General features: G+C 42.6%; 6 protein-coding genes, 1 long non-coding RNA gene and 1 pseudogene across 17 annotated transcripts; 4 read left to right on the plus strand and 4 right to left on the minus strand.

The window, feature by feature from the left end:
• Positions 1 to 1,072: 1,072 nt before the first annotated feature.
• Positions 1,073 to 35,999, plus strand: synpo2lb (synaptopodin 2-like b). Its single transcript, XM_041176459.1, has 4 exons — positions 1,073 to 1,476; positions 19,978 to 20,129; positions 20,787 to 21,661; positions 28,678 to 35,999. The coding sequence occupies exons 1-4, from the start codon at positions 1,372 to 1,374 to the stop codon at positions 31,521 to 31,523; spliced, it is 3,978 nt and encodes a 1,325-aa protein (XP_041032393.1). The 5' UTR covers positions 1,073 to 1,371; the 3' UTR covers positions 31,524 to 35,999.
• On the minus strand, positions 26,017 to 26,773 carry LOC121270892. The gene is made up of 3 exons (XR_005941630.1): positions 26,735 to 26,773; positions 26,577 to 26,698; positions 26,017 to 26,393 (listed from the first exon to the last, which is right to left on the minus strand). It is a non-coding gene; the product is annotated as an uncharacterized LOC121270892 (long non-coding RNA).
• Positions 36,000 to 36,996: 997 nt separating the features above from the next.
• LOC121270875 (myozenin-1-like) lies at positions 36,997 to 85,025 on the plus strand. 3 transcript variants are annotated; one of them, XM_041176434.1, is made up of 7 exons: positions 36,997 to 37,119; positions 55,529 to 55,632; positions 56,671 to 56,840; positions 69,618 to 69,870; positions 72,097 to 72,144; positions 73,028 to 73,211; positions 84,432 to 85,025. In XM_041176434.1, exons 2-7 carry the CDS (start codon positions 55,557 to 55,559, stop codon positions 84,661 to 84,663), a joined length of 963 nt encoding a protein of 320 aa, XP_041032368.1. In that variant the 5' UTR covers positions 36,997 to 37,119; positions 55,529 to 55,556; the 3' UTR covers positions 84,664 to 85,025. The 3 variants fall into 3 exon arrangements, with proteins under 3 accessions (XP_041032368.1, XP_041032367.1, XP_041032369.1); XM_041176433.1 differs by lacking the exon at positions 36,997 to 37,119 and adding an exon at positions 54,827 to 54,998; XM_041176435.1 differs by lacking the exons at positions 36,997 to 37,119; positions 72,097 to 72,144 and adding an exon at positions 54,827 to 54,998.
• A 28,840-nt stretch (positions 85,026 to 113,865) lies between these two features.
• usp54a (ubiquitin specific peptidase 54a) lies at positions 113,866 to 257,096 on the plus strand. 9 transcript variants are annotated; one of them, XM_041176210.1, is made up of 23 exons: positions 113,869 to 114,011; positions 158,845 to 159,831; positions 169,273 to 169,365; positions 195,175 to 195,309; positions 198,102 to 198,215; positions 201,204 to 201,286; positions 205,718 to 205,823; positions 211,805 to 211,951; positions 218,079 to 218,228; positions 219,016 to 219,181; positions 221,841 to 222,011; positions 225,131 to 225,286; positions 225,427 to 226,117; positions 226,866 to 226,999; positions 240,512 to 240,685; positions 242,209 to 242,328; positions 243,202 to 243,367; positions 244,056 to 245,587; positions 248,821 to 248,954; positions 250,948 to 251,091; positions 251,298 to 251,487; positions 254,384 to 254,682; positions 256,642 to 257,096. In XM_041176210.1, the coding sequence occupies exons 2-23, from the start codon at positions 159,688 to 159,690 to the stop codon at positions 256,708 to 256,710; spliced, it is 5,118 nt and encodes a 1,705-aa protein (XP_041032144.1). In that variant the 5' UTR covers positions 113,869 to 114,011; positions 158,845 to 159,687; the 3' UTR covers positions 256,711 to 257,096. The 9 variants fall into 9 exon arrangements, with proteins under 9 accessions (XP_041032145.1, XP_041032146.1, XP_041032144.1 ...); XM_041176203.1 differs by having other exon boundaries at positions 254,384 to 257,096; XM_041176208.1 differs by having other exon boundaries at positions 251,409 to 251,487; positions 254,384 to 257,096.
• A 9,247-nt stretch (positions 257,097 to 266,343) lies between these two features.
• LOC121270793 lies at positions 266,344 to 291,331 on the minus strand (annotated as a pseudogene).
• Positions 291,332 to 306,783: 15,452 nt separating this feature from the next.
• On the plus strand, positions 306,784 to 307,416 carry LOC121270794 (neurogenin-1-like). Its single transcript, XM_041176234.1, has one exon. The coding sequence runs from the start codon at positions 306,784 to 306,786 to the stop codon at positions 307,414 to 307,416; it is 633 nt and encodes a 210-aa protein (XP_041032168.1).
• Positions 307,417 to 379,659: 72,243 nt separating this feature from the next.
• On the minus strand, positions 379,660 to 386,732 carry LOC121270864 (protein FAM241B-like). The gene is made up of 2 exons (XM_041176408.1): positions 386,406 to 386,732; positions 379,660 to 384,821 (listed from the first exon to the last, which is right to left on the minus strand). Exons 1-2 carry the CDS (start codon positions 386,502 to 386,504, stop codon positions 384,579 to 384,581), a joined length of 342 nt encoding a protein of 113 aa, XP_041032342.1. The 5' UTR covers positions 386,505 to 386,732; the 3' UTR covers positions 379,660 to 384,578.
• Positions 386,733 to 405,993: 19,261 nt separating this feature from the next.
• Positions 405,994 to 455,071, minus strand: LOC121270795 (cGMP-dependent protein kinase 2). Its single transcript, XM_041176235.1, has 19 exons — positions 454,620 to 455,071; positions 451,636 to 451,802; positions 448,283 to 448,396; positions 445,567 to 445,672; positions 441,616 to 441,679; positions 439,924 to 440,001; positions 438,929 to 439,023; positions 436,405 to 436,473; positions 434,043 to 434,145; positions 433,911 to 433,915; positions 431,542 to 431,683; positions 430,790 to 430,926; positions 425,310 to 425,399; positions 422,628 to 422,769; positions 420,547 to 420,710; positions 415,426 to 415,548; positions 413,725 to 413,787; positions 412,032 to 412,098; positions 405,994 to 406,300 (listed from the first exon to the last, which is right to left on the minus strand). Exons 1-19 carry the CDS (start codon positions 455,069 to 455,071, stop codon positions 406,205 to 406,207), a joined length of 2,277 nt encoding a protein of 758 aa, XP_041032169.1. The 3' UTR covers positions 405,994 to 406,204.
• Positions 455,072 to 465,263: the final 10,192 nt, after the last annotated feature.

A 465,263-nucleotide genomic window follows, 5' to 3' on the forward strand; every position in this document is an offset into this window, starting at 1 on the left:
GTTGTTGCCGGATGGGGACTCAGTGGAATCTGGCAAAGACACACGTGGATAGTGTGAAAAGACCAACAACAACAAAAAATGTCTCTGTGAACATCACAATCATTTGCAATCTTTCTGTACAATTTTATGTTTTCCTGGGATGTGGCTTTGCTGGCAATACCAGCATTCATTTTCCCTATCCTAATTTCTCTGAGAAGGTGGTGGTGGGCCTTGTTGAGCCACTGCAGTCTGTGGTGAAGGAGCTCTCAGAATAGTGTTAGGCAGGGAATGGTTCAGCAATGATGAAGGACCAGTTATTTACAAATATGTCATGATGCTTGTCGAGCAACAAAATTATGGTTCCCATGATACTGCTGCTCTTGTCCTTCTGGCTGGTAGTGTTTGAGGAGAGTGGGTGCTGAAGGATGCTCTCCTTTATGAACTGTGTTAAATTTCTCTTCTGAGCAGTAAAACTACATGACTAATTATATTTACAACTGGAGGCATTTAAATAGTTCACATAAAAGATGGTGTGGGATTTCAACATTGAACACTAGATTCACACCTAATGTTTTAGCGGTGTTGGCTGTGATTCAGTTGGTATCACACTCCCACCTCTGATGCAGAAGGTCAAAAGACTTGAGCACAAAAATCCCAGGCTGACACGTCAGTGTCAATACTGAGGGAGTGCTGCACTGTCAGAGGTGCCTTTTTTTTTTAGATTCCTGTAGAATCAAAAATGTTTTCCATAAATGTTGTGCAGCAGTAATTTGCATGCAGTAGGTTGCATAATGAATGCGTTTCTGAGGATTGTTATTGCTCTTGGCAGTGAGGGCATGTAGGATCTGCTCGAAATACATGATAAAAGCCAATTTCTGTAGCAAATCAAAATAAAAACTTTGCCTGGATCAGTCAGCAATTGGCATTGTTCCTTCATAAATCAACAACTCAACATTCTGAAATAAAAATTCAGCTCAGACAGAGAACTGGGCACCTTGTCTCTATTGATGTCACACTCCAGACATGTGCCTTTGGAAATGAGGTTATTATTCTTGGTCCTGACATTACAGACACGGCCCTCAGTAGAGTTCTTGTGAACGTTCTTCTAAGCCTGGGGCACTCATTCGCAGTTACCTTTCAGATTTTTCCACAGCGTTGCTGAGATTGACGCAACATGTGTTAAACCTGGCTTTCGACCAAGACTGGATTGAGCCCCTCATGTTAGCTCCAGCGTTGCTGCACAGGGAGAAGAGACTGTAGCCGAGCGCCTTTCACTTTCCTCCCAGAGTCAGGAAGCAGCCAGCGCGCACCGTGATGTGAATGATAGCGAGGGTCAGGGCGATGGAGAGCTCTCAGGGACCCCCCGTTTGCTGAAAGGCAGCAGGAGAGGCGATGGGGACCATTGAAGAGGCGCTCGTCACCCTCGCTGGTGGAGCGCCTTGGGGCTTCAGGCTTCAGGGAGGATCCCAGCAACGCAAACCGCTCCAAGTCGCCAAGGTAGGAGAACCCGACCAAAGAGAGATCCCCAGAAACCCTCGGAAAGAGATCCCTCAGAGAGAGAGAGAGAGAGAGGCCGACCAGTGACCCCAAACACTCCCAGAAAGAGACCCAGAGAGACCACCCAAACCTGAGAGACCCCAATCAGAGGGAGAGAGACCCCGAGAGACTCCCAGAAAGAGAACCCCAAAGAAAGAGAGACCCACAAGGTGGGACTCTCCTGGGGAAAATTAACGGCGGAGTCAATGTCTCGCCCTGACTGCTCTAATGTCCAGGTGTAAATTTGTCCCATTCACTGTACGTGTCCCAGTCTGAGGAGGAATTAGTCCAGGTCTTGTTCAAATGATTTAAAGTTCCCCCAACTTGATCTCAAGCTACCAGGGGTAAAAATTGGCAAGTCGAACTTTGGAAATTTGTAGATAAAGTAAGTTTAACTGTGAAGAGCCTTGAGTGCAAACAGCAGGGTTTATAAGAGTAGAATAGCCTTAAGAGTAGGACAGTCTCAGGATTTCACAAACACCAGATCGTTTTACATTGCTGGTGATATCTACCACCCAAACAGATTAGTCTCCAAACTGTTCCCTTCCATTTCAAGCTGGGGTTTTTAACCCTTATTGTGCATGACTATAGGCTGAGGGCAACTGAGTGCATTAAATTCTTTTGGATAAATTTCAATCAAAACTTTTCTAAATCTCTTGCACTGATCATGTTTCTGGGATTAATGGAGGAATGTTCACATACCTGATGAGGGGGAGTAGATGGTGTGGATGTGAGTCAATGTCAGATTGAATCAACCTACTCAGACATAGAGTTAATCTGTCCTTGCAGTCAGAGCTGGAGATCACAAAGTTCCAAAATACAGAGTATAACAGGGCAAAGGATTAGTGGCTGGAGGCCGGTGGGAGGTGGGGAGGGGGGCAGGCATGGGGGGATTGAAATTTGCTATCAATTCTTTTCTAAATTGGTTGACCATTCGGGAGCAATGGTAAAAAAATGTTTTAATTGCTCCCAAATTCCTACATTACAAAGTTGTTGGCATCCTTCCAACTGCAAAAGATGATGGACAGCACATTATAAGAGCGACAACACTTCAAAATGCACTTCATTGGCTGTAAATCACTTTTAAGACACACTGAGGCTGCAAAAGGCACTATAGAAATGCAAGTCCTTTCTTTATGATGCAACAGGTCCAACAGTCTTCAGTTGGCCTACTGAACCTGCAGAAGTACTGTTAAGTGGAGTGATCCAATTGGACTCCAAGTAATTATTATTGTTGGAAACCTTTGTAGCTTGGTGATCGCTTGGCTTCTGTCTCTCGGGTTAGGCCAAGTTAACTCAAGGTCAGAAAAACAAATAAAATGGTTGACAAGCAAAGTCATTCCATGTGACAAAAGAAAGTCCATTTCCTCACTGCATGAAGTATTATTTTAGGTTTTGCCAAGAAAAATAATTGTTAGGACGATTAATCGTTAGCATTTAGATGTAAACGTAGATACTCAGACCCCAGCTGGTAAATCCCAAATCATCTCTGATTCCATTATTCAGATTGGTATCTGCTTTAATACCCAGACAAACACACATTCATTCACATAGCCAGCACAGGCACAATGGACTGATTGATCTCTTTCTGTGCTGTATCATTCTATGATTCTAAATGATTGGGTTAATTGTCCTCATGGCTTTCTTCTTCCTGAGAATTGTAATCAATGGTAAAATAGTTTGCTGCGTTGCACCAGCATTTGAAACTGAGCTGAAACTGAGGGATTGAAGAGAATTCACTGAAATAAAATGGAGATTGTGACAAGGATTGTGAGGTGACAATTTATGCGCAGAAACACTTTCAGATCTGCAAGGTAAACTGTGCTCCTCTCCGCAGATGCTGCCAGACCATGCGGAGTTTTTCCAGGTATTTTTGTTTTTGCAAGGTAAACTGTCTTGGTTACTGATACCCTGGCAGATTGTGGAAATGGCTGACAAATTTGTAACACATTTGTGAAAATAATTTCAGTTCTGTGCTAATTTTGTTGTATTTTTTAAATAAGGATCTCTTGACCAATTCTGTTTGATTGCCAAGGGCTCACTAAATGTCATAATGTCAACTTAAAGTCAAAAAAAGATAAACATTTGCATTTAAAAAGCACCTTTCATAACATCTATGGAAAGACAGTGGCATAATGGTAATGTCAGTGGACCAGAAACCCAGGCTCTGGGAATACAAGTTCAAATTCTGCCATGGTAGTGGTAGAAAAAAATCTGCAATTGAAAGCTAGCCTTAGTAATAATGCCCATGAAACCATCATCAGTTGTTGTAAAAACTCATCTGGTTCCCTGATGCCCTTGAGGGAAGGAAATCTGTTGTCTTTACCTGGTCTGGCCTACATGTGACTCCAGCAGTCTGGTCAATTAGGAATGGGTGACAAATGCTAGCTTTGTAGTGACACCCACATCCCATGAAAGAATAAACATAAAACTGGATATCCCAAAGCACTTCACAGCCAGTGAAGCACTGTAGTGTAGTCTCTGTTGTAATGCAGGAAACACAGCAGCCAATTTACACATAGCAAGCTCTAAGAATAGCAGCGTGAAAATGGCCAGATCATCTGTCTTTGTGGTGTTGGTTGAGGGATAAATATTGGCCAGGACTACTGAGTTATAGTAAGTACTGACAAAATTGCAATATCAATAGCAGAAACTGTCACCTTGGGCAACATTTCCCCCATCGGTGGGGGGGGGTGGGGGGGGAGTGCAGGAGCAGGCGCGGGCAGGCAGGCTTCCAATCGGTTCCCCCCGGTTGGGGGTGCGCCACCATTTTACGTGGGCGGGCCAATTAAAGCCCGCCTAGCGTGATGTCCGCCAGGAAGCGCTATGCGCTCCCTGTGCAGGTGGGAGATCCCCTTAGCCAGGAGTGCGCTCTTTTGCACATGCACACTGTCACATCAGTTGGGACACGTCCATAACTTTTATTTTAAAATATTGTGAGATTTTTAAATCCTCATGAAACTTCATCCTGCCCGTGGATGAGGTTTTCATGCTTTTTCAGAAGCCCGCCAGGGCTCCCGGCCTGTCCACCAACCTCAAGGTTGGACAGTCAGGTCCATTGATGACTTCAACTGCTTGTCAATGGCCTTAATAGGCCATTGACAGGTCAGCGGGCGCATAGCCGACTCGGGTATGCACCCGCCGAACTGAAAGTCTGAATGCCGTGAGTGCCGCAAAGTGCCATGACATTGGGACTCACACCTGACATCAACCCGCATCATTTTATGCCCGGCTCCCACTCGCCGACTGGAAGGTACAGCCCCTTGTCTCATGGTTAGCTACAAGGAGCAGAGCAACATTGTCTTTGAGTTAGAATGGGATTGGGATTGAGAGGAAAGCTCATCTTTTTTGAAGAGAGCTAAAAGTAGCAGAGAGGGCTCAACAGGGAAGGTGGCGGGGTGGTGGGGGGGTGGGAGGGGAAGTGAGGGAAGGGGCAGGGATCAGGAGAGCATTTTCAGAGAAAACAGGTGAAAAAATTCTCAGCAGGATTAGTGATATTGCTGTGGGATTGCAGCAATCTTTGGCCTTGATGTATGGTTAGGGTTAGGAATAAAAATAGCTGGAACCAAAACTAATTGAAGTTGCAACTCTACCTCTTACAGAGCACATTTGAGAGTGGTGTGTGATAGATTAAATAGGCCTATTGTATCAATGGAAACATTTCACGCTATTTATCTAATTTATCATTTATCTCCCCTCTTTTCAAAAGTTGTTGATGCTTTACAAAAGCTGTGGTCTTGTCTTGGGGATAGAGTTAAGGCAACTTAGTTCTGTCGAAGGGTCATGGGGACTCGAAACGTCAACTGTTTTCTTCTCCGCCGATGCTGCCAGACCTGCTGAGTTTTTCCAGGTAATTCTGTTTTTGTTTTGGATTTCCAGCATCCGCAGTTTTTTGTTTTTATCTAAGGCAACTTAGTACTTGGCTTAGGCAACAGAACAATGGAAATTGTAGCCTTTGCTTAGAGTTAGTTTAAGAAATTCAGAAATAGAGGCTTGGTTTGGGATATGGGTTAGGAAAAACAGAAATTCTAACCTTATTTTGTTTAAAACTAGGACCAGTGGAGATGGTTTCCCTGTTAAATGGTTCAGGAAGCAGTGGTCTTGTTTTGCCAATGAGTTTATGCTCAGTGAAATGTGCAGACTTGTCGATTGATGTGATACTAGAATATGTCATGAAAACATGAGTCCTTTGGTGGAACATGGGAACATAAGAAGTAGGAGCAGGCATAGACCATATGGCCCATCGAGCCTTCTCCGCCATTCAGTATGATCATGGCTGATCTACTGCCTCAATCCCATTTCCCTGCTCACTCTCCATGCCCCTTGATTCTGAGTGATCAAAAATCTGTCTACCTGACCAGAATCTATATATCTGGCAAATGTTATAAAGCAAACTCTGAATTAAGTTGAAATAATTGGTGTGAGGCATGGGGGTTAGTTTTCAATTCTACTTTTCCTAGGAAATACATGAATTAAAGGACATTTTGCAAAGTGCCTTAGATATAAAATCTGTGAAATCATCATCAGTGTATTTGTGTATCAGCTGTCAGCTCCAGATTCGTGCTCCTGTTACTTGGCAGTGCTGAATATTTTGAAGGTTACTTTGTCGACATCTGTCCTTGCTGTCATGTTGAGTGGAATGTTTGAGTTCAGCAGAGGATTACAGTAGGAAATGTTGGTATTCCGAGGGATCTGGGCATCTTGTTATGAATTACAGAAAGTTAATAAGTAGGTACAGCAAGCAATTAGGAAAGCAAATGGTATATTAATCTTTATTACAAAGGGATTGGAGTACAAGACTAAGGAATTCTTATTGCACTTGTGTAGGACCATGGTGAGACCACACCTGGAGTAGTGTCTACAGTTTTGGTTTCACAAGAACACAAGAAATAGGAGCAGGTGTAGACCATAAGGCCCGTAGAGCCTGCTGTACCATTCAATATGATCATGGCTGATCTTGAACTTCAACTCCACTTTCCTGCCCACCCTCCATATCCCTTAATTCCCTGCGGGACCAAAAATCTGTTTATCTCAGCCTTACCCATATGCAATGTTGGAGCAACCACAACCCTCTGGATTAGAGAATTCCAAAGATTCACAACCATTTGAATGAGCTAACTTCTCCTCATCTCAGTCCTAAATGATTCGGCCCCTTAGCCTGAGATTGTGATCCCGTGTTTTAGATTCCCCAACCAGCGGAAACATTCTCTTAGCATCCACCCTATCAACTTTGTAGGTTTCAATGAAATTGCCTCTCCTTCTAAACTCCAGAGAATATAAACCCAATTTACTTAGCCTTCATAATACGACAACCACCTCATCCCAGGGACCAATCTAGTGAACCTTCGCTGTACCGCCCCCAATGCAAAAAATCCTTCCTTAAATGTGGAGACGAAAACTGCACACAGTACTCCAGATGTGGTCTCACCAAAACCCTGTCTCCTTACCTAAGGAAGGATATACTTGCTTGCAAGAGAGTGCAATGTAGGTTCACTTGACATATTCCTGCATTAAGGAGATTGTCCTATGAAGAAAGATTGAGTATATATTCCCTCAAGTTTAGAAGAATGAGAGGTGATCTCATTGAAACATAACATTCTTAAGAGGCTTTATAGGGTAGATGCTGAGAGGATGTTTTGCATGTCTAGTGCTTGGGTCACATTCTCAGAATAAGGGGTCAACCATTAAGGACTGGGGTGAGGAGAAATTTCTTCATTCAATGTAGTGTGAACCTTTTGAATTGTCTACTGCAGAGAGGTATGGATGCTCAGTTATTGAGTGAATTCAAGACAGAGCCTGACAGACTTTTGGACACTAAAGGAGTCAAAGGATATTGAGATAGGGAGGGAACGTGAGTTGAGGCAAACAGTCAGCCATGGTGTTATTGAATCACAGAGCAGATTCCTAGAACTGAATGTTCTACTCCTGCTCCTATTTGTTATGTTCTTATTTTCTTATGTTCAAACCGCCTGAGCACCTAGCATCACTTTGCTGGGTTCAGTAAGGGGCCATATTGTAGCTTGTTTGAAATGCCAGTGAAGATTATATTACTGATTTCCTTTTGGGACCTCAGTGAAGGTCCCTGGGAATGCGCCAATATTTTCAGAAGGTCCTACACACAAAAGAAGATTTGAAAACCGTTGTCCTTACTAATTGATTTCACAGAGAGGTTAAAGTTAGCTGGTGTGGGGAATAGAAAACTTCAGAACTTTGCACAGGTTGGGAATAAGGCACATTGTTGGAACAGAGTACATCTCTGCAAATAAACTTGAAATCTCTGACCTGATGTTGGCTTAGAGTGTTAGAAAGGTGGGGTGGGAAAATTCCCCCAGTCACTAAGACAATGAATAGCTGAGAAATACCAAGTAGGAAAGCTCCAGGCAATCCTGTGTGTGGGCTGTGCTAACTGATCTCAGCAGGACTGGCATTCTTGGGGTCTCAGTACTACGGAGTCCGCAAGGGCAAAAAACTACTTGCAAATTTTGTGTAAAGTCACAGAAAGAATACATTGAAGATGATTTTTTCTGAGGACTGCTGTTTTATTACTTTCCAAAATATTAGAAATTATTTCCTGTTTTACATATAAAATATTGCCCCTGTAGTTACTTACAAAGATTTACTTCCCACTGTGTGATCATATTGGATTGAAGGGGGACATGTGTTATATATTTTGTCGGGAGGTCACTTTCACTTAACCCATGGAGAGAAAATCACCCCTTCTTCTGCTGTATGTTCTACAAAGAATTTGGATTTGAGGCACCTAGTTCTGGTCATGGGGAAGGTGAAGGGCTGTTTGGACACTGCATGCTAACACAACTGTGTGTTTGGCACTTGGTCTGTGGTGATGCCAGGTGGCTTAGATAATAGTGTTCTTCAATATGTGGAGGACACAGGCTCAAGTGTATTGCTAACACATCATTGCAGTATTCGAAGAATTGTTCTTTGCATGAGAAGCTGTGACAAAAGTGGCATAGGATTTGCTGTAACGAGATAACACAGACATGAAGTCTTTACCAGAAAACTCTCTCAGTATCTAGCATTCTTTTAAGAGGTCTGCATTGTGTTTCCTGATTAAATATCTTAAGCTAGTGATACACATTTCATGAAATAATATAGGATAGAAGGCGGCTCTATGATTCAAAAGAGCAGCAGTTTCTCCAGTTCATCTTTGTAACTAAAGTCTCTCATTTTTGGGATCATCTTCATTATTTCATTAAAATGTTTTACTTATATTATTAAAGTGGGACTGATAGTCCAATGATACTGACTGTACAAATCTACCTGATTCTTAACTTAGAGTTTAACCTCGTTTCTAACAAAGCTCCCAAACTGTTCAGGAATTGGAACTAAAAAGCAAACAGAACAAACCGTGGGGCCAGTTTCCACCTTCCCTGCCAGGAGGCGATCTGATCACCCACTCATTGCGCAATCCGTTTGATTCTCAACCAATTGATATCAATAGGATTGCACTAGGGTGGGTTCTATAAAGGGCAGTCAATTCACTCCACCAGGTGTTACCCAGGTTGGGAAGGTGAAAGTTATTCTTTGTGTGCAACCTAGATCCACAAAATAACACCTGTTCAAATCACCATTATAGCTTCATATAACCAGAACTATATTTAGTTAAACTGGAAGGACTCTGAACACAAGCTCATGACATATGGCACTAACTCAGTCCTAAACGTGCTCTCACGCATTAACTATGCAATGAGTCATTCAGCTCTGGGTTTAGTTAGTGTCAGGTATGGGAACGGTACTGAGAGTTCTATAGTTGGACTAAAAAAAGCTTCAGACATCATTCAAGGACCACACGCCACAAACTGATTATTTTACAGAACTCTCTATGTTACCCCGAATCCTAAATTGTAATTCAGATGTTTGTTTAGTTTCTTATTTAATCAGCAAACATGATGAAAAATCTGATATGGGTAAGGATCCCATGTTGTAAATATATTTTCTTTAATAAACACAAATCCACTTTTTTCTTTGTTGGAAATAAATCAATTTCATCAGTGCCGTTTGGCTATATTACAGTTCTTATGTCCCAAAGTAAATGTGGAAACACAGATTGCCTCAGGATCCAGATAATCCCTTTTCACTGTGAAACCACACAAACTGGATTTCACAAAATGCATTGAAAGACTTGTGTTATCGGCAAAGGGTTGGCCCTGTAGTTACACTGAGACACTGAGATACTGACCAGAAGGGAACAAGTACTCCAAATCTCTGCAATTTCTTCCACCTGCTCGATCCAGATGAGTTACTGGAGGAGTTGGGGAAAGACTTCTGGGGAAGACGTCTTATACAACCCAAGTCCAGTTGCTGATAGTCCAGTCAAAGATGGGTGGGAATACTCACATCTAGATGTTGGATAGCTTACTTTCTGTTGGAGAAAGGAACAGAAAGGAAATGAATAAAAGGGCAATGTTCTGGTATTCATAAATTAATGCTTTTTTTTACATGTAATTACCAGCATTCGTAAGATTCCACTCAATTACAAAAACCCTAAATTCTTGAAATCCTGTTAAATGTAGGGGAAATGTTTCCAATAATGTCACCACATCAGGAATTTCAGGAATGTTACCAATTGAAAATCTGAGAAAATGGAAAAAGCAATAAGTTCTTTACACGCTGAATAAAAACTCCAGACTTCACATGTGAAGACTGATTCAGAGTTGCCAGTGCAGGTGAACTGAAGCTGATAAATAATTAAGAGCTTTAATTAACGTAGATGCTGTGATTAAGTGTGATGTGATTGAAGGGATCAGTTTTTAGTAAAGTTATAGCTATACAAACATAATCCTATGAAAACGAAGTTGAGAAAGAAATCCTGAGGCCCCTAAAGGCTGCCTCATCCACTCAATGGTGGAAACTCAAGTACCATTCATTCATGTTTTAACAGTACTATCTACTGGAAGAGGTGAGAAAGAGTCATTCCCCTGTCAATTATTTCCCCTTGCACATCCCCACCCACCCACCCCCCTCCCCACCCAATTTACCCCTTTCTCCTCATTTCCTGAAAGAGTTAACTCTTGCTATGATATGGATGTTTGTGTCGTCAGCCCTCTGGTAGTTTGTCTAAAGGGTAATATTAAATGTGTGTGTTTAGACAAAGAGCATTAACAAAATGCTTGAAAATTAAGACCATCTTTGTCAAGCCTGATCTTATGTGCACCCATCATCTGCACTTACGCTCCTTACAGCAAAGTCACCAGATAGTAACTAGAAGCGGCTGATACTGAGGGTAATTGTTGCCCCATTGCTCTCTCAGCACAGACAAAGGGTTTAACCAGAGACTGTTTTGTTTTGTATGCTGTTGTTACATATTTTACAATACCTTTATTCATTCACTAACATTGGAGCCAATTAAATCTTTCCTTTAAGGATGGTGGGAACACAATAGCTCATTTCCTTGGGAGTTAACTACACATGCTCCTTGAAGCAGAGATGTTGTATTATGATGTAAGGAAGGAAGAAATAACTTGCGTTTGTACAGTGCCTTTCACAACTTCAGAGCGTCGCAAAGTGCTTCACAGGCAATGAGGCACGATTGTAGTGACAGGGCAGCCAATGTGCACACAGCAAGCTCCAACAAACAGCAATGTGGTAAATAACCGGAGGATCTGTCTTAGTGGTGCTGGCTGAGGGGTAAGCATTGGCCAGGATACTGAGGAGAGGTGAAACTGCGAACACTGATCCAAGGCTGACAGTTGGACACAAGGCAGTTATGAGTTCAGTTTATGATTTACTTAAATGAAAGCAACGCAGGTCTCTTCAAAAAATATATGAATAATCACCAAGAAGTGAGAGTTGTGGTGTGAGGGAATAATTATAACTGAAGGAATGTGATAAAGTGAAAAGTTTGAAAGACTGACATTGGTGGATATGGGTTGGATCAAGTGATGTGTTACCTCAGTGCCCAATGCAGCAACAGCTGAAACCACAAGGTACCAGGAGGTGATCTTGTCCTAGTATCTCCTGAGTCAAAGATCCAGCAAGATCATAAAAGAAGGGCTAAAACCAGAGAGGAGGGGCAGAATCAGAACAAAGGCAAATCAATCTGCTTCTATGGATATTATTGGCCGAGGAACAGCAATGAGTCAGTACTCAGAGTAGGTAGTCCACCTGTTCTCTGGGCTTTGGAATAATGGACAGGGAGACAAAGGACAAATTAGTTAAAAAAAAATCTCTTGATTGAAAGAACATATTCCATTCTTCTACCTCATTAGGTTGTGAAGCTAATTGAAATCAGTTTACATTTCATACTGAGTCTGACCATATCCTGGATTTGAACTGGAAGGGATGATTTTAAAAGGCAGAGAAGACTCCTAGAACCAAAGGATAAACCAACTTGGGTTGGTCTTGTTCACCCTCTGGCAAATAGAGGAGCATTAGCAGAGACTAAGAGCTGGGACCTCTGGATCACTTTTTCAGCCTCCTTTCTCCCCCACTAGGTACCTGTCTCCTTGTTCCACTACCACCCCCCTCCCTTGTGTCCCCATCCCCTCCCCTTCCCCTTTCCTCTCCATCCTTTTCCTCTCCTTCCCTCCCCGATTTCTTCTCCTTCCCCGCTCAGATCCCTCCCTAAGTAACTCAGTTAGTCGAAAGGATTACTGTTTTTCTGATCTGTGACAAAAACACCTAGCCCTCTAGGCTCCTCTTCCAAAGGCAATGTTTCCATGAAAACAAAGCCGATCTTTCTCTTTTTCAAGCTGATTTGTTGGGGTTTTCTAAGTAAGATCCTGAACCTACTTTGCAGTAATGTGGATTGCTTCCTCCCCACTCCATGTACTATTTTTGGACGGTGAGAAGTTGGTTGCACTGGAAGAGTTTTATTTTTACCTGTGGCTTAATATACCATAGCACATGTACATCCACATCCTTCATATATAGACTGGAGGGAGAGGGGGAGGGCAGGAGAATCGGGGAAAGAGTGGCAATGAGTATAGAGTCACATAACTACAATACCAGACGATGCTAATATGGGATGGAAGGGTTAGAGCAGGTGCAATCCAGACTACAAGCGCTTTTTAAGTGCAATCCTTAGCTATGTTGATTATCAGCAAAGTCCAGCATAATTTTGATTAATTCAATCATCAGGTCACATTGAGACACCGTGAGGTTGATTGAACAGGAGGGTGGGACACAGGGTGGGAGAGAAAGACCCAAGGAGAGAACCTTTTAGTTAAACTAATGTTGCAGTACTGTTGATCTCATCAGTTGTGGCTTGGTGCGCAGCACTCTTACCTCAAAGTCAGAAGTTGTGGATTCAAATCCCACTCCAGAACCTTAAGCACAAAAATCCAGCCTGACACTGCAATGCAGCACTGAGGGAGTGCTGCACTGTCAGTGGTGCCATCATTCCAATGAGATGATAAACTGCCTGCCTTCTCACCAATGGATGCAGAAGGTCCAGCAGTGTTGAAGAAGAGTAGGAGAATCAATATTTATCCTTCAACTAATACCTATAAAATAGATCATCTGATCATTATCACATTGCTGTTTGTGGGAGCTTGCTGTGTGCAAATTGTTTGCTACATTTCCTACATTATAGCCGTGAATAAACTTCAAAACCACTTCATTGGCATTCTGAGACAATGAAAAGTGTCACATCAATGTTAGCCTGTCTTTCTATACACAATGAGCTCTGACTAGAATCTTAACCTAGGTTTACTTAGGTTTCTTGATCAAGTGTTGTTTGAGCTGTTGTGTCTTTCCAGTTCTGCTTTTATTTGGGATTATATTTAATGTGGCGGGATGCGGGGGGTCGGGGGCGGGGGGGGTGTCGGGGGCGCAGAGTGCAGTTGGTTCAGATAGCTAACATATGGCTTAGAATAATGCCAACAGCATGGGTTCAATTCCTGCTCTGGCTGAGGTAGACTTAGGCTCTGCCTCCTAACCCCACTGAGAGTAGAAGGCAATGACAAACCTCCACTGACAAAAACTGCCAAGGAAAACAGCTCAGGATGAAGCATCAGCAGACACTGAGCCAAAGACCTGCCTTTGGGCACAGCATTCATGGAAAGGAATATTTATGTGTTAAGTTTAGCTTACGCACAATAAATGGCAGTGTACAGCAATTGGAAGTGACTTTATTTTCAAGAGTACTTCTAATGTTCAAAGATTTTGTGAAACTTTGAGCTGATAAGTATGAATTGTTGCCTGGAAATTTGCTATTTTAATGGAGACATAAACCACTTAGATTAATAATTTGTGAGTTAACACCACAGAGTGTGAAATAAAAACAGAAAGTTCTGGAAGAACTCAGCAGTTCTTGAAGCATTTGTGGAGAGAGAATCAGAGTTAACATTTCAAATCCAATATGACTCTTCATCGGATACCATACCTGCTGAGTTCTTCCAGGACTTTCTGCTTTTATTTCAGACCTCCAGCATCCACAGTATTTTGCTTTTATTATCACAACATCTGATGTTGCCAGTTGGATATGCAATGATGTGGAACTTTAGAGAGACTGTGAGTGAATCAATCTCAGGATTAAGGAGATGTTTTTACTTAATTAATTCGGGGTGATTTATTGCTTATCCCTAGTTGGTCTCAAGAAAGTGGCTTCTTCTGCAGCCCATGTCATGCAGGTGCTGTTAGGGAGGGAGTTCCAGGATTTTGACCCAGCAACAATGAAGAAACAGTGATATATTTCCAAGTCAGGATGGGGTGTGACATGGAGGGGTACTTGAAACGTTGGTGTTCCCATGTGCTTCCTGTCCTGGTCCTATGACATGACAGAGGACAATGGCTAGGGGACACTTTAAAGTCCATGCTCCAATCACAGAAGACAAAGCTCTTACCTAGAGCTGAGAATAAAGCAAAAACTGAGGGCCCAAACTTAGAGCAGAGTAATTGCCAAATTAAACTTTGGCTCAGTTAGCTTTTGACTTCTGAATGGATGATAAAGTTGCAATTTCTGCTGTTCTGCTAAAAAGGAGTTTTGACTTTGACGCTACAACTACTGGGCAATTATCGGTCCTATTCCAAACACCAGTAAGACCTGTGAGTAATCCTGCTGTTAACTTTATAAATGTTTTCCTTTGCTGAAGGGGCTGATTCTGCCTCAGGCTGGTGCTATGGCAGCCAATTACCCTTTAGTATTTCACCCATACATTGTTTTTGTTTGAGTCTAGGCACTGAATTTTGGAAACTTAATCACCCACAGGACAGGTCATAGAATGGCCAAATCCTTTCCTGACCCAGTGCCTGCACTCCACAGGCAGGGAGATCACATGAACAATGGTTCTTTCACATCAAGGGCCCGAGACAAGTTATCTCCCCACTAATAAATATTTAAATTAAGGTAAAGAGGAATGGAAGAAAATAGATCAGCAAACAGAAATATCAAACAGAAAGAAAAAATATCACAACAGTGATGTAAGCCGGTAGAAAGCGTATGTGACTTAACACCAGTGCTAAATGTTCCATGTGTGAGAGTAACTGTGTTTCGGTGCTCACTAGGGAAGGGTGTACATACATTCCAGATAAGTTAATGCCTTAAATAAAGTGCGTGCAGGGAGATAATGCAGGTTAAGTGACAGACATGCGTAGTGCCTGGGATGTGTGGACTGAATGGAATGGCACCTGTCACTGAGCCACAGGCTGGTTTTGGCCACAGAGGGATTTGCCTTCAGCTCTCAATCCAGGCAAGCAGCAGTGCAGAATTGCAGAGACATGCGCTCATCTGTCAGTGGCCCTTGTGCTGTACAATTTTTAACTGCATTGATCATTTCACTGTTCAGCTGAACAAACATAACAGACACAACTACCTTTAGATTTCACATCCTGTGCCCAAGGGTTTCACATTTATTTCACTGTTTCTTAGAGAAATGATTAAATGCAGCACCTTGATTCTGAGACATGAGGCAATTTGTTGAAAGAAATCAGGTTCTGACTCTTCCTACCTGCTGCTTCTATGTGCTGCTTCTTTCTCAATTTGTCTAATTGTCAGGCAGTCACTCTGACTGACAAACAAAGGCTTAACACGTCACTTAGTTATTGGAAAATAACTTGATTTGTGCAAATGATTGTAAGGTAGCAAATGAAACTTGTGACTCCAAATGACTCCAGACCCACAGTAATGTGGTTGGCTCTTCACTGCCCTCTGAAGATGGGCAATCAGTTGTACCAAACCACTACAGAAAAGTTGAAAAGGAATAAAAGTGGACAGACCACCTGGAATAGACAACAGCCTGATATAGTCATCCTCACGGAACCATACCTTACAGATAATGTCCCAGACACAACCATCACCATCCCTGGGAATGTCCTGTCCCACCAGCTGGACAGATGCAGCAGAGGTATAGTGCTATACAGTCAGCTGGGAGTTGCCCTGGGAATCCTCAACATTGACTCTGCACCCCCATGAAGTCTCAAGGCATCTGGTCAAACATGGGCAAGGGAACCTCCTGCTGATTGCCACATACCACGTCCCCCCACCCCACCCCCTCAACTTATGAATCAGTATGCTTCCACATTGAACACCACTTGGAAGAAGCACTGAGGGTGACAAGGACATAGAATGTATTCTGATTGGGGGACTTCAATGTCCATCACCAAGAATGTCTCGGTAGCACACTACTGTCTAACCTGGCCAAGTCCTGAAGGACATAACTGTCACACTAGGCCTTAGGCAGGTTGTGAGAGAACCAACAAGAGGGAAAAACTTACTTCACCTTGTCCGCACTAATCTACCTGTTGCAGATGCAGCTGTCCATGACAGTACAGGTAGGAGTGACCACCGCAAAGTCCTTGTGTAGACCAAGTTCCATCTTCACACTGAGGCTACCATATTTCGTGTTGTGTAGTGGGATAAAGTGGGATAAATTCAGAATAGATCAAACAGCTCAAAACTGGACATCTACGAGGCACTGTGGGCCATCAACAGCAGCAGAATTGTATTCAGCGACAATCTGTAACCTCATGGCCAGGTATATCCCCCACTCTATCATTACCATCAAGCAAGGGGATCAACCCTGGTTCAATGAAGAGAAAAGGAGACCGTGCTAGTATCAGGAACCAGTCATACCCAAAAATGAGGTGTCAACCTGCTGAAGCTACCACATAGGACTGCTTGCATACCAAACAGCATAAGAAGCTTGCGATAGACAGAGCTAAGCAAACCCACAACCAATGAACCAGATCAAAGCTCTACAGTCCTGCCACATCCAGTTGTTAATGGTGGTGGACAATTAAACAATTAACAGGAGAAGGAGGCTCCACAAATATCCCCAGCCTCAATGATGGGGGAGCCCCACACATCAATGCAGGAGAGAAGATTGAAGCATTTGCAGTTATCTTCGGCCAGAAGCACTGAAAGGATCATCCACCTCAGCCTCCTCCTGAGGTCCTCAGTATCACAGATGCCAGTCTTCAACGTGATATCAAGAAACAGCTGAAGGCACTGGATACTGCAAAGGTTATGGGCCCTGACCTACATTCCGGCAATAGTACTGAAGTCTTGTTCTCCAGAACTTGCCGCGCCCCTAGCCAAGCTGTTCCAGTACAGCTACAACACTGGCATCAACCTAACAATGTGGAAGATTGTCCAGGTATGTCCTGTCCATAAAATTCAGGACAAATTCAATCTGGCCTATTACAGCCCCATCAGTCTACTTGCGATCATTAGCAAAGGTGTCATCAACAATGCTATCAAGTGGTCGGATAGTCTAATGGACCAAGTATCTGACTTGAGTACATCATGTGATGTTATCAGAAGACTGCAGGTTCGAGTCTTGCTGCGTAAGGGACCTCAGCATACTCCCTTTTGTTGTGGGCTTCCTTTTCCTGAAAAGGCAATTTTTGCACTGGGGAGGTGGTGGTGGGGGCTCCCTCTACCTTGTGTAGGGGGAGACCAGGTCTTGGTTTCCTCTGTTCCGCCTCCCTCACAAATTCCTAAAAAGTTAGCTTTTGTGAAGTGAGTGTTGAGACCGGACTTTTTCTTGGAATTGCTGCACCTGCAGCAGCAAAATAAAAAATACGGTGCTATCAAGTGGCATTTACACAGCAACAGTCTGCTCACTAATGCTAAGTTTCGATTCCACCATGGCCACGCGGCTCTTTACGTCAATATAGCCTTGGGCCAAACATGAACATAAGAGCTGAACTCAAGGGGTGATGTGTGAGTGACTGGCTGCCCTGGACATCAAGGCAGCATTTGACCGAGTGTGCCATTAAGCTACCCTAGCAAAGCTGGAGTCAGTAGGAATCAGGGGGAAAACTGTCCACTGGTTGGAGTCATAACTAACACACAGGAAGATGCTTGTGGCTGTAGGAAGCCAATCATCTCAGTCCCAGGACATCACTGCAGGAGTTCCTCGGGTTAGTGTCCTGGGCCCAACCATCTACAGCTGCTTCATCTGTGACCTTCCCTCCATTATAAGGTCAGAAGTGGAGATGTTTGCTGATGATTGCACAATATTTGGTACTATTTGCAGTTCCTTAGATACTGAAACAGTCCATATCCATATGCAGCAAGATCTGGCAACATTGAGGTTTGAGCCTATTAAGTGGCAAGTAATATTCATGCTGCACAAGTGCCAGACAATGCCCATGTCCAACAAGAGCAAATCTGACCATTTCCCCTTGACATTCAATGATTTTCCCATCACTGAATTCCCCACTATCAACACCCTAGGGATTACCATTGACCAGAAACTAAACTGGACAAGCCATTTAAATATTATGCCTGTAAAAGCAGGTCAGAGACGGGGAATTCTATAGGGATTAACTCACCTCCTTGCTCCCAAAGCTTGTTCGCTAGCTACAAGACAAATCAGGAGCATGACACCCTACTTGCCTGGTTCTGTGCAGCTCCAACAACACATAAGAAGCTCTGCACCATCCAGGACAAAACAGTCTGCTTGATCGGTACTCCATCCACCAACCTAAACATTCGCTCCCTCCACCACTGACACACAGTGTCATCTTCAAGACGCGTTGCAGCCACTCACCAAGGCTCCCTCCACAGCATCTTCCAAATCCATGACCTCTACCACCCAGAGGACAAGGGCAGCAGACACATGGGAACACCACCACCTGCAAGCTCCCCTTTAAGCCACACACCATAATGACTTGGAAATTTATCACAATTCCTTCACTGTCACTGGATCAAAATCCTGGAACTCCCTTCCTACCATATAGACTGCAGTGATTCAAGAAGGCAGCTCACCACCACTTTCTCAAGGGCAATTAGGGATGGACAACAAATGCTTCATGGCCTTGCCGTGAATGAATAAAAAAGCAAGTGGAATTGTTCTGTCAGTAACACAGGGATTCATCACTTATCGTGATAGTTGTGTTCCTGGAAAGTGTGAACTTAAGTGAAACAATGCTTTGTGAATCAGATTTGCCCATTACAACCAATGTAAAAAGTGGAGTTAGGTTCTTTTGGACATTTTTATAACTCAAAAAAGAAATAAGAAATAATATTAGGCTGTTGTCAGTTTGGGTGAGCTTTATTGTTGGACTCGCTACCTGTGAATTTATCCCTGTCAGATCCTCATTCTGCTTTGGGGAAAATTAATTTTCCTTACTTCCAGACTGAATAAATAATCAGAGTAGAATGAGTTATTCACAGATGCTAACTCATTACTTAAATACTGTGCTTTTATATCTCTGACCATTGAATTCAATAAAAGAGAGAGGCTGATTTCATCAAGACAATTAAATTCTCCTTGTCTTGGCCATTTTTGGGATACCTCCTCAGTACGGACATCCCAGAGATCGGAAGTTATGGGCCAATGTGAAAGTTCCTGGAAATTCAATTTGTGCTATATGTAATTTGCGTTTGGTTTGGCAGATTTAGGATGAATTTTTTAAATGATTCGTTCATGTGATGTGGGCGTCGCTGGCTAGGCCAGCATTTACTGCCCATCCCTAATTACCCTTGAGAAGGTGAGCTGCCTTCTTGAGCTGCTGCAGTCCCTGTGGTGTAAGTACACCCTCAGTGCTGTTAGGGAGGGAATTCCAGGATTTTGACCCAGCGACAGTGAAGGAACGGCGATATATTTCCAAGTCAGGATGGTGAGTGACTTGGAGGGGAACTTCCAGGTGATGGTGTTCCAGCTGCCCTTGTCCTTCTAGATGGTAGTGGTCATGGGTTTGGAAGTTGCTGATTAAGGGGCCTTAGTGAATTCCTGCGGTGCATTTTGTAGTTGGTACACACTGCTACTACTGTGCTTTGGTAATGGAGGTAGTGAATGTTTGTGGCTGGGGTGCCAATCATTTGCACAGCTTTCTGGAAACTCCAGCTCACTGCATCTAGGTGGATTGTTATTTCATTTCATTTCTACAAGCAAATCTTCAGCAGCCTTTTCTAGAACGCACAAGCTGTTGATTCACTCAATCTATGTGCAGGATTCAAATAAAAGTATATCAATGAATCTAAGGCACCATTGTGTTTCCAGGTATTTGGGACTTAATTTATTTGCTGGGCCTTTTGTCCTGTTACCTCAGGTCCGGAAGCGTGGAAAAGCTTGTAGAGCTGGACTACGTGAAAATGATGCTCTGTTAACCATCAACGGGAAATCTTGCGATGGAATATCGCATGCGGATGCCATGAACATCATTGACTCTTCGAGTGGAACTCTGCACATCTGGGTCAAAAGGTACCAGATAGGAACTCTATTGCATAAACTTGCTTTGAAATCCCGTGTGTTTAGACAGTCCAGGCTGATCGAATTAAGATCTTTAAAGTGATAAAGGAATTCAATGGGCTAGGTACAGGGAAACGGTTTCATCTAGTGAATCAATCCAGAACAAGTTCAATGCCTCCTGGCTATGGAGGTGAAAGATCAGCCGCAGGCCCCTCTCTCGGTCTGTTCCTGCCTCTGGCTGGACAGTGTATTCGTGCAGGTGCTGCAGTGAAGGCGGGCAGGAACTGTGATGCCTCGATGGTTGATCATCCTGAATGCCCACCCTCATTGAGCAAGCCCCGCAAACCGAAGGTGGCCATTTGGTTGACGTGTGACTTATCTCTGGAAATATATTCTGTCCCTTTGGAACAGGGTGAAGGTATGTCTCTCCCAACCCCTTTCCCAATCCTATGTTCTCAGTGGGGGGTAGAGAGGCAGAACATGGTCAATGCGGGTTGGTTATGTGACATTAAACCCCACCCCCACCACCCCACCACCCCCACAATGCCTGCTGAACATGCAGCCTGTGAGGTTGCAGGTTGCAGTGATCCTATGGGAAATGGTCCATCTTGAGGTCAATTGTGTCCAGTTGCCATGTTTCTGATGCCAGTAACTTGAATCTGCTTCTAGAGTTTCCAGCAGCCCAGCACCCAGCAGCTTTCACTCGGAGCCCAGCCGACAGGTCAGCTCCCCCTCCGCCCGGAGCCAGGAATCCTCAAAAGGCACTGCCCGCGTCCCCCAGCCTCGCACTGTGGGCCAGAACCCAGACAGCCGGGGGCAGAGGGGCAGCTACACGTCCCCCCCAGACAGCGAGGCTTATTACGGAGAGACCGACAGCGACGCCGACTATCCCGCCGGAGAGAAGCAGCGCCGGCAGCGGAGGAAATGCCCCGGTGCCGCACCCCGCCCGAACCTCAGCAACTCTTTCCCCAGCTCGGCTGACGAAGCTTCCGAACTGAGCGAGCACGACAGCGCCCCCGAGCCCCCCCGAGCCGAGCGCCCGCTGAGCCCCCCCGGAGCCTCCAGCCGACCGGATCCCCGAGCTCGCCGACCCCACCCGCTGGATCAGCCCAGCCTCCTCCCGGGGGCGGCCCCCAAGAGCAGAGGGATGATGTTCCAGCCCCGGAGAGTGGAAGCCAACATCAACCTCAACATCTGGAAGCCGAGGGCGGAGGTGGCTTTCTACCCCAACCTCAAGCCCGCGGAGAACCCCAGTGCCAGCCCCAGCGCCACTGATAACCCCAACCCCACCTGCCCCATCACCTGGTCCGCCCAACGCAGCACCGAGGACACCGCCAACCGACAGGGCATCCCGGGCACATCAGAGGCTGACAGTGGATTCCAGGAGGTACCTGCCTTTGCTGCCTCCCCAGAACAGAAACTGCTGCCGACTCGCAATCAACCCAGCCTGCGGGAGACACAACTGGTGCCCATGGTGGGGCCTGTGAGCAACCCAGTGGCTGAAATCCTGACCACCACTTACAAGGAGAAGGCCAAACAAGCCAGTAAGTATCATTTACCCTCGAACAGAACCCGAAATGATTTTAAAAACCCAAGTCTGGGTCTGATACTCTGGGCTGTCTTGTGCGCAACTATTTAGGGACGGTGAGATCATGTGGATTTAAAGAATGTGAGTTCAATTCTCAGAAATGCCTGTCAGTTGCTATTTGTTATGTGATAGTCAGAGGAATCTCATTGTCAGATTTGACAAGACTTTAAACCCAGTTGTTTAAATACAGCAACTGTGATAACTCCACAGGCAGTTGACTATTTTTGGGTATGTAATCCTTTAAAGCTGGTTGAGTAAAGCAAAGTTCTAATTTCCTGCTTCAAAACTAAACAATACTAAACTTTGAGAAGGGTAATGCATGTGAAGAACCAAGCACATTTAGGTTTAATTAAAATTATGTGATGTACCTTTAACACTTCCCAACGAGGTGTACAGGAAGTGAGCAGGGGAGCTTAGGAGGCAGATTTGGCTTCAAGAAGTGGGGAGAGAGAGATAGCAAGGTGAAATGCTTTGAGAGGACATTTCCATGGACTTCAATGAGTGAAGGCCCCACAAATGTTAGATTGGAACAAGGGAATGGCCAGAGTCAGCTGATCAAAGGGCACAAACTGAAATTAAGGCTGGAGGACTTTGCGGTTAGAGTCGGGCAAGGCTGAGGAGAGATTTACAGATAAGGCAGAGGGTTTTGTCTAACCCTAGTGAACTGCTGACGGTGATATTCTATTTAAACATTCAGTATTTAAAATTAAACATGCCATAAACCCCATATAAAGAAAAGAGTTGTTTGTTTATATTGGTTATTGCTATACTTTGCAGCCATGTTTCCATCATTCCCATCAGAGGTCAATTTATAGATCGGAACATTTTTGAGATTTGGACTCTTTACTAAACTCTGGTGGGAAAAGTATTTCGGTCAATGTCATTTCTGTCTGAGACCTTGCCACATCTCACTGTTTCATACTAGTATTAATCATTGCAAAGTTTATTTTTAAATAAGGTGCTTGTTTAAATAAATCTACTGAAGGCCGGGTGAATACAGACAGGTGCCATAACCCATCACACAACCATTTGGTATGTAGTTGGATAAAAATAGTCAAACTGACAGAAGTTGTTTCATCCATCCCATTGTCTGATTAGACAAGGGGCGTGAAAGACATTAGAGAGAGAGTGACAGCAGTAAAAATTTGGTCCCACTCCAGCCTCTGACAGACTCCAGTCTCTGTGTGGAACTGAAAGGCACTGATTAGTAGTCCAAGGATTTGCAAAATGCAGAGATTTCAAACTCAGGAATCAGAAAAGAATACCAACAAACATCACATTTATGCAGGTAATTGCATTAGTGTACATATACGTTTAAAATAATTGCTTTATTTCTGACAGAAATCCTACAACGAACTGATGTATTGTGTATTTAACTAGAATTTATGCAACTGAAATTGATACCACATCCATAAATCCAGGAGAAGATCAAAGATCAGAATTTCAATGTAATTTAACTTAATATGTTTCAAATAGAGATGTGAAAAATTCAGTTTATTCTTGCAGGAACTTGACAGCAAGAAGATACACTGGAATTTTTTGTAAATCATTTATAATCACATAAAAATGATAGGCAGGTTGTTTAAATAGTGTTAATCAGGCTGTAAGATGTTTGCTTTCAGATCAGTTATGTAGGAAACATATATTAAAATAAGTCTGCAAATATTCACTGTGTGTATGGATAATAATCCTTCATACAACACGGTTAGTGTGGAAGTATGGGCACTTTCCACATGAAAATTAATTACCTATACAAAATCTCGAATATGTGTTATTTTAAATTCTTTTGGTGCAGTTTTCTCAGTGAGAATGCAAATAAAAGGAATTTAATTTCATTTTTATTTTCTGCCCCAGGATATGTTATTAATGCAGAATACCAGAGTTAGTGATATTTTCAATAATATGGGTCACCCAGTCTTGTACAATGGTAGTGAAAGGCAGAGAATTCCTACAATAGCTTGGTTTGTGAGATGATTATTATTATCTTGGCATTGTTATAAATGAGTCTTTGATTTGACTACACTCAGGACAAAATAAACCTTCCACGTAAACACTTGTCTTTTTCAGTGCCAGAAGAGAGCAGGCTTCCATCAAAGATAAATTTTACAAGTGGCCTCTGTCTAAACATTTCAACAATGCTGGTGAATTAGATAGGGAGCCTCTATTGCTCACTTGCTATTCCTTGTGGCTTTTATATCAATGTTTTAGGAAGATCAAAACAGGGATTGCTCACAAAATGAAACAAGAAAATCATAAAACGGGGGAGTGAAGATTATTGGGATTAAGAGTTCCTGTATTTTCCATATCACTTCAATGATAAGGCTGCATGAACCTGTACAGAAGGGTTTTAATATCTTTGTGCTCTTCCACACATTAGTAATTAATCAAATACAATGGTTGGTCCCAAATACATCAGCACCTAACTAAACAATAGGTTGTGCAATTCATTGAGGTTGTTATGTTCCCCTTTCTCAGACAGAAAAGCAAAACTACCTCTTAATAAATCAGAGGAAAGGCAGGTGCAACATTTTAAAGTATCTAATCAGAAATTTCAGCAGTATTCTTGGGATAGGTGTGAGTAGCTGCTGGCTGGGCTACTAATGAATGATTTTACCTTGATCAGTTTAGAAGATTAATTGGTTACTTTTTAAAATGAAAAATATCGGTCATAATTTTTACAATTCAATTTATAACCGGCATTGTTGCAAAAAATCTATATAAATATACAGTGACTACACGATCAGGTCATAGGCTGGGAATTCTGTGGCTCGTAGCTCATCCCCTGACTTCCCAAAGCCTCTCCGTCACTTACAAGACAGGAGTGTGATGAAATATTCTCCACTTGCTTGGATAAGTGTAGTTCCAACAATACTCTAAAAGTTTGACCCCATCCAGGACAAAGCAGCCCAATTGATTGGCACCCCATCCACCACCTTAAACATTCACTCCCTTCACCACCAGCACACAGTGGCAGCTGTGTGCACCGTATACTAGATGCACTCCAGCAACTCATTATGCCTCCTTCAACAGCACCTCCAAAATCAGCAATCTCTACTACCTAGAAAGACAAGGGCAGCAGGTGCATGGAAACAGCACCACCTGTAAATTCCCCTCCAAATCACTCACCATCCTGACTTGGAAATATATTGCTGTTCCTTCACTGTCACTGGGTCAAAATCCTGGAACTCCCTTCCTAACAGCATTGCAAAAATATCCAGACCACATGCACTGTAGTGGCTCAAGAAGGTGGCTTACCAAGGGTAACTAGGGAGGGGCAATAAATGCCAGCCTTGCCAGCAAACTTTACATCCCAAGAATGAACATTAAAAAAAACTAGCCAATCGCTCGCTGCATTTCACTTAGGAAGTCATGATTAAGTGAAGTTCTTATGCAAAAACAGAATTACCTGGAAAAACTCAGCAGGTCTGGCAGCATCGGCGGAGAAGAAAAGAGTTGACGTTTCGAGTCCTCATGACCCTTCTTCGACAGAAGGGTCATGAGGACTCGAAACGTCAACTCTTTTCTTCTCCGCCAATGCTGCCAGACCTGCTGAGTTTTTCCAGGTAATTCTGTTTTTGTTTTGGATTTCCAGCATCCGCAGTTTTTTTGTTTTTATCTCGAAGTTCTTATGCTACAGGATTAGAGGGCAGGGAATAATTTGCTCACAAGTAATTCATCCCCATTTTAAAGTCAAACACTCTGACCTTTCATAGTTCATTATGAATTGCTCTGTCCATATCTCTATGGGACACTTGTCCTGATGTAATTACACCCTCCTGCTAATGGTGGCTGAGCAGCACCTCTGCTGGGGGAGTGTCAAATTGCAGCCCAACAAAGTTCATATCAGCAGGTTCCATTCTAAACGGGGATATTGGAATTGTATTTGGAGAAATTCACATGCAGCCCATGCAGATGACAGATTTTGAATATAGTGTATGTACTTATAAAAAGTTCTGCCTCTGCCAGCCTTTCATCAGACTCCAGTTCCCGCACTTAAAAATGTCACAGATGCAATATAAAAATAAAGAGCTAATTTCATAATGGGTTCCTCAGACAGAAATACATATCCAGTTACAGTTGGTCAGTATTTAACCCCCAAGCGGTAGATTTGCCTGCTTACATCACTTCACCAATATGGTACTTGTTGCTTTAAAGAGATAGACCAGGTAAAACACTGGATCTGAGCTCCACAGTTTGGGTAGAGAGGTGGGATCTCCAAATATCATCCTGGCCAGTTCCCCACCCCTACCCAACCCTTTGTAACTGAGAGACTCGAGGAGCAATCTCTCTTTTAGTTTTTGCGTTGTCCACTCAAGCCACTCTACTGCAGTCAGCTAATGGAGCAGAGATCACAGATCAAAGGATTGACCTGGTCTGTCTCACCTGTATCACACAATGTATGTCTCACCTGTATCACACAAAGGATTGACCTGGTCTGTCTCACCTGTATCACACAATGTATGTCTCACCTGTATCACACAAAGGATTGACCTGGTCTGTCTCACCTGTATCACACAATGTATGTCTCACCTGTATCACACAAAGGATTGACCTGGTCTGTCTCACCTGTATCACACAATGTATGTCTCACCTGTATCACACAAAGGATTGACCTGGTCTGTCTCACCTGTATCACACAATGTATGTCTCACCTGTATCACACAAAGGATTGACCTGGTCTGTCTCACCTGTATCACACAATGTATTGACCTGGTCTGTCTCACCTGTATCACACAATGTATGTCTCACCTGTATCACACAAAGGATTGACCTGGTCTGTCTCACCTGTATCACACAATGTATGTCTCACCTGTATCACACAATGTATGTCTCACCTGTATCACACAAAGGATTGACCTGGTCTGTCTCACCTGTATCACACAATGTATGTCTCACCTGTATCACACAAAGGATTGACCTGGTCTGTCTCACCTGTATCACACAATGTATGTCTCACCTGTATCACACAAAGGATTGACCTGGTCTGTCTCACCTGTATCACACAAAGGATTGACCTGGTCTGTCTCACCTGTATCACACAATGTATGTCTCACCTGTATCACACAAAGGATTGACCTGGTCTGTCTCACCTGTATCACACAATGTATGTCTCACCTGTATCACACAATGTATGTCTCACCTGTATCACACAAAGGATTGACCTGGTCTGTCTCACCTGTATCACACAATGTATGTCTCACCTGTATCACACAAAAGATTGACCTGGTCTGTCTCACCTGTATCACACAATGTATTTCCTCAGGCAGATATGAGTAGGGCTGTTCTCATTAGAAAAGAGAAAGTTGAGAAGAGATCTAATAGAGGTGCTCAAAGTCATGAGGGGGCTGCAGATTGGATAACCTGCAGATTGGAAAACCTGTTCCCATTGTTGGGAGGGTCGAAAGCCAGAGGACATCAATTTAAGGCGATTGGCAAAAGAACCAAGGCGACAAGGTGAAAAAGTGGTGAGGATCTGGAATGCACTGTCCGAGAGTGTGATGGAGGTAGACTCAATTGTGGCTTTCAAAATTGAATTGGATCATTATCTGAAGAAAAAAATACAGGGCCACGGGGAACAGGAAGGGGTGTAGAACTAGCTGAGTTGCTCTTACAGAGAGCTGGCAGAGATACGATGGGCCCAATGGCCTCCTTCTCTGCTGTAACCAATCTATGATAAACTATGTTGCTTTGCCATTCACAGTCTATGAAGGGGGTTATCCTTTCTCTTGCAAGTATTGTTCTAAATAACTGGATAGTGAAGCAAAGATGATTTTGGAAGTGGATTCAGTTAATTGAGAGACATTTACATTTTGTATAAGCATGCCAGAACTTTGAATAATTTATCTTTTTTATGCTGAATGCAGGATGAAGGTTCAGACTGATGGAGAATGAGATTCCTCCTTTGTGTGCACTGCCAGTTATAATACACACCTGGTTCAGCTAAGATGGAACTTGGTGTTAGTAGTAACCACCATCAGCTCCTGCAATATCAACCCAGCTGCAGAAGAATGCTCCCATCAAGGGTCTACTGTCTCTAGCCATCAGGACATCCCAAAGCATTATACAGACAACTTCTGAAGTATAGTCGGTGTTATACTGTAGGAAGCACTGCAGCCAATTTGTGCACAGCAAGCTCCCATAAATATCAATGAGTTAGTGCCTAGATAATCTGTAGTACTAAAGCTGGTTGATCGATAAATGTTGATCAGGACACCAGGGAGATCTATCCAGCTATTCTTTGAATCAGTGTCATGTGATCTTTTGCATCCACCTTAGAGAGCAAACAGGTCCTCAGTTTAACATTTCATCTGAAAGACGGTATATCTGACAGTGCAGTTCTCTGCTGTATTCTCAGCCAAGGATTTTTGTTTTCAAAATCTCTGGAATGGGACTTGAACCCACAACCTTCAGAGTCAGAGATCAGTGTGTTAGGGCTGAACTCCATGCCAGTGTTGGTGCTTGACACCAGTATCAAAGGAGCCTCAGTTCTCTTTTGAGCTTTGATTTGTTTTCCCTCTTGTGTTAATTCTCCAAAGGCAAAAGCTTATTTCAATCTTCTGTATTCCTTTCATCATAATTCTGGAAAGAGCCTGCCCAACACAAGTGGAAAACAGCATTAGATCACAGCTTCCTGTATAAAATAAATTTGATTAATCCAGCCCTTTCTGGGCAGATGATTTCCATATCATTTTCCAGTTCTCACAATAACCTGTGAACTAAGAAACATTTTTCACTGAGTGAAGCAAAATATCAGCAGTGACTTTGGGATTTGCAGTTGTTTTGAACAAGGCAGGATAAGGAAAATTCATCAATTAGCTAGGGATTTCTTTGTTTAACTTTCAACCTAGAATGTCGAATTCTCTTGTGTTTAAGGTAATGTTTGTACTTCCAGAAGGTGTGCCCATTTATTCTTCCCTGATTTGTTTGAACAAGCAATAATTTGTGACAATCCTTTGTGTTCGGACTTTACAGAGCTCCATCGCAGTGAGAGCGTGCAGGAGAAGCAAGTGAAGGAAGCCAGAACAAAATGCAAGACCATTGCATCCCTCCTCACCTCAGCACCCAATCCTCACTCAAAGGGAGTTCTTATGTTTAAGAAACGCCGTCAAAGAGCAAAGAAATATACTCTCGTTAGCTATGGAAGTGTAGATGAGGAAAAGCAGAATATCGACGAGGATGGAGAATTGCTGCCAACCAGTGAGTCTGAATTTGATGAAGAGGTATTTTCTGACGCAAAAAGCTTAACAAATCAGTCAACAGGATCAGATTGGGATGGTTCTTACCTGGACATTGAAAAGTCCAAAACTGAGCCCCAGGGTTTAACTGAAACCAAGGGGAAAGGGGTAATGCTATTTGAACATCAGAGACAACGAGCAGGGGAGTATATGGTGGAGGAGTCTCCTGTTCAGAGACAACACAATCTGCAAACGAAACCAAAGTCAGAGGCTGAAGTGATGAACTCCAAGTTGATGAATGGAGATGGTACCTGCCCTAGAAATTCCAATATATACGATGGGTCTCCTGTCTCTAATACTTTAAACAGCTATGCAGAAATGAACCTGTCCTCAAGGGTGCATGCAGACCCCAGTTTACAGGCGATGAGACCTAGTGAACAGCATCATTCACAACACTTTGTACAAGGTCCCTCCTTACTGTCTGGTGTGACAAACAGGACTGCAAAACCATTTATTCCAGGGTTTCAGCAAAATCAGGTGACTCCAGTGTACTCCATCTCTGCTCCAGTTTTATTCAGGAAAACTACAGCTCCTGCAATGTCTTGCAAACAAGATATTGGGAGAAACAAACATGCAATGCCTTTCACACCTCCATCAGAGGTAGTCTGTACGCCAACTGTGAATCCTATGACTCAGCCTGTGACAACAAAGAAAGCTGAAGCACCAAAGAGAATGGGGATTCCTTATTCATCAGCACCCACAGTAATGACACCACCTCCACCTGCAGTGATGTCACCACCTCCACCTGCAGTGATGTCACCACCTCCAACCACAGTGATGTCATCTCCACCTGCAGTGATGTCACCTCCTCCACCCGCAGTGATGTCACCACCCCCACCCGCAGCAATGTCACCTCCTCCGCCCGCAGTAATGTCACCACCTCCACCCGCAGTGATGTCACCTCCTCTGCCCAAAGTGATGTCACCTCCTCCACCCAAAGTGATGTCGCCTCCTCCACCCAAAGTGATGTCGCCTCCTCCGCCTGCAGTGATGTCGCCTCCTCCGCCTGCAGTGATGTCGCCTCCTCCACCTGCAGTGATGTCACCGCCACCTGCTGTGATGTCACCGCCACCTGCTGTGATGTCACCGCTGCCTGCTATGATGTCACCGCTGCCTGCAGTGGTGTCACCACCACCCACAGTGATTCCACCATCATCCACTGTGATGTCGCCACCGCCTGCAGTGATGTCACCACCCAGAGCAGCAACATGTTCACTGCCTCTGGTGAATCCTTATTCACCGCCTTTGGCTCCAGTCACCAGCACTGCTAAATTCCATATTTTTCCAGCATTGCCCCCACAAAAAGAGGCTGAGCCCACTGCTGCTAATCGTGCAAACACTCAGGCTCCCTCTATTGGTAGCACCTCATCAACAGCTTGGTCAGCTAATCAGCAGTCAGAGAACTTAGCTACGAGAGAACAAAGAATTTCAATCCCAGCCTCTAAAACGGGCATCTTGCAGGAAGCTCGCAGAAGGAGCACAAGGAAGCCAATGTTTACTAAGACAGAACAGGTCAAAACTTCACCAAACCCTGAGCTTCTTTCTTTGGTACAAAACTTGGATGAAAAGAAGCCGGATCATTTAGGGGCTGGATTTGAGTCAGGCCCTGAAGAAGACTTTTTGAGTCTTGGTGCTGAAGCCTCAAATTTTATGCAATCCCAGGCACGCAGGCAAAAGGTCCCCCCTCCTGTTGCACCAAAACCTTCCTTAAAGTCCCAGTCAATTGGCAATGATTCTCCTCTTGTGAATGGAAACACTACATCAGGGACACTCCAACTGAAAGGGAAGGGGGCTGAACTCTTCGCTAGAAGGCAAAGCCGTATGGATAAGTTTATTGTGGAATCGGTACCTATGTATACCTCACAGGCAAGAGGACCATCTCCCACTCCTTCACTTCCCTCTACATGGAAATATTCTCCTAATATTAGGGCTCCACCTCCAATTGGTTACAACCCCATGTATTCCCCATCATACCCACCAGCAGCTAGCAGATCGCAAGGAGTGACGTCAGCCACTAAGACCGAAAGAAAGTGGAAACCAGCAGGGAACCAAAAGGTGGGAATACAAGCCATTGATTTCATGAGGCACCAGCCATATCAATTAAACCCAGCCATGTTCAGCTTTGATGAATCCAACTTGGGGACACAGAACTTACCAAGAAGTGCTCCATCTAGGCAACTTGGCCAACAATCCTTCATCTCGACAAAACATGTCCCTGTGAAGACAAGAGCCTGTGAAATTCGACGTTTTTCAACCCCATTACCTACTGTGACTCCCACTGTCATTGCCCCAAGGTCAGCTACGACTCTTGCTGAGCCAGTGTGGATGTCTGCACCTCCTTCCCCACCACCAGCACTGGTCAAAATATCCACTGTCAATTTGCCAGCTCCTCAAACTACCAAGCAAAACAGGAAGGCACTAGAAGGAAGCCAGGAAGTAACCTCTGAACCAACAGCGCTTCATTTCTCATCGAAGGAAGGTATTCAAATGCAAAAGAAAACATCACATCACGTCCCCAGACCAAAATTCTCAGCTGTAAGAGGTGGAATGAATCCTCACACGTGGAGACCTGGGTCATTCTAGGAATAAAATATGTTTACAGTCACCTTGATTCTTAGTGGACAGTTGAAGATTCTCCGACATAGAGAGGACTTTGTACCTTAAAAGTGAAGAAAGAACTTGTATTCATGTGGTGCTATTCAGGACCTTAGGATGCCCCAAAATGCCTTACAGCCAGTGAAGTACTTCTTGAATTGTAATCACTGTTGTCATAGAAGAAACACTGCAACCAATTTGCACACAGCAAGCTCCCACAAACAACAATGGAATAAATGGTGTTGGTTGAGGGATAAATCTTGGCCAGGACATTGGGTCAGTTCCCCTGCTCCTTCTTTGATGTTGGGATGTTTTACTCAAGAAGGCTTTGGTTTCATGCCTCATCTGAAAGACAGCATCTCCAGTGCATCAGCCTGGAGTCAGTGCTCAAGTCTCCTGAAGTGAGACTTGAATCCACAACCTTCTGAGTTAGATGCAAGAGTGCTCTGCACCGAGGCACAACTGATACTAATAAAATGCAGTAGTAAATTTGAGCACTTTATTCATAAACATGAAGTCATACGAAGAGTTTATTCATTTGCTGCTAGTCATGGAGAAATACAGCTTGTAACATTTACACTTTTTTTTTGCATGACGTGGAGCATCATGCTTCTCTTTTTAAAATACATTGGAATGAGTTGATGTCATGTTGAGGCCTCCCAATGCATTGTAATTATTTACTAGAATCTTCCATAGGTTTCTGATTAATAAAAATTTGACAACTAAAGTTGAATAGAATTAGGAGGTCACTGTTTAAAAATAAGGGGTCACCCATTTAGGAGGATGGGGAGAAACATTTTCTCTCAGAGGGTGGTGAATTTCTTCCTCAAAGGTGGTAGAAGCAGAGTCTTTGAGCATTTTTAAGGCAGAGCTAGATAGCTTCCTGATAAGCAAGGGGATGAAAGATTATCAGGGCAGTTGGGAAAGTGGAGTTCAGTTTGCAATCAGATCAGCCATGATCTTATTGAATGGCAGAACAGGCTCGAGGGGCCAAGTGGCCTGCACCTGCTCCTAACTTGTATGTTAGAATTGAACCTGACACAAACAGTGACATCATCCTTCCCATAATATCTTATTGGTAGAACAGGAAATACATCCTCCTGCTTTGTTATTGGCTGGATTGCTACCTAACACAACAGTGTTGCTTTCCCTTTGGAAGGTCCTGTTTAAAGACACATTCAATCCATTATTCTATTGTGTGATATGTATTAAATAAGTTTTAAATGTTAAAACTGAACTCAAATACAAAACTGCCAAAGAAATGCAAAATGACTTCAAGACTTTTGGAGGAATTCTTGAATTTGAATTGTTCATGACAGCTGTCCCCAAGTTTCAACTCACATTAAAATGTTCCAATCTATGAGTTATAAATGATCATACTAATAATTCTAGGCATCCAGCATTAGCATTGGAATGTTAATATTGTCATGTAGCTTGCTGCAGTGGTGACAATGATTTGGTGAAAAATAATCGTAATCTCTTGGAGACTCAAAACAAAATGAGGATAAAATAGTGACAAGTTGGTATCTGGAAGCAGTGGGATTCTGCTTCCTTGGGGTAGGTACATCTGTCGTGACGCAAAAAGATCCATTATTCCAAGCACTAACTATAGCTCAGCTGATTGTCCACTTAGTCTCCTGTTTCTAATGTCTAATCTTTCACTTGAGTAGCCAAAGTGGGAAAAAAGTGACTGCATTGACAATGATTTACTATCATTCTTTATGAGCAGAATTAGATATGTATTTATTAATTGTGCTAATGATGTTTAGTGCTGACTACTGCATTTTTTTAACACATGCGCGGGATGCCCGTTGTGGGTATCTCTTGATGCTGTCGCATTGGAGCCACGACCACCATTGGACCCTTGGCCATCTGAGGCAGATCTAACATGGAGCTGGTTAACAGTGCAATGCATTTCAAATGTAAACTCCACCATGTCAAAGGACAGAAGTCACTTCAGTGCATAAAGTGTTTTGAGGCATTTCAGTGGGAAAAATGCTAGATTAATACAAGTGTGTTATTTATTAAAACAAAATGATTTGTCCTGAATTATCTTCAGGAGTGGCCTTAGTTTTGTTCAAATACTAAAAATCAACTGCAGATCTTCTTAGAAGATAATGAACTCGCTCTTAAAAACTTTTGCTTTCTGAGAAGTTGGAAATACAGTAGAGTGCAATATGAACCATTGTAGAATGAGTGACAAAAACTGATGATTGTGTACTTTCTATGTTCCTGGTTAACAATTAAGATGAACAAGGTATATGTGGATACAATGAGAGGCAATTAGTAGCAATGGACAGAAATGTTGGGATTGACTGGAAATGTCAGGAAGATTGGATCAGATGAGACTTGGTTTCTGTATGTGGTGAAGGAAGCAGAGTAAATGAAGCTAGGGGTGACCTCAATGATCTGTGCTGGTTTAAGATATAACGTCTAAAGTTGCAAGGGTAGATAATTTGCAATATTTTCTTCACAATATAGTTATGACCTATTGACCAACACTGAGCTCCTGGACAATTATTTAAATTCAGTAGTGAAAATCTTTATTTTTATTTGAAGTGTTACGACTGGGATGGGAGGAGTGCACAGTTTATCTAGCCCCACTACTCCACAGGTTGTACCATTAGTGTAAATGTTTAATTCACTTACCAAAATGGCCAATTGTTTACCTTCACTACTGTTAGACCCAGAATAAAACAGATTTTAACCAGGCTTCTTTCAATAAACTCAGGATGATTGTTTTATTGTAGAACAAAATTTTTTTTTTAAAACATGTTGCAAGAACTGGTTAAAACACAATTTATAATCTGGAAATGTAACTACCTATCCCTTTTAAAATTCCCTAGTGCGCGCATGCACGCACTCACACACACACACACACACAGAAACAAAGGACAAACAATAAGGGTCTCTGCAGAGATGGGCAGCTGAAAAAAAAAATAATAAAAGGATAAAGTTCACAGGGGTTTAATGCTGTAATTCTGGTGCTCCCTTATGTAACGACGGGTCACTGGTCCCAGTAGATGTTTGGAGGTTTTCACCAATGGAGCTTCAGGTTAGAGGAAAATAGAGCTGGATCAATCCTTCTCGTCTCAGCCTCTTGGGTTTACAAATACATTCAAGTTCCGCTGGGATGAGGATTCCTAACTGGAATCCAATAACCACACTGTATTTCAGGCAAGGCAAGGAGAGCATGAGCTGGGCAGCTTTCCCCTTCTCAGCTCATTCCCAAATGAGTTCAAAAAACCAAGTTCAAAACATAACTCATCTCTGTCAGGTGATTTCCAGGAAATCACTAAGGCCTTTGCCTTTAGAACAATTCTCTTTTCCATCAATTAAAGTGATTGCAGTTCAAATAGCTCTCCTCCACAATTGCCATGCTGGTCATTTAGCTGATGTCATGTGATTCCTTGGAAAAGGCATGCTTGCTCCGCCCAAGATGAACTTTTGACTTTTTTTTTAAAAAAATTCAGGTCAGCTCCCAAGTGTCCAAATAATGCAATACCCTTCCAAATAATGAAAGAAAATATCATTCTTGTAGATATGGTTCAAACGGAAGTTTCACACAAAACTCCCAAGTGCCTAAAAATTAATGTTTCCTAAGTATTAGTGTATCTGTTTTAGCAAAATATTTAGGTTTTTGAAGTCAAAATGACTTTTAAAATTGATCCAAACTGAAGAGTTTGTATTTATTTTGGTGTGTAAAGCTACTACAATTTGTAAACCCTAAATGTCATAATTTTCACCCGTCCATCACTACGATCCTGTATTTGGGTTTGAACAAACTGCGCTCAAGATATTAACATGGTTTTTATTTGCGCTGCTCGTCCACTTTGCCCATTAATCTGTGCGTAAAACCCTCAAAAATACATAAGCAGTAACACTTTTACCAAACTATCAAGTAATCCTAATTCAAGAGTAAAATACTTTGGATTCTGGAAATCGGAAATAAAAGCATAAAATGCTGCAAAATTTCAGCAGGTCAGGCAGCATCAGAGGGAGACAGAGTTAATCTTCAGGTTGATATTGTATCCCTGAAACAGACTTTGAAGTGAAGGTTCTGATGAATGCCTGTTGACGAAAAACATTAAGTCAGTTTCTTTCTCCACAGATGCTGACTGTTTCCAGCGTTTTCTGTTTTTAATATGCAGGAATTACCGGGTAAAAGCCCCTTCGCAGCCAGCAAGAATAGTGTTATTCTGGGAGAACCTTTAGAATCACAGATTGCCAATGAAAGGGATGATGTGCTTACTGCTCTTCATAGGCTCTAGGGCACATCAGACCAGTGTGGGTACAATAAACAAAGCAATGTGGCTTTGCACTTTACTGATAGGTGATAGATGTGCATTGTTTCTAATAGATGTAGCATTATTTTTTTTTGCAAACTATATGCGATTATATGAGTTTTAATGTTTAAACTGTGGTATGTATGCTGATGTAAAATAATAAAATGTGATTAATTGATACAAGTTGTGGGCTGTTCGGAGAGTGAAATGTGATCAGATACATAAAGGGACATAACTGTGTCCCTGGGATAGACTAAGAGATGGGAGTTAATGGGAGTCACTTGGCTCCTGTTGAAGGAGCAGGATTGATGCCTGTTGAGGGGTCATGTCTTATTGAAACATTGGTCCACAATTTTGTTCTGTACCACACACACTATTCTCCCCTGTAGCAGGATTGCCAACCCTCCAGGATTGGCCTGGAATCTCTGTGAATCGAAGATTAACCCCCAGGACACTGCTGCAAGCATTTCCTGAGAGAAAAATCTCATCAGGACATTAAAATATAGCGTGTTTGTTTCCTTTTCTTTGAGCAGTTTTGTTTATTAGTATGAAAGATGAAGGGGGAAAAGCAATTTAACCCAGCAGGGAATTGGGAGGCAGGAGGTCAGTCAATGAAACCGCCAGGAATAAATCCAACCAGAGTTGGCGACCCAATCCAATAGCTTTTCTTTAAGTCAGGTTGCTTTATTCATTCATGGGATCTGGATGTCACTGGCAAGGCCAGAATTTATTGCCCATTCCTAGTTACCCTGAGAAGGTGGTAATGGCCTTCTTAATCCACTTTAACAGTTTGATACAATTCAGTAGTTTGCCTAGATCATTTCAGTGGGCAATGTTAGTGCAGGACTGGAATCACATATAGGCCATTAATGAACCAGTTAGGTTTTAAAACCATCTGATTTCTTCATGGTCCCTTTAACACAGATTATATTTGTTATTCTCTAATATTTTTCCACGGAATTAAAATTCTGAATCTGTCCTGGTGGGATTTGAATTCATGTTCCCTGGATTGCAAGTCCAGTATCATAACCAATATATTACTGCATCATCAATCAGGCAAGGTTGCAATGGAGGTCCCTCACGTTATGGATGGAGTCTGGATGCAGCAGCTTGCAGCTTTTAATGATCTGTTCTGCCTTTTCTTAGTCATTACTGCCAGTTATGAGGTGACCAAGAGCCCTGGTATTGGTTCTCTGAACAGCTGCCTCTGAGAAGGGAGGAAGACTGGAGGGAGAATTGACATGTACCACTCCATATCTCTGAGCAACTGGCACCATTCCTTTTGGCCTGCGAGCAAGGTAAAGGCAGAAATAAAAGTCACTAAGACGGGGCAGAATAAAAAATAGGAGCAATTATGGAGGGGACTGAAATCTATTGACAAAGAACACAAAGCTTATCAACTGGGCAGATGTAATGAATGCTGTCATTGATTGCAGGCTTATCACTGAGTTGGTTGAGCAGGAATTCTGACCCTCGGCAGCCTGAGCTGTAAGTGCCAATGGAAATGGCTTTCCTCAGTTGGCAGAGACACTGCACCATGTGACACAGCACCATGTGACACTGTACCGTGTGACACAGCACTGTGTGACACAGCACTGTGTGACACAGCACTGTGTGACACAGCACCATGTGACACTGTACCGTGTGACACAGCACAACGTGACAGTGTACCATGAGACACTGCACCGTGTGACACTGCACCATGTGACACTGCACCATGTGACACTGCACCATGTGAGACTGCACCGTGTGACACTGCATCGTGTGACACAGCACCGTGTGACACAGCACTGTGTGACACTGCACCATGTGACACAGCACAACGTGACATTGTACCATGAGACACTGTACCATGAGACACTGTACCGTGAGACACTGCACCATGTGACACTGCACCATGTGAGACTGCACCATGTGACACTGCATCGTGTGACACTGCATCGTGTGACACAGCACAACGTGACATTGTACCATGAGACACTGTACCGTGAGACACTGCACCGTGTGACACTGCACCATGTGAGACTGCACCATGTGAGACTGCACCATGTGAGACTGCACCATGTGACACTGCATCGTGTGACACTGCATCGTGTGACACAACACCGTGTGACACTGCACCGTGTGACACTGCACCGTGTGACACTGCGCCGTGTGACACTGCACCATGTGACACTGCACCATGTGACACTGCACCATGTGACACTGTACCATGAGACACTGCACCATGTGACACAGCACCATGTGACACTGTACCGTGAGACACTGCACCATGTGACACAGCACCATGTGACACTGTACCATGAGACACTGCACCATGTGACACAGCACCATGTGACACTGTACCGTGAGACACTGCACCATGTGACACAGCACCATGTGACACAGCACCATGTGACACTACCGTGAGACACTGCACCATGTGACACTGTACTGTGTGACACTGCACCGTGTGACACTGTACCGTGTGACACTGTACCGTGAGACACTGCACCGTGTGACACAGCACCATGTGACACAGCACCATGTGACACAGCACCACGTGACACTGTACCGTGAGACACTGCACCATGTGTCACAGCACCATGTGACACAGCACCATGTGACACTGTACCGTGAGACACTGCACCATGTGACACAGCACCATGTGACACAGCACCATGTGACACTGTACCGTGAGACACTGCACCATGTGACACAGCACCATGTGACACAGCACCATGTGACACTGTACCGTGTGACACAGCACCATGTGACACAGCACCATGTGACACTACCGTGAGACACTGCACCATGTGACACAGCACCATGTGACACTGTACCGTGAGACACTGCACCATGTGACACAGCACCATGTGACACAGCACCATGTGACACTGTACCGTGAGACACTGCACCATGTGACACTGTACCGTGAGACACTGCACCATGTGACACAGCACCATGTGACACTGTACCGTGTGACACAGCACCATGTGACACTGTACCGTGAGACACTGTACCGTGAGACACTGCACCATGTGACACAGCACCATGTGACACAGCACCATGTGACACTGTACCGTGAGACACTGCACCATGTGACACTGCACCATGTGACACAGCACCATGTGACACTGTACCGTGAGACACTGCACCATGTGACACTGTACCGTGAGACACTGTACCGTGTGACACTGTACCGTGAGACACTGCACCATGTGACACAGCACCATGTGACACTGTACCGTGTGACACAGCACCATGTGACACTGTACCGTGAGACACTGCACCATGTGACACAGCACCATGTGACACAGCACCATGTGACACAGCACCATGTGACACTGCACCATGTGACACTGTACCGTGAGACACTGCACCATGTGATACAGCACCATGTGACACAGCACAACGTGACATTGTACCATGTGACACTGCACCATGTGACACAGCACAACGTGACACAGCACAACGTGACATTGTACCATGAGACACTGCACCATGTGACACTGCACCATGTGACACAGCACAACGTGACATTGTACCATGAGACACTGTACCGTGAGACACTGCACCATGTGACACTGCACCATGTGACACAGCACAACGTGACATTGTACCATGAGACACTGTACCGTGAGACACTGCACCATGTGACACAGCACAACGTGACATTGTACCATGAGACACTGCACCATGTGACACAGCACCATGTGACACTGTACCGTGTGACACAGCACCATGTGACACTGTACCGTGAGACACTGCACCATGTGACACAGCACCATGTGACACAGCACCGTGTGACACAGCACCATGTGACACAGCACCATGTGACACTGTACCGTGAGACACTGCACCATGTGACACTGCACCATGTGACACAGCACCATGTGACACTGTACCGTGAGACACTGCACCATGTGACACTGTACCGTGAGACACTGCACCATATGACACAGCACCATGTGACACTGTACCGTGAGACACTGCACCATGTGACACAGCACCATGTGACACAGCACCATGTGACACTGTACCGTGAGACACTGCACCATGTGACACTGTACCGTGAGACACTGCACCATGTGACACTGCACCATGTGACACAGCACCATGTGACACAGCACCATGTGACACTGTACCGTGTGACACAGCACCATGTGACACTGTACCGTGAGACACTGCACCATGTGACACTGTACCGTGAGACACTGCACCATGTGACACTGCACCATGTGACACAGCACCATGTGACACTGCACCATGTGACACTGTACCGTGAGACACTGTACCGTGTGACACTGTACCGTGAGACACAGCACCATGTGACACAGCACCATGTGACACTGTACCGTGTGACACAGCACCATGTGACACTGTACTGTGAGACACTGCACCATGTGACACAGCACAACGTGACATTGTACCATGTGACACTGCACCATGTGACACAGCACAACGTGACACAGCACAACGTGACATTGTACCATGAGACACTGCACCATGTGACACTGCACCATGTGACACAGCACAACGTGACATTGTACCATGAGACACTGTACCGTGAGACACTGCACCATGTGACACAGCACAACGTGACATTGTACCATGAGACATGGCACCATGTGACACAGCACCATGTGACACTGTACCGTGTGACACAGCACCATGTGACACTGTACCGTGAGACACTGCACCATGTGACACAGCAACATGTGACACAGCACCATGTGACACTGTACCGTGGGACACTGCACCATGTGACACTGCACCATGTGACACAGCACCATGTGACAGCACCATGTGACACTGTACCGTGAGACACTGCACCATGTGACACAGCACTGTGGCACAACAGAGTGTGACACAGCACAACGTGACATTGTACCATGAGACACTGTACCGTGAGACATTACACCGTGAGACAGCTTCGTGACACAAGAGTATGACACAGCACAGTGTGATACTGTACCATGAGACCCAGATTCGTGAGACAGCATAGTACGACACTGTACCGTGTGCCACAACATTGGGACACAACACCGTGTGACAATGCATCATGACACATCATATGACACTGTAGCATGTGACACTGCACCATGTGACAGAGCGCCATGTGACACTGCACCATGAGAAAGAGCGCCGTGTGATGCTGCACCATATGACATGCACTATGTGAAAGAAAACTGAGTGAAACTACGCCATGTGACATTGCACCTTGCACCATGTGATACTGCATTGTGTGAAGAGCATTGTGTGACAGTGCACCATGTGAAATGCACCATGTGACAGAGTGATGTGTGACAGTGCACCATTAACACAGCACCATCTGAAAAAGCACCATGTGACACTGCGCATTGTGACTCTGCGCCATGTGACACTGCGCCATGCACCATGTGATACTGCATTGTGTGGAACAGCATTATATGACAGTGCGCCGTGTGACAGTGCGCTGTGTGATTCAACGTGAAAGAGCGCCGTGTGACACTGCACCATCCAAAAGACCGACATATGGCACTGCGCCATGTGCCATTGCACCATGAAACATTGTGCCATGTGACATGCATCATCTGACATGCACCATGTGACAGGGCAGTGTGTGACAGTGCATCATGAGAGACTGCACCATGTGACAGTGCACCATGAGAGACTGCACCATCTGAAATAGCTCCATGCGACACTGCACCATGTGACAGAGAGGCGTGTGACCGAACGCCACGAGACCCTGCGCCATGGGAACGAGCGCCACATGACCCTGCACCATGTGAATGAGCGCCATGTGACACTGCGCCACGGGAACGAGCACCATGTGACCCTGCGCCATGGGAACAAGAGCCATGTGACCCTGCGCCATGGGAACGAGCGCCTCGTAACACTGCACCATGGGAACGAGCGCCACGTGACCCTGCGCCATGGGAACGAGCGCCATGTGACCCTGCGCCATGGGAACGAGTGCCACGTGACCCTGCACCATGGGAACGAGCATCATGCAACACTGCACAATGTGACACTGCGCCACATAACAGAGCGCCGTGTGAGAGAATGCCATGTGATACTGCAGCATGTGTCACTGCAGCATGTGACAGAGTGCCATGTGACACTGCATCATGTGACACCACCATCTGACACTGCACCGTGTGACACTGCATTGTGTGGAAGAGCATTGTGTGGAAGAGCATTGTGTGACAGTGCACCTTGTGCCAATGTACCATGAGATGCTGCCCCATGTGATAGTGTGCCATGTGACAGTGTGCCATGAGAAAGAGCACCACGAGAAAGAGTGACATGTAACACTGCACCATGAGAAAGAATGCCGTGTGACACTGCAGCATGTAACAGAGCAGAGTGTGACAGAGCACAGTGTGACAATGCGACATGTGACACTGCACCATGTTACAATACACCATGTGACAGTGTGACATTTGACACTGCATCATCCAACACTGCACCGTGTGAATGAGCGCCCTGTGACAATGCACCATGTGACAGAGTGACGTGTGACACTGCACCATGTAACACAGTACGATCTGAAAAAGCACCATGTGACACTGCACCATGAGAAAGAATGCTGTGTGACACTGCAGCATGTAACAGAGCAGAATGTGACAGAGCACAGTGTGACACTCCAGCATGTGAAAATGCCACATGTGACAGTGGGAGATGTGACAGTGAGAGATGTGACACTGCGAGATGTGACACTGCAGCATGTGACACTGCAGCATGTGACAATGCGACATGTGACAATGCGACATGTGACAGTGACATGTGATAGAGTGACATGTGACAGAGTGACATGTGTAAGTGCACCATGTGACAGTGCGACATTTGACACTGCATAACGTGACACTGCACTGTGTGAAAGAGCGCCATGTGATACTGCAACATGTGACAGTGCATCATTTGACTCCGCACCACTGACAGTGCACCATATGAAAGAGCGCAGTGTGACGCTGCACCATGTGACAGTGCGACACTTAACACTGCATAATGTGACACAGCATCATGAGAAAAAGCGCCATGTGATACTGCACCATGTGACAATGCAACATGTGATAATGCGACATGTGAGAGTGCGCCATTTGACACTGCATAACGTGACACTGCATCATGTGAAAGAGCGCCATGTGATAATGCATCGTTCGACACTGCACCATGTGAAAGAGCACCATGTGCCGCTGCACCATGTGACACTGCACCATGTGAAAGAGCACCATGTGACACTGCACCATGTGACAATGCGACATATGAAAGGGCATCACGTGGTGGAGCGCCATCTGACACTGCACCATGTGACAGAACGCCATGTGAAAGAGCGCCATGTGATACTGCAACATTCAACACTGCACCATGTGAAAGCGCACCATGTGCCGCTGCACCATGAGACACTACACCATGTGACAGTGCAACACTTAACACTGCATAATGTGACACATCATCATGAGAAAAAGCGCCATGTGATACTGCACCATGTGACAATGCAACATGTGATAATGCGACATTTGACAATGCATAATGTGACACTGCATCGTATGAAAGAGCACCATGTGATAATGCATCGTTCGACACTGCACCATGTGAAAGAGCACCATATGACACTGCGCCATGTGACAATGTGACATGTGAAAGAGCACCATGTGACAGAGCGCCATTCGACAGTGCACCATGTGACAGAACGCCATGATACAGAGCGCCATGTGACAGATCACCATTCGACAGTGCATCATTTGACTCCGCACCATTTGGCAGTGCACCATGTGACACTGCACCATTGACAGTGCACCCTGTGACAATGCACCATGTGACAATGCACGTGACAGAGCACTCTGACATTGCACCATGTTAAAGAGCACTGTGTGACACTGCACGTGACACTGCACTATGTGAAAGACTACTGTGTGACATTGCACCATGTTACAGTACAGTATGTGACAGTGTGACATTCGACACTGCATCATCCAACACTGCGAAAGAGCACCATGTGGCACACAACCATCTGAAAAAACACCATGTAACACTGCACCATGTGACACTGCACCGTGCACCATGTGATACTGCATTGTGTGATAGTGCACCGTGCGACAGAGCGCCGTGTGAAAGAGCGCCGTGTGAAAGAGCGCCGCGTGAAAGAGCGCCGCGTGAAAGAGCGCCGTGTGAAAGAGCGCCGCGTGAAAGAGCGCCGTATAAAAGAGTGCCATGTGACACTGCATCATGTGATTCAACGTGAAAGAGCATCGAGTAACACTGCACCATTTGAAAGACCGAAGTGTGGCACTGCGCCATGTGCCATTGCACCATGGAACACTGCGCCATGTGACACTGCACCATGCGACATGTGACAGAGCGCCGTGTGATACTGCACCATGTGACAGAGCGCCATGTGAAAGAGTGCCATGTGAAAAAGCGTCACGTGATACTGCAACATTCAACACTGCACCATGTGAAAGCGCACCATGTGCCACTGCACCATGAGACACTACACCATGTGACAGTGCGACACTTAACACTGCATAATGTGACACAGCATTGTGAGAAAAAGCGCCATGTGATACTGCACCATGTGACAATGCAACATGTGATAATGTGACATGTGAGAGTGCGCCATTTGACACTGCATAACGTGACACTGCATAATGTGACACTGCATCGTGTGAAAGAGCGCTATGTGATAATGCATTGTTCGACACTGCACCATGTGAAAGAGCACCATGTGACACTGCACCATGTGAAAGAGCACCATCTGACACTGCACCATGTGACAATGCGACATGTGAAACAGCATCACGTGGTGGAGCGCCATCTGACACTGCACCATGTGACAGAACGCCATATGACAGAGCGCCATGTGATACTGCAACATTCAACACTGCACCATGTGAAAGCACACCATGTGCTGCTGCACCATGAGACACTGCCCTACGTGACAGTGAGCCACGAGAAAGAGCGCCACGAGAAAGAGCGATGTGTGACACTGCACCATGTGACAGAGCAGAGTGTGACAGAGCACAGTGTAACACTGCAGCATGTGACACTCCAGCATGTGACAATGCGACATGTATCAGAGTGACATATGAAAGTGCACCATGTGACAGTGCGACATTTGACACTGTACCATGTGAAAGAGAACCATGTGACACTGCAACATGTGACAGAGCACTCTGTGACACAACACCATATGAAAGAGCACCGTGTGACAGAGCACCATGTGAAATAGTGCTGTGTGACACTGCACCATTTAACACTGTGCCATGCACCATGTGATACTGCATTATGTGATAGTGCACTGTGTAAAAGAGCACCGTGTAAAAGAGTGCCGTGTAAAAGAGCGCCGTGTGGCACTGCATCATGTGATTCAACGTGAAAAAGCGTCGAGTAACACTGCACTGTTCAAAAGACTGAAGTGTGGCACTGCGCCATGTGCCATTGCACCATGTAACACTGCACCATGTGACATGCATCATCTGACATGCACCATGTGACAGGGCAGTGTGTGACAGTGCACCATGAGAGACTGCACCATGTGACACTGCACCATGCGACATGTGAAAGAGCGACGTGTGACATTGTGCCATGTGACACTGCACCATGCGACACTGCACCTTGCGACATGTGAAAGAGTGACATGTGACACTGCACCATGTTACACTGCACCATGTGACCTGTGAAAGAGTGACATGTGACACTGTGCCATGTAACACTACGCCATGCGACATGTGAAAGAGCGATGTGTGACACTGTGCCATGTGACACTGCGCCATGTGACACTGCACCATGCGACATGTGAAAGAGCGATGTGTGACACTGTGCCATGTGACACTGGGCCATGTGACATGTGAAAGAGTGACGTGTGACACTGCGCCATGTTACACTGCACCATGTGACCTGTGAAAGAGTGACATGTGACACTGTGCCATGTAACACTGCGCCATGCGACATGTGAAAGAGCGATGTGTGACACTGTGCCATGTGACACTGCGCCATGTGACACTACACCATGCAACATGTGAAAGAGCGATGTGTGACACTGTGCCATGTGACACTGGGCCATGTGACATGTGAAAGAGTGACGTGTGACACTGCGCCATGTTACACTGCACCATGTGACACTGCACCATGTGACATGTGACACTGCGCCATGTTACACTGCACCATGTGACACTGCACCATGTGACATGTGAAAGAGCGATGTGTGACACTGTGCCATGTGACACTGCGCCATGTGACACTGCACCATGCGACATGTGAAAGAGCAATGTGTGACACTGTGCCATGTGACACTGGGCCATGTGACATGTGAAAGAGTGACGTGTGACACTGCGCCATGTTACACTGCACCATGTGACACTGCACCATGTGACATGTGACACTGCGCCATGTTACACTGCACCATGTGACACTGCACCATGTGACATGTGAAAGAGTGACGTGTGACACTGTGCCATGTTACACTGCACCAGCTGCCACCGCACCATGTGACACTGTGCCATGTGACACTGAGCCATGTGACACTGCGCCATGTGACAATGCGACATGTGACAATGCGACATGTGAGAGAGCGCCATGTGAGAGAGCGCCATGTGAGAGAGCGCCTTGTGACACTGAGCCATGTAACGCTGCATAATGTGACTGCATCATGTGAAATTGCACCATGTGATAATGCAACATTCGACACTGCACCATGTGAAAGAGCAGCATTGACTGCACCATGTAAAAGAGGGCAGTGTGGCGCTGCATGTGATACTGCATTGTGTGGAAGAGCGCCTTGTGACACTGCACCATGTGACAGAGTGACGTGTGACAGTGCACCACGTAACACAGCACCATCTGAAAAAGTGCCATGAGACACTGCACCATGCGACATGTGAAAGAGCGACATGTGACACTGCACCATGTGACATGTGAAAGAGCGACATGTGACACTGCACCATCTGAAAAAGTGCCATGTGACACTGTGCCATGTGACACTGTGCCATGTGACACTGTGCCGTGCACCATGTGATACTGCATTGTGTGACAGTGCACTGTGTAAAAGAGCGCTGTGTAAAAGAGCGCCGTCGGAACAACCAAAGTGTGGCACTGCGTCATGTGCCATAGCACCATGAAACACTGCGCAATGTGGCATGCATCATCTCACATACACCATGTGACAGGGTAGTGTGTGACAGTGCAACATAAGAGACTGCACCATTTGAGAGTGCAGCATCTGATAGAGCGCCATGTGACACTGCACCATGTGACACTGCACCATGTGAAAGTGTACTGTGTGACATTGCACCATGTTACAATACACCATGTGACAGTGTGATATTTGACACTGCATCATCCGACACTGCACCGTGTGAAAGAGCACCATGTGGCACTGCACCATTTCACACTGCACCATGTGACAGAGTGACGTGTGACAGTGCACCATGTGACTGCGCCATGCAGCATGTGATACTGCATTGTGTGACAGTGCACCATGTAACACAGCACCATCTGAAAAAGCGCCATGTGACACTGTGCCGAGCGACACTGCGCCGTGCACCATGTGATACTACATTGTGTCACAGTACACCCAAGTAAACGAGCACCGTGTTACAGTGCACTGTGTAAAAGAGCGCCGTGTAAAAGAGTGCCGTGTGATTCAACATGAAAGAATGCCATGTAACACTGCACCGTTCGAAAGATCGAAGTTTGGCACTGATCCATGTGCCATTGCACCACGAAACACTGCACCATGTGACATGCATCATCTGACATGCACCATGTGACAGGGCAGTGTGTGACAGTGCACCATAAGAGACTGCACCATTTGAGAGTGCACCATCTGAAAGAGCGCCATATGACACTGCACCATGTGACACTGCACCATGCGACATGTGAAAGAGCGACATGTGACACTGCACTATGTGACACTGAGACATGTGACAGTGCAACATTTGACACTGCATAATGTGATACTGCATCATGTGAAAGAGCACCATGTGATACTGCAACATTCGACACTGCACCATGTGACAGTGCATCATTTGACTCCGCACCATTTGGTAATGCACCATGTGAAAGAGCGCCATGTGATGCGCACCATGTGACAGAGCACCAGCTGACACTGCACCATGTGACACTGCACCATTGACAGTGCACCATGTGAAAGAGAGTAGTGTGACAATGCACCATGTGACACTACACCATGTGACAGTGTAACATTTAACACTGCATAATGTGACACTGCATCATGTGAAAGAACACCATGTGACACTGCACCATGTGACATTGCGCCATGTGAGAGAGCGCCATGTGAGACTGCATGTGGCACTGCATCGTGTGAAAGAGCGCCATGTGATATTGCACCATGTGAAAGAGTGCCGTGTGACACTGAACCATGTGACACTGCACCATTGACACTGCACCATGTGAAAGAGCGCCGTGTGATACTGCAACATTCGACACTGCACCATATGATGCTGCACCATGTGAAAGAGCGCCATGTGACATTGCACCATGTGAAAGAGCACCATGTGAAAGAGCGCCATGTGATGCTGCAACATTCGACACTGCACCATGTGAAAGAGTGCCATGTGATACTGCACCATGTGACAGAGTGCCATGTGACACTGTACCATTTGAAAGTGTACTGTGTGACATTGCACCATGTGATACTGCACCAAGTGACAGAGCGCCATGTGACACTGTACCATTTGAAAGAGCACCATGTGACACTGCACCATGTGACACTGCACCATGTGAAAGTGTACTGTGTGACATTGCACCATGTTACAATACACCATGTGACAGTGTGACATTCGACACTGCATCATCCAACACTGCACCATGTGAAAAAGCGCCATGTGGCACTGCACCATTTCACACTGCACCATGTGAATGAGCGCCCTGTGATACTGCACCATGTGACAGAGTGACGTATAACAGTGCACCATGTGACACTGCACCATCTGACAGTGCACCATATGAAATAGCGCCAGTTAGCACTGCACCATGTGACACTGCACCATGTGAAAGACAGCGATGTGACATTGCATCTTGTGACTCTGTGACATGTGATACTGCACCACATGATGCCACATCATGTGACATTACACCTTGTGACACCTGTGGCTGTGTGCTGTGTGACACTGAGCTGCGTGACAGTGTGCCATGTGACAGTGCACAGCAGGTGATTCATGTGGTTGCTCTGTGATCAGTCCCATGTGAGCAGTGGCTATTGTGAAGAAGTGAAAAGCAACATGTCGACGTAACTGGGAAGATCACAGGCCACAACTGGTGCATGACGGCAGATAATGCTGGAGTGGATGTGGAATCAGAATAATTTTATTCTTCATAACGATACAATTAGCACATCCTAGATTGATGTCCAATGGGGAGGCACATGTTTGCTGGGTGTGGCTGCTCCTTCTTTCCACGGGTAGATGGGGCTCTTTAGCCTTGGTAATAGCCCACCTGAGACTAAACAGACTGTAGACAAAATCATGAAGTAGGCACTAGGAAAGCACCTCAGTTCCTCTCTCATCTACGTGGCTCAAGAACATTGAATTTATTGCCAATCGTGACTGCATCAGCGTTCCGACAGTGCTATCCAATTGGTCCCATTCCCTCTGTCCTTTCTTCATAGCTCGTGCCATTTAGAAGTTTCTCCTTATTTACTCCACCAAAACTCTCATAATTTTGAACACCTCCATTAAATCTCCCCTAACTTTCTCTGCTCTAAGGAGAATTATTTCAGCTTCTCTGGTCACTCTATATAACTGAAGTCCCTCCTCTCTGGTTAGCATTCTAGTAAATCTCCTTCACACACTCTCTAAGGCCTTGAAATACTTCCTAAGGTGTGGTGCCTAGAATTCAACATCATAACTAAGCTGAGATCCTGCCCTAGAACACAATAGACAGATGGAAGGACAACAACATCAAGGGGTATGGGGAGAGAGAGGGAGTGGACGTATGGCATTGAGATAGAGGATCAGCCATGATCATATTGAATGGTGCTGTAGGCCCAAAGGGCCGAATGACCTCCTCCTGCTCCTATTTTCTATGTTTCTGTAACAAACCCTAGCAATACAAATGGATCCAGGCAGAGGCACCTTGTATGTTCTCCTGGGTTTACGTGTAACATGAGAGGATATTCCATGTCATTGCTCATGGTAAATTGGAGAATACAATAATCCATAAACCAGCTGAACCTAGTCTTGTATACGCAAATGTACTACTGCAACAAGATAGATATCAGGAATGGGAACACAACTGCCCACCACCCCGAGTCCTCCCAATTCTCAATCCTAGGAACTGTGAACCTAATTGTAGTGCACTGTCTGCATGCCCCCTCCAATTTAAAAGTCAAATAACTTGACATGGAGATTCACAAGTAGCCAGTGGCTTCTTGCTTGCAATTGTGCATTTGATCATACCTTTGGAAATTTAAAAGAGCTTCACAGAACTGTGATACAGAAAATATTACTTGGGCTGAATTCATGTCTGTAATGTGGTCACCCTGAGAATATAGGAATTGTTCTAAAAACTTCATAGACTCTTTAAAAGCAGGAATGATACTTGACAATTTGTTCATCATGCATCCAGTCTATTTAATCAATTCAAATGCCTTCTTTTAAAAATTAAGGTGAGCTGTAAAATATATGCTCTTTTTAAATATTCGCTCATGGGATGTGCGCGTTGCTGGCTAGGCCAACATTTATTGTTCATCCCTTGAGAAGGTGGTGGTGAGCTGCCTTTTTGAGCTGCTGCAGTCCATGTGGTGTAGGAACACACACAGTGCTGTTCAGGAGGGAGTTCCAGGATTTTGACTCAGCGACAGTGAAGGAGCGGTGGATATTTCCAAGTCAGGATGAAGTATGGATCGGAGGGGGACTTGCAGGTAATGGTGTTCCCATGCATTGCTGCCCTTGTGCTTTTAGGTGGTAGAGGTTGTGGATTTGGAAGGTGCTGCTGAAGGAGCTTTGGTGTGTTGCTGCAGTGCATCTTAGAAATGGTACACACTGCTGCAACTGTGCGCGGTGGTGAAGGGAGTGAATGTTGAAGTGGAGGCTGGGGTGCCAATCAAACTGGCTGCTTTGTCCTGGATGGTGTCGAGCTCATTCAGTGTTGTTAGAGCTGCACTTATCCGGGCAAGTGAAGAGTATTCCATCACATTCCTGACTTGTGCCTTGTTGATGGTGAACAGACTTTAGAGAGTCAGGAGGTGAGTTATACACCACAGAATTCCCAGCCTCTGACCTGCTCTTGTAGCTATAGTAATTAATTGGCTGGTCCAGTTAGGTGTATGGTCAATTATAATCTTAAGGATGTTGACAGTAAAGGATTCAGCAATGGTAATGCCTTTGAATGTCAAGGGGAAATGGTCAGATTTTCTCTTATTGGAGATGGTCATTGCCTGGCACTTGTGTGGCACAGAAGTTACTTGCCGCTAAATCAGTCCAAGCCTGGATATTGTCCAGATCTTGCTGCATATGGACATGGACTGCTTCAGTATCTGAGGAGTCGCAAATGGTGCTGAACATTGTGCAATCATCAGTGAACATCCCCACTTCTGACCTTATGATGGAAGGAAGGTCATTGATGAAACAGCTGAAGATGGTTGGGCCTAGGACACTACCCTGAAGAACTGCATAATGTCATGGAACTGAGATGATTGACCTCCAACAACTACAACCATCTTCCTTTGTGCTAGGTATGACTCCAACCAGCGGAGAGTTTTCCCTGATTCCCATTGACTCCAGTTTTGCTAGGGCTCCTTGATGCCACACTCGGTCAAATGCTGCCTTGATATCAAGGGCAGTCACTCTCACCTCACCTCTTGAATTCAGCTCTTTCATCCATGTTTGGAACAAAGTTGTAATGAGGTCAGGAGCTGAGTGGCCCTGGCAGAACCCAAATTGAGCTTCAGTGAGCCGGTTATTGCTGAGTAAGTATCACTTGATGGCACTGTCGATGATCCCTTCCATCACAATTGGTCATGAGAGACTGATGGAGCAGTAATTGGACAGATTGGATTTGTCCTGCTTTTTGTGGACAAGGCAATTTGCTACAGTGCCGGGTGGATGTCGGTGGTTGTAGCTGTCCTGGAACAGCTTGGGCACACCCCTAACCAAGCTGTTCCAGTGCTATGGTGTTGAATACATAGAGCGAGAGGGACCTGCTTAAAAATGATGGGGAGAGGGGAGAGGGGAGAGGGGAGAGGGGAGTGGGGGGAGGGGGCTGGGGACATTCAGTAAGAGCTTTCAAAAGGGAATTGGATAAATACTTAGGGCAAAAGTTTTCATAAGAATGTAAGAAATAGGAGGATTAGGGCAACCAGCCCCTTGAGCCCGTTCTGCCATTCAATAAGATCATGGCTGACCTGATCGTGGCCTCTCCTCCACTTTACCTCCTGTCTCCATAACCTTGACTCGCCTATAGATCAAGAATCTGTCTCACTCAGCCTTGAATATATTCAATGACCCAGCTTCCATGATCTCTCTGGAAGAGAATTCCAAATCTTAACAATCCTTTGCGGAGAGAGCAAGGGAGCGGAACTGATTAGATACCTCCTTCAAAGTGCTAGCATGAGCATGATGGGCTGAAAGGCCTCGTTTCATGCTGTATCATTCTATAAGGACAGGCGTATCATAGCGTTAAAGTGGTTAGCGGTTGCTCAGTTGAAGATGTGCGCAACTGCTGGGCTCTTTTAAGATCACAAAATTTAAAATTATGGACAACCATCTCTGAAACTTACTACAGACTCATCATTCAGACCTCAACTCCAGCCAGATTGATGGGCTGAAGGCTTGCTGTTAGCATCTCCTCCGCAGAGTAATTTGCAAAACACATTATGGATTTGTATTTTTTTTCATTCTCCTTATTCTATTATCTCTTCTGTAACTTATAAAACAATGGAAGTTGATTTGTTCTGAATACAGTAACTGACAGTGGGCTATAATTGCTCTGGTAATGTACTTGCAAAGGTTTTGTTATAACAGTGCCATTAACCTGTATTTTTTAAACCAGAAAAGGGACAGCTTTAAAGAGGAACTGGATCAGTAGCTGTAGAGGAGAATTCAAAGCTGCAGAGAAATTAATAACACTGCTTGATAGTTTCAGAAAGGTAGAAGGAGGAATTTACTGAGAATGAAATTCTGCCTGATTTACAGCTGTCCAATTTGCAACCCGTCCAACTTAAACCTTATCTGTTTTACACCCTGTCCGATTGCATTTTCCATTGAAAGTCAATGAGCTGCTAATACACAATCACCTGTTTTGTGTTCACAACAACAGCTACATTCCATTTATATAGTGACTTTAACTTAGGAAGGAGTATAATCAGACAAAAATTGAGTTGAAAGAGTGCAAAAATTTTGGAGGGCTGTAGGACTAGAGGAGATTACAGAGATAGAGAGGCGGAAGAGTAAGGAAAGATTTCTAAACAAGGTTGAGAATTTTAAAGATCGAGGCACTGCCTGAAGAATAACCAATATAAGTCAGTATGCACAAGGGTGATGGATGAATGGGACTCAATGAATTAGAATATGGGTAACAGAGCTTTGGATTAGCTAAAGTTTATGCAGGTGGAAGATTGGGCCAGAAGAGCATTGGAATATTGAAAACAAAAACAGAATTACCTGGAAAAACTCAGCAGGTCCGGCAGCATCGGCGGAGAAGAAAAGAGTCGACGTTTCGCGCCGATGCTGCCGGACCTGCTGAGTTTTTCCAGGTAATTCTGTTTTTGTTTTGGATTTCCAGCATCCGCAGTTTTTTTGTTTTTTTTTCTCTGAGCATTGGAATATTGAAGTTGGGAGGTACCAACATTAAGGATAAGGGTTTCAGCATTAGATGAGCTGAGACAAGGATAGAGCGGGTGATGTTATGGAGGTGAAAGTAACTCGTCTTTGTGAGAAATGGGATTATGAAATCAAAAGCTTAGCTCAGGGTCAAATAGGACACAAGGTGCTTTTCAGCCAGAGACAGAAACCAGGGAGGGAATGGAGTTCACAGAGGGAGCCCATGTTTAATTGGAGGATATCTTGTCTTATCTATGACTAGCTCTCGGACAAGCTCACTGGCAACACAGAGACAGTGGAGGGATCTAGCGAGGTGGTGGGTAGAGCTGGGTGTCAGCATTGTACATAAGTAACCCAATGTTATATCTTTCAATGATGTTGCTGAGGGGCAACTTATAAAGGAGGAGGGCAAGGATAGGGGCACTCGAGAGCTAATGGTGTGAGGTGAGAATAGAAACCATTGCTGCAGTTTCTGTTCAGGATAAACTTCACCCCTTAGTGTTTCTTAATGAAAGAGCACGAGAGTGAAGTCTTTGAGGGAATCCTTGCAAACTGGAGGGAGGGGACTGACAAGTTTAATGGTTAGACTTTCTTAAATTCTTGTTAAGCAGTACGAGTTATCAGAAAAGTTAAACCAGTCTCTCACATCATGCCAGCACAGGGTTGCAGAATCACACCTGTAGTTTGGATTGTGATTGTGGCCTTCGAAACTCAGCAGTGAGAAGTGCCAAATTGTTCACTGCTAACATAATAGAGTCTGGTGCCATCTCACTTCACATCCATACCACCCACTTGCACCAGGAGTTACTAAACATCAACCAACATCAGGAACCCTGTCTGACTTAACCCTTCCCTGAACTGGAGACATTTAGGCCAATTCCAGTAGCTCAGTCACCATTCTGGGTAGGACCTATTAACTAGCACTGGCCACGGATCAAATCCGAAACTTCCTGGCTCCAATGATCAGTGCCAACATACATGAACCAGCAGACAAAAGACTTTGTTTTGTAAATTGAATAGAAACTGAGATGAATCTCAGAATTCTGTGAGGATGATTGACTACAATTTGGTGTGATGTGATTCTGTGAAAGTTACAGTTCTTCACTAAACTTCACAGCTTCTTTCCATTTCTCCAAGAGCAGGATGTCTTTACCTTGCCATCTGAAGATTGCTTACATACATGGTTTTATCTTGTCTCACTGCTATCTGAGCTCCCTGGTTCAATACTATATATATCTCAATGATGCACATTGCATTTGGAATCAAATTCACTGCACTTTGCATCAGCACTTAGTGCTGTGCAGACACAAGTCCCACTTCGTCCTTTCTTCACAAAACTTCATTTTAGCTAATGTAAACTTTGATTTGGCAAATTTTGATCTGAGACTGCAACCAGCAACCAGATATTCCAACAAGATTTTCATTAAAAGGTAAGTTATTGTAAACAACTAAATGTCTAAAGCATCAGCAAAGTTTACGGTTGCTTTTAGAAGCAATGCATACAACCTGACTGTGACTGTCTCTCCGGACATATGTAATAACAAGCACTGGATCTCAAATTCAGAACTTTGTATTGTTTTCCCATTATTGGGGAACTGTAAGCGATGTTTGCTCTAGCAGAAGGCAATCAGAGTTTTGGAATGATGTTTCTGTTGCAAGTAGGAATAAGAATGAAGTATTTATTTGTTTCTTTCTATCTTATTTCATAATGCTGTTTAAAATGTCTGCAAGATGACAATTAAGATTATAACATACCCTATTCTGTTATGTTGTGTTGTATCTGTGCCTTATAGCGAATAATGTTGTAGTAGTTATAGGAATTAAACTGCATTGAACCTAACCAGTTCATTTGATTGCCTTTTCCAGGTTCACTAGTGTATAAAAGTTAGAAACCTTCCCCGGTTCATGTAATATTCACAATGTCACAATCAATGTGTGCTTTTTCTTACTCGTCGTTCAGCAAGAAGAAAGGACTGATCCCAGTAACCATGCCACTAGCTGGAACCCCTGCACCTACCAAGAAGAAAAGAACATCCAGAATAATTACAAAAACAATTAAGGATGGTAGGTCCTGCATTTATAATGTCCCACTCACAGCTACAAATACAGCTTTCCCTATAAAGGTAATGGCCTCTTCCAGATAAACTGAAGTAGTTACTCGGATTACACTGTCATTTAGCTTGGTGGATATATTTATTTGCTACTACTTTATAACAAAGTCAGGTATGAAATGGGGACCCTTTCTGAAAATGTTAATAGTGTTTAGCAATCCTACCTTGGCTGCTTTGTTCTATTTGAGACAACAATTATGACTACAAGTCTATACACCCCATTTATACAATACCTCTATAATGCTATCAGTTTTGTAAGCAATCATTGATTAATTTACTTGTTATAAAGGCAAAATAGTGAGAGACTCTGATTGATTGAATTATTTCTGTGCATTTCCTTCGTCTCCAGTAATTTTATGAAATTTATGTAGACATGGTTGTGCCTTCTCAGATGACAGGAGTGCACTTTAATTTGGAGAGCTGGTGACAGTGAATACTAACAGCTGAAGATGTGTGTGATTGATTTATTGACTGCAGTTAGCAGTGTCTCTAATACTTGTAACACTCACTCTTAGCTCCAGCCATAAAAAAGTGATAGATACGGTTGAGACTAAGTCCAATAAAGACACAGGGCCAAGGTTGTGTTCCATTACCCTGCCCCACAACCCTTAAACGGTTTCATGTTTATTTTGTATCACAGTATCTTTACAGTGCAGAAGGAGGCCATTCGGCCCATCGAGTCTGCACTGGCTCTCTGAAAGAGCATTCCACCTAGTCCCACTCCTCTGCCTTATCCCTGTAATGTTGCACATTCTCTTTTTTCAGATAGCAATCCAATTCCCTTTGAATACCTCAATCGAACCTGCCTCCACCACCCTTTCAGGAAGTTTGTTCCAGACTCCAACCACCCTCTGGGTGAAAAAATTTTTCCTCACGTCACATTTACTCCTTTTGCCAATTATTTTGAATCTGTGCCCTCTAGTTCTTGATGTTTTGTTGAGTGGGAACAGTTTTTCACTATTTACCATTTGTTCACTATTCTCTGCAACAGCCGGAACCGAGATTAACTTTGGGAAGAAAATCAGCATCCCAAGGGATGTTATGCTGGAGGAACTGTCACTGTTGAAGAATAAAGGATCCCTGATGTTTAAAGAGAGGCAACGCAGGGTCGAAAGATTCATCTATGAGTCCAATCCTGATGTCTTTAACCCAGATTCAATGGTATGCATTTCCACCTTAAAAGGTGTAATCCAACTTATATTCAGTACTGATAAATTTAGACCCATTTTCAGATATTTATCATCTGTTTCAGAACAGAGCAAATTAAAATTTCTCCTTTTCATCCTGAACTGCATCATAATGGCTGCAAATTGAAGGTCCTATCACACCACCAATCACATCAGCTCCATGATCTCAAGAAAAAAAATCATTGATACATCGATACATATTCAGATGTGGAGGGATAACAGCCTATCACCTCACCTCCACCTTTGATAAGCTGGTCCCCAACAAAACCTTTACCATCTCTTAGAACAGTCATTGCCTATGGCAAGTGCCCCATCTTCACTCCCTTGAGTCCAAGGAGTACAAACTTCAATGCATCTCATGCACACCTAGTTTAGCCATTCATCTCCAGATCTAGCTTAACCATATCAAGCACTGTTGGACCTCAACTTCCTCGGCCAAAACTGATTATTACTCACAGATCATCTGGGAGGGAGGAAGAAAGCACTGGTCTCTTTCCACTGCCACCATTCAGATTGTCCTCAAATTCCTGATCCTCACTCTTCCAACTTCACCACCCACAAGCTTGTGGATTTCATGGACTTCTTTATCAGAAAGATAGATACCATCCACTCAGTTGTTTCTGCTGCTTTCTCCATATTCTCCTTGTTCGCCTAGTGGATTCTCACTCCAGGGTTCTTACCTCCAGCCCCAGGCCTGAGTCATGATCTCTCTCACTCGTTTCTATCCCATTTTATCTCATGCCATCCATGAGACCCATCTTCTGATCTCCTGACCACATTCCCAATAAAGTGCTGACTACACGAATTCCCTTCTAAGACTCCATGCTAGATGTTGACGGAATGGTTCCACATCCCTCTCAAAACTTCCCACCTCACAAAATACATTTGCAACCCCTGTCTTCCTGACTACAAACCCAGCTCCAGCCTCTCTTTCCTCTTCAAAGTCCTTGAATATACGTTTGTGTCCTAAATCTGCACCATTTCTTTTGCCACTCCTTGTTTGAATCTCTCCAATCAGGTCTCTGTTCTTCCCACAGCATGGAGATGACCAAGCTAAAGATATGGATGACATTCTTTATGACCTAGGCTGTGGTACATTATCCCTCCTTGACATCTCTGCATCTCTGACATTTTAACCACATCCTCCTCCAAAGCCTCTAAACCATTGTCCATCTCACTGTGACTACCCTCACTTATTATTCCTATTAATTACCTATTGTAACCAAAGCGTCTCCAATAATGGCTTCTTTTTCTGAACCTGCACTCTCATCTCTGAAGTCCCTCAGCATTCATTCTTTCCATTCTACAGTTCTTCATCTGCATGCTATAACTTGGCAATGTTATATCAGGAGACATGGGATCACTTCCAAGCTCTACATCTCCACCACCTCTCTTGATTATCCACTGCCACTGTGTTATCAGACTGTTTACCCAACATACCGTATTGGATGAGCTCAAGTTTTTTCCAACTATGCCAAATAAGACCAAAATAATTGTCCTTGGCTCCTGCCATTAACTCTATACCCTCGCCACTGATTCCATTTCCCTCCCTGGCCATTGTCTCAAGCTGAATCAAGCATTTTGCAGTCTTGGCATCCTATTCAATCCCAAAACAGTTAAAGGAAAATCCAGGAAATTTATCTTGCAGTAAGGATTGAGAGAGTGTGATTATACTCAACAAAAGGTCAGTTGAAGTTTGAAATATGGAAATAGGTACGTAAGTTGGGAATTAAAGGCTATAAAGCTAGATTTCCCAGCTATGACTGTCGTGATGATAACATACATTACAATGCTGCTTATTCTAGAGCGATGGTTTGAATTATGCATTTAAATCAAATTCCTGCACAAAATATTAAAGTGAAGTATTTTGGTAGTTAATTATAAAATTGGACAATTTTTGAATCTATGTTCAAAACCTATGCTCTGTACTTTTGTCCAGTTTTGTTTTACAGAAGTAGTAAGACATTGAATTGTTCCAAGCTGAACTACTCTTAAACCCCTTCAAATTATTCCTAGCATCCAAGCAAAAAAAATGTATTTTTGTTCAATTAAATTCAAATTTTCCCAGTCAGGTTTACATTCAGACTGATTTGCATTGCAAATAATGAAGGCATCAAAATAAAATGAACAGGAAGTCAATATTTATGTAAATACCCCATCCATACAGAGGATTTTTGTCGCAGTGTGTGGTTTGTAATTTGCTAATATGTTAAAATTCGCTTTAGGAAGCTTAATAAAACACTTGAAAATTAGATGCTAATTATTTGGTGTCACATGATGATGTTACCAAGTGTCTATTATGCTATCTGTCTGCTTTATCCCGTTCAAATGTCACACATCAGATAGGAACTGTCTTTTGATTTTATTAAGCTTCTTGGGTGGAGGGTAACAAAAAATCAAAAATGACAAGGCACAAGAAGGAGAAATAGTAGAAATTGGAATAGGGTAGGAAAGGATAATTGATACAAAATAGTGGACCAAACATTGAGAATCTAGAACTAGGAGTCATGGTTTAAAAATAAGGGGTCACTCATTTCAGAGAGAGATGAGGAGAAATTTTTTCTCGCAGAGGGTCGGGAGGCTTTGGAACTTTCTTCCTCAAAAGGCAGCGGAAGCAGGATCTTTGAACATTTTTAAGGCAAAGGCAGATAGATTCTTGATTAACAAGGGGGTGAAAGGTTATCGGGGGTGGGGATTGGGGGTGGGGGAGGCGACAATCAGATCAACCATGATCTTATTGAATGGCAGAGCAGCCTTGAAGGGCTGAATGGCCTACTCTTGCTGCTAGGTCATTTGTATAAAGGTGTCTTCACAGTGTAGGACAGCGTTTATAAAAATCAACAGGCAGCAGCATATTGGGTTATAGAAAGAGTCCCAAGGCAGATAGGGGCTGAAATCGGTCCTTAGCAACAACACAAAGCAAGCTCATAATGAATTGGCTTCCTGAATTATGTTGCATACAATTTTCAATGAAAGTGTGTCCTGAATTCTCTAATGTTTAAGACATGGGGCAGTAAGTTAAGCTGTAGTCACTGTTTTCACAACATTTAAAAGACTGGAAGAGGATTCAGAAAACAGCAAAGTTGATTCCAAACTTGAGGTGATTTGGCTGTCATTTAAACGAAGTCTGTTCCCGTCTGAAGAAAAATAGATTAAAAGCTGGGGAGCAGTGAGCAATTTGAAAAAAAGGTAGAGAATCCAAAACCAGGATAAGAGAATGAGCTGAGTGTGAAAACAGCTGGGAGCTAATGCAGCTTAAACACTTTTCACACCTAAAGGTGTTAACGAACAGAACAAACTGTAACCAGGAGCAATCAGTGCGGACTGAAACATTCCAAATACCCTGTAGAGTTAAGATAGAGTCCGGATATAGTGCAGAGTGGAAGGATATAGATCTGGTTAGGAGAGAGATTAGAAATGAACCATCCACATTCTGTACATGCATCTAATTGATTGACGCCTTTAACAGCCTTTCTTTGTTTTGTTCTTATTTTCTCAAAGTTCTGTGTCTTTGAAATGGGACCGTGGGTACAGATGCTTAACTCATTGATCTCAAATGCCTTTGCTGTTTAGGGAGTGATGTTAGCACATTTAAAATAAATGAACCTCCCTCCCTTAGGGGGGTGGGGAAGAATTGTGGACCAATTTCAAGCCCAGAAAAGGAACAAAACCAAAAATGTTAATTCAGTGAAAAGGAAAAAGAGAGCCTGGGGTGTGAAAAATAAATTAAAAAGTAAACAGGGAGCAGAAACACACACACACACACAAAAAAATCGACAATATCGAATTTGTTTGCAACAGAAATAAAGCAGACCCAGTTAAGCTGTGATTCCTCTATAATTGGCAGATCCAAGGATGACGGTGAGCTCCTTGAGTGCTGGAGCTGGGTCAGTTTTATCCAGTTAAATCAAATTGGTTTATGGTCACTAGAGTAGCTGTAAATATTTGTGCTTCTATGTACCTTCAACCTGCAGCAAAGGCCAAATTCAGTTATGGCTCCCTTAGGAAGTATTATTAAAACTACACTGCATATGGTTTAGCAATATATTAGAATTTGATGTTAAACAAGTTTTAAGATTAAAATATAGTACTTGGAATGAAACAAAACCTACTCAAGAATGCTCATGTCCTTCAGTCCTCTTGTCACTTTTGCCGATATCCTAGTTCCTGTGCAATGGATGACAGGGTTGAGTGCAGATTCCAACCTAACTCCCAGCCTAGAAAGCTGGCTGCTGAGAAAACTCCACCAGGGGTAAAGAGGGATTAAATTGATTAAAAAATAAATGGCACATAAAGAAGTCTGAATTAAAATTCCACAGAAAGGGCCCATTACTTTTATAATACACTGGCTTGTTTCTTATGCCTCACCTGTCAAACAGGTCACTCACTGCCACTGCCTGTTCAGGTAATGCTGATGACCCTTTGGCAGTATGTATGAAAGAACACCACATTCTCCTGGTGTCCTGGCCAACTTTCCTCATCTAACCAAGGCTGTAAAAAGAACGGGTTAGCTAGCCAATCATCTCATGTTTGTTCATGTGAAGGCCAACAGTCACTGCAAGTACTATCCAACAGTAATACATTGAAACTATTCTGGTAGAGACACAATTAGACTCATTAAAAATACCAATCCTTCAGCTGAAAAGTCAACAAAGAAAACTTTGGAAGAAAAAGTTTTAAATAAACAAACATACATTCCATACTGTTCTGAAAGGTCAAAGGTTGTAGTTGGGCTCACAGGTCACAAAGCTGATTGTCTCGGATGTATGAAATACTGAACAACATGTCATTTTATGTAACGTCGTACTTTTAGGTGCGCTTGTGTCGGCCACTACCCTCCTCTGAAATTAATGTCCTGCTGTGTTAAATTAGTTCCCTTAAAATGGGTTTATTCCAAATGATCATGTAATTAGCCATTAGTGTTTCCAATTTTCTTCTCATCAGGTTCTACTGTGCAGTGTGATCCTTTCTAATAAGAACAACTGAAACTCATTAAATTAGAACCATTAAACCACATTTCCTGATACTTTTGAACCTGCCCCAAATGAATGTTCTGAGTTTAGTACATAAATCATTGTCTATCCTGAGCACAAGAGAAACACAACTTGAAGGAAAAGACCTGCTTTCTCAACACGAAAGATAAAAACCACTTTCAGCTGAGGTGTTACCCATAGGATATGATTGTGACAAGGATTGTGAGACGCAAGAGGACTTGGATAAGTTGGCAGAATTGGCAGATAGGTGACATGTAAGCAATGTCAAAAAAACAGTAAAATACTACATTTTGGAAGAAAGGAAATATATCTTTAATATTAAAATGGAGTAGTGCAAAAGAGATAGTGTACAGCCAATCAGATCATTAAAAGTGGTAGCATAAGAAGACTTGGTCATAAAAAAGGGAATGGAATCATTTGTTTAGTATACAGAGACATTGAATACAAAAGGGGGAAGGCAATGGTGAACTTGTACAAGACATGAGCTTGACTGCGGTTGGAGTCCAGTTTTGGGCACCAGATTACAGGGAGGGTAGAAAAGCAATGGTTGCATGAGAATGTTGGCAGGATTGAAGCGGTTGCAATTAGGCTCTCATAAAGTGTTCATACTTTTGTCTCTAGGGCTGGAAATGTTGGGAGATTGATAGGGTGAATAGTTGAGAATTTTTCTACTGGTCAGAGGCTTGATAACAAGGAGACAAAAATTCAAGATAATCACAAAAAGAATTAAAAATAATTTATTTACACAAAGGATGGTATCATGTAGAATTCTCTCCCCAAACAGTTGTTGAAGCAGAGTCTATACATTCATTGAAAAGGGCATTGGATAGTTGTTTTAAAAGATACAGGGCTTGAGTGGGAGAGTGGGATTAGACTGGTTAGGATATTAATGTGTATGGGGAGTGAGTGGGAGAGTGGATTAGACTGGATAAAGTTCAGGCGAAAGGAGATTTAGAAATCCAAAGATAAAAGATGAGGCAATAGAAAAGTATATCAATGTGGGTAAAGACAAGCTGAGTGGGACAGGAAGGGACAGAGAATTTAATGGTAATAGTGCATCAGAGAGTAAGTTCCATGCAGGGAAGAGTAGTAAAAAAAATAAAATTGAAGTCACTTTATTTGAATGCACGGAGCATCTGTAATGAGATAGATGAACTGGTGGGGTAAGTAGAGATAAATAGTTTAGATCTAATCGTCATTACAGAGATATGATCCCAAGGTGACACAACAGAACATTTTGAAAAGACAGGCAGAATGGAAAAAGGAGGAGGGATAGCCCTGATAATAAAGGATGACAAAAGGGCATTAGTGAGAAAGGAACTTGGCTCAGAAAATCAGGAAGTAGAATCAGTGTGGCTGGAGATTAAGAATATCAAGGATCAGGAAACATTAGCGGGAGTAGCTTATTGGCCCCCTAACAGTAGTTATACTGTTGGACACAGCATTAAATAAGAAGGAGTGTGTAACAAAGGGAATGTAATAGTTGTGGGGGACTTTAATCTTCATTTAGATGAGACCAATCAAATTGGCAAAAGTGGACCAGAAGATGGGTTTGTAAAATGCTTTCGTGACCACTTCTCGAAGCAATATGTTGTGGAACCTACCAGGGATAAAACTATTTTAGGTCTAGTATGATGCAATGAGACAGGGATAATTATTAATATCATAGTAAAAAGTTCCACTGGAACATAGTGATCATAATACAATTGAATTCCACATTAAGTTTGAAAAAGACGTACTCCAAACACAAACATCTTAAACTTAAACAAAGCCAATTACATAGGTATGAGAGGAGAGCTGGCTAATGTTGATGGGGTAAATTGACTAAATGGTATGGTGGTAAATAAGCATTGGGAAAAGAATTAAAGAAACAATTCAAAATGTTCAATAAAAATAAATTCCATTGAAGAACCAAAACTCAGTGAGGAAGATCTATCCATGGCATACTATGCCATGGTATTAGATTTTTAAAAAAAAGGCTTATAATGTTGCAAAAAATAGCAGTAAGTCTGAGGATTGGGAATGTTTCAGAAGCCAGTAAAGGGTCACGAAAAAGTTGATAAAAAGGGGAAAAAAATTAGAGTAAACTAGCCAGGAATAAAAAAAAAAAGATTGTAAAAGCTTTTCTAAGCATAGAAAAAGGAATAAAGTAGCTAAAGTAAACTTTGGTCCCTTAGAAGCCGAAACGGGATAAAGCTTCATGGCGAATGATGAAATGGCAGAGATATTGAACAAATATTGTGTGTCTGTCTTCACAGAAGAAGACACAAGTTACATTCTAGGAATAGAGGGTAATCTAGCAGCTAATAAGAGTGGGGAAATAAAGTAATTAATATTAGCAGAGAAAAAGTACTGGAGAAAAGCAAGGGGCTAAAATCTGACAAATTTCCAGGAGCTGATGATCTACATCCTAGGGTTTTAAAAGAGACAGCTGCAGAGCCCAAAATTTCCTAGATTCTTGAATGGTCCTATTTCATTGGAAGTTAGCAAATGTAACATTGCTATTCAAGAAAGAAAGGAGAGAGAGAAAACAGGGAAATATAGGCCAGTTAGCCTAACACCAGTCAGACACTAGGGATAAAGGCGGCAGTTTCAAGTTGGTAGACTGTGACCAGTGGCATGCTGTAAGGATCGGTGCTGTAGCCTCAGCTACCTACAATCTATATTGATGACTTGGATGAAGAGACACAGTAATGTATCCAAATTTGATGACAGTACAGAGCTAGATGGGAATGCAAGCTGTGAGGAGGGCACAAAGAGGCTGCAAAGAGATATTGATTGGTTAAGTGTGTGGGCAACTAGGTGGTAGATGGAATATCATATGGGGAAGTGGGAGTTTGTTCACTCTAGGCATAAGAATAGAAAAGCAGAATATTTTTTTAAAATGTAGAAACTTATAACTGTTGATGCTCAGGGAGACTTGGATGTACTCTTACAAGAAGCACAATAAATTTGCATGCAATTACAGCAAGCAATAAGGAAAGCAAATGGCATGTTGGTCTTTATTGAAATGGGATTGGAGCCCAAGAATAAAAAAGTCTCACTACAATTGTATGGGGCTTTGGTGAGATCACACGTGATGGCAGATGGAATTTTGGTTTCCCATATTTAAGGAAGGATATCCTTGCATTGGAGGCTGCACAGCGAAGATTCACTAGATTGGTCCCTGGGCTGAGAGGGTTTTCCTATGATGAAAGGCTGAGTAAATTGGGTATACATTTTCTGGACTTTAGAAAAATGAGAGGTGATCTCATTGAAACATTAAAGATTATGAAGGGACTTGACTGGGTAGATACTGAGAGCTTGTGCCCCCTGGCTGGGAGGTCTAGAACAAGGAGGCAAAGTTTCAGGATGAGGGGCCAATCATTTAAGACTGAGATGAGGAGAAATTTCTTCACCTAAAGGGTTGTGAACCTTAATATATTTAAGTCAGGGAGACAGAGTTTTGGTCTCTCAGGGAATCAAGGGATATGGCAAATGGGAGGGAAGGTGGAGTTTGAGTCCAAGATCAACCAATATGGTGCTGAATGGCGGAACACACTCGATGGACCATATGGTCTTCTCCTGCTTCTATTTCTTATGTTCTTATGTAATGGGTAAGGGGAGTGAGCATGAGAGTGGGATTCGGCTAGGTGTGATATTAAATGTTATGTGGAGTGAGCAGGAAAGTGGGATTAGACTGGATGCCTTGTGAGATAAAGTCTTTTGATCTGATAGGCCAAATGGCCTGTTACTTGTTTAACACTTTAAGCATCTATGTAAATTTGACAGTTGAGAGGCAGAGGACACCAGATACAAGAGAGGGGCAAGAGGACAGTGATGGAGCAATGACATTGGGTTGGTTAGGATAAATGATGCTTGTATGTGAGACCATTCCTGGACAGGTGAAGGAGTAAGAAAACAACCAGATTTTACTTAGACAGTCAGGTAGCTGGAAAGCTAAACAGGAGAAGCGAGCAAGCTAGAAGGAGGACTAAGAGGAAAGACTGAGACAAGGAGGTGCTTGAAGCATTTTAAAAGGGTATATGTATTCCGCTCAGAATGTTTCCTGCTTTTTCCTTAATACTTCACCTGCTAATTTCTATGTAACAAACTCCAGCTGGAGTTTAGAAATTGTCACACGCTTTAATTAGACTGCCAAAGTGCTTGATTTTAATAAAAGCAGCTACCTTTTACCTCTACTCACCATCCAAGGCCCCAAACGCTCCTCCCAGGTGAAACAGTGATTTATGTGTGCTTCTTTCAATCTAGCCTATTGTATTTGCTGATCACAATTTCATCTCCTCTCCACTGGGGGAGACCAAATGCAGATTGGGTGACTGCTTTGCAGAACTCCTCTGTTCAGTTTGCAAGCATGATCCCCAGCTTCCGGTGGCCGGTCATTTTAATTCTCCACCTTGATCTCACGCTGACAACTCTGCCATTGGCCTGCTGCACTGCTCCAGTGAAGCTCAACATAAGCCTGAGCTTAAGCATTTTACAACTTTCCGGACTCAACACCGAGTTCGACAATTTCAGACCATTAACTCTGTTGCCCATTTCATTTTCCTGTCTTTGCATATTTTGTTTTTTCTCTTAGTTTTGCTTTTAGTCAGCAGCACACTGTAACATAAGGGTATGCAGCATTGCAAGGGTTAGTGTGGGACTGGAGAACAGTATCGCCCACAGTATGATGTAGACAATCACGTGATGTAGATGAATATAATGCACAGTATGATGTAGAGAGTCACATGAATTGAATCACAGATGCCAGTCTTCAGCCAATTTAATTCATTCCACATGATATCAAGAAATGGCTGAAGGCACTGGATAGTGAAAAGGCAATGGGCCCTGACAATATTCCGGCAATTGGACTGAAGATTTGTGCTCCAGAACTTGCCACGCCCCTAGCCAAGCTGTTCCAGTACAGCTACAACACTGGCATCAACCCGGCTATGTGGAAATTTGCCCAGGTACATCCTGTACACAGAAAGCAGCACAAATCCAAACTGACCAATTACCGCCCCATCAGTCTACTCTCGATCATCAGTAAGGTAATTAAAGAGGTCATCAACAGATCTTTTTGAAAATGTCGACATATTACCCAAACTCCAACAACAGGTGGCAGTGCTGAGCCATCTGGCTCCAATTGGAGGTAGAGTAGCAGGCCGTTCCAAGCTGCAAGCACATAAAAAAGCCATGAGTAGCTCGATTACAGAACTGAAACAGGTTGAGACTTCACCGGAGACAGACCTGGCCAAAAGAGAAGGACAAGAACAAAGCTATGCTGCAGCTGGAGAATGAAAAGGCAGAAATAAGATCCGGAAATGTAAATTCGACACTGAAAATCAAGAAACTCCAAGGAAAAACATTGGATGCTTCAAACTCACTGAGAGCCATTGAGTTGTTTAAAAATGACATGGCTGAAATGAAAATCAAGAACCTAGAATGTCAAGGAAAAGTTGAACAGTTGCAAGAGAAAGTAGTAGTTCTTACAAGGGAGTGTGAAGGGTCTCAGAAACAATCAGCTGAAGTGCAAATCCGGAAGGTGAGCTTCAAGCAAAGCACAGAGGAATTAGGTTCTACTAAGGGAAAACTGCTCACTGCAGAGAGCCAACTTTCACAAACAAAAGATGAGTTTGCTAATGAAAAACATAAACTGATGAAAACACTGGCAGGTCACTCACAGGAAGTAGAACACTTGAAAGAGGCGTTGAAATACTTCAATGATAACCTTGTAGAACAACTTCAATGAAGTTAGGTCTTCACTTAGAACTCGATGAATTTCAAGTATCAGAAGTCTTGGTTAAATATCATGAAAAATGCCTGGAACAGGAGAATGATTTGCTAATGAATCAGGACAGTTGGTTGAATGCAGAATTATCAACCAAAACTGATGAAATTCTTGAACTTTGGTCCAATGTGAAGAACATGAAAAATGAGATGTACAGTATGGAAGATCAAATCCAGACTTTAAAAGCAGAAAAGGAAAATTCTAAAAAAACAGGTTGAGGATCTAATGAGTGAACTGGAAAACTCTAAGGAGCAGTCAGTGACCATGGAAGATAGACTCTGAAAGAAACTGAATTCCCAGGTGGAGTTGTTAAGCTTGATTAAGAGTTTTGCAGATAACTCCGAAACAAAGACAAGTAAGCTCACCAGAGTAGGGGCTGAGTGAAAAGATAATAAACTTGAAAAATATATGGAAAATAAAAGTAAACAAATAATTGGATGAAATTGGGAAACAGGTGGAATTGAAGATTCCATTTTTGAAATACCTGGGCAGAACATGGCGGACCTATGGAAAAAAGTCTACTCTATGAATCAGTGGAGTCAACATTCCCTCCAGAAGGAATGGGACAAACACATGAAGTCCAAAAAAAAGCAGATGGGATGTCGATAAGGGAAGATTTAACCCCAAGGAGCTCAAAAAGTGAATCAGATGGAGACAACAAGGTACCTGAAAGAAAATACTATGATTTCAACTCTGAACCAAGAAAATCTGCCCAAAGCAGCTGAACCTACCACCCCTCCAAATGTGATCAGAATGACATCTGGAAGAATTGACAAGACTCCAGACCATCTGAATTGATAAAGTTAGGGACTTTGGCGAGGGGGGCATAGGGAAGAAGAGGTATCACAAAAAGATTGTGTTGTAAATACATCTGGGCAAAAAACTAGGGGGAGGTGTAGTATAAGGGTGTTCGGCAGAGCAAGGGTTAATGTGGGTCTGCAGAACAGTACCGCCCACATTATGATGTGGACTGATAGTGGACTGAGTACAGTAGAGTCTGGCAGAAGCCAGCAAGGAGACAATACCTAGTTAAGGCTATACCAAGGAGATGTATATAGTTATGAGTTTTTAATAATCACTTAATGATCAACCACACAAGCCTCCAGACCTTTTTGTGAGCCACAGAACAAACCTTTACAACACATACCTACTCTAGGTACATTTTTTGGTTTTTTTTTACCCCATCACCATTCCCTTTGGCCCTGTAAGACCAACACTTGTGTCATTCAATTTCTCCTGTCTTCCACCCTATCTGCCTTTTGTCCTTGTCCCACCCATCACTTGCTCAAAACCTATTACATCTCTGTTCTGATGAAAGGTCAGCAGCTGGACAGTAGTAACTGTTTCTCTCTCCACAGATGCTGCCTGACCTGCTGAGTATTTCCAGCATTTTCTGATTATATTTTATATTTTCAGCATCCAGAGTATTCTGCTTTTTGCTTGATTTTAATATTTTGTTTGGGGATTTTGTTGAAATGAAGGAAGACACTATATAATACCATCGCCCTGGCAATTGACAGTATTATTATGCTTTATAAACTATTCCATAGATTCTGTTCGTCCTCCAATTTTGGGCTTGGCAGCTCTCCATCTCTTTAATTCCAATCCCTGCCCTTTTTCCATGCTTTGGTTACCTACCCATTCTACCCCTATATCCCATAATACTTTCAATTCCAGAGTAAGTACCTTCATTTAAACATCACAACTGATTTTGCATCTACTGACTTCTATGGATGTTGACAACTTTTAACACATCCACATATCAAATCATTATTAAACCTTCCACAGCTTGGACTGAAGTCCTCATGAAAAACTGGTGACTTTACAGAAGCTTTAAACTGAAGGGTTTGAAACAAACTCATCTAACAATTGAAATTCAATGAATCAATCAGAATCATAATGAACAACATCTCCTTACTCTTGACCGAGTGAACACATAACTTTAACATGTTTTATGTTCTTTTTCCTAATCTTTATTTCCTAGGATAACTACCAGAAGTTTCTACCTGGTTCTGGTGTTGTGCTGAAGACTGGGGCAGATGGCATCCAAGTGATTGGACAAATGGGATCTGGAGTCAGAAGTGGGTACAGTCGCTTTGGAACACATTCGAAGGGCACAGCACCGGCACCATATCCCAAACATCAGCACCATGCTGCAGCCTCTGGGATCACCGGAAAACGTGGGAGTGGTCAAGCAGCTGGAGGGACTGGAGGCCTTGAGGGTAGCGGTGATCATGGTAAATATGTGAACAAGGTTAACCCTTTGCATACACCACAGACTTAGCGTAACTTCCTTGCCTTGTCCTGTTGATAATGTTGGTCAATCTGATGCAGGAAAGCTGTTGCAGTCTCTGAATGCGGTGCTGTTTACTTAGGTAAACTCTGCCTTTCCAAGAGAAAATACTTAAGGAATTAAAATGCAGATTGTGAATCCTATCTTGGGCCTCAACATGGATTCATGCAAGGCACGGGAATAGAGAATCAACAACCAAAGTAAACTCATCCTTGGGCCTTTTTGAATGTACTGTTGGCACCATCTCAGATGCTCTGATGCAGCTCACTTCCCAGAAGGGAAAAACAGTTCAGACCAATACTTTTCTTTCTCAATTTTATTGGTGTTCCATATTAAGGTGTACCAGACCAGTTTGGACCTGTCTTCTTATTTCCCAGTTATTACGGTTTTTTCCTTCAGGGCTGTCATGGCCTTAGCAATTTCACTTCTCCCCAAGTCCTAGAAGTTAGTCTGGGTGGGGGAGGAGAGAAGATTGGCAGTAATGGTCATTGTGAATTTGTGGAGCCCGGAGAAGCATTCCTTAAGCTGTGAAAGCTTAAGGAATCCTGGAATCAAATCCTTGAACGCTTATTGGAATTTGTGCGTTGCAAGCCTTGAACAGGACAAAGCAATTTAGGAGTGAACATTGAAATGAAGTCTGCGATCAGTTCAGGCAGCTACTAGGGCTGCCTAAAACATAAAGGCCCCAACCAATTTAGTAGCAACCTGAACTCTTGTGCAGATAAGGCACTAAATTGGTTATCACTGTGCTTGATTTAGGCCCATTAAATAGGTGCAACACTTGTAACCCTTCTTTGTGTAAATTTGGATCTAAACAAGGGGATATTTGTGAAAAATACTTTCACTTATCTAGTACCTTTCAGGGCTTCAGGACTTTACAGTCACTGAAGTACTTTTGCTGAAACAATGTAGTGGTTAGATTGGACAGGTTCATTTTTTTTTCCAGAACTGCATCATATTTATGACAGGATTTTTCTACAGTTTGTTATTGGCAAAGGACTTGAGGAAAAATGAAGAAATTCCAAGGTTCCAAAAACTGATGTCAAACAGCAAGAAGCTTTTTTAAAAATTCATTCTTGTGATGTGGGTGTTGCTAGCAAGGAAATATTTATCGCCCACCTCCAGCTAACTTGAGAAGGTGGGCCTTCTCCTTGAAGTTTCCACAGGATCTTGAGCCAGACACATGAGAATGTTTCTCATTTTGTCTTGTGTTTGGCAATTACCTTCAATATCCCAGAGACAGGGAGAGAAAAATCAGCCCAGGATTCTGACTGTGTGTGGCCATGATTAGGCTCAGATGTGAGGCATCTGACAGTCGGTTAGCCTCATTGGCTAGGCTGACACTTGGAATAATGGCTCTTCATCTGTGTTATGACCAGTGCAGTTGGTAAAGCTGAGTTATTTAAAAATCCCAGAGGGAAACTTTAAACAGTGGTCATAATCTATAGTTTTAAGTGTTATGTTTGAGATGCAATTCTAAATTCAGGAATCAGATCCCCAATTCTCGAGGTTTTACATTAAACGAAATGAAACATTTTATTAACTTACACAGGTTAAAATATATATACACATGGCTTCAAATTACTACTATCATAACTTCTAACAATTTCCCAAACTAATCTCCATTAAGGCAACAGCAACCCATAGACTTAACCAAACACCAAGCAAAGCATTTTCACCCTACGAATTCAAAATTAGGTTCTTTTCACTTTGGTTCCTGTGGAGACAGATGTTTACAGCTGCCTTTTGATCTCACATTGCCTCTGCCCTGCACACACAACACTGCTAAAGTTGTACCGACCACCACCCACTGAATGTAAATTCTCATTGTATCACCAACCTCTGAACTAAACCTCTCTAACAATAAAACCCCTTTCATAGTACCAATTTTATTAGTAATATAAACATATTGCTTGGTATTTGCTAGCTAGGTGTCAGTTTTTAAATCCACTTCTTGAATGCTCTATTCAAAAAATGCAAATACATCTCTCACATATCAAAACTAGTACACTATCTCTCTTACATATCAAAGCACCCAGACTAGCTGGTTTTAATCCACTTAAGACACACCCACAGACTAAACCTCTATTTTAAAAGAAAAATCTTTTCCAAAGTTTTATATACATTAATAGCTTCATGACAATGTATAACTGTTGCAATTGCACCTCAGGACAGAGGAACATCATCAGAGAGGAACAAAAGAAGAGAAAACGGAAAAGTACAACTCCCATTTGATTACAGCTCTTCTACAATGTTCTATGATTTAAGAGCAATGGAATAAAACTAAGTACACAGTTTCAATTTAAAGAATTGTCTTTCCATCACTGACCAATGTGCAAGAACAGCAGGAAGTGAATGAGGTGCAACAAACAATAGGTGAAAAAAGAGACGAAGCTACATTTGAGATGGGGAACTCAAATAAAGATTGGCAATAATATGAAAAATAAAGGTTCCCAGAGGCACTGGTCCATAAATCATAGAATCAGAGCAAGTTTACAGCACAAAAAGAGGCCACTTGGCCGGTCATGTCTGCACCGGCTGAAAAATGAGTCATCCAGCCTAATCCTACTTTCTAGCATTTGGTCTGTAGCCCTGCAGGTTACGGCACTTGAGGTGCGTATTGAAACGCCTTTTAAAGGAGTTGAGGGTTTCTGCCTCTACTACCCTTTCAGGCAGCGAGTTCCAGGCCCCCACAATCCTCCAGGTGAAAATCTTTCTCCTCGTCTCCCATCTAATCTTTCTATCCATACCTTTAAATCTATGCCCCCTGGTCACTGACTTCTCTGCTGAAGCTAGATGACCGTCCCTATCGACTCTATCCAGGTCCCTCACAATTTTGTGCATCTCAATCAAATCTCCCCTCAGCCTCCTCTGTTCCAAGGAGAACAACCTTTCCTCATAGCTGCAATTTTCCAGTCCTGGTAGCAGCCTTGTAAATGTACAGAGAGGTAAATGTGATTGCACTGTGTATCTGTGCAATCGATAATGTTAACCCTCTGTCACTGTTGTGTGTTCAGAACTATAATGCAAAAATATTTTCACGTTAACACCCATGACCGTTCAGCCCCTCACCTTTGGTTTTGCTATTTCCTTGTTTGCAGGTGGAGCTGATGGTGGAAAGGAAGCTGGAGGAACAGGGAAAAAACACATTACGATATTGAAAACCTATGTGTCACCCTGGGAACAGGCCATGGGCAATGATCCTGAACTGAAGGCGACCATGAGTTTACACATGGCATCTCCATCTGTTCCATCCAAGCAACGTTCTTATAAATCTTTCAATAGGTGAGATTTCTATCGCCAAGATGGCAGAATGAGCCAGTTTCCTCCTTCCCTCCCCAGTCCCCGCCCACAAAAATGAATTATCTGCTGGTTGGATCACCCGCAGGTTATACGGAATGGAAACTGGGTACATCGGGCAAGTGACCCACTCCGCTGGAGCAGTGATCCAGTCCGCTGGGAGCGAAGCTGAAAATGGCGCCCCCTGCATGACAATTCCACACAAACAAATGACGCAATTTGATAAAGTCCCACATCTGTGATTTTAGTGTATTGCTGACCCATGTTCAAGTGCTAGCCAGGCCCACGGAAACTGGGAGCAATCCGTGATTTCTCAGGTAATTGTTGGAAACTTGGAAAAATCTGTCCTGTCAAGTTTAGATGAAACCCTCGTAATAACGTTTAACCACATTCAAATCTTCTAACCGGTTCCTGAGAAGCACAAGTGAAAGGAGCATCACAGGCACTCAGTGAAGTTCATATTGCTGGATCTGAAGTTTGACTTTTCCATACCAGGGAAACAATCCAAGCAATCTGCAGTTCACTGGAGTAGGTCAGTAAATAGGTGACATGAGGCAAATTGAATTAGCTACCTCAAGACTGTTTCTGAATGGTTTATAGGCAATGTTTCCTCCAAGCTACACGGTAACCCTAAATTTCCCACACAGACCTGGCACAAGTTGGCCTATTTACTGCACATGCTGCAATGAAACATATTACCCACGCATTCTACCCCATCCCGCTAAAAAAAAAATCAAGATTATGTTGTTCACAGGACTTCTAAAAAATAATTACGAATTTAAAATAAATATAAAAACGGAAGCATTTTTCTCTCTTGGAGTCTGGGTTGGAATCCCTTGCATCTTCCTGAGTGTGGTCCAGGCTCCTGAAGGGAGTTACTTAAGGAAATGAAGGAATTTCTTCCAGATTAGTTTGTTATCTGGGGTGCAGAATGGGGAAAGAAATGAATCAAAAATGACATAGGGTGGGATTGTCCCAAATTTGCCCCCAGTGTGGTAGCAGGTGGGGAAAACCACACGACGGCTTTTCACGCTGTATTGTCCCTAACCCGCCGTATTATTTATGCATTCCCGGGAAAAATGCCGTTTCCATGGTGGGCAGGCTCTCATTCGCCCGCCACGCCATCATCTCACCGCTTCAGTACGCCCGGGCGCTATATTTAAAGTCTAGCCGCGCGCACACATCTCAGTGCTTCCAGCCCACAACTGCTACAAAGAAGACATGGCCCTGAAAGGCAAAAAGACTGCAGCCCCCTGTTTCAGTGACACGTCCCTTGAACACCTTTTGGACACAGTGGAGGCTCATCGCGAAATCCTCTATCCGCTCTCTGGCCTCAGGATGGGCAGCGACATGACCAAACAGGCTTGGGAGGTGGTGGCAGCAGTGGTCAGCACCAACGTCCTGCAAAAGAGGCCAGCTACCCAGTGCCGCTAGAGGGTGAATGATCTCCCCTGTTGCGCCAGGGTAAGTCACTTTTCTCATCACTCTCAACTCACACACTCACAAACCCATCACACATCCACAGCACCCTCACTCACTGCCAGTTCAAGGGACATCACCATTCACTCTCTCACACACACCTTCACTGTCCTCATCCCATCCCTGGGACCAGTCACCACCCACACATGCCAGGCATCCTTATCATCTGAAACAGAAATAAAAATAGCTGGAAAATCTCAGCAGGTCTGACAGCATCTGCGGAGAGGAATACAGTTAACATTTCGAGTCTGTATGATGAAGAGTCATACAGACTCGAAACGTTAACTGTATTCCTCTCCGCAGATGCTGTCAGACCTGCTGAGTTTTTCCAGCTATTTTTATTTTTGTTTCAGATTTCCAGCATCCGCGGTATTTTGCTTTTATACTTATCATCTGGCCTGGCAGGCATCCTGCTTACACTCTCTCCATCTCTATCCATGCAGGACAAGCTGGCACACAACAAGAGGGAGAGGTCACAGACCGGTGGAGAAATGCCTGAAATAAAGGTCCTCACAGTCTTTGAAAACAGCCATCCAGCTGGCCGACGAGGATCTAGAACATTCCTGTGCTGAAGGTGAGATCGGCGGTGCTCTACCAAGTGAGGATCCAGCAGTGCAACATCCATCAGACAATCATACTGTGAGTGATCTGTCCTCTTTCACAGGCCACTGCCATTGCTTCTGCAGGCACCTCTGAGAAACAGCCGACTGATTCCATGACCCAGGGCCTCCAATCAAGCCCCAAAGAAACCTCTAAAGAGGAATCTGAAGTCCTGTCACAGCACTCACCCACACCTCCTTGGGACCTCGCTTAGAATAGCCTCGGGATCACAATCTGGTGAGCACATCACACTGTCTGATCCACAGCAGGCAGAGGCAGGGACTTACCAGGTGTCTGGCACTCGGAGGACTGCTGGAAGCCAGACATTTGCTGAGTCCAAGCCAGATGACGAGCCTCTGGCCTCAGTCATGTCACAGTTGCTGGAGCTGCAAAGGGATAGCGCCAGCATGCCAATACACCGAGATCAACACTGGTAGGATGGTGGTTGCCATGGAGACCTTGGTCCAGAATGTCGCTCCTGCACTGCTGCGTGGGCTCAACTCCATTGCTGATGCCATAGTTGGTCTCCAACTGTGTGTTGCCAGGGGGTTGTGGGGCAGCTTGATCTCACTCCAGCTACCCCTCCTCCTCAAGGACTCAGCCTGGGCCCCTTGGGCACCCATAGGGAGGATGAGCAGCAGGTGGCTCCCCGAGGCCATCCATCCAGGTGACTCCAGGAGCGTTCGGCCCATCCGAATCCCCTCTTCCTGTAATCTCAGCAGCTCCAGCTCCACAGGCCGAGGAGGGGGCCATTGCCTCGCAGCAGGACCCCAAAAGCAGGCTGGTGCCCTCCAGAGGATGCCCACCAAGGTCATCACTGACAGTCAGCAGGCTGCCTCCACCTCCAATGTGGATGTCTGGGGAGCACCAAGAATAGCAGCAGGGTTAGGAAGGTTAAGAAGGTGTTGTTGCGCAGCCTGAGCATGGGTATTAATCAGTTGTACAGGCCATTTACTATTGTCAATAAACTCCCAAGAATGTCCCCCTGCCTATGGCTCCTTGTTCCGATGAGTAGTGTTCGTGTCACTCAGATGTGAAACCTTTCTGTGCAAGATAAAGGCAGGCGTCTCAGTCCAGGCCTCTTCCCTGTACTTTGTGCAGCCTTCAGACCAAAGTGATGGTCCAGCCTCACACTCCCTGGACACATTACTGATGCCTGCACCTTAAAGAGTGCTCTCAGCACCTATAAGATGGGGCTGGCCCCCATCTCTTCAGTATCTCTGACCAGGGACACTGTGCTCCTGAAGGCGACAGGTGCTGAAGGCTGACAGAGGATCAGATGCTTCTAAAGCTTCATGGCTGCGTCTCTATGATATGACCCTGATCACAGAGCACAAGTGAGCTGCCCTCGGCCAGATAGGAGTCAGATAATCAAAGAGGCTGTGTGAAGAGCTATGGAGCATCCTCACTGCATGTTGTCATCATCCTCCTGAAATTGAGCGATTATTAGGGTCTCCACTGTGCCTCCATGACAGGAGCATTCTCACAAAGGGTATTGGCGCTGCCATAAGCCAGAGTGGGGTCAAATGTTCACAGGTGCAACGTGAGGATCTATGGGGTCTCCACACTGCATGTCATCATCATCCTCCACAAATCTAGCAGCTATGAGGGTCCCCACGTGTGTTCCTGCCTCGTCTAGCCAGTGTGTGGGCCTCATTCCAGTCGTCGCCACCTTGGAGGATCTCCTCACCCTCACCCTTGTCAGCATACTCCTCGTCCGAGGAGACCTCCAGCTCCTCCTCAGCCAGCTCCTGCCCCAGTTGCAGCGCCAGGTTGTAAAGGGCACAGCAGACAACGATGATGCATGACACCCTCTGCGGACTGTATTGCAGGGCTCCACAAGACCGATCCAGGCACTGGAACCTCATTTTCAGCATCCCAATGGTCTGCTCCACCAAGCTGCGAGTTGCTGCATGAGCCTCATTATAGCGTCGCTCTGCTGCAGTCTGAGGCCATCACACAGATATCATCAGCCACATCCTCTGTGGGTAGCCCTTGTGCCCAAGGAGCCAACCCTGCAGCTTCTGTGGACCCTGGAAGATGTCAGGGATCTGTGGCCGACAGAGAGTGTAGGAGTCATGCACACTCCCTGGAAACCGTGAGCAGGCCTGCAGGATGCGTTTGTGGTGGTCACATACTAGTTGCACATTCAGCGAATGGAATCCCTTGTGGTTGATGTAGTTGGCCGCGTGTTGTGCTGGAGACCTGAGCACCCTGCACCTGTGGGAAACTGAGATCTGGGTAAATCCAATCGCTCTTGCATCCTGGCTGTCACGGGTGAAATGCACAAAGTTGTGTGCCCCCACAAAGGTGGCATCCGTGACTTCATGGATGCATTTGTGGGTGGAGGCTTGTGGTATCCCACAGAGTGCACCTGTGGAGTCCTGAAAGGAGCCACTGGTATAGAAATTGAGTGCTGTTGTCACTTTCACATCCACTGGCAGTGGATGCCCTCCCTGTCCCCATGGCGCCAAATCCTGCAGGAACTGGCAGATGTGACTGGCCAGTTCCCTAGACATAGGCAGTCTTTGGTGACACTGGTTCTTAGTCATCTGCAGGAAAGAATGGCGGCATCTATAGACCTGGATGTTGCTAAGCGCCGATCAGCCCTGAGGATGCTGCTCCTCCCTCTGCGCAGCCATACACTTCAGTCGCTCTCTCCTCTGTCGTCTTCACTCTCTGTATGCCATGGGGCATACAGCTAGGTCACCAGGCTCCATAATCCTGATGTACTCCTCCTGTGGGATGAAAGAAAGAAGCACATGGGTTAGCATGAGTGTACTAAGAACCTGTCCTGGTTAATGCGAAGGCTCCTTAAAGCATCATGGAGAGTGCCGGCCACCACTTGGATGGCCAGAGGTTAGTGCACTGCTTGGCTGCCTGAAACCCCACCCACGTCTGTCCCACTCCACCTGACCGATTGGTGGCACCTTTGTCCATTGCACTGCACGCTGTACTCTCAGCTCAGGTGTAGGCATTCTCCTAACCTGTGCTGCAAGACAGCGCTGTTGGTTTAAACCAGGGGGGACACTGGTCCAAACTGGGCTGATGACATTGCGAGGGGCTGTGAGCATCCCCACCAGTGATTGCTCCATGGCCCAGCTTTAGCAAGGAGATTGTACAATGTGTCTAGTCATCCAACTGTTCAGCAGTCCACTAAAACGCTCATTGGTTTGCATCCCTGTGCTCGAGGGATGAAAAGCTCTGGAACACCTGGTGGCATTTTGATGCCTCTGCGTTGCTTGAGTGGGCAGGGAAGCTAGAGGCCCGACTCCAGTCATATCAATGGCTGCGCCTGAACAGTCTCAGCTGCAGAGGAACGATCACTTTACATAAGGTGTCCCTAATGTGTGGCCGCTTCCGTCGCCCACTCTACCCCCCACCCCAAATGCTTGTGCACTACATTCAACTGCAGGGCAGCCCTTGCCCACCCACCAATGCACCTCAAGCTTGAAGTCCAACAAGCGACCCTGGTGAGCACTGCGCAACGTTACTGTGTACCCACCTCCGAGTTCCCCTCAAATTGCAGCCCACCAAGTCCGTGTCTTTTATAAGCTGTTGTGAAACACATCAGTGTGCTTTCCTGCCAACGTGGGCGGACGATCTAGCGCCGGGGTGGTGGTTGGGGGGGCGGGGGGGCGGGGATGGTGGTGGGGGGCGGGGGGATGATTCTGGTGGGCAGGCTTAATAATAACATGCAGATGTATTACAATGAGGTTCCTGACATCTGATGGTGGGAAACGTGGCCCACCATTGGTGGGCTGAGCTGACGATCGCAAACTGGTTTCACGCCATCGTGAAACCAATCACGCCATATTGTCCGCTCACGCCTGACGCCGGCAGGCACAGAAAATACTGGCCATAGTCTCACTCACCCCCACTTGAACAATGCATAATGGAGGTCTTCACCTTCAAAGGGAGGACAATGAGCAAACCAAAGTGGTATAAGCATTGATAAGAGAAATCCCACAAAAAACTTTGATCATTTTTCCACAGAGAGTGATGAAGTGACAGAGAGGATTTATGAAGGTAAAGCAGGAGATGTTTTGTATAAATGGACTTTCAAAAGGCATTTGATAATAGTACCTCATAACAGTTTCTTTGAAAAAAGAACTACGCAGCACTAAAGGGACAGTGGTAACTTGCGTATGAAGTTGGCTAAGAGATAGGATACCAAGGGTAGTCTTAATGGCGGTTGTCTTAATTGGAGAGAAGGATGCATGGTCCTCTGAGTTTGGTATCAGGACAATTGATTTTCTTATTATATATAAATAAACTGGATTTGGGTACAGGGAGTAGAATTACCACATTTGCAGATGATACAAAATTTGCCAATGTTGTGAATAATAAGCAGGGTAGTAATAGACATGAGGTGACAGACTGGTGAAATGAGCAAATACATGACCAACATATTTTAATGCAGATAAGTGTGAAGTGATGTACTTTGGGAAGAACAACATGAATAGACAGCAAAATCTAAATGGTTTTGAGAGAAGTGGGTGCAGCAGTGAAGGAACAGAGGGACCTGCCGGTACATATTCACATATCTTTGAAGGTGGCAGGGCAAGCTGACAAGGCAGTTAAAAAAGCATATGGGATACTTGACTTTGTAAATCGGGGCATTGGATACAAAAACAGAAAGTCGTGTTCAATGTTACAAATCTCTGGCTAGACCTCAGCTGGATGGATTATGTGCACAATTCTGGGCACCACACCTTAGGAAGGATGTCAAGGCCCTGGACAGGTTATGAAGGAGGTTTATCAGAATGATATCAGGCATGAGTGACTTCAGTTAATTGGAGAGATTGGAGAAGCTGAGATAGCTTTATCTGTTCTGAGGAAAACAAAGGGGGAAAACCTAATAGAGGAATTTAATATTATAAGGAGTTTTGATAGACTAAGTAAAGAGAAACCATTTCCTCTGACAGGTAAAAGTCCTCCAAGTAAAATTGACTAAAACATATAAATTGGCGGGAATATTCCATGAGATAGAAACATTCCTAATAAAAGACTTTTGAATCTTTGCCTTTCTCATCAAATATTAGATCAAGAAAAGAGAGCAGGAAGGCCCAGACTGATGCTGACAGCCAATGTAAAATTCAAAATGATACGTAGTCCCTCCCTATTGGACTGGTAATCCAGAGACCCAAGGTAATGCTCTGGGGACCTGGGTTCAAATCCCACCACAGTTGATGGTGGAATTTGAATTCAATATATATCTGGAATTAAAAATCTAATGATGACCGTGAAGCCATTGCCGATTATCGTAAAAACCCATCTGGTTCACTTATGTCCTTTAAGGAAGGAAATCTGCTGCCCTTACCCAGTCTGGCCTACATGTGGCTTCAGACCCACAGCAATGTGGCTGACTCTTAAAAATGCCCTCTGAACAAGGCAATAAGGGATAGGCAATAAATGCTGGTCTAGCATGTGAGCCCCACATCCCACGATTAAATAAAAAAGAACACTCCCAGGCTTCATTGCTCTGGCTCACTGAAACAGCTGTAGAATAAAGAAAATCATAGCGATGGAAAATAACCATAGGTTTTAAATAAACAAACACAAGAATGCACATTCATAGTGTGATCTGCCCTTGGAGATGTGCATTCATTTAGAATTTAGCACAACACAATCATCTTGTACTTGGTTTCCTCCATTGGTAAACGTTGGTGAAATCGATAATCAGTGCATTTTTCTCAATCGCTAAGTCAGCTGTGAGAAATATTGTAGAGGAAAGCTTGGAAACCCTTTTTTTATTCATTCATGGATGTGGGCATTGTTGGCTGGGCCAGCATTTATTGTCCATCCCTAGTTGCCCTTGAGAAGGTGGTGATGAGCTGCCTTCTTGAACCGCTGCAGTTCATGTGGCAAAGGAACACCCACAGTGCTATTAGGAAGGGAGTTCCAGGATTTTGTCAGGATGGTGTGTGACTTGGAGGGGAACTTACAGTTGGTGGTGTTCCCATGTGTTTGCTGCCCTTGCCCTTCTAGCTGGTATTGGTTGTGCGTTTGGAGGGTACTGTCTAAGGCGCCTTGGCGAGTTCCCACAGCGTATCTTGTGGATGTTACACACTGCTGTCATTGTGCGTCGGTAGTGGAGGGGGTGAATGTTTGTAGATGGAGTGCCAATCAAGCAGGCTGCTTTGTCCTGGATGGTGCCAAGCTTCTTGAGTGTTGTGGGAGCTGCATTCATCCAGGCAAGTGGAAAGTATTCCATCAAACTACTGACTTGTGCCTTATAGATGATGGACAGGTTTTGGGGAACCAGGAAGCGAGTTACTTGCCACAGGATTTCTACCCTCTGACCTGCTCTTGTAGCCACAGTAATTATATGGTGGGTCTAGTTCAGTTTCTGGTCAATGGTAAGCCCCCAGGATGTTGATAGTGGGTGATTCAGCGATGGTAATGCCATTGAATGTCAAGGGGCAATGGTTAGATTCTCTCTTGTTGGAGATGCTCATTGCCTGTGGCACAAATATTTCTGGCCACTTGTCAGCCCAAGCCTGGATATTGTCCAGGTCTTACTGTATTTGGACATGGACTGCTCAGTACCTGAGGATTTGCAAATGGTGCTGAGCATTGTGCAATCATCAATGAACATCCCCTATTCTGACCTTATGATGAAAGGAAGGTCATACAAACATATGAACTAGGAGCAGTAGTTGGTCACTTGGCCCTTCAAACCTGCTCCACTGTTCAATAAGATCATGGATGATCTGATGTAACCTCCCTCTTACCCCGATAACCTTTCACCATCTTGTTAATCAAGAATCTATCTACCTCTGCCTTAAAAATATTCAAAGACCCTGTTTCCACTGCCTTTTGAGGAAGAGAGTTCCAAAGACTCATGACCTTCTAAGAGAAAAAACTTCCCCTCATCTCTGTCTTAAATGAGCAATCCCTTATTTTTAAACTGTGACGCCTAGTTCTAGATTCTCCCACAAGAGGAAACATCCTCTCCACATCCACCCTCTCAAGACCCCTCAAGATCTAAAAGGCTTCAATCAAGTCACCATTGATGAAGCAGCTAAAGGTGGTTGGGCCTAGGACAGCAACCTGAGGAACTTCTGCACTCGATGCCCTGGGACTGAGATGACAGACCTCCAACAACCACAACCATCTTCCTTTGTGCTAGGTATGACTCCAACCATTGGAGAGTTTTTCCCCTGATTCCCATTGATTCCAGTTTTGTTTGGGCTCCATGGTGCCACACTTGGTCGAATGCTGCCTTGATGTCAAGAGCAGCCACTCTCACCTCACCTCTCAACTTGTGATCCATAAAGCCATAAGCCTTTTACGGGCCATAAGCCTGTTGTAGGGCATGAGCTCTTTCCGCTATTTGTGCATAAGTATACAAAGCACTTCCTTTTACAGGGGATGAGTTACAGGTATATTGCCCTGGTGACTGCATCCTTGTTTGTTTTCATTGAGAAACAAAGGTGCAGGTCCAATTAAAATAGAAAATTTTGGAAAAACTCAGCAGGTCTGGCAGCATTTGTGGAGAGAAACAGAGTTAACATTTTGAGTCTGTATGACTCTTCTGAAGAAGAGAAATGTCCTACTAATTCTGCACTAGTTCTGAAGCCCTTCTGAAGAGGAGTCGTACAGACTCAAAACATTAACGGTGTTGCTCTCTCCACAGATACTGCCAGACCTGCTGAGTTTTTCCAGCATTTTCTATTTTTATTTCAGATTTCTAGCATTCACAGTATTTTGCTTTCGTCACGCAGCACCAATTGTTGAGGCATAACATCCCATTCACTGAGCCAAGCAAAAGCTTAAGCAATGAACCGTAATCTATGCTGAATAAGTGTAACCATTTCGGATTTGTGACTCCTGCTGAGCATTTGGGCTTATTGAATGTTAATTGAGAAGAGGTTTGGACTCCATTCCAACTTGCTCCATATTTATTGTCAAGCTCCACACATAAGTTATCGTCACTTAGGAAAAGTACCAGGCAGTAAGTAATGCCTCGGGGGAAGTCTACATTTTCAGGAGAAAAAATGTGGAATAAATGAAAAGGAAGAGTTCAATCGAGGGTCAAATCATCAAACAAGCTGATGGTTTCCCTCTCTTCCAATCCCCTTTCAAAATATAATATGTGTGTATGTGTTTGTGTGGCTGGAGAAAGGGGAAGAATTGTTAGAAAAGCCCTTCTAAACACAAGGTGTCACTGATAGAATCAAGAAGAGTCCATTTTGCGTGGTTTGCTAATGTTTACTGGCAATCAGAAAATGCTTATGTCACAACTTTTGTTGTTTACCAGTTATCAAACAGCTGCCCGAGGTACCCAGTCCACAGCAGCTGCTCTGTTATAGACAGGCTGACTAGCAACCCGTCTGGCCATTTGACTGGAAGGTATTTTGTGATTCAAGTGAGCGCAGGCTGAATGACCAGTGTTGGCATTACGTTTTCCAAAAATCTTTTAAAAATAATAGTGTCAAAAAGGGCCTGTTTTACATATAACTGCCCAAAAGACGGTGAGAGTTTGAACAGTACACTTCCCAAAGTTTCTGGTAAGTGTATGTGACCTGATTAGCTTTCTTAAATTAGACTGTTGCTCTGTGACTTGATACAGCCATGTCACTAGATATCTCAGCTTAGTTCTGAATTCTCTGCCGACATTCTTCCAGCCAAATCTGCCTTACTTAAAGAACTGCAGTCACCCTGGAGAAGAAAACACTTTCAAATAAATCTGAGCTGCATTTCAGATTAAACAAAAAAAAACCTTCACAAATGACAGCATCTTGAGAAATCTTGGGCATCATGTAAATATTTAATATCCATTACCATTATTAAAATATAGCTGTTTTCAATAACAGCTGTGCTCTACATCACGGCATTAGAAGCCTATAGCACTGAAACTGGCCATTCTGCCCAATTGATCCATACAAGCCCTTCCCCACAACCCTCTTCATTTAACCCTATCAGCATTTGTAATCATTAATTATTTCTTCATTGATTGTCCTTGAATAAATTCAATGGCAGAGTTGCTTATTTGCTTTACACATCAACGGGAGGCTGGCAGCATACTTCCAAACAGGGTGAAAGGCTGGTAGTGCCCTTCTAAAGCATTGTTCCAGTATTATAATTTAAAATTGAACCTGCGTTTAAAATCCTTTTCAGAACTGCCATGCCATATGGAGGGTTTGAAAAAGCAGCCAAACTGATGACATTTCAGCTCCCGGAATTTGATACAGCTCCTCCAGAACCTGAGCCTGTGGTCGTATTCCACCAAGGTATCAGCTGCCGGCCAAACTTTAACAGGACCCCTCTGGGCTGGACTCCAATGAGCACAGATTCTTTGGTTAATCTTGGAATAGATCTTGAGCTCAACGCTGAAACTGATGACTTGTAGGAGGTTTGGACGAGCGGCTTAAAGTCATTTGATTTGAGCACTCGTTTGGCCTTAGCTCAGGAGCACTTTGAAAACATTGTATTAGGAGTGACATTTGGCTAGAATCATCAGTGTATCAAGATGTAGTCTTTAAAAGCTGATGGCTTCTCAAAACCTCTTGCCTCATCCATTACTGATACATTCTGTTCCTTTACTCAAATACAGATCTAGAACAAGTTTCAGGTTCCTGTGACAGTTTACATGGTTGAAGTAAGAGTAAACAAAGCAATACATGATAGAGATACATTTTTGGCTTGGATGTCTCTAAGATAGTAATGTTATCAGGCAACTATTTTCTAAACAAAATAAAAATTTAACAAAAATGTTGACTGTATGGAATTCTTTGTATGTGAAACATGGCCATGAATCTTGTAAATCATTGTTCACAAATTTGTACTTGATGTACCAAATCCAGTCAGTCACACAGGAAGTAGTTGTCCCAGTTTAACACCAACAACAGAAACCTTTATCTATATAGCGCTTTTACTGCATCCCAGGTTATTAAACAGGAGTGTTATTAAATAAAATTTGATACCCAGCCACATGGGGAGATATTAAGGTAGACGACCAAACATTTGGTCAAAGAGGTTGGTTTTAAGGAGCATCTTAAAGGAGGAAAACAAGGTAGAGAGGTGGGGAAGGAGGAAATTGCATAACTTGTGGCCTTGACAGCTAAAGGCATGGCTGCCAATGGTACAGCGATTTAAAATTAGGGATGTTCTGGAGGCCAGAATTGGAGGAGGGCAGATATCTCAGAGGATTATGAGACTGGAAGAAGTTAGAGATAGGGAGGGGCAAGGCCATGGAGTGATTTGAAAGCAAGGATGAGAATTTTAAAATCAAGGCATTACTTAACCAGGACCAATATAGATTAGTGAGCATGAGTGATGGGCAAATGGACTTGGTGCCAGTGAGGACATGGGCAGCAGAGTTTTGGATAACCTCAAGTTTTCGAAGTGTAGAAAATGGGAGGTTGGCCAGGAGTGCGTTGGAATAATCAAGTCTCAAAGTAACAAAGACGTGGATGAGGATTTCAGTATCAGAGGAGCTGAAGCAAGGGAGGAATTGGGTAATGTTCAGGAGGCATAAATAGGCAGTCTTATTGTGTATTGTGCAGCTGTGCCATATAGTGAAATGCTAGATTGGTGCAGGCCATTGGAATATTAATCAATATTTTATTGATTAGTCTTAGGTTTGGCTATGGTGACTCCATTTTATCCACATGCACTATTTTAACAGAACATCCCTCACAGACACACAATACGGGTGAATGTACTTTGTGTGCATACTTACTGAACAAACATCTACTCCACTCAGTAACCAAGAAGGCAAAGTACTCAAAGCTCAGTAAAACAAAGGCACACTCTGCATACTTGTGCAAATGTGAATATTGAGATCACAGATCCAACAAAGATGGCTCTAACTCATTTTATGCTCATCAGAAGTGTCAGAAATGCAATTAGCCACATGGTTGCTCAGTGGCAGCACTCTAGTCTCTTGTCCCGGAGTCAGTGGTTACAGGTTTAAGCCTTGTTCCTGAATTTGAGAGCATAACCTCACATGAGGCTTCAGTGCAGCTCAGAGGGAGTGCCGAGTTGTCTGAGACTCCACCTTTCAAATGAGGTGTTAAATTGAGTTCCTGTCTGCCTGTTCAGGTATAAGATCCAATGGTTCTTTTTTAAATCAAATACAAGAGTTCTACTGTTATCTATTCATCTCTCAATCAACACCATCAAAACAGACAGGGGTGGGGGGTGGAATTGCTCTTGAGCGATTGGACAAATTACTCTCCCAGTTTACACCCAACCTATCACTGTTGCTCAAGATCAATTTCCCCTTCGATGGCTTCAGCACAGAGGGATAAAAGGGAATATGGGAGAGAAACATGGATGAAGGAAAACCCAAATGTCACAGATAAAGCGATGTGACTGGGGCCTGTCACACTCCATGTGCTTCCAACAAATATATTTGTTTGTCAACCACTGTAATAAAAAAAGCTACTCTGAAGGACAAATGTAATGTTTTACAGCAAGTTGTTGAGTGAAGAATAATCTTCAGAAGGAGAATGGAAAAAGGAGTAAAAGTAACTAATGGGGAATGGCTGTGTATTGAGAAAGCACAACTAGTATTGTGAATCTCTCAAACAAATCAGTTTCCTTTGTGGTTTGTTTCAATACCATGTTACCCCAATGATTTAGCACCTTATCGATTTCATTAAGAACCTCGGGTGAAGGACCCGGTCTCAATGCACAGGACATTCTCAAACTTGAGCTCAGTGATAGATGGGTTATAAATGAGATCGAGGGAACAGTTAGGGAAAAGGGAACACTAAAAGGGGCTCGAGAAACCATGGTAGACATTGAGACATTCACATATGATGTCTCTGAAAGGTGCTCCTGACAAACTTGATGTAGTTCAATGGTACATAAATGATGATAAAAGCCTCAGTAAATTGGCCATACATTCTCTGGAACTTGGAAGAATGAGAGGTGATCTCACTGAAACCTACAAGATTCTGAGGGGGTTTGATAGGGTGGACGCTGAAAGATTGTTTCCACTGATCGGGGAATCTAAAACACGGGGTCACAGTCTCAGGATAAGGTGCTGATCATTTAGGACTGAGATGAGGAGAAGTTACTTTACTCAAAGGGTGGTGAGTGTTTGAAATTCTCTACCCCAGAGGGTTGTGGGTGCTCCATTGTTGAATACATTTAAGACTGGGATAAACAGATTTTTGGTCTCTCAGGGAATCAAGGGATATGGGGAGTGGGCAGGAAAATGGAGTTGAAGCCCAAAGTATGACTGTGATCGTATTGAATGGTAGAGCAGGCTCGACGAGTTGTACAGTCTACTCCTGCTCCTATTTCTTGTGTTCTTATAAATGGGGGACTTGGGTTCAAATACTGACCTTCAGTCCTCCGTGATTCAAGACAACCTGATACATAGAAGTTCTTAAAGAAACACATTTCACTTTTATTTCGTATTTGTACATTCTGTTTTCTTAAACTCAAGCATAAATTGTTCCCAAGAATGTGCTTTGACCAATAGTATGAAACTTACATTGTGTCCAAGGAATTTGCTAAGATACTTCACCACAGACATTGTTGAACACAGAATGGTTGGGCCTTATTCTTTTATTACACTGGCAGTTAGGAGCTGCAGCAAATATGCCCTCTTTGCCATGCAAAAATCAAAATGGGCACTGCCTGTCCTCTGACTCTGCCTTGACAGTAATTAAAACAGTTTCAGCGAGCCTAATGCTGAGTTTAACGGCTTTGTATTGGCACACAGTGGAGTAACTTGCCTTTCAGGTGAAGTTGTAAAATTGTGAACATTGAATCAACCCCTGTTACACACCCCACCCATTAGACACCCCGTTTCACACCACCCATTGTACAACCTGTCTGTTACATGCCCCCATTACGTACCACCCATTATACACTCCATGTGTTACATTCCCTGCTTGACATCCCACCCATTACACATCCTGATTTTTCTTTTCATTGAATTTGGAAGTATCCTTCAGCATATGATATGATGCAGCACAACATCACTGAATGCATGTAAAATAGTTCATGAGTAAAATCTGACCTGACATTAAAAACAAAATAGCGAATGAGGCACTTTAAGCTCAGGGTTCCCTTGTGTTCATCATGTTATTACTTCTGACTGTTTACAACATTGTTTGGACTACACTGCAACAGCTCTGGTTGGGAATGTGCAAGAAAATACCAGCTGTTTCTTCAAATTTTATTCCTATGATTCAGAAAAAAAACATGGTAACTTCCAATTGTAATGTAGCTGTGTTGAGGACAGTGAATATAATCCAAGACTCCATTAATTAGAAGGAGTTACAAGTCATTAGAAAGAATATTAAACACAATTCATTTGCAACAGTAGCTGCAGTTGTTGCTTTCTTTCAACACAGATAGTGTAATACTACAGTATTAAGTTCTGGTTTAATATCCATAGGTAGTTAATTGTTAGGATCAGGATAACAGATTGGTAACACAGCAACAATTATTCTTGAAATTGAAAGGAAAAAATCTCTTAATGAAAGAAAGATTTGCATTTATATAGCACATTTTATTAACCCAGGAGATCCAAAAGTGCTTTACAACCAGTGAAGTAATTTTTCAAGTGCCAACATTGTTGCCTTGTGGAAAACACACAGCCAATTTGCACACAGCAGCATGGCACAAACAGCAAAGAGATAATGACCAAATAATCTGTTTTAGTGATGTTGATTGAGGGATAAACATTGGCCTGACAATGGGGAGAACGTTTCTTTGAAATATCACCATGTGATCTTTTATGTCTATCTGAAAGGATAGACAGAGCCTTAGTGTAACTTCTCATCCAAAAGAGAACACTTCTGACAGTGCAGCATTCTCTCAGTACTGCATTGGAAGTACCAACATAGATTATATGCTAAGGATTTTGAAGTGAGACTTGTACCTACAATCCTGTGACACAGAGGTGAGGGTGCTACACTTGAGCCATGCCTGATAGAACATGATCAGATGGTTCCAGATTCAATTTCTAGTCTGTGCCTAGTTTGCTGACTTTAGCTGGAGAGGATGTATCATTCCCACTGTAAGTTCCTCGGGCTCAAGAAGGGGAAATCAGCCAGGATTCCCTCTTCTGATCAAAGGTGAAGAGGTGCCCATATTAAGTGAGTATGGGAGCAGGCTACAATGCAATTTTTTTTCTTTATTCTTCCATGGGATGCGGGCATTGCTGGCAAGGCCAGACTTTGTTGCCCATCCCCAATTGCCCTTGAACTGAGTGGCTTGCTAGATCATTTCAGAGGGCAGTTAAGAGTCAACTGCAATTCTGTGGGTCTGGAGTCACAGGTAGGCCAGACTGGGTAATTCCTCTCCATCAACAAATAATCTCACTGTCTAGAATCAAACAAAAAGTTACGGTGAATGACCATTTTCTAGACCGGAGGGATGAATACAATGGTGTTGGCCAAGGTTCAGTACCAGGGTCCTGCTGTTTTTGTTATACAGTAATGACTTGTACTTGGGGGTACAGGGCATAATTTTGAAATTTGCATATGTTATGAAACTTTGAAGTGTAGCAAACATGGGAACAATGAAGAAGATAGGGGAGGTGGTGGTCTAGTGGTATTGCCACTGGACTGGTAATTCAGAGACTCAGGGTAACGATCTGCGGACCAGGGTTCAAATCCCACCACAACAGATGGTGGAATTTGAATTCAATAAATATCTGGAATTAAAAGTTTAATGATGACCATGAAACCTTTCTTGATTGTCATAAAAACCCATCTGATTCACTAATGCCCTTTCGGGAAGGAAATCTGCCATCCAGACCCACTACAATCTGGCTGACTCTTAAAAATGTCCTCTGAACAAGGGCAATTAGGGATGGGCAATAAATGCTGGCATGGTCAGCAATGCCCACGTTCCACGAACGAATAAAAAAAAATGGATTTCAAGAGGATATATTCAGGCTGGTGGAATGGGGGAACTGACAGCAGATGAAATTCAACACAGGAAAATGCGAGGTTCAACAGATGAATGAGAAGAGGCAATACAAGTTAAATGGTACAAGAACAGAAAGATCTTGTGTACAAATCTTTGAAGTGGGCAGACACATTCATAAAAATGTTAATCAAGTATATATACTTTATACTTTATCACACTATGAGCGGAATTGTATCCAACAAAAGTCAGCATCCTTAGCCCGGGGTGGGAAAGATCTGATCATACTGCTATATAAACATTACTCGGACTGATTCACCCAGCACAGCAATACATAACATTTTTCAGCACAGGAACAGGCCATTTTTTCCATGCTGGTGCTTATTCTTCACTCCTCTTGTCACTCTTCATCTTACCCAATCAACATACCCTTCTATTCTTTCCTCTCTACTGTGTTTATCTAATTTCTCCTTATTCACATCTGTTCTATTCATCTCAAGCACTCTTTGTGGTAGTGAGTTCCACATTCTTGCCACTCTCTGCTTAAAAATCATCTCTTGAATTCTTTATTGGATTGATGAGTGGCTTTCTTATGTTTTTGGCTCCTAGTTCTGGTTTCCCTCACAAGTGGAAATATTTTCCCTACATCTACCCTACTGTACCCCTTCATAATTATAAAGACCATTCCTCAGCCTTCTCTTTTCTAGAGGAAAGGATCCTAGCTTGTTCAATCTTTCCTGCTGGGTATAACATCTCAGTTCTGGTCTCAATTTTATGGATTTGTTTGCACCTTCTCCAGTGTCTCTATTTCCTATGTATAATATGGAGAACCATGCACAGGACTCGAAGAGCAGTCCAATGAAGTTTATCACATTTCTCTGCTTTTTAATTTTATCAACTTGGAAATGAATCAAGTGCAGCACACTGTAGCGATGTCCTTATAGGATTCTGTCAAATCAGCAGAGTGGATAAAGCCACTCAAATTTCAAATTAAACTAATTTTAATGAGCACACAAATCTAGGCTGACAATCCAGTGCAGTATTGAGGGAACAATGCACTGTTGGACCTGCTGTCTTTCAGATGACATGGTAAACTGAGGCTCCATCTGTCTGCTCAGGTGGATCTAAAAGATCACCTGAGGCATCTTTTGCTTTATCTGGAGGTTGAAAATGAACCATGTTTGTAGGGACACGATGTACAAACCTCTAGATAAAGGGGGGAAAAAACATGCCCAACATCACCCCCATCCTGATGGCCACCTTTGTGTGCGGCTGCATCAAGCTGTGCATAGACCCTTGGTACGCAAACACCAAGTGTCACCAGGATTCCCTCTTCTGATCAAAGGTGAAGAGGTGCCCATATTAAGTGAGTATGGGAGCAGGCTACAATGCAATTTTTTTCTTTATTCTTCCATGGGATGCGGGCATCGCTGGCAAGGCCCATCCCCAATTGCCCTTGAACTGAGTGGCTTGCTAGATCATTTCAGAGGGCAGTTAAGAGTCAACCACTTTCTATGGTAGCGGATTTCACAGGCTCACCCCTCTCTGGGTGAAGAAATTTCTCCTCATCTCAGTCCTAAATGATCTACCCCATATCCTCAGACTGTGACCCCTCTGGATTTCTCCACCATTGGGAACATCCTTCCTGCATCTACCCTGTCTAGTCCTGTTAGAATTTTATAGGTTTCAATGAGATCCCCCCTCATTCTTCTGAACTCCAGCGAATATAATCCTAACCGAATCAACCTCTCCTCATATGTCAGTCCTGCCATCCCAGGAATCAGTCTGGTAAACCTTCCCTGCATTCTCTCTATAGCAAGAACATCCTTCCTCAGATAAGGAGACCAAAACTCAATACATTTTGACGTAGCTACAAGCTATCCTTTGGAATGATGGGATGAGAGTTTGAACTTGCATCTTTCAGTCGGACCAGCAGGGGGAGCACTAGGCAGTTAGCTGGGCTTTGTCCCTCACTGGGAACAAGTTGGGTTACAGAGTGACCTGAGGTAAAGCGACAATGGGCAGAATTTTCCGTGCCCGCTGGCGTCGGGAATGTTCGGCGGCATGAGTGGACAATACGGCAGGAAGGCCCAAAATCGGTTTCACAACGTTGCAAAACCAGTTTGCGATTATCTGCTCAGCCTGTCGATGGCTGGGCCGCGTTTCCCACCATTGGACGGTGGGAACCTCATTGTGATACATCTGCATATCATTATAAGGCCAGCCCACAGAATCATCCCCCCCCTCCCCCCCGCCAACCCCACCCCACCCCGCGCCCCACCCCGCTGGATCGTCCGCCCCCATCGGCGGGAAAACACCTCTTGACAAGTGCGAGGTGCCGAAGTCGAGACTTATCGCCAGGGCCTTGCTCACATCGCGGACGTCCGAGGAGCAGAAGACGCTGGAGCCCGGCAGCAATGGCACTCGGGAGGTACGTCCACGGCATACTGGGTGGATTCTCATGGTCATGGCTCTGCTGTTGGAAAGTCACCATTGAGGGTCTGCTCACAACGTTTGGTGGTCAAGGGGATGGAAAGAAAGCTGTGTCTGGGAGAGGAAGATGTACCGGGGGTGGGGGGGTGGGGGGAAGGTCTAGGATCAACTGGGAGAGGAAGATGTTGGGGGGTTGGGATTAAAGTTGAGGGCGGGAGAAACAAAGGTGTTGGGGGGAGGTTGGGAGTAGATTTGGGGGAGGAGGGGTATGGGATAGAAAACAGCAACTCGGGGGGTGCGTGTAAGACGGGATGGAAAGAGTGTGGAGGCGGGGAGGAGTGCTGAGAGGGGAAGGAGTCCAGGGGGAGGAAGGAGTGCGGAGAGGGGAGCGAGCAAGGGTAGAGGAAGTAGTAAGGGCGGAGGTTGGATCGGGAAGGGGTAAGGAGTAAGGCTGGAGGAAAGAGTTGGGGGAAGGACTAAGCGGGGAGGAGTCCGCGGGCAGGGCGAGGACTATAAGGAGGGGGAATTCCGGTGGGGGAGGGGGGGGCGGGGGTGGTGGTGGTGGTGCATGGGTTCCAAGGCGGGGATGGTGTCCAGAGGGGCGTTGATGTCCAGGTGAACGTGCAAGGGAGGTCTCTGAGTCCATGACTACCTCCTGCCTCCTGGGGAGCGAACTGAGAGTGGGCATGGTATGAAGGAATGGTGGGAATGACCGAGGGCAAAGTGAGGCAGTAGAGTGGGAGGGCAACGGTAGCAGTAGAAGGGATGGCGAGGGTGGTTGGTGGGGACTTGGAGGCAGACACAGACCCTGGGGGTGGAAAGGAGGAGGTCGGGGAGGTTAAAGTGGATGGAAGTTGGATTTTCAGGAAGGATGGGAATGTGCTCATTCACCTGGACATCCCAAAGGAAAAGGGTTGTGGCTGGTAGGTCATGGAGAGGAGTGGAAGCTGATAGTGGGGAGCGGAGATCAACAGTGATGGGAGAAAGGAAATGGGTGACTGGGGGCCTTCTGCCAACTGTCCAGGGTAAGTTAGAAGGCCAAATTCAAAGATTCTTCATCTGACTTGGATCTCACAGATGCCTCTTCCCCAGCACTCCTCTGAGTGCCAAGGAGCTCAGCTGAACCTGCCTCCTCCTGCTGTGGACACGTGTCCATGCTGTGACCACCAGATTGTGAACCTGAGCCTGCTCTAGATCTAGGTCCCACCAAGACGTGTATCTCTGCACTGGTGGAGGGTGTGGGTAAGCACTGTGACAGCTCTTCCAGGCTGCTTACTTCCAGCTCTTCAATGGAGGTGGTGTCCTCTTGGCTGGAGGTGAGGACCTGGATGGAGCTGAGGGACTGGCTGGCTGAGGGTGTCGGTCACTTGGCAGAGCTCCCTGTGAACCAGAGTAGAGATAATTAGTGCCTGGCAGCAGAGTCAAAAGCAGGAGAGAGAGCACTCACAGTTGCGTTGAGAGATGGATGATGTGGTGCAGGATCCTCATCAGGATATTCGCCACCGACCTCACCGTCACCTCAGGCATGGTCCACATCCTCACCAGTCAGCGCGATTGCATGCTCCTCAGAGTGAGTGAGGGGCCTAGTGTGGACCATTCCACTCCCAGTTTGGGACTTCTTGCTGTTGATGTGAGCAGGCTTCTCCTACATGGAAACAGATGGACCTGAACTGTAGTGGCACTGGGTGGCTGTCCTCTTTTGAAGGGCATTGGCAATGTCTACCGCTGCCACCACCTCCCTTACTGGATTGGTGATGCTTCTGCCCACCCTGCGGCCAGGGCAGGGGTAGAGGACATCACGGTGGGTAGAGGACATGATGGTGGGTCGCCACGGCATCCAAAGGCACTTGGGGGCTGCAATCTTTTTGCCTTTTGGGGCCATCCTGTCTCTTGTGCAGCAGCCCTGGTTGGAAGCACTGAGAGGTGTGCGCATGGCTGCACTTTAAATATGGCGCCTGGTGTGATGAAGCGGTGAGGTGATGGTGTCGCGGGCGAATGACAGCCCATCCGGCATGGAAACAGCGTGTTTCCTGGGAATGCATAATTAATGTGGCAGGTTTGTGACAATACAGCATGAGAAGCCACCATTGTGGCCAGTGGGTAAAATATCGTTTTCCCCGCCCGTTACTGCACTTAGTGCAAATTTGGGACAATTCCACTTTTACAAAAAATACAAATAAATTGATAAGCTGCCTGCATTGGATTTGCAATCTGTTCCTGTGGATGGTTTAGGTCTGAATTCTCAGGGCACTGAAGCTAGCTGTTGTAGTGTCATTTGTCTGAATCTATTTACTAGGACATGCTCAGGATCTACATATGAGCAGGAGAAGGACTCTCTGCCCCTTGAGCCTATTCTGCCATTCAATAAGATAACGACTGATCTGATTTTAATCTCAACTTCACATTCTTGCCTACCCCCAATAACCTTTCACCCTCTTCCAAGAGCTGCAGGGTGATCTCGCCAATATTTCTCCAGAAACCAACATTATTAAAAACAGATTGACAGGCCATTCATTTTGTTGCTGCTGGTAGGACCTTGCTGTGTGCATACTAGCTATCACATTCGCCCACACGAATCCAATGACTGCATTTCAAAAGTAGCTCTTTGAATGTGGAGTATTTTTAGTGATCCTGTAATAATGTACAATATTAATTCTTTATAGATTCTGTCTTGTAATACATTTCTACCTATACTCTGCATAAGATATATCTTAAAATCTGTGGCAGTGGTTTTATACTAACACTGGTTCTCTTTATGTTCACTGGCAGTATCAGTACAAACTCAGTGGTTGCTTCACTGCGTGTAATTACCGTGAAAATATTCACCCTGAAATGTTAATGTAACAATGAGTGACAGGTTATTAAAAAGATTTGTTGATTACTGAGTAAAATGATAATATATATTTTACATAGAATAATGGATGTCTGGGACTGATTGCAAGGAATGATCTTACTGAAAGCTCATGCCATAAATCATGAAGACTAATGATTGTTCAGTAACACAAGCTCAGTGACAAATCAGATGGAGGATTTAAACTATGACTTTGTAGGTTGTGTTACATGATATTAAAATTTCATCAGCTTAATACCATTTTCTTTTATTTCTCCAGTTGGTGACAGCCATTGAGAACCAGGCCGACATCGCCACTCAAGGAATAATAATAATTGCTGCAAATTTATTTAGGGATAGTCAGTTCTTTGTTTACTGAAGTAGGACACAGTAATTGGCATACTGAAATTAAGTATTCAATGTATTGAAGGCTGTCCTGTCCTATCCTGCTTGTAGCTACTCCTACCAGGGCATGACTTTCCATGACTGACTATGGGGCTTGTAGAGGTTCCAAGCTCTTTACAGATGACTGGCCACTTGCCTTCCTAAGTGCCATGACAGTGCCCCGGAAGTATCACACACTTTGCTGATCTCCACCTTCTGAACCATTGTCTTGCTAACTTGTTAGTGTCTCCTGACTCGTCCACGATTCCCAGTCTTAATGCACCTAGTGGGGTGATGTCCCCACCCTACACTACACCAGCTGAAGCTGATGGGTCCCTCATTTAGTTTTACACAACTATTGAGTTGAGATCCTGGTGTACAGCTGTGGGTGTGCGCAGTTAGCTGCTTGGGAGTCATATGTGAGAGTTGGAGAGTTGTGGGACACCAGGTTCCCCTACCCGCACCCCTTTTGACATGCAGCTTGGGTGTGTGTGGCTTGGCAGGGGATCAAGGGTACTAGCCTTCACAAAAATCTCCCATATACCATAATGAAAGCTGCAAAATAGCTAATTAACGGATATATGTATGAACAAATACAACTGTAAACTCTGGAAATCCACAATAAAAGCAGAAAATGCTGGATAGGCATAGTACAGAAAGAGAAAGGTAAGGTTAATCCAATCCTGCTTGGGGGAAGGAAGCCCAGGGCCCAAGATTCCCTTGTGGGGCCAGAGGAACACTCCTGTTCCTCCTGCCTTAGAAGGAAACTCTCTCCTGGTCTTGCTGCTTCTTTCCATCACTATGACACTGGCAATAGTGTACAACATGGACGCCAAGATAAAATAGCATTGTAGCCTGACCATTGGGTTTCAGTGAGGACCCTCTCTGGGTGGTCAGCACCCATCTGTTAAAATGGCCACAACCAGAGGCCAGTGAGGACCAGGTGTAGGGCAACTGCAAGCAATTTAACCCTCTGCATGTGAAATGGGAGGGGTGTTAAAATTGGGACATCAATTTTTGTAGTCTTGGTGGGAAACAAGTCTACCTTTGAAGCAGAATAATACACAGTGCATTGCATGATGTAACCCTCCTGTGGTCATACAACAGCAAATCATCTAACTTACCCTCAAAGTTTTCACGGGTGATTTATATCGAATTACATAAGGAGGCCATTCAGCCCAGCTGGCCTATACCAATGTTTGATGATGGATTCTCCCATCACTTTGACGGATGAGCGTTCAGCAAAGAAGTGAATTGTTCACTGTCTAGGCTGTGTCGTCTCATTTGTAATGTTAAACCAAATCTTGATTTGCAGATACTACTTATGAAGCCACTATTGGAGAGGTGATGAAGGCACTGGCTATGCAGCATGCTCCCTTGTCTTGCAGGGGCTTGACTCTGTTCTCCTCCAACTTTTAGATTGCTAGATGACAGAAACTTCACCATTTGGATCTGTCCAGGGTTGTTTTTTCCCCCCCTCGTGTTGTGGGGTCTAACTTACAGGCTCTGAGATTGGCTTTCAGAATATTTTTGTGCCTACATTTGGGATGTCATGTGTTGTGTGTTCCTGTGCTCAGCTCTCTGTAGAATACAGTCTTTGGTATGTGGGAATCCTCCAGGTGAACCAAACGGTTGACCCAGTGGAGCTGAGCTCTGATCAGCATCCTTTCTGGACCAGATACGCAGCACCTTGCAAGAACTTTGGTGATGGGGATTTTGTCCTGCACTTTGATGTTGCAGTCAGGTCTTAAGCAGCGAAGGTGGAATGCATCTAATTGCTTAATGTGACACTGGTAGGCTGTCAATGCCTCACAACCGTAGAGAAATGATGTGAGAATCATTGCCCGGTAGGCTTTGAGCTTTATTTTCAGCTTCAATCTATGTTCTCTCCAAAACCTGTGCATGAGCCTGCTGAATGCTGAGTTTGATTTTGCCAGGCGATGGGTGACTTCACCAACCATGGTGTTATTGGAGAGGATACTCCCAAGATAGTAGAACTTCTGAACTGAATTGAGTGCTTATTATTGCTTGCGACTATGGGGTCTTGGAGTTTGTGGCCAGAAGCGGGTTGGTACATGAATAATCCTTGCAAGATTTTTTCTTGCTGTGGAGAGAAGTGAAACATTATGATGGTTGCAACAGATGGACTTTTTTCCCATCCATTTGTGTAGATGAGTTATGGAAGCATCCTTGTAATCCTGGGGCACAATGCCCAGGTTCCAGATTAAGCAAAAGAGCTGACTGAGTTTCCTAATCATGTGAGCTCCTCCTGTTATGATATGGCAGGTGACAATTGCTGAGCTGACCAAATCCCATTCTGTCTTCTCTCTCTCCTGCCTTTCTGCTTTCTCCCTTTGAAATGCTCATTCTCTTTCCTTTTCTTTTGCCTCTAATTCACGTTTTTTCATTTCCAAAGGAATCTTAGCAATTCAAGTGACTCACCTTTTGGAGAATATGACCCCTCTCATATCCCTTCCAATTTCATATGCTGTGCTATCACTTCAATTATGTTTGCTTTCCTCGCTAATTACCATCTGGCAGGTGATAATTGCTGGGCTGACCAAATCCCAAAGGGAAACTTGGCCAAGTTATCACAACAATTTGCAATTTGTATTTTTGTTACAAGAAGATATATGATGAAGTCAGAAGTCGAGTCCACTACCACTTTTGGAGATTTTAAATATGAAATTAAAATATTTATTATAGAAGAAAGAAAACTTAAAACATACAAGGTCACAGTTACACAGTTAAATTTAGTCTTACAACATTTCCCAAGAGATTTCTACTTAGCTAGACTCCCAAATTAAAAACACCTTTTTCAGGCAACAGTCCAAATAGATTCTTAATCTATGAAACATCCAGTAATATTACCACAAGGCATCCACTGTTGTTATAAGGGAGGTATTTCACAGGGCTTCTCTCTCCCTTTTACTCGACAATTGAAATCCATGGTTAAAACAAAACCTTGCTTTCTAGAACAATCTTCAAGATCTCACATGGCCACTCGTCATACAGCTTTCAATCTTTCCTTAAATATATTTCTCCCCTTTTATTCTTTAAATCCACTGTTTCAAACTTTGTTTGAAATTCAAAGTCTTCCAAATATAAGAGCTTTCACATTTCCATCTTGTCTTTGCCTTTAGGCCAGTAAAACATGATATCTCCACTGCTTGGTTACCTATGAACTCCTGCATGGTGCAATCATTTTCCTCACAACTTTCTATTTCCCCTTTGAAATTCAAGCAACCTCTCAACTTAGCTCGTCCATTTCCATTTCAAAATGCCTGCTTTTACACCTAATTCCTTTGATGATTTAAACCTCGCAGTTTGACGGTCTTCAGTTGAATTAGTCATACAAAACACAAACACAGCCCCCACAAACCTGCTTCAGAATCCCACAGTCGTTTCAGAAAAAAATTATATTTCCTTTATACTCCATACTTGAATACTTCAGGTGGAATGCAATTGGCTCTCGGGGACTTACCCAAATATACTCAATATACAGATTGTTCAGCAAATCAAACCGATTAACATCAGACTACCAAGCCCTGTGCCGATGCAAATGTTTATCTTCCACATACGCCTCCTCTCAATCCTCTTAATTTCACCCTGTCAACATATCCTTCTATTTATTTCTTCTTCATGCTTATCTAACTTTTCTTCATATACATCTATACTGGTCATTTCAACTAATCCCTGTGGTAGCGAGTTCCACATTCTAACTACTCTCTGGATAAAGAAGTTTCTTTTGAATGTACGGATGTTATGCACAAAAGCAGATGGAGTGTGACATCCTCCACAGTTGGATAGCCTGATGGCATTCACTATCTGGATTCTTCCGTGAACAATGGAAACTTTGGTGATGAACCAGGTGCCTAACAAGGAGTCAGGCACTATTATATTTAAACAGATATATTTAAAACTTAAAAGATTTCCTAAAATGGTGTTGCCTTCAGAGCTGCAGTACTGGGGGAATCACAACATAATTTTGCATTAGATGACCTGTGACAGCGACCAGATGCAATATGCTTGCAACTTCACCACTTGTGGTCTGCTTGCTATTGAAATGTGGGCTATGACCGGGACCCAGATAACTTCCTGTATTTCTGATTACATCCTAGAAATCACAGAACTGTTTGTTTCATTGCAAAACCTCACTTGCAACAAATGCAGACAGAGACACAGAATATGGTTTGTGACAGTGCCAAGTTCGATATAAACACAGGCCAGCATGTTGGTAAGATCAAGCTGAGTCACCAGAACTTCACTGATGTTTAATTGCTTACCAACACAGTTAAGGTTGGATTTTCCATTAGAGCTTTGCCAGATCATTATTAATAAATGCCAAATGACAGTGATGTGATTCAGTGCCAGAAGTTTCGTTGGTATTGTTGAACATAAATGTAACTATTTATTTTCTCCCCTGGACTCTGCTACCTTTCCGAGTCTTTGCTTTGCAGGATTGAATGCTGATCAGGTTGGAATTGGAGAAGAATTAAAAATTGCAGCAGACATCATACAGACACAATAATTATACATAGTAGGGGGAATTTGAAAAGTATAATTCCTAAAATTGCTGTTTGCCACATCAGTTTAAGAAAGTTAACACCTTTGCAAAAATTGCAGACACAGAAATTTCATGAGTAAATATGAAACTTTGCACTTTAATATTGTCAGCAGTACTTTCTGGGCTATAATCTTTACCACAGCATCAGATGAATCCTATCGTAAACTTTGTGTTGCAATATCCTACATTACTCAGTGATTGATTTATTAAAAACATATTATTAAAAAAAATTCCAAACAGCAAGCCTTGCAACCACCAAGAAATAAAATCATAAGAAATAGGATCAAGAGTCCACCCATTAAACCTGCTCCACATTTCAATAGGATCTGATCTGATTGTGGCCTTAAAGGCACTTTCCTGCCTTTACCCCTTAAACCTTGACTCCCTTGTCGATAAAAAATCTATAACTCAGGAATGAATATATCAAACAACAGAATTATGTCCTTATGTTCTTACATCTGGATGTCTGTTTTTCCAGCTGCTCTTCTGAGGAACATTCCCCCTTCAATTCAGTTCATCAACAGGTCAACAGCTCCTTTATCTACTCGGGTTTCACTGTTCATTTGCTTCAGCTTTTAATATACAATTTGTATGCTAGACAACATAACCATAGGCTGCTGGTGGAGGAATCTGTGGCAAATGTCACTGTTTTGGCTATTTTTGTTGAGGAGTGATTTGTGTTAAAAGGTATGGATTGTGTGACATTTGAATTACAAAATTATGAATTTGGGTTGTGTAAAATGTAATTCTTTCTTTTGGTGGCAGAGGGTAGCTTGTTACTATGGTGAACATCCACCTGGCAAAAGAAGAAGCAGAAGCCAGTCTGTCTTCAACATACGCTTACTCAGAAAACTCAGTGTAAGTGCAGACTTCTTTTCCTTTCCACGTAACAACCCCATATAGCTGGAAACTGGTTCATATTTATGTGCCTAACCTTTCCCCAATATGTATCAGCTGCTGTAAATCACAACTAGAGCATTTGCAACATTAGCATAGCCCCTTATACCATTCAGAGAATGTAAGAGTAGTTTATATCATCTTTAAATAAAGCAGGGTTCTCCAATAGATCCCTAGTTTCATACATTAAATATCAAAATGCAAGTTTCCATCTCCCAGATCCCTTAGTGTATAGACCCAACATCTGGCATTGTACAAAGCAGAAGAATAGTTGATTTGATCCCCAGACTGTGTTGTTTGCTGATCTCATTTGGGGTGTAACAATTAAAAATGGCGTGTAATAATTGGCTGCAGTCCCTTTGGCCTAGGGAATGGGAAAAATCAAATAGGTTTGAGCTTAATAATGATCAGATAGCCCTCTCTGAACAGTTCATGTATCGGGATGAGAAATAATTTGGTTCATGCGTAGTTGCCTCCATCATCAACATGCACTCTCTTCCTGTACATGAAGAAAGGTAAATTGGGTGAGTTACTGGAGGATTGATGGTCACCAAAGAATTGGACACCCGTAGGAGTCAATATTTGTTGGAGTTTTATACAATGAGGGCATGCAAATCAGGGCAAATGCCTCTTTGCAAACCCTTGCTGGAAACTTGTACGCCTGGAGTTTTGCTCGTGATTACGGATTCTGTGTCTGGTCCCTAAAGGGCTCAATAGAGGCCCAAAAAATTGTAAGTTTTTCCCTTACTTCTCTACGTGTGGGGCCAGGAGAAGCAAGAGTGCCCTTCCCCGCTTCTGTTATTCCCCTACTCCAGCACAGGGCATATCTGGCAGCTGCTAGTGAGGTAAGGAGACCCAATCTGTGTCCATGATGACCAACCAGCAGACTCTGAAGAGACAATTCCCACAGCTCACTTCAGTCATTAAAATCAGACCTAAGGCCCAATTCATGGACAAGGCTTTGGCCTCTAGCTTCTGCACTGTGAGCACTCAGTAAGCTGTGTACACGCTTAGGGCCTTTGCCCAGGAATCGGAGGAGACCAAGTTCTATCTCAATTCAATGGAAATGCATTGTGGTTTGGAGCTGTTTTTTCTCAGCTGCCTTCAGCAACAAGAAAAAAAAACATGTTTGTTTAACCGACCAAACAGCTGGCTGGGGTTGGTACTTGCTTTTTTGCATGGCAAATGGCCTAGTTATAGGCAGAAATACCTGAGATACTGTGGAAGCTAACTTTCGCCTGTACCTAATGCAGCAGGAGAAACTTCTTCATCCAGGCACAATTCAAAATCCCTGGTCAAGGTGCTCTTGGGTATAAATTATAAGATGCCCAATTGTGGGATAATGCAAGAATTCCACAAATGATCATGACCTGATAAAATGTAAGATAACTTTGCCATTTTCTTGTTCAATTGAATTAGATTTTGTCATTGTATGGGACTTGTGGCAATCTGCAGATTCAATTATCTTACGCTATTTGAATTCTTATTTAATTTGATTTTCAGTAATGTTAGTTTATGGATCGTGGTGCTCTTGAGTCTTCCCGCAATGTTTCCTTTTTTAGGTATTAGGATTCTGCCTTTTTAGTGGCTGTTCATTGATTCCTGAAAAAAAAAATGCCGTTCAATCCCTTCAATGCTGTTATGTTTCTAATTATTGCCCTCTTATTATCCTCTATTAAGACTCCTGTTTTTCCATTGATTTTATCCGATTTAAGCGTAATTCTCTTGGCTTCCCAGAAATCATGCACTTCCTTTTCCTGCCCTGCATTTACATTATGAGTTAGTTATGATAATTTGTCATTACAAACTTACACATTAAGAGAAAGCACTCAGAATGAACTGATCGCTTTGTGTAAAATCAACCATAAGACGTAGGAGCAGAAGTAGACCATTCGGCCCTTCAAGTCTGCTCTACCATTCAATGAGATCATGGCTGATCTGATAATGCTCAACTCCACTGTCCTGCCTTTTCTCCCTAACCCTTGATCCCTTTACTGATTAAAAATCTGTCTATCTCAGCCTTGAATATACTTAATGACCCAGCCTCTACAGCCCCCTGTGGTAAAGAATTCCACAGATTCTCTACCCTCTAAGAGAACAAATTCCTCCTCATTTCTGTCTTAAATGGGTGGCCCCTTACTCTGAGATTATGCCCTCTGGTCCTAGACTCTCCCACAAGGGGAAATAACCTCTCAGCAACTGCCCTGTCAAGTCCCCTAAGAATCTTATATGTTTCAATAAGGTCACCTCTCATTCTTTTAAACTCCAATGAGTACAGGCCCAATCTACTCAACCTCTCGTCATAAGAAAATCCCTCCATTCCCAGGATTATCCTTGTGAACCCTTTCTGGACTGCCAACAATGCCAATATATCTTTGCTTAGATAAGGGGACCAAAACTGTTCACAGAATTCTAGGTGTGGTCTAACACTATAGTGCCTTGTATAGTTTTAACGAGACTTCCCTATTTTTATACTCCATTCCCTTTGAAATAAAGATCAACATTCCATTTACTTTCCCTATTGCCTGCTGAATTTGTATGCTAGCTTTTAGTGATACATGCACGAGGACCCCCAAATCCCTCTGTGCTGCAGCTTTCTGAAGTCTTTCTCCATTTAAATAATATTCAGCTCTTCTATTCTTCTTGCCAAAGTGCATAACCTCACATTTTCCCACATTGTATTCCATCTGCCAAGTTTTTGCCCACTCACTTAACCTGCCTACATCCCTCTATAGACTCTGTGTCATCATCACCACTTGCCTTCCCATCTGACTTCCACTAGGCTTTTGATTTTTATTTAATTTTTAAAAAAAGTACAATTTTAAAAAGATGTCAACAAACCCTTAAAATTATAGGTAATTATTTTAAAAGTAAAAACCCAAAAATGCTGTGTTGTTGTATTATAGATAGTGATGTTCTTTGTTAATTTTTAATTTAACCCCCAGTTAAGTAAACTGGGTATATGCTTCTTTTTAAAATATTTGGATTTCCCTCTTTCCATATCATCCCACTTTACTTTGTACATTCTATTGCTGCAATAGATCTGGCTGGAGTGAATATTTCTTCATCAAAACAATGGTACAGAGTCAGATTTATTATCCTTTGTGGTGACATTTCAAATTTTGTGCAATAAACATACAGTTTTGCAATTTTCCTTCTCATGTTTCTCAGGCTCTTCAGGCTGTGTGGAAGTGCAGTAAGGAATAGGTATGTGGTTAGCAGGTGTGGAGTATGCAGAGAGGGTGTGTCACATAAGTATAGTCATTAAATAATTAAATATCATATGACAACATTGATTGCTCAAGCAGACTTGTCAGCAGTATGTCAGCCAGTGGAATCTTATGTCAGCTATGACTCAGAGTATAGCGCTCTTGCCTGAGTCAGAAGGTTGAGACTTATATCACAAGCTATTACTCCAGTACATAATCTAGACTGAAACTGCCAGTACAAGACTGCACTGTTGAAGGTGCCATCTTTTAAATGAGTTATTAAACCGAGGCCGTGTCTGTCTTCTTTAGCGGACATAGAAGATCCCATGGCCTTTATTTATCCCTCAACCAACATATAAAAAAAAATTATCTGGTCATAATCATATTGCTGATTGTAGGATCTCACTCTCCACAAACTGAGTGTTGCATTTTCCACAATACAACAGTAACAGCAATTCAAAAAATCACCATTGGCTGTAAAATGCTTTGGGATGTTCTGAGGTTTTGAAAAGCATTATATAAATGCAAGTCTTTCTTATATTTTTGTGTCTTCCGCTGACCATGTTTACAGTACAATAATCCATTGTGGTAACTCAACTAAGAACAGACCAGGCAACAACATGGTCAGAGGTCATTCATTTCTGTAACTGGAGTGTCAGACCTAGGACCTTCTGGATCTATATCTACGCAAAGTGATTCATTTATTTACTGAAACATTAAGGCAACTTGAGTTTTGTTTAAGCAGTAACTTGTTATCTGCCAATATCGCACCTTGTCAGTTTGCTCCACAGATATGTTGATAATTGTGTGAATGCAGACAACTGCCTATAACTCCAACTGATGAAAAGCTGCCATAACTCATAACTGGATTAATTGGTTTAAACACAAATGTAAAAGAGCAACTGCAACATAATGAGGATCTGTTTAATGTTGAATTTTATTGAAAAATGGAGGACAGTGACGAACAGAATTAGGGCCAGTTTTGCATTCTTAAAAAGCAAAACTACTTAAGCGTTTCAATAACAGGGCTGGGAATAAACATCAAGCACTGAATACAAATTTGTTATCTTACCACAAGAACTTATATTTATATTAGTGCCTTTAACATATTAAAATATTTCACAAGAGCACAATCAGACATAATTTGACTGATAATCCAATCATTAAAGTAAATCACCATGTATAATGTCCCTCACCTTTGGCAGATATTTGATTTAGGATTATCTGCAGTGTTTAAGAGGTGTAGAACATTATTGGGAAATGGTCGGAATGACATTTGGAAATGAAGAATCAAGAATTTGCATTGTGCAGGAAGACATTTCAAAGTGTTTTACATTATAAGATTACAAACCCAACTACATTTCTGGAATTTAATTGTTCAAGTCAAAATGAATTGGATTTTTGAAGCATAAGGCATGGAGGCCACTTTTAAATAGAAAATAAGATTTGTATTTATATAGCACCTTTCATGGCCTTCAGAATGCCTCAAAGTGCTTTAGAGCCAATGAAGTACTTTTGCAGTGCGGTGTTGTAATCAAGGAAACGTGGCAGCCAATTTGCTCGCAGAAAGTTCCCACAAACAGCAATAACGATCAAATAACCACTTTTTGATGTTATCCGAGGGACAAATATTGGTCAGGTCACCCAAGATAACTCGTGCTCTTCTTCAAAATAGTGTAATGGGATCTTTTACATCAACCTGGGGGATCAGATGGGTTCTCGGCTTAATGTCTCATCCAAAAGACAGAACCTTCCGCAGTGTGGCACCTCCTCAGAGCCTGGGAATTCTATGGTGGGTGACTCATCTTCTGTCTCCCCAAAGTTTGCCCACCATCTATAAGGCACAAGTGTGGAATGTGGTGGAATACTGCCCACTTGCCTGGATGTGTGCAGCTCCAAAAACACTCAAGACGTTCAATGGTATCCTGGATGAAACAGTCCGCTCGTTTGGAATCCCATCCACCACTTTCAACATCCATTCCCTCCACCACACAATGGCAGCAGTGTGTATGATAGAAAGAGATGCACTGCAGTAACTTGCCAAGCCTCCCTCAGCAGCACTTTCCAAATCCGTGACCTCTACCACCTAGAAGGGCAAGGGCAGGAGGCACATGATATCATCACCACCTGCAAGTTCCCCTCCAAGCAACACACCATTCTGAGTTGGAATTATAATCGCCATTCCTTCACTGTTGCTGAATCAAAATTCTGGAACTCCTTTCCTGATAGCATGTGGGTATACCTACATCAGATTGACTGCAGCGGTTCAAGAAAGTGGCTCACCACCAACTTCTCAAGGGCAATTACAGATGGGCAACAAATATTGGCCTTGTCAGTTGATGCCCACATTCCATGAAAGAATAAAAAACGTAGAACTCAGGAGTGTCAGCTGAGATTTTGGTGCTCAAGTTTCTGCACTAAGACTTGAACTCAAAACCTTCTGACTCAGAGACAAGAGTTTTACCCACTGTACCACAGCTGATGTTTAAAAGGTCTGAGTATTGTTAATGTTAAGAGAAACCTACTCTCCTGTTCGGTAAATGTGTGCAGATGCAGTGCACTTACCGAGCTCCCAGTGCAAACCATGCTTGCCTCATGCTGTGCCCAAGCAAAACACCCCAACCAAACTCAACCCAAAGCACTACTGACCTCAACCCAACGGAACATGCTCCATCCTACCCAACCTCATAAAACTCAAACCAATTCCACCCAAACAAACTCACCCCCACCAGCCCCACACATTCCCAAACAACCCAACATACCCATCTACCCAACCCAACACACCTCACCCCCAACCAAAAACACCCTCACCTAAACCAACTTACCTCATTTTACCCAAACAAATGCAACACACCACAATATAAAGGCACAATACTGTGGATGCTGGACATCTGAAACAAAAACAAAAAATGCTGGAAATACTCAGCAGGTCAGACAGCACCTGTGGAGAGAAAGACAGAGTTAACATTTCGAGTCCGTATGACTCTTCTTCAGAGCACTTCTTCAAAACACCCCATACTCGCCAGCCCGATCTAATCCAATCCAGTCCACCAACACAATCCAGTCCTTATCAACACAATACATGCCCAGCCAACCCAACACACCCCCATTCAACCCAACCCAACCAAATGAACCCAGTACAACAAATCCCCACCCAACATATCCCATCCTTCCCAACTCACCTCCACCCAACTCCATGCTGTACCAAACCCAATACATCACACCGCCACCCAACTCCATCCTGTACCCAAACCAATGCAGCACATCCTCACCCAACTCCATCCTTTACCCAACCCAATGCAGCACATCCCAACCCAACTCCAATCTGTACCCAACCCAATACACCACACCCCCACCCAACTCTATACTGTACCCAAAACAATGCACCAAAACCCCATCCAACTATATCCTCTACCCAACCCAATGCACCTAACCCCCACCCAACTCTATCCTGTACCCAACACAATGCACCACACCCCAACCCAACTCTATGCTCTACCCAACCCAATGCAGCACATCCCAAACCAACTCCAATCTGTACCAAACTTAATGCACCATGTCCCCACCCAACTTCATCTTGTACCCAGTCCAATGCACCAAACCCCACACCCAACTCCATCCTGTACCCAACCCAATGCACCACACCCCCACCCAACTCCATCCTGTACCCAATCCAATGCACCACACCCCACCCAACTCGCAGACACTTCCTCCTACCTCTCCCTGGACCATGACCCCACCACTGAACATCAAGCCATTGTTTCCAGGACTGTCACTGACCTCATCTCCTCTGGGGATCTTCCTCCCACAGCTTCCAACCTGATGGTCGCCCAACTTCGGACGGCCCGCTTCTATCTCCTACCCAAAATCCACAAACAGAACTGCCCCGGTAGACCGATCGTCTCAGCTTGCTCCTGCCCCACAGAACTCATTTCTCGTTATCTTGACTCCCTTCTCTCTCCCCTTGTCCAGTCCCTTCCCACCTACATCCGTGATTCCTCTGACACCTTACGTCACATCAACAATTTCCAGTTCCCTGGCCCCAACCGCTTCCTCTTCACCATGGACGTCCAATCCCTCTACACCTCCATCTCCCACAAGGATGGTCTGAGGGCCCTTAGCTTCTTCCTCGAACAGAGGCCCGAACAATCCCCATCCACCACTACTCTCCTCCGTCTGGCTGAACTTTGTTCTCACACTGAACAATTTCTCCTTCAACTCCTCTCACTTCCTCCAAATAAAAGGTGTGGCTATGGGTACCCGCATGGGCCCCAGCTATGCCTGTCTCTTTATGGGGTATGTGGAACATTCCTTGTTGCAGTCCTACTCCGGCCCCCTTCCACAACTCTTTCTCTGGTACATCGATGATTACTTCGGTGCTGCTTCATGCTCTCGTTGGGACTTGGAAAAATTTATTAATTTTGCTTCCAATCTCCACCCCTCCATCATTTTCACGTGGTCCATCTCTGACACTTCCCTTCCCTTCCTTGACCTCTCTGTCTCAATCTCTGGTGATAGACTGTCCACCAATATCCATTACAAACCCACCGACTCCCGCAGCTACCTTGACTACAGCTCCTCACACCCCGCTTCCTGTATGGACTCCATCCCATTCTCTCAGTTCCTTCGCCTCCGTAGCATCTGGTCCGATGATGCTACCTTCAAAAACAGTTCCTCTGACATGTCCTCCTTCTTCCTTAACTGAGGTTTTCCACCCACAGTCGTTGAGAGGGCCCTCAACTGTGTCCGGCCCATCTCCAGCGCATCCGCCCTCACGCCTTCTCCTCCCTCCCAGAAACATGATAGGGTCCCCCTTGTCCTCACTTATCACCCCACCAGCCTCCGCATTCAAAGGATCATCCTCCGCCATTTCCGCCAACACCAGCATGATGCCACCACCAAACACATCTTCCCTTCACCCCCCTTATCGGCATTCTGTAGGGATCGCTCCCTCCAGGACACCCTGGTCCACTCCTCCATCACCCCCTACTCCTCAACCCCCTCCTATGGCACCACCCCATGCCCACGCAAAAGATACAACACCTGCCCCTTCACTTCCTCTCTCCTCACCGTCCAAGGGCCCAAACACTCCTTTCAAGTGAAGCAGCATTTCACTTGCATTTCCCCCAACTTAGTCTACTGCATTCGTTGCTCCCAATGTGGTCTCCTCTACATCGGAGACACCAAACGTAAACTGGGCGACCGCTTTGCAGAACACCTGCGGTCTGTCCGCAAGAATGACCCAAACCTCCCTGTCGCTTGCCATTTCAACACTCCACCCTGCTCTCTTGCCCACATGTCTGTCCTTGGCTTGCTGCATTGTTCCAGTGAAGCCCAACGCAAACTGGAGGAACAACACCTCGTCTTCTGACTAGGCACTTTACAGCCTTCCGGACTGAATATTGAATTCAACAACTTTAGGTCTTGAGCTCCCTCCTCCATCCCCACCCCCTTTCTGTTTCCCCCTTCCTTTTGTTATTTTTCCAATAAATTATATAGATTTTTCTTTTCCCACCTATTTCCATTATTTTTAAATATTTTTAAATCTTTTATGCTCTCCCCACCCCCACTGGAACTATACCTTGAGTGCCCTACCATCCATTCTTAATTAGCACATTCGTTTAGATAATATCACCAACTTTAACACCTATGTGTTCTTTTGTTGTGTTGTTTGTGACATCTTTTGATGATCTGCTTCTATCACTGCTTGTTTATCCCTACAACCACACCAAACCCCTCCACTTCTCTCTCTCTCTCTCTCTCTCTCTCCCCACCTCTCCCCGCCACACACACACACCTTAAACCAGCTTATATTTCAACTCTTTCTTGGACTCGAACTCAAGTTCTGTTGAAGGATCATGAGGACTCGAAACGTCAACTCTTTTCTTCTCCGCCGATGCTGCCAGACCTGCTGAGTTTTTGTTTTGGATTTCCAGCATCCGCAGTTTTTTTGTTTTTATCCCACCCAACTCCATCCTGTATCCAATCCTATGTGCCACACCCCCACCCAACTCCATTCTGTACCCAACCCAATGCATCACACGCCCACCCAACTCCATCCTGTACCCGACCCAATGCATCACACCCCCACCCAACTCCATCCTGTACCCAACCCAATGCATCACACCCCCACCCAACTCCATCCTGTACCCAACCCAATGCGTCACACCCCCACCCAACTCCATCCTGTACCCAGTCCAATGCACCACACCCTCACCCAACTCCATCCTGTACCCAACCATTTGCGCCACACCCCCATCCAACTCCATCTTGTACTCAGTCCAATGCCCCACATCCCCACCCAACTCCACCCTGTACCCAATCCAATGCACCACACCCCCACCCAATTCCATCCTGTACCCAGCCCAATGCACCACACCCCCACCCAACCCCATCCTTTACCCAACCCAATGCACCACACCCCACCCAACTCCATCTGGTACCCAACCCAATGCACCACACCCTCACCCAACTCCACCCTGTACCCGGTCCAAAGGACCACACCCCAACCCATCTCTACCCTGTACCCAGCCCAATGCGCCACATACCCACCCAACTCCATCCTGTACCCGGTCCAAAGGACCACACCCCCACCCATCTCTACTCTGTACCCAACCCAATGCACCACACCCCCACCCAACTCCATCCTGTACCCAGCACAATGTGCCACACCCCCACCCAACTCCATCCTGTACCCAGCCTAATGCATCACACCCCCACCCAATTCCATCCTGTACCCAACCCAATGCACCACACCCCCACCCAATTCCATCCTGTACCCAACCCAATGCACCACACCCCCACTCAATTCCATCCTGTACCCAACCCAATGCACCACACCCCCACCCAATTCCATCCTGTACCCACCCAATGCACCACACCCCCACCCAATTCCATCCTGTACCCAACCTAATGCACAACACCCTCACCCAACTCCACCCTGTACCCAACCCTTTGCGCCACACCCCCATCCAACTCCATCGTACCCAGTCCATGCCCCACATCCCCACCCAACTCCACCCTGTGCCCAATCCAATGCACGACACCCCACCCAACTCCATCCTGTACCCAACCCAATGCACCACACCCCCACCCAATTCCATCCTGTACCCAATCCAATGCACCACACCCCACCCAACTCCATCCTGTACCCAACCCAATGCACCACACCCCCACCCAATTCCATCCTGTACCCAACCCAATGCACCACACCCTCACCCAACTCCACCCTGTACCCGGTCCAAAGGACCACACCCCCACCCATCTCTACCCTGTACCCAGCCCAATGTGCCACATACCCACCCAACTCCACCCTGTACCCAACCCAATGCACCACACCCCCACCCAATTCCATCCTGTACCCAGCCCAATGCACCACACCACAACCCAACACCATCCTGTACCCAGCACAATGCGCCATACCCCCACCCAACTCCATCCTGTACCCAACCCTATGTGCCACACCCCCACCCAACTCCATCCTGTACCCAGTCCAATGCGCCACATCCCCACCCAACTCCACCCTGTACCCAAGCCTATGTGCCACATCCCCACCCAACTCCATCCTGTACCCAGCCTAATGCATCACACCCCCACCCAATTCCATCCTGTACCCAACCCAATGCACCACACCCCCACCCAATTCCATCCTGTACCCAACCCAATGCACAACATCCTCACCCAACTCCACCCTGTACCCAACCCAATGCACCACACCCTCACCCAACTCCATCTTGTACGCAACCCTTTGCGCCACACCCCATCCAACTCCATCTTGTACCCAGTCCATGCCCCACATCCCCACCCAACTCCACCCTGTACCCAATGCAATGCACCACACCCCGACCAAATTCCATCCTGTACCCAACCCAATGCACCACACCCCCACTCAATTCCATCCTGTACCCAACCCAATGCACCACACCCCCACCCAATTCCATCCTGTACCCACCCAATGCACCACAACCCCACCCAATTCCATCCTGTACCCAACCTAATGCACAACACCCTCACCCAACTCCACCCTGTACCCAACCCTTTGCGCCACACCCCCATCCAACTCCATCGTACCCAGTCCATGCCCCACATCCCCACCCAACTCCACCCTGTACCCAATCCAATGCACGACACCCCACCCAACTCCATCCTGTACCCAACCCAATGCACCACACCCCCAACCAATTCCATCCTGTACCCAACCCAATGCACAACACCCTCACCCAACTCCACCCTGTACCCAACCCTTTGCGCCACATCCCCACCCAACTCCATCTTGTACCCAGTCCATGCCCCACACCCCCACCCAATTCCATCCTGTACCCAACCCAATTCACAACACCGCCACCCAACTCCATCCTGTACCCAGCTCAATGCACCACACCCCCACCCAACTCCACCCTGTACCCAATCCAATGCACCACACCCCCACCCAACTCCACCCTGTACCCAACCCAATGCACCACACCCCCACCCAACTCCACCCTGTACCCAATCCAATGCACCACACCCCACCCAACTCCATCCTGTATCCAACCCAATGCACCACACCCCCACCCAATTCCATCCTGTACCCAACCCAATGCACAACATCCTCACCCAACTCCACCCTGTACCCAACCCTTTGCGCCACATCCCCATCCAACTCCATCTTGTACCGTCCATGCCCCACACCTCCACCCAATTCCATCCTGTACCCAACCCAATTCACAACACCGCCACCCAACTCCACCCTGTACCCAACCCTTTGCGCCACATCCCCATCCAACTCCATCTTGTACCCAGTCCATGCCCCACACCTCTACCCAATTCCATCCTGTACCCAACCCAATTCACAACACCGCCACCCAACTCTACCCTGTACCCAGCCCTTTGCGCCACACCCCCACCCAACTCCATCCTGTACCCAGTCCAATGCGCCACAGCCCACCCAATTCCATCCTGTACCCAACCCAATGCACCACACCCCCACCCAATTCCATCCTGTACCCAGTCCAATGCACCACACCCACACCCAATTCCATCCTGTACCCAGTCCAATGCACCACACCCCCACCCAATTCCATCCTGTACCCAGTCCAATGCACCACACCCCCATCCAATTCCATCCTGTACCCAGTCCAATGCACCATCCCCCACCCAATTCCATCCTGTACCCAGTCCAATGCACCATCCCCCACCCAATTCCATCCTGTACCCAGTCCAATGGGCCACACCCCCACCCAATTCCATCCAACCCAAATCTCCTCACCTCTCGCGAGAAGTTTGTGGCTCCTGGTTCGAGCTCTCGCGATGTTTGGCGACGGCCAGAGCTGGAGAGGCAGCTACAGAGAGAGAGAGAGATTGAGGGTGAGGGAGTGAGAGTGGGAGGGAAACCGGGCTTCGGCAAGAAGAGGGGGACAGGATCCAGCAGCGGGCGCGAGAGATAAGGGGATAGAGATTGAGGGAGCGAGAGGAGGTGGAGGAGGAGGAGTTGGAGGAGACCGGGGGCCAGAGCGCGGACGGAGGGAGAGTGACCGGTGGGGACGGAGCCCGGCCATGAGGTAAGGGACAACATTTCAGTTCATGTTGGAATCTTTCTTCTGAACTGAACCGCCCCCCCCACCCCCACCCACCCCCCCCCCCCCCCCCGCTCGAAGAGCGGGAACCGAGTGACCGTTAACGGCCGCAGCGCGCGAGCCGCTGACCCCTGACCCCGGGGTCCGGGTACCAGAAGACCCCGGTGTTGGCAATCTTTCGTCCTCCTTGCGGAGTTTTTAATCGGCCTCCGCGTTACACATCTTCAGCGGCCGCACATGATAAATAGAAATGATGCATGTACATCATTCTCTGCTTCACGTCCACGTTGTCAGAACTGCTGGAAATTCAGCCACCTCCTTCCTTCCAGCCCAAACTCATTCATTTGTGCAACAAATATCGATCCTGGCCAAGATCTTCAGAGGCCCGAATACACTAACGCAGGTCTTATCAGTTGGACTCGCTCTCCACAAGTGACACCCTCAGCTGGGCTACTTTTTGATTTATGGTGGTGATTTATTATTGGCATGCAGCATTTTGGGTCTGTTCTTGTTTGGGAGGGAGGTGTCCACCCAGTTGGTTGAAATGCTAGTTTTCGCCTAACTTATTTCATAATTACATATGTTTTTAAGGGGGACATTTGTGCATTTGATGCCTTCAACTTTGTGCTTTCAAATTTGGATAGAGGCAACCAGCGAATTGACGTTTTAGGTAAACCTCCCTGACCTGACCACAATGCTCAGATTTGTGAGCTTTATTGTTCTGTTTACATCTTCCCCTCTCCCACCCCCCTTCAGAATTTTGAAGGGGACGATTTCCTCTGAGAACCATGCTCCACTCCTTAACCACTTCCAACACCCATTCCTCTCCCCGTGGCATCTTCCTTTGCATGTATAGGAGATCCAACACCTGTGCTTTTACCTCCTCTACCTTCCAGAATCCAAACACCACTCAGGTGAAACATCAATTTACTTATGCTTATTTCAATTTAGTATATTGCTTTAGCGGCTCATGATGTAGTTTCCCCTACATGGGGAGACCAAACACAGGTTGGAGATTTGTGAGCTGCTTTACGGAATTCCTCTATTCAGCGTGACACTGAGCTTCTGTTCACCAATTTTTTTAGTTCTTCGCTCCACTCCCACTCTCACCTCCCTGTCCCCAATCTTCTTCATTGTTCCGATGAAGCTCAGTGTCAGTTGGAGGTACAGAAACTCGTTTCTCGCTTAGGCGCTTTACAGCTTTTCAGACCCAACATTGAGTTCAATAATTTTAGATGATAACCTTTGCCTTCATTTTTTTTCAGACAGCAGTTGTTGGTAGTGATTCTGCTATATCCATTTATATCTTGTCAGGGCCCATCTTTTGTTTCTTCACTTGACCTATTACTGCCTTTTTTTGTTTGGCCCATCATCTGTTTTGTTATTTAATCTCCCCTACAATCTAACCTATCACACATCTTCCATTTTGTTCTCGCCTCTCCCCACCTCCATACTGACTTAAAATCCCTCCAGTTCTGACAAAATGTTCCCTCTGCATCTTTTGTCTTTTCATAATTCTGGCACCTGTAGAATTTTGTTTTTGTTATTTGTAAGTCTGCCAATTCCTTTTAAAAACAACCTATTAACATTATCTATTAAGTTTTGGTTCATGTTTTAATCTACCAGTGACTACTCCACAGTATGGGTTAACGGTCATCAGAGGCTCCAGAAACTGATGTAACGTTTGGGTGTACTGGGCATGGAATCTAAAATTGCTGACATTCTCCACATTCATATTGTTGAATGAAATGGAAATCTGATGGTATTGAAGACCAATCTCCTGTTGTACTACACTCAGGGAGTGAAGATCAGAAGTAGCCTTAATGTGAAATTAAGTTAGTCAGGGAATAATTGAACCAGGGTTGTATATATGTAATTCAGCTCACTCTGCAGTTGCATGTTTTGCCCTTATTTTTATAACGCTTTGAGTTTATATTTATAGTTGAATATCAAATCTTTGGGCAATTTAGGAAGCAGAGAAGTGGATTGGAGCATTGTTTCTTGAAAAGCAGGCTGAGGAGCTCGGGGCTTGCAAAACTGAAACATTACAGTGCCACCAAGTTAGCACAAAAATGTGATGATGGGAATTGTACATAAAATAAGACTTTTTGAGTGTAACGTGGATTATATACCCTGTTGGGGGTCAGGCCTCTTAGAGTTGAACTTCTATGTACTGATCCTTAGTACCACAGTGTTCTCATTTATTTCAGTGCTGAAGTCCAAGTTCTGAACTCAGCTGGTAGCCAGTGCTCCCACATTTTGGGCTGTTATGGAGTTCTGAAAATGATCACAGGTGCCTTCTGATTGTCCACTCATTCCTTAATGCATTGATATGTTCCTTAGTGCATTAATACATCAGGTAGACTTGCAAATATTTGTTGAAATAACTTGCTATGTCAGTTTTTTGGCACTATTTTCTTATGACAGATGTCGCACACTTTGGATTGTTAATTATATATAGTTGACAGCATGTTTAAAGGATTTTCAGTGGCTGTGATGCTTAAATAAATCAAATGTTTGTTAGCTAGTTAAACTTATTGTGACAGTAATGCTATTTTTCTTAGATATTGCTGCTTTATGATTTCTGAAGATCTTTATATTTTTGAGTTTTATTTTAAAAGCATTGTTATGTGGTTAATATTTGATATTCTGCATGCTAAACTAAGATTCCAACAAAAAAGTAACTGGTTGTTTCTAAATTTCTGAAAAGCAGAGGTCATACAAACAGTATTGAAATTTAGCACCAGTTTACTTGTTTCCTCTTGTGCTGTTGGTTAGCCAGGAATTGAGAGAACTTGCTAATGCTTGCAGTGCCATGGGTTCTGTAAACCTCTTCTGGCCAATCGTAATGCCTGACCCAGGGTAGAATATTGCTGCTGGTCATACTTGTCAAGGCTAAAAATTGGTGCTGAAAAAATAAGTGTTGAATTTTTTGCTCTAAGTTTATAATTTTCCCCCTGAAATTGCAAGCCAGGTGCCATTGGCATAACTGCAACTAATATTAGCTGTAGGTTGGTCGGGTTGGTACTGTAACCAAATCGTATTTTTATTCCTTGTCACTTTATCTAACTAGTTTTAAGAATTGTGTTCCTTATCACAAAAATTACATCCTAGGCTGTCAGTAGGTGATTTTCTAGTTTTTCATTGGAACATGAAAGCAGGACAGGGAGGAAAGAATAAACGTGACAAAGTAAACTGAAGGCTGTATTCAATTGTACAGATCAAAGGGCTTATCCTAGTATAAAGATTCAAAAAATAAATGCTTTTTTGTCTTTTTCTAATAAATCAGATTAGTTCATAATTTTAAATAATGAAAAAAAACAAATTGCAAGCATTTACTACTTGTATTTATTTAATACCTTATCATGTTGAACTATTTCAAACTGTTCATCATGAATTTTGAAGTGCAGACTTTATGTAGACTGGTAGAATTAACACAAGTGATGGGTGGAGGTGGCAGGAAATACAGCTGCTCATTTAACAAAAATAGGAGGTGTTGCAAAAGATGCTTTTATTCAATTTATGACTGTGTCACCAAATGTGAACTTGAACAGTAAGGTTTCTTTGCCAGTCTGTAGCTTATATTTGTAGAGCATTATTAACTCCAAGGGTTAGTTGCAGTGAGTTGCTGTTCTGTGGAATCTTTAAAAGTTAACAATTAAATTCAGCACTGAGCTGAACATGGATTCAGTGTAAATGGTAGCTTTTTATTGAAATTGCATTTAAGGTAAAATACAGAAACTGACAGGTTTATTTACAATATGTATACTTGTATATAAACTGACCCATCTATAGATTGATCCCCTTGCACACAAAAATACATAAGGATGATGATTATAAAAATCCTATCCACCACACTTGTCCATTCGTGTTGAATGCTGTCCACAAATTTGTTTCCATTACATTCCTTCTCATTTTAACCAGTAGGTTCTGAATAGTTGGATTTGGGTGATCTTTGGATTGGAGAGAATATGGAACTTAGCGAGGTGTTGACTAGGACAGCAAGGTTATGAATCAGTGGTAAAGGTTGAGTTTGTGATGATTGGCAAAGTTGATAACTTCACTTTTTGCAATTGTTAACTGGAGGAAATTGCTGCTCATTCCTCTACTTCTGCAGGAGAGAGACATTGGAGGGATCTAGGGAGGGAGTGCTTCCAAATTTCTGCTCATCTTTTCTGTAACTCCATGTTTGAATCTCTCCAGTTAGGTTCCTGCTGCAGCACTGAAACATCACTGATTAAAGTCAGATTTGACACTTCTTCTCTGGTCAACCATACCATCCTTCTCCAATACCTCACCTCTGTGACCAGCTTGAAGGGACTGCTCTTGCAAGGTTCTACTGTTATCTACCCAGTTATAGCTGAGTTCTCCACAAATGGTTTCCAAACCCACCCTCCCCATATTAACTCTAGAATTTCCCATGAACTACCCTAGGCTTTCACCTTTTCCACATCCCCAAGCAACATCATCTGCAGATTGTCTTGTCAGCTGTGAATAGGTCATACCTGAGTTCGAGGAAAGAATGTTGTGGCCAATGCCAGTTTGGCGATATGGCCAATGATGCGAACGAATGCCTGATAACCCAATTTAGGATAGTTGGGACAATGAATCAATGGAATTCAATGTGAATAATGTTTGTACCATTCCTTATTGATCCTTTTTAACTGTAAGCCCCAGCCTGCATCCTCTACATATCCTTAATCCCTTGCCAATTGTTGTCAGGTATGTTTCTACCCTTGTTATGAGAAGCATTTCTCTGCATAAGATGTTCTATATAAATCCATATTTTATGCAGTGCTTATGTTGGAATCACTTCCTGAACCATTTCCGATTATTGTGCTTCAGTGGTGTTGCAGAGAAGATGAACAGCGAATTGGAAGTACCACCTCTCTCAACCACTCCGCTGCCCCTCAGCTGCAAGAGTGGATGAATGAGCTGCAATTTTCTCGTCAAAAATTGCAAAGAACAAAGCCTTGGCCCTCGCCACAAACAATGTGCCTTCGGATGCAGCTCCAATTGCTATTGAAAAGTGCGTTAGTACTGTCTAACAGCTGCAACACATGGTTGTTTGTGTGCAATACATGGCTAAAGGTTGTTTGAAGGATTTTATGGTGAGAACATTAATGTTGAATAAGAAGATTTTTAGGGTTACATCATGTAAAATTTGCTCTGAAAAGAGCAGTTGTTACCTTTAAAAGAGTTCCTTAGAAGAATTGGTAAGCCCAAAATGTCAAGACCTATTAGTTCTTCCAAGGAACCTTTTTAAGGCAACAATTGCTCTTTTCAGAGCAAATTTTATATGGCATTACCATAAAATCATCATACTCAACACGTGGCTTTTTTCCTGGGCTGCATATTTTCCATAATGCCCAGAGTAGATCACCATAGGCTACCTTGTGCCTTATTAGCCTCTAGGATAGGAATGAGTACCAATCGCCAAAAATATGTGTCTGGCGAGCTGCTTTCTATGTTTGCAGGCAAAATGTGAAACTTTGGTGTTGCACGCTGCTTTTGGTAGCACGGCACCACCTTGTTTAAATCACAGTTACATTGCTGATTTACTTCTAACAGTATCTCTGCAATCAACATCAAAATATGCTACTAATGGACTCCAAACAAAGCATAAACATGCCCAAAATGTTGAATAAAAGGTGGCACTTGACTGAGTTAATTCAACACTTCTGTTTGTTCCAGTGTTTGTTGAACTTGTCTGGAACAAATTGTTGTATTGGTATGAATACTAAATTAAGGCCTGATTGTTGTGTCAAAAGATTTGCTCAACTTTTGCGTATCTTTAGTTTATTTCTTGCAGTGCACAAGTGTCTCTTGGCTGAACACACCATAATGAGCCATTTAGTTAAATTCATCAGAACAATTCAAAGATAATTAAATTATTTGTATGCTAGAAAATATTCCCAGAAACACTTGAAAGCATATCATGGTGTAAAGCAACTGTTGTGTAATAGAATGATACTTTGGGTGACTGGTTAGTATTTAGCAATTCCTCTGTGCAGAAGAAATAGTGAAATATTGCACAAAAAAGTTTCCGTGAAAAGATCTTGCAACTCAACGTTTGGTGCTCCACAATTGGACAAGGTGGTTTTTAAAATTCTGCAGGGTGAAAGTAACATATTTCATATAAATTAAATGTCCAATCTATGTGCAATTATTTTAAATTGGAGTGGATTTTTTAGTACAATAGGTTTTATCTTAGTTTACAATTCATCAAGGCTATCAAGCAATATCTTGTTCAGTTTTGTTATCTTAATACTTTATTTGGTGAATGAGACGTAGAATCTTTAGTTGACTTAGTGCCCAATGTGTACAACCGTTGATGAATGAACAAAATATTTACCTACAACAGTTGAATGCAAATCAGAGGATGCCATTAGCAAACCATACGCTACTTTGATCAGCCCACATCTGTGCTGTGTCCAGTTTTGGCACTAAGAAACAATGGACATATTCAAGTGTAGGATTTAGTGCATAGTAGAACCTGAACGTTGATCTCTAATGTTAGGGAATATCAATAACAGGCTTTTGGAGTGCATGTCTCTGCCATGATGTATTAACTCAATGATATTACAATTACGCAGCTCTTCCTTGAAGTTTGATGTTCTGTAACTACAAAGCTGCAAGAAGGAATCTTTTTATTTAAGAGCTTCCATCTCATTGAGGAGGCTTCAGGCCAATCCACATCCAACAATCTGCAGTGAAAACCCTGCTCACATTTTGAGACAAAAGATGACAGTGAGCCAAAGAAGGCGAGGAAGAGGAAGGTTTTCGGGAGCACTTTAAGGAGGAAAATGATGCATAAAGGTTTAGGGAATGAATTCCAGAGCTTACCCTGTAGACGATTGAAGGCATGGCACCGCTTGTGGGGTGGTAGGAATGGTGGATACAGAAGAGGCCAAAGTTAAAGGAACACAATTCTCAGTGGATTGTAGAGCTCTGGGAGGTTACAGAGATAAGGAGGGGGCAAGACCATGGATGGATTTGCTCATGATTTTTTAAAATACATTTATGGGATGCGGGCGTCGATGGCTAGGCCAGCATTTATTGCTCATCCCTAATTGCCTTTGAGAAGGCGGTGGTGAGCTGCCTTCTTGAACTTCTCTGCAGTCCATGTGGCGTAGGTACACCTGCAGTGCTCTTAGGGAGGGAGTTCCAGGATTTTGACCCAGTGACAGTGAAAGAATAGTGATATATTTTCAAGTCAGGACGGTGAGGGACTTGGAGGGGAACTTGTGGGTGATGGTGTTCCCATGTGTCTGCTGCTCTTGTCCTTCTAGATGGTAGTGGTCATGGGTTTGGAAGCTGCTGCCTATGGGGCCTTGGTGAGTTTCTACAATGCATCTTGTAGATGGTACACATGATTGTTTTAAAATTGAAGCGTCATAAAGGAACAGGAGTATGCTGTTCAGCCCTTAGGCTTGTTCATCCATTGAATAAGATCATGTCTGATCTGTACCTCAGTTCCATTTGCCTACCGTTGCTCCCTGTACCTTGACAGGAATCTGTTGTGAAAGATTAGGTTTCTCAGCTTGAAAACGAGGTGTCTGAGCGGTGACCTTATATTTATATAGAAGATAGAAAATGGACTAGAAAAGGTTAATTTGGGATACTAAAAATAAAATTTGTAGTGTGGGTCCAGGGACATGAGTTCAAGCTAGAAGATAATTGTAAGATTGATATCGGGAGGTTCATCTTGCAAAAATATTTATGTGAACAATAGTACTTGGGTGGATTTTGTTGAATTGTTCTAACATGAGTAAAAATGTCTATGTGTAGGTCATGCATACCCATTGCATACCATACACAACATGTAAATGATTAGATTCCTTGTTTCCATCTTTCATTTCCATGTTTACCCTTGTTCTGCTTCTTTCAAGTGAACAGAGTTCAGATAACTTGCAGCATTGAGGTGACTGATTTTAGAATTTTTAAGTTGCTTTTTGCAGTTGTTAAATTGATAAATAAGTTTGAAAAAGATTTGGGTCCATGATTACCACCTAGTGAGTTCCTGATAATGTTTATGCTGGTAGTGGTGGTAGATAGCCCAGCAAAAGGAAAATCAGAAGGCAAGTTAATCAATCTTCAAAAACGTCCGTTCTTTGCCTGCCAGTTTTCTGTCTCTTCTTTGCTGAAGTGTGAGACTCCTTGCAGAGGGTTTTTCCTTTGGTACCGAAACCAAGTAATGATGGCTCAAATAAAGGACCTGTTGGTAGTATGTGACAGACTATTTGACTACAAAGGCATCATATTTGAGTCAGATCCTGTTCTTGCCTGATATGCATCTATTATCCCAGTGATGGCGTTTTTCTTTCTGAGGTGCTGACTTAAATTGTAGCCATATTGACTGAGCGCAGTTTTTATATCAGGGATTAAGCCCTGCCCCTTCTGCTTTGTATGGTTCCGATAGTCACTGGCTAAATTTCCTGATGCATTTTGGGAACCATTTTACTTCATACAGCTTTTAAATAGTGCATGAACTACGATAGGATATGCCTTCTCAGTGAGAATTGTTGAAATTGTAAGTAAATTCTTCTACAGATGTGTGAAATTGATTGTACAAAAATGAAAAATGTTCAGTGACAAACAAAAACAAATTATCTTGGAATTATTCATTTCTGTCAGCATTTGATAAGAATGAAGATTTCTGTGTTTTGGATGTTGGCCCTTTGACAGCTGCCGACAGCCATTTTCCGGTAAATTCTGTTTTTTTGATTTGCAGTATTTTTGTTATTATTAGATTCAGTGGATGTAGCTCGGTTTTTGTGGCCAATTTTTCTTCCTCTTTTCACTGAGGTTCTTGCTTACAGTTGCTCAAGTCATTATTTATTGTTGACAGTGAATGGTGGTAGACATCACATATCTTGCACAGTGAACAAGGGCTGGGAGCCTTTTTGCTGGCAATCTTACTGCTAGAATAAGTTAGATAGACAGATCAAGATTAGAACCTCCCTGGGGAGACGGTGGCATGTGGTAATGTCACTGGGCTAGAAATCTAGGGGCCCGGGCTAATGTGGTGGGGCAAAGTATTTAAATCCCATCACGGCAAGTGGTGGAATTTAAATTCAATTAATAAATCTGGAATATAAAGCTAGTCTCAATAATGGTGACATTGACAGCTATCACCGGTTGTTGGAAAAACCTATCTGGTTCACTAATGTTCTTTAGGGAATAAAATATGCCATTCTTATCTGGCCTACATTTGACTTCAGACCCACAGGCAATGTAGTTGACTCTTAACTGCCCTCTGAAATAAACCAGCAAGCCACCCAATTCACAGGCAATTAGGGATGGGCAACAAATGCTGGCCTTGTCAGCAATGCCCATATCCCATGAAAGAATAAAGAAACCTGGGACCCCTCTGGTCTGTATGGGTCAGCTGAGAAATTCGAGGGGAAAAATTATTTCCCCCTCCTGTTTTTGAACTGCAGTTTGACTATTTGGTAAATGATAGCTGAGCTTTGCTATATCAACATTTGAGTCAACATTTCTGCAAGTATTATGCTGACCTCTTGATTTGCTAAAGATTGCTTCTGTTCCAAAATGACATTGTTAAAAGGCAACCCTGAAAAATTTTTCAATCACAATAATTGACGCTACAACCAGTAGAGAACTGGTGGTCTTTCATTACACATCTTACAATATTTTTGATTCGTTGATTTAAACAAGATTAGAAAGAATTTAGCACATTAAACTTGGTAAGGCTGGGAGATGCAGCATTTTACTCAACGACTAGCTATATGAAAATATTTTTTCAGCAACTAAAGCCAGTATTAGCACATGGCATGTGGCAAGCTCAATTTCTAGCATTAGCTATTTGTGTTTGTTAAATACACTTATCAATTTTTCTTTTCCAGTATAAACTATTATGTTCCAATTATCTTGTGCAAATTTGAGTGAAATCCAAAATCTGGTTTCTTTTAATATTTATAAATAATTCATTGCAATTTTTTTGAGCATCAGGAAAACAACGAGTAGGCATCTGTCAAAATGAGCCCTTTAACTGTAAAAGTATGTTTTATTGCATGTAGCTTTCAGGATATAATTAAAAAAAAATCTCTTTTAGTTTTGCATGAAGGGCAATTCAGAAAATGCAGTCAGGCTTCACGTATTTGTTTATTGTGCATATCTAAGTAAAATTGTTTTGTAAATAGCTATCTGCAATTGAACTGAAATGAATGCCCTTGCGCAGCTCCAAATTGAGAGCCAAATATAATTTGTGTATTGGATTCTTGGTGGACAACTGTCTCAAATCTGAACATGTGTTTGTTTTTGGCCAGCATTTTTTTCAATGAACCGAAGTTATGCATACTTTGAATAGGAATTGTTAAATCATAACAAGGAGGCAAAACTCAAGAACCTAGAGGTCTAGAAAGTTTTCAGAGATACAATGGCATGAAGCTGCAGTCTCCTTTCTTCTTTCAATACGCCTATCCCTACTCTCCTATCATTGACAGTCATCTGCCACATCGCTGTTACTTTCAACAATATTTACAGTATACAGTATATATGTCGTGAGCAGCGGTTGAAAGAATAGAGTATCTGCCTTTTGTAAACGGTGAAATTGGTTTGAGTGATGCATGTGAAAGAAGTGAAATCAGTCCTGCTGTTGTGCTGGCACAACTTGTGTTATGACCAGTGGTTTCTGTGGATTCCAAGCAAGGATTTTTAAAGTGGCATGACTGCAAAAGTTAATTTTTAAAATACACTTTTAAACATATCCAGGTATATGCAGCCACTTAAAACAAATTGTGAGCCATATATCAAAATCATTAGGTTAACCATGCTTTTGGACAACACAGGCTACAAATTTTGTTTGTGCCTGCCCCACCTGTATACAAAGGAATGTATGTGGCGCCTCTGAATAGAAAGTTATTTGAGCAACTGATATCATCTCCAATTTGCTGAGCTACCTTGTGTTTGGTGATGGCAGGTATGGTGCACGAAAAACTGCTCTGGAAGCCTTCTGATATTAGTGTCTCTTCAGGTGTTTGAGTGATTGTGACATGTGCATTGGGTACGCTGAAGGCTAGTGGTGTAATCTAAATGGATCAGGCTGGAATTTATTCATAAGGAATGGGTGAATTATACCAGATTACAGAGGGCCCAGGGATAAGCAATTTTCATTTGTTGCACTAACTTTCTTTGGGCTTTGGACTCGGTACTTCATTGCTAGCCTCTATTTCTCACACTGTCTTTCAAATTATAACTTTCCTAGAACTTTGCCACGTGTAACATACCCCATTCATCTGTCACCATGACCTTGCTGGCATTGGCTCTCACTGCCTCTCTGTCTTATTAAATTCAAAATCCTCATTCCTATCTTTGAATCACCCCATGGTCTTCTTCCATTTCTGCACTTTATCCTACCTCTTTAGCTTATTGTACATTCTACCACTATTAATGGATGAGCTTTTAATTCCCTGGGTCTGACTACGGAATTTTTTCCCTAACCACCCGCTCCCTCAAAAAATTTCTCTCACTCTATCTCCAATCAAACATTTGATCAATTGTCCTGATATTTCATTTTCTGACTTTGGGTCTGTTTTCCTTGTGCCTTTCATTAGATGATGAAGGGGAATTGTTGGAAGAAAGTTGACTGATTGACAATGTCCAACGCTGCAGAAAGGTTGAGGAGAGAAAGGAAGGAGGGAGCACCACAGTTGCATTAACAGGATTTTGTTGGTGAATTAGGTTAGGGCCTTTTGGTGTTGTTGGGGTGTTGAAACTTAATTTGAGGGATTCAAACATGGGAGTTGGGTGAGTGATGGGCTCAGATCTGGAAATCAATGCTACATCCATAGACTTCCAAGAGAAAAGGGAGTTTGGAGATGGATAGAGGGGAGATGGGAGGTGGACAGAATCTGAGGAGAAGGAACAATTTACAATGCTAGCTAGTATGGGGACCAAGAAAGGAACTTGGTGGTCAGGAGTTTAGTGGGAATGGCATTGAGGGAATAGGAGAGTCCTCATGAGCTGAGCTTGTAGTGGATATGGGGTAAACGTTGGGAGGAGGTGAAAGAAACTAGATAAAGATAATGGTTCACGGCTAGTATGCGTGCACTAAAGGTTTGCCTTAGTGGGGAAAGGATGAGCGGCAGAACCAGCTGAAAGGATGGTCTAGACCTGGTGATGAAGAAATTTATGTTCATCTGGTGTTGGAGTGAGTGTAGGGAGCTGAGGGTGAGGCAATAGTAGGCGATAGGTAGTCGAGAAAAATGAGTCACAGGTTATCTTTGCTTTCCAGGATGATCCTAGGGTAGTTGGTAGATTTGGCTGAGGAGAGCAAGGCCTGGTAGAACTTGACATGATTGAGACAGATCTGGCAATAGATGATGAAGCTGGTACACAGATATGCTGCAGTTACTGTCATTGGACTTGAAAATGGCCAACCCAAAGAATCAACCTGAATGGTCGTCATGTTGCTGGAGGGTGAAGGCATCCAAGGTAAGGTAGTGATTGACTGAATCTATAGCTGCAGAGATAGCATGGTGACCGAAGGGCCAAAGTCTGGACAGTTGAAAAGTGTTAAGTTGTTTTTATTCATCCATGCGATGTGAACTTCACTGGCTGGGCCAGCATTTATTGCCCATCCCTAGTTGCCCTTGAGAAGGTGATAGTGAGCTGCTTTCTTGAACCGCTGTAGTCCATGTGATGTATGTACACCCACAGTGCTGTTAGGAAAGGAGTTCCAGGATTTGACCCAGTGACAGTGAGGGAACGGCAATATAGTTCCAAGTCAGGATGGTGAGTGACTTGGAGGGGAACATCCAGGTGGTGGTGTTCCTGTCTGTCTGCTGCCCTTCTACTCAAAGGTTTTTTTTTAGAGCTGATGCAGAAGGAAATTGGTTGAAATAGGGTAAGGGATTTAGGAAGAAAAATGTGAGAAAATGGTTGAAGTTGGCTTTGGGTGATTGAGACTGGAGATGATGGTGATGCTGAGGCAGTGACTGTGATTATGGAAAACACTGAAGGTGTTTTTACGTTTGCATTTGTGCTGGATCCAATTCCAGAATGGTGAGATATGTTCTGTTCTTTCCCTTGCTTTTGGACTTGGTCTGTCTAAGCATGCTACACCCCACTTTTCTGCAGAAGCCCATGGAGAACAAATGCAGAATTCTGGACCTGCATTTTAGTTGAACCCAAGTTACTTGACCTTAAAATGGAGGCCAGCCAAAGAAAGGAGAGAATTGTCTAAAGTTGACTATGTCCTCTGGCGCCAAATCACCTGAAGTAATGTGATTCTAAGGGGTTTGGAGAACTGTTGATATTTATAGAGTTTTAACCTGAAACACTGCTTCTTACATATCTTTCCAAAGGCAGAATAATTAAGTATACCCCCTGAACAAAATGATGGTCACAGTCAACAAATTGAAGACCATTTTACATGGGAGTTGTTTTTAAAAAGCAAACGTCTAGAAGAGTAGAAATGAAAGCTGGCACAAGAGAAACCCCTTCTCCAGAATAAATGGAGCATAAAACAAAATTAATTTAGCGTGGAAACTGATGCACAGTATGAGGAAATAATTAAATGCAATAGGCATACTGAGAGGTGCAGCTGGTTTGTATAAATGGTGTTTAGGTAAGCAGCTTCCCAGTACAAGTAGGCTGTCTTCAGTAGACATTTTGTGCTGCACATTTGGAGGTGGTTAGAAAGCTGTTGCTTCTGTTGGTTGTATCAACTTGTATTGCTTTGAATTGTGCAGATAGATGTTGGTTCTAGCATTAGTAAGTGAACATTCTTGGTGTCAACTGTAAAGATTTTGCTAAAAGAATGGGCTAGATTTAATTGTAAATGCAACTCATATAATGGCAGGGGAAATTGAGTACATAAAGTACTCTGATGAGAAGAAACACTTTTGTTAATTGTACATTGTATATTGTACTGGCGTGGTAATGTTCTGTGGTGGTACTTCCTGTGTGGTGTGTGAAACGGACGCCCTGGTTTTGTGGTCTTTGCTTCGCTTTTTTTGTCTTTGCGGAATGATGTATTTCAACCACCTACTAGATAGGTTTCCTTCCTTTCTTATGTATTTAGGCCAGAGATCTAAATCATTGATTATGTCACAGTTTTGAGTTTTTATTGAATAGGCTTTTCTCTCAATTGTTTAACTGTGGTTTACTTAAGCTCTCTTTCTTTCCTATAATCCAGAGGCTGTATTTTTTCTTTTCATCCTGTGTATAATCTGGCCTATGTGATCTCTACTTGATTAATAATTACACCACTTTCAGTAATCTGGTTATTGGATTTAAACAGTTGTGTACCATACTACATATCTGATTCCAGACAGATGAAATGAAGTACAGGTCAGACTTTATAACCCAAAGAGGCTAATAAATTTATTTATAACAATGGAAATATAAAGTTTAGAAGTTCAGCAAATACAATATTTCTTAAAATAAAAGCAGAAAATGCTGGAAATGCTCTGGTCAGGCAGCATCTGTGGATAGAAAAACATAGTTTATGTTTTAGATTGATGACCCCCGATGAAAAAATACTGCATCTGCAGTGTTTTGCTTTTTTGTTATAATACCTATTAACGCGTAAAAGCAGGTTGGCCAGCTACCTTTTTTAAGATCAGAAGATTGATTTTGGAAGAAATATGAAAACCTCTGTTGTCAGTCCAAATTGTGGATAAATTCTTTATTAAGTTACAATTTGAAATATTTACTGGGTTTTTAGAGATGCCTGTGAGAATTAAGGAAAGCTGGCAGAGATTTATTAAATACAAGGAACGTTTGGCAAAAAGTTATTTTTTGAGGAACTGGGTGTATAGCTAAAGACATGAAATAGGAGCAGAAGTAGGCCATTCGGCCCCTCGAGCCTGTCCTGCCATTCAATAAGATCATGATTGATCTGATTTTAACCTCAGCTCCACATTCCTGCCTACTCCCCAATAACCTTAACCCCCTTGCTTATCAAGAATCTGTCTATCTCTGCCGTAAAAATATTTAGTGACCCCTGCTTCCACAGGAAGGAAGTCATATGTGGATTTTTAGCTTATGTGAAGAGACGAGAGAAGATGGCGTTGTCCTCCTTGGAGCTGAGCAGAATAAGGGGAGATTCAATGGAGGTATTCAAAAATCAAGCGTTTTGATACAGTAATAACTAAACAATGGGCTGCCTTTTAAGAAGAGATTGTTCAAGTACAGTTAAGGTATATTCCATTTCCAAATCCAGAGCTCCCTGGATGACAAAACAGATACAGATCAGAAAAAGTGTGCTAATCACAGATGTCAGATGGATAATATAATTAAGAACCAGGCCAAAAATAGAAGGTTTAGAGGGAATTTGAGAGAGCAAGTAAGAAAAGATGAGAGAGAGAGTATGGGAAACGATTGGCAGCTAACATAAAAGGGAATCGGGGACATAGCTGAGGTATTAAATGGATACTCTGCATCTGTCTTTACCAAGAAGAGGATTCTGCCCTGGTCATGGTAAAAGAGGAGTTAGGTCAGAAACTTGAAGGGTTTAAAATTGTTGAGGAGGAGGAGTTGGATAGGCTGTATGTACTTAAAATTGATAAGGCCCCAAGACTGGATGAGATGCTTCCATGGATACTAAAGGAAGTGAGAGTGGAAATTGCAGAGGCACTGGCCATAATTTTCCTTCCTTGGGCTCGCGGATGGTGCCAGGAAACTGGAGAATTGCAAATGTTGCACCATTATTCAAAAAAGGATGTAAAAATAAGCCCATCAACTACAGGCCAGTTTAATCTCAGTGGTGGGGAAGCTTTCAGAAGTGATAGTTTGGAACAAAATTAATAGTCACTTGGGGTAAAGTGGGTTAATTAAGGAACCCCAGCATTGATTTGTTAAGGGCAAATTGTGTTTAACTAAATTATTTGAGCTTTTTTGAGGTTGATGAGGGCAGTGACGTTGAGGTTGATGAGGGCAGTGACATTGACGTGGCATATATGGACTTCCAAAAGGCATTTGCTGAACTTGCGCACAACGGACTTGTGAGCAAAGTTATAGGTCCTGGAATAAAAGGGACAGTACCAACATGGATACAAAATTGGCTGAGTGACAGGAAGCAAAGATTAGTGATGAATGGTTGTTTTTTGGACTGGAGGAAGGTTTATGGTAGAGTTCCCAGGGATTTCTGTTAGGACCCCTGTTTTTCCTGATATATATTAATGACCTAGACCTTGGTGTAAAGGGCATAGTTTAAAAATTTGTGGATGATACAAAACTTGGAAGCAATTGTGAACCATGAGGAGGATTGTGTAGAACTTCAAAAGAGCATAGGTTGGTGGAATGGTGGACAAGTGGCAGATGAAATTAAAGCAGAGACATTTGAAATGATTCATTTTGGTAGAAGTAGCACAGAGAGACAAAATAAAATAAAGGGAACAGATCTAAAGGGGGTGCAGGAGCAGAGGGCCCTGGGTGTATATGCGCATAATTCATTGAAGGCGGCTTAACAAGTTGAGAGAGTGGTTAATAAAGCATACAACATCCTGAGTTTTATCAGTAGGGTTAGGGTTAGTGTCCATAGTTTGCAAAAACAAGGAAGTTATTTTAAGCCTGTATTTAAAAACCCATCTGTTTAAAAACCCATCTGGTTCACTAATGTGCTTTAGGGAAGGAAATCTGCTGTCCTTACTTGGTCTGGCCTACATGTGACTCCAGACTCACAGCAATGTAGTTGACTGTTAAATGCCTTCTGAACAAGGGCAATTAGGGATGGGCAATAAATGCTGGCCTAGTCAACGATGCCCACATTCCACGAACAAATAACAGAAAAACTGGCTCGGCCTCAACTGGAGTATTGTGTCCAATTCTTTAGGAAGGATGCGAAGGCATTAGAAAGTCTGCAAAAAAGATTCAAGTGAATGGTTCCAGGGATGAGGAACTTCAGTTGCATAGAAAGATTGGTGAAGTTGGCACTGTTTTTGAATAGGAGAAGATTGAGAGGAGATTTGATAGAAGTATTCAAAATCATGAGGGACTGGACAGAGTAGATGGGGAGAAACCGTTCCCATTGGTAGATTTAAGGTAATTAGCAAAAGAAACAATGGCGACATGAGGAAAAATTTATTTACTCAGCAAGTGGTAAGGATCTGGAATAGACTGCTGAGTGTGTGGTGGAGGCAGGGTCAATTAAGGCTTTCAAAAGGGGAATTGGATCATTATCTGAAGAGGAAAAGTTTGCATGTCTTTGGGGAAGGCACAGACATAATTGGTGGAATGGCCTCCTCCTGTGCTGGCTGTATCGTTCTATGAAATGGGTTTTATCTTCTCAAACCTTTGATACTGGCTTATCGTAGTCCAGTGTCATATATTAATAGATCTTGCATCAAACTCAAATACACTTAAAATTCTGAAGGGTTATGGAGTGTTCTCCATGATGATATATATTATAGTTCTTCAGTCCTTCAGAAGTACAGTGAAAATATTCTCTGAAATCTTATTAAAGACCTTAGGCTACTTGTGTATTTCTACATTGACTTCTGCTTGGAAGACTTAATAAAACTTAATGATTTTGAAGGTTGTTCTGCATCGTTGCCTCTCTAGCAGTAACAAAAATAGATCTGGGCTTCTGTATGTGTTAAATCACAATAACAAATGAAGTTAAAAATCTATACTACTAAATGATTCACAATGTTAGTAGAGCCAGTAATACGGTATAACAAACCAGGAACTCAGAGATCAACAGCAATAACTGAATGAAAGACTAAAGAACACAGCATAAAGTTACATGGTTCAAAGTAAATGCCCGCTTATTTGTTGTTCCTTTGTACATTTAAATTACTGACTCGTTTGCAAGAAATTACATCAATATAAATATCCTTTCCTCAGAGGCCAGTTTATGTGGATTGGAGTATAGAGGAACTAGAGAGAGAGCTACTTGGAAACATTTAGGTTTTTACTGAATTTAAAGACGTTTAAAATCTGGTATTCTTGTACTAATTCCCATCACTTTTTTAACAGACTTCAAATTGACATGGAATTTCTCGCTATCTTTGCGCTTTGCCATTCTTTAGTAAGTTAGTTAGTAAGAATTCTGGAAAGGTTAAAGCAATAGAAATGGAAAGCTGCCAATTGTGATGAACGTGTTTTATTGAGACTTCATTCTGAATTTGACAAATGAGTGATATTAAAATATCAAGATGCCATCTATAGTTTTGAATTTATTTGTCCTTGTGATGCATCGTTGGCTACACCAGCATTTATTGCCCATCCTTTAAGAGTCAACCACATTGGTGTGGGTCTGGAGTCACATGTAGACCAGACCAGGTAAGGACAGCAGAATTCCTTCCCTAAAGGACATTAGTGAACAAGATGGGTTTTTACAACAATCGGCAATGGTTTCATGGTCATCACTAGACTTTTAATTCCAGACTTTTTTATTCAATTCAAATTCTACCACTTGCCCCCAGAACATTGCCCTGGTCTCTGGATTACCAATCCAGTGACAATATCATGACACCACCACCTCCCCTGGTAGAAGCTTAGATCTATCTATGATGAGACACTGTGGTTGATCTCGTTGAGAAGGTATTTAATTTTGTGAATTGGTTATTGATTGATTTCGTAGCTGGGAATGCCATAGCAAGGTACACCCCATGCTATAGACACAAGCTCATTTTAGGACTATTTCAGTCTTTTGCTGTTTGTAGATTGTATTGCAGCTCAAGAGATGTTACCTCCTTGCAACTCAGAATGCCAGCTTTCTTGGATTGATATAGTTGTTCCTTCTCCCAGCTGATTGGGCATTTACAAAGCTTAACTTTGTGTGGAAGTGTGTATAGTTTTGGATGAGGGTAGATTGTTATCTGTTTCTACTCTGCACTCCAGGATGTCAGAATAATTGAATCCTTGAATAAGGTTTTGAAATTACAGACAAAATCAGACTCAGGTTCCAGTATGTGGAAGATGCTGGTGAAAAAGTAAGATTGCCACCATAGCACTTATCATATATGCAGTCTTAGCATGCCAGAGTCTCATATAGTCATACTGCTCAATTTCTCTGAGTTAGTATACTTTAGTGCATTGCTGCAAATACACAATTTTCCTTCTCCTGGAAAAGACAATATCAATGGCGTGGCAACTTAATAAAACAAATGTCACTGACTTTTCTTCTACCTGTTGTCAACCTGGTAGAGTAGAGGTTATTTCAATTAAATTGTAACCCTATAAGGGAGCTCATCTAACCTCAGCAAAAACAAAAACAGAATTACCTGGAAAAACTCAGCAGGTCTGGCAGCATCAGCGGAGAAGAAAAGAGTTGACGTTTCAAGTCCTCATGACCCTTCGACAGAACTTGAGTTCGAGACTCTTCTGTCGAAGGGTCACGAGGACTCGAAACGTCAACTCTTTTCTTCTCCGCCGATGCTGCCAGACCTGCTGAGTTTTTCCAGGTAATTCTGTTTTTGTTTTTGTTTTTGTTTTGGATTTCCAGCATCCGCAGTTTTTTTGTTTTCATCTAACCTCAGACTGTTTCTCATTATGATTAGTTCAATGCATTTTTGTGCATGCTTCAAGAAATTCTTAAGCATGGAAAAATTCCCTTTCTGTCTATTGCATTCATTGTTTGCTAAAGCTATAATGCAATCAGTTTTGCTTGTTTCATCAATCATATTGCTATGTTCATGAAGATTGCATTTTTGAAACTGTTGTAAATATGTAGCATAAATGTACTTGTTTAAATTTGAATCCCTGAGGTGTCTCTGTTTTTGTCTAAGGCACACAGCTGATCTTACAGTATGGTCATGATGGTATCAATCAAATTCTTAAACATTGAGCTGTCTTCAGCCCATGCATCAAAATATTTTTGAGTAGAAAATGTGAATTAAATCAGCACAATAAATTACTGGTAATGAGACACTATTGAAATTTTGGAAAATGATTTTTGGTTGTGGATCTATTAATTGTGCTCTTCTGTTCGACTGTGATTCATTTTTTCTTTAAAAATAAATTGCCTTTTTGCAGTAGCTCATAGATGTGAAGGGCTGGATCCCCAAGGCTGTTGCTGTCACTGCTGGTTTATACTTAGGCCTTCTGGGTTTAGAATATTTTTGCTGATTTTGTTTTTCAGCTTAGACATTTTGGAAATCATTCTGATTAGGTTTTTGAAGAAAGTATCAAAAAAGCAAAATAGGACTGAATGTTTTATTTTTACTCACCTCCCTCACCTGTGCATTCAGTTGAAACAGACTTCAGTTGGGCTGTTAATGATCCTATGCACTGATGTTTCTCTGTTACTTTAGACAAAACTTATAAACTGTTTTAGAAATGTAGCAAAATTTTTGTCAAAATTAAAGTAATGCAGATTATGAAATTAATGTAACAAATACATTTTTTAGTTTCTTTCTAGTGCTCAAACTTGATTTCAAAGTTTATTGGTTCAGGATGCGGATAAGAGGAGGGGGTTTTGGTGATTGAATTTTATCAATTTTACTCCAAAGCAGATCAGCCTATTTGAGAGAGGCTACATAACACAATCCAGTCAACGTAGCTTTTCCTATTTTCGCTTACCCTTGTGAAGTATTAATAAAATTATGTAACTGAATGGCCTTCATCTGCACCTTTATGACTCTGTGAAGCACGTTGACAGCCCTTGGAGCTGAAACTTTTGGCTGTTTTTATGTTGTGTAAGATGTGTGTTAATGATCCTGGTTCTTGGAGGTGCAGTTTTTATGCAGCTGGTTATAATCCAGCTATATCAAGGTCCTTTTCATATTCACCTTAAACTTGATACTTAAAACAATTCTGTATGCCACTGTGTCTTTACACATTAACAGCAAATTTTTAGATGCAGAAAAACACTGAAACCAGCACTGAAGAAGTCCTTGCAGTTGCTGACTCTAGATTTAGAAAAACAAAAAATTTGAAAGTGGCATATATCTGCTGGGAGGTGGTACATATGGTGACCAGGAAGGTCTACTCATTCTAACTGCTCTTTTTTTAGCCAAGCGCCAACAGGTTTACTTTTTCTGGCTTCAGCTGCTGGCTCTATAGACATGAGTAACTATGCTGCTGGGCTGCTCAGACACAGGCTTGCAATCACAGTTAAAATTACAATTGGACAGCAAAGCAGTATTCCAGTATGATTTAAGTATGTCTTAGCTTTCTGATTTTCAAATTCAGTTTTCAGAGATTGTCAGTCAGGTCTCTCTAGTAACATCATCTGAAGAATCCCATGATTATTTTAGAGGCAGAAATTATTATAGTAGTTTAGCCTAAGGAAGCAGTTGATAATTAAGAGTAATTGATTATTTAGTTACATAACTTGGTTTACCTACTGCATCTCTTTACACATGTGATTAACATAGCGTTGTGACTTGATCCACAAAGATGTGTTTACTCCGTGATTTTTTTATTGGAACAGAGACTGGCTTGAAGATTTTACAAGAACTTTCCCAGAACTTTAAAAATAGAAAACAAGGAATGCAGCAGATTTCATCAGTGGCCATGTAACCTGAGTTTATCAAAAGCATGCAACTAAAATCAATGCTCCATTCAATAGAGTGAGTTAAGGTGTACTGTAATCAGTTGTCAGCCTATATTAAGCACTTACATCCTGGAGTGGAGTTTGATCAAATCAGAGTGCTAACATTGAGTTAGAATGGTGCAGTTAAATTAATGGATTACTCAGTATGGTGTGTGTAATAAGCATCAGTTAGTAAAACTGTGGATCATCATTAGCAGGTTGCCTTCCGGGAACAATCTAAGTTATATTGTCAGTCATTGGTGTGAGTATCATTGTACATCGATAGTGTAAGGTCCAAGTTTGGAAATATTTAATAGATTTCATCCCATCATATCCAAGTTTCTCACTATCTTGACTCACAGCAGTGAAATCGTGATGAGTTAAACTTGGATGACACGAAATTGTGGTTATGTCGAAGTTTTTTTTTCGCTCATGGGATTTGGGTGTCACTGGCTAGGCCAGCATTTGTTGCCCATACGCAATTACCCTTTAGAAGGTGGTGGTGAGCTGCCTTCTTGAGCCGCTGCAGTCCATGTGATATAGGCACACCTATAGTGTTGTTAGGGAAGAAGTTCCAGGATTTTAACCCAGTGACAGTGAAGGAACGATGAAATGATGATATAGTTCCAAGTCAGGATGGTGGGTGACTTGTTCCCACCAGACGATTAGCAAATCCCAGAGAACATTGCCCGGATGAGTTGAAATTCTGCACTGTAACTTCGGATTAGCCAAACTTTTCTAAGTTTGTCATATGACCATACCAACCAATTAGAGCTGAGTTAGACAACGAGTGCAAAATCCTGGAACACTGGGCAAGCCATCATTTGACATCGAGATCTCCCTGTGAAAGGACGTGTGATGCCTGTGAGAACGGCTAAAGCTGTGAGATAGTTAAAAGTGCTGTCAATTGGAGAGAAGGTGAAGTTGATCCAGCAAGTGGAAAACCTAGCGGAAAGTGGACATTGCAAAGGAGTGGAAGATTTCACCCCTGAGTTTGTCTACCATTATGAAACACAAGCCGAATATCTTGGAACAGTTTGATAAGCAGGCATTCTCTCCAGCAAGAAGAGGATGAGAACAGCTGCCAAACCTGAAGAAGCTCTGTTAATGTGGTTCAAGGCAGCTGGAGCAGAATACATTCCCATCTCTGGACCAATTGTGTGGGAAAGGGGAGTCACCATGGCAAAGAATTTGGGACACTTGGTGTTCACTTGCATTGACAGATGGCTGCACTGATTCAAGGCAAGGTATGACATTGCCTTCCATGCAGTAAGCGGTGAGGGTGCAACAGTTACGGCAGCATTACTAATATCTTGGGGGTTACTGTTGACTAGAGACTGAACTGAACTAGCCATATAAAAACTGTGGCTACAAGAATAGTCAAAGGCTGGGAATCCTGCAGTGAGTAACTCACCTCCTGACTCCTAAAAGCCTGTCTTCTATCTACAAGGCAAAAGTCAAGAGTGTGATGGGATGCCCTCCACTTGCTCGGATGAGCGCAGCTTGACACCATCCAGGATAAAGCAGCCCGCTTGATTGGCACACCATTCACAAACATTCACTCCCTCCACCACCGACACACAGTAGCAGGAGTGTGTACCATCTACAGAATGCACTGTAGGAACTCACCAAGCCCCCTCAGATAGCACCTTCCAAACATACGACCACTGCCATCTAGCAGGACAAGGGCAGCAGACACATGGGAACACCACCACCTGGAGGTTCCCCTCCAAGTCACTCACCACCCTGACTTGGAAATATATTGCCGTTACTTCACTGTTGCTGGTCAAAATCCTGGAATTCTCTCCCTAACAGCATTGTGGGTGCACTTACATGACATGGACTGTAGCTTACCACTCCCTTCTCGAGGGAAATTGGGGATTAGCGATAAAGATTGGCCTTGGCAGCGACTCCCATGCATCAACAAAATATCAGATGATTGGCTCCAAAATGGTCTTGCCCATGTCTTGAATGAGTATGCACCACGAGGCGCTTTTAATGCGGATGAAACCATAGTGTTTTACCTTCTTTTGCCAGATCATTCTTTGACATTTAAAAGTGAAACATTTAATGGTGGAAAGTGGAGCAAGGGACACATCACTGCCATGATCTGCACCAACATGACCGCACCAAAAAGCTGCTGTTTCATGCGATAGGAATGTCTGAGAAGCCATGTTGCTTCACGTCTGATGAATGCCTACCCGCTCGCCTGCCTGTTTCCCAAGCTGATAATGCAAAGGCTTTGGATATATGCCGGGATTTTGCACCTAGCGCAAAAACACCAAAAACATGTTTGACTGCAGAAATGACATGGTGGATTGCATCGTGCACATCCAAAGAAACTACGCTAAGCAGAAAAAGACAATAGAGTCTCTCTGGAGCTAACTTGACATTTTGCAATGCAAAGCTCGGCAGCAAGGTCAGGCCATCATAAAGCGTGCACAGATTGAATAAAGACTTCTGCATACATTTACTGCTTGACTATATTTTCATTTGGCATTTGAATCTGTTGTTTTTGACATAGACTGTGTTTGTAGGCATATTGTGTTACATAGAGGTGTGTTCTTGTGGCAATGGGTCCTCCCTGGCTATCACAAAGCTCTGTCCACTTAACACAAATTTGTGGGTGTATCCCTGGGATTTGACTCATCGGGATTTTACTGCATTTCCTTACTCCTTCATTGTTACTTTATAATAAAAAGAATCATACAGCATAGAAGGAGGCCATTTGGCACATTATGTCTGTGGTAGCTCTTTGAAAGAATTGTCCAATTAGACCCACATTCCTGCTCTTTCCCTGTAGACTTGCAGATGTTTCTGTTTCAAGTTATGTATCTTTTGAATATTACTATTGAATCTGCTTTCACTGCACTTTCCCTTTTAGTCACTGAAATTCATAAGAGCTAGGAAGTAATTGTTTTGTGAATATATATTCCGTGGTGCTACATTTCAATGCTGCATTGGGTCATGTGCCAAGTAACAATGTATCAGTTTACCTACCACATGGAGAGCAATAAGAAAAATACATGATGAAACTCCAGCATTTTGAGTCTGAAATGTGATTATTTCTAATTTATGGGAATCAGAAGACATAACATTATAAATCCACAGACCCTTAAAGGTTGGATGCAGGTTGATAAGATGGTTAAGAAGGGGAGGCGATGGTGTAGAGGCATTGTCATTGGACTGCTGGAGGGAGTGAATCCAGAGAACCCGGGTTCGAATCCTGCCATGGCTGATGGTGGAATTTGAATTTAATAAAAATCTGGAATTGATATTCTAATGATGTAAAAAACCCATGTGACTACATACGTGACAGCAATGTGGGTGGGCAATAAATGTTGGCCTAGCCAACAATTAAAAAAAGATGCTTTTTTCTAGAACTGCACATAACACTATTTAGACCACAGCTGGAGACACGCAGTAAATACAAATCATGGAGATTTACATGGATGTTGCCCAGGACAGGTAAATTTTAGCTATGTAACAGTTTCTCCCTATCTATGTTTTCCTTGGAACAGGTGGCAGAAGGGTGACTTGGTATATAAAATTGATCTAGATAGGGACCTAGATAGAGTTGATAGGAAGAACTTATTTCGCTTACAGAGTCACAGAATTGGTACAGCACAAGAGCAGTCCATTTGGCCCATCGTGCTGACACCCACCCCTCCGAATGAGTTCCATTCTCCCACCTCCTCCCCATAACCCTGCACATTCTTTCTTTTCAGATAACCGTCTAATTCCCTTTTGAATGCTTCAGTTGAACCTGCCTCCATCACACACTCAGGCAGAGCATTACAGACCCTAAACACTCGCTGTGTGCAAGTTTTTCCTGCTATCACTATTGCTCGTTTTACTAATTACTTTAAACCTATGCCCTCTCATTCTTGATCCTTTCACAAGTGGAAACAGTTTCTACCTATCTACTCTGTCCAGACCCCTTAGCAGAGAGGTCAATAACCAAGAGTCATTGATTTAATGTAAGCTGGAAGGATTAGAGGGGAGATGAGGAAACATTTTTTCACACAGAAGGTTGTAGGGACTTGGAACTCACTGTCCGAAAGGGTGGAAGAGGCAGAAATTCTTGTCACATTTGAAAGGTACTTGGATGTCTGCTTAGAGAATTAACTCATAGGGCTATGGACCATGTGCAGGAAGATGGGATTAGGCTGGATAGTTCTTTGTCGGCTGGTGCTGACATGATGGACTGAATGGCCTCTTTCTGTGTTGTGAATTTTCTATGAATCTATTTTGATTCTACCAAGCAAACTTTTAACCTGCAGGTGCAAATGAGCAAAATGGTGCATATTTTCAAATTAACTTGGAATTAAAAGAATTGTCTGCAGATCTAAAAGGTCTCCACTTAAACCAAATATTTCTTTTGAAGGAATAACGTTTTAGGAGCCTTGAAATGTATCAGACCGATGCATTCCAAGATCATATTCCAGGTGCTGAGAATATTCCTGCTTGTGCTGAAAACTGTACTGCCAAGATTGTAATGCAAACTAGAAGTTGAGTGGGAAGTGGTGATCATTTAAAAAAGGGAGCCTGGGTCTGTTTATAGGCTCTGGCAACAGTTTATAGTAAAACAAGGTGATGAAATCTAGCAGAACTGAGTTTTTCTGATTAATTTGTTTCCATGTAGTACCACCATCTGCCATCTGTTATAGTCAGCAAACTGAAATGGGATTTTCCCATTTTTATATGGGCACAATGTACAACAATAAAGCACTGGTAACTGAGAAAGCAGTGGTTTCTGTGGGCAATGCTCTTCAAGGGTGCAATCCAATTTAAGATTTGGATGACTTCACAACTTGAAATTACAATAGCTGTTATTTTCAAAATAGAGATGAATCACGTTTATTTAGGTCTTGTGGTCCACTGATCTATTTATAATGTTCCATCTTAGCTCTTTGCTTTCATATCTTTTGCAGCTATGGCGATTTAAACACCCTCAATGGGATGTCATCATATGACAGAGAATGAGGGCAAAGATTATTTTGACTGTTTCAGGGATGTTTAATGTTTTTCCCTATTCTAGCACTGTATGAAAAATCACTGGAAATTTACGATTTTGTTTGGAGACACTACAGTTGATCATGTTGCTGTGTTCCCTATATAATTGAAAATGGTCAACTCGGGTCTCCTGAAAAACAGTTAATGCATGTCCACTGGTTCCATATTTTCCCTGCTTGTGAACTTGTAGTAAATTGGTAACTTTGGCAGACAGGTTTACTTTTCACTTTGGACCTTGAGATTTGTTCTGTTAACGTTCTTAGGGTCAATTTGACACAATCTAATTGACGTGGAGTGTTGCTACTGTGTTACCTCTTTAATTTATATGCCAGTCTAACAAGTGCATGCTAGTGCACCAGGGAGATTTAATTTTCTTTGCTGGAGACACCCCTGTTGTGACCTTTGTTGTGATCCTTTTGTTAAGGATCGCTGAATCTGTGTTAGTTGCTGCCAAGTTTTTTGCTGTGGAATCATACCCACTGAGAATTATATTTAAATTGGCCAAGCTTACTGCGGATGTTTAACTCTTGGAGACCTTTCATCATATCTATTTAAAAATTACTTCCTACTGAGTTATCCATGTCCATTTTATGTCTATATTGAGCTGCCCATGTCCATTTTATCTAAGATCAAAGCAAAATACTGCGGATGCTGAAAATCTGAAACAAAAATAAAAATAGCTGGAAAAACTCAGCAGGTCTGACAGCATCTGCGGAGAGAAATGCAGTTAATGTTTCGAGTCCGTATGACTCTTCATCACAACTGAGGAAATATAGAAATATCGAAATATATATCATTTCTATATTTCCTCAGTTCTGATGAAGAGTCATATGGACCCGAAACATTAACTGTATTCCTCTCTGCAGATGCTCTCAGACCTGCTGAGATTTTCCAGCTATTTTTATTTTTGTTCCATTTTATCTAACACTGTCTGAGGTGGCTTCAAATTACTTGAATATTAAGCAAACGATGGGCTGGAAAATTTCTCCATGTAATTTGAGTGACTAATCTTTTTGGTATTTAATTCTGGTGGTTTCAGCCTTCAGTAACAAATGAAGCAAATATGCTATTTGTTTAGGTTGGTTTGTCATTGTCTCTGCGTGCCTTTTGAAATGAGAGAAATCCTTTCTTGCACAACTGGTTAATTGCTGTTGTTTTTTGCCCTTGGGCTATAGGCTGGGCAGGCAAGGCTAGCATTTACTGCCTGCCCCTATTTGCCCTGTAGGCCGTGGTGGGCACTTACATTTTATTGATTTGATACAACTGAGCGGACAGTTAAGAGTCATTCATGTTAGTGGGCGGGTCTGGAATCACATATAGGCCTGACGAGGAGATGGCAGATTTCCTCCCTTAAAAGATATGTGAACCATTTGTGTTCTTGCCAGCAAACAATCCAGGAGCTTCATGGTCACTTTTACTGAACAGCTTTAAGCTGAATTCAAATTCCCAAAATTGTCATGGTGCAATTTGAACTAATATTCTCTGGATTATTGGCCTAGAATTCTGGAATACTGGCCTTGCAATATAACAGCTACGCTGTTTCAACCCCCTACGAGAGTCCTTATTTGTGTTTTTTGGACCAGTTTGTTTTCCAAGTATTTTTTTCATCCTCTGAGACTTGTATCATTAATTTCAGCTGTTAAAGTGGAGAGGCCAGGGTTACGTTAGCCAAGGAATTCACACTGAGTTCACTTTACATTGTGGTTAGTCTGTTCTATCTGGTGAATAATACCACCCAAAAATTAATATCTGAAATATTTAGCATGTTCTAGCAAATACCCACAGTAAAGAAACAAAAATAGGAAAAACGTTCCAAATAGATTTCATGACCAACATTATCCCTGTCTGCTGCACAGCTGAAATGGAGAATATGCAGGAATGAAAAGTTACCAGTACGAGGAGCTTATTCAGTGTGTTCTCCTGAACTAAAATTTTCCTTTGTTTTGGGGACATTTGCTGCAACAAATTATGTTAAATTTGTTCTTCTTCAACAATCTATATTGCATATGTTGATAATTGCAAATGTTTAGGTTTTGTTAAATGATCATGAGTTGTAGCATTGAGTAGGACACAGCAATTTTTAATTACACGAGGAAACTTTATACTGAATGTTCAGAAAAGGACTATGTATAATAATATATATGTATAATAAACAGCCACATTTATAGTAATCAAAATTTTTGACTGAAAATAACTAAGTGGAAATTTGTGGGAGTACCACTGCTGTTCCATGAAACATTTAATAGTGTCAGAGTTGCACATTTTTGTGTTAATTGCAGTCCAGCTTCTTAGGTTGTCCCTTGGGGTCGAAGAAGACTTGCTTCCAAACTAAAAATGAGTTCTCAGGTGACTGAAGAGTCCAATGCGTAACTTACAGCCTCTGTCACAAGTGAGGCAGACGATGATAGGGGAAACAGGTAGTGTCTGGGTTGCCACACGCTCCTTTTGTTGTCAACGCTTGGCTTCAGCTAGCCCTTGCCGATGGGACTTGAGGTGTTCAACCCCTTCCCGGATGCTTTCCCTCCACTTCAGGTGGTCTTGGGCCAGGGATTCCCAGATGTTGGTGGGTATGTTGCACTTTTTCAAGGAGACTTTGAGGGTGTCCTTGAAGCGTTTCCTCTGCCCTCCTGGGGCTTGCCGTGTCAAAGCTCTGAGTAGAGTGCTTGTTTTGGGAGTCTCGTGTCAAGCATGCGGATGATATGGCCCACCCAATGGAGCTGGTCAAGCGTGGTCAATGCTTTGATGCTGGGGATTTGGTCTGAGTGAAAGCACTGACGTTGGTGCACATATTCTGCGATGGATTTGCAGGATTTTGTGGAGGCAACGCTGGTGGTACTTCTCCAGAGCTTTGAAGCGCCTGTTGTACCCTGTTTACGTCTCTGAGCCATAGAAGAGGGCGGGTATCACTACTACTCTGTAGACCATGAGATTGGTGCCTGGTTTGAGGTCCTGGTCTTCAAACACTCTCTTCCTCAGGCAACCGAAGGCTGCATTGGCACACTGAAGGTGGTGTTGAACCTCGTTGTCGATGTCTGCCCTTGTTGATAGTAGGCTTCCAAGGTATGGAAAGTGGTCCACATTGCCCAAGGCCACGTCGTGGATTTTGTTAACTGTGGGGGTGGGGGGGTAGGCAGTGGGGCAGTGCGGTGTGGAGAGGGCAGGTTGGTAGAGGACCTTTGCCTTACGGATGTTTGGTGTAAAGTCCATTCTCTTGTATGCCTCAATGAAGGTGTTGACAATGGCTTGGAGCTCGGCCTCCGAGTTTGCACAGACGCAAGCATCGTCTGCAAACTGTAGTTCAATGAGAGATGATGGGACGACCTTGGATCTGGTCTGCAGGCGGTGGAGGTTGAACAGGTTCCTGCTTGTTCTGTAGTTTAGATCCACAGCAGCGGGAAGCTTGCTGAGGGTGAGATGGAACATTGCAGCAAGGAAGATTGAGAAGAGCATCAATGCGATGTCACAGCCTTGCTTGACCCTGGTCCAAATGCGGATTGGGTCTGCGATGGATCCCTTGGTCAGAATCACGGCTTGCATGTCATCGTGCAGCAGATGGAGAATGGTGACACATTTTTGGGGGTAGCTGAAATGGAGGAGGATGCTCCATGCTTCTTTACGGTTGACAGTGTCGAAGGCTTTTGTAAGATCAAAGAAGGCCATGTACAAGTGTTGGTGTTTTCCCTGCACTTCCCTTGCAGTTGCCACATGGTGAAGATCATGTCCGTTATGCCCCTTAGTGGGCGGAATCTGCTCTTCAGGCGCAGGGAGAAGGCAATTGAGGAGGTTTCTTGCAATGACCTTTCCTGCGGCCGACAGCAGGGAGATTCCTCTATAGTTACTGCAGCCAGACTTGTCACCTTTCTTGAAGATAGTCACGATTACGGAATCTCTGTAATCTCCTGGCATGCTCTTCTCCTTCCAGATGAGCGAGGTGAGGCCATGTATTCGTAACAGTAGCGCTCCTCCATCTACTACTGAAGCCTTGTTGCTCTTTAGCTGTCAAATGGCCTTTTCTATCGTGTGCCGGATTGGGTTGTGCTGAGATGGTGGCGGGTAGCATTCTACGGGATGGAGTCAATGACACTCGCGTTGAAGACAAAGTCTCTGTTAGGAAGATCTTCGAAGTGCTTCTTCACTGACTCCCTCTCTGTCCTTAATGAGTACCTCTTTGCTCTTGGTCAGCAGTGGATCGGGACCTTGGGTCCAGAATCACCAAGGTCTCAACCAATCTGTAGCTATAATCAGTTATTAGGTTTGGATGTTATTGCATGTTACTACTCAAAAGATGAATAAATTGAGTGGATTTTATTATTTTTTATTCTTTGGTTGTTGATTGTGGCAGAAATGTTGTATGATTTACTTTCTGTCTTTCATTAGCCTCAAACTCTTGAACTATGTTAGTGCTTTTTTAAAATAAATATCTTTATCCCACCCCTGTGTCCTCTGAGCTTTGTGCTGTTTATCTGATGTTTGAGCGGTTCTATCTGGATAGCCTTTAGTTGCTGTTATTTAATTCTTTGAGAGGTGCTGCATGATTTGTGTCAGGCACAAGTCCCTTCTGTAATTATGTGCTGTGGCTTTGTAGGTTTGTTTCTATGGGAACTATGAGTGTTATGCAGCAACATAGTCATTTGGTAGAAATTGCCGTTTGTGTATTCCCTCAGTATTGATATAAACAGTCCAACAATGCAATTCGGTGTTCTGGGTTTTTATTTTATAACTATTTGGCTAAAAAGGCTTGAACTGGAGCTATGTATTACTAATGGATTGGGAAAAATTATTTCTTATAATAATTTGGATTGGGCAGATTGGAGTTGTGGAGAAATGCATTTAAGCCATTGTTTTTTTTCTTATGTACCATTAATATTTATAGTAAAGTACCATACAAACTTGAATACACTGCAGTTGAGCAGCTGCTGTTACATTGGGAGAGCTTTAAAGCTAACTTTCAGATAAATATATTTCATTTTTCTCCTTTCTTCTCGGTGTTGTATTTAGTTTGAAGTGCTTAAAGCTGGTGCTTTCTGTCTCAGGATAAGTGGCTTGTAGCATTTTTTTTGTTCTGTAATTCCAGATTGGCTAGCACTTCTCCAATTAAATGGCTAACATTATTTGCATTATCTAAGAATAAAATTTGTGGTTGAACTGAGAACATAATTTAATTCATTAATGGAATGGGAACATGAGCTTTATTGTGTGAGTCTGTTTAATTCTAGAAAATATATACATTGCCCAAATTTGCACTAAACTTTAATTAAAAATGTAGCTTATTTTACTAAATTGCTTTAAAAAATGGCTTATTGTATTAAATCATTACCTTCCATCAGGTCGTATGTATGCACCAATGAGATGGGTGAAATCTAGGACTAGTGATGAATAATTACTCATCAGGGATTTGTCCAGATTGCTTATTTGATTGTTTTAGCTCTTCAGATATTAAGCTGATGGACTAAAATCATCAGTGTAATAATAAATTGTACTTATCAGAAATATTAATGCAGCACCTGCTAATGCTTTAAATAGCAGTCATTTCCCCAGAGAGAAAAAGATAAATCCCTGTTCAAATATTGAAAAGTAGAACAACTCCCTTGATGGCTGCTGTTAAGACTGAACTGTAAAGTTGTAGATTTGGCTCTTGGTTTCTGCTGAGTTCAGTTTGGCTGGCACTTTGGTTTGTTACAATGGGCCCGGCAATCTTGAGAGGTGCAAATCAGCCAAAATTCCTGAACAATTATTGTTGTTTAGTTAATGCTGAAATAATCAGTCTTTTTTGTAGGCATTAGGTGAGATCAGTTTGGGATTCTATCATGATGCCATGCCCACAATGGAGTATCCAGTTATCATTCTACTGTACAGCACCATGCATGAAGGTACCTGACAGCAACTGACAGTTGTGACCAGCATGAGTCTGTGCCACTGGGGGAAAATACAAAGTAAGACAAGATATGGTTTGTATTGCTTTAGCATAGTGTTAATTGTGGTCCACTTACACAAGAATGAAACTCGGCTGCAACAACATGCAGTGCTGTAATCATAGAATGTGTTAGCAAAGAGGGAGGCTATTCAGCTATTGTGTCTGTGATGGCAGCTTGAAAGAGCTATCCAATTAGTCCCCATCCCTGCTCTCCCTGCATATCCCTGCAAATTTAACTCCTAAGTATTTATCCAATTCCCTTTACTGTAGGGATAAATCACATCCATTATACACACTGCAAGGGAGACAGTTGTGTAATGTTAATGTCAATAGCTCAGTAATTCAGAGATCCAGGTTTATGCTCTGGGGGCATGGATTCAAATCCCACCACAACAGCTGGTGGAATTTAAATTCAATTAATAAATTTGGAATTGAAAGCTAGTCTTAGTAACGGTGACAATTATCATTGATTGTTGTAAAAATGCATCCTGAAGGAAATCTATTGTCCTTACCTGATCTGGCCTACATGTGACTTCAGACTCTCAGCAATGTGGTTGACTCTTAACTGCCCTCTGAAATGGCCAAGCAAGCTACTCAGTTCAAGGGAAATGAGGAATGGGCAACAAATGTTGGCCTTGCTAGCAACGCCCACATCCCATGAAAGAATTTAAAAAAGGTCCTACAAACCACATTGAGATAAATGACCAGAGAATCTCTGTCCTTAATGTAGTTGTATTTATTGAGGGATAAACAAACAGGTGCTTTGGCTTCATTTTTGGAATTTGCTCTGTAAATCCCTTTCCGTCTCCCTTTCCTCCCTTTCTGAGATTTCTTTAAGAATATGCATTTGTTTGAGCAAGTTTTCAGTCAACTTTGATTATGTCTGTCATGTATTTTTGAACACTCCTTACATTGAAGGTGCTATGTAAATGCAAGTTGTCATCCAGTACACACATTCAGTGAGATAGTAACACTTGTATTTGTTTCTTAGGTTAGAAATTAATATATCGCTGGAGATTTGATAGAGGTGTTCAAACTGGAGTTTAGAAGAGTAAGAGGTGATTTGATTGAAAAATAGAAGACCCTGAGGGGTCTTGACAGGGTAGATGTAGAGAGGATGTTTTCTCTTGTTGGGAGAATCTAGAACTAGGGGTCACTGTTTATACCCATTTAAAACGGAAATGAGGTGAAATTTTTTCTCCTTGGAGGGTCGCGAGTCTTTGGAACTCTTCCTCAAAAGGCGGTGGAAGCAGAGTCCTTGAATATTTTAAGGCAGATGTGGAGAGTGGATAGGGAGAAACTGTTGCTATTGACGGAAGCGTCAAGAACCAGAGGACACCAATTTAATGTAAATGGCAAAAGAACCAAAGGTGACATGAGGAAGAACTTTTTTTTAACACAGTAATTGGTTAGGATCTGGAATTCACTGCTTGAGAGTGTAGTGGAGGCAGATTCAAACGTGAGTTTCAAAAGGGAATCAGATCAGCATACGAAAAGTGAAAAATTGCAGATCTACAGGGAAAATACAGGAGAGTGGGACCAGTTGAGTTGCTCTCGTAGAGAGCATTCACAGGCGTGACTGACCGAATGGCCTCCTTCGGCGCTGTGACCAAGCTAAGATTCTATGATTCTAAATCCAGCTCACCAATTGATAAATTGTGAAGTGGTACTGAGTATTACTTGGCACAAAAGAATTGGCTCGCACTTCTGGTCTGGTTTTTGTTGAGTTAATTTCAGTTGGGGCACTGAAATTGGCTTTGAAGAAATCAGGCTCAAGAGGCAAACACAGCCAATGTTCCGCTCCTGATCCATACCAATGATCTCAACTGGAAGAAAATAATGACCTTGCATTTCTGTAATATTTTATTATGTCTTAAACTTAAGTTTGAACTTAGTAAACTACAATTAGATTCCAATCTGACACATGGGAGTGCAGCTTAAATATATGGGCTCCTGTATTTAGTTTTGCAGACTGTGCAGCTTAGCTGAACTCGTAAACAAGCCGCACCTTTCAGCTTTGCCATTTTGTGCGTGTACAAACTAGCTGTGACAATTTGGGCAGTGCACAATTCTGAAGCACTATGTCAGGGAAATTTATCTCATTATGCCACAGTTGGAAATCATTACGTATGTTTGTTGCCCATAGGAAGACTAGCAGTGCTCAGAAGACCTAGTTAAAAAGAGGTACTCTTGTCTGCCAGTCTTTAAATAAATTCAAATATCCTGTTTGGTTTTCGGATGTCAGTATCTATGTGTTGGTCAAAAATGAATTAATTTGAAGTGCAGTTAAGTGGGCAAATGCTGTAAGCATTATACAAACAGCAAGATCCCATAAATGTGTTTTGGTGAATGACCAGTGAATCTGTTTTTCATGGTTGAGAGAGAAATGCTGGCAAAGACAATAGAACAATTCCCTGTTCTGCTTCAGATAGTGTTTTGGAATCTTTAATTGACAGCCAAATGATCAGACCAGGCAAGCAGTTTGAATAGAAGGTGGGAACAAGACTGGCAATTTTTTACTAATCAGTGTCCAAACTTAAGACATTGTCTAAACCTTGCAAGCTCAATTTTACATCAAATATTTGAGGTCATATCTTATCATCTCTATAAAACTGTAGAAGTGTAGGAATGACTGCAAATCATACTTTCTGAACCATTGGTTGGAATTATTATGGAAAAGGAACAAACTTGCATTTGTAGAATGCCTTATCACCCTTAGGGGAACATATGAGCCTGGATTTTATGCTTCCCTGCTGGCGGGTTTGAAGGCAAAACCCAGAGAGTACTATGCCTGCCCTTGGGCCTTGAAGCCTTAAGTGGGCAATTAATGACCACTTGAGGGCCCTTTCCCACCATATGGATATTTTACCCACCGCAGGGGGCAGGGGGCAGGGGGGGAGGCCCACACTTTGTGAGAAGCCCGGCAGTTTTTGCAGCAGGGGGCTGGCATCAGGCAAGGTGGGGCAGGGTGGCATGGGGCATCCTTCTCAGGCCCCAGCACCCATTGGAGTTCCTCCCTTAGGTGAGGAGGCAAGAGTGGGGACCACAGCACCCTGTTAAATCCAGCCCATATAGTGGATTACTTTGAAAGATAGCTACTGTTAGCATTTAGAAGCTGTTTCTGACAATGTTTTGACAGAGGAATATGGTCCAAATCCTAATCCAGGCTGGGGATTGCTCTCTTGGATTTTTTCAAAGACTGTTTTGTGTTCTGATTTTGAAACATGCACGTGCTTTATCTGCTTTTGTAGCCGGTCTGAAAACCAGCAAAACAGACTCATAGAATGAATTTTGAGGGTTAGTTAACTGTCACAGGTTTTGATAGCACCCCAACACAAATTTGGTAGTATAACACTCTGAATGAAAATTGATTTAATTGAAGTGTCATAGTGATTTCATCTTGGCAAAGAATTCAGTACAACAATGACTGGCACAGAAAGTTCAGAGCACTTGGACAGTACTAGCTTTAGGTCATTCTTGTTAGTTAAGCAATGACAGGAGAACTGCCTCATTACTAATATTTAAAACTTCAGCCAGCCTTCAGACAAGGAGGAAGATCTACAGAGCTTTAATTTACTTAAGTATTGAATTGTGAGCAGAGTGATGTAACTAGGAAAACAAAAACAAAATTACCTGGAAAAACTCAGCAGGTCTGGCAGCACCGGCAGAGAAGAAAAGAGTTGACGTTTCAAGTCCTCATGACCCTTCGACAGAACTTGAGTTTGAGTCCAAGAACGAGTTGAAATATAAGCTGGTTTAAGGTGTGTGTGTGTGTGTGTGTGTGTGTGTGTGTGTGTGTGTGTGTGTGTGTGTGTGTGTGTGTGTGTGTGTGTGTGTGGTGGGTGCGCGTGAGAGAGAGAGAGAGAAGTGGAGGGGGTTGGTGTGGTTGTAGGGACAAACAAGCAGTGATAGAAGCAGATCATCAAACGATGTCACAAACAACACAACAAAAGGACACATAGGTGTTAAATTGGTGATATTATCTGAACTAATGTGCTAATTAAGGATGGATGGTAGGGCACTCAAGGTATAGCTCTAGTGGGGGTGGGGAGAGCATAAAAGATTTTAAAATATTTAAAAATAATGGAAATAGGTGGTAAAAGAAAAATCTATATAATTTATTGGAAAAAAACAAAAGGAAGGGGGGAACAGAAAGGGGGTGGGGATGGAGGAGGCAGCTCAAGACCTAAAGTTGTTGAATTCAATACTCGAACAGAGGCCCGAACAATCCCCATCCACCACTACTCTCCTCCGTCTGGCTGAACTTGTTCTCACACTGAACAATTTCTCCTTCAATTTCTCTCACTTCCTCCAAATAAAAGGTGTGGCTATGGGTACCCGCATGGGCGCCAGCTATACCTGTCTCTTTATGGGATATGTGGAACATTCCTTGTTCCAGTCCTACTCCAGTCCCCTTCCACAACTCTTTCTCCGGTACATCGATGATTACTTCGGTGCTGCTTCATGCTCTCGTCGGGACTTGGAAAAATTTATTAATTTTGCTTCCAGTCTCCAACCCTCCATCATTTTCATGTGGTCTATCTCTGACACTTCCCTTCCCCTCCTTGACCTCTCTGTTTCAATCTGTGGTGATAGACTGTCCACCAATATCCATTACAAACCCACCGACTCCCACAGCTACCTTGACTACAGCTCCTCACACCCCACTTCCTGTAAGGACTCCATCCCATTCTCTCAGTTCCTTCGCCTCCGTCGCATCTGTTCCGATGATGCTACCTTCAAACACAGTTCTTCTGACATGTCCTCCTTCTTCCTTAACCGAGGTTTTCCACCCACGGTCGTTGACAGGGCCCTCAACTGTGTCCGGCCCATCTCCCGTGCATCCGCCCTCACGCCTTCTCCTCCCTCCCAGAAACATGATAGGGTCCCCCTTGTCCTCACTTATCACCCCACCAGCCTCCACATTCAAAGGATCATCCTCCGCCATTTCCAACACCAGCATGATGCCACCACCAAACACATCTTCCCTTCACCCCCCCTATCGGCATTCCGTAGGGATCGCTCCCTCCAGGACACCCTGGTCCACTCCTCCATCACCCCCTTCTCCTCATCCCCCTCCTATGGCACCACCCCATGCCCACGCAAAAGATGCAACACTTGCCCCTTCACTTCCTCTCTCCTCACCGTCCAAGGGCCCAAACACTCCTTTCAAGTGAAGCAGCGTTTCACTTGCATTTCCCCCAACTTAGTCTACTGCATTCGTTGCGCCCAATGTGGTCTCCTCTACATTGGAGAGACCAAACGTAAACTGAGCGACCGCTTTGCAGAACACCTGCGGTCTGTCCGCAAGAATGACCCAAACCTCCCTGTCGATTGCAATTTTAACACTCCACCCTGCTCTCTTGCCCACATGTCTGTCCTTGGCTTGCTGCATTGTTCCAGTGAAGCCCAATGCAAACTGGAGGAACAACACCTCATCTTCCGACTAGGCACTTTACAGCCTTCCGGACTGAATATTGAATTCAACAACTTTAGGTCTTGAGCTGCCTCCTCCATCCCCACCCCCTTTCTGTTTCCCCCTTCCTTTTGTTTTTTTTTCCAATAAATTATATAGATTTTTCTTTTCCCACCTATTTCCATTATTTTAAAATATTTTTAAATCTTTTATGCTCTCCCCACCCCCACTAGAACTATACCTTGAGTGCCCTACCATCCATTCTTAATTAGCACATTCGTTTAGATAATATCACCAATTTAACGCCTATGTGTCCTTTTGTTGTGTTGTTTGTGACATCGTTTGATGATCTGCTTCTATCACTGCTTGTTTGTCCCTACAACCACACCAACCCCCTCCACTTCTCTCTCTCTCCCCCCCCCCCACACACACACACACACACACACACACACACACACACACACCCCTTAAACCAGCTTATATTTCAACTCTTTCTTGGACTCGAACTCAAGTTCTGTCGAAGGGTCATGAGGACTCGAAACGTCAACTCTTTTCTTCTCCGCCGATGCTGCCAGACCTGCTGAGTTTTCCCAGGTAATTCTGTTTTTGTTTTGAATTTCCAGCATCTGCAGTTTTTTTGTTTTTATATCTGTGATGTAACTAGGTGCTGCTTACTAACTGCACTGTACAGCTGGTACCTGAAACGTGACTACAACATTAATTCTATAACCTCTGAGACTGCAATGCTCGATTGTATTTCTATCACTTCTAGAATGATAAAGCACAGAAGGAAGCCACTCAGCCCATCATGCCAGTGCCAGCTCTTTGAAGAATTCAGCAAACCACTTTACCTGCAGTTAATTGGAAGCTTGAGTATACGCATTTTGACCTCCATATGCTGTATTAAACATTAACAATTGAAAATGGCTTTTGAAATTGTGGTTGTGTCTATCTCTGTAGAACGTGCATGGTGTGTGCAACTTGCTGCTCGCGGTGCAACTTGCTGCTCAAGTTGCAAAGAGCTTTGGTTTGCTAGCTAATTTCACTGCAGCTGTACAGGATATTGTGCTTCCAGAACTTCAAATCATCACCTTTTCACTACACTGGTGCACAATTTTTAATCTTACAAATTAATTCTGTAACTAATTTTTTGAAACGAAATAAGCAAACCAGTACATTTGGGGGTCTTGGGTAATTGATTTTTATTTGAACCTTTGTTTTTAACACTGGTGTTTCTCTCTATTTGTTAGTTAATCTTATGTGGCATAGCTCACAGGTTAAAAAGGAGTTCTGCCTGAAATAGCTCCTCATCCTTCACTGCTTTGGGAATAATTTGCAGGATAGTTGTGGAGATAAGTATCTTGTTTAATACTGTACTGAGATGGGTAAGTTAGAGTACTGGAAATATGAATTTTTACAAGTTACATGGTTCTTTCTCCGACTTTCTTCATGTTTAAATTTATTTGTAATTGAGTTCCTGTCTGCTCTACCTGTCAATGTGATTGAGAGGAGTCAATAAGAATGAGAAAACAGATAGGTTAAGCCTACATTGTGCAGGCACTTGTTAAATATGTAGAGAGAAAGCAAAGTGAAGATCCAAGGCCCATGTGTGAGATGGTTACAAGGTTGATTGTGAAGAGTAAAAGGGAGAACTTGATGAATCAGAAAATAACAATTAATGATGCCATGCTTGAAGCAAAGAATTACATTTTTGAACTTCAGCCAAAGAGAACCAAGAACTGTTGGTTCTCTTTGTCTTGACATTCCTGGAATGGAAGGGCACTACGCATTGTGTTCGCTGTGTTGTGAAGCACCTTCACCACAGACTGCAGCAGTTCAATAAGAAAACTCACCACTACTTTCTCAAGGGATACTAGGGATGGCTTGTGAAGCGAAGTTGAAATAAGGTCAATTTTAAAATCTAAAGCATAAACAAAAAAGATGTTGCTTTTTATTATTGTATGTGAAACTAAACTTTTTTCTCACAACTTTCTGATGGGAATTTTCATCCTGTTTGGTAATACAGTTTATCCCAATTAATTGCTTTCATGTCTGTGCAGAAGCAGTTAAAACAGAACTGGCCTTAAAGCTACTAAACCAAGTTTCAAAGGAGTCATTTCAGCTATTGAGATCATTTGAGGAGAAGGAGGTAGATACCTACTTTCAAGGCATTTGTAAGAAATTGAGGTTAAGAGGTTGAACAATGTGAAATTGTCAATTAGATATACAGTATCACAATATAACATGCACTTATGACCTGATTAATGGTCAGGACTTCGTGGTCTTTCACTGTTGTAGGGTGTTGGATACCATTCGATAGGTCTTGAAGTCATCTTCAAAGTCTTAAGTAGGTTCAATGTATTTATTTATTAACTACAAGAACTATGTACATAAATACAATAAAGGGTTCAAGGTAGGAGCTGTCTCCATGCTTGCTTGTGCACACAGCTCTGTCCAACAATAAACTGACTCTGAGGCGTGGGTCATATCTTCTCTTACATCACTGTGTGAGTGGTATGATACTCAGTCCCACGTTAACCTTATATGTGTCAGACCCTTATATTACCACCCCCCCCCCAGTCTTTATTCAATATATTTCAAGTTATTCTACTTAACCCCATTTATTTATATCGTTATTACTACCCCATCTCCCTCCTTCAAGTCTGAGTGCATAGGTTCAGGTGGTCTGGAGGCCTTTTAACCCATTCATGTCTCGTTTGCACTGCTGTTGGAGGAGTGATAGACTCTGTGGTTGCATGTAAACTCTGTTGATTTGGAGGTTGCTCTGGTTTCTTTTTATTTTATTTTTCCAAATTCTTTGGTATTGAACCGCTCTGTGTCGATTTGGCCATTGTGGTGATAGATGGTTGTTCCATCCCTTTTCTTGTGGGGTGAACGGACATCGTGCTTGTCTCCATGTCATTTTTTTCTCCTCCCCTTTTGTCCTGTGAGTTGTCGCAATGTCCTCTGATGGAAGATAGCCTTTCCTGTTATGAGGATGTGGTTTTTTTAGTAAGCTCACCATTGTGTTTGGCTACAGGGTGTGTTGTCAACAATGGATGGCTGCTACTTGGTTCCAGCATCGTCTGTGGCACTGTCATACTGGTAGTTGCAGTGTTTGCTCTGTGGTCACAGTGTTGACCTCATCAACAGTTATCGAAGCCGGAGGTTGAGGCTCTTTTGGTTGTTGGTTGCTGTCTTGTCTGTCCTCCACTGGAGAAGTCATGGTAACCATCAGAGTGGTTGGCTGGTCTGACCAATGAGGGCTTTCCAGCACCTGTAACGAAAATGGACAAAACCTGCTCTGCAAAGAAAGAAGATAGTTCAGAGCTGAAGTCCCAGTCAGGATACCCTTGTTTTAGCTCTCAGGAACCTGCAGTTCTGTATAATTTACTACAATGGTTGTCTTGACATCTTCTGCTGTTTTGAAGAGATTCAGGGCTACACAGGCATCTCTACTCGAGAGAGAAAGACAGGTTACGGATGGTGTACATCAGCTTGAAGATTTGTTTGCCGCCATAGCTTTGTGGTTCCAGAATCATGCGTATGACCAGAAGTCAGATTCCGCGGACCCATAGAGTGGGGTGTCTGTTGTTCGAAGCCAGAAGTCTCTCAGCCACAGTTCTTTGTCTGAAAGGACCGTAACACTGGCTCCCATGTCCAATTCAAAGTTTGTGAATTGGCCATTAACTGCAATGTCTGCATTCCAATACGAAAATCCTGGATGTTTAATCTCAGCCAAGAAGCATGGCTCTGTGTCCTCTTGGCATGCAGTCTGCACCTCAGAAATCATCTTTGGGTCCTAAGTGCATTTAGATGTTTTGGTTTTGCACAGTTTGCTGACGTGTCGAACTCTGTTACATTGAAAGCATTGAGCTGAAATTGCAGGACATTGATCTCACCTGTTGGGGTGCTTTGCTCCACAGCGCTGGCACAGCATTCTACTGGTCGGTTAGGGTATTGCTTCCCTTGGCCTGGAGTGTCCCTGTTTCTATGCTATTAACTAACGCGACTGTGGGGTTTCCTTTGTACCATGGTTTAATTTTTTCCTCTGAATGCACAGTTCAGACGAACAATCTGGATAGCTTTCTGGAGGGTTAGGTCTTTCTTTGCTTGCAGCGTGTCTGAGAGTGTGTCGCCCGCTACTCCTACAATTATTCTATCCCTGATAAGTTCCGTTTTTAGGTCTCCGTATTCGCAGCCTTCAGCCATCCTGTGCAGATCATTGATGAATGAGTTGACAGGTTCTCCTGGCTTCTGGACACACTTACTAAATTTAGCCATTCCGAGGATTTTGTTGCTTCTTAGATTAAAATAACCATCGAATGATTTTAGAGCTTCAAATTTAACAGATGATTTGTTGATTCCTTGTCTAGCAAAAATGTTGTCTGTTATCAGGCCTATCGGATAAAGCAGTATGTTGACTTGTTCAGCTTCTGCCATTTTATCCAGACCTGAAGCAATCATGTATCTGAGGAATCTTTTTCTCCAAAGTCCCCAGTTATGTGATTGATCTGGACATTGTATAAGTCCAAATTGATTTGGGAGAGTGGATTTCCTGATCCATGGTTAAAAAATTTTAAAGTTTAGGTTCAGCTTTAAGAAGTTACTGAAATTCAAGATGGTGCTGCCATTCGTTTGAAGACAAAGGATTTACCCACGCTTGCCAAATTTGGCGGATTCCTGCTGTAATGGTACTCTCAATCAGCCTTGAAAAATTTTAAACAATGGCTGCTTTGATCGACTAGATGCAGACTTCTCTGTTTCAACGCTGTGCTTTAGGGTTGCAAAAGCATTGAATCCTGGCCTTTAGTCTCGATTCTTCCAAATTAATGAATTAATCTTTTTTTCCCTTCTTGGAATAAGCTTGGGCATGTTCAAGTGCCAACTCAGGAACCCGGCTGGCCACTGTGCTCTCAGGAACAGGCTGCTCTGACTTTTAAAAGACTGAAAACTTTTTAAAACTAGTTCTGAAGAAGAACTTGATTTTTTAGTGAGGTCCTTTGACTCTGCAATCCGTAGCTATTCAGACTTGAATGCGACCTCTGGAGTCCTCAGTTGCATAGTGGAGTCTTTTTTTCTTCTGCCCACTGCTTTCAGTTTTGCTATGGAGCTTCTCTTAGGCGACCTCTCTCTGTGTCTTCACTTCAGGTGCTTCAGGCAGGTCAAAATGCTGCTCTTTTAATTTTTCAGCTTTTGAATTTCTGCTTCAGCTTCTCTGATGTTCTGGGTTTTTTCAAGAGCTGCCATCATGTTGTAGGGTGCTGGATGGCATTCAGTAGGTTTTAATTAAGTTTTCACAGTCTATAGTAGGTTAACTGTATTTAGCCATTAACTGCAAGAACTACATTCATTTATTTATACAGTAAAGTGTTCAAGCTAGGAACTGTCTCTATGTTGCTTGTGCACATGGCTCTATCCAACACTAAACTGACCCCTAGGTATGGGTCATGTGTTTTCCTACATCGCTGTGTGGGCAGTACTGTAATCAGCTCTACATTAACCCTATGTGTGCTAGGGCTTTATACTATAATCATCACTGCAACAAAGACAGGTACATAGTAAAATTATTCATTTTAAAATCATTATGCTTGTGTTAGTGAAAAATGGAGAGCAGATTGAGTAAAGTTTTTATCCGTGTGCTGGGGTGTGTTCCTATGATATATGATCTGAGGGGAGAGTTGTTTTTAACTTAAATTCGGTTACATTGCCAATGACAGCCTTCAGGCTGAAAATACTATACAATTTTCACAACAGTAATCAAAGATTTTGTGTTGCCAACGTCAGTGAAAAATAAACCATAAGATACAGTCTGATCTTAATTCGTAGTTACAACATTCAAATTATATGATGTCAATTTTTAAGCACTAAATTTTCACTTTGCTATGTTATTTACATTGCCTAATTCAAATTAATAAATATGTCAGCACAACAAAGACCAAATTTATCAGGAGCAGGCTATTTAGGATTAGCATGCCTGTCTTTTTTTGAAAATAAAACTTATTAGTTAAAACACTGTTTATTTCATCTTGTTTTAACTAGTTCAGAAACTTGAGGGCAGGAGGCTGGGAGAAGTTGAGTGTAAGGAAGCTGATTTGACATACATGGTGAAAATGCCGCAGTTGCTGCAATATGGAGATTAACAACTATCCTTGTTGAGTAGTCTCCTATTGTTGGGTTCTGGTTCTTTGCAGTTGACTCTGTGTATCATCAGTGCTCATACATGCTTAAGTTCACAATTTTTTTGCCTTTGTATTTAGGTAGAGTCCTCTTGCGTCTGCAAATTTCATCTGGTGTTGCTAAGTATCTTCAGTGCTTTGTGCAAGCTTCACAGGCGTATGTTCATATTCACAGTATAACTGGTGTAGTCAAATATTATTACTGATGAAAAACAAAAACAGAATTACCTGGAAAAACTCAGCAGGTCTGGCAGCATCGGCGGAGAAGAAAAGAGTTGAAGTTTCGAGTCCTCATGACCCTTCGACAGAACTGTCGAAGGGTCATGAGGACTCGAAACGTCAACTCTTTTCTTCTCCGCCGATGCTGCCAGACCTGCTGAGTTTTTCCAGGTAATTCTGTTTTTGTTTTGGATTTCCAGCATCCGCAGTTTTTTTGTTTTTATTATTACTGATGACCTCATTGTGGTGTGACTTGCTGTCTGTTGGCTGGTGTTTGAGTCATCTGTATTTAAAGCATCAATTGTTTGCAGTGGAGGCTGATATGCTTTAAGGAAGTGTGAGCAATATACTGCTTTATCTTTCAATAGATAGATGAATTGCTGTTGTCTCTAAGAAATTCAGTGAGTATTATTTAAATGGTTTTTATGTTTTGTGATGGTGTTATATACTTCATGGAAACTAGAGCTTAATGCTAATGGATGTATGCAGTGTGATCGTATATTTATTATAGGCATTGCAGGATCTGTACACACTGCTGAAGTTGAAGTAATTCACATTTTACAGGCACTGAGCTATGAACATAAATAAAGAACAATCTAATTTTTTTTTCTTTCTGTTTACAGATTTTTGTCAAATGAATAGCAGCTGATACAAGCAGTTTAGCAGATGAGCAGATTCCACTGGATAAGAGAGAATCTGGTCAGAGTATGCTGACATGGCCCATATAAAGCTTCAAATACTTGATTAATGATCTAGAAAGGATTAAGATACACTGTGGAGCTTGTGGCTACAGGTTCAAAACAATGAGTTCATAGCCATCTTATCAAGGAAGTTTAATCAAAGGCGAGCCAGAATGTTTGGCAGAACACTGAACAAATAAGGAATGCGTGACGCAACACTTGACTAAGTGCTTTGGCAGAAGCTGACGTGTTTGTGTTTTTAAAAGATCTTCGTGTTGGTACTGGCTTTACAATATTTGAAGAACCCTTGCTGAAAACTGAGTTCTCTATAATTATGACTCCCTTTTAGCTTTCAATTATTGCCAAGTGATGGGAATATCTACTTAAAGAGTGCGAACAAAGAAATTCCGCTTCTGGTATTGTGAAAGCTGAATTCCTATTCAGTGAGTCCACAATACTGTGGTTGGATTCAGGACTTAAGCAACTGCTCGTACAATGCTGCACAGAGAGTTGTGACAAATTACTCCCAAATGGATTGAAGTTGTGTGAGACACTGTTTTAAAACTTCGCTGTAACAAAAGGAAGCATTGGCTTGGATATCGGTTGTGAACTGTAGTTTCGTAATGGAATTTCGAGGAGTGACCACTCAACGTCTGCTCCCTGCTGTGATTTTTAACGGCCACTTGGGGGACTGCCAGAACAACATTAAGTTTGTCGTTTGTGAACTAATGTGAGATTTTCTGCTATAAAACACTTAAAACCAGAGTTTAACAAACTTCGGCCAAGATGTCCTGGAGGAAAGGTTATTTCACACCGAACAATAACCTTCAGGGTATGTTTATGCCACGCAGCACAACTTCTATTGCAGCAAGCAAGGGACTGATGAATGAGCCTGGGCAGAATAGCTGTTTTCTCAACAGTGCATTGCAGGTGAGTAACTCTTTGATGCATGGTACTGCAGAATATATATATACACCAGAGTTATAAGTTTAGCTATCTGGCTTTATTTTTAACAAGGATACATTAATAAACTTGTAGAATAGGCATGTAGAATTGCAACATAGATAAGTATGAGGTATTTTATTTTGCTTAGAAAAATAAGGGACTTGCATATTGAGAAAACAAGAATCTCAATAGGGTGGAGGAGCAGTGGAATCTTGAAGTACAAATACGTAAATCACAAAGCTGCACACAAAGCTATAAAGCCCTAACAAAAGCAAACCAAGCACTTGGACTTATTTTTGGTGGGGTAGAAATGAAAATTAGAGAAGTTATGCTAAATTTTGATGAATGATATGGAGGTCTGAGTTCGCATCCCTCCATGGCAACTGGGTAATTTAAATTCCGTTAATAAATAAATCTGAAGTAAGAAACTAGTATCAGTAATTATGACCATGAAACTACTGGATTGTTGTTAAAAAGCCATTTGATTCATTAATATCCTTTAGGGGACAAAATCTGGCTGCCCTTACCCTGGCCTATATGTGACTCCAGAGTCCCAGCAATATTGTTGATTCTTAGCTACCCCCTGAAGTGGCCTAGCAAGCCACCCAGCTAAGGACAGCTAGGGATGGGCAATAACTGCTGGCCTTGCCAGTGATGCCCACATCCCTTGAATGAAGAAATAAAAAAAACTTGGAACTTGGTTAGACCACACTTGGAGGTCTGTGCAAGGTTCTGGTTGCCACCTTATGAAAAGGATGTAGAGACATTCAAGGATGCAAAAAAGACTTATAAAGATGATACCAGAACCACAAGGTTATATCTATCATGAAAGGATGAACAGGCTGGGGTTCTTTTCTCTTGAAAAGAGGGAATTGAGGGATGACCGAACACAGGTCATCAAAATTGTGAAAGCGTTTGATAGAGTAGACACAGAGCAGTGTGTGTTTCCACTTTTGGGAAAGAACAGAACTAAAGACCATCCATGTAAATAGTCACCAAGAAATAAAATGGGCAATTTAGAAGAAACATCTTTCCTCAAAGCGAAATGTGGAACTTGCCACCATACTGAGTGTTTGAGGTGAATATTGAAGATGCATTTACGGGGAAACTAGATAGGCCTTTAAGGAAGAAGGGAACAGAGAGCTGTGCTGATGAGAGTTAGATGAAGAAGGATGTTCAAATGGCGCATGAACACTGACCTGGATGGTTAGGCCGAATGGCCTTTTCCTGTGATGTATATTCCATGTAATTCTGTGATACTTTAAGAGAATAGTTATTTCATCCCCCACGTAACTGCCTGTAACTTCAAAAAAATCAAGGGCAGCTCCTATGAACCCACTATTGTATTCTTTATCTCACTGTGTTGTTATTCTAATAAATTCTGATTTACGTCAATGAATGCTTGATTAATTGAAGGTTTAATATTTAACTTGAAGTTTTGCCTAAATGCCTTGCAAAGATACTAAAAGATAGAAAAACTTACCATTGCTGCAGATTTATAGATACCAACAGAATTTGTATCACTATATTTTCAACAGTAACCTATTCAAGATTAAGGTTGGTGTGAATCCTACTTGCTAGTTGAAATTAATTTAGCCTCAGACATCCTAGGCTGATAGGGGGCAAACAAACTGTCCCAGGATTCTTTCAATGATGTTCTTGTGCCATTGACAAGCTTCCAGTTTTCTCCTCAGTTGTTATGGGGAACATGTTTACTGCTTGCTCATAGTCTGGGATAAGAGCTCCTCTGAGTAACTGCAGGTGTCATAGAGCTGTGTTTGTACACAGATGAAACATTGGCACAGCTAAGATTCCAAGCTGCGCACTCGAAATGCCAAATTCTTTAACTCTGAAAGCTACAAAGGCTGAAAGTAAGCTCTTTATTTTTCTAGGCTACATTTCAGCCATTTTGCTAACATAACATGCAAGGTGAAATAATGGACCATTTTGTGTGTTCTGTTTGGGATCCATGGTTCTCTGGCATGCCCCTCATCTTCCTGATGCCAATGGCTCAGCTATTAACTAGATAATCTAGCTAAAGCATAAGGGGAATGTTGCAATCTCTTCAGGGTTATTTATATTGTGGTATTGCTGCAGTGTATGCAGAAAGTTCTGGCGTACATATGTCAGGCAATAACACTGGAAGAAATATGCGAGTTCTTTTTGAAACTAGAGAAGGTAGTGAGGCAATGAATGCTGTTCGTTAAAGAGAGCAACCAAAAAGAACTATGGGGACATGGAGTAGATGAAGCAAAAGGCTGCTTATTTAAAAACCTCATCAAAAAGTTCAAGTTATATTCACTAGGCTGATAGCAGGGCAAGAGGATATTATGATTTTTAAAAATTTGTTCGTGGGGTGTGAGCATCACTAGCTAGGCCAGCATTTATTGCCCATCCCTAATTGCTCTTGAGAAGGTGGTGTTGAGCTGCCTCCTTGAACCACTGCAGTCCATGTGGTGTAGGTACACCCACAGTGCTGTTAGGGAGAGAGTTCCAGGATTTTGACCCAGCAACAGTGAAGGAACTGTGATATATTTCCAAGTCAGGATGGTGAGTGGCTTGGAGGGGAACTTCCAGGTGGTGGTGTTCCCATGTGTCTGCTGCCTGTGTCCTTCTAGATGGTAGTGGTCATGGGTTTGGAAGGTGCTGTCTAAGGAGGCTTGGTCAGTTCCTGCAGTGCATCTTGTAGATGGTACACATTGCTGCTACTGTGCGTTGGTGGTGGAGAGAGTGAATGTTTGTGGATGGGGAGTATTCCATCACACTCCTGTCTTGTGCCTTGTAGATGGTGCACATTGCTGCTACTGTGCGTTGGTGGTGGAGGGAGTGAATGTTTGTGGATGGGGAGTATTCCATCACACTCCTGTCTTGTGCCTTGTAGATGGTGCACAGGCTTTGGGAAGTCAGGAAGTGAGTTACTCACTGCAGATTCCTAACCTGTGATCTGATCTTGCAGTCATAGTATTCATATGGCTCGTGCAGTTCAGTTTTGGGTCAATTAGCAACTTGAGAAAACAAGGTTTAGTTCCTAAAGCTAATAAGGTTAAGTGGACTTAAAATTGAAGTGTTAAATTATGAATGGTAAGTTGTTAGCAAGAGTTCATAAGATTAATGTTTTTACTGAAGTCTGGTGAAATTTCTTTCATTAGACTCTGGGATACAATACCTCAAGTAGTTGTTGAAGTTGGTTCAGTCATTGCTTTAAAGAGGGAGTTTGATAAACACTTGAAGCAGAAAAATAGTGAAGGGGAAGTGGGGTCTTGTTGATAAGAGCTTTAAAGTGAAGTGAGCAATGGTGCAGACAATATTGGCAAAAATGCTTTCCTTCCGTGCTTTGCTTTCCTTATGATTTACTGTTTATGGCCATGTTTTCATTGATTGGTGCCTCTTTTTTCTCTGTTTCGCACCTTGGCACTATTGCTTTAAAGTTACAATGTAAATGCACATTAGTGGTTAATGTTTAAATAATGCAATGTGACTTGGGAAAGGATCTTGTATGAGATGGTGTCTGGGCATCCACAGTTCTGGTCTTACTGGACAATGACAGGTGCTGATTTGGGAGGCAGTGATGCCTTGGCAACTTGCTGCAGTGCATCCTGGACATAGTACATCCGGCAGCCCATACATCAGTGGTGGATGTTTCACCTAGCTGCTGAGATATTGATCAGGCAAACTATTCTGACCTGGATGCTGTTGAGCTTTTTGAGTGAGGTTGCAGTTGCAACTATCCAGGCAAATGGAGGGTATTCCGTTGTTTCCTGACTCTTCCTGATATGTTGTGGAGAGACTCTAGGGAATCTGGAGATGAGCCACTGGCAGAATACCCAGCATCTTACCTGCTCGAGTCAAGGCATTTAAATACTCATCTGAAATACTCTGCTTTCTCGTTATTCTAAAATTAATCAATAAAAATAACCCATAAAAGCTATCTTGTATTTTTAATTGCAAAGACAGATTTTTCAAAATGTGTTTTAAAAGGATAGCATTGTTTATTTATAAAAATGCAAAGATTTCATTCTCACTGCTTCTGTTAAAGTGCAAGGTATAATATTTCTAGTGATCTGACTGAATTGTTTTGGTAATGAAATTCAACACTCCAAGTGTACAAGTCTGCCTTGGATTGTTTCAAGCAGCACGTCCCTTCGGCTGTTTGCAACAGGCAGAGTACTGACTGTACTCAATCAGCCTGTGCTTGCAAAACACAGAAAATGTGTGGAACATTAGATGTGATTCCATGAATGGATAGTACTTGCTGAACAATCCTGAGTATGCTAAGAATTATACTAACAACTAATTTAGGGTTCTCAGTCAGGCTCACAATATGTCTCACTTATGTTTGTTGGAACCTACATATATTCATATGCTGGGCCCTGTGCTTTGGAAACAGAAAGAACATGTCCAGGCATTGTGGCTTTTTCAGTTCAACAAAAATTTGGGGAACATCTGTTCCCTGGTGCGTTCCCCATGGCAACACCTTGAGCAATCAGTCAAAATCACAGTGCAGAAGAGGCCCTTAGGTCCATCGAGTCTGCACTGACATGTGAGAAACACCTGACCTACTTACCTAATCCCATTTACTAGCACTTGGCCCATAGCCTTGAATGTTATGACGTGCTAAGTGCTCATCCAGGTACTTTTTAAAGGATGTGAGACAACCTGCCCCCACCACCCTCCCAGGCAGTGCATTCCAGACCGTCACCACCCTCTGGGTAAAAAAGTTTTTCCTCTCATCCCCCCCTAAACCTCCTGCCCCTCACCTTGAACTTATGCCCCCTTGTGACTGACCCTTCAAATAAGGGGAACAGCTGTTCCCTATCTATCCTGTCCATGCCCCTCATAATCTTGTACACTTCGATCAGGTCGCTCCTTAGTCTTCTCTGCTCCAACGAAAACAACCCAAGTCTATCCAACCTCTCTTCATAACTTAAGTGTTTCATCCCAGCCAACATCTTGGTGAATCTCCTCTGCACCCCCTCCAGTACAATCACATCCTTCCTATAATGTGGCAACCAGAACTGCACAGAGTACTCCAGCTGTGGCCTCACCAAGGTTCTAAACAACTTCAACATGATCTCCCTACTTTTGTAATCTATTCCTTGGTTGATAAAGGCAAGTGTCCAATATGCCTTTTTCACCACCCCACTAACATGCTCCTCCGCCTTCAGAGATCTATGGACACACGCCAACGTCCCTTTGTTCCTCAGAACTTCCTCGTGTCATGCTGTTCATTAAATACTTACTTGTCAAATTACTCCTTTCAGAGTGTATCACTTCACACTTTTCAGGGTTAAATTCCATCTGCCACTTGTCTGCCCATTTGACCATCCCGTCTATATCGTCCTGCAGCCCAAACCACTCAACCTCACTGTTAGCCACCCGGCCAATCTTTGTGTTATCTGCAAACTTACTAATCCTACCTCCCATATAGTCATCTATGTTGTTTATATAAATGACGAATAATAGGGGACCCAGCACAGATCCCTGTGGTACGCTACTGGACACTGGCTTCCAGTCACTAAAGCATCCTTCTGTCATCACCCTCTGCCTCCTACAACTAAACCAATTTTGAATCCACCTCATCAAATTACCCTATATCCCATGTGCATTTGCCTTCTTTATAAGTCTCCCATGTGGGACCTTGTCAAAGGCTTCGCTGAAATCCATATAAACTACATCAACTGCACTACCTTCATCGACACACTTGGTCACCTCTTTAAAACAATTCAATCAAATTTGTTCGGCATGGCCTCCCTCTGACAAAGCCATGCTGACTATCCCTGATCAAACCTTGTGGAGATAGAAACTCTCCTTCAGAACTTTCTCCAATTGTTTCCCTACCACTGATGTGAGACTCACTGGCCTGTAGTTCCCTGGCTTATCTCTACAACCCTTCTTAAATAGTAGAACCACATTAGCTGTTCTCCAGTCCTCTGGCACATCCCCCATGGCCAGAGAGGAATTAGAAATTTGGGTCAGAGCCCCTGCAATCTCCTCCCTTGCCTCCCTCAGCAGTCTGGGACACAAATCACCTGGACCTGGAGATGTGTCTACTTTTTAGCCTGCCAACACCTCCAATACCTTGTCACTCCCTATATAAATTTGCTTAAGAACCTCGCAGTCTCTCTCCCCGGGTTTGAAACCTTGATCCTCGTTCTCTTGGGTGAAGATGGATGTGAAGTATTCATTCAACGCTCTAGCGATATCCTCTGGCTCCACCCATAGATTGCCCCCTTGGTCCTTTATGGGCCCTACTCTTACTCTGGTTATCCCCTTCCCATTGATATACTTATAGAATATCTAGTGATTTTCCCTACTTTTACAAGCCAAAGCTTTCTCATATCCCCTCTTTGCTCTCCCAATTGCTTTCTTAAGCTCCACCCTGCACTTTCTGTACTCCACTAATGCCTCTGCTGATTTGCTTCCCTTGTACCTGCTAAAAGCCTCTCTTTTCCTTCTCATCGTAACCTGAATATCTCTGGTCATCCATGGTTACCTGGGCATGTTACTCTTACCTATCACCCTGGAGGGGACACACCCTAGAGTCGACTAGCCTTTTTTTGAGTTTAAGCAAAAGATAACTGTACCCTGGCGCATTCTCCTTGGCAATGCATTGACCAAATAAAGTCCACTTTCCAACCAATCAGCAATCTTTTTCTCATGCAGTATAAATTTTTGTTCCCTTTGAAATTTGGTATTCTTGCATCTGATGAGTGCACAACGAAAAGCTTCAATAGCATGTCTCTTTTTTCGGAAATCCATTTATGCGCTGAACAGAGCAGCCAAACTGAAATAAATATCAAATGTGAGAGGAACCTTTTCTCTCCCTCATTTTCTCCTTTTCCCCGCTTTCATTTAAATGTACTGGATGTTTAACAACTGATTCACTCATGTCAGCGTTGCTGCTATTGTAACATGTTTTACACAAGGTAGATTCAAACATTTGTGGATTTCACTAAAGGGTATTGGTAAGCAAATCAGATTTTCTATTTGTAACTGACAAGATTCTAAAACTCAGTGGCATGTTGTAAAATTTAAGAGCAAAAATGACATTTTATGTCAAACTGTTTTAGACAAGTAAAAACAGAATTACCTGGAAAAACTCAGCAGGTCTGGCAGCATTGGTGGAGAAGAAAAGAGTTGACGTTTCGAGTCCTCATGACCCTTCCACAGAACTGCTGCCAGACCTGCTGAGTTTTTCCAGGTAATTCTGTTTTTGTTTTGGATTTCCAGCATCCGCAGTTTTTTGTTTTTATCTCTTTGTTTTAGACAAGTGTTTAAGGAGGTGATTGGAAATTAGGGATGAGCTTGCTGGACCTAATAACCTTTACCTGTTCCTGATGTTTCCTGTTTTTCTTAGCTTGAATGCAAGAACTTTAAGGTTAATGAAAATTAACTGCCCCCTTGGCAGTTAATGTAGGAACAGCTAGTCTGTGAACAGTCTAACTTTCCTTTTTTTCCTAACTAGACGAGAGTTATGAACATACGTACAAGCATACGAACTAGGAGCAGGAGTAGGCCATCTGGCCCTTTGAACCTGCTCCGCCAGTCAGTAAGATCACGGCTGATCTCATTGTGGCCTCAACTCCACTTTCCTCCCTATCCCCTATACCCTTTGACTCTCTTGTTAATCAAGAATCAATCTAATTCAGTCTTCACCACTCTCTGGGGAAGAGAATTCCACAGACTCATGACCCTCTGAGAGAAAAGAGTTCCCCTTATCTCTGTCTTAAATGGAAGACCCCTTATTTTGAACTCTGTCCCGTAGTTCTAGCCTGTCCCACAATGTGAAACATCCTTTCAGCATCTACCCTGTCAAGTCCTCTCAGGATCTTGTACGTTTCAATGGATACATGCCCACTCTGTCCAGCATTTCCTTAAAGGATGACACCCTCCTTCCAGGAATCAGTTGACTGAACCTTCTCTTAACTGCTTCTAATGCAATCATGTCTTAACTAAGGAGACCAAAACTGTACGCAGTACTTTAGATGTGGTCTCACCAATACCCTTTAAAATTGTAGCAAAATATCCTGACTTGTGTATCCCCTTGCAGTGAACAACAGCATTCCTTTTGCCTTCCTAGTCAGTTGCTGTATCTGCATACTGACTTGTGATTCATGTACCCAGACACCTAGACCTCTCTGTACCTCAGAATTCTGCAATCTCTCTCCATTTAGATAATATGTTTTTTTTTAATTCAGTTGTCAAGTCCTTGTTTATGAGTCACTAAAAGCTAACATGCATTCTTTTTTATTCATTCATGGGATGTGTGTGTTGCTGGCTATGCCAGCATTTATTGGCCATCCCTGTTTGCCCTTGAGAAGGTGGTGGTGAATTGCCTTCTTGAACCGCTGCAACATTCAGTTAGGAAAGCAAATGGAATGCTGACCTTCATTACAAGGGGATTTGAGTACAGGAGTAAAGATGTTTTGCTGAAATTGTATAGAGTCTGGGTGAGGCCGCACCTGGAGTATTGTGTACGGTTTTGGTCTCCTTATCTAAGGAAGGATATATTTGCCATGGAGGGAGTGCAATGGAGGTTCACCAGACTAATCCCTGGGATGGTGGGATTGTTTTATGAAGAGAAATTGAGGAAACTGGGCCTGTATTCAGTCGAGTTTTGAAGAATGAGAGGTAATCTCATTGAAACTTACAAAATTCTTACAGGGCCTGACAGGGTGGCTGGTGACTCTAGAACCAGGGGGGACAGTCTCAGGAGAAGGGGCAGGCCATTTAAGACTGCTTTGGGGAAGAATTCTCTACTTCAGGGGTGGTGAATTGTTGGAATTCTCTACCCCGGAGAGCTGTGGAAGCTTGATCATTGAGCATGTTCAAGACAGAAATCATAGATTTCTGGAGACCAGTGAAATCAAGGAATATAGGGTTCGTGCGGGAAAGTGGCATTGAGATAGACGACCAGCCATGATCTAACTGAATGGCAGAGCAGGCTCAATGGACTGAATGGACAACTCCTGTTCCTGTGTTCACATTTTCCCTATTTTATTCTATCTGCCATATTTTTGCCCACTCATTTAACTTATCCAAATCCCTTTGCAGACTCCTTTTGTCTTCATAACTTATTTTCCTACCTATCTGTATCATCAGTAAATTTAGCAACCTTGAGGCACTCAATTCTTCAGTGAGACTAAATTTGTAGATTAGATCCTGTTCCCAGGTAGGGATAAGAAAATGTTCCTTTCTCATTTAGTTTCTATTTAAACTGTTGGTATACAGCGAGAAATCCTGGGGTCGTAGTTCAGGAAATATATTTCGTTTAAAAATGAACTCCTTTCTCATACTTAGCTTTTCTTTTTAATTACAGGTACTGAGCAGTTTATATTTTCTGTAAAGTTAAATAGTGAAAATTTCATTATTGATTAAATCATGGAAGACTTTAAGTAACTTGTTTCCATAAACCTTTCTCCAAAGGTCCTTTGGCACCTTGATATTTTTCGAAGGAGTTTCAGACAGTTGATCACTCACAAGTGTATGGGGGATTCCTGCATCTTCTGTGCTCTCAAGGTAGGAGCATTTTATTATGTTCTCTTTATTGTAACCTAAACTTTGTTTTGTAATCTTAATTTAAAACTCTGAATTCTTACTATTTGACTTGAAGAAGATGGTGTAGAATTCTTAGAATTTTAATGATGCCATCTTGGTAACATCTAACAACCATATTGCTGAACAGGTTTCTATAGACTTTAGAATAATTGAGGGTAAACTTGCATACAAGATTTTGCAGTAGTTGGTTATCACTCTACAATTGCTCAAGAGTTTGTACAGTAAGATAATGTAGAATAAAATAACGTTTTGTAACTTAATGTTATATTTCAGTTTATATTGCCTTGAAGTTGATGGTATTGAGTATAATTTAATGGTAACCATAACTCTTCAGAGTAAATCTGTTTGAGTTAATCTGTAAATATTCAGGGTGGAACTCTGAAACGAACAATCATTGCGTCTTTGTCCCATATTTTTGAGGTTGCTGAAATATATTTAAACCTTAAAATTGAAATCTCTTTCATTCAACCAAGGAATTTATTTTTCAAATCTAAAAAGGTCTTTAAAATACTTATGTAGTTTTCAGAATATGGGAAGGAGAACTGGACTGCTGCCTTAACCACTACGTGTTTGCTGTCAGTTTCATTATCTATGCCCATAATTGACATGAGCATTACTATCTTCAGCAAAGTCTTCTGCAACTTATTTCCAACATTATTTCCATGCATAACAAATTACTCTTAAAATCATGAAACGGTTCCATAACTTAAAAAAAAACTTGTTGCAAATAAAGTGCAGTCACTATAAATGCTGATTTGTTTTGCTTTGCTAACTAGTTTAATAGAATTGTTGTCAGGTCCACACATGTCCACCCTGGTTGCTTGCACATTGAGCTTGTGCAAAAAAAATTTAGATTTACCATACCATGCCATTCCATCAGTTGGTAAAGATTTTAGTTAAAGGGCAAAACATTGCCAGTGATATTACTTGTATTTCAGTAAACTACTGTTGACAATTTTCCAAGATCTTGGATTCTCTTAACTAAAACCACCTACAGAGTGCATTGAAGATCAGAACACTAAACCCACAACCTTGGAGAAATTCTGTTTGAAAAGAAATTCTTGGGTAATGAACCAGCTATACACATGGACAAAGTGACTGAGACCTGGAATAATAAACTAGTCAGGCATCAAAGTAATGCTTCAATAAACTTTAAACTTGGAGAAACTTGAGATAAGCACTCCATGAGACCAGTCAAGCCTCACTGCCCATCAGGGGATTAATTCTTGAATCTCAAAAAAGTAATTAAGTAGCATTGGCGATTGGTATGAATTTGCCTGTTGAATTTTATTGCATCCGGTCAAAGCTTAAGATCATAATATCCTGAAGTAATTACACATCAGTAATGCAATGAAGGCCAGAGAAGTCATTAAAGGACTGCGCAGTTACATGTAAATACTGCAGATTTTATTTAAGGTTATTGCAGAGAGTTAGTGACTTACAGATACAGATGCGAGAAGGAAAGTTAACATACACAAAGCAGGTATTGCACACTTGTAGTTCCTACAATCACTTGAATTTTCTCTCTAAACCACTTTGTGCCTTTATTTCTCTCTCTCTTTTAAAAATCCCAAATTCCATTTCTTCAACCGATCTCTCGGGTTCCTTTGTAACTTCTACATTTAGACCCTACATCTCTTCTTTTGAAGTGCCTCGAGACTTTTTTCTGTACCTGATGCAATCTATTAGTAGCTTGAGTTAATAGGGTATAGCTCAAAGTGCAGCAATCATTTCTGTAATTTTCAACAATAGAAAATTTTGTCATGCACGTGTATTATCCTTGTTCTTTTTCATCACTCAGCATATTTGGATCCAACAAAGACACATTTGAATATTTTCAGAATAACAAGAGACAAACTGTGGAAGATCAGAGAACATTAGGTGTCCATGAACACAAATCACTAAAAGGCAGTGTACAGGGACATAAAGGCAAAGGGAGGGTTAGTGTTTATCTCCGAGGGTGGGACCACCAAAAGGAGAAAGTTATTCTTCAGTTCTGCAGAGATTTTTTCAGGCCTCAACTGGAGTATTGTGTTCAGTTTTGGGCACCATGGCTCAGGAAGGATACATTGGCCCTGAAGGAGGTACAGTGAAGGTTTACTAGAATGATACTAGAGCTTAAAAGGTAAATTGTGAGCACAGGTTGCGTAAATGTGGCTTTCATTCCCTTGAGATTAAATGATTGAGGGACATTGTAATTGAGGTTGATGAAAGGATTTGGTGGAATAGATGTAGAGATCATATTTCTTCTGGTGTGGACAGCAAGCTCAGAACAACAAGGGGGCACAATCTTAAGATTAATGTTAGGCCATTGAGAAGTGAAATCAAGAAATGCTTTTTTACATCAAAGGTAGGGGAAATGTGGAATTCTGTCTCCCCCAAAAAGCTGTGAATTCTTGTTCAATTAAAATGTTCGAAGCAGACATCCATAGATTTTGTTAGATATAGGTATCAAGGACTATGGATCAAAGACGGGAAATGAGGTTGAGGTGCAGAAGTGTCATGATCCAACTAGATGTAGGAAACAGCTCCAAGGGCTTTTCCTTTGTCCCAATGATGACCTGCTTGATGACTTAGTTGAGTGAAAATATATTTTCATGGGTGGTTAGGGTGAATTTCTTCAGTCAGAATCTTTACTTAATACCCTGTGTGAAGTAAAACATTATCTAATAGCCAGGGGGATGGGGGAGGGATGGGGGAGGGAGTGGGAAGAGATGAAAGTAATACTTCAGAGAGTCACTTTTTTTAACTACCAAAAAATAGTTACTGCCTATGCCGCACGAGAATTCAGAGTGTATCTGCAAGAATAATGAAGTCTTTTTTTTCTGCATTATAAATGGCTTGCCTTTAATGATTAATGTTTTAGATGCCCCTCATCGTATTTTTCCATATTGCTGCCATTAGAATTGTCTGCAGGAATGACTCAAGCACTTGTCTGTTATAAATGGTGTCTCATTAATGATTTGTAGTACAAATTGTGTTATATAGCGAGTAGGATCCCAGGTCTTAATTTCGAATTTGAAAGGTGACTGACATGAATAAGCCGCACTGAGGTATGGTGACCTCAGTTGTTATTGATTCGTGCGGTGTTGTGCTCCAGTTAATCCTAGATCACCAGTTATTTATTGATGGTTTTTATAATCTGTTTATATATGGCAACAGAAACGAATGCTTTTTTTTTCCAAATTTGTGCGCACTGCAGTTATGTCAGCCCTTTAAGTGATTAAATAAATTTATTTTGCTGTTGATCATCTGAGATTAGTAATCCTGAGTACATTGATTCTGTCAGGAGACCAAATTCAAGAACCTCTAATCTTAATCATTTATCTATGGCCAGATTTGAGCACAGGCCTTCCCCAATTAGAGGATAAATGTGCTGCTTGGCTCAGTGGCAGCACTCTTGCCTGAGTCAGGCCCTTGCCAATGATGGCAATGAGCATTTATATTCAAGTATAGAAGGAACCACAATTGAACCTGATTCTGTCCTCATCTGACATCAACAACTTTGAAGCAGGAATCAATGTAAAACATTCATGAATGGAAACTCAGGCTATTTGAGTTGTTTTAATTCATGCCTCTATACCAGGAATGTTGAGATCAAGCGGAGCAAATAAGAACTTGCACCTGTACTGCCCTTTTCTTATCCTCAGACTGTTCCTTAGTACTTCACAGCAAATCGAGTACTAATGAGATTTAATCGCTATTTAAGATGGCCAGGTGTAGTCACCTGTCAATGCAGAAAGATCCCACAAACAATGTATTCGGAATTGAAGAATAGCCATGTGGGCGATGTAATGGAGAGCCTCTCTATTCTTCGAACTATAATCCTGAAAGAGTTGGTGCCATTGGAAGAGCAGGGTAAAATAGGCAACATAACTTCGGCTGAGCAAATGTTAATATTGAAATTGACTCTTTGGTCAAAGCTTATTGTTCTGTGTATTAGTTCAGTGTATTTGATAAATGTTGAGTGTATGATAATGTGCAGTCTAAGGCAATTCATTGCTTCTTTTTGTGAGTTAACCTTGTAATGGGCGTGGCATTTGCATTAGATTGCCTGTAAGTGAATTTAAGAAATTTGAATATGCCCTGACTTTGATGTGAAGCCATGCAGATCGTGCATGTCTCTTCCTATATGTTTCCAAATATTCCAACAAACAAAGCATTGAGGCGTTTCCAAAAAAGAGACAATTGACAAAAACAAACATTCAGGATGCTTGTTTTGCATTCACTAAATGCTTTGGTAGCAGAGTGGTTACTTTACTGCACTAACAATCCAAAGGACAAGATTAAAGATCTAAAGACATGAGTTTGAACCCCATCACTGCAGCTGGGAAATTTTAATTCAGTTAATTAAAAACATCTAGAATAAAAAACTAGTCTCAATATTGATGGCTGTGAAACTGCTGGATTGTTATAAAAACCCATAAGACCATAAGAAATGGGACTAGGAGTTTACCATTCGGCCTCTTGAGCCACTCCACCATTCAACAAGATCATGGCTAATCTGATAGTGACCTCAACTCCACTTTCCAGCCTGCCCCCCCAAAAATCTTTGGCTCCCTTGGAGATCAAAAACCTATCTAACTCAGCCTTGAGTAGAATCAACGACCCCAGCCTCCACTCTTCTTTGGGGTAGAGAACTTGAAAGATGAAAGACCCTCTGAGAGAAGAAATTCCTCCTCATCTCTGCCTTAAAAGTGAGACCCTTTATTTTTTAAACTGTGTCCCGAGTTCTAGATTCCCCCACAAGGGGAAACATCCTCTCAGCATCCACCCTGTCAAGGCTCCTCAGAATCTTAGGCTTGACTAAAATCACCATTCATTCTTCTAAATTCCAATGAGCATAGACCCAACTGCTCAACATTACCTCAGAATCCAACCCTTTCATCCCAGGAATCAACCTAGTGAACATTCTTTGAATTGCCTCCAGTGCAAGTATATTTCTCTTTCAGTAAAGAGACCAAAATTTACACAGGACTCTAGGTGTGGCCTCACCAACACTGGTTGTAGCAAGACTTCACTATTTTCATACTCTATCCCACTTGCAGTGAAGGCCCAAATTCCATTTGCCTTCTTAATCACTTGCTGTACTTGCATGCTAACTTTTTGTGATTCATGTACAGGGACACCCAAATCCCTCTGTACCACAGCATTCACTAGTCTCTCTCCATATAAATAATCCTTTGCTTTTCTTACTACCAAAATGGACAACCTCACATTTCTCCACATCTTATTCCATCTGTCAAATTTTTGCCCACTCACTTAACCTATCTGTATCCTTTTGCAGACTCTTTGTGTCCTCACAACTTGTTTTCCTATCTATCTGTACTATCAGCAAATTTGGCAACAGTACATTCTATCCCTTCACCCACGTCGTTAATATACATCGTAAATAGTTGAGATGCCAGCGCTGAAACCTGTGGCACCCCACTAGTTGTTATAGTTTGCCAACCTGAGAATGAACCTATTATCCTGACTCCATGTTTCCTGTTAGTTAGCCAATCCTCTGCCCATGCTAAAATGTCACCCCAACATCATGAGTTCTTATCTTCTGCAGTAGCTTTTATGTGGCACCTTGTTGAATGCCTTTTAGAAATCCAAATATACTACATCTACTGGTTCTCCTTTATCCACCCTGCTTATTACAGACTTAAAAAACTAATGAATTTGTCAAACATGGTTTCCTTTTCACAAAAGCATGTTGACTCTGCCTGATTGTATTATGATTTTCTCAATGGCCTGCTGCTGCTTCCTTAATAATGGATTCCAGCATTTTCCCAATGACAGATGTTAGGCTAACTGGCCAGTAGTTTCCTGCTTTCAGTCTCCCTCCTTTCTTAAATTATTACTTTACATTTGCAGTTTTCCAGTCCACTGGGGCTTTTTCAGAATGTAGGAAATATTGGAAGATTACAACCAATGCATCTACTATCTGTGCAGCTACTACTTTTAAAACCCCTAGGTTGCAGGCCATCAGGTCCAGAGGACTTTTCAATCTTTGGTCCCATTAGCTTTCTTAGTACTTTCCCCCCCTCCCTTTTGTTCCTGGATTTTCTACTATACTTGATGCTTTTAGTATCTTCTATCATAAGGATTGATTCAAACATTTGCTCAGTGTCTCTGCTATTTCCCTGTTTTGTGTTATTATTTCCCCAGTCTCACTCTCTAAGGGATCCATCTGGCTCACTAATATCTTTTAGGGGAAGGAATTTGCTGTCCTTATCTGGTCTGGCCAATGTGTGACTTCAGGCCCACAATAAGGTTGTTGCCCTCTGAACTGACTTAGCAAGCTGTTCAGTTGTACAAAATTGTTACAAAATACTGTAGTAAGAGTAAAATCAAATGGACCACCTGGCATTGATCTAGGCTATAGATTTAGATGGGACAAAGGCACACACAGCCCAGTCAACCCTATAACGTGCTCTTCACTAAAACCTGGGTGTATTGTGCCAAAATTGGGAGTGCTGTCCCAGAGACAAGTCACATAACAGCCTGACAAAGCCTTACCCACAGAATCATGTCCCTAAACCAGCGTCCCAGATTCCTCTATCACATCCCTAGGTATGATCAAAGGTGGCAGCAAAGTGGGAGGGAGTGGCCCTGAGAGTCCTCAGCATTGATTCCAGACTTGATGATGTCTCTTGGCAATGGGTCAAACATGGGCAAGGAAATCTCCTGCTGACTTACCACTGTCCCATTTAGAGACACCGCTTAGAAGAAGCACCGAGAACAGCAAGGCATAGAATGCATTCTGGGTAGGGAACTTCAGTGTCTATCACCAAGTGACTTGCTAGCATTACTATTGCTCAAGCTGGCTGAGTCCTATAGGACACATCTGCCAGACTGGAACTGCAACAGTTGGTGAGAATAACCAGTGTGAGGGAATAACCTACTTGACCTCACCTTCTCAGTCTATCTGTCACAGATGCATCTGTCCATAAGAGTATTGGTAGGAATGATCACTATACAGTCCTGTGGAGACAAAATTCCATCTTCACAATGTGGAAACCCTCCATTGTATTGTGATACAGTACCAGTGTGTGAAATGGGATGGATTCAGAACATGTCCAGCAGCTCAAAACTGGGCATCCATGAGACCCTGTGAGCCATGAGCAGCAGCAGAATTGTATTTCAGCACAATCTACTCAGCAAATCACTCACTCTCCCATCAAGTCTGGCAACCAATGAGGAGTGCAGGAGCAGCATATCTAAAAATGAGATACCAACCTGGTGAAGCTACAACATGCAACTACATTGATGCTAAGCAGCAGAAGCAGTATGTTATAGACAGAGCTAAGCAATCCCACAATAACAAATCAAATCAAAACTCTGTAGTTCTGCCCCATATCGTTGTTACTGGTTTTGGACAATTTAACAATTAACAGGAGGAAGTTCCATGAGCATCTTCATCTCAGTGATGTGTTAGGAAATAGTTTAAGTAAGTTATGTGTGTATTTGGGTGTATTAGGAATGAGGTTTGACTTATATTTCTGTATTTGTGTGTTAAGAAAAGGAGAATTTGAGTTTTAGTTTCACTGCATTGTAATGAGATTTTGTGACTCTTGAAGGGGAGGTAAAACAAACAAGGTAGAGAAAAACTGTGCTGTTGACTAGCAACGGGAGGCCCCACAGAGACAGAAAAGTAGTCCAGTTCAGTTTGAGGGCAGTTGGTCAGTGTGTACTCAAGGTTAAAAGCTGTTGCCAGCAGAAGCAGCATAAGAGCAGGACAGATAGCAAGTCCCAAAGTAAAGTTGGAAGCAGTGGCCAGCAGAAGCAGGATAGGGGAGGGAACTGCAGAGCAAGCTGGTTTCTGCAAAGAACAGAAGAAGAAAGTCCCCTAAACCGGTGAGTGAAACCCTGGTGCCCCAAGAGGACAGCTAAGTCAAAGTATAAAGACAGGTACCTAGAGAAGGTCCAGTTGTGTGAAGTTAAGAGTGAGGAACAGAGGATCCAAGCTTAAAAGGAGAAAAGCTGCAGGGTGCAGATTTAAAGCAATAAAAGCTTGGGAGAAGCCAGAAGATCCAAAGGGGCAGCCGAAGGTCTGTAACTCTTCTCTATGGGCATGTGAAGCAGTGGTGTTCTGTTGGCAGAGTGAGTGAGTGCATGGAAGAAAGCTTGAATGCATGTGGTGATCTAGGGGAGAGGAACATCGGAAGGAGAGTTCGAAACCCTGGAGATGGACCCTTGTGGAAGGCATCTGGGAGAAAGCATTGTTCGGGAGAAGATTCCAGAGCGAGTTCTTTGGGAGTGGAGGTTGGAAACCCTCATATAAACGACTGAGTTCATTGAGGCTAGTAAGCTCACAGTGTGACAAGTGTCTGGGGGATGTTGATGAGAAATCCATGGCATCTGTTGCTTGGTTTCAGAGTGTGGTGTGTCTGACCACAGGTTGCTTATTTGTTTACATGGACTGTGTACTTACTGTGAATGTTCTCGTATAAGATAGCTTTTGTAACTTGTGTTATTCTTACAAATCTGTATATATCTATAAAGGTATAGTTGTGGGTAAAGGAATAATGTAATATAGTTCATCTTTTCCTGTTTAATAAATGTTTTATTCTTTTGTTAAAAGTTCATCAGCTGACTCCTGTGACTCTGTTCAGTAGCCACACTCCACATATCTAAACAAAAAATAAAAGTTAGGATCTATCAAGCTGGGTTCCACCCTGAGATCTGGCATGTCAAGTAGCAACAACAGCTGGGATCATAACAGATGGTAGACACCAGCTAGGTGAGTGCAGAAGACAAGGCTGAAGCATTTGCAACCATCTTCAGCCACAAATGCAGATTTCAGGATCCATCTTGGCCTCCTCCTAAGGTCCCCCGCATCACAGAAGTGTCTCCAACCAATTCGATTCACTCCATGTGATAACAAGGAAAAGGCGAGCTCAGTGGATGCAACAAATGCAATGGGCCCCCGACAAAATCCCAACTGTAGTGCTGAAGGCTTGTGCTCAAAATTTAGACACATCCCCAGCCGAGCTGTTTGGTACAGCTGCAACATTCGTATCTACCTGAAAAAGTGGGAAATTATCCAGGTTTATCCTGTAAATTCCTGCAGATTAATAGATGGTCAACTAGATGCAGTGTCCATATTGGTGAATTCTAGTGAGGCAGTGTAATGTTATAAAAGCAAAATACTGTGGATGCTGAAAATCTGAAATAAAAACAGAAAATGCTTGAAAAATTCAGCAGGTCTGATGGCACCTTTGGAGAGAGAAACAGAATTAATGTTTTGAGTCCATATGACTCTTCCTCAGAGCTGGGTTAGGGTTACACTCTGAAGAAGTCATATGGACTTGAAATTTTAACACTGCTTCTCTCTCCACAGATCTGTCAGACCTGCTGAGTTTTTCTAGCATTTTCTGTCTTTATTTTAGTGCAATGTTATACCCTTTAACTGCATTTTATATTGTTTAATTTAGCTGGTGTCAATCTGAGAGTCCAGTTCACAGAATTACAGATTTGTTACTGCACAGAAGGAGGCCATCTGCCCCATTGTGTCGGCACCGACTCTCTCCATTAGTGCCCTTCTCATGCCTGTTTCCCTTAATCCTGCACATTTTTTCCTTTTCAGATAGCAGTCTAGTTCCCTTATGACTGCTTTGATTGAATTTCTTCCAATTTCAAATTCAGTTGTAACATTAGACATGGTTGTGTTCGGGTAAGAGTAATTTTGCACTGGGCTTCCCATTGACTGTTGTTAGCGAATCCACAAGTGTATTACATTGTTGACCATCTGTTGTAAAACCATTGTGTTCAGAACTGACCTCATTAAATCCATTATAAAAGCACCTGTAAATGTGTGATCTGGCATTCATGGACCTAGTTCCCAAAATCTTAATGGCTGGCATTTGAGTTAGTGATGTTACGTAGATAATTTAAACTAGATTATCATACAACTCAGTACCAATTTAGGTTCTTAGATGTAGTTACAGAGCTGTCATTGAGATATCAACTCAATTAAACCAAATATCTCTTGGATGCTAATTAGTCTCCACTTTCTTTAAAAACATGCTCTTGGTTTTTAAAATGATTTTCATGCATGTTTTTAAGAAGTTATCAGAACTTTCATCAAAAATTTCGGAAATTAACATCAGGTCAATCGGTATCTATAAACTCTGACATTTTGGTTATGTAGTTTATCAGAATGTTTTTCATGATGGGTATTAATTGACTCGTGCTTCTGACATTTACTGTTTTAAATCCATATTTCCATTGTTTTCTCTGCATTTTGTGACAAATGGTAGTAGACTGCCATAGTTGATGGCCACTTGTTTTGCAAATTCAGCTTTTTTTGCTCACCAGTTAAATCTCTGAGACCAATATGCAACATTTCCTCTCCAGTTTATCTTCTCCTGTATTTACTATCACTGCTGACCTGGCAGATTAAACAAAGTGAGAAAAACACTGACCTTGGTACAATGAAATTCTGAGGCAAAAATTACTGGATACTGATGGAAGGATTAGCAGGGAATGAACCAAGGCAAGATTTAAGAGGTAGGTTTTGAGGAGATATGGATAAATAAGTAATAAAGAGAGGGAAGGTACAAAGGATGTTAGAACTTTAAAAGGAGGGAGAACATGTACAGCAACTTAAGGCTCAAGGGCATTGCAGAGGTTGAGGTGGAGATCCCAGGAGAAATCTTTTGACGAGGATAGCGTTTTGATATGGGAACATTGGAGTAAGAAAACCAGTGTATGTTGGTGAGAGTCAGGGTAATGAGGGAGTGTGACTTCATACTGCTGTTGGAGACTCTGCACATCTGAAAAAGGCGTTGCACCACATCAAACCAACGAAAACTGAATTCGACCCTCAGTGGAGAGGATTGTTTGTTGGACGACAGCAACCTGAGTAGTGCCACTATGTTAGTGAAGAAGTCTTTGGAGACATCTAAATCATGAAACATGCTCATGAAATTTTTATGTTGATTCTGTAGAGCCCAGTCAACAATTAAATGAGACTGTCATTACAGAGTTAGGATCTGCCATCAATACCGCTGATGTAGTTGGTTGCACAGTGTTACAGTCTTAATGGAAATTTGTTCTTTACGTGAGTTGATCATTCCTGCCATTCTAAAAATGCATGATCCAGTAGGAAATGTTTTTCAAAAATTCAAACCCAGTTTAAGTTTGTGCCCGTTACATGTACTCAGAGAATTAATTGGGCGCATTGCACTGTGTGCCATTTAATCCTTTCACTGAGTTTGTTGTGAACAGCGATACGTGTGTTGTTTTTGTATTTGAAGAAATTTCAAAATGCATCTCAAGCTTGTGCTAAAGCTATGAAATGCTTTTTATGCAATGTATTTGACTAAGCTAACCTGAATGTATAAAAACTCCACTTTAAGCTGCCATTAAGTTAGAGGAGCTTTAATCGGTTATAGACAAACATTGATGAACTGATGCATTCTAGTGACATGAAGGTGGGGAGGTAATATAGCCAACTTTTTCCTTAGCTATTGCCAAGTTTGTGCTACCAGGAAGTTATTTGCAGATGACTGCGTGGTTTACGTATCAGGGAAAGCTCAAGATCGTATCAGTTCACTGCAAGATGATGCTCTGGAATTGCAAAAATAGCAGGACCAATGGGAGATGGCATTAAATACAAAAAATGCTACACCATGTGCATCACCAACAAAAAGGATCCACTGACAGCTTTAGGTTCTGTTATCAAATTCTCCAACAGGTAGATACACAACCATACCTGGGAGTTCATCTTAAAAACATTCAACCGATTACATCCAAAGCAAATGGGGTTCTTGGATATATGAGGAGGAATCTTTGGTGTTGCAGCAAAAATATCAGAGTTATAGCTTAACAAACATTTGTTTGTCCAATCCTGTAGTATGCAATATAAAAGCAAAATACTGCACTTGCTGTAGATCTGAAATAAAAACAGAAAGTGCTGGAAAAACTCCATAGGTCTGACAGCATCTGAAGAGTCATATTGGACTCAAAACGTTAATTCTGTTTCTATCTCTAATGCTGTTGCACCTGCTGAGTTTTTCCAGAACTTCCTGTTTTTATTCCTGGAGTATGCAAGTTGTGTGTGGGTTCTTTATTTGGTGAGATATATAAATAAGATTGAAGTGATCCAAAGTTGTGCAGCATGATTCTGCACGAATCAGTATGGGAAATGCACCAGTGTCACATCCCTGATCCAAGATTTGGAATGGGAATCACTACAGCAAAGGAGGGGCACAAATAGACTGACCATGTTCTATAAAATATGGACCGGAAAGGTGGGAATTGACGGAAACAAATACCTGGTGCCCTCTGGCAGTGACGGAACACAAACCAGCCATCCACACAAGCTACAAAGACCATTTGTTTCTAAGTCAGAGTATCTCGATCTTTCTTCCCAAAGACATTCCCACAATGGAACAAGCTGCCAAAGGAAATACAGTGCCATCACTTGAAATCTTCAAGACCCATCTTTAGATTATTTCCATTTATAAGTTCTCATTATCAAGTCTACTTTTTCAGCAATTCATGCCTGGTTTAGATAGTGCTACCAATGTAAATGTTGGCAAAATATGGATATTAGTCTGATGGCAACATATTTAAAGCAGAAGCAATAGTGGCAAAACTGTTGTTTCATAACTATACAGGACTTGATTTCCTAAAAAAATTGACTATTTATTTGGAAATGTTACCAAACCTTGTTCTGTTGACTGCTGAACCAGAATGTGGAAATTCAAGACAAAACAAACTTAACACTTTTTCATCTTGTTTGAAAACGTATCCAAAGTGGTTTGGCACACCAGACCATTATTTCAATCCAGTTGCTGGCATGCAGACCTTGCTGTTAATCTCCTGTGTTGGAGACCAGCTATGTGTAATAAGCAGCGTACTGCTGTTTCTTGTAACTTGCATCCCACGGTGAATAGCTGGACATTGAAGTTCACATGCAAAATTTTTCTCACCAGCATCTGAATGCTGGCTAAATTCTGTAAAAGCAGATTTTTTTTTAAGCTTCCAAGTTGCAAATTACCGTACAGGAGGCGAGAAGCCTCAATGGATAAGGTTGCCTCTCTGAAGTGGGCCTGCATTGCTTGCTCTAGTGCACTTCATACTCAAATGACATGATTTGTGCCTATTGAACACTTTAATACAGCTGCATTTGTGAACTCAGAGGCATATGGTTAATTTATACTGTGTGTGAGAGATTGTTTCTATTCTTTCATGGGATGCGGCTGTTGCTGGCTAGGCCAGCATTTATTGCCTATCCTTAATTGACCTTATAGGTATAGTTCCAAGTCAGGATGGTGTGTGGCTTGGAAGGGAATTTGCAGTTGGTGGTGTTCCTTTGCATCTGCTGCCCTTGTCCTTCTAGGTGGTAGAGGTCACAAGCTTGGAAGGTGCTCTTGAAGGAGCCCTGGTGAATTGCTGCACTGCATCTTGTAGATTTAAACACTGGCCACTGTGTGTCGGCGGTGGAGGGAATTGAATGTTGAAGATGGATGGAGTTCCAAACAAGTAGGCTGCTTTGTCCATGTATATGTGTAAACATACATTATAATTTTGTTAGTTTATGAATACAACTATTTAGGAATTTGTACAACCCTTATCATTTTAATTTTTAATTTCAGTATGTAATCTTTGTGGCCTCTTGGTTGACACCCTGTGGACAATTGTAAGGTGTTTTTTTTACTGAACTGTTTCTGTTCCCAAAAGATGCTGAATTTCTTCAAGTAGCAAATAGGAAATGTTATTTAGCGTTTTTCTACATGTACTTTGCTTTGACAAATTTTCAGCTTTCTGTACCTATCATCTTATGCAGCTCCATTTGCCCTTTACTGGCTCCAACAAGTTTTGGGTGCAGTCAAGTCCAATTACCTTTATAAGTCGTAAAACTGTGCAGAGCTCTGGGCTTAATGCTTTGAAGTAAAATTAACTGTTGAATTATCATTTTCAATTTAAATTTTTGTGGAGAATACAATCAAGGTGACTGCCCTGCAGCCAATGTGTCAGCCTCAAGCTGTATGAATTGCAATTCTGCAGAACCATAAATTATATTCATTGGCTGAGATTTTCCCAACTGATTGTAGTGGATTTCTTCTACTTGTCACACATGCCAATCTTATAGGAATAGAACCTGAAATTTCGACTGGTTTAATGGAAATTTTCACATTCATGCCAACTTGTTCGATTAAGAGATGAAGGATTGTTGCCGTGAATAGAATAAGCTTTGTGTTTCTTACTAATGATTCTGCTGATGTTGACAGAAAATACTTGGACATAAGATGCAGCATTGGCAAGGTAACCACTCCACAAAGAATTCCACCCAGAAAAATTCATGACTGTCTACAAAGTCAAGGTCACCCTTACAAACCTTCAATCCACCAACATTTTCATGTTCATCTCAGCTGTTGCCCATAAATAAATTACCAGTACATTCATTTCAGCTGTTGCTTCACTTATTCAACAGTGTTATACTTAAGTGGAGATTCTCCCTCCGACTTGAATCTTGGCTTCTGGTTACCAATTTGAAATCTGGCCTCCCTGTATCTATCCTGCTGGACTGTATCAGATTTTTAAATTGATATTAGACACTTGGACTAAATTTGGAAGGGCAAGTTGCCATTTAAACATCAGCGCTGTTAGAGTGCAGTAGAGCAAATTGAAGTAACGCCTGATAGGAATGGACCAGTATAATTATGGTGCTGCTGCTGCGTTCAAGGTATGGATATAAGTGTAAACTACTGCTGTGGTTCCCCTGCCTTCACTCACTTTTAACTCTAAACTGAGACACAGATATATTCTCATGTACAATCAGCGGGGAAGTTTTGCAACAGCTGTACAGGGCGTTAGTGTGAGCACATGTGGAGTACTTGGTAAGATCAGGCTGATCTGACTGTGGCCTCAACTCTACTTTCCTGTCCGCCCCCTATACCCTTTGACTCCTTTGTCAATCAAGAATCTATCTTCCACAGCCTTAAGAATATTGAATGACCCTGCCTCCACAGAATAACAACCTTCAGGGATTTTTTTCAATATCTCTATCTTAAATGGGCGACCCCTCATTTTTTAAGCTGTGCCCCCTAGTTTTGGTTTCCTTACTTAAGGATATTAATGCATGAGAAGCAGTGCAGAGAAGATTCACTCAATTAATTCCTGTGATGAAGGTGTTGTCTTATGAGGAAAGGTTGGGCCTTTATCCATTGGACTTCAAAAGAATGAGAGGTGATCTTGAAACATAAGATCCTGAGGAAACTTGACAGTGGATGCTGAAAGGATATTTTCCCTTGTGGGAGAGACTAGAACTAGGGGGCACAGTTTAAAAATAAGATTAAAAAAAAAGTTCTCTGAGGGTTCCAATCCTGTGGAATTCTGTTCCCCCAGAGAACAGTGGCTGCAGGGTCATGTTTAAGGCTGAGGTAGATAATTCTTGATTGACAAGGGAGTCAAAGGGTATAGAGGGTGGACAGAAAAGTAAAATTGAGACCACAATCAGATCAGCCATGATCTTACCAAATGGTAGAGCAAGCTCAAGAGGCTGAATGGCCTACTCCTGTTTCTACTTCATATGTTCATAAAACACAAATACTTTATGGCAAATTAGCACCAGATTATTGGCTGTTCCCTTGCTGGTGTTTTTTTTCTTGAAGCTGATTCCTATATTTGTCACTATTGCTGGTGACTTGCAAAGATTGTGATTTTTTCCCACTAGCTAATGTGTGGTGTGTACGGAAAGACTGAAATCGTTCTCAGTCCCCCTTCCCCCAGTAAAGAGAAGATATCACCTTGATACCCTTCTGAGTATTGACTTGTTTGAAGGAAGAACTTACATTTAGGTACTAACTTGCAGATCTTGAAATCACTCACAGTTAATCATTTATTTTCGAGGTGCAATCACTGATTTTCAGGAAATGTACCAGGCGTGGGGTTTTTTTTTTGCATTAATCTTAACAGGCAGACTGGATCTTAGTTTAACATTTCATCTGAAATACGGGATCTCTGCCATGCGCTCAGTACCGCACTGGAGTATCAATCTTGAATCCGCAACTTAGTAACTGAGAAGAATGTGCCAACAGGCTGGGTGATTTAATTGTCAACTGCATAAGTGATTAGAAAAGCACAGTTACTATCTTAAAAATATTGCTTGTATCTCCAAGCTAGTCTTGTCTTAACTGATAGCTTAAATCTGGCTTATAAGTTGTTAATTTTATGCCATAAGCTTTAGAAAACAATTTTGGGTGGTTCTCTGCTCAACTAATTGACCTAATGTTCAGATAAACAGAGCAGAATTAGGAGGTCACTATCCAAAGGATCTCAGCAGAGCAGTGGTTAGAGCATTATAACTAGTCTTGAGAGAAGTAGACTTGAGTGCCTGTCCTGAATTGGTCTCCACTAACCATTCCCAGAAGAGTGATTAAAAGGAACTTGGGAAGCTATAATACCTCTGGCGGTTATAATTGCTTTGGTAAGGTACCAGAGGATGCCTGACAGCTGGAGAACATAATCCAGCAAGGAATCAACCCCTTAAGAGCGAATGGGAGAGGGAAATTTGACGAGAGATTATGAAAGAATTTTTTTTTTAAGTGAGCTACTTTCAGAATTTTATCTTGAGTCAGTTGTAGCAAGATCACAGAATTATTGAAATACTAAAGCTCTGTGCAATAATTATACAGCATATGTAAGCTGTAAACTGCTGGGAATATATTGATGTTTATTTCACACATTATCTGTTGCATTGCATGCTAAAATATTTTTGATTTTCACATGTATTGATCATCAGAAACATGTATGTATGACAAATGTTAGAAAAGTGAATATGTACTTTTATATTTCTTTTTTAATTATTTGTTCATGGGTATCGCTGGCTAGGTAAGCATTTATTGCTCATCCCGAATTGCCCTTGAGGTGGTGGTGAGCTGCCTTCTTGAACTGCTGCAGTCCATGTGCTGTAGGTACACCCACACAGTCCAGAATTTTGACTCAGCGACAGTGAAGGAATGGTGATATAGTTTCAAGTCAAGGTAATGTGTGGCTTGTTAGGGAACTTGCAGGTGGTAATGTTCCCATGCAGCTGTTGCCTTTGCCCTTCTAGGTGGGTTTGGAAGGAGCTCTTGAAGGAGCCTTGTTGAGTTGCTGCAGTGCATCTTGTTGATGGTACACACTGTGAACTGGTGGTGGAGGGAATGAATGTTGAAGGTGGTGGATGGGGTGCCAATCAAGTGGACTGCTTTGTCCTGAATGGTGTTGAGATTCTTGTGTGTTGTTGGATCTGTACTCATTCAGGCAAATAGAGGGTATTCCATCGCACTCCTGATTTATGCCTTGTAGATAGTTGACGGGCTTTGGGGAGTCAGGAGGTGAGTTACTTGCTGCAAAATTCCCAGCCTCTGACCTGCTCTTTTTGCCACAGTATTTATATGGTTGGCCCAGTTCAGTTTCTGGTCAATGGTAACCGCCAGGATGTTAATACTGGGAGATTCAGCAATGGTAATGCCATTGAATGTCATGGGGCGATGGTTAGATTCTCTCTTGTTGGAGTTGGTCATTGCCTGGCACTTGTGTGGCACGAATGTTACTTGCCCTTATCAGCCCAAGCCTGGATATTGTCCAGGTCTTGCTGCATTTGGACATGGACTGCTTCAGCATCAAGAGGGGCGAATGGTACTGAACATTGTGTGATCATGGATGATCATCAGCGAACATCCCCTCTTCTGACCTTATGTTGGAGGGCAAATCATTGATGAAAAGGTGAAGATGGTTGGACCAAGAACAGTACATTGAGGAACTTCTGCAGTGATGTCCTGGGACTGAAATGACTGACCTCGACCACAACCACCTTTCTTTGTGCTGGGCATGATTCCAACCAGAGGAGAGTTTTCCCCCTGATTCCCATTGACTCCAGTTTTGCTGGGGCTCCATGATCCCACACTCAGTCAAGTGCTGCCTTGATGTCAAGAGCAGTCACTCTCACTCTCAGAAGCTTTATAATGTGCTTTTTCTGAGGCTAATGCATTGGTTGCAGTAAACCCAAATACTCATCAATCACGCATTGTTTCATGATGTAATTATGCAGAAGTCCAGTTTTAATCACTTGACCATGTGTGTACATTCCGATTATTGTGCTTAATTCAAGTTGTCTAATGGAGTGTTTGAATATCATTTCAATGTCATGCTTTCCTTAGTTTAAAGATACCTAGAATCGAACAAAGAAAAGAAAAAATATATTCTTCGGCTGTCACTCTCCCCTTCCCCACAATAGGCATGAAATGATTAACTGACAAAACCCTGGGATTAAAATAGTTAAATTTATTGCTGTACATTGTGAACTCAGGCACAGTACTAATGACTATATGAACTATATTCTTCACCCAACCTCCCTTGACAGCACCCTGCCTCGCAGCACCAGTTGATTTCCCCACCCTTGTAGTTAGTGTTTATAAAGAGTTCTCATTCTTGCTCTATTTAGTCATGGCTAATATTTTCACTGAAATATCAGGAAAAGGGACAAGCTTTGTCTTTCAATTAGAGGATGTTTATGAAAGGTGTTGGGAGATCTGTATTTAGCAAGCCCTGTATTCTCTTTTTCTCAGAAGTGCACAAGCCCAAAAATAGCTCTTATGCTGTTGGTGGATTTCAGTACTGTAGATTGAGCTGTTTATCCAAGGCACAGGGCCATTTATTTCCAAGACGTAAGTTATTGCTATTGTGCTTTGTCTTGGCAACAAAATGGCTAGGCTTTTAACCTTTAACTCAACAGTATGGTGGACTTTCACATGATAAGATGATAATTTGTATAATTTGAGTTACTGTTAGATTTGCACACAAGCTTCCCTACAAACAGCAGTGATGATAGATTTTTTTTATTCATTCATGGGATGTGGTCATTTTTGGCTAGGATAGCACTTATTGCCCATCCCTAGTTGCCTTTGAGAAGTTGGTGGTGAGCTGCCTTCTTGAACTGCTGCAGTCTGTGTAGGTAGTTGAGATGAGATAAATGGCCAGATCATCTGTTTCAGATGTTGGGTGAGAGATAAATGTGCACACCTCTGTACTGCACTGAAATGTCAGCCTAGATTCTGTGTTGAAGTGGGTCTTGAACCCACAACGTTCGGACCCAAAGGCAAGACTGCTACCCATTGAGCCGTGGCCGGCACGCATGGCAGTTGTTAACTTCGACAATGAATTTCACAGAAAGTTATTGAAAACGACAGCATTTTTAAGCCTTGTTTATGCGTCATCAGTGAAGGTAACGTCATTGCTGGTTGGGAGATTGAGGAGGAGCAGGGATTTCTTCTTTTTGTAATGTGATTTTTCAGCGTGCAATGCAATCCCCCCAAGTTCCTTGGGAAGATTAGAATCCATAGAAAGTTTAATGGACATGAATGTACTTTGTAGTCTTACCAGAAAGATATTGAAGTTAAAAGGGTTAAATTGTGAGAACAAGTTTGATAGATGAGGCTTGTATTCCCTTGAATATTGAAGATTAAGGAGTGATCTAATTGAGGTGTTAAAGATGATTAAAGGATTTGATAGGCTGGGTAGAGGGAAATTGTTTTGTCTGGTAAAGAAGTCCAGAATAAGGAGGCATAACCTTAACATTAGAGGGCTTATGTCAGAAAGCACTTCTTCACAGACACAACAGTGGAAATATGGAACTTTCTCCCCCCAAAAAAGCCGTTGAGACTGGGTTTAATTGAAAATTTAAAAATTGCGATTGATAGATTTTTGTCGGGCAAAAGTATTGAGGGTTACAGAACCAAGTTGGGTAGATGGAATTGAGGTAAAGATGAGCCATAATCTAATTGAATGATTGATCAGGCTGGAGGGGTTCAATGGCCTACTCATTTGCTTTTGAATAATTAATGTGTTTGTGTGCTATTCCTTGCCCACTATTTTAGAGGAGGTATTATCCCATTGAAAATAGGTTAGGTTCTATGTTAAATTAGTGGGCAGAGGACTATCACAAGTGTATTGAGCATTTGCCTGCTGGAATTAATATTAATGTCTAGGTTACAAATCATTTTTATTCGGACCATTCAAGTGGGAAAATTTATACATTCTGAAAACAATTGGTTGTTGCTATTTTTAAAGTAAAAGCTTTTGAACCATTTTATGAGTTGCTTACAGATATTAAAAACTTAGCAGCAAATGATGACTCCATGTGCTAAGACTGCTAATTATTTTTCTTGAAGAAATTGTGAACTTTCTTTGAATTTAAAAACTGAGATTCATCCTGAGTTTTGTTAACTCCATTTTACAGAAAGTGAAATTACTTAGCACATAGCAAACAGAACCAAGCATGGAACTTTATATTAATCACAGTTGAAACCTTTACTTCAAATCTGGTTTTTTTTAATATATCTATTTACTCATGAGATGTGGGCACCACTTGCAAGACCAACATTTATTCCTAAATGCCCTTGAAAAGGAGGTGATGAGCTACTTCCTTGGACCGCTGTAGACTGCATGTGTGGATACACCCCCAGATAGGTAATTCCAGGATTTTCACCTAGTTACTTGCGACTTATCGGCTTAAGCCTGAATGTTGTCCAGGTCTTGCTGCATATGAGCACGGACTGCTTTGTTATCTGAAGAATCGCAAATGAAGCTGAACACATTGCAATCATCAGCGAACCATTCCATTTCTGGCCTTATAAGGAAGGGAATGTCATTGATGAAGCTAAGGTGGTTGGGCTTAGGACACTGCCCTAAGGAACCCTTGCAAGGGCATTTTGGAGCTGAGGCAATTGATCTCCAACAGCTGTATTCATCTTCCTTTGTGATAGGTATGACTCCAACCAGTGAGAGTTTTCCTCTTGATTCCTATTGATTCAGCTTTACTAGGTCTCTTTGATACCACACTCTGTCAAATGCTGCCTTGATGTCAAGGGCAGTCAGTCACTCTGTCTCACCACATCTCTGGGCTTCTGCACTTTCTCCATATTCGAATAAAAGTTGTAATGACATCTGGAGATGAGTAACCTTGATAGAACCAAAACCAACCACGTTGTTGGGGCCCAGAGCTTTAGCTGTATCCTCTGCACTCAGTTGTTTCTTCATATCACATGCTTCAAATTGGATTGGCTGTAGACTACCATATGTGATAGTGGACACATCAGGAGCAAGCCAAGATAGATCATCCATTCAGTACTTCTGACTGAAGATGGTTGTGAAGGTTTCAGCATTGTCTTTTGCACTCACTCACTGGGCTGTGCCATTGTTTAAGATGGGGGCATTCAAGGAACCTCTTCTTACTATGAGATGTTTAATTGCCCACCACCATTCATGGCTGGATAAGACAGGACTATAGAACTTGGACCTGATCCATTGGTTGTGAGATCACATAACTCTGTCTATAGCTGCTGCTTCCTCTGTATAGCATGTTTGTAGTCCTGGTGTAGTTTCACCAGTTTGGCATCTCATTTTTAGGTATGACTGGTGCTGCTTCTGGCATGCTCCCTTGCACTCCTCATTGTACTCGAACACAATCTGTAACCTCATGGCCCAGCATATCCCCCACCCTACTGTTACCATCAAGCCAGGGGATCAACCCGGGTTCAATGAAGAGCGCAGGAGGGCGTGCCAGGAACAGCACCAGATCCCAAAACCAATGGATCAGATCTAAGCTCTGCAGTCCTGCCACATCCAGTTGTGCATGGTGGTGGACAATTAAACAACTCACTGGAGGAAGAGGCTCCACAAATATCCCTATCCTCAATGATGGATGAGCCCAGCACATCAGTGCAAAAATAAGGCTGAAGCACTTGCTACAATCTTCAGTCAGAAGTGCTGAGTGGATGATCCATCTTGGCCTCCTCCAGATGTCCCCAAAATCACAGATGCCAGTCTTCAGCCAATTCAATTCACTCCACGTGATCAAGAAATGGCTGAATGTACTGGATAGTGCAAAGGCTATGGGTGTCATGAAAATATAATAATTTTCATAATATTGTGAGTTATGTAAAGGTAAGTTAATAGTGGGGTTTGGATTAGTTTCTCTGTATGGATGTGTGTGGGGGGATTTAATTGAATTGGAGGCAGCTGGTTTGGAGCTTTTGAGTTATCAAAAAGGAAGCTAGGTTTAAAATGCTAAATACATAAACTTGGCTGACATTTTAGCGTGTGAGGAACATTTGCATTTTTAGATAAATTAGGTTAGTTTGAATTTCAAAGAGATGGTAAGCTCTTACACCTAGCTGTAAGAGGCTAAGCCAAACAGTGTGTTTATTTTTCCCAAAGGTTACTGATAATATGAATGCTATGAAAGTGCATATTAAGAGAAAAGTAAAGTTGCAAAGACATATTGGAACAACGGAAGTACATTACAAAGGGAGAAACGTCCAAAAAGGAAATGAGGTTACATGTAAGGGAGAAGGCATTCTAAGATCTAACAAGTGTGAAAAGCCTCCAGCCTTTATGTATCAAGTTGCTGTCTACAGGAACCAAAGCTAAGAAAACTCACTCTGGACATCACTGTCCAGGTATTGTGTGCTTTACCTGGGTCTGTTGAAGTGTATTCATTTTGCTGTTGCCTTAACGGAGGTGTAACTAGGATTCAGGTTAATTAGGGGATTTATGAGTTATTATGGTAGTAATTTGTAGACCTATGTATGTGCTTAAAATCTTTTCTTTTATTAGTAATTAATTTAGCTTTGCAAAAAATCTCTCAGCCTTGGTGGACTTATTACTACTGAATTCAAGGTACACATCTTGAAATGCAATACAAATTACAAAACAATTATGGCAGCTGTTTCAAGTTTCCCTCTGGGATTTGAGCAGCTCGGCATTTACCATCCGCTGTGCCATAACAATGGGCCCTGACAATATTCCGGCAATAGTACTGAAGATTTGTTCTCCAGAACTTGCCCTGCCCCTAGCCAAGCTGTTCCAGTACAGCTACAGCACTGGCATCTATCTGGCTATGTGGAAAATTGCCCAGATATGTCCTGGACACAAAAAGCAGGACAAACCCAACCGGGTCAATTACCGCCCCATCAGTCTACTCACGATCATCAGTAAAGTATTGGAAAGGGTCATCAAAAGTGCTATCAAGTGGCACTTGCTTGGCAATAACCTGCTCACTGAAGCCCAGTTTGTGTTCCGCCAGGGGCACTCAGCTCCTGACCTCATTACAGCTTTGGGTCAAACATGGACAAAAGAGCTGAACTCCCAAGGCGAGATGAGAGTGACTGCCCTTGACATCAAGGCCACGTTTGACTGAGTGTGGCATCAAGGAGCCCTAGCAATACTGGAGTCAATGGAAATCGGGAGGAAAATTCTCCACTGGTTGGAGTCATACCTAGCACAAAGGAAGATGGCTGTGGTTGTTGGAGGTCACTTGTCTCATATCCAGGACATCACTGCAGGAATTCCTCAGGGTACTGTCCTCAGCCCAGCCACCTTCAGGTGCTTCATCAATGACCTTCCTTCTTCCATCATAAGGTCAGAAATGGGGATGTTCGCTGAGATTGCACAATGTTCAGCACCATTCACGACTCAGATACTGAAGCAGTCCATGTCCAAATGCAGCAAGACCTGGACAATATTCAGGCTTGGGCTGACAAGTAACATTTGCGCCACACAAGTGCCAGGCAATGACCATTCCAACAAGAGAGGATCTAACTATTGCCCCTTGACATTCAAAGGCATTGCCATCACTGAATCCCCCACTATCAACATCCTGGGGGTTACCATTGACCAGAAATTGAATTGGACTAGCCATATAAATACTGTGGCTACAAAAGCAGGTCAGAGGCTAGGAATGCTGCAATGAGTAACTCACGACCTGACTCCTCAAAGCTTGTCCATCATCTACAGGAGTGTGATGGAATACTCCCCACTTGCCTGGATGAGTGCAGCTCCAACAACACTCAAGAAGCTTGACATCATCCAGGACAAAGCAGCCCACTTGATTGGCACCCTGTCCACAAACATTCACTCCCTTCACCACCGACGCACAGTAGCAGCAGTGTGTACCATCTACAAGATACACTTCAGGAATTCACCAAGGCTCCTTCAGCAGCACCTTCTAAACCCACGACCACTACCATCTGGACGGACAAGGGCAGCAGGTAGATGGGAACACTGCCACCTGGAAGTTTCCCTCCCAGTCACTCACCATCCTGACTTGGAAATCCATTGCTGTTCCTTCACTGTCGCTGGGTCAAAATCCACAAAATCCTTTCCTAACAGCAGTATGGGTGCACATACATGACATGGACTGCAGTGGTTCAAGAAGGCAGCTTACCACCACCTTCTCAAGGGCAACTAGGGATGGGCAATAAATGCTGGTCCAGCCAGCGAAGCCCACATCTTGTGAATGAAAAATAAAGGACTAGAGTTGGTCCCCTACCTTGATGTTACTGATAGAATGAAAGCTTTGCTGGACCATGAGGTTGGAGTTTCTTGTGAAATACAATTCTGCTGTTGCTGAGGACCCACAGAACCTCATGGGTGCCTGGAAGATGGTGTCCTTATTGTTTATTTAGTAACAGTGAAATGCAACAGTTTGATTCCAGAATTTTTATTTTTAAATTTAAAAATTGTAACACAAGTGCATGAGCTTAGGCAATTTAGTTACAGACAATAATATACTGGACAAAAACAAAAATAAAAATACCTGGAAAAACTCAGCAGGTCTGACAGCATCTGCGGAGAGGAATACGGTTAACGTTTCAAGTCCGTATGACTCTTCAAAAGAACTAAGGAAAAATAGAAGAGAGGTGAAATATAAGTTGGTTTAAGGGGGGGTGGGACAGGTAGAGCTGTCCCACCCAAACCAGCTTATATTTCACCTCTCTTCTATTTTTCCTTAGTTCTTTTGAAGAGTCATACGGACTTGAAACGTTAACCGTATTCCTCTCCGCAGATGCTGTCAGACCTGCTGAGTTTTTCCAGATATTTTTATTTTTGTTTTTGTTTTGGATTTCCAGCATCCGCAGATTTTTGCTTTTAATATTATACTGGATCTGTTTTTCTGAACTTTGATTACTTATAAGGATATGAACCAAAAATTCTAAGGGTCTTCTCAGTGGATGCCGTGTTGTGAAAGAATCAGCTCGTAACGCTGCTGCAGTCCTTTAGAGCATTGTTTGGTTTAAAGATATCATCAAATCAGATATAGAGCTTTTGTTTTGAGGCTTGAGTCCTGTTTTGGTTGTTTGCCTGCCACACTGACTTGGCTGTAAATGTATAAATATCCAAACAACTACATCTTGCATTTACATAGCATCTTGAACTTTTTTTTATAAAACTGGTCCCAAGGCCCTCTCAGAGGCATAAGCAAACTAAAATAAATGCTGACTAAATTTAAACTTTTTAAAATGTTATTTTCAATTTACTGTTACTTTGGTTATTTTAAGAATGGAGTTTGTACATAGAAAAATACTATTCTGAAATAACCAACATGGTGTTAATTCGAAGGGAAAGGAAATCTGAATTTAAACCAAAAAATGTGGCAAACACTCAGCACATTTGGATGCCTCTGTGGAGAGGCCAGGACTTCATATTTTGTTATATGTCTGTTTTGGTTTGATGAAGGATCTATACCCTCCATTCATTATCTATTTGTGGAGCCAGCATTTTCTGTTTCTGGTTTAAAGAAAACATTTGCAAATCGCCCTTATTTGTATGAAAGAGCACTTGTCTCAGGAAAATTCCAACTGATCTTTCTTCTTTAAGAAAGAGAGCTCTTTCGAAAAAAATAACTAATGTCCCTAAATGCCCTGCTCCACTAGCCTTTCATGTTGCCAGAAAGCTTTTGGAAATAGATTTTGGAATACACCAACTATAACTTATTTCTTGTAGGGAATCTTCACTCAGTTCCAGTACAGCAAAGAAAAGGTGTTGCCATCTGATGCCTTGCGTAGTGCTCTTGCCAAAACTTTTCAAGATGAACAGCGCTTCCAGATGGGGATCATGGATGATGCAGCAGAATGTTTTGTAAGTAAAATGACAACTACCTGAGTTCACTTTTTGATTGATAGATAATACACTCCACAATGGAGGAGCTGCCCCATTTTTGGAATGCTTATACCATGGAAAAGTGCATTCCATAGGTGAGGAAAAGAGCTCTGATGATTTAAAAAAAAAATAGCTGTTAAAAGTACTCAAAGCAGGTGAGAAAAAAGAAACCCTAAATATTATTTACAATTAGGAATTCCACCCTCTCTAAAATTTTGCTTGGCAGTCACCAGGAGTTACACTGATGCTAAGCAGCAAGACTGGCTTTAAAGAGCTCCACAAATGCTCCTTGTCCTTTATTTGTAGAACCAAACACTGATTTGGCTCCTTGTTTATAAATTTGTTTAAGAAGGGAACTTTGACCATTTTCCCCCTTTCAGTTGATGCTGTAACTTGCTATATTGTCCTTGCTTAGCTATAAGAGTCACCGACAGCTGAGATTTATCAATAAAATATTGTATAAACTTGGAGATCTTAATGTTTCTTCACAGTGTTGCCAATATCTAGTTCATGGTTTATATTTTAGAGGTAATTTTTAGTTTTAGGGATTAAAATTTAACTGGAGAAAATGGAATAAATCCAATAAAGGCAAGCTTGAAGTTTGTTACCCTTAAAAGGTTGGGACCATGGTGACTTAAGAGGTTAACAGCGAGGAAGATAAGATCATAAAACAGCAGGTGGGGTTACTTAGCTGGGGAGCTGGAGACATGATGTCTGCAATGTTAGCAGTAATGGCAGTCCAGAGAGATGTTTGATTTGGGATTTAGACCAAAATTAGTTTAAAAGCTTTCAGTAAACCTTGAAAGATTGTAAAACCCATTTACATCATCAGGTCAAAGAGGAAATTGTTAATGAGGGCTAATTTGGTTTGAGGACATCCCAGAGCAGGCTATGTTGTCATGGAGATGGGTGGAGCTCAGGAAGGTTCTTTGGTTTCAATTTACTTGGGTGTCTGGCTGAGAGTTAGTTACAGTTTGGACCTAGTGGTTTGCAGCTCACTGAGAGAAGATAGCCAATGTAAATGGCAGTTAGATAAACCTGCACTGTAAGTAGAGTAAAAAACTAACTTTGTTATCCACTTGTGGAATTGCCTAGTTTGAAACTAGTGATAGAATCCACAGAGTCTTGTGCCAAGGAAAGCAACAGGCAGATTAGCTTGGAAGTATTGGGAAAGTAACCTGAGCAAGAGACTGAGGCATCCATAGTCAAGAGGTGGTAACTTAAAGTTTTATCTCCGAGAATTTTACCTCTGGAGCCGAGGATAATTCTCCACATGACTGTGGCATACTTGTGGGTGGCCCCTACAGAAATGAATAACTTTAAGATTGATGTGCCTTATAAGAAAATTCTTGGGGTAAATAAGTAAATGAGAGTGCATATCATACATGGTTAGAAAACATATTGTTAAGTTAATAATGCTTGTTTTGTTTATTTTTTTAATGTATAATAAACTTTGTTTTGTTGAAGAAAAAAAGTGAAACCTTGTGGCATTATTCTATCGGCTAAAACAAGGTGTTCAGATTTCTTTTTAAATGTTAACGGTCCCTAACCAAATCGTAATGAAATCTTTTCCTCCTCCTTTTTCACTTGGCCCATAAGTGAAACATTATTACACCACAACAGAGAGCATCATTGGAAGTCCATCTATACCTATAGCAACAACAGCCATGGCACCTTTTTCAGTTGCTGTATCCTATTACAATAGGATGCTACTTAAGATTAAACTCTGGTCTATCAGCATTCTTCAGGATGGATGATAACTTGATTTACTTTTTGATAGTGTTGGGCGTTTTAGTCAAAGTGGAGGATATATAGGAATATAATTAAACTTGAACCAAACCTGACTTGGTATAGGCCCACCAAAAGAATAACTATTGTTGCCCCAGTTACTTGCATTGCAAGTAACTTTGATTTAAATATTTAACAAATTACTGTTAGCTTTTTAATCATTGTCATTTTGGTACAGTCATATTTAGCAAAGTAACTTCAAATTCAATCAAAAGTAATGGGTAGCATTTCAAAGTCATGTTTCTTTTCTGCATTACTGATTCTTTCCCATTATCTGCTCAGGCAGATTTCCTTATCTGGACTGCCTTAGATTGAAGCAGTTAAAGAAGCCAAGTCAACATACATAAATTATGGATTTTGGTTTCAAAACGATAGGACATTTTGTTGAACAATTTATTGCTTCATTTAAAAACTACAAGATGTTGGGCATTAATTTTTACACACACTTAATTCTGCATTAAAGCTATGTACTAAAATTAAAAGATGCATGCTCACTGGGTCTGACTAGAATGTTTGTCGTTGCAGAGTGAGAGCTACATCACTCTTGTGATGTGGGGTTAAAGTACCATATTTTGAACTCTGGCATGTATTTGACAACACAGCACATCTTAGTGCAGCTTCTGGGTTTTTTTCCCGGAGTTATGAGTTCTACTTTAGACCATCAGAGTGATTGTTGAGAATATTGATTCACTCAGCAAGACTCACCAGGCCCACCTCTAATATGTTAATATAAGTACTGAGATAACATACCCATCAATGGTGTCCATTGCTCATTATTTACTGCATTTAGCCACACCCGTTTAACTTATTTAACAACACCGATATAGCCCATAATAAAGTAAAAACCTACGATTAAGACATTACTCTTGCTTTGAGACATTGCTATTGATAGTTAATGTGCTGAGATTCAATATTGAATGAATCATTTTCAGTTATGGGAAAGCTCCCAATACTGCATATGACTGTGTTTATATTCTTCACAGGAAAATATCCTCATGCGAATACACTTTCACATCGCAGATGAAACGAAAGAAGACATATGCACAGCTAAACACTGCATTCCTCACCAGAAATTTGCGATGACTTTATTTGAACAGGTAGGAGATGTTTACATTCCCGGCAATAAGGATTGATTTAAAAACCATCTTCTACAAGAATTTAAATTTGTACTTTTTAGAAAATTTAAGTCTATCTCAGATACGTTTTAAGCTGAAGTCTGAGGTTTATCCCTTTTTTCTTGACAACTTTTTCCAAAAGAAATATTAGCTATCCATGAATGTTCAACATATTGCAATGATGTAAAATGGTTGCTTGTGAAAAATGTTAGTTGATAATCTTGTTGCTTTTTTGAAAATAGTCTAAATGTGTTACTCTTTTTAGCATTATGGTAATGTAACAGGTGTTATATTTTTGAAATGGAAGTCAGATCTTTTGAGTGCTGCTGCAATATTATTTTTGCTATGTGTAGTGCAAAAAAATGAATGAAGCAAGAACAGTTAAATTAAGAAGACAGCCAAATGAAGATATTCAGACAGTTTGATCAGTTAATTTTAGAATGATGTTCTCAACCTGGAAAAAGTCTTTGGCTCCATGTGCTTTGGGGAAAGAAGAATTTCCAGAGCCTGCCGGCATCATGAAGTTCGAATGTCTATGTGGACTTAGGAGCAGGAGTAGGCCATTCAGCCCTTTGTGACATGACACATATGTCACATATTCCTAAATCATGCACAGCTTGCAACTTGGGATACTTGTTTGTGCAGTTTTTTTTTGTCATGCTTATTACTTTTTAGGAACAGAGGCAGATAATTGGGCCCCTCGAACTTGTTCTGCCGTTTAATTAGGCTATGGCTGACCTTTATCTAAACTCTATTTATCCACTTATCCATTTTCAGTACCCTTACCTAACAAATTTATCTCTCCGTTTTGAACTTTTGAATTGACCTACCCTCAACAGCTCACTTAAGGGACAGTGTTCCAGATTTCCACCATCCTGCATGTGAAGAAGTGCTTCCTGATGTCGCCCCTGAATGACCTAGCTCTAATTTTGAGATTATGCCCTCCCCCCACCCCCTAATGCCTCAATGGTCTATTACCGTCTATTCAGGGAAGCAAGGGATGGATAATAATTGCCTGTCTTGCCAACAATGCCCATGTCCAGAATGAATAATTTAAGATAAAATGTACTTTACCTTAATGTAAATGCCGAGAGTCAGAACTTTGCTTCATGGAACATTTACAATTTTAACTGTTGGGGAGTGTTTTCCTGAGCAGGACAATATTGCTGATGCCTGGTGTTATGATGTGGCATATGATGTGCACCAGGTGGACCAAATCCACAATGGGAACTTGGTCGCCTTATCACAACGGTTGTGCAATTTGTACTTATTACCAGAAAATGTGTTCACTGAATTCAGAATTAATAAGCCCACCAAGACTTATAGAGATTTTAAAAATTAATTTAAAATATTTATTCACAAAGTAAAAGATTTCAAGCACATACATAAGACTACAATTACTTACAACTATAATAACTCCCAAAGTTCCTAATTAACCTGACCCCCAGTTACACCCTGTTTAAGGCAATGGTCCAAAATAGATTTTAGATTTAAAACAGAACCAGTAAGTTAATACAATACCCACTTGACAGTGGAATTCCAAATGGCTTTCCCCGACTTCAGTTTTGTTATATAGCAGACTTATGCACACATGGCTGGAGGCTTCATTAAGGCTATTTCACACACTCCTGTTAAATCTTACATGGCCTTTTTTCCACAAAGTCTTTCATTCTCCTTTATATATGTTTCTGTCTTTTTAATATGTAAATTCTATTGTTCCATATGTCTTTGAAACTGTACCTTCCTCAAATATAAAAACTTTCATGTTGCCAATATTGTCAGTAACCTTTGGGGAAAAATAAACACATTCCGTAGCCATGCTTGTCTGGCTAGTTGTAGCTAAGATCCCTTTGAAATCCAAATATCCCTTCATTTATCTAAAAATGCAAATTCCCTTCACAGTTTACATGCTAAGCCAGTATCCATGTTTATTCATTAACATGTCAAGCACCTAGCTTCTTTTGATGATTTCAAGCTTGCAGCTTACTTGACTACAAATGTAATTAAATCACACGGACAGACCCAACTATACTTATCCCCATAAACTTACTTCACAATAAATCAGAAAAATATTATGAAAATTATTATACCTTCATCACACTGGCTGGAAATCTGTTGATGGGACACAGTAATCTATGGCTGACATCTGGCAGACAAGCCTGAATTAAAGGACAGGGCTTTAATATTTTCCAGTTAACCTTGCACCAAATCGTGATGATAGTTATAAAAGCAGTGAAGAGCAGGTTTAAAAAAACGTTGATTGTTAATGATGTATAGTTAAGTCCGATGTCAAACCAAGCCTTTCCATTACCAAGCTGGGCCGTGACATTGGGACTGAGAAACTTGAGCCGATATTTCTTTTAGAATTGATAGTCATAACCAAGCACCCTGAGATTAAGTAACGTAACGGAAATCACCAAGCTAAGTCAACATTCAAATCACAATTAATGTATTATGTATGTGTGGCATTCAAAAATCTTTACTGCTCATCCTTCCTCCAACCATAATTACTGAAGGTAGGCACAGGATAGAGCAGGACAATCAATAAAAAGGTCCCGTGTAGGACATCTTATTCAAAAGTGCTAAATTGTAAAACTCTACCTCTTGTACCGGATGTTGACAGGATTTCCAACAAGCTTTGCAGTTGGACTCCATGATCCTCTGATCCTCATTAGGAACTCCGCAATATAAGTTGATTTTCTTGACCATATATCATATTTGTGTGTTTGTGGAATCTATTAAGTATAAAATTAAATTGGAAGCTTTCTCTTTTGTTTGGCATTGGATGTCATTGTCTCCATCAACAGCTAACCAGTTTTTAAAATCCTGTTAATAATATCCAATATTCAGCAAGGACATTCTGCTTTAATGACTCCCATAGTGATGTGTGAAAGCTGAACAGATAGCTTGGAAACTTAGTAGTAAGTTTGTTCTTTTTGATGGACTGTGCAGAACAATTCTTTCTTGCAGTGCGTTTGTACCAGCTGTGGCGCAACATCTGACCCACTGCCTTTTATCCAAATGGTGAACTACATTTCGACAACTGCATTGTGGTAAGCTGTTGCTAAAAATAATTTTACTGAACTTGAGCTTTACATAGCAACTTTCTCATACAAGAAGATTCTAAAAGAACTGTAATGATGTGAAAAAGGCAAAAGCTTGCTGAGCAGTGTGCAGCATTCCTGGTTGACATATTGAGAAATTTTACAATTTCAAACACTGAAACTACGAACATTGACTTCAAACAGATTTATGTATGGCTGTAGAAATTGAAGGGTTTCAGATATAGTGTAGTCTGGTCAAACTTTTAATGTACAAGACTATACTAGACAAATTATAGTGAATGTTTTAAGCGCTGTAGTTGCTAGAGGATGCTTCTTGCAGATGAAGAAACATCTTATCTAATAATAAATGTTGCAGTATTTCTGCTATGTTCTGGCAGGCTGCCTCAAGAATCTGAATAGAGAGCATCTTTGAAGTGCTGAAAAACGTACTCTCATAAAATCTTGAATTACTCAATGTTGTGTAGCATCTTGCACTTTACTCTCGGTGCATAATTAAAATAATGTTGTGCACTAAAGATTTCCTCCACCAATGGAGGAAATAGAGAATAGAGCACATCTTCCTTGAACAGTATGTCCATTTGCCTGCAGAGGAAGAAACAATGCTAGATCTTGTTATGAGTAACAAATAACTCGGGTAGATATGAGTCATATGTGGATAAACAGCTCAGGTGACCACAATATGATGAGTTTATGGTCCAGCAAGCAAGGAAAAGAGTTAAAGTAGGAGCACATGCACCGATTAGAATATGACAGATTTGAGAAAGTTGAGCTTGTTGAGATGTGGTGGAAGGAGAACTTGGCAAGAAGGATGATCAACATGGGATATTAGAAAAAGGAGATAGCAAGCAATCAGATTAAAGATGAACCATTTTATTTAAAAATAGGACGACAACTTTTAGGGTATCTTGAACAAATAATGATGAATGAAACATAAAATTGACGGGCATGTAATATAGGTATGATTAAAAATAAGAGAAAAAAGGGGATTGCAAAGTCAATAAACTTGGCAAGAAGGTAGTACGAGGAAAGAATCTCATATTAAAAGATTGGTAAAATATTCTACAAATAGAGTTGTTAACTGTGATGTGGAACCATTGAGAAGAAGGAAAATGAACTAGTAGAGGATCGTTAATCTTTGAGATCCTTTATCCCAAAGAGCAGGGGAGACCGCATCATTGAATATATTCAAGGCTGAGTTAGACAGATTTTTGCTTTACAAAGGAATCAAAGGTTATGGGGGCAGACAAGAAAGTTGAGGTCACAATCAGATCAGCCAAGGTCTTACTGAATGACGGAGCAGGCTCGTGGTGCTGAATTGCCAACTCCTGCTCCCATTTCTTATGTTGTACAAATGGTCATTGGCCATGATTGTGCAATATTTACAGAAGAAAAGCATTTGAGGGAGGATCCCACCCTGATTTTGATTTAAGAGGGAAGTAAGAGACATTATAATAAATAACAGAAAACTAAGGGAGGACGGAGTCCTGGAACCTGATGGGATAAATCAAGAATCCTGAGAGAAATGAGGGGGGTTAATAGCAGGGTTCTAGAAATTACATTTTAGGATTCAATTGAGAGCAGGTATGTGCCAGAAGACATGAACAGCTTTTGTTAAAGGAAGAAAGAGGGTAGTGAGTGTCAGAGGTTTAGAGGGAGAATTCCAGAGCTTTAGGGCCTTGACAGCTGAAGGCATAGCCACCGGTGATGGACTGATTTAAATTGGAAGTTTGCAGGAGGCCAGAATTGGAGGAGCCCAGAGATCTCAGAGGGTTGTAGAGTTGGACATTACAGAAATATGGATGGGTGAGGCCATGGAGGTATTTGAAAACAAGAATGAAAAATTTAAATTGAGGCAAAGCATAACCAAAAGGAAGTGTAACCAGCAAGGACAGGGATGATTGGTGAACTGGACTTGGTTCGAGTTAGAGCATGGGCAGCAGAGTTTTGAATCACCTCAAGTTTACAGCGACTGGAAGACTGGAAAACTACCAATGGAATTACTATTCACGATAGGAGACAGCTAACCTGTTGTAGGGATGAAATCTTTAGAGATGAAGTTACAAAGTATTTAGGTGAAAAGAAATTATTTAGAAGGAACCAACATGGATCTCCGAAAGGAAGATTACGTTTTACAAGCCTGCTCAAATTCTTTGAGGAAGATATGGTGGATGTGGGAAATTTAATGGCAGTTGATGACACTGACCTCAGGCAATTGGGGGAGGTTAAGAGGAGAGGAATTTTGTGATGAGTAGCAAATTGGATTTCAAAAAATGACTAGAGGTGAGGAAACGGGCGAATCAAAGTTAAGAATAGCAAGTGTGTAGTGAGCAGAATACTGTTTTGGGACCCCTTCTGTTCACTGTTTAAATCAATGATCTAGATTTAGGGCAGTGAGTGCTGTCCAAATTTGCACGACATCAAAATAGGCATAATTAATCATTCTGAGAACCAAAGGAAGCTGAAAAGAGATATTGGGCTGAATTTTGCCGTCGGCGAGCAGGGGTCGGGGCCATTGACAGGATAATTAAAACAATTAAAGGACCTGCCCGTCCAACCTTAAGGTTGGCGGGCAAGATAGGAGCCCTGGCGGTCTTCTGAGAAAACATGAAACCTCATCCACCGGCGGGATGAGGTTTCATGTAGGGTTTAAAAAACTTTAATAAAGTTTTAGTGAAATTTATTAACATGTCCCATCTCATGTGACATTGTCACATGAGGGGGACATGTTAAGGATTTTTTTATTTTTCTATTTTTAATATTTGAACAACTTTCAGCGATCTCCCTGAGGCAGCACTTAGCCTCAGGGAGATGTGTGCATGCGTGAGAGTGCAATCTTGCATTTGGGGAACCCCCCGCCCTCACAGGAAGTGCATGGTGCTTAATTGGCCCACACACTTAAAATGGTAGCAGGTATCAGCTCCCCACCCGCTGGAGATTGGATCGGGCCCACCCGCCTGGTAGGCAGAAAATTCTGCCCATTGAAAAGATGGTGGAAAAAGCAATAAGTACATACGGAACTTAGTGTCAGAAACTGTGAGAATGGTACATGTTGATATAAAACAACATCTAATTGGAACAGGGAAGGATGGATGATATGGAATAGTGGAGGAGTTTTTGGATTCAGGTTGACTAGAAATTAAAAATACCATCTCACGTGGATAAAGTCATTTTAAGGTAGAGGCTAATGGTAAATATTGAATACACAAGACAAAATGTAATGAACATTTATATAAAACTTAGACCACCATTTTGAGTACTGTCTGCCAATTTGGATGCCACATCACAGGAAGGATGTCAAAGCAATAGAGAGCGTACTGTGCAATTACACTAGGGTGCTGCCTTGATGTCAGCAAATACATATATAAAGAAAGACTTGCAAAATTGGGGCTGATTTTGTTCAGGCAGAGCTTACAGGGTGATTGAATATGCTTAAAATTATGAAATTATAGTACAAAATAGATAGAAACAGACTATTTCCAAAACTTGAGGGATCTAAAATGAGAAGGCATAGATTTGGATTAAATATAAGACATTTAAGACAGAGAACAGGGTAACCATACTACTTTACACAAGAATCATGAAGCTGTGATTGAAACGGAGCATTCTCGCATTGAAAGATAAATTAGATGGGTGATTGAAGGGGTATGAGAAAAAGACAGGCACATAGGATTTTACCAAGGAAACTGAGAGATTACAGAACTCCTTCTGACGGAAATGGTTCTGAGAGAGAAGGGATGAGGTTATGTTTTGCAGTTTGTGAGCTGCCTTGAAATAGAACAACATACAATTTGGGTAAGTCTGACGACAAGCCTTCATTGTAGGCTTTCTCTCATACGTTGTTATTCTGCAAAAAATAGCCTTGTAAGAATGTTTAATTCATAGGTTACTGAGAACTGCAACTGTAGGTCAGTACTACATTATAAAGGCATTTTTAACATTGAGTTTTTCTTCAGTGTAAGTATTGTTTACAGTAGCCATTGGGGTAAAGAAATGTTCAGGGATAAGTGCTTCAAATCAACAGCTTTCTAGAGAGATGCAAAGGGTGACCGACCTGCATTTTGAACCAAAATGTAACATTTAAATGGTGCACAATGTGCGAACCTAAAGGGAGAAAAATGTTAATGTTTCCTAAGAAAGTTTTCAAACATTGTGTTAGATACCTTGGGATAATATGGCAGTCTAACTTAATTATGATCAAGATGGGTTGTGCATAATTATCTTGCATAGGAAATTATTTAGGCGCTTAATTAAATTTGAATAACATAGCAAAGTCTTGGACATGACCAAGCAGCAATCTTTTTAATTCGGGAGAAATAGTGATAAACTTGTCAGTGTCTCTGTTGTGGATGCCCTACAGAGTGGGGGCTTTGTTGGTTTTCATGGGAACCAATTCCTTTCTGTTTTGTCCCTTTTGTGTAGTAATCAAGCAATACGTATGATGGAAAGACGTGAGAAACCGACACCTGACATGTTTGGGGAGCTTCTGCAGAATGCAAGCACGATGGGTGATCTTAGGAACTGTCCAGTATGTGTCTATTCACTCCTATTTCTCATTATCTGTGATCATTTAAATACAAAGGAATCACTGCTGGTGAATGTAACTCTTTTGAGTACAAACATGTTTCCATCTGTTTCAGATGAAGTTACATTGTTTTATGCCATTGTGAGATTTGAACTCTTGATCTTGGGGTTACAAACCCAGTACCATAACCACTTGGCTATTTAGGCCAATCCTCTGCTGGTGAATGTAATGTTACAAAGTCTCCTGTCAGGTACAGCTATGTAACTCTTTCGAGTACAAGCCCGTTTCCATCTGTTTCAGATGAAGTTATATTGTTTCATAGCTTGCCATTGTGAGATTTGAACTCTTGATCTTGGGGTTACAAACCCAGTACCATAACCACTTGGCTATTTAGGCCAAGCCTCTGCTGGTGAATGTATTTGCCTTATACTTAATGGGATGAAGATAATCTAATAATGCAGTTAATTTACAGAACTACTTTTATGCAAAGTAATTCTCCAATGCATTGATGTTTGTCATGTTGTGGGTTGTAGTTTAAATAGTACCATGACAACTGCACAGGTGCTCGTTTGCTTGTATACAATTGTTTGAAAGTCGCCACTTGATATTTGGCTGCTCAGTCCTAACCCATTGGTTGGGGAAGATTTGCACAGGGCAGTGATCAGGATACTGCATTCCTAGCCTGGGAATATCCAAGCAGCAGCTCTTCAGTGCGTACAAACTGCTAGCAGATTAGCTGGTGACACGTAAGTTTAGTGTTCACTTGCAAGTTGTAATGAAAAGGTACAAGAAGAAAAGCTGGTTTTAAAGTTAAAACAAATAGGACAGAATTGCACAGAAAATAAAAATGTCAGTATATTAGTATTTTGTGATGCAATTTAATCATTTTCAAGAGACTTATTTTCTAAATCACTTGCCTCCATGGTGGTATCTTTGTATCATTAATGTGCCACGATGAAACCAGTTCAGAGCCCACGTATTGACTTGTTGGTATTCATTTGTGCTGAAAATGCCCAACTCCATGGTAATTTTTACATCCTTTGGAAGATGCTCTGAGAATGTAAGTGGAATCTCAATGACTACAGTTCATTGTTGAATATGAGAAGTTCAATAGCTGTAAGCAGTTTCTGTCTCCTGACTGGACTACAAAATAACAGTGGTAATGAAATAAATGTGACCAACTCTTAATCTTATTCAGATCATTGAAGTGATTTCATGATATAAGCACAGTTCAAGCATTTGTAATTAAACTGTTATGTGCTTTGTCCATTTGTAATGTATTGTCTTTGCATAAATATCCTAATTTATATCAGCTAAGCCATGTAACTTTACTTAAGACAAAAATGTATTCACTGTTTATTTTAGAAAGGTATAAAATGTAATGTCTTATTTCTTAATAACTTTCCAAGCCATTTTTAAACATGTACTTGAAAGTGTTGCTTCAAATTTTATGCATCTTGATTTCTTTCCTTTCTCTTGTCCTTAATCTCTGTACCTTTAACCAACACCCCCCTGCCCCACCCCACAAAAAAGATTAAATGTCCAAATGAGTCTAGGATGAATTTGATGCCACTTACGTTTACAGGCATATAGTATGAGTCCATTGCTTTAGCTTCATCTTGTTGCCCTACTGTTTTAATGTACATGAAAGTCTTAAATAAAGATCAATAAGGGGTCTGCTCCTATGTTGTGTCAAATATAAGGACGCAATTGGTTTCACTCAGCTTGATTTGAGTTTCAGTGCTGCCTTATATAATTGCTGTTCTCCTTAGCAACAAGCCTGTGTGCTGAAGCAATAAAGCTGAGAAGCAGTGTCTTTTCATTGATCATGGCTGAAGATTTCTCCAATCACCTCTGGCATTAATTGTAAAATTGTATTTTTATGACTATTAACAATTGTGTTTATGATATAGTTCGCATTTTTGAGGTTTCCTGTGCTCATTTCACTTCTAGATTGATATAAATTGACGGGTGCTGATTAGTAGAAACCTGTATATTCTGTCTGTTAATCCTGAGTGTCTGCTACAGACATTTCATTTTATGGGGGTTGGGAAGGATAGGAAAGGCAGCAACTGGTCTTATGAACAGCAGTGTACATCAGCTTCAAGAATACTTTCAGGTAAAATTGCTGAAAACATGTGGCCATTTCAACTCTTGCTGCATTAATTTGAGATGTTAATATTCGTTGACTAGAACTCTCGGCGTTAAATTAGTTAAATGTTATCTACTAGAGAATGGGATTCCAAAAAAGGGTGAATATATGCATCAAATTGCCCAAATGGAAGGTGAACCTTGAACTTAATGTTCAGAATGTATTGCACTGGTACTGAGCTGCTTATTGCTACTGACTGGTAATCGATCTTTGACAGTAGTTAATTAGAAACTGGTAAGACTCTCTATTCAAAGATGTGACAACTGTATCCGTTGCCTTTTGAACATACTTGTGGTACAATCTCAATGAGTAAGGTCTTTTATTGATCACTGCAACCAGCTCAGTAGAAACTGCATTGTCCAGTTTTTCATAGCTTTATAATGAAAATTACAAATTATTGTGCATATGTTTTGCAATAGATTTATTATGTAAGTGAAATAGAATGACATAATTGGGACTTAGAAACTATTGAATGAACAATGTTTTGGACTTGCACAAAACTTGAATTACTGCCAAACAGAACCTCTGTGAGACTGCCCAGTTAATTTTGTGATCTTATTTTATTAGTCCAGCATGGTATGAGGTGGAGATAGCAAAGCATATTTACAAATAAATAACTTCTATCATACAGTCTGCCCATTTCAACATGTAGTCAGCATAATTTACTTTTCATCTTTGCAGTTAAGTAAGTTTTTCAATTATTCTATTAAATCTGAGAAAAGTGGTAGAATGTACTATTTTAATCACACACAAAGCTTTCATAATACTAATCTTTTAGTAACTTAAGTCACTGCAGACTTTTTTTTAAGTTAATTAAAATTTGTAATCAGCTTGATTCTTGTTCAACCTCCACAAACAGGTGAAAACCCCATCACCAATGGGGGCTCTGAATGAGGATTAGTAGTCATTTTGGCTGGCTGACCTGTTTCCGCCTCCTTCCTTACACTGGACACTAAGCCCTGTTACAACATTCAGTTGACTTGGCTGAGGCTGAAAGTTGAACCTAGTGCTTTCCTGGTCTTTGCGTTCACTGAGCAGTTCAGGAGCTTCAGCTTTTATACTGCCTCTTCAGTGGCCCACTAAAGGGAAGAGAATTTATTTATAATATATGCTGCAGTGTTTTAATATTGTGTCACTACAGTAATTTTTTAAGTTGACCTAAACTAATCCTGATGAGAGTGCAGAGTAATTTGTTCTCATCTTCCCCCATCCTACCTCTTCATTGTCATCTCTTCTTTCTCTCCCTTTGTTTTGGGAGGCAACTGGTTTCCACCAGGTTCCTCATTAGATGAATGAAATTGGGAACTTACCACAGTACTGGAGTGAACCTGCAGATGACCATGTTGACACAGCATGCTTGGGGGTAGTAGGCTATACTGTTGTACAATAAAAGCTTCCTTCTGCGTACAGAATTGTAATGCAACAATGGGTGATCTTCAAGGAGGTGATGTTTCAAATACACGCTAGGTATGTTTCAACAAGGGTGAAAGGTAGGAGAACCAAAATCAGGGGTTATTGGATGATGAGGGAGATAGGGAATATGATGAAAGAAAAAAGAGGGTATGATGCCTTCAGGTGAATTCTTCAAGCGAGAAGCAGACCAAGTACAATAAGTTGAGAAAGGAAGTGAAGAGGAAAATAAGACTGGCAAAGAGAGAATATGAGAACGCAACAGCAGTTAATGTAAAAGGGAACTCAAAAATCTTCTGCTGGTATGTAAATAGTAAGCAGGTGGTGAGGTGGGGTCTATTAGGGACACAGAAGGTGCATTATGCTTGGAGTTGCAGGGCAAGGCTTGAAAACATGATGAGTACTTTGTATCAGTGTTTACTAAGGAAGAGGATGCTGACAAAATATTGGTAGAAGCAGAGATGGTAGAGGTAATGGATTGGGTTGAAAATTGTTAGGCAGGTTGGACTGGAAAGGCTGCCTATACTTAAGAGTGGATAAGTCACCTGGTCCATATGGCTTGCATCCCAGGTTGAGTAGGGTGTAGATAGCAGAAAAACTTTTTCGTAAACTTCTAATCTTCCCTAGATAAGGGTAGGTGCCAGAGGATTGGAGAGTGACATCCTTATTCAACAAACAGGGTAAGGACATTCCTAGTAACTACAGGTCTGGTTAATTTAACATCAGTGGTGGGTAAGGTTTTAGAAGCATTAATCAGAGAAAAAAAATCACCAGGCCCTTGGAAAATTTTTAATTAATTAAGGATTACCAGCACAATGTAAAACGCAGATTTTTAATTTTTTGATGAAGTCAGAGAGAAGGATGATGAATGGACTGCAATGGTTGTTGTCTATATGGATTTTAAGAAAACGTTTGACAAAATGCAACATAAAAGACTGACTAACAATATTGGAGCTCATGGAATGGGAGAGTCAGTGTCAGCTTGGATAAAAAATTGACTTCAGGACAGAAAACAGTGAGAAGTGCTAAATGGTTGGTTTTCTGACTGATGGATATTAGAAGTGTTCACCAAGTATCAGTGCTGGGACTGCTTTTTTTAATGTATGAATGACTTGGATATTGGAATACAGAGTAAAATTTCAAAACTTACCAAACTTTGAGGTGCACCAAAGAGTAAGAGTGATAGCATTTCCAAAAGGCATCCGATAAAGTGCCATTCAAAAGATGCAAGATAAGGGCTCATAGAGTTGGGAGTAATATAATAGCAAAGATAGAGGATTAGTTAACAGACAGGAAGCAGAGGGTTGGCATAAATGGAGTATTTTCATGTTTGCAGGCAGTGAATGGAGTGTTGCAAGGATCAGTGCTGGGGCTCCAGCTATTTACAATCTCTATTAATGACTTAGATGAAGAGACAGAGAGTAATGTATCTAAGTTTGCTGATGGTGCAAAGCTAGGTGGAAAGGTAAGCTGTGGGGAGGATACAGAGAGGTTGCAAAGCGATATAAACAGTGAGTGAGTGGCAAACATGATGGCAGATGGATTATAATGTTGGGAAGTTAAGTTATTCACTTTGGTTGTAAGAATAAAGCAGAATATTTTTATAAAGGTGATAAACTTGTAAGAGTTGATATTCAAAGAGAGGGATTTGGGGGTTTCGTGTGTCTAGATCTTTGAAGATGGCAGAACAAATTGCGAGAGTAAATAACAAAGCATATAGGATCTTGAGCTTCAGAGATAAAGGTATTGAGTACAAAAGCAAGGCAGTTTTCCAGAGCCTTAATAAAGCTCTGGGTAGGCCACGATTAGAGTATTGCATCCAGTTCTGGTCACCACACTTTAAGGAAGGATGATGCCTGAGAAGGAGATTTGCCAGAATAGTTCCAGGAATGAGGGATTTTAATTACAACTTTAGATTTACTGATTTTAGTTCTTCTTGAAACGTAGGAGTTTGAGGGAGATTTGTTAGAGGTTTGCAAGATTATCACAAGTTTAGATAAGGGAAACAAAGAAAAGCTGTTCCCATTAGCTGATGATACAGGAACTAAGAGACACTGTTTTAAGATTTTGGGAAAGATATTAAGGGGGGGATGTGAAAAAGAACTTTTTTATTTACAGAGTGATAATGGCGTGTTGCCTTCAAGGGTGGTGGAAGTGGAGACAATTAATGATTTCAATAGGAATTTGAATGGGCACTTGAGGGAAATAAAGTTGCAGAACTGCAGGGATAGAGTGGGGAAATGAGACTGACTGGAATGCTGTACAGAGAGCTGGGTTTGACTGAATGAGCCAAATGGCCGCCTCCTGTAAGTTCTGACTCTAGGACTTCAGTGAGCATTGAATAAACTCAGTGCTGCTCTTGTTTGTTTTGGTTTTATGGAGCTGAATATATATATTTTTTTAACTTTGATTTCCTTTACAGAGCAACTGTGGTGAGAAGATCAGAATCCGCAAAGTGTTGATGAACTCCCCCGAGATAATCACTATTGGTCTGGTCTGGGACTCCGATCATTCTGATCTTGCTGAAGATGTCATCCATAGCTTAGGAACATGCCTCAAACTAGGAGATGTAAGTTGGTTATTAGTGTTTATTATCGGACAATAAGGAAACAACATCGAGTACTTTGTATCAATTTTTACAAAATACCAGTAATAACAAGGAACTGAAAGCTAAGTCAAGCAGAGGAACTTTGAAATAAAAACAGAAAATTCTGGAAAAACTCAGCAGGTCTGGCAGCATCTATGGAGAGAGAAACAGAGTTAATGTTTCGGGTCTGTACGACTCCTTTTCAAAGCTAAAGAGAAGTAGAAATGTGATGAATTTTATACTGTTTTAGAGACAGTGGAGCGGTTAGAGCAAAATAGGTCAGGGAGGTGGGAGCTCAGGAGAGATTGACAAAGATGTCATGGACACAAGACAAAGGGAGTGTTAATAGTCATGTTAAAGACTAATAAAGGTGCTGATAGTGGCATAAAGGTAGGATAGCAGAATGTGTTAATAGCAGAACAAGGGCCATTGCTCTGTGAAAGCACAACATAAAAATGTGACAGATGGCCCTGTGGTGGCAAGGGTGAGAGGGTGTGTTGGGGGTGAAAGTATTTTTTAAAAAAAGAATTTGAAAAATGAATAAATAAAATTTTAAAAATTGGATTGAAAGGTAGGTAAAGATGGAGGAGAGAGTTCATAGTCTGAAGTTGTTCAACTCAATGTTAAGTCCTGAAGGCTGTAAAGTGCCTAACCGGGAGATGAGGTGCTGTTCTTCCAGTTTGAGTTGGGCTTCACTGGAACGTTGCAACAGGCCAAGGATGGACATGCGGGCATTAGTGCAAGATGGTGTATTGAAATGGCAAGCGACAGGAAGGTCTGGGTCATGCTTGCAGACTGAACAAATGTGTTCTGCAAAGCGATCACCCAGTCTGCATTCAGTCTCCTCAGTGTAGAGGAGACCGCATGGTGAGCACTAAATACAGTAGACCAAATTGAAGGAAGTGCAAGTGAAGGATAAATTTTTCCAGGCCCAAGCAAGAGCATGAAGTGGCACTGATGCACAGAAAAAGAGTTGTGGGAGGGGGCCTGTGTAGCACTGGAATAAAGAATGTTCCACATACCCCACAAAAAGACAGGCATAACTGGGGCCCATGCGGTTACCCATAGCCACACCTTTTATTTGGAGGAAGTGAGTCAAGTTAAAGGAGAAATTGTTCAGTGAGGGTACAAGTTCAGACAGGTGGAGGAGAGCAGTGGTGGATGGGGAATTGTTTGGGCCTCTGTTCAAGGAAGAAATGGAGAGCCCTTAGACCGACCTGGTGGGGGATGGAGGTGTGGAGAGACTGGACATCCATAGTGAAGAGGAGGCAGTTAGGGCCAGCAATCCGGAAATTATTGATGTGACGTAGGGCATCAGGGAAATTGCTAATGTATGTGGGAAGAGACTGGAGAAGGGGAGAGGGAGTCAAGATAGGAAGAAATGAGTTCTGTGGGGCAAGAACAAGCTGACATGATAGATTTACCAGCACAGTGCTTTTTGTGGATTTTGGGAAGGAGGTAGAAGCGGGCTGTCTGGGGTTGGCAGACTGAGTTTGGAAGCTGTGGAGGGAAGTTCTCCAGAGTGACAGCCCTGGAAACAATGATTTAATCTTTGGTGACAGGGCCATGGTCCAAGGGGAGGTAGGAAGAAGTGTCTGAGAATTGGTGCTCAGCCTCTGCAAGCTAGAGGTCAGTACGCCAGACAACAACAGCACCACCCTTGTCAGCAGGTTTGATGATAAAGTCAGGATTGGACCTGAGAGAACAGAGTGCAGCAAATTCAGAAGGAGACAGATTGGAGTCAGTAAGAGGAGCAGAGAAATTAAAACGGCTGATGTCACACCGACAGTCCTCAGTGAAAAGATCGAGAGTGGGTAAGAGGCCAGTTGGCAGGGTCCAGGTAGAGGGAGAATGCTGGAGGCGGGTGAATGGATCCGTTGAACTGGGGGAGAACTCCTGCCCACAGAAGTGAGCACGGAGACTAAGGTGACAGAAGAAGAGTTCAGCATCATGCCCAGCCCAAATTCATACCTTGACTACAGCTCCTCACACCCTGCTTCCTATAAGAACTCCATCCCATTCTCCCAGTTCCTCCGCCTCTGTCGCATCTGTTCCGATGATGCTGCCTTCCAAAACAGTGTTTCTGACACATCTTCCTTTTCCTTAATCAAGAGCATCCCCACCAACTGTGGTTGACAGGGCCCTCGACCATGTCCGACCCACCTCCCACACCTTTGCCCCTCACCCCTTCCACTCCCTCCCAGAACCATGATAGGGTCCCTCTTGTCCTCACTTTTCACCCCACCAGCCTCCACATCCAAAGAATCACCCTCTGCTATTTTCACCAATATCAACATGGTGCCACCACCAAACACACCCTCCTCTCACCCCCCACTCTGCCCCCACCCCCACCTCTCAAACATTATAAAATCCATCACATTTCTACCACTCTTTAGCTCGGAGGAAGTCATGCAGATCCGAAGCATTAACTCTGTTTCTCTCTCCACAGATGCTGCCAGACCTGCTGAATTTTTCTAGCATTTCCTGTTTTCCAGCATCCACAATATTTTGTTTTTATTTTAGAGGAACTTAGAAGGTTTATTTGAAGCAAAGAAGTGGTAAAGAGAAAATAATGGGACTGAAGATAGGCAAATCTTCAGCATTATTTTCATTCCAGAGAACCTAAAAAAAATATTGGCAAGTGAATTTTAGATGCGTTTGCCATAATTTTCCAAAGGTCTCTAGATTCAAGAATTGTGCCTCTGGATTGGAAAGTTGTAAATGGCACTGTTGTATTTAAGAAGAGCAGGAGTCAGAACACAAATTGTGAACCCATCAGTTTAACATCAGCTGTAGGAAGGCTGCTGGAAATTATCGGAGACAGAGCACCTGGATAAGTTTGAAGTGATCAAAGAGAATCAACATGGAGTTATGATGGGCATGCGATGTCTGACTAAATTTGTTGAATTTCTTGAGGCTAGTAGCAAGGCGGATAGTAGTGTGTCTTTAGTGGTTGTCTATATGGCGTTTCAGAAAACATTTGGTAAGGTCCTACACAAAAGATTGTTAGCAAAAATGAAAGCGCAAAGAATTGGAGACAATCTTATTACATAGGCTGACAGCTGGTTCAGAGGTAGAGGAGACTTAGATTTGGGAAAAGAAGCAATGTTCTCTGATTGGTGGGATGTGACAAGTGGTGATGCTTGGGAATCTACTGGGGCCTCAGCTTTACATCGTATATGTTAATGACTTGGATGGAGAAGTAGGAAATTGTATATCTAGGTTAAGGGGCATAATAAGCTGCTTAAATGGGAGCATGAAGTTACAAAGGGACAGACACTAAGTTGAATGAACAACATTGTATTAGATGGAGTTCAGAGTGGAGAAATGTGAGGTAATCCAATTTGAACTTGAGAGAGACAAATTGGAATATTTTCCTAATGATGGAACTAGGAGCAGTGGAAAAACAAAGAGATTGGGTAAGGAATCATAATAAGCTAATGCACAGGCACACAAAGTAATCAGATGAGGAAGACAGATTTCATAAACTTGGCTTGTATTTCCATGAGTTTAAAAGATTTAGGTGTGATCTAATTGAAATCTTTAAAATTATGAGAAAGGTATTTGATTGGGTAGCTAGAGAGAGGCCATTTCCCACTGGTGGGAAAATCCAGAACCAAGGGACACAATCTTATATTAGAACTAGGCATTTCAGGCGTGAAATCCAGAAATCATACAAGGGGTAGTGGAAATCTGGAACTTTTCCCTTAAAAGGCTGTGGATGCCTGGTCAACTGAAGTTTTGAACAGTAAGATCAATAGATTTTTATTTGGTCATTGTATCAGGGGATAGGGATTAAACACAAGCAAATGGAGTTGAACCAGGATCTAATGGAATAGCAGAATAGGATTAAAAAGAGTTAAGTGCTGGAAAAACTCAGGCCTGACAGCATATGTGGAGGGAGAAACAGAGTTCACGTTTCAAGACCAATGTGACTCATCATTGGAACTGGGTTTGAGTTCTGATGAAGAGTCATATTGACTCGAAACGTGAACTTTGTTTCTCTTTCCACAGATGCTGCCAGACCTGCTGAGTTTTTCCAGCACTTTCTATTTTATTTCAGATCTCCAGCATCTGCAGTATTTTGCTTTTATTGTAGCAGAACAGGCTTGATAGGCTGAATGACCATTTCTTGTTCCTATGCTTTATTGTGTTTGCTAGCCGGAGCCACACTAATGACTCTTTGTCCATTTTTCATTTTTTAGTTGAATATTTGTTTTGTAGACATTTAAGCTTCATAAAGGTTAAAACTTGCCAAATAATTTCTAGATAGTAAGAAATCTGTTAACAATTGCATTCATTTAAATTTCAATGGCAAGTCTGTTGTCCACGTGACCCATTGTAGTAATCTTGATTTTAATGCAGTTTATTTAGTTTGCTTTAGTACTGCTTCTTTTGTCACTCATTTCAAACGCAGGTCAATTGCTTTAAGTTGGTTTGTAGAGAATTACCCTTTGTAAAACTTATTACCCTGGTTAAACCTAATAGAATTAGTAGAGTATTGGGAGTTAATAAAGATGTAAAGCTAACGTGTGTTCTTGGTTTAAGCAAGAGGTTTTATTTTGGCGTATACACAATGTGTTTATGATGGAAATTGGCTTTGAAATTACTGACCACAGCATACTTAATATTTTGTACATTTTTTTTGTATCTTAGAGCAGATTTTGACAACAGAAGGCTACAGGCTAATTTCTTTGAAGCTTTCATCATTGATGTAAATAATGAATTAATTTGCTACTTCAACCATTTGGCAGCGTTCACTGCATCACTTCAGTAAAACATTGTATACTGATGCAGCTCTTAAATTCTGCTTTAGGTGCTACTGTGGGTTAAAAATACAGTTATTATGCAAATATCTGCCTATGAATTTTATTTGTGCATTGGTATCGATTTTGTGAAAGAAAAGCTTGTTTCCAATATTGAGCCAGATTTCAATTCTGTGTTTGGAAAATGATATTAACTGTTTGCTGGTTACCAGAGCAGCACATAAGCTTACAGGTTTTTTTTTAAAATGCCGTTGTACCTAATGAAAATATTTGACACATTGAACAGGTATTTAGATGTGAAGCTTGAAGAAAGTCTTGGAATATCCATTAATTGCATTGCACTTTTATCTAAGTGGTAGCAGTACAGTCTGGAGTGCAGAAGTAAAATCAGTGAGGAACTGACTGAATAACTCAGTGGTCACAGCTTTGTTATGGTAACTGTTTGTTCCTTTTCAGTAGTTGTCTTGTCAATTTGAGTCTATTTTCCACATTCCACAGTTGATTATCGTGTTATTTCAGTGCTGTGGAAACAGCAAAAAACCGAAACTCTTCCTGAATTTCAAATGAATCATAGTTGTATAGTTCTGGGCCCTGAAAGACCTTTGTACTATTGCATTCAGATTAGAAACTGAAATCACTTTGCACCAGCTCTACAATTGTAGTGTAAGTGTAGGCTTAGTCCATTATCTAGAACCTTCATCAATTGTATTGAGGTTTTACTTTGGTGGACCAACATTCAATAGGCACCATTGAGGGAAAATATCTTGGGAAACATAATAGATATTAACAGAAAAGCTGATTATTGTTTAATGGAGTCGCTACTTTCATATTTTGAGACCATCACAATTCACTCTTGGCCAATCTTCAGTGAGACCGAAAGAGTATACCAAAGAATGCAGAAACCTAGTATTAGCCACAGAACTTGTATATGTTTCTCTCAGACCTCTTTTTCCCAGTCCTATGCATATTCTTTTACAATAACCTTTTTAATGAACAGTGACCTGTAAACCCCATTGGGTATCTTGCAGAACGTTTAGGAGCCTTGCTGCCTGCAACATAGTGTGATTTCCAACAAGGTCACACAATCAGCAAATGCAGCATTCTGTGCTCTGAAACAGAAAGATTGACTTGCATATAATACTGGCTAATTGTTTGATTCCAGATAATTTAATCAGTGTATTTGTTGTTGAGACAATGAAAGACTTGCCATTTTATTTTCTGAAAGGCTAGAATAATTAAAGCAAGGATTGATGTAGATATCTCTCTCCATTGTAGACTAAGGCTGCTTTAGATATAGCCCACAATTTCATCTAGTTCCTATGGATATCCTTTGTATTTTACAGCTGTTCTATCGGGTGACAGATGACAAAGCTAAACACACAGAGCTCTATTTGGTAGGGATGGTGTGTTACTATGGTAAACACTATTCCACCTTCTTTTTCCAAACAAAAATTCGCAAATGGATGTATTTTGATGATGCCCATGTGAAAGAGGTAGGCGTTCTTTACCTAAAATGCTGCAGTTTTGCATTGATGTATTTTAGTTTGAGTTATGATATTACTAGCCTTTAAGTGGCTGATTGCTTAAAGGTAGGGGATAACTGCAGCACATGAATAACTGTGATGGCCTTGTCTTTAGCTGTCTTATGCTTAGCTCATGTCTTTGCTTCCTCTGTATATGGTTTAGCATGGTGTTTAAACTGTAAATTTTGACAGTCATGTCTGAATGAATGCTGCTGGGAGGCAGCCACCCACAAATCTGCTTCCCAGCCCCCTCTCCTCCACCCGAACCTTGAAGCTGCTACTCAGTGAAGGAGTGCACAGATTTTAAGTGTCGAACGGTCAGAACAGTTTCCCCTTTCAATAATTCCACCTAAATGCAGCAATGTTTAATTCAGAACAGCTTCACTGATGGAGGGAATGTTGAGTAAGCTATGTTAACTAAATATATTTGTGTCAATGCAGCCTTTCTTATGGTATTGAATTGCCAGCTGCTTAAAAAAGAGTGTTGCTCCCTTTTACTAAAAAACATCTGAGCCCAAATGAATGCATTGTTTGCTACTGTTGCAAGGAGTAAATCGCTCCAGCTTCCTTACCACGCACACATACAAATAAGTTAACACATAACAAGTCTAAGTACAATTTAAGTTTTATGAAGGCCAAGTTTTTAGATGTTTCTGAATTATGAATGCCAGTTTAACAAAAATTGAAACTGTTTCAGTGTGGATAAGGCAATACAGTAACAACTCTAGTATTGCAATTCTTCATATTTTCAATTTAGATTGGACCCAAGTGGAAGGACGTAGTGACCAGATGCATTAAGAGCCACTATCAGCCGTTACTCCTTTTGTATGCAGATCCGAGAGGCACTCCTGTGACTGTACAGGATCTGCCCCTACCAGATTCCCATCAGTACAGCAGAACCTGTTATGACAGTGAAGATTCAGGTAATTACGACTTATTATTTTAAAGGCTTTAAAGAGGATGCAGGTAGGGTTTACAAGAATGGTTTCTGGGATGAGAGACTTCAGTTACATGGATAGGTTGGAGAAGTTGGGGCTCTTCTCCTTGGAGAAGAGAATATTGAGAGATTTGATTAAAAGTATTCAAAATTATCAAAGATATTGATAGAGTAATTAGAGAGAAATGGTTCTCATTGACACAAGGGGTGGGGGGGCGGGGGCGGGGGTGGGCATCGTTTTAAAGTGATTGGAAAAAGAGCCAAAGACATGAGAGAACTTTTTCATGCAGCGAGTGGTTAGGATCTGGAATGCACTGCCTGAAAGGATAGTGGAGGCTGGTGCAATCTTGGCTTTCTAAAGGGAATTGGATAAACAACTGAAGGAGGAAAATTTCCAGGGCTGTGGGGTAAAAACAGGGCAGTGCGACTAGCTAAACTGCTGCTGCAGAGATCCAGCACATAGCTGACAGGCCAAATGGCCTCCTTTTGTGCTGTAACATTTCTGTTTATATGATTATTCCTGAGTAATTAAAATCTCTCCAGTTGCATTTGGCTCAAGTGGCCAGATGGAGGAATGGGTCTGTAGGAGTGCCTTATTTCCAAGTTCTGCTCTAAACCACTCACCATCCCATCTTGGAAGTAAATTGCTGCTCCTTCAGCATCACTGGATCAAAATCCTGGAACTCCCTACCTAACAACACTGTGTGTGTACCTATACCACATGGACTGCAACAGCTTAAGAAGTTGGCTCATCACCACCTTCTCAAGGGAAAGTAGGGATGGGCAATAAGAGCTCTCCTTGCCATCAATGACCATAATTCTGTGAACTAATTCTTAATAACTGAAGTATGAATATGGCTTTTGTGTTGTGAAAATGGTCAGTTTTCCCAAATGTTCACCAGTTCCCTGTAGAGACTTCATATTTGCTGTTCGGAAAATTTGACTTTGCTGGTGAGAATGAGAGCAGTCTTTCCCTTTGTAGAGATGTCCCAGACTTTCTCATGCCTTTTTTGAAGGTTGTTCAGAGTGCTATCAATGGAGTCATGGAAGCAAATCATCACCTAGTTTGTGGGTCATAAAATAGAAAGAGTTAGATGATGCCCACAAAAAAACCCACTGAAAAATAACATTAGAAATGCAAAATTGGTAAATGCCAATGTTACTGCGATGCATGATTTTAATTCACAATCTGTACTGTGGTCACAGATTTCAGCTAGCGCTTCAGTTTGCCTTTGGTTAGGCTGTGATCCAGTAAAAAGGCAGTACACAAGAGAGCATTGGCTAATGGCAGAATTGGGCTCGATAACAGCACTAACTGTCCAGGCTGCAATAAGAATAGGGGACTGGTTTAGAAGTGACACATTCCTAGGCACCAGAGGGCAGCTGGTGCCTGTGGAATTGCACTCAAGAGTTGGCCTTTTGGGATTGAAGGGTAGAAAGGGGTGAGAATATGGCAGAGGAGAGAGTTGTTAGTTGCTTGCTGTATTTCTGTTCATTAGTTTCTCTGCATTTGCAATCACGGTCCAGAATATATTCACAATCAAAGCACACAAACCTTTCATTGCAGTTCTTTGTGATATTTATTTTCCATCTTCGGGCCCTGACAATGAGATTCGCTTATTAAGGTTAATATCCTTTAGATATGTTGTAAACTGAAGTTTGGGGAAAGTTTGTATCAAGTGTTTACTTGATAAGCACAAAACTTGGTTTCCTGTTTTTCTTAAATTGACTGATAAAGATGACCACGTAGAAATTATGGCCTGAATTTTCGGCTTGGCAAGCAGGGCAGGGCCTGCTTGCCGAGGTGTAATATGATGCGCAATAACATCAGGCTGGCATCCCGACATCACCACACGTCATTTAGATTGTCAGTTGTCAAAGGCCTGCTAAGGCCGTTTAAAAATCAATTAAAGTAATAAACTGGGCTGCCCGTCTAACCTTAAGGTTGCCGGGGAGGCGAAGGGCCCAGGTGGACTTTGCATTTTTCATGGAACCTCAACCATGGGCAGGATGAGGTTTCATGAAGGCCTTATAAATTAAATAAAGTTTTCCATTAATTTTCATTGACATGTCCCAGCTCATGTGATGCTGTCACATGAGAGGTCATGTCCTAAAATTTTTTGTTTCTTTATTTAAATTTTTGAAACTTAAACCAATTTCCCTGAGGCACCTCTGCACTCTTTCATGCGCATATGCCTGAAAGTGCACAGGCCCCGACTCAGGGAACTCCCTCCCGCCCGCACAGAGAAAGCTTAGTGCTTCCGGGCACGCGTCATGCTGGGCAGGCCTTGATTAGCCCACCCATGTAAAATGACGGCACGGACCCGATTGGTTTGCGCCCACCCCCGCACAACCGCTCCAACTGGGGGGGGGGGTGGGAAATTCTCTCCTATGTTTTTGAAGCTTTTCCCCTGAAAGTTGCTGAGTTTGAAAGGCTTCTGTGTAGATTAAGACTTGATTAATTGGTGACTGACTGTTGTAAATGACAATGCTTCTATTTCCCCTGCTGGATTTCACTCCCTAGAAAGTGTTTACCAAAACTGATGAGCAGCGAAGCCAGTGTAGATGGCAGGTATACCTGGAATTAGTGACGTGCTCTGGGTAGTCTTTACTGACTCATGTTTTTATGGCTTGTCATTTTGCAGGAAGAGAACCATCTATATCAAGTGACAGCAGGACAGATTCTTCTAATGAGAGCTACCATTACAAACACAGTCATCATGAGTCTACGGTCAGCCATTTCTCCTCTGACTCGCAGGGTACAGTGATTTATAACATGGAGAATGATACAGCCTCTCAAAGCAGCAGGGACACAGGTACTATAAATGCAGAACTGATGTGTAGCCCTAAGAATCGAAAATCAATCTCTGGTAGTACAGACCCTGGCAAAACTGATTAAATTAAGATAATAAAGGATTGTAATTTTAGAAAAGTAAATTTTACAGTGAATGCCACAAATTGAAGTGTAATAAAAACTAAAAAAGAAATTGATTCCATTCTTATAAATTTTCGACCCAAGGCATGAGTTTTTAAGAATGTTTTTTTTAAACCCTTTGAAAATATAGTTGATATTTTGTGAGCTCATGTCCTGTTGAAGGAATTAAATCTTGTATTTTCCTACTTTTTAAACTTGTGATGTATGGGTTCAGATAAATCAGCTAATGCAGTCTTTTAATGTCTTGTAGCATGGAATAGGCATGTTCTTTCATCTAATACATTAATCTGCCACCTTGAATTAAAATTGTCGAATGACCCAAAATAATCTGCATAAAGCCTGGAGAACTTCTAGGATATCAGTAAGCTGGTCACTTTAACAAGTAATTACCATATCAGTTATCCGTTCTGCAATCAGTTGTATTTCACTTGTAGGTTTTGATGCTGCTTAAGTGGGTCACTGCTTGCTGTGTTATGGAGACTAGTGATTGATCAGCCAGCTTGGCAAGTCAAAGGGGCTGGGAATGATAAACTTGTTGTTGGGAAGTGGAATTTTTCTGACGAGACTGCAGTAACCCAGCCAGTTCACTTCTCTGATTGGGTGGTCATGGCTGGACAAACAATCGAAAAATTGCCAGTGCTTTGTTTTGGTAAGCTGCATGGCTTTAGATGAAGTTCAGCAGTGTCTCTGCACACACTTGTGGTCCCTAAATTCTGACTTTTGCCTAAGCTGTCTGCAGTTAGTAAATCCGGTGTGTGTCTCTTAAAACAGCTACTTGCGTTTATACAACCTCTCAACGAAAAAAACATTGAATGCATTCTGAGGTATAATCATAAAAAAAGGATGCCGAGCCAAAGAAATAATTGTTAGGTAGAGGCTTAGAAGAGGAACCCTGGAGGTGGAAGGAGTTGCCTTTGTTGATGAGCATATTGGTCCTGAGGCTCTGTTTGGAGTTGAATAGGACAATGAGATTATGAAAATCTAGTTCAACTGCAGAGGCAGGTGCAAACAATAGTGTAGGTGTAGAACTTGTGATAAATGCTGAAGACGATTGTAAGACCAGCCTCACCAAAAATTGAAGGAAATTGTGACTGATCTAGATATTGGACAAGCAGTCTGACAGCAAAGACCATAGAGAGGTTCACAGAAGTAATGGAAAGGTAGAAATAGGTATCACCAGCACATGTAGAAACTGAACTTACGTCTGCAGTTTTTGTCACCTACGACCATATGTAGCTGAGGAAAAGGAGGAAATGAAGGATGAACTAATGGGACTCTGGGGAGAGGGACACAGATTGCAGAAAGAGAAACTGTTGCTGGATATATCCTGGCCACTGTCATGTAAGATTGGAACCAAATGAGGGCAATTCTACTGAGCTGGACAACAGGCACGAGGCTTTAGAGGAGGAAAGTGTAGTGAACACATGTTAGCAGAAAGGCTACAGAACAGTAAGGCAGAATAATGCATATCTGTGACATTGGTTAGCACTTTTTTGGTACCGTGGTAGAGGTGAGAACCTGATTGAAGGGATTCAGACAGGGACTTGCAGTGGACATGGGCACAAATTGGGAGATATGTGTGGATTTCTCTGTAGTTTGTGTTGGACACTTTAGACTATGATGATGGATTTCATTGAATGTTAACCAAATGGCTGACTAACCTTTGAAAAATTAAAGTTCTGCTGACGTTCATATAATTTTACTTTAAGGGCCCTTTTTTACCAAGGAAGAAATTGCCCATACGTTGGCATTCAGTGCAAATGAAACATGATGTGTAGAAGAGGACATAAGGACTCTGCAAAGGGATATAGATAGGTTAAATGAGTAGACAAAAAATTTTGCAGATGAAGTACAATGTGGGAAAACATGAACTTGTCCACTTTGACAGAATAGAAGAATAGAAAAGCAGCATACTATTTAAATGGAGAGTGTTTGCGGAACTCTCTGGACAGAGGGACTTGGGCCTCCTGGTATATGAATCACAAAAAGTTAATATGCTAGTACTGCAAGTGATTAGGAAGGCAACTGGAATGTTGTTGTTTATTGCAAAAGGAATGGAATATAGAAGCAGCAAAGTTTTGGTACAATTGTACAGGGCATTGGAGTACTGTGTACAGTTTTGGCTTCTTTATTTAAGAAAGGATAAAATTTCATTTGGAGCAGTGCTGAGATGGTTCACTCGGCTGATAACTGGAATGAAGTGGTTGTCTGAAGGGGAACGGTTGGACCTGTATCCTTTGGAGTTTAGAAGAATGAGAGGTCAATAATGATCTTATTGAAACATATAAGATCCTGAGGGGACTTGATAGTGTGGATGTGGAAAAGATGTTTTCCCCTTATAAGAGAGACTAGAACTAGGAGACACAGTCTAAAAATAAGAGCTCTCCCGTTTAAGGCAGAGATGAGGCGAATTTTTTTCGTTGGGGTCATTAGCCTGTGGAATTCTGTGTGCAGGCTGGGTCATAAGGCTGACTGACAAGGGCGTCAAAAGCATATAGGGAGTAGACAGGAAAGTAGACGCCACAATTAGACCATCCATATCTTATCAAATGGTGCAGTGGGCTCAAGAGGCCGAATGGCCTACTGCTGCTCCAAATTCATATGCTCGTATGACTTGGGATATTTGGAATAGATGATAAAGATAGGAAATTGAGGTTAGAATGATTTTCTTTTCAAAGCCCAGCAGAGCTTTTGAAATGGTTTATATCTGTGGATGCTCTCATGCTGTCAAAACTAAAGTTCTTGGTAGTGAGGGAAGCTCAGTGCATTTGAGATATGAGATCATTAACTATAGTGTAATTACAGTCAAAGACACAGCATTGTTTGATAATGCAAGAGCGTTGCTATCATGCATCACAGGTAATGTTATCACTGTCATCATTAATAGCATTGTATCAGTCAGTGATTTGGAGGCATGGAATCTATTGAGTTGTCCCTGCCATATTCTTTTCTTTTTAAAAATTATTCATTTTATCTTGAGAAATTGATATTTTGTCTCAGGACATCATACAGACAGTGAATCTAATCACCGACCTCCTTTCAAAAAAGGGATTTCTGTGGATAGAAGACGGAGTTCTAGCCGACCCAGGCACCCTGATAATCGAGGGAAGCCAGGGAAATCAGATGAAGTTCCGTCCTGTGGTTATCACAGTGAAGGTGAGGAAAAGAATCAATCTAGAAACCCTACAGTGAAAGTGGCATGAATTGAAAGTGTAGGGTGGTGGGTGTCTGTCAATAGTTGGGTGCTGTTCTTGTGCACGTTTTAGCCTTTGTGTTTTTCATGTCTGAAATTGTAGGTGAAACATTAAAAGAGAAACAAGCCCCAAGAACTGGACCAAAACCTGCTACTAGTAGATTAAAGGACTTCAGAGAAACCATGAGCAATATTATTCATAATCGACCTTCACATAACCAAGACCAGAGTAATAACAAATCATTTCAAGCAAAGATGACTGAACCTGTAGACAATGACAACTTCCGAATGTCAGGCGGACAGTTACGAGACTGGGAAATAGAAAGCACCAGCAGTGAATCCAAATCAAGTTCATCGAGCAGGTCAAAGACTTACTTGTGGAAACCCAAACGGGAGGTTCTCAATATTGACAGTATTTTCACAAAAGAGAAAAGGAGGGTTGCATGTTATACACAGATGAATGCAACGCCCGAGGATGACACTAAAGATTGTAACCACAATAAGACTGAAAATTCAGTAGGATTTGGAGGTACCCCTTTGACACTGGACAGTACAAAGAATGAAGGAAAAGGCGTACCCTTGAATAATGACAGGTACGAGAAGGCTGGGTATCCTGGTAAATGTATGCAACAAACAGGGACCCACACTTTGGGAGAAAATGAATGCTTTATTCAGAGAATGGAGTCTGGCTATGAGAGCAGTGAGCGCAACAGCAACAGTCCAGTAAGTTTGGATACTTCGGTTACTGATGGGATTCCAGGTGGATTGCACAACCCTAATGCTAATCCATTCAGGTAAATCAGTCATTTGATTATTTGGCATTTGTTACTTGCTTTTGGAGTAGGAGGTTGTAAGTTTCATTTTGCTTTATATTGTTTGTTAAAAACATAAACTTTCAAGAATTGCCTCTGTACAAAACTTCTTGCCACTTTCAAAATTTTTGGTGCGTATATTTTTTCCAATATTAATATTTTTGAGGGAGAGTGTAAATAAAATTCATCAAGTTTGACCAAGTGTACAGCCTAATGTCAGATACATTTAATGTGGTCTGTATATTCAGCAGTAGCAAAAAGAATGGCAATAGTGCCATGGGATTCTTGTACTAACAGCCATTGTTTCTTTGACCGGCAGTTGAGATTGAAGTACAATTTACTTTTTGCTTTCTGTAGTAAATAAATATATTGGCAAAACCAATTAATTTTGTTGAGTAACATGCATGTGTGTGAGCGTATATGGTACAAACTATTTAATACATTTAATATCATAAATTATAAGCATTGCTCTATGACGACTAGATGTGCAAACTAAATAAATGATAGGGCACAACACGGATTATCATAAAAAATACTACCTTGTCTTTAAGTTTGTGATCCACCCTCCAATGCAAAGTTACGCCTCTGTCTGCCTGTAGTCTCAGTTTATTTTCTTTTCCATTCGACCTGTGGTAATTGCTATAACTTGCCAGTCTAAGTTGGTACTTCTGTGCAATACAGTAAATGTCGATTTTTCTGAGGCACAATGTGTGTACTGCTCTATTTAAAGGGAAGTGAATGCCAAGAAACCCATCAGTTCTGGTCCTTCATGGAAAACTGTTCCCAAGTCCAAGAGTAGCAGTGCCTTACAACAGGAATCGTCTGCAGCCTCTAAGAGCTGGGTGAATTTGCAGCAGAGTTTCAGTAAGAAAACCTTTTATATCCTAATACTGAAAGTTTCTTTATGATGAAGGTAAATTGTATTGATAGTGTACTATGTCTCACTTGCATATGCCGTCATAACAAAATGACTTGCAGCTTTTTCATCTTCCCCTATTTAAAATTTTCCTGAAGTTTTTTGCCAAATGTTTGTTTTAAAAAAATTATTTCAGTATCATTTTGAAAATGCATGCAACAAGATGTTGAAACTGTTCCTGGTTACCTTGGTGAAGTAACTGTTGCAGGCGTGTTTATTTTCAAAGTTTAAAAAGAAAGATATGTATTCCCGGAGTCCTAGTGTGGACTGATTGACTTAGTACAACTGATAAGCAGTAACTCTGAGAAAACATGCCAGTTGTGAAAATCCTTCCATTTCATCACTTCCAGCAATTAGTAATTTGTATTATTTTTATCCCTTCTTTAAAAATAGTGCAATTTTCCTTTTGAATTGACATCGACCTGAGTTGTATTCTAAGAATTGAGACTGTGCGAAGTCCATTATAATAATGAAGTGACTTGTACAGATTGGTCAGTGCGAGGTAAATGTATCTCGATCATCCACAGCAGGTGACCTTCGAGCACGTGGGATACCTGTTCATCAGGAATTGGATTGAGTTGACCCAAACTCATTTAATTTAGTATCAACAGGGAGAAGAAGGCTCTAAGTTGATATTAACTATCGTTCTAGTGCTGAAGGTGCAACAGTCTGATGCTCTGTCATCACTAACCTTTTATTTAGCAAATACTTTTGTGACTTACTCTGATATTTGCAGCTGTAAGTGATTTTGACACAATTTTTTGTAACAGTCTTAACAGTAGATTTACTAAAGCTGTACATCATACTTATGACCATTAACTGCTAGGGGCACCCCCATGGATTGAGTTAGTAAGCATCTCATGCTTTACATAGAATATCCAGCGCATACTATTCGACCCAACCAGTCAGTACTGTTGTTTATGCTCCACTCAAGCCTCCACCTATCCTCCTTCATCCAAGTATCAGCATAACCCTTTTCCCTCATGTTTATCTAGCTTCCCCTGAAATGGGTCTATACTATTCATCTCAACTACTCCATGTCCTCACCACTCTCTGGGCAAAGAAGCTTCTTTTGAATTCCCTGTTTGATTTCTTGGCAACTATGGCAATTGATAATGAGGTCTTTAAGGCTTGCACACTTTGAGCTGCTAAAATTCCTCTTGTGGCACAGCAGCTACACCTGATTTTGTTTTTACCCTAAGATAAAAGCAAAATACTGCAGATGCTGGAAATTTGAAACAAAAACAAAAATAGCTGGAAAAACTCAGAACTGATGAAGAGTCATACGGACTCGAAGCGTCTGTCAGAGATTGATCACATCGAGGCATCACAGAAACCCCATTTATTACTTGTGCACAAGGGAGAACAATACAGCGAGAGTTATTGTACCATCTCAAAGCAGAATACACAAACACTTGCTTAAAAGCATTTTACAACCAATCAGTAAATTTTGCACATCTCAATCCACTTATTTGCATATGTTAACTGACCAATCCATGTTTTAGTTAATTTCCATTCCTACACCGCAGGTGCAGTTGTTTATAATTTGGCTATCACAACTTTGATTACATTCGGCCTGAGAGAGAGAGACATGGAATGTCTCAGGGCTCATCCTACAGTAGTCAGACAAGATGGTCTTGTTCTTCAAGTTTGCAGTGTTTTTCTCTTAGGCCTAAGCATTTAATTCAATTTCTCCATTAATCCTTTCAATACTGAGTGTGCTCCCTATAGTTGTCTCAGCCACCACATTTCCCCCCTTTTGTCCTAAAAGGACAATCCACCACCCTTAGCCAAGTTCTATGTATCCTAGCCGCCGGGCTTCATCCTCAGAGGGGTCTTGATCCCTGAGGAGAGGGAGGGAATAGATAGCTGGCTTGAATCAGCAAAGTAGGCACAGGAACCCAATGGCAACTCACCCACCCGAGTACTACCCTTGGTATAATTTCTCCTGATGCATAGCCAGGCCGGGCCCTTAACGACCACAAAGGTGGGCTCCCATCTCCAAATGGTCGTTCGATGAAAGAGGGCCCCTGTATTAAGTAGGGACCATGTAGAATCTGAGGGGAAAGCCAAAAAATGCATCTCTGAGGAAGAGGGGTTAACAGGAAAATGAGTACAAATTCAACATTTAATCCAATTAACTTGCGAGGCTATGGCCTGCATTCGTTGAACCACAGAATTGGTAGTCCATCCCTCTGCAAGGACCACGCAGGACAGGATCAAAATCAGAGTCAGCACTCTGATGGCTCAGGTAAAGTTCTTGCACAAGTACTTCCGTCCGAGGGCAGCGTCCGCTTGACGTGCGATGCGTGGATCCACAAGGGTCGTCCTTCAACTTTCACGGCCATGTGGGTGGTGAGCAGGACTTGGAAAGCCCTTCCCATCCAGGTTCCAAACAGTTCTTTCTCCTGAAGGTCGTTACCAAGACTAGGTCCCCAGGCTGGTATTGATGGCATTCTTCAATGGTGGGCTTTTTCTGAGCTTCTGCTACCTGTATATGCAAGCTCTTGAGAGAATTAGTGAGTGCTATACAGTATGTAATCATTCCCTCATCCATAGCTTGGATGTCCATTTCCCTAGCAGACAAAGGTGGGGGCCACTGGGAGGCGCATATGACGTCCCATTACAACTTCATAAGGAGAGGGAGGTGGTACGGTTAGGGTGAGAGCGCATAGTCATGAGCGCCAAGGATAGAGCTTCAGGCCATTTCAAACTGGTTTCTTCACATAATTTAGCTAGTTTGTTTTTCAGAATACCCTTTTTGTCTTTCCACAGCCCCAGTAGACTTAGGGTGGAATGGGCAGGAAAGGTGAGGGTTGCATTGTAAGGCCTTCAACAGTTCCTTTATCACTTTAGCGGTAAAATGAGGCCCATTATCACTCGATAAAATCTCTGGTATCCCAAATCTGGGTATGTATTCACGCAACAACAATTTTACAACAACAACAGCATCATTTCGTCGGGTGGGATTTGCCTCTACCCATTGCGAGAACATACATACTAGAACTAAAACATAATTATATCCCATACATTTAGGCATTTGTATAAAGTCCATTTGTAGGTGTACAAATGGGCCCCATGGCTGGGGTCCCATACCAGCAGTCACTGGGCTTCTTGCCTGGGTTATGTCATTGACATAAGTATTACTAATACAATGCCTATTAGCATATTACTATTCACTATACATTCAACATTCATTCTATATACATGTGTTAAACCTCTGAGCTGGCAACCGGTCAAGTGATGATTCTTGTCCATAGTTGCTGCATACATCATTTCTGCTCGCTTCATCTGAAATATCTTTCCCTATTTCAATTAATGTATTGATAGTCCCCACATGACTTTCGAGCACGGTAGCCAGGCTTTGGATTAACCAGTGATGTCCCTATGTTGAATATCGTAGCGGCATCATTTATCAGGCTGCGCTTAACACGGTTCCCTCCCAAGCCTGATCACATCTCGCCATTGAACTGAAATGTTTCAGTCATCAATTGGTGCATCAGAGCCGTATAGAGTGCTTGGGTATGGGTTGAGCACCACTGGGGCAGGATGACACTGGATACATTCACGACTATGGGTACCAGCTCATGGTGTACATTGTCATACAAAACTTCTGATTAACCAGTACCAAACCATTCGTCGGTCCTGGATGCATAGTCAGACAAGATGGGTCAGTTGGTGTGGTTTGAGGGTCTTCAATTATCTCTACTCGGACTGTGAAAGTAGAGATGGGAGGTGGTTGGGTAGTGGCGGACCTCCCATGCCTGATCTGAAGCAAACCCTTACTACAATTTTGAAAGCACTTGTTCTCCTACTGTTACCTTTATCATTCCCCGTTGCATGTCGCATTCGGCACTGTTCATGCTGTACCAAGTTCCTCCTGCGGTGCGGGATGAGCAGTGATGATCCCCGACCTTGTTGCCAGTACTGATACGCCCATGACCAGGATCGTAGGTCTGTGGAGACATTAACATTGGCTCTCGTTCTCATATCTACAAGTGCGCATGTATCACCTGTCATAATTACCTCATATGGTCCATGCCTGTTCGCTCTGAGCTCACCTTGACCATCACCTTATTCCCCACTTGGGGGGGTCCGTTGTTGCTTTTTGGATTTGCCTGTTTCCATATCCTGAATCATCTGTCAATCTCTAACTTCCTCTCTCAACTCATGTAATTGCCTACTTAATTTCCTTACATTGTCCTGTATTTTTCCTTTCAGTGGCCCTACACCTCCTACTATAATGCCTTCAGGTAATTGCATGGCCTTTCCTGTTATTGTTTCAAATGGAGTGAACCCGGTGGTCCTGCTTGGGGTAGCCCATGGCACACTAGAATGCTGGGCAATACTGTGGCCCAGTTGTTGCCTGTCTCCTGAATTGCTTAGGCTATAGATGTTTTTTAAAGTTCAGATCATCCTTTCCACCGTCCCTGGACTCTGGGGGTGGTAAGGAATATGGAATCTCTGTTTAATCTCCAAAAGATTACACACTTTTTTAATGACTCTCCCTGTGAAATGAGTTCCCTGTTCTGAATCCATCTGGATAGGCACCCCCACTCCTTCCAGTTTACTCTCTCCAGCTGCTGTCTCATGTCAGACCTCAATTCCTTAAACAACTTTACAATGCACCATTTTATCCTATCTTTCAATGGCTCAGTATCTTCACTTCCGGTGATGGTTCTCTCTGGGAACCGCTTAACTCTGCCTGTCATCAAGGTGTTAATCCTGTGGTCTTACTTTTTGTAGCTCACAGGCACATTGATATAATCAGTAATACATCTATTTAGCCTTTTTCCAGCTTTCCCTTTACCTGTATCCATCATGTGGTAAGTTGTTGTTAAGTATTATTTCTCCTTACATTTCAATTCCTGAACTACAGATTCCACATAGAGGTAAAACTAAGTTTTTTTTTGACCATGATCATCTTGATTCTCTTGAAGTCAGTTTCTCTATTGTCTTGATTGTTTAAAATGTTTCCTTACTGTTTAGGCAGTTCCAATGCCTCAGTTGATGGCCAAATTATCAAATTCATTTCCCTTAAAACAGTTTGTACATTATGTCCTCTTTCCCTAACTCTTTCTCCTACTTTCCTCTCACCAGTTTACACATGCAACAGCTACCATCTTATCTTGTTCATATTGTCTGGAGAGACTTTACAGTCCAATAAAGTATTCTCATAACAATTTTAAAACAGAAATCAAGCATTGACATATTTTGCTTCCTTATCTTCTTCTCAAACAACATCGTATTGTCCCACTAAATTATGTCTGACTTTTTTTTTTGCATTATCCCAGATTCATTAACTCGGCCAAAAAATAGATTTCTGCCAAACTTTGTCCAGATCTTGAGCTTAACTTCACATTTTGGGAACAGACTTACAAACACAAAAGCTTGCAGCATTTGAATTAGTGCCAATTGTTGTCAAAAAGCCTTTTAAAATTAAAATTCCCTTTTGAGAACTTTATCAAGAACCAAAACTAAAATTTTTAAACTTTGTAAGAACTGTAATTTACACTATCAAAATTAAAACAACCTCTTTTTCACCTGTAACGATTTGTATCCAAGTTATAATTTCCGTAGGTTTATCGACACATTCTTTATCTTAGCATCCTTGTTATTCAAAGTAACCTGTTAAATTACACTGCACTTTACATCTCAAGATTGTCCCAAATTCAAATTCCAGTGCTTTTGGAAAGCGGATTTCCTTTAATATTTAACTTATCTCTTCATAAGAAACCCATTTTTACCCATTGGAACCACCTAGACCTTGTGTTTATGTCTTTTGGTTTTCCTAGAATCTTTCTGAATTTCAAGTAATTTTTTTTCCTCAGAATTTTAGAATACAAACTCGAATGTATTAATCCCAATAAGTTTGGAAGCTGATGATGAGGATTATTCCCTACTAGTCTGCAAGGGGGTGGTAACCCATTCTACTCTCTCTCTCTCTCTGAACTTACTGCACTCCATTCTCTCGGGTCCAACCCTGACATTGTCATCAAACCCGCTGACAAGGGTGGTGCTGTTGTTGTCTGGCGCACTGACCTCTACCTCGCGGAGGCTGAGCGTCAACTCGCAGACACTTTCTCCTATCTCTCCCTGGACCATGACCCCGCCACTGAACATCAAGCATTGTTTTCAGGACTGTCACTGACCTCATCTCCTCTGGGGATCTTCCTCCCACAGTTTCCAACCTGATAGTCGCCCAACCTCGGACGGCCCGCTCCTACCTCCTACCCAAAATCCACAAACAGAACTGTCCCGGTAGACCGATCGTGTCAGCTTGCTCCTGCCCCACAGAACTCATTTCTCATTATCTTGACTCCCTTCTCTCTCCCCTTGTCCAGTCCCTTCCCACTTACATCCATGATTCCTCTGATACCTTATGTCACATCAATTTCCAGTTCCCTGGCCCCAACCACTTCCTCTTCACCATGGACGTCCAATCCCTCTACACCTCCATCCCCCACCAGGATGGTCTGAGGGCCCTTAGCTTCTTCCTCGAACAGAGGCCCAAACAATCCCTATCCACCACTACTCTCCTCCGTCTGGCTGAACTAGTTCTCACACTGAACAATTTCTCCTTCAACTCCTCTCACTTCCTCCAAATAAAAGATGTGGCTATGGGTACCCGCATGGGCCCCAGCTATGCCTGTCTCTTTATGGGGTGTGTGGAACATTCCTTGTTCTAGACCTACTCCGGCCCCCTTCCACAACTCTTTCTCCGGTACATCGATGATTACTCCAGTGCTGCTTCATGCTCTCGTTGGGACTTGGAAAAATTTATTAATTTTGCTTCCAATCTCCACCCCTCCATCATTTTCACGTGGTCCATCTCTGACACTTCCCTTCCCTTCCTTGACCTCTCTGTCTCAATCTCTGGTGATAGACTGTCCACCAATATCCAATATCCATTACAAGCCTACCGACTCCCACAGCGACCTTGACTACAGCTCCTCACAGCCCGCTTCCTGTAAGGACTCCATCCCATTCTCTCAGTTCCTTTGCCTCCGTCGCATCTGTTCCGATGATGCTACCTTCAAAAACAGTTCCTCTGACATGTCCTCCTTCTTCCTTAACCGAGGTTTTCCACCCACGGCGGTTGACAGGGCCCTCAACCGTGTCCAGCCCATCTCCCGCGCATCCGCCCTCACGCCTTCTCCTCCCTCCCAGGAACATGATAGGGTCCCCCTTGTCCTCACTTATCACCCCACCAGCCTCCACATTCAAAGGATCATCCTCCGCCATTTCCGCCAACTCCAGCATGATGCCACCACCAAACATATCTTCCCTTCACCCCCCCGTCGGCATTCCGTAGGGGTCGTTCCCTCCAGGACACCCTGGTCCACTCCTCCATCACCCCCTACTCCTCAACCCCCACCTATGGCACCACCCCATGTCCACACAAAAGATGCAACACCTGCCCCTTCACTTCCTCTCTCCTTACCGTCCAAGGGCCCAAACACTCCTTTCAAGTGAAGCAGCATTTCACTTGCATTTCCCCCAACTTAGTCTAATGTATTCGTTGCTCCCAATGTGGTCTCCTCTACATTGGAGAGACCAAACGTAAACTGGGCGACCGCTTTGCAGAACATCTGCGGTCTGTCCGCAAGAATGACCCAAACCTCCCTGTCGCTTGCCATTTCAACACTCCACCCTGCTCTCTTGCCCACATGTCTGTCCGTGGCTTGCTGCATTGTTCCAGTGAAGCCCAATGCAAACTGGAGGAACAACACCTCATCTTCCGACTAGGCACTTTACAGCCTTCCAGACTGAATATTGAGTTCAACAACTTTAGGTCCTGAACTCCCTCCTCCATCCCCACCCCCTTTCTGTTTCTTCCCCCTTCCTTTTGTTTTTTTTTCCAATAAATTATATAGATTTTTCTTTTCCCACCTATTTCCATTATTTTAAAATATTTTTAAATCTTTTATGCTCCCCCCACCCCCGCTAGAGCTATACCTTGAGTGCCCTACCATCCATTCTTAATTAGCACATTCGTTTAGATATGTATCACCAACTTTAACACCTATGTGTTCTTTTGTTCTGTTGTCTGTGACATTGTTTGATGATCTGCTTCTATCACTGATTGCTTGTTCCTACAACCACCCCCCCCCTCCACTTCCTACCCCCCCCCTCCACTTCCTACCTCCCCCTCCACTTCCTCCCCCCCCCTCCACTTCCTCCCCCCCACCCCTCCACTTCCTCCTCTCCTCTCCCCCCCACACACACACACACACACACACACACACACACACACACACACACACACACACACACACACACACACACACACACACACACACACACACACACACACACACACACACACACACACACACATAAAAACTTAAACCAGCTTATATTTCACCCCTTCCTTGGATTCACCTAGTTCTGTTGAAGGGTCATGAGGACTCGAAACGACAACTCTTCTCCGCCGATGCTGCCAGACCTGCTGAGTTTTTCCAGGTAATTCTGTATTTGTGTTGGGGTGGTACAAGGGTTGGTTCATCTCAAACAAAGGCAAGCCCTGTTTTATCTTTACACTACCTTCAAATTACGATTTTTGCCAGAAATCTCAACTCAAACCTTATACTCAAAACTTTGGAATATTTGAATAAACTTTTCCTTTAATTTCATATGGGGCTTTCAATTCCAAAGTGCTCAACTACACACACAAAAGACAATTCAGGGAAGAAAACACATCAAAGCTCACATACAAATGCTTAATTGCACACAAACAAACACATGGATAAAGGTATGTATCAATACTCCTATACTATTGAACTTAACTCTAAATGAAGCTTTGAGTAGCAGTGATGGAATAAAGGGATCTTGAAGGCTCCATCTATAGGGACCTTCAAACTGACAAAAGCTCACATTTTCTCTGCTGCTGCTTGTCAATTGCTCATTAACCCCGTAGGGGTACCCTTTCTCTCTCTCTCTCTCTCTCTCTAGTACAAACAGCTCTTGTAACTTAGATCAATTCACTTTTTAAGTTACAGAAAATTCAGTAGCGGACTATCTAACTCCCTTAAGACATATTATAAGCGCTCAATTCTGTCCCGATTAAAAGTTCCAGCTGGTGGGAAGCTCTCTCCTTTACCTTGAGTCCATTTAACCCAATCAGAAACATATTGGACAATTTCAAGACTGTAAAGGACATACATACTACTTTTTCAACTCCAGGGGACTCGAACCCTTGGGAATACTACTACTACTTACATCATATTACTAGCCAAATTAATCTCCCAAATATTTAAATAGATGACTTACCCTGAGAGTCAGCCACAGGCAGGCAAAGGCAGATCGCAGGTCAACAAACCCCAGAAGCCCAAATGGGGCTGCTGCGGACTGAGGAGTCCTTGAACCACGAGGTCCTAACGCTGGCGCTCCGTGTCTCAGCAGACATTTCGGTGGAACCTCCAGATACTGTCGGAGATTAATCACACCAAGGCATCACAGAAACCCCATTTATTACTTGTGCACAAGGGAGAACAATACAGCGAGAGTTATTGTACCATCTCAAAGCAGAATACACAAACACTTGCTTAAAAGCATTTTACAACCAATCAGTAAATTTTGCACATCTCAATCCACTTAATTGCCAATGTTAACTGACCAATCCATGTTTTAGTTAATTTTCATTCCTACACCGCAGGTGCAGTTGTTTATAATTTGGCTATCACAACTTTGATTACATTTGGCCCAAGAGAGAGAGACATGGAATGTCTCAGGGCTCATCCTACAGTAGTCAGACAAGATGGTCTTGTTCTTCAAGTTTGCAGTGTTTTTCTCTTAGGCCTAAGCATTTAATTCAATTTCTCCATTAACCCTTTCAATACTGAGTGTGCTCCCTATAGTTGTCTCGGCCACCACACGTCGGCTGTGATCCTCTTCGTGGATGCTGTCGGACCTGCTGAGTTTTTCCAGCTATTTTTGTTTTTGTTTTGTTTTTACCCTGCTCCAGCCTCAAAATGTTTTACAAGAATCCCATTGTTTATCTTCTAGTTCATTGTGTTACAGATTTATTTTTTTTAAAAACCAACAATTCCACAGAAACACAAATTCTCAGCTTTGACTGGGATGTCTTGAATGCCAGGAAGTTGCTTGCCTAATAACATGGTCAGCTGGAGGTGCCATGAGTGATGTGAATACGAGACGATGCCAGAGCTGAGCATTTTAGTTAAGCAGCTAACAGTTCACGACATGTCTACAAGAATCGACAACCAGATGGTTTTCAGTTTGGAATACATCATGGTGAAAACCTTTGAGCCAGTCACCCACAGTGAAACAGAGCCAACTGCTTTCTGTGGTCCAATTTTATGTGCATGAGCTTAATCATCCTGTTGTCAGGAAGTTCACCACTTGTTTTGGCCCTGACTCTCATTTTTAACTTTAAATTAATTGCCAGATTAGCAGAAAAGATATTTAAGATCAGCTGAACAATCAGCGTAGGATGGCTGCTGCAGTGTAGCATGGTCCTCCTCTAACTGCTCCACTCAATACTGTTTCTGCCTCTTATGCACACAAGCAGGATAGGAGAAATATTTTTCAACTTTCTGGGAAATACGCATCTTATCTTCCACTTGTCCCCTTGTATCAGCTGGAGTGCAGCTCCCCAACATTTTTGCTTGAATTTATTCCCTCAGGTACTGACATTTAGACTTGGCTATATTAATTCTGATTCCAATTTTATTATTTAAAAAGAATATATTTTTAAAAATTCTATACTTATATGCAAGATGAGCTATAGCCACGTCTGTTACAGTTAATCCCCCTGATACATCACAGCTGTCCCCAAAGCATAAGTATCTGATGACATGCCTACTTTGCTAAGTCACCTAATGTTACCCAGTCTACTGGATGGTGCTAGTTGGAGTTTAATTTGTCTTTTACTTCAGTTGTGTTTGCCATCCAGTTACCTATAGATGCAAAACTAATGGAAAATGAGTAATTCATATCAAAGGCACGTGCACCACCTAGTGGTGGAGAATTGCTACAGCAAGTGCCTCTTCCTCATTCTGCCCACACTTCTTCCACTGAGCATCATAGAGGAACAAAGCAGCAATTATGTCTTAGTGAAAGCCAGCCAGACAAGGGCTGAGATGAGGCAGTTGGTGCTATGTAAGACTGGTATTTGATCTTGGACTCAGGAACATCAGTGGCTAGAATGTTGCAAGCTGTCCGGTGTAGTTCCTTCCATCAGAATGAAAGAGGATTTGGCTGATGGGCAAACTTTGTGACTTGGCACAACAGCTGCTCAAAAACACCAGCTCAAAGTTGGATATGAGAAAGATACACTTGTGCATTCAGGCTCTAGTGCCTATCATGGTTGGTTTGCAGAGAGAGATACAAGTGCTCAGGAGGAGGTTTGGGGTCATTTGAGTATGGTGGTGGGTGCCTGCTCATCAGACATTTGAACTGACCCTCTAAATAACCCATACCTAAGATTTCTTGACATCTTGATGTACCCAAAGGCACTGAACTTTCCAAGAAATCAATTCCTTTGTGCTGCTTTTTGGTAATCTTTTCTCAATCCAATTTTTACATTCCCTGCATTGTTAATGAGAACCCTGGGAGGAAATTACAGAAGGTTAGAAGTGGTTTTATATTGATGGCTGCTAGGAATGTCCTTTTGCAAAGCTGTTAATGGGAGGAGAATTCAGGCCAGTGTCTGGTGTGGTCTGCAGCAACTATCTTGACTTGTTTAAGTGAAATAAAATAAACTAATATTACACTTTGACACAAATCATACCTCAACTAAATAGAAATGGTGTGCAAAATTTGTTTTTTTTTCTTAACAGTAATTTCCTCCCCATCATTGCATCTTCCCTGCCAAATATTTGTTAAATTGGCCTAAGCCAGATGATGAAGTATGCAATAAGACACAGACCTTTGCCTTGTTAGTAGGTTTATTCACAATGCAGTATGACAGATCTCTGCCTCTTAACTATTAACCCCGTGTCCCAGCTGACTCTCCTTATATATGCTCTGTCCTTAAGCAAACAATGCCCGTCACCTGTCTATCTTTAACAACGTAATCAACCAACCGTTAACAATATTTTCATTGAAAACCTAATGATTTCCTCCCAGATCTGCACTGGTGTTCATTTCAATAAAGCTGAAAGTTGTTAGGATGCTGCTGTGCTGCTTTAGAAAATATCCTAACTGAATATCTTATCCTGAGAGAGACTCTGCCCCCGTGTTAAGGGGATGATGACTTTAGGTCTGAGGTGAGGAGAAATTTCTTCACTCAAAGGGTTGTTCATCTTTAGAACTCTATACTCAAGAGGGCTGTGGATACTCCATCATTGAATGCATTTAAGGCTGAGATAGACAGATCTTTGGCGTCTCGGGGAATCGAGGCATATGAGGAACAGGCACAAGAGTGGAGGTGAAGCCGAAGATCAGCCATAATCATAATGAATGGCGGAGCAGACTCAATGGGCCATATAGTTACTCCTGCTCTTATTTCTTATGTTCTTATTCAGAACAGATGCCCAAGATATTGCCAGATATACTCAGCAGCTGAAAGCACCCTGCTGTGTAGCAATGATGGCTGACTTTCATGGTTATTTACACTAAGGTCCAAGAACTGTTGTGATTTGGGAAAATAGTCTTACATCAAATGAAAACCAGACTCAATGTTGTTGGAAAGTGGTGTGGAGCTGGAAAGTTATGCTTCTTTCCATGTTTGTGTCATAGCCTTTGAATGAAGAAATTTGTACAAAACTTCAACAGCACAGTTATTAATTTTGTTGATAGATGAATGGATTTTGACTTGACTGAATTTGTTAAATAATGCTTGGAATATGTTGCACTGTCTTCAGACTAAAAATAAAAGTATCATGCTAAATTGGCTGGGATGAGCTCACTGTATGTTGAGGTTCTGTTTCATACTGTGTTGATACTTTGGGAAGCTTCCATGTCCCTGAATGGTAGAATTATTGGGCAATGGTGTCTGGTGGTTAATAGTTTTCCTGAAAGAGCAATGCAGCAGCTGCCTCTGACAAATGGTCAATACAATTGATGAGGAAAGAAGTCAGTGCCTCCCCCAGCACTTCACACTGGAACCTAGCATCATGCCTATAGATGGGCCACATAAATCAGTGACATGCTGCTGTCTGCAGAATGAACAAAGGATTTTGAAAGGATTACAGTATTTCCTTAGTGTGTTCAGCTGTTGTTTTAAACAACTAAAATCATCTTTAATTTTGCTAGGATGTTCATGTTAGTGTAAATAAATTGGACGAGCCTCACGAAGTCCACATTCTGATTTTGTGTTTACAAGTTAAAAACTGCTGAGCTGCAACATTCAGAAATTAGTTGAAATAAATTAAATCCATGTTTTTTTCCCCCCACTAACCAGTTACTGAGAGGTACTATATTTGAACAAAAAATGTATGCAAAAACAAATTTGTATGGTGTTATTGGCCAATTGTTAAATCTGCTTCATAAAGATGAAAACTACAGTCAACCCATGCGAAGCGAGTTGGATGAACTAGAAGAGGAGATTAAAAGGAGAACTAAAGAAGAGGAACTGAGAAGAAAGAAACTGCGAGAAAAGGAAGCAACAATGGTTTTCAACCCACACCCAAGCAAATTCATGGACCTGGATGAGCTACAGAATCAGGGTGAGTGTTTGCCCACTGCCTGTTCCCGACCAATAGTGAAACATTTGTTTCAGGCCCACATTAAAGGAAACTCATTAAAGGCACTTGTGTTTCATTGCTAGGGTTCTAATAAACTCTGAGACCAACAAGCTACTGTCATTGTTTTCAATTTTGTACTGCCCACGTGCCTCCACTTCTCTGTTGGAGGGCTTCTGACCTGGCTGTCGAGTCCCGTGACATTGGAGTTTACTTGTTTCATTTTAGAGAGTGCCATTGATGCGGAGAGTGTTGTGTTCTTGCCGTTGTTGGCACCATCAATATGCAAGTTCCTGTTATGTTGCTGAGTATTCTTGTGTTCATAGAATCATTGAATGGAGGCCTTTCAGCCTGTTGTGTCTGTGCCAGCTCTGCAAGAGCAGCTCAGCTAGTTCCACTCGTCCACCCTTTCTCTTCAGGTGCTTATCTTTCAAAAGGTGAAAATAACAGCCTGAAAATGCTACTCTTTTTTTAAAAAGTCTCTCAATAAATGCTTGTTATTCTTAATTGCCATGAAAACACTGAAAGATTTCATACACAACTTTTAGCAATGTATTATACAAAATTTTTGTTTTGAAAGAATTTGTTGCTGAAAAAAGAGACTTGTCTAAGTTTTTCATCTTACACTCATCAGGACACTTGCAAGACTACCAATATAAGGGGGAAAACAACAATTTACACTGTATGTGAAGAGAGTGCTGATTGGTTAGCAAGTGGTGTTGCTGAAACGGACAGTGTATGTTCTTTCTGTTTGCAAAGAACAGGGTCCTGTGTGTTAATATATGTAGCTTCCAGTACACGCAGATGTGCCACATTGCAGCCCAACTGACAATCTTAAATTGGTTGTCAGCGTAATTCTTAGCACATTGAGGATTATTTAGCAAATGTCGTCCAAACACGGAATCACATCTAATGTTGAACGCTGTGTCTTGAGTTTTGCAAGCACGGACTGGTTGGATACAATCTGTACCCTGCCTGTTGAGAACAGTGAATGGGACGTGCGGTTTGATATGAACCACCACTCTTTGGGACGTACCTAGCATCATACTGGCACTGAACTTCATATACCACATTACTCATTTGTGTGTTAAGTGGGGTGTTTTTTTGGCAAAATGACAGCCATTCTTCGTTGACTCATTCCTCAGGGCAATGCCTTAACCAATCAGGGTCAAGCTGCCTGCTTTAAATTTCAAACAATGCTTGGCAGTTAACCATCTGTCACCATCTGTGGTGCATTCTCCATGGCAAAGCCACTTGCCAACCAATCAACACTCTTCACATACACTATAAATTGTTGTTTTCCCTCTTATATTGGTATTCTTGCGGGTGTCATGATGAGTGTAAGATGAAAAGCTTAGACATGCCTCTTTTATCAGCAATATTCAAGTTCTGTACTACCAAAGAATTTGTTCTTGTGTAATAAAATTCTGCCACCGCGATGTGTCCATAATACCAAGAAATGTTCTTTATTCAAATGCATGTAAAAAAATTTGGTGTTGCTTCTGCAGGGAAGACTGACAAGTTTGAGAGGTCATTGCAGGAGGTAGATTCTCTATTAGAACAGTCTTTCCGTCTTGAGCAAAAGGATGACTTGGCTGCAGCGCTCAATCTCTGCAATGAAGCTGTGTGTAAGTAAGCCTAACTGCCTCTGCTGCTTGCAGACTAAATGCTGTTCTAACCAGTTGTGATATTTTACCCACTAAAACCTGTTCTTTATTTGGCTATAAACTGAAGCAAAACTTGCCAGTTATCCACTACTTCTTTGTATGCATGCCTTGTTCCTGCTCAGAAATCCTTCAGACATCAAAAATTACCTTGAAATTATTTCATAGAATATTTTTTTATGCAGAATTTAAAAATACAATTAACAAATATCTAGGTTTTCGAATTTGAAATAATATTTTAACCAAAGGTTCTCGCCGTTTTTAATTTCAAAATTTAGTTATCTCTATTCCAAAATGCCCTTTCTAAAGGAAGCCTTTTCAAAAATGGGCTTTATTTTAATTTCTCATTTGGTTTTAGCCAACTTCGTATAAAAGCTGCAGTTTTCTTAGATTCATTCTTGTAAATACAATTTAACTGGCAATTTTAAAACTGATACTGCTAGTTTTTGCTTGAGTATGCAGATTGTCAGTGCAATAAATTGGATAAATGTGAATTGCTTTTTGCTCAATATTTCTTTCATGCCTTTGAGCACCCTAAGCTATTGAGGGCCAGCATAGTGATGATGCCACTCATTCACTTTACTTTGACATTTGCTTAACTGTGTGGCTATGCATATTCTTCATAGGATATGTGATTCAATAAGCACTTGATGTGACATTAGATAAGCCTCTGTGTGCAGAACACCTTTATGTAATTAAAGCTATATCACGTTGCTGTTACAAATCACTGCTTAACATTTCATCAGAACATTTTGTGATTTTCTCATACTTCTGTTTTACAACTGCATGTTGTTTGGGTCTGCGTGTGCATTTTTTTTCTGCTGTTTTGCATTTTAGCTAAACTAAGACTTGCTATGCATGAAGGCAGTGCCATCACACACAGCAAAGCCCTTGCTGATAAGAAGCTCCATGTTTGCATGAAGAAGGTTCGAAGTCTGCAGGAGCGCATGCAACAATCCATCCACTCCCCTCCACTGGGGAACCCCGTGACTGAATGCAAAAGGTAGTATCTTAGGATCAAGAGGGACAAGATGTCAGATAGAAGCCAGATAAGCATTGATATTGCAAATAATGCCTTGAAAATAAGACTTATTATTTTATAGAAAGTGAACTTGATGTTGGGCGAAATATTCAGTAACTGTACAAATTATATATTTAATATAGTGCCTTATTTAAAAGAAATACACAAAGCTGCTATGAAATACTGTGTCACTTGTACTGAATTAAATTCGACTGTTCTTTGGGGTTAAACTTGTAATGGAACATATATTATTATTAGCTATGGTTCATTAAATTTGAGTGACTAAGGCAGAAGACTGTGTGATGTTGGCAACTCTTTTCGAGATTCATTTTAATTTCTAGTCCCATGAGAACAACATTTGCAGGAGATATTTAGAAATATACATGCTGATTCTACTGCAAATAAGTTGTACAGGATCTTATTTTCTCATGAATCCTAACTATTGATTCGTAGCTTTTCCACCTTGCCCCACAACAATTCCTTAAATGGGACAGTAAGTAGAATTCAATACCATTTGAAATAAGTAACAAAATGCTGATGTGAGATTTTAAATGTAGTGTTCAATTAAAGCTCGTATTTATTGATAGGAACATGTAGTATGTATTTGGCTCTGGCATTGAATATTTTCCAGTGTTCAACTTCAGAAATAACACAGTTGTTTTTATTTCAGTGTGCAGGCTAGCCAGGTCCAAGTACTGTTAACATCAGAGAGAGTAATGGAACCCATTAGTGAACCAGATCACAGGCCCAAATCTTCCCCAGTCCTATCAGCCTCCCATCACCAACTTGCCCAACATGCATCCAGGTTATACGATCCTCATTCGGAGTCGCATGGCAAAGCTTCCGCTTCATTGGCTTCTGAACTGAAACAAAACCAATCTGCCAGATATACCACTGAGCTTCCATCTCCCCACAATTCGAATTGGGTTCCAGCTTTTCTCACCGGGGAGAAGATGGAGGAGAAATGTGTAGCTGGTGCAATGCCCAAACATCAGATGAAGAATATTGATGAACCAGTGGAAGAAAAGGAAGAATTGGACTGTTCAACACTCAACCATAAACTGACAATGAGCAAACATGGCTCCATGCCACTGCTTACAGCTGAATACAGAGACGTGAATCTGATGTTTCCATCACCATCTTCCCACATGCAGGTGTTAACTCAAAAGGATGAAATAGATATCTATTCAAACAGCAGCCCTTATTCTGTAACCTGCAATCCTGTATATTGCAATTCAAGACAGTTTAACACAACTGATACCAAAATCTTTCCATGTACAACTTTGTCTTCCACAAGCTTGAACTGGTCTGCTGAACAATCTTCTACTTATCAATCACATAAAAGTGATTTTAATTTGGATTTCAATTCAGCAGTATTTGATGGCTCCCGTTCACCCAAGTCCAAGACAGCAGTTGATAGGGTTAATGTAAAGTCAATGGCAGCACAGTTTCAAAGGCTAAATGTTAAGTTGGGCCAGAGAAATCATGAAGGTAATTATAGAAGTGATTGTTCAAATTTTCCACCAAAGACATTTGATCAAGAAATATCCCAGCTACCTCTGACTTTGCATCAAGAGTTGGGGTCTCTCCAAGGCAAGGATCAGTTGGCCAGTGCAAAATGGTCTTCTGACGGCTTGTATTCTCCCCAGGTTTCAGATAGACTTTTAGACTGTAAAGCTGAGGTGCCTGTTACTCCATCTACGTCTGCTTATAGAGCAAACACTGATGCTGCTTCAAGAGATATAAACACTCACTCCAGAGGATCAGGTTTTCCACCTGATGCTAAGGCAGATGAGATATATGGACAGCGATGCCAAAATGCTGTTAAATCGTTTTTCAGGGAAACCAGTTATAACACCTCTGAACCAGAGAGACAGCAAAATGAGTTTTCCACTAGTACTGCTTCTGTGCCTGTAGACAGATGGATTGGTGGTGATAGAGAACATTACATGTCACAACCAGATTACAAAAGCACTGAACAGCATCACCTACATGGTAATCTCCATAGTCAAGAAAATAACACACAGACTCATGGAAAACAACAAGTGCAACCATTTAAGAGTACAAATCAGGATATGGAGCTGGAGTTTTCAGAGCTGGAATCCCTGTATCAAGCAAGTTTGCAGGTTTCCGAGAATACCAGATATTCACCAGCCAGACTGTTGGCTGAGAATGCCACCAGACAAAGCAGCGCTAAACCAGGTGAGAGGACTCAACAGGATAAGCAAACAACAGACACTTGCCAAAAAAATTGGAAGTGATCAAAATTTGAGTTTATCTTTTATGGTGTTCAGTAGTTAATAATAAATTGCTTGGTTGTTGAATATTTTGTTTAAGCCATGAGATTTAGTTGGAACTAGCAGAGTTTGTTGAGAGGAGCACTTCAGCTTGACAGTGCAAGGAAGGTCAATTACCATGATAGATTAAAGTGTCATCACTAAGACATCTTGAGTTAATGATCATATCAACTCAACTTGGCATCCTTGAGCTGTCTAGCTCATTAATTTCAAGCCATTTGTGGACTATGCAAATTAAAACAGACTAAACTACAAAAGATCTATTAATCTCCATGTACAGTTTGATAACAAAGTTCCCTTCCCTGACCTGACATTGGTTGACATTGTAAATGGGTCCCGCCCATCATGTAACATACCCTTTCTCTTTCAAACCTGCTGTCATCACCTTTAAAAAAAAAACACATTTTTCCTTGCAAAGTACCACCTCATTTGCAACCTTCTTTTCCTCTCTCACGTTCTTGAAAATGCTGTCACCTTCTAAATCCATAACCATCGTTCATACCAGTCCCTGTTTGAAACTCTGCAGTCAGGCTTCTGCCTTTGCCGTAGCATCAAAATGTCCCTAAACAAAGTCACAAATGCCAGCGTTTATGACTCTAACACAGTGAATTATCCGTCTTCGTTCCTATCTTCTCCACAATCTCTGAAACTGTCAATCACCTCATCCTCCTCTATTGCCTCTCCTCCACTCTCTAGTTTGACAGAGCTGCCTTCATTTGGCTTCACTCTTATCGGTTGATCATTGCTAGGAAATTTTGTAACAGTGGCTCCCAACATTATCCCAAGAGTCCCTAATAGATCCATCCTTGACATCCTGCTCTTCATCATCTACATGTTATCCCTTGGTGACATCATCCACAGACATAGGCTTACTTTCCACATGATGATCACACCCTGGTCTTTGATAGAATAACCATATTTTTAAATTGTTTTCCCCTTCTACTTTGCTTATTACCTGCCACATTCTTTGGTACCTGGGGCCAGGTGTCATCATGGTTATGGATTTGGAAGGTACCAATGTCATAAATCCTTGCCATTGATCAAAAATCAATGCATGTTTACGTGCTTGGAAAGATATTAATGCAGTTTTGGTAAGAGGGTTTGAAATGAATGTCTCCTTCATTGAAATAGTTGAGTAAAACAATTTCTAAGCTAAATTTCCACAGCTTAATAAATATGGCTTGTGCCCTGGATGTATAAAGAAGTGTCTGTCACAGCTCCAGGTCATTCCTCAGGTTGGTACACATTTTGACCTTATTTGCCATGTGTTACTGAAGGTGCAAAGAAGGAAACCAAGGAGCACGTCTCTGATGTTACTGGTGGGCTTGGGCAGCTTGTTCGTAGCATGCAGGCTTTTGAAGAATGCAGCACTAATCATCAGCTGGTTGGGTATCAAAACAACAGAGTTCTGCAGACAGCAGACATTCCATTATATATGCCAACTTGTCCCTTCTTTCTGAGTTTCAGCTTCCTTCTATCTGGATTTTTTGAAGGTTAGTTAGGAAACCTTGGTGTTAGTTACTTCAGAGACAGCAAAGAATGAGGAAGGTACATACATCTCATTGGTTGAGTTATATTAGTCAGAATTGTTATAAAAGGTTCTTTAAATTAAGGGTGGTCTTCCTTATGGAAAGAATCCATCTTTACAATCCCATGGTGAATTTTAAATGTGATGTTAAATCTTTATCTCAGACAATTAGTTTGAAAATAAATGTGGTAAACTGCAATATTACAGAGAGCAGATTGGAGTGTACAATTGGCTGCAATGGTCTGATTCCCTCTGAAAAATTCTTCTGTTGGGAAGCTGAAAATGGTACAAACTAGATTGACTGGTAGCTTTACAAAGTGAAGTCATGCATTCCTCCATCAGACATTATGTCGCCAGACTAAATGTGGAGGCAGAATTTGAACTGTACATTCAGATTACCTACAACATGATGGAAGGATGTAATGTTTTTGCCAGTAGCCTGCTCATGATGAGTTGTAGATCCAGTAAATTAGGGCTTAGTTCAGTTGGAACAGCAGTTTTAAAACTTTATTTGTTGGAGAATCCCATAAATATTAACATGCTCCAAGGAATCTATTGTCTTAAGTCCCAAAAGACACTTTCCTGTGGAAAAGCCATGGTATAGTTGCAGGGAACTTCTTAATCAAAATACGGCAACAGAGCGTGATCTGTTGATGATTCACAAAATTGTTACACAGGGTATGCCTGATCTCAGATGGACACATAGCTGATTGCCACACAGATCCCATTTTGAAAGTAGTGCAACATTTGTTGATTTTAAGGCTCTGGACCAGGCTTGCCCAACCTTTCTGCATGAGGGACCACATTTCAAACTTTTTCTCAATTAGGGGTTGTAGTGGTGGGTGTGTGATTGTCAGTGTGCACGTTTTGAAGACTGGGCCTTCAATGCTGATTCTCCTTTTCTTGTCTGAAACCATGGGGGTAAGGGGTCACCATCATTGTATTCATTGATGAGCATTATGGGTAGTTAATGGTGACAATTTCCAGTCCTGCTGTAGAAATGTGGTTTATCTCAATTGCTCCTCCTGTAATTCATAAGTAAGAAAGAGCAAGTGAGGTGGGCTCTGTCGGAAAGGGTTAGGGAAAGTATAATAAAGTTTCCAGTATATACTCCCTTCCACTCCCCACAGACAGGTAGCCACATCTGATTGGACGAGCAGCTCTACAACACCTTTCAAATCTACTTAGCTGTTCTACCTTGTATCTTGGACAATGCTTAGTGAGTTGCATGCAAAGGCATGACAGGCCAGAATTTGGCCCGCAGCTTGCCTGTTGGACAAGCCTGCTCTGGACTGTACTGAAGAACAAGACCACCAGTGCACCATTGTGATCAGATATAGCCAGGCACCAAACAGAAATTTCCAAAACCTTTTCTAAAAACTGTATAATGAATTTTTACTGAGGTTTACATAGAATTACTAGGGCCCTGATGAACCTTTTGCTTCTCAGGAAATCTTTAGGAATTCCATAATTCAGGAATAAAGAATAATAGACAAGTGCCACCCTTTGAAGACTGGGCTAATTAAAGACAGCTAACCTGATTAATAACTAGCTATTTATTGAGCTCTTTTAATGTGTTAATGTCTCCCTGATTTTTGTACCTCCTCTAGTTTCTGCACATACAGTTACAAGAAAACACTCCTCTTTGCCCGGAAGAGGTCGATCAAAGACTCCAACTGCAGAGATTGAGCGCAGTGCTTATGCAGCGTTACCCTATGGAGTACCTATACCAGTCAGTAGCAAGGTACTGAAAACTTAGTAGGAAAAATACTCACTGTCCGTTTTCTTTACAAATTTTATTCAGAAGTAAATAGAAATTGTCTTTCCTACCCTTATTCATAATAAAGTATGAAATTGCTTATCGTGGACTAATTTACATTGAATTGACAGTTTCTCTCAGGCTATCAGGTGGTTTGGAGTTTGGAAACACCATCATGGTGAATTGGGGGAAGGGGTACACTCCCAAATTGAAGTTAAAGCTAAAGGCAAGATCTGTGGAGTCCATTTAATTCACAGTAGTCCACCATTAACAATTTTTTAAAAAACCTTGTTTTTAAATAAAAGTTTGAGTTTCCTCAATGTTGCTGATGAGGAAGAACCATTATTCTCCCCAACCACAGAGTCACTGCATTATTTCAGTGGGTGTGTTGACTTAGCAACAACATGGAAGCAGCTGGAACTACCTAACCATTGGGAAAGCTATGGTTAGCTCTTGCTCGACTGGGCAATACAAACAGCGTTTTAATGGGCGGTCTCCTTATCACGCACCTGCAGAAATGAAGCACTGCATCAGCATGAAGAATCTATCTAAAGGCTGCTGAAGAACCAGTTATAACTATTGACTAGGTGAATCAAGGTTAAGAGCTTGCTATTCTATTGCATTATATGCCACCAGGGTTTACATTGAGTCCCTTGTGGAGTTTCACTTCGGCTCAGAGCTGTACTTGGAACAGGAATGAGTGACACGTAGCAAATAATGCATGAAAACAAATGATAACTTCGTTAAAGAGAAAGGAAGAAAGACAACTTTATTGTGGCATAAATGGTAACCCGAAATTGGTCAGTTGAAGACAGTGCCTCAAAGTGGTAAAACAATCCCAAATTGGACAGTTCCTTAAAATGTTACAATTCCCCTTGGTTCTTACATCACTAAGTCAACGAAGAACCTTGCAAGGGATGGACTCTTTGGCCAGTCACTCCCATCAATGCCCCTTCCTCTGTAGCCTTCGGTGGTTGACTATTCCACTCCTGCTGCAGCCCTAAATGCTGGATGCTGTGCCCCTTTAAGCTCAATTTCTGGCTCCATTCTACTCTTGCAAGGCTTCCCTCAAGACTCTCTTAAAACATAAGTCTGACAATCATGAGTCCTTATCAAATTCCCCTCAGGCACTGCAAGGTTTGCAGATTTTGCAATATTCAGGCTGATTACACATCTCTTTGATGGTGTTTCTCACCTGCCATCAATCAAGTTATACTGTCCATCAATCAAACTCCATAGTTGACTACCCCATGTGCAAGGTTATCCACTGCCCTGGCTTGGAGATCAAGGACCATCGAATGCAAGAAGAATTGATTCCTGTTAAACAAATAGAAAGCAACTTTTATTTTGGCATTTCTAGCACAAAAAGGAAAAACAGTAGTTTGGACAAAACAGCAGGTGTGAACATGGCCTGATCAGTATAACAACAAAGCCTTGGGGAAAAAATAAGTCCACAGTTAATAATATCACTACTGATTACTATTGATTAATTATTTAACTTAAAGTACAATCACACTTAATTTGTAGACCTTGATTTAAAAACTAACTTTTAAATTCAATACAGGCTTAAACAGGTTCTCTTAAAATCAAGAGCAGAACAGCAATAAAATGCAAAAATATAAAATTGCAGAAAGTAACGATTGCAGGCCTCAGGCCTACAACATGCATAAAGCAATCAAATTAGTTAATACATGATCCAGCTGTAATTCAAACTTTTCCCAAGATGTAACCTTTTGAACTGTTCTCCAATTGTCCACGATTTGGATGCTTCCTTTCAATGTAAGTTCTGCCATATTTAGTGAAGTTTACTGTTAAATTCATTTTTGACCAATATAAATGACAGAATTTCTTTAGCTTTTGTTGGATTTATTCTTAGCTCCTGAATTTGAAAGGGCATATATTTTGCTTTGCTGTATAACTTCCACTCCTGGCTATTAGTGTTAAATCGATCTCATTTATTTTTATCCTCTAACCTTAGATGATGCAATTCAATGAATTTGGTCCAAGAGAAAATGAGGAAAATGATGATTACAGTGCAGAGAATTTCCGTCGTATTGCTCGCAGCCTGAGTGGAACCATTCTTGCTAACAGAGATAATCCTGTGGGTACTTCTCACAGTGTTGTAAGTAAACTTCCTACAGCAATTTTGGACCTGTAAATGCGAGAACATGTTTTGTGCGCGAGTGTTAGCATCTTAATGAACCCTTAGTGAGTTGCATGACATTGTAGAAGAGGTTTAGGGGAATAAATTTGAGGCAATTTTTTTTTTTCTTTCTGTCATTACGGAAAGTCTCTGCATATAACAGTCATGTCCATTTATGTTGCAAGGAAACAACAGGAAAACACGCGGAGCCTCAGAAAAGATCGGTCAGTTCCTCTTCCTTGCCCACATTCCAAGCTCCCTCCCATGATCCTCATGTGTTAACCTCTTTCCCTCAGCACCACCCCAACCTATCACAGCACCTTTCGTCTGATCCATTGTGGCCAAACAAGGCTGGTGAGGCAAACAGAGCATCAGGTAATCTTGGCTTCTCTACTTGTATCTCCTTTTGTGTGCACTTATCCATAGTGTGTAAGGTTGCAGGACTGTCTTTCCTTGTCTGGCTATTTCCCTTCCATGTTGTATTGTTATCTGAGCTGCTCTTCAAACATGAAATTAGCAACATGGTAATGAAGTTGCTGGCAGAATGACTTTGCAAGGTGATTGTATTTTACAATGTAAGACTGTTTTGTTGTTTACTGGCAATAAGTGCTCCGGATAACATTGATTCCACCAAGCACCAAGGCTTTATAATTATAATATCCATATTCAGCAAATGGCAGTAATTTGAAAAACATTAATACACTATAATTTCTGATAGATTCATGGCATTTGCAGTTTTTATACTAGAGTAATACTAGAAGAGACCTGCAAAATATTTGTAGTGAAGTTAGTGTCTTTATTGTAAAAGTACTTCTTAAAATCCCCATCCCCATTCTACGTCATCCCATCCTTTTCAATCATCTCCATCCCATCCTTTCATCCTTCTCAATCACCCTCATCACATCTTCCATCTCACCTCTTCTTTCTATGCTGTCCTTCTCCCCCATTCCGCATCTCCTATGCCTTCCCCTTCCCCCCTTACTGTCCCCACTCCCATATCACCTACCACTCCTCCTGTCCCTACACCCACCAATCCCTTCAGCCAGGGTAGCTTTGTTGTCGTGTTACCCATACTTTCAGCTGTTCTTTTTCTCCACTAACACCCTTTGCCCCGCCGCCTTCAGCAACTGTTGGCAGCTGTATATGACACACGCTCTAGTCGATACATCAGAGCATCCAAACCTCAAAGCAGCAATCGCTAACTAAAATTCACAGAAAAGTAAGGCTCTTTTTTGAGTGGATGAACAGACCCAGCTTCGAGCTCCGTTCCTCACATTTTCTGATCTCAGCTTCCATTTGTCGGAAGAAGTTGAAATGTCTCCCGTTTTTCAGGGCTGTAAAACGTTATAATATTTAGCCAGTGTCATCCCACATGTACAAAATTTCCCTGAATCAACATTCAATCAATCAAAATAGTTCGGACAAACAAAAACTGCGTATAGATATAAAATTATTGAATAACCGAGAACAAAAGATCACAGGTTTGCAATGTGTTAAATCTGATGCATTGTAACTGGATGTAATGTTATAGAATACAGGGGTTGATTAGAATTGTTTGTCTACTTGAAAAGGAATTGGAGTACAAGAATAAGTAAGTCTTGCTACAGTAATGCAGGGCTTTGGTGAGACCACACCTGGAGTAGTGTGTGCAGTTTTGGTCTCCGTGTTTAAGGAAGGATGCACTTGCTTTAGAGGCAGTGTAATGAAGATTCACAGGATTGGTCCCTGGGATGAGAGGGTTGTCCTATGATGAGAGGCTCAGTAAATTGGATCCATATTCTTTTCAGTCTAGAAGAATGAGAGGTGATCTCATTAAAACATACCAGATTTCGAAGGGACCTGACAGACTAGACACTGGAAGATTATTTCTACTGGCTGGGGAATCTAAAACATGGGCATGGCCTCAAAATAAGGGGCTGATTGTTTAGGACTGAGAAGAGGAGAAATTACTTCACTCCAATGGTTGTGAATCTTTGGAATTCTCTACCCCAGAGAATACATTTAAGGCTGATAATAACAGAATTTTGGTCTTTCAGGGATATGGTGAATGGGAGGGAAAATGGAATTGAAAACCAAGATAAGCCATGATCATATTGAATGGCGGAGCAGGCTAGACAGGCAGTTTAGTCTACTCCTCCTCCTATCTCTTGTGTTCTTTTGTACTCTGAAATTGCTACCACTGGGATCTTATAAAACAATTTTTAAAATACTTTAAAAAGGATGTCGAGGCTATATAGACAGAGATTCACTAAGATGGGGCCAGCGATGAGAAACTTTAAATATGGGTTAAGATGAAAGAAACTAGGGCTCCCTTCACTACAACAGAGAAACTGAGGAGATCTAATTAAGTTGCTCAATGTTATGAGAGTGAATGAATAGAGAAAAATATTTCCAGTGTTCAGTGAGCCGATATATAATTAAAAGATCAAGGTGGGGCGGTGGGCTTAGGAGAAGTGTTTTTAAATACAGGTTTGTCAGAACATGAAATGCTGCACTTGAAACACTGGTGGAAACAGGATTAATCATGATTTGTCAAATGGAAGTGAATGAATGTTTGAAAATGATAAATTTGAAAGGATACAGAGAAAGGGCGAGATACTGTAGCTAAGTGGGCAGCTCTTTCTGAGAACCAGTGTTGGTGTAATAGTCCAAAAAGTCTCCTTCAATGCTGAAGATGAGTAATGAATGTTGTTGATCTGCAGGGCCATTGATGTCATTTAAAAGGCAATTTGTGAAAGTGAAGGACTTGAACAGTGTCTTGTTTTTAATTGGTTTAACATCTGCAAATAATATAAACGCAGGCAAAATGTTGTGCTCATATCTAAGACAGTAACAGACACCTAACACTACAGTAACAGGCAGCTCTGTACTGAAGACTTTAAGCCAGATTCAGCAAGAAACTGGTGGTAAAATCTCTGATAAGATGCATAAAAAGACAATGATTTGCACTAATTCAGAGAAACAACTTGTGGAGAAAATGGTGTCTTGATAAAAATATGTTTCATGACTTGAAAATAAATGTATGTGTACAAAATGCAGACTACGGTTGGAATTTCTGTGAGGATTCTTATGTTCTGCCTGAACTTTGGCAGAAGATCATTTGGGTCAGTCATTTCTCCAAGCTTTCTACCAAAATTACAGTGGATGACTAGGAATCTATATGAAAGTTCTTGTTCTGGATTTTTGAATGTATAGTTAATGCAGTTTTGTCCCTAATCAAAATTCCCAGTAATTTTACGAGCTAAACTTCCTCTATTTTTTGTGAAAGCAGACAAGAACATCGAAAAATTTCTGGCTGTGTTTGACCGGGGTGAAGCTCTCAACCATGAGAACTACCAGAGTGTTGCAGTAAATTATGGAACACTGCCACGCTTTCAGAAGAGTTGGGCCAAAGGACAGAGACCCATCAGAAAAGACCAGATGCATGTTGAGAATAAGAATGCATTCAAGCAGAGATTGACTCACAGCAACCAAACTGTTCTGCCAGACAAAAGAAAAGTTGAGCAACTTTGCAGAGATCCATCCAGCATAACAGGGTTGAGCAGGCTCCCGCACCAGACTAGGACTGAGGTACGCAATAGTTATGGTCACTCTGACCATTTTGCTGTGCATCACAGACCTGTGCATGGCGCTGGTCAAAACATTTTTCCAAAAAACAACGTGGCAAATACCTTAAATCTTCAAAAATCCCCTTACAAGTCTTCACACTCCAACACTCCAGGTCCAGTCCGTCTTGACGTTCCTCCAGATGAGGATTGGCGGAAGACAATTTATACTCATCCTCAGCCTAGTGAGAGGAAGTATTTGGTCCCTCATTCTAGTTCAAGGACCAGCGGTACTGGTGTATATATCAGGCGGCCAATGACCGAACAGACCTCTCCACAGTCAGGCACCAGGCGGCGTCAGTGTGCTCTATGCCAGCAGGTGTTTATCGATGCAACCATGGTCTATTGCAAGAACTGTACTGCATACATGGCACGGTTTAAGCCACAACACTGACCCCTTTGTGATCAAGGTCAGCCAAAACCAATGATCGTCTCAGAAGCATTTATCTTAAAGTAGGCTCATGCTTATACTAAACACTGGTACTGCCACTAACCTGAGGTTAACACTGTAACACTGATCACTTAGTAACTGTGATGTTGAAAATTAAAAGTGTTCATTTATGGGTTAGTATAAATGAAAAATGATGATGGCTAAAGATTGAATGTATTTAAATTATAAAACCTGACATTTCTTTTCAGTTATTAGTTAGGAATTGTGTTTAAAGTTCTGATGCTGGATGTAATAACTGCACTGCTCTCCTGTGGATATGCAGAATTGATTTTTGCTGTATCACAGTCCTAGCAACACTATTACTTTGGATCTTTACACTGATATAAAATGTGCAGTGTTCTGCACTGCAGTACAATGATCTGAATACCACTTGTGGTTTACATGTCAAGTTGCAACAGGTATTTTCGGATGTAATTGTAGTGAAGACAATTTAATAATCCATTTAACTCATTCCATTTCTATCAAGTTAAATGTTATGTATGAGAATAAATACCAGCAGGCCACTCTAACATTGTATTTTAATCAATACCTCAAATTCTGTTTAAAACTCGATGGTTCCAACATCTCAAAAGTTGTTAAAGGTGACCTTAAACTTATGCAGCAGGATCCCAGCTTATGTTCCACTGAAATTGCTCTCTCTGCTATTTTAGTAAAGGCATTCACCATTTAATATAATCAAGTTCCACTAAAAGAGTGGGGAGAGGAATTGCATAGATCCATTAAGCTTCTGTAAGTCGTGTTTTGGCTGTTCTGCCGCTGAACCCTATTAATTATTTCAATGAAGTGGAGTGTCTGCATGGGAAATTATTGTTAGCTTCACCTGCAGCAACTTTGTTTTGTCAGTTCTTGGGCTGAAAGGAGTTTAAAGATGAACAATACACAAAATAATTCACCTTACAGTGTAGGTTTAATTCAATTGTAGTTCTAATTTGGTTGCAGCCTGAGGTAGTGCTTGTACTTATCATCTGTGAACAAATTGTTTTTTCTATATCACACATGAAGGAGCTAAAATGTATCTGTTATGACTGCCCACATGAAAGACACCTTGATAGTGTGTTCACTGTCCCATATATATGTATATAATTGAAATTCTACTTGATTGTAGGTCTGATGTGAGAGACAGCACATAGGTACTGTTTCACTGAGGGCCACCAGAGATGAGAAGCTGCTGTAAAAAATAAAATGAAGGATGCAGGTTAAAATTTAATGACTGAAGAAGTACGTGTGTACCTGGTCACTGGGCATGAGTGCGGTGGTGTGAGAAATTGGGAAAAATTAGTTTTGATGTATGAAAATTGGATAGTTGGAAGGATGTTACAAGGCAGCAAGACAGTCATATTTAGAGGACTTCATCCATCAGAGTAAAGCTCCAGTTGCGGGCCCACATGAGCTCTGACTCTGATTGCCTTTAATTTCCTTCTACTCATCTGTTATTTTTATAATGTGTATGATTCTGATTTTTATTTGTGGCAGCCTGTAAAGTTCGTAGTGACTTGCCAGTATCCAGAACTGCTGAAGATCCATGTGAAATGTCACCAGTAAATGCTGTTGTAATGTCTGCAGATTCATGATGTTGATCATGCCGCTGGTGAACGGGTATTGAGAGGTACTTTCCTGCAGTGAGTACCGGGCCATTCACACCCTTGTGTATATCCTATAAGAACTCCCAATGATAAGTTATAGGTGTACAGATGTGGGATTAAGAGATTTTATTGTAGAAAACTGTTTACAGATTTTTACTGTAATTTCATACTTGTCTGCTTAGTAAAAGCTTGATATTCTTGCTAATGTATTACTGTTAAAATGTGTACAGCTTTTACAGCCAATGAAATGTGAATTCGAAAATTTCTGTACCTATTGGTATTTAATTGCAGTGCTAGAAAATGCGACTCATATTTTTGCAATAAAGTATCCAAATGTGCTAATAATTGGGCCTGTCGTTGTTTTAAGCCTGATGATGAGTAAAAGGTTTAAGATGAAAACATCTCTTTTTTTTCTTCACTCAGTAAATTGAGACAATGGGAATTGCTACAATAGTTTGTTCCTTCGCTATCTGAGGAGGTTTATTTGCTGAGTAACTGAACCACACAGATGATAAAGTAAAGAAAGGTCTTGCATTTGTAAAGCACCCTTCATGTCATCCAAAGGTTCTTCACAGCTAATTAATTACTTTTGATGTTAGGCACTGCTGTTCTGCAGGGCAACATGACGACCAATTTTCTCAGCAAGGTTCCACAAACAGTATAAGTGTAAATGTCAAGTTAATTTCTTCTTGATGGTGTTGATTGAGGTCTGATTTTATTGAGTGTATTTAAGACCGAGATAGATAGGTTCTTGATTGGTATGGGGATCAAAGGTTACGGGGAGAAGGCAGGAGAATGGGGTTGAGAAACTTATCAGCCATGATTGAATGGCGGAGCAGACTCAATGGGCCGAATGGCCTAATTTCTGCTCCTATGTCTTATGGTCTTAGAACTCTCCTGTTCTTTGTTTAGTGTGATGGGATGTTTTCTAAGTATTTAGAGCACTAGACACTGCCTTGGTTCAAATCTTCGCTGAAAGAAAGCATGTCTGACAAGGCAATGCTCCGTCTGTTTTATATTGAAATATCAGCCTAGATTATTTGGAAAGCCAAAGGATTGGTCCTTAATGATACAAGGGCTAAAATCTGAATCAGAACTCAAGAGGAAAAATTGATAAAGGTTACAAATTAGCACATTATAATAATCAAAGTAAATTTTACCTATAATCAATTTCCATAGTCAGTTCTATGCATTTTTAAATCATTTGCACAGCCAGTTGAGATAAATTTACTTTTGTTATATTCTTAAAAAAAAACATAAATGTGAGTAGCACAATGCAGTGCTCCTCTTTTCTTTCAATGCTTGAGCTGCAGGTCAGAGTTCTAAAATTGCTCACCACAGTTGTAGTCAGAATACTCCAGTGTGTTGGGTGGGGTGATTTGGAACGCAAGTGTCCTCCTAATAACTAATCTGCAAGAAGTTTTAGGGAGACTGGTAATTGAACCATATACTGTTGGATCCAGGTGATTAGGAAGAAATGTACAAAAAATTCCAATATGTGCTTGAGCAGAAAAACCACATTAGCACTTGAACTTGTGTTTAGTTGATTGATATTTGGCACAACTTCCTCTCTTCCCCACCCCAGCCCCCTTTGGGAGGCAATGGCATACTGTAGCAACCATTAGGGCAATGAAAGTGGCACATAACTAATAAAGAGTTTAATGACTTGCTATCTACCTTTATGATCTGTGTTTACTGGGCTATCAAAATTGTAAATGCCAATGGACCATTTTTCCACAAACTTTGACCTCATAAACTGCATTTAATATCTGTTTATAAATAAGACACTGAGGAAAAGTAAAGCCGTAGGTGGAATGAGCAGCCACACGATGTTTTAAGATGTCAGCTGAGATTCAGTGGTAATACTTACCTCAGAGTTAAAAAGTTCCACCACAAAGACTGGCTGACACATTAATGCTGCACTGACGGAGATGCCACCTTTCAGATGAGACTGAGGCCCTGTCTGCTCCCTCAGGTGGATGTAAAAGATCCCATGGCACTATTTTTGAAGAAGAGCAGGAGAGTACTCCACACTGTCATGGTCAGCATTCATCCCTCAACCAATACCACTAAAACAAATTAAAACAGTCTCTTTGCTGTTTGTGAGACTTTACTGTGTCAGTCTGTTTCCCTACATTACAATTGTGATGACAATAGGACATCGAGCACAAGAGCAAGGAGGTTATGTTGAACTTGTGTAAGACACTAATTCAGCTTCAGCTGGAGTATTGTGTCCAGTTCTGGGCACCACACTTTAGGAAAGATGTGAAAGAATTGGAGTGTGTGGGAAAGAATCATGAGAACGGTTCCAGGAATGAGGAACTTCAGTTAGAGAAGCAGGGACTGTTTTCCTTGGAGAAGAGAAGAGAGGACATTTGACAGAAGTATTCAAAATCATGAGGGGTCCGGACAGAGTAAATAGGGAGAAACTGCTTCCACTCGTGAAAGGATCAAGAATGAGAGGGCACAGATTTAAAGTAATTGGCAAAAGAAGTAAAGGCGACAAGAGGAGAAACTTTTTCACGCAGCAAGTGGTTGGGGGTATGGAATGCACTGCCTGAGAGTGTGGTGGAGGCAGGTTCAATTGAGGCATTCAAAAGGGAATTAGATTGTTATCTGAAAAGAAAGAATATGCAGGATAATGGGGGAGAAGATAAGGAAATGGCACTAGGCAAATTGCTCATTCCGAGAACCACTGCAGACATTTTTATTCATTCATGAGGTGTGGGCCTTGCTGACTAGGCCCACATTTGTTGCCCGTCCCTAATTGTCCTTGAGAAGGTGGTGGTGAGCTGCCTTCTTGAACCGCTGCAAGCCCATGTGCTGTAGGTACACCCACAGCGCTATCAGGGAGGGAGTTCCAGGATTTTGACTGAGCGACAGTGAAGGAATGGGGCATGTTTCCAAGTCAGGATGACTTGGAGGGGAACTTGAAGGTGGTGGTGTTCCCATGTGTCTGCTACCCTTGTCCTTCTAGATGGTAGTGGTTGTGGGTTTGGATTGTGCTGTCTAAGGGGCCTTGGTGAATTCCTGCAGTGCATCTTGTAGATAGTACACACTGCTGCCACTGTGCGTCGGTGGTGGAGGGAGTGAATGTTTGTGGATGGAGTGCCATTCAGCAGGCTGCTTTGTTCTAGATGGTGTCAAGCTTCTTGAGTGTTGTTGGAGCTGCACATCCAGGCAAGTGGGGAGTATCCTTCACACTCCTGACCTGTGCCTTGTAGATGGTGGACAGGCTTTGGGGAGTCAGGAGGTGAGTTACTTGCTGCAGGATTCCTAGCTTCTAATCTGCTCTTATAGCTACAGTATTTGTATGACTAGTCCAGTTCAGTTTTCTGGTCAATGGTAACATCCAGGATGTTGATAGTGGGGGATTCAGCAATGGGGATGCCATTGAATGTCAAGGGTGATGGTTAGATTCTCTCTTGTTGGAAATGGTCATTGCCTGGCACTTGTGTGGCACAAACATTATTTGCCACTTGTCAGCCCAAGTCTGGATATAGTCCAGGTCTTGCTGCATTTGGACATGGACTGCTTCAGTATTTGAGGAGTCAAAAATGGTGCTGAACATTGTGCAATCATCAGCGAACATCCCCACTTCTGACCTCATGATGGAAGGAAGGCCGTTGATGAAGCAGCTGAAGATGGTTGGACCTGGGACATTACCCTGAGGAACTCCTGCAGTAATGGGCTGAATGGCCTTCTTTGTGCTATAACAATCCTGTGATAACCCAGTGCTTCGACTATGCATCCTCAAGTCGACTCTGGTTCTTTTGCCAATTATCATAAATCTATGGCTCTGGATACCAGTGAAAACAGTTCCTCCTATTTCCTTTAATCAAAAGCCCTCCTAATTTTGAATCCTGCTGTTAAATCTCTCCTTAATTGCTTCTACTCCAAGGAGTCTGTCCACATGAATGAAGACCTCCATGCCTGGTATCATATTGGTAAATTACGTCCTCTCCAGTGGCTTGTTATCCTTCTGAATGTGTGACACCCAGAATTGGACACAATATTCCAATTAAGGTTTAAGCAGTGATTTGTAATGGTTTATTTAATTTTCTTGCTTTTATTCTCTGCGCCCCTATAAGTGCAAGTGAAGGAAGTACAGCATGTTCGTCATACTGAAGTTTGGTTAGTTTGGGCCCAGAGTGTACTCCAGACCAAGAAAAGGAGCAGCATAGTGGAGATTGTGGAGATACCTTTGAAGTGGTGAAGAGAGTGGGATTGTAATGGATAATTGTACGGAGGCATCTTGCAAATGTAAAGTAATTCATCAGTTTCCATGGAAAATTTGTTGCTTAATATTTGAGTAGCTGCTTCGTTGCTACTTTCATTACCTCAGGGAGAGTAATATACCATGGTTCGGATCACTGTTCCATTCCCTTACCACAGTCTTTTCCAAGATTTTATATGGCCTGATTAGTTTAAGGAAATCAAATGTACATTGTGTAATGTTAATAAATTAAATAGAATCTGCCAGTAATGTGAAGCAAGATTTTGTTCAAATATATCATTAATTTCTCATGCTGATCTTGTACAGTTTAATGCAGGCAAAATTGAACCTGGTAATTTTGTAGCTTATTGTATCTTAAAATTATTAGCTTTAAATTCTATGCAGGGTTTATCTATTGTAAATAGAAATTTCAATTTTACTTTTATTCCGGAGCTTTCCAAATACAACAAGGCTCCTGTTCATTTATGAAATTTGCTTGCAGAAAAGTAAATGATCTTTTTTTCCCTTACCTCTCCTCTTCCCCAATCCTATGCTGTGTCTGAGCTTCACCCTGGAATATGGCATTAGTTCTGGTCATAAGAAGCAATCTCTCACTATTGGTTCCAGCATTTTCTTTATCAGAATCACCTTGTCAATTCCATTTTCAATTTCAACTCCTGTTCAGTAAAGTTGAGGCTGAGCAAAGCATTGGATGCTGGTCCGACTCAGCCATGTGTCCTAAGAATATCAGTGGGTGCTAACACTGTAACAGAATATTTGCCTTGTACAAGAGTCAGCTCAAACTTTCCAAAGAATGATCGATATGTTGGTGAGAATGTGGATTTCTATCTAGGATTTGCTACATCCTGATGAAGTTCAACTTCATAAACTACACAGTTTTACATTAACCACATTGGGTGAGTAGACGTACGCTGCCCAATTCATTTTCAAGAAGTTCTCAATTTGTTCTTAAATCCTCCACTGCTGTGCATCTTATCACTAAAGAGTCAAGATTTCCTTCAAAGCTACAGATCCCTTGAGACATTTCTTTCGTCAGGGTTCCCCTCCGCCTGCTCCCTCATAAGGTTTTCTATTTAAAGAATGTTTTAACTGGCTCTGACCTTCATCTCCCATATCCTCATATGGGTCAGCCAAGTCAGGCATTAGATTTGGCATTGATGTCTTGAGCTGAACTCTCAGCAGGCAGTAGAATCTGTGAACTGCCCTCCCCATGACTTTGGACTTTGAATGTTGACAGATTTTGATCAGTGCAGTTATTTAGGGATCTATTTGTTGGCCATCATTCCACACTGTGGAAATGAACATCCAGCCCTTAGCAGGTTTCCTGAAATGGATATTTTTTTAAAAGTCCCTCTACTGAGGATCATATAAATGTCAGTGAACTTTTCAAGCATCCTGCATGGGCACGATGGGCTGAATGGTAATTCCATGGTGCATGATTTTATGGGGAGTTATATTTTACAAAATAACCTCTTTGTATTACAGTAAAAAGTGACATGACAAATTTAATCGTCATTTGAGATAGCCTTTTGTTTCATAATTTTTTGTTTCAGAAACATTGATCAGCTTACTGTGGGAGAAACACCCTCTTCACAATAGGAACTCAGTACGAATTGAGAACAATAACATAACCATAAAGAAAAGATACTCTTATATAGAAATATATGTACGGGCACATGATCACACACTCATAGGAAATGACTTTATTTAGGATGTAAAATTCAAATGTCCTAATTTTACATACAGTTCATTGAAACAACATTCAATTACAGTACCAGCTGTTGGTTGGATGATTCCCTATACAGATCGATGGAAATAAAGTTTAAAAATGTCAGTGTCAACAGTCTCTTATGTAGACTTCTTAATGAACATTCACTCCAGTGCAGCCACTGGAAACTGCAAGAGGATAACGTTTTAGAAAAAAAGTATGTAGACTGTTTCTAATCAGCATTTCTCAGCTTGGAAAAACAGGAAGAATACACTATGATTGTCACTTCTTTCCACCTGTGACTGGGTGTAATTTATTAGGTCAGCATCTGCAACACTGATCAAGGTGATTGAATCAGTCAAACTTCTTGTGGGAACTACTGACTGGTGTTTAGGAATGTGCATTGTCATTTTATCTGTATTTCAGTGAAATGAAACCACTAGCCTTGCCAATAAAATACAAAGTACTTACTGTTTTTTATCATCAGTCACTGGTTTGTCATGACAGAATAACTGAAATTTTGTCTTGGGAGTTTTGACAATTACATTGTACAATTATTGGTTCCTTTGAGAAAAATGAAGGTCACTGTTATACGGTTTGCCATAATCCTTACTTTGTGTAAGAATGGTTGATTTTCAATTGATCATCTAAATTGTAAGCTGGTCTAATTTTAAAAACAGGCATGGGTGTGTGTGCTTGTTGATGGGACCCTTCTCCCACTTTACATTCTCTGTCACAGCAGCAACATTTTTTCTTCGTTTTTTTGCTTAATACTCAAGTTTCAGTGAATCTTACTCCCTTGTTGCTTTGAAGAATTTCAAGACTGTGGAACTTCATACCTTCCTCGGTATTCCCTTCATCTCACCTATCACAGGCTTTTATAACCCAAGGCCACTGTCATCCACACTTGTTCATTTATTTTCTAGTGACTCCTATTCTCCTCCGTTTCACCGTCATTTATCTGATCTTTACCTAAGTTTTCCAATTTAAAACTATTTAATAGAAGAAATAGAAACAGCAATCATCTTTGGGGAGAGAAACAAAGTTAAGGTTCCTGGCTGTTCTATCGCCAGAACATATTGTTTGCCTTCAGCCAAATATTTAAGATCATAAAACTTCTGTGAGATTGAAATTAAAACCAATAGAGCCAGTCACCAACTTGAAACTTTTAACAGTTTCTCTCTGCACTCTTGCTGCCTGATTTGCTGAGTATTTCCAGCATTTTCTGGTTTCATTTTAGGTTTCCAGCAGCCGCAGTATCTTGCTTTTGTAATCATGAGGAGATATCTTTCGTTGTGTCAGATGGACGGCAGCCAAATCAAATGCTGCAAATCCTTGGATCAGTAGCATTATACTGCACAATAAATGTCACTGGTACCTATAATGGGCTGAACTTCTGAGAGATGTTCTCAAATATGCTTGAATTTATTACATACTGCCATCAGTTCAAGAGTAAACTGAACTAGTGCATGCTTCTGTCTAGTTCTCCCTTCATCTATTTTACTGTGGGATAAATAATTAGCTTCCTACCTGAACAATGAAAAATGTATGGATGAACAACCCAGGAATCAAGCAAACCCTTTTCACCGTGGCAAATTGTAAAGTTGAATTTAATAAATCTGGCCATTTGTGGCGACAGAAGATGGCAATCAGAAAAACAAAGACTTGCATTTATATAGCACTTTTCATGATATTCGGACATCTCAAAGCGTTTTACAGCCAATGAAGTGCCTTTTGAGGTGTGGTCATTGTTGTAATGGAGGAAATGCAACAAACAATATGCAGACAGCAAACTCCCACAAACAGCAATGTGATAATGATCAGATTATCCGTTTTTATGATGTTGATTGGGGGATATATATTAGCCAGGACACCAGGGAGAACTGCCCTGGTGTTCTTTGAAACAATGTCATGGGTTCTTTTGCATCCGCCTAAGCAGGCAGTTGGGGCCTCGGTTTAACATCTCAACCGAAAGATGGCAGCATGTCAGCCTTGATTTCTGTGCTCAATTGTTGGACCTGGAACTTTGTGACTCAGGCAAGAAAGCTACCTATTGAGCCACGATGACCTGAGCGTCAAAAGCCCTAACTAATTCACTAGTGTACTTAAGGGAAGAGATCCACTAATTGACCAAGTCTGCCCTAAATGTGACTGGAATATCACACACTTTAGTTGACTCGTAATCTCCTCTGAAGTGACCCATTAGTCTACTGCCTTGTGAAAGATATCACAGTAAAGAGGTTCACCATTATCTCCTCAGGACAATAATAAAGGTGGTGCCAGGCAGTGGCATAGTGGTATTGACTGGTATTCTAGAGATCCAGGGTAATGTTCTGGGGACTTGGGTTCAAATCCCACCATGGCAGATGGTGAAATTTGAATTCAATAAAAATCTGGAATTAAAGGTCTAATGATGACCGTGAAACGATTGTTGTAAAAACCCATCTGGTTCACTAATGTCCTTTGGGGAAGGAAATCTGATGTCCTTAACTGGTCTGGCCTACATGTGACTCCAAACCCACAGCAATGTGATTGACTCTTAAATGCTCTGTGAATTTCTCTGAACGAGGGTCTAGCCAGTAACAGTCACATCCCAGGAGCGAATTTAAAAAAAATTCCAAGAATGAATATTAAAAAAGAAGTGTTATTGTGAATAGGTCCAATTCCTATCTGTGCCCAAACCATTTCTGCATAATGTCGCTGTAATACAGCAAGTGCTGGACCTACTTAGAAGCAGTACGAGCTGATTAGTATTGGGTTACACAATGGCTGTTGGCAAAGGAAGCAGTTCTGCATGTAGAGATTTGTGATGCTACCCAAATTGTTAATATTCAGGAAGGTTAATGAGATAAATTAGCTTTTTAACATTGGAAGTCACCTGCCTTGCACTAGTTTGGGGTAGACCTAGTAGGGTGGGAAGCCAAGGCAGTGTGAGATAGCCTGCATTGCTACAAGATAGAATTGGCTTAATACAAAACAAAAACAGAATTACCTGGAAAAACTCAGCAGGTCTGGCAGCATCGGCGGAGAAGAAAAGAGTTGACGTTTCGAGTCCTCATGACCCTTTGACAGAACTTGAGTTCGAGTCCAAGAAAGAGTTGAAATATAAGCTGGTTTAAGGTGTGTGGGGGGCACGGAGAGAGAGAGAAGTGGAGGGGGTTGGTGTGGTTGTAGGGACAAACAAGCAGTGATAGAAGCAGATCATCAAAAGATGTCACCAACAACAGATGCTGCCAGACCTGCTGAGTTTTTCCAGGTAATTCTGTTTTTGTTTTGGATTTCCAGCATCCACAGTTTTTTTGTTTTTATCTTTGGCTTAATACAATATTGCTTTTGTTACACTGCCAATTTTGTATTGGCTGTGTGGCCACTATATCAAATTCAGGCAAAGTGTGTGCAATTCCCCCCATTCTCTGAAATCATCCTTATCTATAAAGGACAGCAACTTGTCAGGCAAAATTCAGTAGCTGTTAGTATTTGCATTGAAGTCAGTTTCAAAGGTGTCAGTTAGACAGAGGAGTGGGAACTGAACTTTCGTTAACCCCTAAATTACTTCTTAAATTGATAAGTTGCTGATAATGCGTTTCCTCAGAATAATGAGAGTCCAAAGTACGCCAGGTATACAGCTAAGTAAACTTAACGATCTTCTACTTCCACTTGTTAATCCTTACAAGTTGTATGAAAGCCAGGAACAAGGATATTGTTGTCATACACAGAAGTGTAACTTCATTTTGCCGGAAACCCCAGGTGTTGAAATCAATACCTTGCTCAATCATATATATCTCTCCAGGCACCCTGCAAAATACAGAATATGGATCATGGCAGAGGGAATGAAATACTTCAATCAGATATTAGTCTTCCTTGTAAGATGCAAATGTTTTAAAAATGAACATAACAGTAAATATCACCAATATTTAACACTCAAGTGTCCCCCTCCGAACATATTTTTTCATTTGAATTTTAAGATTATCTCTTGCACTGGATTAAATCCTCAGTAACTATCGATTTTATTCGTAATTTTATGCACCTAATAAGATGAAATCCCTTGATTCCATCTCTGGGGAATATAACCTAAGCCCCTCTCTCAACCAAAGTGCCTTTTATTCATCTCAGCTAAAAGATGCATCATGAATAGTGCAGGACCACATTACAGTGTCAGCCTAGATTTTGTGAAAGATTGTATGAAAGATGTGTATGTAGTTTGAAAGGATAATAACAAGGGCAGATGGCTAGTGGAATTGATCTTGGCTGTTGGTGGGAGTATGACAGAAAGACTTGGCCATGTTGCAATGGGAGAAACCAGCAGGTCTCCCATAAATTAAATCTTCAATCCGGACGGAACGTGTCTTGGTAAGTCATACCATTAAAGTTTAGAGTACAAGGAAGCTGAATATTTGTAATATTTAAATAATGTAACAGAAAAGAGTAGACGCTAACGTTGTCGTCTTCCCCCAATTAAAAACCGAAAGAAAACTTGATGTATTTCAATATTGTAACAGAAGAGAGTTTGAGATGATATCAATCAGTGTTATCTGATAAAAATTGAAGATTTACCACAAATGTAGCTATGGCAATAAGGTTTTAGCCACTTTGTAGTAAAGAAAAAACCCTTAAGCACACGTGGAATTAGGTCAGTAAATGTCATCTTGTGTGCATTTACTTAAACATCTCATGCCATTCAAAAACCAAAGAAGTAAACCACTCATGCTTTTCACCTCACCATTTTACCAACCAACATACAAAGGTTAAAGTTCATGTGAATATGATTATCGAAATCACGTTCTGAACAATAGTGCGCATTGCTAGTTTTTTTGCTCATCAGAAATGCAGTTGGCCACATCTGGATTCTTAATTAGCCACATATGGCTATTGGTTAGCATATTGGATAACACAGTGATTAATTGTTTTAAAATTTAAAAACATTGGCCTGGATTTCCCGGCCCCATCATGGCGGGACCTGTTGCGGGAGATTTGGTGGGCCAGCCAAAAGTCCATTGACTTTCAATGGGACCAGACAATCCCACCCGTTGAGTCAGTGTTTAAGAAATGCACTCACTTTGTTGAATTCATAAAAAACATTTGTCCCTTTAGTTCGTTGATTGTCAATGCCTGTGGAAAGATTGGGAAAAATGGAATATTAATGTTTATACAACCAATGTTGTTTTGATACCTGAAGATAATTTGTTTAAGACTTCAAATGTAAAGCTTTATGGCCTTTTCTAAAGTATGTGAAGTATTTTAGTGGCTGAGCTGGGCTGGGCTTAATGCGATGCCTTATTACTTATATCTCATCTTCCTTAATCGATATTGTAAGAGAGTAGACACTAACGTCTTTTTTTACTCCCCCCAATTAAAAACCCAAAGGAGAAAACTTGATGTTGTATCTCAATGCCATCTGCATCTATGTTACTCTTACCTTCAAGTTGCAGACTCGTAGATGATGCTTCACCATAGGTTTTTAATCAACAGTAAATGTAATAGCAAATATCTACTTGTTACCATTTTGTCCTCCCAATTGCTCCATGTTTTTTCTGTCTCTGCTGAGATCTCCAATTCCTAACTCATTTTATGCCTTGCCCCCCCCCCAGCCCAAGCACAAACCCCATCAACAGGCTCTTTAATTTTCTCCCACAATTTGCTCTCCTGCCTTTCCAAGATTCCCCTAGTTCTCCTGCTTTGGCTCACAACCCACCACCCATACCAACTTCCTGCATGTCTTCAGCCTTTAAACAAACATCCCCATCTGCTGCCCTTTTTCTGACCTTAAGCCCACAGAGCTTTTGCCAACTCATTCAGGATAGCTTTACAGAAACGTTTATCATCTGTTTGGAGCCCTCCCAAAGTGGCACCACTGGGATTGAAAACTTGCTGTGTAAAATCAAGGGAGCAATGTACCATTTTCCCACATGCTGGTTCCGTGTTTCCAGTAAACCATGCTGCCGCCCAGTGTAATGTTTTTATAAAATCTACATCCAAGTGCCCATTCATGCCTATTCTAAAGTTATTTTTTTAAAGTTCATCTTTCATTCAGCCCATAACGGAATATACAGATCCACTTCAGCCAGGAGAGCCACTGCAACACTGTTTAAGTTCACCAGAAATCCTCCAAAGACCTGCAGATACAAGTGAAACATTCTTCAGAGCTTCCAAATGGGTAACTGAAACCATGAGATGGTGTGGTGAAATGGACCAAAAACAGGCTCTTACCATCATGAAGACGTAGGGGATGACAATCAGGGCATTGGCTGCTGCAAAGGTGTTGACACTTGCACTCACTAGAAAGGCCAAACTCATTGCAGACAAACTGGTGACGCTGAGTCAAGCAGAACAAGAAAAAAGATGCGGCATCTTGTTTCAACCCTGCATTGAAAACATTGCACTCAAAAGTTGAATATGCATTGCATAATATTTGTGATGAACTACTGTCTAGTCATTCATTCATTTACCGACTTCGTTGCCCTGTGTGCAAAATGGTCACCACATGCCTACAGACAGTGACCACACTTCAAAAGGTTTTACTTGGTTGCAAAAGGCTTTGGGATATCCTAACTTGAGATAAGCTGCTATATAAATGCACTTCTTTTTTCTTAACCCATGGCATCCCAGTAATGGCCTCTTATGATCTCAATCTTTTGATTGAGATGAGATGATGGTATAGTGGTAATGTCATTGGATTAGTAATCCTGAGACCCAGGCTAATGCTCTGGGGACATGGGTTCAAATCCCACCATGGCAGTTGGTTGAATTTAAATTCAATAAATCTGGAATATAAAGCTAGTCTCAGTAATGGTGACTGTGAAACTATCATCAACATCATATGAAAAACTCATCAGGTTCTCTAATGTCGATTAAGGAAGGAAATCTGCCATCCTTAACTGGCCTGGCCTACATGTGATTCCAGATTCACAGCAATTTGGTTGATTCTTAACCGCGTTCAGTTCCAGGGCAATCAGGGAAGGGCAACAAATGCTGGCCTTGCCAGTGACGCCAACATCCCACGAAAGAGTAAAGATTAGAAAACTCCATTGAGTTTGCCCCTGGGTATTCATTATTGAATAAATAAGGCTTCAAAATATTCCAGAATTATCTATAATTCAACTGATAATTCGTATATATTCATAAAAGTAAAGAATCAATCTAATTGGTTTCATACTTATTATGTGGTCACTTTTGCCTGCCTACTGGTTAAATTAGACACTTGTGTACTTATTAATCATAACTTATTTTGATGACAGGTGAAAGGCACTTACCCATCATAAAATGGGCAACAGCTGCAAAGGTAAAAATGGATCTGATACGATTAGGTATCACATCTGCCAGGATCTTTTACAGGAAGTAAGCTGATGTTCGATAATAGCCACTCGCCTTTTCATGTCTGGTGAAAGAATTAGAATTAAAAACTTCTACATCACCAATCTCTCAGATTGCGAGGAATAATATGGTGGGAATTGAAAGTTAAAATAATTAACAGAACATACATTTTCAAACTGGGGCCCTTGAGTGCCCTCGTTCCCTCAGACTCACTGAACATTGTTTCTGCATTGATATAAATAAACCTCTCGAGTGCTTTCACAGTTTTCCCCTTGTTATGACCCCATCTGGTGTTACTATTGGACGTCAAATCCCAGAGTGAAACCTGGCTTGATAGATCCTAACTTTTATTTTGTTTAGAAGCAATGGAGGTAAATTACTGAACAAATTCACAGGGGCCTGCTGATGAACCTTTAACAAGAAGAATAAAACATATTAAACAAGAAAAATGAACTATCCAGACAAGGGTTGAAAAGACCTCAGTAAAAACACAAGAAAATTATTCAAATATTCACAATTCCTTCATCCCAACTATATCTTTACAGATACATACAAATTTGGAAAGATAAAACAAATCCATATCTGGCTTATACTCTAATACTCGGGGTAACTATGCAGTACATGTGAATCAACTGGTGAGCTGTGGACAGACACACCACGCTCCAAAGTAACCAACAGAGGCGACCAAAGCAGATTCTATGGATTTCTCAACAACCCACCCAGACGCTTGTTGCACTATGAGCTAACTGTTCTCACTGAAACTGTCTTTCTCACAAGGGTTTCCAATCTACACTTTTGAAGAACTCGCCTTGGAATTCCCTCCATTGTTCCCACTCAAGACGGTTTCAACCAAAGTCCCACCTCCAGGGTTTCAATCTTGCCTTCTAATATTCCTTTCCTCTGGATCTTTGCGTATACTCAAGTTTCACCTTCCAAGCACAATTTCAGATCTTCCACCGTGCCAAGCAGAACAGCACGGAGTCACCAACCTTCGGCTGCCCTCTCAGATTTTTAGGCTTCCCTCGAGCCCGTTTTGCTTCAAGTCTGCTTCCCGAAGCTCTCCTTTAATTCAAAGCCTATTGCTCTGCTCCTTTTTCTCAACTTTACTTAACAGAATCTGTTTCTGATCTCTGTCTTTGTCCCTTACCTGGGATCTTCTTCTGGGACTTGTTTCTGCCCCGCTCCCTGGTTTAGGATCATCTTTGATTGGGAACTTTTCCCTGTCTCCCCGCAACCCCCCCCCCCCCCCCACCCCCCCGCCGTGTCCTGCTCCCTGGGACACTGGCTCTTGAATGGTTCTCCTCTTCAAGTCACCTGACCTCCAGTTTCACTTTTTCCTTTCTGCGCATGTGCAGGAAGCCTGAGGCCCACTGGGAACTGTAGTTCCCAAACTCCGAGCTCCTGATTTAGATAAGTATTTTTTTCCTAACAGTCTGGATACCCAACATTGTGGGCAATTTTAACTCAATCCGCCTGGCAGGAATTTGACTTCGATGAAAAGTGAAATTGGGTAAAGTGTAAGCAGAACAATCTAGTGATGGTACTACAACCACCCCACGCTGGGAAATAATGTGTTACTTGTTATTGTGAAGCAGTTCACCTATTAGTGTACTTTCAGACTCAGTTTGGTTTTGGCGCTGGTTTGTTTTTTAAGTAGCCACAGAACCATGCTGTAAGAATCAGGAAATGCAATTCCCCATTTTAATACACTTTTTAAAAAAAATACTCAGGAACAAAATACTTAGCTGCATACAAGAAAAGTGTTTTTTCTTGTATGAAGAGTTCCACAGCAGAAAGGTTGCCAAAAACCTGATTGATTATCACCAAGAAGAATGCGCCGATTCTGAAATTGAAAAATATACACTTGAGACTTAAGAGTAAATAACTATTAGATAGAAAAGCTACTGGAAGTGTAGACTCCAAGTACAATACATCACATCAATCCTACAAACTATTGCAGGAATAATGGATACCAAATGCCCATCCACATCCTTCTTTCCTCTGACCCCATCCCTTCTTCCAATCTGACCCTTTGCCATTTTCCACTATTCTCTGCTACCTTCCCCTCTCTGATCCTGAATGGTCTGTCTTTAGTCAAGGCCTCATCTTCATTCCCTTACAGCCCCCACCTCAATGAATTTTGACATGTCTTCACCCTGCGTCCCAGCATCACCCCCTCCACCTTTGAGCAGGAGTCTACCCCTTGCATGACAGACTCCTTCTCCCAACTCCAATATTCTTTCTCTGCTTTTCCTTCAGATTCCCAGCAGCAGGAGTACTTTGCTTTTGCACTGTCACAGATCACAGCTCTACACCTGCAGGCTAATCTGAGCTTGGTTGTGCTTGTGTGATTGGGACAGATTGCAAGTGGAGGCAGATGCAGGGAATGTTTCAGTGGCTGAGACACTTTGGGGTCTGACAACCCACTCACAAGTACGACTAATAGTACCTTTTGAGCAAGCCATACCCACCTCCGTAATGACATTGTTTTGCACTTGCAATCCACCATCCTAGAGTCAGAGTTATGCATTACAGAAGAAGGCCATTTGGCCTACTGAGCCTATGCCAACCCTCAGCTATCTACTGAGCTTATGATCTCCACTTTCCTAGGAGGAAACGCAGAGAAGTGAGCAGTCAATTCCCTAAAGACAAAGGTAAATCATATATAGGGTCACCCTCATCTAAAACTGAGTGGGTGTGTAGACGAAGCCACTAACTGATGCTCTGGGACATTTGACCTTTTGAGTTTTATTTATATCAAGTATGTAAACTGAACAGAAGCAAACAGGGAAATACAATACCAAAATTTTTCGCATTCCGAAATCCCATAATTCATATTGTTGAATGAAATACATGTAATAATTTGTGGATTCAGCTGTTCCTGTATATCTACCTGTTCTGCAAAACTTCTGGCATTGTGTATGATATTTGATAATATATAAGTCCATTCAATATACCAAAAAATATCATAATGGACACGAGCCACTGAAGTCTGGGGGCTTCTGCAGAAATTCTTTATGGTTCGACCACACATGATATACAGCTGAAAGTACAAGAATAAATGATAAATGCTTCAGCTAAGCTCAACGAGGGAACATACAAATGATCCCACCTGTCACAACTTGTTAGTTTGCATTTAATATTCTCTTAGGTTCAGTACATTTGTTACTCCCATAAGTGGCCCACTTGGTCCTTACTACCTGGATGACACCTTTTGTTTTGCCCAATGTCTTGTTTAGTGATAGAACAACCCAACCCAAGGAGAGCCCTTACTGAACTATGTCAGGTAAATTTTTTCATGCATTTGACTGAGAAACATTCTCTAAAGATCACTGGTTTATTTTACATAAAATATATGAATGAACAGTACAGAATTTTCACATTGACAACAATTAATTTCTATGCTCCTTGCTTATGAGGAACATAAAAACACAACTTACTCTACTGTTGAATGTTGGCTCACTTCTTAACTCTAGCTCACTGACTTCAGATTTCAAAACATATTAGACATTTCTTAATGAAAGGGCATAGCTCACCTTCTGTACCTCAGAACAATAGAGAATGAGAGATGAAAACTTCTCTCACCAGGGTGGGCAGTCTTCCACTATCAAGATGTGAACAGGAGGCTCCTAGATATAAATTTGGCCCAGCACTTGGCTGTATATAATATTTATAGCACAGAAACAGCTTGTTCAGAAGAGCTGGTCCTTATGATTCACACACTCTGCCCACCTTAATTCATCTGACCCCTATCAACATATCCTTCTATTCCTTTCACTCTCATGTGTTTGTCCAGCTTTCCCTTCAATGCGTCTATACTAGTCATCTCAACCATTCCCTGTAGTAAAGTTCCACATTCTAACCACTCTCATGATAATGAAGTTCCTCCAGAATTCCAAATTAGATTTATCCCAATATCATATTTCTGACCCCTTGTTCTGGTCTAATCTTCTCTCAGTGGCATGATTGTACGTAACAATTCTCCCATTAAATAACTGCCACTTACATAGAACAGCCTTTTATAACACCAGGCTGTTCCTGCACTTCACAGGGGATTAAATACTTTTTGAAATGTAGTCTTGTTGTAACTGTTGAGATTAACTTCAGATTCTAGCCTATTGTCGAGATAAAAATGCTGTATGCAGCCTTGGGAATTAACCGACTTTAGGCTGAATCCAGAAACATTATAACATAAAATATTCAGTTCGAGCGACACAGATATAATTAAATGCTTCACAATATGTTTATTATTCATCGTCATCGGCTCTCCCTCAATTTGAGGATGACGTCAACTCAGGGTTGCGAGTTTCTGCCAAGGGTCTTCATGTGACTGAGGCGGCAGATTCTCAACCCACAGACCTTTGGGTACTTGGGGCAGGCTGTCCCATGGGGTAGTGGGATCCGATGTGCAGGATTTGCTCCCTTTTCTTTCCTCCTCTGCTGCCGCTCTCCCTCATCATTAAGACGTTGTGACTCAAAGCCTGATGCAGATTGATGAACAAGTGGCGGCCACCCTGATTGATCGGTAGAAAGCGCCTCCCGGTCGCCAAGGTCAATGCCACAGCATTTCAAGGAGAGCTTCAGAATGTCTTTGAATCATTTTGCCCTCCCCTGGAATGCTGGCCATTTAAGAGTTAAGAAAACAGGACCTGGCAGGACTGTACTTTTCAGCAGACATTGTCCAGTCCGTCAAAGTTGATTTTGCAGGAGTTATTGCCTGAATGCTTGTGGAGGTGGCTTTAAGAAGGATACCAGTGTTTATTCAACTTTGAATAAAAATCCAAGAAAAATCTCAAAAACAACATTAGGATCTCTTCATTAAATTCATCAACCTGATCAAAGCATTTGACGCTAAGAGAAAAGCAAAATACTGCAGACGCTGGAAATTTGAAACAAAATTACCCCTAAGGGTCATACAGACTTGAAACTTTAACTCTGTTTCTCCCTCCACAGATGCTGCTAGGCCTGCTGAGTTTTTCCAGCATTTTCTGTTTTTGTTAAAGCATTTGACACAGTGAATTGTGAAGCTCTGTGGATTGTGCTACAAAGATTTGGATGTCTGAGAAACTTCATCACAATCCTGCAACTGCTTCATGATGATATGACTGCAACAATCTTGAGTGGGTGACCTGAAACAGACGGCTTCAAAATCTGGTGTGAAGAAAGGCTGTGTGATACCCTCCATACTATTTACAATCTACCTGACATTGGCTGTTCATCTCATCAAAGCCAGCTGCCCTCTGGTGTCGGTGTTAAATGCAGTCTAAATGGAAAACTCTTAATTCTCAGTCACCTCCGTGCCAAAACTAAACTGACCACCATGGACACACATGATCTATAGTTTGCGAATAACTATGGCGTCATTGCCCACTCTGCACCAGATTTACAAGCCACTCTCAATTTCTTTAATTCAGCAAACAAGAAATGTGGCTTGTCCTTGAATATTGCCAATCCAAAACTCATGTATCAACACACACCCGGTCAGCCAAACATTCAACCCCTCATATTATGTTGAAGGAAAGACTCTGGAATATGTTGAGCACTTCCCATACCTTGACCGCCACCTCTCTCAAAAGACCACCATTGATGAGGAGATCCAACACCAGATCAGCTACGCCAGCTCAGTCTTCTCTTCAAGGAATGCCTACCTTGAAGAAGTATTGCTCTTCTCTCCATTAGGATTTTTGTGTCTCTATCCAGCTCTACTTGTCCCACCACTCCCCTACACCAACCCCCCCCACCCCCGCCTAAACCAGCTTATATTCACCTCTCTTCTATTTTTACTTAGTTCTGTTGAAGGGTCATTCGGACTCAACGTTAACTGTGCTCCTCTCCGCAGATGCTGCCAGACATGCTGAGTTTTCCCAGGTATTTTTGTTTTTGTTTCCGCCTTCTACAAACTATGACAGCGAGTGTTCAACAACAAAGACTTTCATTAATCAACAAAAGTTCTAGTGTATAGAGTAGTTGTGATCACCACGTTCCCGTACTGCAGTGAGATACGGTCTGTGTATCAGCAACACTAGAAAAATTCCATCAGCAATGCCTCCACAGTATCCTCTGGATTCAACGTTTGTTATTACCTGTTGCATTTAATCATTCCCTCTAACAAGAAAAAACACAAGGTCTACCTGATACCAGAAAGGAGTTGCATATGAAGATTTTATTTTACTTGAAGACTTTGAGACATCTGGCACAGACAAGGACTTCAGTTCCTTTTCAATTTGGTCATAGTAATTAGACTGTTGAAATTGATGTGCCAGGAGATTCTTTTCGCTGCTGGGATTCACAGCCGTGTGAGAAATGACCACAATCTCTTTAATAAAGGAGAGACAAGTTTCTATGTTTAGGTACGACACTGACTGATTGTGGCATTGCTAACAATGTTAACAACAACTTGAATCTACTAATAGTGTTTAATGTAGAAAAACATCCTAAGGTACATAGAGACAAAGAAGGGGATATCCAGAGAAGTGACCCAAAGCTTGATTAAAGAGGTGAGTTTTAAGGAGGATCTTAAAGGAAGAAAGATATGTGCAGATGTGGAGGGGTTTAGGGAGGAAATTCCAAAGATTGGGGCCAAGGTCGATGAGGCAGAGCAACAATAGTTGGGGAGTGAGAGGGGGTGCCCAGGAGACCAGAGTAACGGGAACAGACAGTTTGTGTGTGATTGAGGGTGGAATTACTGAATTGTAAGGCTGGAGATCTTCCAGAGGTAATGAAGGTGGAGGTCGAAAACTGACTTAATGATGCAACCTTTCTTTTGGAGATTTTGGTGAACTGGGAGCTAAAACAGGCCAGGGAACATAGAGGTGATGAACGAGTGAGTGTGATTGAACGGAATAGGAAATCAGCAACAGAGTTTTGGATGAACTCAAGCTCATGAAGGTCAGTCAGGAGAGTGTTGGAATAGTTGAGAGCAGAGTTGACAAAGGAACAGATGAAGATTTCAGCAGCAGATGGGATAAAGCAGAGGCAGAGACAGGGGAAAGTAAGCTTTATGAAGGAGAGGTTATAGCATCAGAAGTTCAGCTTGTGGGTTGAATAGGTTGTCAAGGTTGCAAACAGTCTGCTTCAACCTGAGACAATGACTGGAGAAGGAGATGGAATCAGTAGCAAAGTTATGGAGCTTGTAATGGTGGACAAAGATAATGCTTTCAGTTTTCTAATGATTGGTTGGAGGAAATTGTAGTTCATCACAAGACTAGACATTGGACTAACAGTCTGACAACACAAAGGCACTAGCATGGTTAGCAAAGGGATGAAGAGGTGGAACTGCCTGTCATCAGTGTACATCTAGAAGTTATCTTTGGATGCTGTTGCCAGAGGGTAGCATGTTATCAAGGAGGAGAAGATCAAGGATAGATTTGAATCTAGGGTGATGATCTATATTATCTTGTAAATTAAGTTCCATATTCCTGGAACCATTCTTGGGAATCTTTTCTGCAATGTCTCCAATGCCTTCACATCTTTCTGAAAATACGGCACTCAGAACTAGATGCATTACTCCAGCTGAAGCCGAACTAGTGTCTTATACAAGTTCAACATAACTTCCTTGCCCTTGTACTCTGTACTCCTACTAATAAAGCCTAGGATACTGTATGCTTTATTAACCGCTCTCTCAACCTGCCCTGCCACCTGCAATGATTTATACACAAATACACTGTTCCTGCATCCCCTTCAGAGTTGTACCCCTTATTTTATATTGTCTCTCCATGTTCTTCCCGCCAAAATGAATTACTTCACAGTTCTCTGCATTGAACTTCATCTGCCACTTGTCCGCTTATTCCACCAATGTGTCCATGTCCTTTTGAAGTTCTACACTATTCTTTTCACAGTTCACAATACTTCCAAATTTCGTATCATCCACAAATTTTGAAACTGTGCCCTGTACACCAAGGTCTAGGTCATTAATATATATCAGGAAGAGCAAGGGTCCCAGTAAATTTCAGTTCTATGGTAAGGGTGGAAATCTGATTGCAGAGGATCAAATATTAATTTGTGGAAAGGGTGGGCACATGTTTGCCAAACAACAACACATTCCAGGACTTAAGAGAAGAAAGGATGGTTGGAGATGGGGTGGTAGTTTTCAAAGACAGAGGAGTTGAGGGTGAGTTTTTTTGAGGGGATGATGATGACAGCAGTTTTATGAGGAATGGGAAAGTCCCTGAGGAGAGGGAACATTTACAAAAATCGGCTAGTATAAAGAGGAAGGGAAGTTGTGTGGTTAGCACTGTAATAAGAAATGGTGTCAAATGAGAAAGAAGTGGGTCTAGTGCATAAGATGAGCTCAGGGAAAACATAAGGAGAAATATGAAGATGAGGGTTGGGCAAAGGTTGGGAGGGTTGGCAAAGGTTGGGAGAACCGGGGAGGTTTGGCTTAGTGAACAAGAGGAAGCAGCAGAGAGATGTGATTGAATGGTCTCAGTGACAAGCAAGTTTGTGAGTTCCATGCAATTTATTGGAGGTGTGGCTGAATGGGATGGGAGGTGAGGGATTCAATGAGAGGACGGATAGTAAAAGAAAAAAGGCCCCAGGTTTCTTGTTTGTGCTCAGGAGCAGTTGTGGCAAAGTAAAATGAAATCCAATCTCACTTCGAGTGATCCAGTCAGATCTGGTGAAGGATGGTTAAACCATATATCAGATATCCTCTCTCTATGGGGTGGAGGAAACAAAGGTAGGGGCCTTACAGGGGGAATGACTGGGATGGGAGAAAGGAAAGGTTTTGCTGGCAACAAGGGAGTCTAGGGGTGCATGTGAATGAGTGATATTGACAGCTGCAGTTGTATCACAATGAATGAACAGAAGGCCAAAGGCGAGGAATTGGCAGTTTTAAGTGGAAACCAACTACCTTGTGAATGACTTAAGTTTCTATCTCCACCAATTTACTCCAAAGCTATTCCAGATGCCAGTTACTCTGCGTGTGACAGAATGTGTCCCAACAAGCTGTCTAGACCTTGTCTTTTACCAATTTGTACCCTTGTCTCCTGCAATGTGACTTAACCCTGACTCACTGTTTCAAGTTAACTTCTGTTGATGGTCAGGATAGATTAGGCAATTCATGCCTCTCTTATTGTTACATTTCTTCTCTCCCTCTTTCATTCCTTACAGTTTGGTTAAATTAGATTCCATATTATTAAATTGCAACTGATACATAATCATCAATAAATCATGGTCATCAATAATACCTGAATTGGGAGTTTCACAGGAAGATGGAACTACTCCATTAATGACATCCAAGAAGAAATCTGAGGGGTTGTTGTGAGGTTCACATTCACACCCTAAAAATGAACAATTTGCCAACATTATTACCAAAGGCAGTGCATAAAGGAGCTAGGTGGACTCCGATACAAAGGCAAAATACTGCAAATGCTGGAATTCTGATCATGAAACAGAATTTTTTTCTTTTCATTCATGGGATGTGGGCTTCGCTGGCTGGGCCAGCATTTATTGCCCATCCCTAGTTGCCCTTGAGAAGGTGGTAGTGAGCTACCTTCTTGAACGACTGCAGTCCATGTGATGTAGGTACATCGCAGTGCTGTTAGCAAGGGAGTTCCAGGATTTTGTCCCAGTGACAGTGAAGGAACAGCGATATATTTTCAAGTCAGGGTGGTGTGTGACTTGGAGGGCAATTTCCGGGTGGTGGTGTTCCCATCTATCTGCTGCCCTTATCCTTCTAGATGGTAGTGGTCGTGGGTTTGGAAGGTGCTGTGGAAGGAGCCTTAGTGAATCCCTGCAATGCATCTTGTAGGTGGTACACTCTGCTGCTACTGTGTGTCAGTGGTGGAGAAAGTGAATGTTTGTGGATGTGGTGCCAATCAAGCAAGATGCTTTGTCCTGAACGGTGTCAAGCTTCTTTATGTTGTGTGAGCTACACTCATCCAGGCATATGGGGAGTATTCCATCACACTCCTGACTTGTGCCTTGTAGATGGTGGACAGGCTCTGGGGAGTCAGGAGATGAGTTACTTGTCGCACAATTCCGAGCCTCTGACCTGCTCTTATAGCTACAGTGTTTATATGGCTAGTCCAGTTCAGCTTCTGGTCAATGGCAACCCCCAGGATGTTGCTTGTGTGGAATTCAGTGATGGTCATTGCCTGACACTTGTGTGGCTTGAATGTTACTTGCCACTTGTCAGCCCAAGCCTGGATATTGTCCTGGTCTTGCTGCATTTGGATATTGACTGCTTCAGTATCTGAGGAATCGTGAATGGTGCTGAACATTGTGCAATCATCAGCGAACATCCCCACTTCTGACCTTATGGTGGAAGGAAGGTCATTGATGAAGCAGCTGAAGATGGTTGGGCCGAGGACACTACCCTAAGGAACTCCTGCAGTGATGTCCTGGAGCTGAGATGACTGACCTCCAACAACCACAACCATCTTCCTTTGTGCTAGGTATGACTCCAAACAGCAGTGAGTTTTCCCCCTGATTCCCAATGACTCCAGTTTTGCTAGGGCTCCTTGATGCCACATTCGGTCAAATGCTGCCTTGATGTCAAGGGCAGCCACTCTCACCTCACCTCAGGAGTTTAGCTCTTTTGTCCATGTTTGAACCAAGGCTGTAATGAGGTCAGGAGCTGAGTGGCCCTGGTGGAACCCAAACTGGGCATCAGTGAGCAGGTTATTGCTAAGCAAGTGCTGCTTGATAGCACTGTTGATGACCCCTTCCATTACTCTACTGATGACCGAGGGTAGGCTGATGGGGCAGTAATTGGCTGGGTTGGATTTGTTCTGCTTTTTGTGTACAGGACATACCTGAGCAATTTTCCACATAGCCAGGTAGATGCCAGTGTTGTAGCTGTACTGGAACAGCTTGGCTAGGGGCACAGCAAGTTCTGGAGCCTAAGTCTTCAGCACTATTGCCAGGAAAATTGTCAGGGCCCATAGCCTTTGCACTATCCAGTGCCTTCAGCCATTTCTTGATATCACGTGGAGTGAATTGAATTGGCTGAAGACTGGCATTTGTGATGCTGGGAATCTCCGGAGGAGGCCGAGATGGATCATGTACTTGGCACTTCTGGCTAAAGATGCACCATGCCATGGCAACTACTTCAGCTTTACCTTTTGCACTGATGTGCTGGGCTCCTCCATCATTAAGGATGGGGATAATTTGTGGAGCCTCCTCCTCCAGTGAGTTGTTTAATTGTCCACCATCATTCATGACTGGATGTGGCAGGACTGCAGAGCTTAGATCTGATCCGTTGGTTGTGGGATCACTTAGCCCTGCCTATCACTTGCTGCTTATGGTGTTTGCCACACAACTAGTCCTGTGTTATAGCTTCACCAGGTCGATGCCTCATTTTTAGGTATGCTTGGCCTGCTCCTGTCATGCCCTCCTGCACTCATCATTGAACCAGGGTTGATCCTCTGGCTTGATGGTAATGGTAGAGTGGGGGGGAATATGCTGGGCCATGAGGTTACAGATTGTGTTCGAGTACAATTCTGCTGCTGCTGGCCCACAGTGCCTCATAGATGCCCAGTCTTGTGTTGTTACATCTGTTCGAAATCTATCTCATTTAGCGTGGTGGGACACATGATGGACGGTATCCTCAATATGAAGGCGTGACTTCATCTCCACAATGACTGTGGAGTGGTCACTCCACCAATACTGTCGTGGGCAGATTCATCTGCGACAAGCAGGTTGGTGAGATTGAGGTCAAGTACGTGTTCCCTCACCTCCTACTGCAGACCCTGTCTAGCAGCTATGTCCATTAGGACTCGGCCAGCTCAGTCAGCAATGGTGCTACCGAGCCACTTTTGGTGATGGACATTGATGTCCCCCACCCAGAGTACATTCTGCACCCTTACCACCCTCAGTGCTTCCTCCAAATGGTGTTCAACATGGAGGGGCAATGACTCATCAGCTGAGGGAGGGTGGTACGTGGCAATTAGCAGGAGGTTTCCTTGCCAATGTTTGGGCTGATGTCATGAGACTTCATGGAGTCGATGTTGAGGACTCCTAGGGCAACTCCCTCCTGACTGTAAACCACTCTGCAGTCACTTCTGCTGGGCCTAACCTGCCGGTGGAACAGGACATACCCAGGGATGGTGATGGTGTCTGGGACATTATCTGTAAGATATGAGTCCATGAGGATGACTATGTCAGGCTGTTGCTTGACTAGTCTGTGAGACAGCTCTCCCAATTTTGGCACTTGCCCCCAGATGTTAGTAAGGGGGACTTTGCAAGGTCGACAGGGCTGTTTGCCATGGTTGTTTTCTATTGCCTCGGTTGATGCTGGGTGGTCTGTCTGGTTTCATTCCCTTTTTGTGACTTTGTAGCAGTTTGTTACAGCTGAGTGACTTGCTAGGCCATTTCAGAGGCCATTTAAGAGTCAACCACATTGCTGTGGGTCTGGAGTCACGTGTAGGCCAGACCAGGTAAGGACAGCAGATTTCCTTCCCGAAAGGGCATGAGAACCAGATGGATTTTTAACAACAATTAACAATGGTTTCATTGTCAACATCAGACTTTTAATTCCAGTTTTTTTATTGAGTTCAAATTCCACCCTCTGCAGTGGTGCGTTTCGAATCTGGGTTCCCAGAGCATTACCCTGGGTCTCTAGAAGACTATACCAGACAATATCACTACACTATCGTTTCCCCTAAATGTTGGAAACACTCAGCAGCATCTGTGGAGAGAGAGAAACACAGTTAATGTTTCACCTCGATAACCTCTTATTAAGAACTCAAAAAAGTTAAGAGATGCCACAGGTTTTAAACAAGTACAGAGGAAGGGGAAGGGATGAGGTAAAAACAAAATCTGTGGTAGGAGGAAAGGTGGATTGACTGTTAGTGATTTATACAGTTGTGAGGCTCAAATCCACATTCTGAAAACCAATTTATACCTTGAGTTGTCTTTTTCCGTTGGTTGTAAATGTGGAACTTCGCGTTGGACTCGTGGGAGGGACGGTCAGGCTGTCGACCACTTTAAATAGCTGATTAATCAATTGCTGTGTCTCTCTTATTTAGTGAAATTAATCTAGTACCACAGACTTATTTCCATTCACTGAATCCCCACCTAGGACAGTGAGTGAAACTGCTCGGGTCTAACTCAGCATGTCTGATCAATAAATGACAGTTGGCATTGCGCACAGCTCATGGGGAATTAGCTTTCAAAATCAGTGGGTCACATTGATCTTTTCGGCTACTGGATAAGTGAGTCATTATAACTGATTTTTACACCATATTTCAAAATTCCTGAATGAATTAAAAACAGCCAAGAAAGCCAGGATATTACCGCCCCGCCACGGCGTGTCTCCCCTTGGCGGATGCGGCGAACCATTTAAATCTCCACTTAGATAAAAACTCGAAACGTCAACTCTTTTCTTCTCCGCCGATGCTGCCAGACCTGCTGAGTTTTTCCTGTTTTTGTTTTAAATCTCCACTTAGTTTGGCGGGACCGTAGTATCCCGCCAAGGCGGGAGGAGCCTTAAAATGCTGGTCCTGCACTAGATTGGACACAGACTTGCCAAAGCACAACCAATACTGATACTTCATTTACGGAAGTCACGTCTTGCAGAACCGCTCTTGTATTCGCTGACAGACAAACAGCTCTGAAATGATACATAATGGCCCTACTTGCAAATGCCCTGAACTGAGTCCCGCTAGTTCCCATTCATGCTTTGAGATAAAAAGAAGGGTTAATAAAGGGAAATAGGAAAAAATATATTATTGGGCCAGCATGGATGGCAAAAGCCTTGTAATCTGAAAAGTTGACTGAACCTGTGTGTACAATAACTTGGTACAAAAAGGAATGGGAAACTTAATCTCCAGATGAACCTGAATCCAGACAAATATATTAAAGCCCAGAATTAAATGTAACTCCCTTACCAAGGTCTTTAAAGTAGTTGATGGTTTCTGCACCTGGAGCTTGATATACGATGTTTCCTTTGCTCATCAATGTTATATAATCCAGCAGTTTATAGATGGAATACCGAGGTTGAGGAATTGTGAAGATTATGGTCCGCCCACGCCTGGCCAGCCTAAACGTTACAAAATCAGTTTCTAATTATCTCTGCCACTTAACAGTGCTTTATTTTGGAAGACAATGACATTCAATACTGAGAGAATCATGACAATGGGCGTGAACCATCCACAATTATCAGTCTACCTATCCTAATCCACATGATCACTGTTTGCATGTAACAACAAGAGCAGGTGGTAGAAGGGAAAGGAGACTATATTTTTGGTCCCATGATTGATATACATATGGGACCAGGGCTGTTGAAATGTAATTGGAAACATTTTGAGATTCTGACCATTGATGGCACCAATCAATATCCAAAGCCAATCAGGGACTATGAAGCAATGCTGTTTTGTTATATGCATTATATTCTATTGAACATGCAGTACTTTCTTAGTTCCGTTAAGAAACAATTATGAAGCTTTGATTAGTAAAAGCAGATTGAATATTATAATCCAAGTGTAGAGAGCACCAGGAATACATGATAACTATCAGGTAAATAATGTTAACTCACACTCGTTCTGTTTAAGGTCCTTCAAAATCCATCCAACAACATTTACTGTGATGAAGAGATAGGTTTACTTTTGCATCACCACTGTGAAGGGATTTGGACAAACATTGAGGGACAAGCGTAACATAATGATCCAATCAAAATCACCACTTTTGTCCTTTAGTTAGTGAGTTCAACATGACATTAGCATGAATCCAGGTCAATTCCATTTTACAGGAGCTTCTCCTGTTCCTGACTGAAAAGGTGAATCACAAAGCAAAAAACAAATACAATTTGTTGAAGAGATTTGAAATCATTATAAACAAAAACAAATTGTGGTAAATATGATTAAGCTTTCAGTCACATGACATATTTTAAGAAGAGGGATGGAATCCCCAGCTTCTATCTTCAAGTAGTACTTGAAACTCACATTTCTCATACACTGATATTCCATAATGAATTCCTTCCCTTTTTGTTTAAGGACGGGAGTTGTGACAAATACATGAAGACTTACATGTGAAGCAGCTGCATAATGGAACTAGCCGTGTTTGCGTCAAGCCCTGTGGTTGGTTCGTCTAGGAACAGGAGGGAGGGTGAAGTGATTAGTTCCTTTCCAATACTGCAATGCCTCCGCTCCCTGCCAGAAATCCCACAGATGAATTCTGTGCCAATCTGGCAAGTTATCAATAGATTGTTAACTGAGAATATCTAAGACAAATGCTGGGGACCAGCTTCTGCACACTCAACTCCTGCCACCACCTCCATCAACCCGACAACTGGCATCAAATCCTGCATCTGCACAATCACACCTGGCTGAACCAAAATTCTTCCCAGCTTTATGCTGGCAAAGGTGACGCCAATAATTTCATCTCCCACAATTACCTAAGGGACTGTGGCCTTGATTCCATTCATCCCTCTGGCTGTCACCTCAGGCTATAGGTAAAGGTGCAGAACTTTGGTGTAGAGCTCAGCTCTGTGCAATGTTCACTGCCCACATTCAAGCTAACCCTTCTCTTTCATCCTACTTCTCTCCCTCCGACTCCTATCTATTCTTTCTCATCTTGCAACTTTCCATTGCAATCCAATCCTTGTGACCTGCCCACTTTCACCATCAAACAGTGTCCTTGAAATATGTAATATAAAAGTATGAGAAATATAGCATATAATTGCACTCATCACTGCAACAAAACAAGACATAGACTAGTAAACAGCACTAGAACATACACAAAATGTAGCACCTCTGTAAAACCGTATATTAATACATACATTATATTAAATAGTAGAAAGAATGAAGGGCATATAATATACAGAAAATATTAAGAACTCCATGAAACAATGGGTTGTATGCTGCAACACTGGCATCTCCCTGGCAATGTGGAAAATTGGCCAGGTATGTCCTGTCCAATTACCACCCCATCAGTCTATTCTCGATCATCAGTAAAGTGATGGAAGGGGTCATCAACAGTGCTATCAAGCGGTTCTTGCTAAGCAATAACCTGCTCACTGACACTCAGTTTGGGTTCCACCAGGGCCACTCATTATAGCCTTTGTTCATACATGGACAAAAGAGCTGAACTCCCGAGGTGAGGTGGGAGTGACTGCCCTTCACATCAAGGCAGCACTTTACCGAGTGTGGTGACAAGGAGCCCTGGCAAGACTGGAGTCAATGGGAATCAGGGAGAAAGCTCTCCACTGGTTGGAGTCATACCTAGCACAAAGGAAGATGGTTGTGGTTGTTGGAGGTCAGTCATCTCAGCTCCAGGATGTCACAGCAGGAGTTCCTCAGGGTAGTGTCCTCGGCCCAACCATCTTCAGCTGCTTCATTAATGGCCTTCCTTCCATCATAAGGTCAGAAGTGGAGATGTTCGCTGATGATTGCACAATGTTCAGCATCATTTGCAACTCCTCAGATACTGAAGCAGTCCATGTTCAAATGCAGCAAGACCTGGACAATATCCAGGCTTGGGCTGACAAGTGGCAAGTAACATTTGCACCCTGTCAAAGAATCTAACCATCACCCATTACCTTCACTGAATCCCCACTATCAACACCCTAAGGGTTACCGTTGACCAGAAACTGAACTGGACTAGCCATATAAATACTGTGGCTACAAGACCAGATCAGAAGCTAGGAATCCTGCGGTGAGTAACTCACCTCCTGACTCTCCAAAGCCTGTCCACCATCTCCAAGGCACAGGTCAGGAGTTTGATGGAATACTCTCCACTTGCCTGGATGAGTGCAGCTTCCATAACACTCAAGAAGCAGGACAAAGCAGATAAAAGACATCTGTTCATCAACATAGGTTCTGGATTTCAATTGCAGTCAACAGAAATTGAGGGGCTACAGGCAGAATTACACATCACAAAACCAGAAAATTCTAGGATTGGTGAGCATGTAGAACTCGCTCCCATGAATAATTGCAGTGGATAGAATGGCTGAAATTAATGGGAAGCTGGATAAAGACAAGAAGGAGAAAGAAATAGAAAGATGTGGCAATGGGGTGAGTAAAATAGGGTAGAAGGTGGATCATGTGGGTCATGAATACTGACATGGATCTGTTGGGCAGAATGGCCTGTGTATGTGCTTTAAATTCTGGGTAAAAAATACCTTGGTGTTGGCTCAGTCTTGTAATCCAAGTTCATTGATGACTTTGTTCACTTTTTCTTGCTTCTCCTCGAAGTTATACTGTTTTTGGGAGCCGAGGGTTGGCAGAAAACTCCAGATTTTCTCTCACTGTTAATGTTCCCATCAGAATATCATCCTGTCATTGAAGAAAGTTGCCACTTGTGAGTTGTTCAAAAATTGCATGTCATACTTTTTTTAAAAATTGGAATCTCGTTTTAATTCACAGGATAGTCCTGGATGAGCAAAGCCATTCTCAGCTCCTCAGTCCTGACAGAACCTTACAGTCCCCATTAAAATATCCAACAGTTTCTTAAATAATTCCAGGATTTTGCCTCTGTAATCTACATATATCTTTATCACTCTGTGCAAAAACAAACTTCCTGATAGCAATCCTGAATTAATCATTCAGCGGTTTGAACCGAGCCCCCTGGTTCAATTAGGATAGATTTGGGACAGATTTGCTGAGAAATTATTGAAGGGGCTCATGGAGCTTGGCATTATTTATGCACTAATGTGTAGCAACTTCAGGGGAAGGGCAGATGTGCAATTAAACATGAAAATCCCAAAGTTTCTGTCAGAAGTTCTCTGCTCCATGGTTGGCTTCAGGAAGTCAACATCTCACTGTCAGTCTCACTATTGAAATACATTGAACAGCCTGACTTTGCTGTATTTGTGCATTTGATACAAACAAATTAACATTTAAAAATGTGGCATCTCATCCCATCAGGTTTTAATTGTTGGAGGTTTTAAGAATGTCAAAGAATTTTCAAATTAGGGAAAACATATTGAATGACACTGCAGCAGATTCCTATTAGGTCTTCTGGCACTATTTCAACTCTGGCAGAAGGTTCATGTATGTACAGGTACTATACTGACATGAATTCAAACACGGCATAGAAAATCTCACCTACATAACAACTCTCACCTGCAATACATAAGCAGACTGGAGATTAAAGTTCGAGTCCACGTGTTGGCCATTCAGTTGACCTGATCTGATCTGAGTCCTTTAGGATTCTTTTGGTTTGCTAACACATCTAGAAGCCTGTAAGAAGAAGAGACAGTCTTTAAACGATTGCCAAGAGGGAACGTTCTGGTAGTTTTGAGCAATTGTGATACTTCATGAATCTTTTTGTATGATTCACGACGTCTTGCCGCTTCCTGTTGGATCGAGGATAGCATTCATGCCAGGTCTCATCATCCCACTGAAATAAAGGATGCACAATGAATGGCTACAGCCAAGTCTATCAATACAGATTACCCATCTCTTTTATGGTAACTCTCATATATCCAAAAACCAAATCATTACAACTCAAACTCAAAAGGTGAAGAATATCTAAAAATATATACTTTTAAATCCATTCATGGGATGTGGGCTTCGCTGGCTGGGCCGGCATTTATTAAAGGTGGTGGTGAGCTGCCTTCTTGAACCGCTGCAGTCCATGTGGTGTAGGTACACCCACAGTACTGTTAGGAAGGGAGTTCCAGGATTTTAACCCAGCAACAGTGAAGGAACAGCGATATATTGCCAAGTCAGTATGATGAGTGACTTGAAGGGGAGCTTCCAGGTGGTGGTGTTCCTATTTATCTGCTGCCCTTGTCTTTCTAGGTGATAGTGGTCGTGGGTTTGGAAGGTGCTGTCTAAGGAACCTTGGTGAATTCCTGCAGTGCATCTTGTAGATGGTACACACAGCTGCTACTGTGCATTGGTGGTGGAGGGAGTGAATGTTTGTGGATGTGGTGACAATCCAGCAGACTGCTTGAAATATCAAGAATATCTCAAATATCAATGAACGACCTTGCCGCCCATCTTCACACTTCAGAAGATTCAGCTGAACTTAGTCAGTTCCCTGTTACCCATACAGTGCTGCATATTCCCAACAGCAGAATTGTAGCTTTATTTCAGAGATTAATTAAATATCCAGTCATTGTGCAGCTATCAAAGTCGCAACCAAGAATGTAAAAGTGCAGTCATGAGGGAATTTGACTTTACAAAGCATCGTGAGGTAACAGGGAATTGATTAGAAAATGCAAAGTGTTTCCAAAGAGAAGGAACTCATGAAGTTCGAACTGGAGCTGATGTAGACAATAGCCTGGAGGTCAGTAACATTCAAACAGACTCTGATCCTCACATCTGATGTGGAAGGAAGGAGTCATGAGGCCAGGTGAGGGACAGAAAAGCATGAAAATTAAATGTACTTGTTCAAAGTCATGAATCACTGGAGGGTTACAGACCAGTTAGTTTATCATCTGTGGCAGGAAAAGTTTAGACTCCTTGATCAAGGATTAAAGGTTTAGAAATTAGATATATTTAGATAATAAGAAAAAAAGCAAGGATTTCAAAAGGTCAATTGTCCTTGACAAACTTTAGAATTCTTTGAGGGAACATAGAAACAGGAAGAGGCTATTCAGCCCTTCAACCTGTTCTGCTTTTCAATTAGATCATGCCTGAAAGGTATCTTAAGTCCATTTACCCATCTTAGTTTCATAACCCTTTCCCCAACAAAAATCTACCAACCTCAGTTTTGAAATTTTCACTCAGCCCCCAGCCTCAAAAGCTTTTTGGGGGAGAGGGTTTCAGATTTCCATTCATTTTTGTGTGAAGAAATGCTTCCTGATATCACCTCTGAATGGCCTGGCTTGAATTTTAAGGTTCTGCCTCTTTGTTCTGAACTCCCCCCACCAGAGGACATAGTTTTGCCTATCAAATGCTTTAATAATTTTAAACAGCTCAATTACATCTGCCCTTAAACCCCCTATATTCAGGGGAATTCTAAACTAGTCTATGGAAACTGTCATCACTGATTCAACCCTTTTAGCCCCAGTATCATTCTTTAAGGAGACAACAGATATGATGGGTGTACATGGACTGTAAGAAAATCTTTGACAAGGTAACACAGAGATTACAGGAATAGTAATGGATGTGAAATTCCAGGAAGAAAACAAATTGGATTAAAATTTGCTAGAAAAGAGAAAACAAGACTTGGGAGTTAAGGCAGCTTTTCAGAGTAGTGAAGTCACAGGGTTCAGTTCTGGGTCAGGGATGGTCACTGTTTGGATAGAAACCTACAAGGAGTGGTGTCAGAGTGTGCAGGTGACATCAAAATAGGAGGTAGAGTTAACTCCTCAGAGGACCAAAGGAAGCTGCCACATGATGAGAGAATGGGAATTGGCTAAAATGTGGCAGATGGCATCCAATGCCAATTTAAGTGTGCCATGAGAATGGGGGCTGTAAAAAGGTGTAACAGCAGCAATTACATTGGGAGTGGTAGTTGGCTTAGAATAGTGAAAGGGCAAAGGACTTTGGAGCACAGGTTCACTGAACATCAAAGATGCAGATAGCTTTGAAAAAAATAAAGTAATGGAATTCCAGGTTCTTAATCACAAGAGGTACAGAATACAAAAACAAAGATATAAATGATGATTTTGTATAAAACCTTAAGATTTCAATTGGAGGACTGTGTGCTGTATTAGGCGACACACTACAGGAAAGATAATGAGGCTTTAGAGGTTGTGAAACATAGAATCACTGGGGGCTTCCTGGTCGGACATCACAAATTACATGGTGATAAAATAAATATGTTTAAAGCTCTGAATGATGGGACAGGGTAGATAGAAGCAATCACTTTCCAATAGTCAGGGGTCAGCAATGAGGGGCAATAGTTAGAAGAGTTAATGTAAGAAATTTAAAAGAGAGCATAGAAAGTTGTGAGGCTGTGGGATTCGCCCGTAGGGTTAGTGGCTGAAGCAGAAACTGTGCCACCATTTGAGATTAGACTGGATATGTGGAAGAAGCAAAGGAAATCTAAGAGGGTGAGAGAGTGTGATTCAGATTATCCGTTCATGTATCACCTTGTGGAGAATAAAAACAGATTCACAATTCAAACCAAAGATAAATAGTTAACTCCCATGAAAGGAAGAATGCATAGGCTACAAGTGGAGTGACAGCTGTGAAGGGCTGACGTCATTCAGCAACAGTTAGTTCCAATGCTGGCAGTAAAACTGCAGCTTGTCTGTACACTGGAGGTCGCCCGTTCACCCTCGATCCAGTTGTCAATATTCACAAAGCAAGGAGGCTAGAATTGGCAGTCTTACCTGACACGGCACAGAATTTCTTTCTCTTTTCCATGGATGTGGTAAGCTCTTTCCGCATTCACCACATTTCTGATATTGTTAAAAGTCAGAATCGGACCAGAATGGTGAAAATTTGAGCTTTTCTCATTTCTGCTTTGTGATGGTTTTTCCATTTAGAGACCGGTGTTCCCTTTTACAATCTGAGCAAAGGTGAAGTTTTGTATTGCACAGGGAAACATGTGATCACAGATTACATGCTGCATTTCTGATAGGAAAGCATACCATTGCTACCCAGCTATTTACAGACTGTGGGTTTTATAATCAGCCAATAACAGTTGTACTAAAAGCTTTTATTTCCAAAGCATTTTATTCCTTGTCATTTTCATTTATTAATGGAAATACAATTGATTTTGAAATACTTATTTCTTAACTGAGCTGAGGTCCAGTGACCTCCTCACACATCTAAGTTGTAATACTGTTTTGGTTTGTCTACCTCAATAATTTGTTATTATGCAGTAGCAGAAAGTACTGTGGAACATTAACAGACTAGGCAATGTATTAAACATTAATGCAAAAGCATGAATACTACAGATGCTGGAAATCTGAAATAAAAACAGAAATGCTAGAAATGCTGACCAGGTCAGGCAGCATCTGTGAAGATAGAATTCACTTTTCACCTCCATCAGAGGGTGGTGAATCTTTGGAATTTAGTGACCCAAAAGGCCGTGGAGGCTCAGTTGTTGAGTGTGTTCAAGACTGAGACTGATAGATTTCTACATGTTAAAACCAAAAAGGGATACGGGTATAGTGCTGGAAAATGCTGTTGAAGCAGAAGATCAGCCATGATCTCATTGAATGGCACAGCAGGCTCGAAGGGCTGAATGACCTACTCCTGCTCCTATTTCTTATGTTAAGTTATTTAACCCTGTGAGGTTACACCTCCCAGAGCTGTTCAGAATCTACAATGCCATGATTCCCAAGAATATCCAATCACTTCATGGGTCTAGGAGACCATACACAATCTTATTTCACAATGTTAGAACCTATTTCAATGTCCTTTTGCCAGTGGCCAGGCAGGTTTGAGGGAACTGCTTATTCACTGTCGATCCAGAGGATGATGAAGGCGCATGTGGTGGTGATTCTTGAGCAGGTTAGTGCCTGTGTTTCAGTTTTAAGGAAAATAAACTGGCTATCAGCCATCTGCTGCCCAAGCACCACAGAGTTTGAATAAAGAATTCCTGAAACCAGGAAAATATCCCTTTCAGAGCTATAACCCGCTTGGTCTGTGTATAAAATCAGTTACTGAACAAACCTTTGTCACAAGTTGTGGAATATGTTAGGGAATTAGCATCAATTATTCAGGTCAGTCTTGAGGGGTCACATGTGCGAAACTCATTCATATAAACTCAAACGTAAAATCCCGAACTATGACCAATAGACAGAATGGAAATGTAACTAGAACAGAGCCAAGGGTCAGGGAAAATTATTGCAATCTAGTTCACATTTAAATGTTAAAGCTTAACATAATTTTTGCACAATTATAACAAAGTTTACCATTGTATGATTTTATAAGTTGATAAATTAAACACTTGCAGTTACACCTCTCTCTCACTTTCTCTCTCTCTCTCCTCCTTTTAAGATGCTCCTTAAAACCTACTTCATTGACACAATACCTCTCCTAATATTTCCTAATATGAATTGGTGACAAATTTTGCTTGGTTATGTTCTTGTGAAGCTCCATGTTCTTGTGAAGCTCCTTGGGACGTTTTATTAAAAATGCTATATTAATGCAAGTTGTTCTATTTTGAGAAATGCAAATGAAGTTTAATTGTCCATATGTTTTTATATGTTGATAAGTGGAGATTTAAATTTCTTGTAATAAACATACGAGGTTTCTGATGGTTCATCTAATGGAACTTTAGTGACTCATGAAGACAAAACAGTTTAGGCACTTCTGATTATCCAGGAACACTCTGCAATACAACAGAGTGCCACAGAGTGGCGCCTGTGGACCACTCCTCCAGATGTTGTCAGGACACATTACCAATGCTGAGCACTCGGCGTCTATAAAATAAAATTTCCTATCACAGCTTCATGCTGATGCACACATTTGAACTGTTTAAATAATAACTTGATTTCATGAGTGGTTTTCGCTTGAAGGAAATGGTATCTGGAGCATAATATCTACTGTATAAGGTTCTGTTTATATGAATCTAAAACAAATATGATTAACTGGGGTTTCCGATCTCGCCTCTATAACTGTAATTAACACAGGAAAACTGTTCAGACACTGAAGTGTCACGAAAGTGTTGTTCATGTTGCACACTTGATATTAAGGAACATAGGAACAGGAAGGTGCCATTCAGCCCCTCCAATGGGATCACCATCCAATGAGATCATGTCTGATCCGTGACCTAGCTCCATGTACCCTTCTTTGTCCCATTTCCCTTAATACTATTGGTCAACAAAAATCTATCAATTTCAGATTTAAAGTGAACAATTAATCTAGTATCAATTACAGTTTGTGCAAGAGAATTTCAAATGTGGATTACTCTTTGTGTTAAAGTGTTTCCTAATTTCAACCTTGGAAGGTTGAGCTCTAATTTTTAGACTATGTCCTCGTCTCCTCAACCAGCGGAAATAGTTTCTCCCGATCCATCCTTTCTGTTCCCTTTAATATTTTGAAAACTTTGATCAAATCACGTCCCTTAAACTTCTAAATTCCAGAATGTATGTTGGGGAATTAGTTTGGTTAATCTTTCCTCGCAATGTAACTATTCTCTCGATGGGCCGAATGGCCCTAATTTCTGCTCCTATGTCTTATGGTCTTATGGCCTTTATAGTATCATTCTCATAAATCAAAACTGCTCTCCTAGTTAGCCAATATATCAATATATTTATTTCTAGCTAATTTTCTTATATACGGTGCATCTTTCCACAGTAGAAACAAAGACTTACAATTATATAGCACCTTTCATGACCAGAGGATGTCCCTAAGCATCTTACAGCCAATGATGTATTTTTGAAGTGTAGTCACTGTTGTAATGTAGGAAACACAGCAGCCGATTTGCACACAGCAAGCTCCCACAAGTGATAATGACCAGATCATCTGTTTTGGTGATGTTAACTGAAGGATGAATATTGACCAGGACACTGGGGATAACTCCCCAGCTCTTCTTTGAAATAAAACCTTGAGGTCGTTTAAATTCACCCAAGAGAACTAATTGGAACAGGCAATCCTGGGATTTGGAGTGGGAAGAAGAGGGGCCGGGAAAGTGGGGGCAAATTTCTCCCATTTCCCCTCCCCCAAACTGATTGTGCTGAAGACTGATGGCAAATCTTTGGGAACGCATTCAGAGGCAATGTGCAGAGTTTTGTCTGGGACAGCAATAAATTCAAAGGCACTCGTTTTACCCTTTTCACTTCTCAAAGTCTCATAAATATGACTCCAGGGACCTCGTCAAAGATTTTAGCAACGAATGCCCTTTTATCATTCTCAGGTTTTAATAACAGAATCCATATGTTAGGAATGTTTTATGTTTTCTCGACAGCTTTGCTCAATCTCATTTTAGAATCTCTGTCAGGGCTTTTTTTCTGTCTCCTCATCTTTCATTCTTCAAGTTACTATCTCTTTATTTGGGATTTTAGTGTTTCTTTTATTCTCCTTTTATAAATCATTTGGGTTTCTCCTGACCAAAACCTTCATATTAGTGGCTGTGGAATCAATTGCTTAGCAACAGAAACTGACCCAGTCTGAAGTGAAGTGAGGGATGTTGGAAAAAGCACTGAGAGTGAAAATGGAACATTTAACTTAGGGACAGGTACTCGACTTCCATGAGAAGCTGATTCCTAAAAGAAAATGCTGCTCTCTTTGTAAATTCTGACATCTGAAAAGCTTTCTACTGCCGATAAGCATCTTGTGGTCAATTCTGGTGAGCGGAGGAGAGAATTCTCCTGACCAATGCTTTAAAATGATCACCATTAGTTATCACTTCATGTTATAAAAGCTCCAACCCTGCTTCCTGTAGGAACTCCATCCAACTCTCCACGTCTCCATCTCTGCCATGCCTGATTTGACATTGGCACCTTCCACACCAGTTGCCTACACACTTCACAGCCTTCCAGATTCAACATTGGTTTAAGAAGTTTCCGATCAGGATCATTGTCCCCATTTTCTCAGGAAGCCTCCTGATGCTGATGATCCTGCTCTTCCCAGTTACCCCTCCTCTAGCCCCATCTTTTGTTCCTTCACTTGTTCACTACCACCCATTTCTTTTTATTGTTTAATCTCTCCTGCCCTATCACAGACCTTTTCCTGCCTCTGCACTTGCTTGAAAGTTGTTCATCGTCAGAATATTCCCAGTTCTGACAAAAAGTCATCAATCTGAAACAATATCTCTGTTTTTTTCTCTACGGATGCTGCCTGACCTGCTGAATATTTCTGGCATGTTTCTGTTCTTTTAAATTTACTTTAATACTTATTATTCTACTTCTTCGAATTTATTTGTTTCTCTCTCAATTTCAGTCAAAGATGCTTTCTTCAACACCTGTAGACCCCAACATTATTAACCTGTGAGATATTTGGGTGTGTCTCACCCTTGCCTTACAGGTGACAGGCCTAAGCGAGTTGAGATCAACCCAGCTCACCCTTCTACTTCTGGTTCCTTTCTAGCAACGAGGAAGATTTGGGAAGGTTCAGCAGGCACAGAGATGGTTGTGAGGACTGGGTGGCAGATGAATGGTGCCATTCTGAAAGAGGTGCACTCAGGGCAAGGCCAAGGTCAAGGTTGGGTCAGCTGTTCAGCACTGACTGCTCAGACTAGCTCTACTGACACATTCAACGGAAGTGAAGAGTTGATGTTGGCACGAGAACAGGCAGAGAGCGAGGACTGGGGCAGCTGAAGGCCCCTCCTCAATCTCACACAGCTAAAATCTAGGCTTCACCAAGGCTCTGATTCAGTGGGCCATGGCTCCCCCATCGCTTTGCCATTGGTACCAGGGCCAGGGAGAGAAACCATGGGTCCTGGTGCTTCTCCTGTTTCCAGCTCCTTAATTACTCCCCTTCAACCTATAACCACCACCCCCAACATTCCTTCAGGTGCCCAGAATTGGGAACCACTGCCAACCACAGTGTGGTCGACCTATTTTATATAGGTTGAGCAAAACGTCTGGTCTTTTGTACTCTTTACCTCTATTTATACAGCCCATCGAAAGCTCAGCTTTACACTTGATACACTTTACAACTGCAGCTTTGTAAGGCAGTTGCACACAACTTGGTCGTCCACATTATGCAACCAGCTCAGCTTATTTTAACCAGGTCCTATGTGGTATCCAGACAGCAACATCCAAAAGACTTGAACCTCACAAGCACCAAAAGCAACAATCCTATGTACAAATGAGAATATGTTGAACTAATAGTGACATATTCTACTGGCACATAATGGAAAAACCTTCCAGTCAATTTGTACCAACCAATGTTAACAGAAAAATTACATTTTGCATTGAATGAAAAATATTTTCTCATTTTAAATTGAAACTAACCATACTTACAAATGCCCAGCATGGAGCATTTAATAGGAGAGCAAAGTAATGCAGATGCTGGAAATCTGAAATATAAAGAGAAAATTCTGGAAGTACTCAGAAAGCCAGGCAGCATCTGTGGAGAGAGAAACAGCATCAACGCTTCAGGTACAGGACCTGCACTAGTTCTGATGAAGGGGCACGGAGCTCCGGCTTCTCCCTGAACAGATGCCGCCAGGCATGCTGAGCATTTCCAACATTTCCCATTTCTATTTAAGCAGAAGTAACTCTTTTGCCAGCCCTCCAAAAGGCAACCAGATTCCTGTGAGTCCCTCAATCCACTCAGCAAGAAACCCAGCAGCAGCTGCCTGAGACCTGGTTTGGCACAACATTAAACATGAATTGCAAAATAAATGTTAATGTATGAAGAAAACAAAAACAATTTGCTAAGCCAAAAAAAAGTCAATGTCAAAGCAATAAATTGATCATTTTAAAAATGAGTAGTTAATAAAGATGATTGTTAAAAAGTGCCAAGCAGCAGAGCTAATCAAACCTTTTTTGCCATTTCACTTAGGAAGCAGAAGTAGATAGAGACAGACTAAGCCCCAAGACTTGGTCTTCAGTGAAGGGGAATGGGACCAGGGCTGGGCTACGGCGTTGGATTTAACTAACATGGACCTTGTGTTTGCTTCTGGTGGTACAGGCTCAAAACGGGCCTCAGCAGAATTTATATCCAAAAAAGGCGTTGGAAGCAGGTTGGCTTTCAGGCTGGGATTTCCTCCTCCCCCCGGCTGGCATGGATAGGCTTTTTGGGAGGGAGGGGGAGGGGCATGGTCTGTATGTGCGTGTGTGCGTGTGTGTGTGTGTCCGGTTCACTCCCAATCTCAGGGTTCTCACTCTCTCACTCCCTCATTCACTTTCGAGGGAGGACTGAGGCCAGGAGGGATTGTCCTCAGGTATAATTGCATCTCATGTTGTCAGAGCCCCAACACCAATGGAGACTCCTCGAGAGGCACAGTTCCCAGTGATTAGGACAATCTGTACCCTTTCTCCTGGGCCTGGCTGGCACTCACTAGTCACTGCTGGTTGGCTAGGGGGCACAGCCTAAAAATTAGAGCCAGGATTTCAGGAGTGAAGTCAGGAAACATTTCCCCACGCAAAAGGCGGCAGTGGTTTTGAACTCTCTTCAGCCATTTGATGGCCATTTTAAATCTGCGATTGATAGATTTTGAGGGGAAGGCAGGTGTGTAGAGCTAGATCAGCTGTGATCACATTCAATAGCGAAGGGGCTTAATGATCTCCTCCTGTTCTTACATACCCTCCTGGTCTTTTTTCTTAATGAACTGATGATTCCCTCTGCAGCAAGGCAGGGCTGTGGCTTAATCAGCTGATTGGTCCTGGGTTTATGTGACTGCAGGACCTTGGGCGAAAGCAGTTCAAACAATGTTATTGAAGGGAAATCACATTTCAGGCTGCCGGGTGGCCAGTTTTGTGGGGGAGCTCGGTGGGGGAGACTGGTTTGGGCAAAGAGTTCAATGGATGGTGATAGAAGATGGTGAATATTGAGGTGTAAATTAACTCGTTTATGCCATGTTTTCTGGGTACAATTAGAAGGAAACTCCGGATGTAATAATCAAACGTAATGGAATTAAAGGAAGGGCCGGGGATGGAGATCCTATTGAAAATGTGCCCTCCACAGGTGGTTAAATAAAGTTAGAACATGTGAGTTTGTGAATTTGCATATCCTCCATTTATTTCAACAACAACAGCTTGCATTTATATGGCATCTTTCTTGCAGTAAAATGTCCCAAGATGCTTTGCAGGTGTATTATCAAACAAAATCAGAGCCATGGGAGGGACATTAGGACAGGCGTCAAACAGGTGGGTTTGAAGCAACATCTTAAAGGAGGAGAGACAGTCAGAGAAGTTCAGGAAGTGAATTTAATAGTTTAGGGCTTAGGCAGTAGAAGTTGTGGCCACCAAAGTTGGAGTGATTAAAATCAGGGATGTTCCAGAGAATTGGAGAAGTGCAGGGATCTGGCGATTCACATATGCTTCCTCTTCCACTACCCCATCAGCATGTCCTTTCTCTCTCATACACTTATCTAGCTTTCCCTTAAATGCATTATGTGTATGAGTGATTTTGGGCCCCTCCCACTCTTGCCTTATCCCTTGAGTCAAGTGACAGTGTGTCCTGCAAAAGAAAATAATCTTGAGGTGCTGTAGATTTGATGGGAGCTACAATAACAGAGAAGTGTTTGAGATGATAGCTCCTTGTGTGTCAGTGACTGTGCAGTTGGGAGGATTTAGAGTGTAATTTCAGTGAGACATCAGTTTCAGATGGATAATGTACAGCAGTTACTCAATAAGTTGTAAGTTTGGTGGAAACTTTCAAGAGAGGGATATACCGCACTGATACATATTGGAGGCGATCCTTGTTGTAGGAACCTGTTCGTTCATATTATTGGAACCTCTATTCAAGATAATATATTCCACAGGTGCCAGACCCACAGGGGGTTGCACAATATCATCATTCTATCAAATTATTTCATGCCAAGTATTTTGAATGAACCTTCTCCGGGCCAGGGAAACATTTCTCTATCACATTGCATTTACCACCACCCCAAATACACTGCCTGGACACATGCTGGTGTATCACCTCCAACCACATATTTAGTGGAAACGATGTGAGGCTTTAATCCTCTTCCCCTTTGTTCAATTTCTTGAAAAGGCTGCTGCAGCCCTTTAAAATCAGCAGTGGTATTTGAAATGCCTTGCCCAGTGAGAGCCTATCATTAATATGTAAACTAGTGTCCAATCCCCAAAATGTTAGCGGTGCAATGAGATTTCATTGAGACTGACAAAGGCAGTGAAAGCATTGGTAGAGTTAAAATGGTGAATGATATTGAAAAGATTGTGATTATGTTTAAATTGTCTGTCTGGCCATGATCAATATTTAAAATCAATGAACAGTAAGAAGACTGAACTCAATGGGGCTTAGGGAGGAGGGGGGATAATCTCCAGTGGCTGGAGTCATACTTTACACAAAGGAAGATGGCAGTCATTGTCGGAGGCCAATCATTGCTGCAGGAGTTCCTCAGTGTGCTACCCATGAACATCTTCAGTTGCTTCATCAATGACCTTCCCTTCATCATAAGGTCAAAAGCAGGGATGTTCACTGATGATCCCACATTGTGCAGCTAAATTCCCAATTCCTCAAAAAATACTTGCAAAAAGTCTGGGGCATGATCCAGATTTCATCAGTGCTTCTGGATACCTTTCCAACTCTCAGTTAACTATTTTTGGTAGGATGAATAAAGAAGGCCACATACTCCATGTAAAGTAATAGACACCGATACAGACACCGTGTGGTCCTATGGGTTAATAAGGCCACAAGAAAAGCACTTGGATTCATTTTGAGAGGGACAGAATTGAAAAGCAAGAAAAAAATTCTGTGTACAGATCCGTAGTAAAACCCCATTTGGGGTACTGCAAACAGCACTGGTCTGCCTGTGACAAAAGCGAGAGGATAAAATAATCGAACAGAATGAAAACAGAACCGAGAGGTTACACCCACCAGGACAGATTGAACAGGCTGGCGCACTTCCTGAGAAAGGTAGAGGGGTGACCTGATCGAGGTCTTTTAAATTGTGAAAGGGTTTGATAGGGTAGATGTGGAGAGAAGTTTCTTCTTGGAGACAAGAACCAAACTAGTGGATAGAAAGATAGTCACTAATCAACCCAATTGGGAACTGAGGAGAAACCTCTTTACCCAGAGAGTGGGGAGAATGTGGAACTCACTCCCACAGGGAGTGGTTGAAGTGAATATCCTAGACGCATTTAACGTGTAAAGAGGATAAAAACATAAGGGATAAAGGGGCTAGAAGGATATATTGATGGGGTAAATTGAGGAAGTGTGGGATGAGGTTCCTGTGAAGCATAAACGCTGGCAAGAACCGGTGGGGCCGAATGGCCTGTTTCTGTGCTGTAAAATTCTAAGTCATCTGCACTGAGTTAAGGTTTGATATTTCCTCCCCCCACCCCCAACTACCTGGTGACAGTGTGGCAATAGCAGATCTGAGTGCAGGTTGCACAGATTCTTTGACCTTCAGTCTGACCCTGTGTTGTCCCAATACGTTTGGATCTCGGGAGATGCGTGGGATGCTGAGCGGCGGCAGGATGCGAGCGACAATGCGATTTATGACATTGTTTGTACACTTCCTGCTGCAGGCCGGTAGTTTGCAATGTGAACAGTTTTTATTGTGCAACACCTGTACAGCAGCAACTGGCGGAACCTCTAACCGACTGACCGGCTGTCTGAATACAGATCGACATGTAAAATAACCCAGCAGAAACAGTCTGTAAATATGATGCTAGCTTCGAGTAAACTCTGAGATTAATCATTTATGGCGCATTTAGCTCCTTCAATCGTGGAATCTTACAGCACGGAAGGGGCCATTCGGCCCGACTTGATTGTACCGGCTCTTCAAAAGAACTATCCGATTAGGGTCACTCTGCTGCTCTTTCTCCACCACACAGCAAATTAGCTCTCAAACTCATGTCAAACTACCTTCTAAACAATTCAATGAAATCTGATTTCACCGCCCTTTCAGATAGAATGTTCCAGAACTTTAACAGCTCTCTGTGTGCGCAACTGTCTCGTTTTCCTCTCTAGGTTTCTTTTGTTCTGACAATTAATTCAAATCTCCGGTCTGGGCGGCATCTTAGTTGAATCTTCCAGCTTTCAATCGTGAAAATCATCCAAATATTTTGTTCTTCCTGTTAGAGCAGGTGAATATCCCACCTCACTATAAAACAGTTCGGGGTAAAGCTCAGATTCCAATCCTGGGATTATATAACTTGTTTCCAGTCGATGGAGTAACAGTTGTCACTGGAAATCACTTTGTAACACTGCAAATCCACAGAGACACATTTTATTAGGTAACTAAACTGTAAAATAATATCAAACTAGCCCTAGCTCTGTCCCCATAGCAAACATAATCACTTGCTGTTTCAGAACATCAGGATTGTGATTTCAAATCTTAATAAATCTGACAATCTAAGAAACACAACTGTAAAAAAAAGAGAACTATGCATCCGGGCACAATGGCATCTTTAATGACATCATTAGCTGAATATTTCTTCTCCTTCATTCATTCTAGATAGACCACGCTTTAAAAGTTCAGAAAGCGCTATGAATGTGGATGCATGTATCCGACACTTGGCAGTGTGAATCTGAATGAGCAGCCCCGGACACACACACACACACACTCACAATGCACAAACGGGATTGAACTAATCGATAGTTAGAAACGTGCAGTCACAGGGAGACGGAAATAAAGCATTTTTGGAGGAAGTCTTTTGCTCCTTAAACAGGAAAGGGTTTGAATCAATTTACCAATTCGTGGGTCTGACAGCATTTGTGGAGAGAAAAACAGCTGACATTTCGAGTCCGTGTTACACACACACACACACACATAACAAACCCCTGCGGGTCACAGGGACTCGAAACGTTAACTCAGTTTCTCTCTCCACAGAGGCTGTCAGACCTGCTGCGTTTTTCCAGCATTTTCTGTGTTCTTTTTTCTCTCTCCAGCATCCTCAGTATTTTGCTTTTACCGATTCGTGGCTTGGGGGGGAGGCGAATCAGTGGGTTTCTGGGTCTGTTCACCCTCCTGCACAGAAACCGGACTCCCCCCATCCCCGGTTATAGTTGCAAGAAGGAGTTCACATCCTGACTGCCGGGTGATTGATCTGGAGAATTCGTGTTTGAAGTGAGAAGTCGGAGGAAGTTTCCCCGTCTCCCGGTCCCCAATACCCCACCGGGTCAAAACAGATCAAGTCCTGCTTGGAAATATGGAATTCTGCTGTGTGTGAGCATTGGGGTCTGGCCTACATTGCCAAACTGATGCCCCCCGCCTCCCCCAAAGCGCGCACACACACAAGTTTTGTCAATTCTAGTTTGTTTCCGCAGCTCAACCACTCGTGACCCCTTTGTGAAACACTCCTAGTGGATTTTGAAAACACCACCCGAAGCCCACACCAGAAATTTTCCAATATTTTGTAATGCAGGGTCCGTGCATTTGACCATATCACTCGCTTGAGTTTTAAAACTGCTTCAGATCTGAATTTCCAATAGCAACTCGGCGTAATGAATACGATGCGTAACGCTTCCCATCAAATAAGGAAAGTCCTGGAACAAATTTCATTTCACCCATTCCGACCAATTCCAGGTTCAAACCCGTTTGAAGCCTGTGGTTAAAAGGGTTACTTCCAAACCTATTAACCGTGAGGATGAGAATGTGTGTGGAAAATGTTTTGGGGTGGGGGGAGGGGGGTTGGGGGGGGGGGGGGGTTGTTTAGGCTGACATATCACAAGTAATTCCAATATAACGAAATCTGCTGCTTAATGCTCGGGATCAGAAGCTGGTCTTCACTGGGAGGTGGAGGGAGAGACAGAACCTGCCCTTGCACACGAGGGAAACCGAGCTGCGATTCATCTCTGCCCTTACTGTGGAGACTGACCAATGCGACAAGAGAATCCGGGCAAAGATATATCGATGAGGCATTGTCACAATTCCCCAATTTACACATTTCATTCAAAAATGTGTTTACTTTGGCTGCGAGTCGCTGTTGCTTCTGTTCCGGAGACAAAACCCCCACAGAAAAGGCGCATATGCGGATCTTGCGCCAGCATATGGGCCCATTTGTACCGAAAGAGTAATATTTTTGCGTAATTGTGTGCATTTTGCAACGATCTGCATCTGCTTTAAGTGCATGAAATACATCCGTGCCGGCGGATAATGCAAAGCCCACAGAGTCTAAAGGCGCGATTCTGAACTCAGGTATTACATTGTCAGAAGGTAAGAAAGCGCAGCTGCTCCCTCTGAAGACTATTCAGATATTCACTAAACATATGTCACTACAAATCACTGTATCTTCCTAAGAGTGTCCACATTTGCTGGGAGCGAGCAGCGTGCGCCTGAGACAGACTATCTCTGGGAACAGGTGTCGTGTGGTAACGCGTAATTCACCTTTTTGTAATCCAGGCTCCAGAATCTGGGCATTTCTGACAAAGGGAGGATGGCTTTTTTTTTAATAAAAGATGTGACAAGCGACCTTTTTTCCCACGTTGAACAAAAACATTATTTTTTTTTTGTTACTTCGTACATTTTTCTCCGACACGGACAAAAAGCAGCTGTCGCTTTCTCGTACCTGCCCAAAGGCCACAATAACGCGGCGTCCAATTTTAACACAGACGCCACACAAAGGTTGTTTCGTTGGCAAATCGAGAGTGTTGGGGAAGGGGGGATTTTAGCCTTATCTAAGGCACTCGGAATTCCACACTGTGACATTTGTCTTTGTATCTTTTTCACCCGATTGCAAAACGCTTTCCATTACCATCAATTGGCGAACTAACCATGGGATCCAGGGATTATCTGCAGACCATATGGTTTCAATAAAAAAAGACAAATAGGACAGGTAGATAGGAATTGTAGCCTACCTGTTATCAAAAAAACATTTGAATAATCCAATGTAAACTAAATATTACAGACATTGAAAGGCCATTAAATGTCGAGTCTCTATCTGAGCTATCCAAGCAGGTGTAAGTTTAAACCCATTACTTTTCTCTTGATTTTATCAGGTTTGTAATGCAATATTGTACTTGTTATGTTAAGTGAGAGTAAACACAAGCGAACAGTTGCTGTGGGAATGGTGGAGTTATCAGAAAGTGTTAGTCTCAAGGTGATTTAACAATAAAGCTGCCGTGTACCAGAGCAGGTGATACATGCCCTTGGCTGTGTGATTAATGCATCCCCAAACTCTCCACTTTACAATGTCTTGTAATTATTTATTAAAGGAAATCTATTTATTATTATTTTAGCAAACAGTGGTACCAGGTGGGGCTTTATTTTCGTCTTTAGCTTTTGTTTGAAGGGCGATTGAAGAGGCAATCTGAGCTTGCAAACTCGCTCACCAGATTTCTGTTGTTCATTCGCCCTGTTAAAAAACTGCCAGACTGCTCTTCAGTAAATAATGCAGGAAGCTGGGGGGAGGGGGGGGGGGAGGTGGTGGGTCCACATTTAGGTGAACAACTTAAAAGAAAGCCTAGCTTTAGAAAAATTGTGAGGGATTAGCTAATAATTGTTAAGGCAAAGCAACGTGCCATGCGCTTCTGAAAACTCATGTGGCACATTTGAATCATGCGCTTTTGGTGACGCATTGCGCTGCCGAACTGCCCTCTCCCACTGAACACAGACCCTGGCTCATTCCGAGCGGCTTTGCCGTCTTCACCCGGCTTTCCAGTCTCGCTTCTGGGCTGCCTGCTCCCCGGTGAGCCCACTCCGCTCTCAGCGAAAGGGGGCGGGGGGTGGGGGTGTGCTCCCCGGCTTGGAACTTGCGCCTCTGTCCCCGGGCAGGCACACCCTGTGCTCTCTCTCTCCAAAAAGGGCATTTCAGCAATCGTCCAGCTCCAGGGTGCTCTGCTCACCTTGCCCGTTCCCGTCTCCCGCACCACCCCTCCCTGTCCAACTCTTCCCAAAGAATCGACGAGCGTTCAAAACGCTCAACTCCTCACTCTATAACCCCGAATCCCTTAAATTCGGCTTAACAGGAAAGTTCTCCCGGTTTAAGGACACCTCCAGGCAGATACGCCACCACTTGTCCTGCTCACACTGCGGATCCCGCACTCTATTCACCGGATTCGGGGTGGGGGGGGAACCCCGAGAACAATTCCAACAGCATTTCCATTTCAGTCGTTTCCTATGGAGCAAAACTTTCCTTCGGGAAGAAAGATATTTTTGATCCAAACTTTCTTTCAATCCTGAGAGTGGTCAGTGTTGGAATTTACCATTGAAAGGGGATTTGGAAACATTCCACTTGCTGTGTTTCGGTGACTTTTTAAAAAAAAAAATAAAGAGGTCGAATTCTTGTACGGAGGTGTAAATGTTTCGCTCTAACTAATCTCTCTCTCTCTCTCTCTGTGTTCATATTGTGCGGATTGATTGCAGACAGGAGATTTAGTTGGGAGACGGTCTGGTCTGAGGAGATTTTCTGACATGCGACGCTTCATTATGACACCCTGACCCTCCCTTTGTCCTGCAGCCCCAGGGAGTGATCAGGCTGAAAGGGGAGGGGGTGCGGGACTCGTGTGGCCTCTCTCCAACATCCCACCGCCCCCCACCACCCCCCCTCACCCACCCCCCTCACCACTTTCCACCCAGTCTCATTAATTCGGGACACGTTCCAAGCGCACGCTACCCGCCCCCTCCTCCGGCGAGCCCGCAAGCCGCACACACGCTCCACACATTGGAAAGGAGGTGGTGGTCCCCTGTCCAACTGCAGGCAGCCACCTACCCGCACCTCCCCCCACCCCCCCACCTCCAAAAAACACACACACACACACACACACTCACTCCCCCCTCCCCTGCTCGCATTCCACCCTCACCCTCAGTCCCACCGGGGGAGGGGAGAAGGGGGGGGGGTGTGGAGGGAGTGGGGTGTGTGTAGGGAGGGAGGGAGGGAGCCTATATTGTCTTGGCCTGTGATATAAATCCACCCACCTTGCAGTCGTGTGCCGGACACGCAGGCATCACGAGAGGGACACTTCAACAGCTCAGCACATCCAGAGGAGGCCCGCGGGAGGAGGAGGAGGAGGAGGAGGAGGAGGGGGAGGGGGTGTGTGTGTGTGTGTGGGGGTCGAGGACACAGGTGCGTGTGACCATGCCAGCCCCCCACCCCCCCCCACCCAACCCAACCCAACCCAACCAACCCAACCCGACCCGACCCGACCCGAGCGCCCTGGTTGGGGGCGCCCCATGGCGAGCGCTAACAACTCCCGCACTTCCACCAGGACCTTTCTATTGAAGTGGAGACGCGGGGCTTTCTTACCTGTTTGCAGCTAATCCTGACTCTTCTCTTTTTGGGCATTGAAAGTTTTATTGCCGCGTTTTCACGGTTTTGTCAGTAAATTCTCCTCCACTCTGAGCCTGGTGGAGGTGGAGTGTTTGTCTGGCTCTGTTCACGGTGCTGATATCTGCTCTCACTCTCTCTCTCTATCTCTCTCCCCACCCCTACCCACCCCCACCCCCATATCCCATCCAGGATGCCTCCCAAAACCGCCTGCTCTCCGGTATTATTCAGCAGCGAACCGGACAAGTACTTCACCCTCTCCGGGGGCGAAAGCAGCTCCTCCGGCTCCCCGCAGAACCCCCCGGCGGACCTGGGGCAGCCGAGACCCGGGGACGGGGCGGGGGGACCGGCCGCCGGCCCGGGGAAAGCGGAATCCCGCCGGAGGAAGACCCGGAGCCGCCCCAGGGTCAAAAGCGAAGCCGCGGCCACGAAGCAGCGGAGGAACCGGCGGATGAAGGCGAACGACCGCGAGCGGAATCGGATGCACCACCTGAACGACGCCCTGGACGCCCTGCGGGGTGTGCTGCCCACCTTCCCGGACGATACCAAGCTGACCAAAATCGAGACGCTCCGCTTCGCCCACAACTACATCTGGGCGCTGACCGAGACGCTGCGGTTGGCGGAGCAGGGGCGCCCGGAGGCTGAGCGCAGCGGCCGGGGGTCACCGTGCGAGCTGGGCAGCCCCCTCAGCCTGTGCTCCTCCCCGGGTTGGGACTCCCCCCGGTCCCTGCGCTCGCCCGGCTCCGCCGATGAGATTTTCCTCTCCCTCCAAGCGGAGCGCATCCACACCCTGCACAGCAGCACCCCCTTCAGCGGCTTTGCCTGACTCCGACCGGCCTGACTTTCCTGCTCATTGTGTAGTTTGTGCCTCGCGTATGTTTTGCTGTCTCAAGCTGTAGAGAGAGAGAGAGGGACAGAGATAGAGAGAGAGAGAGAGAGTCTTTTTCAATCTCTAATCCCCTGGCTGCCTCCTACTCTCGACGCTTTCTCCATTCCTGCTCCGGAAACATCTTCGATATTGCACTTTTTCTTCTCGCTGTGTGTAAAACAAAAAGGTTAATTTTTTTAGATTGTGTCTGTGTGTTGAAGAGGGTTTTAGTGGATTAACAAAAATAGGTTAGTAAAGGTTGTGAAGTGTGGGAGCTGGAGGGTGGAGACTTGACAGTCCGCTCAATATCTGGCACACACAAACATGACGAAATATTTTTGCATTTTCCACAAACTCTTAACAAATCGCGCTTCTATCTCCGAATTTCCGGTTAATTTTTCTTTTTACAATTTGAAATGATAAATTTATCGATCGCGCCTGCATTTTTTTTATATTTATTGATAAATTCCTACGAAATATATATTTTGTACATAAGAGATTATTCTGACCTGAATGACTGTACAAAGACGGACTGTTCTTGGCAATATTTTTTTTTTTACATTTTAATAAAAAATATTGACTTTATTCATTAGCGTTTATAGTTGTCTCCCCGCAGCCCGCTAGAAAATCCGGTCCTTTGGGTGGGACCACACATAGCAAACTCGACCAGCCACCGAAATTCATTCCAGCGTTCGTCAACTATTTGATCTCCGGCTTCATTAACACATTTATTGAGTCACTGCTCAATGTCTCCAGGTGAAATGTTCTGTGGTGCCGCAGTTACCCGAGAATTAGACAGAAGGGATGGAGTGACTGGGACATTACAAATCGGAGCAATATGAAATGAAGGAGTTTCGCATAAGGTCTAAACTGGAGTGAATATTTCAGGGAGAAATGTTTCCTCTCCCCCCACCTCCCGAATTTCTTTGCGCTTTCCTTGCGTCCGCCCGAACTTTGCGCATTGAGAAATGCGCTCCATCCGCGCTGGGAACCGAATCGCTCTCACATTTCTGTAAGCGGGGAGGGGGTGTTCAGATATTGAACTGGTCTCTCCCCCACCCCAGTCATTCCCATGCCAACAGGCAGACCTCACCCTGGGATGTAGGAGGGACGGGTCGTTACCCAACAAGCGCAGCAGCCTGTGGGATTGGTTTGTAGAGGATAACTTCGTTCTTTCCAAAACTGTCACTTTCACACACACACATGCGCTGATATATGAATAAATCCGGAGATTGTCGGAAGCGTTGGAATATATGTACCCTGTATCGGGGGAAAACTCACTGCGTGGGCATCATATTCCCCCATCTCCGCTCTGTAGAGATGCAAATCCAAATGCACACACACACACACACACACAGTTCACACACAAACATAGTTCACACATACTTCACACACAGTTTTCACACACAGACACACAGAGACACACAGTTTTCACACACACAGACACACACACATACTTCACACACAGATCACACACATAATGTTCACATACACACACTTCGCACACACACAGTTCACACATGCTTCACACACACAATTCACACACATACTTCACACATACAGTTCACACACACACAATTAACACACACACACATGGTTCACACATACTTCACATTCGCACAAACTTCACACACACATACAACTCGCATACAAATAGTTCACACACAATTCTATCACACACAGTTTACACACACAGTTCATACACACACATGATTCACACATACATCACACACATACTTTACACAATTTATACTCACACAACTCACATACAGTTCACACACAATGCTCACACAGACAGTTCACACACGGATCACACATACACACTTCACACACACACAGTTCACACACATACAGTCCACACATACTTCACGCACAATTAACACACACAGTTCACACACACACATGGTTCACACAACTTCACATAAGCACACACTTCACACGCAATTTACACATACAACTTGCATACACACAGTTCACACACAGTTTACACATACACAGTTCATACACTCACACAATTCACACATACTTCACACATGCACACACTTCATGCACACACACAAAAATACACACCCAGTTCACACACAAACACAATTCACACACACACACAATTCACACACACACAATTCACACACAAGCACAAAATTCACACACAATTCACATATGCGCATACAGTTCACAAATACTAAATTCACACACACACAGTTCACATACACACACAGTTCACACTCACACAGTTCTCTCTCACACACACACAGGTCTCTCACTTTTACACACACACAGTTCACACACATATACACACAGTTCAGACACACATAGTTCACAAACACGTGCACACACAATTCACACACATATTGATGGCATTACCATACTGAATCCCCCACTACCAACATCCTGGGAGTTGCCATTGACCAGAAACGGAACTGGACCAGGCATATAAATACTATGGCTACAAGAGCAGGTCAGAGGCTAGGAATCCTGTGATGAGTAACTCACATCCTGATTCCCCAAAGCCTGTCCACCATCTACAAGGCACAAATCAGGAGTGTGATGGAATACTCCCCACTTGCCTGGATGAGTGCAGCTCCCACAACACTCAAGAAGCTTGACACCATCCAAAACAAAGCAACTCACTTGATTGGCACCACATCCACAACCATTCACTCCCTCCACCACCGCTGGACAGTAGCAGCAGTGTGTACCATATACAAGATGCACTGCAGGAACTCACCAAGGCTCCATAGACAGCACTTTCCAAATCCTCGACCGCTCCCATCTAGAAGGACAAGGGCAGCAGATCGATGGGAACACCACCATCTGGAAGTTCCCCTTCAAGTCACTAACCATCCTGACTTGGAAAAATATCGCCGTTCTTTCACTGTCACTGGGTTAAAATTCTGGAACTCCCTTCCTAACAGCACTGTGATGTACCTACAGCACATGGACTGCAGCAGCTCAAGAAGGGAGCTCACCACCACCTTTTCAAGGGCAACTAGGGATGGGCAATAAATGCTGGCCCAGCCAGCAAAGCCCACATCTTGTGAATGAATAAAAAAAACCACACACTCACACACAGTTCACACACACAGTATACGCACGCACACACAGTACACACAGTACCTGCATGCACACAGAGTGTACACACACACAGACACACAGTTTACACACACACGTACTGAATTTAATATACCAGAAAAACACACAAACGATGTGGGCCCAGAGGACAAGCAGAAATAAGAGAAAGGAAAAGTTTTATCTCCAAACCCATCTTCTGTAAAATATTCCCCTGTTTTACTATCATGAGAAAGGGGCTTTGCTGGGGCTGTTCCGAGCGTAAAGCTCGTTCCTTGCAGATTGAGATGGCCAAGCAGGCGGAGAGGCTCTTTAGCCCACTCCCTCAGTGGAACAAAAGTGATTCTGAGGAGGAAGCTGATTGTAATGTGAACTTCAGTCAACATTACAACTCCAGCCTGGTTATGAAGGCAGAGGGGTTGCAGCAATCTTTTAATAATTTAATTTTCTAATACGTACAAATGGACTCTTTACACTTGATGACAGAGAGGCTCGTGGTTTAAGTATTTGGGAGAGCAGTCCACCAAATGCTGTTGATTTCTTGTGGGTTTGAAGTTTCAGATTTTTAGGTTCAGAATGATTCCAGATTTACGAGTGTCACTGCTTCAGGCTGGTGTAGAATACTAACAGCACACGATTATTCTATGGTTTTCACAAATACATTACCTTACAGAAAAATCAATTTGAGGGGAGATGAGGATGTGTAGGGTTGATCACATTTCCTGACCCAATCTCAGGCTGTCCTTGAGAGGTTTAAGCAAGACAAAATGCTTTCGTCAGCAGAATGTGTATGGTCACTCTTCAGAAATGTCAGTGTACGACGGAGAGAGAGAGAGAGCCAGAACGAGAGAGAATTAGAGTGTTAGTGAGAGACAGCAATGCTGTTGCCCCATATGGTTAGTACCTGTTGCTCTAATCTCCAACTCTCATTGTGGAATGAGCTGACCAGTTGCTGTCACTTTGGAGATTCCAATCATATCTGGCGGTGGTGATGTGTTACAGTTCGCTCAGGGGTTCGGAGTTACTGTGGCAACATACATGTTTACATGCATGTTGTATGGATAGTGATGGTGGAGGCTCCAAAATTCTTCCCATTACACGGCTGACCTAGGAATCTCTCCCACTCTTACCACCTGCCATGAGTATGTTAGAAGGATTTAATCAACCTGTTTGTCCACACTGTGGTCACACCTTCCTTGACCATCATGTCCTTGAACCCGTAACTTCTGACTCAGAGACAGGAGTGCTACCCAATGCACCACAAGGCCGCCAGGAGTCCTGTGTAATTCCCAAACAGCTCAAGTAGGCAAAGAGCTCCCAAAGCCAATGGCTCATTTTATTAGTTGGACATAGATTTAATAGCAATGTGGTCACCTCACATCCCCCATACTGACTGGTTAGACTGGCATGTTAAATGGTGCCATCAGTCGCCAATCCACAAACACTGATTGGTGGTGTTTTTAAAATATTGCAATCTTGTTGGAAATGTAAACCGAGCAAATGAATTTCCAATTAACAGAGAAAGGGTGTATGTCTTGCTTATCATACGCATAAACTGGGTCAGTATTCTGAAATCACCTAAGCACAAGCACCAGGAGAATCCCTTCAGCACATGGACTGTTCTGCTTCTTCCAAACCCCCCAGCAACTCACAGCAACTCCAGATGGACAAGAAATGCAACCTCACTCTTCATGGTGCACTTACCAAAATAACCAAAATACCATTGTTGGTGTTACTGCTCAACATTTCAACAAACAAAAGATTCAAAAACTATTTCAATCAGCAAAGTTTATTTGTAAAGTAATTATATGGAAGTATTTTCAAATTGTGTGGGTTCATCTCTGTAACTTCCTCCTTCCTTACAATCTCCCTCTGTCTTCAGCTCCCTAGATGCCAAACACTGAAATTCATTTTTAAACATTTGTAATGCTTTAACTCTCTCTCCTTCTTTAAGATGTTCCTTTAAATTTTCTTCTTTGACCAAATTTGCCCTCATACTCCTTTATACGGTTGTGCCAATTTCCTTTCTGATTTCACTCTGTGATGTGCCTTATGATGTTTTACTATGTTAAAGGTTCTATATAAATTCAAGATGTTGTTATTCTGTGAGACGGGGTGTGAGTGGACGAGAATGGGTGAATGATTGATTGTGTGTGTGAGACACTAAGGAGTGAATTTTCCTTTTGGAGTTGGGAATCTGACATTAGGAGAATTTCCATGTCCCATGTCCATACTGCGTGGGAAGCAGACCCCGATGTGATTTTTTTGGTGCTGCTAGGCCAATCAGTGGCCAGAGGGTGTGCTTGTCACCCAAGGACACTGAATGGGCTCCCAAAATTGGAAGGCCAATAGGAAGCTCTCACATCAGCAACCACATCATCTGAAGTGGGCCAATCACCTTAAATTGGTGTCCTCTGATTCTTGATCCTTCCACCAGTGGCAACAGTTTCTCCCTAGCTACTCTGTCCAGATCCCTCATGATTTTGAATACCTCTGTCAAATCTCCTCTCAACCTTCTCTTCTCCAGGGAGAATAGTCCCAACATACGAATTGAATCAGGAGCACAAATAGGCCATTCGGCCCCTTGACCTTTCCAATCTATCCACATAACTGAAGTTCCTCATCTCTGGAACCATTCTTGTGAATCTTTTCTGCAAACTCTCTAATGCCTTCACATCCTTCCTAAAGTGTGACTGCCCAGAGCTGGACACAATACTCCAAGTTGAGGCTGAATCAATGTTTTATATTGTTTAAATGAGTTTGTTTGAAGCTTACATGAGATTTCTTTTGTTGGAAATTAAACAGCTGTAAATGTGCAAATGCAAATGATATCAGGTCGTAAACTTAATTTAAAATAACTCAGTTGAGTGGCAGTGTCATTGAATCCCCCTCCTCCACCTCCCCAACCACACTGTCCATGAGCTCCTCCTCCAGTGAACTCATAGGCATTAAAGGACACATAGACTTTTGATTTAGTTCATACTGACAAATTCCTGCCATGTTAACTCATACATCAGCAAGACAAACTGACTCAAATAATTTCACTGCAACAGTCATTACATTCCACAATAGTACAAACACAGACATAGCGAGCTCCATTACTCATATGAAATACAAATTAGGAGCAGGAGTTGGCCACTCAGCCCCTCGAGCCTGCTCCGCCATTCAATAAGATAATGGCTGCGCTGACTGTAATCTCAACCCCACATTCCCACCTATTCCCAATAACCTTTCACCCCCTTGCTTATCAAGATACAATCTAGCCCTGTCTTAAAAATATTCAGACTCTGCACCCACTGTCTTTTGAGGAAGAGAGTTCCAAAGATTCACGACCCTCTGAGAGAAAAAAAATTCTCCTCTTCTGTGTCTTAAATGAATGACCCTTTATTTTTAGATTCTCCCACAAGAGGAAACATCCTTTCCACATCCACCCTGTCAAGACCCCTCAAAATCTTAAATGTTTCAGTCAAGTCACCTCTTACTCTTCTAAACTCCAGTGGATACAAGCCTAGCCTGTCCAGCCTTTCCTCATAAGACAACCTGCATATTCCAGGTATTAGTTTAGTAAACCTTCTCTGAAATGCTTGCAAAGCATTTGCATCCTTCCTTATATAAGGAGACCAATACTGTACACAGCACTCCAGGTGTGGTCTCACCAATGCCCTGTATAACTGAAGCATAACCTCCCTATTTTTGTATTCAATTCCCCCACAATAAATGATAAAATTTTGTGAACTTTCCTAATTACTCACTGTACCTGCACACTAGCCTTTTACAATTCATGCACTAAGACACCCAGATCCTTCTGAATCTCAGAGCTCTTTAATCTCTCACCATTTAAATAATATGCTGCTTTTTTATTCTTCCTGCCAAAATGGACAATTTCACATTTTCCCACATTAAACTCCATTTTCCAGATCTTTGCCCACTCACTTAACCTATCCATATCCATTTGTAGCCTCCATAATGTCCCCTTCACAACTTTGTTTCCTACCTACCTTTGTGTCATCAGCAAATTTAGTGACAATACCTTCGGTCCCTCCACTGAAGCCATTTATATAAATTGTAGAAAGTGCCCCAGCACTGATCACTGTGGTACACCACTTGTTACATCTTGCCAACCAGAAAATGACCCACTTCTGCCTATTCTCTGTTTCCTATTAGCTAGCCAATATTCTACCCATTCCCACATCTCACCTCCTACACCATATTTTCTGTAATAACCTTTGATGTGGCACCTTATCAAATGCCTTCTGGAATTCTAAGTACAGTACATCCAGTGGTTCCCCTTTATCCACAGCACATGTTACTTCTTCAAAGAACTCCAATGAATTGGTTAATCATGATTTCCCTTTCATAAAACAATGTTGACTCTGCCTAATTACCTTGAATTTTTATAAGTGCCCTGCTTTAACCTCTTTAATAATAGCTTCTAACATTTTCTCTATGATAGATGTTAAACTAACTGGCATCTAGTTTTCAGCTCTCTGTCTCCCTCCCTTTCCAATCCACTGGGACCTTTCCCTGAATCTTGGAAATTAAAACAAATGCATCAACTATCTCACTAGCCACTTCTTTTAAGACCCTGGGATGAAGGGCATCAGGACTCCGGGACTTGTCAGCCCGCAGCTCCAACAATTTACTCAGTACCACTTCTCTGGTGATTGTAATTTTCTTGAGTTCCATTTCTTGATTTACAGCAATATCTGGTATGTTGCTTGTATCCTCTATAGTGAAGACCAATACAAAATACCCGTTCAATTAGTCTGCCATCTCCTTATTTTCCATATTAATTCCCCAGACTCACTCTCTATAGGACCAATGCTCACTTTAACTCTTTTCTTTTTAAAATTTCTATAGAAACTCTTACTATCCATCTTTACATTTCCAGCTAGCTTTCTCTCGTACTCTAATTTTTCCCTTCTTATTAATCTTTTGATCATTCTTTGTTTTTTTTTTTACATTCTGACCAATCTTCTGACCTGCCACCCATCTTGGTGCAATTACATGCTTTTTCTTTAGGTTTGATATTAACTTTAACTTTGTTAGTTAACCACGGATGGTGGGTCCTCCCCTTGGAATTTTTCTTTCTCATTGGAATGTATCTATTTTGTGTATTCTGGAATATCCCCTTAAATATCTGCCACTGAACCTCTATTGACCTATCTCTTAACCTGATTTGCCAGTTCACTTTAGTTAGTTCTGTTTTCATGCCTTCATAATTTCCCCTTATTTAAGTTTAAAATACTAGTCTTAGACCCATTCTTCTCTCCATAAAACTGAATGTAAAATTCAATCCTACTATGATCACTGCTATGTAGGGGGCTTTCACTATGAGGTCATTAATTAACCCTATCTCGTTGCACAATACCAGGTCCAGTATAGCCTGTTCTCTGATTGGCTCCAGAAGGTGCTGTTCTAAGAAACTATCCTGAAAACATTCTATGATCTCCTCATAAAGGCAGCAATGTTACTTTAAATATCAATCTACTTTGAACCATATCAATGTAAAACATGGTTACAGGGAACTCCTCATCTAGGCTACCTTTGCCAATCTGATTTTTCCAGACTATGTGTGGATTAAAACCTCCCATGATTATCATCTTTCTAACAAGCTCCCATTATTTCTTCCTTTATGCTGTGTCCTACCATGTGGGCACTGATAGGGGGTCGGTACACCACTCCCACAAGTGAATTCTGCTTTTATCATTTCTCACCTCTACCCAAACCACTTCTATATCCTGGTTTCCTGAACTTGGGTCACCCTCTCTATTGTGCTAATACCATCATTAATTAACAGAGTCGCCCCTCCACCTTTTCCTAGTTTCCTGTCCTTCCTAAAGGTCATGTACCCTTCAAAATTCAGGTCCCAGTCTATGTCATCCCGCAGCCATGTCTCTGTAGTGGCTATCAGATCAAACTTATTTATTTCTATTTAAGCAATCAGTTCATCTGTTTTGTTTTGAGTGTTAAATGCATTCAGATGCAGTGAAAGTGTTAACTGATGCTCAAGTGGGAACTGCCAGGATATTTCCCAATTTGTGCTTTGAGGGAATGATTGCCACTTGAATAAATGAGATTGGTAATGTTTCAGAGTGAATGGATGGCCCACTTAAAACTAGTGAGTGCCAACCGGAATGATAGACAATTTGAAGGAGCTATACAGACAGAAAATTCTCCAGTGGGCCTTAGAGATATTGAATTAGAGACTAGAAATCTCAATCCAAGGGTAACATGACAGAGTGAAGATCCACTGCAGCCAAGGTGACTAAACACATTCTGTGTTAAATTGTCAGAGACATGGATCATCATTGTGACTGGAGCCAAGAGAAATGCACAGTGTTTTGAGAAGTGTTGAGGGCAATCTCCCATGTGTCCTTCAGGTCGATGTGATGTGTCTAGTGTGCGGGTGAAGAGAGTTATGCTTTCCGCTTTTGTGTGCTGGTTTGCTTCTCAGTTTTGACCTATTACGCTGCTAGCAGCAATGCAAAAAAAAACAGCCAAATGTGTAAGTCTCTTCCTGTCTGCATACAGACTCTCCATCAGCAAGTCGACACACAGAAACTGGGCCCCTCGCAACTCCAGGCTAAAGCTTCAGGGAAACTCGGAGAAGGTTTGGCCCCCAGCCATACAGTGTGCAGACACACTGCGTCCACTCCTGCTCCTATTTCTTATAGTATAACATTCAATGGAGCTTGTATTTAAAAAGGAATCCATTTCAACGTGCCTCTAGGAGGGGGAAGGAAAAAATTGCCCAGAGCTTCCTCGCTCATTGCTGCAAGGTGAGATATCTACGTATATGGATACAGAGATGCGGAGGAACTGTGATGGTGCAGGGGCCTCCCCACATTCTCAGGGATAAGTGACCCTGCTGGACATATCCTGAAGGATGGACTGTGAGTGTAAAACTATTTCCCAGCATGATTAAGAAAAGGCAAGAGGAGAGGAGAAGCTTTGGATGGGTGAGAAATGAGAAATTATGAATGGATATTTAACAACAAGGGCTTATATTTAAATCATCTTCAACATAATCAAATGTCTCAAGGTGCTTTACAGGAGCAAATGAGACAACATTTGACATCAAAGCACATAAGAAAATACGAGAATAGGTGGCCAAGCTTGGTCAAAGAGGTGGTTTTCGGAGCATCTTAAAGGAGGAAGAGAGGGAGAGCAGTTTAGGGACTGAAGTCCAGAGCTTAGGGCCCCCAGGCAGCTGAAGTCACAGCTTCCAGTGGGGAATAATGGAAATCAGAGATGCACAAAAGGCCAGGATTGGAGGAGCACAGAGATCTCAGAGGATCTTCACTGGATTTGAATTATCTTGATGTTTACAGTATCTTTTACACATGAAATACTTACTTATTTTCTTATCAAACATTTTTGCAGACTGATAACTTTTTTGTGATGGAAATATGTGTCACATAGGAGTCTGTCGTTAGGGATCTGCATAAGTATTAAACGTTGATGGCTGAAAGGTTGCCATGGTTATCTTTAATATATGGCCATTGGATAATTGGGTCCCTAACGCCCCCTCTTCATTCCCCTTTGACCCATTAATGCTGTGATTCTCTTTATAGTCTTGAGGTAAAAACTGACAACTGCCTTTTTTCAGGCAAAGGCTTCAGTTCATTGAAAGGCGTTCATTAGAAGATCCACATTACATACCATGCACATTGACACTTACAATCTGATAACCCAAACAACACTGTGTACTTACAGCTAATGTTGCTATCATATTTAAGAAGAAATATTCTGATTTATTGATGCTGTACAAGTGGAAGTGGGTAAATTGCCTAAGGAGCAAGATCTCAATAGCCTTGAGAAAATAAACAGCCTTTCTCGCATGGGTGAGATTGAAAAGTGCTTTTGGTGGCTGTAGAAATGCAAAGAGTTCCTGATAGGCTTTTAAAGATGCAGCAATGATTCAGTTCTCTCCAAGCATAAAGATCACTTCCTTTCATTTTGTACCTTCCATGCAATCAACCCCAGTATTGCAAAAGTGCATCATTCAGGATACTCCCAGTGTCACCTCCCACTGCTCTGCACATAGAATCAGTGCCGTGACAATGAGATGGAGCAGAATCCACCTTCAATTTCTCTGCTGATGTCTGACTAATGAAACTTAATGTTTCTTCTATGATATGATGTGCATTTATATATGTAAATATACATAAATGTGTCACAGCTTTAAGGAGATTGACAAATGAATCAGTGAAGACAGGAGGAAATTTTTTTTAACGTGCAAGTTTTGTGATCTAGAATGAACTGCCTGAAACAGCAGTCGAAACAGATTCAACAGTTACAATCAAAAGAAATCAGACAAATGCTGGAAATGAAAAAGAATACTGGACTATGAGGAAAGAGCAGGGGGGAGTGGGATTAATTAGATAGCTCCATCAAAGAGCCAGCACAGGTATAAAGGATCAAATGGCCTCCTTCTGTGTTGTATGATTCGGTTTCTCTAAGTCTAAATATTGTAGATAGTAAATTGCATGTCTGAAAGCAAGGCTCATGTCATGGTATCCCATGATGTGCTGTTATATATAATACATCATGCAGGTTCTTAGGCCAGCATGTAACTGAAGAGACTCACAAAAAAAGTGTTTCAATGACACTGTTTGGAAAAGCTGCGGAGTTAAAGTGTGTATTGGTTGTTGTGCTGGTTTTCAAAAGGGCAGACTAAAATAGGAGACAACATTTCAGTTTCCTACATTAAACCAGTCACTACACTTCAAAATACTTAACTGACCATGGAGCTCTTTGGGACATCCTGCCATTATAGAAACGCAAGCCCTTTCTTTCTTTCTCAGACTTCAACAGGAACATTATGGACCACTGTGCCTCTGCATTCAATTGCCCCTTGTGTTTTCTGAGTCATGCTAGAACTCTGATTTCCTCTCTTCCCATTTTCCTCCAATTGTCCTTCCAAACACCAAACTTTCCTCCTTCCCTTTCATTACTCTATCTCTGTCTGAGTTTGTACTCTCTCCATTAAGCTAAGATTTGAACTCGTGTCCCATTTGCCTGTTTAACTGGAAAGTAACAATCTCATAGTATTACTGACAGATGAGCAGGAGAGTGTCCCAGTTTTCTGTCCAGTAATGCTCCCTTACCAACACGACTGAAAATAGATTAAGTACAGATTCACCTCATTGCTGTTTGTGGGATATTTCTATGTGCAAAATGACTGACTCATTTGCTTACATAACAACAATTATTTCACTTCAAAGTAATTCATTGTGAAATGTTTTCTGAGTGATACAATATAATGTTATACAAATAAATGCACTGTGCATCAGAATCAATAATTCATTCTATCATGCTCCATAAATTTTCTAAGATATAGATTTCAATAGTAAGGTTATCAACAAATTATTTTCAAAACTATTATTGCAACAGATCTATGAAATAAGAAATTGATGGTAATGTTAAGTCAAATGTTTTAAAATAACAACACCTTGCATTTATGTTGCACCTTAAACATAGTAAAATGTCACAAGGTGCTTCACAAGTGTCAAAGGAGTGTTAGCAAACAAAATTCAATGACGAGCCACATAATGAGATATTAGGATAGATGACTAAAAGCTTGGAGGGTAAGTTTTAAGGAGCGTCTTAAAGCAGGACAGAGAAAGGTGGAGAGATTTAGGGAGGGAAGTTTAGAACATCAGACTCAGCAGTTAATGGAACATTCAGCAATCAGTGGAAAAATGGAGGAATCGCTGAATGGGAAGCTCAGAAACATTGGTAAAGATTCTGGAATCCTTGTAATATAAAGGAAATGTGACCTACTCAGTCATTATAAACCAGTGGCCCTCCTAATCAAAGAAAAAGCCCTCACTGCCTATTGCTCACAGTGTTTAGTGACTATTGTGATTGCAACCACATTCTGGCGAGGGTTCTTGAACCCAGCACAGAATTGGTGTTTAACATTCAATTAATAATAAATGTGTACACAGCCTTAGTGTCAGCCTTGGGAGAACCAGAACAAAAATTTACTCGTTTTATTTTTGGGTCAGAGCGTTCTCTTGTTGTTTCTACTGCATGTTCAGATCTACAGAAGTACCTTTACCATCTCTGCAATCTGCTCTGTGATTCCAAGCAGATTACAGGGAGACAGAGCACAGGGCACTCACTATTAAATGAAGCAGGACGAGATGAGGAGAATTTTGTCAGACACTCAGTTGTTCTGATCTGGAATGCGCTGCCTGAAAGGATAGTGGAAGCAGATTCAATAATAACTTTCAAAAGGGAATCAGATATTACTTGAAACGGAGAAACTGCACAGTCCACAAGGAAAGAGTAATGGAGTGGGATTAATTGGATAGCTCTTCTGAAGAGTCAGCACAGACAGAATGGGCTGAATGGCCTCCTTCTGCTCTGTAAGATTCTATGACTCAAATAGGTTATGAATTAATCTGCTTGACATGGCAGTACTATGAGATAAGTCACCTTGCAGGGGGTCCTGGGACTCAACACCTGCCCTAGCACATGGTCTGTCTGTAAGGAGATGGTCTTTAGAGTATAGCATGAAATTGTAACTTTCCTGGGAAATGTATTACACATTATAGCTTGAACTCTACCTAATTAATAACGTAGGTCAGCACTGAGAGCAATGGATATCTTGTTTTAGGATTTTAATTTGCACAGTGATCATTATGTTTCACACTTACCAATTATAGTAATTTCTCCTACTATCAGGTGCCTCTCAAGGTTAACTTGTTTTAATTTACATTTGTGACAGTTATGTTGTTCCTCATTTTGAGTTTCTCTTGTATCCTTGATGCTCCTTCTTGTTGTTATGCTAATTTAATTAATTTGCTTAGCTGAAAATAGTCATTTTTGCAGTGATGAGCTCCCAATTTTCTTCTACTTTGTTCCTTTAATGTCTCTGTACTTGAGACCAACTACCATATTTAAAAGTCATTTTTCTTTGACATTGACCATTTCAAAATAATGGAATTACAGGATACTATTATGGCGTCCTTTTCCTAATATCCCCTCAGTGTGGCTCCTTCAGCCCCCACAAATAGTTTGAAGTGAAGCTTTGGTTTAAAAACTTTAATCAAGGGGCGTTCCCATACTATCAAGTTTATCCATACGTTGTGAATGTTGGTAGCTTAAACCATTGTAACTTGCTTTAACATTTGTGTAATGCAAGAAAGTGATAGAAGCATTCACTTGGCAATCTGCTGATTGATAGGAATTACTTGAAACTGGGCAGCCCCTTACCCTCTACTTGAGTAGAGAGTAACTTATCCTCTACATGGATGGCTGATTATAACTATGTGCCCTGGTTTGACTCTCCTATTGTCAATATTTTTAAAAATTCTTTCATGAGATGTGGGGGTTGCTGACAAGGCGAACATTTATTGCCCATCCCAATTTGCCCTTGAACTGAGTGGCTTGCTAGGCCATTTGAGAAGGCAGTTAAGAGTCAATCACATTGCTATAAATGATTAAGTTGCTTAGAATTGGTCTTATTATTCAGATGCTTACACTTCCTGTACAGCCAGCAGTGAAACTCCACTCCATGGCATTATGATGACAACAAGGGCTTGCATTCATATAGCACTTTTAACACAAAGCAAACATTTCACAGGTTATCAAACAAAATTTAGAGACTGAACTACACAAGGAAATATTAGGACAGGTGACCAAAAGCTTGGCCAAAGAGGGAGATTTATAAGAACTGACTTAAAGAAGGAGATAGATAAATAGAGAGATTGAGGGAAATTCTTCCAGAGCTTAGGGCCCAGGCAACTGAAGGCACAACTGCCAATGGTGGAGTGAAGAGAACTGCACATTTTCTAAGAGGCCAGAATTGGAAGAGTTCAGAGATCTTGGAGGGCTGTAGGAAGTTACAGAGTTAGGGAGGGGTGAAGGATGAGATTTTTAAATACAAGGTATAACTAAACTAAGAAGCATAGAGGCTGATAGGCATGTCATAAGCAGCAAAGAAATCTGTTTGCAATGGAGGAGAATTAGTGATAGCGGCACTTTACCCACCACCCTGGTCATGATGAGCTTTGTTCCTGCAAAGAAAAACCTGGAGTTCGAGAATGATTGGAAATAGATACTGGGTAAATGGCCAGTGTGGTCCCTTTATATAGCTTCATCACAAATCTATTCAAAACCAAGGCCTTGGGGTTACACTACTGAATATTAGCATTTGAAATTTATCGTGTTTAACTCAAATTCCTCTTTTTACTATTTTAACATGGAATTAACCCTTGAAATGGGTTAGACAGAAAGTCTAGTTCTGCATTCCAATACATGACCACTAACCCATTTATTGGGATTTCCTGAATCTTTCAGACATTGCACCGAAATTACACACATTCCTGTGCCCATTCTGGTGACGACAAATTACACTCTAATTTCCTGCCTCACATTAGTATATGCCCCAGTGAAAAAAAAAGGTGTAAATTCCAAGTAACAAAGTTAATGTTTTGAATTAAACATGGCTTCTCCAGAACAACTGAAGTCCTGTAGAAGTCATACTGGACTCGCAATGTTAACTGTTTCTCTCTCCACAGATGCTGCCAGACCTGCAGAGTTTTTCCAGCACTTTCAGGTTTTATTTCAGATTTCCAGCATCTGCGGGATTTTGCTTTTATAATAGCCAAAAGTACACTGTATGCACCACAGCATATACCACACCATATACACCACAGCATACTCCGCACCGTATATATCACAGCATATACCACACCGTATACACCGCATCATATACCACAGCATATGCCACATTGTATACACCACAGCATATATTGCACTGTATATTCCACAGCATATGTCACACCATATATATCTCTTCTTCAGGAACATTATTTAACTCATTTAACTGGCATCCATGCAGATTAGATACAGGATAGTGTTTAAAATCCTGCGAGTGGAAAAGCTGTACAATTTTTATTGTGGTCTTTGTTTATGTCATAAAGAGACGTTAAAGGCAAGAGAAAACACAAAGCAGGTCTGAATGAGAATACATCTCCAAAAAAAAACTGGCAAATAAAACATGAAAAAAAACGTTGTTTCCTCCCCAAAAATCTGGTCGGAATTCAAGAGTCACAGCGTGATTACAGGAAACTCGCGTGTATATGACCTGGGGGTGGGTCACTACACTGGGCAGAAGCAGCGATAGATGGTTGTCGCAGACCCAGGAGGTTTGCGAAGCATTCGTTCCTTTGCGCCCAAATTTCCGCCATCTTTTAGGCTGCGAATTTCATTTGGAGGTTGAAGCATTTCCAATTTCTCTACAGTTTCCCCCGCTGAGCTGTGCAGCTATCAGTAAGGGAGGGGGGTGGGGGAGAGACATGCGTTCAGTTCAATCTGCCATCCCAACCAAAGTCTTTGCTGCTGCTGCTGCCCCCCCCCCGCCCCCCACCCCACAACCCACAACCCATTCTCCTTGTTTTAAATACAGCTGAGCTGCGGTGCTTCACAGCCGCGTACCCGGGCGGCGGGGGGATTTGGCTGATGAACGGCAGCCTCATTAATGCAAACATCCAGGCTGAGACCTGCTTCTTTAATTTCTATTTTAGATTTAATTACTCCCCTATCCCATAATAACGAGAGCTGAATCACACACACACACACCACACACAAACCGTGCGATAGGATTGAATCTTCTGCACCCACCACCACCCCCCGCCCCTCCGCCTCGCACACTAACCCCCAACTCCCCTCCCTTCCCATCCCAACTCAGGTCAAGCGACCCAGCAGGTGCGACATGTGCTCAACCAGCTCGAGTCAGAGTTTGCTCTAAACTGCTATTGGTGCCTTTGTAGAGCAAGAATACGAATTACAGAGCAGTAATCCCAGTAATCAAATCAAAATCACTAATTCCCGCAATAATATCAATAGTGCCTTTATTTCAGCCAAATCCATATGCAAGAACCGTGCTGTGGAGGCTCAAATCCACTGCTATTCTTCCTCAAAGCAAAAATAATTGACCCCATTTCTTTGACAGCTGCTGATGTTAGGACTTATTAGATCGGTTGCCTAGGGGGCGTGTAAGGAATAGCATACATAATGCTAAAGTTAAATAAACAGCACAGGGAGATTTCGCTCTGCTCCTCCTGTGAAACTCCAAGGCTGTTGAGAAGAGTCACGTGGATTTGAGTGTAAACGCTCCTTCTCAGTTTGGAACTAAAGTGTCCCATTGTCCCAGGGCCCTGTTATGTCTCGAAAATCCTTCAGAAAATGAACATTCAATTGGCGCTTTTCAAAGCTGCTTTCAAACAATGGATTTAACCCTTTCCTCGCTGGCTGCTTAGCATGGAGTTACAGTCCTGCCATTCACACTGAAGGAAAGTGGCTTCGGGTTCTTCTCAATGCAAAGGTGGTAATAACACGGAAGTCTGAGGTTACCGACATCACAAGGAAAGAAGAAAGGTAGAATTTGCCTTTATATAGCGCCTTTCACATCATCGGGACATTCCAAAGCCTTTTACAGCCAGTGAAGTACTTTCTGAGTTGTATTCACTGTTGAATCGTAGGGAACTATGGGATGTGCAATCCCCCCCCCACCCCACCTCACCTCACTCACAAGGTGTCTCACACCACTTTTGTACGTTGCATACTGTATAATGCAACCACAAACCACCCCCACCCCCCATCTCCCTCCCCATCACCCCCAGGAATCCAGATCCCAATGTTTTGTTGCTGCTCCGAATTGAGAGTTGGAGTTTGAGGCATGGGTTATTTTTGAGAGAGGATAGATCTGGTTTAGTTTAGAATCAGGATGGAGTAGGGTTAGGATGGACCTATCACACACAGTTCATTAGACTGACAATTTCTCTGTTTACTCAGTAATCCCTCAAGTTTTCTGCAGAAGTATCATGTTACTTTCCGTTGCCTTTTATCCAATATTATTTCTTGCTTTCCAATTGGATAATGATTATTTTAGTAAATTCGTAACTACAAATATTATATTTTTTCTTGACAGCTCTATGCTAATTCACTGATTGTAACAACACCTTGGCACATGGAAAATCTACTAAATAATCAGATCAGGATGACTTGTGAAGTCAGGCTTTGTTATCTGTAAATGTTATTTTCAGAATTGATTTAGCTTGTTGGATAAGTAGGGATCTATCAGGTCAGTATGTCCTGCAGTGAGGAAAGTAAATTAAATCTATCACATTTAAAATCCAAGCAGTTTAAATATATTTCATACCCAGTCACAACTCACTCAGCTGTTGATGTAAATCAACATGTGGACACATGTGAGAAAGATGTGTTTAACTGGCTGCTGAGCAGGTTTTTCTAGTCATGGGCCTGGTGAAAGAAGAAACTTCTAAGAAGAGAGCAAAGTCCCACTTTCAGGAAACTTGTGTAAATTGTTCATTAATCTGATAGGATAGAAAAAATAACAGACATCAAAACACAATAATCTTAATGCAACGATAACACAATGCAACATAACACAATAGTCATACGACATCTCTAATTGTAAACATGACAACCTAACAGTTTATAATGGATATCTAATGCTGACATCTGACCCCACACTTACACTCTCAAAACTAATTGTCATTAATTTTTGTAATACTTGCTATAAAAAACTTGTATTTATGCAGGTCCTTACACAACTTCAGGATGTCCCACGGCACTTTATAGCTACTTTTGAACTTTTGTATTTAGGAAATGCAGCAGCCAATTTACACACAGCAAGCTCCTACACACAATATAATAATGACCAGGTAATCTATTTCACATGGCAATTGAGGGATAAAGTTTGGCCAGGACTCTGGGGAGAACTTTCCTGCTGTTCAAAATAGTGCCATGGGATCTTTTAGAGGAGATATGGTAGTGTCTCATCAGAAAGATGGTGCAGCACACTCTCTGTACTATCCTGACAACCTGGATCTTCTGCTCAGTTCTCTGGAGCAGGGCCCATAACCTTCTGACTTAGAGGCAAGAGTGCTACCCACTGCTGACACCTGAATTTTATCGGTTTTATTTAGTCCTTTCAGCTTGTATTTCTACTGAGGATGTGTGTGATGGACACACTGATGGATGATTGATCCATTGCCTGGAGATTGCTTGGGATAAAATGTAGCTGTTTAACAAGACTGCAGCCGGAGATGTTCAGCTGCTAACAGGGAGATTTTGATTAGAGCATTAAATCGCTGACGATCTGGTGATGTGATTCTGGGTTTAGCAATCACCAGCAAAGTGGACACAGCAGCAATTGGAGGCCAGCCTACAAAGGGTTAATTTTTTCCTGGCTCCCCCCCCCAACTCCCTCCCCCAATTGTAAATGTTGTTTGAATCCTAAGCCCTAGCCAGGTCCCATTAAGGGTTGGACTCCAGCTGTGGCTATCACTTGTGTATATTCAGAATTGGTATAGAGAAACTCACATTCAAATTAGATTAGAGTGCCATGAAGTGAAGGGGCAGGGGAGTTGGAGAATTGGGTTGAAAATGTACATAAATAGATTCTGAATCTATTTAAGTTGTATATAAATCTATTAGTGGACTGTGTGTGTTAAATGATTAAGTTGTTTTTTATTCATTCATGGGATGTGAGTGTCACTGGCTAGGCCAGCATTTATTCCCCATCCCTAATTACCCTTAAGAAGGTGGTGCCTTCTTGAACCGCTGCAGTCCCTGTGGTATAGGTACACCCACAGTGCTGTTAGGAAGGGAATTCTAGGATTTTGACCCAGCGACAGTGAATGAATGGCGATATATTTTCAAGTCAGGATAGTGAGTGACTTGGAGGGGGACTTCCAGGTGGTGGTGTTCCAATGAATCTGCTGCCTTTGTCCTTCTTGATGGTTGTGGTTGTGGGTTTGGAAGGTGCTGTCTAAGGAGGCTTGGTGAGTTCCTGCAGTGCATCTTGTAGATGGTACACACTGCTGCCACTGTGCATTGGTGGCGGAGGGAGTGAATGTTTGTGGATGGGGTGCCAATCAAGCAGGCTGCTTTGTTCTGGATGGTGTTGAACTCCTTGAGTGTCGTGTGGGCTGCACTCATTCAGGCAAGTGGAAAGTATGTCAGCATTTGGAAATTATTATTCAGGAAATCCGTGATGCAGAAAAGGAGATGACAAAAATCAAATCAAGACACTGGTTAAATCAAATAAACACCATGATCAGAAAAGGCAAACAACTGCAACCAGAAATAAATTAGTAAGAAATTCACTCCAGTCAATTAGGAACTTTTAAAATATTAAGCGTTTGCACATCATCAGTCCTGCTTTATTGGAACTGGTTGCATCAGAGATTCTGTTCATTCTTAGTGACATCAATAATTAATCTGCAGATATTGGTGGTTTCAAGGAATGGTGAGTGCAGCTGAGCATTGATTTTTGTTTTTAATGGTTTCAACCTCAGGGACTTAAGTATTTTCAGAGGCCATAAACTATAGGTGCTCTAGGCTTGCAAAAGCAACAATTTCTTTCCTCAAGAGCATTAAAGTGCTTGTGCACTTGTAATAGCCATTATTACAGCCAGCTATGAAATAATAAATTTTAATTATCTTGATATATTTGTGTGCATCAAAGGTACTGGATGAAAGTGCTGGGGAATGAGAGGCATTTTCATGCACCCCATCTTGAATCAAATTTGTGGGAGTAGAGCTTCACATACTGTGAACCTTCACCAGAGAGACTAATTGTCTGCAACGCTGCTTTCAGAAGGTCAAAGGCAGGATTATCCACTACTGGATGAACCATCAGTGTAATGGCTGCAATCAGAAGTCCATCAACATCCCTGCGGTGTCTCAGTAACATTGCCCATTTCAGGAGCTTCTCTCAGCCTTATCCCATTTAAATGGTGAGACAGCAGCAACTATCACTGTCTGCATTTCTAATGTTCTCCCTCATGGTACCATCCAATTTTGAGTTGTATTTTGGAGGAGAATTCCCTTTATGATCTTCCTGTTGGGCACCTAACATACAAGATAAAAAATGAGAAAGACTTGCAATAATGTAGCACTTTTGCAACCTCAAGATGTCCCAAAGCAGTTTACAGCCAATGAAATGTTTAAAAAATGTTTAATTCTGTCATATAGGAAACGTGACAGCTAATTTGAGCATAGATAGTTCCTGCAAACAGCAATCTGATAACAACCAGATTATTTGTATTAGTGATGTTGATTGGGAGATAAATATTGGTCAGGGAACCAGGAAGAACTTGCCTCCTCTTCAAACAGTGCCTTGTGATCTACCCAAGCTATCTGCCACTGAAGATGGCAGCCAGGGCTTCAGTTTCATATCTCATCTAAAAGACAGCACCTGTGGCAGTGTAGCATTCCCTCAGCACTGCACCAAAGTGTCAGCCTGGATGTTGTACTCAAGTCCCTGGAGTGGGAAGGTGAGAATGCTACCCACAGGTTCACAGCTGACACCAATCCAATAGCAATACTTTCAACAATCAGATGTTTTCTACTGTAAGGAATGAAACCTGCTTATTACTCTTACAGTTTGATATATAATTACATATTACAGTGCCTAGCTGGCTTCTTGCTTTTTGTTACATTCTAAACCAATGTCTTGATAAATCCAATCATGGAGCTGAAATTTTATTTGAGTCCTGCTAACGTGCTGGGAATGTTCCACTTGGTCAAAAAATCATCCGTGAATTTTACGCTTCATTTTGCTTAAGACGCCCTTTTTAATAAAAGATTGGGAGAAGTGCTGACATAACAATAATACACAAATAGTGTTGTAACTTGAGAAATGCTTTGATCAAATGGGTGTTTAACAAAAAATGAGACTAATTGTCTCATAACCTGTTTTGTAATCCCTCTGGTCGCTTAATGCAAATCGTCTCTTAGAGATAAGACAATGTATTTAGCGCCAGGGCTTTTACTGAATCACCTGCCAATCACTGCCAATGCAGAAGGAGCTTCAATTGCACCTAATTATAAAGCACCACAGGATTTCATAGAATCTCACAGTACAGGAGGAAGCTATTGAGCCCATCATGCTCGTGCTAGCTCTTGGAATGAGCTATCTAATTAATCCCGTTCCCCTGCCTTTTTTCTCCACATTCTTGCAAATTTTTCCTTTTTAAGTAACTATACAATTCCTTTTTGAAGGTTATTATTGAATCTGCTCCCATTGCCCTTACAGCAGTTCACAACAACTTGCTGTGTAAAATAACTTCTGCACACCACCCTCTGGTCCAATTGATTTCAAATCCCCCACTGATCTCAAAACAATTGTGATCTTGTCTTTTGCAGCAGTTCCCCGCTACACCTTGTTCATCTTCCTTTATTCTTTTCCCTCTTCAATGGTAAAATCTAATTGAACCGTATAATTTTTTTTAGGTGAAATTTCTGAAAGGTTGCTGTTTAGTTTGTGTTCCAGAGTCTCCAGACAGCGGCTGATTTGGATGTGCAGATTTCAGGAACACGCCAGTGGTTAATAAGAATTTGTCAAAAACTCACTTGGCAGGGTTATTATCTCTACTTAAACTGTACTCTTAATTACATGTTTCTCCCTAATGTGGAGAATCAATTTATAAGTGGTTCCAGCATATTGATTCTAATAGATCTTTGTCGGCATGGCTTGTTTGGTGACTTTCACTCAAGTATGAAATCATGGTCAATGTTCCTTTTAAAATGTTGTTGTTGTTGTGCATGACCAGTCTTTTCAATGTGTGGTACATTTAAATTATTTTTGTGCAGGTGCGGTATTTAACATGGAATAAGCTCTGTGTAGCACCTTCCAGGCTGCTGCACAGCTGCTCATGTGTGTAACTTACCGCCCGCCTTGGCCCTGGTCTCTGCTGTGCCTCAGTTCTTGCCTCTAAGTCAGAAGGTCAGGAGCTCAAGTCCGACACAAGAAATGTTAGCACATCATCTAGCCCGATATTTCAGTGCTGCACTGTGGGAGGGGTGCTGTCTTTTCGTGTAATGCTGAGCTATGGCACTGTCTACCTCAGGTAGATGCCAAGGATTCTATGACACTATTTAAAAGAGACCAGGGGAATTAGAATCATAGAATGATTTCAGGGCAGAAGGAAGCCATTCAGCCCATCATGTCTGTGCTAGCTCTCTGCAGGAGCAATTCACCTACTGCCACCATTTTTCCTTATAACCCTGCACATTTTCCCTTTTTTAGATAACAATTTAATTCCCTTTTGAATGCCTTGATTAAAACTACCTGCACCACACTCTCAGGCAGTGTATTCCTGCTCCTAACCACTTGCTGCATAAAAAAAGTTTCTCCTCATGTTGCCATTACTTCTTTTGCCAATTACCATAAATCAGTGTCCTCTCATTCTTGACCCTTCCACCAGTGGGAACAGTTTCTCCCTATCTACTCTGTCCAGACTCCTCATGATTTGAATATCTCTATCAAATCTCCTCTCAGCCTTCTCTTTTTCAAGGAAAACAGTCCCAATTTCTCCAACCTATCTACTTAACCGAAGTTCCTTGTCCCTGGAAACATTCTGGTGAATCTTTTCTGCACCCTCTTCAATGCCTTTACATCCTTCCTGAAGTATGGTGCCCAGAACTGGACACAATACTCCAGCTGAGGCTGAACCAGTGCTTTATACATGTTAAACATAACTTCCTTACTTTTGTACTCTATGCCCTTATAAATAAAGCCTGTTTGCTTTATCAACCATGCTCTCAACCTGTCCTGCCATCTTCAGTGATTTGTGCACATATACAACACCCCCCCCCCCCCCCCCCCGCCCCCCCACCCCCCCACCAACCCCCACCCGGTCCCTCTGCTCCCACACCCCTTTTAGACATGTAACCTGGCCAGTATTTAAACACATTATCTGGCCATTTATCTCATTGCTGTTTGTGGGAGCTGGCTGTGTGCAAATTGGCTGCCACATTTACTATTTTACAATGGTGACTACTCTTCAAAAAATACCTCAGCGACTGTAAAGCACCCTGAGATGCCCTGAGATGGTGAAAGGTATTCTACATGAAGTTCTTCCTTTGTAAATGAATGTCTTTCTTTCGCTTGTTCACAGTTAACAGTCGGTAACTGGCAGTGTAAAAAACGGCATTTGGAAAATTCAAGATACCTTTTTAATTTAATGGGTAAGTCTCTCCTGAAATTGTCATCACATATTGACACGATTTTCTTCATGGAGCCCTCCTGAATCCTCAGTTCTATTCCTTTCCAGGTGCAGCTTAGAAATCAAACATTATACTTTAAGGATGATTATACTTACCCTCACATATTCTACAAGAACATTTTTTGAGCTGCCAGGATTAATTGCTAACTGACGGCGATGACACCTGTCCAATAAAAGCCAATCTTGAGCACTAATTTTGTTTCTGGGGATTTTATATGAGTACATTAATTCAGTTAGGGAACATCTGAGGGACACTAATTCTTTTGTGACCCAATAGGACCGGCCCGAATACAATCTTTCATCTCGAACAGTATCACTTGGACACGGGGAACCCCAGGACAGAGAATTAAAGAGATTTCTGTCCAGAGGCTCTGGGATACTAAATCAGCACTGAGGGGACATTTGGAACATTCCCATAGGACATGAAGGGATTTGCATTTCCTATTCGCCAGTTCCCTCAGGCAGAAAAGGTCGCTGAAAGGGCCTTGTCATTGTCAGGGGATTTTGGTGAAAGACACCAGTGAAAATTATGTCATTTGCACGCAGCCAAGAGGAGGAAACTCTTACTAACTAGTCAGGGAAGAGAAAGGCATTTTGACGCAATGGGCATTCTTACAATTTTGCCAAGTGCCTTATTACCGGACTCCAGAATTCCGAGAGCAGAATGGGCAGGTGAAATTTGCCTGAATTTATAAAACTAACAAGGAAAACGAGAAAATGATATAGCTTAAAATGCACTTGCAAAAAAAACAAAATGTGAAGCCTTAAAATAAATGAACTGGACATGGTTAGCAATACATCGGCCACCCGTCTTTCATGTAGAACAGATTCACCTGTATTAGCAGCGTACACAGCAGCAATGTGGAGATAACTGGGCTGTTACTGGAAATGACTGGGCAGTGTGCTCATCATCTATATTGGCTGGTAATTCCTAACCCATTGTCACCACAGACGCTTCACAATGTACTTTTTGTTGCTAAAATCAGTCAGTCCCAAATGGGCAGACTTTTTTCTCCAGTTCTAAGGCATAACAGCAACTTGCACATTAGTTGTACTTTAGAATTGTTGGTGCTATTTTATTCCACACGGAGAAAATGTTGGAAGGAATTATGTTTAGCGTCTGTGCGTTGAATTAGCGGAAGTTTAACCCCAGCCCAGGTTACAGCACTGAGACACACACAGAGATCGGAAGTGTTAGTGAGCTGGCTACCTTGTAACTCTTTCGAGTACAAACACATTTTTTTCCATCTGTTCTTATTCAGATGAAGTTACATTGTTTCATAGTTTGCCATTGTGAGATTTGAACTCTTGATCTTGGGGTTGCAAGCCCAGTACCATAACCACTTACCTGTAACCTCTCCTAAAACTCAGCATGTTAAACAATTTGTTATCGCCTCTCGTGTTCAATTCGTACTGGACAAGGGGACCCGAGACATTTACAGCACTTCTTTGCGAATTCCGCTGGGCTCCCGCCAAAGTTACGACGGTAATACCTCCAGGGAATTTCAGAGCAACATGACCGGAGAAAGAACCTCTGCCAAAATCTAATTTAGTCCCTCGTGGGTTCCATAGATTTTGAAACGGTTTTGTGATTGGCGATGGGTATGTTATACGGTGCAAGGACATTCACGACATTTAATACCTCTGTGAATAAACAGTGTATGAACGTGTGATTCATTTTGTATATTGTTCAGAGAAATGTTGAAATTAAATAAAGAAATATTCCATAGCGATGGATTGTGCATCTATCTGGTGTGTTTCATTTCGGCTTTGAAATCTTTTTTGGTTCTGTTATATACTGGAAAAATGAAACATTCTTATCAAAAATTAACAATATACCACATGCGCATACCTGTATTTCTATTTCCTTGTTTTAATTATTTTAAAAGTCGCTGTTCTTTAAAATTCCCCAAGACAATAGATCATTTCTACCTGAGTCTGCAGAGAGAAGAAACGTTCCCACACCTTGTGACACTGCTGTCCCGAACCAGACCGCTAAGAGGCGCGCTAGAGCAACATCAGAGCTCTTTCCATTCTGTGACAACCCTAATTTCCTCAGGAACACCCCTTAACCCTCTGGACAAATTCAGCCGTTTCTTCTGTTCCTCGTTTTAGAAGATTTAGCAGAAGAAATTCTCTCAAGGCCATAAAGGAAACAGCTTAATTTGTGTTATTGGCAATGGTCCCACCAAACTAACAGCTCTGAAATTTTACAAACACATCTTACCTGGAAAAAAAACATGAATTTGTCAGGTATACAATGATTTAAGTCCTGTCCTACCGAGGGACTATTTGTATGCCTGAGGCGGAGGCGCAACAAAGACCAATGTTTTTTTGGAAAAATATACTTTATTCATAAAATATCTGAAAGAACATTACAAAACATTTCAAAATGGTCATCACAAAAAAATGCAATCATTTTCAAGTTGTCCAAATAGATCATGAGATGCTTCAATACAATCAATGAACATCACAGACATTTCAACATGGTCATAACAGACAGTCAGACAGTGCAGTGATATTCAAGTTATCCACGTAGATCATGTTGCACTCTGAGGTGCTTCAATACAATCGTGGTACATGTAATATTCACTGTATACATTCAATTTGAGCCACACAGCCCAAGGGGTCTATATAATTCCCAGCCCCTCGGTGCACTGTGGCAGAAAGATCTTGGACAGTGACCTTTCCCCATTGGGCCTTTGTGGTGGCTGCCCCAAGCTTTAGTGCTTCCCTCAGCACGTAGTCCTGGACCTTGGAATGTGCCAGTCTGCAGCACTCAGTCAGGGACAACTCTTTCCGCTGGAAGACCAACAAGTTTCAGGCAGACCAAAAAGCGTCTTTCGCCGAGCTGATGATCCTCCAGCTGCAGTTGATGTTTGTCTCGGTGTGTGTCCCTGGGAACAGCCCGTAGAGCACAGAGTCCTCTGTCACAGAACTGCTCGGGATGAACCTCGACAGAAACCACTGCATCTCTCTCCAGACCTTCTTTGCAAAGGCACATTCCACAAGGAGGTGAACAACGGTCTCTTCCCCACCACAGCCACCTCGAGGGCAACGTGCAGAGGGGGTGAGACTCCTGGCGTGCAGGAAGGATCCGACAGGGAGGGCCTTTCTCACCACCAACCAAGCTACGTCTTGGTGCTTGTTGGAAAGTTCTGGCGATGAGGCATTCTGCCAAATGACTTTGTCAGTCTGCTCGGGGAACCATCCCACAGGATCCACCATCTCCTTTTCCCTCAGGGCCTTTAAGATGTTACGTGCCGACCACTACCTGATGGGCTCGTGGTCAAAAGTGTTTCTCTGCATAAATTTTCCCACGAGGGACAGGTGGTACGGCACGGTCCAACTACTTGGAGCGTTCCGCAGCAGCGGGGCCAGACCCATCCTTTGCAACACCGGGGACAGGTAGAACCTCAGCATGTAGTGACACTTGGTGTTTGCGTACTGAGGGTCTACGCACCGCTTGATGCAGCCGCACACAAAGGTGGCCATCAGTATGAGGGCGATGTTGCGCATGTTTTTTTCCCCTTTATCTAGAGGCTTGTACATCGTGTCCCTGCGGACACGATCCATTTTCTACCTCCAGGTAAAGTGAAAGATGACTCGGGTGATCGCATCGCGCAGGAGTGTGGAATGGGCCGGACCTGCGCCACGTACAGCAACAGCGAGAGTGCCTCACACCTGATGACCAGGTTCTTACCCGCAATGGAGAGGGAGCGTCGCTCCCACATGCTCAGTTTCCTTTTCACCATAGACACTCGCTCCTTCCAGTTTCTAACGCATGCCCTGGTCCCTCCGAACCATATCCCCAGCACCTTCAGGCCATCAGCCCTGACAGTGAAGGGGACAAAAGATCGGTCAGCCCAGTTCCCAAAGAACATGGCCTCGCTCTTCCCACGATTTACCTTGGCTCCCAAGGTCAGTTCGAACTGGTCACAGATGTGGATCAGTCTGTGCACCGACAGTGGATCTGAACAGAAGATGGTGACATCGTCCATGTAGAGGGAGGCTTTGACCTGAGTGCCTCCACTGCCTGGGATCGTCACTCCTCTTATGCCCGGATCCTTCCTGATGGACTCAGCAAAAGGTTCTATGCAACACAAGAAAAGAACAGGCGAGAGAGGGCAGCCCTGCCTGACGTTGTGCAGCTTGGAATCCTTCACTGTTTCCAACAGGAGCTGGACTTGGTGTCCAGTCTGCTGTCGGCCCTGCCAGATTGTCCAGCTGTATCAATGATGCAGTTGAAGTCACCACCCAGAATGACCAGCCTGGAAGTCGCCAGCAGCAGTGGTTGCTGCTGAAGGGACGCCAGCCACTTGCTGGTTTGAGCCGGGGCAAAGACCAAATTCGGTATATCAGCAACATAGTTGGACTCAGGTAAGTTAAGAGCATGTAAGCTATCTTCTGAGCTGCCTCATGCAATGACCACTGCACAGTTGTTGTGGAGACGAAGTCCTGCCTTCACATTGAGGATACCCTCCATTGTGTTGTGTGCCACTACTACTGTGCTAAATGGGATAGATTTTGAACAGATCTAGCAACTCAAGACTGGGCGTCTATGAGGCACTGATGCTTGAACACAATCTGTAACCTCATGGCCCAGCCCACTCTACCATTAACATCAAGCCAGGGGATCAACCCTGGTTCAATGAAGAGTAAATGCCAGGAGAAGTACCAGCATATCTAAAAATGAGGTGTCAACCTGGTGAAGCTATAACACAGGACTACTTGCTGCCTTTAGTCCCATTAGTTTCTCAAATACTTTGTCCCTCATGTTAGAGACAGTTACAAGATCTTTCCTCCCATTAGCTCCTTGCTTATCTGATATCTTTGGGATGTTTATAGTGTCCTCCACCATGAAGACCGATGCAAAATATTGGTTTAAATTATCTGCCATTTCCCTGTTCCCTGTTATCAATTCTCCAGTTGCATCCTCCAAGGTTCCCACACTCACTTTAGCCACTCTCTTTTTATATACCTGTAGAAGCTCTTGTTGTTTGTTTTTATATTTCTTGCTTGCCAATTTACTTTCCTAATCAATTTTCTCCCTTTTTATTAGCTTTTATTCACTGCTGGTTCCTAAAAAATTCCCAATTCTTTAGTCTACCACTAGTTTTTGCCACTTTGTATGCCTTAGTTTTCAATTGGATACCCTCCTTTGACCATCTTTGTTAACCACAGGTGATTCATCCTTCTCATCGAATCCTTCTTTTTGACTGGGATAAATTTTTGCTGAGCATTGTGAAATATCTGCCTAAATCTCTGCCACTGCTCATCCACTGACCTTCCCCTTAGTCTATTTTCCCAGCCCGCTTTAGAGAATTCTTTCTTCATACCTCTGTAATTTCCCTTATTTAATTTGAGGACACTGGTTTGAGACCCGAGTTGCTCACCCTCAAACTGAATTCTACCGTGTTGTGACCACTACCCCTAGAGGTTCCTTAACTAAGAAATCCTTTATTAATCCCACCTCATTACACATTCCTAGATCTAAAATAGCCTGTCTGTGGGTAGGTTCTGCAACATATTTCACTAAGAAACAATCCCTGATGCACTCTACAAATTCATCTTCCATGTTACCCCTGCCAATCTGATTTGTCCAGTTAACATGCAGACTAAAATCACTCATGACAGTCCAAGCCTGTATATTGTCCAGCTCTTGCTGCATTTGGACATGGACTGCCTCAGTATCGGAGGAGTCGCTAATGGTGCTGGACATTCTGCAAACATCAGTGAACATCCCCACTTCTGACCTTATGATGGAAGGAAGGTCATTGATGAAGCAGCTGAAGATGGTTGGGCTGAGGACACTAACCTGAGGAACTCCTGCAGTGAGATCCTGGAACTGAGATGACTGACCTCCAACAACCACAACCATCTTCATGAAGACTGGCATCTGTGATGTTGGAGACCTCTGGAGGAGGCCGAGATGGATCATCCCCTCGGCACTTCTGGCTGAAGTTTGTAGCAAATGCTTCAGCCCTATCTTTTGCACTGATGTGCTGGGCACCTCCATCATTGAGGTTAGGGATATTTGTGGAGGGGGATATTTGTATAAATTGGGAAATAATGGAGGTGTAAAAAGGGCATTACAACTTGCATGCTAAATGGCATAAACAGCAAGTGATAGACGAGCTAAGCGATCCCATAACCAACAGATCAGACCTAAGCTCTGCAGTCCTGTCACATCCAGCCATGAATGGTGGTGGGCAATTAAACAACTCACAGGACATAAGAACATAAGAAATAGGAGCAGGAGTAGGCCATTTGGCCCCTCAAGCCTGTCCTGCCATTCAATAAGATCATGACTGATCTGCCCCAGGACTCAACTCCTCTTTCATGCCAGCTCTTCATAGCCCTCAACTCCCTGATATTTCAAAAATCTATCTACTTCCTTTTTAAATACTTTCAGTGATCTGGCCTCCACAAATCTCTGAGGTAGAGAATTCAAGACATTCACTACCCTCTGAGAGAAGAAATTCCTTCACATCTCAGTTTTAAATGAGTGCCCCCTTATTCTGTAACTATGTCCCCTAGTTCGAGATTCTATTTGATTGTGTTAAGCTTTTCTCAATGTCCTGCTATTTCTTCCTTAATAATGGAGTCTAGCATTTTCTCAACGACAGATGTTAGGTTGACTGGCCTATAGTTTCCTGCATTTTGTTCCCCTCCCTTCTTGAACAAGGGCACCACATTAGCGGTTTTCCAATTCACAGGGACCCTCCCGGAATCCAGTGAGTTCTGGAATATTTTGACCAATGCCGCCACTATCTCTGTGGCCACTTCCTTTAAAACCCTTGGATGCACCTTCCAAATCCACGACCACTACCGTCTATAAGAACAAGGGCAGCAGACACATGCGAACACCACATCCTGTAAGTTCCCTTCCAAGTCACTCACCTTCCTGACTTGGAAATATATTGCTGTTCCTTCACTGTCACTGGATTAAAATCCTGTAATTCCCTTCCTGTGGATGTACCTACGCCATATCGATTGTAGCAGTTCTTGAAGGCAGCTCACCACCACCTTATCCAGGGCAACGAGGGATGGGCAATAAAGGCTGGCCCAGCCAGTGAAGCCCACATCCCGTGAACAAATTTTTAAAAAGTATAAATTGTTGCTCTCTTTGAAATTTGATATTCTTGCATCTGTCCTGATGAGCGCAATACTAAAATTTTTGACGGTATGTCTCTTTTTTTGGCAATACTAGAATTCAAAATGCTTGTGATGTTTGGACATGGCAAAAATATTTCCACTTGTGGGGGTGTCCAGAACCAGTGGTCTGACATATAAGATAGTCAGCAATAGCTCCGGCAGAGAGTTCTGGAGAAACTTCTTTATCCAGACAGTGGTGAGAATGTGGAAGTTGCTAATGCAAGGTGTATTTGAGGTAAATAGCATAGGTACATTTAAGGGGAAGCTGGATAAGCAAATGAGGGAGAACGGACTAGAAGGATATGTTGCTAGAATGAGATGAAGAAGGATGGAACTAGGGCTGGCATAGACCAGTTGGGTGGAATGGCCTCTTGCTGTACTGTCCAATGCTATGATTCAAATCTGTTACTCTGTCAGCCTTGTTAATTTCATCAGTACAATTCATGGTCTAATCTATTTTAATTCTAAATCCGGTAATATTTTATGCTTGATGGATGTTGTAAAGTCAGATATTTGTAAATCACTGAGACCCCAGAGCCCTTAATGCATTTTACATAATTTGCACAGGTCTAAATTACAACAAAATATTTTACAATAAATTACCAACAAAAGCAGGCGATGTTCAAAAATCTCTTTTGCAGTTTACATCACAAAACTTGTTCTAACCCAATTGTTGCTCCGGTTATGTAAATATAGAAATTACCAAGATATAGCCATTTGGTAGTGCCGTTTGGTTAATAAATGTGCTTTGAATGCAGAAAAGAAAATGAAAACAATGGACTTTATGGATATAGTTTTAATGAATGGTGACTGAGGAATGTGGTACCATATCTTTATGGAAACTAGGAGAGTAATAATAGTAATTATGAAACATGATTGTAAGTTGTCCATTTGCTATCAATGTCAACAACTGTCTTCAGTCTGGCTATGTTATCAAGCTTCTACCTGGGATCAATGCAATAAATATTCATTAAAAAGTGATCAACTGGTCTTTCATGACACAAATTAAAGGATGTAAACAATAATTTACTGCACTGCCCCTTTGCACCTGCCATCTGTAGTTGATCAGCGGACAGTCTAAGCTCATTGTTCATGAATTGCATTAGGTCACAAAAACCTTAGACCTTTCTTTGGTCAGGTTTTTTTAATTAGGAATTATTAATCAGTGCAGGTACCTGAATGTTGGTTAGAAACGCTGGCAGCAACAAACCTCATCTTTGGTACAGACTTAAAGGCTGACCTTGTAGATTGTTAATGATTTAACCAGCTAACATACAGGTTTGTAAATATGTCAGAGGACTAGCAGCAGATGGCACTCCACTGTCGCTAATGACTGTGTTAAAATTTCCTTAAACCAAATACTGACCTAAACATAGCCTCCACCTGGCTGCTGTCCAACCATCTGTTGCTAAACAAGTCTATTGATCAAAAGTCATTCAATATTCCATCGCTCGTGAGTTTGTTGTAGCCTACGCTGTGACCTCTTCTAATAATATTCTCAGTGGGTCATTAGCATTGCATTAATTCAAACTTTTTAAAGAGCTATTCTCAATTTATTAGGTTTGTGGCTCTGTGACATAAATTGTTTCTTTTTAAAAGTGTTTTCTCTTTCATTTGCAGAATGAAGAGGAAGATCAGGAATTCAACAATACAAATTCAGTAAGTTCTATTTATTCCCTCTTTTGCACTCAGTGCCATACTCTGGGGAATCTAGAACATGGGATCACAGTCTCAGGATAAGGGGCTGATCATTTGGTACTATCCTGAGACTGTGATCCCTGTGTTCTATATTCGCCAGTCGGGGGAAACAGCCTTTCAGTGTCTACCCCATCAAACCCCTTCAGAATCTTGTGTGTTTCAACAAGATCACCTCTCATTTTTCAAAGCTCCAGAGAGTATAGGTCCAATTTCCTCAGCCTCTCATTATTGGACAATCCTCTCTTCCCAGGCACCAATCTAGTGAACCTTCACTGTACCGCCCCCCAGTGCAAGTATATTCTCCCTTAAACATGGAGACCAAAACTGTACACAGTATTCCAGGTGTGGTCTCACCAAAGCTCTGTACAATTTGGGGAGGGAAGAGGGAAAGGAGAGGAGGGAAAGAGGAGATGAAGAGGGAAAGGAGGAAGGGCCAAGATTAAGGGGATAGGAGGTAATAGTACTCCAGAAAGGGGATTATTACTTCACAAGATTAAAATTGCACCTTGGATCAACATACAGAAACATTGAAATCTGTAACACAAACAGCACTTCATGGTTTCAATCTGTTTACTCTGGCAAGTTTTAATACTGGATTGAATCCATTTCAGTCCCTTCTCCAGACACTGAGCATTGTGAATCTCATCCAAAAACCTTCTCTGCCCAGACACAACAACACTAACCAGGCTGAAATCTTTCCCTTCTGATGTTGGTATTCCTATCAGTGAGAATAGTTTTGTGAGGTCCCTTCTACACGCAGTATCTCCAGGCAACAAAGGATGCCAATATAATGCCAAGAGCACCACACTGGCAACATTGCAATTTAAAGATGCATTGCAATATTTCACACTTACTCCCTTTCTAAACTTTCCACACAACCTCTACACATCGTTCTGCAGTCTAGGATAACTTGCGTACAGAACAGGCCAACTAATCATTGCTCTGGCTAAAGCCCTTCAGCAAATATCTGAGTAGGACGGTTTTTAATATCTCTCTCTCTCTGCCAACTCTGTCCAGGAATTAAAGGCAGCCAAAGAAAAGTCAATCAGATTTATTGGAGCGATGCTGCGAATTTTAAAGCTGCCTTTTCAATCCCAGCTGCTGAATATTCAGTGGGTTCTGCTGCTTTTGGATTCGACCCAATTCCTCGTGTGAGTGAAGTGTGAGAGGATTAAGAAATTATTTACAGACGTTAGGTGTTTAACGCACAAAGATCTGTTTCCAGAGTTCTCCCCTCAAGGTGCAATTAAACTGGTTGTTGAAAAACATGTACTTAATAAGCAATGGTCCTATTTGTTAGTTTGAAGACCTCTCCAGGCTTTGGGTTCAATACACAGCCTTTCCCTGCACTTGTGTAGATAATAGACTTGACATTTGCTTTCAAAAGCATGCCAGGGGCTCACAAAGCACTGTGTCAGTGTCTCGCACTGGCATAGACACAGGAGATAATACACTTTCATCACCTGTATGAGGTCAGATCATTAGCCCTGAGTGGGAACAAGCCTGTGTGCCTGACAGACTTTAGGATCAATTATTGCTGCGGGGTTTTTGGTCGTAAACCTGAAGCACAGGCTGGAGTAAAAAGAGCAATACCGTGATCCCAACTTTCAGTGGCTGAGGGTAGGGAACCACTGGATTACAGCCAGAGACGTGATTTGCTGAAGCTGATTGGTCTCCCAGGAATCCGGCTGGGAGTGGATAGAGTGGTGTGGAACTTGATGCAATGGGAAAAACCAAGTGGTGGAGAATCACCTGATGTGGGAACCATCTAATTTCAGATTTTGGAAAGAGGCAGAGTAGGCATGAACACAATTTGCATTTTGTATTGTTTTTATAAAGATCTAGAATGGTAAGGAAACGTTGGTGGTGACATAAAAATTGATCGCCCCTCTCTCACCTTCACAGAAAAGGGACAGAATTGATTATTGGCCATTCACAACCTACTGAACTGGATTAGCTCTTTCAGATGTTATCTTCAACGGCCTCACTTTTAAGGTCCTTGTTATTCCCAAGATGAAGTACTGAGGGAGTGCTGCACTGTCAGAAGGTCAGTGCTGAGGGAATGCTGCATTGTCGGAGGGTCAGTGCTGAGGGAGTGCTGCACTGTTGGAGGGTCAGTACTGAGGGAGTGCTGCACTGTCGGAGGGTCAGTGCTGAGGGAGTGCTGCACTGTCAGAGGTCAATGCTGAGGGAGTGCTGCACTGTTGGAGGGTCAGTACTGAGGGAGTGCTGCACTGTCGGAGGATCAGTACTGAGGGAGTGCTGCACTGTCGGAGGGTCACTGCTGAGGGAGTGCTGCACTATTGGAGGGTCAGTACTGAGGGAATGTTGCACTGTCGGAGGGTTAGTACTGAGGGAGTGCTGCACTGTCGGAGGGTCAGTACTGAAGGAGTGCTGCACTGTCGGAGGGTCAGTCCTGAGGGAGTGCTGCACTGTCGGAGGGTCAGTACTGAGGGAGTGCTGCACTGTCGGAGGGTCAGTCCTGAGGAAGTGCTGCACTGTCGGAGGGTCAGTATTGAGGGGGTGCTGAAATAAAAACAAAAAATACTGGAAAAGCTCAGCAGGTCTGGCAGCATCTGTGGAGAGAGAAACAGAGTTAATGTTTTGAGTGCGTATGACTCTTTTTCAGAGGGAATGCTGCGCTGTTGGAGAGTCAGTACTGAGTAAGTGCTGCACTATCAGGAATTCAGTACTGAAGGAGTGCTGCACTGTCAGAGGGGCAGTCCTGAGGGAGGGGCTACACTGATTGAAGGTTTGTACTGAGGGAATGCTGCACTGTTGGAGGTGATGCATTCAAATGAGATGTTAAACTCAGTCTTCGTCTACCTGATCAGGTGGATATGAGAGATTCTGTGACAGTGTGACATAGAAGAGTAGGATAATTATCCCTGGTGTCCTGGCTAATATTTATCCCTCAATCAACAGTACCAAAATAGATTATCATTATTGCATTCCTGTTTCTGGGAGTTTGCTGTGTGCAAATTGGCTGCTGTGTTCCTTCAACAGTGTACAACTTCATGATTTTCAAAAGGCATTTGTTACAGTGCCACACAACAGACTTGTGACCAAAGATCTAGTTCATGGAATAAAAGGGAAAGTAGGTATTTGGATATATTATTGGCTGAGTGACAGGAAACAGAGAGTAGTAGTTAAAGGATGTTTTCCAGATTGGAGGAAGGCTTGTAGTGGAGTTCTCCAGGGGTCTGTGTACGGACTCTTGCTCTTCCTGATATATATTAACGACCTAGGCTGTGGTGTTCAGGGCATGATTTCAAACTTTGCAGATGATATGAAGGTCGGAAATGTTATCAACTGTGATGAAGGTAGTCTTGAACTTCAAAAGGACATAGACATGTTGGTGGAATGGGCAGACAAGTGGCAGATGAAGTTCAATGCAGAGAAGTGTGAAGTGATACATTTTGGCAGGAAGAATATGAAGAAACAGTATAAACATAGAAACATAGAAAATAGAAGCAGGAGTAGGTCATTTGGCCCTTCGAGCCTGTTCTGCCATTCACATGATCATGGCTGATCCTCTATCTCAACGCCATACTCCTGCTCTCTCCCCAAGCCCCTTGATGCCCTTAGAGTCCAGAAATATATCTATTTCCTTCTTAAATATATTCAGTAACTCGGCCTCCACTGCCCTCTGTGGTAGAGAATTGCAAAGGTTCACCACCCTCTGAGTGAAGAAGTTTCTCCTCATCTCAGTTCCAAATAGTCTAACCCATGTCCTGAGATTGTGACCCCTAGTTCTAAACACCCCAGCCAGAGGAAACATCATCCCTGCATCCAGTCTGTTCAGCCCTGTCGGAATTTTATTGGTTTCAATAAGATCCCCTCTTATTCTTCTGAACTCCAGTGAATACAGGCCTAGTCGACCCAATTCCTCCTTATGATACAATCCTGCCATCCCAGGAATCAGTCTGGTGAACCATCGCTGCATTCCCTCTATAGCAAGTATATCCTTTCTCAGGTATCGAGACCAAAACTGCACTCAATACTCCAGGTGTGGTCTCACCAAGGCCCAGTACAGCTGCAGTAAGACATCCTTGCTCCTGTACTCAAGTCCTCTCGCAATGAAGGCCCACACACCATTTGCCTTCTTAACTGCTTGCTGCACCTGCATGCTTGCTTTCAGTGGTTGACATACACAGCCACCAAGGTCCCTTTGTACATCAATATTTCCCAATCTATTACCATTTAAATAATGCTCTGCCATTCTGTTTTTTCTACCAAAGTGGATAACTTCACACTTATCCGCATTATACTGCATCTGCCATGTATTTGGCCACTCACTCACCTTGAAGCCGCTTAACATCCTCCTCACCACTCACATTTCCACCTAGATTTGTGCCGTCAGCAAACTTGGAATTATTACATTTGGTTCCCTCATCCAAATCATTGATATATATTGTGAATAGCTGGGGCCCAAGCACTGATCCCTGAGGTACCCCATTAGTCACTGCCTGCCACTCTGAAAAAGACTCATTTATTCCTGCTCCCTATTTCCTGTCTGCTAACCAATTGTCAATCCATGCCAATATATTACCCCCAATCCCATGTGCTTTAATTTTGCACACTAACCTCTTATGTAGGACTTCATCAAAAGTTTTCTGAAAACCCAAATACACACATCCATTGGTTCTCCCTTAAGTTAAGTCCTCAAAAAACTCCAGTAGGTTTGTTAAACATGATTTCCCTTTCATAATTCCATGTTGACTTTATCTAATCCTGTTGATATTTTCTAAGTGTCCTGTTATCACATCCTTTATAATAGTCTCTAGCATTTTCCCTATTACTGATGTTAGGCTAACCGGCCTGTAATTCCCTATTTTTTTTCCTCCCTCCTTTTGTAAATAGTGGGGTTACATTTGCCACTCTCCAATCTGCTGGGATTTAAAAAAAAACTATTTGTTTGTAGGACATGAGCATCGCTGGCTTGGCTATATTGAGCATTCCTAATTGCCCTTGTTCAGAGGGCATTTTAAGAGTCAACAACATTGCTGTGGGTCTGGTGTCACATGTAGGCCAGACCAGGTAAGGACAGCAGATTTCCTTCCCTAAATGACATTAATGAACCAGACATTAATCAACAATGGTTTCATGGTCATTATTAGACTTTTAATTCTAGATTGTTACTGAATTCAAATTCCACCATCTGGTGTGGTGGGATTCAAACCCAGGTCCCCAGAGCACTACCTTGAGTCTCTGGATTACCAGCCCAGTGACAGCTATGCCACCATCTCCCCATGAAGATTGCTCCAGAATCTACAGAATTTTGGAAGATGACAACCAATGCATCCACTATTTCCATGGCCACCTCCTTTAGTAACCTGGGATGTAGGTTAAAATAAAAAAGATTAAAATAAAGTGAGAAACTCTAAAGGAGATGCAGGAACAGGTGCATATGTACATAAGTCATTGAAAAGATTGTTGAGAGAGCAGTTAATAAAGCATATAGTATCTTAGGCTTTATTAATAGGGGCATTGAGTACAAGAGTAACGAGGTCATGTATAAGACAATAGCTAGGCCTCATCTGGAGTACTGTGTCAAGTTCTGGGCACCATACTTGAGGAAGGATGTGAAGACATTGGAGAGAGTACACAGGAGTTGCACAAGAATGAGTCCAGGGATGAAGAACTGTAGTTATAAAGATGGATTGGAGAGGTTGGGACTGTTTTCCTTGGAGAAAAGAAGGCTGAGAGGAGACTTGATAGAGATGTTCAAGATCCAGGGGGATATGAGCAGGGTAAATAGTGAGAAACTGTTCCACTCAAAAGAGCATCAGGAACTAGAGAGGCACAGATTCAAAATAATTGGCAAAAAGAGTAAAAGTGATGTGAGGAAAAATGTTTTCACCCAGAGGGTGGTTGGAGTCTGGAACAAACTTCCTGTGAGGGTGGTGAAGGCAGGTTTGATCGAGGTATTGAAAAGGGAATTGGATTGCTACCTGAAAAGAGAGAATGTGCAAGGTTACGGGGATAAGGCAGGGGAGTGGGACCAGGTGGAATGCTCTTTCAGACTTGATGGACCGAATGGCCTCCTTCTGCGATTCTGTAATTAATTAGCTGTAAACCACCTTGGGATGTCTTGTAAAAGGTACCATATATCTTTCTTTCTATAAATGTTCCAAACCTACACCGTACAAGAGGAAGGCAAATTAGCAATTACACTGTTCCACGGAAAATAATCTATTCATTTATACTCAAAACTAATTCTGCCTCTAATCCACCTATACACAGTGACAGCACCAAGAGTTTTACACAGGCTGTTTTGAAATATAAGAGATTTAGAATGGAGCAGGAGAAACTTCTTCACACCAAAAATATTGTGAGACTATTTCGTTCACTTCCAGGGTTAGGAGTTGAGGCAGAAAAGATGTCTAATGTTTAAGATTAGACAGGTGGATAAAGGCAAAGGGTTGGGCAGGTAAATGCAACTGGGACTGTCCACCTGTGTGGAGATGTTCTACTAAAAATATGTTGGCTTTGTCTGGTTACAATTCTCTTGTACAAATTATAGTTTGGGCTTGTTGGACTGAATGACCAGTTTGCATGTTGTAATCTCTAAGCATTTCAATGTTTGTTGTTACTTATACTGGAATTAAACTGTTACAATGTACAGTGCAGCACTGTGTACTTTTACAAAATGAACTATATCCAATTCTCTGGCAGATTCATTTTTAATACTTGATATGAACAATGCATTTTGAAGCATAACTTGGTTTGATTTATATTGCAGGAGAAAGCCAGCTCAAAGTCTGATGTAGCGGTTATGGTCAGCACTGTAAATGGATAATAAATCAAATCCCATGGAGCTTCTTCAAATAACCTGACCCAGTCCTCATCTTTCAGACCACTGAGTAAATCTGCAGTCATCCTTTGTTGTGGATTCTCTGGAAGTGTTAGCAAAAACAGCTGGGCCAAATATAGAGAGTTGGAAAATGAAAGAAGTCAGTCTGAGTGCAGGGTTCTGCTAAAAGTGGAAGCCTTTGAAGTAGTTTTTCTTCTAACATTCCTGGTTGTTTCTTTGTAAAACATTCCCTGTTATCTTTTTCCCTATAACTTGTACAGGAGTATCGTAAGCAGACAAAGCCAATATATTTTTAGTAGAACACCTGTAAACTGTCACTTAGGAATGGTTTCTCCCAGTGTCTGAAGGCAGCCACTCAGGTGGAGGCAGTTATTCAGCTACTGGTGGTCCTCAGTACCTTGCCCAAATGACCATCCATTATGCGCGAGCTTAAAGGAAAGTTGATGGCAGACTATTTGACTGTGTGAGCCATCACATCAGCACTTAATCCATTTCACAGCTACAAATAGCCACAAATGTGCAATTTTTGTTGGGTTTGGAAAGAATCACTGATTAGTGATCATGACTAGAATAGTTGCTGGTCCCTCTACTTTTGTCCATTGCAACTAGTGCAACACAGGCCCAAGAGTGAAACTTGGACTACTTACTGTGGTTCAGTGAATACAATGGCCTCTCATGGAGGGAAGTTTGAGAAGAACACATATTAGGTATTTAAAATAAATTGTTCATGGCTAACGTAAGAACTGTGGAATAATCCCCACCCTAACTCCCCTCTTGATGTGATGCTGGCCAGTAAATCATGTTGGATTGTGTGGAGTTGACCAATGACAGGAGGAGAGTATGGAGCCACAATCAGAAAATCTGGAAGGCAACAGCGGGAACCTTCTACATCGTAAGATTGGGTAATAGCCTGCTGCTATTCATCTCAGCCACTTGTTCTTTATCTGCATTTCATTTCAACCAAAAGGCCATTCAGCCCATTTTGCTTGTGTTGGTTCCACAATAGAGCCCATTTTAAAAATATTCATTCCTGGGCTGTGGGCGTTGCTGGGAAAGGTGGCATTTATTGCCCATCCCTAATTGCTTCTGAGAACCAACCACTGATAAACCAATTACTTGAACACAACTGAGTGACTTAATAGGGCCATTTCAGAGGGTGGTTCAGAGTCAACCATATATGGGTCTGGAATCATCTGTAGGCTAGACCGGGCAAGGGTCTTAAAGGGGAATGAACCAGGTGAGTTTTTATGACAATCTGGTTGTTTCATGGTCACCATGGTCACAATTCCAGATTTAAATATCTGTTTGGCAGTACAGAACTTGAGCATTGCTGAAAAAAGACACATGATGTTGAAGCTTTTCATCTTGCACTCATCAGGACAATTCACAAGAAAACACCGATAGTAAAGGGAACAATGTTCTTCCCTTTACAATTTGGTATTCTTGTGAATAATCCAGATGGGTGCAAGATGAAAAGCTTTGACAGCATGTGTCTTTTTTCAGCAATATTCCAGATTTATTTGAATTCATTTTGCAAGAGCATTAGATAAAAATGAAGATTTTGAACAACACCTGTGCTAGCTAGTCACGTACTAGATGCTCCCAAGGCAGGAGTTTGAAAGGATTGCTGTCAACAAAAGAACTGGAGGACAACCTTACTCTTCATAGAACCATAGAAAAGTTACAGCACAGAAGGAGGCCATTCGGTCCATCTTGTCCATGCCAGCCCGAGGACACCCAGTGGCCCTTCCTAATCCCTGTGACCTGATCACTCGTTTGAAACTGTAATGTCCATTGTGTGTTGTTAGGTATACATTTTCCTTTTACAATAAACTTTCTCATTTAATTTGCTATCTGAGAGTCCAATTTGCCTTTTTAAAAATTTATTTACAGGATATGGGTGTCACTGGCTGGGCCAACATTTATTGCCCATCCCTAATTTTCCTTGAGAAGGTGGTGGTGAGCTGCCTTCTTGAACTGCTGGGTGAATTTGAAGTCAGTTAATTGCATAATTAAGGATTAAGATAAATTAAAATACTCTGTATATAAACAAAAAAAGGCCTCAGGATTAATAGCCCAGTAACGTACCACTTATACTATTGTTATCGCTCACAAAGCTTACTGCTGTGATCCCCTGTGTTTTTGTTTCACGATACCGGTTATGTTATTTTTCCTTCTACTGCCAATTTTCCTTTTAAAGTCACGTTTGGCTTAATTTTAAGTTCGGTTGGCTCAAATCCTGGATGTAACACCCAGCTTTGTCATGGGCAGAATTTATGTGTTTCTTTCACTGCCTGTGATCATAATGTTTGTGTAAGAGGGGGTGTGTTTTCTTACCCTCAGAGTGAGAGTCCCAGTTAAGAATTCCCAGCAGCAATCTTTTTGTGAGTTTAAAAATAAAGGAGGTTATTTAGTTTCACACACTTGCCCTAAAATTTTTAAAATGGGATGTCTCACTCGATTGTCTCACTGGCTCATTTCACACACTCAAAGATTAGATACAGATGAAGCTAAATACGGTCACAAATTATAATTATCTGTCCTCTCTTGTGGCAGGCCTATAGTTTCTTAGATGGAGGTGATGCTTTAAAGTTGAAGTGAAAGTCTCTGTAAGCTGTGAGGTTTCTTGTAGTCAAATTTCCAATAGGTTGATTCTCAGGTGAACTTGAAGTTGGAGCAGATTGCGAGGTGGAGTGGTGATTCCTTCTCTCACTTTCAAGGTATTGCTGTTTATTACCTTGGCTGCTTGGATGACTTGCAGTTAGCTTGATGGCTTTCAGTGGAGTTCTCCCTCTGCAAGCAGGTTTTGTTTAATTTAAAGCAGACAAGCAAAATGGCTTCCTCACCATGTGGCTTCCACAAGTTCAAAGTCATTTTTCAAAACAAAAGGTGGTTGCTGATTATACATCCTGTGTTTTTGTTTGACACCTTCAGAGTTTGAGACAGCCAGTGTCTTTGTGTTTGAATGACCCATTCAATTGATAATTCCCTTTTGAATTAGTTTCAGGAGAAAGCATTGATTCAACATCAGTCTGGAATATCCCTTTGGTTCCGTCTTGAGACAGGGGAGTGGTTTAATCCACAAAATAAATCAGGTGATCTTCAGTCAACCATCTTTTGCAGCCTTTTGTGGTCAGTTTTTAACATATATAAAAATTAGTCTGAAGTTCAGAATATGTTGGGGTATGAAAACAGGAATGGTTTTTGTTGCTGGAGTGTTTGTTACAGTAACTGCCTGGTGATTGCCCTCTGATTTGTCAGGAATGAGAGAGTTCTTCCAGCAGTGTGATTGCAGCTATATGTTCGAAGATTTCATTTACTTCAAAGTCAACAATCATTCTTAGTTTTATACAGAATTGCATAGAATTTTCGGTATAGAAACAGACCATTCAGTCTGTGGGTGTGTGTAAGTCTTTATGCATCACAAAGTCTCCTCTCACCCTATCAGCATATCCGTCTATTGCTTTCTCCCTTGTGTTTATCCAGTTTCCCCTTAAATATATCTTTGCTATTCCCTGTGGGAGTGAGTTCCACATTCTCATTATTTTCTGGGTAAAAATGTTTCTCTTGAATTCCTTATTAGATTTATTACTGACTGCTTTATATTTATGGCCCCTAGTTTTGATTTTCCCCACAACTGTAAAAACAGTTTCTCTATGTCTATCCTATCAAACTCTCCCATAATTTTGAAGATGTCCATCAGGTCACCCCTCAGTCTTCAGAAACTGTGGTGCCAGAATGAACAATTTATTCACATCTGGAAGGCTCCCAGGGATTATGGAGCACTTTTGAATGCCTTGGCCAAGCCAAAGACTTTTTTTTGTATTCTGATCAATAATTCCATTGATTTGAAACCAATGATTGTGCTGCTGTTTTGAATGTTTTTGCATTAGTAATGGCACTGTGCAGAAACTTTCCATCTACTACTCTATGTTTTGTTGCAGCTTCTTAGACAATGCAAATGTAACTGTCCCCTTCAACCCGGTGTTTGTGCGGTTACTCCATTAAAGCTGCATTAACCCTAATGCTTTGACTGTTTGAGAGTGAACATGTAGGCCCAAAATGTTCTACCACGTTTGTAGAATTCTCTCTCATAGAGGTTTTGTCAGTTAGAATTATGTATCCTGGATTATCATCTACCAAGGCACTCATAGGAGCATCTTACTGGGTCTCATGGGTGTGTATATTGTAGAAAAATGTATTGATGGTTTTGCTATCTTAGTGAAAGTGTACAGTTACTAATTAAGGATTTCTGCATGATGGAACATGAAATTTTATCTTTAAAATTCAACCTACGGTAAAGAAGTAATAAACACAAAAGTTGGATTTAAGTGAAGCCTCCTTGCCCTAACATGCTAACCTAGTCATAACCCCTAAACATAACCCCTAACACTAATACTCCACTATAACCCCTAACCCTAATACCCTAACCATAATCCCTAACCCTAATACCCTAACCATAACCCCTAACCCTAATACCCTAACCATAATCCCTAACCCTAATACCCTAACCATAACCCCTAACCCTAATACCCTAACCATAATCCCTAATCCTAATACTCTAACCATAACCCCTAATCCTAATACTCTAGCCATAATCCCTAACCCTAATACTCTAGCCATAATCCCTAACCCTAATACTCTAACCATAATCCCTAACCCTAATACTCTAGCCATAATCCCTAACCCTAATACTCTAGCCATAATCCCTAACCCTAATACTCTAACCATAACCCCTAACCCTAATACTCTAACCATAATCCCTAACCCTAATACTCTAACCATAACCCCTAATCCTAATACTCTAGCCATAATTCCTAACCCTAATACTCTAACCATGACCATGACTCCTAAACCTCATACCCTAACCCTAACATCTTCATCCTAACACTAACATCCCTTTCCTAATCTTAATGCTAAATCCTAACTCCCTATCCCTAAGAGCCAGAGAGTCCTAATCCTATACAAAATAGCACACCTAAGGCAGAATCAGTGACATGAAGAGTTTCTTAACTCAATATTTAGAGAAGAATAGGATGGAGAAGTCAATTGTTCACAAACGGCTTTGCAAAGATATTGAAGGAATTTTCTTCCAGGTTGAAATTGCCTTGTGCTTATCACAGGCAGAGGTTTGTCTTTTTTGATCTGGAAAATGTGGAGTTAGTCAAGAGAATTGTGTTGTTCTGTACTGAAAGAGCAAAATATGATCTCCATCATCATCCAATTCTCCTTCGCTGTCCAATTGTGCAAACAAAAGTTTGAACAAGAGTCAGACCCTGAGACAAAGCCAGGGAGTATATTAAGAATAGCGAACCACCCTGGCGAGAAGGGGAGGAGCTGGGACCGAGACTGCAGCTGAATGCATTATCCTCTCTCACACTAATTAGGCCTTTTTCCTAACTATTCAGCTTGCTCACCGAGCCATCCACTGCCAAATTCTATCCCCTAAAAAAAACTTTTACAGGTAAATTTGCATTTGTTTGCCTCTCCCTATGGTGAGCAAATCAGCACTTCAAAGGGATCAAGGACAGGGTGATCACAAGCATTATGAATTATTGCATTGTCTTTTCAGCTGATAGACGAATGAACTAATTGAGCTGCCTCTGTTCTGAATGTATCGGCTTGGCTTTCAAGCTTTGCTATGATGGATGATCCGTGCTCCAGAGGGTAGTGAAGGGTCAGTGGATATCAGTGATGTTCTGCCAGTCATCAGCAGAGACCCGGGTGCAGTTAAATGCGCCTGTTGCCTACACTATGGTGCCAAACACAAGGATGTTTTGTCTTTGGCCAGACCACTGACTGTTTATAAAAGAGAGAAAAGGGAGTCAATCCTCACCGATTTGAATATGGTTCCTTTCATGAAACAACTGCATTTCCACAGTCTTAACAGAGCAAGAAATAAATTCTCCACTTCATTCTCCTAGGCCTCCCACACTTGGTGCAACTCAAAAAGAACGCGTCCTTGATTACCATCTTTATACCCAACTAATTGTTGACAAATTGCGGCCGGACAATAGGACATTCCCCAGTTCAGATGGAAGACACTTTGTGGAGTGAAGTGTAAAACCTCAGCCAACATTAATGGGATTCATAGGGTTAACGTTCAGGTACAGGACAGACAGATTCCTCAAAGCCAGTGCTTTCGAATATCAGCACTTAACACATTTGGATGAAATTCCTTTGTGTTGCTACTTGAGCAGGCTTTAACCCATTTAACCCATTTTAAATGGGGAAGCACCACTATTAAAATAGCAGGACAACAGGATTATTTATGATGCATTATTAAGCATGAGCTAACAATCAATTGATCCTAATTTCAAAGTTGAAGTGTACAACTGATGTTTATTTGTGGGAACTCTTCCATAATTTCAGATGAAAACCCCCTGTCTTAATAAAGATTAGGGGTGAGGGGGTTTGTAACTGAGATGAGGAGAGGTTGGGGAGATGGACACCATCTCCGCAATTTGTCCTCACTCTGTCCTTTTTCTGGTTATCTCCATTTAGTTGTTGGAGAGCAGGTTCAACATTGAACACCACTATCTGGCCAACAGCTTTGATAGATGTGGACAACTGAAATTCTGCCTCAACTAAAGGGTTCTTTCTATCCTCAAAATACTTTCGCAAACGATGAGGGCACGGTGTTTTCAACCAGGTAGCAGTTTATGTTCAAAAAACTCGATGATGTAGAAATCAGATTCCAGTGTTCAGACAGAGGAGTCAGCTTAGGGTTAAAAATTGTCCCGGATTGTCCTCAATGCCCTGGGATTTGTAGCTTCATTTCCCAAATACTGCTGTGAGCAAAACCCAGGATTTAAAAAAGAGTGTATATTTTCTTAATTTTCATTGAATGCTTTTTTTAATTACTTATATAAATATTGGAGATGGGCAGGGTTAAAAAGGCTCTGATTGACAATCAATGATCATCCAGTTGGATAATGAAAAGCCTACTCGCTTTCTGACTGGCTGTGGGAAGACAGGGCACTTTGAGCATGGACATGTCATGCGACCAACGGTGAAGGTGTAGGTGTGGACCAATTGGAGGCAGAAGGTCATGTGATGAAACCTCCAAGAATATGGCCAATTAGAGTGGGTGACCCTTAGACACCTCTGGCAGGGAGAAAAGAAGCTAAAAGCAAAACACTGCAGATGCTGGAAATCTGGAAGGAAAACAAAAACTCAGCAGGTCTGACAGCATCTGTGGAGAGAGAAACAGAGTTCATGTTTTGAGTACGTATGACCCTTCTTCAGAGCTACAGAGAAGTAGAAATGTGATGACGTTTATACTGTTTAAGTGGGGTGGTACAGGTGAAGCTGGATAAAGGGCCAGTGATAGGTGGGGGCAAAGGAGAGATTGACAAAGATGTCATGAACAAAAGGACAAAGGGATGTTAATGGTAGTGGTAAGGGCTAAAAAAGGTGCTGATAGTGGCAAAGGTAAGAAAGCAGAATGTGATAATAGCAGAACAGGGGCAAGCACTCTGAAAAAAACATGAACAAGTAACAGATGGGCCTTGTGGGGGTGGGGCGGAGGGAGGGGTTAGTGGTAAGGAGAAAAGGATCGAAAGTGGGATAAAAGGAGGAATTTAAAAAGCGGATAAAACAACAAATGAATGAATAAAAATGAAAATGGATAAAAATAAAAATCAGTGGATTAAAAAAAATGAATTTTGGAAAAAGGGATAAAAAGGTGAGGATGGAGGAGAGTGTTCGTGGTCTGAAGTTGTTGGACTCAATATTCAGTCCGGAAGGCTGTAAAGTGCCTAGTCAGAAGATGAGGTGCTGTTCCTCCAGTTTGCGTTGTGCTTCACTGGAACATTGCAGCAGGCCAAGGACGGACATGTGGATATGAGAGCAGGGTGGAGTGTTGAAATGGCAAGCGACAGGAAGGTCTAGGTCATGCTCGCGGACAGACCGAAGGTGTTCCGCAAAGCGCTCACCCAGTCTGAAAGAAAGATAAATCTACCTTGACTTTTTATTCATGCTGACAGATTTAATGTGTTTCTTAAAGCTGATTTCTCTTCTCCTTTCTGTTCCCCTCACTGTGTTGTGCATTATTGTCCAGTTGAAAAGTGGACAGATAACTTATTTCAAAGACCTCAATTATCGCTCTTCTGACACCATCCAACAGAAATTGCCAAGAATGGGGAGGGGATTCGTGTACTGAGAGAGAGCGGATAGGAAGGCCCTATTCAACCTGGCTGATGGTCCATAACCAGCATAGATTTAGTTAAGAGGTTTAAAGGAGATTTGAGGGGAACCTTTTTAACCCAGAGTGTGATGGGGATGTGAACCTCATTGCCTAAAGGGGTGGTGGAGGCAGAAACCCTCAACACATTTAAGGAGTATATGCATATACAATTAAAGTACATTAACCTACAAGGCTACGACCCAAGAGCTGAGATTATGCTAGTCGGCCAGCACAGACACAATGGGCCGAATGGCCTCCTCCTGTGCTTAGATTCCTATGATTCTGAGCAGAGTAAACTACCTCTATGACTACCTCCCCTGTCTAACTTGGATCTGATGAAGAGTCTATCCTGGTCATTTACCCCCACAGGCACATTTACAGAAAATGAATGACTGAAGCTCCCTAACCTCAAAAACATCTTCGTAACAAAAAAAATGGTGTCTTCCATCATCTTTAAAGTTTAATTAATACATGAAGTTTAATTGTAGGAAGAGGTTGCAAATACTAGATCACCGTGGTGACTAGTTCAGCTTGAGTGGTCACCGCTATCCTATTCCCCCCCCCACCCCAGCTCCTTCTCCCGAGAAAAGTCAATTCCTTTAAAAACAAGGCAGGTTTAATTTTCTTCAGCGCAGCTCCTTTAAGAAACTGAAGATAGCATATTATTTCGTCTCTTCAAACTTAAGTGGGTTGAATAACTTATATTCCACTTGCACATATACTAAATAAATTACAAAAGGATTTGAACCTTTTATTTGGTCTTTAACTTTGTGTTTTCTCATGTGGAGAATTAAAAATATTTTCCTTTACTGCCTGTGTTGTCTGATGGATGGTCGGGCGGCTTTTATATGCAAACCAGGCTGGAGACAAACCCTATTAGAAAAAAGCTTTCAACTGTAATTGAATTTCTTCACTTGTTAGTTTGCAATGAAAATGTCATATATATCGGTGCCTCTATTCAGCCCGAATTAGATCTCGTTAGAAAGAAATGGTTTCTTCGGCGAGGCATGAAACTTCTCGGAGTTGGCCCTGTAACTATGGAGGGCAGCTGGAGGCAGCTCCTCGACACACATGTGCTTCAGTTTGTCGAGCTGTATAGACTTGTGAATTCCTATTCAGTGTGGCCTCCCCCCTGTGTCACTGGGGGTTAAGTCTGGGCCTTCTCCTGGGCAGCCATGCCGAAAATTTAGAGTGACACTTGAACAGTCAGCAGTGAAGGCCCCAAGTTGTACACGAGCTTTATTGTTGCACAGTTCCATTTTTCTGATCCGGTGTGTTGCGATGTGAGCAGGACACCTTTTCTGCAAGTAAGGGTTTATTCTCCAAGCCCAGGCTGCAGGAACAATCTACAAATGCGATTAGCTTCGTATTCTGTGTGGTGAATGGAAACCGCCTGCATTGATTTCCACTCAGTGCCACAGCACATCTCTCCAAAGCATCCTCACTCAGTCAGAAAGGGATCTTTCTTATTTAATGACTTTGTTTTTAAATAAAGAAACAACAGTGTTTAAATTAAATGAGTCAAGAATAAGTTACAAGTGTCTTTTTATTCTTTTCACACTGTGGTATGTTCTGTGTCACCACTTTAGATCAACCGATTTCTGGGAACTTTTAACAGTGAGACATTTTGAATAAAGTGAAAACCAGGTGGTTTAAATGTACAAGTCCTCATTCAAAAAGTTTCAAGTCATTCAGAAAATGTGTTAGTCATTTTTTCTTGCCTGTAAGCTAAGAAGTGTGAAGGAAAATGACTGTTTTTGCAATAAAACTCATATCTTTTAAAAATGACATTTTAACCATTTTGGTTACAATGACAGCAAGTATCTATTTTATGAACTATAAAATAGTATGAACTATTTTATATCCTGATTTATATGGTGAGATTTTGGATCAGACTGTTCCTAGTTTTGCTTTGAAACTGAAGCCACACTTTAAACTGCCTAGTGAGGTAATAACAGGTGGTTACCTCTCAGGACACCACTGATACTTTCAGTGAAATTTGTTAATAACTGAGTCAGCCTCAGGAGAGTGCATTCTCTCTGTTGGATTAGACTATCTCAGTCATGCTGTTCTGAGAATTTTAACTGCGTTCAGTATCCTTCAAGTTGAGAAGGGGAATCAATAGCTCACTCCTCATTGCTGTCCACCACCCTCAGTCTGACATACTCATCAGGGTGATGGGCAAGGACAAGACTGATCATGGAGGGGATTCCCCCACTGACCTCACATCACTTTGACACCCATTGATCAGGCTCATACATTGAAAGTGATCATGCAGCTACTTAGAAAACTGCAGCTTTGCAAAAGCCCAGCACCTTCTGGATGAGAGACAATGTAACAGCAAACAGATAAATAACCCCAAGAAATAGCCCCCATCAACATCTGTCATTCAGCACTGTGCAGTTCTTTGCATTACAAAGGCTTGTAATGCATATAGAAAGAAATAACAAAAAAGACTTGCATTTATATAGCACCTTTCACAGCTTAGTTCATTCTAAGATGCTTTGCAGACAGCAAAGAGTGCAGGTGCAGACATGATGGCATGATGGGCCAAGTGGCCTCTCTCTGTGCCATAAACTTTCTATGATTCTAAGTGTGATCACTGTTATCATGTCGGGAAACCTGGCAGCCAATTTGTGCACAGCAAGCTCCCACAAAGGGCATCAAGCTAATGATCAGAGAGTTGGTTTCAATAATTTTGGCTGAAGGATAAACATTGATCAGGATACCAGGGAGAACTTCCCTGCTGTTCAAACAGTGCTGTGGGATCCTTTACATCAGCCTGATAGGGCGGACAGTGACTTCATTTAACCTCTTACCTGAAATAGAGCATCTCTGACAATGCAGCACTCCCTCAGTACGGCAAAGGAATATCTGCTTAAATTATAAATACAGGTCCCTAGAATGAGGATTGAACCCTGAGTCATCCTTTTTGACTTAGAGACTACCTACTGCTGACACTGAGCGATGTTGTTCTGGAGATTCTTCCATTAATGCAAGTTTCCGGCATAACAGTGTCCTGCGATTTTTTCTAGAAAATTCTACAGACTATATATATTGCATACTTCTATACAAAAACAGAGCTCTCACTTTCATTAACCAATGACTTACTTTGCAACAAAAACAGAAAGTGCTGGAAAAACTCAGCAGGTTTAACAGCATCTGTGGAGAGAAGAACAGAGTTAATGTTTCAAGTCCGTATGGCTCTTCTTCCTTTTGCAACTCTAATGTTTATGGAGAAAATTTTGGAGAAATAGAGGTGTTTCCATCAAATGGAAACTGTGGGCAGGAAGAGCGGAAAACGGTTGGATTTCCAGCCTCTTGGCTGAGTGTGTGCAAGGACTTTAGGTACTCCAGGCTGAAAGTGATATCATGGGGAGGAGCATTGCTTTCTGATGAGGATTTAATCTGGGTCCAATAGATGACTGGAGTTAAATCCTGGGCCACAACAGATGGGCTTTTACATGCGTTCATTGGTAAATTGAAGAGACATCTGCACATGAGAGTTACTGGTGGTCCACCCATTGCAAGGGGATTGAAGGAGGATTTGTGTTAGCTCTCTGCAAAGGAGAACACTTATTAGGCAGGGTTCAAAATGGCTAATAAATCCTCTCAGTCCTTGAAGAAAAATAATCTGAATAGAAAACAAAAAAATCAAGGGGTCAAGGTAGATGTTCTCTTGCTGCTGAGTTGGTGAGGCTGAGCTCAAACTATTCCTTTGTCTCGAGACCCTCTGCTGTTTCTGTCTGTGAAAAGAACATTGCAAGTTCCGATCTGTTGATTGCATTCAAATCATCACCCCTGGCATCCAATACATCATTAAAAGGACAGTGAGGGTAAAGCACCACTTCAGCTAATTGGAATAATCCTCTGTCGAGTCATGTGATAATGGTGCTCCCGGACTAGGAGGTGCAGATAATTATGGTAATTCTCAGCCATTCAGAAAGCAGGATAAATTCAAAAGCTTTGGAAGGTGTGAGGAAATGGCCAGCACACAAGGCTATTAGGCATAATTCCACACAGCTACTTACTGAAAAGAGTTTGCAAGCATTAGTTTGCTATCAACGTACTTTTTGTTGTGTTGTGGGAGTCTGTACATTAAACGCCCCAAGACATTGGGACTGTTGCTCTAAGCCCCACTGGGGATTTTGTGCCTGTATAAATTTATCTGAATAGATTTTAATTTAAATATGCTTAGAATAAAAACGGGTTCAGGCAAACTTTAATAAGCTTTTCATGGAGCTGGTTCTAACAGACCAGATGATGATAACTATTTCACACCAGGGTTGTGATAGAATTTCTATTCAATATTTCTTCTTGTATGTACAAGTAATGACAGATAACAGGCAGTGAACAGAATCTCTGCTTTTTTAAAAATTTAATTCAATCATGAGAGTCTATTTTATTATATGGAATTGTACTGCAGTGTTGTGCAGTGTATTCCACAATCCCCTTCATTCGTCCATAAGCAGAAACTGTGATAATGACAATGCATTAATTGATCATTGAATCATACAACACAGAAAGAGGCCATTTGGTCCATTGTGCCTGGGCTAGCTCTTTGAAAGATCTATCCAATTTTCTCACTTTTCTGCTCTTTCCCCATAGCCAAGTACATATTTCCTCTTCAAGTATTTGTTTAATTCCCATTTGAAAGTTACTGTTGAATCTTCCTCGGGTAGGTACATTGCAGATCAGAACTGAACGAAAAGATTTCTCTTCATTTTCTCTTTGCTTCTTTTGCCAATTATCTTAAATCTGTGTTCTATGATTTATCATCTCTACTGCCGGTAGATACAATTTCTCCCTCTCTCCTGTGTTAAAACCATTCATAATTTTGAAAGCCTCTATTAAATCTGCTCTTAATCTTCTCTGCTCAATGGAGAATGATCCCAGCTTCTTTGGTCTCCCCACATAACTGAGGTCCCTCATCCTTGATGCCATTCTAGTAAATCTCCTTGCTTTTGTATGCTGTCTCTATTTAGAAATCAAAGTCCCGTGTGCTTTTTTTAAAAAATAACCCCCTCAACTTCAACTGCAACTTCAAATAGTTGTGTCCCAGGTCTCATTTACTGGACCCACTTAAAATTGTACAGGTGAGCTCATGGGCAGAATTTTGCCCTTGGTGTGCGGGCTCAGCGGGAGCAGACGGGGGTGGTCGGGAAGTTGACCGCTGCCCGCGATCGAGGCCGGAAGGCAATTTCACGCTGGTGGGCCAATTAAGGCCTGCCCAGCGTGAAACGCCAGTTGCAGCACTGCCTGTGTGGAAGAGGTGGGGAGGAGTGCGAGCCGGGCAAGCTTTGTGCAGGCGCACGAGCGCATTATATAATCTCCCTGAGGCAGAGAGCTGCCTCAGGGAGATGAACTGATTTCAAAAAAAAAATTAAAGATTTTATAAATGTTATGAAACATGTCCTCTGATGTGACTCTGTCACATGCACAGGGACATGTTGTTAATGAAAACATAATGTTTTAATTTGACTTCTATTTGCTTTTGGAAACCTCATCCCGCCCACGGATGTGGTTTCCAAAAAAGTGCAAAAGCCACTTGGCCTTTTCGCCCTGCTCGCCAACTGTAAGGTTAGACAGGCAGCGAAAAGTTTATTTTAATTAACTAAAATGGCCTCAATAGGCCTTTTAATTGTCGGAGGTTGTGCTGCCGACTCCAGCGCGCGTCCCCCAACTGAAATATCGCGCGATTGCGTGATGATGTCAGGACGCACGCCCGATGTCATTGCGCATCATTTTATGCTTGGTCGGATCGGGTGTGTGCCTGCCTGCTGAGTGAAAAATTTTAACCCATATTGCTCCTTCTGATTCTTTCTTCCAAACTGCACCATGTCACATTGCTCTGCATTAAAATTTCATCTGTTGGGTGTCTGCCCATTTTGCCGCCCTGTCTATGTTCTTTTGAAATCAGTTGCTCTCCTACTGAATGGTTATTACATTTCTGAATTTCAAATCATCTGCAAACTTTGAAACGTGCCTTGTGTACCCACGTCCAGTTCGTTAATATATATGATAAAAAAGCACCGGTTGAACACGACTGTATACTTTCCTTCAGTCGGTCAAACAATTTTTTGGCACTGCTCTCTGCTTTCTGTTCCTTAGCCAATTTTGTGTCCACACAGCCACTGCCCTTTAATCCCATTTCAGTTTGTTAAGAAGTCTATTATGTGGCACCTTTTGAAAATCCATCTACGTATCAACTCATCAACCCCCACTGTTACTTCATTAAATAATGCAATCAAGATTGTCAGAGATAAATTGCCTTTAGCAAACATGTACAGGCTGCCATTTATTAACCCGTGTTTTTCTGTGTGACAACTAATTTTGTCCAGGATTATTGACCTGGATTTTCACCCAGTCAGGTTGACTTGGGAGTCCTTTAAAAATGGTGGGTTAATTCCAATTCTGGGCCTTGCGACCCCATTCCCAGGCTGTCTGATTTTTGGCAGTGCCTTTAAAGGGTTCCAGTCAAAAGCCCACATCCAGCTCTCCCAAACTGGCTAGCTCTATTGTGGAGATAGGCATGTCCTACTCCTCCACAATCTTCATGGAGCCAGCCAGGTTTTTAAAGAGTTATGGTTCACGGCCTCTCCGAGGAGTCGTGAACCCTAATCTGCATGAGGAGACTTTCAAAAGGTAAGTTCAAAAGGTCCTCCTCGTGCACCCTGTGCCAAGCTCTTCCCTTCCACCCACCTCTATCACCCCCTCATGACACCTTTGCCAAGCTATGGCACTTCCATTCCCACTGATACATTGTACGCTTTCTAGAATCGATGAACCCTGTGGTGTATAGTGGTATATGTAAAAAAAAAGGTTGGAAAAAAAGTAATCCATTCATAACTTTCTCCTATGTTGAAAGAAGAGTCTGCATTACAAACTAATATGTGTCAAGTTCTATTGGGAGCAGCTGTTTCAACAAATTTAATGGATATCTGGGCTCTCAGCCAAGCCTAATTATGTTTGCTTGGCTGAGGGCCCAGACTATTATGAGAATAGTAAAAGAAGGGCTCTCCAGAGAAAACATTGTTTGATTGATAGCTCAGGCTCTCTGATCTTTGCTGTCAATTTCATTTTGTTTGTTTTCACAAGTTAAGTGGTTTCAAGGCTTTGTGGTTTGTGTTTTTTGATGCGCTAAAGAGCTTGGATGATTGACTCTTTCATAAGCTTGTGGTGCGGCCTTTTTTTCAACATAGGAGAAAGTTATGAATGGGTTACTTGCTTTTCCTAGAAAGTGTGGGCCAATGGTCATGGAATTGCCATAGATTGGTGAGAGGGGGAGGAACGAGGGGACATAGCGGGGTGGGGGGGGTGGAAGGATGGAGTTTGGCATAGCGGGCATGAGGGACCATGGCAGTTGGGGGGGGGGGCATGAGGTGGGACGGATAGGGAATGGGGAGTGTTTGGAGGGTTAGGCAGCTTTTGTGATTTTATTTTAACTGGGACTAAAGTCTCACGGCACCAAGATGGAGGCTTTTACCCGTCCTGCTTCTGCATGCCACAGCCCCTGCGGCTGCCTCCCAGGTTGGCTGACCTGACTCCAGCCTGTACCCGCCCTGCCCCCCAGCAACCAAGACCCTGCCTTTGTTGGCACTTTCTCCCTTAGCAGGCAGGCTGGGAATTTTCCTGACTCCCCATGAAAATCCGGGCCATTGTCTCTAAAAGTCCCCCCCATCACCAACGTTCGGCTGACTGGGCTGCAGTTAAGAGCTTCATCTTGAAGGTGTAACGTTTCTTGTGTCCAGCCCCCTGACACTGCTCCCATATCGAAAGAGGATTGGAAGATTGTGGCTGGAGTCTCTGATATTTATACTCTTACTTCCCTCAGATACGAGGCTGCATTCCTGGTGGATCTGGTGACTTTCCTACTTTTGAGCATTGACAGCTCTTTAAGTATATGTATCCATTTTCATTCTATTCGATAATCACCACAGTGCTTCCTTTTACATTGGCCGCATACTCTTCTTTAGTGAAGACAGGTAATAATGAGAAATGCATTAATGGATGATTAAAAGACCTTGGGATGTCCGGAGGTTTTTAAAGGTGCTATATAAATGCAAGTCTTTCTATCCTGAAGGGTTTCACTTGCTGAAAAAAAAATCCCAATTGGAATCATTGCTGCAGGTGACTCACAGGGCTCCTTTAGAAATCCCTTTTGGAATTTTCCACCCCTAAACCCCTCTGTCCTCCACCCCTGTATCCCCCCACCCCTTACCCCCATTCCCCTGACCTCCACCCCACCCCCCACCTCTTACCCCCTATCCCCCACTCCCTACCCCACTATCTTAGCTCAGTTATCCAGCTTAACTGTTCATGTATATTTTAAGATAACTTGATGACACAAGTCATTTTTGTCAATTTCAGTGATTTACTTACCCTGTTTTTCTGTAGCTTTGCATTGCTGACACTTAATTTCTAGAACTTTGCAATTTTTGTTCTCAAGTGTTAAATGGGTGTGAAATAAGCTTTGCGAGCAAATAGTTAAAGCTAACTATTTGTGAACAGACTGGTGTAATGCAACTGTTTCCAAACAAATTACATTTTGATTTATTTCCAGTTTGTGAAGAGGTTTGTCCAGCTCTAAGAAAATACTGCCTCCTCATGGAGAATTGGAATTGTAGTCAGCACTTCAATTTAAAGAACACTTTAAACCACTTGATAATCATCACACCAAAGGCCGCTGCTTCAGTGAATTAAAGCAAATATTTATTACAAAACGATTTTGAATAAGGAATAAGCATTGTACCCCAGATATGTCTAAATTCGAACATAGCCATCCATTGTAGGATTCAATATAATTGTGATAGAGTGTCAGTGTCAGTTCTGATGATTTGTGAATCACTTCTTGCAGTGAAGGGCTGGTCAATCAATTTAAGCTACCTTTCCGAAACCCGAGTCAAACCCTCAGGGCAAATCAGATTGCAAGTCAGTGACCAGAAGTCCGTATTGACCCAGACCTCACAGTTCATGTTCCTTCTAAAGGAATGTGGAACAATTACAAACCCATTAAGGTATATGCAAAGGCACATGACATCCCAGTGATCAATATTAATATGATACATACCAATAATTCATGTCACTTCGCTCTACTTGGCACCAACTACTATTTTGGAATATGACGAGATCAGCCTTAAACATCCACATCCACTTAAATAATAAAACTGACTTTCTACAAAAAACTGAGGGACAGCTTGTTCTCATCTGTATAGAACTCATTCTGCTTCCTCACAAACTCTACTGTCCCCACTCTACTGTCAATTTACAAATATTACAACACTCACAGTGTACAAATTCCTAGAAATATACATTGTGGACAGATTCTTATAGTCTGAAACAAGACTAATTATTGATCCATCACAGGAGGCTCAGACAGCATCTCAATAGGAAATTTGGTTCATTCAGTTAAATACACTGTGGCTCATTTTCAACAAGAACTCATTGGGATATTGTAATTCTGCCTCACACTTACACTGAAGCTTTGTCTTATTTTCCTTGTTGATAGTTGAGAGCTAGGTTGTGAGCTTGAATAACGTAAGAACATTGGGAAAGCAGGAGGCCATTCAGCCCCTTAAGCTTGTTCTGCTATTCACTGAGATCATGGCTGATCTAACCACATAGACCTGCCTTTACCCCATATCCCTTAATACCTATAGTTAACAGAAATCTATCCATCTCAGATTTAAAATTTACAATTGATTTAACATCAATGGCTATTTGCAGAAGAGCGTTCCAAATTTCTACTTCCCATTATGTGTAGAAGTGTTTTCTAATTTGACTCTCGAAAATTCTGGCACTAATATTTAAACAATGCCTCTAGCCCTAGGCTCCACAACCGGTGGAAATCATTTCTCTCTATCTACCCTATCAGTGCCCCTTAATATCTTGAAAACTTTGTTCAAATCACCCCAGGCTGAGTTTGTGTTATCTCTCCCCATGGGTTACCCCTTTGTGTCTGCAATGATTTTGGTAAATGTATTGCAGTCAAAATCTCCATATAAAGAATGGGCTTAATTCACAACTACAACTCCAGCTATGATTTGTTCTCTCCTGTTCTGTTTTATTTTCACATTTGACCTCCTCTCCCAATGGGATGTTTTAGTTGAGACACCAAACAGATGCCTGCACCAAAGTAAAAAGTGCTCTTGGAGTTTAGTAAAACTATATGGCTCATTTTATAATATTCTTAGATATGTTCTAAACATATACCCACAGGGAATCACCAGTAACACAATTCAGTTTATTTAAAAGAACAATAAAAATACATCACCTGTTATGGGAGTGAAGTTTATCATTGGAAATTTATTGCATCATTTGTTTGGGACTGTCCCTGCAGTTGTCTTGGCCCAAAGTTCTGGAATTCCTGACCTACACCTCTCCACCTCGCTTTCCTTTCTCAAGACCCTCCATAAAACCTACCTCTTTGACCAAGTTTTTGGTCACCTGATCTATCTCCTTATGATCTATCTGCTTAACTCCTTGGCGTTGTACCTTGTTTTAAAAGGTTCCTGAGGAGCATCTTGGGATGCCGGAATTAGATGAGTGCAGAGATCTCAGACGGTTGGGGTGCTGGAGGAGATTACAGAGATCAGGAGGGGTGAGGCCTTGGAGGGATTTGAAATGAAGGATGTTGCAGTTCTTAATAATTCAGACAGGGTTAAGAAGTGGTGCCTGCAGCAAACAGCTTTTTCTCATTAAGAGAATGATGCCACTGCACAAGAGCTGGTTATCAGAGCTCGGCCCATGTACTGAACCCTACCCAGATAGATTTAGAGCTTCCACTGATTGTACATGTGCTGCGAAGCCAGCAGTATAACTGGATGTCACCAGTATATGGCAGTTAAAGACTCGCTTGCAGAATAACTGCAGAATAAAACGATCTGAGATAGCGGACCATTGAATCATTCTTATATAATTCCCCATTGGCCTTCTGCCAAAAAACAGGGCACATATGTTGGTCAGTAATGCAATACCTTCTGAGGCAAGATTCACTTCTGGGATATGGCACTAAGGAAATGCCAGAGGAGATTAACTTCACTTTGGATCAATAGATGCAGCATGTTGAATATCGAGTGCATTTTCAGGCAAATTATAATGAGAAACTGTATCGAATGGTTAACATTCTGCATTGGGGAAACTGCATCTTTAGAGTTATGGAATCCAGTGTGCGTATACGGGACACAGCTGCTGCAAATATATATTTTAAAATTAATTTACAGGATGTGAACATTGCTGGCAAGGCCTGCATTTATTGCCCAACCCTAATTGCCCTTGAGAAGGTGGTGATGAACCACTGCCATGAACCACTGAAGTCAAGGTGGTAACAAGGGAGTAACTCTGTCCCATTGTTTCCATCGCAACATCCCCAGAACATGAATGATTGACAATGAGACCCAGAGATAGCTACAAAGCTGACTCCCTCAAGATGCTGAGGGCTAACGTTCTGCTTTGCAACCTGACACCACCCATTTTTGGTAACATTCTGCTGGCATTCTATGTGAATAATATGGATCCTGAATCAAGTTTTCAATATAATTACAGACTAATATTTTAGTGTGAGTTACTTACATCAGTGGAACAAATGTAAACACAATCTTCCTAGCGAATTGATTCATTCAGCTGACTGGAAACTGCACTTTGATATCAAACAATTCTGCATTACAATTAAGTCAACAAATTACAATCAAAGTAATACGGCACAGATTCAACAGAATGATATCAGGGCTTCGAGGGTTAAATTCCAAAGACCAGTTGTGTAAACTTGACTTGTACTCCCCTGAGTTTGGAAGTTTGAGGGGTAATCAGATCAAACTGCTTAAAAGGCTAAAATGATTTGATGGGGTAAAGACAGATAAACTCTTTCCTCTGGTAGAATAGAGGGCATAATCTTCAAATTAGAGCCAGTTCATTCAGGGACGAAATCAGGAAGCACTTTGTTCACACCAAGGCTAATGGAAACCTGGAACTCTCCATCACAAAAGCCGGTAGATCCTGGGGGAAACCAGGAGCTTTCAAGTCCGACATCAATAGATTTTTCTCATTTGAGGGGCTCAGACAACATGGAGCTAAAGTGAGTAAATAGAGTTAAGGCCCAGAACAGCCATGATCTGGTTTAATGGTGGAATTGGCTCAAAGGACCTTCTCCTGTCCCAAATGTCCCGAGAGAGTTGTGTTTTCTGAGGACGTGGTATGAATATCAGTGGGGTAATGTGGTCAGCTTTTTGGTGAGTCATGAAAGGGATAAGATTTGAGGCTGGACTTGAAACGTTTGGGACATTTTAATTGCATACGGGACAGTGCCACTCAATGCATTCTCTTTTGTCAAATGAAAAATAAAGATTTCAACATCATTTTGCCTTTATTTCAACATCATTTCCTGTCTTTGATGGCCTGTCCTGATTTTTTGAGTGTTCTTACAGTCCCGTTCATTTAACATTTGGTGAGGTCAAGTTTTATTATCACAAGTTGTTGAACGGAATCCCAATGTATATATACTCTCGATTCTAATTTCCTGGTCACATACAGTCACAAAGTCAGCTCCTAGGAACAATAGGAACAGAAGTAGACCATTCAGCCCATCGAGCCTGCTCTACCAATCAATTAGATCATGGGCTGATCGTCTATCTCAACACCACTTTCCTGAGCTATCTCCAACTAGAGTCATAGAGGTCTGCCCTTCAGCCCATCGAGTCTGTGCCAGTCAAACAAGTGCCTAACTATTCTAATCCCATTTTCCAGCACTAGGCCCACAGCCTTGTATGCCATGGCATCACAAGTGCACATCCAAATACTTCTTAAATGTTATGAGGGTTTCTGCCTCTACCACCCTTTCAGGCAGTGAGTTCCAAATTCCCACCACCCTCTGGGTGAAAATATTCTTCTTCACATCCCCTCTAAACCTCCTGCCCCTTACCTAGAATCTATGCCCCCTGGTTATTGATCCCTCCACCAAGAGGAAAAGTTCCTTCCTGTCTATCCTATCTATATTTATTCATAATTCACCCCTCATAATTTTATACACCTCAGTCATGTCCCCCCTCAATCTCCTCTGCTCCAGGGAAAATAACCCCAGTCTATCCAATCTCTCCTCATAACTAAAACTCTCCAGCTCAGGCAACATCCTGGTAAATCTGCTCTGCACTCTGTCCAGTGCAATCACATCCTTCCTATAATGTGAATTCCAGGACTGCACGCAATACTCTAGCTGTGGCCTAACCAGTGTTTTATGCAGTTCCAGCATAGCCTCCCTGCTCTTATATTCTATACCTCCTCATCTCAGTCACAAATGGCCTAACCCTTACCCTGAGATTATGTCCCCTGGTTCTGGACTCACCAGCCAGGGGCAACAACCTATCCACATCCAGCTTGTCACGTCCTGTAAGAATTTTGTTAGTTTCAGTGGGATCACTTCTTACTCTTCAAAACTCTAGAGAATACAGGCCCAATTTCCTCAATCACTTCTCATAAAACAATCCCGCCATCCCAGATTGTTAACCTGGTGAGCATCCGTTTCACTCCTTCTGTGACACTTACACCCTTCCTTAGATAAGGAGACCAAAACTGTTACACAACACTCCAGTTGCAGTCTCACCAAGGCTCTGTATAATTGCAGCAAGACATCTTTACTCCTGTACTTAAATCCCCTCACAATGAAGGTCAGCATTCCATTTGCCCTCCTTATTGATTGTTACACCTTCATGCTAACTTTTAGTGACTCATGAACAAGGACACCCAGGTCCATTCAGACACCAACACTTCCCAACCTCTCACCATTTAAGAAATATTCTGTCTTTCTGTTCCTTTCTACCAAAGTGGAAACTTCACACTTATTCACATTATATTCCATGTTCTAGCCCATTCACTCAGCCGGTCCAAGTCCGCTTGAAGCCACCTTGCATCCTCCTCACAACTTACACTCCCACCTAATTTTGTGTCATCAGCAAATTTGAAAATATTACACTTGGTCCCCTCATCCATAAAATTTATATAGATTGTGAACTGCTGTGGACCTAGCACTGATCCTTGCGGTACCCCACTAGTAACAGCCTGCCATCCTGAGAATGAGTTTATTCCTATTACCTCCTCTCTGTCTATTAACCAATTCTCAATCTATACTAGTATATTTCCCCCAATCCCATGCGCTGTAATTTTATTTACTAACCTCCAGTGTGGGATCTTATTAAAAGCCTTCTGAAAATCCAAATACACCACATCCACTGGTTCTCCTTTATCAATGCTACAAGTAACATCCTCAAAAAATTCCAACAGTTTGTCAAACATTTTCCTTTCATAAATCCATGTTGACTCGGCCCAATTTTACCATTCCTCTCTAAATGTCCAGTTGTCACACCCTTTATAATAAATTCTAGCATTTTCCCTACTACTGACAGGAGACTAACAGGTCTGTAGTTCTCCATGCCACCTCGCCCTCCCTTTTTAAACAGTGGGGTTACATTTGCAACTTTCCAGTCCACAGGAGCCTTTCCAGAACCTATAGAATTTTGAAAGATAACCACCAATGCACCCACTATCTCTCCAGCCACCTCCATCAACACTCTGGCATGAAGCTCATCTGGTCCAGGGGATTTATCAACCTTCAATCCAGTTAACTTTTCAAATAATGCCCTGTTACTAATACTAATTTCTTTCAGTGCCTTAATTTCACAAGTCCCTTGGTCGCCTGGTGTTTCTGGGAGATTTTCTGTATCTTCTTCTGTGAAGACAGACACAAAGTAATTATATAGTTTCTCTGCCATTTCCCTTTTCTCCAATATAAATTCTCCTGTCCCCACCTGCAATGGGCCCACATTTGTCCTAACTAATCTTTTCCTTTTCGCACACCTAAAGAAGCTTTTATGTTCCTCGCTAGTTTGCATTCATATTCTCTTTTCCCTTCCCTTAGTCATCCTTTGCTGTGTTCTAAATTATTCCCAATCCTCAGGCTTGCCACGTGTTCTGACATACTTGTAAGCCATTTCCTTTGATCTAAAGAAATCTTCAACTTATTTCATTAGCCACAGTTGGTTCACCTTTCCCATTGGGTGTTTGTGCCTTAGAGGAATGTATATCTGCTGTAGGCCATGGAGTACTTCTTTAAATACTAGCCATTGCTTGTCTACCATCAAATCTTTTAGTGTATTCTAAGCCTCTATCTTTTCTTATTAAGAACATGAAGGAGATATCTGTCTTTATGCTCCGTGGGTTTAGTTAGTTAGGCTAAATAGATTTTAATGCAAGTGAAGAGGGCACTCAGTAGAGTGTACACCTCCAGAATGCTGTGTTAGCTCAACTTTAAGACAATTAGGCAGTCCCAGCCCTACCTTGAGGCTTTTCCCTGTCTGGTTGATGCTATGGAAAAAATAACTTCTTTAATTAAAAGCTTCAATCTCTTCAAGCCAATCCATGTCTAACAGCCTGCTCTGAAAACTCTGCTCACATCTTGACAGCAGCTGAGATAACCACAACATTCTGAAATAATTGACAACATTCTAAATAAAACAACCCACAACCTTCTGAAAGGTCAATTTGTTCTACTTCCCAATGTTACCTGATCCTTTAAAGAATTCCAGGATCTGGATCCGCAACTTCGCCAACAACTAATTAGTTCTTCCTTGGACCACACCCTAGCGGTGTACCAAGATCCATTGAAATCCATCCGATAGTTTTTGAGGTACATTGTTTACAGGTAAACAGACTCATGGGGCGAAATTTTACGGCAGTGGCATTTCACATTCCCGCTGAAGCGAATGAGGTTTAGAATGTCTTGCCGCATTTTACCGCCTTGCCCCCGCTGACACAGGGATCTTAAATTCTGCCCATGAGGTGAAAACGTGAGCTCCAACCACCTTGATTGGTGGAGGTAACGAAGCCTGGCTTCTGCCAGCTGTATTTCTGGATGTTGTGTGTGTGAATCACACTATTTTATGCTTGATATTATGTTACTGGCATCTGTCAGATGGACTGTACCCGGAGTGTATGTCGCTTCTTGACTGAGCGTGGACCATTGTGGCTGTAGAGACTGATTCCTAAGTGACAGTCCCTTCTGCAGCTGGCAAAGATAAGTAGCGTTGGCCGAAGGTCAACTGATGTTTTTCCCTCCCAGTGGGCTCTCTTTTCCACTGCCTGGCCATTTCTTTTGCCCTGTGCTTTTTTTCCATGCCCTTCCTGACCGCTTGTCTCCAGGCTATCCGGTCAGCAGTGAGCCCTTCCCACCCATCAACTCCAATCCTGGTGAACTTGAAGACTCCCTTACGGACATCCCTGTATCAGAGACATGGGCGACCTGTTGGTCTCATGCTGGTAGCCAGCTCACCATAGAGCATGCCTTTAGGGATGCAGCTGCCATCCATTCAGCTGACGTGACCCAGCCAATGGAGTCGCTGCTGATACAAGAGGGAAAACATACTGGGGATCTCTGCACGCTGGTGTACTTCAGTATTCAGCACTCTGTCTTATCAAGGGAGCCCAATATTTAGTTGAGGCAGTGGAGGTGGAAGCTGTTCAGTCGCTTTTCTTGGCTTGTCCAAGTTGTCCATGCCTCGCTACTGTGAAGAAGGGTGTTGAGAACACAAGCCTGGTACACACAGAGCTTTGTGTTTATGCTTGGTTTGCTGTTGGCCCACACTTGACCTCTCAACTTTGACATGACAATCTGCAGCCTTGGCAATCCAGGTGCAGATTTCAGCGTCAAGGGATGGTTCCTGGTAATTGTTGATCCAAGGCGTGTGAAGCTGTCGACGGCCTCCAGAGTGAGGCTGTCAATGTTGATGGAAGGTATAATCTCTACATCCTGGCCCATAAGCTTGATATCCTGACGCGGATTGTCAGTCCAAACTCCTTGCAGGCCTGGGAGAACCGATCTACAAGCTGTTGCAAGTGAACCTCAGTATGGGATTCCAGTGTGGTGTCATTGGCGAACAGCAACTCTCAAACTAGGACATTTCGCACCTTGGTCTTGGCGTGCAGTCTTGCCAAGTTGAACAGCTTGCCCGAAAGTGTATAATAGCAGCATGGAGGAAAAATACGTCAAAGAGAGTTGGTGTCAAGAGGCAGCCCTGCCTTGTCCCACTGCTGATCTTGAAAGCCTCCAATGATGCTCCATTGTAACTGATGAAACTGTACATGATTTTGTGGAATGTAGAAATGACACCCAGGAGTTCAGGCAGGCAGCCTATTTTCTGAGGTAGTTTAAAGAGTCTGTTTCTGCTGACAAGGTCAAAGGCCTTGGTGAGATCCATGAAGACAATGTAGAGTGGTTTCACTGTAGCACTTCTCCTGTAACTCCCAAAGTGAGAAAATCATGTCAATCTGCCAACTCTGAGGCCGCACTGAGACGCAGGGTAGATGCGTGGTGCCAGGGTCTGCAATCTGGTCAGAGCAATGCGAACAAATATCTTCCCCACAACTTGACAAGGAGATATCTTGGTAATTGTTGCAGTCAATCACCCTTTGTTTTTTGTACAAGGTGACCATTTTTGCACCACACATGTCCAGCAGAGAGACAAAAAGTTCATTGAGATGTTGTAGCAGTGTCAGTTTTCCACTTTTGATGATTTCAGGTGGAATGCCTTTATTTCCTGGGGCATTACCACTGGTCAGTGGTCTTGTTGAGCTTGCTGTGGGCTTGCTGTCTAGCTCCTCCATGACAGGAAAACCTGGAATCACTTTGACAGCTTCCTTAGTGAAAACGTTCTCCATTATGTAGAGTTTAAGATTGGTATATGATGATCAGTTTAAATAATTGGCTGGATGCAGTAAAATGTAGCTTATGATGGGAATACCTATCCTGAATGAGCTTTATTTAACATTTCAATATATGTCAGGCTACACAAGATAGAATCAATTCAAATTCATTCTAGGAGCATTGTTTTGCCTGCATCCCATCCTACACCAAGTCTCACTAATAGAACCACAGGAGTAGGCCTTTCAATCTGTTCTGTCATGGTTTATTTGTATCTCAACTTCTGCCTGTCTTGGTTTTTTAACCCTTATCCCTCTTGTCTAACAAAAATCTATGACGTGTTACTGATCAGCCATGCACTCAGTGACTTATATTGGCTCCCAGTCCCCTAATACCTTCAATTTAAAATTCTCATCCTCATGGTTAAATCTCTTCATAGCTCCTCCAGGCCCTGAACTCTCCACTCCTCTGACCTGGGCCTCTTCTGTACCGTCATTGATAAGAGGTCCCCAGCTGCTCAGTCTGGTACTCGCTGCTGTACAATTTCTTGGAGCAGGAATGATATGTGATGGGATTGTGGTCCCTGTTATGTACACTAATTGTACCTCTTCCTGATCCAATGACTGGGAACCTTTAAAAGAAATATTTGGGTAGGGTTTGGGTTTTAATGTACACTGTGGGTTAGCTAATGTGTCCTGTCCTTTCCACTCAGTCCACCTCCAGTTGGCTGGCCAGTTACCTGAGGGCAGTATGTAGCTGAAAAGTGGATTCCTGGTATGAATGAGTGAGTTGAGTCCCTGCGAATGTTCTCCATGGTGACTGGTCGATCTGGAAGAAGTGCCGCAGAAATTACACTGCGGTATTTTGGTGATGTGGGGGTCAATGTTCTCCTCAGCTCATGGTATATTGATCTTCACTCATGAGACAAGGATTCTGAAGATCCACCTTCTTTACTGGAGATAACGCACATTCCCTGAGGTTAGAGGCAGACTGCCGACATTTCCCTTAATCTCTGTAATAAGTGCAGTTAAATCATCACAGACCTCAGCTCCCAGAGAATTTTCAAGGATGGGCTTGTGAACCAGGGTTTGGTATCCCATTGGCATCTGTATTGTGACCTGGGATCCCTGACATTTCCCAGGAAGGTTTTCAGATTTCTGTCTGTCTGGGTTTAAACTTGGAGGTCTTGTGTCAGGTGTTTTTTTGAGTTCTGTATTCTATACTTTGCTGTGATTTTTGACTCACAAAAACATTGAGCTTGGGGTGTAACCCCCCCTGCCCCCACCTCTGTCTCTCCACCGATCGCCTAATTCGATGGAATCTCCAGCTCTCTCTTGTACACTGTCTGCTTGTCTTGGGATACCTCCTAAACTCAGTGTTCCCCTTGGATCCCAGGCTGCAGCCTCCTGCTGCCAAATTCCCAAGTTCCCAGTTTTGCTGGGATCATTGTCCCTACCCAAGCCCACCCTCCCCAATTCTAATTGAGGTCCAATTACTAATGCCACATATTAATTTAAAAATACACAGTGTTATCCATTTGAACTGTGACTTTAAGATGTTACATCGACAGGAGATTTCAGGGATTGGATTGTTATTTCAAAGGTTTCCCTCATGTTGAAAACTGCTGCTGCAAAAGTTGGGATATAACTGATTTAACTCCCCAGTGAGATCGTAGTCCAGAATGTTAGGGGTCAATTTGTAAAGGGCAACTCCATGGAGACTGAAATAATCTTACTCAGGTTCCAAAACTGAATTAAAGGTTAGGAATCGAACTCAAAGGAAGAGTTGGGGGGGGGGGGGAGGAGAAAGTAGGAGAAAGTATTCATGAAAATAACAGAACAATGAGCTGAACTTAAATTTGAAACATCAACATTTCACAAAGCTGCGTCTGTCCTGGTCTTTGTTTGCGTTTGTAGTTTATAGACCTGAACAAACTCAACAGTCTGCTCGGAAAGCGGTCATTGTGAATCGTTGCTGCTTCATGTGTGGAATGCGGGGCTGCTAGGTTTTGTCTTCACTGTTCTTTATCCTTTGTCTGTTTTTGAGTTACAGGTGATAGCCGAGTGCTGCAGGGTTGCAAATTATACTTTAGTGACTCTACCTCTCCACAACAGGCTCAATTCTCCCAACGTGAGCAAGATCCTACCGGGAACAGAAACACAAAGTCCTAAAAAGCAGCATAAAGGGGACAATCCTCTTTATTTTTAACATGTATTGATTCATGGGATATGGGCATTACTGGAAGGCCAGTGTGTGAAATTCATTGCAGTGAAACCCAGAACCTCTTAACAAGTAGTCACAGGGCAGGATTTTCGGAATGTTGGGTGGGCGGGGCCAGGGAGGTGGTCTGCTGCCTGTGATTGGCCCCTGACCCACGATTTTACACTGGCCGGCCAATTCAGGAGCGGGGGGGTGGCGTGTGCAATGGAAGCTCCCTGAGGGCAGAGAGCTGCCCAGCGAGCGGAGGTATTTCAAAATCAAAAGTAAAGATTTGAAAATTCTGAACAAAATGTCCCCACGTGGGACTCACTCACACCCACGTGTGCATAATAAAAATTATGCCAAGACATTTTTTTCAAATTAATGTCGGAAACCTCAACCACGGGCGGGATGAGGTTTCTTCGAAATTGCAAAAGCTGCTTGGCCGATTCGCTCGCCCATCAACCGTAATGTTGGATGGGCAGCAAAAAGACTCTAATTAATAAATTAATGGCCTTAAGAGGCCTCTTAATTACCAATGGGTGCACTGCTGACTCTCGCACATTCTGCGAGTGCGCGATGATGTAGGGACGCTCGCCTGACATCATCACGGGTCAGGCCACCTGTGGGACATAAATTTCTGCTCATAAGACAGTTGACTCTGGGAACGAACGTAACTTGTAAGACTTCACTCTCAAGAGAACAGAACTGGAAGCTGAAGGGAAAGTGTAAGACCAAACCGATTCCTCTGTGATGTAATCGGTGGTTTCAAAGCTTGTGATTTTGAGAACAGACCCTAATTGAACAGGGAAACTGAAAAGGGGAAACTGAGAAAGGAAACTTACCCTCCCACCTTCTAAGGAAACTATAACTGAAACTGAGATTGGAAACCAAAACATCTGCGGGGGCTGAAACTAGGTGAAGCCAGGTAAAAGGACAAATAGCCATCCGAGCTCAGAGGATGATCCCAGCGGTACAGTACAGGCAGGCTGAAGATGGAGGCTAGATCCAGAATCTGAGAATAGGCAAATGTACAGTTCACAGATCCAAAGAATTGTTACAGTGTAGAAGGAGGCCATTCAGCCCATCATGTCTGCACTGGCTCTCTGAGCATTTTAACTTAGTGCCAATCTCCTGCCTTTTCCCCGTAACCCTGCACATTGTTTCTATTTAAATAATCATCTAATGTCCTCTTGAATGCCTCGATTGAACCTGCCTCCACCACACTTCCAGGCAGTGCATTCCAGACCTACATCACTTGTTGTGTGAAAAGATTTTTCCTCACATCACATTTGCTTCTTTTGCAAATCACTTTAAATCTGTGCCCTCTTGTTCTTGATCCTTTTACAAGTTGGAACAGCTTCTCCCTATCTACTCTGTCCAGCCCCCTCATGATTTTGAACATCTCTATCAAATCTCCTCTTTGCCTTCTTCTCTCCTTCCTATAATATGGTGTCTGGAACTGTACACAATATTCCAGCTGAGGCCTAACGAATGTCTTATATAAATTCAGCATAACCTCCCTGCTCTTGTACTCTATGCCCCTATTAATAAAGCCCAGGATACTATATGCTTTATTTATTGCACTCTCCACCTGTCCTGTCACCTTCAACAATCTATGCACAGATACAACCAAGTCTTTCTGCTCCTGCACCCCCTTCAAAATTTCATCCCTTATTTTATACTGTCTGTCCATGTTCTTCCTACCAAAATACATCACCTCACACTTCTCCGCATTGAACTTCATCTGCCCCTATCTGCCCACTCCACTGACTTGTCTATGTCCTTTTGAAGTTCTACACCGTCCTCCTCATAGTTCACAACACTCCCAAGCTTCGTATCATCTGCAAACTTTGAAATTGTCCCCTGCACACCAAGATCCAGATCATTAATATATATCAGGAAAAGCCAGAGCCTCAATACTGACCCCTGGGGAACTCCACTACAAAACCTTTCTCCAGCCCGAAAAATATTCATTGATCATTACTCTCTGCTTCCTATTCTTCAACCAATTTTGAATCCACGTTGCTCCTGTCCATTTTATTCCATGAACAACAACTTTTCTCACAAGTCTGTTGTGTGGCACTGTGTCAAATGCCTTTTGAAAGTCCATGTACACCACATCAATAGCATTACCCTCATCAACCTCTTCATTACTTCTTCAAAAAACTCCAGCAAGTTAGTTAAACATGATTTCCCCGATAGAAATCCATGCTGGTTCTCCCTTAGCAACCCATATTTTTCCATGTGACTACTAATTCTATCCCGAATAATTGTTTCTAGAATCTTGCCCACCACTGAAGTGTAACTGACTAGAATATTACTGGGCTTATCCTTACAACCTTTTTTGAACAAGGGCATAATGTTTGCAATTCTCCAGTCCTCTGGCACCACCTTGAGTATAGGGAAGACTGAAAGATTATGGCCAATGCCCCTGCAATTTCTACTCTCAATGTGTGAAAAAGCTTTTCCTCACCTCGCATTTGCTTCTTTTGCAAAGCACTTTAAAACTGTGCCCTCTGGTTCTCGGGCAGGAACAGTTTCTCCCTATCTGCTCTGTCCAGATCCCTCATGGTTTTGAAAACTTCTATCAAACCTCCTCTTAGCCTTCTCCTCTCCAAGGAAAACAGTCCCAACTTCTCCAATCTTTCCTCAGTTGCTGTGGCTGTTTCCGTTAGGTGAAGATAATATCGGGTGATCTATGCCATACAGGCTGTCATAAGCAGGGTCGAGGAGGTTCTGCAGACGTGTGCCAATTTTGGTGAAGGTTGTGCCTATGGAACTCGAGTTAGTTGTGTGTAGCTGTGAGCTGGGAATCAGGATGAACCCTAGAAGCAGAGAAGCTGAAATTCTTCATGAGGAAGACAGAACTTTGAAGGGCTTTGTGACTGAGATTGATGATGTATCACCGGCTGAGTGGATTGCTGAGCCAATTCGTAGGATCTGTCTTGGTTTCTTTCCTGCCATTTAATGTGCATTTTAGAGTTTATAACTGACCACAATTTGCATGTTAATTCATGTTTAACTTATGCTGATTCTGAGTTTTCGAGTATAGGTGCCTACTTAAGTTAGTATTTAGTGTTTACTTTGTTTGGCTCTTGTACAGTAAAAATTCTTTCATTTAAACTGTGGAATTTTGTGGCTTCATTCTTTCAGTAAGTAACTCGGATTTCGTAGTTCTCCTTTTTAAAAAAAAGTTATTTCTCAACCAAGATCATGGACAGAGTTTTACAGCCCTGTCAGGGAAGGGGTGGGGCTGTCAAATGCAGTGATCCATTCAAAAGTGGGACTCTGGTGGGACCAGAAAATCCCGCCAGCTGGAGGAGCTGTAAAATTCTGCCCCATGACACCACACTTTACTAATTTCACTCTGTGCTGGTGACCAATCAGCAGGTGATGACCCCAAGTCAAAGGGGAGAATCCGGAAGAACATGGAGGAGAATCTGTGCTAGTGAGGCTGGATTTCATGTGGAAAGATGGATTTCTTGATTGTAAAAAGCACAGCAAACTAACTGCACTGTAAGGCTGAAACAGAAAATGCTGCAGAGCTGAAATGCTCTGAAGGGTCACACGGACTCAAAATGTTAACTTTGTTTTTCTCTCCCTCCACAGTTGCTGTCAGGCCTGCTGAGTTTTCCCAGCATTTTCTCTTGTTGCTTCAGATTTCCAGCATCTGCAGTATTTTGCTTTTATCTGCAGTGTAAGAGGCTGTTGGTCTTGTGGATTTCTGCAGTGAACAAATCATTTTCAAAAGTACTGGAGCACTGCAAAGCACCAACACTAAAAATTAATCTTCAAAACCTGCAGCCAGATTCCAAATAACACTGGAGACAACAAAGGTCATTGACCAGTAAGTGACATACTCCCCATAAAAGGTGCAAAAGGGCCAACAAGTCTTTCAAATATTAGTTTCGGCATAGAGGAGCCAAAATGTACAAGTTAAGTCGGGCTCCGATTGTCAATTTCTGACTGAAATATTCCTGGGTTAGAACCACACCGACCCCACCCCTGTTCCCTGGTGCTTTTTGATTTGCTTCATTTTTTATTTTCTATTTCACTTTACATTATTTTCTAATAAAAATCTATTTTTCACTAAGAGGGGGATATTTATTCATGAAAATAATGAGTCAGTCTGGAAAGGCTTTGTGGGAAAAGCCTAAATGATAGTTCAGGAATGATGGGCTGAATGGCTTTTTCCCTGCATTTGAAAGCTATATGGTTGTATCCCAGTTGTACAAACTGCAAGTGCTCTTCTCACGTTCCAAACCCTTGAGTTACTTCAACCAGCTCAATATCACCAAGATAAGAAACAAGAGAGTAAAGGCTGAAGACCTGTACAGACTTTTATTCAATTATTAATTCTTTCTCCAACTTCTACCCATTTTTAACAAAAGGTCTATTTTTCAAGAGCTCCTGTGAAGTTTTTCAAAAAGCAAAACCTAAAACACACTGTACTCATTGAGAAGAAACAGTCGAGATATCGGATGTCACATCTTCTGGAAAATAACTTTTAAAATTAGATACACACCATCCATTGTTTATAATCTATAAATTGCTGAGAGGAAAAAGATTTTTCCATTGTCTTCTATTATTTGGAAACAGTTGTTTGTAAAGATTTCCAGCTCATGTTAAGTCTCAGGATCACTCCATCAATATGGGGCAGTAGATTCACAACAATATCCTCATAACATTCTAGGGCATCTGTTATTTCAGAGGTGACTGAAAGGGGTAGATGTTTCATGAAACAAATAAACACCATCACCATTGAAGCAAGGTCCAATTTGACGAATGTACTAATGAACTATGTGAGGATTACACAATCCTCATTCAGGCCCTCGACTGGGTCCACTCTCACTGGCGCCATATGGCCAAGAGCACAGATGGCAATGGTCATGAAGGAAAGCCTCTGGGACCTTCACACTGCAGGAAGAAGGCAGACTGATAACCTGCCACCATTCAGAAACTGTACAGCCTGCTGATACCCAAAGGCACATGATGATACACAGTGCCGCGATGATGCAGTGTCACATCGATGCACAGCGTCGTGACAATGTAGTGTCACATCGATGCACAGTGTCATGACGATGCCAAGTGTCACAACAAGGCACAGTCTCACGACGATGCACAGTGTCACGACAAGGCACAGTGTCATGACGATGCACAGTGTCATGATGATGCACAGTGTCACGACAAGGCACAGTGTCATGATGATGTACAGCGTCACGACAAGGCACAGCGTCACGACAAGGCACAGCGTCACGACAAGGCACAGTGTCACGACAAGGCACAGTGTCATGACAAGGCACAGCGACATGACGATGCACAGTGTCACGACAAGGCACAGTGTCATGACGATGCAGTGTCACGGCGATGCACAGTGTCATGACGATGCAGTGTCATGACGATGCACAGTGTCACGATGATGCAGTGTCACGATGATGCACAGTGTCACGGCGATGCACAGTGTCACGACGATGCAGTGTCGCGACGATGCAGTATTACTACGATGCACAGTGTCATGACGATGCAGTGTCGCTACGATGCACAGTGTCGCAATGATGCAGTGTCGTGACGATGCAGTGTCGCGACGATGCAGTATCACTACAATGCACAGTGTCGTGACGATGCAGTGTCACTACGATGCACAGTGTCGCGACGATGCAGTGTCACTACGATGCACAGTATCACAACGATGCACAGTGTCGCAACGATGCATTGTCACGACGATGCAGTGTCACTACGATGCACAGTGTCACTACGATGCACAGTGTCGTGATGATGGTGTCACTACGATGCACAGTGTCACTACGATGCACAGTGTCGTGACGATGCACAGTGTCGCGACGATGCACAGTGTTGTGACGATGCACAGTGTCGCTACGATGCACAGTGTCGTGACGATGCAGTGTCGCGACGATGCAGTATTACTACGATGCACAGTGTCATGACGATGCAGTGTCGCTACGATGCACAGTGTCGCAATGATGCAGTGTCGTGACGATGCAGTGTCGCGACGATGCAGTATCACTACAATGCACAGTGTCGTGACGATGCAGTGTCACTACGATGCACAGTGTCGCGACGATGCAGTGTCACTACGATGCACAGTATCACAACGATGCACAGTGTCGCAACGATGCATTGTCACGACGATGCAGTGTCACTACGATACACAGTGTCGTGACGATGCACAGTGTCACTACGATGCACAGTGTCGTGATGATGGTGTCACTACGATGCACAGTGTCACTACGATGCACAGTGTCGTGACGATGCACAGTGTCGTGACGATGCACAGTGTCGTGACGATGCACAGTGTCATGACGATGCAGTGTCACTACGATGCGCAGTGTCGTGACGATGCAGTGTCACTACGATGCACAGTGTCATGACGATGCAATGTCACGAAAATGCAGTGTCACTACGATGCACAGTGTCATGACGATGCAATGTCACGAAAATGCAGTGTCACTACGATGCACAGTGTCATGACGATGCAATGTCACGACAATGCAGTGTCACGACAATGCAGTGTCACTACGATGCACAGTGTCGTGACGATGCACAGTGTCTTGATGATGCACAGTGTCACGACGATGCACAGTGTCGCAACGATGAACAGTGTCGCAACGATGCACAGTGTCGCAACGATGCACAGTGTCATGACAATGCAGTGTCACAATGATGCTGCACCAGCTTTTGCACTTTGGTCGATGAGGCTGGGTAGCTGAGTTTTGAACTTGCTCTGTCATGATATTGGGGAACAAGGAACAGTCCACATTCTACCCTCAGCCATTCAGTCATTGGGACCTCCCAAAAAATGTTCAGCAATTGCTGGGCAGCGTTCCGACACTCTGTGCCGGGTCCATCACTTCACTTACAACGTGATCAAAGTGTCAGCTCACAGCCGGGACTGAGCTGGAGGTATCAGGTGTGATTCTCTGCAGCTCCAGAAACTGGGAAGATGGTGATCTCACTGAAGACAGCAGGATTCTGGGGACTTTTGGGATCAATCATCAAGGTCTATATTCGGAATAGGACTGGGATATCAACAAAGGCATGGATAGGGGGATGGAGGGTGTAGGGAAATTATACCTCGAAAGTTACCAAGAAAATTAAAGGGAGGTATATGGAGAAAGGGCAGGGGGATGAGATTAGAGGTAGTTTCAATTGAACTTGACCGCAGGTGCAATGGGTGACTTTTTATGTGGTTAATTCCTTGGAACTAATCATCCTTTCACTGAGAGAAAAGTGAACTTTGTTCCATCAGAGTCTGAGTTTGATGCAAGCTTAAGGATGAGATATAAAGGAATGACGCTCTAACACAGTACCACCCACCACCCAGAACCATACTAACACAGTACCACCCACTACCCAGAACCATACTAACACAGTACCACCCATTACCCAGAACCATACTAACACAGTACCACCCATTACCCAGAACCATACTAACACAGTACCACCCACTACCCAGAACCATACTAACACAGTATCACCCATTACCCAGAACCATACTAACACAGTATCACCCACTACCCAGAACCATACTAACACAGTACCACCCACTACCCAGAACCATACTAACAGTGTACCACCCACTACCCTGAACCATACTAACACAGTACCACCCACTACCCAGAACCACACTAACACAGTACCACCCATTACCCAGAACCATAATAAGTGTACCACCCACTACCCTGAACCATACTAACACAGCACCACCCATTACCCAGAAACATAATAAGTGTACAACCCACTACCCTGAACCATACTAACACAGTACCACCCATTACCCAGAACCATACTAACACAGTACCACCCATTACCCAGAACCATACTAACACAGTACCACCCACTACCCAGAACCATACTAACACAGTACCACCCACTACCCAGAACCATACTAACAGTGTACCACCCACTACCCAGAACCATACTAACACAGTACCACCCACTACCCAGAACCATACTAACACAGTACCACCCACTACCCTGAACCATACTAACACAGTACCATCCACTACCCAGAACCACACTAACACAGTACCACCCATTACCCAGAACCATAATAAGTGTACTACCCACTACCCTGAACCATACTAACACAGTACCACCCATTACCCAGAACCATAATAAGTGTACAACCCACTACCCTGAACCATACTAACACAGTACCACCCAGTACCCAGAACCATACTAACACAGTACCACCCATTACCCTGAACCATACTAACACTGTACCACCCATTACCCTGAAACATACTAACACAGTACCACCCATTACCCTGAACCATACTAACACTGTACCACCCATTACCCTGAACCATACTAACAGTGTGCCACCCATTTCCCTGAACCATACTAACAGTGTGCCACCCATTTCCCTGAACCATTTCAATGAATTTTATTGGAGATTTTCCTCAGCTAGATTTTGAATATTCTGTTATGAAACTTGCCACGAACGCTGGATGTTGGGAACGATGAGGAGATGGATACGCTGCATCGGGTGTGAAACCAACATTTCCAATCCAACCACACAGAGGCGGCCTCCAGAGGACATTGCTGAGTTTCTGCATCACACGCTCGGTTTGTACAACACTCAGCTGAATCCACAAAGCTGGAAACATGCAAAACAAAGCTCAAAATTCAAGCTTGTTTCAGGAGCTCAGGTGGGAACAGGGGACTTTTACAAAATTCGAATTCTGTAATTAGATACAGAATCTAAGAGCTTCTTTGCGAGTCTGTCAAAATATGGGATAATTCAACACAATAGTCAAATGCCAACACAGTCAGGTGGGACGAGAATGACCTGTATGCCAGGCCAGGTAAGGAAAGCAAATTTCCTTCCCTAAAGAATATTAGCGAACCAGGTGGGCTTTCACATCATGATAACACCATGACCACTGTGGTCCCAGCTTATAATTTCCTGACTGACTAACTTGAACAAACCCGGCTAATCAGCACTCAAAAGTTCAAAAGTAAAGTTGCTCGTAAAGCAATCAACGAGAGGAATGATTTTTTTTTGTCCCAAAGTCCACTTTTACGAAACACCGTTTGATGATGATCCAACGGGAAAAAGGTGCAAATGTTCCAGGCAACGGAGCAGTCGACAATCACTTTCCCTTCTTAGGTTCGCAACCGTAAATATTTTTTGTTCACCAGCTTTTCGAGCAGGTGGAAAAAGAAAAAAATCATGAAGACTTGTACAGGGTTCGATAGAAAACTCAGCAACAAGTGGGGTTATCACTGAGTAAATCGTGAAAAGAGGTACAGGCCACCAATCAGGAGAAGGCCACGCATTCCAAACATCATCAGCAACAGGATCAGAAAGACGGACATTATTGGCTCAATAACTTGATTTCCCAGATTCCATCGTGGAAATCCCATGTTAATCAAGCGTTGATTCATATCCGTAAACAGTGAGTGGCCCTGATTGGCTTGTCCCTGATAAAGATGGTTTGTATTCTCGGAGTTATGGATGAAACCCTGGTGGGAAAAGATAGGATAACAAAAACAAAAATCAGCAATCACTTAATTTTTCTTATATTACTTCTCAGGATGTATAGCCCGTTCCTGGTTGCCCCACGTCCAGCCACTTCGGAAGGCAGCTAGGAGTCAAACATGGTGGTGTGGGTATGGAGTCATGTATAGGCACAGGCCAGGTAAGGACAGCAGATTTCCTTCCCTAAAGGTCACTCAGGGCTTTTAAGACAATCCGACAGAGCTTTCACTGACTAGTTTTTTTTTTACAATACAGAATGCTGTGGCTCACTGGGTAGAAACATGTACCTATGAGGCAAAACATTGTGAGTTCACATCCCACTCCAGACAGGGTTTTAGGTTTCTATGTGGGATTGACTCCATTGCTTTACAGGGAACCAGCATGGCCTCCCTCTGTGCTGTAAATAACTCTGTGACTTCAATAACTCTGTGAAGCTGGTGGGAGTTGAAGTCATTCTCTGGATTATTAGCCCAGCCCAGTAGCAGAACCATGGCACCACCTGCACCCATTCGGAATCTGCATCAACGCCAAGGCCTAAATTCACAGGCCATGCTCAAGGTTAGAGATGGGAATAAATCCCCTCCCCATTGAAGGATCAGGTTCTTAGGAAGCAGAGTTGATTCAAGATCAGCTCATTCCTTTTCGGGGGAAGTTTTGACAGAAATGAGGTGAGAAAAGAGAATAGGGGTTTGGGAGATATTAATGTTCTCAAGAGATATAAAGAACAACAAAACACTTCCCATCAGCAGCAGGATCGGTTAGCAGAGGAGACAGAATTATGGCAATTGGCAAACAAAATTTAACTCAATGTGGGGAGGCTGATCTTTTTTTCACACAGCAAGTTATGGTGCTCAGTTTGAAAGGGTGGTGGAAGAATTTTCAATAGTAACTTGTAAAAGGGAAGTGGATAAATACTTGAAGGGGAAAAACATTAAGGACAACGAGGAAGGGTTTAGGAAGAATGGATTGCTCAGCACAGGTATGATGGGCTGAATGGCTTCCTTCTGGGCTCTATCATTCTCTGATCCAATGAGATGATTTGGCAGAAATCTTGCCAGTTCCACCTCACTTGACCCCCAAACCAAAAAAGGCGTTGATTGATAGGCCCTAACTGTGGGGAAGATGGTCCCAGAAGGTAGGAAGAGAAAATGGCAACTTCCCAGAAGGAATGTCCTGTGTCAGAATGGGAATTTCCTGCTGGCCTATCACCGGGAATGTCCCGGAATGGTAGACCCCACCGGCCCAATGGCTCCTCTGACCCTTGGCAGGGGTGATGGGCAGCACAGCAAGATCCCAGGAATTTTGAGGCAGCATTATTTCGGCAAATCTAATTCTCTCTCCTTTTTTTAAATTTTAAGGGGAAAAAAAATCTCTTTGCTCCTCTTAAGTGGGGTGGGGTGGAAATTTGGCCTCGGTCTAAATAATTCCCAATTCCAACCTGGAACCTGGCAACTTTGTAAACTTCGGCATTCACCGCTGATCCCATGAAAGCTGCTGAGCTTTGAAGCAGGAAGAGACAGACACATTGCCCCACGTTCCCTCTTGCTCCCCTTCTGAGTGATACCAACCTGCCGGGGTCTGTTCAGATTCTCTCTCCGCTCAGGCTGCTTCCGAACGCGAGGGTCATCATCTTGTACAATGTCTCCATTGGCCAGAATGCGAACCATTTTCCTCCCAGTCGGCTCAAAACTTGCCTAAAGGAAGAAGCAAAGGGGGCAGGACTGAATCAGCAAAAGGCTGCAAGGTGTAAACCAGCTGCCTCCCTCCTGTGAGATCTCCCCCAGCCCCTGTCCCTATGCCATTCACACACACTCCCCTCTCCGACACAAACACACAGCCCCGAAAGGAAATGAGAGTCATCAGTGTAGCAGAGAATTAACTCCGATTGAGCCGCTCCTTCCTTTCCCCGTCAAACCCTCTCCGCAAGGGCAGCATCGCGGAGACTGGAAGAATCCTCCCTCTCCACACTCCCACCACCTCCACTCCACACTACCACCCCTCCTCCTCCCTCTCCACACTCCCACCACCCCCACTCCACACTCCCACCCCTCCTCCTCCCTCTGCACACTCCCACCACCTCCACTCCACACTCCCACCCCTCCTCCTCCCTCTCCACACTCCCACCACCTCCACTCCACACTCCCACCCCTCCTCCTCCCTCTCCACACTCCCACCACCTCCACTCCACACTACCACCCCTCCTCCTCCCTCTGCACACTCCCACCACCTCCACTCCACACTACCACCCCTCCTCCTCCCTCTGCACACTCCCACCACCCCCATTCCACACTCCCACCACCTCCACTCCACACTCCCACCCCTCCTCCTCCCTCTGCACACTCCCACCACCTCCACTCCACACTACCACCCCTCCTCCTCCCTCTGCACACTCCCACCACCCCCATTCCACACTCCCACCACCTCTACTCCACACTACCACCCCTCCTCCTCCCTCTCCACACTCCCACCACCCCCATTCCACACTCCCACCACCTCCACTCCACACTCCCACCCCTCCTCCTCCCTCTGCACACTCCCACCACCTCCACTCCACACTACCACCCCTCCTCCTCCCTCTGCACACTCCCACCACCCCCATTCCACACTCCCACCACCTCTACTCCACACTACCACCCCTCCTCCTCCCTCTCCACACTCCCACCACCCCCATTCCACACTCCCACCACCTCCACTCCACACTACCACCCCTCCTCCTCCCTCTGCACACTCCCACCACCTCCACTCCACACTACCACCCCTCCTCCTCCCTCTGCACACTCCCACCACTCCACACTACCACCCCTCCTCCTCCCTCTGCACACTCCCACCACCTCCACTCCACACTACCACCCCTCCTCCTCCCTCTCCACACTCCCACCACCTCCACTCCACACTCCCACCCCTCCTCCTCCCTCTCCACACTCCCACCACCTCCACTCCACACTAACACCCCTCCTCCTCCCTCTCCACACTCCCACCACCTCCACTCCACACTCCCACCCCTCCTCCTCCCTCTCCACACTCCCACCACCTCCACTCCACACTCCCACCCCTCCTCCTCCCTCTCCACACTCCCACCACCTCCACTCCACACTCCCACCCCTCCTCCTCCCTCTCCACACTCCCACCACCCCCACTCCACACTACCACCCCTCCTCCTCCCTCTGCACACTCCCACCACCTCCACTCCACACTCCCACCCCTCCTCCTCCCTCTCCACACTCCCACCACCCCCACTCCACACTACCACCCCTCCTCCTCCCTCTGCACACTCCCACCACCTCCACTCCACACTACCACCCCTCCTCCTCCCTCTCCACACTCCCACCATCTCCACTCCACACTACCACCCCTCCTCCTCCCTCTCCACACTCCCACCACCTCCACTCCACACTACCACCCCTCCTCCTCCCTCTCCACACTCCCACCACCTCCACTCCACACTCCCACCCCCCCATCCTCCCTCTCCACACTCCCACCAACCCACTCCACACTACCACCCCCCTCCTCCCTCTCCACACTCCCACCACCCCCACTCCACACTACCACCCCCCCTCCTCCCTCTTCACACTCCCACCACCTCCACTCCACACTACCAACCCCCCCTCCTCCCTCTCCACACTCCCACCACCCCTCCTCCCTCTCCACACACCCACCACCTCCACTCCACACTACCACCCCCCTCCTCCCTCTCCACACTACCACCCCCCTCCTTCCTCTCCACACTACCACCCCCCTCCTCCCTGTCCACACTCCCACCACCCCCACTCCACACTACCACCCCCCCTCCTCCCTCTCCACACTCCCACCATCTCCACTCCACACTACCACCCCCCTCCTCCCTCTCCACACTCCCACCACCTCCACTCCACACTACCACCCCCCCTCCTCCCTCTTCACACTCCCACCAGCCCCACTCCACACTACCACACCCCCTCCTCCCTCTCCACACTCCCACCACCTCCACTCCACACTACCACACCCCCTCCTCCCTCTCCACACTCCCACCACCTCCACTCCACACTACCACACCCCCTCCTCCCTCTCCACACTCCCACCACCCCCACTCCACACTACCACCCACCCTCCCTCTCCACACTCCCACCACCTGCACTCCACACTACCACCACCCCCCTTCTCCCCTACACACTACCACCCCCCCTCCTCCCTCTCCACACTACCACCACCTCCACTCCACACTACCACCCCCCCTCCTCCCTCTCCACACTCCCACCACCTCCACTTCACACTACCACCACTACCCCCCCTTCCACACTACCACCCCCTCCCCTCCACACTACCACCACCTCCACTCCACACTACCCCCCCTTCCACACAACCACCCCCCCTCCCCTACACACTACCACCCCCCCACTCTCCCCTCCATACTACCAACCCCATCCCCAAGCCCCAATCTCTCTCCCTCTTTCCTGCTCAGTTTCTACCCCACAGTTGAAATATTTGAATGAACGATATCGTCAAAGTAAACACTTTGCTCGGGGCATCAGGATATGAATGGGGCTGGGAGGTGTTTACACTGAGGAGAGAGAGAGAAAGAGCGAGACAGAGTGGCTAAAGAAAGGATTGGGATTTGGGGGAAATTCTGCTGAGCTGGGGAAGATTGTGATTTTATGGTGATTATGATTTGGGGCTGATTGTGAGTTGGGGGTGATTTTGATTTGGGATGATTGTGAATTGGAGTGATTGTGATTTTAGAGATGATTGTGATTTGGGGTTATTTTGATTTGAGATGATTGTGATTTTGTGGTGATTGTGATTTGGGAATGATTGTGAGTTGGGATGACTGAGTTGGGGTGATTTTGATTTGGGATGATTGTGATTTGGGGGTGATTTTGATTTGAGGTGATTGTGATTTTCTGGTGATTGTGATTTGGGGTTGATTGTGATTTGGGGATGGTCGTAAGTTGGAATGATTGTAATTTGGGGTTGATTGTAGTTTGCAGTGCCAGGCAATGACCATCTCCAACAAAAGAGAATCTAAACATCATCCCTTGACATTCAATGGCATCACTGAATTCCCCACTATCAACATCTTGGGGGTTACCAGAAGCTGAACTGGACCAGCCATATAAATACTGTAGCTACAAGAGCAGGTCAGAGGCTGGAAATTCTGCAGAGAGTAACTCACCTACTGACTTGCCAAAGCCTGCCCACCATCTACAAGGCAAAAGTCAGGAGTGTGATGGAATACTCCCCACTTTCCTGGGTGAGTTCAACTCCAGCAATGCTCAAGAAGCTTGACACTATCCAGGACAAAGCAATCCATTTAGTTGGCACCCCATCCACCACCTTAAACATTCACTCCCTCCACCACCAATGCAGAGTAGCAGTAGTGTGTACCATCAACAAAGTGCACTGCAGGAACTCACCAAGCTTCTTCTACAGCATTTTTCAAATCAATGACCTCTACCATCTAGAAGGACAAGGGCAACAGACACATGGGAACACAACCACCTGCAAGTCCCCCTCCAAGTCACTCACCATCCTGACTTGGAACTATATCGCTGTTTCTTCACTGTTGCTGGCTCAAAATCCAGGAACTCCCTCCCTAACAGCATGGTGGGTGTACCTACACCATGTGGACTGCAGCGATTTAAGAAGGCAGCTCACCACCACCTTCTCAAGGGCAATTGGAGATGGGCAATAAATGCTGGCCCAGCCAGAGACACTCACAGAGAATTAATAAAAACACTCACACTCCACACCCAACCCCTGATATTCTAGTGTCTTTAATGTAGAAAACATGGAGCTTTGAAAAGGGGCTGCAGTTGGGAGGAAGCTATTTACCTGGGGTGTGGTGTGGGGGAAGGGGCTGGGTGAGGAAGAGGGTAACTGTGTGGGTAAGTAGTTGCCCTAATGCCTCTGAACAGATGAAGTCACCTGTTGGTTCCATGGAAGTAGGTTTCCCTCCCACTGACCCCTCCAATCCCAGGATACTTGTCCCTTAAATGCAAAATTCCAAGGACAGCCTCTGCATTCCCTCAAAGCACCAGATGGCAGGAATATAATTTAGACACCATGTTGGAAAAGAAATCTGAACCCTCAAGACTTGTGCTAGAAAAAAATGATCCTTGAAGTCAAAGCAAGGTCAAATGACATTACAATTTACTGTCAAAATTAATTTCGGCCTCAGGATATCCCAAAATGCTTTACACCCAATGAAACATTTCTGAAGAGTGTAAAGTGTAGGAAACACAGCAGCAAGCTGTGCACAGCAAGCTCCCAAAAACACCAATGAGCTAATGACCCGATTGTCCGTCTTACTGATGCAGCTTCAGTTCAACGAGTATTACTGAAGGAGTTTTGCAATGAGCTCCAGGCTACTAAAATAAAAACATTTGGGCAAGGCAACCTTATTCGAGAAAGAAACTGTGGAGCTTTGTTGTTGATTTGTGGCCTCGTGCTTTATGTTGTGACGGTTGCTGGGTCCACACTGTCACTTTGCTGAAGTGACATTATCTGACTGTAACACTATATAAAAGGCTACAGCTCTCGACCTCACTGACTGAAGACCTCAGACATGCAGGGGAAGAGCAGCTCCTTTGTCTGTCCTGAAATCTGGTCACATTGTTCGTCCTCTTTTTGTTTTTTTTAAACGATAAAAAATATTTTCTCTGCTTTTTGTCCGCTGATGAATGATCTGGGCGGCTTTTATATGCAAACTAATTTGGAGACAAACTAAGTGAATGAGCTATTAGAAAGAAGCTTTCAACTGTAATTGAATTTCTTCACTTGTTAGTTTGCAATGAAAATGTCATATATATCGGTGCCTCTATTCAGCCCGAATTAGATCTCGTTAGAAAGAAATGGTTTCTTTGGCGAGGCATGAAACTTCTCGGAGTTGGCCCTGTAACTATGGAGGGCAGCTGGAGGCAGCTCCTCGACACACATGTGCTTCAGTTTGTCGAGCTGTATAGACTTGTGAATTCCTATTCAGTGTGGCCTCCCCCCTGTGTCACTGGGGGTTAAGTCTGGGCCTTCTCCTGGGCAGCCATGCCGAAAATTTAGAGTGACACTTGAACAGTCAGCAGTGAAGGCCCCAAGTTGTACACGAGCTTTATTGTTGCACAGTTCCATTTTTCTGATCCGGTGTGTTGCGATGTGAGCAGGACACCTTTTCTGCAAGTAAGGGTTTATTCTCCAAGCCCAGGCTGCAGGAACAATCTACAAATGCGATTAGCTTCGTATTCTGTGTGGTGAATGGAAACCGCCTGCATTGATTTCCACTCAGTGCCACAGCACATCTCTCCAAAGCATCCTCACTCAGTCAGAAAGGGGGAAAGTCTCAGAATAAAAAGTCGGCAAGATCCCACAGATTCAGGTCATGCGTATGTGTCCCATGTTAGACACACTGGGACATGCAACATGTTAACGTTTATTTTTGAATTTGCTGCAGTGAAACACTTGTAACACAGCAGCTGACTGCCAGAAATCAAAACTATTGCAAAGATAAAAAAGATCTTTCATCCTTGAAAACATGAATTACTGTTTCAAGTGTAGGTTCCCTACCCCAACCTTATCCAATCAGACAGAGACAGACTTGCACCTTTCACAGCCATAGGACATGCCAAAGCACTTTACAGCCAAGCAAATATTTTTTTAGTGGAGTCACTGCTGTAATGTAGGAAATGTGGCAGCCAATTTGCGCACAGCAAGATCCCACAAACAAATGTGATAATGACTCAGGTCATCCGTTTCTCGTTATGTTGATTGAGGGATATATGTTGGCCGGGACACCAGGGGTACCTCTCTGCTCTTCCTGAAGTAGTGCCATGGCATCTTTTACAGCCACCTGAGGGGACAGACGAGGCCTCAGTTTAACATCTCATCTGAAAGACAGCACCAGTGAGAATGCGGCCCTCCCTCACAGTACGACTCTGGAGTGTCGGTTTGGGCTTCTCCCTTCATTTTAATTTATAAGAATGGACATTTCAGATTTCTGGTTAATGCAAAGGGCAGTTTGAAAATGGCTGTGGGTTTTGTAACTACTGCAAAATTCAACATGATGAAATTATAAGGGAGTGGCCTCTTTCTGATGTGAGGTTCACTGGTTCAGAAATAACAGGGAAGTGAAATGATTTCAGCATCACCCCCTTGTCTGCTGGCTGTAAGTGGTAGGCATAGTGGAGTATAATAGTGGGTGGGGGGGGGGGGGAGAAATGGGGGTTTAGTTGCAGTTTAAATGATGGAAAAGGCAGATGCTGGGAGCTGGGTGCTTTTCTGTTGAAAATGACTGCCATCTTGTGGACCCCATGTGTGGCTCAGGCCTACATTGAACTGACAGGAACCGCATGCAGATTGAGTGTGTTCAAACATAATGTGTAAAGGTACCTTGGGAACCATATTATGTTAATACAGGCTTCGCCGAAAATGAACAGACTTATTCGATGCAAAATATTGTCCCGAACACCAGCTGTAATTGGCAGATGTAGCTAAAGTTCTTAATTTTAATTCTTTTAAAATTATAAATAAAATAGCACATTGAATGATTGTAGTAATAATCCCTGGCATTTTATTCTTCTGTAATGGCTAATGGTTAAGTGTGCACACTTGCTGCCAGTGTCACCTTTATTTCCTGTAACACTTTCCCTGTTACGCTCATTGATAACACCCTGGGTTAATACAAGGCAGTATATCCCGTGACCCACTGTGTTCAACACCCCAGAGAACATGGAGGAAGTTTTGTGCCTATAGCTTCTCCCAGGCTATGAGACACATGATCACCACACGGCCCATACATCATCCAGACTGTCCCACACTCTGTGTGCGCTGTGGAATCATTTACTATTCTTTATATAAAATCTTGATTGTGCTTAACTCATACAGCACAATGTTTTCTCCAGTTCTGTGAGAGAATAGAATCATTCATATTAATGGTGACACAACTCAGCACTCTCACCACTGGGTCAGGAGATTGTGGAGTAAAGTCGCACTCCACAGATTTGAGCACACTATCCAGGCTGACAGTCCAGTGCAGTATTGAGGGAGTGCCAGCTTTTGGAGAAGATGTTAAATGATCCCATGAAATTATTTTGAAGAAGAATAAAGGGGAGCTCTTCCCAGTTTCCTGATCAATACTTATCAACACCACAATTGACGGTGAACACATACACACTGACAATGTATAAGGATATTACTGCTTGTAGTAGCTTAGGGGCTTAACCCCATCCACAGCAGAAATGCTTTCAACCCAATAGGGTAACTAATACTAATCATGTAGGATGGAATAGTTTGAAATATTAGCGATGTCATTCTACAAGAGATTGTGTGTAAGTACATACCCACCACACTGGGGAGTAAGGAATAGAAGGATATGTTGATGGGGTGAGATGAAGATGGGATGCTTGGAGGCTCAGTGGGGTGGAGTGGCCTGTCTCTGTGCTGTGGGTTGGACCCAAGCCATTGCAGCTTTGTCCTTTCCGAGTGTAACAGTTCTCAGTGACTGTAAGATCAATGACACGCTACAGTCACCATAAAACGTCACAGTTTGAAGAGCTGTGGTTTCTTTCTACTGTTGTACATTTAAGTTTTATTACTGCAACTTTCCTCATTTTCACATAAAATTGAATCGGAACTGTCATGAGCTTTGTAAAAATCATAGACTCTGGCATCTTTCCCAAACCATCCCACTCTTGCATTCTCAGAATTCCAAACCATTCCTCACCAGAAGGTCACAGACCAAACTAGGAAATAAACACCATTTAGATCACCCTGCCTGTGAACAGAATGACATGGAATTTACAGCTCAGGAGCAGGCTATTCAGCCCAACTGGTCCATGCTGGTGATTGTGCTCCATGTGAACCTTGCTCCCACCCTTATTTCCTCTCACCCTGTCAGCATATCTTCCCAGCTCAGCCCATGTCTCAGCCCATTCATCCCCGATCATGAATCTCAGTCCTCCTAATGATTTACACCTTGGTTATAACATTTTAAATAAGACTCTTCCATTGCATGGTGACAGTTTGAAGGCCATTTCTCCCCATCCCTCCCACCTGCCCCTCCACCCAACTCAGAACCACAAGCTTTGGTTGTTTCCTCAGCTCAGACTCTATGATGTTGAATCAAACACCCAACTCACACCAAGTCCATTTGTCCACCCCTGTCTGTCTTCGCAGACCTACACTGGTTCCTGGTGCAACAGCACCTCCAATTTAATGTTTACATCCTCATGTTCCAATCCCTCCTTTGCCTCACCCCTATTTTTGTTACTATAATAGAACAATAACTGCATTTATATAGCAAATTTAACATGTAAAAATATCCCAAGGCATTTCACAGGAGCGTTATCAAGCAAGATTGGAATATGAACCACAAAAGGCGAATAGAATAGAAAGCTGGGACAAAGATGTTGTTTTTAAGGAGTAGCTTAAAAGAGGAAAGTGAATTAGAGAGGCAGAGAGGTTTAGAGAGGGAATTCCAGAGCTTGGGGCCCAGACAGCTGAAGGTATGGCAGCCAATGTTGGAGCCATTAACTGGAGATGCTTAAGAGACCAGAATTAGAGAAATGCAGAGATCTTGGAGGGCTGTAGGGCTGGAGGATATTACAGAGAGAGGAAGGGATGAGGCCATGGAAGGATTTTAACAGCCCATACTGTTGGAATAAATTGCAGTGGCCTGGCATTGACTGTATGTCATTGCGAAACTAGTTGAAAAGCATGCCTCTATTTTGTTGTCTATTAATCTTTTATATAGTGACACTCTCACTGTATCTTGTTAAGTTTTTTATCCTTCCACGCAAAACAGAAGGATGAAAAAAACGTGCTGATACTAAAGAGATTCCATCACAAGGAGGAAAAACTGAAGTTTTGTTACGGAGGGTTAGATGTGAAAGGTTAACCTGTTCATCCCACCATGCAGAACTGCTCATTCCCAGCAGGTGGAGCTCACAGCTCAGTAACAAGTAGCAAGTTTCCACATTTAGATCAAAAGACAGTTTGGTAAACCTGTTTTTTTTATATATACTTTGTGAAAGCAGTCACTGATTAAAAGTATTGCAGTATCTACGTACTTGAGAACCCTTTTCCTTTAATCTTCAACATAAAAAAACTGATTGAAGTGCTGAAGAGTGGCGGGAGCCAAGTCCTGGTGTAGATGAAATGAGGGGATTATCATATCAATTTGAACCATTTACTTTGTAGAGAGGGACAAATGCTAGAAAGAAGATCCCTGGAAACCGTATGAGGATGAATTTTAATTTCATCCTTTCACCTTGGTTTTGGTTAATCCTGTTAACTAGTAACTAATGTTACTACTGTACTGTTAACTAAGTATACAAGATTGAGGGAGGTTTTTGTGTGCAAATTGGGTGCAAATTAGAACAGTCAATGACACTGCAAAAATATTGGGTGTAAAGTACTAAGAGGCATCCTGAGGTTATGAAAGATGTGATATAAATGCAAGCCTTTCTTATTCTGCTTTGAAAGAAGAGTTTTGAGCTATGGCTAACAGTGCATTTGTAAATTGGGAAATGTTATGCAAAGGTGAAGTTAAAACAAATTATTTTAAATAAAGTTGTGAGAGGAGACGAGCTGTGGGTGTGAATGGAGCTTGGCAAGGGGATTGAAGGAGCTGATAGGGTGACACAGAGAAACTAGTTCCTCTGGGAAACAAGGGAGCAGAGTCTCATAATGAGAGCTGGGTTGTTCAGGAGTTCAGGAGCAAGGGGGCCAAAGCTTTTAGCAAAAGTTTATTTCATGAAATTGTTGACACATGGAATGGATGTGAAGACAGGTTCTGGAGGAGAAATCCCTTCGAGTTATTCTGTATCCATGAGTTAAGACTGGCTAATTGGCCTTCCTCTACTGTAATGATCTTAAGGATGTGTGTGCAATGTATTAAAGATATAGCTAATACTCTTGGCCAGGGCGTGTATTTGCTACATTACTTCCATCTTATATTCCCAATATATTCCTCGCAATTTTCACAGTTTCCTCCCATGGTCATCAGCACAAAGCCATTCATTTAGTGCCGTGTGATCCATTCCATTGTTACTGTTTCCTGGAGAGCAGAGGGTTCCTGAATGAGAATGAAAGTGTTGTGTCGCTTTATATTTAATACTTTACACTTACCTCTCAAATTGAAAATATGAGGGCAAAACAAACTTTTTAACATGTTCACATTCAGGATGCTGACAAGGCTGGTATTTATTGGCCATCCCTAACTGCCTGTGAGAAATGGGTTGAGTGACTCACTGGTCCAATTGAAAGGGCAGTTAAGAGTTGGTGAGGACTGGAGTCACATGCAGGCTCAGACTGGGTAAGGGTGGCAGATTTCCTTCCTTAAAGGCATTTGTGAACTCACTGGATTCAGACAGCTTTCCTTCACTTTTAAAAACCCAATTCAAATTCTCAAAGCAGCCACAGTGGTATTTGAACTAATGTTCTCCTGGATTATTAGTCTAGTAACACATTCACTACATTACTGTAACTCTGCAACTGCTCACAGGATGTACACAGAAGCAACATTTCACTGCCCAGCACATGTCAGTGGTGGGTGTGAGGCAGTGTCCCACAGTTCCTGAATTTAGACATCTCCTGATGGGCTCCGTTAGTTAGAAATTCTTCCCCATCCTTCAGCTGGAGCTTGTTTGTGGTGTGTTACTTGCTGTAAGTGCTAGATGATAATGGCACTACCATCTGGGACCTCAGTGGCTGGTGGGACCAATAGTTTATCTCCTTAACCAATGGGATTTAAGGATTGTGAAAGAACCATAGGAACGTTGGTGAAGGAAATCAGGGGAATTTGAGTCAAATCTTGTACAGAAAGAGAAATAGAGAGAGTGAAAAAAAGATTGGATTAAGGAGAGAGCAGACAGAAAGGAAAAGTAAAGAAAAAATAAGGAATTAAACTTCTTTGATAATCTCTGGGAGCAATTGACTACCCACAGGAATTAATTTGAATTTTTCCCTTTCTAGGCTAGTGAGGTTGGGCAGAAGCAACTGTGGTTAAAAAGGCCCTTAAGCTCTTAAATACCAGCTGTATCATTCCATGATGAATTTAATTTGGGTTTAATTTGCAAATCCAGAGAATGATTAAGACTAATGGGAAGTTTGAGGGTGAGGTGTCATTTCTGTAAGGCTGACACTGATTCATAGAGAGTCTCTCGCTGTCATCACAAGCCTCTTGTAGGATTCACACAAGAATAACGGCAATGCACTGAACTCACTGCAATACTGTATCGGCAACAAGTTCTGGGCTGATGGAGTTCCGGGGAATTCTGGTTACAGCAAATTAATTCTGAAACACTATGATTTATCTGACATTGCATTCTGAGCTTGATTGAAAATCTTCAGTTATGATGCCGTTACCATGGTGCCAGCACACATGGTCTCTTGTCGCTTTCTCTGTCAATAAGATATTACTATAGAAACAGTCACCTGATTGCTGAGTAAACACCATTGTACTGCAGAATAAGGAATAATTCATGTTCATATTCGAATTAATTAAGGTACAAATGACACAATTGCTTCAGCCAATTCAGCAAATTATAATGAAATAAATGATCATTGAGTTGAGATATTTTTATCTTTAGCCTTCTTGCGTGCTCTATTTCTCTCTCTATCTCTCGTTTGCTTTCTCTCATTCTCTCTCTTTCACTCCCTCTCCCTTTCTCTCTATTTTCCCGTTGACTTGCTGAGAACACTGATCTTTGCTGTCAGTTTTGCTCTGGGTTTCATGCAGGATTCACTATTATAATTGCCCACGAGGTAAATACAAGTCAGTGAGGAGGATCTGATCTGATCTGAGCTCTAGCAGAAGCCTGGAAGTTCCCCTCCAAGCCACACACCAAAATGACGTGGGAATATATCGCCATTCCTTCACTGTCGCTGGGTCAAAATCCTGGAACTCCTTACCTACACCACATGGGCTGCAGTGGTCCAAGAAGTCAGTTCTTCTCGAGGGCAATTGGGATGGGCAATAAATCCTGGCCCAGCAAGTGATGCCCACATCTCATAAATGAATTTTTAGAAATTGCCATGTTCTGGGTCTGGTTCTGTGTGTAACCTGGATCAGGTTCTGTTGTAATCTGGACATGATTCTGTGTGTAATCTGGACCTGATTCTGTGTGTAATCTGGACTTGATTCTGTTGTAACCTAGACCTGATTCTGTGTGTACAATGGACTTGATTCTGTTGTAATCCAGATCTGGTTCTGTGTGTAATCTGGATCTGGTTCTGTGTGTAATCTGGATATGGTTCAGTGTGTAATCTGGACCTGATTCTGTCTGTAATCTGGACCTGATTCTGTGTGTAATCTGGACTTGATTCTGTTGTAATCCAGATCTGGTTCTGTGTGTAATCTGGATCTGGTTCTGTTGTAATCTGGACCTGATTCTGTGTGTAATCTGGACTTGATTCTGTTGTAATATGAACCTGATTCTGTGTGTAATCTGGACTTGATTCTGTTGTAATCTGGACCTGATTCTGTGTGTAATTTGGACTTCAGCTGATGAATCAGCACTGAGGGTGGCAAGGGTTACAGAATGTACTCTGGATGGGGCACTTCAATGTCCATCACCAAGAGTGGCTCGGTAGCACCACTACTGACTGAGCTGGCCAAGTACTAAAGGATGTAGCTGCCAGACTGGGTCATGAAGCTCCCATATTTTTCATAATATTATTGTGGGGTATTGTAAAGCAGGCTTACGTGTGTCTGATTTAACTGAATTAGAGTCGGATAAACTGCAAGGTTGAAATTATCAAAAGATTTAGGTGCAAAAAGGGTGTTTGAAATACTGATGAGTGAGCGAGATTAAAAGTCTCAGCAGATGAGGTATGGATGAAATTTGCATTTTAAGACAATTGGAGAAATGTTTGGTTTTCAAGGGAAAATGGGGGAGGATTTTTCCTTCATTGGGTGGTCTCGGCAGGGACGGTCTGGAAGCCGACTGCCGCCCGCAATCGGGGCCGGACCGCGATTTCATGAAACACGAGGGGCAAGCGCTGTCCATGTGGGGAGGGGAGGAGGGCGAACGTCAACTTCAGGCATGTGCGCGAGTACACACTTGAAAATCTCCCTGATGGACAGGGAGGTGAACATTTTTCAAAATAAAAATAAAGCGTTTAAAAATGTTATAAAACTTGTCCCCTCATGTGACTCTGAGCAGGGTCATGTTATTAACTGCATTTTAAAATTTTGATTTTATTTTAATTTGCTGTTGGAAACCTCACGCTGCCTGTGGATGACGTTTCCTAAAAAGTAAGGCTGGATGGGCAGTGAAAAATTCTTCGCGATTAACCTCTTAACCCCCTTAATAGGTCTTTTAATTGTCGGCTGCTGACTCTGGCATGCATCTGCTGACCGAAATATCACGCAAGTGCATGACGGTGTCGGGACACTCACCCAACGTCAGCACATGTCATTCTACGCTTGGCCAGGTCAGGCATGCTCCCACCCGCCGAGCTAAAAGTCCTCCCCATGATTAAGTTTTACAACTGGCAGGATAAACAGGGCAAGGTTATGATGTTTATTTTTCCCTAAAAGGGAAAGGTCACGTTGACAACATGAAAGATTTTTATGTAATGGGGAAAGTAAATTCCAAAGACACGTGGGAACAATGGGATTTACAGATTAAAGAGGAAGAACTATATATTTAAAGAAGGATGGAATGTTGTGAGGGGTGGCCATGTAAGATCTAAAAGATACACCATGTGAAACAGACTTTGGGAAACAGCCTCTAGCCACTTTGCAGAAGTTTGTTGTTTCAGTAACCAAAGCTGTGTTGAAAGTCTTTGGAATTCCACTGTCGAGTGGGTGTTTGTGGTAACCTTGCTGGACCGTTATCTTAAAGGGGGTGTGTAGTTGGGAGTCAGGTTCATTAGTAATTTTGGGATTTGTTATAATATTAAACAATGGGGGAGGCAGTGGCACAGTGGTATTGTCACTGGACTAGTATTCCAGAAACCCAGGGTTATGCTCTGGGGACCTGGGTTCAAATCCCACCACAGCAGATGGTGAAATTAAAAGTCTGACAACAACCACCAAACCATTGCCAATTATTGTAAAAACCCATCTGGTTCACTAATGTCCTTTAGGGAAGGAAATCTGCCTCCTTACCTGGTCTGACCTATTTGGCACTCCAGACTCATAGCAATGTGGCTGAGTCTTAAAAATGCCCCCTGAACAAGGGCAATTAGGGATGGATAATAAATGTTGACCTAGACAGTGTCACCAATATCCCATGCACAAATATAAAAAAGATGTAACTTTGTGCATGCGTTTTAATTCTTTTCTTTTGATATAAATGTTTTAATTTAATTTTTAAAATCTCTAAAGGCATTAGTGGGTTCATTGCACAAACCTTGTCATAAATACGAATTGCAAAACCGTTGCGATAACGTGGCCAAGTTTCCCTTTGGATTTGGTCAGCCTGGCAAATACCACCTGCGGTATAACAACTGGGTCTGTGGCAGGTGGTGAAGGAACCAACAAGAGGGAAAAGCCAACATCAGGCGGTGTGGTACTACCACCGTGCTACAAGAGACAGATATCGCACAGACCTAGCAACTCAAGGCTGGGCATCCATGAGGTTCTATCGACCATCAGCAGCAGCATTGTACTCAAACACAATCTGTAACCTCATGGCCCGACATATCCCCCAATCTACCATTACCATCAAGCCAGGGGATCAACCCTGATTCAATGAAGGGTAGAGGAGGGCATGCCAGGAGCAGCACTCAATATATCTAAAAATGAGGTGTCAACCTGGTGAAGCTACAGCACAGGACTTCTTGCATGCCAAACAACATAAGCAGCAAGTGATAGACAGAGCTAAGCGATCCCACAACCAACGGATCAGATCTAAGCTCTGCAGTCCTGCCACATCCAGTGATGAATGGTGATGGACAATTAAACAACTCACTAGAGGAGGAGGCTCCACAAATATCCCCATCCTCAATGATGGGGGAGCCCAGCATAAAATTGCAAAAGATAAGGCTGAAGCATTCGCAACCATCTTCAGCCAGGTGCCAAGTGGATGATCCATCTCAGCCTCCTCCTGAGGTCCCCACCATTGCAGATGCCAGTCTTAAGCCAATTTGATTCACTCCACATAATATCAAGAAACAGTTGAAAGCACTGGATATTGCAAAGGCTATGGGCCTTTCAGCATTAGTACTGAAGACTTGTGCTCCAGATCTTGCTGTGCCCCTAGCCAAGCTGTTCCAGTACAGCTACAACACTTGCATCTATCTGGCTATGTGGAAAATTGCCCAGGTATGTCCTGTACACAAAAAGCAGGACAAATCCAACAAGGCCAATTACCGCCTCATTGGTCTACGCTTGACCATCAGCAAAGCTATGGAAAGGGTCATGAACAGTGCTTTCAAGCGGCACTTGCTTAGGAATAATCTGCTCGCTGATGCTCAGTTTGGGTTCCGCCAGGTCCACTCAGCTCCTGACCTCATTACAGCCTTCGTTCAAAGATGAACAAAAGAGCTGAACTCCCAAGGTGAGGTGAGAGTGACTGCCCTTGACACTGAGGCAGCATTTGACCCAGTGTGGCGTCAAGGAGACCAATAAAAACTGGAGTCAATGGGAATCGGGGAGAAAACTCTCCATTGATAGGAGTCATACCTGGCACAAAGGAAAATGGTGGTGGTTGTTGGTCAATCATCTCAGTTCCTGGACATGACTGCAGGAGTTCCTCAGGGTCATGTCCTAGGCCCAAGCATCTTCAGCTGCTTCATCAAAAGCCTTATTTCCATCGTACAGTCAGAATGGGGACGTTCACTGATGATTGCACAATGTTCAGCATCATTCACGACACAGATACTGAAGCAATCCATGTCCAAATAGAACAAGAGCTGGACAATATCCAGGCTTGGACTGACAAGTGGCAAGTAACATTTGCACCACACAAGTACCAAGCAATGGTCATTGTTATGGCCAGGTGAGAAGGGGTGAATGGGCTTCCATCTATTCAACCTCTTCGGTTGGTCACAACAAATGTTTAACTTGCTTTTTCTCGAGAATATATCTTTTCCAAACCAGGATGTGTTTTACTATTTAAGCTGTGAGCAATAAGGAGCCATCAAACAAGGTTTTCTCGAGTTAAAGAAAGAGGAAATTTATTCACCACTAAACCTGAGAAACAAACACACACAAAAGCCCCCACACACACAACCCCATAAACACAAACACAGGCATGTACACACACACACACACACACACAGGCATGTACACATAGACACACAAACACAGGCATGTACACATACACACACAAACACAAACACAGGCATGTACACACACACACACAAACACAAACACAGGCATGTACACACACACGCATGTGCAGACACACTTGCATGCACACACACGTACAGACATGCATGCACATGTGCACAAATAGACACTCATGCTGACACACACGTGCGCATGCACATGCACGCATGCATGTGCGCACATATGAATGTATACACATGTGCACACACATACACGCACCAGAGATAAGGGAAGTTAGAGTCTAATTTTAAAAAGTTACGGTTAAGTGTCCTTTAATTGTCCTTGAGGTGTAGATTTTTAAACATTGTGGCTGGCTTTGGTTAGCTGGTTTTGTGGATGCAGTCAGATGTAGAAGATGTTGCAATTATTACAAGATCTCAGTTTTCTGGCAGGTTTCTAGTAACATTGGCCTCTGAACTGGGTAATACACTTGTTCCAAGAGAGGGAGAGAGCAGCAGCCCTCGGCCTATTTCCTCTGCTGCAAACGTTCTTATAATCTCTCTCCAGTGGCTGCAGTCTGGTCTATTATACTTCACCCGTTGTGTATTTTCAAGGGGTTTTGGGTGTGTTTGTATGTGGCAGCCAGTGTTTCAATATCCTGCACTTTGCATAATAATGTCTCTTCCTCAGGCAGTTACAAGTTTTGATAGGTGTCTGAATTACAGGAAACATCTCTCTCTTTGTGTTCCCTTGAGGGTGATTTGTATGTTTTTCACCTTCCTCTTGGAAGGTGACCTTGCATTTTTAGTTGCTTATTCTGAGTCATTTCAAATTGCAAAGTGTCCAGTCAGCTGAAAATTGAAAAATCAAAAATAAAGGGGCATTGCCTCGTGACACCATCTCCAACAAAAGAGAATCCAACCATCACCCCTTGACATTCGCTAAATCCCCCACTATCAACAACCTGGAGGTTACTATTGACCAGAAACTGAGCTCAACTAGTCATATAAATACTGTGGCTACAAGAGTAGGTCAGAGGCTTGGAATTCTGCAGTGAGTAACTCATCTCCCGACTCCCCAAAGCCTGACTATCATCTACAAGGCACAAGTCAGGAGTATGATGGAATACTCCCCACTTGCTTGGATGAATGCAGCTCCCACAACACTCAAGAAGCTTGGCACCGTCCAGGACAAAGCAGCCCACTTGATTGGCACCCCATCCACCACCTTAAACATTCACTCCCTCCACCACCGACGCACAGTAGCAGCAGTGTGTACCATCTACAAGATGCACTGCAGCAACTCACCAAGGCTCCTTAGACAGCACTTTCCAAACCTGTGACCTCAACTATCTGGAAGGTCAAGGGTAGCAGACACATGGGAACAGCACCATCAGAAGTTCCTCTCCAAGCCCCTCACCATCCTAACTTGGAAATATATCGGCTGTTCCTTCACTGTTGCTGGGTCAAACTCCTGGAACTCCCTCCCTAACAGCACTGTGGATGTACCTACACCACATGGACTGCAGCGGCTCAAGAAGGCAGCTCACCATCACCTTCTCAAGGGCAAGTAGGGATGGGCAATAATTGCTGACCTAGCCAGCGAAGCCCGCATCCCATGAATGAATAAAAAAGGTACAATTATTCTGCATGCTCCCAGGACTTCGGCCCAGGCTACAGGTTCCCAGCCCAGGCTGCAGGCTTCAGGCCCAGGCTCTCGGCCCAAGCTGCAGGCTCTTGGCCCAGGCTGCAGGCTCCAGGCACAGGCTGCAGGCTCCCGGCCCAGGCTGCAGGCTTCAGGCCCAGGCTCTTGGCCCAAGCTGCAGGCTCTTGGCCCAGGCTGCAGGCTCCCGGCCCAGGCCGCAGGCTCTTCAGGCCCAGGCTCTCGGCCCAAGCTGCAGGCTCCAGGCCCAGGCTCTCAGCTCAGGCTCTCGGCCCTCAGCCCAGACCATGCCATGATGGTGCACAATACTCACACACTAATGAAGACTCCTTAGCACATTAATTGAATGACTCCACGCAGCTTGTGGCCACACAAAAATATGAGAGGTCTTCAATTTGTTTAAATTTTACTTGTTTCTAACAATATATTAAACATTTTAACAACTTAAGTCACATAGCCATTGAATGGGTGAATAAATAAAACATCACAGAGGCCTTGATCTGACTGCAGCCACAGTCTCCCTGATTACACACAATGTGATATTTTTATGTTCTGCAATTATACATATTCCAATGCATCTAATAGTCAATGCCTTTTAACGAAAGATAACATAAATTATCCACGATATACAAGAATATAATCAACTTTGAGGAGGAAAATTCATCGGGAACTCTCTCGTCCTATAGCTGTTGAGGCTGGAGGGTCAGTTGAAAATTTCAGAAGTGAGATTAATAGTCTTTAGTTGGGTAAGGATATTACAGGTTTCAGAACCAAGGCGGGTAGATGGAGTTAAGGTACAGATCAACCATAATCTAAACAAATGGCAGAAGAGGATCGAGGGGCTGAATGGTCGAATTCCTATTCCTCTGTTCTATCCCGTCAGCTCTGTGTCTCAATAAATTAGGTTTGTCTTTTTGACAGTAAAGTACTGAACTGTAACTCTATCTTTCAATAATTACACAAATATGTTTTCTTTGTGTGCTGCTCTCTAAAGGTGGGAAATTACCTTTCTGTAAAGTGATGAATTATTGGCATTTTTAACAGGGTCACTAACTGCTGAAGATAATTACTCGACTGCAGTGAAGTTTACCAGCATCTCCCCCATGCTCATTGGTCCCCCCTGTTCTTTTCCTGTTAACAGTCTCTCTGAGGGGTGAAGTAACAGGAAGTGTCCCTCATCGTCAGGGTCACTCACACATCAGGTGAAGGTGTCCCAGTTGTAATACAGAGCCGTATCTGATCAGTCCCTCACCTTGCTCCTTAAACCCATGTCCATAGTGCACCGGGTTCCACCTTTCTCACCGCGTCACAAGGGCTGTGGAACTGGAGGTAGGCAGGCTTCCAAAACTCCAGGCACATCCGATCGGAATACAACCATCAGATTGGAAAAATGGGTTGTTTTATTTTTTTTAAAAAAGAGAGAAAGCTTATCATCAAACATTATCTTATTCTGTCTCCTCGAAGATTCCCGAAGTCTTCCGGCTTCATCCCAGAAACATCCCAGGGTGTGGGGGTCATTCCTCAAAAATCCTCATCCCAGCCGGAGAACTCGTCCATCGGCTCATCAGTCTCAGGAGTGAAGCTGTCAAAGTTGCTGTGATCCACTGGACCTTTTAACTTAAGACAAGGGGTAAGGAAAAAAATGATAAGGGAATGACACCAGGGCTGAAAAGGGTTAAATGCGGAGGACAGGCAGCATGGCGTACACTTACATTCCCATGAATATGAAAAATTAAGGGGTGATCCAATCGAGCTGTTAAAGATAATTAAAGGATTAATAGGAGAGATGGCGGTGTTAACAGTTCACTCAGGGAGGCTGCAACATGCACTATTCACACGCATGTTGTAGTCTGGAGCTGTGGACAGTGATGGTAGAGGCTCCAACTTCCTTTCCATTTGATGGCTGACCAGGAATCTCTCCTGCTCTTACTACCCAAGGGTCTTTCCTTGTTGGAGTAAAGGAAGAGCCAGACTGACAGCTGGAAAGTTAAAAGTCAGCCTAGCCTATAGAATCGGAAGGATAATGCAGGATAGGCTGTGAGAGTGGAATATGGTTCACCATGTGGCTGGTACCTTGACAGTCAACCAGACGATGGCTTCTGACTGTAACAGCCTGAGAAACAACGAGGCCATGACACAGCTTTGTGATTTTCACTCCGGTAGATTAGGGGAAAGAGACAAGTGCTGGATAAACCTGGGCTTTAAATAATGCAAGTTACTCTAGGGGAAGACCACCAGAGGTCAGGTAGTAAAGGGGCCAGGAAAATGAGCTCGAGATTCAAACCTGCAAAAGGAAAGGAGAGGGTATAAAAGGAGACATTTGAAATGAGTACAATGTTAGAATACATGCCTGTATTTATTCTATTCTGTTACTCTGCAGTTTGAAGGAAGTATTAAAGATATTCGGCATTGACTATTTTGGGCGCCAGACATAGAAAAAGGAAATGGCCACCATTTCTGATCAGCCGCTCCTCCTGTGGAACTTTCCGTGTTCGGGCGCATTCCAATAATAAGGTGAGAAGGCCAAAAATCAGTTTGACGACTTTGTGAAACCAGTTTGCGATCGTCCACTCAGCCCGTCGATAGTGGGACACATTTCCTGCCATCGAACATCTGGAACCCCATTGTAATACATCAGTATATCATTATAAGGCCAGCCCGCTGGACACTGTCTCCCCCACCCACCGTTAGACTGCCAGCCCACGTCAGTGAGATTGTACGCTGAACTTTGAAGGGAACTCGTAGGTGAGTGCTCAGTAACATTGCAGAGGGACTCCTATTGGACTTCAAGAGTGAGGCATGTTGCGGGGGTGGAGGGGAGGCAAAGGCTGCCTTGCGGTTAAAGGTAGCGCACAACCATGCGTGGGATTGTGGGGGGGGTAGGATGGGCAAGGGGAGTGGTCATACATCAAGGACACCTTATATAAAGTAACCATTCCTCTGCAGCTGGCGCAGCCACATTGATATGATTGGAGTTGGGCCTCTAGCTTAGCTGCCCACACAGAGGCATCAAAGTGACACCAAGTGCTCCAGAGCTTTTCACCCTTCGAGCACAGACTGCAAACCAATGAGCGTTTTAGTGGACTGCAGAACAGTTGGATGAGTGGACACATTGTACAATCTCTTTGCTGAAGCTGGGCCATGGATCAGTCACTGGTGGGGACGCTCACAGCCCCTCACAATGTCAACATCCCACTTTGGACCAGTGTCCCCCATGGCTCAAGCTAACAGTGCAGCCTTGCAGTGTGGGTTAGGAGAATGCCTGTGCCTGAGCTGAGAGCACAGCGTGCAGCCCAATGGGCAGAGCTGCTGCCAATCGGTCAGGTGGAGTGGGGCAGAGGAAGGTGGGTTTCAGGCAGCCATACAGCGTACTAACCTCTGGCCATCCAAGAGATGGTCAGCACTCTCCGGGAGGAATTAAGGGGCCTTCAGACTTAACCAACAGAGGTTCTTAGTACACCCAAGCTAACCCACATTTCATCCTGCAGGAGGAGTACATCAGGAGCATGGAGCCTGGTGAACCAGCTATATTCCTTGTGGCGTACAGAGGGTGAAGGTGACGAAGAAGAGAGCGACTGAGGTGCCTGGCTGTGCAGAGAGAGGAGCAGCACCCTCAGGAAGAAGGGGCAGCTGGGGCGCCCGTACATGCCACCGAAGACCCACAGAGCAGTCGCTGGTCGGCACCCAGCTAGACCCATGGTCTATAGACGCCACCTTTCATTCCTGTCGATGACCGAGAACCAGTGTCGCTGAAGACTACGCACATCTGGGGAACTGGTAGATCACATCCACCACCTGCTGCAAAATTTGGCATCGCAGTGACATGGAGGGCATCCACTGCCAGTGGCCATGAAATTGACTGCGGCGCTCGATTTCTATGCCAGTGCCTCCTTTCAGGGCTCCACAGATGCCCTCTGTGGGATATCACAAGCCTCCACCTACAAATGCATCCATGGGGTCACAGATGCCATCTTCGCGAGGGCACACAACACAGTGCATTTCGCCCGGGGCCAGGATGCAAGGGCGATTGGATTTGCCCAGGTCTCAGGTTTCCCACAGGTGCAGGGAACACTCATATGGTGCTCAGATCCCCATCGCAACACACGGTCGACTATTTCAACCACAACGGCTTCCATTGCTGAATGTGCAACTGGAGTGCGCCCACCGCAAATGCATCCTGCAGATCTGCGCACAGTTTCCAGGGAGTTTTTTTATTCAATCCCGGGATGTGGGCTTTGCTGGCTGGGCCAGCATTTATTGCCCATCCCTAGTTGCCCTTGAGAAGGTGATGGTGAGCTGCCTTCTTGAACCGCTGCAGTCCATGTGGTGTAGGTACACCCACAGTGCTGTTAGGAAGGGAGTTCCAGGATTTTGACCCAGCAACAGTGAAGGAACGGCCGATATATTTCCAAGTCAGGATGGTGAGTGACTTGGAGAGGAACTTCCAGATGGTGGTGTTCCCAACTATCTGCTGCCCTTGTCCTTCTAGATGGTAGTGTTCGTGGGTTTGGAAGGTGCTGTTGAAGGAGCCTTGGTGAATTCCTGAATTGCATTTTGTAGATGGTACACACTCGATGGTGGAGGGAGTGAATTCTTGTGGATGTGGTGCCAATCAAGTGTACTGCTTTGTCCTGGATGGTGTCAAGCTTCTTGAGTGTTGTGGGAGCTGCACTCATCCAGGCAAGTGGGGAATATTCCATCACACTCCTGACTTGTGCCTTGTAGATGGTGGACAGGCTTTGGGGAGTCAGGAGGTGACTTACTCGTCACATGATTCCTAGCCTCTGACCTGCTCTTGTAGCCACAGTATTTACATGGCTAGTCCAGTTCAGTTTCTGGTCAATGATGTCGATAGTGGGGATTCAGTGATGATAATGCCATTGAACATCAAGGGGCGATGGTTGGGTTCTCTCTTGTTGGAGATGGTCATTGTCAAGACACTTGTGTGGCATGAATGTTACTTGCAACTTGACAGCCCAAGCATAGGTATTGTCCAGGTCTTGCTACATTTGAACAGGGACTGCTTCAGTGTTTGAGGAGTTGTGAATGGTGCTGAACATTGTGCAATCATCAACGAACATCCCCACTTCTGACCTTATGATGGAAGGGATGTCATTGATGAAGCAGCTGAAGATGGTTGGGCCTAGGACACTACCCTGAGGAACTCCTGCAGTGAGATCCTGTTGCTGAGATGACTGACCTCCAGCAACCACAACCATCTTCCTTTGTGCTAGGTATGAATACAACCAGTGGAGAGTTTTCCCCCTGATTCCCATTGACTCCAGTTTTGCTAGGGCTCCTTGATGCCATGCTCGGTCAAATGCTGCCTTGATGTCAAGGGCAGTCACTCTCACCTCACCTTGGGAGCTCATCTCTTTTGTGTTCGAGTACAGTTCTGCTGCTGCTGATGGCCCACAGAACCTCATGGATGCCCAGTCTTGAGTCGCTAGATATGTTCAAATTCTATCCCTTTTAGCACGGTGATAATGCCACACAACACGATGGAGGGTATCCTCAATATGAAGGCAGGACCTCGTTTCCACAATGACTGTGCGGTGGTCACTCCTACTGATAATGGACAAAGATCAGGCTGCCCTGCACCTAGCTCGCACACAAACTGTTGGAGGCCAACTATGGTGTCAGCGATGGACTTCAGCCCATGCAGCAGTGCAGGAGTGAAGTCCTGGACCAAGGTCTCCATGGCAGCTGGCATCCTACCAGTGTTAACCTTGATGTGTTGGCATGTTGGCACTAACACCTCAGTCTGAAGTCGGACAGACTCCTCCATCGTGCTTTGCAATCTGAGGACTGCACAGCGGACATCCCTTCCTGATGTTCCCGAGCTTGCCTTTGCAGCTCCAGAAACTGTGACATGACCGAGTCCAGAGGCTCCTCACCTGACTTGGACTCAGCAATGTTCTGGCCTCCAGCAGCTCCTCCGAGTGCTGGACACCTGGGAAGTCCCTGCCTCCACCTGCTGTGAATCAGACAGTGCGGTATGCTCACCAGATTGTGATTCCAAGGCTACTCTAAAGCTTGTCCCACTGAGGCGTGTCTTTGCACTGGTGGAGGGTGTGGGTGAGTGCTGCGATGGGACTTCAGGGAGGATTTCAGTGGATTCCTCTTCTGAGCTTCTCTCGGGGCTTGATTGGAAGCCCTGGGTCATGGACTCCCTTGGCATTTTCCCAGCAAGGAGAGTTAATTAGTGCATGGCAGTGGCCTGTGAAACAGGACACATCACTCACAGTATGGTTGTCTGATGGATGTTGCATTGCTGGATCCACACTTGGTAGAGCACCATTGACCTCACAATCAGCACAGGACCGGTCTAGATCCTCGCAGGACAGCTGGATGGCTGTTTTCAAAGTCTGTGAGGTCCTTGTTTTCAGGCATTTCTCCACCGGTCTGTGACCTCTCCCTCTTGTTGTGTGCCAGCTTGTCCTGCATGAATAGAAATGGAGAGAGTGTAAGCAGGATGCCTGCCAGGCCAGATGCTGTGTATCAAAAACAGAAAATGCTAGAAAAACTCAGCAGGTCTAACACCATCTGTGGAGAGAAAGACAGAGTTAATGTTTCCAGTCCATATGACTCTTCTACAGAGCTGATTCATATGTCTGGCATGTCTGGGTGGTGAGTGGTTCTATGGATGGGATGAGGACAATGAAGGTGTGTGTGAGAGAGTGAATGGTGATGTCCCTTGAACTGTCAGTGAGTGAGATCCCTGTGGATGTGTGATGGGTTTGTGAGCGTGTGAGTTGAGAGCGATGAGAAGAGTAACTTACCCTGGGGGAACGGAGGAGATCATTCACCCTTTTTCAGCACTGGGTGGCTGTCCTCTTTTGCAGGCTGTTGGCGCTGACCACCACTGCCACCTCCTCCCGTGCTGGATTAGTGATGTTGCTGCCTATCCTGTGGCCAAAGCGGAGTTAGAGGACATTGCAGCGAGCCTCCACTGCATCCAAAAGGCGCTCAAGGGGCGCGTCAGTGAACCTGGGGCCACGTCTTCTTTGTAGCCGACATGGGCTGGAAGCACCGAGAGGCGTGCGCGTGGCTGCACTTAAATATGGTGCCCGGCGTGATGGAAGCTGCGAGGTGATGGTGTCGCGGGCGAGCGAGAGCCTGGCTGCCATATAAATGGGGTGTTTCCCTGGAATGCATAATTAATGGGGCGGGATTGGGACGATATGGTGTGAGAAGCTACCACTGCGACTGGTGGGTAAAACTTCGTTTTCTTCACCCGCTACAGCACTCAGTGCAAATCTGGGATGATTCCGCCCATTGATTCAGAAACCTGAAACCCAAGATAAAGAGTACACCCAACTCCAAGCTATTTTAAAGCTATAATTACCTCTCTACGAAGAGCAGATTTCATCTTCCGATTCCTGAGCCCTTCCCAGTCAAAGCCTTGAAACCATCTGAAACAAAGTGAATAGAACCCACAGTGAATTTGCGCAGTGATTATCAAAGACAAAAGTAATTTATTCTGTTCATATCGGTGAAGTAGCAACTCTCAATTAGAAGCTGACAGCTGAAGCCCTCTCTGAGAACAATGTGCTGATTAAGAAAACACGACAATGACTTGTGTTCCACTGAATATCAAAGCTTTAAGACTGATAACAGAATACCAGAAAGTGTTTGGATTTCACCTTGATCTTTCCTGTGCACCTTGTGTACATAAAACATCTCTCCCATCTAAACAATTCCAAATGCTTCACACCAATAATTATTTCTTGACAGTGCAGTGACTGTGTGCCCAGCTTGGAGATCAGAATCACTATTTTTTGGGAAAGGGGCCAGGCTTGAATTAAAATGAGAGGAAAAGGAATCTTACATCTTTCACATTCATCCCTCCCCAACTCCATGGTTGGTGTTAGCAAATGGGTAGTTTGCTGCCTGTCATTTTGCCAGTTCTCCGGCATCAATGACACTTTCCTCTCAATAGCCTCCTTTATTTTCACATTTTTCTTCCCCCTAGACATTGTGAATGACCCAGGTGTGATACTACTGAAGGGTTTATTCATTAGACTTGGTTCATGACATGGTTGGTGGTTGATTTTGACTGAGTTTTTTTCTGCCAATGCCTCAAAATGTTCCCTTCTGTATTGGTCCAGTTGTTACACAGGTTTAAAAGCACTGCTGCACAAGCCATTCAACCCAACTGGTCCATCATCTGTATACCCTTCTGTTCCTTTCTCCCTCACGTGTTTATCCAGATTCCCCATAAATGTATCTATGCTATTCACCTCAACCACTCTGTGTGATAGTGAGTTCCATGTTCTCACCACTCTCTGGGTAAAGAAGTTTCTCCTATAGGATTTATCGACATACAGTATGTCTATCCCATGTTGATGGCCACATCACAGTTGTTTTATTTCACATTTTAATCCTTTTTGGTGAATTTTCATGAACATTATCATTCCTGTGGATTTAAGGGTTTGCTCCCATTCATTCCCAATGGAGGAACACTAAGGTTGAGATAAAGGGATCATTTTATGGACTCTCTGTGTTGCTAGCATGAAGCTTGCCTTCTGGTTACCCAGAATGTAAACCTGGTCACACACTGTCCCGGGATTGCTAACCCACTGCATGGGAATATTGTCAGCTGCATGCCTGGAATGCAGAAGGGCTGAGAATGGGTGGTGTTGAATAGCAGCACAGAATGACTCCAATTGAGAACATGATGAGCATCTTCACATGAGCTGACCAGTGGGCACCCAATGAATTGAGCTCTCCATTGAGCAGCTTTGTGTTGTTCAGCCTCAAATTCATTCACAGGCACAGGAGGAGGCCATTCAGCCCCTCAAGCCTCTTCCATCATTCAATTTGATCATGGCTGTACCTTAACTCCAATTATCTATCTTGGTTCTGCAATATCCCTATTCAACTGTAACCTATCAATCTCAATTAACTCCCAGCCTCAACAACATTTTGGGAGACAGAATTCCAGATTCCACTACCTGATCTCCTCCAGTTCCCAACAACAGCCTCATTACTACATTAATATCCATTCACCATGCCCCTTTAACTGTCTGGTCACTTACTTGTTTTTCCGAATATCGTTTATTCCATTTTTCTTGTTTCCTAACCTCTCTGTTGGATTAACTCTGCACAATTATCAACAGACATGTTAAAATATGAACACAATTCATAAATCAGTTTCAAAAGTATAATTTGTCAGCAAACAAAACACAATCTGACAACATCTAAATAGCAACAGACTTCCCTTCAAAACATTAAAAATGAAACAAAAATTCCATTAAATACATAAAATGTTGGAAATATAGAGCAGGTTAGACAAAACTGAAGTCACTCATTCTGATGAAGATTTACACAATCCACTGAGACCAACTCATCATTCCTGGCCAGCAGTTTCTTGGGACTGGAGAAGGTGCCAGGAATTAGGGACTGAAGTTGGGAGGACTTGATCATTAAACCTACCCCAGGTGAGAAAATCTTTGAAAGATTTTCGGACAAACTCATTGGAAAATCATAGCAGAAAACAAATGGAATGTTCTTCCAGCTATTTTAAGAGATAAGTCACAAACCATAATCGGTATGTCATGAAGCTTGATGGAAATTAAGAAATAGAAACATTTTCAAAAACACTAGTATTGGGATTCAATGCAAATATTTGAAGATAACTGAAGAAAGAATTAGAAAAAGGAAGAGAACAATTTGGTGATTATTTGAAGACAGCCATAGCAAGGAGTAAGGAGTATCAAAGCAGTTGGAAAGTTCAAGATAAGGATAGCCCATTAGGGGATAGATTCAATAAAGTTATCATAAATAATTAAGATATGGCAGACGGTTTAAATGGATTCTTCACCTCAGTCTTCACAAAGGGAGAATGTGGAATCGCCCCTTGACATTCAATGGCATTACCATCGCTGAATCCCCCACTATCAACATCCTGGGGGGTTACCATTGACCAGAAACTGAACTGGACTAACTATATAAATACTGTGGCTACAAGAGTAGGTCAGAGGCTAGGAATCCTACCGAGAGTAACTCACCTCCAGACTCCCCAAAGCCTGTCCACCATGTACAAGGCACAAGTCAGGAGTGTGATGGAATACGCTCCACTTGCCTGGATGAGTGCAGCTCCAACAACACTCAAGAAACTCGACACCATCCAGGACAAAACAGCCCGCTTGATTGGCACCCTACCTATAAACATTCACTCCCTCGACCACTGATGCACAGTGGCAGCAGTGTGTACGAGCTACAAGATGCACTACAGGAACTCACCAAGGGCCCTTAGACAGCACCTTCCAAACCCACGACCACTATCATCTCGAAGGACAAGGGCAGCAGATAAATGGGAACACCCACCGCCTGGAAGTTCCCCTCCAAGCCACTCACCATCCTGCCTTGGAGATATATCACCATTCCTTCACTGTCGCTGGATCAAAATCCTGAAACTCCCTTCCTAACAAAACTGTGGGTGTACCTACACCACAGGGACTGCAGTGGTTCAAGAGGGCAGCTCACCACCATCTTCTCAAGGGCAATTAGGGATGGGAAATAAATGCTGGCCTATGAAGTTCGCATCCCATGAATGAATTTTTAAAAATCCCCAGATTCATTAATGTGGTCAAGACTTGCAGAAACAAAGGTAGCATGCTATTCAAAAATATGAAGGATTAAAATGCTGGTGCACCAGATGGATCTCGTAAGGAAAAGCCATGCTCTGCCTGCTGTTTTTAACCATCATGTTGGAATAAAGGGTCTCGTTGGTTTACTTGCAGAGTCTCCTGATCAGGTCCTCGGGTCGCTTGGAAATTCGCTTCGGAAAATCCACTTTCTCCATTCCTCTCAAAATCATGTTGTAAATTTGAATTGGATCGGGTCCTGTAAAAGGAGGACTGGAGAGACAGAAAGACTGGGTCAGAAATCACCTTGGGCCTGTGTGTGTGTTGCTCGCTGTAATCTGAGTTTTCCTCTCAATGTTTAAGTGACAGACCTACATAACTGGGCGAGTGGTTCAATCTCAGCAAATCTAGTAACACGTTCATTGTAAATACAAAGTTACTAGCAAGGATACTTAATAAAGAACCTATGTGAACACTGGATGTATCAGAAAACACGTCAATATCTGAAGGAGAGGCTACAGCTGAGAGTTTCAGAACAGTTGAAATGTTGCCCCTCATCCTTCAAAAGGTAGGAAGCCTGCATTAGTGCCACTTCCTCTCTGGTCACCACGGAAATATACGGCGGGATCTTCCGCACCCGCCCCCCGCCGCGATTTTCCGGTCCCGCCGCAAGTCAATGGATTTAACGCTGACGCCGCCTCACCCGCGGCGGGTCCCACCTACGATGTGGCTGGAAATTCCCGGCCATAGCCTAGAATGTCACGGATCGGGATGGTGGGGAGGGGGGATCTTTAAAAACAAAAAAACTGCGGATGCTGGAAATCCAAAACAAAAACAGAATTACCTGGAAAAACTCAGCAGGTCTGGCAGCATCGGCCGATGTTGCCAGACCTGCTGAGTTTTTCCCGGTAATTCTGTTTTTGTTTTGGGGGGACCTTTACTTGTTTGAAAACCATCAATCCAATCTTTCCCTGTGTGGATTAGGTGGAAAACTCTGTGCAACATTTCTCAATAGTTTGGATGGATGCCCAGTGTTCAGATTTACACAAATCTGGAGGTCTTCGGACAGAACACCATGTCTGTTTTTATTACCACTCACTTATTGTGCTGGGGGATCTATTCACTGATGGCCACCATTGGAGTGTGTGTGGCCTCTTCGGGCTCAAACATTCTTCATGCCTGTAACTTCATTCCACCATTGGTGGCGGTGCCTCCAGCTGCCTCGGCCCTAAGCTGTGGAATTCACCTCTCAAACCCTCTCTCATCTCCTTTAGGACTCTTTGCAAAACTTACCTCCTTCACCAAGCTTTTGGTCGCCTGTCCTAACATCTCCTAATGTGGCTCAGTGTCAAATTCTGTTTGCTAATCGATCCTGTGAGGCACCTTGGGATGTTAAACTATGTCAAATATAACTAATAGAAATATAATAGCTACGTTATTTATAAGTTGTTGACAGTGTCTCAGATGGCGAACACAGTAAATGAAATGTTCTGAGCTGGGGATACAGCTGGTGTGACAACCAAGTTTAATATCTAAGGGCAGGAAGAGTCTGGTGGGTGCGGGTGTGGGCTAGGGGGTGGGTGTTCCTCCTCGTTATTCGGAGGTTGTGGATAGGTACAGAGCTTTTTTGAGGAAAGGATATGACTCTCATGGTGTTATTTGTAAAGAGAGGATTGGGGGATAACCTGATAGAAGTCTCCAAGAGTATGAATGGACTTGAGGGGGAAGACATGGAAAAGATATTTTCACTTAGGTGTGAGACCCAAACTTGGGGCCATCAATAGAAGATTTTCACTAATAAATCCATAAGGAATTCCGGAGAAACTTCTTTACCCAGAAGGTGGTGAGAATGTGGAACTTGCTACAGTAGAGAGTGATTGAGATGAACAGTATAGATGCATTTCGGGGGAAAGCTCAATCAACACATGAGGGAAAACGGAATAGAAGGATATATTGGTAGAGTGAGAAGGAAAGGGGTGGGAGGATGCTCATGTAGAGCATAAGCATGTGGCCCAGATGGACTGAATGGCCTGTTTCTGTGCGAGCTGACATTCACAGTTTGGCATTACATAAGTTCAAAGCCACCTGATCAGAATTGCAGCATTTTGGGAATTTTTGCTGTGGTGTTAATGACTGTTTTCCGTTAAAGAGTAAATTCTGTATTGAGAGCAATGCTTATCCAAATCAATATAACCTTTTCAAAATAAAGGTTTACCCTTTGCAGCTTGAAGGGCCAGGTTAATCCCCAGTCCTTGCAGAGTAAAGTCCCACAGGGTTCATCTGCCTCCCAATCTGCTAACCTGACACGGTTAACATCCTGCCTCAATATTTGGAATCCCAGGTTAGGGTAAGAAGGATGGGTTTCATTTCAGGAAAGGATTATGTTAATCACCCACCTCATTAAAATACAGCAAGTTGATGATCATATGCATGACTTGTTGAAGGAGCTTTGGAAAAGGAAAACAAAAACAGAATTACCTGGAAAAACTCAGCAGGTCTGCCAGCATCGGCGGAGAAGAAAAGAGTTGACGTTTTGAGTCCTCATGACCCTTCGACAGAACTTGAGTTCGAGTCCAAGAAAGAGTTGAAATATAAGCTGGTTTAAGGTGTGTGTGTGGGGGGCGGAGAGATAGAGAGAGAGAGAGGTGGGGGGGAGGGTGTGGTTGTAGGGACAAACAAGCAGTGATAGAAGCAGATCATCAAAAGATGTCAACGACAATAGTACAATAGAACACATAGGTGTTAAAGTTAAAGTTGGTGATATTATCTAAACGAATGTGCTAATTAAGAATGGATGGTAGGGCACTCAAGGTATAGCTCTAGTGGGGTTTTTTTTTAATATAATGGAAATAGGTGGGAAAAGGAAAATCTTTATAATTTATTGGAAAAAAAAGGAAGGGGGAAACAGAAAGGGGGTGGGGATGGGGGAGGGAGCTCACGACCTAAAGTTGTTGAATTCAATATTCAGTCCGGAAGGCTGTAAAGTCCCTAGTCGGAAGATGAGGTGTTGTTCCTCCAGTTTACGTTGGGCTTCACTGGAACAATGCAGCAAGCCAAGGACAGACATGTGGGCAAGAGAGCAGGGTGGAGTGTTAAAATGGCAAGCGACAGGGAGGTTTGGGTCATTCTTGCGGACAGACCGCAGGTGTTCTGCAAAGCGGTCGCCCAGTTTACGTTTGGTCTCTCCAATGTAGAGGAGACCACATTGGGAGCAACGAATGCAGTAGACTAAGTTGGGGGAAATGCAAGTGAAATGCTGCTTCACTTGAAAGGAGTGTTTGGGTCCTTGGACGGTGAGGAGAGAGGAAGTGAAGGGGCAGGTGTTGCATCTTTTGCGTGGGCATGGGGTGGTGCCATAGGAGGGGGTTGAGGAGTAGGGGGTGATGGAGGAGTGGACCAGGGTGTCCCGGAGGGAGCGATCTCTACGGAATGCTGATAAGGGGGGTGAAGGGAAGATGTGTTTGGTGGTGGCATCATGCGGGAGTTGGCGGAAATGGCGGAGGATGATCCTTTGAATGCGGAGGCTGGTGGGGTGATAAGTGAGGACAAGGGGGACCCTATCATGTTTCTGGGAGGGAGGAGAAGGCGTGAGGGCGGATGCGCAGGAGATGGGCCGGACACGGTTGAGGGCCCTGTCAACGACCGTGGGTGGAAAACCTCGGTTAAGGAAGAAGGAGGACATGTCAGAGGAACTGTTTTTGAATGTAGCATCATCGGAACAGATGCGACGGAGGCGAAGGAACTGAGAGAATGGGATGGAGTCCTTACAGGAAGCGGGGTGTGAGGAGCTGTAGACGAGATAGCTGTGGGAGTCGGTGGGTTTGTAATGGATATTGGTGGACAGTCTATCACCAGAGGTTGAGACAGAGAGGTCAAGGAAGGGAAGGGAAGTGTCAGAGATGGACCACGTGAAAATGATGGAGGGGTGGAGATTGGAAGCAAAATTAATAAATTTTTCCAAGTCCTGACGAGAGCATGAGGCGGCACCGAAGTAATCATCGATGTACTGGAGAAAGAGTTGTGGAAGGGGGCCGGAGTAGGACTGCAACAAGGAATGTTCCACATACCCCATAAAGAGACAGGCATAGCTGGGGCCCATGCGGGTACCCATAGCCACACCTTTTATTTGGAGGAAGTGAGAGGAGTTGAAGGAGAAATTGTTCAGCGTGAGAACAAGTTCAGCCAGACGGAGGAGAATAGTGGTGGATGGGGATTGTTCGGGCCTCTGTTCAAGGAAGAAGCTAAGGGCCCTCAGACCATCCTGGTGGGGGATGGAGGTGTAGAGGGATTGGACGTCCATGGTGAAGAGGAAGCGGTTGGGGCCAGGGAACTGGAAATTGTTGATGTTTGGAAAAGGAGTTGTGCAGTAAGATGGTACCTCAACACCTGAATTTATCCTGTGCACAAATTTACCAACAAAAGACCCATCTATAGCTTATTGTTAGTCAGTGATTTCCATGGGAAAGCTGTTTCTGAACAAATAGTATTTTACAAACAGAATCTGTTATTTAACCACCACTAGGATGAAATGAACATGTTAAGGTGACTCTATCTTCACAGGATTTTTTCTGGCAATCCTTCTCACTTGCTGATGACAAACTTGTGATTCAGCGACATCAGTGTTGTTGGAACAAATCACCGAACGGGAGCATCTCCTTAGGCATGTGAAATGAGGTGAAAGCTGTAGCTTATGAATAATATTAAACCCAACTTTCGTTCTACAATCCCACATTCTCAAAACAAACACAGTGAAGGCCAATCAAGAACAATCACCCGGTAAGGAAAATGTCAGTGTAAATCTGCAGTGCCTCACAGATATCAGCCTGGGACGTGTATGTAAGATGGTACATTCTGTTCAAGGAACAGCTTGAGTTTAATGTGTTTGTGAAGAATCTAGTTGTCAGCCCTCGGCTAACAATTCCAAGATAATTAAAAGACATTTTATTTCAATTTCATATCATTCCAACATTACACAATGTAGCAAAAAGTCTTATAGTTAGCACCTACTCACTGAAATGATGATAAAGTACACATATTTATAGGGCTAGGGAGAATAAATTGGGAAGCTCTTTCAAAGAGCTAGCATGGGTAGGATAGGCCAAATGGCTTCCTTCTGTGCTGTAAGGTTTTTTGATTCCATAACCGAGATGTCAATTTGCTATCATCTGTTTAAGCTATCGACAAAGTGAAGATCTGCCCCTCTGTGTTAAATCGTGTGTAACTGTATCCAGTGCTGATGCTGGGAAATAAACACTTTGCCTCAATACTCACTTTCCAGTCAGCAGCTCAAAGACCAGGATTCCCAGAGACCAATAATCTGCCCCAAAGTCATGTCCCTTGTTCATGATGATCTCTGGAGCAACATACTCAGGAGTTCCACAGAATGTCCAAGTCTTCTTGCCAAGGCCAATCCGCTTTGCAAAACCAAAATCAGCCTAAAAGGAAGAGAGAGGGATGGTGGGAGATAGAGAGAGTAAAAGAGAGAGGAGTGAGAAGGGACAGAGAGAGAAAGGGGATAGGGAGGGGGAGGAGAAAGAAAGGGGGCATGGAGGAAGAGGGAGAGAAAGGAGAGTTAGAGAAAGGGGGGTAGAAACAGAGGGGGAGTGAGAGAACGAGAAAACATAAGAACTTAAGAAATAGGAGTAGGAGTAAACCATATGTCCCAGTGAGTCTGCTCCACTGTTCAATAAGGTCATGGCTGATCTTTGGCTTCAACTCCACTCTCCCATCCATTCCCTATATGCCTCAATTCCATGAGACACCAAAAATCTGTCCAACTCAGCCTTAAATACATTCAATGATGGAGCATTTAAAAAACACTCTGGGGTAGAGAAATCCAAAGATTCACAACCCTTTGAGTGAGAAGGGGAAAAGGAGAGAGAAGGATGAAAGGCAAAAGGCAGAGAGAGGGAAAGGGTTGGGGAAGAGAGAGAGAGGATCTGTCACAGTGATCTGGGGGAGACAGGACCTCGGTTTAACATCTCCTTAAAAAGGCAGCCTAGATTTTTGTGCTGAAGTGTCTGGAGTGGGGCTTGAACCCACAACTTTCTAACTCAAAGACCAGAGAGCAACCCAACGAGCCACAAACTCTCGCAGCAAAGCTCCCTCTGGTTATTTTGCAAATTCTCCTACAGTTGTATTTTCTGGTTACTAACTGCCCTGCCACTGAAAATGGTTCCTCTATATTTATACTTCATAATTTCAAAACAAAGGCTGCTTGGGGATTACAGCAGAATTTCTGCAGCATGTGCAGTTTTAATATTCACTCAATGTATTGTATGGGAAATGAAAGCTTCTGTGTTCTCTTTACAATGTGGGTTTTAAGGACTTTTATCTAAAAAAAAACCCCTATGGTCAGCTCACTGCCCACATAACTGGTCAGCGTGAAGCTGGGAGTTGATTGTTGGAGTGGCTGGTTCTCTGAAACACTGGGGTGAAAGCAGCATAAAAATTGAAAGCTCTGCAAATATTGCATTGCTCCTGGATGTCGTAGGGATTCTGCAGCTGGATCCTGCCTGCTCGCTGGAGGACAGCAATGTGAACCTGCTCGAACAGGGAATCGCACATCGCTTGGGTTTGACATTGCACAGAGTAAAAACCCAACACAGAGTCGAATTGTGCGCACCAATGAGCAGAGGTTGCCTGGAAACTTATGAACAGACTTCAGATATAGACAGCAGTGATTTCTGGTGGACTGGGGAATGCCAATGATGCTGTCTACACTGTGAATAGAAACTATGATTACATACCGAACTGAACGCTGAATCTCACACTGTTGTAAAGTAGAAGTCTTGGCCAGATCTGTTCACACCTGAAAATATAGGGGCTACCAACCCTCCAGCGCTGTCCATTAATGTCCAGAAATGCAAACTTAATCTCCCAGACACTGCTGCGAGAAATATTACAAGGGCAGTTAAAAAATGGTGCATTTTTCTCATTCTCTATGAATACTTTCATTATTAAAACATTGAAGCTGGGGAAAGGTGTTGTTTGGCCGGCTGGGGAGGTTATGTGACCAAACCTCCAGGAATGCAATCAATCAGCACTGCTAATTCTAACTTCAAATGACCTGTTTCCTGAAGATTGTATGAAGAAAGGAGCCCTCCAGATGTGAGAGTCTGAAGAGTGATGAAGCTGTTTGATGGACAGATTTTGGTCTCTCAGGGAATCATGGGGAGCGGGCGGGAGGGTGGAGTTGAAGCTGAACTTCAGCCATGAACATATCGAATGGCAAAGCAGGCTCGAGGGGTTGAGTGGCCTACTCCTGCTCTGATTTCTTTTATGTTCTGATGTTTTAATGGGTGAATACAGAGTTCAGCTGCAGGCTGGGAGGTAGAGTCCATTGGACATACCATTTTCACGTATCCATCTAAATCCAACAGCAAGTTCTCCGGCTTGAGATCCCGGTAAATGATTCCTCGATTGTGCAAATAATCAAAGGCTTCAACAACACACCCAATACAAAATCGGGCTGTTGGTTCATCAAAGAAGCACCTGGAAACAAATATACAATTCAGCTGTGGCAGCGGCAAAGAAAATCTAGTTTTTTTTGTTTGATAATTGTTGCTTTGAAGCACCTTGGAATGTTTTACTATGCCAAGGTGCTATATAAATGAAAGTCATTGTTGTAGCAGTTTTGTGTCTATCTGTCGTTGTTATTGGACCTGTCTCTGTCCACAGCAGCTGGTGTTTGAAGTCGAAGGCCTATTAACCCAGAATGGTTTTGGCAGCTCGATCCATTCACACTCGATACGTGCGGAGTAAGTGTTAACCTTAAATCCAGCTTCCCCTGTGGAGGCTTGTGTTTGTTTATGTGGCAGTGCGATTGGGGCTTAACCCTCAGAAACTGCTTCAAGGGTACCTCAACTTCATGGAGCTTCCAACCCAAAGTCCAAATGCATGGAAAAGTGAATTCATATTCTTGCTTACTCAATTTTAGTTTGGTTGCTGGGAAATCAGTTATTCACCTCAAAAAAGTGGACTCTGAAGTAATTCAGCAGGGCAGATGTGGAGTACTTCTAAGAAAATATTCCACTGGGCCCAATCTTTGTGAAGTAAACCATTCAACCCAGTTCATCCTTTGGCCAATGTTGCTAAAACATGTGTTTTGGCCATTGTCTCATTGTCATTTGTGGGGTCTCTCTATGCACAAATTGGCTGCTGCATTTCTGACATTACAACACTTTGAAAAGTGGTTAATTGGTGGTAAAGTACTTTTGGGACATTCTGAAGTAGGAGAGGCCCTGTAGAAATGCAAGGTCATTCATTCGTACTTTCCCTCTACAGTCTGGGCCTCGATCGCCTTATGCCAAGAATTTGGAATTCGCAGCTAAACCCACCCAGCTTTTTAAATCTTTATTAACCTCCTTACAATCCATCCATTTGACCTCCCAAATGCTTTGCTCCCAACACTGACAGTGAGAGGTTTTGAGATGATTTGTTTTCTGATTGTATCCTGTTGTTATTAATGGCTTTCTGCTCCTAGGGGCTTCAGTAACCGTGGAGGTAGTAAGTTTGAAAGATGAGATCATGCTGTTGGTTCCATGCACTTACTCACCTTTGGATCCTTGAAAGTTAAAACTGCTTTACAGGAAAAATAACCCTAAAATTCCTGAACATGATGAGCTGATAAATTTCTAAAATGACAGAATTTAAGTAAAAGTAGAACAATAAACAGGCTTACGTTCTGTCCTTTATAAATGGGAGAAGGTGTGTCAGTTTGTGAACATTCGGAGTTCTATCATCAGTGGATAAATCTGATCATTTACCTTAACTTTGGCAGAAACCCAGGGGCAATGGTTTTTGCATTGACTGGTGGGAATTTGTGTGGAATTTCTGCTAAAGTTATGGAAACTGCCCAAATTGAATTCACCTCCATAGTATTGAGAGCCGCAGTTGGTTTTGACATTAATATTTACTTTGAAGCACTGACCAGGATTTGTGACGGTTTTGTCATCACCAACTAATCCTTTCAAAATGAACCCACGGTAAAACATTATCCCACTCGCTCCTCCCCAGTTAGCGATCTCAGTGTCCCTCTATTGCTCCCACTAACCTGGTAATAGAATGTGATCTTCTCTCCTGCAATCTTCACACCATTTCATAATTGCTACTGCGATAGTGATGGCCAATATCTCAGCTGCATCTCCTCAGTCAGTTCTACCACCTGTAGATTTTGATAGTTCTTCCTCAGTGTCTGCTCCATAAATTTTGGCTTCCACAAACCCACTGTACAAGATTTTGTTCGAGGTCTGGGGATTAACCTGTCAGAGCCTCCACCTCAATAGAGTCGGAGTTGTTAAACCCATTGCTTGCATTCATTTCGATCCCCCAACCGGCTGGGGGTCCTGTTCAATAGCAAGGTCCCATCACTGTGTGTGGTGTACTCAACCTTACACTGCTCTTATTAGTGTTTGTTATTGTATCCCCACCAACCAGACACTGATGTTCTTAGCTAATCAAAATCTATTGATCTCAGTTTTGAAAGTTTCAACTGCAACCTGCCATCATTCAGAGGTTTCCGTGGGGGTGGGGGGTGGGGAAGAGTTCCAGTTTTTCACTACTCTCTCTGTGAAAAGTCCTTCCTAATTTCACACTTGAACAGCCCAGCTCTAATTTTAAACACCCCCTCCCTCCCCCACCAGAGAAATTTGTTTCTCTTCAACCATCCTATTAAATCATTTTAAACACCTGAATTTGACCAGCCTGGAACCTTCTAAATTCTGAAAGGATTTCAACCCAAGACCTGTCTTCCTAATTTAATCACTTAAATTCTGGTATCATTCTAATGAATCTACACTCCCTCCAAGGCCAGTATATCCTTCTTGAGGTGCTGTGCTCAGAACCGAATGTCATTATTCCAGATGGACTCTGACCAAGGCTGTGGACAAATGGAGCACAACTTTTTCAGCTTTCTATTCCAGATGTTGCTTGTCTAACACATCAGTGCTGCTTTGGTACATATTGTTTGTATCGATATGCAAAGCATTGAATGCATGATAAAACATGTGATCATGAAAATAACATACACTCACATGTCACGCAGGACGCTCCACAGCTCCCCTCCCAGACACGCCTCCAGGAGCATGTACACATACTTTGAGTCACGAAAAGTTCGGTACAATCTAGAAGAGAGAACAGGCTGAAGGTTAGACAACCTCCACTCTCAATTATCAATGCCTTACATCAAACCTACATGAGTTAAAATAATTAGTTTCATTTTTCAGTGACAATAGGTCATAAATGATGCTGGATTCTAACATATCAGCCTGTTAGAGTGGAGGAGATGTGCCCAGTGCCTTCCCCCACTCTCCATTGGTCCACTTGCTATGTCTACTATGGGGACATTGGCTGTTTGCTGGAATTTAGGCTGCTCCTGGTGACATCCAGGCTCAAGGGGTTGAATCATCTACTTGTGTTCCTTTGACATTCGCTACCTCATTTTCCTCTTCAAGATGTCCCTTAAAATCTAATTCATTAACCAAGTTTGTTCTGCCACCTGTCCTAACATCGCCACCGGTGGCTCGGTGTCCACTTGTGTCGAATTATTCTCCTGCGAAACAGCTTGGGGATTTACCATGCTTTGGCACTATATAAATGCAAGCCGCTGATGCCTGTGTGCGTGGAAAATACAATTAATTACACTCCCAATGCAAAAAATCCCCAGCTCCACCAAACTGTCCAACTGAACTGCACTAACACAATCTCCAACTCTTTGCTGCTTCAAAATTTCAACAAGGTGAGAATGCAGGAAAACACAGGAGAAAGAAATGGAGCTTTCACTGATCACAAATGCAGAGTAAAACCTTTATCGGACATTGACAATGTTCAGCACAACTGATCTCAGTGACTGCTGCTTCTTCATTAATAATTAGAGACACCAGCTTCAGATAAATGTTCAAGCAAGTTGCATTCACATCACAAATTCACTTCATTAATCAATGTCCAGTGATTTATTTTTTAAAATATTTGTTCATGGGATGGGGGTGTCACTGGCTGGGCCAGCATTTATTGCCCTTGAGAATTGAGTGGCTTGCTAGACCATTCCAGAGGACATTTAAGAGTCAACCACATTGTTGTGGGTCTGGAGTCACATGTAGGTCAGATCAGGTAAGGACAGCAGATTTACTTCCCTAATGGACATTCGTGAACCAGATGAGTTTTTACGACAATCAACAATGGTCTCATGGTCATCATTAGACTTTTAATTCCAGATTTTTTATTGGGTTCAAATGTCACCATCTGCAATGGCAGGATTCGAATGCAGGTCCCCAGGGAATTACCCTGGGTCTCTGGAGTCCTAGTCCAGTGACAATACCACTATGCCACTGCCTCCGCATTTTTTCATGGGATGTGGGCATCATTGGCATGGCCAGCATTTGTTGCCCATCCCAAAACACCCTTGAAGTGAATGGCTTGCTAGGCCATTTCAGAGGGCAGTTAAGAGTCAACCACATTGCTGCGGGTCTGGAGTCACGTGTAGGCCAGACCAGGTAAGGACAGCAGATTTCCTTCCCTAAAGGACATTAGTGAGCCAGATGGGTTTTTACAACAGTCGAATTTAGATCCCACCAGCTGCCATGGTGGAATTTGAACCTGTGTCTCCAGAGCGTTAGTCTGAGTCTTTGGGTTACTAGTCCGTTACCACCTTCTCCCCATAAAATAGGAGTGTAACTAGGAGTAACTGGAGACACAGAATAACAGATGTCAGGAGAGGTCGGGACAGAAATAACTGGATCATTTGAGTCCGTGTGTTGCTTCCTCTTGGTACGCCCACAGACTAAGAAGGTTTGAACCAGAAACTTATTTGGCAAAAGAATGGGTAGGGCAGGATGAGACGATTGTAATGAAGGAGGAATAGGGTTGAAGATAGCGCAGAGCTCTGGGGAGCCTGTGAGTTAAGGGAAATTCCATGAACTCCACCACTGAGAAGGACAAGGGCAGGAGGGCATGTGGAAACACCAACAACTGCAAATTTTCCTCTAAATCAAACACCAACCATGGAAAAAGACTCATATCAAAAGGCGCCACATAAATACAAGTCCTTTCTTCTTTGATCTGATTGAATTATTGCAATAAAGTGAAGCATCCCCTACAACACATGGTGCCAAATACATCAATAAGAAATGGTGCATCTCTTTCTATAATAATAGATATTTGCGCCACACTTTGTAGCAACATCTTTTATTTTTAAATTATTCTAAAATATTCTGTGATAAAAGAATCCTATAAGCTCTTATACAAACAGCTACAACAGAAGGTTGTGTCACCTATGACACAATCCATTGAAAATCAATTGATTGTTGCTCTAGCAGCTACACAGACAATTCATGTTCATCAGAAAGTTTTGGATTTTTTTTTGGTAGCATCTGAAAATGACGTGCTCCAATTTTGATTTAAGCAACAACAGTTTCATAACTCAAGATGGCAGGTGTCTGGGTGCAAAAGTGTCATAATCAGAATCCTGCCCTCTCAAGGTGACTGTCACCATTTTAATCACTAAAAATCAAAGCACATTAATCAGGGAGGGGGACGTCAAAGCCAAAGTGCGGGTTGGGAGAAGGGGGCCGGAGAAAAGCAGCTGTTTTTGGAAGTATTGCATTTAGGTGGGAAATGAAGAAATGCAACGTAAAAGGGAATTTATCGACAAGAATACTTTGTCTGGCAAATCCACAGCTGTAGTGCCCTTGGTCTAACAGAGCAAATCAAACATGTCTGGATTACCCCTTTAATTGGGTGATCACTTGGCTGAAAATCTCTGTTTATTCTACAAAACTGATCCTGAGCTTCTGGTCGGCTATCATTTTAGATCCAAACTTTGTTTATTTACTTGTCTTATTTCTATCTTCTCGTGCCTTGTATCATCACCTGTTTTGTCATTTAATCTCTCTTGCCTTTTGCCTCATCACAGATATAGTTCCATATTCCCCTCCCCCTTCTCCTGACTCTGTACTTGGGTTTAATACCTGTTATATCTCTAACTTTTTACCAGTTCTGATGAAAGGCATTGACCTGAAAATTAGCTCTGCTTCTCTCTCCACAGATGCTGCCTGACCTGCTGAGCGCTTCCAGTATTTTTGGATTTTATTCCAGATTTACGTTATTTTGCTTTTGGATTGCTCATTAATGTGCAACGATTGCATTGGGCTGAAATCTCTAATTCAAATGATTATTTGGTAATGTGGTAATGCTGTGCGATTGATTCTCACACCTCTGACCAAGTGACAAAACAGTAGTCGAGCCACTGATGCTGAACATTGTGCAATCATTACTGAACATCTCCACTTCTGACCTTATGATGGAAGCAAGGTCATTGATGAAGTAGCTGAAAATGGTTGGGCCAAGGACACTACCCTGAGGAACTCCTGCAGTAATGTCCTGGAGCTGAGATGACTGACCTCCAACAACATCGACCATCTTCCTTTGCGCTAGGTATGACTCCAACCAGCGGAGAGCAGTCCTCCGATTCCTATTGACTTCAGTTTTGCTAGGGCTCCTCGATGCCGCACTCGTTCAAATGCGGCCTTGAGGTCAAGGGCAGTCACTCCCACCTCACCTGACGAAAGGTCAGCGACCTGAAATGTTACCTTTGTTTCTCTCCACAGATTCTGCAGACTTGCTGAGTATTTCCAGCATTTTCTGTTTTTATTACATACACCCAACTGCGCAAACACAGGCTCTCCACACACATATGCACACACCTAATGATGCACAGTTACACACAGCTCTACACACATATACACTTACACACGCTTACAAACACCCTCACTTAAACTGATCAATAGTTAGCTTTGAGAACAATCAGAAAGAGCATGCAACTGATTCCTAATGAAAACAAAAACAGAATTACCTGGAAAAACTCAGCAGGTCTGGCAGCATCGGCGGAGAAGAAAAGAGTTGACGTTTCGAGTCCTCATGACCCTTCGACAGAACTTGCGTTCGAGTCCAAGAAAGAGTTGAAATATAAGCTGGTTTAAGGTGTGTGTGTGGGGGGCGGAGAGATAGAGAGACAAAGAGGTGGGGGGGGGTGGGTGTGGTTGTAGGGACAAACAAGCAGTGATAGAAGCAGATCATCAAAAGATGTCAACGACAATAGTACAATAGAACACATAGGTGTTAAAATTAAAGTTGGTGATATTATCTAAACGAATGTGCTAATTAAGAATGGATGGTAGGGCACTCAAGGTATAGCTCTAGTGGGGGTTTTTTTTTTATATTTTGGAAATAGGTGGGAAAAGGAAAATCTTTATAATTTATTGGAAAAAAAAGGGAAGGGGGAAACAGAAAGGGGGTGGGGATGGGGGAGGGAGCTTACGACCTAAAGTTGTTGAATTCAATATTCAGTCCGGAAGGCTGTAAAGTCCCTAGTCGGAAGATGAGGTGTTGTGCCTCCAGTTTGCGTTGGGCTTCACTGGAACAATGCAGCAAGCCAAGGACAGACATGTGGGCAAGAGAGCAGGGTGGAGTGTTGAAATGGCAAGCGACAGGGAGGTTTGGGTCATTCTTGCGGACAGACCGCAGGTGTTCTGCAAAGCGGTCGCCCAGTTTACGTTTGGTCTCTCCAATGTAGAGGAGACCACATTGGGAGCAACGAATGCAGTAGACTAAGTTGGGGGAAATGCAAGTGAAATGCTGCTTCACTTGAAAGGAGTGTTTGGGTCCTTGGACGGTGAGGAGAGAGGAAGTGAAGGGGCAGGTGTTGCATCTTTTGCGTGGGCATGGGGTGGTGCCATAGGAGGGGGTTGAGGAGTAGGGGGTGATGGAGGAGTGGACCAGGGTGTCCCGGAGGGAGCGATCCCTACGGAATGCCGATAAGGGGGGTGAAGGGAAGATGTGTTTGGTGGTGGCATCATGCTGGAGTTGGCGGAAATGGCGGAGGATGATCCTTTGAATGCGGAGGCTGGTGGGGTGATAAGTGAGGACAAGGGGGACCCTATCACGTTTCTGGGAGGGAGGAGAAGGCGTGAGGGCGGATGCGCGGGAGATGGGCCGGACACGGTTGAGGGCCCTGTCAACGACCGTGGGTGGAAAACCTCGGTTAAGGAAGAAGGAGGACATGTCAGAGGAACTGTTTTTGAATGTAGCATCATCGGAACAGATGCGACGGAGGCGAAGGAACTGAGAGAATGGGATGGAGTCCTTACAGGAAGCGGGGTGTGAGGAGCTGTAGTCGAGATAGCTGTGGGAGTCGGTGGGTTTGTAATGGATATTGGTGGACAGTCTATCACCAGAGATTGAGACAGAGAGGTCAAGGAAGGGAAGGGAAGTGTCAGAGATGGACCACGTGAAAATGATGGAGGGGTGGAGATTGGAAGCAAAATTAATAAATTTTTCCAAGTCCTGACGAGAGCATGAAGCGGCACCGAAGTAATCATCGATGTACCGGAGAAAGAGTTGTGGAAGGGGGCCGGAGTAGGACTGCAACAAGGAATGTTCCACATACCCCATAAAGAGACAGGCATAGCTGGGGCCCATGCGGGTACCCATAGCTGATTCCTAATGAAGCTGGACTTACCTCACAATGAACTGGGATTTGGTCTGAAGCAGGATGTTCTTTTCTGAGTACACATGCTCTTGTTGTCGAGTCTCTACAATGTGGTTCTTTTTGATACATTTCAAGGCAAAGGTGACGTCTTCATCCTTCAGTTTCACCTGGAGTTACCAAAGAATTTTTTGGCACAATTTAATAGCTGTTGTTGTAAGTGAGGTGAAGCAATAGCTTGTGTCTTTGTTCAATAACTGCACAATACATTATTAAACATCACCTAACTATACTCAGGCTATAAGGGCAGAACCCCAAGTGAAGCAGATTACATTTTCAACAGAGTACTAAACACAAAACAATGAATTTGAGAATCTAACAAAATGTCCTGTTGAGGATCAATTACTGAGAAACTACATTGCTGACAAAGGAACATTTTTAAATGTTCATGTAATGTTTGGACTGAGCAAAAAAAAGGGAACGATTACTTGTATTAAAACATTGCCCGAAACAACACAAAGTGATTAATGGTGTCCTTCCACTTACAGTTACTAAAGATCTGGAAAAAAGTCTAAGAAATCCAAACACAAATCTCTCTTTAAATTAAAGAAGGATTAATCGATGTAGTAATGAATGTGAGGGTGTTGTGTATTCTAAAGCTGAGAAGAGGGTGGGTGATTGATGTACAAGAACAAAATGTCATTATCATTATACAATTATGTCATTATTACAAACATCATTATCCATCGATTCCCCACATCCTCCATCACCTTCCTGCCACTTACCAGCTCCACACGCCCAAAGCCTCCCATGCCCAGAGTGGCAATGATGTCAAAGTTTTTGAAAGGGCAGGAGTTTGAAAACCTGGCAACTTTTTCCCTCAGCTGCAAGCCCTCAGGGCACTCTGAGGAAGCAAATGTGAGTGGCCTTGGAGGATAAAGAGAATTCCATTTACACTCGGTGACAGTGAAGTGAGGGAAAGAAACAACAGAGGCTGTGACCTGACATACAGAACAATCAAAGGCAATCATTACATCAAATATCAGACAATATCTGCAACAACCTGTCTGTATAAATCCAAAACCAATAGAAACTGTAAGCAGTTATTATCTCTGCAAACCTGGAAGTAAATACTTTCTGCCCAATGCTCCTTGGTTTATGAATTTCTCTTTTATCACTTTAGCTGGAGTTAGCTGTCAGGAATCAATAAGCTCTTTCATTGTTTCAATTTGCTTCCTTCGACCCATTGTTGCCTTTACAAGGAATTAACTGAGCGTTACCTCACAACTGCTTCTTGCAAAATAAAAAACATCTAGCTTACAGTATTTGGATTTGATTTTCAGCTTGGTATTTAAATTAAACTACCACTTTTATTGCTTTTCGTGTGAATTTATTGGCTCGCCAAGTTGAGTTTTTTAAAATCTAAGTCATCCTTGATCATGTCCTGCTCTATGGTCTTTGGCTTCCACTTGTGTTTATTAATAATTAGAGGGTCGGTGGCTCTCCATTAATGTTCCGATCCAGTTAGTGGGGTTTAAGAGCAAGTCTCAAACAGCCCGGATTCGTCAGCACATGCAGTAAAACACCAATCTTGGAATGGAATAGTGCTCTGATCGAGCCTTGAAGTTATCCTATAAGCAAAGCTTGCGACCTGCATTCAGATCCTATAATATAATTGTATGCAAATTACTACAATGGATAGCAGAGAGAGAGAGACAAAGAGAGAGAGAGAGCGAGACATACAGTTACTGACTTGTTGCGCAGTTACCAGCATTGTCTGAGAGTATGGTGGAGGTAGATTAATCGTGGCTTTCTAAAGTGAATTGGATAATTATTGGAAGAGAAAAGATTTTCAGGGCTACAAGGAAAAGGCAGTGGAGTGAGACGAGCTGAGATGCTCGGGCAGAGAGCTGGCACATGCAGGATGGGGCAAATGTCCCCCTTCGATGTTGTCACCATTTTATGATTATTAAATAAACCCCTTTTAACAGAACTCTGGGACAACCAAAACACAGAATGACTGAAGAAATGGTGAATGTCCTCTACACTTTGAGATATCTTTGGCAATATTAAATGACTGTTAATTACACAACAAATAAGGAGTGCAGCAGAAGAACTCTCAGTGTAAGTACAGTTTTGATGTGAAGGTCAGTGTCTGTCACTGCTTCCTTTTCCCACAGAACTTCATTTACAGTTTGCAAAGGACTATTCAGAACGAGTGTAAATACCTCATTAATATTCTCTGTTATGTTACACATTAATTATCTATATATCTATACTTGCATTTATAATGAAAAATAACAAAACAAAAATGGCTTAATTCATAGTTCTGAATTAATTCATAGCTCTGAAACTACTCTAAATAGGAACAAAAATAATCAGTGAAGAATTTTGTGCAAATTTAAAACCTGTGGACAGGAACGTATCATTTGCAATTCTATACTCTCGTTGTGTATTAGCTGAGAGTGTTTACCGAGAGTGAGAATGGAAATAAAAACCTAAGAACATCAGAAATCCAAGCAGGGGAAGACCATTCGGCCTATCGAGCCTGCTCAACAATTCAATATGATCATGGCTTATCTTGGGCTTCAACTCCACTTTCCCACCCATTCCCCATATTCCTTGAGACCAAAAACCTGTTCATCTCAACCTTAAATATATTAAACAATGGAACATCCACAACCCTTTGGGCTAGAGAATTCCAAAGATTCACAACCAACTGAGTGAAGGAACTCTCCTTATCTCAGTCCTAAATGATCTACCATGTTTCAGGTTCCCCAACCAGGGGAAACAATCTCTCAAGTGTTTACCCTGTAAAGCCCTTTCAGAATCCTGAATGTCTTAACGTGGGACAATATTTTAAGAAGGTTTTCGAAGAGAGGATGGGATATCCTGATGCATTATTTTTGAGTTTTAAGGGAACAAAGCCAGCGCACTGTGGAGAACTCCCTCATTCATCTTCAGTTAGTGCACTGGGATCTTTCCACCTGAGAGGTCCTCAGTTTAACATCTCAACTGAAAGGCAGCACCTCCAACAGTGCAGCACTCCCTCAGTACTGCATTGGAGTACCAGCCGACAGCTTGTGTGCAAATCTGGGGAGTAGGAATTGAACCCACAACCTTGTGATAGAGAGGCTAGGGTGCTAACTAATACTCCTGCTGTAAATTCACAAAACCTGCATACGTAGTCTTACTGAAAGATGAATACACCAAATTAGCAAAGCTCTGTCCCAACCTGGCTGTTGTGGCTGTACAATTAGAAATGATTCACACATTTGGAGAATACTGACGTTGCATTTCTTTTCTTATCGCTGCGGGACAATTGGTCCACATATTCCTTCAGGTTTGTCTGTAACTCCTCGTACGTACCAACCATCTGGTTAAAGATGCTGGGGACACATTTTAAAACATATTTAAATGTATGGACTCAGACATTTCAAAAAAAATCTTTAATTTGGCCATGTAAATTCTCTCATGAAATTACAAAACTACATAATTATCCAGCTGAAGGGTACAATAATATTGTGTTTGCTTGAGTGACAGGCAACCTTGTGCAAGAGTCGATCCCCAAACTTTGGCCAAAAAAATCCTTAATCCTTAATTTTTCTTGTAGCTTGCGTATAAATTGACCCTAGTTTTTAGGGGGAGTAGAAAAATGTGTTTTTTCATCTTTTTTATGTACAACGCAACACCAAAATAGTGTAAACACAAGTTCCCACCGGTAATTATAGTTTCCTGGTGTTATTGTCATATTACCAATACTATTAGATTACTTACACCTTCATCACAATACCCTCTGGTCATAGAAGGGGATTCAATAGGAACTTTCATTGGGGAATTCAATAAATACTTGAAGGGGAAAAAATGTGCAGGGCTGTGAGAAAGGGTAGGGGGAGTGGGACTAATTTGATGGAATTTTCAGAGACAGCATAAGCATGAAGGGTCTAAAAATTGCTGTCAAAATAACAGTGTTCCTTGTTATTGATTGTTATTTACACACAAGTAGCTCAGCAACTTAAGATGATGGGAGGATCAACGTGGAAGTCCAAATCTTGCGCTGCTTCACATTAGCTTCATGAAAACACCTTGCTGTCTGCCTCGTCTTTGAAGGGGTGAAGTTGCTGTAATTGTGTGTTACATGCAAACTAAACTCACGGCAGAAGGTTAAGTCAAGCCATTTCACATCTAAATACCTTTTTTAATGGCATGATAATTATTATTTACTGATTAGCTGGACCAGAGTTGTTAAATTAACACAGAGCTCGGAAATCAGGTCTCGGGGTTTGTCAGCATTGCCCTCTACCAATCTGTTCTTCTGGCATCAACAATTTGTCATTCATCCCACCGTTGGGTTATCAATGCAGATTTTGAATACTTTCTTATTTAATCACTGTTGTAGGTCATATGAGATTAAACATTTTGAAATAAAACTGGGATTGTTTGCTTGAGAGCAGAGAAGGTTTAATAGAGGTGTTCAAAATTATGAGGGGTTTTCATAGAGATGGAGAAGCCGTTTCCATTGGGAGGGTCTTCGGTAACCAGGGGATGCAGATTTAAGGTAATTGATGAATGAACCAGCAGGTTTGATGTGGAGAAACACTTTTAGGCAGTGAGTTATTCTGATCTGCGCTGCCTGAAAGGGTAATAGAAGGGGATTCAATAGGAACTTTCATAGGGGAATTAAATAAATACTTGAAGGGGAAAAAATGTGCAGGGCTGTGAGAAAGGGTAGGGGGAGTGGGATTAATTTGATGGAATTTTCAGAGCCAGCACAAGCATGAAGGGCCAGATGTTCTGTATGATTCCATTGTCGGAGTTTTACATTCTCCTGCTGGGTGGGTTGGGGGGGGGTGGGGGGGGGATTCCTCGGATGGATTTCCCACAGGGCTCCCACCCAACCTGACCTCCCTGCAAATTTATGGCGGGATGGGTGAGGCCTAGGCCGACCCACCTGTCCGCATCCCAATTCAGGCCCCTTGGTGCCCAATTAATGACCACATGGGGTCTGTTCCCCATCCAGCCTCAATTTTCAGGCTGGTAGAAGGATTTCAGGAGCAGGGGGGAATGCCCAGAAAGAAAGCCCGCTCGGGCCTCAGGTGGAAAGTGCTGGGTGGAAAGGGGGGGGTGGGGGTCAGGGGCGGGTCAGTGGTGGAACACCTCCATCAACATCCTTCTTTCAACCTCACTCCCACAAGGTCTGGTCCCTGTGGGTGCTCCTGTTCCCCCAGCCTCTCCACCACCACCATCACCACTCTTCTGCCACCCTGAGACACCCACACTGGTCCTGAACTCCCGGGACTCAGACTCTGGGGGCTGCTTGTAGTCCCAGTCCTGTCCACAGCAGCTTCTGGAACCTCTGGGACTAGGGAGCTGCCAGCCAATCAGATTGAACAGCAGCTCTCTGAGGCAGAACTCAAATGAGGGGCAGAAAGCCCACCTCATTGGGGTGTTAAATAGCTGTGGGGCTGCGAGTATTGGTGGGATGTGTTCTCCACAGATTCTTCAGATGGTGGGAAGGGAAACCCCAGCATCATAAAAAATGCTGCCTATGAATCTGTGCAAGGTATTACTTGCACCCCAAAGTTCAAAATTTCACAATATCCAAGAATTCACAATGATGGAAAGTTCACTCTACAGGCAAGACTTACTCGCGATCTATTACCAAGCACTGGGTATCATCATCGTCAGCGATTATGTTTGCAGAACGAAGGTCCTCACTGTGTAAAGAAAGAAGGGGCTGTAAATTCTGAAGCAAAAGCAGGTCAGGGCTGAATCATTCTTTAATCTGACTGTTCAAACACTGTGTCCTCTCCTCCAGAGTTAAAATATTACTTTTTTCTTCTAAACCAAACCCCTCACACTTAAAATATAATTTCAAACGTATGCTAGTTTAGCAATCGGAAATCAGCAGCAATGCCTAAAACTGCTAAAGTGTTCATGTCACATCCAATCTGCTTGCTCAGCCCTATGTTGGACACACTCAGTACGTAGATAAAAACTATGCAAATGAGATCTTAGGAAATTTGCAATGCTGCACCATTTAATTCAATCTGATTCAAGAATTTCCTTTTTTCTTATTCAGAAAGAACAGTTTAGATTCACATCCATCGCTAATGAAACACTGATTCCTGGTATACTAAATAATTAGATAAAAACAAAAAACCGTGGATGCTGGAAATCCAAAACAGTTCTGTCGAAGGGTCATGAGGACTCGAAACGTCAACTCTTTTCTTCTCCGCCGATGCTGCCAGACCTGCTGAGTTTTTCCAGGTAATCCTAAATAATTAGATGTTTGATTGTCTGCATTTTGGGGAGCAGAAATACAAACAGCAAGAGAGGGGGAAAATGGTCAAAGGGACAAGTTGGGGAGAGGATTGAAGACAGGGTCAAAAAGGTCAGTGACCCACTTCACATGTTGTTGTCGTTACCATTATCGACACTCAGTAAACTCCTTAACCTTGCTGGCTAATCACAGGCAGACTCCACAAAAATATCAGCAGTGAACAGCTCAAATCAGGAGTATTTGTTTTGTATCTCAATGTGTTGTTGAATCTCTGCCCGTTTGATTCATTCAGCATCTGTTGAATCCTGGTGTTTGCTGGGATTCCTCAGAACAAACTCACACCAGTGAGTGAAGAAACGCTCACTGTACACTGTCCAAGCACTGAAGCTAGTGTCTGTGGCTTGGGAGAGGAACAGCTTCAATCAATGTGCTTATTGTATGCAGTGGAGGAGGTGACTAAATAATGGAACCGTGTGTGCAGAATTGGAGGTATCTGTGATTGCAAAGTTGCAACGAGTGGGAGAACTGGGATTAGGACAATGGAGCTACTTGTTAGGCTGCTCTTGTTGTGATCTCTCCTTTTCCTCTGGTTCTTCGACTTTTAACTTATTTCACTTTGTTTTACTTCTTCCAAGCTAAGATGATTTGTGAAATGGAGTTATCCTGTTATAACCCGAAATGTTGTGTATATCAGGATACCAGATAACCTAAGACAATGACTAGCAGCATGGAGGCTCTGATTATACAACAGAACCTAAACATTCTTCTTAGATGTCGTTGTGCAGTTAGTATTTTTGCACTCTGCCCATGATGAATGGTCTGTGGAGAAAGAAATGGAAGGCGATGTAAGGCAGAACCCTTAAGTGCATTGATGGGCAGAGGGATCTGGGTGTACAGGTCCACAGGTCACTGAAAGTGGCAACGCAGGTGGATAAGTTAGTCAGGAAGGCATATGGCATGCTTGCCTTCATTGGCCGGGGTATTGAGTATAAAAGCTGGGAAGTCATGCTGCAGCTGTATAGAACCTTGGTTAGGCCACACTTGGAATATTGCGTGCAATTCTGGCCACCGCATTACCAGAAGGATATGGAGGCGTTGGAAAAGGTGCAGAGGAGGTTTACCAGGATGCTGCCTAGTCTGGAGGTTATTAGCTATGAGGAGAGGTTGGAGAAATTCGGATTGTTCTCACTAGAGCGACGGAGATTGAGGGATGATTTGATAGTTTACAAAATTATGAATGGCATGGACAGAGTAGATAGTCAGAAGCTTTTTCCCAGGGTGGAAGAGTCAATTACTAGGGAACATAGATTTAAGGTGAGAGGAGAAAACTTTAGAGGAGATGTGCGGGGCAAGTTTTTTATGCAGAGGGTAGTGAGTGTCTGGAATTCGCTGCCAGAGGAGGTGGTGGAAGCAGGTACGATAGTGGTGTTTAAGAGGCAGCTTGACAAATACATGAATAGGATGGGAATAGAGGGATACGGACCCTGGAAGTGCAAAATGTTTTAGTTGATGGGCAATATAATCGACGCAGGCTTGGAGGGCTGAAGGGCCTGTTCCTGTGCTGTACTTTTCTTTGTTCTTTGTAATCTTTGGTTTTGTATCTTTGCACTTTCTTGCGACACAAATACTCCTTCCATGGCCTTAACTATCTCTCCACCAGCTGATAGGGCAGTTAGTGCAATGCAATGGTGGGGGGGTGGGTAGGGAGGTTTATGGGCTCCCACAAGCCATACAGTGAAGAAGAAGCCAAATAGTTGAAATATATTCCAGAATCCTTTCTTCTGGATTAGAGGCCTTTGCACTGATTAAAGTATCATTTGCAGTCTTCCCCCTTCTTGTTCAGTCCATTATAGATTGATGTCGTCTTGTTTGCTTCAACAATCCTGTACCTAATTAATGCTTTCTCTCCAAAGTATTCTCCTGCTCCCAATGTCTTGATTTCTTGTGGATCTTCATCTCCATCTCTTGTCTGTGTCACCCGGACCTGTACCAGATCAACAAAACTCTGTCAACACTTCAACATTTCAAACAGAGATGGAGAGAATTTCACACATTAAAAAAAACACTAACATTTAAATAACAATTTATCACATCCCTGGGACATTACAAAGCATTTCATATCCACTGATATATGTTACGTTTACACACATCACAGCCAATGTAAGCACAAGATTGTTCGAAAAAGCAATGAATTGAACAAAAAGCTAATCTGTTTATTTTGAAACCTTGGATCGGAAAGAATGTTAATCAAGTCATGTCCTTGCTCTTATTACACCCACCTAGTCATCTGAACATCTCTCCAAAAATAAAGAAATAATTTGCATTTCTATAGCACCTTTCACAAGCTCAAGACATCCCCAAGTGCTTTACATCTAATGAAGTACTTTCAAAGTGTAGTCACTGCTATAATGTAGGAAACATGGCAGCCAAATTACACACAGCAAGATCCCACAAATAGCAATATGATACCAACCAGATAAACTGTTTTTGTGATGTTGATTGAGGGATAGATATTGGCCAGGACATCCTCCCCTGGCGGGAGAGCCACAACCTTCAAGGTGCAGGAATTGCCCTTGGTTCTGCACTAAAGTGTGAGCCTGATTATGAACTCAAGCCCCAAATTAGGATTTGAATTCAGGACGTTCTAGCTCAGAGATAAGAGTGTTACCAACTAAGCCGCACTGACACTTAGGAAGAGTTAATTCACTGGCCACTAATATTGCAAAGTGTGATTTCAATTGCTAAACGTAGAGAGCAGGTCAATCCAAGAAATATCTTCACGAATCTGTCCAAAAACCCATGGAATATTACTAACAGTTCACACAAGAATGGAATTCTTTCGACATTCCAGAACTAGATCAACCAATGTTAATAGTCTTCCTACCTTGCCTTTTGCAATAATGAAGAAGGTGTTGCCTTGCTCTCCTTCACGAATGATATAATCTCCTTTATCATAATAATCCTATCAGATATGGTGAGATTACAAACTGGGATCAGGCAGTGAAGATAAGTTTTCAAAACTAATAGCCAAATAATTAGAATAAATAAACTGAAAAACTAGAAGCTAATTTGAAATCATTGACAGAGACTTCATTTGTACTATTTGTGTTGCTTTCTATTCCTCTGGCCTTTTCCACATCATTTCAAATCCTGACTCATTGAATAGAGCAGAGAGTGAACACTTACTGCTCTTTGCTCCTTCCATCTTGAATATCCCTGCTACATAGCGCCACTTTGTCTGGCGCACTTGCTTAATGTGATGATGGCATCCAGTTGGGAGCGAAAGGTATTATTTGAATCTCTTTACAAGTCTAGCTGTAAATAACATGTTGTTGGCTTGGCACTGAAAGCATTTTTATAATGATGCCACTGCTCCCGGTGGGATAAATTGGCACAATGATTTGTGATGCTCGTCAGAGGTGCAAAGAAGGTACATTGTTCCTTAGCACATCATCAAGGGTAAATGGAACGCTCGTTCAGTAAAAACAGTGGGAGGGGCATTTGGAGGATACATGTTATGCTAGACCTTTGCTAATTGGGTGCCCAGCTAGCAATATGAAAATCCTAATAGTTATTAACATCACCAAAAAAACCTCATATCAATGGTCAAAATAATAGTGCTCTCTTCCCAATATTAACTGATTGCTTACAATAAAAACTCATTCTGCAGCTTTGAAGAGCACCTTTCTACATTCCCTGCGATTCAAACTCAAAGAATTGCGTGGGGGTTTTTTTTGGGTCAGCTGAGAGTTTAACGTTTGTAGCAACATAAGCTTCACATTCAAGAATCTTCTGGTTAAGCTGCTGAAAAACCTGGACAGTTTCTGTTCACCTAATAGGGAGTACACACTCTCCTGCTAGGAAAATTGCTCCAATTACTCAAGTCCAAAGAGCATATCCACAGGTTTGCAGATACAAGAATTGGGGATCACTTGTGTGCACAGGTATAGTACTGGGCATTACCCAATTAAAACTATGTAGCTTATCAGAGCAGCTCCCACTGCTTGTCCAGCTAGGACCATCTGAACTGTTGGGTAATTAGGCTCGGCTGGACCTGAGTGAGAGGAATTTCACTCCATTGTGTTGTGCTCCAAATTATTGAGTTAAGCTGGCCGGTCATCATCAATAATTCCCCCGATTACTTGCTTCAAGTATTTGAAGGGTTAACTTGCTTCTAAACTCAAAGTCCGTCAAAGGTCAATTTACTGCTCCCATACTCAGGGAAGATAAAGCATGAAGTCTTAACCCACTCAAAACCCGTCCACTTGCAGAGGTTAAAATCAAGCCTATCATCTCTGAGTTTGAGCGGACAGCCAACAGTGAATTTCCTATCTTTCCATTATACTACAATTTCTCACCGCTATATCCTCCTTTCAATGTACATGAATAAAAATGAAACTTCACCTATTAAAAACTCAGATCACTGACTTGCCATCACATTATCCTTTGACAGACCCAATGTTAAATAGGAGTGAAAATGAATTCTTTAGGACATATACTTGTATCAAGTTTGTCTGTAATTAAATGAGTTCCTAGAGGTCTTTTCATTTAGAGAAAGATTTTACAAAGTACTTACAACTTCCAGGCAATCTACAATCTTGAACAATTTCTCTTCAGGCAAATCCTTCAGCAGGGAAACACTGAGTAAAGAACAAACAACTTTTTTTAAAAACTGCTTTATCACATTGAAAACAACTCCATGTCTGCACTGCCCAACATACTGAAAACATTGAACTCCTTCACCTCTCTGCATGGACACAACACATGAAATGCAACATTTGGTGGAGACCTTGATCGTTCTGTTGATGAATGAGATCACAAAAGTTGGGGTGGGGGGGAAAGTAAGAAACAACACAGATATATTTTGATTCAACCATGTGAAAGCTGGGACTGAGTTCTAAATGAGTCAGGGTTCTCTTTGTGGATTCTCTCAGTTTTGTGTCTCCAGTTTGTGACATTGAATATTTCCACGCTTATTTCTGAAGAACAGTCTTATTGTCAATTTCAAATACTTGAAAAGAGAGTACATCTATTGCCTGGGGAGAAACTGATACACATCACATGTGTTTTTCAGGGTCCACTATGTATATCAATGGGATGGTCAGCACCCAGCCTGGGCACTGGTCTGCTAAGGGAAAATGAGCAGCTAGGGGCTAAATTAAAAAGCAGAACCAGTAAGGTAATAATCTCCGATTACCACCTGAGCCACGAGCTAATTGGCACAGGGTCAATAAAATTAAAGAGGTAAATGTGTGGCTCAAAGATTGGTGTGGGATAAGTGGGTTCGAATTCATGGGACATTGGCACCAGTACTGGGGAAAGAGGGAGCTATTCCATTCGGACGGGCTCCACTTGCTGGGACCAGTGTTCTGGTGAATCGCATAACTAGGGTCGTAGATAGGGCTTTAAACTAGATAGTTGGGGGGGGGGGGGAGGGTTCAGTTGCATGGCAATATAAAAAATCAAATTTAAGGAGAGGGTAAGAGTGCAGGTTAGTGACGAGACTGATTGCTATCAAAAAGTGAAAGGAAAGGACAGAGTGTGTGAACTCCATATTGCACCAAAGAATCATATCAGAGTAGGGAAAATTGACAATAGGGCAAACTTAAAGGCTTTGTACCTGAATGCACATAGCATTTGGAATAAAACTAATGAGTTAACAGTGCAAATAGAGATAAATAGGTATGATTTGGTGGCGATTACTGAGACGTGGTTACAGGGAGAACAGGTTTGGAGTTGAATATCCAAGGGTACTCAGTGTTTCGAAAGAATAGGCAGTAAAGAAAAGGAGGTGGTGTAGCTTTGTAAGTGAAGGAAGAGATCAGTGCTATAGTGAGGAATGATATAGGCACTGGAGAGCAAGATGTAGAGTTAGTCTGGGCAGAAATAAGAAATAGCAAGAGGAAGAAGTCCCTGGTGGGAGTAACCTATAGGTCCCCAAACAGTAGTTTAGCAGTAGGGCACAGTATAACCAGGAAAATCTAGGAGCGTGTAAGAAAGGCACGGCAATAATCATGGGTGATTTTAATATGCATATAGACTGGACTAATCAAATTGGCAAGGGTTGCCTTGAGGGAGAGTTCATAGAGTGTATTACAGATTGTTTCTTGGAGCAATATGTTGTGGAACCAACCAGGGAGCAGGCTATTCTGGATTTGGTTTTGTGTAAGAGATGGGATTAATTAATGATCTCATAGTAAAGGATTCTCTGGGGAAGAGTGATCATAGCATTATAGAATTTCAAGTTCAGTTTGAGAGTGAGAAACTTGAGTCCCACACTAGTGTTCTGGAGTTAAACAAAGGTAACTACATAGGTATGAGGGCAGATTTGGCCCTAGTGGACTGGGCAGGAAGACTACAAGGTAGGACAGTTGCTGAACAGTGGCAGATATTTAAGGAGATATTCAATTCCTCCCAAGTAAAATATATCCCAATGAGGAAGAAAGTTGGTAAGAGGGGGAAAAAGCATCCATGGCTAAGCAAGGAAGTTAAAGATAACTTAATGGCAAAAGCTAAGTCATACCAAATTGCAAAGGTCAGTGGCAGGCTGGAAGACTGGGAAACTTTTAAAGATCAGCAAAGAGTTACTAAAAAAAAATAAAAAGAGCAAAGGTAAATTATGAAAGAAAACTAGCGCAAAATATAAAAACTGATAGCAAAAGCTTCTACAAGTATATAAAAAGAAAGAGAGTAGCTAAAGTGAATGTTGGTCCCTTGGAGGACGAGACTGGGGAGTTAATAGTGGGGAACGCAGAAATAGCAGAGACGCTTAATCAATATTTTGCCTCAGTTTTCATGGTGGAGGACACTTGTACCACCCCAATAGTAACAGGTAGAGCAGAGGATATAGAGAAGGAGGAACTTAGAACAATCATCATCACTAGAGAAAAAGTACTGAGCAAACTATTGGGATTAAAGAGTGACAAGTCCCTAGGACCTGTTGGCCTACACCCCAGGGTCTTAAAGGAAGTGGCAGCAGAGATAGTGGATGCATTGGCTATAATATTCCAAAATTCCCTGGATTCTGGAAAGGTTCCAGTGGATTGGAAAAATGCTAATATAACACCCTTATTCAAAAAGGGGGAGGCAAAAAGGTAGGAAACTATAGACCAGTTAGTTTAACGTCTGTCATTGGGAAATTGTTGGAATCCATTATTAAGGAAGTAGTAATAGGGCATTTGGAAAATGCAATCCATCAGAGTCAGCATGGTTCTATGAAGAGTAAATTGTGTTTGACTAATTTGCTAGAGTTCTTTGAAGATGTGACAAGCAAAGTGGATAATGGGGATCCTGTAGATGTAGTATATCTGGACTTCCAGAAGGCCTTTGATATGGCGCCGCACAAAAGATTAATACACAAGGTAAGATCACACGGAGTTAGAGGTAATATATTAGCTTGGATAGAGGATTGGCTAACAAACAGAAAGAGAGTGGGGATAAATGGGTCTTTTTCTGGATGGTGAGCTGTAACTAGTGGGGTGCCACAGGGTTCAGTCCTTGGGCCCCACCTATTTACAATCTATATTAATGACTTGGATTCAGGGGTAGAAGCTACTATAGCTAAATTTGCAGATGACACCAAAATAGGTGGGAAAGTTAGTTGCAATGAAAAAATAGAAATTTACAAATGGATATGGACAGGTTAGGTGAATGGGCCAAAATTTGGCAGAAGGAGTTTAACATGGATAAGTGTGAGGTTACCCATTTTGGTTGGAAGAATAAAAAGGTGACTTATTATTTAAATGGAGAGAAACTTCAGAATGCTTCAGTGCAGAGGGGTCTGGGTGACTTTGTGCATGAATCGCTGAAAGCTAGTGTGCAGGTACAGCAGGTAATAAGGAAGGCAAATGGAATTTTGGCATTTATTGCTAAAGGAATGGAGTATAAAAATAGGGAAGTGTTGTTGGAACTGTACAAGGCATTGGTGAGACCGCACCTGGAGTACTGTGTACAGTTTTGGTCCCCTTACTTGAGGAAGGATGTGGTTGCACTGGAGGCAGTTCAGAGGAGGTTCACTAGGTTGATTCCAGAGATGTGGGGCTTGTCTTATGAGGATAGATTCAGCAGGTTAGGCCTATACCTGCTAGAGTTTAGAAGGATGAGAGGAGATCTAATTGAGGTATATAAGATGCTAAAGGGGATAGACAAAGTAGATGTGGAGCGGATGTTTCCCCTTCTGGAGCAAAGAGAGGCCATAGTTTTAGGCTAAGGAGTGGTAGATTTAAATCAGAGATAAGGAGGAATTATTTTTCTCAAAGGGTCATGAATCTGTGGAATTCACTACCTCAGAGTGCAGTGGATGCCAGGAGGCTGAATAAATTTAAGGAGGAGATAGACAGGTTTTTAATTAGTAACGGGTTGAAAGGTTATGGGGAGAGGGCAGGAAATTGGAGTTGAGGCCAAAATGAGATCAGCCATGATTGAGGCAGGCTCGAGGGGCTGAATTGCCTAGCCCTGCTCCTAGTTCTTATGTTCCACAGAATCCATTTTGTGGTATCGCGGGCAGCCAGTAACTCCGAGTTCTTACCTGCTGAGAAAGTTGAAATATTTCTTGTTTCTTGCCTGTGCTGTCTCCATCATAATGCTTTGGAAAACCTGGCGATCCAGAACCCAAATCCAAGACTCCGTCACAGCTGAAAAACACAGCACGGGACCAGTTAACACTTATAACTATTAACACTTATAACTATTAACACTTATAACTATTAAAGACAAATTGAAAGGAAAATGGCTTCATTTTTGTACTAATAGCATCTCAAGACCACGTTCTTCAGTGAAAAAACTGTGAAAAGGGATTCAGGCACCTGACTATTTACCTCCCAACACCATTCCAAGACAATCTCTTCTGTCTGTCCATAGGCATAAAGACACATGCAAGATCTGGCAGCTCACTCAGTCCTTCACAGTGAGGAGAGAATGATTCTCTACCACTCAATAGTCCAACCAGGATTCTGGTTCAAGAACAGGGAGAATTCTCTCAATGAAGGAAACCAAGGTTAGGGTTGCAATTTGTGACCTTGGTTGGGAGAATTCTGCAGCTGTAACAGCTGGGGAAGCTCAGTGGTGACAAATATGGATCACGTATCGCTAATGAAGAATTAATGCTGTCTATGGATAGGAATATTTAAATGAACATGCAGGTGTGTTTAAGAATCAGCAGCATCAATCCCCAATTAGCTCCATGTGCCTTGCTTTAGGAGATATTTGAGATTCTAGTACTGTCACTGCCTAACCCAGCTATGGTCGATTAGAGGTACACATGAGCTTGAATGTTTTCTGCCAACAATTCCAAACAACTGAACAAATCATATATACGATTCGCACACACTCAATCACACACACAAGCTCTCACACACACGCTCTCACAATCACACATGCACACACGCTCTCACAATCACACATGCACACACGCTCTCACAATCACACATGCACACATACTCTCACAATCACACATACACACACGCTCTCACAATCACACATACACACATACTCTCACAATCACACATAGACACACGCTCTCACAATCACACATACACACATGCTTTCATAATCACACATGCACACACACTCTTACAATTACACATGCACACACGCTCTCACAATCACACATACACACACGCTCTCACAATCACACATACACACATTCTCTTACAATCACACATACACACACGCACTCACAATCACACATACACACATGCTCTCACAATCACACATGCACACGCGCTCTCACAATCACACATACACACACGCTCTCACAATCACACATGCTCTCACAATCACACATACACGCACGCTCTCACAATCACACACACACGCGCTCTCACAATCATACATACACACACGCTCTCACAATCACATACACACACGCTCTCACAATCACACATACACACACGCTCTCACAATCACATACACACACGCTCTCACAATCACACATACACACACGCTCTCACAATCACATACACACACGCTCTCACAATCACACATACACACACGTTCTCACAATCACACATACACACACGCTCTCACAATCACATACACACACACGCTCTCACAATCACACACACACACACACACACTCTCTCACAATCACACACACAGGCTCTCACAATCACAGGCATGCTCTCACAATCTCACACGCACTCACAATCTCACACACACACACAATCTCACACGCACACACGCTCTCACAATCACACATACACACACGCTCTCACAATCACACACACACGCTCTCACAATCAGAAGCATGCTCTCACAATCTCACACGCACACATGCTCTCACAATCTCACACACACTCACAATCTCACACACACTCACAATCTCACACACACTCACAATCTCACACGCATTCACAATCTCACACGCCCACACGCTCTCACAATCACACACACGCTCTCACAATCACACACACGCTCTCACAATCACACACACACTATCACAATCACACACGACTGCGCCCTCACAATCACACACACGAGCGTGCCCTCACAATCACACACACCAGTGCGCCCTCACAATCACACACACCATTCCCCCCCCACAATCACACACACGCGCGTGCCCTCACAATCACACACACCAGTGCGCCCTCACAATCACACACACGCGCGTGCCCTCACAATCACACACACCAGTGCGCCCTCACAATCACACACACCATTGCGCCCTCACAATCACACACACGAGTGTGCCCTCACAATCACACACACCAGTGCGCCCTCACAATCACACACGAGCGCGCCCTCACAGTCACACACACACCAGCGTGCCCTCACAATCACACACACCAGCGTGCCCTCACAATCACACACCAGCGCGCCCTCACAATCACACATGAGCATGCCCTCACAATCACACACACACCAGCGTGCCCTCACAATCACACACACACCAGTGTGCCCTCACAATCACACACGAGTGTGCCCTCACAATCACACACACGAGTGTGCCCTCACAATCACACACGACGTGCCCTCACAATCACACACACGCGCTCTCTCAATCACACACACACGCTCTCATATGCAGACGCACAAATGCATGCAGACATGCACACACAACACTAGCTGTTGAGGCTAGTTTCAGTTCTTTAGCTTCAGAAACAATTTCAGCTTCATAAACAAGTTGAAGGTCAGTCTCTCCAGTATTCAGTACATGATTACAGGCCAGTCATGAACACACAGGTAGAGAGGTTGATGGAGTGACAGAAAGGCAGATATTCAAAGAGAGAAGTTGTTATTACCTTTGACTGTAGCTGTCCTTTTGCAGTTGTATAGGATGGCAAGCTCTCCGAATGCAGTTCCAGGATGCATCTGTCCCAATAGTTTGCCATTCTGCATAACTTCCAAAATCCCATCTTTAAAAGGATAATGAAAATGTATTCACAACAACAGTCACCTCTACTTTACTCAGCACTGGTACACAACCCTGGATTTAAAGATGAAACTGGGTGTGGAAGCTCCATAACAAAAACAGAATTACCTGGAAAAGCTCAGCAGGTCTGGCAGCATCGGCGGAGAAGAAAAGAGTTGACGTTTTGAGTCCTCATGACCCTTCGACAGAACTTGAGTTTGAGTCCAAGAAAGAGTTGAAATATAAGCTGGTTTAAGGTGTGTGTGTGGGGGGGCGGAGAGATAGAGAGAGAGAGAGAGAGGTGGGGGGGGGGTGTGGTTGTAGGGACAAACAAGCAGTGATAGAAGCAGATCATCAAAAGATGTCAACGACAATAGTACAATAGAACACATAGGTGTTAAAGTTAAAGTTGGTGATATTATCTAAACGAATGTGCTAATTAAGAATGGATGGTAGGGCACTCAAGGTATAGCTCTAGTGGGTTTTTTTTTAATATAATGGAAATAGGTGGGAAAAGGAAAATCTTTATAATTTATTGGATAAATTATAAAGATTTTCCTTTTCCCACCTATTTCCAATATATATATAAAAAAAAAACCCACTAGAGCTATACCTTGAGTGCCCTACCATTCATTCTTAATTAGCACATTCGTTTAGATAATATCACCAACTTCAACTTTAACACCTGTGTTCTATTGTACTATTGTCGTTGACATCTTTTGATGATCTGCTTCTATCACTGCTTGTTTATCCCTACAACCACACCCCCCCCACCTCTCTCTCTCTCTATCTCTCCGCCCCCCACACACACACCTTAAACCAGCTTATATTTCAACTCTTTCTTGGACTCGAACTCAAGTTCTGTCGAAGGGTCATGAGGACTCGAAACGTCAACTCTTTTCTTCTCCGCCGATGCTGCCAGACCTGCTGAGTTTTTCCAGGTAATTCTGTTTTTGTTTTGGATTTCCAGCATCCGCAGTTTTTTTGTTTTTATCTCTGTGGAAGCTCCATGATTGGAGGATTATTTCTATTGGGTCTTATCATAGTGTTTTGTGTCCACATTAACACAACCTGACGATATGGTATTCTTGCCATAAAATAATGATGTAACATGTGACGATACATGGTCCCACACACAAAAACAGGCCATTTTGTTCAACCGGAGCATGCTGGTGTTTATGCCCCACACAAGCCTCCTCCCACCTCTCATCACTTCACCACGTGCGTCTATTATTCCCTCTTGTCCTTTTCGAGCTTCCCTTTAAGTCAGAGGTGAGGAACCGTCTTCTGATCACAGGTCATTCCCACAAAGACAAAATCAGTCCCGGGCCACACACACATGTATAAAAAACTGAATTAAGTTGATTTTTGAGAGAATACAGAAACCTTCAACTCACTCGCTGTTTTAATGCGATGGCTAAGTTTGAATAAGATATTGTTAAATATTATTATAATAACTTAGCTGACACTTGCATCCAAAGCAAATTCATAACGATGATGATAAATGTTATTTTGAAGGTGCTGCTGTCACAGGTCTATATCTTTAGAAATCTTGCTGCAGGCCAGGTGAAATTGAGCAATGGGCCAGATCCAGCCCATGAGCCACAGGTTCCCCAACCTGGCTTTAAATGTATCGATGCATATTCGCCTCAACCATGCTCCCTATGGTAGTGTGTTCCACATTCTTGCCACTCTCTGAGTAAAGAGGTTTCTCCTGAATTCCTTATTGGATCCATTAGTGACCATTTTATATCGAAGGCCCACTAATTCTGGTTTCACACACAAGTGGAAGCACCTTCTTTACATCTGCCCCATCAAACCCTTTCACAATCCTGAAGACCTCTGTCAGATCATCCCTCAGTCTTCTCTTTTCTATAGTAAGGCCCCCAGATGTTTTTTTTTTCCCCCAACAGATGGATTCCTGCTTTAATATACAGGAGTAACACTGGTATATGAGCACTTTGGAAAGTGAAAGGACCATCACAACACCGTGTCTTCCCACATGTATGCCAAGTGTACACACAGCGTACACAAAGTGTATTCAATGAATTAAGGATCCATCAATGCAGAATAAGGGTTACAACATCTTAAAATTAAAGCCAGGCTGTTCTGGTGCAAAATCAGGAAGCATTTTTTCACACCAAGGATAGTGGCAATCTGAAACTCTCTCCCTCAGAGAGTCAATCGGAGTTTCCAAGTCTGTGATTAATAGATTTTTATTAGGCAAGGATATCAAGGCTATGGAGAAAATGTGGGTAACTGGAGGTGACATGCAAATCTGCTATGATCTGATTGAATGGTGATGCAGGTCTGAGGGGCTGAATGGCCTCTTCCTGTTCATAATGATCCGATTTGATCCTATAATCCTTTAAGTATTTTCACAGTATGCTAACTGTTCACGACAACTGAGTTAACAAAGTTACAGCATTCTGGAAAGCATTATTAAACATTATGTTAAAGTGGACAAGGATAGCCACAGACTTGTGATGGGTCTTCTTTGTTTCCATGGTCACCTTATTAAAGGTATAAAAGGCTACACAGATTGTACTTGCTGCATATTGGTCTGATTCTAATGAGGTCACCCTAGTTAAACCGATCCATCTTCTTCAGTTTTTAATGGATGCACAGCTGTGTTCTGACTAGAAAAGGACCTATCTCGATGTTCAGATGTCCTTTATTCACTATTAAATGAATTCATCTGTTGCTACCATTACAATAATCTTTGCCACATAGAAATATGTTCACAAATGAGAAGGAGCCTAATTTTTTTCCTATATTAACCAGTGTAAAATTTGCAGTTTTCAAAAAGAGTTCAGTCCTAAATTGAACAGTAACATCCATTTGGCAACCAACTTAACACATTTAATAGGACAGTCGATCTCTATAATTGGTTATTCAAGGGGAAGGGGGGGTAAAAGGGGAAGGGGAAAGTGGAGGCGGCTACCTTTTAGGGTTAGAATCTGATACTATAATAGAGACAAAATGAACAGGGTCAATGAAGCTTGACTAGGATCGAAAGAACAACAAACTTTGGGCTCCTGTAAAGGGGAATTCCTGTTCCCATTTCCCCAGTAATTCCTCATTTCAGTTTGCTGAACCGTGAGCTGCTGTTTATGAAGGAACACAGGTGGCGATGTCCCTGGTCTCTATCACACAAACTGGAACACTCTTGCTGGTAATCTCAGGTCTGCAGCCACTTGTGACTGGGATCACACACAAAGTTGCCAATACATTCGAACGCACCTGCCAGAACGTAGAGATGGTTTCCCAGTTCGCCCTCCTGAATGACGAGGTCTGTTTTCTGGTAGTTTCTCTCGTACATACACTCCACAATCTCCCGCACATGCTGAGATTCGAGCTTCTTCAGGAAGTCATTGTGCATTATTGCATCTGTGATCAGTTTCTTTAAGCTGCCAAATATATCATTATTCTGATTATTGAAAGAAAAGAAAGACTTGCATTTATACAGCATTTTTCATGACACCGGACGTCTCAAAGTGCTTTACAGCCAATGAAGTGCTTTTTGAAGTGTAGTGATGTGTTAAGTGCAGCGCCCAATTTGTGCACAGCAAGATCCCACAAACTGCAATGTGATAATAACCAGCTAATCTGTTTTTTTGTGATGTTGGTTGAGGAATAAATACCAGAGGACCAGGGACAACTCCCCTGCTCTTTTTTGAAATAGTGTCATGGGATCTTTTACAACCACCCAAGCAAGCAGATGGGGTTTCAGTTTCACCTCTGACAGTGCAGCACTCACTCCGTGCTGCCCTGGAATGTCAGCCCAGGTCTTTCTGCTCAAGCCCAGGAGTGGGACTTGAACCCAGCACCTTGTGACTCAGAGGAGCGAGTGCTGCCGCTTGAACAACAGCTGACACAGCAGTGCTTCTGCTTCTTAATCGTCACCGGAAAGATCATCTCAATACAATGCCACAACATCCTGGCAACATTATTTTGTTGGGTCAATTTTTAGCCTCCAACACTTCTCTGTTTGGCAGGGGGAATTAATTTGATTTCACCTTTTCCATCTTCGACTCACTTTCCCAGTTTATAAAGGGAGTTGAAGACTTGTTCCCAGACCTCCAGTTGATGGCAGTGAGGTGGTGACTTGCTCTCTCTCCTCTCTCTGGTGGAGTGTCAGGTGTGGATTTCTTATCAACTCGTACTAGCGTGGCAAAGCAATTGCTGAAAAAAGAGAGACATTTTTTGTCAAAGCTTTTTGTCTTGCACTCATCAGGGCAATTCGCAAGAATAACAAATATAAAGGGAACAACAAGGGGAGTGCTGATTGGTTGGCAAGTGGACTCTGAATAGGACCCGAGCCATTTACATATGAGCAAGGAGCAGGAGTAGGCCATTCAGCCCCTCAAGCCTGCTCCGCCATTTAATAAGATCATGGCTGATCTGATAGCATTCTGAAATCTGCATCCCAACTACCACCGATAACCCTTGCTTACCAAGAATCTATCCACCTCTGCCTTAAAAATATTTAAAGGCTCTGCTTCCAGCACCTTTTCAGAAAGAGAGTTCCAAAGGCTCATGACCCTCGGTGAAAAAATTTCACCTCATCTCTGTTTTAAATGGGCAACCCCTTATTTTTAAACAGTGACCCCTCACCATGCAAGTTTGATGCCGAAATAGGGTGCATCAAAGGCATCCTGTGGGATAATATATACCCTGATTGGATCTTTGAGCACTGTGTGTTGTGCAAACTCATGAACGGGCCTAAGGCCGTCACTTACAGCCCTGAAAAGTGCCCAGTCTGTCTCAGATTACCCTGGAAGGGCAAGGTATCATGAAAAATTGAGCAACAGATGAAGCTAGCTGTTGCACGCTGTAACTATGCAGTAGCAACACGAGTGGTACTCACCCCTATCAAGATGCTGCCGTCAAGCCAAAAAGACGTTCTGCCTATCACACATGAGTAACGTGATGTATGAATTTCACTGCCAGTGTGATGCTAGGGGTATGTAGGTCGTACATCCCCAAGACTGGTGGATCGTATCAAACAGCATGTCCCAGCCACTGTTTGCAATGGGCAAGGTGCAGACTGTACCCAACCAGCCCATGCTTGCAAAACTCAAAACACACAGTGTCCAATATTAGATGTGATTCCACAATTGGACAACTTTTGCTAAATAATCCTCAATGTGCTAAGAATTACACTGATAACCAATTTAAGATTGTCAGTTGGGTTCACAGTGTGGCATGTGTGTGTACTGGAAGCTACATGTGTATATTAATACACAGGGCCCTCTCCTCTGCAGCAAGAAAGAACATGAACATACATTACACCTGTTTCACCTAAACAAGGTAAGTGACAGCCATTCACTGATTTAGTCCTCAGGGCAATGCCTGGATCAATCAGAATCAAGCTGCCTGGTTTAAATTCCAAACAATGTTTGGCAGTTAACTGTCAGTCACCATCAACCGGTGAATCCTCCATGGCAACGCCTCTACCAGAGTCCACTTGCCAACCAATTAGTACCCTCTTCTCATACAGTATAAATTGTTGTTCCCTTTACATTTGGTATTCCTGTGAATTGTGTGCAACACAAAAAGCTTCGGCCAAAATGTCTCTTTTTTCAGAAATTCTCAAGTGGCAGAGGAAGTTAATCACCAGCATAAACCCATGGTGCCTACTTGTTACATTCCTGGAATGAATGAACCCAACATTCATCATTCACAAACATGTCGTGTGAATGTTGGCTATTCGCTATGAAGGGCATCATATTGGTTGTAAGCTCTTTGGAAAATCCCGAGGTTCTGAAAGACGCTATAAACATTTGAGTTCATTCCTCCTTCATGTTTCCTATAGTGATTCATGACCTCAGGACATCCCAAAGTGCTTCACAGTTAAGTAAGTGCTTTTTGAAGTATAGTCACGGCTGGAATGTAGGAAATGCAGCACTGAATTTGCACACAGCAAGATCCCACATACAGCAATGTGATAAATGACAGATAGTCTGTTTTCAAGATTCTGGCTGAGGGATGGATGTTAGCCAAACGCCAGGGAGAACTCCCCTCTGTAAAATTCTACTGAGCTGACAACTGACTGGGTTTATAACTGGGTTGAGGTTATATATGGGGTAGGTTTATAAGTGAACGGAGCAGGATTTTAAATGGTTGGGGTGGGGGGAGCGGCGTTGTTGTGGGGTTATATATCCCCCCTCGCACTACTATGGACATGGGTGTCCCCCAGGGGCAGGGAAGCTCTGCTTTCTCACCCGGAGTCCTTCCGCACTCGAACCTGCTCAATGGAGAACTTCTGAACATTGTGACAGTAATAATTCCAAGAGGTCGGTTCCGCCGACACTCCCTCTTTCGCCTTGAAACGTCGGTGAATCTCTGTCGCCACCTGTGCAAACCGCTTTGGCCCCTCATTAATGACACTGACCAATTTCTTGTGTTGGTTGACAGTGGGGGACACAGGAGCTGTATTGTATCCGATAGCGTCCTGAAGCTTGTCTATTTGAGAAAGTTTTCCTATCAGTTCTTTCTCCAGGAACTTTATTTTCTCTGATTTTCGCTTCAGTTGATCATCTTTCTTCTTCAATTCTTCCTCGAGGCTAAGAATCTTCCTTCTGAGCTTCTCTAAAATCTCCAATGAAGGTCCCATCAGGCTGGGCGTAGGGTTGGTTTCCTCAGGTCTTGACGCTCTTATAGAACCGTTTCCCATTGTGAAGATATAAATCATCCCAAACTCCTCTCCACACTGTCCTGGACAGACTGCTGTAGGAATAAAACCATTCACACAGTCAGAATGTCATTGAAAACACAGCCTGCTGAGTGGCTGTTGTTTGAAGCTCTTTAATGATTATTTTCTATTGCATAAACAATCATCTCCTGTTTGCATGAATTATATCTGAAAATAACACTGCATAAACAGTGATATTTAAAATCACAATACAATGATTTTCCTTAAGCCTTTGCCCAATATCCTCAGGGCACAACATAGTGGGATGGTAGCATGTTGTGGGATGTGTGTTCCACTCCATTATTCACACAATCTGGGCTGATGATCTGCTGTAGCATAGGAAATGCAACAGCCAATTTGCACACAGCAAGCTCCCACAAACAGCAATATGATAATAACTGGATAATCTGTTTTAAGTGATTTGATTGAGGGATAAATATTGGCCCCAGGGAGAAGTCCACTCCTCTAATTTGTATGTGGATTGTGGGATTTTTTACACCAATCTGAAAGGGCAGATAGCTTAATAGTTTATCTGTGTGACAACACCTCCAGTACTATGGCGCTCCTTCAGTATTGCACTGGGAGTGTCAGCCTCGACTGCTGCCCTGAATGCTCAGGAGCAGGACTTGAATCCACAACCTTTTGACTAAGAGAAAAGAGGAGTCTCAACAGAGCCATGGCTGACACCATTATCCCATGACTATGGAATAGAAATGATCACTGCAGGAAAAGAAATGATTAAATCACATAAATCTCCTTAAAGTGATCAATCTGTACAATTATTATCCACAAATTACTTTTCATAATATTTGGTCCAGACATAATGTCATAAATCAGACAGATGGCCGGAATTTCAAAATGATCTGTTTGCTAAGTGTTTTTCCGGTCTAAATAACCTCCTCTCATTGTTTTATTTTTACAGTTTTATTACTTTATTACCAGTTGAAATATTCAGGAAACGGGACATCCAACAGCCACACCCTAAACAAATTAATTCTGTACAGCTTGTACCAAGCCAAATGTTCAGAACCGGAAATTCCCCCTAGAAGCAAATATGCAATAAAACTCGTGTTGATTGTTAAATAACACAAATTATATTTAATTATTCGCGTGTTGAGTTCATTTTGCAGTGTGTGATATGCTTTCAGTTCTCAGCGTATTTTACCTGAAGGTAAATTATAGGTGAGCTTAAACCAACAAGGTAACATTTATACCATTCCTGTAACCTTTGAATTCTTGGAATCGAGGGTTTGATGGCTGTGAACTCTGCATTTGTGCATGTGGAGTATTTTCAGAAAAAGGAGAAATTTGAAGATGGGTGAGGATTGGGGGCAGAAGAAAAAATGAGTTTGGGTCTAGAATGAAGATTTTGCTTGACTTTGCGATGGGCATTTTTCCAACGAATGGAAAACCAGTCCCAATGGCAAATATATCACACCTGTGTCAACTTCCACTCTCCTCTCACCGGTTTTTTTGGATGTGTAGGCAGAGATTTAAACAATGGGAGATATTGCACCCAGAAATGTAGGAAATTTTTTTTCTTCCTTCAGTCCACCATTTGGAATTTTTTGCTATTCCTTTTCTGCAGGCACAGGCTGATGTTCTGGTCCAATTCGACAGGCACTGAGACTGATAGCTCATTCACAAAAATCGCTCCTCACAAGAGAGCCAATCGCAGAAACGTTGACCACCTGTTTGACCAAAAGGCCATTTCAGCCAAACCTGATTCATTCTGCACCGTAGGCCTGACAGTAATTCATTCAAAACCCAATCAGCTCCACAGAGTTAAAACTGGCCCCAAGTGTCCACAATTACTTGGCAGCAGTGGTCACTGGGTAGCAACCTAGGAGCAGGTGCCATGATCTTCTCTCCAGCCTACAGGACTAAAGCTGACTTTATCTCAGTACAGAACACAGATAGGAAGTGGTTTATTTGGACCAGTGTTCCTGTGGACTTTGTCTTCAAGACTGGACTATCAGGGGAGATAAGGAAAATCACAGTGTGAAAACCTTGGAGAAATAGGTACTAGGGTATATGGTCAAAGGGGGGATGCAATTGATATAGATATGAACTTTCTTAAAATGTAGAGTGCCATATAAGAAGCCTATGATGAAGATTAAGGCCCAAGGTGGCTTGGATGGTGGGATTGTTGAAAGACAGAAAGTAGAGAGATAGAGTGAATAGATGATTCTCAAATTGGCAAGAGGTGATCAGTGGCATCTGCCAGGGATTTTGTGCTATCCATAAACATGAATATTTTAAATGTGGGTGCTGAGGGAATATTTGCTGAGAAGGAATAGGGGAGGAGACCAGAAGCTCGATCGGTTAGGAGAGTGGGCAGGTAGGAGGCAAAAAAACCCAGCTTGATGTAGATAAATGGGAAAAAGAACCAACAATTAAATTATACATAATTAGCATAATTTTCAAAGGAATAGAGAGAGCTTGGGATGATGATGTAAAGTTTGTTAAAAGTCAGGTTGCAGGTAAATAAAGCCCTAGAACAGGAAGCAGGGAAAAATGGGATTGTGGGCTTGAAATACATAACAGGGTAGGAAGATTAAACTTTACCAGGACACAGGTGCTGAATATGGTCAGGTTTTTAAGAATGGAGTAGATACAAGGACCATTGAAAAGATATAACCCATATTGAAAGATTCAGAAAACATAGTATTCAAATAAACAGCGAATGTTAAGAGTCATCAAAGAGAGGTATCCACAAAAGGGTTTTAGGAGATAAATGGTGAAAGGTTGTATAGAATTAGCAACAAGGTGGGGAATAAATTAGCACTGGACACATTAAGGGGGAGGCTTGAAACCCATTTTTCAAAAGCTCATTTGAATGTTTATTACCACAAGTGGCTGTTGCAGCTATAATATCACAAGATTTAAGAGGGAGATGGATAAATATTTGAAGAAGAACATTAACTAATATGGAGCAGCAGTAGGAAAATGATATTAGAGGGAGAATTAACACAGACACATATCATTAGCTGAACACAATAAATAGACCACAATAAAACTTATCAACATATCAGTTCACCCAATAGGACAAAGATGAAAATTACACTGAGCACTTCCCCCTCAGAAGATGCTGCCAGGTTTGTGAAAACATTTTTACTGCAAACTCCAGAGTAACATAACCCATTATCTGCAAAAGAGGGAGTTCCTCATACACAGTTATATTGCACTTGGTGCAAATTCACATTGACTTTCCATAAGGGAGAATGGGGTGTTTCCGGAATTCTGGCGAAGCTGCTACTTCCTGAGTGATTCTGTTCTGCTCTGACGAGTGGCCAACATCTTTCTGTGTTGGTGGAAGGTGGTAACACAGCAACACAATTACTGATTTTAACAAAGAAACTACACCAAACTCAAAGCCAAAATCGAGGCTCATTGAGGAGGGGGGGGGGGGGTGGTGGAGAGGGGAGTGTGAGGATAAAGGGAGGAGGGAGATGGTGAAGGGGAAAAGGAAAGGAGGGGAGGGAAGAATGAAGAGAGACATTGAATATTCCTGGCCCCAGGGCCCCAGAAATCCTGATCGGAATCTTCTATTCTGGAGTCTAGGTTCAGTGGCAGGTGGGAAAGTGAGACTGATTTCCGCTGTGGTAGGTGGGGGGGTGGGGAGAATGGCTGACCACGTGCAATCTTGCTCTGTTTAGCTTATTACACATGTGTCTTGCGAGGAGCTCGCTGATTCTCCACGGTCAGGCAGGCAGGAAGTCACTGTCCCCGTCGTTACCTCATGGGGCTGAAGGCTCTGGTACCACATTTAAAGGACACCCGAGCAGTCTGCACTGCCCCTTTCCACCTTTACCGGGACACTGCTCCGCCCCTTCCCCGCTAGCCCTTCCTTGGTCATTTCCCACGCAAAATGTGCTGGCACCGCCCGGTGTCGAGCACATTTAGAGACACTCCCTAAAGGGGACAATGCAGCGGCAGCTCACTGTTCATCATGGAGAAAGTCGACTTGCCAGATGCAAGCCGCTGAGGTGCAATCGTGAACGTGAACGTTCTAATTTCTCGCTGATGGGGAACTTCATTGGGAGGAGTGGGGGGGGTGGTGGGGGGGGGGGGGGGAACTTAATTTCCGGCGAAGTGGCCTTTTGATAAACATAGACGAGATGCTGATGCATGCAGAAGGGATCCCGACATTGTTCATCGGGAAGCTCCAGCCGCCTTTAAGGCCCCGAGAACTTAATTCCTACGGATCATCCCGCTGACGGGAAACTGATCTTTGGCCTCGCGCCAAATGAAGCTCCCCCCCCCGCCCGCCAAGCTTCCTGCCGAATCCGGAAGATTCCACCCCCAGTCTGCCTCCGAGCAGCATTGCCCCAAAGCATGGAAACGTCCAGTGACTGCAGTGATTGAGAAATGGGGATTGGGAATGAGAGATGGGATGGGATGGGATGGGAGGGAATGAGAGAGGGATGGGATGGGAGGGAATGAGAGAGGGATGGGATGGGATGGGAGGGAATGAGAGTGGGATGGGAGGGAACGAGAGAGGGATGGGATGGGAGGGAATGAGAGAGGGATGGGATGGGATGGGAGGGAACGAGAGAGGGATGGGATGGGAGGGAATGAGAGAGGGATGGGATGGGAGGGAATGAGAGGGATGGGATGGGATGGAACAAAAATGAAGAATGAAAATCTTAGCTTTTGCCCTAATTTTTCAGTTAAATAAATGAGAATCATACTGAAAAAAGCACCTCCCCTCTCTTTTTGCAGCATAGATTAACTGCAAGGCTGCGGTTCCTGGAATGGTTTATAATGTACAGGGTTGAAATAGTTTTGTTTAAATGTTGTTCCTTTAATGTGGGAACTCACAGCCACATTATGAAAAAAAAATGGAACACAGAGGATACAGAAAATTAATGACAAAACCTTTCCCAGGACTCTAACTGGGGCAAAGGTGTAAATCTCAGCTTAGCTCACCTAAACCTTGTGGCTCTTTGGGACAGAGCGGGTCAAATAATAATATATTTTATAAATTCACGGCAACCAGATCAAATCTTCGTCTCCTTGTGGAAACTTGTAAACAAGTGGGAACATGGGGAGGGGAGGGTGGAAGAGGGGGACCAGGAATGAGAACAGATCACATGAGGCAGGAACTCAGAGCAGCATCGATGGAGGGGCAGTTGAAATTAATAACGATAAAACGCAAAAGGCAGGTTTACAAGTTTGCGGTTTTAAAATGATATCAGGATAACCTGTCAGGAAATTGTTCAAAATCGATGCACAACCTGCCAGTCCCTTGCCAATAAATTGACAAATGGGCATGGAATCGTTGTTTAAATATTAACCTCCCCACCCCCATTGCGAAAGTTAACATTGTGAGAAGGATGAAGGAAGCAAATACATTTAGATAAAAATAATTAAAGTAGAATCGCACTGAAGTGGAAACATTACACTGGAAACTCACTGATATAATGCTGCTGGCTTCAGTCTGTTGAAAATTCGCCAATATTGATTCTCCAGAGCTGGTGTTTCCTGAATCCCAACAGCGACTGAGTGAAGGGATGTAGAATCCGAGTCCTCCCACTGCAGGAGCAACAAGGCTGTTGCGTTTTGCCTCAGGATCTGGTTTTTAGGCAGCTCCAGTCGCCCAGTGATGGGAGCTCAGAGTGACACTGCTGGCGACTTATTGCCTTGGGACCAACCTGTTCATCTCACCGCTTCCCTCTAGCGGAGAAGGGCAATTGTATGTGTGTATGTGTGTGTATATGTGTGTGTGTGTATATGTGGGGAAACAGGGGTAAATCGGAAAACTCATCTGCCCCAAATCCATTGGAAGCAACCTCCGCATTTCAGGCCCAATTTTATAATCAGCAAAGGAAAGATTCTGAGGTCAGTCTGGAGCTATTGGTTTAAAATAGCTGGAACAGGGCACCGGGTCCGGCTGGTCATATCATCCGACAATAAGCCGCCCTGGAGGTATTAGGATCAAAAGCTTAGGCAAAAGGTAGGTTTGGAGGAGGAGAGAGGTAGAGAAGCTTGAGGGGAAAAGCCACATTTCCAAACTTTTAACTCTGTTTCTCTCGCCACACAGATGCTGCCAGACCTGCTGAGTTTGTTCCCCCACCCCGCACTTCCTGGTTTTTATTTCAGGTCTCCAACATCTGCAGTATTTTGCTTTAGTTTCAGAACTATTGGTATAACTGGGAGGACAGAGTGGTACTGGGAGTATGGTGAGTGGGAACTCAGTACAAAAGAGGAGCTTTAAACCAAAGCAGTGACCGTAAACATGTAATCAGTAATGAATTAGAGCTAAAAGGATTCTTTTTAAAACAAAATGATTTGACAGCGAGGCCCCTTGTTTGGGATACAGCATTGTTCCCCAGGGACCAGTGTCCTTTTTGATATAGATTTGCGATACAGGGCAGAATTTCAGAATATTTGAAACTCAGGGCAATCCACAGGGCACAGGTTCAAAGTGACGGACCAAAGAACCAGATGCCATGTAAATGTTTAAACTGGTCAATTAGGTAGTCAGGAAACAGAGTGAGAATGCGGAATTAAGATCCCACTCGTTTGGCGAATGAACCTCGGCATGAAGTGATTCTGCTAAGTGGCCAGTTTCTGTGTTGTGTCTCCATGTAACTTCCAATGATTAACTTTTATATTAAAATCCCCAGGATTTCTGGGGAGGCCCCAGCTGTTTGCTTGCCCACATTCCAAACCATCTTCCACACTCTGGCTGCCCAGCAAAATGTGGGGACTAGGGAATTGTATGTTTTATATATCTACGTTTTATTTACAGTGCTTTAAAATGTCTACTCCATGGAATGCTCCAGCTTCCAGCTCTTTCTACTGTTTTATTTAATTTTCTCTGAGTCCACACCCAGGCTTAACCAATCAAGCACAGTGAGCACCAATTGACTCACATAATCAAACACAGAACAATTGAACTCTACATAAGTGTTTACTGGACATCTTCTGGAACTGGTGGACACCACATGGAATTTCTGTTTTAGTTTCTATTGAGTTCAAGGCTTTAACTTAGTTTGTTATTTTTGTGCTAAGAAATCATTATGTGGACTAACCGTCCTAAGAAAAATTAGAGTAATAATCCCATTAGACTTCTTTAAAGGAGAAGCACTTGTTTGTACTTCTGACCTTACATTTAGTTTTGTCCCTTTACTGAGAAAGCTAGTGGTGGTGTCACTTTTAAGAAGAAGGATCCCTTTAATTGTTAAAGGGTTGCAGCAGCTATTAAAGGGGAGGTTGTGGTGGGGACCAAAGTTGGAGTCATGGATCACAATGGCTCAGTGGGGATGTGTGGTTAAAACAACTTGCATTTACATAGCCTCTTTAATGTATTAAAACATGCTAAAGCACTTTATGGGAGCATTATCAAACATAAGGAGATATTAGGATCAAAAGCTTAGTTTAAAAGGTAGGTTTTGAGGAGTGAGGAGAGGCAGTTTGGGGGGAAATACCAGGAGTTGGGGAATGCAGCTGTGCGAGGTTGCCCTGTGGAAGGTGATCCTAAACTTGGAGCTCAGGCCACTTTGCAGTAAAAGCACAATTTTTAATGGGAGACGCTGCTGGCCGGCTCTGTCATTGGGTTGGTAAGAGCACTTCAAACCTTTAATTTTGCTGCAAGTAACCACTTTGAGGCACCCACTGATTGCTGAGGGACCAAAGTGCTTGCCCCTCAGATTCTGGTACCTTCCATTCATGGATGCCTAGAATCTGTCTATAACAGAGTCAAAGCAATAGATTACAACAGTGACCATTGCTGCCGGATCTTCATAATAGCATCCATGTAACAACCAAACTGCTGATGCTGCCTCCTCTCTAACAGTCACTTAAACCTTTAAGTTTAATTTTTATCTTGCATCAGTTATTTCAAGCATTTAGTGGTTAAAAACAAAGAACTTTGGACGATTTCTTTCATCAGGGTTTTTGATTTTAGTTTAAGTGCAATAGGAAGTTTGCACACTATAGTTTGAAGCCATTCTTCTGGATATTGAAATAAAAACAGAAAATGCTGGAAAAACACCAGCTGGCGTGAAACGTGCACTGAGAGAGGCTCAGCGCTGCCGATGGGAGTGGGGGAGGGGGGAGTGCCGGGAAGAGGGCGGGTGCCGAATGAGGTTGCGGGTGGGCGTTTCTAGCGAGCTCCCTGAAGGCGGACAGCTGCCGTGGAGCTGCCTCGGGGAGCTGCAGACCCGGACAGATTAAATGAGAAGAAAAGAATGCAGCAAACTGTGTCGGTGCCGCACATTCAAGCACCTGACAGCGGAACTCAAAAAACATCAGGCGCCAGATGTCTTTTTTCATTATAATTTCACCCTGGACATTTCCTCCTGCCCTGGATCAAGGTTGTAGCAAAAATGTGAAGCCCGCCAAGCCGATTGGCCTGTCTACCAACCGTAAAAGTGGACGGGCCACATCCAGTTGGCTTCTTAATGGGCCTAATTGCAAGTGTGCGATGACATCGGGACACACACCCAACATCTTCTTGTGTGATTTCACGCTCTGCCGGGTCAGGCGCACGCCCACTCCAACGATGTAAAATTCTGGCCTGAAGTAAATGTAATATTCTGGGAAAAGGGATCAATTAATATCAGTTATTATTGTGAAGCAAGTTAATATAAGGACCAACAAACTCATGGAATATTTTGATTTCATTTTCCCAACTGGTCACTTCATGATCTGTGCTTCAGATAAAAAGGGAAAATTTGCATTTATATAGCAACTTTCATAACCACTGAACACGTCAAAGCACTTTTCAGTCAATGAAGTAGGCTTTGAAGGCTTGTCACAGTTGCAAGAAATACAGCAACCAATTTGCACACAGCAAGCTCCCACAAAGAGCAATCTGATAATGACCTGATAATTTGTTCTTGTGATGTTAGATTATATATTGGTCAGAACACACTGAGGTAACATCTCTGCTCTTTTGCATCTATGCAAGAGGGCAGATGAGAAACTTGTCTGGAAAATGAACCTCCAACTATGCAGCACTCCCTCATTACTGCACTGGAATGTCAGCCTAAATTTTGTGCTTATGTCTTGGAGTGAGGCGTGAACCCACAACATTCTAACTCAGAGGCAAAAGTGCCACTCACTCAATCACAAATGCTGCCACTGCAGACTAAGACTAGGATTGAAGAAGGAATTTCTTCACTCAGCGGTTGTGAATCTTTGGAATACGCCAGGGAGCTCTGAATGCTCATTCGTTGAGTGTATTCAAGACAGAGATTGATAGTTTTCTGGTCACTAAGGAAATGGAAGGATATGACAATAAGGCATGAAAGTGAAATTGATGAAGAAGAGCAGCCATTATTTGATTGAATGGCTGAGCAAGTTCCAGGGCCAAATGGCCAATTCCAGCTCCTATTTAAGATTATTAAGAATAATCTCAGTCCCACAATAAAGCGAAATTTACTTTTTCTCCTCCAGGGGGCAGCAACAACGTATCAATCCGACCACTGTGTCTGAAGTGCATTTTCAGTGAAAATCTGGCAAGTGATTTCAAAGCTTGTTCAAAACAATCAAAATGTCCCAAGTGAAGAGTTTTAAAATTAATTAGGTCATATTCAATGCAGGTTATTTGAAAAATGTGTTTATGAAAATGTTGAATATTTGCAGTCTGAACATTTCTCATCAGCTGAAAATGTTGGCCTTATCTATCTGACGCAGAGAAAACAGCTTTTAACTTTAAAGTTTGTTCTCAACAAACAGGAGTTCTATTTTGGTTTTAGTTGAGGTTTTAGCTGACTTGGGTTCAAAGCATTAAATTGTTATGCATTTGGCAACCAATCATTGTCATGGTACAGTGCTAATAGCTTAACTTTGAAAATATTTATTCCATATAACTACAATTTAAAAAATTACCCAGTTCAATGTTTTTACTTTCTACCTTAAGCCAATTCTAAATCCTTAACATCTTATGTTTAAGTAATGATTCAATTATTGCAGACCAATTCAACTGCAGTTAAAAGCACATTCAGACCCTCGCACACATAAGCACTGCAAGTTCTATTGGAGCCAAATCACATGGGACCAGGAGAGGGCCATTCAGCCCCTTTGGCTCTGCTCTGCCATTCAGTTAGATTAAGGCTGATCTGCACCTTAGTTCCATGTATTCGCCTTACCTCCATTTCCCATGATACCCATCCCTAAGAAAAATCTAACTCAGTCTTGGGGAAAACTCTGATTGCAGCAG

This window comes from Carcharodon carcharias, chromosome 28 (assembly GCF_017639515.1).
Source record: "Carcharodon carcharias isolate sCarCar2 chromosome 28, sCarCar2.pri, whole genome shotgun sequence".
Taxonomy (NCBI): domain Eukaryota; kingdom Metazoa; phylum Chordata; class Chondrichthyes; order Lamniformes; family Lamnidae; genus Carcharodon; species Carcharodon carcharias.

What these genes read in the sequence shown, in the direction of transcription:
- synpo2lb (XM_041176459.1), top strand. Translation starts at nt 1,372, where the DNA reads ATGGGGACCATTGAAGAGGCGCTCGTCACCCTCGCTGGTGGAGCGCCT. An exon ending in AACCGCTCCAAGTCGCCAAG is followed by an intron (nt 1,477 to 19,977) that starts GTAGGAGAACCC and finishes CTGTTACCTCAG; the next exon opens with GTCCGGAAGCGTGGAAAAGC. An exon ending in GGAGAAGGCCAAACAAGCCA is followed by an intron (nt 21,662 to 28,677) that starts GTAAGTATCATT and finishes CGGACTTTACAG; the next exon opens with AGCTCCATCGCAGTGAGAGC.
- LOC121270795 (XM_041176235.1), bottom strand. Translation starts at nt 455,071, where the DNA reads ATGGGAAACGGTTCTATAAGAGCGTCAAGACCTGAGGAAACCAACCCT. An exon ending in AAGGACAGCTACAGTCAAAG is followed by an intron (nt 445,673 to 448,282) that starts GTAATAACAACT and finishes TGTGTTTTTCAG; the next exon opens with CTGTGACGGAGTCTTGGATT. An exon ending in AAATCCCAGTTCATTGTGAG is followed by an intron (nt 425,400 to 430,789) that starts GTAAGTCCAGCT and finishes TCTCTCTTCTAG; the next exon opens with ATTGTACCGAACTTTTCGTG.
- LOC121270794 (XM_041176234.1), top strand. Translation starts at nt 306,784, where the DNA reads ATGCCTCCCAAAACCGCCTGCTCTCCGGTATTATTCAGCAGCGAACCG.
- LOC121270864 (XM_041176408.1), bottom strand. Translation starts at nt 386,504, where the DNA reads ATGGTTCGCATTCTGGCCAATGGAGACATTGTACAAGATGATGACCCT. An exon ending in ATCTGAACAGACCCCGGCAG is followed by an intron (nt 384,822 to 386,405) that starts GTTGGTATCACT and finishes TTTTCCCACCAG; the next exon opens with GGTTTCATCCATAACTCCGA.
- usp54a (XM_041176203.1), top strand. Translation starts at nt 159,688, where the DNA reads ATGTCCTGGAGGAAAGGTTATTTCACACCGAACAATAACCTTCAGGGT. An exon ending in GTGATCTTAGGAACTGTCCA is followed by an intron (nt 205,824 to 211,804) that starts GTATGTGTCTAT and finishes TTTCCTTTACAG; the next exon opens with AGCAACTGTGGTGAGAAGAT. An exon ending in ACAAAGCAGCGCTAAACCAG is followed by an intron (nt 245,588 to 248,820) that starts GTGAGAGGACTC and finishes TACCTCCTCTAG; the next exon opens with TTTCTGCACATACAGTTACA.
- LOC121270875 (XM_041176434.1), top strand. Translation starts at nt 55,557, where the DNA reads ATGCCACTAGCTGGAACCCCTGCACCTACCAAGAAGAAAAGAACATCC. An exon ending in TACAAAAACAATTAAGGATG is followed by an intron (nt 55,633 to 56,670) that starts GTAGGTCCTGCA and finishes TCTCTGCAACAG; the next exon opens with CCGGAACCGAGATTAACTTT. An exon ending in TCTTTAACCCAGATTCAATG is followed by an intron (nt 56,841 to 69,617) that starts GTATGCATTTCC and finishes TTTATTTCCTAG; the next exon opens with GATAACTACCAGAAGTTTCT.